The 497,262-nt window shown below is 37.2% G+C and overlaps 18 protein-coding genes and 9 non-coding genes across 43 annotated transcripts; 8 read left to right on the top strand and 19 right to left on the bottom strand.

Moving 5' to 3' along the window:
• The first annotated feature begins 30,293 nt into the window (after positions 1 to 30,293).
• Positions 30,294 to 121,464, top strand: LOC128865034 (ets DNA-binding protein pokkuri). 3 transcript variants are annotated; one of them, XM_054104913.1, is made up of 5 exons: positions 30,294 to 33,142; positions 87,457 to 87,525; positions 117,583 to 118,883; positions 118,967 to 119,846; positions 119,930 to 121,464. In XM_054104913.1, the coding sequence occupies exons 3-5, from the start codon at positions 117,740 to 117,742 to the stop codon at positions 120,195 to 120,197; spliced, it is 2,292 nt and encodes a 763-aa protein (XP_053960888.1). In that variant the 5' UTR covers positions 30,294 to 33,142; positions 87,457 to 87,525; positions 117,583 to 117,739; the 3' UTR covers positions 120,198 to 121,464. The 3 variants fall into 3 exon arrangements, with proteins under 3 accessions (XP_053960888.1, XP_053960887.1, XP_053960889.1); XM_054104912.1 differs by lacking the exon at positions 87,457 to 87,525 and having other exon boundaries at positions 30,295 to 33,142; XM_054104914.1 differs by lacking the exons at positions 30,294 to 33,142; positions 87,457 to 87,525 and adding an exon at positions 100,428 to 101,100.
• A 6,746-nt stretch (positions 121,465 to 128,210) lies between these two features.
• On the bottom strand, positions 128,211 to 134,093 carry LOC128863462 (putative apoptosis-inducing factor 1, mitochondrial). Of its 3 annotated transcripts, XM_054102626.1 has the most exons (11): positions 133,834 to 134,092; positions 133,679 to 133,722; positions 133,055 to 133,312; positions 132,917 to 132,998; positions 132,741 to 132,853; positions 132,289 to 132,422; positions 131,476 to 131,651; positions 131,001 to 131,398; positions 130,791 to 130,916; positions 130,614 to 130,725; positions 128,212 to 129,093 (listed from the first exon to the last, which is right to left on the bottom strand). In XM_054102626.1, exons 1-11 carry the CDS (start codon positions 133,952 to 133,954, stop codon positions 128,684 to 128,686), a joined length of 1,974 nt encoding a protein of 657 aa, XP_053958601.1. In that variant the 5' UTR covers positions 133,955 to 134,092; the 3' UTR covers positions 128,212 to 128,683. The 3 variants fall into 3 exon arrangements, with proteins under 3 accessions (XP_053958599.1, XP_053958601.1, XP_053958600.1); XM_054102624.1 differs by having other exon boundaries at positions 128,211 to 129,093; positions 133,409 to 134,093; XM_054102625.1 differs by having other exon boundaries at positions 133,679 to 134,091.
• A 32,861-nt stretch (positions 134,094 to 166,954) lies between these two features.
• Positions 166,955 to 185,630, top strand: LOC128862707 (uncharacterized). Its single transcript, XM_054101371.1, has 7 exons — positions 166,955 to 167,148; positions 167,405 to 167,584; positions 174,351 to 174,507; positions 180,256 to 181,535; positions 181,596 to 181,923; positions 184,738 to 185,031; positions 185,106 to 185,630. The coding sequence occupies exons 1-7, from the start codon at positions 167,144 to 167,146 to the stop codon at positions 185,355 to 185,357; spliced, it is 2,496 nt and encodes an 831-aa protein (XP_053957346.1). The 5' UTR covers positions 166,955 to 167,143; the 3' UTR covers positions 185,358 to 185,630.
• Positions 185,631 to 188,749: 3,119 nt separating this feature from the next.
• On the bottom strand, positions 188,750 to 190,114 carry LOC128863206 (protein YIPF6). The gene is made up of 6 exons (XM_054102234.1): positions 189,905 to 190,114; positions 189,702 to 189,833; positions 189,565 to 189,643; positions 189,325 to 189,490; positions 189,102 to 189,259; positions 188,750 to 189,032 (listed from the first exon to the last, which is right to left on the bottom strand). The coding sequence occupies exons 1-6, from the start codon at positions 189,920 to 189,922 to the stop codon at positions 188,920 to 188,922; spliced, it is 666 nt and encodes a 221-aa protein (XP_053958209.1). The 5' UTR covers positions 189,923 to 190,114; the 3' UTR covers positions 188,750 to 188,919.
• Positions 190,115 to 192,048: 1,934 nt separating this feature from the next.
• Positions 192,049 to 222,949, bottom strand: LOC128863034 (uncharacterized). Its single transcript, XM_054101929.1, has 4 exons — positions 222,743 to 222,949; positions 222,321 to 222,642; positions 221,744 to 221,930; positions 192,049 to 192,581 (listed from the first exon to the last, which is right to left on the bottom strand). The coding sequence occupies exons 1-4, from the start codon at positions 222,805 to 222,807 to the stop codon at positions 192,331 to 192,333; spliced, it is 825 nt and encodes a 274-aa protein (XP_053957904.1). The 5' UTR covers positions 222,808 to 222,949; the 3' UTR covers positions 192,049 to 192,330.
• A 7,246-nt stretch (positions 222,950 to 230,195) lies between these two features.
• LOC128865355 (uncharacterized) lies at positions 230,196 to 260,575 on the bottom strand. 4 transcript variants are annotated; one of them, XM_054105604.1, is made up of 5 exons: positions 260,384 to 260,575; positions 242,342 to 242,558; positions 231,648 to 232,162; positions 230,766 to 230,872; positions 230,196 to 230,685 (listed from the first exon to the last, which is right to left on the bottom strand). In XM_054105604.1, exons 2-5 carry the CDS (start codon positions 242,404 to 242,406, stop codon positions 230,551 to 230,553), a joined length of 822 nt encoding a protein of 273 aa, XP_053961579.1. In that variant the 5' UTR covers positions 242,407 to 242,558; positions 260,384 to 260,575; the 3' UTR covers positions 230,196 to 230,550. The 4 variants fall into 4 exon arrangements, with proteins under 4 accessions (XP_053961579.1, XP_053961577.1, XP_053961578.1 ...); XM_054105602.1 differs by lacking the exon at positions 260,384 to 260,575 and adding an exon at positions 257,017 to 257,450; XM_054105603.1 differs by lacking the exon at positions 260,384 to 260,575 and adding an exon at positions 245,232 to 245,373.
• LOC128865353 (ras-related and estrogen-regulated growth inhibitor-like protein) lies at positions 256,126 to 326,838 on the top strand. 5 transcript variants are annotated; one of them, XM_054105597.1, is made up of 7 exons: positions 256,126 to 256,622; positions 323,918 to 324,052; positions 324,255 to 324,403; positions 324,463 to 324,621; positions 325,665 to 325,817; positions 325,889 to 326,072; positions 326,165 to 326,838. In XM_054105597.1, the coding sequence occupies exons 2-7, from the start codon at positions 323,944 to 323,946 to the stop codon at positions 326,404 to 326,406; spliced, it is 996 nt and encodes a 331-aa protein (XP_053961572.1). In that variant the 5' UTR covers positions 256,126 to 256,622; positions 323,918 to 323,943; the 3' UTR covers positions 326,407 to 326,838. The 5 variants fall into 5 exon arrangements, with proteins under 5 accessions (XP_053961572.1, XP_053961575.1, XP_053961576.1 ...); XM_054105600.1 differs by having other exon boundaries at positions 256,126 to 256,449; XM_054105601.1 differs by having other exon boundaries at positions 256,128 to 256,622; positions 324,255 to 324,391.
• A 3,896-nt stretch (positions 326,839 to 330,734) lies between these two features.
• On the bottom strand, positions 330,735 to 334,612 carry LOC128863300 (armadillo repeat-containing protein gudu). Its single transcript, XM_054102407.1, has 5 exons — positions 333,729 to 334,612; positions 333,440 to 333,662; positions 331,440 to 332,253; positions 331,159 to 331,373; positions 330,735 to 331,064 (listed from the first exon to the last, which is right to left on the bottom strand). Exons 1-5 carry the CDS (start codon positions 334,532 to 334,534, stop codon positions 330,921 to 330,923), a joined length of 2,202 nt encoding a protein of 733 aa, XP_053958382.1. The 5' UTR covers positions 334,535 to 334,612; the 3' UTR covers positions 330,735 to 330,920.
• Positions 334,613 to 336,212: 1,600 nt separating this feature from the next.
• Positions 336,213 to 347,949, top strand: LOC128863039 (ionotropic receptor 21a). The gene is made up of 9 exons (XM_054101935.1): positions 336,213 to 338,192; positions 338,253 to 338,708; positions 338,777 to 338,910; positions 339,002 to 339,216; positions 342,023 to 342,183; positions 342,258 to 342,692; positions 342,757 to 342,910; positions 344,149 to 344,374; positions 347,521 to 347,949. The coding sequence occupies exons 1-9, from the start codon at positions 338,122 to 338,124 to the stop codon at positions 347,772 to 347,774; spliced, it is 2,106 nt and encodes a 701-aa protein (XP_053957910.1). The 5' UTR covers positions 336,213 to 338,121; the 3' UTR covers positions 347,775 to 347,949.
• Positions 347,913 to 355,562, bottom strand: LOC128863038 (dyslexia-associated protein KIAA0319-like protein). Of its 2 annotated transcripts, none has more exons than XM_054101934.1 (12): positions 355,449 to 355,562; positions 354,521 to 355,363; positions 353,388 to 354,453; positions 353,155 to 353,312; positions 350,555 to 350,695; positions 350,354 to 350,485; positions 350,190 to 350,298; positions 349,758 to 349,948; positions 349,302 to 349,586; positions 348,989 to 349,232; positions 348,763 to 348,930; positions 347,913 to 348,691 (listed from the first exon to the last, which is right to left on the bottom strand). In XM_054101934.1, exons 2-12 carry the CDS (start codon positions 355,205 to 355,207, stop codon positions 348,516 to 348,518), a joined length of 3,357 nt encoding a protein of 1,118 aa, XP_053957909.1. In that variant the 5' UTR covers positions 355,208 to 355,363; positions 355,449 to 355,562; the 3' UTR covers positions 347,913 to 348,515. The 2 variants fall into 2 exon arrangements, with proteins under 2 accessions (XP_053957909.1, XP_053957907.1); XM_054101932.1 differs by having other exon boundaries at positions 354,521 to 355,366.
• Positions 355,563 to 356,830: 1,268 nt separating this feature from the next.
• LOC128863464 (protein cornichon) lies at positions 356,831 to 358,303 on the top strand. Its single transcript, XM_054102629.1, has 4 exons — positions 356,831 to 357,181; positions 357,302 to 357,414; positions 357,758 to 357,901; positions 357,964 to 358,303. The coding sequence occupies exons 1-4, from the start codon at positions 357,032 to 357,034 to the stop codon at positions 357,989 to 357,991; spliced, it is 435 nt and encodes a 144-aa protein (XP_053958604.1). The 5' UTR covers positions 356,831 to 357,031; the 3' UTR covers positions 357,992 to 358,303.
• An 830-nt stretch (positions 358,304 to 359,133) lies between these two features.
• Positions 359,134 to 361,408, bottom strand: LOC128863463 (syntaxin-5). The gene is made up of 2 exons (XM_054102627.1): positions 360,309 to 361,408; positions 359,134 to 360,235 (listed from the first exon to the last, which is right to left on the bottom strand). Exons 1-2 carry the CDS (start codon positions 361,045 to 361,047, stop codon positions 359,478 to 359,480), a joined length of 1,497 nt encoding a protein of 498 aa, XP_053958602.1. The 5' UTR covers positions 361,048 to 361,408; the 3' UTR covers positions 359,134 to 359,477.
• A 1,037-nt stretch (positions 361,409 to 362,445) lies between these two features.
• Positions 362,446 to 363,689, top strand: LOC128862850 (BOS complex subunit TMEM147). The gene is made up of 4 exons (XM_054101628.1): positions 362,446 to 362,607; positions 362,683 to 362,824; positions 362,885 to 363,106; positions 363,169 to 363,689. Exons 1-4 carry the CDS (start codon positions 362,531 to 362,533, stop codon positions 363,415 to 363,417), a joined length of 690 nt encoding a protein of 229 aa, XP_053957603.1. The 5' UTR covers positions 362,446 to 362,530; the 3' UTR covers positions 363,418 to 363,689.
• A 93-nt stretch (positions 363,690 to 363,782) lies between these two features.
• LOC128862847 (uncharacterized) lies at positions 363,783 to 367,262 on the bottom strand. Of its 3 annotated transcripts, none has more exons than XM_054101624.1 (13): positions 366,791 to 367,262; positions 366,564 to 366,724; positions 366,423 to 366,486; positions 366,207 to 366,354; positions 365,975 to 366,131; positions 365,867 to 365,907; positions 365,750 to 365,798; positions 365,543 to 365,663; positions 365,231 to 365,345; positions 364,916 to 365,154; positions 364,512 to 364,857; positions 364,017 to 364,185; positions 363,783 to 363,954 (listed from the first exon to the last, which is right to left on the bottom strand). In XM_054101624.1, exons 1-13 carry the CDS (start codon positions 366,883 to 366,885, stop codon positions 363,791 to 363,793), a joined length of 1,869 nt encoding a protein of 622 aa, XP_053957599.1. In that variant the 5' UTR covers positions 366,886 to 367,262; the 3' UTR covers positions 363,783 to 363,790. The 3 variants fall into 3 exon arrangements, with proteins under 3 accessions (XP_053957599.1, XP_053957600.1, XP_053957598.1); XM_054101625.1 differs by having other exon boundaries at positions 365,231 to 365,330; positions 365,543 to 365,669; XM_054101623.1 differs by having other exon boundaries at positions 365,543 to 365,669.
• LOC128862851 (glia maturation factor beta) lies at positions 367,259 to 369,419 on the top strand. 2 transcript variants are annotated; one of them, XM_054101630.1, is made up of 4 exons: positions 367,259 to 367,439; positions 367,712 to 367,805; positions 368,531 to 368,721; positions 368,788 to 369,382. In XM_054101630.1, exons 1-4 carry the CDS (start codon positions 367,437 to 367,439, stop codon positions 368,914 to 368,916), a joined length of 417 nt encoding a protein of 138 aa, XP_053957605.1. In that variant the 5' UTR covers positions 367,259 to 367,436; the 3' UTR covers positions 368,917 to 369,382. The 2 variants fall into 2 exon arrangements, with proteins under 2 accessions (XP_053957605.1, XP_053957604.1); XM_054101629.1 differs by lacking the exons at positions 367,259 to 367,439; positions 367,712 to 367,805 and adding an exon at positions 367,889 to 368,345 and having other exon boundaries at positions 368,788 to 369,419.
• On the bottom strand, positions 368,628 to 372,937 carry LOC128862848 (zinc finger protein 33B). Of its 2 annotated transcripts, XM_054101627.1 has the most exons (5): positions 372,707 to 372,937; positions 372,498 to 372,640; positions 372,299 to 372,418; positions 371,214 to 372,243; positions 368,628 to 368,741 (listed from the first exon to the last, which is right to left on the bottom strand). In XM_054101627.1, exons 1-4 carry the CDS (start codon positions 372,827 to 372,829, stop codon positions 371,253 to 371,255), a joined length of 1,377 nt encoding a protein of 458 aa, XP_053957602.1. In that variant the 5' UTR covers positions 372,830 to 372,937; the 3' UTR covers positions 368,628 to 368,741; positions 371,214 to 371,252. The 2 variants fall into 2 exon arrangements, with proteins under 2 accessions (XP_053957602.1, XP_053957601.1); XM_054101626.1 differs by lacking the exon at positions 368,628 to 368,741 and having other exon boundaries at positions 369,318 to 372,243.
• A 464-nt stretch (positions 372,938 to 373,401) lies between these two features.
• LOC128862947 (60S ribosomal protein L34-like) lies at positions 373,402 to 374,634 on the top strand. Its single transcript, XM_054101793.1, has 3 exons — positions 373,402 to 373,464; positions 373,710 to 373,782; positions 374,095 to 374,634. Exons 2-3 carry the CDS (start codon positions 373,718 to 373,720, stop codon positions 374,480 to 374,482), a joined length of 453 nt encoding a protein of 150 aa, XP_053957768.1. The 5' UTR covers positions 373,402 to 373,464; positions 373,710 to 373,717; the 3' UTR covers positions 374,483 to 374,634.
• A 2,828-nt stretch (positions 374,635 to 377,462) lies between these two features.
• LOC128864830 (probable cytochrome P450 4ac1) lies at positions 377,463 to 396,725 on the bottom strand. The gene is made up of 9 exons (XM_054104588.1): positions 396,625 to 396,725; positions 390,184 to 390,431; positions 383,775 to 383,978; positions 383,606 to 383,687; positions 383,428 to 383,528; positions 381,531 to 381,780; positions 378,531 to 378,748; positions 377,805 to 378,113; positions 377,463 to 377,727 (listed from the first exon to the last, which is right to left on the bottom strand). The coding sequence occupies exons 1-9, from the start codon at positions 396,723 to 396,725 to the stop codon at positions 377,564 to 377,566; spliced, it is 1,677 nt and encodes a 558-aa protein (XP_053960563.1). The 3' UTR covers positions 377,463 to 377,563.
• A 21,156-nt stretch (positions 396,726 to 417,881) lies between these two features.
• Positions 417,882 to 417,952, bottom strand: Trnag-gcc (transfer RNA glycine (anticodon GCC)). The gene has a single exon. It is a non-coding gene; the product is annotated as a tRNA-Gly (tRNA).
• A 5,749-nt stretch (positions 417,953 to 423,701) lies between these two features.
• Trnag-gcc (transfer RNA glycine (anticodon GCC)) lies at positions 423,702 to 423,772 on the bottom strand. The gene has a single exon. It is a non-coding gene; the product is annotated as a tRNA-Gly (tRNA).
• A 426-nt stretch (positions 423,773 to 424,198) lies between these two features.
• Positions 424,199 to 424,269, bottom strand: Trnag-gcc (transfer RNA glycine (anticodon GCC)). Its single transcript has one exon. It is a non-coding gene; the product is annotated as a tRNA-Gly (tRNA).
• A 7,451-nt stretch (positions 424,270 to 431,720) lies between these two features.
• Positions 431,721 to 431,791, bottom strand: Trnag-gcc (transfer RNA glycine (anticodon GCC)). The gene has a single exon. It is a non-coding gene; the product is annotated as a tRNA-Gly (tRNA).
• Positions 431,792 to 432,477: 686 nt separating this feature from the next.
• Trnag-gcc (transfer RNA glycine (anticodon GCC)) lies at positions 432,478 to 432,548 on the bottom strand. Its single transcript has one exon. It is a non-coding gene; the product is annotated as a tRNA-Gly (tRNA).
• A 1,962-nt stretch (positions 432,549 to 434,510) lies between these two features.
• On the bottom strand, positions 434,511 to 434,581 carry Trnag-gcc (transfer RNA glycine (anticodon GCC)). The gene has a single exon. It is a non-coding gene; the product is annotated as a tRNA-Gly (tRNA).
• A 12,324-nt stretch (positions 434,582 to 446,905) lies between these two features.
• Positions 446,906 to 446,976, bottom strand: Trnag-gcc (transfer RNA glycine (anticodon GCC)). Its single transcript has one exon. It is a non-coding gene; the product is annotated as a tRNA-Gly (tRNA).
• A 4,453-nt stretch (positions 446,977 to 451,429) lies between these two features.
• Trnag-gcc (transfer RNA glycine (anticodon GCC)) lies at positions 451,430 to 451,500 on the bottom strand. Its single transcript has one exon. It is a non-coding gene; the product is annotated as a tRNA-Gly (tRNA).
• A 246-nt stretch (positions 451,501 to 451,746) lies between these two features.
• Trnag-gcc (transfer RNA glycine (anticodon GCC)) lies at positions 451,747 to 451,817 on the bottom strand. Its single transcript has one exon. It is a non-coding gene; the product is annotated as a tRNA-Gly (tRNA).
• Between the last annotated feature and the right edge of the window lie 45,445 nt (positions 451,818 to 497,262).

A 497,262-nucleotide genomic window follows, 5' to 3' on the forward strand; every position in this document is an offset into this window, starting at 1 on the left:
ATATCTGTAAGCTATACCGACCTTCTGACGACTCCTATTGGCTCCTCCTTCTGAATTGTCCAGCATATACTTTCGATCATCAAGCATTTGCATAGAAATTCTTGAATGGACTTCTTCTCCCATGCGGCAATTTTTATTTATTTATTTTTTGTTTTTTTTTTTGTCGGGGCAGACTAGCAAGTACAGCACTCAGACACAATTAAATCCATCGGATTCCTTTTTAATTTTCTTTAAATCTACTCGACTTTCGAAGAAATCTGAGTAGATCTTGTGGTGCCAAGGCAAAGGAATCGTTCATATACTGTTACGAGTAGTAGTAGTAGTAGAAGGCTAGAGCCTTCGCCTTAACTACGAAAAATAGGAAAGACTACGAGGCTTGCCAGTTTACGCTCGATTTCCTAATCCAGTCTAAGACCATTTCATCGTACATTCGACTGCTTCAGTTCAAGGAACACTACCGTGAATCGTTCTCCAGTATTGATTCCATTACGGATTGACGTTGTGCTATTGAAGAAATTGTATGGATTCGATTTCGTGTTTTAAAGCATCAATCGTCTCTGGATGGTTCGCATAGCATTTGTCCTTAACGGCTCCCCACAAAAAATAGTCCAACGGGCTTAAATCACGGCTCCGAGGCGGCCAATTGATATCGGAATTTCGGCTGATTATTCGGTTTTCAAAAACGGTAGCCAAAAGTTCGAGTGTAACTTTGGCAGTGTGACAAGTTGCACCGTCCTGAAATTAAATAAATTAAGGAACATCAACCTCTTGATTGGAACGGTTTAAGCTTTATGTTGGGGGTTCTCTCCAGTGGCAGTTTGATTTTTATGCCTATAGCTTCGAATGGTGTCTGGAATACATTACTTGGTAGGTCGACAAAATGGGTCCAGGCCACCAAATATCGGAACAGAAGTTTCTATAGCGAGAATTCACCAGAATGCTATAAACTGGTGCGTTGTAAATCAACTCCTGTATTTCAACAGAAATCGATGAGCATTTTTTTCGGCGGCTTTGCGCTTGTGTTGTTGTTGTGTAAATAACCCAAATCTGATTATCGGTCAATCAGACCGGCAGAACAAACGTGTTGATTTTATTATCTTTTTTATATCAAGAATGCATGCGTTCATTATGAATGGATTCATCAGAAGCCCATTATGTATTGTTCTTTTCAACGAAGCATGGTCGCTCGTTGTTGTTGGCGTCGGAAAGGAAATTTAAGCCATCGTTTAGATATCAATTGATTTGCATTCCCAGCAAAAGCTCAATTGCCTGCTCAAGACTTGAATAAACGCTCCAACAAAACCAAGCCGAAAAAACCCACAAAACTTGTACGTGCGCAATGCTGAAGTCCGGCGAATGGACGAGAGTCTACAATTTCTTCGACCGCCTGCGCCACTGTGCGGGGGTAATCATATTGGTTTCATGTCAGCTTCCGCATTATTATAAGCAATTTTTTCTCGATTGTATTTTTTTTGTTATTTCAAATTTTTTTTTCATTGTTATTGTTGTGAGTCCCTCGCCTTTACAATGGCTTGCCTGTTTTTTTTCCTCATTCGCTTGCCTTTTTTACTCATATTCTCATTGTTTTGCTTTACTTTTTGTCCTTTTGCAGCAATGATGAGTGTCATCAACGCCACCGATCAACGATCACCGATCAGCGATCAACCGGATCGTTGTTTGCTTGTTGATTGTCGCCAACAGCGTTACAGTGCTTACACCTTGGAAGGCAGCCAATAGCAGCAACAACAAAAACAATAACTGCAACAACAAGTACAACAATAGCAAGAACAATAGGCAATTGTAAAGGATACGATTTGTGGTCAATTGCGATCGAGTTCTCAGGTTTTTCACCTATGTACGTAGTGCACAAGTAATCTGATATTCAGGTCACATACAAGCGGCCACATCAGTTTTTTTTACATAATATCTACGAAGCTCAAGTACGCAAGTATGAACCTTTCGCTGTGACTGTGCCCCGAACTGTGTGATGTGGTGTGGCACGTATGGGACCAACCTTCTTCTACTGCTTCTTTTTTCTTTCTCTTCTTATTCGCCTTCTTCTTGTTCTGCTTCTTGTCTCCTCATTAGTCAGTCACTGGTGGTGCCCGCTCAAGTTGTACTCAACCGTCCACTACCCGCGCGCTTACTTTCTTCTTCGGCCAGTCGTTCGATCGATACATCCAACATCGGCATAGGCAGTGTGTGGCTTTTGGAGGTAATCAAGTCAAGCAGGTAGCTAAGTACAAAATTTGATAGCACGGTGTGCAAGGTGCGCCCTCACGCCGCTTTACATCTCCATTCCCTTTCTCTTGTTTTCCACTTTGATTTCCCTTCCTATGCACTTGCTTGGCTTATGCCCTTCACCGCCATCAACATATCACCAAGTATTGGACATTGCACCAGCGGCCACAAATCGTATTCCGATTCTAGGGATTGGCCAGCGGCCTACTCGTCGTCCGTCCGCCGTCCGCCGTCCATGGGGCCATTGGGCCGTTGTTCTGTGTTCCCGCGGACGCGCATGCGCACGTGATGGCATTTTAAACGCCAACACCAACGCCGCCAGCACTGCACCGAAATGACCACAATTAAGCGCTGGATATGTAGCTGTGTTGGTGCGCGGCTACCGGCGAATCGCGCGGGATCAGCGCTTATCCAAGCCAACTCGCTTGTTTGTTCCTGCTACGCTTGATCGCTGTCGCTGATGTTGACGTTCCTCCCAATTGGTATGCACACATGGAAATGCTCACAACGAAGTGTTTATTTCATTTGAGTTCTACGCCGAAATGTTCTTATACCGTGCAAGAATGTTTTAAACCGCTACGAAAATGCATTTTGACAACAATAACAACGCATAAGTCGGCTTGTATGTGTGTTGTATCTTAATTTTGTGCATTGCAGGTGAGTAGGAATATCAGTGTACAAGTGTACAAACCTACATACGTACATATGTATGTATAGGTAATTGTTAAACGGCGTGAACACATTTGTACCAATTGCGTGTGTCATTGCTCTTGTGGCTTAAGTGCACTGAGACAATTTTTTTGGAGTTTCGATTTATGAAATTTAATAAATGGACCCCAATTCAATTCTATGGAATTTAAACATTTTTGTTTAGAGTGGATGTTCACCATATCACTTCTAGTCCTATATGCCACGTTCAAATGGTCTTAGAGAAATATCAATACAAAAGAAAATTATGCTTTATAAGGATCAGCAAATCATACCACATTTTTGACTATATCCTACCTATTTTGTAAAAAGGTTTTTTTATTATTAGTATTATTACGTTGTTCAAAGAGTAGAACAAAAATGGTTGAATTACTCAAAGAGGTTCTTCCTAAGCAAGGTGTGCACTTTGAGAGATTGGAGTGAACGCCAGTTTTATTGTTTATTATTATATTTTTAAGAAAATCAAAAACAATTTTTTCATGGAACTAAATAAATTTATTTTGCCTATTGCATTGCCTATTTTGATCAATGACCTTTGTCATCTTGCAGGCAGCATCAAAAACCACGTTCATAAAACTTCTGGTTTTTATTAGCAAAAAACTGAATCAGGTTCGAAACAAAAAGAAACAAATCTGATGGTGCAAGGTCAGAACTATATGCTGGATGTGGCAAAACATCCCAACCAAGCTCCAATAATTTTTGCCGAGTGGTCAAAGATGTGTGTGGCCTTGCATTACCACGATGGAATACAATACTTTTTCAATTTGTCAATTCGGGCCGCTTTTGTTCAACTACATTGTTTAATTTTGTTAGTTCAATGTAGACATCAGAATTGATTGTTTGGTTGGGTGGTAAGAGTTCAAAGTAGACAATTCCTTTGTACTCCCAACAGACTGATAACAATACCTTCTTTTGATGAATATCAGCTTTTGATGTTGTTTGAGTTGGTTCACCTTGCCTGCTCCACGATTTTTTCCGCTTGATTTTGTTGTAAACAACCCATTTTTCATCGCCAGTTATCAGTCATTTTAAAAATGGATCATTTTCATTTCATTCTTTAGCAAATCGCAGCTGTTGCGTAAAATGCGATTCTTTCCGTTCGTGAGGATCCCATGTATCGAGTTTTTGAACATAGCCAAGTTGTTTTAAGGGATTTTCAATGCATGTGTATGATACATGAAGCTTCTCTGCAATCTCACGTGTTGTACTGTGACGATGCGAATCGATTATTGCTTTGGTTAGGGCGTCATCAGCTTCAACTGGACGACCAGAGTGTTTTTCATCTTTGAGTGAAAAATCACCAGAACGAAATTTGGCAAACCAATTTTGACACTGCCGTTCTTTTAAGGCTTCATCACCATAAACAGCACATAACTTTTTATGAGTTTGCGATACGGTTTTCCCTTTGTGGAAATAAAAAAGCAAAATATGACGAAAATGTTCCTTTTGATTTTCCATTTTTCAACGAACGCCAAACGAAAACTGCGCAGCCGATCAAACCCCTTTTTTTACTGATTGACAGCTAAATTACCAACTATCAAATAACAAAATTTGTTTTACTATACATTTGTACTAAGTCTGCCAACGTAAAAATTCAACTGAAGCCATGTATGAGTGAAACCCACAATTACTTAGTTGCCAACCCAATAATTTTGACATGCATTCTCGAAGTCGGTTGACGAATTCATATTCTAGTAACCATTGTTTTTCTTAACTAAAAAAACAACTGACCTGGTATTGTAAGAGTATCTGCCTCATACAACAATTCCACGGGAGTTGATTTTAATTCTTCACTTCAGGTGGACTGAAATCCGAGAGGTGATAAGGGTGACTATTCAACTCATTTGTCTGACGTGTAACCACGCAGTAGGCGTGGCAAGTAGTGGTTCGCAAATATTTTATGCCCAACAAACTCTCTAAGAAGTGCAGATTCAAAATGCTTCTCCTGGTGCGTCGTCACCCTCAGTGGACTCCGTATCTGCAATCCAATTCGTTTAGAAAGTGAAGACGATCGTTTCGATGCTAATGTCTTCTAGAGGACATGCCTCTAACCATCGCGAATAGTAGTCTCAGTATAGTAGGAGTGCCCCAAGTAGGTCCATATTGATATGCCAAAACCTTTTTCCAGGCAAAAAGTACGTCGAGGTTAAAATATTACGTATTTTAAAGTTTCTTACAAACTTCCCAACATTTTCCATATGAACGATGTCATATTCATGTTTTGAGTTACTATATTAATTGACCTGTAACTCGTTGTTTTTGTAGTAAGAGAATAAACATTCCCCATAAATGTCTTCGGAATGCAGCTGGAGTCATAGATCTTGGCGAGTTATAAAGCCGGGTCGTTGCGGTTACATAGATCCTATATCTCGTCTCCGATAGCGATGCCTTCGATAACAACTTCAACGTTCGTACGGCAGTCGGTGCAACGTTACCGGAACGACACGGATTTATATCCTCCCAAGGACTGCCACTCAAGCAGAACTCTCCGTACATTTAGGAGGAATGTTCGTGCTGCTTCAACACCAACAACAACATGACATAGTCATCCAAAGAATCCAATTCTTTAGCGAAAGCTTTGCATTTTTACATATTTCTGAAAAAAAAAACTCAACAGTCTCGGCACAAATTATCGTCTGATACCTCCTTAATGTTCACATGAATATTTTCGTGCGATATTTACTTAATTTTTAGGTGATTCGTCGATCACAGGAACCGTGGACATTTAACCGTAGACGATTTACTAAGTTCCCGTCTGTCTAATGTGAAGTTTGCTGTACGTAGCGAGTTGATGCTCATCGCCTTTGTTTTTTTCAGGTTGATACGCAGGCGCACACTTTCAGCATGAAGAGAAAGATCATCAAGCTTTGATTGCATATCGAAATAAGCGCAATGTCGCCGGCATAAGCCAGGTTATACCCAGCGTATACGAAACGATACCTTTTTTAGGGTTGCTGTCTAATGCCGCTCCCGAAATACCCTCAATAACCACAAGAAACAATGTTAAGGTAAGAGAATATAGCCTTGTCTGAACTCTTGTCTGATCCGGAAGCCAGTAAATGTACACAATCCTATGAAAATACGTACATACGACGGAAAAATCATTACTGCTTCGAAATTTCATGAAATTCGTTTTTAGACTTAAAATTTTTCAGGTGAAATTATAAAATAGTAAAAAACTTAATTTAATGCGAACTTTGGCTTTCTTCACTGAAGCGGAAAGGTACTGCATTTGAAAGAGAAGCCTAAAGTCGCTAACTCCATCAGGGGCGGATGCTAAATTTCATTCTGAGAGGTGCACGAAAGGCCAGCTGCGGACTTAAAATTTTTAGATGAATAATACAATAATTAAACCAGTAATACCAACTCTACTGAAATTTGAGATCAACGGAAGTTAGTTTCAATCTCCTGAAATACTCTTTTTTTTATTATGATTCGATAAATCTACTAAATTTTCTAACGCTTTGTTAATTTGTGTCTGAAAAACATTTGTGTCTTTAAAATATCATTGGAAAGTATGAGTGATTCAAGAAATGTTGAAGAAGTGATTTACGAAGTGGATCCAGTACTGGATTCAAATGGAAATTTGAAAATTTATAAAATTGATAATATTAACTATTACACTTTTATAATAAAACCAGGCAAATCATACAACAATTTACTATATTATTATTAATTATAGTCTTGAAATGGATTTATAAAATAGTGGCATAAAAACCCTACGCTTTAAGGGGGAACACCAGTGTGACAGCCAAAGAAATAAGTGATTTTTTTTAGAGGGAAAATGAAGGAATTTGAGGATCGGATTTTTTTTATTTTATTAAGTGTCCATTAAAGACTGTCATCCTAAATTTTTATGGAAAAATATTAATTTATAAAAATTTTAGCTATAGTCAGTAAAGTATGGAAGGTAAAGGGCATTCACGGGTAATCAAGTTGACAGAAAAGTATCTATTGCCTGAATCGGTTTTGATTTGCTCTCCAAAAGTCGCCAGATAAGTCGCTAAATCATTTTTGTCGTCAAAACTTTTTTTTTGTCGCCAAGACTCAAGCAAAAGTCGTGAATTCTAGCGACAAAGTCGCTAAATTGGCAACACTAAGCCTACATGCTAAACAGCTGACAATTGATGTATGCTTATTTCCTCTATGCCAGCCTCAGAAGTTGTATTAATAGGCACCCCGCGTGTATCCAAGCGTTACGGTTGCTATACAGAAGTCTATTACTGGCATCAGTTTTTGTCAAGCCTGAACCAACTGCGTTTTAAGTGCTCATCAGCTTGTTGTTGTTGTTGTTGTAACAGTTCACTAATCCCTGCCAGCGCAGGGGCAACGTGTAGTCACCGATCGTCATCGTCGAACTCAACAAATGGTGGGCGAAGGAATAGATGGTTTACGTCGCGTGGGGTACCTTTATCTGACGGACATATATTGAGTATATCGGGGTCGATTCTGGATAGATAGGATAGGATGGAGTTTAACCCGCATTAGGTTCAACAGATGATTTTTCCCCTTTAATAAGACTGTGGTAAGGGATGCAGCTTTATGTGTCTCGTAGCTAGCGGAATAAGCGGCTGTTTTCCATTTTATTTAGCTTTCAATACCCTTCTATTGCATTGAACAATTTATTATTTAACTGCTCATATTTTTAAGAGCTACAAAGAAAATTTCTCCAATTATTTTTTGCCGCGTAGGTACTTTGAAAACTCTTAATATATATGTATGTGTTTCTTTATATTCCGTTTTAGGTGGAACAAATGCACCGCGCGATCGAGGTACGAAGACAAGTTCGAATAGAACAAGCAATAATTACACACTCGCATATACGAGCATGCATGTATGTATGTGTGTGTATGCAACACCTTAACACGTATAAACACAAGTTCTCGTACACCCGGATCTGTTAGGGAGTGAAGAAGGGCTGCCGGTGCATTTAAGCGCTAACCTCGAATTACACGCTTCGCATATTAATTGCACGAAGAAATTGTAAATAATATAACAAACGCATTATCATTATTATTATTTGTTACACGGTGCACATATGAACACACACATGTACATGTGTGCACGCACACAGTAGTAGCTAAATATATGCTTATGTGGAGGAAAAACAATGTTAAAAATTACAAGAAGCGACCGAAGCAGGAAAGAATCATAGAAATAAAATGTGGCTAAAATAAATAAATGCGTAAATTTGTTGACGTGTTTGGAAGATCGAAATCGGGGAATATTTAACGGTCAGCACTAAATGTGAGTTACTGTTTTTTAATTTTTTGGATGGGGTTTTGTGAAAAAATGCGGAAGCCTCAGGAATTTCAATTTGGGGACAACACCAACGCCAATACCACTTAAGTATGCCATTAAGGAAACAAAAAGAGAACTCGAGGGGTGCTGCCTTTGCATGATAATGCAGCTGTAAGTGCCGTACTCGCTCTGCGGTGATGATGGGCTCATGAAGACGCGTGTCCGGTGCTCCTACCCATCGTTGTACTATTTTTACCTGACCCAACTGAGGACGTGACATCATCATTTATAGCGAACATCTGTCTCTTTTTTCATCTGAGATCCCTTTTAAAGAAAATAAATCTCGCAATTGGTACTGATTAGCTTATTGAGTGTGAGGGAATGAGGATAGAAAGTTTTTTTTCGTTTAAAATTTATAGCGAATGGAGCCTGGTAGACTCCTTTTATGGAAGAGAAGGAGACGAGAAATGGAGAGGGGCAGCGAGTCCCTCATGCTCGGGCCAACACCAAAAGAAGGCTCGCAAGGTTGAAGCAACAAAAGCTCCTCTCTGTGAACACGTCTCACCGTTCCCCCTGCAACACCTTCACAACGAGACTTCCATGCTCCCGCTGAAGGAGCACAGCAAAATGCTCAGAAAGCAATTTCTGCTTTTGTGCAACCGTAGGAATCGCCCCTGTAAACATTTGCTATAGTCTGAGTCACCTCCTTGGCGAGTTAGGAGATATCTCATCGACTACACCGACGAGATCTAGGATCTAACAACTGCAACTACTGGACAGTATATATACGTAGACAGATATTAAACGACATTCATCGAGTGACTTTCACTTAATCCCGACCCCCGAATGCCGCTATCAGAGTCCAACCACCACCTATGGCAGACGAAGAGCTTCAGTGAGACCCGCGTAACTTTGGCTCAATTACGATCTGGATATTATAGTAAGTTAAACTCATACGTATCCAGACTCGATCGTGATATACCCGGAATGTGAAGGCACACCGCACGATAGTAACCATCTTTCACATGCCCCATCAAACACATTTACCTAACACCCTTCTCCTTCTGGACCCAATCTGTCAATACAAAACTTTCCTGGGCCTACCTTTAGATGAACTAGACGATGGCTATGGGTGAGTACACCGCACTGCCAGGGCCTAGTTCACTGCCACAACAGTAACAAGAAACCACTCTCACAAAGTGTTGCTCTAATGTAAAAGAGCAACAAATCGTAATAAACCAACGCTCGAAAATCTCCAAGAGTTAATTTCATCTTTTGGGAGAGACGAATTTTGCAGGCCACTGAAAGAAAAAAAAAACAAATAAAGCCCTTATGTGAAATATTATATTTAAGTTTGTGATAAAAATGCCAAACATTTCGATAAAAATATGAAAGGTATCCCGCGTATGTATGTATCAAATGTCAATTATTTGAGGAATCAAATATACATATGTATATAAGCAGCTCCTCAATAAGTCATCATTACACCTGGGTATTTCTGCATACTTATGACATTTTATCACTTACAAATTTATTTACATATAAAATTTCGGAATAAAAATGTGTAAATTTAATTGAAACTTTATATTTGATACTAAAATATTTATGAAGCATATTATTTCGGTCCCTCCAAGATAAAAAAATAAAATTAACATAAGAAATTTGTACATACATACATATATACACATGTGCAGCTAAGTACAACTCTACGCATACAAAGTAGGTATGCCGTGTGTTCAAAAATGAGATGACTCATCTGACCTCTTCCTAATTCCGAAAAGCACACATCGTCAGTCTACTTACGTATGTATGTGTGTACATGCATGCTGAAAATTGTACGACTCTCGAGAGTGAGTGTGTGAAATCATTTGTCGACGGCAACAAAAAATACTAACAGCACCGATCTTCATCGAACAGGTGATCGCTACGCACAGGCTGTGTTGTGTTATTTGTGGTTGCTGTTGTTGCTGCTACTTTTACAAATGCTGTGGTTATTATTAATGCTTTTGTTGTTGCTGTTGTTTGGAATTTATTGCCTTCGTATTCACACGCATACACGTATGTATGTATGTATGCATGTAAGTATGGGTGTTACGGCATGTGCTTTCGTCGACGACTCCTTCTCAGATTGATTTGGCATTTGACCAAAAAATTTTTGTCTGGAAACATTTCCGCATCTTCAGCATAAACGAATGAGCAGACAAACACATACCTACATACATACATACATACACGTACAAATATACAAATATATGCTTGTATACATTTTTATAAGTGACTGCAAGCACTTTATTTTTAACAAATTCGGGGTGTGAGCGGAAGAATGGCGGTGTAGCAGAAGCTGGTCTCGTTCATGTGCACGACAAGTGCGTTTTCATATCTCATATCTGTGTTGGTGTGAGGTGGCTAAAGGGCCGCAATCTAGAACATACTAAACACCAACTGCAGACGAGGAGCTGCAATTGAATATTTTGATGCTCTTGCATTTTTCGCTCAATAATACTTTTATTGTTTTTATGCTCTTGTGTATTCGTTGTTGTTGGTGTTGGAGCAAAGTGATCTTTTATTTTATAAATATTACTTTTGTGAAATTGCAAATTTTTTGAGCTACCGGAATATGAAAGTTGGACCGGAATCCCTGTTGGAAAGTCGACAGGTTTTGAAGTGGTGCCTACCACGACGACGTTCCCACAACAGTCGGTTCTTCGGGATGGCACGAAGTTATATCCGACCAAGGACTGTCATTCCAGCAGCATTCCTCGTAAGTGTTTGGGGCATGTTTATGCTGCTACACTAATAACAACAACAACGACATCTTTTATTTTATTTATGTATTATATATGTTTTGGGATGGTCCATAACTTATACAGTCCTTTTCGGATCAAAAGATATGAACTTTTGAATATAATTCTAATTAGAACCCAAATTCTCCAATTCGTGTATTGCCTCCTGAAGTTGACCCAAAAATGCCGAGGTCTGTCGGCAAATTGCCTTTCGATTTTTTATTACCTGCCGGAAGTTATATCCCAGAAAATATATTTTTTCTGAATTCTTCTTCTTCTTGTTTGGAGCGATAACCGCTTAAGCAATTTCGTCCGAGTTTAACAAAGTGCGCTAGCCTTTTTTCTCGTGCCAACCAGCGCCAGTTGGACGCACCAAGTGAAGCTCAGACCTTCTCCAGCTGACCTTTCCAATACAGGAGAGGCCAGAGCCGGAGCGTTTGCATCCATTCGAACGACATGACCCAGCCAACGTAGCCGCTGGATCTTTATTCGCTGCGCTATGCCAATGTCGACGTAAAGCTCATAAAGCTTTATGTCTGAAGGTCCAAGGGACGTCTCATCGGATGTTGTCATCGACCAAGCTTCTGCGCCATACGATAGGTCGGACATGAAGGGAAACTTATAAAGTGTAAGTTTTGTTTGTCGCGAGAGGGCTTTACTACTACTTAGTTCAAAGTAGCATTTGTTTGCAAGAGAGATCCTCCGTTGTATTTCAAGGCTGTCTTTGTTACCGGTGTTCATGATGGTTGCTAGATAAACTAAGTCTCTCTATTGGATATGCTAGTAAACGGCATACGCTTTTAGGTCGCTCCATTTGTAAGACAACATCGGAATTAAATAAAATCACCTTACTTACCGCTACCCTTTCTTATCATCCATTCATTCAAATTTTTTTATTCTTTTAAGTAAAAATTAGTCAACAGAAACAAATTATCTTAGAGACTAACTGTACTGTTATTTCTTGCTGGGTACAATTTATGTGCACATGTACGGGTATATAAGAGACTGAGGTACGTTTCCTCATTACAGATGCGCAGTATCATGGGAATGCAATCAGATCAAGCGGCGTGTAATGATCCAAAAGAATATGTCATACATATATGATGTAAAAATATTATTAGCTTAAATACAGGGTGTCCTATTTAGACCGCCTATTTTGAAATTTTAAGGAAAACGCAGTGTTTTTAAAAAGTTCTTTTACTTTTATGCTAAATCTTTATATAGAACCAAATATCTTTTAAATGTTCGCAACAGGGGTTTGGTCCTTTTGATGGAAGTATGGAAAGGCGTGGGCTGAACTTCGTTAACGGCTTATCGAATCTCCAGAAGCCTCAAATAAGGAAATCCAATGACGCTAAGCTAATAACATTCACGAATCGTCTCTACTCCATTTGACTATTTTCTGTGGGATAGATAAAGATAAATGTGACGCCAACCATCCAGAGACGATTCAAGAGTTGAAACATGAAACCAAAGCTGCCATTGATGCGATAAGTACTGAATTACGCGAAAATGTACAAACAAATTGGGTGGACCGAAAAGGCTACTGTGGATTTCAAAGAAAGTGTATTCAAATATGCGATTTCAAGTAAATAAAAAAAAAGTGTGAAAAGAAGTCATTGAATTAAATTTCAAATGCTATCTGAACCACCCTGTATTACCGATTGCAATTGCATCCAATATTCGTAGTCGCTTATGCACAAACGACCTTAACTCTACTGCGGAATCTTTCTTTCAAACTCTCCAAAAGCCGTTATATCAGAGGCTTCCTCGTCATATGGTACATCAGCTCGAGCTTGTTGTTAGACTTATAAAGTAAGATTTTCGTTCGTCGAGAGAGAACTTGAGTCCTTAATTGATTACTCTGCGCAAAGATCGACATTATTAATGATGTTAATGGCTATACCCAAGTTATCGAAGTCTTCCATTAGGATAGGATAAATGGCTGCCCTTGCGAAGGGCTCACTTGGACATATAATCAAAATTCGTCTATTGTGATACCATAAAGGCGAAAAAAGGAAAAGTAGCAAACAGGTGGAAATAGGAAGAAGGGGCTTTTAATTAGAGAATGACGACCAATAGTGACTAATTATGTGGTAAAAAAGTGGGATCCCAGATGTCTGAATCTTTGCCCTACGAGAGCAGGGCACCTGGGAAGAATGTGCTGAGATCATTTCATATCGCCCTTTAGACAGTTTCTGCAGAAAGTAAGCTGAAGTAATCCCAAGTCTCACCGAATGGACACCTAGAGGAGAATGTCCGGTACGAATACCTACGAAATTCGAGAGCTGCGGCGTAGTTAGCCCTAGAAGTTCGCCAGCCAGAATGATCTCGCGCCGTTTGCGCTCGCTGAGTCGACGGCTCCAGAAGTAGACCACAGGTTCTCAAGGGAACCCCAATCCCTTCGTTAAATTTTGGTTGACTGCCTAAAATGGACCACCCTCCTTCACTTATCTCACAAAATGGTCCACAGACTAAGGTATTCAAAGGATCTAAGAATTAGTACTTCTGAAAACTGATATGCATACGTCTATTTTGTGCACTGCTACTTTTCGCTGCAATTCCTACTTATCAACCAAGAACGAAGTATGAATATTAGAAAACCGAAAAGCTACAAAAAGTTTTTTATTCGACAAAGTAGTGGCAATTTGGATGACTTCAACGGCGAACCCAAGCATTCTTGCCAGTCATCAGATAGTACATCAAGCTGTGTGTCGTTGCGCATCCATAAGTTGCTACTGTCAACTAAGCCCCAAACAATGTATGCCTGCGTAAGTGTGCTAGTGCGTAAGTGTGCTAGTGCGTGAGCGCTTGGCCGCTATTAAATCGGACGCTTCACTCATCCGCCTGCCTGCCTGCTTGCTTGTGCCAACCGCCTTCCTTCCTCTAATCTTAAATAACCGCACACATGCAGGCATTTGTATGCCTGTCCGTCCATGCCACGGCTACTATTCTTGATTGGCTCAATTGATGCTATTTGAACTCTGACCGAGACGATGCTGCGGTGCTGCTTCGACGAGCACTTAAATTTCCCCATTTTTAAATGAGTTTACAACCTCAGCTGGAAGTGACGCGCACTCATATACACTAAACGGGCGCGATCCAAGACGCCTAGCGATGAAAACATTCAACTAAGCTACAGTCTTGCATACAAATGCAGCTACGTGGAGTATATGGATGTGTAAGCATATGCGTTTGTGTGAAAGGCAGAGTTGCAAGAGGCAAACGGTTAAAATTTGGGCCGCACCTTCTACAGACGTGCCTCTCTCTCGCTCCTTCACTGGGACATTAAACGAATGATTCAGAAATGCATGACTTGTTCTAGTCGTTTGGATACGTGTAGAACTCATTTGTCGCTCAGTACGTGCGATACTTTGTGGCATCCAGGAGTTGCGGTTAATGATCTGCTAAATATGTTGATAACTAACAATGTGAGGTTATTAAAGCAACTTGTTGTTTGTGCGTACCTACTCAAATTGGCACGGATATCTTGATCAGATGGATGTGTTATAGGTCATAAACTTTAGTTGTAAGTTGGTTGTTTAGCCTTTGGGATGTTTTGCAGTTCCGGAAAACGATTGCTTTACAAAGGGGCTATCCATATATGGGCAAATGGGAAAATATCACAACTATATGCCTACCCTTAACCGGCGAAGAAGCACGATAAAACGGTATTGGTGTAGGTTAAAAAGGATTGGAATTTTTATGACGGATCATAAGACGAAATTCTTCGTTGTCCACTGTTAGTTAAATTAACGCTAATACTAAAATTACGTACACATATTTTATTTATTTCTTCAAGAAGTTAAGAAAGCATGATTTCGAACTGTCTACTAAAACTAAAAGTTGTAAGAGGCCGTCCTAACGTATGGCGCAGAAGCGTGGACGATGACAACATCCGATGAAGCGTCGCATGGAGTGTTTGAGAGAAAGATTCTGCGATTGGATTTTTGGACCTTTGTACGTTGGTGAGGGCGAGTATCGTAGGCGATGTAACGTAGGCGACGACATAGACATAGCGCTGCGAATAAAGATCCAGTGGCTATGTTGGCTGGGTCATGTTGTTCGAATGGATACAAATGCTCCGGCTCTGAAAGTATTTGAAGCCGGCACCAGCTGTTGATAGCAGAGGAAGAGGCGCCTGTTAGCACGAGAAGGAAACGACTGGCGTGCTTTCTTAAACTCGGCCAAAATCGCGTAAGCGGTTATCGCACCAAGCAAGAAGAAGAAGAAAAAATAAGGATTTCACCTAGCTTAGGCCTATAATTTTGTGCCAGCTTACGTCCTTTATCTTTAGCTCTGCACTCTAGCCATCCGCTACTTCGTTCTCAGTTCTACCCTTGTGTCCTGAGACTCATATGAGCCAGATGCGATTGTGCGTTTCTAGCAAGTTCAATTTTTCTCGATGTACTCGAGAAGTAATTAAGACAGTATACACTTCCTTTTGGAAGGAGAGTAGTTTTCCCACTCTTCGGCACAGGTCGCTTTGCCTTGGGACCATATATATCAGTGCTTATATCTACTGATGTTTTCGAGCCATCAGTCAGTGCAGGGTACACTCTTGGAGTTTCCCTTCAAGTGCAGGTGGACTCTACTTTGTTTTACCGTCCAGTCCAATTCTGAACTTCTAAAATTTAATAACTCTGGTGATATCTTCCCTGGTTAGCTGGGACTTATTTTCTACATATAACAACAGTTTAAAAAACCCAGACTCAACAATATTTTTGAGGTTTGCTTCTCTCACGAATCATCGATTGCCACAGCCAAGTACGTTTATGGGGTTTGTCGGGTTCGATACAAACTGTGATGAGAAGAAGTGTAAAATTATACAAAAAAGTGTTTGTATATTAGTCATCCCTCTGAAAACTCGCGAGTGTATTACTTCCATGAAAAACTGGTAAGAATAAGCATCTGCCATGCGAAAATGGCATCAGAATGTATGCCACCCCCTTTGGAGGACAACATCGATAGGCACATCAAAAATGATAGATTGCAAGGTTTGGCCGACCGAAGCAAAATTCTGAGAGTAACGACAGCTGCCGCGTTATAGGGAATGAGACAGCTTAATTCTAACCGCTCATTTCGCACCTCTTCTTACGTTCCTCCAATTAGTCGCTCTTCGGTACGCAAGTACCAGGAGTAAAGGTTGTGTGGATTTTTTCTTATATCACTAACACAATTTCAGTATTGTCGTAAACAAATCGCTGTCACATTTCAAGTGACGTCAGCAAATCAGCTGACTCCTTCAAATTCGCTAATCCACTTCAGTTTAAAGGCAACAAAATAAAAGCACATTTGCGTGAATATCGAAGAACTTCTGATAAGCACCTTTTGGTATTGCCTTGGGCACTTCCAGCGATGCAGTGTTTGTCTCTTCTGGGCTCTTCCATGGGGGCAATTAAGTTTTGGTTACGAAATCATTACCATTATGCATAAGATTGTCCAGAAGTTTTAACCCTTTTGAGTAAATCAGAATCATCATTCACGTCTTTTAACAGCTCTTGGGGGATGTTCACGTGATGGCTTTCTGGTAGAAATTAAGCAATTTTTCTAATAGTGTTTCGATGATTTCTTCACTGCTTTGACGCTTTCATCTGTTGTTGACTTGTTGTGGTGTCCAAAGCGAAATTCGTATTGACATCTTCTCAGTCATCTTGGAAGAACTGGCACCACTTATAAACAGAGAACTTTTTTTACTCAGAGATGACTCACCGTAGGCCACTTGGGAGCACTTAATTCCTCCTCCGACCACATCAAAAAATTTCTAATTTTTGTATTTGCTAGACACGCCAGAATATGTGTACGGACCCAACAAAACAAAATAATCACAAATCGAGTGTAAGAGGTGATCAGATTGGAGGTACTTTTTGCAATGGTATTTTTTTGACAGATCACGCGTGACTATGGTCAAACTAAATACATACTTTTTTTCAGTAATCATTTACTTTTCATCATGGAAAGATTTACGCCTTAACAACGTTTACAAATCGTACAATTGTATGCATTACGAAAATAGACATTCTTTAAAAGTGTTGCTCGCGCGCTCAGACCAACGGTGGGGATCAGCGATGATGCCTATTTTTGGATTGTTGGTTAAGTGAGTAAACAAAATTGCCGTATTTGGGCTGAAGAGCAACTCGCAGCCATTCAGAACAGTTATTACATCTATTGAAAAGAACCGAATGATGCTTCGGTGGGCCGAGGGGCCCATATTTTCTCAAAGCCCACATGATAAACGACTTTTTGATACCGGCAATTGAAGTCCGTGATCTGCACAACATTTGCCATACAGCCCTGGAGGCAATAGAGTTACTTCGTAGTCGTTTCGGTGAGCAATTTATCTCTCGTCTCGGACCTGTAGATTGATCGTGTGATATCGCACCTCTCGACTTTTATTAGTGAGGGTATGCAATGTGTAAGCGGATAAACGAACTTCGATTGAGGCATTTGAAGCCAACATTACTAAAGTTATTCACGAGAAACCGACAGATGTCTTCTAGCGAGTCAATCAAAATTGGATTTTACGGACGATTGAATTACGGCGCAGTTGCGGCCAACATTTGAAAAGGTTTATCTTTAACAAATAAAGATAATCAGGCATGTTCTGCAAATCGTTTTCGGGCAATATTTCCGCATTTTCCGTTTTTAAATTGTTTGACAATAAATCGTTCCGTTTTCGTTTTTTTTCGAACATCAGCAAATCGTTTTGTCACCCTGTTCTGGAAATCGAAATCGTTAAAATTTTCCAGTTAAATTTTCGGCAACTTAAACGTTAGCGGTTTGTAGCATTCTTATAAACCGTTTGTTGAAATAAATTTATCAAAATGTGAGTATTTACTCAAAATAACTGCACATATTTATGTAAATAAAAGTGTTTATTTAAAATATTTAAAACTTTTAGGGGAAAACACAAGAACTCCAAGCAAGAGCTAATTTTAGTCCAGTTTATGGAATCTCATCCAGATTTGGCGAAGAATTTTTCGAAGGGCGACAGAGTTTCTGTTGAAGAAAGATGTTAGTGAATAGAAAAAAGGGAGTATTTAGTCAAATATTAAAGTAAATATTTTTGAGTTGTCTTTTTTCAAGATATGGTCTGACTGGAAGGGGTGCATTCGGAAAAAGGTTGCCCATAACAATCTAGAATCGAGGGCAACAGGAGGTGGACCCTTTAATGAGCATGTACTGACGAGCAACGAAGAATGTGTTGCAAGAACTTGTGGAATTTTTGCAGCCGTTGAGGACATAAACCATTATAGAAGCTTTGGGACAGAAGAAAATAATAGCGCTATCGAATCTGAGGATTTTTTGTTTCGTTGTTTTGTTTCAATTTGAAATCCGGTACCTCTAAATTTATTAACCTTTACTTTGTTCGCGAAATTTGAACAGTCACCTTACTTTATTTCTTATTTGCTTAGCCACCAGGAAAAGGAATCTCTTGCCTTTATCATAACTTTGTTTTTCTTTCAATGTCCTGCATAAATTCTTCTCGTTATTGAGTATTATCCCCGGTTTCTTGTTGCCTCTTGTCAGCCATTTTCTGTACTACATCTGCTGCTTAATAATCCAATCATTTTTTGTACTTCTGTGTTGGAAACAGTCGTCATTCACAAATTTTTTACCAATGTGAGCGAAATTTTATATTGCAGAACTATTGGTTCTATTAGGTTTTGAGTTTAGTTCTCCAGCAATTCATTTCCATTATCTCACATTGGAGCATAGGGCTTCAATAAAGCATTTCCACCTGGTCTTGTTTTTGGCCAGTAATTTTAGTGCGTTCCACGATTTCTCGCATTCATCGACTTCTATTTGTAGCGATTTTCTCGATGCAGTCTTAGGCCGATCCCTATTGCGGCTTCCTTGGGGGTTCGAATCAAGAGCTGGTCGACAGACTTCCGTTGCATCTTTTCGCCGTGTGTGGCCTATCCATCTCCACTTTCGAAATTTTATATGGTTGACCATTGGATGCAATATGCACTTTTTATATAACTCATCGTTGCTAATGTTTTTTGGCCACCACACCTTGAGAATACGCCGGAGACATCTGTTCACAAAACTTTGAATTTTTCCTTAGCTGATCGGTTACAAGTCAGTCTCGCATCCATAGAACAGTACTGTGATGACATTTGTTTTGAAAATTCTAATTTTTGTTTGGAAGGATATTTGTGATGAGTTCCAGATTTGGCGCAGCTGAGCATATACGCCAGTTGCTGTATTTATTCTCGCCAAGATATCTTTTCCTGCACTACTCTCCGCAGATATTACACTGCTTAGGTAGCTAAAATCTTCGACTTGTTCAATTTCTTTACCATGTTGCATAAAATTGTTGTCATTTTTGGTGTTCATTTTTATTAAATTCGTTTTGTCGTTGTTAACTTAAGGCCAAAATTACCCCCGTCGAGTTTTGCTTGCATGCCCGAGTGCTTCACTGATAATAAGCAAATGTCATCCGCATTAGCGAGGTCTTCTAGATGTTCGGTGCAGTTCTAGTAGATGCCTCTTCTCTTATCATCTACAAATTGTACGATTGCGGAAAGAAACTTTCAGGGTCTTTTTTTGAAATCAAACTCACCATTTTTGGTATTATTTCCTGCTATTTTTATGTGTACGAAATTTAAACACTCTCTTTTACTGGTATTTATGTAGTATCCAAGAAGTATATAAGCCACTTAATGAAGATTGCGAAAAAGTGATTGTATGTCTGCAAATATCATGCTTTTGAAAGCTTAAAATATAATAGATTTCAAATCGGTTACATACCATTTATATACAGGTACCGGTTGCGAGAGCCGTATAGATAACATATTTCATAAGTATCAACAATAGGAACATTTTCCTATTTTAAACCTCCACTTTAATATAATTGATTAATATTATTAGGCGTTGGTAAGGGCGTAGCTTCCAATTCTTTTAAGGGGGCCGATGCGCGATGGATCGAAGACGCGCTCACTGTCCCAAAAATGCGTATTTTTGTTATCTTAAGTGATAATAACTTGAAAATTTCCACTTATCGTATTGAATATATGGACTTTTTAATCAAATTAGCATGAACCCTTGTTATAAAAAAGGTGTGAGAATTGAAAAGTGGAAAATGTAAAAAAAAAATTTAATTATTAACTAATGAGTGTTTATAAAGATAATCATTAATAAATAATTTGTTCTGATAATTTCGAGTTTATTTATTCAAAATAGTCGCCTCTGGCCCCGATGCATTTTTTTGCGAAATAGTGTTTCAGATCATTGACCGGAATGGGTTTCAGGATGCCGATACAAGTCTTTTGGATGGCCTTTACGGACGCAAAACGTTTTTCTTTCATGACCAAATGCAATTTTCCGAGTCGGTAGAAGTCTCAGGCACCCATATCAGGCTTATACGGTGAGTGATTGATGGTTAATATGCGATTTTTAGTCAAAAAATCGCATGGTGCATTATTATCTAATAAGCGCCAGCTCCTCCCTCGCGGTATTCAGGACGAATTCGACGAATGCGATGCAACAAACGCTTCAGAACGCCAAGATGGAAAATTGTATTGGCGGTTTGGCCCATCGGCACGAACTCCTTGTGGATAATTCCCTTGGAATCGTAAAAACAAGTGAACATCGACTTGATTTTTGACTGCTCCAAACGCAATTTTTTGGGTGGTGGCTCGTCTGGGGCCTTCCATTCGGCACTTTGACGCTTAGTTTCAGGTTCTGTGGCGGGTACTGCCTTCTGGTGGCCAATCGATGACTCAAATTCTCGTATGAAAGGCCGTTTTGGGAGTTTACGAATCACGCTCAATTGGAAAAAGAAGAAGACACAATATCCGGAAATTGACCGCCTTCGGCCAAGCGAAGCAACTCCTTCGTCCTCTCAAGTCTGACTTGTTGCTGCTTTGGATGAGATCATGCGTCTTTTGGATCTTGTAAGACTTAACTTTGAGATCAATTTCAGTATGCTACGGTTAGATATTTGGTGGCATTTATTGCGAATCCAGATGACATTGTTTCTAGTATTAAATTAATAAAGCCGTTTTATCAACTCTTCGTCAATACCAGTAATATTGGCTCATTGATAGTTTAAATAAAAAACTTCGCGCAGTATTACCATCATTACTGTTGCCAGTTCCTTGTGGAGGTTTGTCTATGTGGAGACGAAGGTCATTTTGAAACCTTCTACGAAAATATTTTTTCTTCTCTTCCTAGCTTCTTTTATTTTCTGGAGTTTTTGTTGATCATTTCTTGATCTAGGATTATAAGAAACTAGCGTACCCTCGCCCGCTTCGCTAGGCGATAAATTCAATGATTTGCTGAAAGAGAATAAAATTAATACAAAACAAAGCAAATTCTTTGATAGAATTTCATTCGAACTTTATTGTAACACTTTTTAGTAGACAACGTTTTTGGTTTTTCCATCTTTCGCGTAAATGAATAATGATGATGGTTTGCCTACTCGTGAGCAAGCTACATACGTTTGTCCATGAGAAAAAATTGGGTATTCTAAATTAACACATTGACTGCCAAGGCACTTTCAGCAAATAAGATGCTCTGGGGCCACAGTATTTTTTTTTAAATCTCATCAGAGACGTCAAAATTGGAACTTAGGGTAGTGTTGGTAATAGTTTCTGCTTAGAAACAGGCAGTTTTTAACTAATTAGTATGTCACACACATATGTTCGACGTGGCGCCTACCGACTTTTTTTAACTCAGGGCCATGGCGGATATATGCACGACAAAAACATTGGCTAAACATCAAAATACATCGTCGTCATACAAGCTCTACTTCGTTTTGCAAAAACAAAACAATTGGGAGTATTTTGTTTTTGCAAACAAACAACGTTATATGACGACAATGTATTTTGATGTTTGAATCCGTTGACTATCAGTAGTAAATGCTTTTGTAGTGTACAAGAAAGCTACGAAAAAAATAATACACAAATGAATTTAATTTTTTTTTTTTCAAAACCAATTTTTTCTAATTGTTTTTTGAGCTGCGCCGAAGCCACTATAACAGAAATTTCATGGGAAGCCATATATTTTATTATTGCAATAAAATCATATTTATCGTCAATCGTTGCTGTGTGACATGGCGAGAGAGAATAATAGTCGTGTCGGACATATGGCCGACGTGGCAGTCAATGTGTTAATACCGCACATTTGTAGAGACTGTCCTTGCGCCTTATTAATTGTCATAGCGAAGGCAAGGCGAATAGGGAACTGCAAACGTTTGAAATCGAATGGTAAATCCGTCGGAATCAGTGGAATTCTGGGTATCAAAACGTCTTCTCCTTTCTACTTCCCTTTCAAAATTCTTGCTTCGATAACGTTACCTATTAGCTTCTTCACAGCGAGTTTGGTACCGTTGCAAAGTCGTGGCACATTAATGTTGCGCAGCATAATAATCGGTGCTCCAATTTATAATCGTAAATTATCAGGTGGTAAGCCTGGCAAATTGAGTGAGTTTAAGAATTCAGTTGGAAAATTTACGACATAATCTTGATCAGTAATAGTGTCCATTGACTTACTTATATGCAACTATGTCACCAGGTATTTGATCCAAAATAGCTGCATTTATATCATTGACGTCCTTATTTTTCCCAGCTAAAATTGCTCTTTCTCTGAGCCAATCATGGTTTTTGTAATGTTGAACTATGTTTGGAAATACACTCTGTATCACCTCTTTAGACTGTGCAAAAGTGCAGAAATAGTTAGGCAATGTAATCATTCCTGTTGGATCGACAGACATTTGGCCATTTCCGATTTTCAGTAATTGGTGTGAAAATTCAGCTGCTGACGGATTGTTCTGTAGTTGAACACGTACGTTTGTAGCAAGTGTAAGCGTGTTTACATGTCCCCATAAATACGATGATTTTAAGCATGCATTGATTTCATCTGCAGCCGTAGATTTTGGGATCACAGGTAATGTTTGCCTAAAATCTTCAGCCAATAAAATCATGGCACCTCCACAGACTGTTTGGCTTCCTCGAAGATCTTTCGAAGTTCTATCAAGTGCTTCCAATGATTTCTTGTGTGCCATAGTACACTCGTCCCATACGATGAGCTTAAATACTTTAAGAACTTTTGCCATTCCAGATGTTTTCGAAATATTACATGTTGGTGTTTCATTTACCTGCATATTCAAAGGCAACTTTAATGCAAAATGTGCTGTGCGACCGCCTTCCAGTAATGTAGCCGCAATTCCGGAAGAAGCGAGTGCCAATGTAACGTTATTATCCGATCGAATTGTTGCTAATATCAATGAAATCAAAAAGGTCTTTCCTGTTCCCCCAGGAGCATCCAAGAAAAATAATCCACCAGTTCCATGGCTAACATTATTCATGATTGTATCATAAACATGTTGTTGCTTATGTTTACTCTCCGTTGAAAAAAAATTGCAACTTAGCAACACGACACAAATCGTTTCACAATAACGAAAAATTCGCATATTTATACAAAAAAAGTTGTACATATAAAATGAATGTTAATTCGAAACTTAATCTAAGAATCGAGCAAGTTCTGCGGCAATTTTCACTAAAAACACAATTTGTACAATATTTTGATTTTTTCTTTTTTTATATGAAGAAAATATTAAAAAAAAAAGTTTTTTTTTGTTAAAAACCTTCCCCTAGTGGATCCCTATAATATGAAAAAAGAACGAATAAAATTGGCCTCGTATCGGCCCAAAAAAATGGGTACAAACGAACATCATTTCATTTTTATATATATAGACTAGCAAACCCGGCCCCCTTCGCTGGGCACACTAAAATATAATAGATATGGTTTAGAACAAAAAATATATGGTTTTCATATTATTTATTTCTTTATTCAAGCGCTTTGGCATAAACAATATTTTTTGTTTTTCTATTTGTTTTTGAGTAAATATAAAATATAAATTGAAAATCAGGAAAAAAAAGATTGTTTTTAAATTTCAAATCATCGCAAATGAATAACTAAGAAACAATCGTCTTTTTTCCTGATCATCCATGAATTTTTCGTTTCAATTTATATGTTTTATTAAGCATTGGAGCTTTTATAACCATTATCCATTTATATTTTTCAAAAAAAAACACATAATTTCATTTGAACATTCGGATTTCACATTAAATTCTCAAATTTCGTAAGAAATTATTCACTGTTCCAAAATCCACTCCAAAAAAATTCACAAAAAATGTTTACACTTTGAACTTACGTCTTCTCCTTATGGCGTCCAAATCAGAAAGAAATATTGACACATTGTAACTCACACTGTCAATTTGACAGTTCAGTTCAGTCCCAAGCGTTAAAAAAGTAAACGGCATTATGGCTGGTTCAAAAGAACGCTGAACGCGTTGCCGGACCAAACAACCAAACTTTACTAAACCCATTTTCAATACTTACTTAACAATGTGTGTAAGTTTGGTTTAATTCGGTGCAAAGACACGGCGGGTCCACGTTTTGGCATATATTTCGAGACCCTAGACATCAATAGGTATGAAAATTACCCCGTAGTAAAGCATACACAACCAAAGGTTACCCGGGTCCACGTTTTGACCTATATCTCTCGAGACCCTAGTCACGGAGCGGCATGAAAAATACTCTGAACTAAAGCATTCACCAACAGCTTCCATTTGATACCCATATTGTACATATACATCCGAAGGGTACCCGGGTCCACGTTTTGACCTATATCTCGAACCCTATCCACCAATAGGTATCCAAACTATACGGAAACCATCTTGAATACCATCTTAACAATGTGTGTAAGTTTGGTTTAATTCGGTGCAAAGACACGGTCGGTTAGCGAACACACACAAAAAGTTGACTTTATTTTATATAATATATAATATAAGATTTTTTTCAGTTTGTGTCCGAAAAAGCCATATATTTTTTTCCAAAATAAAATATAATCTATGTTACTCGTGGATAATGTAGCTTTCGAATGGTGAAAGAATTTTTAAAATCGGTCCAGTAGTTTTTGAGCCTATTCATTACAACCAAACAAACAAACAAACAAAGTTTTCCTCTTTATAATATTAGTTTAGATATGCGAAATGGTTTCCAGAAATCGAATCCAGGCATTGAGTGGGGAAAGGCCATGTATCCTAGGGTTTAGAAAAAACTTTGTTCAGATCATTCATCTCTATAGGCCTAGCTCCACATCCGAAAATCTTATGTGATTAAGCGGAAATTCAGAATCCATAAACATTAAAAATCCTAAAAACGAATATCGTTGGAGCCACCGGTGAGTTGGGTTAGGTTGAAGCAGATGTTCACTGTGGGGCACACTCAGGGTCATAGCCCATTGTGATGCCCCGTGGAGAACTTGCCCTTATCTCTCCTAAAACCAATGTGTACTTTTAAAAAAATTTTAGAAGATTCATGATTTCCACACTACTGAGACCTTCCAATTCATTTAACAGGGTCTTTGCGACACCGTGAATCCCGTCGAGCCAGCCACATAAATTTTAACCTGTTTCATAAAATATGTAAATATTTGCCCCAACGAATTGGGAATCATAAAGTATTTTGGTTCATCTTATTTTATTTTTCAAAAAAACTCTTTTACATAAAAAAGAAAGATCGAAAAAGCTGAAATCTTAACGAATCTTGTTTCAAGTAATTTTTCGCTCTTCACTTTCCCGCTAGGAGTTATAAAATTGTTTATATTTACTTCCAGATTTTTTTTAATAATTTTGCAAATCACCAATTAAGTGCCTCAGGTTTTTCCATACAATCTGCCATATTTAAAAAAAATTCAAATGTATAGTTTCCATGTTAACTCAATAAAATTCAATTGAAAATGTATTTTTTCGTAAAACATTTAAATATGTGTGTATGTAGGTATGTACTTATGTAGCTCTGAATATTTTTCGTAATTGCAAAGCTATAACTGTTACAGCTTGTTCGTTTTCCAAGAATCTCATTCCCCACTGGGGTGGCATGCAAATGCAATATTCAAATTACTGAGAGCCATTGCGACGCTGCCAATGAGAATGGGAGAGCAGATAGCGAATAAGTGAAAGAATGTTAGTAAAGTGTGTTGGTGTCAATAAAAGCGACAGAGGGCTTTTCGCATTGGATACTTTTGCCGATAAAAAGGTAGCCTGGCATTTGTTTTGAAACTTGAAAATCAAGCGCTATGTGTTTCTTAAATGTTCAAATGAGATTTTGCGTGTTATTTTTGAAAAATAATTATTTTTAATATATACATACATAGGCGCACGTATGTGTATACATATACATATAGCTAATATTCCACTTGGAACAGTTCTTTTGTTCTGCAGGCAGAAGACATAATTCAGAATCGATTTGCATTGAAAAAAATAGACAAAAAGTTACGATACCTGAGAGACTAAACCAGTTCTCCGTTTATGGAAGGTGTTCGCTTATGAGAAAAGTGTAAAAAATGTTAATAATATCTTATGGGGTGGGGTTAAGGTATTATGGGAGGGATGTCCGCTCAAAATAAAACAATTTACAAAAAACAAAAACAAAAATAAGAATTTGTCGTAGATACGAACTGAAAAAAGTTTTCGCTTAAGAGAGGTGTCCGTTAGAAGAGAGCATACTGTACAAACTACGAAAATGGAAAGAAAAACTCAATTTTGGTCTTTCAAGATAGTACCATCCCATAATTGGTTTATTATTTTTAAAGTCTTTTAATCAGAGCCATAACAAAACAAAAAATATCACACCTACTTTTATATGAGCCAGCTGCTCTTGAAACGAAAACATTTTTTCTAATTTCAAGTTTACAACTAAATTTAATTTACAGTATTTTTTGAATAATTCGCTTTTACATTCCTTGTTTTCGATATTGATGTGCTTGGACTGTTTTGATAAGTTTTGTAGATTTCTGGCTGGCGTGGGGATAGTTTTCATAAAAAAGAAGAAAAATATTTTAAGTTGACCAAAAACTACTTTGTATACTCCCACATTGCTTCTTCTAGTTTAACGGACTCCTGGTAATCGGAAAATACTGTTCAATTTACTCTTTGGGAATTCTATTGAAAATGCGATTATCGTATAGGTTTCCTACACTCTGTAGCGAATAAGTTTTGAATGGAATCTTTGAATGATCGGTGATGGTATAAGAATCATATTATATATTGAAAGTTTATCTATGTGTTTAGTGGTGGGTACAATAATGCTCTCCTTTACATCCAAAATACTTCTGTGACTGTCGACCAGATATAGACTCGGCGAGCATTCATAATATGCTACGCCTTCATCATCATTATCGGCACCATCATTTAGCGTTTCAACCCGGAGTAGGCTTTAGCCTTCTCTGCGACATTTCTCTAGGCCTCTCTGCCTCCTGCTAGATTTTTCCACTTGATTACTTCGATGTATTCCATTAGTTGCCTACGTGGGTGACCTTTACTTCTCGTTATCATAGGCTTGTACTGCATTATTAGTTTTTGAGCACGCGCGTCTTCCATTCTTAGGACATGTCCAATCCACCTTAACCATTGCGCTTTGATGAATCTGACAATGTTTTCGCCACGCATAAATTGGAGTAACTCTGCGTTAGTTCGTATTATACCTATAATCACATCTTTGGTGTAGTCTGAAGCCATATACCCCCCTGAATATTTTTCTCTCAAAAACTCTGAGATATTCTTCTTTCCTCGGTAGCTGTCATGGACCACACTTACGAGCCATATGTGGCAATGGGTCTCACTATTGTTTTATTTATACTCAATTTACAAGTCCTAGATAGTATCTTCGACCCGAGTACGTTTTATTTGCAGAAATTATTCGATCCCGAGGATATTAAAGAACAGCCATTATATCCATTGAAAATAACCGGTGGATGGGCTGGAGGAAAGATCGGCTCATATTTCTTCAAAGACGAGGGTGGTGCCAATGTAACAGTGAATTCCCGACGCTATCGCGCCATAATAAACGACTTTTTGATGCTGGAAATTGAAGCCCGTCATCTCCACAACATTTGGCTCCAACAAGACGGCGGACGGCGCTACATGCCATACAACCTGTTAAATAATGGATTTATTGGGTCGTCATTTCGGTGAAAAATTTTTCTCTCGTGTCTGACCAGTGAACTGGCCACCAAGATCGTGTGATATCACATCTCTCGACTTTTATTAGTGGGGGTATGCAAAGTGTAAGCGCTTTGTGAGTAAACAACTTTAAGGCATTGGAAGTCAATATTACTAAAGTTATTCACGAGAAACCGACCGAAGTCCTCCAGCGAGTCATTCAAAATTGGTGTTTACATATGGCCGAATTACGGTGCAGTTGCGGCCAACATCTGAAAGAGATAATATTTAAAAAATGAATATCATGAATGGTTCTACACAAAAAAAATAAAGATTGCCCGTCAATTTGAATTTTCGTTGTTCTATTTCAATTTAAAACCGATATCTCTAAATTGATCACCCTTTATGGAAAAAAAGACGCTCCTTTGAGAAATTGGAAGAGAAATTTTCACAATTACCTAACAAAGGATATATGCCTTGTATTTAAATATTTATACTTATAACTGCAGAATGGAAAGCGGCGTTGACTATAGTACCGCTTTCGGCAGCATTTATAGAGGATGCATCTGCCTATATCGTCAAGGCATTGCGCCGAAAATCAACCAGATAGTTAAATTCCAAGGCGATAGCTTCAAATGCAGTGTTGAACATCATGGAAGTCTACCGTCCACCTTTGACCTTATACATGGTGTTCGGCAAGGATGCTTGATTTCTCCTATGCAGTTCCTAATCGTGCTCCATGACGTGCTTTCAAGATCTGTAAACGGATGCCGCGGAGGCATACAATGGAACTTCAGCGCACACCTTGAAGACCCAGATTACGCCGATGACATCTGGCTATTGTCAACAAAGCACTCCAACATGCAGTAGAAGCTCGACGTTTTGGTGGAAGAATCAAAGAAAGTCGGGCTGAAGATTAACGTGGAACAAACTAAATCACTTAAAGTAAATTTCGCGAGTCCAAGGAGTAGCTTTAACATTATGAATTCCAGCATTCAAGACGCCAACAACTCCACCTACTTGACAAGGGTAATTTCTACGGACGGAGATGCAGCTGACGACATACAGGTATGTACAAAGCAGAATCGCAGAACAAGCTATGGAATTCTACATAAATTTCCATACATACAAAGCGGCGTATTTTGAACTCAAATATAAAATCGGTTCTTTTGTATGGCTCTGAGACCTGGCTCATGACAGACTTTTTTACACATAAGATGCAAGTTTTTGTCAAAAAATGTTAAAGACGTTTATTACAGATTTGGTGGCCCAGAACAATCAACAACAAGGAGTTTTGCGTGAATTGTAAGCATACCCATCCGACTTCAATAAAGCAAAGGAAGTGGCGGACGCAGAGAAATCGTTCAAAAAAATCAAAGACATCGCGAAGAATCGTCACCGTTGGAAACGTTTTGTAGAGGCGCTATGCCCCATCAGCGAGGACAGGAATTAAGAGTATAAATAGCCGTGTATAATTGCAATTAAAATTAAAATAAACTTAGTGATAAATATAGAATTAGCCGGACACATAAATAGAAACATGCAAGATGAGGTATTTTTATTTATTTATTTAAAGAGAAAAAAATATAAATAATTGCTGCACTTAAATCTAAAACACTGGCTGCCAGGGCCTTCGACTAAGATGAGGATTAATAGTAGAGCTTAGAGAGACAGAGAAATGATAACAGTTTTACCACAGCCACACTCCCTTTACAGATTTAATCCAGAATTAATAATGATGAGCTACTGCGGAGTTCGTTTAAGATGTGCCACACGAACAGTCGTCCTAAGTATGCCTCTACAGTTTCCTTATAGGGCGCCAGGTGCCTTCCAACTAACCCAAAAGCATTTTTTCTTTCGCATAATATTATTTTGTCTATTTATATGTTACTCGAACTTCCAAATCGAAAGTATGCTGCGCATAATAAACAAGATAAATAGTTTACATATTTATATTACAATATATATTATATTCCTCATATTTTTATAAATAAATTAAAAAACGACTGATAATAAATAATGCTCTTTAGGTATAATGTGCGTCTTAATTGAGGTTTGGTAGCAAAAAGCTAAACCGTAATATGTAAGTTATGAATAATGGGTATTTCTTTATTGGCCTTAACTCATTATGGTAACCTGTTGGATGCCAGTGTGCTGTGACCGCTTCAACTTTCTTACGATTCTCTCGCGCTCTCTCTCTTTCTCTCTCTCTCTTAGCTTAGCTTTTGCATTCACTACCTTCCTGTGCAAAAAGCTAACCAGCCGCTCTCCAAAAGAATACTAAATATAATACTTATCTCGCAACTCTCTCTTTTGATACTATTTTGCCCATCGCCATCGAGTAAGTCAACCGGCAACCCTATTCGTACACGGCTGTTCGTTTGCGCTACTGCTTTTGAATATACGCGACTTACGAAAATTTATTGTTGTTATTTGTTATTTGTCTTGTGTGCGGTTTGGTTGTGCGGTGTGCCGTCGGGTTAAGATAAATTCTATTCTATTATTTTATATTATTTAATACAAGTGCGTTGAAGAACTACTAAAGAAACAAAATGTATAGAAGTCAAAAAACGAAATATAATTATGACTATATGACTTATAAACAAATATTTATTAACAAATAAGGGTTGTGCTAAATTTCATTTCTATTATTTTCGCGTTTGCTGGTATAAAAAGTGCATAACGCAAAGTGCGAATAAAAGTAGAACTAATACATAAATAACTCGAAAGTACCGGTTGCGGATGCGGATGTAAATGTAAATGTGTGAGAAATAATGACAAAAAACAACATTCGAGACCAACAACACACAACAACGAGAACAGAAACAACAAAAACAACACTTAAAGTAACTTTTATAAAAGTAAGCAAAAATGCAAAAATAAAACCGCAAGTCAGCAAGAACAAGGACAACAACAATTTAAAAGTGATTCACACTCGTCGGCTTATGATTTCGTCGATAAATATTTGAATTGTTTTTGTGACAGATAGGAAATAGCCAAGTAACGACACTCATACCGACATCTGAATGTGTGCACATACATACATACAAACAGAATCAAATAAAGTAAGCAACTTACGGCAGCTGAGTAGTGTAGAAGCAGAAGAAATCGGAAATAACAACACGTAGCCGTAATAAGAGGAAAAAATAGCAAATTTGCGACCGCGCGTGTGAATTTGGAATTTTTCTCATTTTTATATTTGACTCTTTCGTTTGGTTTGTTAATTTCTTGGTAAAGCTTATTTGTATTGCTTTTATTGACATGCCAAAAAAATACTTTTGTGGGAAACAAGTGTGCGATTAGCAGGGCATGAAAGGAAGTAAATTCTTCCATGTGTATGAGTAAGAACAACAAAAACAATACAAGCTAAATATGAAAATTGAATGCCTTCTCATATCGCTAAACGGAAATACCATTACACCTACGGTTTAGCGGGCGTAAGTGCAGAGAAGCAACTGGCTACAAGGCGACACAAGCAGTTGGACAGACAGTTGAGGTAGTTAATGAGGGCGGCGGAACAGTGGCCGTAATAGTAATAATACTAAGTGCGTTAGTGAGTGAAGAGTAAATAAACAAATGTAAGAAGAATAAAAAGCAAAAGGCTACAGAAAGTAAGACGAAGAAATAAAATAAAAAAAACAACAAAAAAAAAAACTATTTATAACGTATAAAACGCACCAAGGAATGAACAAGTGCAAAACCTGAAATGTTGCAATAAATGAAAGGATCAAAATAGAAAAGAAAGGAAAGAAAAAATAAAGACCCAACTGCAACACTCTCAAACAGAAAGCAGCAGCAGCGCACACGCGCGGAAGTGTGGAGCGACTATTGAGTTCACACAGGCACACACCGTCCCCCGCCTTGTAACGCGTTGCGGCCTACCCAACCAGCTGCATGCATTTCGTGTCGCTGAGCTTTTAACTACGCTGGTGTGTTGGTTGCATTGTTGCCGCGCCAGCAGCGTAAAGCAAGTAAAAGTAGAATGTCAAACGAATATAAAGGGAAAAGAACTCGCAAATAAGGAAGTGCTGTGGTAGTAAAAAACAATTACAATAAAACCATTGTGTGCAACAGCGCAACAGGAAGAAAGTCTTCTTTCAAACGAGTGGAAATTTGAGTATTGAACAAAAAATCAAGTCAAAGCATTGAGAATTGGGATTAGCAAGTAAAAAAGGCGCAGAGAAATAACACTTCAAAAACGAGCCAGTGAAAATGTATATGAGTGCAACATTTAATGACGCCAACAACGGAACTCAACAACAATTCTTTAGAAAAAATACAAAAAGCAACAAAAGCAGAGAGCAAAAAGTGGCAATCATATCAGTAAACAGTCGCATACACGAGATATAAATAAAAAGAAAACGCTGAAGTTAGCCTAGCGGTAGCAGAGCACAGCGAACAGCAGCGGCCACTGCTGCAGTCAGTAGAGCAACAACAATTGCAAGAAGAACAACAGTAATCACAATAATAATAAACAGCAACAGCACAAATCGAACGTCAGCAACAAATCAACTCACACCAGCCACAACATAAGCGGAGTGTGAGCAAACACATACATATGTACATACGTATGTATGCATGCACATAAATAAATATCAAACACAAAATAAGAACAAATAAAAAAAGTATAAAATCAAAAGCAGTAAAAACAAAAAAAAACAACAATAGTTCAACAAACGGCTGGGAGCAAGAGAGAAGAAGAGAAAGGCAGTCAGCCCCAATTGCCAGACAACAAACAAACAGACGGAAAACCGAAAGGCGGAAAGCTAAGAAACGCAATCGCATAAGTGCTTTAAGCAAGCGAGAATACAACAACAGACAACCAATGCGTCGGCCAGCCTGCTAGAGAGTCAGTCAAGCAGGCGGGTAGCAGGCAAGCAAGCAAGCAAAACAGTCAGCCATTTAGCCAGTCAGGCCAGCCCTGTGTGTTGTACAACGTCGGCAGGCAGTGTTCTGGATCTGGACATATCCGCTTCCGCATTGTGTTTGGCTTCGCTTTGCGTTGTTACGTGGCGTTACGCTTCGTTTCATTCGTTGTGCTTTGGTTTGGTCTTTTGGAATCTTGGATTTGGCAAAGCAGAAGGCGGTCGCCAATAAGTCAACAACTCACCAAGCACCAAACACCAAGCGTGTGTTGGTGGTGGAGGAAATAGCATTGCTGCAAAACCAATTTTGTTGCATTGGAGCGGAAGAAACATATTAGAGAATAAGGTAAGCGACGCCACAGATCTTGTAAAAGCCACAGTAGAATATATAAAAATAATAATAATAATTATAAATATCAAAAACATGCAATTTTTTTGCTGTACACAAAAAATTTAAATATTGAAAAAATTTAAATATTGAAAAAATTTAAATATCCACAAAAAATTTAAATATTGAAAAAATTTTAAAGCAGTACACAAAAAATTTAAATATTCAAAAAATTTAAATGAAGTACCCAAAAAACTTAAATACTCAAAAAATGTAAATGCAGTTCACAAAAAATTTAAATACAGTCCAAAAAATATAAATACACAATTTATTCACATTTTTATTCACAATTCACATTTTTGGCAATTAGTTTAATTAAAAGTTTGTTTAATTTCTAATATTTCTCATTTAGATAATTACTTATATTCCGTTTGATATAAGTATATTTGATCCTTTTAAGCCTGTATGAAATATAGTGCCTCGTACTCGGTTTATATGTACATAAGATAAAAAATTCTGAAATGGGTTGTTGTTCTAGTCGTAAAAATAGATAATTTTCCTAATTTTTGAAGAATACCGCTGAAGTGGCAGTCCCTGGACGGATATATGTAAGTAAAAGTAGTTGTTGTAGCAGTATAAACACTCCCCATACATATACTGGAAATGCTGCTGAAGTGGCAGTCCTTGGCCGCATATAAATCCGGATCGTTCCGATTACGTAGGTTAGGTTAGATTAGCCAGGTTGCTTGTCTAAAACAAGACACTCGGTGGCCCTAAGGCCCATTGTGATAGCTGCATTAGATTTTCATCATCTAACTAAGTGGCTTAAACCTCTTATATCTTTTTAAGAAGGTAACTAGTCCCTCTGGTGAGACATTTTGCAAATTTCCCAGGTCTACAAAGATATTTGGTACGGCTTCTTTGAAGTGCAGGACATTCACAGACGAGGTGTTGTACCGACTTTATTTCTTCTTCTACTCCACAGCTCCTGTAGAAATTATTGTGAGGCTCACCCATTCTACAGGCTAGGCTACCAATAGTGTAGCGACCCGTTATAACGCTTGTGAGGACGCTGGTAGTTATTCTGTTGAATCCAAGCAGATATTTTGTCGTTTTAAGATTCAGTTTTGACCAGAGCGCTTTGGAGGCCCTGCAGTTATTAGTCAGAGATCACCTTCTACCGGTTACGTAGAACCGAAGGAGGTGGGAACGAGTCGTACGGCTAACGTAGAGCCAACTATTGAAATAACCCTAATTAGCGACTAGCGCCGTTTTACTACCACTGTTCTCATGTGATGTCAGCTTTTTTTAGTCAGATCCATTTCGTGAGATCCAAGTATAGCAGCAAATTTTTTATATCTGTGTCTGATATTTCATTACTTTGCACTAAGAAAGGCTTATCGGCAGAGCGAAGTCTTGCTCTAGCTAGACCTGGATATTCGCCTAAAAAGTGGAAAAGACTTTCTTTCGCCCCCTCAGCCTGACAGCTTCTGCAGATGGGATGGAAAGGAAAGTTGAGTCTGGCTGCATTATTCCCTACGTTTCAGTGACCTGTAAGGGTTGCAGTAATACGTAAGATGCTTGAGTGAAATCATCCTAATAGGTACTTCGTACGCTGGATGTTTACGACGGCCATGTTTTCCCAATTGTCTTAGAAGAGGTCAATTTCCAAGACGCTAATGTAAGGCCAGATGTGAGTATACAGGGTTGCCCTTATTCGACGGACCTGACGGATTTCGATGACTCTTTGGGCCCATTCCAATCGACGAGGCTTGCCCGCAGGCCATAATCTTTGCGTCATTTGAATCTTATACGGGAATAAATGCAAATCACTGCAGATAATTCGTTGTAAAGTGGTCCGAGCAATGCCCAACTGCTCAGAACGGCGATTTTGGGATGTCCTTGGCGACGCCTTGGTCGGTTTTGATTTGGCCTCTTTGGATTAGAAAGAGCATCATCCGTCGAAAACCTTTCGTACAAACGTTTAATGGTGTTCTTAGAAGGCGCACTTTTAACATTATTTAATTTTTTATACGCACGTTAAGGTTTTACAGCTGACTTCTTTTATTGAATGTAAATTTCAACAATTTGGGACCGCTCGCGTGGCATGTACTGTTCCATGGTAAAAATCTGCTTGGACTGGCGCTTCCAACGCGGTGTGTCATTAAGCGATCTGACGTCTCTGTCAAAAGATACAGGGTTCCGATCTGGCGGTCCGTCCAATATTGGCAACCCTGTATATCATTTATCAATATCGTCACTTGTACCATCAGTTTTGAGCTTTTTTATACAATATATGTAGGATTCAATGCTTGCTAAGAACACTTTTTTGCTGGAGCTGGTAGGTCTTGAAAGTTGTTGGATCTCAAAGGGTGGTTATTAGAAATCATTGGATAAAACGAACTAAGTACTTCGTTTTCACATAGTTGGACTTAGGTCTCGGCAAATACGGAATATATATCCGATCGTAATAGAAACAGGCACTGTGTGGTTGTACTACTTCCAAACACATAACTAATGAACTCCATTTGGTATGGCTATCCACCGAACCGGTTTAAGCGTCACTACAAGTGAACCAGTTCCTATCAAGAACAGACTCTTAAGTGGAACTCCCGTCACAAGATGTATAACGCAGCAGCATAGAGCTACAACAATAATAACAAGCAACCTTCGCTTCCAAATTCCAGTACTACGTTGAGAGTTCACTTCATGAAAGGCTATGTTTGTCCAGAACCAAACCATGCCAGCTGTATTGCAGCTTTGCCAATATATTTTCATTTATACCAGTTGGTTCATCTATTCGCTTGGCGAAAAAAAGAGGCTTATATTTACCTATTTTCAACTATTGAAATACAGTTATACCATAAGTAAAGCTGGCCATGTCTTTTAGGTTTTTGGGGTTTTTAAACAAATCAATAATGCTTGCCGCTTTTGTTTTTTCTGCAAAATAAATTGCTAGAAAAATATGGCATTGCATAGTCACACACAGTTTGATTCAGTTTTTGGCGATTTTGAAAAATTTAAAACAGATTTGTAATCAGCGACCCCAAAAGTCTCTGAGTATCTCTTTTTATTTTATTTATTTATTTCAGTCTACAGGGAGATTAAGACATCGCTACTCAGACTCTCAGACTAATGCATTTAGTTAAATTTTTCAAAAAGATTAAGTTTATATTTCTTAATATTAACATTATAATCTATAAATCTATGAGCTTAGCTCCTAATAAGGGCTCCTCCTTGAAGGCCTAAGTCCATTTTATTGAAAGCTGATGGTTTGTTTTTTTGTGAACTTGCTTAAGTGGTTATTATAATTACATTATTCTAGTACTTTCGGGGTTTTTGAGGAAAGGAGAAAAACAGGGTATAAAAACGCCCAACATCAAGTTTTTACCCGCCCAAATTGTCTCAAAACGAAGACGCGATAAGCCCTTTTGGACCTCAGAATTGTGTTCAGCATCCAAAATACATTAAGGGGTTATATACAGTTAGAAGGCCGGAAAAAAGCGAATTTTCCAGAATTTTTTCTGAGAAAACTTTGAAATTTATTGATGTACAACTTTGTACACATCTTATGTTATATCTTTTAGCTGTATTTTAAGACTTAGTATTAGTAAAAATATTTATTTGGAAAGGAGCTACAGCTTTGCAGTGACCACTATAACTCTGAACTGGATTCTCTGAAATTGAAAAACCAAACAGATTTTGTCAAAGTAATGTTAAATCTAGTAATTAATCGAAGGAATAAGCAAAATAATTTTTTTTGACAAAATTGCGGTTTCTCAAAATAACAAAAAATCGATTTTTGACATAAATTTCGGCCTTAAATTGTTTATAAAAAAAAATAAAAATATTCGATTAATTACTAAGAAATATATTTAAGAAGCTCGTGTTAAAATTTGCGACTAATCGGTTTGGCCGTTTTCGAGTAATGTTGGTCACCGACTTTGAAAACACCATTTTTAGAAAAACGGGTTTAAAATTTGGCCTTGTACTTTGAAGCACTCTGAAAAGCCTTTCCAAATTTGCGTGTAACTTCGAAAATATTCACCGGAACGATATTAAATTTTCTGTGTGCACTCTTAAATAAAGGGTTTCCCAATAACAGGTGTTATTTTGATTAGCCCGCTATTTCGATAGATGTCACTACTGAAGCTGTAATTTTTTGATATTTGACAAGTAGAAACTACGCTATAAATAAAAATGGAACGATACACGCTTAAACAACGCATTGAAATTATTAAAATCCACTATAAAAATGGTAAACATTTGGCAAAGATGGTTCGTAAAACTCGAACATTTTTGGGTCATCGTGAAGCACCTTGTCGGACCGCAATACAGAAGTTGGGGAAAAAATTCGAGCTGTTGGGACAAGTTAGTGAAGTGAAGAAAAAAACCCGTGCACGTCGCTCAAGAATAGCCGAAAATTTTGCTGTTGTAGCCGAAAGTGCTGTAGAAAACCCAGGTTTGTCCATTCCTCGTCGTTCTTTGGAATTAGGCATTCCACAAACGTCATTACACCGTATTTTGCATAAAGATTTGGGTCTTAAGGCTTATAAAGCCAAAGTAACACAAGAACTCAAGCCGGCCGATCATCAACAACGTCGTGTCTTTGCTCATTGGGTCGTTGAAATGCATGAAAATGATCCGGAATTCCATCGAAAAGTCATCACCTCGGTGGCATCGTCAACTAGCTAAATTGTCGGATATGGTGCTCGGAATTCCATCGAAAAATCATCTTGAGTGATGAGGCCCATTTCCACCTCGGTGGCTTCGTCAACAAGCAGAATTGTCGGATCAGGGGCTCAGAAAATCCCAGAGTTATTCTTGAAAATCCTCTTTATCCTCAATGTGTGACTGTTTGGTGCGGTTTATGGTCCGGCGGAGTCATTAGACCTTACTTTTTCAAAAATGAAGCTGGAGCAACGGTTATGTACGGTGAATGGATTGCGCTATCGAGAGATGATTAACGATTTTTTATGGCTGGAATTGGATGGTATTGATCTGGACAACGTTTATTTTCATTAAGACGGCACTACGTGCCACACAAGCAACGAAATCATTGATCCCTTACTTATTGATCCTTTACTCCTTATTAGAAAACCCTTTATATTTACATTAAGAAAGAAAAAATCGAATTTTTTGTATGTAGGCCCGTATCAAATAGGATCATATAACAAAAAACAAAAACAAAATATCAAAAAAATAATAATAATAACTTAAAAAACAAATAAAAACAACAAACACAAACTAAAAACAAAAAACAAAAACGTAGACATGTGTTATGGATTATTCCAAATTCTGCGATCACTACGTCCCAAGCGCCTTCGAATCTATTAAAAATTTACTTTACTTCGATTATTTCTATGATTTTATCGACATTTTCTTCAACATCAAAAACGCCTGAACGGAATCGAAGAAACCAAAATTGCACGTAATTAACTGTTACAGCATCGGCACCATAAACACCATTCTCAATTTCAGCGGCCTAGCTTACATTTTCGCTGATTCGCCTTTATCAAGGAAAAACTTTGAAATGTGCTGAATTTTCTCTTAGATGACTCCATTGTTAACACCCTGTAACTCACAACTGAATAGAACAAACAAAAAACAGCAAACGATTTTTGTTAGTGTGAAATGCCGCCTTGACAACGAGCATAAACTTTAAATTGTTTGATCCATACCTTACGGGATATCGATCACAACAGCCAGCTACCGAGCAAATCATGGATTTATTTTTCTCCAGACTAATTAGCTGTAAATATGGTTTTTATAAATATTTCGTTACATATTACCTCTGGTTCACATTGAAATATTCAACGGCCTTATGAAATACCAAAATATTTGTACTATAAGCGCAGACGCATATCGTAAAGCACATTTGCGCTTAGCCACTAACAATTACGTCACTGTTTAAAGTTTCTTATCAAGTCATTATCTCAAAGGCCTACATATCTGCTAGTATTAATATATACACATACACACATGCAAAATGTCGCAGATATGCCACTTTCATATTGATTAGAATTTTATCAGTTTCATCGCAAAAAAAAAACAGAAAAATAATAATTACCAAAAAAGTACAAGCATAAGCATTGACTAATTTCCTCCCTGATTTGCATGTACGCCACACCTGTCGATGGCAGTGCTTATAATAAAAAATGGCACAAGTAGGAAAAGCAGCGCAGGCACAGCAAGCGCCGATCACTTGAATTGCGATCAATAATTGCGGACATAAAGTGCTGAATTGCAAATTGCCATTCTCTGGCAATTAAAGAAAACAAAAAAAAAAACAATAACAATAAAAAATAAATAAAACAAGTGCGCCACTGTGCTCGAAGTATGAGGATGTGTATGTGTGTTCGTGTGTATGTGTACGTACATTTGAGTATTTCCTTATGTATGCGCGGGCAACTGCACTGTGGTTCAGTCTTATCGCTAATGGAGCAACGCAAAAAATCAAAAGAAATTACATATTCCTGCAAAAATATTGAAAAAGCAATCAAAATAACGAATTACTTGCTGCAGTGCCTGCTGCTTCCGCGAAATCCGCGTGTGATTGCATAGTTGATTTTCACAAGCACACAAATGCTTCTAGTATGTATGTATGTATGTATGTTTGTACTTAGATTTGTACACACGAGTATGCTTGGATTTGTGTGGCAGCAGGTCTGCCAGCACCTGATCGTGTGCTCTTCGCCTCCTACACTGCCGCACTTGTGGGTTGCCAGCCATCCACCAGCCGCTGGCCGCCAGCTGCCAACTACAAGATGTATAAATATGTTTGTATGTAAGCGTACATATGCTTGTAGAAGCTAGAAATTGCTGTGTGTGCCGCCTGCAACCCTTCCGCCCACCGAGGACGCCAACGCTAACGCCGGCATGGCGCACCATTAAAACGTGCCAGGAGCAGAGGAGAGCGTCACTGCGGGGTTGTCGTTTCAATTACAAATACATTCATATATATGTACGTATGTATGTGTAGCAGGCGTCCGCTAGATTTGCTGTTGCTAATTTTTTTCTTTCCTGGTTTTGATTCTGGCCGTCTGTGCCACCACTGCCCACAACTAAAGCCAAGCAGCAAAGAAAAGCAATACTAAAGAAACAGAAACAGAAACAGAAGCGAGGCAAGGCAAATACAATAAATTAAATTCACTTCCGCATTGCTCCACAAATACAGCAACAACAAAAGCAACGACAATGTAAGAGCAACAGCAATAAGAGCAAACGAATGAGCAGAGCACAACGGTGACTTCTACGACGACGACGACGACAATAACGAAATACGACCGAAAACTTTGCGCAAATGTTTGTAGTTGATGTGGCGAAAAGTACTGGCTGTCGTCATGCGCTGCGGTCACCGCTAGAAACTACTAAGTATAATTTCCAGTTCAAAAGTTACTCCGCGTAACTTACTTGCACACTTTTAGAAATACTTAACATAAAGTTTCAATATGGACTTGCCGCATGCGCGCGGTGTCGACAGCGACATGCAACGACACTCGCCCGCTGATCGGTCGGTCGGTCAGTTTGCCAAGTGATCAGATGATAGGAAACTCAGTTGGCCTATCGGTCGTGCAAGGGGCCAAATATATGTTTGGCTGCGGTATGAGATTCGATGTTTCATAGGAACTAGAATTCATATACATACATACATATGTACATATTTACTTAATATGTATGTATGTCTAGACACACAGATGCTACCATTCCCTGATTGTCTTAAATTGAGCACTAATACAGTGTGCAATTTAAATGAAATCTTTGACAAATTTTAAGCAATGACATACACACATATGTACACACTTATGTGCGAGTTGCGCCTGATCTTTTTATTATGGCTTATGAAACCGTAAAGTGAAATATGTTGGGCTGCGGATGGAGTATCTAGAAGTTCAATAAATTTGAGAAATGGTAGCTAGCACAGCATGGTTTTGTGCGATTACAAGTCCCATCCGAGCTAAAGGGCTAAACTAAATACCCACGTAACAAAAAGGTTATACCTCATATCTACGTTCTCATGGCAGTCGGTTGTACGTTACCAGTCGATATTGCTACTCAGACATGTAAGAAGCCTTACTGTACTACTGTTGATTACTCGCCCATTTCAGTTCTACATACATTAAATACTGTCCAGCACGTTAAGAGCCACAAACACACCCACTGTATCCCAGTCATGCATCCATGCGAATGCGACGTAACGCCAACCTAACGACCGCAACCGAATCTCAATCTCAGCAGTGAGTAAAATAAGGGGTAAACGAATAAAGTAGGAAGTGAACCAATGAGCTCGACGCTGTTGAAGGTGGACACGGGCGCGACGAAAGAAAGCCATAGCACCGGTCACAACGACAATGGCAAAACAGAAGAAAACAGAAGGCAACGCGAAGAGGCGAAACAACAAAGCATATGTGTGTGTGTGTGTGTACGTGTAAAGAAACATTAAAAGCCATATATACAAACATACGAAGTAATTTGTGGGTACACGACGATGACAGTTCTCTCGCGCCGCATTACACTTGTAAAAGATTACGCTATGGTGAGTGTGGAACGATCACTGAATGCAAAGCATACTCGTAGAGCAGCGCGAGTATGGTTTAAGAGCAAAGCGGAGGAGAACACTCGAGTGAGCAAAGATGCCGCACAAGCGAACGCGCTGCATTTCGAGGAATGCGCGGAATGTGTGTGTGTGTATGTGTTGGAAAATGAGTATGAAATTTGTATACACAATAAAGTGACTGCCTATGGTCACAATGAGCCCCTTTATTGCAACCACAAATTTGGCGCTCCGTAAGAAAACTGCACAATCTTCAATGAGCGGGAGAGCGCGTAAGCTAACAGAGAGTGAGATGGCGTAGGGGCGTACGATCATTTGGCGGTGACGCATGTAGAAATATGTATGTAAGTTATACTTACTATTTTCTACAAAGAAGCTTGCTGACTGACTGGATTGATTTAGCTTTGCTTTGCTTTATCCCATAATAAGCTTCGGTTTTTTCAACTTTAACGCCAACTACCGCCTCCCGTCTTATCGATACAGCTGCACGCTTATACGAGTACTCGTACTCGCTGTCCACCTATGCCTGTTTGGTGGGGACAGGTGTGCTTGCAGTGCTGACGACGATGAATGCAATTGGCAGCGGTAAGAAAGCAAACCACAGCCCGCCGCCATATACGGAAATGAAACTAGTTTAGTGATGTTTCACTTGACTTGCTATGGATGTGCTCCACTTACAACAATCGTACAATAGCAACACATCAGTCGCGTAATGTGCCTGCATACATACGTACGTACATATGTATGTGAAGGAGATGCAGACTTGCTCACTTACTTAAATGAGTTTGTGCTCGTATATACATACATACATACATACATCCCTACGAATTTACTTAGCACTTATGTATGTGTATGCGTATTTGTTTACGGGAGTAGTATAACATAACGTCGATTATTGCGTTTCCCGCTGGAGTTGAGCTCTTTGAGTGATCGTTGACTTAACTTCGACTGCGTCGCTGCTGATTATTTTAACTTACGTGATTGCATATTTAAAAATATATGCACTTATGTAAATACATGCATACATATGTACATATATATTGTATAAGTACGACTTCTCGTATAAATCTAAAATAGATTTTGCCCAGTTGCTCATATCAGCAGACTCGCACACACACACGACTTTATGGCTGTTAAATGACTGTTATTATTTATATTTTTGGAATATGTTGGTCACTTCAATATTATCAAAATAAAATTGAAAGTAAACTTTATTATTGATTCCTTTTAATAACTTTTTTCCATAGTGTTTATATTAAATTACCTTATCTGTTGGTTATGAAAACAGAAATAAAAAGAAAAAATACGTCACTAACCTCGTAGCAAATTCGTGGTTTTAATATTACAGTTTTCTGAAGTCGGACCAAGCTATATTTTATTCTATTCTGTATGAGTTTTTTCTGCAAATGACGATTTTTAGTCTTCGTCTTCGTCTGTATCTCCCAAGTGGCTTAAAAAATGGCAAATTGTCAACGTACACGTCTCAATAATAGTTAGACTTCTACTGCCAAAACACCGAGTCTCAAGACTGTCCTATATATATGTAATTGGTATACGGGCCCCCTTCATGAATTAGCCTAGCTTCATAATTCCAACTCCCATATCAGGCTTATGAAGCTAACTTGATGCCTGCGTAAAATTATCTGAGCTCGATAAATATCTTGGCAGACGAATAGGTGTTAACTGACACTCTCCTCTAATTATATTACCCTTCTTTTCCATTTAGGCCGCCAGTCTCTGTTAGCTATTCAGGAGGAATCTACAGTTATAAGGCAATCACCCTTTCAAGCCGCTTTGTCTTGAAGAATATTTTTTATGCAGAGTAACAGATTAGCCAACAGACGCTTGTCTGAAGATAATACATCTCTATATGGAGATTACGCAAGTGGTTTTCGCACCCGGGCTCTGTTGAATGGTATTCACGCACAAATCCATTCGACTACAGCGGCCGTTTATTTCATCCTATTAACTTTACAATTTTGTTCGACAATGAACCGAAAAGCTGTCTGGGTTATTTTTAGCCTTTAATAGCCTACCAGGCTGTAGATTAACTGCTATCTGGCAGTGAGAGCTAGCACTCAAGGCAAAATAATAAATTTTACAACTTCAGCGCTCGGTAAGCAAACTCAAGTGAACCCAAAATCAAATATCGATAACTCATTATATGCCAGCTATATTTACCGTTAAGTGAGCTAGACGAAGACGACCGGTGATCTGCATAACACTGACAGGGAAAGTATACTGCTACAACAACAGCCTTTCACTCACCGCCATAAAATCTCAGGTCGACAGCGGGCGTTGAATCGGGCGGGGGCTTATCAAAAAAAGAGGGGGATAAGCAAGGTGCACAGTAGTGTGATAACCATTCAACTTTTCAACTTTTATATCTCGAAGCTACCCTAACCGACAGAGGGAGTTTCACTGATCTCCTATGTTGACGTTTGTTCGACAATGGCATCCAGCAATGACACCGATGACTTGTGTTCCAAAGAATGTGTATCTCGCCAGCCTTTTTCGCTTTTGGACTGCGAGGAATCTCCAGCTTTTCCATATTAAACCCACGGCGACCCTCTTTAGCACCTGGACGAAGGAGGTCAAACTGCAGTCGAACGTGAAAGTCGAGGTCACACTAATACCGACCGCTAACAACCCTAACATTTTACGTGTCACCTCCGACAGCTCACCTCCGTATTTGCTACTAAGACCCTAAACCGCAAGAAGGTCCTCAAATCGCTAGCCAGCAGCACTTGGAGCAAAGGCAAAAAAATATTGCTGGCGACATTTAAAGCAATTTTCCAGTCGGTACTATTGTAAATTATGCTGCGCCCATCTGGTCATCTAGCACTAGTAATGAGTACTGGATAAAGCTCCGGAGCTATCAAAATACTTCTATTAGTACATCTATGCGATGCACTCTGATGTGTCCTCAGCAACACCTTCGCAACGAGGCTTCCACGCTCAATCATGGAGCCAAGTAAAATGCCAAATGAATCACCTCTACAGACAATGGCTAGAGTCTTAGTTACCTCCCAGGCGAGTAGGGAGATATCTCTCGGAGTATAACCACCACCCACGAAGAGCTTCAGCTGGATCTATTATGGTCTGGATACTGTACCATAGCAGGTTAAACTCCTACTTCTCCAGAATCAACCCTGATAGAAAAGGGTTACACAAATCGCAATGGCATTCTACAGAATTTCTATGAACTGAATTGTGAATTTGATAAATCGACTGAGAATTATAAGCGATTTATTATGACTAACGAAATTCGTGGTATTATTACATGAAAAGAGACTTGACAGTCTAAAAAATACTAACATATTTAAAGAGTTATTTAATGCGAAAAGTATTGCATAAGCAAAACAAAAAATATTTCCTTGAAACCCAACCGAAAAGATCTCATGCAGTTATATTACTATAATTTTTTATTTTGCAGTAAATCCCCCAAGAAGTAAATTTCTTTTCATTATGGGCACCCCAACACAACCAACAAATTCCACCTGTACATGTGACTATCTACATTCGCACATACAAAATGCCTACATAACTTCAAGCTCCGCTTCCTCATACACATACATATACATACATACGTAAACATGTAGTAGTGTCTATGTATGTGTGCACACAGCTCTATGCGGCACCTAACTGACCCATTTTTGTTGCTTTTGTTATTTTATTTCTTCTACTTTTACATCACTGTTACAATATTTCACCAATCGAATTAATCAATTCCGTTTCGGACCAAGTCGGAGAGCCAAAGCAAGGCAGAGTAAAGCATAGAAACAGCAACCAACCAACCAACCACCCGATCGTACGTCGTCTTAGTGGCGATCGTTTGCTTGTTGGCTGTTTGGCTAGTTGCTTGGCTGGTTGTTTGTTGTTTGTTGTTGTTGCAGTGTTGACCCAAAAAGCGCAGCTTAGGACAGCACAGCACACAACAACAATAACAACAGCAACGAAAAACAACAATTGATAGATCGCTCGCGCGATCAATCGAAATTCGCATAACCGGGTGAATTGAAGAAAAAATTAAAGACATGTAAAAGAAAATCCACAAATAGTATACAACAACAATATCAATAATAATAGGTATACTAAAGTAACGAAAAAGCAGCAACAACAACAGCGTGCAAACATTTGGGGGAGACTATTTTAACCCTCTAGCTGCCGTTGTTTCTGGTCGAAGAGTCAGGTCAAATACTCATTTTTTATAGATATTTTTAAGAAATTTTTTTTTTAGAAATTTTGGCATCAAATACTATACAAAAACAATTTTTGTTCTTTTTGTTTTCACACATATTTTTGTAGTATTGTGGCACCAAAGTAAGCGTCTTAAAAAGAGATAGGTGGCTTGTCAACAGGATTTTAGCTCTTCAGGGCATCTGAAACGAAAAACTTAAACTGATTCTTATTCTGTAGGCTTGTCATTCTGGCAAGTGCTACAATGGGAATTTTTTTTGAAAAATAACAAAATGGCGGACTTTTGAAAAAAGTACAAATTTCACCGTTTTCTTGATTCGAGTTTCCTTGAATTTGACTTAATCAGTTGTTGAGCTCACGTCATTTTAGACATTTTTTAATTTTTTTCTTTGCAATGAAAAATTAGCTGCCTCCCAACTTTTAATCCCAATCTGAATTTTTGAGAGATGGTAATTTAAGTAATAGTTACCTGTCAGGAAACTCACTGGTATCCTGATATCTATTTTACGCAATGCAATTCTTTACTGTAGGTAAAAGGTCTTATTAGCCTTTTGGCTTGACGGAGTTCTTGTGTGACTTCCCCATGGGTAATTCTCTTGATATCCCCATCTATTTACCCTTCATTTAGCCTCTGCCCAATAGATACCACTGTATGGTTCTGGACCCTGAACATCTGCCCTAGCGAGATCATCAGTGACCCGGAACCCAGTAGAGTACAACTTTATTTGCTGCACTCAGTTGGTTAAGGCATTCGTACACTAGTTTTGATCCTATACGAGTATATAGCCATGTAAGCACTCTAGTTGGCTCTCATATGACTTATTCTCGCACTGATTGAAATGGCTTCAATTTAAGCCTGAAAGATGCTAGGTCATTTGCCCATTGGTTCGGAGATTTTCGTATTTGCATCAAAGATGCCCGCACCGACTCCAGTATTTGTTTTCGAACCGGTGGTGAACCATTCGATACTTCTGGGACAGACCCAAGGTCCTTCCTTTGCCTATTCATCGCGGTCTGAGATTATGATTTCAAGCCTCTACGACTAAAAACACATTTTGAGATCATATAGTCTGTTAATGAACTTTGATGACTTTTATGGGTAGCAAATTTATAATTTTGGTACCTCTACATTTAAACTCTTGCTCAAGAATCAATAAAGGCGCTTAACTTCTGACATGGTCAGACTTTCCTTGAAATCCATAACTCAGTTCATGTTCCTTATACTTCTTGAACAGCGATAAACTAAAACTAATCCCTGAATGAGAAGGCAATTCAATCAAACTTTGGCATGTTTTTTAGTATGCAAACAGATTTTTTCAGCGCTACGACCGTAGAAATGGTTTTGCAACCCAAGCAAAACTGTGTCAAAAACGGCCAGGAGCAGAGATTGATCGAGGGATTTGCGTTTAACGGCTGTGTGATGATCTCATCACCCGGAAGGGCAAGTGAGATCTACGGCGCTTAGCTTAATACTCTTGCAGTTGTTGTAACAACATGAACATTTCCCATGAAAGTTGGATATAAATCCGGTTGCTCGGTATTGTAGAACCGACTCATCTAACGGTAGGCCCAGGAAACGTGTGTTTCGACAGGTTGGGTGCAAAGGGAGAGGGGTCTTAGGTTTAAGAAGAACCAACTGTCGTGTGCTTTACTAACTTTGCTCGCTTTGCTTTTCTTTAAATGATTTTACGGCCTAATGGTAGCTTTGAAAGCTGTCAGAGTAATAGGAAAAACGAAGTGCGTGAAATTGTAATGTCAAAAAGTATTCGTTCCCAAATCTTCATGAATTGGCAATAGGCCGCTCACCCTCCTGTGAAGTGATACTTAATGGTTGCCCGCGGTGGGAGGGAAACGGAACTGGGGTAGTATTTTAATGGGTGAGCCGAAAGGCAAGTCTCACACTTCTATGCTGCTACAGCAACAACATTGCACTATTCGAAACTTGAAAGCGCTGCATGCCTGTGAAGCAGACCTGCTATTTGACCATTTTTCATGTATTGCAGTACATTTCTATTCATCTTTGACAGTTCTCGAAGCAAAGCAAGCTTGCATTGCGCCAACACCTTAATTTTTTAAACGTTAGAGGATTAATGTGCCTAACAGCAAAGTTACCTTGCCGGCTCGTTGTTTGGCTAGCTGACTGCAGAAGGTTGACGTGCTGACTGCTTAGCTTCGGTTGCTGGCACGGCGACTGACTATTCAATCGTCTGTCCGCCTATTTCCCTGTGTGCTTATTCGACTGTCTGCCTACTCTATCGACCAACCTGTTGTATGTCTACGTTTAGTTTTCGGCCCATTGCCCGCTCACTTGCTTACCAGACGCTGTTCGTCGTCCCGTTTGTCACTTGGTGGCTGCCTCTCGCTTCCCGTACGCCACCCATTTCTTTGGTCGCACGCAAGCCGGTTGCACATGTAATGTTTGCTGTGGTGTAACCTGTATAAAATGTAGCAATACTTCAGCCGCCACCACCATAACCACCGAACAAACACCACCACCAATTACAACAACATGCTGTAATCGAGCAATCAAAGAAAAGGTATGCATGGAGTAAGACGATCGTCAGTCAACTACAGCTGGTCTGTTTGGTCGGCTAAGAAAGCCGACGATGAAATGGTAAAAGCAATACCAGTAACAACAGCAATAACATTAGCAAGCAAGTAACAAACCAAACCAATAAAAAGACAAAAAAAGCACACAAAAAAAAACGAAAATTGTGAGCTAACAAAGCAACACTACAAAGTGCACCCAGTAACCTGTTGTTGTGAATTATGTTACGAACGTAACGTGTTTCAAAATATAGGAAGTCAGTCGTTGTCTGTCGGTGCTGCGCAGTCACAGTCGGCGTCGCTGTCGCTGTCGCAGTCGCAGACGCCTCAAACTGAGTTAGTTGGTTAGCTGAATTATGCACACATTCAGTAGTGTTGTTGCTTTTTTTGTTGCCGTGTACTATCGGCGATGTTATTGTTTGCTGCTGCTGCAGCAGTTGACGCTGTCTTACGTATTGTGTTATTATCTAACGTTGGCTGACGAGACTGGCTCACAGCTGAGCTACAGCCGCACACATTACAACCGCACCACTCACCATTACTCTGGGCCTTTGTAGCTGTGCGGCTGTCGGGCTGTGGGGCTGTGGGGCGGCCAGCTACACACATAAGATATGCTTGCTTTGCTTTCCTTTGCCTCTCGCTGCGCTTTGTATGGTGCGGTATGGCACATATTTTCCTTCATGGCAGCATAACATACACAATTAGGTAATTTCATAAGCTCGACTGACTAACTTATTGAACTGCATTCAGCTGGAGCTGGGCTGGTGCTGGTGTTGTTGCTTTTTATTATTTTTTAATTTTTTTTTGGTTTTTGTGCCTACTTTTTTCGAACACTAACTTTTACACGCTACCTCCGCACTCTTTTAGCGAACCAGTGCAAGTAAAGGCTGACTGACTTACTGACTGCTGACTGTTGCTGCTAGTCGCTATAGTTTCAACTGTTGCTTGGCTGTCTTTGTTGTTGTTGTTGTTGCTATTGTTATTATTATTGTTGCCAATACCATGCATTACGTTTTAGGGTAGGAGTTAACGGCGTAACCTCTTTCTTTGAGTCGTAGCCGTCTGATCGTGGCGAGTACGAGTGCTCGTAGTTGGTAGTTGAGAAACAGCAACAAAAACAGAAAAAACCGAAAAAAATGGCTTAAAAATCAAAGGAAGTGTTCGCTTGCTGGCTGATGTATGGATTTCGTAACGACTGCAAATAGCTGCAGTAACAGCAGCTAAACTCAGCAGGAACAACAACAACAGCAAGGCAAATAAAATAAGCGGCAAAAGTTTCAGAAAAGTATTGTTAGAAACAAATGCAAATACAACAACGAAAATAGTTACAAAAGTTTGCGTACTTAACAGGAGTCGCGGGTTGGCACAAGCCAACTACCTGTTGTACCCAAAGCCGTAGAGTTCCTGGTCAGCACGAAAGTATTTTCGAAATACAAAAAGCAAACAGTTAGGCGTGCAAAAGGTACGAGCTAACACATTTATAAGCAAATTTACTTGGACGCATAAAACATGCATACATACACACATAAATGCACACATACTTATATGAAAACACACACATACACACGCTCGCATGCACATTTGCGCGCATAACACCTGAGTATCGTGCGGCATTTGCACTAAATTGAAATCAAGCGATCGAAATTTGAAATTAGCTCATAAGCCAAATTCATTGGGCCAACAAAATCGAATGCGTCTATAACAACTACAAAGACTTTTCCTGCTATTAGGGCATTGCATAGATTTTACAAACACTCCAATCATAATAAAATGTGTACTAAAAAGTAATTAGGAAAGCTTTGTGTAATGGGAATACAAAAACCAAAAAAATTAAGACCGGAATACAATTTTTTTGTTTTTAATTTTCAAACTACGTCAGCGCGTGTTTGCATTTAAGTATTTTAATATGTTTTTTTTTTTGTTTTGTTTTTTTGTTTTTGCTTACATATAGATTCATATTTTGTTGGCTTGGTTAGCGGAAGCAGCGTTAACTTTAAATGGCTTCAGGCTAGAGGCCTGAGCCCAGCTTGAATCAGAAATCGAAGTTGAATTTTCATGAGTTTCCATTGAGTCTGGTATATAAAATATAGGTCAGGTTGGTTTTTTATTTATTTTTTCCTTGTTCACTTCTCTCGGGAGCATAGGGCCTCGACAAGATTCAGTCTTGCGTTGGTTTCGGTAATCTATTTTAATTTCTAACAGGGTAGCTGATTAGCCTGCTGCTATCAATTCAAAGTAGTGGGAATGCCCACCTGTGTTTGCTTAGGAACAACGCCTTCTTACTGCTTGAAGTGCCATCTGTGTTTCACATTTTTCTGCCAGAAGGATCGTACAGATGACTGAGGACTTCGCTAAATTTGTGTGTGTCTGCGCTTTTACCGCGGTTGTCCGCTTCCTCTTGCTAGCGCCACTGATGCAATGTGTAACTGTGTGTTTTTTGTTTTTGTTTTTGCTTGGTTTAGCAGCCACAATGCAAATAATGCGCTGATTATTTTGCGAGAGTAAGGATGGAAAGGATACGTTTTTGGGGAAATTGAATTGGAGGATTTTTTTTTAAGAAACAGGGAGAGTAGGTATATTTGGAAAAGTGCGAGGACCGTGCTTTACGTGGGATTCGAACCCACAACCTCTGGTATGGCAGGCTAGTGCTCTTATGCTAGACTACCGAGGCCGGTCAGGTTGGTTATATTAGATTAAAAGGTCTGTCAGCGGCTATAGGTGCTCTCTGCGGTTATAGGCAAAACGAGCTCACTACAGCTGTCCCTACTTAAACCATCCCAACACATTTTGTCGACAATAACAATGACAGCCCGTCAAACTCGTTTAACGTTTAAAGTTTTCTTTGTTTAGAATTTTTCTAAGTAGACTACTTTGGTTAGAGACAAATACCTCCAAAACTTTTTCTGAGATTTTCTTGAAATTCCGACTCTAAAAGTTTTCGAGGAAGCGGCTCTCCATAAGTGTGAATCACATTATTTGAATAGATTTCTCTTCTTTACAGCAACTGAATTTTATAAAAAACTTTTTCTAATACGGATCAACACTCGGCAGGCAGTGGCAAATCTCCGAGTTCTTTTCTGCCATGAAAAGCTCTTCATAAAGAACCATTTACCGTTTGCAGTCAGCTTAAAACTGTAGATCCCTCCATTTGTGGGAAGCATCAAAATAAATCCCAAAACAAATAGAAGGAAGAGCTCGACCAAACACCCAACAGAAGTGTACGCGCCAATTATTTATTTATTTTATTTATATTGTAGTAACTGCAGTAATCGGTCTATGGCGTTTCGAACCTGGCGGTCATATGTCAAATAGCTCAACACCCAGTTAGTATGTATGCAATACATACCGGGCTGCCTGTTTTTTTTTTTTGTTTTCTTTTCAGAACTTCAGTTAGTTCTTCGTTCATCGAGTTCTACCCAAAGTAAACGGACTGCGCTATTTCATGTGTTTAGATTAGGTCATTTATTACTACAGGCAACCCTAAGACACGTGCATGCTTGGGCTCTCGATTCTCAGACCTATATCCAGACCCTTACCTCGTTCGCTTCTCTGCTTCTTAGTTACCCGAAATGCCAATATATCACGACACGCAGTATAGATTGACGCTGTGCTGTTGCAGAGATTGCAGGTATTTTCGAAATTATAGAACGCATATGGAGTTCATCATTATCGAGCTAAGCAACTTGATCGCGACCCTCTTATCCAATTAGAATTGCCGCTCACACCCTTTATTTGGAGTTTGGCCGAGCTCCTCCTCCGATTTGTGGAGTGCGTCTTGATGTTTTTCCAAAAATTGTCCCCAACTAGTATGGGTTTTATGAGGCAGAGATCCAACTCAGATTGAGAAACAATGGCCCGTGGTCTAGAAATCTGTAAGCTTACTTTGAGTGAGAGTTATTGGAAGAAGATCTCAAACTTCTGATAATAGATATTCGATTTTTGGCTACGTTTAGTTAGTGTATTGAACGTCGAGGCTGTGGCCAAACTTGATATCACTTAGTGCACAGAATAAATCAAGCCTCACTTGTTTATACTCGTAGTTGGTAAAAGTGCTTTCAGTGCCTCGTAACCGGGTGAGCCTCGTAACCGGGCTTATATTTCTTTTTTATACCTTCTCCACTGGCTCAATTCTGTTCCTCTAACACCGAAGTCCTCATAAGAATAGAGCCGATCAATAAGACCAACGTACTCGTCCCCACTACAGTCGGTTCTACTTTATCGAAACGACCAGGATTTATATCTGGCCAAAGACTGCAAGTCCAGCAGCATTCCTCGTACATGGAATATACGTTTTTCTCGACATTTTGGATTTTTGAGTTAGGATATTATCTCCAGCCTTTCTCAGCCTGCCAAGATTGTGTGGGTTGAAATAACCTGTTTGCTAGCCGTGGCTTTTATGGCTGCGGAAGAGATTGCCAGAACGAGCTCAGGGCAAAAGAAGTTGGCCTCAGATCCCATCCTAGCTAAAGAGTTAGTGGTCTCGTTACCCGTGATACCCATGCTAGCATCAGGATATTATGTCTACCGACATAATTCGGCCTAGATTTACAGGACTCATCCACGCTTGAAGTGGTGTTGGAGGGCTGCCTAAGGCCATGAGCGCAGCTTCGCTGTCGCTGAAGACACTTACTTACAGATCGGCCTCTCCATTGGTTTTCCACAACAAAGATCATTGGTTCTTCATTACTTCTAAGGAGCCCAAATACCTTATAACCTAATACCTTCAATTCGCTAAATCCTCCCGATCTCTTAACTTACTTATTATGAAATGTGACAAAACGTCAGCTCTTTGTCCTAGCTGGCCGTCTTTGGAACCTCTTTCCACTAAAAATCAGAAGTACACCGCGCTTTGGGAGTGGTCTGCTATATTACTTTGTTGCTAATATTTCGATTTCATAGCCACTTCCAGCTTAATTTGACTGTACTTCTTCTTGACACATGACAACTTTCGAGTGCCTGCCTCTGCCAGGGAATTGCAGCTGATATATGACGGTATATTATCGGAAGCATTCCTTTTGCTGCCAAAGCCAACGTCTTAAGGCGGCCTCTTATCAGTGGCTTCAAAAAAAGGTGCTTTTTCTCAATTTTTTTTTGAGGCGAAAAAAGCAACGCACAGGAATAATCTTTTGCATTTATTTGAAGGCATGCTTTAAGAGTAATAAACAGTTTTTTAACATAAATAAAAAAACAAAATGGCGGACATATGAGGGATCTCGCACAGCTTCTCGTTACGCGCTAGTAAAACGGGGTATAAGATTGCGGTCGCAGTTTTAACCTGAAACATATATTAAAAGAAAAATATTGTCTTGTTCAGAAGGCTTCTCCGCTTATAATAGACTACTTCTGTATAAATAATAAGAAAAAATGAACACACAATTAACTATTGAAAAAAGTGCTTTTTTCGCTTTTTTTCAAAGACGGTGGTAAATAACATTAAACAATTAATTTCTTGTGTATTTTGTTAGTTAATTAGTGGCGCATTTGAATTATCTTTACATAGATTATCGGTTTGAAACGATAACTTTCGTCGTTTTTTTGTTTTAATTTTACACCATGTTCAAAAACATGGTTTTGAGAAAACGTGTTTCAAAGTTTTCAGAAGGTAGACAGTGTACTCCCACGAGGGACGGTACACAGGCCTGTAACTCCAAAATCACTTTGAATTCCGCTATAAAAGTTTGAGGGCATATTCTCCTATAATTATATTATAATATATCTATCGATTGCAGTACAAAAAGAAAAATAGATAGATACAGTACAAAAAGAAAAATAGATAGAAATAGAATAGAAATAGATAGGGTTACAAAATCGACATTTTTTTTCTTCACTCATCTTATAGTAAATCATTTCAAGAATGTTGTGTCAAAATTTTAAGTGGATCGGAGCAGAACTCTCAAAGTTATAGCCTTTGTAGGCACTCTACCTCGAATGCGGAGCATCGATAGATGCTTGGCAATTCCCAAGGGCTCGGCTGTCGGCGTCATTTTTTCAAACGCGTTTTTCCCGAAACGACTTCTTAAAAGTCGGTGCCAATCACAACTCCGAAACTATTCAACCGATTCTTTTCAAATTTGGCACACGTTTTCTAAATCAAAAAAAAAAACTCTGTCATGGGCTTATTTATCAATATTTTATTATTAATATTTTTTAAAAACTTATTGAAAAGATGTACAATAACATGCAACTGATTTTATTAAAGTATCTTAAGCCATATTTCTGTAAAAAATTAAAAAAAAAAGTGTTTTTTTTTAGCGCTAAACCCTACCACCCCCTTAAGGATTTTGGCTTATGGGCCTATAAAATATCGATCGTGCAAGATTTGAAGTCAAATGGTCATCATTTGCGTCGTATTTCTGTTGATTGGTCTCATTAAGATTGATTATTCAGATTTATTGGAGAAAGTAATCAAAAATTGGAGTGATTGAATGGACCATGTAAGACGTAGCCCCGGCGGATATCATATTAAAAAAATTATGAAATTATCAGCCTGATTGTAATGAAAAACAAAAATTCCTTCCCACAGTACTTTTGTTTGGTGGTATTAGTTTAAGTTCTCAAATTCTTAAAAAACCATTCGTTACATAAAATCACTTTCATTCACTTCATATCAACAATATTTCTGTTTTGTATTTTCACTGTAAGTTTTCCAGCTCTTTTGCTCTCAATTGCTTACATTCTTCGAAAATGTGAAGCTATTCACAATGGGTGAAATGAGGCGAACAAATCACGCACCTTCATTCGAGTAAAATTAATGCAAATTTGTGCAATTAACGGGGAAAAAGTAATTTTCACTTTACTTTTCAGAAACTGTATTTTTCTACCATTGGTATTCTTTTTGCTCATACCTCTCCCAACACGTGCCACTGAAGTGGTTCTAACTCTCAGGACACTCAACTTCGCACCCTATCGAGCACCTGTGCTAACGTCATTGCCATTTCATTTCACTTTATCATCATAACGCCGATAATCAACATCAGTGCGTCGACACCATCAATCCAAATTCCCTACATCCGTTCTTGTTGTTTGCTTCATTGGAAGGAGTTGCTGGCAGTAAGGCAAATTATTAATTAATTACCTTGGTGCACGTCATATCCGTACTTCGTTTGCTCTTGTTTGTATAAAAATTTTGTTTATTTTTTTTGTCGCTTTTTAAGTCCGATCTACGCCGTTTTCTAACATTCAGGTTATCAATTTCTTTTTTATCAACACAAATCATATTAATTTATGGCAGCGTATAAGTATTCTAGTACTTTTGGGGTTTACTTAGCAAAAGCCAAAAAAAAAAAGAGAACAAATTTTAAATTTCACATGTCCAACATTTCACGAGTAATGCCAATTAGGGTTTGAAATATAGCTTCCGCTAATCTTACTGGGTCCATTAAATTGGAATTTTTCTGCGTTTTATGGCTAATTTACCCAGTTCCAAAAATAAACTCGAGAAAAAATTCCATGACTTTTTTCAATGCAAGAAACTCCTTCAAAGTAAATGTGGAAATCATACAAATTTAATCTAAAGAGTTTGCTGGGGAAAACATATTAGTGGGTTTTCCGTTTAGAGTGCACACCTGGCACTCTCTAAACGACCCCAAAGCGTAAAAACTGCTACCTCTTCTTCTTGATTGGCTCAATAACCAGATAAGCGACTTTGGTTGAGTTGAGCCAAGCGCGTCAACTAGAAATACGCAGTGACAGCAAAACTTTGTGCACTTGGTTTTTTCAATACTGAGGGACGGACCCTCGTTTTGCTCTGGCAGCATCACAGGTACTGCCTTGCACGCTTTCAGTGCTGGTTTTATTCCTAATAAATGCGCTGCGTAGCCAGCAGAACCGCGCCTCTTTACTTGCTGCATTTTGCTTCTGTAAAGCTTATACAGCTCAGTGTTTCTTCGACTGCAAAATTCGCTACCGCCATAGGTTAGGTAAGATTAAAATGGTTGTTCTTGGAGTGTGCACACTTGGACGAAAAAATCGAATTCATCCTTTGTGATTCCATTGCGATGGAAGTAATATAAGATGGAGGAAGACCTCTAGTTTGAGAGGAGAGTGTGAAGAGAGGTGGGCGTGGTTAGGAGGATGGTGTTGTGGTTACGTTAACCACTTTATGCTGTCGATGTAGCTCATCCGATTTTTAATGTCAAGATCTGCTATATCAGCAGGCGTAGCAAAGAAGTAAGAGCCAAGATGCCTAAATTTTAGGTGCAGATGCTGAGATGATTCCATCTCATCCTCCATACAGCTGACGTAAAAAGGACTCGAGGTAATTCCAAGTCTCACTGCATGCACATCTCGCCGGTAGTGTCCTGTGAGAACACCCACGAAGCACGAAAGCTGAGATTTCTGTCAACTTCAGAAGATCGCTCGAGAAATCGATACATATTTTTCCGACAACTTATCTCGCACACTAAATGGGCCCCCTCATCGTCCAAGCTTCCAAGCGACACAATAGGACAGCTATGTAAAGGAAAGTTTCTTTAAAAGTTGGGGCCTGAGCAATTTAGTTCTGCAGAGCGTGCAATTCCTTCCAGCTACATATTAGGAAAGTCCCTCGAGGTTGTGTTACCCAGACTGAAATCTTGTTTGATGGAGCTGGTATGTGTCGATTAATTTCTCTCGGCAACTTTGATGAGAATAAATATTTGTTTTTTTTTTTTAATTTTTTTTGTATTAATTACTTGCCTAAGTGACCATATTTTGATTTAATGTTTTGTATTGTGGAGCAAAATAAACAGATTTTTTACAATGCATTTTCTTACAATTTTTTTAAGATTCCTTGATATAAAGTTTTGACGATAAGAGAAATTTTTTATTTTTTCATTTCCTTATGTGAATTTTTGAAAAGTAGATATAAGGAGAATATGGTTATAATTTTTGTTTATCACCTCCGACTTCCTTCAATCGAGGTTTTACTGTACATTTCATACACAAATACCCTTTCAAATTATGTGTGTATGTATGTATGCATACGCCCGCAAAGGCATGCCGATGTGCACGCATCGATTCATAAGTGTCATATAATGCTTCTACGGAAATTTGCAATACATTATTTATTGAACTATACTGATAATTTTCAGGTCCCCGTGCTATCAAGATCGCATGCGACAGCGCGTTTCTCTTGTTAATTAGAACCATAAAATCACATGCACAAATGCGCACCTTAACGGCAAGCAACAAATTAAAAATGAAATTCAGAGTGAAGTGATTGGTCAGCAAAATAAAATCTATAGGATCATATTTTGTTATAATACCTAGAGGATCATATTTTCCTAGCGATTTGTACAAGAGTTTCCAATACGAACGTGTCGATGTTGACAGGCTGTCTCCATAAACTTATCTATCGATGTTGGTTATGTTTGCTAAAAGTGGGCATATTTGAAATACACACATACATACATACATACACACATACATGCATAGACACATACACACATATACACGTAAACACATAAATACATACATAGTTAAAAAATTTGTACCAAATACCTGCCCTTTATCAAGTGCAAAGGATCAGTTCTGTAAAGTTCGCCCGCAACTTGTAAAGCAATCCGTTTGCTGCACTTCAAAAGCCGGTAGGCTTGACCAATTCATTATTCATGTCCGAGTGCAATTCATTATGCCAAGAAGAGAACTGATCATAAATTGTATTGTTTACTTCAAGCAGCATCCGAAGTGCACTGCATTTGTTAATTTTAAAGGAAGAAACTGGCATACAACCATGCGCACCTCGCTTACATACAAACATACAGATTTACTTAATATATCAAATAGGCTATTGTGCTGTACAAGTACATCTGTACGTATGTATGTTGTAGTCAGCACTTCCGAACACAATAAAAACTCAGTTTGACCCTATTGAGCTCAAAATTCGTGGAATTTCCAAAAATGACACAAAGCACTCACAATCAGCTCCGCAGGTACTCTACTTAAAGGTTAACACTAAAGAAATATTGCATACATAGATGACTCTGGCTGCACTTTCATATATATTTGGCATCCCTGCAGTGTAAAGTCAAACGGTTAAAACAATCTTCTACCATAGTTCCTGAAGTGGTATTTTGTAGAGGAAGGCATACTAGTTAGCCAGGGACTAATATGCAACCAGTTGAAAAAGGGATATTTGAAGATGACAAATTAACACCAAAAATATACCAAACATAAGAAAATTTTAATCAAACTAAATAATAAATAAATACATAAAAATAACAAAAAAATTATATAAAAATAAAACAAATTATAAAAATAAAAAATTACAAAATAAAAAAAAAATAAATAAAAATAAAGAAAATTAATGAAAATAAAAAATAAATAATAAAAAAAAATTCTAAAAAAATTATACAAAAATAAAAAAACTATAAAAAAAAAACTTAAAAAAGTAAATCAAATTAAAAATAGTAATAAAAGAAAAAAAAACAAAAACAATTAAAAATAAAAAAATATATTAATAAAAAATTAGTAAAATTAAAAAATAAATAAAAATTAAAAAATTTATAAAAATAAAAAAATAAATAAAGATAAAAAAATAAATAAATGAAAATATATACATACATATATATTGTAATATTAAATAAAAATGTCTTAAACGTTAGGAATGCAGGCAGTGACGATTAGATTAGACGAACATATGCAAAGGTTGATGGCGTTAGGCCACTGCCTTGCAAATCCAGCAATTCCGACTAATATCTTTAAAGATTTCCCTGCTACCTATCGAAAGAAATGATTTAATATAAGGACAATTAATAAAAAAAACCTGCCCAAATGGGAGATTTACATACCTAAAATATTATTTTCTTGTTTTTAAAGAAAAGATTTTACTACTTTTTATTTGGAATTTGTTAAGGACTCATCAGGAAATTAAGAAATCAGAAAACTATTGCTGTAATATTTCAATTATGTTTTTTGTGTCATTGTTTTTTGGTGGGTTAGGTAGTGTTCAAAATGCCTTCGCGCTTCCAGCGGCCTTCGTCTACTGCGTTAAGTGGTGTGGCCACCAAAACAATCTCTCCTCTCCTTCTGGGAAAACACTCTCCGTGTCACTACTTTCTGTATTACTTCGGGAGGGCCCAGAATGGGATACCGATGGATGTAAAGGATGGATATTAAGCACCAATTCTATTCACCCGCGCCTGGGTCCCCTGTATTTGTAGCCAGCTTTTATGCTATAAGCTCGTCTTCTTATGTCTGTGTTTGGGAAGCTTTGCTTTGTTGCACTGTGTCGAGGTATATCTTTTTTCCGTAGTATGCCCTCGATATATCTCTTTACCGCATTTTGCTGATTATGTTGCGCGGCGTGATGTTGGCAATCTGCTTCCGCAGAACATCTCTTTCCGCGAGTCATCTGTCGCAAGTAATGCACTTGGGATCGCTTACCTAGCCCCGGAAGTATCCGTGGCGCGAGAGGAACTGAGTTAAGAAATAATTCAAAGTTCCCCGAAGTATCTTTGGACCCATTTGTCTAGTGATGAAATGAGTTTCGCCGTGCATCTGCCACTCAGTTCTCATGCATTGAAGTTCATACTTATTTTCTTCAAAACTTCATAAAAATAATAAAACATTTTGGAAACTTTAATTTAGTAGTATTTATTTAAAGCAACAAAAACCGTCCAAAATACATATTTAGGTTTAGGAGTTTAGTTCTAAGTTGGACTAGTTCTGTAACTAGTTGATGCTGATGCAGAAGCTGATAGCTGCAATCTCGTAGAACATCTCCACGTTAAAAACGATAATTAGCTGACAAGTGGCTGGCGATATATATTACAAGGTGGCGCAAAATTAATCATCCAATTTTGTTTTTGAGTAACTTTTTTACTAAATACAGAAATTAAAATATTTTGAGCAATGGAAATCTTTACGCGCTCTACGGCTGATCTGTTTGTATACTGCAGCTGTCTATTTCACAAGTTTTTAAAATATGATTGACGTAAGATGTCATTTGCAAAAATTAGAAATCTTCCCACAGGGCGATTAATTTTGCGCCACCTTGTAATAGTGGCTAGTACATTTCACTACAGGGACTTCATATCTATACATATATACAAACACGTACAAGTATTTGTGTGCATTTGTTCATATTTTCAATTGTCTGTTTGTGTGGCCATCGATAAAGCCACTTCTTCTGAGTCTTATTGTCCATCTCACACGCTCATCGTTAAATATCCTTTTGTTAAGGAATTCACTTTGGAAACAAAGCAACAGTGAAAATAAGGTTGCATCCGCCCAGTGACGTTGTGAATGCGCTTGAGTGCCTCAGCATTGCAAGCAATAGGAAGTTGAAGATGTATGGATGTGTGTGTGCAAATGTATCTATGAATGTATGTATGTGTACAAGTGTTTAAAATAAAAGTAAATGCAATCAGCAATCGTCAAAAGTGTGCAGCGAGTTTTTATGTGGAAAAATGAAAGGAATTGTAACATTTAATTTGTATTATTACATACACACACACAGACGCGCACATACACAAAGGCGCATTCCCTGTAGAGAAAAGCTGAATTGGCTTACAATTTACGATTTTCAGGGAATTACATTTTTACTAGTCTCAAAGGTTGCACAATGCGGTGTTTTTTTTTAAATACGCATACATTTTTTCAAATTTCAATAAACTTCCTGCTGTCGCATTTGCCACTTTCGTTAACAGATCGGCAAGCAAGCGAAGCAAAACTAAGTATGGTATGTGCAGTCAGCGTTAAAATAAGGCGTATGCCACATATTGATAGGGATTGACTATTTATTTATTTATTTTGTAATTTTATTTATTTTTTTATAAAAATATAATTCATGTTGCAACAGGAACCATATAAAGCAAAGCTTTGAACTTTGCATACAATTTTTAAAAGTTCGACAGATTTTCATTAATATATATATCAAACTTTTTCCTCCAAATTTCTAGAAAAATTTGGGGTATGCAGTTTTATAGATCACTTAATTCTGGTGCAATAAAGTGTAAGTTTAAACCACATCAAAATCACATTGATTTTTGATAATTTTTTTCGTACGCGTCTTGCGCATTTTCTTCATTTAACGCCTACCCCACATTTTTTTATATAGCAGAAAAAACCCAACACCGTAGGAAATTTGCGTAGTACCTATTTGAGCTCAAACTTAAATGCTTATTCAAATGAGTTCGAAAATGGTTAATTTAATTAAGTTTATTTATTTTTTTAATTTGCTAAATTTTAAATGTCCAAATGTTCGCACAAGCAAGAACGTACCGTGATTTATTCACAGATATTAGCATTCCAAATTACCTGACGTGCAGTTCATCAGCAAATGTTTCGTATTTATATTAATTATTCGTGTATTTATATTTATTTAAATTAACACCTTACAATTATAGTATTTTCAGCTTTTTTGAAATGCTTTTAAGGCTCATGCAAATATTTTTTGACGATGTAATTAGTTGACAGAGTATGGTAAGAGAGGCAAAAAAGCAATTAGCTCATCATGCCAATTAGCCTTTCCCGTTTCTAGCACAGAATGCACAAAACTAGTATCGATTCCAATTCCACCTGACGATCATCAAATTTGTAGCATCATTTCCTATGGGGTATGCACTAAATATGTCTACTCGTATATGGAGCACATTTTCTACTTTTAATTGACCCCTTGGCTGAGTGGCTATCAATTGAAAAATCTACAAATCTACACTTACCAATTCTTAGAAATAGAAATAAAAATATAATAAATATTAAAAAAAAAAATGGCTGATGAAGATAAATAATGGAACGCTCCAAGCTGGCCCAGTTTTAAGGACAACTGTAATTTTCAACAATAAATTTTAACTCAACACAAAATTTTAAAAATAGTTTCAGATTTTTGTTAGACATTTTTATATATTTTACTATTAGAAAAATTTGTTTGTATATAGGCATTTATTTACCATACAATTCTCCCTCCAGATATACCTAAATCTGGGTTATGCCACTGCAAGGTGGCTTTAAAAGATTCTTGACACTTAAAAAACATAAGAAATAAAGAGTTCTTGGAGAGAGGGAGAAAGAGGCATATTTGGCCAAAACTTAAATTCTTTGTTATGTACTTAGCTCAGGATGCCGTTTCAGGGTTATGTGAGTTGATGTTGTTCCACAAATTTCTGTACCTATGTCGCCTTAGAATGGCAGTTCATCTTTTAATGAGCTGCTTTTGCCTGTCGAGAGGCGAACGGTATTCTTCTTTTTTTATTTGCGAATTCTCAATACAGAATGTAAGCGATCGTAGTAATAAATTGTTCATTGATTTTAATACAGATATGATAAATAATACAGATATGATTAATAATTAATTCGAACAAGACTCTGCGATATTTTTAATAATTTTTTTTTTAATTTATTGTATTTTATTGAGTGTTGTTGTATTTCATTTAATTTTGAATGTATTTTTTATGTCTTTTCTTGCATTTTTTTATTTATTTAAAATTTTTTTTTTTTTTTTTTTATTATATTGAAATAAATCAAAAAATTTATTTAATTTTATTTTTTGTTTTTTTTTATTTTTATTAAAGTCTTTGGTGCTTTATTTTATTTTACTTTCTTTTTTATTTATTTTCTTGTATTTTACTAATTTATTTAATTATATGCTTTCTTCTTTATTTAATTTTTTACATCAGTTTAGTTAAAATAAAGCAAATTCTTTTTTTGTTTTTTTCTTAGATTTTTTTAGTTTATTGTATTTTATTGAATGTTGTTGTATTTTATTTCTTTTTTGACTTATTTTTTATTTCTTTTCTTGTATCTTACTTGTTTTTTTAATTTTTTTATATTTTATTTATTTTCAATTTGATTGCTTTTATTTTATTTTATTTAATTAAAATAAATCAAAAATTAATTAAATTTTTTTTTGTTTTTTTTTCAATTTTTATTAAAGTCTTTGGTGTTTTATTTTATTTTACCTAATTTTTTATTTTTTTTATCTCACTTAATTTCGTTGCATATTTTTAATTCGTTTTATTTTATTTTGATTTATTTGATTTTATTTAATTTTTTTAATGTTAGTTTAATCCCGTTGTTTTTTTTTAATTTTTTTAGTTTTATTGCATTTTACTTTATTTTAATCTCGCCCATCAGCGTTGTTTATGTGTTTTTCGGGTTTATTTAATTTTTTCTTTTTTTGAAATTTTTTTAGCTATGCAAAAGAAAATTTTTTTTTATTTTACCACTAGGAGGTGGAAGTGGAATTTGGCAAAGTTTATATTAATAAGACCGCTCTTTTCTGCTTGTCAATTGTTATTTGTAACGCTCTCCACTGCTTTCGCAAAATTTGTAACTAAGGATCAATGAAATTGCCCCATTCGTTTAATACAAATACAAACTTTTCCTGTATAAGCAGATTAGATCCCTTACTGGGTTTTTAAATGTTTAATCCATTTACATATGTATGTATCTACCTAAATTGGTTGTGTAAGCTTTGACATGGTGCCGTCAACATAATCAGCGTCATCATCTTCTTTCTCAATAGGCATTTTTAGTTTCATTATAAATCTGCGGTATTTCTCTGCCATTTAATTGTCGCTGTAAAAATTGTGATTCATTCCCTCCTCATTTCACTCATCTGAATTCAATATTATTTCACGCTAAATTCACATACATACATACATACATAAGTTTATGTTTCGATGTGCCCAATAATCTCTGTAATCACGATTTATATTCGCACAGAAAAATAAGTTTTAAGTTATTATAAGTCCATTAAGCGAGAATATCTATATAATACCACCATTTCTGATAACTACCAAATAGTTCGGCACCTCTTAGATAAAATATTTTAATTAGTCCCCTAAGGTGTTTAGATAGAAAATTGAGATAGCCTAAAAAAAAATAGCCTTTGCTGCTGGTTGCTAACTGGCTTTTTTCGTGATATAGTTATTAATAATTTTATGTAAAAAGTAATTAAATTAGGCTTTGTAAATATATATATTATATTAACATTTTCTAAAATCGAATTACTTGTGCCCATTATCTTATCGAATAAAGGCTGGGATACATTTTCATAAATTCGACCAAAATTCGTAAATTATGAAAAACAAAAATTGTGTTATCGCGTGGCAGGTTATGTTTATTATGTTAAATTAAATGAAACGAAAGGAAATGAAATTTAATTATTGTAGATTAACAAAATCATCCCAGACTGGTGTAGCGTTTCCCAAGCTGAGGTCTACGCTATAGACAAAGCAGCAAAAACGACAAGGCTGATGGATTTACTTCCAGCAAAACTGCCATTTTTGGTGATAGTCAAGCAGCGATCAAAGCACTGGCCTCAAAGCGCATCAATTCAACATGTGTTAAAGAATGCAGGAGGTCGCTCTCGCTTTTCCAACAACACAACACTGCACTTTGTTGGGTTCCCGGTCAATCAGGATTGAAGGGAAATAAAGGATCGGATGAGTGTGTACGGAAAGGCTCTGAGCGTGACCTTCAGCGAGTGGTAGAAGACATAAGCATTCCTCTAAACGAGCCATACACTGCGATTGACTTGAGGCCATCGAGTGTCTTGTCTTAAAAAAGCAACTTGGCTAACCTAATCTAACCTAGCCTAATAAAATCATAAGATATGCGTGCCTACAACATCTTAGAGAATTATTTGTATACCAATAAACCCATAATTCCCGCATAATACCTAAAATATCTTCAAACTACCATAAAAATTAATGGCTTCAGGGTAGCCACATTCAGTAATTCTTTTATACCAGTAAATTCTTATATAGCCAAAGCCGCTCTTATCTAAAAACATCTATTTGAAGAACTCTCCCTGAATCACTGGATCCCCCAATCCATCTAAATTGAGAGCCCGTTCGATGCAGGTGGGAATGACGCTGAATTTGAATAGTTTGATAGCTAGTAAGCGAGCGCTACTTAGCCATTGAAACACATTTCAAAAGGTTTTTCTTACCTGAGACACCAATGAAACTCAGCATATCTTCGCCCAATACCTCAATGGGAGATAAATGAAACGACGACGACGCATTAATTGGGTTCCCACGACAGTCGGATCTACGTTACCCGAAAGGCTCGGATTGATATCCGGCAAAAAGGCTGTAACTCCAGCCGGATTCCCCGTACATGTATGACGAATGCTTATGCTGCTAAAGAACAACAACAACTCATTAATTAATGTTTTTTAACTAAGACCAGTTCCCGGGTGCATGCATTTTCTCTTGCCTAGTTAGTGAAGACTTCCACTATCTCATCAATTAAGTTTTGGAAAACAGAAACTGAATGCTGTCGAATTTTTTTCGAAAAGGGTTATGCTTTAAATATCCAACTAAAACTTACTGCTTGGCTCTCGGAGCAGGCGAAAAAAACGGGACTTCAGTAGTAGATATGAAAACGGAGTGTCACTCGCAATTTGAGATGAAATCTGATTAGTCCATGAAATTGTTCTTAAGCACTAAAGCTCAAATGCTGTTTATCTTAGCTGGACAGTGAGTTAACTCTCGTCGCCGGACCGCATCGGGAATAATAATACTGATTGGGCCAGCCTCGGTTGGTTCTAAGTTGCGAGGTGGAACCTATACTTATATAAGTCCAGTGGCATGTTAGAGCACATATCTGTCTACTATTCGTTTTGTACGTCTGATGAGCACTTGTGGATAGAAGTTCACGCTAATGAAGTAATGGCGCATGGCGCAGCTAATTGTCATTTATTTCAAAAGTGGTAGCACTTTGCGGCTGGGAAATGTATGGCAACGGTCTTGCTTTTAGTGGGAAGATCATATTCTAGCAAGAGATAATAAGTAAATATTTTCAAGATTTCCACAGCGCTAGCTTAAATTACGAAACACCTTTCTCCGAAACCTTAGGTCGTAATAGAAGAGGAGTATATTGCTCTGCCCTGAATCAATTATTATTTATCATTTATCTGGGTACATGTAGACTATGTCTAGAGGATGATGAAACTACGGATCATATCTTGTGCATCTGTATTGCTTTGGCAAAGACAAGACTGCACATCTTCCATCGAGATCACATGGATCGGAATGAAATCAACACTGCTCCTGTTGCAGATATTCTGGAATTTGTCAGCAAGACGGAAAACTTACTCAAAGAATTTGGCTTTCAACCAATTCCCAAACTTAGGCAGAGAACATCTAATTTAAATAGGGCCTGACGTAATACATTTAAGGTATTAACTACTTATAAATCATGTAGTAGGACACAAAAGATCTTTTAGGTCGGTGTGGCGGCCAATGAGTACACTACAGTTACAAAATTGTTATTATTCTTATTATCAGAGGACAAGAGTTGGAGTACTATTCCAAAAACCTGCCGGGCTTGGTTTACAACTAGCAATTTTTCGCAAAAAATAAATTTCCTTAGTGCTTGAGTCAGAACATTTAGAGCAGAATATCCATTTTACTGCAGAAAAAATGTCTGAAACTAATAAAACAAAACCTTTCTTAATCTTTCTTCTCACACATTACACACACATGCACCCATGTATGCAAAGCACCTCAGGGGCTTTCAGAGTGAGTGTCGAGCGCTCAAGACTACTTACGTATTACTCATTATTCATTACTCATTAACCGCATAATTATGACTCGGAATATTATAAATAATTTAATCTCAACGTTTCCACCGGACAATAGTCACAATTGCTAATGTTTCAACACGCACAACTCCTCCAACTGATGCAGCCGAAAGGGAAATGGCGTCAAACCAACAAATCAACACATTCGTGGTCGCATTTGAGTAGTGAGTCTTTACGTACGTTTGTGTGTGTGTACGCGCATAAAAAACGTACACAAAACCACAAGTGGTTGCCTAAGAAGTCAACAGTTCGCAAATAATGTGCTGATTCATGAAAAGCAGAAGACAAAGACGAAGAAGAAGAAGAAGACGAAGGAAACGTCGAGCTACAAACAGGAACGCCTGTGGCCTTGGAAAGGAAAAATGGATAAAAGTTGCAAGCACAGCACAGCACAGCACAGCATAGCATAGCACAGCACAGATGTTGCAACAACATTACCGCTGTCGCATTGCTGGCGGCTATTCCTCATTTGACGCAGACTAATTATTAATTAAGAAAACAACAAAACAAAAAAAAAAACATTTTGCCAATGTTTGAAAACAAAACGAGCGACCACTTGAGTTGTGCCAACCTTACGACGCGTCATCATGCACCAGCAACGCGGCCGAACTGTGGCACCTAGGCGGCCCTACGCCATATGCCCCATGACGACCTGCCGTTATGTAAATCATATTTGCTGCATGTGGTTTTTTCGCGCGTCAAGTGTTGCAGTGTTGCAGCGAATGCATTTTATGTTGCTGCCGCAGTGTGCGGGTACTTCACAAGCGCTTAACACCTATAACAGCATTTGCTGACTTGCAGCTGACTGGCCAGTGGCAAATTTCCTGTGAAGCAGCAAGGCAATTTTCACTCAGGCAATTTCCACTAACCACTGCGCTTCTTTTGCGCTTCGTCCACTTGTCGGTGGCTGCTTGATGACACAATTGCTACGTGCTGTTCGTGTCAATTGTATTTAATTCAATTGGAAATTACACATTTGCGTATGTGTGTGTGTATATAAACATTATAATGCCACCGGACGAGGAGCCCAGGCCAGAGTGAGGATTTTGGAAAAAGAATTGAAATTAAATTAGAAGTAAAATAAAATAAAACCAAATTAAAAAATTATATACAAAAGTTAAATTAAATAAAAAAAAATAAAATAAAAAATTAAATGCAAAGAAAAATTAAATAAAAATAAATTAAAATCAAATCAAATAAGACAAAGTAAAATGGAAAAACTAAAATAAAATATAATGAAATGAAGAAAAATAAAATCAAATAGTAAATTATATTAAAATAAAATTGAGAAAGTTAAAAAACAAAAAATAAAGCTTAAATAAAAAAAAATTTAAAAAAATAATTAAATGAAAATAAATATGAAAGTAAACTACAAAAAAATATAAAAATAGAATAAAATAAATAATTGGAAAGAAATAATAAATAAAAATGCAATAAAATGAAACAAAAAAGATTAAATTAAATTAAGGAAAATAAAATAAAGCAGTCGAATAGAATGAAAGAAATGAATATAAAATTAAATTAAAAAAGACATTCGAAAAAAATAAAATAAAATGGAATAAAATAAAATAAAACAATGTATAATTAAAAAATGAAATGACAAAACAAAAAAAAAATAAAATAAAAAAGTAAAATTAAAAGATTAAATGAAAGGAAATAAAATAAAGTAAAGTAAATTATATTATATTCGGCCGCCGCAGCCGAATGGGTTGGTGCGTGATTACCATTCGGAATTCACAGAGAGAACGTAGGTTCGAATCTCGGTGAAACACCAAAATTAAGAAAAAGTTTTTTCTAATAGCGGTCGCCCCTCGGCAGGCAATGGCAAACCTCCGAGTGTATTTCTGCCATGAAAAAGCTCCTCATAAAAATATCTGCCGTTCGGAGTCGGCTTGAAACTGTAGGTCCCTCCATTTGTGGAACAACATCAAGACGCACACCACAAATAGGAGGAGGAGCTCGGCCAAACACCCAAAAAGGGTGTACGCGCCAATTATATATACATATATATAAATTATATTAAACGTTAAATTAAATGAAACATAAAAAAATATTATAAATCGAATTATAATAGACGATCTAAGAATCGAATCCATTTCTTCAAAATAGTGAAAACGCTGATCAACCAGGCCATGCGTCGTCGATCGATACAAATGATGGTGATGAAGTAAGACCTTCCATTTCGGTGTTTCTAAAAAACACAAATTAAAAAACACTTTAATTCGAAAAGCTTTGTAAAATTAAAAAAATAAGATTAATAATAAAAAACTTCAATTCGAAAAACTTTGTAAAATTAAAAAAATACTAATAAAAAAAACTTTATTCCGAAAAATCCTTTAAAATTCCAAAAAAAAAATTTAGTTCGAAACGCCTTGTAAAATTAAAAAAATAAGATTAATAATAAAAAAAACTTGAATTCGATAAACCGTGTAAAATAAAAATAAAAAAACTTTATTTCGCAAAATCTGGTAAAACTCCAAAAAAAATTACAAAAAAAACGTTTCAATTCGGAAAGCCTTGTAAAATTAAAAAAAAAAATATATTAAAACAAACTTCAATTCGAAAAACCTTGGAAAATAAAAACGAAATAATAATAAAGAACCTTCAATTCGAAAAATAATAAAAAACTTCAAAAATAATAATAAAAAACCTTTAATTCGAAAAACTTTGTAAAACTAAAAAATCAAAAAATACTAGAAAACTCTTTTGCTCGAAAAAAATATAAAAAAACTGTAATCCGAAAAATTTTGTAAAGTGAAAAAAAAAATTATAAAAACCCTAACAATAAGTTCGAAAACCGTATAATAGTAAAAAAATAGTAATAATAATAAAAAACTTCAATTCGAAAAACCTTGTAAAATTAAAAAAAAAAACTAATAATAATAATAATAAACTTCAATTCCAAAAATCTTATAAAATAAAAAAAAAAATAATAAAAAACTTCAATTCGAAAAATCTTGTAAAATTAAAAAAAGAAAAATAAGTAAAAAAATTCAGAAAAGTCTTGTAAAATTAAAAAAAAAAAAAAAAATTTTAAAAAGACTTAAGTTAAAAAAACCTTGTAAAATTCAACTAAAAAGAAGTTAAAAAAAAAACTAATTCGAAAAACCCTGTAAATTCAGAAAAAAATTATAAAAAAATCTTTAATTCGAAAACCCCCGTAAATTCAGAAAAAAAAATTATAAGAAAACTATCATTCGAACAAAAAATAAAAAATACATAATTAATTCGAAAAACCTTGTAAAATGCAAAAGACAAAAATTAGAAAAAAACCTTTAATTCGAAAAAACTTCTAAAATTAAAAATCATAAATTATAAAAAACTTTCATTCGAAAAACTATGTAAAATGAAAAAAAAGTTATAAAAAGAATTTTAATTCGAAAAAACATGTAAAATTAAAAAAAAAAAATTATGAACAAATACTTTAATTCAAAAAACTTTGTAAATTAAAAAAAGTTATGAAAAACCTTGTAAATTCAGAAAAAACTATAATTCGAAAAACTTTTTAAAATGAAAAAAAAGTTATAAAAAGAATTTTAATTCGAAAAACTTGTAGGATTAAAAAAAAAAGAACAAGTTATACTCGCCAGCTTATGTACTTAAGTAAAGGGTCTTTGAATAGGTGCACACTTGATTAGTTGCAAAATCTCGCATTTGTAAATCGCTTATAATAAAAAGAGCTTTATTTAAATGCACACTTCCTCAATAAGCACTTATTTCAATGCACTTTGTTAGCATATATTTGTTAGTGTACTTGTATAACTCATATAAGGAAGTAACGCCCCTTCACTTGCACGCTAAGTGCTAAGCCAAGCATTAGTTATTTGCTTAGTAATAAATATTTGTGTGTACGCACTGACTTAACTACCCAACTGGTTCTAATAGATCAAAACACACTAAACACACACTAATGTATATATGTATGTGAGTGCTTATGTGTATGTATTGCTAAAATATGTACTTATATGCAAACATAATCGAGGAACTGACGAACTATCTCAGAATCTTGTTATTAGCTAATTCATATTTGACGCCAATGCTGCACGCATACATACATATGTGCATACATACATGCGCACGCGTAATTTAATCTAGAAAGAATGCCAGTTGTTTTCCTGTCGTAAATGACAAGCTAACGACGGATGAGCAAAGGAATCAGCGCCAGCGGCTGTTGTACCGGTTAAGATGAGTTAACAAATATTGTATAAAAGCAAAGCAGTGGTAAATCTGATGAGGAGCGCAGTTAACGGGCAATTATAATTTGCGAACAGTTGCTGAAGCTGACCATACATTCATACATACTTATGTAGCGGGTGTATTTATACACGCCGAGAGCTTAAGATGGGTGCATCTGTCGAACTATCATACATGTTTTTGACATTTCTGTTCAGTTTCTATGCTCTGCTACGATTATATCCACACACCGTTTACAAATCATGAAAATTTGTTTTCAAATGTTCATAGACTCGAAAAGCTATTCCAAGTAAAAAAGAACTGACTACACTGACGAGATCCCGGATCGGAGACAACTGCATCTATTGGACCAGACAGTTTATAGATAGGCCTTAAAGGACATTCATCGGTAGTCTCTTACAATTTTTTTAAACTCTCTACCCCAACGACGACACGTCATCGTAGTCCAACCACCACTCATCGCAGACGAGGAGCTGCAACTTTTCCACGATAGCCGGTTCTACGTTACCGGAACGATTCGGATTTATAACCAGCCAAGGACTGTCACTCCAGATGTATTCCGAATGCATATTTGAGAGGTTCCTACTCTTACAACACCAACAAAAGCTGCCGCGGCCTCTTGAGTCCCATGTTACTTTGTCACTTTGTTGCGCAATCGATTGGAATTCGAAAGGAAGCCGGCGAAGAGGCAGATCCGCACAAACCTGGAGAAGGAGCTCGGAAGCCGACATAACAAGAACAGACTCTATCTGGGGCGAAATCAGGATGTTGGCGCTTGACAGAAACAAAGGAAGGAAACTTGTTGGGGTCCTATAATCCACCGTGGAACAATAGGTCTTAATATATATGTATAAGGCGTGGAGGTGCTCACTTAAACCTGGAAGCCCACTGTGATACTGTTTATTTCTTTAGACTCCAGTCTCCCCCTCACATTCCCAATGTGTTGTAACCACTGCTTCTCTGTAATACTCGTAAAATAGGAAGTATTTAAAATAGCTGTGGATTCCCAGACTGCAGAACATACAAAGCAGATAGAGTTTAGGCAAAATGTCCAAATTTGACAAGAGTGAGTTAGTGGCAGAGACATTATTCAGAACACTCAACACTCTACTCATTTCTGCAGCTGAATATGAAAATCATTTGAGAGAAACCTCACACATTTCCCATGGAATGTCTATGCACATTTTCAGATAGTCAAACAATATACAAATATATTTCTTCTCGTGGCACCTAAGATGAGTAGCCTCCTGCATCTGAGCCTAGGTTCGGGGTTGCCGGCTTTAGGGCCGGGCTGGCAAGGCGTAAGAATTGATTTCTTGCTTATGGAAAAGTTATATCGCCTTGACTCGGTCGACAAAGCCTCGTTAGCAAAAACAGGGGGTATTAAGCCCAGGACAAAAACGTCTAGGAAAGTGGGTGAAGGTTGGCGTTTGGAGACAAGTGGCTTTGTTATTCGCTTCACTTTCCCATTAACCACGCCTGCAGTCAAACAATTGCCAATAGAAATTTCTGAAAAGTCAGGAATACTGACGTGGTGGGGTGGTTTATTATAAAATGTGCAAGCGAATAAAGCCAAAATACTCGGTATTTTATGGTTTTTGGGTATCCTATTTGCCATAGCCGAGTGCGTTGGTGCGTAACTAACATTCTGGAGCGCGTACGTTCGAGTCTCCATGCCAAAATGATAGAAAAAGTTGTTTCTAATAGCGGTCGCCTCTCGGCATGAAATGGCAAACCTCCGAGTATATTTCTGTAATGAAAAAGCTACTCTTAAAAAATATCTGCCGTTCGGAGTCGACTCAAAACTGTAGGTCCCTCCAATTGTGGAACAGCATCAAAACGCACGCCACATATAGGAGGAGGAGCTCGGCCAAACTCCTAACAGAAGTGCCAGCGCCAATTATTTATTATTATTATATTTTTTTTTAACGAATGCATCTAAAAAACTACCCATTACTTAAATCTGCAGCTAACGTTCTAATGCTTGCCGTTTTTCCTGCAAGTTTATTACTTTGCTGCTGTCATTATTGATTGACTATACATATGTATATGATATTGAGGTATTATTGCTGTTGTTTTTGCTAATTAAATCTGCATTCACACTCTCTCACTAACTCGCCAACTCACATACTAACTAAATCACACACACCATTGCTTAGCTTCTTAGCCATCGAACCAACTGCCTGCCTAGCTCGCCACCTACCTATCCTCCTCACTCGGTCCAAGTACCAGGTTGTTTTTGTTTCATTTTATATTGCCAACGATTAATGTCGAATGAACCTGCCTGGACTTGCATGACTTGATTGTGATTATTATTAAATGTTGTGTTTTTAACATCCGCTTCCGCATTTTTATAAACACAAATCTCCGCGCGCACGCCATGCAAATATACAATACACAAACACGTGTACCTACTACAGATACCTTCCTACCTACATACATATGAACGTCCCATACAAGCGCGCGCGTCATACTGCCGCTTGGCTAGAACAATTTTACAATTCTAGTTTTTGCAAATGTTGTAATTAAAATGCTCGACGCGTTCGCCAAACCAATTGCCATTTACCATTAGCCATTCGCCGTTGTTCCTTTTGTTGTTGCTGTTGCTGCTGCTGCTACTTAACTTTAAAGGTGTTGTTGTTTTATGTACATACCAATGCTACTTGACCGTGCGACCGAGCGGCCACCACCCCCTGCACAGAAGTTGTTTCGCAGCCACATCTTGGCCTCACTTAGACGTTCGTTCCTTCTGGTCGATTTGCGCGGTTGCTTCAGTGTGCCGTGTTTTAGCCCAACTGAAGTGCTGCTAAAAATTTGTTGTGGAGTATTCATACAGTGGAGCGTTTATGGCGAACAATTTATGCACAAAATTAATGCCAGATATTTTGTATTGTTCTAAAGGAAATTTATATTCCTTACAGATTTTGTTCGTTGTGCTCAAGGTTTTGGAAATTTTCCAATTGAGTCACTCATTTCATCAACGCTGCTTAGCGGGCTGGGATTGATTCATGAGCTTGTTTTTGTTGTGCCAATATAAAGATGGCATATAAAATGGAACCATGGACTGGATCATCTTATAAGAGGGGAAAATATTGAGCGGTTCATCAAAGCTCAAAGACCGAAGATGGCTAGGCCATACCATGAGAATGGAGCCCATGAGAGCTCAACGAAAAATAATTGAGGCTAAAACATTTGCTACAAAAGGAAGAGGCAGACTAAGATCAAGAGGGACTGACGAACGAGAAGACGACATGGGGAAGCTCAAGGTCAACAATTGGAAAAAATCAACCGAGGAACGGGGCAACTGGAGACATTTTGTGCAGGTGGCCAAATCTCACACAGAGCCGTAGCGCCAAATGATGATTATGAGTATAAAATACGCCCCATAAATCTTCGGGTAATGCTGCTCAAGACACAATTCTTGGCTTAATAGAAATCCGTGTATTTCTAGTAACGAGCGGTTCCCGTCTGAAAACGTTCCTTTGATTTCCTCGTCGCCTCGATTTGTATCACATAATTGGCGTTTACACGCTTAGTTGGGGGTTTGGCCGAACTCCTCCTCCTTCTTGTGGTGTGCGTCTTGATATTGCTCCGCAAATGAAGGTACCTACAGTTTAAAGCCGACTCCGAATGGCAAATGGTTTTCTATGAGGAGCTTTTTCATAGAAGAAATACATTTGAAGGTTTGCTATTACCTACCGAGAGGCAACTGCTATTAGAAAAAATTTTTTCTATCATTTGGTTTTTAATGTACGAAAATTCGAGCCTACGAACTTCCGATTGGCAGTCACGTACCAATCCATTCGGGTGAGCCGATCGCTTACGTCACCTTGGTAGTGTCAAAAATAATGCTTAGGAGCAGCACTCCTCCGTTTCAACACTACGAGAATATGCTCTGCAGACTAGTTTCGGCATACTTTTATAAAAATGAGGGATATTTATTGCTACTCGTATCAGGTTATCGTTGTTGTTTAAGAATGGTGCTGAAATGTTAAGATACTGAATTGACCAGATGACCTTGGCCAGATATGAATCTGTGTCGTTCCGGTAATGCAGATCCGAGAGTCGGGCGTACGTTTGTAATCTAGACCATAAAAGCTACCTTGTGAGGTACATAGGTTATTTGTTCCCCTTCCCAAAATTCCTTGGACTAACTCGGAATGTATTCAACAATGCAGATCCAAAATGGATGAACTCTACAAAAGGGGTAGGTCACTATTTACTGGGTATCAGGACACAAAGAAATAGAAGGAAATGGGAGAAGCGATGAGCTCGCTAAGGCAGGTATTCGCTTGCCGAGATTGAGCACGTCAGATATATGTATACTCAATACCAGGGCAGTAGAGAGCATACCCGACCTCGGGGGAAAATTGCAAATGCGGGCCCTTTTCAATTATGTCTAATTCATATAATTCGAATTACTCTAGAGTCCGGGCCCCTCTGAGAACTACGGATCTAAGTGAAATCTTTTCTACGGATCAGCCTGCACTACCTAACCTTCCCAAAAATTTTAATTTTCTGCAGTGTGAGTTTTATGAAATATCAGAAATATCTTTCTTTTCTTTCAGAAATAATTTCTTTCTTTCATGGACCAACTCCCCAACGACCGAGCTGCCCGAACACAAATCGCACAAATAGTTCTTGGGTAGCCCACAGGTCACATTTTTGTCATAATTTCGGCTTGGCCGACATTACATAAATCGGTTATATTGAAAACAAAGGGAGCACCCGACACGAAGGAGTAATCTTGCTTAACTTTTTAGTTTAAACTTCCGCATAGCTCTCGCTCTACCACCTACTTAAGATAACTTAATTACTTTGCTTCGATCTGATTCTTCTATAAGTTGATTTATGGAGGTGCTAAGCTTAATTTCTATATTAAACGAGAACTTCGTCTCGCTTCGTCCTCGATTTGTGTTAGAACCAAGCAGCTACATGAAGTTTACATGAAGTCGTTGTTAGTTATCTAGTGGGTTCCCTGCCGGCTAGTCTTCTATAAGGTGGGCAAAATTAATCACCCTATCGGAAGACTTATAATTTTACAAATGACATAGTACCTCAATCACATTTTACACTTGTGAACTGCAGACAGCTGCCGTATGCAAACAGATAAGGAAAGAAGGGCGTAAAGTTCAAATAATGACTTCGAGCACTCAAAATATGTTTTTTATTTAGTAAAAAAGTTTCTTTTTTAAATACTTTTTTTATATGTAGAATGATTAAATTGGACGATTGCGTTAGTAGTTTTAGAACCATGAATAGTTGGCGTTGCGTGAGTAGTTCTAAATTAAAATCACATTTCACTGGATCAGGTTTTTCCCCCAGAGTTGTTTAAAATTACTCTATAAATGCTTGCCTATGTTTTAAAGACACACATACGCGCATACAGACGTACATATATAAGTATTTTATACGATTTTCAAAAGAAATACATGAATTGTATTGCATACAGTAATCGTACGTAAAGCCAGCCCTTAAGTTCTATCAAAAGTAGGAATTTTTCTAAAATAAATTTTTGTTTATCCAAAACTACCAAAAGTTTCAACTTTCTAAAATGCTTTCGCACGGTTAGTCTTATCAAATACAAATAAGTAACTATCGTAGGTAAAGTCGAGCATTCACCATGCCATCGTAAAGCAATTAAAGTCCGGTAGCCTTCTTCTTCGGAAGGCAGTGTCTAAATTTCGAAATATGTAAGTCACGGGAATTTAGTTGGTATGTCAGATGTCTCAAGAAGAAAGCCACACAAAAAATGGTAGCTCATAAAAAATGGCATCAATAATCAGAATAGCAACAAAAAGGAAATTAGCGTGAAAAACTTTGTACTTGCGAGTGAGTGTATGAGTGCATGTATGACATACATACGTCTTGCCACATACAGGAACAATGCCCACAAAAATATGAAAACGGTAGCAAAATGAACACAAAGTCGTAAAGCAGCCGCGTTGTTTAGGCATTTCTTAAAATAGGTTTATATATTATAGCTAATATATATGTATGTATTTGTGCAAACATATGTGTGTATGCGGGTATGTGGTGCGGAAATGCTTTACTTAAATTGACTTCATTTCAACTTCACTATCTTATCGGCAGTTCTACTCGTACTTTGCTTGCCAGTCCTGCCTAAATGAATTTACACTTAAGCCCAACATAAATAAATTTTATAATAATCCACTTGTTGCTAAATGACAGGGTATATATGTATGTATATGTACATATGTATGTATGTATGTTATGACCAAAATTTTGATAAAAAAAAGATAGTCGAAGCAAGACACAAGGCAAATATAATAAAATTTAAATAAATTGAAAAGGCATTAAAAATATTATTTATAATAAAAATAATAAAAATAAAATAAATGCATAGAAATAATAAATAAAAATAATTACAACAAAAGGAAATAAAATAAAAACACTAAATTAAATAAAATACAATTAAATTAACTTAAATTTCATTGGAAAACAAAATTACAAGAAATAAAATGAAATAAGGTTAAAAAAACTGCACTAAATTAAATTAAATAAAAAGAAATAATTTGTAATAGAAAATAAATCAAAATAAAATGAAATATAATAAAACTGAATGAAAAAAATAGTAATTACAATAAATTAAAGTAGCTTTAACTAAATTAATTTAAAAAATTTTAGAAAAAAAATATAAAGTAAAATTAAGTTGTATCAAATAAAAAATAAAAAAAGTATAAAAATATTTTATTTAATTGAAATGAAATAAATTATATAATATAATAAAATAATTTAAAGAGAATAAAATAAAATAATATAAAATAAAATCAAATAAATAAATAAATAAAATAATAAGTTGATTAATTTAAAAAAATGTAGTGAAAAATTAATAAAATATAATAAAGTTATCTCAAAAAAAAAATAAATAAAAAAGTATAAAAATTAAATGAAATAAATTATATATAATAAAAATATGTAAACAGAATAAAATAAAATAATATAAAATAAAATAAATAAAGGAAAATTAATTAAATTAAAGTAGCTTTCACTAAATTAATGTAAAATATTAAAAGAAATAATTAATAAAATAAAATTCAATTAAATTAAATTATAAAAATATAAATTAACGAACGTATAATAAAATGGAATAAAATAATATTAAAACAATGAAAAGATCAAATTAAATTAATTTAAATCAAATTAAATTAAGTTAAATTAAAAAATAAAAATTAAAAAACTGGAACAAAACATAGTCAAAACCTGCGCTAAATTAAATGAAAAAAATTAAAATAAAATAAATTGAATTCAAATAAACTTGAATAAATTAAATACGAAGAAAAAAATAAAATTAATTAAATTAGCTAACTAACTATCTAACTAAAATAAAAAAAAAATAAAGCGAATAAAAAAACCTTAGTAAAAATCAATTAATGTATGCCAAAGTACATTAAGAACAATATCTTAAACTGAAATAAAAAAAGCTCAATTTAATTAAATTAATTAAAAACTAAAAAATTTGAATATGTAAAAAAAAAATTAATATAATATAATACAATAGAATAAAAAAATGTACTAAATTAATATAAAAAAAATAAATGTTTATTATAAAATAAAATAAATCAAATCAAATTAAATTATATACAATATAATAAAAAAATTAATTAAAATAAAATAATGTCATATAAAACGAATTTAATTGAAATAAAATAAAATTAAATTTCAACAAATTATATATTAGTATAATAAAAAACCCCAAAAAATGATAGAATTAAATTATACCAAAATAAATTGAAGAAAAAAAATAAAGAAAAAAATTAGAAAAAAAAAATAATAATAAAACACTAAACTGAATTAAATAAAAGTAAATTATGTTAAATTAAATTAAAACAAAAAAGTAAAAATATAAAAGAATGCCAATTAATTATTTAAAATAAAATAAATTTAATATAAAAAAATTAAGTTAATTAATTCGTATTAAATTATATATAATAAAAAATATAATAAAATAAGTTAAAATAAAACTAAGTATAATAAAAAAATAGAACCTAAGTATACTAAAATCATCACCTACCCTGCCAGAAATCAAATAGATTAACGAAACCAACGCAAGACAAGTCTTGTCGAGGTCCTATGCTCCCGAGAGGAGTTAACAAGAGAAAAAAATAAGATACAAAAATAAATTGAACAAAATATGTATAATAAAATAAAAACAAAAGAAAATTAATATAGTATAAAACATAGTAAATGGGAATTAAATAAAATAAAAGAATAAATTGAATTAAATAAAAGAAAATTAAATTAAATTAACAGAAACTAAATTAGATAAAAACAATTAAAGAGTATAATAAATAAATTAAATAAAATGAAATAAAATAAAATAAAGGTTTCATATAGCAACCTCACAGTATCTGGATTTTAGTAAGACTTGACAAGGACTAGTAAAGGACTAATAATTTTCTTTCGCAGTATACCCGAAATAAATTTAGATTTCGCAGTAGATCCGGGAAGGGTGTCTCCCCAGAAGAAGGGAAGGGATTGTTTTAGTGGCCACATCACACAACGCCGACGGTCGCTGTAAGTGCGAAGGCATTTTGAACCCTATCTCACCCACCAAAAAACAAAAAGGCAAACAAAGGATCAAAGTTATAAGTGATATTTTGTATTATCATAATGTGAATTGTTTTATATGAATATATTTGTAAACTTTTATACTTCTAATTTAAGTGATTTTAACAAAATTGCTCTTTTGAAATTTGCATTGCTTTCAAAGCCTTAAGAGATCAATGATTGGAGTGAAAACAACAGTAAAATCAATAATTGAACTCTTCGATAATATCAAATTTGTCAAGAAATTGTAAAAAATAAGGAAATTGTAAAGAGTAAAGTAGAGTGGTATGTTCTCTCAATGAAAGAGATCCATACTTAATTCTATTTCACAGAGTTGCGTTTTGTGACTTCGTTTATTTATTTGAAGAACAAAAATGTTGTATATGCTGCAGCAAACTGTAAGTATATTATTTCGCAGTAGGCAGTCGGGTTGTTTCTGTTTTTTTGTCTCAAAAATGCAGTAGCCCTACAGCATTTGCAGGAATGTCCGAACTCATTTCCTCCAAGGGGTTGTAGTAGTTCCTAGTGTCAGTTATGCGCAGCACCAAGAGCCGTCGCATTATATTGCTAGCCAAGCAGCTCGAGGTAGGAGGAGGCTTTTTGTCCTGCACTCTTATCCCGAAAATTCACTATAAAATTAATTCTGCCGAAACCCAGATTACGTACAAAATGTTTTATCTAGCGATATACATAAATACTCTCCAAAACATATTTCGAGAAGATCCGTTATTTTATTTTTTTTATTTAATTTTTCTTAATTTTTTCATTTTATTTGATTTAATTTAGTTTACTTTAATTAAATTTAATTTAATTCAGTTGCACTTAATTTCGTTTTCAAAGCTAATTTAATTCATAATTAATTATTATTTAAATAACTTTTAATTTGTTTTTTTTTTTGGGAGTTTTTTTGTATTGTTTTGCGTCGAATTTGGGTTTAGTTAAATAAACTTCATTTAATTCTATTTGTATATTTGTAAAACATACTCCTAAAAGGATTAGGGCACATGTTATTAATTTACCAGAAATGTACAAAAGTATAAGTAAATAAAATTGCAAGTAAAATTGTTAATAAAACTAAATACATAAACAAGTTAAGTCGTAAACATTACAGCGTTCACGATTCCCATAAAACTTGGAGACTAGGAAGTTAAATAATTTTTCTGCTTTTGTTGCGTACATAAACACAATTGCATACGTACATATGTACATATTCTACATTTTTCAATGTCTCATACCGGTAATATTATGCACTTGCTACAGCTGTTTGTTGTTGGTGGAGGTACTGTTGCTCTTGCTGCTGCTGCTGCTGCTGCTGATACTATTACTATTATTGTTATTATTATTACTCGTATTGTAGTGGTTGACTACTTAGTGCTTAGTTACACGTGTACATACATACATACATATGCACATCCATACTACATGTGTCAACCTGTATGTACGCTGAGCAAAGAATTACTTACTAGCTTGTCGTTCAAGTATGGTAAACATTTAATAGCATCCGACAATATTTATTATACATCTACTCACACTTACTAAGTACTCACACTTGCACAAACATACATATGCACATTTACAAGTAGTATGTAAGTGTGTACGGCGTGTAACAAGTAAAAATGACAACAACTAAAGTGCGAGTATTTGTAACAGCAACAATAAGAATTTATCGCTACCGAGTGACTGTAGCAACAACAGCAACATAAGTGAGTGCAAGCAAGCAACAGCTTCGACAATCGCGACGACCACAGCAACAATAACGATTGGCAATGCGGAAACAGAGTTGTTCTCCATTATTAACTAATGACGCATGCGATTTTCCTATCACATGGTATTCTACATACCTGCATACATATGTAAATATGTGTATAAGTACATTGATACCTAGAATAATGGGGTGGGTAGTAGGTGATAGGGTATGGCGGTGGTGGATGGTTGACAGTGTAGAAAATTGCTAAAGGCGGGGAACTTGAGTTGGGGAAATTGTGATACTTACTTTATGTAGATTCGTGAATTTGAATGTAATAAATGTAATTATAGCTAAATGTGAAAATATGTGTAAGTGTAGTATGTGTGTATGCATATATGATATACATAAATGTATGTAAATATCTGTATGAACAGGTATGACTATAGTTTCAATGGTATGTGCATACCTTGGCAGTTATTTTTTGTTATTTAATCAATTAAACTCTGGTATAAATTGAGTTCTCTAAAGAAAACACTACTTTTTAAAAATAAGAGCAATTAAATAAATATTTAAAGGCGCGTGTAAAAAATAAAGGGAGTTTTTTTTTTTTAATTTTCAGTATCACTTGCGAAAAAAAACAAAAGCCAAATATTTTTGTCAATATAGTCCTTCTTACAATTTTGATGACGATTTCTTTATTTTTTGTTTTTAATAAAAGAACTAAACTAAATATTAAATAAATTAAACAAAAGTTAACTGAAATCAAGCGATTATTGCCTGCAAATACTTAATTGGAAATTTAGTCATTTGTCATTATTGTAGGTGTTTTATTAGTAAAGAAGCTACCATATACTAAATACATACATACATACATATGTATGTATGGCGGGGGTATGTATGTATATGTGTATAAGTAATCATTAGTTTGTAAAAACTCCCACAGTTTCTTTGTACAAAAGAACGAAATAAACCCACCTTCGCCAGATCACTAGACTGAAAGATATATGTATATTAGTGAAAATAATTATAAAAAAAAACATAATTAAAAAAAAAAATAGTTATAAACAAATAATTACAAAAACAAAAAATTATACAAAAATAGTTATAAACAAATTGTTATAAAATAATAATTACGAAAAAAATTATTATAAAAAAATAATTATAAAAACAAAAATAATAATAAAAACAAATAATTATAAAAGAAAAAATATTTATAAAAAATATAATTAAAAAAATAATAATTATGAAACAATATTTATAAAAAATTTAAATATAAAAAAAGTAATAATAAAAAAAAATTATTATAAGGAAATAATTATAAAAAAACATTGTTATGAACAAATAATTATAAAAAAGTATTTATAAAAAAACATAATTCTAAAAAAAAATAATTTTTTAAATTATTATATTAATTGTAAAAGAAATAATTAAAATAAAAAAATGATTTTAAGTAAATTATCAAAAAAAAATAATTATAATAATTATCAAAAAAAAAAAAATTATAGTAACCAATAATTATAAAAAAATATGTGTAAGAAAAGTAATTAAAAAAAAAATAATTGTAAAAAAATAATTATAAAAATAAAGTTATTATAAAAAATAATAATTATAAAAAAATGTTATTATAAAAACAAAAATAATTATGAAAAAACGATTTTAATTTAAAACGGGCTAAAAATGTGAAAGTAACTTCTTCGGCGGCCGCCGTAGCCGAATGGGTTGGTGTGTGACTACCATTCGGAATTCACAGAGAGAACGTACGTTCGAATCTCGGTGAGACATCAAAGTTAAGAAAAACATTTTTCTAATAGCGGTCGCCCGTCGGCAGGCAATGGCAAATCTCCGAGTGTATTTCTGCCATGAAAAAGCTCCTCATAAAAATATCTGCGGATCGGAGTCGGCTTGAAACTGTAGGCCCCTCCATTTGTGGAACAACTTCAAGAGGCACGCCACAAATAGGAGGAGGAGCTCGGCCAAACACCCAAAAAGGGTTACGCGCCAATTATATATACATATATAACTTCTTCAAGGTCCACACAAGCTCTTAAGTACAAAGAGGTTGTCCTGAGAATTTGTAATTTTGCGCTTTTGATAATTATAAAAGTATTACATGTATATAAAATTTAAATCGAAGTATTCATTTTCCTTTATTTAACATTTAATCTCCATGCGGGCCAAATCAAAGCATGTTCCATTTAACTGGCCAATTCTCGTTCTGATATACTTGAAACTTCTTGATACTAGAAGTTTCATATTACACACTTTTAATCGATCACTGGGATTTCTTAATATTTGAGAAACTTTTCAGCAGCTTTCTCATCTACTCGAGAACCTATTGTTTAATCGTCTAGATCAGGTATTATCTGCCTCACACGATCACTTGGTCACTTCATTAGTTACTGTTCAATTTCGTTTACATTTTTCAAGCATAATTCAAACTTATCAAATTTCATAGATAAGATTTCGAAGAAGTGTTCATAATTTAATCTAACTTTTTGCGAAGTGACACCAAAATTACCCGAAATCTTTTTATAATTAATTGAGTTCATACCGCTACCTAAATGTACTTATATTTGCTCTCAATACATGCACATATTGATAATACTCGTTAAGAAATGTTTAAAACATACGTTTCCGCAGCACTTAACAGGCTTATGATAAGATTCTTTATTTCCAATTTATTTATATGTACATATGTGGGTATGCGTGTAAAGGTGAGGAATGAATAAATACTGCACATTTAAGAAAATTGCAGGAAAGCTCACATTGAGGTGACGGGAGTTTAACGAAACTTTTTTGTATCAAAAGTGACTCTAGGGTAATAAGGACTAGAAAGATGGAATAGTATCTTCCAATAAGAATTTCTCGGTATCAGAGGAGTTTGCAGGATAACTAGAAACCGTCCACCAAAAACAACTATCAGATGTATGTATTTTTTCAAGATAGTCAAGCAGCTGTCTTAGTTTTAAAGTCACCTATAACCAATTTAAAAATCTTATCTGGATACCTTGCCATAGAAACATAGATGGAAATGAGAAAGCTGATGAACTGGCAAGACTGCGGGCATCCAATAACGAATGCGAAGCTGTAGAAATAGGCTGTTCCCAATGCATGCGCAAAAGGAAGATCTTCTCGGTATTCCAGAAGCAGGCCGTTGACAGATGGGCTACACAGATACCTGCAAAATAACTGAACAAACGTAACAAAACGTAATAACGTAGTAAAAAAATGATACAAAAACAAAATTGGGTGATTAATTTTGTGCCACCTCATATGAAGTGCTTTCCTTCACTCAAAATCATTTTTTCTTTTCTATTAAGTAAAAAAGTTATACAAAAACAAAATTGGCTGATTCATTTTGTGCCATCTCGTATAAAGTGCTTACTATCACTCATAATAATTTTTTTTATTTAGTAAAAAAATTATTCAAAAACAAAATTGGATGATTAATTTTGCGCCACCTTAATGAAGTGCTTCCATCACTCAAAATATTTTTTTCTTTTGTATTAAGTAAAAAAGTTATACAAAAACAAAATTGGATGATTAATTTTGCGCCACCTTTTATAAAGTGCTTTTTCTCGAAAGTTTGATTTTCGACTTAGGGGGTTATTGACCTCAAATATATTGAAACTTATCGAACGACAGCTAAGAGCAGCGTATGCATATTTTATCAATTGACACACCCTGTATATAGTATATGTGTGTAAAAATTATGAATATCTTGCGAAATTGATAAGCATAGCTTACCTCGCATACTTGCTGTTAAATACATGCATAGGTGTTTGTATGTAGGTACATATGGCTATTTGTGTATTTGTTATTCCGTTTTTGTTATTTTTTCTGTTCAACTGGTCAAAACAAACGAAACAAGTAGTAAAACACTTACTTTCATATCATTAATTGCGTTAGAAACATGAATGTAGACGTAGGTGTACTTAGATTTGATGTGGCAAGCAGAGAGCAAATGGAAAAATTAATTAAGTATATATGTAAATCTGTATATTAAACTGCAATCAAGTGATGCGAATGCAAAACACGAAAAAAAATTATTGTGAATGTCACTAAATTAAACACTTCGGCACTTCGAGGAGCATTTTCAAGCAGAGAAGACGGTTATGCTCCTTCATCTCCACAACCAAACGCTGTCACTAATGGGAGTAGTATGGAGTAGGCTTTCACTTGAATTTTCTAACTACGGCTTGCTGGAATGAAGAAGAAACGTTTGGAGCGCTTTGCTGCACTAGACAAGACACGCAAAGTGCCAATAGCGCCAAAGAAGAAAGAGAAAAATTTCAAAAAATTCATGGCTCTCTTAAACAGTTGAGTTTTACGGCATGCCAGGATTCTATCACTCCATTGGCCACAAAAGAGGAAGTCTATGCAAGACAGTTTCCAGAATGTTTTTCAAAGTCACCACTGAGTTCGTATTTGATCCGTGAAATGCTAATATCTAAGTAGCATACGATTTCTTTATCCACTAATTACTCTGAAGAACTTTTACATATCACAATGAGGTTGCCAACATATCGATTTTTTTGCCTCAGTGTAGTTCTACAACCTGCAGACAACCGGGCGCCTAGCTTAGCTGAAAAGTAGTAAAGCTCTTTTACTTGAAATACAAATTTCATCATCATCATTTTCTTTGTCTCCCATTAGAGCATAAGGCCTCAATAAAGCATTTCCAAGTGGTTCTGTTTTTGGCTGGCAGTTTTAGTGCGTTCCACGATTTATCGCATTCATTGACTTGTATTTGTAGCGATTTTCTCGATGTAGTCTTAAGTCGATCCCTCTTGCGGCTTCCTTGAGGGTTCCAATTAAAAGCTTGTCGACAGACTTCTGTTGCATCTTTTCGCCGTGTGTGGCCTATCACCCCCCACTTTGGAAATTTTATATTGTTGGCCATTGTCTGCAAGTTGCACTTTTTACAAGTACACAACTCATCGTTGCTAATGAAGTTTGGCCACCACACCTTGAGCATACGCCGGAGACATCTGTTCTCAAAACTTTGAATTTTTCCGGTTAGCTAATAGGTTACAAGTCAGTCTCGCTTCCATAGAACAGTACTGAGATGGCATTTGTTTTGAAAATTCTCATTTTTGTTTGGAAGGATATTTGTGATGAATTCCAGATTTGGCGCAGCTGAGTCAGTGCGCCAGTTGCTTTATTTATTCTATCCAGGATATCCTTTCCCGCACTATTCTGAGAATGTATACCACTGCCTGGGTAGATAAAATCTTCGACTTGTTCAATTTCTTTGCCATGTAGCATAAAATTGTTGTCTTTTTTGCATTACAAATTCGCTCTTTCCCTATGCAATCGACTCTTGACATGCCTCCTAACCTTGTTATCTGAAGCCCTCTGGTCGGCATGGACTTTGTAGTCTTGTTTGTCTTCCCACTTTAGCAGACAAACCCAATTTCCTTTCATGAAAAAAGGTCGTATAGAATTTCCATATTCTTCGCCATTATTTCATTAAAATCATCTTCAGGCTTCAGTTACACACTGACGCCTGTAATCGCCTTAGAGGGTAGACAGTTTGTTACAATTTTTCTTACTAAATATGATGAATTTATGAAAAGATTCGCCATAGGTCGTGTATTTTTCTGCAACTACCTAAGTTATCTTGTTGGACTTTATTTCATCCGCAAAATGTTTACAAAAAAGATAATAGAAAAATTCGGATTGGATGAAAAAATACTCATTCATGCAGGAAATTCTAAATCAGTGTAAAGAGCAAACAGTTATTAAACTCAACGATTTAAGGATGAGTAACGAAATTTGATAAGTAATCGACGGCTATTGCTGATAAGTTGGTGTTCACAACCTGAGAAAATTAGAAAAGTTAATATTCTATGACATAATTTTTTAGAAATTATTAGTAAGGGACGCCTCCAACTGCATGAAATATGAATTCGCTTGCGAGGCAAAGTGGCCCAACAACAAAACCTCCAAAATAAATTTTATAAATTAATTTATGAAATGTAAATTAAATAATAATACTAATAATATTATTAATGCATTTTTTACGGCATACAAATTAAATATTTATTTTCTTCTCTTTTTAGGTAAGCCTGGCAGCGAATATGCAATCCAGCATCTTCTCTATATGGATTAGCAATTAAAATAAAATTAAGGTAAATGAACTTTTTTAATTTAGTTTGGGGATGGAAATCAAATCTAGATATCACAATGAGTCTGAGGACCACCGAGTGGCGACCTCGCTAACCAAACTTTTTCTAAAATATAAATCAATAATTGGCGCGTACACTTCTGTTAGGCGTTTGACCGAGTTCCTCCTCCTATTTGTGGCGTGCGTCTTGATGTTCTTCCACACAAGGAAGGACCTAGAGTTTTAAGCCGACTCCGCACGGCAAATGGTTTTTATTAGGAGCTTTTTTCATGACAGAAATACACTCGGAGGACTGCCATTGCCTGTCGAGGGGCGATCGTTATTAAAAAAAACGTTTCCTATCATTTTGCTGTTTCATGCACGGAGACTCGAACCTACACACTCCCGAATGGTAGTCACGTACCAACCATTCGGCTGCGGGGGCCGAACTTTTTAGCTCGAACATTTTTGTTTTTTGATTTTGAAGAAAAAATAATTAATTAAATCTTGGTAAATGGAGACAAATGATCCCTTCCGAATAAAAGGATTTGTCCAGATCTGAAAACGACCCATTCGTTTCTGCAGTCACCTCTTCGTTTGAATAAAATCTTTTAACCGCCAGCCATTTCTTCGAATTGGGAAACAAATAGGCATCCGAGGGATCCGAAGGAGCCAAGTATGGAGAATAGGCTGTGACGAAAGCTGATGCGTTGTCGTGGATTCTCTCAACTTCCTCGATTCAAACGAATGCCAAAAACAAAGAAATATACCAATCTGACTGAAAGTTGGTGTCTGTTCTTCCAAGGGTTGCTATTGTAGTGCCATCTCTCTGACTTCCATGGACTTTTCCAATGACCCGCGTATATATTTTTAGCTGGAATTTTTAATAACAACTAATGAACTACTATAAAAAACACTTCTCCGCATATACTATCGCTTCTGGTCGGTTAAATAGAACTAGTTTTTACAAATATTTTTCTTCCAAAAAATCACCTCACTGTTAAAAGAGTTTAGGATTAAAAGGTCTGCATAAAAATATTTTAAAAATGTAAAATGAATGAAATCTAAATAATGAGACTTGTTAAGGAAACCTTGAATAACTCAGCCAAGGCTCGGTCGATGTAGACTTCTATGGCATCATTGGAAAGCTATTTTCTCTCTCACTCAAAACGAAATTTGCGGGCAGTCAACACATTCACATCCCAATTTTCTTATTTATTTTTTTCTTTTTTTTTGCAAATACCTCCGTCCTTTGATTTTTTTGTGGAGGAATTTTTAAATCGTTCGGTAATATTTTCACGGAAGTCCTAAGTTCATAATTTGAGTGGAAATCCGCAACTTCTTTTCTTGAGCCACCCTAATGTACATATGTACATACATACGAGTGCAATCAGATATTATTACCTTACAAATGAGCCTTCATAAGAAAAGTAATTTTTACTCTATGTCCGCAGTACAAAGTAGGGTGGCCAACCTGATAATTTGGTACCTAACTAGTCCATTATTCACCTACTCCAATCATTTAATTTCTAACTAAAGTGTCAATTTCTAGCTGCTTTAACTGGAAAGCGAAAAAATTCGAATTTAATGATTGTTTGGGCGATTAAGGCATAGAACTGAGGAGGATTGAGCGGCTATTAGAGATTTGAGTATACGGAGGTGTTAGTGTAAATATACATGCATACATACATACGTGCATGCATACAAACATACAAACATACACATGTAAATAGCTGCTTTCGGTGAAAGCCAAAACATTGCTGATGATCTGGCAGATTATGTTTGAGTTTTATTTTCATTGGTTATTGCCGCTTTGTTACGGCGAAATTCGGAAATTCGAGATTGTGCTGGGGGTTCAAGGGGTTCATACGAGCATGCTTACATACACATATGCATGTTCTTTTCTAATACATGTAAACTAGTTTTTTGCTACGGATTGGTTTGCGATGACGTTGAACTCTAATTTTTGCCGATTACTCAAAAATAAAAACCATAAAAACCGGCAAATTGTTGTAAGTAGATACATATACATATGTAAAAGTAATATAAATTAAGCGCCGATCGCGGCGACACGCGGTCGAAAATCAAGCCAGCAAGCCGTGTTGGCAGCGGTAGCAGCGCGCTAGTCTGACCAGAAGCTAGTGAACTTAGCAAACAAAAAGTGGATAGAAAAACAATTTACTGGCTTCTTTTTGCATATTAAAAAACCAGAAAGGTTATCGAACGTTTGATATAATTATTTTTCACATCATTATTTATGCAAAGATAGTCAATACACACATACACAGACATACATACATACTTGTCTATACAATGGAGAACAACAGCAAACGTGCTTAGGGGGAAATGAACAGTGAACAGTGAGCAGCTACACTCAATTGGCCAAAAAGCATGAACAACAAAAACCAATTAAGTGAAAATCATTGGATAGAACGTCAACAACACAAAGGTTGTTCCAAGTCGATGAGCCACATCGGAACTGCCGCTGCTGCTGCTGCTGCTGTTCGTTCTCCTCCTTCGAGATGACGAATGGCTGTGCGGCAAAGACGCAGCACAGGTAGAATATTTGAATAATAAATTAGAAAGAAGCAAAACAACAACATCATTTCTATAAATATTTACTGCTACGACATTTACCACTATTCGTATGAATACGCATATGGTAACGTGAGCGCGGGCGCACATACGCACTTGCAGAGATTACCCTGTAGGGAATCAACTACGTGTGTTGCTGAATGAGTGAGCTTCTGGTAAATCGAGCGCTAGAACTATTTCGCATTCGTTCAGTTTATCAGTTTTTTTTATTTTTATATTTTTTTTAAATTTATTTTTAATATTTTTTTTAATTAATATTTTTTATATATTTTTTTATGTATTTTTTTTATGTTTATTTTTATTAATTCATTTTTTTTTTTTATTAAGAGTGCCTTCACACCAGTGGTATGTGGGGTATGCTCCCACTAACACTCACTAAGCCTCCTCCTCGGCTGATTCCACCCTGAAACCGCATTAGCAGTTCTTCATGGTGATACCGCGTTTATGTCTATTGCCAAAAAAGGTTCCATGTTTTCCAACGAATGTTCCAAAAAAATTAAATTCAAGATATGAGACCATGGCAGCCCCAAACCTGTATTCAATCCGAGAAATTATATATTTGTTAAAGAAAAGCAGTATACTGATGGGACAGAAAATTATCATGCTTTTCAGGAGCTCCTAAGCTTAATTATTTTTTCTTGATGGCTTCCTAATTGATGCCAATTTTGCAGCGAAACAATAAGGAAGGGGAATTTTTAATAATGAGAAAAAAATTTAATTTTGAAAAAGGACCATATCATAAGGAAGGACCGTATAAATTATTATTTTTTTATTTCATTGCAATATAAAAAATGCTCGGCTCCCGTTTCTTTAACTAAGCCCTGTTTTGAGCAGCGCGGCGCCGAAACAACTGCATTTTTATTGAAAAAAAAAAATTGTTTTCTCATTTATTTACGAGTATGTGACATGCTGTGTAAATATAGTGCATATTTGAGAGTTTTGCAAAAATGGCGCTTGCAAAAAAAACAAAAAATTTTAATTAAAAAAAAAAAATGTTCGAAAATTTTGTATAAAAAAAGGTTCCCGGAATATATTCATAAAATTCAAAACACAAGTTTTATTCCTCAAAAGTGAGATCGCCTTCAAAGTACTCCTCATCAACTGCAACGCACTTACGCCTGAGCTTGATCCAGCTCTCGCGACATTTTTAGAACTCCACTTTCTGTATAGCCATCAGAGCCGTCTTCGATTTTGCCTTTACTTCCGTTACTGCCGTTAAAGCATGTTCCTCGTAGTGGTGTTTTGACTTGATCGAACAGAAAAAAATCGTAGGGAGCCATATCAGGTCAATTTGTTGACTTTTGGATGGTATTCGTTTCGTTATTAGTCACAAAATCACGAATAATGAGGCCAGTTTGCAAAGGTGCGTTAACATGGTGCAAAATCCATGAGTTGTTTTTCTACAAATCCTTCCTTTGTTTGGCGAAACCGTGAGGATCGCTTACTTTATAAACTGAAAACGAAGTGGTTTTTTTGGTCTCTGTTCATTCGGAGCTCTCCACTCACTCGCCTGATGTCTGGATTGCGTGTCGTACTCATACACCCAAATCTCGTCTCCAGCAATGATGCGTTTGATGAAGGTGGGGTGGGATTCAGCCTTGGAAATCATATCTTTGGCGATATGAAAGCTATTCTTTTTTTGCATAAAATTCTCTGATGGTTAATTTGCGATTATTCATCAACTTTGACTCTTTCTTTGTTTTTATTTGATTCCAATTATTTTATATATATTTATAACTCGACTCAGACGCTTACAGCATCAAAAGCCGTGATTGTTTTTGTTGCACTCGCTGTCCGAAGACAGATTCAGTAACTATTCGCCGCATGAGTACCGCACTGATATACTGCAAATTTGTATTTACTCGACTTTCCCTACAGGGTATTATAAAAATGGGCAGCATTCAACTTAAGCGGTCAGTGGTCATGTCCCACCACTCCTAATATTTTGTTGCTTTTTTGGTCTAGCCAACGCGCACGCGCGTTACAAACACACACGATTGAAATACGAGGGCTTTTATATGTATGTAATTGTAGAAGTGTAGAACTCGTTTGTTTGTATGTGCGCGTGTAAGCAGTCATTTTCGTATTAAATCAAGATTTCTAATTGTTTAGTCGATCAGGCGTAAATAAAAGTTGTCCATTGGGCGGTGTGGAGATGCCCCGCTTTCGGAAACGCTTAGAACGCGCTGTGTAAGGCAAAGCGGCTGGCGTCCAAGCGTGCGCGGGTTTTCTTAACAACACTTTATGAATAGTTACAAATGTTGTTTCTACGTTTAGTTGTTGTTGCCGCACCTTTTTCGCATTATAAATTGCTTTCTAGCTATTACTAGAGTTAAATTAGTTGTTTTTTTTTATTTTTTTTTTTTTATTGTTCGGTTTAATTTAATTTAATTTGTAAAGTTTAGTATGGCTTTTCCATTTATGGAAATAGTGATTTTTTAATGCGTCATTGGTGTGGCTTTTCATTATTACAATTTTACAAACATTCAAATCCTCTACAAAGAAGTGTAGCAGTGAAATTTTAATATTTTGCGATAACTTAAAACCATCATAATTCTCATATCTAAGCTTTAGGCCAAACAGAAAAAAGTTTATTGATGACAATTAAAAATTTTCTACATCTTTCTCTTTGAGAGCGACTGCTGTCAAATGCTGGACAAAGATTATTGCAAAGCAAACTCATTGAGTACAAAAACATTTTCACAAAAAGTATCTCTATTAGTATGGCCCAAAGAACATTTAAACTTTCAACTTGAAATTAGTTGGGTTGGTAGCCTTGATGCTATTTATCTTAAATTCCCTTAATGGAATGATGAAGAAAGTCATAGGAAGCCAAATAGACATACGAGGATCATAAAACATATATTTATTTACCATTGACATTGACTAAGATCGCCTTTTGGAATGGCAATGGTTATGCCCTCTTTCCAGTCGCCAAGCATGGTGGCGTCTATACAGTGTTCTTTGAATGTATAATGGGATGTAGCACACGGGCAATAATACTGGTAGCATAGCTAAACAGTGCGGCTGGGAGATCATCGCGATCAGGTGATTTATTATTTTTTAATTTACTTGGCGCTTGTGAGATCTTTTCGAAAGATGGCGGTTTCTTCTATATGCATTGAGTTCAGGTGACCCATTTCCGGTCCATTGTGATCTCACAGTAGCAGTTCATCTGCTACTCCTCGTTAAACCATTTGGTTTTAAGTGTAAACTCGTTGATCTGGCTGATACTTTTATCCCTAACGTCATATGTAATATATCATTCTACAACGATGAGCCAAGGTAACTAAACTTAGTGGCATGCCAGGCGAAGCAGTAATAGAGAAGATATCTGACAGCCTCTTCCTCCTCCTCATTCTTGCAGCTCCGGCCATGGTCGAAATGAGTTACGAATTGAGTACGTTAAGCTTTTGAGCACGTCGACCTAAGAGACAGTGGGCTGTGATCAAAGCAACTAATATAGACCCTCTTTTGCCTCAACCAAATAAGTAGCACCTTTGAGCGCCTGACGTCCCATTTTGGCCAACTTCTTTCTTTCTTTGTTTGGATACAAACGCTGCGGCTCTGAAAGTAGCAAAGGAAGAGGAAGGCCTCCTCTACGTTGGAAACATCAGGTGGGTTTCACTTGGTGTATCCAACTGGCGTCGATTAGCACGAGAAAGAAACGACTGGCGGGCTTTGTTAAACTCGGCCAAAATCGCTTAAGCGGTTATCACGCCAATTAAGAAAAAGGAGAAGCTTAGGAAGACGAGCCAAAAGCTTACTTTTGACTTCTTATAGTAGACACCGAAGACAATTTTAGCGTCAAGTTTTTAGCCATCAGTAAAGGATCGTAAGCAGGTTTTCCGACCAGGTATATTGCCCACCCACACCCATATTGGAATTCTAGTACTAAATAACCTATTCAAGTATGGTTCGTTCGAACAATAGTCAACAATAGTCAGCATTGATGGGACTCAGACCGATGGAGATGTAAGTAATTGACTTTTGAAATGTCTTCCTTCTTCGATCAACTGTCAGGTTGTGTTGCTCATCCAAGGCTTTCTTTTGTATGGCGTTATGCCCACAGTCTTTTCCGCGGCTTGAAAGCATGCAATTTAAAAAAGGTTGAGCAAAATTTCTGAAATGACGTCAGCTCGCAACTAATTCTGTCACATTCACTTAGAGCCGAGTAGCGCAACCTTCAGTGCTCTCTTAACTATGGTCGAAACCAGCACTAAACTTTAACACCCTAGGAATTTATCTACATATGTACATATATGAAAATATGTTAACCTATGTTTTATTTAAAAATAAAAAACGAGATAAATATTTTGGTTTTTCAAAAAAAAAGTTGATTTTGAGTGGCTTTCAGATACGCTTTTTTTTCTATAATTTTTTTTCTATAATTTTTTTGTCTACAATTTTTTTTAGTAAAGCAAAGAGTATATTTTTTAGATATTTTTGAAACGGAATTAAAAGAGGAGGCAAAATAACAGCGATCTGTAAGCGTTTCAGACTAAATTTACGGAAAAGTTCCCAAGTGAATTCGACAGTACTTTTCACGGAATTGTAATCGCACGAGCAAATATTAAATAAAAAAATTAAAAACAAATTTAATTGTTTAGTCTTAAAACAACTTCGCTGTTAGCATTAAGAAAAACAATTTTTTTATGGACCATCCCAATGTACCTTTTCCCTTTAATCATCACAGCTTCTGCGCTGAGCTGTTGATTTAACCGGCACGTAGCGAAAAGTAGGCGTCGGATTAGGAGGAATATGATAGAATAAGGCGTGCATGAAAAATTGAGATTTTACTTATGGGAATACGACGATTCTAAAAAGAAAAAAATGCTTAAAAACTAAAAAATAAAAATAATGACTCAGCGACGAATCAGTTAACTACCAACGCCACTTCACTTTTTATAACTGTTAATAAGCTTTCAAATATATTAGCACATAAAGCAGAAGAGATCTAACAGATTATCTACACAGCTTCACACAAAATTTCACACAGTAATTATACTATAAACTACATGCACATGCACACAAACAGTCGGTCATACTAATAATGATCACAAGTAAGCAAGTAAGTAGACATGCCGCTTCGCGCTTTTACTCTGTTTTCTAATCAAACAAAGTAATGTGCATGCATACATACATACATAACTAAATGTATCCATACATACATACGAAAGATCACATCGACCCGGCAGCAACATCAAATCAAATCAAATGAAATCACATTAGAGTCACCAGCAAATAGCCAGTCGTCTGCTGACGTCGCGCACCTTAACCCCTGCGCCAGGTGCCCGCCAACTGCGGCAACTTAACGCGCAACTCGAGCACGTTCACATATGATTATTTATGCTTGTAGATATTTACACGTAGATCACTCACAGAGAAAAAAGTTAATATTAAACCCAGAAACAAAAAAAATAAAAACAAAAAAATCTAGCAACACAAGCTCACTAGCTGGCGTTTAACGAAATCCGAAATTCGAGGCGGTAGAATCTAAGGAAGCATTTTTCGTAGTACCCGGAATTTAGTTATTTTTTGTTCGTTTCTTTGTTGGTTTTTGTTTTTACATTTTTTTTTTTTGGTGTTTTGTCTTCATCTACATACTTTGCCACTATGAGCTCGAATTTTGTATTGTAGTTATTTGTATTTCAACTTTTTTCAACTGTTTTCATTATTGTATGTTTAATATGTCTGTCTGTCTGTTTGTATATCTCGCGCGTCTTCTAACTACTCCACAATAGTTGTTTGAGAAGCTCATGTGTGCATCCATACACATACATACACACACGCATACACATGTACACATATTTACCTACGCTTCGCGTTTCTTATGTGTTTCTGAATTTTTAGCAATTTTTTTCTGTTTTTGTTCATTTAAATACGCTTCTGATTATTAAGCAGGTCGTTGACTTGGTTTTGAATTTTTATGCTTATTAAATGAATATTTGATATGTTAAGAAGGTGAAGATATTTAAATACATTTGCAGATAGGTACATATAAGTATGTTTGTGTAGATATATGCATATATCCATGTATGCATGAACGTACATGGGCAAAAAACTACACAAATTTCTTTGTTCATAAATTGGCCTTAGATGGGGTGGGAAGAGGTGGTCGGTACGCGGCGAGAATCCAAGTATTGTGACAGCGATTGTAAAAAGATACAACAATAATGGTAGATAATTGTGTACATATGTATGCATGTGTAAAATTGATTGTTGATTGACAGCCGTCTGGTGTTGAACTTTGCGGTGTGGTTGGTTAGGTGTTAGTGGGCGCCTCATTGAATTTGCGCTGGCGCAAAAATAAAAGCAGCCAGCGACTTGAACTCTGTGTTCAAATGTAACCTCTTAAATGAGTACTTCTTTTATTTGAATTCCATCCAATGAATTTGGTTAAAACACAAACGAAAACTCCTTTCGATAGTCTTTGCTTTCTTAACTCGGGCACAACAAAATATATACATATATTTATATATTTGATCCTTTTATTCCCATGTGGAGGAACAGAGTTGGTCTCAGAGACCTCCTACCCGGCCATCGGCATCTCCCTGACTCTTAATTAAAGAGGTTATGCACAACTTATTTCTCAGGAAAGCGCAGATCAGATGGAGCTCTATTTCTTCATGTGTTATTTCGAAAACCCTTTCAGTGGGCGCAGAACACAGAAAGTCCTGGGGGCTACACGTCATTCATTTCCCAAGCTCTTAGCTGTATGTTACTGGTCATCGGAAGATCGGCATATACGCAGAAAAGCTAGGTTTACCATTTAGCTCGCATTGCAGAAGCCTTGGGGACCTTTCAGAGAAGCAGACTGTTGAGCACTTTTTCTGTAAATGTCCGGGTTTGGCAGCTGGAGTATTAAGGTCACTGAGTGCTTCTTTTTTTGAAAGCCTGGAGCAGTACGCCAAACTAAATCCCATCAATTTTCTCCATTACATCAACAGCTCTGACTGGCTGGAGATATCAGACATGCTTTGCAAATCGCATAGAAGCACATCCTTTACGTTGTTTTCAACGTTTTAATGTCAAACTCTTACCTTTTTGTTCAGAAACCTGCGAAATCTTCTTTTTCTTCTTGATTGTCACTTAAGCGGTTTTAGCCGAGTTTAACAAAGCGCGTCAGTCTTTTCTTTATCGTGCAAACCGGTGCCCAGGTGGGCACACCAAGTGAAGCCATGTTCTTGTCCATCTGATCATCTGATTTTTCCAATGTAGAGGAGGCCTTCCTCTTCCTCTGCTACCACCAGGTGGAACCGCATTACATACTTTGAGAACTGGAGCGTTTGTATCCATTCGGACAACATGACCCAGCCAGCGTAGCCGCTGGATCTTTATTCGCTGCACTATGTCTATGTCGTCGTCAAGCTCATACAGCGCATTGTTCCATCGCCTACGATGCTCGCCGTCGCCAACGTGCAAAAGATCCAAAAGTCTTCCGCAGCATCTTTCTCTTAAATACTCCAAGAAACGCCTCATCGGATGTTGTCATCGTTCGAGCTTGCCCGCCATACGATAGGACGGCAATAAAGAGAAATTTATAAAGTGTTTCGTTCTGTTCGTCGTAAGGGGACTTTACTACTCATTAGTCCAAAGTAGCACTTGCTGCCAAGAGAGATTCTCCGTTGGATTTCAAGGCTGAAAAATCACAAATAGATTCGCAGAAAAAATTCTACAGATGAAAAAGCGGGATCTGGATGCAGACACACAAGCATAGATCTTGAGAGGAATGAGTAAGATAGAACGTCACTCTAATGTATATTAATGCGAAAGCGGTTCGAAGGTAGGCGGCGAATCCAAACGAGCGGGGGGTTTTTTAGTCCGATGACATAACAATGCTGCGATGGCAGCTTTCATGATGCATAAGGCATTTTAAACCTCCTCATCAGGAAAAAAAATTTCTTAAAAAAATACTAACGGCAGAGAAAAAAACTAAAAACACAGTTTTCCTACATTTGGTGCAATACAATGGATGACGTGTCCCGAGTGGAATATGGGTCGCGTAAACCGACTGTTAAAACTTAACAGGAAGGACGTGACGAATCTTTTTGGGGTTCTAACAGGACATTGTTTTATAGGAAGGCATGCCAGCAGACTGCGAGCAACCAATAACGACTACTGCAGAAGCTGTATCGACATTGAAGAAGAAGAGACTGTAGAATACTTTTTAAGCGGGTGCATGGGTCTGGGTAGTAAAAGGTTCAATATTCTAGGAGCAGGTTTTTTGAATAATTTGGCAGAAGTGGACAATTTAAAACTAACAAAAATTGTTAGACGCATTAAAGCCACATGTTGGATCAATGACGACAGAGAAGAGTAAGGAGGTGGAACAGCCCTGGTGGTATCACAATAGGCCTACAGCAGGCCTAGAAGCGTTAATTGGCAACCACTATACCTGCTTACCTACTACATTTTTTGGGTACCCAGTGAAGTGAGTAAATTAATTTTTTCGTGTTTAAAATTCTTGTTTAACCCTTGCCCATGTCAATGGTCGTTCGTGTCCAGCCCGTTTTTTTTATGAAATTACTGCACAGTGCATGTTTCATTCCATTTGCTTACAATAAAATATTATTAAAATAAAAATTTGGAAAAAATCTTCGGTTATGTTAAGTTAAAGTATAGAAAATAACTTATGAATTTGTTCTAATTTTCTGTTGACGTTACATGGTAGAAATAAGCGCCGACCCATCGACATGGGATTAAGGCGCCAAATGGAACGACATGGGATTAGGGTTTAAAATTTATATATGATTTAAAAATTCATTATTTAAAAAACAATTTAATTATTTTTCTTATTTTTTCGCTTTAAATTATCGTCTATTGCAAGCAATTTTTTTTTTCAAAATTTAGTGAATTGAATTTCTTTTTTAGAAGTTCCTACTTTGCTCAAGCAAGTGCGCCTTCTTGTCTCCTTATCTCGGAATCAGCGAACGCGCACCATGAATTAATTGTGTCCCACATTTTACTAGGAAACAAAGATTTATGGCATAATATTCGATAATTGCGTACTTATTTAGATAGCAGAAGGTACTTTGAATCACAGTAGGAAACCGTTATGTGTGATAAAAGGCTCTAACTATACGTACATGCACGCATACGTGCGCAGGACTATTGATGCTCCCAAACACAATTCTATGCGTACTTATAGACACACATACATACACATTATGCACATACGCATTGGTACATGGAAAGGTATACATATAGGTATGTATGTGTATAAGTGTCCCATATACCAACTCTGGCTGTGATCCTTTCCAAAAACTATTGTATTAAAACAAAAACGCACAGCTTGAATAAAGGAAGTTCTTACGTATGGTCGTATGGTCGTTTGTTCCTCCCGCGCTGCTGTCGTCTTCCTATTCGTTTTTTTTTTTTTTTGTTCTTCGAGAATTCACTTTTTTCGGCATTTCTTTTAACAGATTAGGGGTGGTTTGTAGAGCAACAGAGCAACAGCTCAGCAACATATTCTCGAACCGATCATATTTCAACTGCAGCAAATACTTGCATGTGCATGTGCGTGTGTGTGTATGTGCATTAGCGCATATTTGCACGTACACAAATACACTTATATTTAATTTACGTGTATGTCGATAGGTATGCAGTCACATGCACATCATGACTATTGTACTTTCAAAATACTCGCACTGACACACATACATACATACACATGCCTATTCGTTATGTGGTGGCATCTTTTAGAGAAAAAAAAGATAAGCATAAAAGCATCAACCATCAGCCAGAAAGAAAGCCATAAAGCAGTGGAATGTTGTTGTTTAAGTGAAACGTATCAGATGTCGAGATTCAAGAAGTGCGCACACATACACAAGCACCTCTTCTCTTCTTCTTCTTATGCTGCTGCTGCTGCTGGTGATGTTGATGATGTTTCGATCTTCTACGTTTTGCGGTGTTTTCAAAATGCACCCCCAGTGTCTGTCGTCTATGAGGTCTTGTCTGTCGTATGAGTAGGGGCATATGCACACATACATACAAACATACATACAAACATACATTCATACATAAATCCTGCAGGTAGATCTGTGTTTTTTTTGTCTTCCCCATTTCCAACTTGAATGCGGCTGGTGGTTGAGCGTTGCCTACCTGCTAAAAGATTTTTACTACTTTAAACACACACACAGACTCACTCACTCCGCCATGTATTTTTTTTCGTTCACCATGCACGCGCTTGTGTTTACGTATACTTATTCGTATACGTTTAGTAATCCGCAGATGCTGGGAATACTGTGCTCGTAAACTTATTGGAAGTCAACGCAAGTGCGCCGCCGCAACACCGGCTCATTGTATCCGCCGTCGCCGCCGCCGCCGCTGCCGTTGCCGCAGTCACTTCGCACGCTCATTTGCCGTACTCGCATTCGTTTATTTTGTTGGATATTAGTTCCTGTTCCTTCGAAGTGTACGGATATACAGTGCGGCTGCGTCGCGTCGGTTATAAAATGTTTTATTTCTTGTAATTAGTTTAGCATTAGTACGCTAATGTTTTAGAATCGGAAAGCGAAATTAATGAACAACAGTGTTTTTGAATTTGTATAATTATTTGCAATTTTGTATGGAAGCACAAAAATTCAAAACAAAAAGGAAAAAAAAAATTTCAAAAATTCTTTTATACAATTCTGTGCCGTAGTGTTACGTGATTTGTTGACTTGCGAAAAAGTGCTCGTGCATATCTAATGAAAATACTCATATTCACACGAAAATTCATACATACCTACATACATACCGCACAATCACTTGGCATCCAATATAGAAATGTTTGGATAATTGTGAAAAATATTGTAGCTACATACATACATAGCTAGTGCGGGCTTTCCAAAACGCAAAAAAAAAAATTTTTTAAATACAATAACAACATATACTACACAACAATCGTTCTGAGTGCTTAATAGTAAAACGAAAACCTGAAACAAATGTAAAAATTCATATTGGGGATTAAAGTAAATATAGCAAAAGCGGCTGATGCCTACGCAGATGAGAAAAAATTAAGGTAAAGCAAACGATCGTGTGGAATTAATTAAAACAAATCGAAATCAAAATCAAAATATTCAAGTTACATATGTATGTTTGTGTTCCTTCTATGTACATATGTCGAGAGTTTATTGTGGATATTTGGCTGAAACAACAAATCATAAATAACCAAAAATAAATCTCAATGGTTGCTAAGCATAAAAAATAATAAAATCATCAAAAAATATCAAATGATCGATAAAATTAATTACTATTAATTATGGAATCATTATAGCCTATGATCTGTAACTTGGTAACTACTGTTTGGCATCTTTGAAAGACTTTTTCATCAAGCTTTTTGCTTCAATTTGTGGAGAGAGCCTTTTATGTTGTTCCGCAATTAAAGAACTCAACAGTTTTGTACCGCCTCGTATTTCTTACTTTTAAAGACCAACAAAATGTGGTCGCCTCCGACTTTAATAAAACAAATGCAAACATTTAGTCGTACACAAACTGGCGCAAAATTAATCATCCAATTTAGTTTTTGAATAAGTTTTTTACTAGATGAAAAATACGATTTTGAGTGATGGACATCTTTATTTTGGCCTTTACGCGCTCCATTATTTGTTTGTTTGTATATTCCTGCTGTTTAGCAAAACTTGTAAATCTTCCGATAGGGTCATTAATTTTGCGCCACCCAATATGCAAGTTTTAAAAATTACTGAGCATCATCTCAGCTATTAATAAAGCAGATCTGATTTTGTGTTTTGACAAATGACACAAAAGAAATACCAAAAATATTTAATAAAAAGTTAAATGGATTTATGGATATATTTAATAAAATGTTAAATATTTTTCAAACCAAAAAAATGAAGTATATTTTAACATAAAACATAAAAAACAAAAATTATGTCAAATGCCAAAAAAATATGCGGAGACCTGTTTTCACTAATGACAAAAAAAAATTTCGCAAAAATGTTGAAACCTTTACACTGAACTACTAACAGGACACTGTAAAAGATAGGTGCAATAGAAAACGATTCCTGTAGACCCTGCAAAGAGGCACAAGAAACAGTAGAACACGTTCTTTGCGACTGCCCAACAGTGGCATGACACAGACTAAATTACCTGGGAAATGGGGCTCTAGATCCAAACTTCCTGGTAGAAATTAAGCCTACACCAGTTTTAGGCCTAAAATGTTTGTACATGGCTATAAACAGGCTATAAACAGCCAACTAATAATAATACAATAAAAAACCTCCGTTGGGCACCCGTATCTGGCCGTGAATTTAACATATGTATTTCTCTTATAGCTAACGACTTGAGCTTCCAGGTAGCTTCCTAAAATGCAATTTTCTATGGATTTATGGATATAATCTTTTAAAAAAGACTGAGGGTTTAATAAAAGAATGTCTTTCACAAAGTATATTTTATACTAAAAAATTAAAAAAAAATGTGAAACTGTCAAAAACAAATTGAGAAGAACTGTTTTAACAAATTACCAAAAAACAGTTTTCCAAAAATTTTTTAATAAAAAATTTAATTATGCTATTACATAACAGTTTGCCAAAACGAAAATTATGCAGTGCTGCTAAACCATATGCAATGTCGGATTCTAGGGAAACGTTTTGTTTTATTGACTACTCGTTAGGTGTTAGTGAGTCGAAAGCAGCTACTGTGTGCTTTTGCTTACGTACGATCAGTGTGCGAAACGTCTGCAAATCACCAAAGTCTAATATGCCATTGTATTCACGCTCTTAAGAGCAGCTTAATAGTCGTACAACTATATGAAAGAGACCTATCGATATTTACAATGAACTCACAGAGAGCCAATAAACAAATCCACCAACTCTTTTACATTCCAGCCTTTAATAACGAATCTTGGCTAAACACAAAGTCGCACTTCAAGAGATCTTAACAACCGTGACACACTTTTTGTTTTTAGATCAGTAATCTAAAGAGATCTGCTTATTCCGATCGCTTTGCCCATTTTCATGTACTGAGGGCTAATCTAAGACTATTAACTGTAATATAAGGGTGTGAAGAAAAGACATATGAGCGCAAAAATTGCCACTTCAACAGTCCCTCCAACGTACACATCATTTCTTGGAAAAACTCCGGCTTTCATTTATGTTGCTATTCAGAGAGTTTTGTTCACATTTTCAATTAAATAGTCACAGCAGGTCTACAATTAGTAATTTAACAGACAAACTACTGGTTTACTACCAAACAACAAAAATAGAAGTTTCTATAATTTTATGTCTAAAGCAATTTTCTTTTTTCAAGTTCATATGGTCGTATTCAATATAAATGCAATCATAAAAATTTCTACTTTTAAGTCATCATACTCGTATGTGAGTATGTATCATATTTATATTTGTAAGCACACTTCAGAAAAAGCCAGATAACGGCCACAGATATAAATGCACATACATATGTATGTATGTATGTCAAACATGTCAAAGGAAATATTGTTCCATCATAAATTAATTTCTCAGCTTTTATTATACTCTTATCTAACGATCGGAAGTCTACTTCAGCGGCCGCGCGCAGAAGCGTACACACGTAAACATCTTATCTGAGTAATAAAACGCTGTAGTATTTTTGAAATTATCTTTAAATAAAACGCAACTAAATAAATAAATGATTCCGAAACGCTTAAGATAGCAAAAAGTGTTGTAAAGTACATAGGTTAGGACAGATTGAAGTGGCTGCCAGTAGAACAGCCATTAGTCGGCACACCTTAGTCCAGTCGTATGGTGTGCCATTCAAACGGCGACCGTAAGCAGCTGTCTATCTTTTTCTGTATCTTTTTCATATATTTGATACTACTATTCCTGTGCGGAGCATAGGCCCCAGATCATCTAAATCATTATCATCTCCCCTTGCAAAGTGCGAGGCATGCGAGTCATTCGCAAAGTAGGTAATTCTGTGTCTTCTTCATTCCTGCAGCTGTTATAGAAGTCGTAGTGGGGGATACTCTGCATTCCCGCATATCTAATTATCCGTAAGACTAAGGCAAATTATCAGTTCAAATGGGTCAAATTATCGGCTCAAATGGGCAGCAGCTCCTGTAGATAATTCGTTGAAAATTATGTTTTCAAGAAAAATTCACTCTCTACAACTGCGTCTAATACAGAAGTGAATGTATAAAGCTAAGATGTAATCATTATTGAAGATTAGATTTCAATGAAATATTATTTACTCTGTTTACGCAATACTTTTCATTTTAAATAATTCTTGAAATCTGTTAGTATTTTGAGACTGATGAAAGCGTAGTAGCATGTCTCTCTTCATGCAACAAAATCACGCATTTCGTTAGTGAAAATAATTTGCTTATAATTCTCAGTCGATTTATAAAATTCACAATTCAGTTCACACAAATTCGAATAGTCACAAGGACATATTTTCTCCCCAAGCAGGTCTTATAAACAGCATTAAATATCAAAATATGTATATGCAGATATAGTAGGGTTGATGCAATAGACATTTTAGGTTAGCTGCATTCTCACATTGCTCTATCATGCCGAGAGTTTTATAATCAGAGCAAAGCCGATCTTTTGTTTTTCGCTCTGAGATTGATCAGAAAAAAGCTTGTATTTAGTTAGCTTAAGTTGAGAAAACGACGGAAAACTTTTCCAGATTTCAATAAAAATATGTTTTTTCTGTTTGTTTTCTTGTGCCTATTCATCTTGGATTCTCTTTTCGTAAAGTCTACAAGTGCTGTACAATTTTTTAAACCACCAAACTGATAGAAGACGGCCGGTGCCTTTTGAGAGCTGACCAGAGCTTCGGCGATAATATTTTCGAAACCGATTGCAGAGAAAGTGAGGAGTTGTTGTTGTATCAGCTCAGTAAACCCTGCCAGTGCAGTGAAGTTACCGATCGTCATGGTTGGATCTAAAGTGAAAGGGGTGTTAGGTGAGTGGGTTTGAGGGCGGATGTGAATAGGTGATTGGTATCGTGCAGGAAACCTTCACATGGTGGGCATACATACCCTATGAGCAGAAAATACCGGGAATGTTTAAATAAAACAAAACAGAGTTAAATTTCAGACAAATTTATTTTATCGCCTTCACATGGGCCAACGTTTAACTCTGTTCTCCATGCACCCCTGGTATGCCGACGAAGGGATGGCCTTCAGCTCCTTCGTCGCATTCTCTTTGATCTCCTCTATCGACAGAAAACTCCTTCCACGAAGTGGTAACTTCTACTTGGGAAACAAAAAGAAGTCGCACGAGGCCATATCAGGTGAATACGGTGCTTGCACAATGGTATTTGCTTGGTGTTTGGGCTCGGTGTGATGGCGCGTTTTCATCATGCAAAATCCAAGAATTGTTGTTGTGCACATTTCCGGCCGTTTGCGACGTACAGCATCTCTCAAACTCGATGGCGCTAAAAAGTGACAGATGTGTGTGTCTTACAGTCCTACCAACATAAGAAAAAAATATGGGCCGGTTCCCACGTGCGCAAAATTTTCCTTAAATTGAGCTTGTAGTTGGCGAGTGTCATGTTTCATCTGCCTCTTAAGAGTGTTGTATGAAGCTGGGATTTTTTTTGGAAATTCCAAAGCCTGCGTTATGCAAATTAGCAGAATTAGCTTCTTAAGCTTCCATCTATACTTAGTTCTGTTACAAGTTAAGTCCGTTATAGAAATTAGAATGCTTTTTTTAAATGAATTTATTATTATTATTATTTATTAAAAAAGAAGTTTTAAATTTTAATTCGAAATGGTCACCATTTCATTTTACACAAGCCTTCAAACGATTAGACCATCCAGCTATTGCAGCACGCACGGTTTCCATGGATATTGACGTCGCTGCTCGAACCAAAGATTGTTTCAGACTCACCAAATTTTTGTGACATCTTTGACATGCCATGTTCTCCAATTCTGACCACAAACTGTAGTCCAATGGATTCTGATCTGCTCTGCCAGACGGCCAATCTTCTCGGGTTTTGAACCCAGGACTATTGTTTTTTAGCCACTGCTGGGGGTTTTTGCCTTATGGGCTACAGCTAAATCTTGCTGCAAGATCCAACGCTCACCATTGGAAAGAGTACTGCTTAACTGCTTCACCACGTCTTCTAAGGCATCCTCCTGATACGCTTTTAATCCAGTGTTAACCTCCTTTCTTTTATAATGGATTCATCTTTGTTAATATAGATGGCTAACTGTTCTCAGATGTTTCTTTACTTTCTTTCAAGAATTTTCTCAAAACATGGATCTATAGTTTAAAGTGTTCTCTTGGTGGCTTGCAAATACGATCCAAAAAATTTTAAGTTCTCTAATTGTTTCCCCTTTCCGTTAACTATTGTTTGAACAACCTTTAAATAAAATTTTTTTTTTAGAAATTGGCATAAATTTCGGAGAACTGAGGATTTTAACTTATGACCGCCTGCATGCCAATCAATCTGTCACAATCCAACCATGAACTGACATAATTTCCAACCCGCTGAGTTTTTAAAAAACCCGAAAATTCCAAGCATCCGTTGAGATTTTCGGTTCGTTAAGAAAAATGTCAAACAGATTAGACGCATAGTCCTGATAGGGATGGGGATAAAATGCTAAAGGGTGAGCCAACACGGGCGCAAAAGAAGAGCGAGGGAGAGCGAGAGGGTGAGTGGTCGCAAGAAGCTGAGGAAAAGGAAGCATCAATGCTGATATGCCCGCCGGATCAATCGCGGCTGATCGTCGAGTAGGCAAGCAAAAGTCTAAGGTGTGCGCCCATCATATTATATATTTTATTTTATATATAAGAAGCACACACACACATCGCAGTGGTTGAGTAGGATGGGAAAATATGTATATGAAATAGGTAGGGTGTGTGTGTGTGTTTGTGTATATGTACGCGTATGAACTTCTGCACCTATGTGAGGGTAAACATTCCATGTCCGCTGTAGGAGGTTCCTGCCGGCATACAATTCCAAGCGAATGCGTATACATACACACTTCCATGTATCCCTGCACACTTATGTCAAGCTAATTGGTTTGTGTGTTTGTTAGCTGTGCTCATCCGCAACAACCGCTTCCCCAGAGTACACAAACATACACATGTACATGTAAGTATGTATGTGGCATGCAAAACACAAGTGCTTGCTGTCAACAATAACAGCCAGGACGGCAGCAGCAGAAGCAACAGCAACATCATCGTCGTCGCCGTCGTCATCCTCTTCATCATCATTGCCCGCAACTTCGACTTCTGAACGATCTCAATGCGGACGCGACGTGGAAGCAAACCCACACGTCCCACATCGTTCATACAATTTGTACGTATGTATGTATGTATGCATGTAAGTGTGCCTTAAGATTTGAACACATGTTAGCATGTACGTGTGTATGTATGTATGTATGTACCTTCAAAAGCGCTCGTACATCTCTACACACACTGGCCATTCTGTGTGTCGTTGATGTTTTCGATCATTGGTTTTATTTATTTTACTTTTATAATTTGCGTGTAGTTTCCGCTCAAACCGGTTTCATCATCCACATTCCTTCCCGATGTGATGTGATGCGCGATGTACGATGCCGCGCGATGCGACGTCGATGCGGTGAGAGATTCTCCTCCATTGGCATTTTTTACGACACAACGTGCCGTGCCCATCTCAGCGATACCTACTTGAGCACTCTCTACATACATACATACATACTCGTACATACTTGTACACTTGTATATCAGCATGATTGCTATAAGCCCCCCGGACCGCTTGCGCTGACAGAGCTAAGCTGAGCGTACATCTCAACGCTAGCGCCGCACGCTCCAGCGTCAGCGCTGGTGGCGACGTGAACGACGATTGTGGCAGTGATTTAGAATCTTTTCTTTTCAACGCTTTCCAGCACTTGATGGCATAAATGTACTTACATACATACATACATATATATATGTGTACATGTATGTATGTAAAAACTCGAGTACTTTTTTTATGACTACGATCATATGCGTAGAGTATTTGTCTTTTATTATTATTTATGCTACGTTTTACGGTTCTGTTCCTTCGCTCGCTTGAGTTCTCGCTCGTTTGCTCTTCCGTCTTCTCTGTGTCGTTATCCGGGTCCCGGTTACACTCCGCTGAAGCATGCATTCCTCATAGCCCCTTTTTATGGCTGTCTGCTTGTTTTCTTTTTCGTGTTTTTTATTAGAGCGCTCCGCCAACCAACCGATCGACAAGATCATTTGTGCAACACCGCTTAACTGCTGGCGATTATTTATTCTTTGTGGGGCGGGTAATACAATATTTTGAAAAATGTCTTCCTGGATGTGCTTAATTGAACGAATGATCCGTTGAACTGGTTGTGAACTCTGTGTGTAATTTCTAAGTGGCATAGTGAGACTTTCACTACACATAGGTCTGTATATCGAAGCGGTGCTACTGACAGACTTTGAGATATTTTTTACTCGGCTTAGTGAATGGAGTTTCCCGTAGACGAGGAAGTGCATCGAAAACTTGGAGACGATTGTTGGATTTGCAAATGCGTGCTATGAATTTAGAAATTAAGAGACTGGCGCAGAACGGAACTGATTGTAAGGCATTTATTTTGACTCTCCGCCACTCCCTGGGACCATAGGAAATAATAATAAAATATAATAACTACTCAGTCCCGAGTTACACACAGAGCCATCTGGAAGGGAGACACTGGAAACTCTCTTTTTTGATGTTTAATTCGCGTTCACACAGGCAAAATTGTTTTCGCCAACTTTCGTTGCTTTGAACGTTTACTTCTTGAAGTTTGACATTGCGAATAAGATGCACAAAGCGTGTCGCCAGTATGGGAATCAAAAACCCATCTTTCTTCCCTGTCCGTGCTGCTCCCACGAACAAAATGTTTCCCTTTCAAATGCCACCCTGTGTAAATCGGGACTCAGTTTATTAAATCGCAATCGGCACTTTTGTCTATTTCAAAGGGGTTGCCTTCCAACAGCTTTTTCCTTAATCATTTTATTCAACAACACTCATTCCAGTGTTTCGTAGGGCCTTCTGGTGACCTCTAAGTCATCGGCTTCCTTGTCATTACTGATTTAGCCCACCTATTGTCGGGCATGCGTAGCACGTGATTTTTCTATTCCCTTCCTCGTCTTCGGCTCGACCTAACAATGTCTTCGGTTCGCATAAGACGATCGAATGTGTCCTGTGATTGATCGCAAATTTATTTTGATTTCTCCTTATCACTCTAAGCCTCATCGCTTTCAATACTTCATTCTGCTAATGAAGAAATTTTTAGCTAGAAATATACATCGCAGCTCTGGCTGGCTGGCTATAGATATCTAACGACGTTTTAGTACTTTTTGGGGAGAGCCAGAGTGGTACTTCAACCATTTTCACCTACCTATACATTTATTGTAGCACTTCGTGTAGGAAGGAAATACAAATGAAACTGAGTATATAAACTTTTTTCATTAAGTTCAAGCCTTGAAAATTTGTTAGAAGAGACGTTTTTATGGAGATTTATCTCATTAATTACTTAATCTTTTCACGCAGTAGGCGAAATTCTCTGGCAAAATCTTCCCTTGATCAGAAAACTCTGTTCAAACCCGTGGACTTTGGAAAAACATTTACGATCGTTAATCATTTTCCTTCAAAGTTTGTCAAGGATATGCAAGCCTATTTGGTAGTTTATTTGGCAGCCTAGTTTTGTTGGACTTGATCTTCTTTTATGGACATTGAGCCTCAAAAGGTTTTATCTAAAAGCTCTCGGCAGGCAATAGTCAGCCGCCTTGTATGTATATTTCTACCACATAAATGCTTCTAATAACAAACCATCTGCCCTACAAAGCGGCGTAAGATCAGATATCTCTCAGTTTGTGGTGAAAACTTAAGATGCTTACCAAGCGCATTGCGTCTTATCTACATAAATATTTCAGAAATCTATGAGTTCCGGGCGTCTTACCGAAACATCAAACTTTCGTTAGAGAGGAGCTCATTTACTGGAGTATGCGGTAGACGTTTATTTACCAGGGTATATCTATGGCCGCCATAGCCGATTGAGTTAGTGAGTGACGACTACCATTCTGAAGTGCTCGGCGAAGACTCGAATCTCCGCGCATGAAACATCAAGCGAGAGAAAAAGTTTTTTTCTAATAGCAGTCGCCTCGCGGCAGGCAAACCTCAGAGTGTACTTCTCCCATGAAAAAGCCCCTCATAAAAAAGCAGTTACTTAAAACTGAGAGAGACCCTATTTGCGGATAAACATCAGGAAGCACGCCACAAATAAGAGGTGTAGCGCGGTCAAATACCTAAGAGAAGTGTACGCGCCAATTATTCATTTTGTATTATTTAATCAACATAAATATTTCACAAATCTATGCGCTCTGGGGAGACACCGCTAAGATCTATAACTACTTGTTTTTAATCTTTGCGTTTTTATTAACTGAATGTACCAGAAATGTTGTTAAAATTTCTTTACACTCATCCATAGTATTTTCGTAGCATTTTTAATCCATTATTCCGCACCCCCTCGATCACAGTCTGTCTGCTTCACGAATCATCAACTCTGTTTGGTTCATTCGTCTCATCACAGCGAGTAGCTGATTGTCTTTCTCTCAAATCACACATTTCACCGAGTCTGAGTCGCTACACAACCTGATATTTTCCTGTATTCAGTCCAGGCGCCCCTTTTTCAACGTACGCATTGGCGATCCGTCTTTCTGTTTGTTTGCCTGTTCGTCTGCCTGGATGCCCTCGTTTGTTTTCTCGGCGCATCCGGCTTTCGTCTTCCTCGCTGTACTCGCTTCTTTGGAAATCGAAGACACTGCACTTCTCGTAGCAATCAAAACCGCAGCAACAACAATAGCAACAGCAATGGCAGCAACAGCAGCCACATTCCAGACATCAACCATCAACATTATCTACAGCAGCTACAATTATACTCGAATGTACATATGTTTGTATGTATGTATTAAGAACAACAATAACAATTGCCACTACAGGAACACTTTACCAAGTTAGCGGGTGAGCTAGTGAGCCGCTGAGCGGAATGGACAGACGAACAGGCAAACAAACGAATGGATTGGATGGACTGGGCTGCCTAGGGGACGCAATGGATGAGCGGACAACAAACGATCATTCGTAGTTTACACACTCACATGCGCGCACACACACAGACCCCTCGAAGTAAAAATATCTTTTCTCTATCTGTGTATGTACAATACGTACACACATACATACATACATACATACAGACGTTGTGTTAATTCGAGGAACGAGGAAACGAAAAAGATTCGATAAATAAGCAAGAAAAAATATAAACAATCTGTCATAAGAGCAGCCGAGAATTATAAGTGGATCCATGTGTGTGCGTGTGTGTGTGTAGTATATCTGTATCTATTTTTTTCTCTTTTTTTCTTTTGTTCATTTTGTAAATATGTGTGTACGTATGCATGTTCGTACGTACGCTTCAACGAGTACACGAAGAAAGCAGTGTGTTGAGTAAAGGGTGTTGCATCAAGTGACTTGCTGACTAGTTGGTTGCTTAACTTTGGTCACCGCCTGTAGATGGCTTTGTAGCATTTGCCGTTCCGACCGCATCTCGATGCTTACCCAATTCCCCATTCGCAACAGACTGACTCTGCTACTATGGCTTGACTGCCTGTCTGCCTGACTGCCTGCCTGCCTGCTGGTACGACACTCGTATCTTATCCGTGCTCTGTTTACCCAATAGCGGATACGATCGGTCTTCCTTTACTCGCTGCTTGCCGCGCGAGCTCATCTTTCGCCATACCGTTTGGCCTGTCCCATTACATATGTACGTATGCCTGTATGTATGTATGCACACCCATAAGACTTTAGAGTGTACTGCTGCTACATACATCCACATGCATATACATTGTAGTCTTTTCTGTTGGCCGCTTGCGGTTGCATTGTGTGAAACAAGTTTTTTTTTTTGTGCATACCGACCGTCAATGTTTATAGTTGGTCGATGTTGTTGTCATTTTGCTTGGTATGCACACTTCCGTTTGTGGCGTCTGGGTTTGCATTGCCGTCGACAACGGCAACAACTGCGACAGCAACGACGGACATGGGGACGTATGTATGTTTGTATTGTATGGAGTTCAGTTTCGCAAGGTAGCGAGATCTTAATAGCCGCCTAAAGTTGCATTAATTGTTGTTGCTTGATTGGTTGTTTAGTTGGTTGGTTGGTTGGTTGGTTGGCTGGTAGTGGGGCAGCAGTAGCAGCACTAGTTGTATCGACAGCAACATCTTGGGCATTGCCGTCATCAACGTCGCATCGTTCGTAGTTCGCGATTCAGCGTTTTGAAATGTGGAAACTTCCATGTGTGCTTTAATTTAAGCGGCAATAGTGACACACAGTGGGTGAGAAAGGTGATTGAGCGGAATTGGTGAAGTTGAGAAATTAAGCAACTTGGCCAAGGCCAACTTAAAGCTGTACCATCAAGACGAGGTGGTAACGTGGGGGCAGCGCAACCTAGGGGTTTACGGCTGATACTCGCACTGACTTTTAATCGTAGTTTAATGAATTTAAGCTTTAAAGAAGCAGTGTTTCGCAACTCAGAGTTGCTACATTTTTAAGACTGTATTGAGTGTCGAATTATGCGAATTTGAAGAAGTAGAAAAGCAAAACTAAAAAGTCTTACCGAAACTCCAGACTATCGTTAGAGACGATTACATTTACTGAAAGATTAATTACCAGGGCATACCTGTATTGTCAAATGGATTGGTGAGTGACTGCCATTCAGACTCGAATCTCCATGCATGAAACAGAAAAAAGAACAAGTTTTTCTAATAGCAGTCGCCCCAAGGCAGGCAATGGCAAACCTTCAAGTGTATTTCTGCTCTTCATGAAAAGGGCTCCTCATAAAAAACGATCTGCCGTTCGGAGTCGGTTTAAAAATGTAGGTCCCGTCATTTGTAGAACAACATCAAGACGCACGCCACGAATAGGTGGAGGCACTCGGCCAAAGACCTTACAGAAGTGTACGCGTCAATTATTTATTTATAGAGTAGAATGGGGTAAGATAGGTCATTTTTTTTTGGAGAGCTCTTGCTACGGTGTTTTTGCATTGATTTTGAAAAATAAGCAAGATTTTGAAAGGTTATTTATCTGCTAACATTTTGGTTATACTGACTTATGTTTGGCTAAATATTTTGGAAGCTGCATTCAATAAGACAAAGGTACTTTTTTTCGATATTTTCAAAATCGGGGGGCACGATAGGTCACTATATGTGAGGGGAAAAGAACAATGCACATGGCTTGGAAATTAACGTTTTAACATTTATTTATAGAGTATGAACACTGCACATGCTATAAAAGTTAGGAATTTTTCTTTAATTCATCACACGAGCACGTAATGTTTCGAACGGAATTTTAAATTGTTTCGAGGGTGATCGAACACTAGCGCCATCTCGGACTGCCGCGATTGCGTTTTTTACGTCCTCTTCACTTCGTTTTGGCGTTTTTCGCACATAATTACGCACCATTTTGCTGCAAAAACAATTAAAATTTATTTTATTCAATTAAAAGTAGTGACCTATAATGCCCCCAGACGGCTGACCTATATTGCCCCCAAGCACATGTTTTATGTTAGTGTCGATATTTTTTTTTAAAACAAAAATATCAAAAAACTAACACATTATTCGTGTTCAGCATTATTTTCTACGTAAAATAAAACTCACCTGACAAATATTTACATACATTAAATGCACTGCACCGTAGAATAAAAAAAATGGTATGTCGGAGAAAAGCTCACAAAAAACTAAACGACGCCAGAACTAGGATAACTAATCAATGGTGACGGCCGAAATGACAGTCGCGAACGTTGTTCCCCACCACTATTCAATTCACATAAGACGAGTGACCTCTGCAAAAACAGTGCGACGAAAACCCCACCTACCTATTGTGCCCCCATACCTATCTTACCCCATTCTACTCTACCTATGAAACCGGAATTCACACAAATAGGGTGCTAGCTGCAAATATGTATATATTATATCTAAAGGGTATTCCAAAAGATGCATCGAAATGTTGTTTGAAAATAAAACATATAAATATTAAGACTCTTTCTGATTTCACTTTTTTTATTCGAAATGCTTTTATGTGAAAAATGACATCATTTAAATATCCCCCATGGCACAGGTGGTCTAAAGGTACAATCCGCCCATGAGTCGATTCATGATTACCTAATTGTTGAGAACGTCCGTATATCAATGTTGAAGGCAAGACTGAAGAGCTGAACAGCAACACTTTGTGCTACAGCAGCAATATTCTCAACAGAACGTCCGGTTTTGGTCTGCCATCCCTTTTTCTATTCCCAACCGAACCAGTTTCTTCAAATTTTTTCAGCAACCTTTGAATTGTCGACTCATTCGGACGATTATTATTCCGTTATGTTGTTCTTAACCACTTTGAGGGACCATTTTTAAAATAAGTTTGAATAATTTTAACGCATTATTTTATAGTGTAAAATTGTACATCTTTCTACTTGGCAAATATCAAAGATGGCATAAAAAAGGTACCGTCTAGGAATTCTTCTCTACTGACATCTAGGCGTCACTTTTGAAAGACCCTATGCATCTTTGAACAGCAACAATCTTGTAATTTTATAGTTTTTACCTCGATCGATAAGATTCAGCGAGCCAAGTAAGCGATGACAGCTCTTAGCAGGGAAGCACTGGCCTCTGTAGCTAATCCACCATACCATGCACCATATGATTGCCACTTGTTTTCACTAACGGAGGAGGAGATTGGAAAGCAGCACTTCAACTTTTTAAAAAATGTGAACAAATAACTCGAAAATTACTCGTTTATCCAAAGATACAAAATATTTTACTCTTTGGGGATACATTCGTAAATTTCCCTAGAGATGGTGAAAAAGATGAATCAGGCCATGGGAAATATTTTGATTAAAATATTACATTTTCTACCATTTTGGAATAACTAGCGCTTTGACACAATAGAAAAAGATTTAGTCCAATATCGGTCATCTCTTGGCAGATATTTCTGGCACGATAAAGCTACTTTCTTATCCCCATAAGAAAAACACCATTAAAACACAAACCTTTATTGGAGATCTTTCATTCAAAAGATAACTCCAGAATTGTTTTTTTTCTTTCTTTGATTTTTTTCCAAGTAGCTGTTGGTCACACATCCCAAGTGAATCACAATCGCGCGAAACGCTTGACGAAGAGCGCATTGATTTTGATAACAAACAACAATAACAATTTTAAGTCGAAGTTGAATCGTCCAGACTACGTTCAGAGGCATTCGCGCTAAATTTGGCAGCTGAACTTTGACCAAAATGTCTGCTATTTACCATCAAAGTGCACCAACTGAAAAACGTCGACGGCGACCACTCTTTCTGACATTTAGGCGGATTTTACTGCTGACTTGCGGATAGCTTGTCCTCCCAAATCGAACCTTTTCGCCGACCTCCTTAATCGCCTCTATCTATTCAGTTCTCACATTTACCAGCTCAGTTCGATTATACTAAACTAAGCGTAAAACTTAGCGATGTGCTTTCCTGTGTGCGTACATCCGGCACATTACAACTTCCATAATGTGTCTGCTCACCTCAGCAACGCCACTACCAATATCAAATATATTTTTTTGGAGGAAATTAACATATTGCGCGATTTAAACAAGAAATATTGATATATTTTTTTTCATAAACAAGAAATTGCTGCTTTTGGAGGCGCGCACGCTGTAAAAGGTGGTGTTTTGAATTGCGTCAATTTATTGTTGTGCTTTTGCGCATTTCGCGAGCTCACCCGCAGCTTGTACGCCGGTCCCAACCAACGTCTCAGATATCTGAACAGACACAGCACAGCTGCGTGTAGCTTCAATGCGCTGCTGAAGATGCTGTGTGTGGGTTGGGCAGCGCGGCGCAGCGCGGCGCAGCGCTTTCTGCAACTCGTTTTTGAGGGTGCAGCGCGGCGGATTCACGTCCGCATCGCCAGCGGTACCTCGTCAGCGGATGTGTTTTTGTTTATTTTTCTTCCCTTCTTTTTTTTGTTTGTGTGTGTATGTGGAAATCGCCACAAAGCGATTTGCATTTATTTCGATTTCGATTTTCGGCTTCAATACGTCGAGGCATATCTACATATTCCCAAGCGGAAGTGTGTATTCAAATACACCCACATGCCGTGTGTACTGCTTCTTCGCTGCACCCTTTCCCCTTTTGGTTCCGCAACTTTGTAGCCGCAGTTAGTTAATAGGACTATGAATAAGTTCGTGCGGTTTTTTTCGAAATTTGAAACTTTATTGACGTAAAATGGTTACAAATTTAATATTCAAAATATTGTCCATCGCTTACTACTACTTTTTCCCATCTTTCTGGCAATTCACGGATTCCCTTTGTGAAAAATTCGGTCGGTTTTGCCGCAATCCACGAATCGATCCATTTTTTGACTTCATCGTAATTACGGAAGTGCTGGTCAGCCAGGCCATGTTGCATCGATCGGAAGAGATAGTAATCGGATGGCGCAAGGTCTGGACTATACGGCGGGTGGGGTAGGACATCCCATTTGAGCGTTTCTAAGTATGTTTTGACCACTTGTGCAACATGTGGCCGAGCATTGTCATGTTGCAAAATAACTTTGTCGTGTCTATCGGCGTATTGCGGCCGTTTTTCTCGCAGTGCTCGGCTCAAACGCATCAATTGTCGTCGGTAGACATCCCCCGTAATCGTTTCATTCGGTTTCAGTAGCTCATAATACACAACACCCAGCTGGTCCCACCAGATACACAGCATAACCTTCAGGCCATGAATATTCTGCGCCGACGTCGATGTTGAAGCATGGCCAGGGTATCCATACGTTGCCCGACGTTTTGGATTGTCGTAATGGACCCACTTTTCATCGCCAGTCACAATTCGATGCAAAAAACCCTTTCTTTTGTGCCGTTGAAGCAGTTGTTCGCATGCCATAAAACGGCGTTCAACGTCTCTTGGCTTCAATTCATACGGCACCCAATGGCCTACCTTTCGGATCATTCCCATGGCTTTTAAACGTTTGGAAATGGTTGATTGATCAACTCCCAAAGTTTTTGCAACCTCTTCTTGCGTTTGAGCCGGATCTTGATCGAGCAATTCCTCCAATTCGGTATCCATGAACTTTGGCGGCGCACCCTCGCGTTCTTCGTCTTCCAAGCCAAAATCACCACTTTTAAAGCGTGCAAACCACTTCTGGCACGTTCGCTCAGATAGAGCATGCTCACCATAAACTTCCACCAAGATACGATGACTTTCGGCTGCTTTTTTCTTCATATTAAAATAATGAAGAAGAATTCCCCGCAAAAACACATTATTTGGCACGAAATTCGACATTTTCAAGTGTGGTAAAAATATTGTTGTTTACGCTTCAAATAAAAAACTTATACTGACGTTTGTGCCTTACGACAGTAGCTCTCCAATGAATGTTTGGAAATGTGGATCGATGGAATAATAATCAAGTTACGCCATCTGTTGTAAAACCGCACGAACTTATTCATAGTCCTATTAGTTAGTAGTCTCAATATCGATTTCGTAAACTTTATCTCATGTTTTTTTGTCTTTTTTCTTTTCTCTCTTTCCAGATTAGTTCGTTTGCTCATTCGTGTGCTCGCACTACAGCTAGCGCGACTTGATTAGCGACTCATTGGTCGACCCAGCGACCTAGTGGAACAGCAGTCGTGTTTCCGTGTGGCGCTGGTCAACACAAACAATTAAAATCGTGCACGCGTCTGGTTCAAAATGAAAATGCTTCCCGTACAGCTGTCGTTGAATCCGCCGCTCGGCCTCTGGAGTGATATGTTATGGCGTTGCCCACCGGCGCCCTCAAGCCAATTGGCCGAATTGAAGACACAACTGCCGCCATCGTTGCCATCCGATCCACGTTTGTGGGGCCGCGAAGATGTCACAGTCTTTTTGCGTTTCTGTGAACGTGAATTTGACCTACCCAAAGTGGAACATGATCTCTTCCAAATGAACGGCAAAGCGCTTTGCCTGCTCACACGCGCAGACTTTGGTCACCGTTGCCCGGGTGCAGGCGATGTGCTGCACAATGTTCTACAAATGCTCATCATCGAGTCACACATGATGCAGTGGCATTTACCCAACAGCCCAGTCACACCTACCAGCCGTTACCCACTCTCCCCGCACAGCCATCCGCCGACACCAACTTGGCCACCAATTGGTGCGCTGCCAGACAGTCCCTTCCACAATGCGCATATGCATCATTTTATGGCGCCCAATTCGGTCACACTCAGTCCGCCACCATCGGTAGACTCGCAAGCCAGCAGTCCGCCACAAAGCCAAGAGCAAAATATAGCGGCAGCAGCAGCAGCGGCCGCCGCTTCAGTGAGCGGCGCTAGCACAAGTAGCAGCAGCAGTAGTAGCACCAGCAGCGGTAGCAGTAACAGCGGCGGTGGCTTGGGAGCCAACAGCAACAACGCCATTCACACTAACGGCAGCCTCGTGCCACCAGCCATCTCCGTGACAATGAGCTCCGGCAATAGCTACTCCGCACACCATGCGACGGTCAGCACTGGCGCTAGCAGCAATCAGTCCGATTCAGATGAAGAAGGTAGTTACTCAGAGTTGGCGGCAGCGGGCAATAGCTTGGCCAAGAGCGGTGCAGCCGCAGCAGTTGTAGCCGCACACTATAAAGCCAGTCCGCCAACCACGCCCATTTTAAAGGATATGCCACAGAGCCTGTCACAGCAGATTACCAACAGTTTTGTGAATTCTTGGTCACAGAGCCAAGCCGCACAGGCCATGGGTCAGAAATATCAACCGAATAGCGGCAATGGCGGCTCGGTTTCGGCACCCACGACGCCAAGCTATATGCAACCTGTGAAACGTGAATTCTTTCCTGAGACTACGGAGCCCAACACCAGTAAGTGGGACAAAGCTGCTTGCTTTGCGAAAAATTCTTATTTATTTTTTAGCACGAACTCATTTCTTTGCTTTTTCTTGCAGATGGCCGTTTATTATGGGATTTCCTGCAGCAACTGCTCAACGATCGCAATCAGAAGTACAGCGATTTGATCGCTTGGAAGTGTCGCGACACTGGCGTCTTCAAAATCGTGGATCCCGCCGGTTTGGCTAAACTTTGGGGCATACAGAAGAATCATCTTTCCATGAACTACGATAAAATGTCACGAGCGCTGCGCTACTACTACCGCGTCAACATTCTGCGCAAAGTGCAAGGCGAACGCCATTGCTATCAGTTCCTGCGCAATCCAACCGAGCTGAAGAACATTAAGAATATCTCGCTGCTGCGCCAATCCGTTGCAGGCAATGGCGGCCCAACAGCGACAAGCAGCGCTAATGGCTCCAACAACGCTGGCAGCGCGTCGAACAACAATAACAGCAATAACCTTAACAATGGCAACAACAATAATAACAATCAGTCTCCCGGTACAAATTTGAGTAGTACAAATTGGACTTTGCCGCATCAGCAATCACCGCAGCGGCACCCATCGTCGCACGCCAGCAACGGCAGTGTTAATGGCAACAGCCACAGTAACGGTGTCGGTAATCAGCATATGAGTCTTCCTGCGGCCGTAGCTGCTGCGGCGGCAGCTGCTTACGGTCCACCACCCACATCGCCGCTCTTCATGCACGCCATCAATGGGGCCTTCCAATACTTGTCGAATAATACAGGCGCACCACCCAATTCGCCAGCAATGCCGCACACACCCAGCGAGAAATTCCAATTTGGAGCACTAAAAGTGGAACACAACAGCGCATCATCGCCGGATCATGGCGAGGAACTGAAGCCAACCGATTTGAGTGTGGCGGGGAGTAGCATCGAGAAGCGGCCTTATTCCAGCCCATCGGCAGAGGATTGCTACCCGTAAGTACACAGCATATACCAAATATGTATTGATGTATGTCAGACTAATTGATGCCAATGCGCTGCTTGCTCTCTTCCCATAGACTTATACGCAACGCTGACGGACTTACCACCATCAAATTGATACGTTACAATAATGACAATGAAACGAATGTGTCCAAGCAGTCAACGCACGAGCAGCAGCAACAACAGCAGCAGCAGCAGCAAGCAAATGCTGCTGTAAATTGTAGCAACAGCGGCGAGCAGCAGCAACACACGCCTATGGACCATATGGATAACGATGGCAATGAGGACGAAGCCGCGTCTGGCGCTGCTGGCGTCAATCTAATGCCAACGGATCTGCGCAAGTAAAAAGCGAAAACAAGGAGCAGAGTTAGCGCAGAGGAGCTAAATTTTGTGACAAAACAACTACTAAGGCGATGGTGAGCAAAATGCAAGCAGGTATGAGTTGCTGAATAACAGCGCAGGACAATCAAAAAGTTAAGGGAGGTTACGAGATGTGGAACAAAAAACAGTAAACAAATGGTAGGCAAATAGGAAATTACAATTTGCAGTGCCTACTACATAGCAACTTAGAAGACCTCCAGCAAAGTGCTTCAGCTCAGCTACTTTCTTTGCAATCGTGCCAAATCTATGCGCAAGCATCGCCGAAGTTGAAACTAAAATCGCTTTTCGAATGTATCAATAGGTGATCGAGGCGAATGTCTGATCACATATTTGCAATATGAAAATTACGCAGCATACGTGGTCCTTAAAGAAATGCGTGGTTAAGAGTAAGAATTTCTGAAAGTTGAAAGGTATGAAAAGTATGAAAAATAAATCAAATTTAAAGTAGTGATTTAAGGTGTGCAAGCACGCTGGCAAATGATTGCATACGAATATTATAAAAATATGCTTGTATGTGTGTACGGTTATATGTGCATGCATATGCATGTACATCAAAGTAGCTTAAGTTTGTAGTGGTAAACGTGTGCATTATTATATACATACATACATACAAATACACGAGCGTTTGTATAGGTCGTGCATATAATATACATAGACACGCCCATATATATATATATATATATATATACATAAATAAAATTATAATTATATATACAAGCATATGTACATATATATATGCAACTAAATCTATATTTACAAACTTATTAATTAAATAACAAATAGAGTATATACTTACATTAAAAATATTACGGTATATAATTAGAATGAAAAAAAATTACTTTAAACTAAATATTAGTTTATTAATGTTTATAATTATGCAGTTATAATGAAAGCACATACATACATACATACGTTACACAAATACATACATACATATGTATATAAAATTCAGCATTGATATACTCATTAGCATTGCAACAAATATAAAAACAAATGTAGGCAAACAATTTAAACACTCACAAGCACACACAGCCCAGCAGAGCATACAAAATTGTATATTGTAGATATGTAACACAAAGTTGTGTATACTAGTTTTAAGTAGATTTTGTGTTAAGCAGAAAGTGCAGAATTTTCGAAAAATTGAAAAATGTTGTTGAGCTTAAGTTTTTTTTTTTATTTTTATTATTATTTTTTTCTTAATTTTTTTTTTTATTTTTATTTTAAGTTTTTAGTTTTGCATTTTTTTTAAATCTTGTTTTTTAATTTTTTATATTTTCTAAATTTTTTGTTTAGCTTTTTTTTTTTGCTTATATAAACTTTTTTTATGCTAAAAGCGACAAGTTATTGGCCATACCACAAAGAAAACTCCTCATAAAAGCCCATTTGCCATTTTTAATTTTTTTTTAATTTTTTTTTTTTTTTTGGTTTTTATTATTATTTTTTAATGCTAAAAGCGACAAATTATTGGCCATACCTCACAAAAACCCATTTGCCGTTCGAAGTCGCCTAAAAACTGAACTGTAGGCCCTTCCATTTGTTGTACAACATCAAGACGCATACCAGTAATAGGAGGAGGAGGAGCTCAACCAAACACTTAACAGAAGTTTACGCGCCAATTATTTATTTATTTTTATACCATAATGCACTGCGCCACTGATGTAGTCCATTAGCGCTTAACCGCAAGTCCAAAAATTCCAGGCTTCTGATGAAGCGGAGCACCTCTTCAGACTTTTTGTCCAATGGATTTTTTAGTGTTTCACACCACTTAAGTGTACACATCTTAGTCTTGCATTCGCTCTGAAGTTCCATCATCCAGTACGCAAAACGACAAACGCCTGCTTCTACTAATCCCAGTTTTCTGAAAAGATACCAACGACTAAGATGGTGTACCTATAGCCCCTAGTGGGTGTTCCTAAGCTCGCTTTACCCACACCTAGGAGCTTATTTGATGCTCTTCTGGTGGGAAGCGGAAACTATTTGTGTGGTGTAAGAAATCAATTAACACAGCACCACGGCGGAGAGAAGATTCCTACGACGTATCGCGATACCGCAGCGCAGCTCTCAGTGAATTTGACAAAATCAGCAGTAGAGCTGACGTACCTATTCGATGGCCTACCGATGCTTGATTGGCGCGAGAACCACTGGCTATTCGGCGCCAGTTGGTGAAGCCAAGTTCTTCTCCACCTGATCCTTCCAATGGAGAGGAGGCCTTCCTGCCGCATCGAATACTTTCAGAACCGGAGCCAAATGGATATATTTGGACGGTATGGCTCAGCCAATGAATCCGGAGATCTTCATTCTGACTGAATATAACTTTGCATTTTGGCTTACAAGACTGCGCTATTTTGACACATTCTTCTTAATTTTCTAACACATCTAATCAACCATTACGTCGCAACAAAATTACGCTCCTTTTTTCACTTCAATCTAATTAATCTTGTGTTCTATCCTTCTTGGCATAGCATTTGGTGAAAACGAGCGGAAAAGCGCGCAGAACCATAAAACTCAAAAGCTTTCTCGTGAGCGCGTGCTATGTGTAAAATACAGTAATGTAGTGAGCAGTGAAATCTAAAATATTCGAGTAGGAACTGATTTTGCTCAAAGCGGTGTCTAGCCATAAAAGCTTTAAATTGGCACTAACTGATTTTGCGCCACAAACTTTTTTTAGCATGAATGCTTATCAATGACTATTCCCACTGAATACTAAATTCCTTTAGAGTTCCCGCTCAAGCGAAGAATGACAACATTGAAGTACTGGTGTATTGAATCTGAAGGATGTGAAGACTTAGCATAAAGTATTTTCTATCAAAAGTTGCTTGCATAAAATGCTAATGAAAGCTAATCTCGCCTAAGCTAGAAACTAAGTAAGCAGCAATGAAATCTCAGCTAGTTAGAGTCTTTTTAAGGCAACATGCGTCAGATAGCTTAAATAAGTTGAAAACTTATAGGCGCCGTTCAACGAAAGCGGAAATGAGATTTTTGAATAAAAAAGCCTGCCCGCCCTATGCTCCAACTAGAAGTTAGAGGGCCCTATATATGTATATATATTATGTTATGAGGATATTTTTCATGAGGAGCTTTTTCATGGCAGAAATGCACTCGGAGGTTTGTGATTGCCTGTCGAGGGGTGACCGCTATTAGCAAAAAACTTTTTCTATCATTTTGGCGTTTCATGCACGGAGATTCGAACCTACACACTTCCGATATATTCGTGGCTAAAAAATTCCAATACTAACGAAGCTGAATTGCCGAAAGCGCCAAAGAAAGCTTATTTCGATGAAAGCTCATCCAGGATTATGCAATACTCAAAGCTTAAATTGTAAATTAGAAGCAAAGCACTAGTGAAAGCTGATCGAAAAATATCATGAAAAGCTGTATATTGTTGAGAATGCTGAAAAAATCTCCAAACCAAAAATTGGCTAGTACTGCCAACGCAATGAAATGTGCGGCTATATTTCGCTTTTACTTTATTTTAAGGTTTATTGGAGCTTTAAGGAAAGAGAGAGCTAAACATTTTAAAATCTTGCCGGAACATAAATATTTGCTTGGTTGCTGCGGCACCTTTTTCTATAGCTTCTATTAGCTCTGAGCGCCCATATTCCACCAAGGAACTACGGGAAAATATGTATAATATTAGTTTGCGGAAAAAGAAATCTATTATTTCCTCGGTAAAATATCGATCAAACAATTTAAAATTCATGTTCGTTGTCGAGCTGACATTTCGCACTAAAAAATTTCTTGCGCAAAAATAGTGGATTTCTTTTTTACCAAACTGATCTACATATATGTATCTATAGCTGAATTGAAAGGTCCAATGAAAGTTCGCATGAAAGTTTATGAAAAAAAAACAGATTTTTAAAGCTCGCATAAAAGCCTGAAAAGTTCAGCTGAAAGCTTACTGCAATTATGTTAAGCGAATAATCTGTAAAATCACTGCAGTTTAGGCAGTGTCCGTTAATGAGTATTTCGTTCAACGAGTACTTTGTTCAACGAGTATTTAGTTCAACGAGTATTAAGTTCAACGAGTATTCAGCGAATATTTGGTTCACCGAATCGCGGCAATTTGGATAGGCTCAACAACCTAACTCAGCTTTGTTGAAAATTCTGTGCATATGTATAGAATTTTTTTTTTCTTATAAAAAAACTGTTTTTTGTAAGTTTTTTTTGTATTTTTTTAATTTTCGTTGTATTTTTCTTTGTATTTTTTTTTTTAATTTTCGTTGTTTTTTCTTTGTATTTTTTTTTTAATTTTCGTTTTTTTTTCTTTGTGTTTTATTTTTTAAAAACATTTTTTTTGTATTTTTTTTTTTATTTTTAAATTTTTTTTTGTATTTTTTTTTTTAATTTTTTTGTTTTTTGCTTTTTTTGTTGCTTAAGTTGTTATGTTATGTAAGTTTGACGTATAAAATGTGCCAATAGCAATTATTATTTTTTAAAACGATTTTGTATATTTTTTAAAAACATCTTTTACTCAATAGTATTGAGTCAATACAAACAACATTTCTTAAGTAAGTGTACATGCATATACACACATACATATATGCTTTTAAATATACAATATATGTAGGTATGTAAATTTTAATTTTTAAATAGAAAAACAAATTATTTTAAATGTATTTCATTTTCTTCCAAGCTCATCAAGCAAATCAAATTTTATATTTAGTAAAATAATGCAAAAACAAAAATATGAAATAATTAATCAAACAAAACACCTTCAGTATGTAGAAGAAATTTTGTATTTCGCTGTAGTCGGCATGCATATGTATGTATGTATGTACCTACATATGTAAGTGACCCCTTTTTAAGCTTTACAATAACGCCTCGGAACAGGTTTCAGCAACGGCGACACCCACACACACTCACACACATACATACTTATATACGCATGCATCCAGTTCTACACTCTCACTCACACATATAAATGAATTATAAGGAGAATATATTTGTTTTATTGTTGTTTGTAGTTTTAAACTTAATAAATTTATAAATTAATAATAATAACGGCAAGAGCAAACAGTTTTAAATAGTAATAATAAAATTATACTTAGTATGTGAAACAAATTAAATTTAAATTACAAAAAAACAAAAATGCAAAAATGCAAAAGTAAAGCAAAATGTAAATCACTTGCAAATTGTTGCAATTGATCTTAACGATGTCGCAGTGAAAATATACATACACACATACATATAAACAAACATAGTTGAGAAGAAATGAATTATACAATAAAATCAAAATGAATTGTTTAAGCTTTTCAAGTATCTTTTAAGCAAAATTTGCACCCGCATAGAATACTCTGTCCATACACACACACACACACACACGCTCCCACACTTCCATACACCAACACGCATTTGCAGAGAAAAGTTGACAAGATTTTGTTTTTATTCTTAATGTACAAACAACACCGCAACGCAAAATGTATTAAAAATAATTATTGTTCTATTAAAAAAAAAAAAAAACAAAAAGTAAAATAAAAAGTTTTTGCAAAACCAAATGTGATAAAAAGTGGAAAAAATGTTAAAAAGTAATATACAAATGCCGTTACATGCATAGGCGCCTATGCGTTTCTATCCAAGAAGTCGTCTTCATTTCGTTGCTTGAAAATTGGCTTTAAATTGTACAAGAAAAGAGAGAACAACAGTTATATGTACAATGTATTTTTTTTAATTTCTTTTACATTTAATTTAGTGGAACACAATTGAAAGCTTTTAGTTTTTGTTTGTTTTTAAATTCAATTTAAACAACAATAAAATATATCTTCATCCATTGGCTTCCATTTTCTTTGTGTTAGCACATTAATTTTAATTTTTAGTGTATTTTCATTATAATTGTAGTTGTAGTAATTGAGAGAAAAATATCATAATTTAACTTTAATTGTAACTAAGTTTTAGTTTTATATAATACACAATATTAAATATACAAATAAAGAAAATCAAATGAAATCGTACGTGAAGAGTCGTTTTTTTTATTTTTTTTTATTTTTATTTTTTTGATATATCAACGTGGGACTGTGGAAGTTTTCCAGGAAAATGCACCATATAGGCGTGGAACTAGAGCTTCATATACAGGGTTACCAACTTCACACTGCTTGTGTATGTAAAACAGCTCATGAAATCAACGTCAAAATTGTTCTAATGACAGTTCAATATATTGTTTATAAGCCATCAAAAGGATTTGGGTCCCAGTTTTGTTCAATTTTTTTTTCTGTGCTGGAATTCAAACGTAATAGAGTGATTGCGTTATATTTGGCTGGAAAATCACAACCAGCCATTGTTCGTGAGCTCAGTAACCTCAAAGTGGATAAAATGTTTATGAATCGCACTATAAAACGTTACAATGATACTGGTAGCATTGCAAAACGCTATGGAGGTGGACCAAAAAAAACCGCAACAACGCCAGAAATGGTTCGGAAAGTGAAGGCTCGACTTGAACGAAATCCACGTCAAAGTGGAAGAAAAATGGCCAAAGAACTGAAAATATCGCAAGACAGCATTCGACGCATATTGAAAAATGAGCTCAAGGTCAAGGCTTACAAGTTCCAAAAAGCACACGATCTTTCACCCCAGCAAAAAAAAATTCGGTGCGAAAGAGCAAAGGAGAATCGGCCAAAATACCTCAGGATCACATTCGTGCAGCATGTAACTCATTTTTTGACCGTTTGAAGGCTACAGTCAAGGCAAAAGGTGGTCATATCGAGCTAAAGTGAATATATGTTAAAATTGTAATCATTTTTGAACAATTTGGTCTTTGAAATCAATAAAAACTAATTTCACACAAAAAAGTTATGTTGTTTTGAATAGGTAACACTTCATATCGTTCACCCTGTATTGTAGAAATGCTGCATACTCAGTTTTTCAACTCACTAAAGGACTAAGCAAAGGAAGGTAGGTAGGTAGGTGAAATGGATGAAGTACCACTATTATATATTGGGTATAGGAATAAGTTTCCGTCCTTTCTTAGCGAAAGTTACGTATTAAATATAACTTTACTCCATCTTTCGGGCAGCATACGGATTCCTCTGGCAAAAAATTCGAATTCTTTTGACTTCATCCATTCATTGAGCCAGTTTGCGATGCTGTCGTAAGAAGTGATCGGAACAGATGGTATTCCACAGGTGCAATGTCTGGAGAATACGGCGGGTGGGACAAGATTTCCCAATTCAGTCCCTCTAAATAGTTCTGGACCGATTTAGCAACGTGTGGCCTGGCGTTGTCATGCAGTAAAATCAGTTTGTTATATCTACCGTCCCATTCCGGCCGTTTTTCTTCGAGAGCTCGTTTCAAACGCATTAACTGCAGTCGATAACGATCAACAGTGATGGTTTCAAATGGTTTAAGGAGTTCATAATAGATGACACCCTTCTGATTCCACCAGATGCACAACACAACCCTTGAAGCATGAATATTTTTTTTCGCTGTCGATGGACCTGGTTAACCTGGCAGGCTCGACGCTTAGGGTTATCAAAAAAGATAAATTTTTCATCGCCAGATAAAAAGCTACCTTTACGCTTCAAACGAATGTCAACTACTGCGATCGAGACCTCACATATGCAACTTCAAATCACCAGTATACAAGTCACAGAATCATGGAATTTTTTTTTTTATTGACTAAAATCATTTTTTTCTACGAAGTGGAATTTTTTTCATTTTATTTCTTTTATAGTGGAAAGGTAGCCAATTTATCTATTTTTTATTTAATTTGGATTTTTTTGTTTGCAGTTAAACGAAATGAAAATACAAGAATTAAACCTAAATTTTTGAAGTAACTAATTAATTTCTAATTTTTTTTCATCTACTTCAATACAGTATTTTTTTAATCAACTGCACTTTTTTTATCAATGGAGAGCTTTTACCAATGAACTTAAATTATTTTAGTAGAGGAGTTTAAAATCACCCTATTTCAGACATTTCACAATTTGCTGTGAACCAAGAAAACCATTTATTTTCATATTCATTTTTTAACAAAGCTGAAGAATGTGTTTTTTTTTTTTTAATTGATAAATTTTATTTACGCTCTTCAAGCATTCAACAAATACCCTAATATCTTAAGTATACAATTAGAGTGATCTTATGTGCATATTTTTAAGTATTGATTTGGTTTCAATGAATAGTTTTTTAAAAGCATTCGTCAATTACAGGCTACAAAGGGTTTCTTAATAAAGCTTAAATGCTAGTCAACTTGTGAAAATAGTAGCGTATTCACATTTGCCGCATCCTCCTGGCAGTGGCACCCACCCAATAATTGTGTATTGGCAATCAATTTCAAAAATCTCTGCTGTCTGAGTGGATGCGCGTGGCTGAGTGTGTTTTAACCGAAATGCATATTTATATAAATGTATATTTCAGATGTACATTGCAAATTTACACGTGTAATTAACTAATGGTAACAAACATTTTTACCTAACCAAATTATTATTAAACATTACGAATTTGTTTAACGCTTCTCGGAACTACGCATGAATTTCGAAGAGTTTCGCAACTTCATTTAAGTCGTCGTATTTCTTATTCTGATTGATAATTGTTCGTGCCAAACCAATGCGATTGAAGAGGTTCCACAATAAAATACCCACTATCTTATCATCTTTCATATAAAAAATAACCCCGCGCCCATACTCGTCCGCCTCGTTCGGATCGCACTTGACGTCCGGTGCTTCCGTGTTCACAGTCACTGTCTTACCGCCGTCCCCACCCTCGACCACAGCTTTTTCGGTTAAATTATCACTGCGGCGTTCTGGATTCGGTGTAGACAATGCAAACACAGCAACTGTGGGCAAGGAAGCATCAACGAGGCCGATGCCTTCGTAACCGACCTCTGGACCCAAGTCGGACCAAAACATACTCTGATGCGTATAGGCTTTTTCTGTAAGAGAAATAAAATATTAGTAATATTTTCTCGGAATGTTACAAAAAAGTTGCTAAGAGCATTTTTGTTGGCATCATTGACATTGACAATCTAATGGTAGGCTCAGAAAATATGATTTTTTGGATGGGAAAAAAAAAAATTACGTTGGAGCGATTTTTGCGTGTCTGTGAAACAGGGTTTTTGGCTTCCTCGCATATTGAAGATGTTTGATATGGCAGGGTCTATCGTGGAGAGGTAGGAATTTAATCTCATATAATAAGCCGCTCGTAGTTTTGGAGGGCAAACTATCAAAGGTAACTCCCACAATTTTGGGGTTGTTTACAGTCGGCATTGGTGTGTTGTCGACTATAACTTTGAGTTGTGCTGGTAAAGAGGATTGCCGTTGACTTAGTGGGAAAAAGTTGTAGATTCCTCGCAATGAAAAAGCGAGAGGCTGGTGAGGTAAACGTATACTTTCGCACAGGCCATCGATGTCATTGCCCGACGCCATTGTCGCACAATCGTCAGCATAGGAGACCAGGGAGATTCCCTCTGGTGTCCGGGAAAGCTTCGATATGTAGAAGTTGAAATACAAGGGTGAAAGGGCATCACCACGCGGAACACCTGGCTTTATCCACCTCTGCTTAGAGTTTTGGTCTCGGAAATTCACTAACGAGTACCGACTTCTCAAATAATTCGCGGATCATCTGTTCAGCCCTAGCGGGAATGTCGACTGTATAATGCCATCTAGTAACGTGTCGAAAGAGGTCCAGCGCTACTAGGACAGTCTTCTCGCAGAGGCGGTTTTGGTTAAGCCCGCGGTTTATTTGGGTGTTTATGGCAGCGAGTGTTGTGGGGGTACTGTACAACCTTCGAAAACCATGCTGATGTGGGGATGGTGCCAAATTATTCGTGTAGAGTGGGTGTAGGACTTCAAGAGTCTTCACTACTGGAGAAAGGAGAGTTATCGGGAGATAAGACTTTACGGTGGGCCAGAGTTTACTCACACCAGTAGTGAAATTGCAGGTCTTCAAGTGCTCTTCCCATTTGGTCCGCTTATACTGGGTCCCCAGTTGCCGAATCTGCAAATTGAGATCCTTTATGCGGGGATCCCCGGGATTCACCTGGTCAGTAGTGTTGGGAAATTGATACGTATATATCGGATGCTTACAGTAGGACAAATCTGCCTCTTCGTTTGCAATGGATGATGGTTCGTATCCGACTACGGATAAGTCACTGATGCGCATTCGGCAGACTAGCAGCTGTCATGTGTTTTTTGATATTAGCAGAAAATCTACGCTTCTACAAAATGGTACGGCTGTGACTATCTTTGCTGACAATCAAGAGTTGCAAAGATGTATATGAGGTAGAAATATTGAGACATGTCAACTTTAACCGGATGAGCAAGGTTAATGGAGAAAATACCAGTTCACATGTGATATTCACAATTGACAAAGGTTAGGTTAGGACTAGGATATGCCATAGCACAGTGCAGCTGTTTTACGTTGCGCAACATCAACTTAACACAAATTACTCACTTTTTCCGACCATATTTTCTCCCGCCAGTCTGCCTGATACCACAGAATGGTCATGGTGTTCGATGCGTCGTCGTCCAAGCAATGGATCGTAGAAACAAGATGCATCACCAGCCTATTAATTGTATAAACAAAGTTATTTAACTAGTCTTCTAAGTTATGAAACTAGTCGTCACTTACCACAAACAAATTTCGCCTAGCCTCTAATTCAGCATTAACTACAAAACCGCCTATATTACTATCGGTCTCCAAGCGCGAGGTTGTCGCTAATTTTGTGTTCGGTTCACAACCCACGCATACTACAACCTGAGCAAACCAAGATAAATGCAGAAAATTACAAAATGCATTGCTTATTTCCATTCGATTGAATAGATTGTCGGAAGTACTTACAACATCGGTTAATAAACTCTTGCCATTGCTAAGCGACAGCTTCAGTAGTGTTTCGTCGCGTTGTGCTTCTTTGACGCTCGTCTCAGGTATGACACACACTCCCATTGATTCCATCTTGGCAGTGGTCCATTTGCTTAGATAATCAGGCAGTACTCGGGACATATTTCCAGATTCCGGAAATATTTGATATATTTTCACTTTTTTGTTCTTGGCATAATTCGCCAGCGAACATGCCAACTCGCTGCCGGTAAAGCCATTCCCCAAAATTGTAATCGATTTCTTCTCATCAGCATATTGCTTCAAACGTTCAAAATCATCGGGACTGCGATACATCATAACCTTTTCCCTCACGCCAGGTATTGCATGCAAAAACACATCGAGATTTTTCGGTGTGCAACCTGAAATAATCGATAGATGAAAAGTAATTGTTAAATAACTTGCGACTGTGTGTGTGTATTATAGTTGAATTGCATACCAGTCGCTATCAAACATTCGTCATAGCCGATTTCATAACCGTCGGCCAACGTTGCAATATGTTTGGCTGGATCAACCTTCTTCACAGTGAAACCTTGCGCCACGGCGATGCCACCATTTATTGTTTCCATTAGCTTCGAAGGTTCAACAAAGAACTCTTCAGGCTCAAAGAAGAGGCTGGAGGTGGAAAATAGGTAAATTAATATGGGCCTGATGAAAAATATATGGAAAAACATATATATATACATAATAAATATATAATTGGCGCGTACACCCTTTTTGGGTGTTTGGCCGAGCTCCTCCTCCTATTTGTGGCGTGCGTCTTGATGTTGTTCCACAAATGGAGGGACCTAGAGTTTCAAGCCGACTCCGAACTGCAGATATTTTTATGAGGAGCTTTTTCATGGCAGAAATACACTCGGAGGTTTGCCATTGCCTGCCGACGGGTGACCGCTATTAGAAAAATGTTTTTCTGAACTTTGGTGTTTCACCGATATTCGAACTTACGTTCTCTCTGTGAATTCCGAATGGTAGTCACGCTACGGCGGAAAAACATATACAAGAAATAATAAGAGCACAAGATTCTCCAGATTGGGATTACTTGCTTTTGAAGCTAAATATGAAGTAATCTCTTATCCTTTGTTTGTGAATCTATTCACTTGGATGTGTTACGTAAGTTGTCAGTTCAATTGATTTTTTGTAGTACAAATTTTAGGAGATATAACACCATTTTTACAAAAACATTAATTCAAACCGAATAAACTAATATATTTCGCAAATTTTGAATTATTAACTTCAATCATACAATAATTACCTTCTTTCTGCGCCAGTCCACTGTTTGAAACGATAGTCTTTCGTAACTTCACCCTTTTCTGCCGAATACCAAAGTTCTTTGGAAAGTGGTGGCCGCATATAAGGCTTTTTCATTTCATCTGTGATCATAAGCACCTAAAATTAATTATAAAAGCTTCAGTACTTCATTCACTCAAATACGCCTTTCTAAGTTACGACTTAAAGTATTTAATTTGTTTGCTTCAGGAACAGGTAATTAAGCTAATGAAACGATTATTTTATAAATTTGTGAAGCCTTGAACAATTTTAAACAATTATTAAAATAGTTGATCGCCATTTAAATCATACATGAATTTAATTTGAAGTAAACTCATAGTTAAGATATCGCAAACTATATATCTTTACCAAAACTTGAATTTAACAGGGATATTAAGAACTATTTTTCAAATTACAAAACATATAAGAAGTACACACCTTTGCACGCGGATCATTCGACTTAATTGCTCGGAATGCTGAAAAAGCTGCTGTTCCACCACCAACTAGTAAATACGGCACATGTTTTGGCAGATCAGCTGATGCCGCTGGAACTGGTAGGAGATTTAAATTAAAAATTGAAATTTGAGTCATATTAAACATTTTGTAAACTTTACTTGTCGTTACGCTCTTTGCACCTGGTTTACATTCTTTGCTCTCACTACTCTTCGGTTTTCGCCTCGTCAATAACCACAAAAGCTAAGGAAAATTGATATCGTTAACAGAGAAAAGCAACTCAATTTTTTCTTGCTTACCAAACCACCGAGTCCCAAAGCCGCCAGCATAGCCAATAGCATTCTAGTTTTCCTTGTCGCTTCATCATCTCCCATACCCGAACCAGGTGAGCCACTTTGACCTGCACCGCTTGCACCCTTTGCGCCGCCTGTACCGCCTACACCACCAGCACCGCCACCTCCACTTGGTTTTTTATCACAAGTTACCTTTTTTCTATTACTTATATTGCAGTCTTTTGCTTGCAGTAATTCTGTATTTTTAACACACCCTTTTTGTGTCTGTAGTTAGCAAAAGGAAAGAAAATCAAAAAAAATTAAATTAAAAGTATAATCATTGTCAATATGACGGATTTAATATAAATATATTGCTTTGACCGTTTGTTCAAGCTTGACTGGATTGGGTGGACAAGGTTCTTTTGCAGACTTTTCAATTTGAGGTTTGCATGAGGTAGATGAGGGTGAGGATGAGGATGAGGGTGGTGATAATCGTTCGGAAGGACCGGGAGATGGAGACGAACACATTGTACTACCACTTTGGTCATTGCAATTAGATGAAGGGTTCTTTGATGGTTCTTCACATGCTTCATTATTAGGAAATTTGTTATGCTGCAATTTAGTGCGTGCATCAAGTGTACGCTTTTTTACCATTTGATACAAGTTGTTGTGGATACCGCGTAACGGCGTTGTGGCTGCAAGTAGACATGGCTTTAGTCTTGTTAGTTCTTCATGTGTGGTAGCAATTGCATGCACTACAATCCCTCGACTACTGTAATTGATTGTCTGCTGATTACTGCACTCACACAAACTTAACCTCAATTTGGTTCGGCCCGGCATTGGTGTAACTCCCGCTCGCACACTAGCCAGAATGTATGCCTGCCGGCAGAAACGCACACTCAAGCCCTTGAGGCTGAAAATACTCATTCCGAATTATGTTGGAGTAATAAAAAAAAAAAGATTTAATAAATAAATTTTTCAAAACAGAGTTATTATGAATGAATTTTTCAGGTGATCGCTTTTCTATTGGCTTTGAATGATGTGAATTTGACAGATTGAAGTTCTCTGCAAAGTTTTTACAACTGGGAACACAGCAAGTGACAACAACTGTTCACTTATGCTTCCAACCGGCAATCGCAAATCGGGTAAAGGAGTGTTCACAGAAAACCGAATACTATATCAAATTTTTTAAACTTTTACCAAAAACACAAGTTTTTATCACTAAGATAGATTTTCAAAAACTCACGGAATAATAATAAATTATATTAATTAAAAATTATGAATTCTCGTTATTCTATGCCCCTCAGTAGAATTGCCTTATGGTGAAAAACTGTTTACTATGGTGAGCGAATTTTATATTTCTACTCTTACAGCCAATTTGGAAAAGAAAATACACGATTTAAGCAATTAAAAAATGCAGCAATTATATAGAAAATGTTTGCCTTTGCTGATTTCAATTACAGAATAATTGAAATCCGAGCATTTCTTGGATGTTTTAGCAATAAAATAAGCTTTTTCGTGCCTCATATCCAATCGCTTTGGTTTCGTTTTACTTTGATTGTATACATACGTTACTTGGTATTCTTATCTAAGCTTGATGGGCAGTTTCCATACTAAAAATCTAAGATCTATAGGTTCTTAATTGTGTTTGGTAGTTTTTATTGCTTGTGCCTACTTTTCTTCTTCACGCACAAGTAATCCTGTTTCGCTTTGTTTGTACATTCTCGGAGCCTGACGTTACAGTGAATTCGGAAGGCTCAATTTCTTATTCTTGATCCTTGATTTTAGACTGTGCTAGACTAGATTTAATTGAACAGACACCTAATTGGCAGTTAAGAACATTTCAGCACTTTAACCCTTATTTTAAAACCAATTGACCGTACAAAAATTTAAAATTTTTAATTAATACTTGATTGACAATAAATTTGCGTCAGGCTCTCTATGCAACCCTGTGAAGTTCGTTTAATGAGAGGAGCAAAAGGTATGTTCAATAAGAAAATACAAAAAAAACAAAAAACAACGGAAAACATTTAAATCAAATAGAGGAAACGAAACAACGATAGCGGACAAAGTTGATGGTAAGTAAATTTAAAAAAATTCTATAATAAAGGAAATTCCATAACAAACAAATTTTATTTTAATTTTATTTACTTCCTTCTGCATCGACCATTGAGTTACGATTTGTTTTATTGCTGCAAGTGGTAATAGCTCCCGACTCCTTAAACTTTGAAGAATTAAGAAGTTATTTTTCCTTTTTTATGAACAAAGCCAAACTGCAATGAAAACTTTATTGCATTGATTGGGAAAGTTCAATATATCTATATAAACTAATACATTTCGTTCTAGAGTAAAGTTTTTCTTCATTTTCATTACACTGAAGATTTCACAAACAAAATCAAGACACTTTCAGCTGTCAAATGAGAAGTGCAATTAGAAGCTTCTCAGCGTACCTCAGCTAATTGGTTGGTTTGAACGTATGCTTATTAAGTTACATAAATTGGACCTCGACTAAGTGAGCACGTAAGTGATAATTTTTTAAAATTGGTACAAATTAGTGCTTTGGTTTGAAAACAATTGCTAGGAAGGGGAAATTGCAAGCGCCAAAGGAAATTGAGGTGAAGTTGAAAGTTTTTACTGGATAAAATTTTACTTCTAAAAATTTAACAGTAAGAAAACAGCTGTTTCCAATCTGGTGTTTAGAATTTGGAAAATTTTAGGCAAGTTTTATTAACACATTATCAAGGTATAGCCATTTACGCAAAAGTGGGTGTGGCAAATTCAGTAAGAAAGAAGTAATATGTATTCGATGTTTAATTGAGAGGCAGATCGCCTTGGCAGATAGTTGCCTTATTTGTGTAATATAATCTTTTATAAATATATTTCACGTAAATAAAAAATAAACAAAAAAAATAAAATTTTGATTGAGTCATCATGCGCGTGGACAGATGGGCAGACAGACGTAGCTAAATCGACTCCTCTCATCATACACTCCACGGAATTTAATTAACCCCTTGGATAAAGATTTATTTGAGAAGATATTTGCATGTGGAGCGAATTTAATTTTTTGTTGCTTGGACTAGTTTGTAAGAGCAGTACATATTACGTAAGAATTCATTTATTTCTAAAATATAAGTGGCATAATAATTAAGTATTAAAATGACTTCAGGTAATTAGATTATGTCTTCCAGTGTATACTCGACGTGAAATATTGACCCACGATCAGACCTAACGGCGCTTCAAAAGGAAATAAGAACGTAAAACTTCGAGAACAAAAACAAGGCATCGTTAATATCTGTGCCTTAATTGAAACCATTGAGTAAGCAAAAATAAAAATTTTTTTGGTCCCGAATATAAAGGTATTTGGTATTGTTTCAATGCTTTAGGAAGAAAAATGTTGAATCTTCATCTTAGTCTTAATTTCATCGAAAATATGAAAGCTATGAAAACACAAATTTGATATTCGGGTTTAGCGTACTGTAGTCCTTTAAGGATTTAAGCATTTAAAGCATGGCGCAGAAGCGTGGACGATACCAACATCCGATGAAGCACGCTTGGAGTGTTTGAGAGAAAGATTCTGCGCAAGATTTTTGGACCTTTGCACGTTGGCAATGGCGAATATCGTAGGCGAACTGTATGAGCTTTTCGACGGCATAGACATAGCGCACCGAAAAAAGATCCAGCGGCTACGTTGGTTGGGTCATGTCGTCCGAATGAATACAAACACTCCATCTCTGAAAGTATTCGATGCGGTACTAGCTGGTGGTAGCAGAGGAAGCGGAAGGCCTCCTTTGCGTTGAAAAGATCAGGTGAAGAAGGACTTGACTTCACTTGGTGTGTCCAACTGGCGCGGGTTAACAGGAGAAAGACACGACTGGTGCGCTTTGTTAAACTCAGCCAAAATCGCGTAAGCGGTTATCGCGCCAATTAAGTATAAGAAGTCTTAAGAAACAAATTTTTAGCAAAATACAGACAGTTTCCTATTTTTGCGTTCTTTTTCTATGGAGCCGCAGTACTGCATGTATACGAGCAAAGACATGGTTGTTCGTCTCCACATATAATTCACCGCGTTGATTTGGCTTTCATAATTCTTTCTTACTTCATAAAAATGAGACGTGCAACATATTTGCCAGTACTAGCACCCCACATACATAGATACAAAAAAATTGTTCTTCGAGGTGGTGACTTTATGTTATTACTTACTCAACTAACTTAAGCAAGGTGTGCAACTGTACTTTGTTTGTAGATCAAAGCATGATTCCCAATTTTCCTTTTCTACAACACTTTTATGTATTGCAAAATATGTGATGTTGCATTCACGTTGTTAGGCGAAACGCTTCGCCACAGCCCTCGTTAGAGCAGATTCTTAAGCTATGGCTCCTATGCGTCCACATCTGAAATAACAATCTAGTCGAACATTGCTTCTACATACTAGCCCCTCCGAAAAAGCAATGGCAACAGGCGAAACATGCCTGCTTTTAATAACCGGTTTCCCCACGACAATATCTAAAAGGTAATTTGATTGTTGTTTTAATGAAAAACGAGAGAAGATGATAAACGATGGAGCAACTCTTGTTGAGTTCTAAAGATTTATGCTCAAGTTATGGAGTATGAGCTCTAATTAAGGATACTCTGAAAGATATTAGAGTCATAATAGATACCAGCTATTTAAAAAACGTGAGCTACTATGCTTTGAGAGAAGACAACTTTAAGCGATGTCACATACTTACAACTGGACTCGCAAAATTGTGCGGATTAAGGGTTTTTATATATTCCGGAAATCCGAAAAAACAGTAGCCTCGAAAGTCATCATCTTGAAAGTTTTGGGGTATAAGAAAAGGTTTCTGCAAAACACTTCAAAACCACTTCATCAAGATCTCTTAGAAGAAGTCCACAAAGCGTATTATGTGGCGATTCTCTCATGTGATGCGGCTAATATCAATAAAAATAGCACACGAATTATCCATTCCTTGCAAAAGTTCTTGCTGCTGGCAGAAGAATCTTCGGCAACAGCCATAAAGTAGGCTTGTGCTTCAAAAAGAAAAATGTCTGATACGAATTTTTGAAGTGGGCTCACCTTTTTGCTACTATCGGTAAAGCTTTGAGAAGTTTCTGTGCTGGTTTCTTTCTTAATTTCGAGTGCAAAGTTGTTTAACCGCATATGACCATATTGGAGATATGCAAGTACACATACATACATACATACTTCAACTCGTAAACAAGTTTTTCAGTACAATAAATAAGTTGATACATACATACATAGATGAACGAGTATATAAGCTAACGCAACAGTTCACACACCTCAACCAAAATATGATAGTAACCCAACACCCCACATGCGCAACGTTTTAACTAATGCAACAGTTCACACACCTCAACCAAAGTATGACGGTAACCCAACACTCCACACGCGCAACGCTTTTGAAGAGATACCAGAGCAGCGATTGGCGTTTCCGTGGGAAACGCCTATTCAGCAAAGAATGGGTCACGTTGCTGGCACACGGGCTTAGCTTTAGTATTAGAACTAAGAATAATTTTTAAGTCAGTTGTAAATTAAGTTTCAACATATAAAGACCGTTCACCGGATAAAAATTGTTTTTTTTAAAACAACCGTGACCGGGTAAATTAACTGGCGCCCAACGTGGGGCCCAGTCGCAAGTGCTAAAACGAAGGAAAATTTCCAAGGCCCCTAAGTAGTGGCGGAATATCCTTCGACGCGAGTGGAAAAAAGAATACAGTTCTAAAGGCCCCTCAAGCAGTGGTGGAACAATCTTCAACACTTCAGCACCAAAAATAGCAGTAGGCGACTGGGCAGCCACAACCTGGAGGAACGCTTCAGTCGGTGGACACAAAGCGTGTGCGGATACAGGACCCGGAGTCATCGCGGGAAGAACCCTCAGAACAAAACGGATAAGTCCTGCCCGTCACCTCACAGGATGGAGATCTATTTATTTGTGTAAGTCTTTAAGTTCAATATAGTTTGTAAGTTTAAGAAAATCAATGTAGTTAAACAAAAAGTGAAGAAAAAATCAAGAGAAATTTTATATAAGAAAAAAATTCCAAAAAGAGAAATTTTGTAAGAAAATTAACGCAACAAAAGCGAAGAAAAAATCAAGAGAAACTTTATATAAGGAAAAAATTCTAAAAAGAGAAATTTTGTAAGAAAATTAACGCAACTAAACAAAAAGTGAAAAAAAAAAATCAAGAGAAATTTTATTTAAAAAAAGAAATCCAAAATGCCTGACGACAACATATCTTCGATACTCCGACCTTCCGTGCTGAACACTGGCACCGCGGCCAGCAGCAGTGCAATGACAGGATTAGAAGAGACAATCCGTAGGGTAGTAAAAAATATTTTTGAAAGTGAAGGACAGAAGCTAGTGAACAATATAGTGAACCCTAACTATGAATTCCTTAATTTGAGGGACGAACCCGTAGTTGCACAAGGAACCACAGATTCGGACCGTGTCCCAGAAATAGCTAGGACAATAAGAGAATTTTCAGGAAATCCAAGTGAGTTTAGCTCCTGGAAAAAAAGTATAGAGAGACTTTTAGAATACTATGGTCAGTATCAGGGGACTCCGAGATATTTCGGGATACTTATGACAATAAGGAACAAAATTGTAGGTCATGCAGACGAAGTTTTGGAATCTTACAATATTCCATTAAATTGGACGGCTATTCGCTCCTGTTTAACTTGGCACTATGCTGATAAACGAGATCTAAAAACTCTCGAGTACCAACTTTGTAGTTTGGTTCAGGGACGTTTACAGATTCGGGATTTTTATCAACTAGTTTACTCCCACCTGTCCTTGATATTGAACAAAATATCTTGTATGGAGGAGAGCCCAGAAGCTATAAGAGTCTTAACGAACATGTATAGAGAAAAAGCTCGAGATGCCTTCATAAATGGACTCAACGGCGATATGCCAAGGCTTCTAGCGGTAAAGGAACCAAAGGACCTCCCACATTCACTTCATCTATGTGAAATCCTCGAAAACCAAGTAAACTTTTCCCCTCATAATAGGTCAAACAGACAGGCACCTCCAACACCTGTAAAGTTAAATGGACAAAGGAATATGCCTCTAAATACGCGAGCATCCTACCATGTTCCTCGACCATATTACCCACAACAAACCCCTCCACCTCTAGCACCCAGAAATATGTCACAGTACTACCAAAGGACTTCTCCTGTTCAATTTGGTTGGAATACACAACGAACTTCTCAACAGTATCCTACATCCTTTCAACCGCCAACTCAACCATGGCTTTCTCAACCTTATCCTCAGGTCAGAAATACATTCACACCCCCTCGCCCAATAGCTCCAAAACCATTACCGAGACCGGAACCCATGGAAATTGATCGTTCCATGCAATCTAAGGCAATTAATTACATGAATAGACCAGGACCAAGTAAACCAGCTGAAAAGAGGCCATCCAACACTTCTCATCAAATACCATACAAGTTTCAGAGGAACTTTCATATTGAAAGTGAACGGCAACAACAGGAAGTCCAACAGGAAGGATACGAACAAGAATGTATACCTACAATGGACGAATATGAGACGGCATTGAATCATGGATATAATCCGCAGTTGTCTCAGGAACATGAAACCTCAGCTGACTTTACGGATATACATTTTTTAGAATGACGTGTTCTTCGTTACCGTACATAGAGTGTCGGACGAAGAACGGAAAAATCATTAAGATATTACTAGATACTGGTTCTAGTAAGAATTATATTCAGCCAAATCTTGTTTTAAAGCCTCTTCTTAATGAACAACCCTTCTTCGCAAACTCCATAGCCGGAAAAATAGAAATCACCCATCACACCTTGGTAAATCTTTTCGGGAAAAATGATACAAATTTAAAATTCTTCCTACTCCCAACATTAAATTCTTTCCACGGAATTCTTGGTAACGATAGTCTAAGAGACTTGTCTGCTATTATAAATATCCACGATAATACACTAAAAATTGGTAACAATACAGTTATTAAAATTAAACAAAAATTCTCAGCGGACGTTAATAAAATTGATATTAGGACTGAACACATGACATTGCAGCAGAAAAATGACATAAATTATTTAACAAGAAAATATTCCAAATTATTTTCGGAACCCAATGCAAAGCTTACCTATACCACCACAGTAGTTGGGGAAATTAAAACTCTTTCGGACAGCCCAATTTATTCCAAATATTATCCCTATCCTTTAGCTATGAGAGACTTTGTAACCCAAGAGATTGAAACCTTACTAAGAGATGGAATCATTAGACGATCAAGATCTGCATACAATTCACCTATTTGGGTAGTACCCAAAAAACTAGACGCCTCCGGACAGAAAAAATATAGACTTGTTATCGATTACCGAAAATTGAACGCAGTGACAGTAGCGGACAAATACCCTATACCTGAAATAAATGAAATAATCTCGCAACTAGGAAGTAGCCAATTTTTCTCTGTTCTCGACCTCAAAAGCGGCTTCCACCAAATTCCTTTGAAGGAATCCGACATGGAAAAGACAGCTTTTTCAGTCAATAATGGGAAGTATGAATTTACAAGACTCCCATTCGGCTTGAAAAATGCACCAGCCATTTTCCAGCGTGCCCTTGATGACATACTTAGGGATCACATTGGAAAAATCTGTTATGTCTATATAGACGACATAATAGTACTTGGTAAGGACGAACGTAGCCACTTAGAGAACTTAGAAACCATTTTCCGAACACTCGAAAACGCTCGAATGAAAGTACAGTTGGATAAGTGTGAATTTTTTAAGGACGAAGTAGAGTTTCTAGGAGTAGTAATATCACGTAGTGGTATTAAGACAAATCCTAATAAAGTAAAAGCCATCCAGGATTTCCCTTACCCCAGGACGTTGAAAGATCTGAGATCATTTCTTGGATTATCAGGTTACTACCGACGATTTATACGAGACTACGCTAAATTAGCAAGACCACTGACTTCACTCCTTAGAGGAGAAGACGGACGAGCTTCAAAAACTAGCTCCAGTAAAAAGTTAATCACGCTGAATAATAATGCCAAGCAAGCTTTCCACCAAATTAAAACTTCATTAATATCTGAGGAAGTTATACTCACATACCCAGATTTCAAAAAGGAATTCCATCTGACAACCGACGCATCAAACTACGCGTTAGGTGCTGTTTTAGAACAATCCGGTAAACCTATTACGTTCATATCTAGATCCTTATCAAAGACAGAAGAGAATTACGCCGCCAATGAGAAGGAAATGTTGGCGATAATTTGGGCATTGAACACGCTACGGAATTATCTCTACGGTTCAGCCAAAGTAATAATTTACACCGACCACCAACCCCTTACGTTTGCTTTAAGCAATAAAAATCATAACGCAAAAATGAAAAGATGGAAATGCATTTTAGAAGAGTATAACTATGAAATCTACTATAAACCTGGCAAAACTAATGTCGTTGCAGACGCTCTTTCAAGACCACCTAAATCTGAGGTAAATACCCTCACGACAACCGACCATAGTGACGAAAGCTCTGCTCATATCCTCATACCTGCTACAGAAGCCCCAATAAACGCATTTAAGAATCAGTTATTTTTATTAATCGGACATGAAAACAACTACACTTTTGAACTGCCTTTCCCCAGTTTTCACAGACATACTATAACCAAAACTCACTATTCCACCCAGGACTTAATAGACATTTTTAAACAACGTTTAGACCCAGCTCTTGTTAACGGACTCTACACAACAGAAAATATTATGGGTAAAATTCAAGAAATGTATCCACTACATTTCAGAAACATTAAAATCCGTTTTACACAAACTTTATTACAGGATATCACAAACGAAACCGAACAAGAAGAAATAATACTAACTGAGCACCAACGAGCTCATAGAAATAGCCGTGAGAATAAAACTCAAATTCTAAAAAAATACTATTTCCCTAGCATGAACTCCAAAATAGAGAAAAAGGTCAAACAGTGCTCAACTTGCCTTCAGCAAAAATACGATAGACACCCCCCAAAGCCAGAAATCCAAGCCACCCCGATTCCACAAAACCCTGGAGAAATCGTCCATATAGACATTTACTCCACAGAAAAAAGGTTCATTCTCACTTCTGTTGACAAATATTCCAAATACGCACAAGTAAAAATAATCCCATCCCGAGCAGTAGAGCACATAAAGGATCCAATACGTGAGCTAATGATTGCATTTGGAATTCCCAAACTTGTTGTAATTGACAATGAGAAATCACTGAACTCCGCCTCAATTTCATCACTATTGAAGGATCAAATGAACATCGAAGTATATGTTACACCGCCTTACGCTAGCACGACAAACGGACAAGTGGAGAGATTTCACTCTACTCTCTCTGAAATTATGAGATGCTTAAAATCCGACAACAATAGTCTGACTTTCGAGGAACTACTTTTCAAATCTGTTAAAGAATACAACTCGACAATTCATTCAACCACCAAGAAAAAACCCTTAGAAACATTTTTCGGTACCAGAGTTACCACAGACCCCCAAGAGTTAGAAAGACATAGACAACAAAATATAGAATTACTTACAAAGAAGCAAATAAAGGACCTTGGCTATCACAATAAAAACAGAAAAAAAAACGAAAGATTACTCCGTAGGTGAAGAGATATTTGTCAAAATAAATAAAAGATTAGGCTCTAAACTATCATCAAGATACAAGAAGGAAATAGTTGCAGAAAATAATAGGACTACAGTCAAAACCCAATCAGGCCGAACTGTTCACAAAAGTAATATTAGAAGTTAGCCTTACCACCCAAAGCGTACTTGGTTCACCAGGCTTCATAACAAGAAGAAAAATCACCAAAAGAAAAAAAAACAGGAAAAAAAAAAAAAGAAAAAGAAAAAGAAAAGGACAAAGAAAAAAATATATTTTAATTATAGAAAATTAAAGCTTGAACTGAATTTCTTCATATTAATTTAAATTCCCATCCATCGAATTAAATTAATTTCAAGAAATTAAACCAAATTTAGTTCTATTAAATTGAATTAATTTTGATACAATTAAAATCAAAGGAATTTTAATATGATTAGATTCAATTTGAAAATAATTAATGTAATCTTTAGTGAATAAGAAAATCGAGTAAAATGCCATAGGCGTTCGATCATTAGATAATAGGAAAAATCGAGTAAAATGCCATAGGCGTTCGATCATTAGATAATAGGAAAAATCGAGTAAAATGCCATAGGCGTTCGATCATTAGATAATAAGAAAAATCGTTATAAATGCCATAGGCCAACGATACAAATTTAAAAATTAGATAAATAACTATAGGTCCATAATTACAACCTTTTTACAGTACCCTTGCCGCCATGGCTTACGCAGAAACACAAATCCTAGATTATACGAACGCACAGCTTATAACCTTGAAGGACGGAACAGCAAGAATACAGGAAGGAACATTTAAAATTATTCATATAATAGACACGAGACAGTACGACAACTTAACGAAAGAACTTGAAAATACTATCGCACAAAATATCCAAATCAACCATCCATTACATCCTTTCCTTAACCACGAGATAATCCAAATTCGCACACTTCTTTCAAAACTCACCCCTCGAATTAAAACTAAACGTTCATTAGATTTTATAGGCACAGCATGGAAATGGATTGCTGGTAACCCAGACCACCATGACTTAGAAATAATTAATAAAAATATTGGAAATCTACTAGAAAATAACGATAGACAAGTAATAATAAACAAAAAATTTTTAGATAAAATATATTAAATGAAGCAAGTAATAACACAAATGAAATACTGAAAAGCTTAAAAAATAATGAAAATGTAAAATTAGAACTAGGTCTTAAAATTAAATATAAATTACAATTAATTAAGGAAGAGCTTATTAATATTGAATACGCCTTACATTGGGCAAAATCAAATATTGTTAATTCATTTATATTGTCGAATCTAGAAATAAGCACAATTGAAAAAATTATTGGAAAAGAAGAAATACCTTACATTAATATTGAAGAAGAACTAGAATTTACCGATATTAGAATAGCCTCAAATGGCACTTCTATAATTTATATTCTAAGCTTACCTACTACTAATAAAGAAACTTGTGAAAAAATAATACTCAAAGGAGTAAAAAAGGAAAATAAAATTAATAAAATTGATTATGAAAAAATAATAAAATGTAAAACGAAAATATACGGACTAAAAAAGGAATGTAGAGCATATAATAAAATAACAATTTGTAATGAAAAAGATTTTATAGAAATAAATAATAATAGCTGTATTAGTAATCTTATAAATAGTAGACGCCCAAATTGCACGCTTATCAACGCTGACCACATTAGCAACCTAGAAGAAGTACAACCCGGAATACTATTTTTGAACAATTATAATGGTTTAATCGAAATAGATGGCAAATCAATAGAACTGAATGGAACATTTATAATCCAACACCACAACTCCACTATCAACGTGCAAAACAAAAAATTCTACGTACATGAAATGAGTAATTTACAACCTCTTCCACCTGTTCTACAAAAACGAAACCCGAAGACGCCATTCGAAGAAATATTATCCTTGCAGATGATGAAAGGTCTCCAAATACAAAATTTGAAGAAGCTGGAGACGATCAACAAAATCAATAAAGTGGGTTTAACCTCCAATACAGCACTCACAATATCCATAATAATAGCTGTCATACTAATCGCACTTAAAATTTCCGGAAAAAGAAAGCCGAAGGACTTTCAAAGGAATTGTAATAAACCAAACGCCCTTGGTACTCCTGAATCTACGGAGATGCGAACAGGGACGTCCGCACTTGAGGAGGGAGGAGCTAACGCAACAGTTCACACACCTCAACCAAAATATGATAGTAACCCAACACCCCACATGCGCAACGTTTTAACTAATGCAACAGTTCACACACCTCAACCAAAGTATGACGGTAACCCAACACTCCACACGCGCAACGCTTTTGAAGAGATACCAGAGCAGCGATTGGCGTTTCCGTGGGAAACGCCTATTCAGCAAAGAATGGGTCACGTTGCTGGCACACGGGCTTAGCTTTAGTATTAGAACTAAGAATAATTTTTAAGTCAGTTGTAAATTAAGTTTCAACAAATAAAGACCGTTCACCGGATAAAAATTGTTTTTTTTAAAACAACCGTGACCGGGTAAATTAACTTATACAAGTATATGGCTTTGGTAATAAAATTGGGAGGCTCGACCAAAACAAGCGCTGATAACAAACGAAAGGGGCGGGTGAAAATTCTGTTGGGAAGCGGGGAGAATAAAAGCCCAAATAATGCAAAAAATTGTGCAATGCATATATTTTTATAAATAAAGGTTAAGGTACTCAGTGGTAAAATATATGTATGTACTTATTTACAGGGAACACAATTTAAAAGATTGGCCGCCTTAGCCGAATGGGTTGGTGCGTTACTATCATTCGATAGTGCTCAAGTTCGAAGCCCCGGGTAGTAAACACCAAATGAAAAGAAAAATCCATCTGACGTTCCTTGCCGAATAGGATGGTTCAATACTACCATTCGGAAGTGCTCGAGCTCGAATCCCCGTGCACGAAACACCAAATAATCGAAAAAAGGTTTCTTCTAATAGCGGTCGCTCCACGGCAGCCAATGGCAAATCTGCGAGTGTATTTTTGCCTTGAAAAAGCTCTTTATAAAAAACCATCTGGCGTTTCGTGGCGGCATAAAACAGTGGGTGCCTCCATTTATGGAAAAACAGCAAGTCGCACACCACACATACTTACATACACAATTATATTATATAATATAATATTTATAAAATCGAATTCATAAACAAATCATAACTTATTAGTTATGAATTGTAAACTTGCATATTTTTCCATCGTGAGAAGTTTTACATTAATATTTTATTTTAAAGAAACGTGAACACGGAGGTTAATAAATGTTTATGTATACTTATGTTGAGAATCATACCTCAACTGAAAGAACATGCCATGCATGATTCGACTGATTTAAAAGTGGTAACTTTGTGGGGTGAGCGACAAGGAACTTCCTGAGCAGTCCAAAATGTTTGAAGACGCAGAAATAGAGGCATTATTCGAAGAACACCCAGAAAATTTTACAGATTTATGTCAAAGAAGCAATGCAACTTGGTACTTGACCAACAACGGGTGAGGGAGACGAGACAACTTTGTCCTAAAATATGTTTGCATCAGAGTGTGACAGGAAATGAAAATTAAAAACCATCTCAACCGTTATCAACCACTCCACATAAACACCCATGCCAATTTATGCCTCTCATTCAAATGGAATTTAGAGCCTACAACAAAATTTTATTCGACTCACTCTGCAACCTCTTCATTTCTCTGATATATTACCCAACTATAGGGCTCGGTGCATGCTAAAAAATCTTGGGCCCCTTGTCAATAGACATAACTTTCAGTCCTTGATGGTTGTTTTTCATGTTATATGTTGCTCAGTTGATTGCCCAAAAGTTCTTGAATAGATTGGCCTCAAAGTTCCTCACAAAACTTGACGATTTTACTATCCATTTAACGTTCATCGATGAACAGTCAAATCAGACTTCTATAACTTTTCCCTGTTACTAGGGATTTTAAGTTAAATATTAGAGTATCTGACTACTCGACCTAGATTTTGCCATGCCAAGATTTATTTTCTATTCGAGAATTGCGTAGCACTATTCATAATAGCCCGCATGTTAGAGTTATGTACTTTTATGATGTAAATATATGTTCATATATAGTCGGTAAGGTTCTTGTAATCAGAGACTTAAATAAATAAATGGAATAATGAAATAAATAAAAAATGAAAATGAATATCTACGGTTTTAAAGTTATGCTCTGTATTTTATGGGATCAAGGTAGTGTCATTTATTACGATGGTTACCATTTATATTTCTGGGATCTGAAGCGTGCACACCTTTTTTACCTAAAGGTGATCATGCAATATGTTATCGAAGATTATTTTATTAATGCCCAAGAATGCCGCAATCTCACGGCACATGATATGATGATCGTGTTTGATCATTTCGCGCACATCATCGACATTTTCTGCTACAACAACTGCTTTTGAAAGACCTTTCCGGAATGCGTCGGTAATTGAATGGAGCTAAAGGTGGTGCTAGCTCTCCGTATAATTATTTTAATTCATCGTTGCATTCCAGATAATGAAATAAAATAGTATGAGAAAAAGAATAATGCGTTTTTAAAGCCACATTAAGCAGCACAAATATGGTTCACACATGCAAATATTCTGAATGCGTTTATGGTAAAATATGTTAAGCTTTCCAATGAAAAAATTAGATGATGCCTGACAATACTAATGGGTGATTTTTTAGCTATTATCTTTTTTAAACAGTTGGTTTAAACAGCTGACGCACGTTTCGTGTTTTATTTCACTGTCAAACATCTTCAGTTTGGTCTATAATTTAACCATGAATCGTCTTACAAACGAACAACGCTTGCAAATCATTGAATTTTATTATAAAAATGCGTGTTCTGCTAACAAAGTTTATCGCGCGCTTCTTCCATTTTATGGTCAGTTTAATCGACCCACCGAAGTGGCTATTCGAACTATTGTGACTAAATTTAGAACCAAATTTACGTTATTGGACATCAAACCACCAACACGCTTACGTAGAGTGCGAACTGAAGAAAATATCGCAGGTGTATCTGTCAGTTTTAATGATCCCCATCAATTATCGATTCATCGCCGTTCGCAACAATTGGGCCTCTGTTACTCAACAACGTGGAAAATTTTGCGAAAGGATTTAGGTGTGAAGCCTTTCAAAATACAGCTAGTGCAAGAATTGAAGCCGAACGACTTACCGCAACGAAGAATTTTTGATGAATGGGGTCTTGGAAAGTTGGCCGAAGATCCACTTTTTGACGTGATAACGTCTTATAATTCGATTTAACAGGCTGCACGCACGAAAAAATGTGTAGTTACCTTGCTCATTAGTGTTAACTTGCTCTTTAGTGTTACCTTGCTCATTAGTGTTACCTTGCTCTTTAGTGTTACCTTGCTCTTTAGTGTTACCTTGCTCATTAGTGTTACCTTGCTCTTTAGTGTTACCTTGCTCATTAGTGTTACCTTGCTCATTAGTGTTACCTTGCTCATATGTAGTTACCTTGCTCATTGCATTGAATGAACTGCAAATTCTTTCACCATTCGAAAGCTACATCCTCCACGAGTAACATGGATTATATTTTATTTTGGAAATAGGGCTCGAGATATAGGTCAAAACGTGGACCCGGGTAACCTTCGGATGTGTATGTACAATATGGGTATCAAATGGAAGCTGTTGGTGAATGCTTTAGTCCAGAGTACTTTTCATGCCGCTCCGTGACTAGGGTCTCGAGATAGAGACCAAAACGTGGACCCTAGAATGTGTTTGTACAATATGGATATCAAATTGAAGCTGTTGGTGAATGCTTTAGTACAGAGTATTTTTCATGCCGCTCCGTGACTGGGGTCTCGAGATATAGGTCAAAACGTGGACCCGGGTAACCTTCGGATGTGTATGTACAATATGGGTATCAAATGGAAGCTGTTGGTGAATGCTTTAGTTCAGAGTATTTCCATCCGCTCCGTGACTAGGGTATCGAGATATAGGTCAAAACGTGGACCCGGGTAACCTTTGGTTGTGTATGTACAATATGGGTATCAAATGAAAGCTGTTGATAAGTGCTTTAATACGGGGTAATTTGTTATGTTATGTTATGTTATGTTATGTTATGTTATGTTATGTTATATTATGTTATGTTATATTATGTTATGTTATGTTATGTTATGTTATGTTATGTTATGTTATGTTATGTTATGTTATGTTATGTTATGTTATGTTATGTTATATTATGTTATGTTATGTTATGTTATGTTATGTTATGTTATGTTATGTTATGTTATGTTATGTTATGTTATGTTATGGTATGTTATGTTATGTTATGTTATGTTATGTTATGTTATGTTATGTTATGTTATGTTATGTTATGTTATGTTATGTTATGTTATGTTATGTTATGTTATGTTATGTTATGTTATGTTATGTTATGTTATGTTATGTTATGTTATGTTATGTTATGTTATGTTATGTTATGTTATGTTATGTTATGTTATGTTATGTTATGTTATGTTATGTTATGTTATGTTATGTTATGTTATGTTATGTTATGTTATGTTATGTTATGTTATGTTATGTTGTGTTATGTTGTGTTATGTTATGTTATGTTATGTTATGTTATGTTAAAGTATATTATGTTATGTTAATGTTAACTCATTCTCTATATCCATACAAAATATCTATCAAACAAATAAAATTAAAATTTTCTTTTGAAAAATGCAACATTCAATCAGTATTTTCTTATGACGTTATCACGTTAAACTATCGTCAGTAAACCGGCTTTACAGACAACCTCTTTTTTATCGAAAAATTGTGTTCAGCGACGAAGCTCATTTTTGGATCAATTGGTACGTAAATAAGCAGAATTGTCGATTTTGGAGTGAAGATCAGCCAGAAGTATTGCAAGAGCTATCAATGTATCCAGAAAAGGTCACAGTTTGGTGGGGTTTATGGGCTGGAGGTATCATTGGACCGTACTTCTTCAAAGATGCGGCGAATCGTAACGAATGGTGAGCGCAACCGTGAAATGATATCCAACTTTGTTTTGCCCAAAATGCAAGAGCTTGACTTGCATGTCATGTGGTTTCAGCAAGGCGGTGCCACATGCCACACAGCACGCGTAACAATGGACTTGTTGAGAGGCGAGTTCGGTGAACATTTTATTTCACGTTCGGGACCTGTCAATTGGCCACCCAGATCGTGCGATATAACGCCTTTAGATTATGTTTTGTGCATTTATATGTGAGATACCGGCAGAAACATTGGAAAGAGTATGCTAAAATTGGACTAAGCGGATGGACCATTTGAAGCGCAGTCGCGGTCAACATTTGCATGAAATAATCTTCAAACATTAAATTATATGGATTTAAATAAAAATTGCATGCATTTTTGTGAATTTTACGTGTGTTTTTTTGAAAAACTTTCCTATAGCTCTTAATAAATCACCCTTAAGAAGTGCTCAAGTACAGAAATATGAAAAGCAACCCTCTTAAGAGGTACAGAAATAATACTTGTGGGTACGAAGCGATCATAATTGAAACATTTGCGCCGACAAGTTGAAGAAAATCTTAAGGAACTTGAAACGCACGACCGAATAAGACTCCAGCATGAAAACGTTCGGCCACACATAAGTATGTTTCTGAAAACGCTCAAGTTAAAAGTTTTAGTCCACTCACCGTAATTGTACGTTCCGATTACTGGTTGATTCGAACCGAGTTAAAAGATTTTCCTGATATCGTTCAACTAAAAATCAGATATTTTTTCGAGATTGAGGTCGAAAACTGTGTAAGATATAATATTTGAACTAAGGCGAATATTGAATGCGGCTTGATTTGAACAATACTTTGAACAAAATAACAATACATGTTATCTTTAAATAAATACTGAAGTTGGAAGTTTGTCTATTCCTTAAGACTTTAACGAAGTATCTCATGAAATGACCTTTCGTTGCAAAAATAGGCATCAAATTGTAAAAGATAAACGTCAGAGGGAAACTTTTCACAAGTTTATGTGAAATGCTAAAATTTTTAAATAAAAAAAGGTTTACATGCATATGTATATTAAGTAAAAAGCGCCGCACATAACCTCTATTGCTCTGTAAAGGGTAATTCTTTCTACTTTAAACTTCTAATTATACTACTCACAGAATAGTAGTGGAACTCCTACAATTCGGTAAGAAGAGTACAGAAACATCAATTCAGATACACCAAAAAGTGTTATACAACTACATTAGTTAATTGCATTTAGAACAAACTTTTGAAAAACTTAGGCAGCTGTACATCGAATTGATTGAGAGTTTGTAAAATTGATGAGCAATGGCGGATTCAGTTAAACTAATATTTATTAAGTACACACATATATACTTATGTAAACAGATGCGCGTGTAAATTTGTACGTTTGTATGTTCGACCACAGGGTGGTTTACAAAAAACTGAGATTGTGTTGGTGAAATACGAAAAAAATCAACCAATGATACATCGTTGCTATCTGAACAACGACTGATTAGACGAGTGTGTGAATACATGTGAAATGATCGTACAGAATTCGGCTGACGAATCCCCCGTGGCGTGGAAGCCGAAATTCCCCTCACAATTTCCTTTACACCATAGTTAAAGAGCAAACCGGGTAAAATTAACCTCCTTGGTCTCTACTGCACTCATAAGTTCAGTCAAACACTAAACACTTCGCGCATATGGGGCTGGAATATAACAAAAATTGAGACACAAAAACATTGAGCGTTAGTTGTAAATAAATATTATGTTTTTTTATAGGTTATGCCATCACTTTCACCATTCCCAACAGACTGTTATTTTGGAAAGAGTAAACCTTGAACAAACCTTACTGTGCCTGCTTGGGCTGTCTTCGTATAATACATGCTACCAGGTTAATATTTCAAGACCCTGTTAACGATTTCTGGCTTTATCTTGTAATTAAGTTGAACCATGTTCGCCTTAAGTGACCGGATTACTACTGGTCTATCCGCAAAACATCAATCTTTAACGACATCCCAGTTTACAAATAAGTTTAATTCTCGCTTATGCCCTTTTATATGGGATCTACAATTTTAAGCCGCGTGGGAAGGCCAGCTTAGCAGCTTTCTTTGACTTAAATTCAGTCTGGTGTTTGTCATTGCCCGCCGAGGGTTGTTCACAATTATAAAAATCATTTCTCATAATTTCAAATTTCATTTCGACAAATAACTTCAAACCCAATACCAACTGAATGTTGGTTGTAAGCCCATTAGGTCGCCGATTTAAATCGACTGACTAATGGTCGAGCTAAATGGAGCGGAAGCTATGGTTTGCCAAAGAGTGTGGAGCTAATGATGATGATGATGTCACAGAAATGCCATTTCCAGTAGCATTTTCGAAAAAACCAAATAGGCCAATGAGGCGGGGGATATATTGACTTCTCAGCAATCATGCGTGTATTCTACTATCTCCACCCCATTGCAGAAGCTGTGGGGGCCTTTCAGAGAAGGAGACTGTTGAGCACTTTCTCTGTAAATGTCCGAATTTGGCAGCTAGACGATTAAGATCACTGGGTGCTCCTTTCTTCGACAGCCTTGGACAGTGCGTCAACCTAAATCCCATAAATCTTCTCCATTATATCAACAGCTCTGGCTGGCTGTAGGTATCTGCCTATAGGTGGTCTCATAATGGTATCAAAACAATGCTTTAGTGTTACTTGAGGAGTGCCAGACTGACACTTCAATCATTTCACCTACCTACTATCTCCAAATACGGCAACTTTGCTTGTTAATTTAGTTGCAAGGAAGAAAATAATCTTCGTCTAAAACTTTTTTCACACTGAGAAAACGCCTTTGGTGTCACATCAATAAAAATGCTAACCAAGGTTTTGAGCGAGTTAAAGATGTCAGTGTCAAAAAAAGAATGTATTGTATGTGCTTCGAAAGTATGCGTATACTTGAACCTCCCTGTACCCGTGAGATGAAAAATTTCAATTTTATTGACATGTATTAGTGATGCGGAGTCAATAAAGGAAAACGTGATTTCGTTGTCTTCTTCATCGGCTAATATGTAAATATGTGATATAATATGTATGTATGTATACTTATATTAGTTTACGAACGTATTTTTATATTGGGACTGGTACTTGTTTGCATAAAAACATTTTAATCGCATTATTCGTTCATGAGCCTGATCTGAATTGAAGTATGTACATAGAAACAGGGACGGATTTATATTCACGCCATTATCATCCGCACATTTCACGTGCCTATGTACATATACATACGTAAGTGTAAATATATATATATATATATATATATTTGCAGAATGATGCGTAAATCCATGTGTTTCTACATACATTTCCACCAGATGGTCCACCGCAGACAAAATATTAAAAGTTAATACAATCACGTTGGTTTAGCGAATTTTCATTGAGAAACAATCAAATTTAATTGCAAGAAAATTTTGGGACATCTGGTAGGTATGTATGTATTCAAAATCCATTATGTGATATTCCAATGCAAAATCACGTAAGCCCACGATTTTTTTATCTGGATACAGTGTACTCTTTCTTAAGGGGGGGTAGGGTTTTTAGGGTAAAAAAAAATCGATTTTGGTTTATTTGAGAAAATGAATGTACATAATCTCAAGAATGTTGTGTCCAAATTTTAAGTCAATTGGTGCAAAACTCACAAAGTTAGAGCATTATAACCGTTGGCCGCTCCGACTCGGCTACCTGCTATGGTCGAACTTTAAATCGATTTTCTGGAAAACGACGTTTTTCAAGTCGGTGGACACTTTTTCTCTGAATCTACTCGACCGATCTTCCAGAAATTTTGTACACACTTTCTCTACATAATTACCGAGGTAACCCTGGGAGCTTTTTGTTTTTTTTCAATTTTTATTTATTTTACAATAAAAAATAGTATGCGATTTATCGTCTAAAAATCGCACTTCTACTTCAAATGTTAAAAAAAATTGAAAAAAAAAAAATTTTTAATAAAAACTCGACAGGGTTACCTCGAACAATTGATTACCTAATGAAAGCTCTTTGATTTTTTGATTTCAGATGATCCAATGCTGAGAAAAACTGTCCACGGCAAATTGCCTTTTTTTCGAGACGTCTGCGTAGATCTGCTGTTAACGGCTCAATTTTGTATATTTTCTTGTGCAAATTTTTGAAAATATTTTTGAAATATGAGTTTACAGTATACTAATTGGATAAATAAATTTACATAAATCATCTTTCCAAAAAAATTCATAAATAAGTGCATATTTTTAGTGGAATTAACCCTACCCCCCCCTTAAGCGGACACCTAAGGGACTGAAACATGTGTCCGCTTATGAGAAAAGTGCAAAAAAGTTAATGTTAAAGGGTTTGCCCCCATGGGAAGAAGGGGAAGGAAGTGTTATAGGAGGGTTGTCCGTTTAAGGAAACATTCTTAAGAATTTGTGATATGTACTGAAAAAGTGTCCGCTTAAGTGAAGTGTCTGTTAGGAGAGAGTACACTGTATTTCTCTTGAATGGTTTGTTTTGAAAAAAAGTTCTTAAAGAGAGACATTATGCGTTGATTTTTGTTGTCTAAAATTTTTCTAGACCCAAATCGTTTAAGCGACTATCGCGCCAATCAAGAAGAAGAAGAAAACTTTTCTGAGGGTACAAAGGGTAAAACAAATACATAAGAAACTTTGCAACTGCAAATAACTGTAAGTTTTTGCTTTGCATTATCGCATATTTCGATGTCCCGTGCGACATTGAAAAACAACATTTGTTATCACTGCGTTGAAAGTTCTATACATCCACTTTACAGAAAGTTCGTCAAATATTGAGTACAAATAGAGACTTTTCATACAATTGAAATAAATACGAAAATTGCTGAAATATAAAAGGGTTTGGGATCTTAAAAAAAAAATTGGCACGTACACTTCTGTTAGGTGTTTGGCCGAGCTCCTCCTTTTATTTGTGGTGTGCGCCTTGATGTTGGTCCCACAAATGGAGAGACCTACAGTTTCAAGCCGACTCTGAACGGAAAATATGTTTTATGAGGAGATTTTTCATGGCAGAAATACACTCGGAGGTTTGCCATTGCCTGTCGGGTGGCGACCGGTATTAGAAAAAACTCTTTCTATTATTTGATGATCGTGCACGGAGATTCGTTTGTGATCTTAACAGTTATATAAAATAGGTCACGTGCAACATCGTAAGTGTTAAACTCAAAAATTTGAAATGTTTTTTTTTTACTTGAATAATTTATTTATGCAAATACAGAATTTTAAATGACTTACATTTAGATGAGCAACAACGGCAGCGAAAAAAAATTAAGAGAATGGCACTCGGTGAAGAGGAAAGTTGAAGAAAGATCAGGCTAAATTATATACCCAAAGGGAATTGAATACCTAAGGTGACGCTTCCCGTTACTTTATTTTTCGCGACTTTGACAAAGCATAAGTCATGCGCCATAATATTATAATACAAAACAAATAAATTAAACAAACGAAGGGAAGAGAAATTACATATTTGTAAAAATTCAGTGACTTTGACTCCTTAGCTAAGCCAACTTCTTTGGCCCGGAGCCCGTTCTGCAACTCCCTTCTGCAGCCATCAAAGCCACGGTTAGCAAATGGGTTACTACAACCCACAAGCGACCTTGTCTGGCTGAGAGAGGATGCAGATGGACTAAACTGAAGTTACCAGTCATGTCCGATCGACTGTCGCAATTACTCCTGTCACTGAGGAGGCTGCTTGCACTGATGACGGGCCACTTCCAATGGGCAAAGCACATGGAAATGGTGGGCATCTCAGACAGTGCACTCTCCCAAGCATGTGGAGAGGAAGATGAGACGGCGGAGCACTTTCTGTGCGTCTGTCTCGCCTTCGCTCGAATCAGGTTTGAGGTCTTTGTCACTGATGTGTTAAGAAGCGACCACCTTGGCTCCTTGGCGCCACAAGATCTACTCAGATTTCTTAGTAGACCGAGTAGAATTAAAGAAAATTATAAAGGGAATCCGAGCGCAGTACAATAGACTTAATGCTTGTCTGTCCCGACAAAAAAAAATCAGTGAATAAGTCCTAGATGGGACGTTTTTTTATGTCATATTTGGCATTTGTAAAGTAGGCAGATGTACAGTTTTACACAATAGAACAAGGCGTTAAAATTTTTGAAACTTTATATGAAAATGGTGGATCTTTAAGAACGGGATATCGCAGAATTTGTGATGTTTTTGGTGAAAATAGTCGTCTGCATGAGTCGACAATTCAAAGATTGGTGAAAAAATTTCAAGAAACTTGTTCTCTCGCGCATATAAAAAGGATTGGCAGAGCAAAAACTGGGCATTCCATTGAGAATATTGCCGCTGTAGCGCAAAATGTTGCTGAGCAACCTTCAACATCGACATCTCGACGTGCTCAGCAAATAGGGATTCATGAATTTCTCTGTTTGGTGGATTTTACCTGGTGGTGGACATTTCGATAATGCCATTTTTGACATATTTTTAGTAAAAGTAGTGAAATCTGAAAGAAACTAAATTTTTATTTTTTATTTATTTTAAAACAACATCTAAGACTTTTTATATGAGGAACGAGTTTCACAATCTCAATCTTTGTTCTTTTATATGTTGTGTGATTAACCGCCAGGTTATTAACTCAAGGCTATCACCCAACTTTGACTCAGAATGTAGTATAAATCCAAAATAAGACAGTTGCACAGAACTCACAAATAAACAGCTATCAAAGAGTTTTTCTCCTAAATCAAAACTCAAGTGGCCTAAATGCCTGACTGTTGAGTGCCGTAGAAGCTCCACTTAAATTTTATTCGCTAAAGCAAGGGTTTATTGGGTTCTGCAAATAAATTATATGTGCATGACGCCTCGTTACACATTTCGAGCTACTCGTAGGCAAACACCACATTAAAGAGTCTCATAAACAAATTAAAATAAATTTCCCTACATTAGTTTTTAATACCTTTATTTTCATAGCAATGGAAATGCATTTCATTACACCGAGCCGCACTTGTTTACTATTTATTTATTTATTTTTATTTTTTTTCGCTTGATTATAAATTTTTATGGTCGTCAACGAAGTGTAGTTTGTTTATAATTGTATTACCCTACAGTTTTATAGTTAGAAAGCAGATATGCAAGGAAGCACACAGCCTAATGGGTAATAGGTTGTCAGTTGTATAGTCCAACTAACTGCCTTTCTGGCAGAACAGCCAGACAGCCAGGCAGGCAAACGCCTGTCGGTCAGTTGGCGGCATTAAATGAGCTTAACCTTGTTTTGACCGATTCGCTAGCTGCGTAGCTGTCGGGTGCCTTGTTGCCTGCCTAGTTGGCTCACTGTTTTTGAATTTCCAAAGTTTTCCTTAGTTTTTGTGGTTTTTTTCTTGATAATGAGTGTTGTATTAATGTGTTACAAAGAGATAACAGCAATAGTTGTCCAAACAGCACAAAACCATAGGTGCACTGTGTAACCGACAAGGTTGCAGTAGAGTGGGTGGATGGGTGGATGGGGACGGCCGAAGGGGATCTTGCTGAGCTTACACCATGAGATAGTTTTTTTTTATTTTTGCGCTGGCCAACGTTGGCGAGAGCGCTATATGTGCGGATGTGTGTGTTTGTTTTGAATTGTTGAGAACAGTGACGCACAGTTTTGGGGAGCACGCGCTGAGTCCATGCAATTTTTGCATTTGGCTGTGTCCAAGCCTTGCTTTCACCCTTTTACCTTCACCCTTGCCTGTGACACAGACTCGCCGTGTTTCCCATGCAGTTATCACGCTGTAGTGTGCGAGATTTTCGTGATAGGTAACCGTTTCGGTAATGGGGACAAAATGAAAACGGATTTACGTATAAATGTTTTTACGTGATTACATGTTTGTATATGTACGATCGTACTAATTATATTTAATAAGTAAAAACATCAAGAAAATGCTGCATTTGTAACAAACTGTTTATGTAAAATTAATGATTGAAATTAATACAACATTTTTGGATTTCCACAAACAAAATGAGCGAAAACGCTGCCAGTTTTATACCTGTTTATGTGTAGAAAAAATATTGCATTCTTTCTTTTTCGTTTCCTTGTTCACTCCTCTCGGGAGCATAGGGCCTCGACGGCAAGACTCTTCCATCGTACACAGTTTTGTGCTGTTGTTTTCGCACCGCTCCATGAGATGTCGGTATCTGCTATTTCGCGCAGCTCAAGGATCTATTCTCGGCCCGATCTTTGTAATTTGAGCTACGATGAGATATTGAGCATAGAATTGCCAGGAGATACATATCTAGTGGGATACGCGGACGATATAGTGGCGGTCATACCAGCTCGGGACACTGAGGACGCTAGCTGAACCAAGTCATGATAAGAACGCAAAAATGGCTTGAGGACCACGGCCTGGAACTCGCCAAACATAAAACTGAAGTCATCCTTATGACACGAGGTTACATACCACTCGACACATAAGCGACACATCCTTAGTGACCCAAAGAGTAGTAAATTACTTAGATATTCAATTTGACTGCAGGCTTACTTTCTAGGCCCAGATACGGCATGCGGCTACCAAAGCAGCAAAGGTCACGGCTAAGCTAAGTACATTAATGGCAAACATCGGTGGGCCAACATAGAGCAAAAGAAAGCTAATTATGCCGGCCACAAGCTCAATTCTCCTGTACGCAGCGAAGTATGGGGAATTGTGCTAAACTGCAAAGCGAGGCGCAAAGCACTAGAGGCTGCACTTAGAGTTGCTTCAGCCTACCGCACTGTCTCAGGTGCAGCAATTTTCGTGATCAGCGGGCAGATACCCGTCGAACTCATGGTCCGGGAACGAATGGATGCGTAGGACTCCAAGAAGAAACACGTCATCACTAGCTTCTCAGAACGGAGATGCCAAACCATGCTGCGGTGGCAAAGCCGATGGGACACTGACCCGAGTGGCAGATGGACAGCGAAACTTGTTCCATCAATTGACAAATGGGTCCAAAGGAACTTCGGAGAAGTGAACTACTTATTAACTCAGTTTCTCTCGGGCCACGGATACTTCCAGAGATAGCTATACCGTATGGGCAAGGTAACCGATTCCAAGTAGATATACTGCGAAGCACTGAGCGATGACGCTCAATACACATTTTTTAGTTGTAATATATGGCTCGTGGAAAGAAATGCTCTAAGGCAGCAGATTGGCGACATCGCACCGAGCAACATAATCAGCAAACGGAAAACGTGCTACGGAAAAAAAGGTTCGACATCGACACAGCGCAACAAAGTGAAACCGCACAGATAGAGACACAAGAAGACGAGCCTATAGAACGAAAGCTGCCTACAAATATGGTGGACCCAGACGTGGGTGGTTAGAATTGGTCCTTCAAGGATGCCATTCTGGGTCTGGGCCCTCCCGAAGTAATATAGAAAGCAGCTCCGGAAAGGGTGTCTCCCCAGAAAGAGAGGAGGGATTGTTTTAGTAGCCACACCACACGACGGTCACTGTAACGCCCTGTGAAAAAGCTTCGTATTCCATCCGAGAATAGAACCAGCAAACTTCAACACTTCCACAAATTATAATTTATAAATGTGGACATTTTATATATGTATATCGATATATTGAATATAATGAAATATTGGGTTGAGGAAAAAGTTCATAGCGTTTTTATATTTGTTCTTTTATTTTACAGCGATTTGTTTAATATTTGGCAAAGGGTAAGAATTCATTCGATGGAACTCTTTCTGCTCTACAAAACTAATATATGTTTGCGTTATTTTTTTTTTATTAGTTTTGAGGCTTGGAAATGGAATACCCAGGAGGCAAAAATCAACATTTTCGACACCTGTTCTTCTTTGCTTTTCAACGAGGTCAACGAGGCTTCCGAAACAGCCCGGAACATTTGCAACGTGTATGGATAAGACGTCATAGGCGAGTCTATAGCAATGGTCTATGGAAATGGTTTGCAAAGCTCAAAAATGGCGACTTTGATGTCGATGACACGTCCCGCAGCGGAAGGCCTTTTGAATTCGATGAAGAACGTTTCAAATCTTTTTTGAATTAGAACGGTCGCCAAACCAGTCGTGAATTGGCGGGCAAAATGAACTGCGATCATAAAACGATTTTCAATCACCTTCATCCATAGGATTTATCGAAAAATTTGGAGCCTAGCAGCCTGGGTGGCTCACAATCTCAACGAGAAAGCAAAGAAAGTTGTCTTCAAATTGCTTCTCAGCATCCCGCCATCGAGCAACACCGGCCATAAACAACGCTTTTTGTACCGAATCGCAACGGGATATGAAAAATGGAGCCTATACATCCATATAAAGCAAAGAGTGGAGTGGATGGCTCCAGACGATACGCCAAAGCCGAGAATCAAGCCGGATCTTCATCCAAATAATATGTGTTTGGTGGAACTGGGAGGGCATGGGGCTCTGGAAAATGTTCGAAAAGAACAAGGAGCTCTACATTGCCAAGCTCCATCACGTAAATGAGGCTTTTCGACTGGAAATACCTCATCGACATGGTCAAACCGTACTCCTTCACGCCAACGCCAGGCCCATGTTGCACAAGTCGTCTTAGCATCCGTCGTATTCTCCGGACTATGCGCCTACCGGACCGACCACCCTTTCTGATCCCAGTCAAACCTTATGAAGGGCGTTCCCTTCGATAACAAAGAGGCCCTTAAAAACTTGCTCAACAACTTCTTTGACACCAGACCAGGGGATATTTGGCGGAACGCATCAACAAATTGGTCAAGAAATGGGAAGAGGTTATGTAACAGCAACGGCGAATATATAATTGATTAACTTATTGATATAATTATTGTTTTTTGTTTAAGTAAAAGTCTTCTGTAAAAACCCTATGAATTTATTCCCCAACCCAATAGGGCGATTTGCATCCATATACACAAAAATCAGCTGAACAACAACGCTAAACCCTACTTTTTGTAAAAGGCAAAAAATGCGATGCATTCGCCTGGTCAGACCAGAAAAGTTTGAGAATAGAAAAAGAACATTTGACAGCAATGCCTTTGACACTAAAGACACGCTCTTAGGTATAAACACATAAGTGAGATGTACCAAAAATGTACGCCGTCTATTTGGTCGTTAGGGTCCATCGGTATTGCGTCAGCCTTACTTAATCTAAATGCTCTTTTTTTTAGCTTTTTTCAAAACATTGTGTTGTGGTTTTTGCACACTAATTGGATTCTCGCAAGCAGACTTCTCATTTCTATCGCACTTCTTAAGTTAAGGTCACGGAACTTTACTTATATAGTAATTTTATGTCGCTTTTAATTGAATTGTTTTGGTTGGAATTCGAATGAAGCCCTCTTTGCCGATGAGAGCGCAGATTCACAGCATAGCAGGCGCTTTTCGATTAAAAAAATTGTTCTCGAAAGAGATATTTGAATCAAATATAATTTAATGGGAACTAATGTATGTAGAGAAGTTTCGTTGCTAAAACTTTGGCAGTTCTCTTCATTCACTGAAATTTTGCTATTGATTAGCAATGGGTATTTGCGGTTTTTACTCAAAAATAGCCAACAATCAAAAAACAACAGTGACCTCATTTCGGACTATCCCGCGAGCTCAAAGTGCTTAGCTAAATATTATCTGTGTGTGGAAGGACCTTGATTGGCAACGAGCTGGCAGATTTCAAGCAATAACTTCCGGCCAAAAACAAGCCATGGTCACGAGGCTAGATCCAAACAGACAAAGTGCCGACATGAGTGTAATTCAACGTATTTTTTTTTTATTTTTTTACTATGAATTGTTCTCTTAAAGAAACTCAGTCACAAAGCGTTGGGCTTTTGCTGCCTGTGTGCAAATATGAGCAGAGTTTGTCTTAATCACTCGAAAACAAAAAATCAATTCTAATGCGGCGCAACTAGTGGTTTCTGCTTTTGAAGAAGCTCTATACCAGTAATTATAAATGCATGGCATTCTTAGAGATCAGAAGTGTCAAATAACAATGACAATTTCATATTTTTGCGACGCCTTAAGGCAAAACTCTTATCAAAAACATAAAATTCGGCATTTCATACAATACTATGCCAAATATGTGACGTTAATAATTGCGAACACGTGAAAGTGGCAACGGGTGCTTTTTTGATGTTTAGAACTTTTAATAGCGACTTTCATATGTCAAGCCAGCTGTCCAATTAGAAAATATCTGTTTGGTTTTTCTAAAGGGGAATTCACGATCTATTGCATTTGGTCTTGGAAATTATAAATATTAGGGTGAAAAGAATAAATATAGGGGGATTTGTTGCATTAAAATTTTGTAATATTTTGTTACAATTTTTACAATAAATTTGTTTACACAATGAACACGTTCTAGTAAAATTCGTAAAATAACGTTCCTTATGTTATATATACAGGGTGGCTTTTGAATAATTTTTTTCAAACAATAAAAATGATTTTAAGTAATGGAAATATTTATTTTGACATTTATTTGTCTGTTTGCATACTGCAGCTGTCTAATTCACAAGTGTCAAATAAAGAGTTTTCCAATAAGAGGTGTTATTGTTATAAAAGATCAATGGTTTCGTTGCTTGTGTGGAACGTGGCGCCGTCTTGTTGAAAATAAACGTTGTCCAGATTAATACCATCCAATTCCGGCCATAAAAATCGTTAAACATCTCTCGATAGCGCTCCAGCTTCATTTTCGAAAAAGTAAGGTCCAATGACTCCACCGGACCATAAACCGCACCAAACAGTCACACGTTGAGGATAGAGAGACTTTTCAACAATAATTCTTGGATTTTCTGAGCACCATATCCGACAATTTAGCTAGTTGACGAAGCCACCGAGGTGATGATTTTTCGATGGAATTCCGGATCATTTTCATGCATTTAAACGACCCAATCAGCAAAGACTCGACGTTGCTGGTGATCGGCCGGCTTGCGTTCTTATGTTAACTGGACTTTATTACCCTTAATACCCAAATCTTTATGCAAAATACGGTGTAATGACGTTTGTTGAATGCTTAATTCCAAAGAGCGACGAGGAATGAACAAACCTGGGTTTTCTTCAAAACTTTCGGATACAACAGCAATAGTTTGGCTATTCTTCAGTGAAGTGCACGGGTTTTATTCCTTACATCAATAACTTGTCCCAACAGCTCGAATTTTTTCACCAATTTCTGTATTGCGGTCCAACAAGGTGCTTCACGATGACCCAAAAATGTTCGAGTTTTGCGACGAACCGTTTGTGCCAAATTTTCACCATATTTATAGTGAGTTTTAATAATTTCAATGCGTTGTTTAAGCGCGTCTCATTCCATTTTAATTAATGACGTAGTTTCTACTTGTCAAATATCAAAAAATTACAGCTTCCAAATTACATCTACCGAAATAGCGGGCTATTTAAAATAACACCTGTTATTGGAAAACCCTTTATGATGACGTACGATGTCATTTGTAAAAATTATAAATCTTCTGATAGGGTGATTATTTTTGCGGCACCTTGTACAATTGACGTTTACAACCTTTATAAGGATGCCAGTGTGATGAACACACACGGTTTTCGAACTTGATTCCTGGCTGTTCACTAAGTACAAGATTTTTAGGAAATATTTGGATCTACGCGCGCAAAAGATTCAACTAGGTTGGTATGTGGACTGAGAACATTTCCCCCAGGGTGAAGCCATCATTTTTTTTTTTTTTTGCGACAGCAAACGAATTTGTCTATTGATCGCCTCTGATGTGTTGGTGGGATTTGAATAATTTTTGTGCGAGTATAATTGGGAATTGACCTCAGAGACCTCCTACCAGGTCATCTTCATCCTCTGATAGTTGTTAAAGACCAATTTTCCAGGAAAAGATGGAGCTCCATTTCTTCATGTGCTATTTCGAAAACCCTGTGACCCAGTACAACAGTAGGAGCACTAAGAAAATCCTGGGAACTCCACGCCATTCAATTTCCAAGCTGTGTTTACCAGCCATTGGACGATCGGCACACATGCGGATAAGCTAAGTTTACCATTTAACCCCCCTTGCAGAAACTGTGGGAACCTTTCAGAGCAGGAAACTGTCGAGCACTTTCTCTGTAAATGTTTGGGTTTCGCAGCAAGACGATTTATGTCACTGGGTGCTTCTTCCCTTCAACCTTTTTCATTACATCAACAGCTCTGGTTGGCTGTATATATCTGCCCGCTGGAGGTCTCATAATGGTATCAAAATGGCGCTTTCGTGTTACTTAGGGAGTACCAGAGTGGTACTTCAACCATTTCACCTACCTACCTATAAGTGGGAATCAACATTCGACGCCTTAGTGTCGATATGAAGCCGATTATACTGGAGCAAGTTTTACGCAGTCGTGATAGTCGTAAGATTGAAAATCCTTATTAAAAAAGTGTCAAAACTATTTTCAACTATTTTCATTGAAAAAAGTTCTGCACTCTAACAACACCCGTTATAAAAAAATCAAAACTAAAACCAAAGTGCAACTCATTTTGATAAAAATGATCTTAGGCGCACGTCTATGTTGCGGTACGTCAGCTTAGCCGACAAAAGCAGCAACGTTGCATCGATGTCTTCCCGCCATCCCGTTAACGTCCTCGTCCTTGGTATTTGCTGTCAAAATTAATATATTGCACTTTAAATTATCTTCGGAGCCATACAAATAATAAGATGCTGGCCGCAGTATGCCTACAAATCTGAAAATTATCGTCAATATATAGCATACCGAGAATTCACTATACATACATACATACGTACATACATACATGCATACAATCCGTAAATTTATTTTCAAAGTAATTTTAATCTATTGACAGCTCACTGATTTTAGGCAGACAAAACAGGTTCAAACAAGCCCACAGCAGTTTTGATATTGATTACAATTTTTTTAATTTTTCATAATAATTTTCAATATTTATTGTGCTAGGCCAGGAGCCTTCTTGAGCAGTTGAGTGGCAGGAGAATGGTTTTTCTTTATTTTAAGGAAGCGTTTTGGGCAATAAAGAAATGCTGTTGCAAAGGTTCCATACCGAAAATAATACGAAAGTTCATTACATTTCATGGCATTCCCAGACTCTTCGATCGCTGATCTTCATAGATACAAGCATACCTACAAAAGTGGAATGCGCCTTTAAATTCCGAGTTTTTTTTTTTTGGTTCTGTTGTAATCAGCGGAATGTCGCAGAACGTTTGTCGTCAACAACTGATAGCTGGACGAAAAATAAAACAAAACAAAAATAAACAAAAACAAAAAAGGAAGCAAAAAAAGAAAAACCCTAGAGGCAAATATTCGAATAAATTTGAAAAAAATAAAATCACACGTTTTCTTCAATAGGGTAAAACAAAATGAAGTGATTTGTCAGAGTAAACACCCAAATCTCTTGATTTTCGACAAATTTTGATACATTTAATTTATTTAATCGGCACGCATCTCATTTCACAGCTTTACCCGGGCGTTGTATGTGTGTGTGTGTGTGTGTCCCTGGTTGCCAATCCACGAGCAGCGGAGGATCAGCAATAAAAATGTGATCTTATGGACTTAGTTTTTATATTAACCGAATCGTAATCTTTTGTAGTCAACTATTGTTTGAAATGCTGAATTTACTCGAACTGTTTTCATTTAATTTCCATAACTGTTTTGGTAGTGTCAGCCATTCAAATCGTGCATTAGACAACTGATAAGCAATGCCGCGCTCGATGAACTGCTCTACCGAAAAAACCCCACATGCGCCCACCAACCCGCCTAGACCCTTAACAAGAATTGTTTAATATTTTATTATTGTTTATAATTATTAATACATGCACAAGACTCACATATCTGTATATGCATGCGTGTGCGTGTGCGTGTGGGTGTGTGTTTTTAACAACATTGCCGCTGCCTTCGTTGCAGCTGATCGTGAGCGACGACTGCAGCTTGCCGTGCAAATGATAGTAGTTTTGTGTGTGTATTTGTTTGTTTGTAAGTGTTTTCTCGGCAATTTTTGATAATACAAAGGGACGGCGTTGCATTTGCCATTGCAGTGGTGATTTGTCGCCTCTTTACAAACAAACAAACAGACACAAACGCAGGCAGTGACTATCTTTACCTCACCTCCTAACGGTGTCTATGAAAAATCATTGTCGCATAGTACGAGCAGCCGTAATTCAGTGCGCATCGCATTTGTTGATTGATTACGATCGCCATCGTACGCAAAATAAGAAAGAAACAAAAACAAAAACATGGCAATACACGTACATATGTATGTATGTATAAGTAATACTATATTGCAAGCGACGCGCCTTATCTACGAAAAACAGCAAAGCTTGTAGGCAAGTCAAGTCAAGTCAAGTTATATAGCATCGCTTCGCTTCGAGACGAGACGAGTCGGGTCGAATCGAGTCAAATTGTGGTCGTCTTAAAGCGTCGAGCGTGGTTTACAAGCCGTATCCTGAACGAGATTTAGTTCAGTTCGTTGTTGAACTTCCCACTGATCGTAACGTTTGTTAATTAGTAACAACAGCAACACTTTGGACGCAGCACACCTTATAGGCCAGGCATTCCCGACAACAATATTTACATGCTCAGTGGTAGCAACAGTGTAAAAGTTTTCTAATGGGGTTTGTGACATTTTGAAGACCAATAAACAAAGCAAAAACACTTTTTTGACATCATTTTCAAATAATTCAGTGAAAACCTTTTTTTCACTCATGTGCTAAAAATACATAACGAAAAAGTGCCAAAAAAAAGTTTTTAAATGGTTGAGGTTAATTGATTTTTTCATTGTTTTAATAAAAAAAAGAAAGGTTTCAAGTCTTTTGGCATAAATCGCTTAGGTTATAAACAAAAGTACTGACACCATTTGTGTGTTTATAGTCCAATTTTAAATTTTTTGGCATATACGGCGAGCTGTAACAACACAATGGTCGAAACAGAAATCGTTATTACGAACTCATCGGAGCCCGTCACGAAGGCCAGCTTGATTGTGGTCTCGAATCGTTTGCCCTTCGTTTTGAGTCGTGATCCCAAAACCGAAAAATTGGAACGTAAAGCCAGGTAAGTGAACTCAAATAATGAAGTGTTTATCCAAGTGTTGGCCGAACCGGCTTTACATTGCATTAGAAAAAGAAATCCATTATTTTCTCGGTAGATGGCTGCAGTGATCCATCCCTCGTAAAGTATCGATCAAACAATTTAAAGTTTATGCTCGTCGCAATAAAAAAATCGTTTGCTATTTTTGAGTGTTACAGGATGTAACAATGGAAGTCAGCAAAGAGAAAATTCGGTACATTTTACAGTTTTTCTTTGATAAAGGCAAAATGTAAACTAGGCAGTTGTGGGCCGCTTGTGAAAGGGGTTTATGGTGCCGGTACTGCGGCAGCTAATTACGTGCAATTTTGGTTTCGCCGTTTTCGTTCAGGCATTTTTGATATTAAAGAAAATGCCGATAATGTCGATAAAATCACAGAAATAATCGAAGTTGACCGGCTTGTTAGTAGTCGTAGCATCGCTCAGGAGCTAAAGACCGATCACAAAACAGTTTAAAAAATTTGCGCAAAAATTTTACGCAAACATTTTCCTTTCCCCCAAACTAATATGACCGGCGTTGGTTCTTAGTGAAATGTATGTAGGTGTTACCATACTTGTATATCCATATATCTTTGGGTATACGCAAAGGCTTCCGAAGGAAAAAAATATTTTATGTATGTATCTGCCTCCATATTAAGTCCTTATGTGTATTTTCCTTTAATACCAGGGCCGGTCTTTATATATTATATATTGATTATATAATTGGCGCCCTTACCCTTTGCTTGGGTATTTGGTCGAGCTCCTCCTCCTATTTGTGATGTGCATATTGATGTGTTTCCACTAATGAAGGAACTTACAGTTTAATGCCGCCTTTGAATGGCAATTATTTTTTTTGCGGAACTTTTTCGTGGCATAAATACACTCGGAGGTTTATCATTGCCGGCCGAGGGGCGACTGCTATAAGAAAAAACTTGTTCAATTATTTGGTGTTTCATGCCAGGAGAGTTTAACCCGTACACTATCGAATGGCAGTCTCGCACAAACCTATCCGACAAAGGCGGTCGGTCTACAGCCCTTGAAATTTTAAATAAATGAATACGAAGTTCGTTTGAGAGAGAGATGGTACTACTGGCTCATATAGAGGTTATGTTCAGTTAGTAGCATCTTTTGGAAGAACACATACAACTTCTAAGCCAGATGGGTATATTTCTTTGAGTTTGGCATTTGTTTGAATCGAGGAAGTCGAGTGATTTTCCTTTTCCATCACGACAACGCACCAGCTCACGCCTCGGTAGTTGTAGTCGCAAAATTAATGGAAATTAAATGTTTACTTTTTTTACATAGTCTTTTTAGTTCGAAACACTTCATCAATATTATTTCTCAAGAACCTCCAAATAGTCTTTTGTTTCATCGATGATCTCTTCATTTCACTTGTACCTCAAACCGCCGAGCCATTTCTAAATCTTCAGAAACCGAGAATGGTTGCAATTGACTAAGTCTAATTATTCTATAATTGAGGCGGTAAATCGTAACAGAGTTCATGCAAATTTGCCATTGCGACTTCGGATTGTGCGCCGCTGTTAAAAAACGTTTTTCTCGGCAAATGTGATAGTTTTTGCATTCAATTTAGACGCATCAAGCAATTGTTGGTATGAACTTGGCCAAGTTGAATGGAGTTATTTAGGTTACGATTGAGCATCGCTACACCCACAAACCCCCCTCCCCCCCTTGAAGCACACTCGGCAACCAAGGCACACTCAACAAAATAAATTGCGATCATTTTACAGATCCAGAAGTAAAAACTCTCTCAGCTGGTCATCAAAAAATGCCCACAGCTGAGATCACCTGATTCCAAAACGCTCTTTATGTAACATGATTGCATAAAAATGATTAAATTTCATAGAAAATCGTTAAAATATTTATAAAAAATGACGTACAAATTTAGATACTTCTCAGTAAAAAAACATTATTCGAGCTAGGTTAGGTAAAGTGGCTGCCTTACGACGTACCTTGGTCAAATAGAGTACCCGTGCGATACCACCGGAACTAGCCTATCCTTACTCCCCTCGGCCTTCTCTAAACCAATCTCTGAACTTTATAAATCTAGTAAGTCTAGCTAATTTTATATCAATACGTATGAAACATCCACGATGCTGTCCAGAAAAGCGATTCTGAGCAAATTCAACCTTCTTCTACACAGAGTCATGCACAGAAGGTGTTCAACTGTCTCTTCCTCTTCTACATTCTGACAGCCTCTGCAAAATATGGTGCCCCAATTCTACTGGCATGCCTTCCTATAAGACAGTGCCCAGATATAACTCCTACTAAATAGTATTCTTACGTATTTGCTATTAAATTTACGTAGACTGTTGGTGCGACCCATATTGCATTCTGGCCATGTCTGTCTACCACTGCTACCGGTATGTAACTGTCTCCAGCGATTATTGGCAATATTTAAGGTGTACCTATCTATATATTTACAGCTGTCATGTTGTCAAGGGCATTGGTATACCAACTTTGCCTTGAGTAATTTGGAGCGTAGGCTGATAGCGAAGATATGTATTGAAAATATTTGGTATTGTAAATTTGGAAACTTTGTTTATTGTACAGATATTTTTGACAATGAATTGTGATGTCGATATTTCTCTCGCGACTGAAATGTCAATACTTAATCTTTTAAAGATCGTAATTCTTTTTATAACTTATATAATTATGTAACTTTTTGGTTTCGATTTCAAATTGTGTGCTGCACGACTAATTTGAAATAATAAAATGAAAAGGAATTACGAACAGTGTGCTTGTTATGTGAAGAGCCAAAATTATGCAAAATTAAGCCTCTTTAATTGTAAAACCAAATGACAAAGTTGGGCAAATAGCTGTGGTGTTTCATTAGGAGACCATTTGTATGAAATAAAATTTTTAATAAATGTAATGGAAAGGAAAGCTCGATTGTTAAAGTTAAGTTCTGATGTAAATTTATAAGAAAGAATCTGAACATTTTTTTATAAATGTCGAATATACTTTAGAATTAGGTATTTGGGGCGAATAAACACAAGACTATTATCCAAACTGTTTTATAAACAACATTCAATTTTCTTTAACGAGTTGTAAGCCCTGCCAGCTAGTACTTGTTCAAGTATTAGTTTTAGTAATATATGATATTTTAATTCTTATAAATACATACATACATACATTTTCTTTAAGAAATATGCATTTCCACATAATTTCAAATATTTCCATATCATATTTGCAGACACTTTCATTTCAAATGCTTGTTTGTTTACACTTTTTTGACATAATAATCAGGTATGAGAGACTTCTACCTTGTTGAATGTGCCTTGCTAGACAACCATATCTCAATTGGTCGGCCAGAATGTTCGGCGCCGTTGTTAGTACGCCCGCACCGAAATTAAGTAACCCAGTAGTAGAAAGCTTCCAATTGTTAGTGAAGAGTTCGCATAATACTTTTATAGCTTTTGCTTGGTTTGCGTGATGTGTTATTTCGCTCCAAATATAATGTGGCCACACAGAAATTTGCTTTCTTACATTTGTACGAAAATACTTGTAGGAAGAAGTCCGCTTCGAATGACAGCCATAACGGCACTAATTGAAAAATCTGACGGAACATTGGGGGCGCGTTCTTATAAAAAATGGACAATTGCGTTCGATAAGCAAATGTTGAATTTGAATTGGCAAAGCCACCTATTCCAATTTTTAAGGCCTTATTAACTCACCCTAGCGAAGTCTTTATAGGCGCTCGATGGCGTGTTTGGGCCCAATATGATTTATGCATGCCAGTTGATTTGTGCTAAAGCAGGATATAAAAAAGTCTCTTTTCGGCCGGTGGTGGGTAAAAGAATTCTATAACTGTTTTTTTCGGTAGAACCTTTGTTTAGAGTATGGTACTTAAGAAATATAAACAAATTTAAATGTTAGCAAAAAATGAAGAAAATTTGCCACCTAGTTAGGGGGTTCACGGATAGCTCGATGTTGGAACGAAGGGTTGGCGGGAGAGTATTCTGCGAGAAGCTTCCCATCAGACTCAAATTCAGGTTGCCGAATCACTGCAATGTGTTCCAAGTAGAGGTGGTCACAATCAAAGAATGAGCTGATTGGCTACTCACCTGCGTATTAACTGAAATGAAAATAAGTATTTAATCCGATTGCCAAGCGGCAATTAGGGCCCTCAGCTCAATGATGCTGCATTCTAAACTGGTCGGAGAATGCTTCACTTTTGATTGCATCCGAATTCTTTAACATAAAGCTCATCTGGTTTCCTGGTCACAGCGACATTGTAGGAAATCGGATGAGTTGGCCGAACAAGGGACTTTAATATGATTTCTCCACGAAAGGGAGGATTAGGATTACTTTGACAGCTTGTGACCTGCTCTTGAAAAAATGCGCCTCGCACCAACTCGGCGAGCGCTGAAGAAGTATACAAACTTGTAAAGTCGCGAAATCCTTCTAGCCACCGTTGGTTCCGAGGCGTTAGAGGGATCTTATGAGGTTGACAAAATCTCAACTCTCGAATTTCGTGGGTTTTCTCACAGAGCGCTGTCTGTGATACATGCTAAGAGACTGGAAACTACCTTGAATCCTTTTTGTGTCAGCTGTATGAAGCTTGTGCCAGCTCAGCACCTTCTCCTTAGCTGGCCTGCTCCCGCGGGGCTAAGATTTAGGTATCTTGGCTCTCACTTCGCAACTACGCCTGCTGATATAGTAGGCCTTGACCTACAATGTCAAAATCTATAAATAAAGGTAGACAGTTATAGTTAATGTTATAAAAAATATTACATTTTAGGGACCAAATAAATTAAAAAAATTAAATCAGCTGATCTACTACCTGCTTAAGGTGCCGATTAATGTTTCGCTACATGTTATAACCAATAATTTAAGGTAATGTAAGCTGTCTAATTTTCATCCTGTGTCAGCCCACGTGAGCTACTTAATAAATCCGTGATGTCCTCTTGGAAAAACTACTTTTATTTCAGAGCAAATTGGAAAGAAAAATTACTCAAAAGGATAGAAATGTTGCTAAAATAGTTAGCAAGCAATACTGGTTTTGTTTTGGGGCCACAAAACGTGGGCAAAAGAGGATGTTAAGTTTGTTCAAGTCCCAAAAGACAAAATTAAAATAAAAGATTGGGTAAAATCGCGCGGCCACATGGAGTAACTTAGGTATTCTTCATTATAAAGCAGTTGGGATTGACGGAACATATTTTCAATTAGCCCAACTTCGCATGGGTGAATGAAGTGTCCACTGCACCAGGTAACTGAGTACCGTTAAAAACTTGGACTATTCAAAAATTCTATCCGGCGTTGCGACAGCTACTTGGAAGTTAAGTTAAAAATATAAATAATAATAATAAAATTATTCATAAAATAACATAAAATTGTCCAATGGTTGACATCGATCGTTTTTCAATTCTTTGCTACTTTTTGAGAACGGGAATAAAATGATGCCCTTTTTGCCCTTACTTCCCAATTGCTTCAATGGATTAAGTAGCAACCGAAATCAGTTGCCGAACTTTACACAAACTTTTATTGTTGAATCATGGTTGCAGGTCATGTGCATTTGCTTAATTCGTTTGAAATAGAATGACTTAGTAAAGCAAATAACTATTTATTAACATCTAACGCTTTTTAATAGATAAAAGTACCAAACCTGAATTTTATTTAACTTTCTCATCCCTGCACATCGATATTCTTCAAAAGATCTTCTCGAGAGCGCTTAAAAAAACTATGCTTTCTCTCTCTATAAATGATTTACATAGGCTTATCTCTAACTTTATATGCAGCTGATGCAGTTTTGTTTCTGTAGCTGAAACAAACTCTCGCCGCTTAACAAACTTCTGCCTCTCTTAACCTATTGCCAAAACAAAAAATATCCGTTATGCGTGCCGGTTGAGTAGGAGTAGAGTAATTGTGGGGTTTTACATGAAAATTAACAAAATCAACAAATTTCATGTGCAATTCGAAAATGGCTGCTAAGCACTGATTTGTAAAGCCTATGAAAATTAACACTATTTTATTTTTATACAATAATCTCCAGTAACAATCAATAACAAAAATATTTACCACCACAAACAAAATACATACAACGTTTCTTATTTATTTTTCACATGTAATAAAAGAATCTTGATACATTTATTTACACATGTAAGTCTATGTATAAACTCACGAGATCAAGGACCGAGGGTGGTTCAATAAATTGTACTGTAGCCACTGACGCCCTACCCAATCAGCAGACACTGCGAAATGCCCGTCTTGGTTACGTTTTTCTTGCTTCGGCTATTTCCTTTAAATTCTTTTTAAATTTATTCTCTACTTTTCTTCTTTTATTTTGGCGCTTCTATTGATAGACTCGACAGTGATTACGTTCTTCGGAGAACTCGTGACCTTTGGTGAAATATGTATAGGTTTAGAGTGTTTTCTATGTGTTGGTTAGAGGCTGGGTGGTAGCGTCAATACCGGTACTAGTGTTATCACACGTCTCTCACGCTTAATGCGCATATACATATGTACATATTTACACACACACTTAAACATATATCTGTATGTATGTGCGTACATGCACACCTACATATAAATAACACGCTCAACTTTCCTCCGCCGCGCCTCTTTTAATCCTGCCTAGTGTGACTGCTGATTAAAATTTGTTTTTCTGAATTATTGTGAAAAAGTCATATAATTGATTGCATGTGCATTAATTCGTTTATTGAAAATACTCTATGTATAATTAGTTTATTAATTTACTTATTATTAATTTCACATCTTTTTCGCTTATCTCTAGCGCTGGTGGACTTGTAACTGCTGTCTGTCCTGTGGTGATTAAAGGTAAAGGCTTGTGGGTCGGCTGGCCTGGCATACATCTTGCCGATCCGAATGAGCCAATACCCGAATCGAACCCATCTGACCAAACGCCCACAGCAGGCTTGAAATCCGATCAGGTACGTACTGCATTCAGTGAAAGAAACAAAATTGTTATAAAATAATCATGAAAAACAACTGAGGATTTAGTTTATATAGAGTTTTAGTTAAAAACTATCAGCTTATAGAATATAAGGCATTTTATTGAAATATAATATTTTAAATTAAACTTGACTTGCTAGTAGCTAAACTCGATGGCGGTGCTTATATTTATGCTGTCGAAGAGATTGCTTATATTTATTTGGCGCTATAATTGACACTTGCACCCTTTATTGGCTATTTGGCCGCGCTCCTCTCCTATTTGTGTGGTGCATCTCGATGTTTTCTGACAAATGGAGGGACCTACAGTTTTAAGTGGCTACGGATTGGCTGATCGTTTTTTAAGAGCAACTTTTTTCATGGCAGAAATACATTCGGAGGTTTGCCATTGGTTTTGCTATTAGCTGAATTTACAACTTAAGTCAAAATCTCCAGAATTTTATCCTGAAAAAGCTCTTCCTATCCTCGTAGTTAAAAAAGTGCGTTATTCCCAAATGGGATATTATAATCTTTCTACGTTGGCTGGTACGAAGATGAGTTTACTCTAGGCCATATACTCGTAGTGCTTGTATTCAATCATAAGTATGTGCAAGTACAATTACTCCAATTGAATGGAAGTATATCATATATATATATATACGTATTAAATATGTACGTACATATTCGCATTTTGCTAGAACAACCAAATGATAACCACATTGCCGACAGAACAAAGTTCAATTGCGTGGGGTGGCAGCTTCGCCAATACAAAATAACGTCACCAGAGTGCGATAATAGATTCTAAATTTTTTATGGTTGTCGTGATCTGTATATCACTTGTGCTTTTGGTGCTATAATGAATGCAAAGAAATGTTGAAAATATTTCATTTATTTTTTATTTTGTTTATATAAAATTTGATTTATTTTGATGCCTTGGTTGTAGAGAAATGTTAGAAATATTTTATTTAACTTTTTTTGTTTTTGTTTTATTACAATTTATTGTGCTAAATTGAATAAAAATAATTTGAAAAAATTTGTATTACTTTTTTTTGTAATTTTTGTTTTGTTTCTATAAAATTTTGTTTTTGTTTTATTTTATTTTATTTATTTATTTATTTATTCTGCTATATTCGATGCAAATAAATTGAAAAATATTTATACAATTTCATTTAATTTTTTTTTAATTTCTGCTTTATTTAAATCTATTTGTTGTACTATCTAAGATGCAAATAAATGCAAAAAGTATTGAAATGCCTTTTTTACATGCATTCTTATTATTTTTTTTTTTATATAAACATATACAGTGTAGTCTCTCCTAACGGACACCTCTTTTAAGGGGACACCTCCTCCTATAAGCGAACACTTTTTTCAGTACATATCACAAATTCTTAGTAATTTTTTTTACCTTTTTTTCATAAATGGACACACCTTATTGTATTGTATTACTATAAATTATATTTAAATCTCGTGGTTTACTTTATTTTACTGTGATTTTTTGTATTTTATTTTATTTACTTTATTTTATCTCACTTCACTATCCTTTATTTTTTTTTTTATTTATTTGAGCTTAATCCATCTCGGCTATTGCCGGAGATTACACATCCCGGATAAAATTTTCAAGGGATTGTGCTCTGGTGGAGCGTAGTCCAAGTTCTACGCCCATGCGATTGCTATTGCTTAAATATTTAAAAATCTACGAACTATTGCACATGTGTCCAGTATGGTCGACTTCTGCATGTCTTCTAAGAGGTGTTGGCAGTCATACTTCTTCAAGTTTTTTATTAAATTCTTAGGCACTAATCCAGTGGACGATATAATTATTGGAATTATATTCACTTCCCTCGCTTTGTACATCTGTTTCAGTTCTATGGCCAAAGCTGCATACTTCGATATTTTAGTGGAGTATGTGCTTTGGATGTTGCGATTAAGGGGCACCGCTATATCGATTACTTCGATCGTTTTATTTGTCTTGTCGAACAAGATAATGTCAGGTTTGTTGGCAGCTGCTGTTTGATCTGTGGATATAAATCTGTCCCAGTACAGTTTAAATTTTGCATTTTCGATTATAGCCTTTGGTTCATATTTAAAATACAAGACTTCTGCTTGTAAGAGACCGTGTTTTATCGCAAGTTGTTGGTGGAGGATCTTTGCTATATTGTTATGTCTCATGACATATTCACGGGGGGCAAGTACGCTACATCCAGCAATTATATGGTCGATTGTTTCGCCCTAAATGCCGCACCTTCGACATCTATCTTCTATTGCCTCGCCATGTATCGACCTTCGGAAATTCCTTGTTGGAATAACTCGGTCTTGGATAGCGATTGCGAAACCTTCTGTTTCAGAAAATAGTTTTCCTTTTTTCAACCATAAATTGGATGATTGTGCGTCTATCCATTCCATTTCGAGATCATGGGGATGGGCACCGTGTATTGTTTTTGCCTTCCATGCTGCGATCATTTCTGCTGGGGATTTAACCCCCTCAGGTACTGGGAAATCCAGCTCCATCAGACTTAGCGGGGTAAAGCCCTTATCTGCCATAGCTATAGCTTTAAATAGATGAGACTCGTTGCTTACAAAATATGTACGTAGTTTTAAAGTTTGCGAGAAGTGTAGACGCGCTATATTAATGATTCCTCTCCCACCAACGTTTCGAGGAAGCTTTATTCTTTCCACAGCGCTTTGAGGGTAATGGCTTTGGAACTTTGTAAAAGTGGTGCGTATCAGCGTTTCAATCCGAAGGATGTCTGTCTGAGACCATTTTATTACTCCAAACGAGTATGTCAAAAGGGGTATGGCCCAGGTATTGATTGCCTTGCATTTATTTCCACTGTTCAGACTAGTTTTTAATACGGCTTTCAGTCGTGCCTCGAATTTTTTAATGAGGTTTTATTTTACTAGCGTGTGGTTGATTCCTTTAAGTTGCAGAAATCATAAAAATATTTATAAGATTCGCTGCAGTGCAGGTTGTCTATAATAATATTTTGATCTACTGCGTAGTTTTCTTCGGTTTCATCAAGCTGACCTCTAATTAGATGTATTATTTTGCACTTATCTGTCCCAAATTCCATTCCTACGTCATCACTGAAAGCTTTAGTGACATCTATTAGCTCATGAAGCTTATGCTTTTTGTTTGCGTAAAGTTTCAAGTCATCAACAAATAGAAGATGGTTGAACGTATTCTCTCTTATTTCTGTTTTAAGTGTAAAGCCGTTTTGCTTATGTGTAAGAAGCCTGCTAAGCGGGTTGAGGCCAATGCAGAATCATAGGGGGCTTAAGGCATCCCCTTGGAATATACCACGTTTGATTGAAATCTGTTTTGAAACAGTTCCATTTAGAACCAGTTTTGTATTCCACTTGCTCATTATGCGGCCCAAGAGGGCAACAGTGGCAGCGTCGATTTTGTATATTCTTAAAATGTCTAATAGGTAATCATGCGGCATTGAATCAAAAGCATTTTTGTAGTCAATAAACGCGACGCTTAAATTCCGCCTTCTTCTCAGAGCTACTCCTGTTATTACAGTGTCTATAATAAGCTGATCTTTACAGCCCATTATGCGCTTCCTGCAACCTTTCTGTTCTTCACATAAAATGCTGTTAATTTCACAGTGTTCATATATTCGGTTAGCGATAATTTTCGTCAAGAGTTTGGATGTCGTGCTCAAGCAAGTAATTGGGCGGTATTTTGCTGGATCAGCAGATGGTGCGTCCTTTGGAAGAAGATAGGTTACTCCGGCAGTGAGAAATTCTGGGATAGCAGCTATATTTTTCAGTAGGTCGTTGTAGCATCTTGCGAGTGCTTGGTGCATTACTGAGAGCTTTTTAAGCCAGAAGTTGTGTAGCTGGTCTAGGCCAGGGGATTTCCAGTTAGCTGAAGTACAAATATTATTCTTTATTTCTTCTGCTGTTATGTCGTAGACGTGCATTGGTGCTACGTTATCCGCTTTTTCTTTTTCTTTGGCTAACCAATCCGCATCAGCATTGTAATGTTTTGCTTGTGCCCATATTTTCTCCCAAAACTGCTCTAATTCTTGTTGTTGTGGATATAATGTCTGAGGTTCTGCATTGCTGTTTTGTTGCAGATTTCTATAAAAGCTCTTTTGATTTTTGTGGAAAAGCTGGTTTTCTTTCCGTCTCTGATTACTTTTGAGGTATCTTCTTAATCGTTTTGAGTAAGCGGCGAGTTGCTGTACTTTCCTATCAATTATCTCCGATAATTGGTCAAGACCTACAGTCTGAGGTTTAAGCGGCGCGATGATTCTAGATACATGTCTGGACAACCTTTTAGATCTAGCCCCATTTTTAAATGAAGTAAGCCTCCCTATAGATTCTCTTAGACCGGCAATTCGTGTTTCGAGTCTCCTTTGCCACTTGGGGACTACTGGTGTTTTTTGCGTTGTTGTATTTTTAAATGTCTGTACCTTTGGGTGCTTCCCCAATAATCGTACAGTAGTAAGAGCAGAAACATAAAAGAGAGTGTTAACATATTCCAAGTTGGTGCTATTGGCGACATATGCTGGCAGAATTTTTGAGTTAAGTGTTTTTACCACTTCGTTTAACTTTTCCGATTCGCCTAATCGGGGTATCCTTGGTCTTTGTAAAGGATCCATACCTTCATAATTCGCCAGATAATTATTGAAAGTGTCTTTTACCTCCCGTTCTTCATTAGTTTCTGGACTATCGCTTTCAGTACTTTCATAAATCAAGTTAATTTCAGGTTGTACGTTGGTAAATTCCGCTAAATTTTCAGGCTGTAGGTTGCGTGCCTCGGTTATCTCTGGTGTTATTTCTTTTTCGCTTCTTTCCACTCCTCGTAGCTCGTTGCGTATTGCACTTTTAATTTCTTCTTGCTTTTCTTTTCTTACATATTCGTGTTGGAAGATTGCTTTTTTTCTTGTAGCAAAGCTATTTTCGGTAAGCTTCCCATTCAGATGTCTGTATCTTCTTAGAAACAGGTCTAGCATTCTCTCACGATAGGTCGTCATGTGCTCCGGTTCTTCACAATTTGTGGAAATGTAGTAGCAGCGCAGGACATATTCATTCATTTCCGTTGTCCATTGAATACGCTGTCTAACACGGCCTGCTCTTGTGGTCCCAAGATTAACTTGAGAAACACTTGTCGCAGTAATGGGGTTTTCGTGTTGTTGTTGTTGTGCCACTGGCGACTCCGCTATCTGATGTCGATAAGCAGAGCCCTCGCCGGCAGCCCTGGCTTCTGCCGACACTTGAGCGAATATCCTCGCTCGGCTGCAATCATTAGATTCCTCTATAATGCGGCTCTCCGTTTTTCGAAACGGGTAATTGCATTTTAAATCTTCTGCCAGGTGGTTTACAGATTTCCTTCTGGGTTAACTGTGTCCTTCAGGCATGCATTCACACAGCCGGCATGTTAGGCATTTTAGCGGTATGTTTTCATCTTCGCTGAAACTTCGGAGCCGTGGAGTCGTTACTTCCAGCACCCCTCGGTGAGGGATGTCCGTGCGGGGTCGTGACTAGGGGCCGCGGGGTTGTCATGCCCGTCAACTCTCTAATGAGGGATGCCCTTGCGGTTATTTTATTTTTTTTATTTCATTTTTTTTTATTTTATTTTATTGTATTTTATTTTACTTACTATTTGAAATGCATTTTATGTAATTTTGTTGCTCAGTAAACGTCAAATTTTGTATCTTATCAATCGACGCATTATCCAATTCACCCACATTATTATTATTTACATATCTTATCATCACTTTCTACGTGATTTTTCGCAGGTTGTTTCCGTCAATGTGAACCCCGCGATTTTCAATAGCTACTACAATGGCTGCTGCAATAAGATCTTTTGGCCGCTCTTCCATTCGATGCCCGGCCGCGCCACGTTCGGCGCCGATCACTGGCACAACTATGTAACGGTGAATAAGCACTTCGCAGCGCGTACCATCGAGGCGCTCGAAAAGTGTTTGAAGCAAAACAAGGCGCTAGATAACAATACACCGCCGATTGTTTGGATTCACGATTATCATTTGATGCTTGCCGCCAATTGGATACGTGAGAAGGCCGAAGAGAAACAGCTGCCATGCCGGCTTGCGTTCTTTTTGCATATACCCTTCCCACCATGGGACATTTTCCGTTTATTCCCTTGGGCCGACGAGCTTCTCCAAGGCATGCTGGGCTGTGATATGGTCGGTTTTCATATACAGGACTACTGTCTGAATTTTGTCGACTGTTGTCAACGCAATTTGGGTTGCCGTGTCGATCGCAATAATCTGTTGGTTGAACATGGTGGACGCACTGTACGCGTACGACCACTGCCCATTGGTATACCATATGAGCGATTTGTGACCTTGGCAAAGAATGCCGGTAAAGTGCTGAAGAGCGATAAGCAGCAGGTCATTTTGGGCGTTGATAGGCTGGACTACACTAAGGGTTTGGTGCATCGTTTGATGGCTTTCGAAGCGCTGTTAGAGAAATATCCACAGCATAAGGAGAAGGTCAGCTTGTTGCAGATTTCCGTCCCATCACGCACAGATGTCAAGGAGTACAGAGAGCTGAAGGAGGAAGTGGATCAGTTGATTGGCCGCATAAATGGCCGCTTCACCACAGCCAACTGGGCGCCCATACGCTACATCTACGACTATGTGGCACAGGATGATTTGGCCGCACTGTATCGTGATGCTGCCGTATGTCTCGTTACACCGCTGCGGGATGGCATGAATTTGGTGGCAAAAGAATTTGTGGCATGCCAGATCAATCAGAGTCCCGGCGTATTGGTAATTTCCCCCTTTGCAGGCGCTGGTGAAATGATGCACGAAGCATTGCTGTGCAATCCGTACGAAGTGCACGCCGCAGCTGAAGTCATACATCGTGCGCTTACGATGCCCGAGGACGAGCGTATACTACGTATGAGCCGTTTGCGGAGACGCGAGTCTGAATGTGATGTTAGCCATTGGATGCGTTCATTCCTCAAGGCTATGGGCACACTAGATGTGGATGATGTGGGCACCACAATCATGCAACCGGTCACTGTCGACGACTTCGATGACTATCTACTGAAGTAAGTCGTTATTTAGTGAAGTGGTGGACAAAAAGTAAAATAAACTTCATTTGTTTTCAGATACATCGGTTACAATCATAAGTTGGCCTTGTTGTTGGACTACGATGGTACTCTAGCGCCCATAGCTCCTCACCCTGATCTCGCTACGCTATCGCCTGAAATTAAGAATGTGCTCTTTAAGCTTTCAAATCACTCCGATGTCTATGTCGCCGTTATTTCCGGACGTAATGTCGATAATGTGAAGCGGATGGTGGGCATCGAAGGCATTACCTATGCGGGTAATCATGGTTTGGAAATTCTGCATCCTGATGGCAGTAAATTCGTGCATCCTATGCCAATCGAGTACGAGGACAAAGTTAGTCATTTACTGAAGGCACTGCAAGATTCGGTAAGTCTGATGACGACATTTATTTGAATGAAACACGATGAGAGTTTGTCTAGAAAATAGTTTTTGAGGCAGTTCATGAGTGTCGAAAGTAAATAGATTTCAAGGCGAAGATACTTCAGGCACAAAGATTCCTATCACGAAAATTCTCTTTCAATTTTTGAGCAATTTGTAAGACTTTCTAGAAGATGGTTCGCCTCAGAATGCCCGAAGAAGTATACTCCAGTATGGGGTTTCTTCGTATGCAACCTGCTTTTTATAGGCTTATGGGTGAACAGTTTATGATAGTGTAAGGACAGAGGAGAGAATCCTGCTACTGTAGAACTGGTAGTTTTTTGCTTTAGGCGCAAAGTAGATGAAGATTTTGATCACGTAGAAGTGCCGAAAAGCTGGAGTAAATTATGAGATTATACTTTTTGTATATAAATGAGGTCGGGAAATTCGAATATAAAAAATTAATCTCTTCATTGTGCACTGATTTCCGACGCAATGTTCTGTTTGAGTTGCAAACACAAAGCACCAAAGACATCTGAATGGACTAATTTTATTTGTTAAGCTCGGTGTTGGGGGCTAAGGCGGTTTAGAGTACATTAAGAAGAAAAAATATGGTTATCCGGCAGTCTTATGAGGAATATAGAAACTATGTCATAGTTTTAGGAATATTTCAGTGAGATCATGAAAGGAGCTTTGAGATTACTCAGCAGTTGGGCCACAAACTTAAACCCGAGTAAAACTGAACGGATGCTATTCACTAAGAAAACCAAGGTACTAAACTTAAACGGGGTTAGTCTATCGCTAGCCTAACAGCAAAATACTTGCATACTATCCTGGATCCCAAACTCAGCTGGGTGCCCAATGTATAATACAGGGTGAAGAAAGCTAATATAGCACTTTACACATGTAAGAGAATGTTGGGTAAAAAATGGGGTATTCAACCAAAGCTATCCATTTGGTCCAACACTGCCATTGTAAGACCGATACTATTGTAACATATGCGGCACTAGTCTGATGGACCCCAATAGAAAAGAAATATAACCAAACTAAGCCGAACAGATACAAAGATCAGCGTGTATCCTAACCACAGGAGCGCTTGTCACTTATCCTACTGAGGCGCTTAATGCACTGACACATCTATTACCATTAGATTTGCACTTAAAAACAATCGCTACATCCAGCGCAGTGAGACTTAGAGACATAGGAAGCTGGACAACAAGATCGTACGGTCACTGCAAGATCCCTTTGCAGATACCCTCACTGCTGAAAAACAAATCAGACTTCACAATCCCCAATCTTAACTTCAAGAAAGATACGTTGGTACGTTTTTCACCAGGAGCCGAATGGAGAAAAGGAAGGTGATTGAAATCTGCACTGACGGTACTAGGATGAACTGTGGTGTGGAAGCTGGCCTCTATTCGGATCTGCTCAAATTATCCAAATCAATTAGACTTCCTGAACATGCCAGCGTGTTTCAGGCAGAACTACTAGCAATCTGAGAAGCATGGGAATCACTAAAACACTGAAAAGAAATTGATGCAAGAGTAGGCATTTTTTCAGACGGTCAAGCAGCTATCAAGGCGTTTAATTCCAGCGTAGAGAGGAACTGGAATTGCTTGGTCATTGGCTTCAAATTACTCTGATATGGGTTCCCCGTCATAGCAATATAGAGGGTAGTGAGTTAACAGATGAGCTAGTAAGAAAAGGTTCGGCACTAGACATAACAGAGGCGGTGGCAGTTGCTACCCCATTCAACACAATGAAAACATCCATTGCTTCACACTACTTTTTGACGAAAGGTTGTGGAAGCAATTAACTACATGCACGGCAACAAGAAAAACATGGCCGTCGTACAACATCCAAAGGACGAAGAACCTGTTAGGAGGCTCTCGCTCAAGTATCTCACGTACTACGGCAACCTTTACAGGTCAGGGGATCAAGCAGCCTTAACCTTAACCTTCCTTTAAATCCTATCTGCAGAAGCTGTCAGGCGAAGGGGGGGTGAAAGAAAGTGTTTTCTACTATTTATGCGAATGTCCTTACTTACCCATTTCAACAACAACCACAAAGTCACATACTGCTAATATTTCTTATGTTTAGCCTATGGCTCATGGGTAGGTTGTTTTGTTTTAACAACATATACATTTCACATAAATGTTCGACTAATGCTGCCAGAATGACAGTCCTTGGCCCGATACAAATCCGGGTAACATAGAACCGACTGTCGTGCTAAAGTTCATGGATAGGTCCAAGCAAACGCTTCCAAATGGATATCGCTTTTCTGGCAGGACATGTGACGATATTCTAATACTTCTTCACTTCTTAATTCCTGTCCTCCCTGATGGGACATAGGGCCTCCACAAAACGCTTCCAACGGTCACGATCCTTCGCAATGACTTCTTTCAAAGATTTCCCTGCAGCCTTAAGTTATTTTTCGAGAGTTCTCTTCCAAGTGCACCTAGGGCATCCTTTTTTTCTACTGCCAGTTCCAATGAAATGCTTGCCTGCATATTCACCCACCACCACTTCCTCTGCTTTATTTCAGTCTGGATGGGTAACTGCTTACAAATCGCTCAAAGCTCTCTATTGTCGTTTGTTTTGGGTCATCAAATCCGCAATAAACATCTTAAAGATTTGTTGGCAAAAACTTACAGCTTATTTGCAAGCAAGTTTGCCATGAGCCAGGTTTCACAACCATACTTCTTCATTTGCCCGAAATCTACTTCCTTTTGGTTAACTCTATTAATGCCAAGTTTTTGTTTTATTAATTTCCTTATATAAACCTTGACTTGAGGTTAAGCTCACAATCAAATTTGTTTAAAGGTCTGTCGTGATGGCGCTTGGGTAGAGAATAAAGGCGCATTGCTCACATTCCATTATCGCGAAACCCCTGCCGAGCTGCGTCCCGCGATGATCGAGAAAGCACGTGGTCTTATCATTAAATACGGCTTCAAAGCAACCGAAGCGCATTGTGCGCTCGAAGCACGTCCTCCCGTACAATGGAACAAAGGACGAGCCTCAATCTATATACTCCGTACATCGTTTGGTGTCGACTGGAGTGAACGTATTAAGATAATATATGTAGGGGACGATCTGACAGATGAGGACGCCATGGAGGTAAGTAAGGACAAAAAGTCCCATTAGAGCAATTAAAAATATTATTTCTGTTTAATCTTAATTTTCCTATTCAGGCTCTCAAAGGTATGGCGCGCACATTCCGTATTACCTCGTCGGATATCGTGCGCACGGCAGCCGATCACCGTTTGCCCTCAACCGATTCGGTGTATACGTTACTAAAATGGGTTGAACGTCACTTTATGGGCCGCAAGGCACGTGCGAATTCGCTCACCTACCGCAATCGTCGAGAGGACGGTGTACGTACACAAATGTCACTGGAAATCGCGTCCAAATCGAATAATAATCTCGACGTGGAACACGTATAGGAAAAGAGTGCCGAGTGTCGAATGATTCGAACCCGTTAGTTCGTCTGTATCAGTGGGCTTTCGAAGAGGTGCAAAGCAATTCTTATTATTTTGCAGAATTAGTTTTGTTTAGTGATTAGTGGACATTATTGATAATTAAATTACAGGAGATATATTGTATCTATGTATGTGTATGTGTAAGTTTACGTATTGATAAGTTAAGAATTTATATGTGAATGCAATATTAAATAATAAAAAAAAACTATATGTACAGTAATAAAAATAAAAACTAAACATTTAGCGCGTACACTTCTATTGGGTGTTTGGCCGAGCGTGCCATATTTATGGCGTAAGTCTTGATGTCGTTCCACAATTGGAGGAACCTACAGTTTTAAGCAGACTCCGAAGAACAAATTGATTTGTATGACGAGCTTTTCATTGCAGAAATACACTCGGAGGTTGCTATTGCCTGCCAATAATAAAAATTGATCGGCGAATTTGACTCCAATAACAAAATCTAGCTTTTTTGATCTTTTTCGACCTTAGGTTAGGTTAGGTTGAAGCGGTTGCCCGCTATGGGACACACTCAGATTCATAGCCCAATGTGATGCCTTGTCCTTATCTCTCCTAAAAGCAGTGTGTACTTTTCAAACATTTTAGGAGATCCCAGATTTCTACATACAGTACTGAGATCTTCCAATTCAGTAAAAACTTGTCTTTAAAATAGTAAATCTACATCTGGATAGAGCAGGACAATGGCACAGTGCGAGATAGTTGTTGTTGTAGGAGCATAAGTGTGCTGCCTGAGTGACTGTCCTTGACCGGTTATAAATGCGGTTCGTTTCGGTAACGTAGAGCCGGCTGTCGTGGAAATGTCGTGCGAGACCGTCACTTCCTCTTCCTCGTCTAGACAGCTTCTGGATAAGTCATGTTTTTCCAAGCCCGTCTGCTTAGTAGGTAATACAGTCTCTGCGAAAAGAATAATCAGCAAAAGACTAAATGCGTCGTTTCCAGACTAGTCGATTTTGCGCTAATGTTTTTTCAAAAACGGTGGCTTAAAATATTTCTCATACAATTTTAAGAAATCCTTGACATTCCTTGGACTTATTTAATACCAAATGGGATGTGAGTAGAGAATGTTCCGCTTGGACTAAGCGAAGGTGTACATTACTCCGTTCAGAGGGAGATGAACCCAAAGTTTCTTAGGATATTTGAGTAGCTATAAGAGAGGTTGAGCCGATAGCTATCTGATTGCGGTAGATGCAGCGGCAATTTAGCCTAAGATGCCTACAGGTAGCACATTTAACATTGCGTTAGGCGCTAGAGTAGGAGTAGTTCGAAGCGCCCCACTAATTTTAATGAGTGCAGTCCTTTGAACTCTTTCCAGCTTCTTCACCGATTTTGTTCTCTCTAGTGAGTTCCACCAGACTAAGACTCCTTATACCAAAATACAACTCTAGGCTAAAGGCCCCATCTTTTACCAATAGCGCCCTTGCATCCATACAAGGCGATTGTTGCCTTCCTTATTCTCTCCTCAATGTTGGGCTTCCACGTAAGCTTAATGTCGCGGATATTACCTAAGTACTTCACCTTGTCAGAAAGCACCAAAGAAGCGCCCCTATTGAGGCAAGTTGAGTTTTGGGTAATTTATATTTCCCCGTGAATAGGACGAGCTCCATCTTGAGAGAATTCATCGATAGGCCGCAATCCGTTGCCCATCTAACAACTACGTTCAGATATCTCTGCATCAAATCGTACAAAGTATCCACACATTTTCCTCTAACAATTAGTTGTTACTGTTTTGTTTGTTTTACCAATTCGTTGCTAATGTTCTTTGATGGTTGATTAAGGTTGGTTACGGTTGTCTGACAAGGATTTGCTTCCACTTTCGCCCTTAAGGGGGAACGCCACTGTGAATATTAAAAAAAATCGATTTTGTTTTTTTTGCATAAATTGTTCGTATAACTACTCAAGAAAATGTGGTAAAAATTTTAAAGCGAAATTCGATCTATTCCCGATTCTATGTGCACTTAAGTGAGCGCCCGTCGGTTCGGCCCCGTAGCGCTTACGATACGATGCTTTATTTCAAACGCGTTTTTCTCGAAACGACTTTTTTTGATACGGTGGCAACGATTTCTCGAAGGCTTATGAATCGATTTTAATTTTATTTTTTTTTTTTATTTTTGTTATCGCATTGGCTATCGTTGTACGTAGGCGATTTTCAAAATTTTGAAAATAATTATTTTTTTGGGCTTGTTGAAACCAAAAAAATGGTGAAAAATACACATCGAAATTCAAATCACCACCATTTTGTCAAAAAAACAAAAGGCTACGCACGACGATAGCCACTATTATGTAGATTAATAAAATTTTTTTGATTTTGTTTGGTTTTTTGATTTCAGATGATTATTCATTGCTGTATCGCTGCCACCAGATGACGTCATTTTTTTTTTAACTCGTTACGCTTATTTACATAAATTTGTCAATTTTCATTATTTCTTAATAAAAATTTACATCACATAGTTTAATACATATAAAATAAATTATTCGATCCTCGAATAATCATTCCTACTTACAAAAAAAAAAAAAAAAACCAACTATTTTTTAACCCCCCACAGTGGCGTTCCCCCTTAATAAGTCATTGTCTAAAAAGTTGCTGGTCGTCCTGACGGATGTGAGTCGAAAAGATCGAAATTACCGAATCAGAATTTTACCCGACATACCAAACATATGTCTGCACGTGAATGCACCCCGCACGACGCTAACCACCTTTTCACATGCCCCTCTAAACCCACTCATCAACACCCCATGCTTCCTGGGCCTACCTTTAGATGAGTTAGACGAAGACGACTGGTGATATATACTACACTGAGGGGTTGTATTGCTGCTATAACAACAACAGAATCAGAACTTATAAAACCACCTTTAGCATTTGCGAACATCTAAGGCACTTGGATAAACATCGCATATGTTTATGGTAGCAACTGTTGCATTATTACCCTTTGAAACTCCAAAAGCATGCAATGGCGGATATGAATCTCTTCTCGTATTTAGCTAACGATAATATAAAGCTTAAGGTTTCACAACCAAACAAGTCAGTAGAACTTTGAAATGTCTCTGGCACGACTTTCAACAACGCAATGAACTCGACAACGGTGAATAAGCATTGGCATGTGCAGAAGCGACATTACTAAGCTGTTGGGGTAAAGTTTTTAATACAAGTTTTAAGGTGTTGGGTTTATATAAAAAAAAAAAACTAAAACAGTTATTTAAACAAATTTAATAGATTTCGGCTTACGCACTGTCTTCCGAAAACACATTAAAAATAGATTTGCCATTTCTTCAAACCTTTCTTTCAGTATGCACACTTTTGTTGACAATATGACAAAGAATGCTTGTGTTTAAAATTTAAGTACGTTTGTATTGAATTGTTGTTTCTTTATTTTTATTATTATCTTATGCGCTTATAGAATATCATATTACAATGTAAATCATATTGGTTCTAATCGCCTGGAATAAATTTAAAATTGATAAGCGTAAACTAAGCAACATACACACATATACTTATAAAGGTACTATTTACTTAGTTATGCGATATAACGAGCCAGGAGACAATAAAAAAGAAGAGAAATATTGGATATACGGCAAGTGGTTTACGATTTGGTGGTTGGCTGTCACCAAGGAATATAAAAGATGCTACAAATAAGAAAAAAATGTATATAAACTTTTTCAAAAATGTTAAGCACTTCTACCATATATATTTACCATATGTGGCCCAAACAAAGCCCAATGAAGTAGTTAAAAGACGCAAGAAGAATGCCAATCTGGTCTGAGTGGCAATCAAAATAACTCGACACACTAACAATGCTATCGCCACGGGCGTCAGACAATACCCAAGCACACACACAGATTGGAAAAAAGAGCTAGAACGATGCAGATATTAAGTAAAAATTTGCTTGTTTAATAAAAATAATATTTCGAAACTCACATATTACCGCCAAGTAGCTTAGAATTGAGCGTTACTATAGCTGCACCTATCCACACGATAACAAATACTTGCGCGAATTCGGGACCGCCATCATACATGCTGTCTGCGGAACCTTGCAGTATAGTAGCCATGAATGTGCAAAGCACTAGTGGACCCCAGAGATCCCCTATAAAAAGACCACAAAAACAGGCACAACTTACTTGGATATTTGAGTATGAAATAATGAATTACATTACTTACAATCGCGCAACAAACTGGATTTCTCTTTTGGATAGAGCACATGATAGAACTTTACGCCAACAGCGCGCACATCGCGTAGCTGAAAAGATATTCAGTTGCAATAACTCGTGTTAGTTGTTTTTATGATAAGAACTTACGAATGTCTCTTTGATGGGCTCATCTAGAGTATTGAAATCAGGTGCTCCAAGTTGTGTGGTATTTTTACGTGCACCTGGTATGGACATATCACCCTCCAATTGGGAAGATGCCGAAATGTTGTCCTCAAACATCTAAGTACGTGTAACCAATATGACAGATTAGTGTTTGTTTTGCTGGTAAGTGGTTATACGTGGTTACTTACATCCAATGTTGTGTCCATTTTAGTTGTGATTTATTCCCGTTGATTTTTGCTATTCTACAAATGCTTTTACTATTCGTTAATTATATTTGAATCAGTGCATTTGGGAATTATTACTAGTTTTTTTCTACACCACGGCAAATTCTTTTTATTTACAACGAATTAATAATAGATAATGCAGAAACGTCAGCAACAATGATTGAACAGCTGATCGTCCACACGATGGCAGCGATGTCAGAATTGGGCATGTAAACAAATAGTGAGAAGTGGGTTAGCCAGTACCCAAACCAAATGAGTGCACCCTGTGCTTGGAAAATCTAAGAACTTGGAAAATGGAAAAATTAAGTTTAAAGTTAAGTAAGCAAATAAATAAATGCAGCTAGTACCTTAAAAAGCGAGCAATAAAAAATTCAGAACTAAAAGTTTAGAGACATAAGTATTTGACACATCTAACTTCAAGTATCCAGTATTCTAAATGGATTTTAGAGAACTCGGCCGGTAATTCTATATTTTATTTATTTATTTATTAAGCCAATGAAAATAATAGATTCTTATAGGCTAAGTGGACATATTTTAAGGTTAAAAGATTAAAAAAAGGAAGTACAATTAAACTATTCAAAAATTTCAATAATTGGTCTTTTGAAAATGAAAAATATATCTCAACAAATTTAGAGATCTTATTAATTAGAAACTTCGAGAGTTCTGAAAAAAAACTTATTATATTCTCTTATTATTCTTATTATTATTATTTGTTTATTAAATTATAAATAAATTTATAAATTAATATTTTTATAGCGCTAGCTACCAGGACTATATTTTATTTGACTCATTTTTATTTTATTTTATCTTATTCTTTCATTTAATTTTATTTACTTATTACAAGTACCAAGAGGTACATTTAGGTTAAATAAAGCCGAGAAAGAAAAAATGTATGGTCAGCCAGCCTAATATTACGACAAACTCAGCACATCTCGGACAAGACTGATTGCATCGTCCCGACGGTATCATTCAATAGGAATTTTCCACTCTTATTCTATCTCAGAAGGAATGGAATAAGGGTATCTCACTAAAAAACTTCGGCACTATAGTTTAAACAGACGGCTCTAAAATGAATTATGTTGTTAGAGCAGGTATATTTATGCTACATATTCCTATCTACTTAGCATTGGAAAATCTGTACGGCTTCTAATGTCTGCATTGTTCCAGGCGGAAGTACTGGCAATTGGAGAAGTTTGCAGGTTACTAATCGTAGATTTCTCTTTTATGGGTTAGTTAGAGTGGTGATTCATCCAGAATCCAACTATGGGTAATATCGATCTTCTTTCTGTTAGCCAAGCTGCAATCCAGGCACTGGGTTCCGCAACAGCAACCTCTAAACTGGTGGAACAAAGCAGGAATAACCTTACTACTTAGAGCCATAACGTCGCAACATTGAAGGTAATGAAAAAACAGATGAACAGACAAGTTCCCCCGCCATGAAAAACGTTCTTGCAGAATCGGTATTCACATCACTGGGTGCAATCAAGAAAACAGTTTCCTCAAAATACCTCCGAATCGCGGATTGTAGATGAAGAGAACAGACGACATGCAAAATTATCAGAACGTTATGACCCTTCTAAAACCCCAAATAAACGTCAACATTGATAAACATGAAACTATGACACGCCTAGAGACTCACGGCCGTCATAACTGGCTTTTGGTCTATCGCGGAACGAGCAGCCAAAATGGGAATCTTTCACAACATACACCATTACAGTTGTAAACAAGCAGAGAAAGAGGAAACGGTTTCCATTTCCTCTGAAATTGCCCTGTCCTATGGAAAGAGAAAATGTCAACCCTGTGTAAAACACTGTTCGAAAGTCTCGAACAACTGTTTGGCTGAGACGTCAACAACCTAAGAAGGTTCTTAAACCGCCAAGACTGGATATAGTCAGGCTGTAAAGTGGGTAGCGAGGATGTGGCAACAAAATGCTGCGGAAGCGCTAGTTGTCGTCTGGATGAATCACCACTTCAACCAACCAATCAATACTTACTCTCATTAGAAAATAAAAATATTCTAAATATTCTACGAAAACACACATTTTTTTAGTTTTATTTCGTTCTTTAAATTTTTATTAAAACATACTTTCTTTGGATTCCTTAAAAAACATTCAAAGTTATTTAAAAGTCTGCATGTAAATACAATTAATGCACAAAGAAATAATTTACAATCAAACCAAATAGTTTTGATCACTTCAAATTTTGTTTTATTTTTATTTTAATTTTTTATTTTTATTTTTTGTTTTTTTTTTTTTTTGCTATACACAAGTATAAAAATGTGTTGTTGTTGTTGTTGCGGTTACAGAAAAACGTCTAAATAAAGTCATTTCCGTTTTCTTAATATTTTCTTTTTTTTTGTTTTTGGAATTTTTATGTCTAGTAAGCACTTTTTACTTCTTCTTGACTTCATAAACCGATTGGATGGCTTTCAGTAGCCAGCCAATTTCTTCAACGGTTTTGATTTGATAATTGGCATAAGTCTTCAGTGTTGGCAGCTCCGAGACGCGGAAAGTTTTGCCCAAACCGTGGAGTACTTTCATGGCATCCTCGTCTGTGGTGTCATCACCGGCATAAATAATCTTCAGCTTCTTGGACCATTCGGCATCGAAGTGTTTCTCCAAAATCATTTTGGCACCCTCACCTGCGAAGGTAAAATAAAAAGGGAAAGGAATTTTATTAAAAATGCGTATGTATATGTATGTGTATATAAGAATGCTCATTATTTGATTGAAATAATGTGTCACAAGTGCTTCTTAAGAGTTTTCAGCTAAACAAATTTTTAAATTTGTAATTTTACCTGTGCTAGGCACCTAAACTAATTGCTCTGCATTAAGGAATAAATAAAGGGTATTTCAAAAGATGCGCCTGGATGTTGTTTTAAAATATAATAAAAAAAAATTAAAAATTTAGATACTCTCAGATTTCACTATTTTTATTCACTATTTTATTACATGTCCACCATGCGCACCTCTACAGGTAAAATCCACTAAACCGTAAATTCATGAATCCCTAATTGTTCAGCACGTCAAGATATCAACGTTGAAGGTTTTTCAGCAACACTTTGCTCTACAGCAGCAATATTTTCAACGGAACGTCCAGTTTTCGATCTGTCAGTTCTCTTTGTATCCTCGACGGAACCAATTTCTTAACATTTTTCACCAACCTTTGAATTGTCGGATCATTCGGATGATTATTTCCACGAAAAAAATCACAAATTAGTTAATAAGTAAGCAAACCCTCTAAAGTTTCACTTTGTCCTTTTCTTTGTTGTATAAATCTGTATCTCTGGCACTGCGATAAAATCTTGGTGTACCCCAACAAGGAACTCAATTGTATTCTGGTATAAAATATTGGTCGCCGTAGCCGAATGGGTTAGTGCGTGACTACCATTCGGAATTCACAGAGAGATCGTAGGTTCGAGTCTCGGTGAAACACCAAAACTAAGAAAAACATTTTTCTAATAGCGGACGCCCCTCGGCAGGCGGGGCGGTTTGCTATTACCTCCGAGTGTATTTCTGCCATGAAAAAGCTCCTCATAAAAATATCTGCCGTTCGGAGTCGGCTTGAAACTCTAGGTATCTCCATTTGTGGAATAACATCAAGACGCACACCACAAATAGGAGGAGGAGCTCGGCCAAACACCCAAGAAGGGTATATGCGCCAATTATATAATTATATATATATATATATATATTATATATATATTTAATTTAAGTATTTCGGAGCAAATAAGCGAGCTAAATAGACCAAACCAGGACTGATGCTCCCAATGAGGTTATGCAGACACCTTTCGGATTTTCTTAAACTCTTAACTGTGATTGATATTAAAGTCAGTCCCATTCGCGCTATTTGTCTTGAAAAGGATGGAAATGAAATATTTTTTTTGGGCTCTAACAGCCAAGTTTCACCATATTTTTTATCATTCATATTTTTTATGCACCTCTATCACTAAAGCAGCCGTAATGGTATTCAAAAATAAGCGCAAAAGAATTTTTGAAGAAAAATTATTAAATAAAGCAATCATAAATAAACCTCTTTATTTAAATGATATTTGTTTTTTCTTTTGTGTTGACAATTGTATTTATAATTAACTATAAAATACAATAAATATATTTAAATGATAAATTTTACTTCGAAGTTTTCTAATCGAAATAGTGGCTTCAAAAAATTCAAAAATCTAGGTTTTCCCTTCACAAAACACTCGACAACCTCCAAGATAGCAGAATGCCGCGCATCTCTTAACGAGATGGCTGAGTCATTTTACCTAAAGGTAACATGGGTGCCTGGCCCTTGTGACATTAAGAGGAATTGCAGCGAAAATCGGTACCAAATTAACTGATGAGTGCATAGACAATGATTAGGTATACCCTTGCAAACATGTAAACTACGTATCCTCAAAGAAATTGTAAGAGTAGCGAATGAAATATGGCGTAATGAAGCTACTTGTAAAATCGCCCGACAGCTGTGGCCGACTCTCAATGCTAAACGAACGGAACTTCTACTAAGAAGAGATAAACACAGTCTTAACAGACTGGCACGCCCAGAGAATGGGTGTGCAAACACATGACTTCTGCAGAAGTTGTCTAGACGAGGAAGAGGAAGAGGCGATCCCGCTCCTTCTGAGTCACTGCCCTGTTCTATCCAGGCGTAGAGTCGCCATTTTGGGTAGGCAAACCTCTAATGAATTGGAATATCTCGGCTCTGTCGGAATTAAGAATCTTACAAAATTTTTGAAAAGTACACATTGGCTTTGGAGGGGATAAGGGATAGTTCCCCACGCGGCATCACAATGGGCCATGAGCCTGAGTGTGCCCCACAGTGGACAACCGCGTCAACCTAACCTAACCAAACCTAGCTTTTCAAGCAAATCCGTAAAGGTCATAAATATTTCTATGAAATTTTGTGTTTATAAAAGTTCCCATATATGTTTTTCTTTTATACAAAAATTGTAATTAAATTTTATTCTTAACTTACACTGCGAAAATTACAAAAAAGAGTAATAATACTTCCAACGGGTTTGGCTTGAAATCCCCAAATTCAAAATCCCCAAACATGAAATCCCAAACTTTTTAGCTGAACAGTATTTTTTAATAACTATGCGTGTTAAAAAATTTCTATTTCTGTTTGTTTTAGATTATTAAGTGAAAAAATAAACGAAGGAATTTAAAAAAAATTATTTATTTGTTGAAAAAAAATGTTCATATGAAAAATAAGATTATAATTTTGTATTTATAACCATAAATAAATCAATATGTGTGAGAAAAAAGTGTGCAATATAATTTTTTGACAAATTTTTAAATAAATGTTTGCGTACTTTAGGCAAACGAATTTTTCTGGCAGTTTTTTTTTTTTGGTTTAATAAATAAATAAAAATACCTTTCAGCTAAAAAAGTTTGAAGCTAACAATTTTGTACATACATAATTGAGAATTCTTTTTTTTGGGGTTATTATTTTTATAATAGGACTATGAATAAGTTCGTGCGTTTTTTTTTCGAAATTTGAAACTTTATTGACGTAAAATGGTTACAAATTTAATATTCAAAATATTGTCCATCGCTTACTACTACTTTTTCCCATCTTTCTGGCAATTCACGGATTCCCTTAGTGAAAAATTCGGTCGGTTTTGCCGCAATCCACGAATCGATCCATTTTTTGACTTCATCGTAATTACGGAAGTGCTGGTCAGCCAGGCCATGTTGCATCGATCGGAAGAGATAGTAATCGGATGGCGCAAGGTCTGGACTATACGGCGGGTGGGGTAGGACATCCCATTTGAGCGTTTCTAAGTATGTTTTGACCACTTGTGCAACATGTGGCCGAGCATTGTCATGTTGCAAAATAACTTTGTCGTGTCTATCGGCGTATTGCGGCCGTTTTTCTCGCAGTGCTCGGCTCAAACGCATCAATTGTCGTCGGTAGACATCCCCCGTAATCGTTTCATTCGGTTTCAGTAGCTCATAATACACAACACCCAGCTGGTCCCACCAGATACACAGCATAACCTTCAGGCCATGAATATTCTGCGCCGACGTCGATGTTGAAGCATGGCCAGGGTATCCATACGTTGCCCGACGTTTTGGATTGTCGTAATGGACCCACTTTTCATCGCCAGTCACAATTCGATGCAAAAAACCCTTTCTTTTGTGCCGTTGAAGCAGTTGTTCGCATGCCATAAAACGGCGTTCAACGTCTCTTGGCTTCAATTCATACGGCACCCAATGGCCTACCTTTCGGATCATTCCCATGGCTTTTAAACGTTTGGAAATGGTTGATTGATCAACTCCCAAAGTTTTTGCAACCTCTTCTTGCGTTTGAGCCGGATCTTGATCGAGCAATTCCTCCAATTCGGTATCCATGAACTTTGGCGGCGCACCCTCGCGTTCTTCGTCTTCCAAGCCAAAATCACCACTTTTAAAGCGTGCAAACCACTTCTGGCACGTTCGCTCAGATAGAGCATGCTCACCATAAACTTCCACCAAGATACGATGACTTTCGGCTGCTTTTTTCTTCATATTAAAATAATGAAGAAGAATTCCCCGCAAAAACACATTATTTGGCACGAAATTCGACATTTTCAAGTGTGGTAAAAATATTGTTGTTTACGCTTCAAATAAAAAACTTATACTGACGTTTGTGCCTTACGACAGTAGCTCTCCAATGAATGTTTGGAAATGTGGATCGATGGAATAATAATCAAGTTACGCCATCTGTTGTAAAACCGCACGAACTTATAAATAGACCTATTATAATTTAAGGGGTTATTATATACAGTTATAATTTTCAAAAAATCGATTTAGTTTTTATTTTATTTTCTTAATGTACATATATTAAAGAATGCACCCAGAAAATTTAATATCGTTTCGGTGAATATTTTCGAAGTTACACGCAAATTTGAAAAGGCGTTTCAGGGAGTTTTTACCCTATGTAAAGTGCTTTTCAAACTTTAAACGCGTTTTTCTCAAAACCGTGTTTTCGAAGTCGGTGGAAACGATTTCTCAAAAACGTCTTAACCGATCGTCTTAAAATGTTCACACAACTTTCTTAGACATATTCTCCAGGTATTGATCGAAGAAGTAAGAATTCTGATGATTTTTCCTATTTTTTTTAGGCAATTTTTCGCGAAAATTTTTGTAGAAAACCCGATTTTTTTTCTTATAGCCGCCATTTTATCAAAAATTAAAGTGTTGACTATTCCTTCGATTAATACCTAGCTTTATCTATCCACAAAAATAATATAATTGGTTTTTCGATTTCAGATAATCCAAAGGGGAGATATTTTGTCCACCACCGAAAGCATGGAGGAAGATCTGCAGGAGCCGTGCACTTCAATATTTTCACTAACTTTATGTGCTATAATTAACTTTGTGTCATAAAATCGTTCTTTGTAAAAAGCTCTCAAAAAATCGTGATATTTCACCCTTACAAGTGTATATAACCCCTTAAGAAGTATTTATAAAGGAAGAAACAAATTCAGTTGATATTTCATAGGAAACACATTCCCTATAATTTTATTGAAATGGATTGAAAACTAAAGCCAAGAAGTATTAGATCTTAGTAATTTTGTGTTTAACACTAAGAAATCGTCAAATATAAACAGTTTAAATGCACTGAAACCTCTCTTCGGCTGACTCTCACCGTCAATTAACTTTTATTCTCGCAAGAGAGGTGTTTGCTCAAGAGAGGACAATTTGTTCCGATACTTTCCTGTTAAAGGAAATAATGTCCGCCCAAGGCAAGTGGCTCTCTATTAGAAGAGAGATGCCCGTGAGGGGAGGTTACACTGTACATATACACATGTATCTATCTAATATGGACATATGCATGTATTTAATATGTAAATGTACATATATCAATAAAATTACTGCAATAAGGCGCAATAATTTATTTTTATTTTTCCTTTTTTTCACAAACAAAAATTTCATTACTTTTGTTAGTATGTACATACAGAGATATATGGATATATGTGTAAATTTAAAAGAAATATTACACCAATAAAATGTTAATAACCAATGCTTTAAAAATATTTTCATTTATAACTTTAATGCCTGATAATACGAGTAATATATCAACGCTTCTACTTGTGTCCATAATTTGGTATGGGGCGAAAAATTTTGTTCTACTCTTTTTGCACCAATGAGAAAATTACGACGATTGTAATAAAAAATTATTACCAAAAAGGCAGCAGGCTCACTCACACCCACTCACATTTCATTCTCATACACGAAGATTTTGTGATGCAAGAATGCATATTTTTATAATGGAAATTAAATGCGCGAATGAGGTGGAAATTCTTTTTAAACTATGGTATGTGTTTGTAAGAAAGTTGAATTAGATATGTCATGAAGTGATATTTATAAATTGATGTATATTTCATGTATGTAAATACATATGTACATGCATACAATAAATACCTACATAAGTTTCATAATATGTGATATTCGAGAAGAAGTTTAATGAACGAAAGCTCTTTTTAAAATTTAATAATATAAAGGCTGACCAGATAGTAATGATAATTTTTCCAATTGATATGCTTCAGCAACGGTCAAAGTTGCCAATGACATCTAGTTGCCAAAATTTTCAGTAAGGTTTACATTTAATCATGCATCGTTCCACGCTTTTCGAATGTGTGGATATTACTACTAAAAGATATTATCGAAATTGCGGCTCAGTTGTATATGTATGTATATACTCGTAAGTAAATAAGCAACGTGAAATTCATCATGAGATCCGTCGTCGTCATGGCTTCAGTGGGTGAGTTGAGCCTTCTTGTTTTGCTGTTGGATTTGGACCTACATCCCTATAAGATTGTGCTGATGGACGAATAGAAGCCGAACGTTCATAGACAATGCCATGAGTTTGTTAATAGGGTGGTGGAAAAGTTGACTAAAGATGCGGATTTTTGCTAACAAATTATTTTCTCGGACGAGGCTAATTTTTGGCTTAGCCGCTATGTTAAGAAGCAAAATTGGCGTTATGGAAGCGAACAGAATCTGCAAGTGATTAACCAAGCATCAATACATTCACAGTGATTGATTTTTTGGTGCGGTTTATAGCATGGCAGCATCAGACACTACTCAATTATTTTTTAATCTAACAAGTCAACCACTTTGGACAAGGCACTTTTGCCGGAATAACGCTACGCATTTGAACCAGTTAAAATTGGGTCGATCGCTTGAAACACTACCAGCAATGCCGAAATTATGTGAAATTCCATACATAATGGCGTGAATATAGCGAAAAAAAAGTCAGAATCGAGTTCATATACATATATATATTTTTTTTTTTTTTTTTGTTATTTAATTTCCAAATCGGGTCACCCCATAAAGGTACTGATTTTGATAATCAAGTCCATATACATACATATACTATGTATATTTTTTTTTTTTTGCAATTCTAATTTTCTTATATTTTTCTTATCTGGTCACCCTATAAAGTTCTTGTTTTTACAGGTAGGAGTATCTGGCTGTGAAATGTCTCCTATTTATTAACGAGAAGGAAAATGATACTCATACGGAAATCAGTGGCATACCAGGCAAATATGAAAATATATAAGTCTGTCGGTTTTTTTCTTAGTTTCTTGACAAATCGCACTTGTTACGTTAAAGCGTAACAACTCAAAATTTCCAAATTTTAGTTTTTTGCAAGAAAACAATGTACAGTGGTCATCTCTACCCACTGTAAAAATCGTTCAGTGGTTTGTTTAGTCTTTCGATAAAAAAACCGTTATGACTCTCTCTTTGTTTTCAGAATGACTTCTTTTGTCTCAACTAAAGAGTTACATTTTTAGTTGTCTCCACGTGTTTGAACAAATTTGTGTCACATAAAGTGTAACATTTTGAATTGTGCCTGTTTACAACCAACCGGTTTGTTTAAGTTACGTGTTATTTTCTCAGTTAAACAGAGACAACTCAAAATAACACCACTAAGTGTATTAAGAAATTTCAGGAAAAGAGTAACAACTCAAAAATTTGTTATTTTAGCGCAACTACTAAACAAATAAGAATGAAACAACCGTTATATTGTTTTTAATGATATTTTCCTACATTACATATTTTTTTCCTTGTAATATATTATTAATATTTACGGAAACAGTTTTTCGTCTCTACTGAAAATGTTCAGATTTTGAGTTGTTACGATTTAACGTAACAAGTGCGAAATGATAAGTCTGCAGAAGTTTGAAGTATTGAGGCCGCAAGCCGGACGTACTACTTATTATTTTACGCTCTTCTTTTTTACTTTTTGTTTCTGAGAGATTAAATTCTATATAAATAACGACCTTCACTGTTACCTTGGCAACGATAAGACTAGGAGTTATAAGGAAGTACATATGTATGTATGTATATGGAGAGTGCCAGAGTTATACTTCAACCATTTCATCTACCTTCCCCTATTTACATACATATATGTATGTAGGTATTGTGATATCAATCGCTCCCATTTGGAGAGTTTGAAGAGAATTTCTATGCTTTTGACTGGCCCTGGTGAAAATTGCAGAGAACGTAAATGCATAAATCAATGTTCTCTGAAAATTGTATATTATCACCTAATTGGCTTACTATAACGTGTTTGTTCATGCACAAGATTTGCCGTGGGATATATTTTTATGTTAATAAAACTGCTGAGCCAATAAAGGAATTTTTTGTGAACAAAATAAAAATGAAATATGCGAACAAATAGGTTTTTTAAGTGTGAGTAATTAGAGCTTTTAGCCCATTTTTCGTTTTTTTTTTTTAACACAATTTTTCCATGTTTTTATTAGAAACGGTACTACAGACATATATACATATGTATGTATCTCTTAACTTATAATTATCTTCATAAATTTGCCTCTTAATTACCATCTAAGATCATAATATACTCAAATAAATGGAACTACATACACATACATACATACATATAAAGAAGAACACATCAAAAATACCGCTTTTTCAGATATTCATCTTTTCTTTGCTTATCCAAAAATTCTCTAATTTCTCATTTTTTAAAAAAAACCGCTAGAAAGAAAATTCATACTCAGTATTTGTGCATATGTTTTCTAGATCATTTATCTCAACAACTTTAACACAAACAAAAAATAAAGAATAAATATTAAAAAAAAAACCGAAATTTTCAAGCGAACAAAATAAAAAATAAATAATAATAGTCATCGACTGAAATAAAGCAAAAGTACGCAAATAAAACGAATAGAGAAATATTCAAGAAAATTGGAAAAATATACCAAAAAACTTGCGCCTAACTGTATACGATTACCCACCCATACATATCTATGTATATACATATGTATGTATGTATGTGTAAGCACATTTGATGCGGCTCCATGCACCAGTCCAACATTAAAAGCACACCCGCGCTATCCGTGTTAGTGGACGCATACATTTACATCAATTACGAATACAAGCACAACTGATGGAATGGGAATTGTAGACGCATAGTAGAAACATTTTATTTTTAGCGAAAATTTTTAAACTGTAAAGAAGAAACAAAATCAACAAGTTTGTTGGCGCGTCAGCTGGGGCTTGTGCGGTATTGTACTACATACACACATACACATACACTTGGCAAGTGTGCACATAAATATCTTTGCGTATTAGAAAATAAAATGAAATGGAGGCTTTATAGAAAATGAAATTTTTCGAAAATTCATTTTTATTTCAAACGAAAATTTTCAGCTGCAGATGCCGATGCCTTAGTAAGCTCCTGTATTATGTCTGCATTGGTCCTAAGCAAGAGATGCATTTACACGTAAATAGGATTACGCGAGGGAAAGGTGACGTTTATTGACTAATGCGGCAGCCGCAAGTCAAAGCGCAGACAACAAAATGACAGAGGAAAGTGCTTCTTAAGCAAATATATTTATACGCATGTATGTATGCGAGAGTGTGCTTATGTTAACGATAGCCAATAAAATTCTGAGTTAATTTCAAAAGCATTACATTGATATAAATGGTTGATGGTAAACATTAGAAATGGCATGACTCAACAAAACGAAGGCTGTTTGTGTTGTCAAAGTGGAAATGACTCGGGTAGATTAACGGCTGGGCTTCCACAAGGTGTCACATAATGTGTAATATTCAGGCATACATATGTACGTACATATAAACAGCAATTTATTATAGAGAGCAGTGAGCGTGCATATGTGCACATATACAATATACGTATAAGTATGTATGAGTGTAAATCCATGTAGCTGGGAAGCTTCTTTTTTTATGTAAGAATAATAAACACTTCATTGGGTTTTAGCTGCTGAATAAAATTTCTCAAACTCATACCCACGCACACATACATACATCCATATTAAGAAATCTCAATTTATAATGAGTAATTAATTTTTATGAGGAATAAAAATAATGCAGCTCATAATAAGAAAAGAAAAAAAGAATAAAAAAAGAAGTATGTATAATAAAATAAAACTAAATTTAAAAAACAAAAAAAATAAAAAAAATTTAGAAATTTTAAAATGTAATAAAATAAAATCCAATAGAATAAAATAACTTAAGTTAAATTAAAATAAAGCCAATTTAAATTAAAACTAAAAAGAAATAAACTAAACTAAAACGAATTTAACTAAATAATAAATTAAATTAACTTAAATTCAATTAACTAAAATTAAATTCAAATTAAAAATAAAGACGCACCATAGCTCGTAAAGTTCCTCTGTTGGAACAAGCAAATTTAGAGAAGAGGAAAATTTAGGTTCAAGAGCACAAGTGAGGGTTGGACCAGAGAGTACAAAAAATGGTATAGCATACTTCGAAGCAAAGATAAATTCACTTGGAAATAATTCTGAGAAAATGTCAAGCGTCCTAAAGGACAAGAGTTCCCACCGCAGTTTACAAAACAAAATAAAAAAACTTCTCTTGGCATGCAGTTCTTACAGTACCTATTCTCCTCATAACCAATGAAATGGACAAATTTATTTACAAGCGCATACTTCAAGCAGTGCTGCTTTAATTTGCTAAGGAGAATATGTCATTTCGGAGTCTGGTTTTGCAAGATAATGGCCCAAAACAACCCTCAATGTAAATGGTTTTTACAAAATAATATTAAAATTATGGGTTGGGGAAGCCAGCCACCTGACTTAAACCGCATTGAAAACCTTTGTGGATATTCAAAGAAGCGAATTGGAAAGGAAACAAAGAACTATGGTATTCCACTCCCACAGACACCTGCCGTAGGATTATCAATTCTATGCCAAACCAAATTCAAAAAGTCATTGACGCTCGTGATGGACACAGTGATTATTGATTAAACTTCGATAATTTAAACTGCATTTTTAATAAAATCATAGAAATAATGAAATAGATATTTGAACTATTTCTATTTCGTACCTATTTTGGTGACCATAAGAATATTTTCTTCTTGTTCCATTGTTACTAGTTTAAGTGTTAAGGGGTTATATACAGTTAGAATTTTCAAATTTAATGTATAATATATATATATATACATATATTTAAGAATATCGACACAGAAAATTAAATATCATTCCGGTGAAAAGGCGTTTCAGAGTGCTTGTAAGTACAAAATTCAAACTTTAAACGCATTTTTCTCAAAATGGGGTTTTCAAAGTTCGTGACCAACATTACTCGAAAAAGTCTAAACCGATTAGTCTCAAATTTTAATACGAGCTTCTTAAATATATTTTTTAGTAATTAATCGAAAATTTTTTCTCACCGATAAATATTTTTTTTATAAACAAGTTAAGGCTGAAATTTTGGCCAAAAATCGTTTTTTTTATGTGATTTTGTCAAAAAAATGTATTTTGCTTATTCCTTCAATCAATTACTAGATTTTACATTTCTTTAACAAAATCTGTTTGGTTTTTTAATTTCAGAGGATCCAGGTCAGAGATATAATAGTCACCGCAAATCGTCGTTTTTGAGAGGAGCTTCTAGAGATCAGCTGTATAGCTCCTTTCCAAATAAATATTTTTACTAATACTAAGCCTTAAAGTACAGTTAAAAGACGTGTACACATTTACAAAAGTTTTCTCAGAAAAAAATTCTGGAAAATTCGCTTTTTTTCGGTTTTCTAACTGTCTATAATCCCTTAAAATATCCCTGAATTATTATTTATATTTGTACAAAGCTTAAAAAATTCCGTAAATTTTTCTAAAATTTCACACTTTTTACACAAAATTTGTATGACAATTCTGGGTATGCAATTAGGTGGCCCCCTCAATTTTTGTATATAATTGTGCCAGTTGTTGTGCTATAGGTTTTCTTCCACACCCGCATAATGAATGTTCCATATTTTTTTTATTTGTCAAAATAATTTTTTGATTTTTTAATTACCAAGAATTAACCTAATTTTAGAGAGAATTTTAATTCCATGAGCTATAAAATTGCATATTGGAAATTTATTGTAAAAAAAATCTTTAGTAGAAATTTTAAAATATTGATGAAAATGTGTAAAATTTTTTTAAATGATATTAAAATTAAATATTTTAATATTTTAAATTATTAATTATTTTACTTATTTTAATTATAGCTACATGATTTATTTTTTTTTTTTTGTAGCATAAACCAAAATATGTACGAATAAAAAAAATTAAGTAAGAAAAAAATTTCATAAAATTTCTAACTTTCCAATATGTCGCGCTGCTTGTGCACACAGGTGCCCTCGTATGTATGTATTGCTGGGGGCACCCAGCCGCGTTTCATCAATAAGCAATCAGCTCAATTAGGATTTGCTTATTTTTGCTGTTAAATATGTAGATCACTCAAAACACAAACTGAATATTATTGAATGGTGACATTTTCCTAATTCGTTTGCTTTCGTACGCAAAAATGTTGCTTAATGTGTTTGCTTGTTTAATAATTCGTGCAAATTTGCTACATCTGATGTCCCCAATATATCAGCTTAGCATGCGGCATGTCTGCCATCTGCCTGAACATTACACTCTCGCGTACATATGTTCATATGTATGTATGTACTTATACTGTATGTATGTAAGTAGTAGAAGTGCAAACTTTTAGTTGCTGATCCTATGCATTAGCATTTCCCGTTCGGCTGACTGAGTTTTCAAAATTGGCATAGATGCATCAAAATAAATATTTAGTGCACAACCATAATTGAAATATTTATTTTCCTTCACAACGATAAACAAATGTAAGTATGAGAAATAATATGAAAAAAATTAAACAAATTGCTGAAGCGATAAATGCAAGCCATCATCTTGTCTAAATGTGAAGTGAAATGCATTAGCCTTTCAATGATGGCTTATTTATTTTTCTTAAAATATTATATATTGTTTTAATGACTACATGTAACCATTATTAAATACATACATATGTACTAATGGCGGTCGCCCCTCGACGGGCAATGGCAAACCTCAGTGTGTATTTCTACCACGAAAAAGCTCTTAATAAAAAGGCATTTGCCGTTCGGAGTCTTCTTAAAACTGTAGGTCCCTCCATTTGTGGATCAACATCTAGACGCTCGCCACAAATAGGAAACACCTAACAGAAGTGTATGCGCCAATTATTTATTTATTTTTTACCCATGTACGTATAAGGTGGCGCCAAGTTAATCATCTAATTTTGGTTTTAAGTAACTTTATTACCAAAGAAAAAAATTGACTTTGCCCGGTGGAAATCTTTATTCTGAGCTTTACTCGCTCCATTGCTTATCTGTTTGTATACTGCAGCTGAGGCATAGAAGTTAGAGTATTTAAAAAGCTTTAAGAGCGTTGCAAAGGGTAGAGATTATAATACAAAAAACACGATAAAGTTACAAAGTTATTGAGTTTTTCTATGCGTCCCTATTTTTTTTTATAAATTCTATAAAAACACTTAAAAAAAGCCTCAAAAACCATATTTTAAGAGTGTTTGGGAAGAATTTCTTCAAATATATAGCAGAACTTAAGAAATTTTCTGTTAAATAAACTTAAAGCCCAGTTATTACTATTATTATTATTAGGCTACTGCGCACTGCGACCAAAAGAGATCTATTGTGCAAAGCCTGCTGACGCACCCTACGTTTTAACGTTTTTTTTTTAATATTAGTTCATTCTGGGGTTTATTGTTCCATAATTTATACGGAGGCACGGCATATCACCAGGGTGTGAAGCTGCTTTCTGCATAGTGCAGGACATTTACAAAGGAAGTGCTCTGGATTTTCAGTGGCCATTTCACAGTATCGCCAGATGATGGTCTCAGAGAGGCCATTTTGTTTAAGTGGTATCTCAGGCTACAGTGGCCTGTAAAGAAATTAGTTAGAAGTTTTAAGTCTGAAAGTAGCTTATCATAAATTCCTCTGTCCAGCGCTAAGAATTGTTTTGCTTGCCGCTGACCGATAGAATAACGCCAGTGTTTTACGAATTTCTACTCTTTCCACCTCTTGAGAAGTTTTTTGAAGTGATCCTTTGTAAGTCCACAGAAAGGCTCAAGACCAATTAGGCCCAATAGGCCCTGTTAGGTTAGGTTAGGTTTGGCAGCCGCATCGCACATAGACAGCGATGCCACTTAGACCACGAAATGGGTCCATTGTGAGCCGCGGGGCTGGGCTACATTTCCCTTTCCATATTGAACTATCCTGAGCTTTTCACGAAGCGTAAAAGGTTGTTGATACCTAAAGTGTATAGATTATCTATATTCATTAAGAAGTAGGATCTTAAATATCGGTTCCTGCTTCTGGCTAGAGCCGGGCATGTGCAAAAAAGGTGTTGAATTGTTTCCAACTCCTCCTCATTCCTGCAGCTACGACAGAAATCATGCATGTAAACATCTAATCTCTTTGTATGACTTCCTATGAGACAATGTCCTGTGAGGGCCAATACTAAGGCCCTAATTTGAAGTCTACTCAATTTTATAATATTCTTGGACAGACGTAGATTTAGCCTTGGCCATGTTTATCTAGCAATTTCCAAAGGTATTGACACTAATCCATCTTTGATTTACAGAACTGATTAGTGCGTCCTTAATAAGACGCTTACAAGTAGCGAGAGGTACCCCCATACAATTACCTTCTTCTGCAAGTTGGTCAGCCCTACAGTTCTCTGGTATATCTCTGTGACCTCGAACCCAGCATAAGATGATACGATATTGTTTGGCCATCTCATTAAGAGATTGGCGACAATGTAAGACACTCCTTGATGTTATTTGGAATACATCCAGGGCCCGTAGGGCAGCTTGGCTGTCTGATAGAATGCAGATATCTGTCGATGATATTCGGTTTATCTCTAATCATTTTAAGGCTTCATAAATAGCGTTTATTTCCGCTTGAGAAACACTACAGTGATCCGGTAGTTTAAAGGATTCACTGATGGAAAGCTTTTCGTAATATAACCCTAATTCTACACCGGTGTCGGTTTCAGATCCGTCCGTGTAGATCTAAACGGGTGTGTTGGGTGATGGATCTTCTTCAAGCCATAATAGGCCCAGTTAGTCTGCAGTAAATTTTCATAACTGAACATAACTTTCCGTGAGAAATTGTTAAAGATTATTAAGTATATTACTTCAACTTTTTTGCTGATTTTTATTTTTTTCCTTTCCTATTTTCTTTCTCAGCTGTTTGATGGCTCACCACCTCTTTCACGACATCAAAAAATTTGTTTGAAAAATTGCTTTTCGCACATTTTTTAGCGGGATGTGAAGATGAGCTTCTGGCATGTCGAATTCGCTCGGCGCTCACAACGTCTTTAACCCCCTACAGCTTCTAATATATCATTCGCTATTTAAAATCTGATATTTTTTTTTTGTTTTTTGTTCTGTTTTCCATCTGCACACTTGCCGCAGCGAACGCTAATGATAAATAACGATTAACGGTTCTCTGCTTGCCGTCTTAGCATTTCATTTTCAAAATGTCACCAAGCAAATCAGTTCATTGAATTCGCCAAATTAAGTTGTCAAACGGAGAGATGACAGTTTATTTAAGACATCTACCTACCTATTTTAAGATTTCTGACAAAACACATTTTTTAACAGCAGACATTTTCGAGCACAGCTTTCGTAATACAATATATGGAATGTGTAGATGTGACTTGGGGACGTAACTTAACGAAATAAAGTCTAAACATTCTTAAATTTCTTGTGCTAATTTGTCTAATGGAGTATACCGCTTTTGATATGACAGGTTGCCAAAGAAACACTGAGTTAAACTCATTTACGAAAGTATTAAACTAAGCCTAAACGTTGATACATATGCCTATAGCCACTTGTAAACTACTTATAGAAAGAAAAACCATCAGCAAGGTAAATAAATATAAGTTGGCAAAACCTCACAGCATGCGAACTAAGCAGACAGACATGACCGAAATGGGGCAGCGGTCTATCAACAATCTTATTAAGATTTTACAGCGATGCTATAAGAAGAATGATAGGGGTATTAACTGGCTATTGTTTAATAGGCAGCCACGCTAAAAGGTAAGGACTGTCGTAAGCTGTCGGAGCTGTCTTAACACAGAAGAAGAGGAAACGGTCAGACATCTTTTATGTGAGTGTGAAAATTAGCTACAAGGAGGCATTTGGCGCGAAATGCTTTCAGACTGCTGAAGAACTGAATAAAATATCCAGAAAAAGTTGCAAATTCTCTACTTGCTGAGTCCAGAAAATAGTTGAGAAAAGACGCCTTTCCGAAACTTATTTAGGACTCTTTATGAGTTCATCAATTTGATTGGAAAATACTCCTCTCAGAATCATACTTAGTGATGCGTATAAGATACGAAAGATACGAAGAAATGACGCCTTTTTGAAATTTATTTAATACTCATTACAAATGCTACTATATTACCAGTTTACTTAGCAGAAAAATCGATCTTTTCTGAGAGCCTTTCAATCACTTCTGTACTGATTATTAGGGTGAAAGCTCGAAAAATCAGTGCATACATTTTCTTTTATGTCCCGCATAGTTTGCTAGGGAAGTACATATCTTCGTAAGTTTACAGCACATAGATATCACATATTTGCATATGATTTGCCAAGTATTTATATCATAATAATTTTCAAATATTCCGATTGCTTTATTAATGAGCGCACGCCTTTCTTTTAAGTTGACGGAATGACGGCATCATCAGGTTTTACTTATATAAAATTCTCATAAACGAGAATCACCTACATACTGCGTATACTTAAAACTTAAAAGCACACATACGCATGCACAAATACATAGGTACATAAATATTCGATTTTACTTTGTCGTCATCCGCATCGTTGCGCTGTGCATAATTCAAATTCAGACGGCACCAATGATTTTTTGGAAGTAGACTAAAATCTCATGGCGGTGCACAATAGTGAATGTGGATATTTTTAAAATTGTGGAAATTTCGTTTCGTTCGCTTGCAGTGAGAAGAAAACTCAAAAATTCCCAGCCGCATGGAGATTTTTAATGACAATGACGAATAAAATTTGAATTCTTTCCATAGGTTTTACAGCTTCTCATATCAATCAAAGCAAGTGTGTGTGTATTTCAAGGAATTTAAGAATAAATAAAAAAATTGAAATTAAATTATATTTATTGTATTATATATCAATAATTTGTTTTTTTTTTTGGAAAAGTTTAATTTTTTAATAATAATAATTTAATCTTTTAATAATAATTTTTTTACAAAAAAAATTATGTACTGCATTCCTTCTGACTTTTTTTTTTACTAATGTGTATTCGTATAATAAATTTTTATTTCTTGTTTACCACTTTTCATACTGGTTTTTTTTAGGAAAATGTCTTTTTATATTCTTCTCACGTAAAAATTAGGCATTTCATTTCATCTTTATTTCTTGCTGAAAAATTTGTATTTATTTTTTGATTTTTTCAAATTTTAATGATTTCCTTAGGAAATAATATTTTACTTATTTTAATTTATTTTTTCAATATTACTTTTTATAATGAGCACGTTCTAATTTTTTTATTTATTATTAACCGCGTTTTTATTTATTATTTATGGCTTTGCTTTAAATTTATTTATTTAAATTTTCTTTACTTTTTCAACTTTTAATGTATTTCTCGTATTTTTTATTTATTTCCTTTGTTCAAGAATAATGCTTTTTATTTATTTTTATTTTTTATTAATTTTATTAGTTATTATTATTATTTTTTTTTATTTTTAATTTGCATATACTTTTTTTACTCATAATGAAAGCATTTTATAAAATTTTCAATTTCCTTCAAATCAATTTTCTTTACTTTCTCAACTTTTGATGTTTTTCTCATATTTCTTATTTATCACTTATTTCCTTTGTTCACGAATAAATCTTTTTATTTATTTTTATTTTTTATTTATATACTTTTTTACTTCGAAACAAAGCATTTAATTATTTTTTTTAGTTTATGTTGAAAAATTTAATATATTTTTTCATTTATTGGTTAAACTTTTGATGTTTTTTTTTATTATAATGTTTTGTTGTTCTTATTTTTTTCTTATTTTAAGGGCATAGAGCAGTTTTTCCTTTGATGCTTTTTATGGTGTTTTTTTATTTAATCAAGCAGACAGGGCAAATTGTACGATCTATAGTTTTTTATTCAGGTTTTTTTTTATTTATACAATTTTTGATGTTTTTTTTAAGAATTATTTCCTTTTTAGTTATTTTTTCTTTCCTTCTTTTAAGCGCCAAGCGCAAGTTTTCTCGTTTAAAATTTTTTTTATTCAGAAATTTGTTTTACTTACTCAAGTTTTAATGTTTTTCTCAGTTTTTTTTATTTTATAAAGAATAAAGTGCAAATTTTCCTGTTAGTATTTTTTTTGCGAGATATTTTTTTATATATTATATAAATTTTTTTTTTATTTATTAAATATTTTATTAAACTTTTTTTGTTGCTTTTTGAAACGCAAAGAGTACATTTTCATGTTAATAATATTTTTTCCAAAAATTTGATTTACGTCGTCGACTTTTGGTTTTTTTCAGATTTTTTTCCTCAAATTTTTTGGAAAAACATTTTTTTTATATATTTAATTGTTGATGTTTATTAAATTATTAAATAAATTAAATAATTTAAGTTTTAAATTTTGATATTTATTATTAAAAAATCTTTTTTTTTATTTATTTTCTCTTTTTTTTTAAGCGCACACCGCAATATTCTTGATTATAGGTTTTTTGTGCCAAAATTTTAATTATTTATCAAATGTGTAATATTTTTTTTTAAAGAAATGTTTTTTATTTATTTTTAATTTTTTTTTAAAGCGCAAAGAATAATTTTTCCTGCTTATATTTTTTTCTGTGTCTTATGTTCGCACACTGTTAGAAACATCCAAACTAGCGCAACTTTGTAAAGAGTTCCAGCGTTACCAACTCTTAGTACTCGGTCTCCGTGAGATCAGATGGGCCGACTCTGGTGAAATCACAACAGCGACGGGGCAGAAGCTTATCTTCTCTGGCAACTCACCCGACAAGCGGAGAGAAAATGGGGTCGGATTCCTTCTTTCCAAATCTGCCTCCGCGGCTCTCATAGAATGGAAAGCGCACTCCGATAAAATTATCTCACTGAGACTGCATACGAGAGTGAGGAAATTGACAATCATTCAGTGCTATGCACCAACGAACCTGGCGGACACGGAGTCTAAAGAGGCTTTTTACAGCCGCCTCACGAGTGTAATCAGTATGGTTAAAAAAGGAGACATCACCATCCTGATGGGTGACCTAAACGCACAAATTGGCCAATGCAATCTGGGCCGCGAAGAGATAATGGGTCGACATGGGTTAGGTGTACTCTCAGAGAATGGTGAACTATTCACTGAGTTATGCGCAAGTAATAACCTTGTTATTGGCGGCACATTATTCAATCACAAACGCATTCACCACTGCCCCAACTACACCACACGAAAATGAGTGGCAGCGAACCAAGCAAGTTTTTCTGAACTCAGCAGAGACCCATTTAGGCTTTAAGGCAATCAAGCGCAAGTGCTGGATATCAGACAGAACCTGGAACCTAATTAACGATCGCAGAGACATCAAAAACCAACTAAACTGTGCTAAAACAAGGCTATCTAAGACAGTCCTGCAGCAGCGATACAGCGACATGGACAAACAGGTTAAGAAAAGTGCAAGAACGGACAAAAGGATCTGGAACGACAACATAGCCAACAACGCGCAGTCCGCGGCGGAGACGCATCGCACCCGTGATCTTTTCCTCGCCATACGCAATTTAACCAACAAGTCACAGAAGTCCAGTAAGCCGCTTAAGGATGAGCATGGCGAAATGACGACGTCCAAAACTAAACAAGTACGCATTTGGGAAAAATACTACGAGAAGCTCCTTGCGCCAACACCATCCGTAGCAATACAGCCATGTGAATGTCCATGTCACTTGGTAAGACGCGATATCCCCACCACCTCGCCTGATGAGATCGAAGTTATGAACTCAATTAAAGCCCTAAAGGCCAATAAAGCGCCAGGACCAGACAACATCAATCCTGAACTACTTAAGGCTGACCCTCAGGTGAGCGCTCGAAGGCTACTCCCTCTACTGCAAAACATTTGGATGTCCGGGAAGATCCCGAATGACATTAAGGAGGGTGCCATCACGCTCATACCGAAAAAGGGCAACTTATCCGATTGCAAGAATTGGAGAGGCATAACACTATTAAGCATGGTCAATAAAGTAATAGCGCATATAATTAATAAAAGGCTTTCCGACGCACTGCAAAGTGGCCTACGGAATGAACAAGCGGGATTCCGACCACGCTGTTCTTGCGTCGATCAAATCAACACCCTGAGAGTGATTGTCGAGCAATCGGTCGAGTGGCGTTCGCCACTTTATCTCTGCTTCATCGACTTTGAAAAAGCTTTTGATACTCTTAACCACGAGGCAATCTGGGGAGCACTTTACTGCAAAGGAGTACCTGAAAAAATCATTTCACTTGTCAAAGAACTGTACAGTGAAGCAAGCTGCCGTGTGAGACATGAAGGCATCCTGAGCAACGCTATTCGAGTTCGAACAGGAGTAAGACAGGGATGCGTGCTATCTCCGCTCTTATTTAATCTGGTACTGGACTTAGTGATGCGACAAGCCTCAGCGGCGAACAGAGGCATATCCTGGGGCCTAAGCGGCAACCTTGAGGACTTAGACTACGCTGACGATATTTGCCTGCTATCACACAAACACTCACATATGCAAGCAAAAATAGAGGCGGTGAGCGAATTCGCAGCGAGGGCTGGACTGAAAATAAACATTGCGAAGACAAAGATAATGCGCATCAACACCACCGATTCACATATCTTTCAGATACGCGGCACTAACATCGAAGCTGTAGATGAATTCTGCTACCTAGGCAGTGTAATAAATAAAAACGGCGGTTCAGCGGCTGACATACGTAACCGGATATCGAAAGCTCGCGTAGTGTTTGGCATGCTTGATAAAGTTTGGAGAGCAACGCATATAACGAGGCGCACGAAACTGAGAATCTTCGAGTCCAATGTGAAATCTGTCCTCTTGTATGCGTGCGAAACGTGGAACGCGTCGACACGCGACATACAAGCAATGCAAGTATTCATCAACCGCAGCCTTCGCAAGATCACGCACATTTTTTGGCCTAACGTCATATCAAACTCCGATCTGTGGACTATAACGAAACAGATACCAGTCTATCTCGAAATTCGACGCCGCAAATGGAAATGGATCGGTCACACACTTCGAAAGCCATATGGTGATATCACTAGAGCAGCCCTGGATTGGAACCCCCAAGGCAGCCGCAGACCTGGCAGACCATCTAACACGTGGAGGTGACTAGTAGAAACAGAAGTGCAACAAGCAGGCCGTTCCTGGCGGCAAATAAAATTCCTAGCTTCTAATAGATTTAACTTTAACTTGTTTATTGAGGCCCTTTGTTCCACCTAGGAACCACGGGAATATATATATATAAATTTTTTTCTAAGCTTTACTCAAGCTTTTGTTATTTTCAGATTTTTTTCTTAATTTTCTTGGCCAAACATTTTTTATATATTAATTTTTTGATGTTTATTATTAAAAAATATTTTATTTTTATTTATTCAATATCTTGTTTTTAAGCGCAAACTGCAATATTTCTGATTATAGGATTTTTGGCCCAATTATTTATCAAAATTTAAATTTTTTTGAAATGTTTTTAAATGCTTTTTATTTATTTTTATTTTTTTTCCAAAGCGCAAACAACAAATTTTCCTGTTTATAATGTATTTTAGGTTTTTTTTTTATTTTATCGAATTTTCCTGCTTATAGTTTGTTGCTCAAAAATTTTGTTTTTTATTAAATTTCGGACGTTTTTTTTTTTTAAATAATACTTTTTTATGTGCCAATAGTAAATTTTCTTGTTTATATTTTTTTTATTCCAAAATTTGTTTTATTTACTCAACTTCTAATATTTCTTTTGGACATTTTATTTGACCAAAAGTATTGAGCAAATTTTCCTGTTTATAATTTTTTGCCGGAGAATATTTTTTTTTTACATTTTATGTTTTTTCAAGAAATAATGTTTCCCTTTTTTCATATGCACACTTTTGATGTTTGTTTTCACATGAAAAACAATTTTTCATGTTTGTAATTTATTTATCTACGAATGATGAGTAGTGTGTAAATTTTGAACTTTTTAGTCAATTTTTTTCTTACTATTCATTTTCAAGTTCCTGCTTGATTGTTTAATTTTTGTAATTTTTTTTTGTTAAGAACTATTAATTACTTAATTTTTTTCTTTGCCTTGATTTTCATCACGAAATAACATTTGGTCTATCTTAGCACACAATTAAATTGTTTTTCGTAACAAAATTTAATAGAATCTAAGAATTATCTTTGCTCTTGAAAAAATTTTGCAAGCGTGTTTTAATTCCCTTAGCACTTTGGCACTTTTTCATATTAAACGTAAATAAAAATTCTGAAAAACTACTACATTTCAAAAACAAAAAAATAATTTATGTGAAATTGTGTGAATAGTCAAATCACTTGCGTTTGTTGTTTTCTTTCTTTCAATAAATATTAAAAAAAAATCGGTACATTTCTGTTCAGCCTACAAAAATTCAAAGTACCGGATAGTCACTTGGATATTCTGTACCTGTTGCACAAAAAATAATTGTAATTTCTCATTTAAGGTAGCAAAAAACGATCGCATTTTATTTTCTTAAAAAAACAAATTCCTAAAAAATATCTATAAAAAATGAGTATTTGACCAGACTACTACCTTAAACGAAATGCATGAGAGAGAGATGCAATGAGATGTTGTTAAAATATTTTTTTTATCCAGTTTGGTACACTTGTCAATTGCTCACATGCAACTTTTGAGCGCAATCAGTCAGTTCGCAGACAACTTTGTGAATAAGAAATTGTTGGATGTATTCTGCGAATTTTCATCTCAGTTAGGCATAAAAAACTTAGTAATTTCAAAATGCGCATTCAAGTGAAATGTAAAATAGAAGTAAAGCATAAGCTAAAAGTGAAAGGGGCAACTCCAAAATGCGTCAAAATGAAGCGATAAATGAAGGCAAATATTGCGTAAAATAAAAAGCTGTTAAGCATAACCGTACGCTCTGAATGTTAAGAATGTAGCCACCGATGTCTGAGTTCTCACAGGCACTGACATGCGAGAGACTAACAGCTCGGTTCTGTGCACTTGAAAAATTCAACATATTTACTATTTATCAAAAATGTCTTAATTGTCAATAATTGGCATTCTGTTACTAAAAACAGAGCCTCCCGTATTGATCAACTGTCAAAATTGCATTTGCTATTGACAGCTGTTGACGAATTCAAATTCTAATATAATAAAATAGAAGAATTTTGTATGTTAACTATTTTAACACTCCATGAGGACAAAAATAAAGAACAAAGAATCAAGAAAAATAAAATTTGTAAATATGCCCACAGCGCCTCTAAAGGTACAAGCTGGCGAAAAATGAATCATCTGACTAAATAAAAAAAATGATTTTGAGTGCAGGAAAACTTTGACCATTACGCGCTCCTTTGCGTGTCTGTTTGTATACTGCAGCTGCCTAGTGACAATTATCAAAAGTTGATTGACATACGCCGCCATTTGCAGAAAGTATGAATATTCCGATAGGGTGATTAATTTTGCTCCACCTTGTATATAGTGCTAGACGATTGCAAAAATTTGTATTGATAGGCTTGTCGCAGAAGAGAGAGTATATTTATTAGCAACGTACGGCAGAAAGCCTTCTATTTTTGTTGAAATGTGTCGCCGGTTTGGCGGCGGCAGCTGGTATATACTGAGTAGTTCCTCAAATGAATTGCCTTTTGCCGAAAATGTCAGATGTATGTGACTTGTGTTTTCTTCTTCTTTTTTGTGTCAACAACGGACAATTAATTATCGGTTTCGGCCTACAAAACCGAAACATAAATTACTATAAATCTTTCGACACGATTTCAGCAGCTTATGGCACACGTCACTTGCAAATGTTGTGTAATATGCAAAGGGTTTAATAATGACAGTAATTTCGGGTATGCTAACATTTTATTTATTTTTTTTTTCATTTTTTAAGCTGATGGTTGTAAATGGAATCTGAAAAGTAGATAGCTGAACTTCACTTTATTTAAAAAAAAAAATATTTTGGTAATACATTGCAAGCAAAGGAAATTCATTTCGAGAAAAAAAAGAGTTTAATAATATACTATCATACATTACAAACAGGAAACTCTTTTACCCAAATTTTTTTTGTTTTTTGTTTTTTGCTTTGGCTCAAAAAATTTTGTGTTTGTTTTTAGTTTACTTTTATTTTTGGATTTTGTTTTTTTGCTTTGACCCAAAAAAGTTTTTTGTTACCTATAATCGTATTTGAGAAGGGCCTACACAAAATCTCAAGTCGTCACGCTCATCTTTTTAAGTGCTATAATCAATTACGTGCGCGCAAATTTAGGCAAGGAAGGTATAAAATTTACTTGTAACAATATTTTCTTGAGAGAATATTCAATTCAAAATTTGCTGAAGACTGTTTCCTTTACACATTTATGGGCTTTTTTTAATTATTCGAAAAAGTTTAATATTTAAAATCGTCTTGCTGAATTCTGGAAAAAATATTTGCCAGCACTGCCGCAGTTTTTTCAAAATTAGTTTGCCGAAGGTTTCACAAATGAGATAGTTGTTGTTAGGACTTTGTGGAATGATTCAATTATTAAAGGTTTGCTCACTTGTGGCTTTAGAATTCTAAGACTCCTTTATAAAAGATCGCATTTAAAAAGGGTGAAGAAAGCGGGAAAGTTAAATACCTTTTTGATAAAAACGGGGGCAAAAAAAAATGTTTTTTTCACTTAAATTAGAAATAAATATATGGTACAAACTGTAATTTCCAAGTGTAAAAAAATGATGTAACTTAATCTCAGAAATATATGGTGTGAACTAACTTTACATTCAAAACTGATCTCGAAATTTCGCCAGTATGAAGCTTTATGACCCTAATGAATTTTTCCATAGAAGCAGCAGCCTAATCATAGATTTAATTGACTAAAAACAAGCTTTGGAAATACTCATCCTTCTTGACAAACTACCTGAGCTTCTTTAAATTAATTATTATAATATCGTCGGCGGCTTTGAAAATACTCACCCTTACTCTACTACGCCTTGCCCACGCAAGTTTGGAGTTTTGGCCCCCAAGTCACGATTATTTTTACATTCCTAACTACTTGACCAAGTACCTGTTCTTCTTTGAATTAATTATTATTATTATATCGAAAGCGCCCGCTGTAGCTCGCAACTCCGGACAGAAAACACGAAATGACAGAAAATGTTGTTTGTTATAGCGTTCGCCCCTCGGCAGGCAATCGCAAACCTCCGAGTGTCATCTTATTTTGCCATCAAAAAGCTCCGCATAAAAAGCCATCTGCCGGGCTGTGGATACTGTGATTAATTGCATATTCCTAAATGGACTCTTCTTGATAAGTTATGTAATTTTAAAGCAATGTAGTAAAAACTTCCGCAACCCATATTTGTCAAAATGACATCTTTTACGCGCATTGCCCCCAAAAAGTGCTCTTTGATAGCCTGATTTAAGGGGTATGTCAGGATGTATTCCATGTCTTAATGGTCCTACCTTTATGGACGGACCAATGCAAACCTTTGTGCAAGTTTTTGCTCATAAGCATACCCTTTTGAAAACGAGTTGTTTTTCCTACAAATTTTACTTTTCCTCCACTTTTAATCAAAATTTCATGAGTTAGCAACGCGGTGCGGTGTCTTACTAAGAGAGCCGATTTGTCAAGAAGGGATGAGAAAGCTGCTTACTGAGTAAACCTTTAGTTATTGAATCATGGTGCATACACACATGCCTACGAGTACAGTTGTTCATAGAACAAAAACAAAACTCATATTAATGTTCATCAAACGAAAACAAAAAGAACACAGCCGGTAAGCTTATAAACGTGCGAAATTGCGCTCAGTCAACGTTGGGCTAGTAAATTTGTTTGCTTTTAATATTTTTGATTTGATTTATTTTTAAAAAGTAAATTTGAGTTATGAAATTAATATATTGTAAGCACAAAAAAAAAGAAGATAAATTTAAAAAATGGAAAATGTGCAAATTAATTAAAAAAACCCTTTATGTCTTATTACATTTTTTTTGCTGTAAACACGAAAAAATAAAGTTAAGAAATAAATTTAAATTAAAATTACAAAAATGGAAAGAAACCAAGTAAACAACATTTGTTTGTCTGATAAAAAAATCTTTGCTGTAAGCACAAAAATATAAAAACAAAAAAAATTAAAATTAAAAAAGTGGAACATAGGCAGTAAAATGAATATTTATCTATGTGTCTTCTGTACGCAAAAGAAAACAAAAAAAAAAAACATAAAAATAAAAAAATATGAATTAAAAGAAAATGGAAAATAAGCGAATTTAAAAGAAAAACTTTTTTGCCTAATAAAAAAATATCTTCTGTAGGCAAAATAATAAAAAAATACAAAAATTAAAAAACCAAATGCAAAATAAGCGATTTTAAAAGGAAAATTTTTTTGTCTAATTAAAAAATCTCTTCTGTACGCAATAAAAAAATATAAAAAATATATAAATTAAAATTAAAAAAATGTAAAATAAGCGAATTTAAAAGGAACCTTTTTCGCGTAATTAAAAAATCTCTTCTGTATACAAAAAACAAAAACAAACAAGAAACTAAATATAAAAAATATGTAAATTAAAATTAAGAAAATGGGAAATAAGCAATTACAAACAAAAACAATAAAAAATATATAAATTTAAAAAAAATGTAAAATAAGCGAATTTAAAAAAATTTTTTTTTTGCCTAATTAAAAAGGCTCTTCTTTACCAAAAAAAAAAAGCAAGGAAATAAACATAAAAAATATAAAATAAAATTAAAAAAATAGAATCTAAGCGAATTTAAAAGGAATTGTTTTTTTTTGCCTAATTAAAAAATATCTTATGTACGCAAAGAAAAAAAAAATATAAATAAATACATAAATTTAAATTAAAAAAACTGGAAAATAAGTAATTAAAAAAAAATTCCCCTATTGAAAAATCTCCTCTGTCCAGACATATTTTTGTAGTATAATTTCCCGATTTATGCCCTACATATTTATGTTTATTATGTATGTATGTACATATGTATGCATTTTGTTTAATAGAAAAAGTGTTTAAACTACTTTTCACATCAAGAAATACAAATTTGTCACCATTAACATAGTAGAAAAATATGTAGTACCAGCATTTGGACAATCATTAATTCGATATACAAACATACATAAATTGTCGCCTTGGCATTTACATGCAGTACGTATATATGTAGTTATATATATATAATACATTTTTGTTTTTTGTAAATATTTTTAAAATATCAGCCCACCCATCAATTTCGGCGTTTTGCCCGGGATATCGACTTCTGAGTCACAATTCAATGGCGGCGCTGGCGTTGCCAACCACTGGCTAGACTGATCAACAGAAGAAATATGGCGAATTGTTTCCAACGGGTGTTGTAGGCTGCATGCATACATATGTATGTACGTATGAAATGCATAGCGCACAATTGCATGCACGTAATAGCGGGTATTGTGCATAATATATGTACGTTGAATTGCTTTTGTGTATATTTTAGAAAAATTCATCATTCTTGATAAATAATTAAATGTTCTAAGCAATCCAAGATGTTAAAATTAAATTCTACACGACGCACGCTATTGCTTGTGGCGTTTGAGATTATTTTTTCGTTTTTTTTGTATACCGTTGTTTTTCGCGCGTCATGCTATTGTTGTTATTATGTTTGCTGACAAGTGGAATCGTTGTGTTTTTCTGCCTTTTCGAATTTAATACGCCCACGCTGTGAATTTTTTCTTCGAAAAAATTTATGTGTCGCAGAAAATAATTTTTGAAATTTTGGTTTTTCTTTCTTCACCCAAATATTCAAAGTAATTTATTCACTGTTGCTTACTTTGTGTGCTTGTCTTTAAATTTAATGATTCTATTTTGTGTTATTTTTTGCAATTTATTTGTGTTATTACTTGTTGTTTTTGCTATTCTAACGCAAAATTCTATAAATCATAAGAAAATCAACATTAATTGCTATAAACAGGTGCTTGCATGCGTGGCCAAAAGTCAAAAAGAAAATATATAGAAAAAAATGTGAAAGATCTGATTGATTTGTGGGAGTGCGAAAGAGGCCAGCGCAGATCAAAAACACATAAACAAAAAACAAAAAAAACAACCGACTAAACAAAACATAAAACAAAAATGTATGTTAATACCTCTGGGCGATATTCGACTCACATAACCGATTGCTTATTTATGTGCCGTGACAAATTATGGCAACTGCGTTGAGGTCCTACCGAGGTATGTTATTTTTCGCCACTTAAAAGTACCACTTTAAATTATATTGAAATACTTAAATGCTGAAAATAGCTGCTTAGTAATGACTTTTAATTGACAAATACGAAACAATAAGTCTTGGCATTTCAAGTGAATTCGTGCGCGCAATTCCTACAGAGAGACCTAGTTTTAGGCGTAAGGGAATTTTATGAATCATTTGCTAAAAGTGACGCTGAAAGGAATAGGTTGGCAACTAGCTAAGTGAGGCCTTTGATGTTGTTATTTTATTTATTGTAATATTATATATTGCAAGAATAAATTGACTAAAATTGTCGCAACCATTGAGCGAACTGTGCAACCGCCTGACATCTCTTAGGAAAATTTGACTTTTATAGACTCTGAAATCTATAGAAAACTCCTTCTTTGGAAAATTTCAAAGCCATGTGTGATTTCTCTAAGAATAATACTTTTTTAATCAGTTTTTCAAGCTCTGATAAATATTAACTTCTAGTAAGCTATAGAGTAGCCCCATTTAAACTGAAAGTTAGTACATGAAATGCTTGTATACCCACAAAATCCACGTCTATGCATAGACGGAAGTTGTAATATTTTTTTTGTCCTTAAATTCTAGCACAGTATCTGTTAACGAGTGTTTAGCTATAAGTTAAATTTAAGTGTAGCCAACACTAATAGTTACGAGAGTTATAAAATATAAAACAATGAATTTATAGAGATCCAATTAACTTCCGGTTAAGAGTCCACACAGTGAGAATGGAAAACAGTATCCTATATTTTTACTATCAGCTAAAGTGGTTTTCTTAGCTAGAAGTTTCTTAGCTAAAAAGCAAAGAATTTATATGAGAGCTTCAGTGAGCACCATTTAACCAGTTAGAATCAGCACAGTGAGAATGAAAAACAAGTTCTTATATATTTTGTGGAGTATTAAAGCGAACAATAGTAAATTTATGAGTACCTCAGCGAGCACCACTTAACTATCAGTTAAAGTGGACAAAAACTTGCTGCATTTTTCTACCAGGGTTCTTGGCGATAAAGCACAGAATTTAAATGAGACCGTAACCGCCAGGTAATTGTAACTGAGTACTAAGAAAACAATTCTACATAAAATAATGCTTCTTTCTCAACTCACCTTTGTCCCAGTTGACGCGTGGCTTGCCCTCCAAAGCGTAGGGGGTTTCGATTAGCTGGAAACCATGTCCTTGAATCAGACCCTTTGCAGTTTCAACCAGTTTGCCCTTCAATTTGTCGTTGACACCCTTGTAGTGATAGGTCACGGAGATTTTCTTGTCTTCAACCCAGGCGCCGTGCAAAACCACCTGTGGGCAGAGATATTCGAAATAGTAGAATTTTTTTACAGACATTAGAGGTGATTATACGCCTTGTTGTTGTTGTTGTAGCAGCATAAACATTCCCCATACTTACATACATACAACATTATACGCCTTAGCTGATATGTAAAAACAAATAGGCCCCAAAAACCTAGCTAGAAAATGAAACTCTGTGCATTATACAAATTAAGTTTTCTGGTTCTTCCGCAAATTGCGCAATTTTTCTGCATATCACCATTTAATCTTCTCCACTTCCTTCACTTTTATCGCTTGCTTTGTAAAATGCCTATCCCCCAAATATCCCTATTATCCCATTTATAGCTCTCGTTTCCCACTATACCTCTCTCTCTCTCCCCCCCTCTTTCCCCCTTCAATTACCTTTTCTTTCAGCTCATTCACCAGTTCCTGATGTTTCTTCAAAAGCTCCTCTGGCATTTCAATCTTGAATTTCTTGCCCGATGGGTACTCTACTTCCAAACCGTGGTTGCCAGCGTATGTCACATTGGGGAATTTCAGATGGTTCTTAATTTCGGCTAAATCGCGTCCGGAGAAGACAACCATGAATACTTTATCGTTGGCGGCCAATTTTTTGATATTAATTTCAGTATCCTTTGGCATGGCGGAGAGTTCTTCGCTGAGGGGAGCCAATGTGCCATCGTAATCGAGTAGCAACGCAACCTGATCCTCTTTTGTGAAGAAACTGTATCCATTTTTGGGAGTAGGAAAAAAAAAAAAAAAATTTTATTAAATAAATCCAGATTCTGAGGCGGTGACGTTAGCTTTTATACGCAATAACTTACCCATCCAGCGCTTTCACGTAATCTTCCTCTTTCCTGAGGAGTGGAGCCTTCTTTTGTTCAGCCATTTTTTTCTTTTTGTATTTTTATCTACAACTACACTTTCACTTTCAAATTTCACAGAAGATAAGCGGAAAATTAGCTGGATGCCCACCGACCGTTTTAATACTACTGACACAATCTGAGCAGATCACAAATCTCTGCAGGTCACAAAATAATGTAAAAAAGCGGAAGACGAGCGCCCATACGAACGAAGTCAAAGGCGAAGCTGATCCAAACGATCAGTGCGATGAAGACTACACATTTTCGTATGTGGGTATGTACATACATATACACCAATACATGCGAATGTTGGAAGAGAGCATAGGATTGGTGTAACAGTTGGCCAAAATACGGTGACGTCGTCAACATGCCATGTTAGCTAGGTGGATATAATATTTCTAGACGAATACCGACAACTCGCGTGAATATTAATTTGACGAGCACCGGCGAGAGTGCGGATCGCATAGCTCTCTCACAAATATTATGGATACTAATTTTAAAAATCATCTGCAGCGAAGCTTTTGAGATTTGTTTTTGTTTTTTATTTAAATTATATTAAATTTATTGCTCAAGCAAAAGCGGTCTTTTTCCACCTTCGCATTCGCAACACTTGGAAATAATTTCATTTATGCGACGTTTTTTGGGCTACTTGTTAATATTAATATTGTATTTACGCGTAAGTTCTCTTAAAAAATACGCAAGCATGGGGGGATATTCATATTCATAAACAACTCAAATCATCTCCTACAAGAAAACCTAAGCCTAGCTTAGAATTTCATTCTCAACTACGAAAAATTGGGGCCCAACTAGGCTATGTATGACTCAGTTTTTCCTTCATAGGCTCACGTGGATTTTTTGCTACAAATGCCAGACCAATAAACTCATGACGCCTTTGAAAGGTAAATTAATTTAATAAAAAAATTGGTCTTGACAGAAATACTATCGGAGATTTCCCAGCTCCTGCCTGATGATGGGTGTTAGAAAAAGCTCCCAACCTTTAGCATCTTTCATGCCGCAGGTGGGGATCAGATCTACAATCGACGGCTGTCATAAACTGCCATATAAAACGTAACGACTCTTAGTTCAATGGCGGTATGGCGGTTCTGTAGGGTTGCTCTTCTCTTTCAAGAGATTTCTATCATCCACTTGGCTACGTGAATATATTCACGTAAAAGCTCTCAAAGCTCACTGTGTACAAATATGTACTCGTATTTGGATGGACATTAATTTATTGGGAGATGTGTACAAATTTTGGAATGCAATTTATAATTTTACACGACGTGAAATAAATACATTTTTAGGTATGTGCACACATACCTACATATATGATTTGATGTCCAAAATCTTTTGGCATATTTTTACTAACACTTGACAGTATAGAATTATTAAGATCTCATCTTTGTAAAATTTTTGTATCATATGAAAATTCAGTGCAGGACTTAAAACTTTGCAGAAATATATTTAGCAATGCATTAGGGGTCTTCACACCGAACTCGTTGCTTCGTTACTTGGAATTTTAACAATGAGTCCCGGTAAGAAGGTAGGCGATTTGATAGGTAGCTGTCAAAATTGCAAGGAGCTGTTTGACAATTGGTACTTGGCGAAGTGTACGTTTAAGATATCAGTGAAGTGAAGGAAAAAAGAGTAGGCAATAATTTTTTGTAGTCAAAACTCTGTGGGGTTGAATGGGAAATATGTACGGTTAGATCAATTTTATACAATCAATTGAGATGCACGAATTTATTTACCATCAATCAAAGTGACTCGCTCCGCAGCACTTTTTATTGAATTAAATTGAATTTGAAAAGGTCGCGCCAAGGAGCACCAGGAGGTTTGGTGTCTCCTAAAACACTCAGGCTAAAGAGCCCATTGTATTTAAAGCTCTGGAAAGGGGGTAGATAGTCAAGGAGGGAAGGAGAAAAGTATCAGAGAAAGAGATAGGAAAGAATAGAGACAGAATTTTCCAGATTCTTTGGCAAATCTGTAAATATCCTCCAGTTTTAGAGAACGAATATTACTCATTCTCATGACATCGGAACCCAATACTCGTAGCCTTGCTCTAGCAAAGGCTGGACACTCACAGAGAAAGTGCTCAGTGCTATCCGCCTCCTCCAAGCATGACAGGCATACCGGGTTCTCGATGATTCCAATGGTGGTCATATGCTGACCCCATGGGTTGTGTCCTGTAATGATGCCGACCATCAACCGAATGTCTTTCCTTCTAAGTTTTAGTAGAAAGTTTGACAGTTTTCTGTTCGGACTTGTAACAAAACACTTTGCAGTTCTGCAGCGTTCCAGACCGGACCATCGCTCTTTATGTAGATTGCCTACATAATCGCTGATCCAATTCTTGATTCCTGCGGGACTGATTCCGATTATTGGCTCTAGCCCCTGTGGAGGCACTTTTTATTAGTTTATTAATAAATTTTATTTTCTCCTTTGCTTAGAACTAGAATTTAATGGGCTATAAAATTGCGTTCCCAATTTTTATTTTTAAATCCGATAAAAAAGTTCGAAACTTAAAAAAAAAATGTTTAATGTTTATGTCTTTTAAATTAGGATTTATATACTTTTTTGTTAGACAATGTGCTACACTTTTATAAAAAAATTATAAAAAAACTAATATTATTTTACATAAATAAATAAATTAATCAAAACTAGTCAAAATGTTCAGCTGCTATATTTTTTGCGGGCTGTAGAAAACATGTAACACTCAAATTTTCTTGTGAACTTTATATTTTGTAAAACAAAGCTGGAACTTTACTTGAAAATATAATAAAGGGTGGTTAAATTTCAAGGGCCGATATCGAATGTGAACCACACCTAAACGGCAAGTTTTTTCCCGCATTTCATTTAACATTTTCCAATCTGAGACTAATTCAATTTGGACCATTGAAAGATACATAATCGAACAACGCGTTAAAGTTATTCAGACTTATTATAAAAACGGACGTTCAATTAAAAATGCATATCGCGCACTTCGTGATTTTTTCGGTCAATTTAATCGTCCAAATGTGCATACAATCGGAAAAATTGTGCAAAAGTTTGAGCAAACCGGGTCTGTAGGAGATGTGAAAACACCAGTGCATGCTCGCACAGCTCGTACTGCAGAAAATATTGCTGCTGTTCGCGATAGTGTGGTTGAAGAGCCGTCCACCTCAACTCGTCGTCGTGCCCAACAATTGCACCTCTCACGCTCGTCGTTGATGAAAACGGGCGTTCAAATCAAAATGCATATCGCGCACTTCGTGAAGAAAATCATCTTCAGTGATGAGGCACATTTTCACCTCAGTGGAGTCGTCAATAAGCAGAATTGCCGCATTTGGGCGAATGATAATCCAAGAGTGATTGCCGAAAAACCAATGCACCCACAAAGAGTGTATGTTTGGTGTGGTTTATGGGCCGGCGGCATCATTGGGCCGGTCAGGCAGTTACCGTGAATAGTGTTCGCTATCGTGAGATGATTACGAACTTTTTATGGCCCGAATTGGAAATTATGGATGTGCACGATATGTGGTTTCAACAGCACGGTGCCACTTGTCACATGGCTAACGAAACAATGGCTCTTTTGCGCGAAAAATTTGATGGCCGAATAATCTCACGTCGCGGCGATGTCAATTGGCCGCCAAGATCATGTGATTTGACACCATGGGGTTATTTGAAAGAAAATGTGTACGTTGATAAGCCAGCAACAATTCAAGAGCTAAAGGATGAGATAATTCGGCACATTAACGGCAGAGAACCTCAATTATGCCTCAGCGTCATCGAAAATTTGAAAAATGGGATAGCGATGTGCCGCCGAGGCTCCCATTTGGCCAATATTTTGTTCCATATGTAATTGAGCCATACCAATATTATCATAATAAGAAGAAATGACAATAATTTCTTAAAAAAATTGTATTTTATTCAAAATCAAAACCGGCCCTTGAAACTTAACCACCCCTTTTAATTAAGAAATTATGTTTTTGTAGAGTATTTGACTTGAGGCTGGCTTGCTGCAAGTGTAGCAAGGCACTAATAATAATTATAAAGTTTGGTTTTGCTGTATTAGGTTTGAATCACTGAATAAATAAATAAAACAAAATAAATGCCCACCACCGTCAAAAATAAATGCTTACAAAATCAACGTGAATTTCCACTTTCGACTTTAAGTTCCAAAACTGCATATCTACAAATTAAAATTCGATAAATATTTGTTAAACTTTTTATTAATTTTCTACGTGATTTGAAAATATTATTAAAAAAAAAATATGTAGTCAAACCTTGACAGTATGTCGCGCTACTATTATTTTGACCGCCACTGTGTATACTCCTTTCATTTGTGGTGACGTGGTCTAAACTTTATGCCAACTCCCAACGGTAGCACTATTTTGTTAGTTAGAGAAATATCATATTTTTTAATACCATATTAAAAAATCATAGTTTGTTTTGGTATGGTTGCTGATCACCTTCGCCACATTGGAAAAGGTAATGTATCTTATAGACATACTATATATGATACATTAAAAAGTTCATGGGTTTTTTGTTTGCTTGTAGTTTATAGACTCTTAAACCTCTCATCCTATAGTGAAGTTATTTTAGTAATTTGCTGTTCAGACATCTGAGAAAGGATGCCATTTTTTTCACGTTGGAGAAAATAAGAAACCAACCACAGACCTTTAGCGGGCTCTCAGGAATTTTGAAGACATCAGCTGATTTGCTGACATAACAGGGCATGTAACAGCAGTTTTTCTACAACAGAGGGCGGCAAAATTTGAGATTGTGTTGATCACGTACGAAAGAATCAGCGCAACCACTACTTATGTTACCTTGTTACCGTCTGAACAACCACTAATTGGAAAACTGACTATAATCAACTAACCGCACTTTACACATTTTGCTTTCACTTCATTCGCCTCTCTCTCTGCCAATTTTACTTCGGATGGCCCAACCTTGTAATCTATCACCTTTGAGTTTTTTCTTTTCGGACCCGCTAAGTGACTCAGTAGTCAAGATATTACGAAAAAGCGAGTTAGCTTAAAATAAAAGGTTTTTTTTAAGTATTTCTGCTAAATAAAGCTGTGGTCGCTGTAATCTGAAAAATCATACCAATGGTTCGATTTAGATTATATGTACTAAAGACATATCTTAATTACTTAAAAATAAATGTTTTTCTAAAAACTATCCACTGAGAGAAACCATTTCAACCAAGTTATCGTCATTCTGAACGTTTGTTTTCCATAAATCTGTTAAAATTATTTTGATTATGTTAAGGCAGTTTCACCATTCATATCTGGGCAACTTCTTCTAACTTCCTTGGAAGTTCTCTAAGTATTAGAGGATGTTCTGTTGCAAGCGTCCACAAGCCACCTCCTAACATACGAGGACTACATTTGCCCTGGTATCGTCTTCCATGCTGGAAATATCCTGATGAAACTTTTCTCCACATTAAGAAGCTTTTTATATGAAATGAAATTAATTCATATCTGAGGTGGATTAAAGTAGGTTATACAAAGTGAGGTCCAAAATGAACAAGACTGTGCTAAAATAGAAACGACAGGAGCCTTTGTTCTGATAACTTCGAGTTTATTTATTCAAAATAATCCCCTCTGGCCTCGATTTACTGTTTTGCGCGATATAAGAGCTTTTCGAAAGGTCATTGACCGGAATTCCCTTCAGGATGTCGTTACAAGCCTTTGGATGGCAACTACGGACCCAAAATAGCCAAATGCAATTTTCCGAATAGGTAGAAGTCACAGGGAGCCATATCAGGCCTATAGGGTGAGTGATTGGTGGTTAAAATGCGATTTCTAGTCAAAAAATCAGTCACACGAGTGGATCGATGAGATGGTGCATTATCATGCAATAAGTGCCAGATTCCTCCTTCGCGATGTTCAAGGCGAATTCGACCAATGAGATGCAACACACGCTTCAAAACGCCAAGAAAGAAAATTGCATTGACGGTTTGGTCCATTGGCACAAACTGCTTGTGGACAATTCCCTTTAGAATCGTAAAAACAAATAAGCATCTACTTGATTTTTGATTTCTCCACACGCGAGTTTTTGTGTGGTGGCTCGTCTGGGGCCTTCCATTCGGCACTTTGACGCTTAGTTTCAGGTCATGCTGGAAACACCACGTTTCATCACCAGTTACAACTTAATGTAACATGTAAAGGAAGTTCTCATCTGTTCACGCCTCTTTAATGAGGTCTTTCTGAGCAATTTTTGGTCCTCAGTTAACTTGTGCAGAGCTTTCGTAAGCCCAAATAATTAGTTAAAATGCAATAAATCGATGTTTTGGAAATATTCAACTTCAATTCAAGGAATTTCAATGAAGATTTCGGTTCATTTTTGATAAATTACGAACAATTTCGATGGAGTTTTCGGTGATTACTGATTTTGGGCATCCACAACCATCTCTGAAACTCTGGCACGAGATAGACAATCATCGCCATATATAGGGTTTTTCAGTAAGAGCGCTTCAACTTTTGAACTTTTTTTGAATAAAACACAAACGGTTTGACTTTTTTAACTAATTTTTTTTTTATTATCGAGTTTGAACATATACATTTAAGTATGAAATTCGATTTATTTTGCATGACCACCGCGTGCACGTTTTACGAAGTCCAATCGTTGAACCCAATTTTCGACCACTCTTTTGCATAAATCGGCCGAAACTCAAGCAATTTCGCGTTCAATATTGGCTCTGAGCTCACAAATCGTCGCCGGCTCGTTACTGTAGACCAATGACTTCACATAACCCCAAAACGGGACGGCTTGTTAAATGGACCGTAAAATGGCCGTAATGCTCTTAAAGTAGCAGCAACAGAACGATTATTTTCATAAAAAATTTGCACGATTTGCAATCGTTGCTCAAGTGTGTAGCGTTCCATGATGAAATGTATACTAATGAAGTTTACAAATGACAAGCGAAAAATAAAAAATATTGCGTCGTTCGCCCTCCCTATCGGAAAAAAGTTTTTTCATCGATTCAAATGTTTCGGTAAACGTTTTACCGATTTTAAAACAAAATTTGATATTAGCTCTTTGTTCGAAATTCATTTTTGTACCGATGACACAGACATACTGACACTTTAGACGCAATAACTTCGCTTCCACTGAACCGAATGTCACCAAGCTTTCACTGGAAGAGAGCTAGGGATGTGACTTCCAACTTCCAATGCACTAACTCTCTTTTTAATGAATGGCGTCTTCAAAAACATTTTAATGAAGCCAGTCTTGTTTATTTAGGACTTCACCTTGTATTCCTGCAATTTTTCAAACTTGATAATAATTATAAAATTAGAGGGGTAAACTCTTCGTATTAAAACCATCCAACCATTTGTTCTTACTCTGTTAAAAAATGATTTTATTCTCAAAACTTAAACCCTTGAATGTTTTTTATATTAATATTAAAGACGAAAATTCACCCAAATGGTTTTAAATAATTTCTGGTATTTTATTACAATTATTTCTACTGTTTTTATTATTACAAATTCATATTAATTCTCTTATCGTGTTCTTTCTATTCTTTTTGATTAAATATATTTATGTATATGATTTTGTTCAATAAAGTGACTCCTAAAAATGCCCTAAACGGTGCATTTGGTATTCACTACTCACTATAACCTGCCACTACTAAATATAGGCTTTGTGGATACAACTTAATGTGGCAAGCAATAAATATTTGCTCATCACTCGATGTGATTCCAAAAACGCTTAAACCAATAATATAATTTTTCAAATAAACTAAATTTATGTGGAATTATGCTGCGCCGATATCAATGCAACTAATCGGAGTAAGTACTGACTATCCATTTCAGTAGATCCTCCACGACGTCTTGGCGCGCTAAACGGAAATCGGCATAAGTTTGAATCTCAGGATCGACGGAGATCCGGAAAGATTTGCCGGAGCCTTGTAGTAGCTGGTGAGTAAGCGTGGAAGAGGTAAGACAGCAATTAAAAAACAGTGTACTTAACATTATTGTATTTTGTTTATAATTACCCGCATGGCATCCTCGTCGGTGTTGTCGTCTCCGGCAAATACCACTTTGATTTTATCGGCCCAATTGCTGCCGAATTTGTTCTTCAAAATGAGTAATGCAGCCTCACCTAAATGAATAGATATTTTAATTCAAGCATTATTTAAGATCTATGGTATGTGTATTAGGGTGGCTCAAAAAAACAAAAAAAAACAATTTTTACAAAATTATGCCGAATAGAAAACACAAAAGCAGATTAAAAAATATATTTGTTAATTCTTAATATTTTTTCTGGTAACACTAAGGTTCCTTGTGGTCTATGTGAGATCTATTCAGAAATGGAATAAAATGGCGTTTGCTGTGTGGCACGTAGCGCCGTCCTGCTGGAACCACATGTCGTCTAGGTCCATATGGTTCAATATGGGTCATAAGAAATTGGAAGGACCACCACGTCTACCGAAAAATGGGCGCAATGCGCGCAACGTTTGCGTTAATGAACACTCATTTTGATAATAAAGTTCTAACATTTAAACGTGCTGTTCAATAGTGTAACTTGCCATGATGATTTGGCATAAACAATTGAATAATAAACAAAAGATTTGACAGATGTCACCAAAAGAAAATGGCTGCCACAGGGCGCCAAAATCAACCCGCGCCTTTATAAACATTTTGTACCAAATTAAAATTAAAATTTCGATTTCAATTAAAATTAAATATTCAATTTCAATGCATTGACGGCATTGGCAAATATTAAATCGAAAAAAAACTAGACTAATTTTTTTAGTCATGGAACAGCTTTAGTGTTTAAAGACAAAACAAATTTGTTTGTGCCAGCCTAATGTAAAGTCTCTCCCTTATACTTATATATTCACAGAAGACCTCTTTTCTCCCACCCACTCACTCACCTTTGTTCCAGTCCACTGGCGGTTTGGCCTCGACCGCCTCGTGTGCTTGGCTCGCCCGGAAGCCATGCGATTCAATTATCCGTATGGCCGTTTGTTTTTGCTGCTCTGACACATCCGCAGGCACGTCACGGTAGTGATAGGTCAGCGATACTTTCTTGTCTTCCACCCAACCGCCATTCCGTTGCACCTGCTCCGTAAGTTCTTTCACCATCGCCGTGTACTGTTTTTGTGTCTCGGCCGGCAGCGCGTAATCGTAGCGCGTGCCATCGCCAGTCTCGATTTCCAAGCCATGATTGCCTGCGTAGGTGATGCCTTTTATGCAAATGCGGGATTGTACGTTACTCAGACCGCGCCCAGAGATGACGGCCAAAAAGACTTTCGGATGCACGGCCAACTGGTTCAGCATTTTTTCCATGCAAACAGTCATAAATGTTTTATCAGGATTAGCAGCAATGGCTGCCAATGTGCCATCGTAGTCCAAAAGCAAGGCGAGTGGTGTCTTTGCATTTAGATAACTGGGGAGGAGTAAAGGAGAGAAAAAAGGTTTTCAGTGGACTTTTTATGAAAATTGAAATTTTTCACGTAATTTGGCTATTAATTTAAGATGAGAAAATAAAATTGAGTTTTATAATTGGCTGAATTAATTATAAGTAAATTAAAAGAAATAAATTTAATTGAAAAAAAAAATAAAATTAGTAATAATTTATCTAGTAACTAATTTTTAAAATAAAATGCTCACTTAAGTCCTGGTAAATACCCTCACAATTTGAAGTTCAATGACTTTTCTTTAGATATGTGTGTATGTGTATGTAGAATTGTTATATTTGCACCTCCATATCGAGGTAAGTGTATCTGTATCTATTGTTTATTTGTTGTTATTTTTTTTTAATAAAATATGGTATTTTCATATTCGCTGCTTAAGTACTTTGGGTTTCAGCGCCTTTTGTTTATTGTCTACAGTGTCTCTTTATTTATGATATACAAACGTACATAAACAGCGGCAAAAAATGTGTGTCATTGGCCGCAAAAGGTTACCCCATCCAGCCGAAATGGCGCTAGATAGAGATATCAATATGTTTTATATAATAGTTTATGGATGTTCATATTTATATAATATATTTGTGTATTTGTATAAATACGAGTATAGCTACGACCAACTAACTAACAATAGCAGCAAGTGGTCCGGGGGCTTGGTCAGTGGGTAGGTGGTCAGCGGGTCAATGTTCACAAATGTTGCTGAATTATTTCTCCTTTTAGTCAAGAAAGACAGTGTGGTCCGTTTTGGACCACATTTTTCATTAAACAGTTAGTTTCCTATTCGTAATTTTGGCTATAAATAAATCTAAACACGACGAGCTTCGTCAAGTGACATTCGCCGTCGTTTAGGTTGGTGTAATCTGATATACAGCTGCTTGTGCCGAGAGCAAAAACAGCATCGCATTCCCGTTGCTAAAGAAAAGCTTTCACTTCCCACAATGTTATCCGAGGCGTGATTATATGGGTCTATGAATGTGACATCGAAACGAGCCAATAATCATAGCAATGACGCTTCGCTAACGAACAAAACAGATTGTATCAAAACTCAAGTCTTTGAGAATAGGCTTTTTTGAATGCTTCCGCCTGTAGAAATACGTGATGAAAGAACAAGAATGATAAATACCAGATTTGCTCATTAGGTATGCTGGAAAAAAAAATTTTTTTGAGGGAAACTTTGGATTCTACGTCATTCGTTTTGAGTTTCATAAAATTTAGCTTTAGCTTAGTGAAATGCAAAACGAGTGACGTCGGTATATCTGTCAAATTCGCTCAGAGCCGAATAACGGTCTGCTAGGTAGTACACCTCTAAAAATCTTTTCTCCATGATGAAAAAAAATCAGAAGGTGTAAGCAATAACCGGCTCTCAGCGAATTTAAAAGAATCAGCTGATTGGCCGATGTAATCGGGGCCATCACAATGGTTTGCTTACGAAAAACCTGAGATAGTATTGGTGGTATACAAAAAAAAAGTTATCACAGCCCTCCTTATGTTACTTCGTTGCCGTCTGAACAACGACTGATTGGACGAGTGTGTGAAAACGTGTAAAATGAGCGGGCAGAATTCGGCTGTCGAGTAATAGGTGACGTGGTAGGCGAACAAGGTTGATAGATACCAGGTTTTGAGGGGAACTTTGGATTCTCCGTCATTAGTTTTATGTTTCACTAAGCTAAAGCTCAATTTTGTGAAACACAAAAGGAATGACGTCGGCATATCTGTCAAATTCGCTTAGAGTCGAATAACGGTCTGCTAGATACACCACTAAATATTTTTTCACCATGGTAGGCGAAGTTTACACGCTCAATTTCGTTTTTCACCTTTGACGAAGGCTTATCCTGGTCCTTGGTGTAAACATTAAATATGGGTGGGTTCAAAAGTATTAAGAAGATATTAAGTTGGTGCACCACCTCCTCCACTTCAATGTCCTGCACTTCAAGGAAGACGTGCCAAATATCTTGGCGATTATTTGTTTAAAGTCTTGGGAAATTTGCTAAATGTCTCACTGGAGGGACTAGTTACCTTCTTAAAAAGATCTAAGTGATTTAAGCAACTTAATTAGGGGATGAAAATCAAATGCAGGTATCACAATGGGTCTTAGGGCCAACGAGTGTCTTGTTTTAGACAAGCAACCTGGCTAACCTAACCTAACCCACTATTCTTATTACTATAAATCAGCAATACACTGGTTTTAAACTATTTTTTTTTTGCATTTTATTAGTACTTTCGCTGATTTTCAGAAAGCGATTCAGTTTTTCGCCGTGAAAAAGTATCGAAAGCATCGGAGAATGACAGCCAATTGAAATTACATAGACAAATATTTGAAAGCGATGGAAGCCATTAAAACTGAATAAAGATCGATCAAAAGCATTAAACAACCCCACAAAATCCTAAAAACGAATTTGTTAAGGTACCTCAGCTGGCTGGGCAAAGAAATAGGTGATTTTGATGCCGCTCCCAATAAAACCTTTTGGGTATTTTGAGTAGCTATGCCACACTTGTGCCGCCAAAAACCATAGGTCAACATGTGATTTCTTCAGTTTCAGTGTGATATTTTTCCCCCCATTGTTTAAGGTTTCTTTTAGGTAGCAACTCGATTGGAAGTCTGAAATCGAAAGTGATTCTGATGCTGATTTATATGACAAATATCATTTATATTTATATAAAATGTAATAAGTTTTGTAAATATTGGGCTATGATTGTTTTTTTTTTTAACAGTTTTGAAATTTATGATGGGTAATCCACTCAAAGCTAATTTTTTTTTCTTTCATAATATAAAAATGTTCGGCAAAACGTAATTTTTTTTTGCCGAACAACAAATTAATGATCTAATTTATAACAGCTATTTAATGACATAAAATAAAATGAAATGGTATATAGGTAAAACCCACGATAAGTCTTCTTCCTCAAACTAATTTTTAGGTCCTGTTCTTGGACTGTCCCCTTAAGGCAACATTCCCCTACTTAGTGTTGAAAATGTACTGAAATTCAAAAGTTTAATAAATTCTTACTCTAAAAACTTTCACAGATCAGAACAGTCTCTCACAGCCCGCTCATATTTATGTTATCCAGAAATTAGCACATGGCCAACTAACATCATAGTTTGATCTCTTATTTCTGTTGTACAGTAAGAAAGTGTACAGAGTAGCACACAGAGTGTACATTATGTTTGCAATTTTAAAAATTAACTTCACTATTTAAATGAAAAATCAAACTCATAAACATGACAGATTAACGCCAAGCACGCGTAAACACTTGTATTCTATTGACTGATCACGTTTCCATTGCCTGAGACAGCGCCGGTTATAAAAAAATACGTCCTCGTATATATGCACCTATGTACAGTACACAACCACTCTACTCTGCATTAGAGTGCAGTGAAGTGCTTTCATTTTTTATAATTGCCTATGTTATCATTCGCTTTAATATTTTATCTACATTGTTATGGTTCTATGTAGCACCCACTATCGGTCTTTGTAAGAATTATTCATAAGTAAAAAAACAAAATTATTGCAAGTGTTTATGCATTACAACCAGAGAACGATGATACAACAATGTTCTCTGTTACAACGAAGCCTATCTCTCCCTCACCCAGCTACATACATACAACTGCTCAGGCAAGTTCATTATCACTCGTGCAATGGGTGAATGCAAAAAATTAAATAAGAATTGGATAGATTTTTCGCCTTGATAAACGGCACTACAAGGCAGTGTAGTTTTAGTTGTTGTATCTCATAATAATAGTGAAGAGTAAACATACTTACCTAATAGTATGAGCAGGAAACAATTCTAATTTGTGCAAATGCTGGAAAAATACCTAAGTCAATAAAATGATTTTCGAAGGCAACAAGAGAAAGGAGCCATTAAAGTGCACCCATAGACAGTGTAGCGAAGCGTTGACGGTGTGAAACGAAAAAGGAACGTATTTATTTTGTAAAAGTAATAACTTAATGCATTTAACGTTGCGAATTGTTTGTACGGTTGCCATAATATTTATATAGCGCTATCAAAAAGGTTAATTTGAATTATGTGAATGTTTGCTGAAGTAGGAATTAATGGGGCTGGATGTGCAAGTGCACAGTTTGTCAAGAAAATGTTTTGATATACTAAACTATTCAAGTCGTTCGCACTTTTGTAAGTAAAACCTTCGCTTCTTATTGAATTTGGAGAGCCTTTCAAAATTATTTCACTAACCTACTAAGTTATTAGTACTTCGCAATTTCGTATTGAATCCACCAAAGCAAGCAAAAACCAAAATATAATATAACAACAACACAAATGCTTCTCTCAACTGTCAAGAAAGTGTTTTTAGATATATATTTTCGGCATTGTTTACTGAGGTGATTTGATATACCGTTATCTCACTGAGTTCTTACACATTCGATAGTCATCAATCAGTCATAAAAGTCGATAGTCAGGATTACCAGCGCAGGCAATTCTGATTAAAATTGTAGTGTAACAGACAGTTGTTACGTTCATTATGAGAATTAAAAGAGAGATAATTCCTGTAATAATTCCGAATTAAGTCGTTAATCCCGATTACCGCCACCGTCTGTCTAGGCTGTTAGTCATCAATTAGTCATAAAGTGATCAAAAATGTGATTTGTTGATCAAAAATGCATGGAAATCAGGCATCGTTTGAGGTGACTCAGTTGGTCTATTAAAATTATAGAATAGAAAAAAGGATGCAACAGTTATCAGAAATGTTTTATTTAGCCCGGTACACTGTTAAATAGTGCAAAAAATGAAAATATCCCTGTACTAAAATCGGCAAGTGGAAGACCGCCAATCGTATTTCAGAGAGTAAAGTAGTTACAAACCCGCAGATTTCGACAAAAAATCTTGCTAGTGCGATCAGAGATGAAGTAGGTAGGTAGGTGAAATGGTTGAAGTACCACTCTGGCACTCCACAAGTAGCACTAAAGCGCCGTTTTGTTACCATTATGAGAAATCCAACGGGCAGATATCTACAGCGAACCAGAGCTGTTGATATAATGGAGAAGATTTATGGGATTTAGGTTGGCGCACCACCCCAGGCTGTCACCCAATGATCTTAATCGACTAGCTACCAAGCCCGGACATTTACAGAGAAAGTGTTCAAAATTTTCTTCATTGAAAGGTCGGACATCAAATAACCTAGCTTTTCTGCTTGTGTGTCGATCATCCAATGACCAGTAAACACAGCTACGAGTTGGATAATTAAATAGCGTGAAGTCCACAGGACTTTTCTCCGTCTATTGCACTGGGGCCACAAGGTAAATGAAATAGCACATGAAGATATGGAGATCCACCTTTTCTGCGCTTTCCTGAGAAATAATTTCTGCAGTTCCCCTTTAACATTAGTCAGGGGGATGCCGACGACTGGGTAGGAGGTCTCTGAGACTAATTCAGTCGACCTCTTCCTGGTAAGCTCATCAGCAATTTCATCTCCTTCTATGTTGCCATGTCCTATAACCCAGATCAGATCAAAAATGTTACCTGCACAAGAGACTTGAGTTGACCAGTTTGGATATGCACCAAGGCGTCGTCAGTGCCTTGCTCGCTGCTTAACTATCGGAAAAATGTGAATATCTCCCTCGCTCCCGCATTTACTAAGCATTCTGCATGCTTGCAGGATCGCAGACTTTCTCCTGAAAACACGAGCAATACTCGGCAGTTTTAAGGAAATAAATAAATTGGCTGATTTAGAGGAAACCTCGGCTCCGACTTCCAATTCCATCTTGGAGCCGTCAGTGAAGGCAGAGGTACCAGTGTGGTGTGGGTCATTTGGTCAAATAGTGGCTTATTTTTATTGCAGTATAGTATTGGATAGATCGGCACAAAGCCCGGATATTATACCAATAGAAAATTTGTAGGGATATTTGAAGAAAAATTTGCAAAAAAACACTCGAAAGATCGAGTAGGGCTCAAAAATGTTATTTTCAAGTCGAGATACCCAGGATTATGATGCTGAAAAATTGATTCATTTTATGAGAAGTAGACTACAAGGTGTTATACAATGGTCGGGATAGTCATACAAAGTACTGGTTCATATTTCATTGTTTAAAACCTATAACTTCAAGCAATTCACTGCAAATGTAAAACAACTTTCTCGACAGCTGTGTTTGAATTTTATATTGTTTTTGCTTTTAACTTTTGAGTTATTTTCAAACGGAATAACTTTATTTTCTACTATTGGCTTAATTATTTACATATATTGGTCAAATAAGACCAAAGAAAGAAAGAAAACCATAAAAAAATACTTATTTTCTTAACCAAAATGTCGGAATTTCGCTTCATTAGTAGATGTCAAAACACTTCCTTGACCAACTGTATGTAATGTATGCAATATTACAATAGTTTTCGCTTTATATATTCATATATCTTAGGGTGATCAGCATGGTTTTATAAAACCGATTTATGAAACGATTTTTGCTCCATTTTTCTATACACAATTTTTTTTTTTTTTTTGGCTTTCATTGGGTTTTTATTTTATTTATTTTGGTTTTTAATTGTTTTATTTTGAGTTAAAGTTTTTTTGTTATTAAATGAAAAATAGAAAACTGATTTTTGGGTATTTTACATTTGAGTTTTAAAAAGTTTGCGAAGTGCAGCGCGAGAAAAAACTGTAGCAGCACAACTTTCTGACCAGTTTTGACTACTTTTCCTTGGTTTTCTTTTTTATTAAGAAAAATATAGTTTCTTCTATAACAAATATCATACAAATCGAAATTTCAAACTTTTTACAAAATTTATAAAAAATCGACAGTTTCTAATTTTTTAGTAAAAATTTGCGTGCGCAGTTTTATAGCCCTTTAAATTCTAGTATAATAAAGTGCAATTTGAAGTGGCTCAAAATTCTTGTTGATGTTTGATAATATTTTTTCCAGCTGATGTTGCGCATTTTCTGCATATAAAAATGAAAGTCGTACATTCATTTCAATTGTAATGCAGTTCGATTCTGTATTAAAATTGAATGATGCTCTATGATTTCATAAATTATACGACAACTCATAATAATCGTAGCAACCCTAGAAAAAATATTTTTTTTTTTGAAAAAAATACGACCTCGTTACCTATTTTTTGCGTGCGTTCTTTGTGGTTTTTGAGTGATGCTGTATAATTTAAATCTACCCGATTGGCGAATAGCTCAAAAGCCGTATTTGCACAAGGTCAAATAATCGATCTCCCTAATACAAATACAAATATTTTTACGATCTAATTCAGTGCTTAGAAGTAAGTACGTGGAAAAAACGTGTCTCACTGTCACACGTAATTGGGATGATAAGAAAGAGGCGTGATACCTAGACTGGGCAAAAATTATCAGCAACGTCGCATATATGGGGAAAAAATTATAAATAAGTTTCAGAACAACTGCGTACGGAAAATTTATAGAAAATCATTGACTTTAACCTGCAGTAGCGGCAGGCTAATGACCTACCCTGTCAGAAATCAAAAAGATTAACGTAACTAACGCAATACTGAGCCTTGTCGAGACCCTATGCTCCCGAGAGGAGTGAACAAGGAAAAAAAAAAAAAACAAAAAACTTGCAATCGAAGTCGTAATAAAGAAAGAAAATAATTCACTATGATTTTTCGGTCGGCTTGGCTGAGTGATTTGGATTCGACGTCCTCTCTGGCAGATGATTTTGCCGTTCGACGTCCTCTGTGGCAGAGGCGGCTGCTGTTAGAAATTATATTTTTATGTTTTATGTACGCAGTGGGCATTGAACCTAGCACATACTACCACTCACAATACAATTGGCTAAATTTGGCAATCTAATTTTTTCACTATGCCTCGGTGGGAGAGCCATTTATGTTCTTTGTGTTGTTAGCCTTGTGATCAATTCTGATGTAAAACGAAATACATTTCACTCAGTCTGACGAAGTGCTCAATTTTATTAGAAGTCTTCAATTATAGGCTCGCGGTCAAATACGACAAACAAAGAGATCACGTCAGAGGTCGCAGTGTACCAAAGCCCTATGAAACTATCTAACCAATCGCCAGCTCTTATTTCATGCTGAATAAAAATCAATTAATTCTCATTATGTAGATTAAAATAAGTATGTCTTTACTTTTACTTAGTGAGGCATAGTAAATTGCACATTTGAAGCCATTTTTCACGACCTTTTTTTTTTGTTTTTTATTAGGATTTTTTCTTGGATTATTATATCCTTGCAGCAAATGATTATCACTATTGTACTTTTATTTTAATAAGTATTCGTACATTCATAAGGCTCATTAACTTCGTTTTGTTTCGATTTGATTTCTTCATTCATACTATGCGTTTGAAATATTTTACTCAAATTTTTAGTTGATGCGTTTTTTGTAACACAAAATTTAAAGCCAAAATACACCGTTTAAAGCCTTTTAACATATTTTTATTATGTATTTTACAATAAATATTGAGAAAGGTATTTAATGTAGTTAATATTTTTTGAATACATTGTATTATATTAAAGATTAGCTGGCAACCCTCTTCAATATCTCTGAATTAAAGCTGTCTACAAACTGATTAAATTAATGTCAATATAATGAAACTTTATTTATTTTTAAATAATGTAAAAATAGTTAGCAGCCCTTATCAAAACTATTTTATGGCTTAAGCAGTTTTAAAAATTTGTTGTACCCCTTTGGATATCTTTGGATTAAGGTTATTTAAAAAATTATTAATTTGATGCCCACATTAGGAATTTTTATTTATTTTTAAATAATTTCCAAATAGTTGGCAACCTTATTCAAAACTATTTCGTGACTAAAGCTTTTTTTAATTGTGCACCCTATTCAATATTTCTGGATTAAAGCTGTCTAAAAAATGATTAATTTGATGCCCATAAAATGAAATCTTACTTATTTTTTAAATTTAAAAATAGTTGGCAATCTCATTCAAAACGATTGCATGACTAAAGCTATTTTAAAAACAGGTCAAAAGATGATGCTTATGTACTGGAATTTTATTTATTTAAAAAAAAATTAAAAATAGGTGGCAACCTATTTCAAAACTATTTCATGTCTAAAGCCATTTTACAAACTTTGTGGACATTATTTAGTACTTCTGTATTAAAGCTGTATACAAAATTATTCATTTGATAATTTAAAAATAATTGGCAACTCTATTCAAAGCTATTTCGTGAACAAAGCTATTTTAAAATTTGTTTGCAACTATTTCAATATTTCTGGGTTAAAGCTGCCTTAAGGATTATTCATTTGATGAATATTTATGTTTTATCTTTTAAATTGACTGAAGTAAAAAAAAAATATGAATTTTAATTAATGAATTTTATTTTATTTAAATTTACTGAAGTAAAAAAAAAAATGTTTTTAACATTTCTAGTTTGCCTATGGGCATGTAGTAGATTTTTAGTCAAATAAATTTTTATTTTTTTGAAAATTTGGTGGCAACCATATTCGAAAATGCTTATGCCAGAAAATATTTTATTTGATATTCACACACTAATATTTTTTTTTAATTCTTAAATAAATTAAAAAACATGGCAACTTCTTCCGAATATTCTCAAAAAAAACTTTTCTCTGAATACTTTATTTATTTATTTAATTACAATACATGTTTATTTATTTACTTTTTTATTTTTATTTACTCATTTTATTTATTTTGCTTAACTCTTTATTTATTTATTTTTTACTTATTTATTAATTTATTTAAATTTTATTTATTTTTTTTTTTTACTTATTTATTTATTTTATCCAATTATTTATTTATTTTTATTTATATAATTTTTTATTTATTCATTTATTTATTTATTTTTTAATATCCAGCACAACAACCTTTGGCTATGTTTCAGCATTGGATATATTGTACTTTTTCCAGTTAAAGTTTCAAGATAAACTATTAAGAGTTTGTAATTTTATAGCCTTAAATAAAATAGTAAAAAACTTATTCAGGCTTTGAGAATTAAATAATATAAAATTCAAACGATAATTAACGGCAGTGAATAAAATTAATAAAACTAAAACACCGCAAAAGTCATATGTTTTGAAGTGAGCGATGCAAAATTTATATTGCAATAATTTCCAACTTGAAAAAAAAAATATTAATATTATATAAGCTGATACAATAAACGAGAATCGCTAAATGTTACTAATGTCATATACTTAATTATCAATTTCTGTTTACCCACATACACACACATACATGCACATGCAAGTAAATTATCATACTCACCCTGGCAGTTTGAGTTTGAAGTCTTCGAAAGAGGAAATCACTGGCACTACGCGTTTCTCGGGCATTTTGTTGCCGGTAAAGTTGCTGTTGCAGTTACTCGCCGCGAAATTGCTGCTGCTTGCAATGTATGAGCGCTTTGCAATACTGCTGGTTGCTGTGACGCGTGTTGGCGTTCTTGAAATGAACAAAACCAGCGGCAGAATTCTTAAGAGACGCACTGTACGTACGAATGAAGCAGCGGAACACACACGCGCACACGTTGAGCGAAGTAAAGAAAAAGTAATTATTTTTTGTTTTTGCTTTTATAAAAAAACAATAATTGCTTGTAATTTAAAAGCAAGCTCTAAGCATTGATTGATTCAGGTATATTTTTAGTGAAAATCGATTTTATAAAAATTATTTAAAAATAAATGCTGTTTGGTATTAAATAATCTTCAATTTCAGTATTTATCCTTTATACACAAAAAATATCTTCACGCTATTGGTAAATATTATACAGTAGAGCCTAACGAACATTCGAATTGAATCAAATGTAATCGAGTACTGAAGCCGCGTTGCTCAGCCTGAGGCTTTTAAATCTCAACTGTCCAGTCAGATCGTTTGCTGAATTTATTTACATGCATACAAACATATGCATGTATTTACTTATGTTTGTTGTTATTCAAGAGAATGAATTTCGAACGTCAACTCTGCTCCTAATCAACAACACCAAAACAAAAAGCAAAAGTATTTTAATAGAAATCATCATCCGTATTGCCATCGTCAGCGCCTCGGAACCGCTTTCATACACAAACATACATACATACAGCTTATAAGTACACTTATTCAAGTACATAATTATAATAAATAGTTTTTCATTGTAGCTATCACAAACAAACCAACGCAATCACAGAACAGTGGAAACCAATAAAAGTCGAGCAAGCGATAACAGCTCGACTAATTGGAGTGTGCATTTATCTCTTAGAATGCCCTGAAGTGCTATTACTGTACGAGTGTACATCCAGCTGGCACGAAGTTCACTTCAAAGAGTCGCACTGCATTCACGAGCAGTGATCCACAGCTAAAGTGGCTCGAGCAACACCCAGCTGCGTCACTGACTTTGCCAATCAAGATTTCTCAGTCACTACTTTCATTAGAACTCAGCTATCAGCTGTTGCGCTTATAAACGTAAATGAGCACACACACGCACATAGACGCAGTTGTGCTGTTATCAAACTCAACTCACTCAATTCAATGTTCAATGACTTGCGCAGCGTCATGCATATCTAAAATATCAATTATACGCCATGTATGCCTCATATTAAGCGATCAGACAAGCGCGCGAACACGCGTCCTCTTACTGTGCAGAATATGGAGAATTGGCTAATTTTTTTGCATTTTTGAATGTCACTTTGAAACTAAAGTGTTTGTTGTATTTGATATTTTTCAGAGTACGACCCGTTTTTTTCTACTAACAATAACCTCTCTAGCTGTGATTCTCTCAGAAGCAAGAGTACCCTGTGCAAGATAAAGGTGAGAGTGACAGCACAGAAAGTGTTTAAAACAATACGGGGGAATGCTGCTGAAGCAACAATCTTCGGCCGGATTCAAAAGCAGGTCGTTCCGGTAACAAAGATTTTATTATCGTGGGATAAAATGTTAAAAATGTGGACGATTCGGGTATACTAATGTAGAATTTTCCAAGAATTACCAGGTACTGTGAATATTTTATTGATGGGTAAGATGAAACGAGTTTATATTAAGTCCAGCCTGGACAGCATTCATTCTGATCAATAGAAAAAAAATCCTGGATTCTCTTTACCAAATACTATACATCGAAAACTCGAAGACGGCGTGAAAAAAGCAGCCAATCCACTGCTTTCCTCTGCAAATACTCTAACAAACATAAATATCTACTCCGGCAGCCAGATGACAATTAAGACATTTGGCTCGTTATTTGTGCGTTTAAAATTAATGGGGAATGCCTTACTTCTCTCTCGACTGCATTCGAAAACTTAGGAAAATAGACTCATTTGGTCCCCGGTCCCAGTTGCATAGCAGGAAACTGTTTATAAGCTGGCTAGGCAGAGCACCCTCGCGACGGTTTCGCCGCTAAATCAGAGAATCGGGGTTCCATTGAGAACCTGTGGGCTGCTCCTGAAAAGATGGGTCTCGCATCAACTCAGTGAGCGCTGGGATAGTGCGAGATACTTCTGGCCGCGGGTAGATCGGGGGCGCTAGAGGGAACTTCTCAGGCCAACAAAGCCGCAGTTTTCGAGTTTGATGGGTGTCCTTACAGAGCATTGTAAGAACATTGAATATCATTGAATATCCATGCGGTGAGACTTGGGATTGCCTCAAGTTCTTTCTGCAAAAGTTGTGTGGAGGACGAGATGGAATCATCTGATCTCTTGGGGCTAAAATTCACTTTTCAGAGCTCTCTCTTTTTTTCCACACCTGCAGATATAGCAGGTTTAAATATTGCACACCTGGTGAATTTCATCAGCAGCTTGAAGCGGTTAACGCAAATGCAAATAGCTACTTTTTGGTCCTCATCCTCCAATCCAATCCTCCTTCCTCTTTGCCCACTGTTTGCTTTTTGTTTTTCCTCCCTGTTTTTCCTCTATATGGCCTCACAATGGACGAATTTGATTATTTGTTTTAGTGGAACCTTGCTTGGGCAGCCATTTATCTTAACCTACTGGGTTTTGTACTACTGCTCTCACCTTGTATGGATTCGACTTGAATAAAACAAATCGTTCAACTGCTGGATACACATAAAACAAAACGGCAAATAAATGTAAAATATCACCGATTTCGATTGTTCTTGTTGCAAGTCGATTGCAAAGAAGAAGAATGAAGTAAATTATCGAGATAAATTTATATTTTCCTTATTTTAATAGTCACTGACCTTTTTAAGCACCCTTTTCTTGTAGAAATTGAGTGATGCGAACACGAAGTGAGGAATATTTCACTAAAAATACCAAATTGCGCAAAAACTAATTTACCACCAAAAATTTTTGAAAACCACTTTTTGTTCATTTGCATATATATTTATTCACCTCTTCTTTAATTTCGCACTTTTCAAATTAACTTTTTGATTTTCTAGTAGAAACACCTTTGATTTAGCACTGAACAATTTTTAAATTGAAAGCCGTTTGAAATTTGAATTGATTCACTGAAAATTGAATTTATTTCTAAGTAAATTTATTGGAGTTGCTGGATGCACTAGATTAACTGAGAATAACGCGCGGCCATCCCCAACTCAACCCAATCACAATTAATGAGCCAACATAAGACGCCGATTTCTGTTTTATAAGGCGACTGTAAAACGAGCAGATGGATAAATGCACTGCAAGCAGATTTCCATACAAAATAAATCACTCACTTAAGAGCTTAGCCGCTCATATGTATGTGTGTACATATGTTATACAGATAAATATAAATATGAATGCATGAATCTTTTCGCAAATGCATTGTATAAAACCGGAACTTATGGAATCACTCAATACAAACACCAGGATGACCGCAGACAGAGCAGCATAATAAAGAACAAAGATAAAATAAAACTTTGCACAGACGAGTAAATATATTGAAATATTTTGTATACCGACGTGCGTTCGTACATAAATAAGATATGGCAATTGTGTGCTCGTATAATAAAAATTGCAAGATGAGTGCAAAACATCTCCAAAGAAATAAACAAAATACTTTTATATCATAAAACAATTCGGTAAGCAATTTTCTGGCAGTAGGCCAATGTGCGTAGTGGCATTCACCCTTCCACAGGAAACTCTATCGAAATGGCCTTGAAGCTGGTGATATTATTTTTAGTAAATTAAGTATCTCTCTGGCAAATAAAATACTTGTATGTGTGTATGTATGTTTCAATATTTTTTACGACTGTAACTTGTCAAAATATGTAAAAGGTGCCTAAATAAGCTTTGCAAATTTCGGCTGGATTATTTGACCAAACACCAAGTAAATACCATCGTGTAAGCACCGTATTCACCTGATATGGCCCCGTGCGACTTCTTTTTGTTTCCCAAGTTGAAATTACCACTTCGTGGAAGGAGATTTCAGTCGATAGAGGAGATCAAAGAGAATGCGACGAAGGAGATCAAGACCATGCCTTCGTCGGCCTACCAGGGGTGCATGGAGGACTGGGTTAAGCGTTGGAACATGTGAAGGAGATAAAATAAATTTGCCTGGAATTTAACTCTGTTTTGTATTATTTAAACATTCCCGGTACTTTCTAATCATAGGGTATGTACGTTATTATTATTATTAGGTTACTGCACACTGCGACCAAAAGAAGGTTGTCGACACATCCCGCCAGGGCTGAAGAGCTAAAGGAGTGGTCCGCCAACTATGTGAGCGGTCGTCACTCTTCACTGATTTTTCGTGACCATACATCTAAACAGGCGGGCGCCGTAGCCGAATGGGTTGGTGCGTGACTACCATTGGCAATTCACAGAGAGAACGTCGGTTCGAATCTCGGTGAAACCCCAAAATTAAGAAAAACATTTTTCTAATAGCGGTCGCCCCTCGGCAGGCAATGGCAAACCTCCGAGTGTATTTCTGCCATGAAAAAGCTTCTCATAAAAATATCTGCCGTTCGGAGTCGGCTTGAAACTGTAGGTCCCTCCATTTGTAGAACAACATCAAGACGCACACCACAAATAGGAGGAGGAGCTCGGCCAAACACCCAAAAAGGGTGTACGCGCCAATTATATATATACATATATATGTACATCTAAACAGAGGAAGATTAAGCAAGGTGTTCCGCAGGGTGGTGTCCTTTCACCCTTGATGTTCAACTTCTACATCTCGAAACTCACCCAGCCACCAGAGGGAGTCTCCCTGGTCACATACGCTGACGACTGCACGATAATGGCGTCGGGCAAGGAAATGGTCGCCTGAAACCAGTGACACGCAGTGAATAAAGCTCCAGACATGCCAAAACACTGCCATTTGGATAGCGACAAACTGCCTCCTGATGTCCCCAATACAACACCTTCACAACGAGGTCAATATGTAACCTATTAAGGAGCTCAACTGCTCAGCAAGCAGTTCCTGTTAGGGTGCTACAGTAGGTTTTAGCCTTGCAGACACCTGCTTGAGCCATAGCAGCCTCCCAGGCACGTCAGGTAACACCTACTACACTACGCCGACGAGATCCAGGACAAAACAAACAGACACCTGCTGGACCAGACAGTGTTTAGACAGACATTAAAGCTCCCGTCCAGTGAATGCCGTAATCGGAGTCCAACCACCACCCATTGCAGATGAAGAGCTCCAGCTTTCCCGTGAGACTCGCGTAACCTTGGCACAATTACGTTCTGGATACTGTAGCAGGTTAGGAGGATTACTTCAAAGCGGAAAAAATTGATAAAAAAATAAAGATTTTTGGAGAAATTAAAAAAAAAAACAAATTGTATTTATTTACCAAGCTACACTAATTACCCACTAATTAATACTTTGCAGTACTGGGCAAGTGATGGGTCCTATCTAATTTAAATAATCTCTATTCTTTCAAACTTTCACCATCTAAAACATTCAACGACTAGTTGGGTGACATAAAAAATTGTGTAGTTATGTAAGAATATATGTATTTATGTACATATATATACAATACATATGTATGTAATCTCTAATTCAACAACAATTTTGATGCCTTTCCAACATAAAATACTTTAAATGTTATTTATTTACTTTTACACACAAATATTGTTTTGTTTATATTCCTAAATTAGCTTGTCACTGTTGTTATTGCGATAGGCACAAAAGCAATATAGGTTTATGCGCTGTTGGTCATCACTTATAAAAAATTTGAAAATAATGTTGCTGTATATCTTTGACTGTCTGGCTTCTGCTGAATAATGGGCAGGTAGGAATATTTAAAATCATACCTACGAGCACTTAGAACAGTTCGGGAAGGTAGAGTTGACTGCATCCTTTGTTCAAAATATGTAATGATTGCAAACATACGTACACATACACTCTTATATTTATGTATATATGTGCGTATGTATGCATCATTAAATTTCTTGTTTGCTCACTCACTAAATGAGTGAAATTTATGAAAGTCAGTGATCCATAAATATATTCAGATTTACACTTATATGCATACATACATACTCGTACTTCGATGCATTGCACTCGACTGCGCGTAAACTTTCTGTCATGACTTGACCGCATGTTTTATTTGATTTCAAAAATGATAACGCAACTTCTGGATATCGATTCCGAAGGTTGTTCAGCAACACTTTGCGCTACAGCAACAACATTCTGAACAGAAGTCCAGTTCTTGGCCTGCGAGATCTTTTTCTATTTCTCGATGGACCAGTTTCTTGAAATTCGTTCACCACCCTTTGAATTATCGACTCATTCGGACAATTATTTCCACCGAAAAAATCATGTATTTTGCGATATGTTTTTCTTAAGGATCGACCATTTTAATAATAGTTTCAATAATTTCAACGCGTTGTTCTATCGTGTAAAATTGTACTTTTGCCTACTGGAAAGATGATATAAAAAAAGTAGCGTTAATTTTATTTCACTTGTGAACTGGCAACGGAAAGTTACTCAGAGGAAAATAATTTAACTTATTGAAGTGTTTTCGGATTCAAAATATTTACAGTTTTTGCATTATTTTCTCGGTATATGGCTGTAGTTTTCGATATCTCGTAAAGTATCGATCAACCAATTTAAAGTTTACGCTCGTTGTCAAGGTGACATTTCACACTAAAAAATTTCGTTGGCTATTTTTTGTTTGTTCCATTCAGTTGTGAATTACAGGGAAGTCAACCAAGAGAAAATTCGGTACATTTTTCAGTTTTTCTTTGATAAAGGCGAAATTGCAAGCCAGGCCGCTAAAATTGTGGATGGTGTTTATGGTACCGATACTGTAACATCTAATTACGTGCAATGTAATTTCTTCCAACGCGTTCAGGTATTTTTGCTGTTAAAGAAAGTGTCGATAAAATCGTAAAAATAATCGAAGTTGACCGACATGTTAGTAATTATAGTATCACCCAGGAGCTACAGATCGACCATAAAACAGTTTGACCCCATTTGCGCAAAGGTGGATTCAAAGAGAAACTCGATGTTTGGGTGTCACACTTATTAACAACAAAAAACATGATAGATCGAGTTCCCATTTGCGAGGCCTTGGTCAAACCGAATGAAATCGACCCATTTCTTAAACGGAGGCTAGCTGGCTATGAAAAATGGGTCACTTACGACAAAACGATCGTGGTCAATGCGTGATGAAACAGCTCAAGCGGTGGCCAAACCAGGACTAACGGCCAGAAGGTTCTACTGTGTATTTGATGGAACTTGAAAGGAATCATTTATTAAGAGTTGCTTCCATATGGAAAAACACTAAACGGCAGGACCTGTCAGCGCTCGAGATTTCTAATCAGCACCAGCGAGCGCAGGACAGAAGCAGCTGACGCACTATTTTGGACTCGGCAGGACCGACACACGGTTGTAGCGAAGTAAGTGGGCAACATTGCTTGATTTTCATTTGCAAAACCAGCTGCTCTAGAGGTGTATTGTAGAATACGAAAAATTTTAAAACTTCTTTCACTATATACCAGGTGAAGTCAAAAATTCTCAATATTTTCTCGCTTTATTTCATTGTTGAAATTAACACTGTGAATAAGTCAATTCAGCCAGTCTGAATCGACGATTTTCTTGACTAATGCAGATGAAGTTCAACGTTTGGCCTTAATTAGTCCTGAAAGCGGAGATAATGTATTACGGCAGCCTAGAAACTCTTTTTGTTTTATTCCCAAATGAATTTGCTAGTATTTCCTATTACTGATTATTCTGCAAATACTTAGGGGCACTGTGACAATAAATCAATTTCATTTTGCTTTTTAATACTTTTTATGCAACTGCTAAACACTTAATCTCATCAGGAAGGCACATGTGTCTAAGCTGATCTTCGAAAAGAAGTCTCGTGTTCTCTTTGAAATTTAAACCTTATTCCCTGCACAAAGATCAACAATTAATAACGTGACGTGACGCCATTATTATTACCTACTCGAAATTCACGATAACCTCACGGGCCAACTGGGGCATCAAAAATTAATTGCCTTGCAAATTATTTCGAAATAATTTAGTCCCAATTATTCGAACACTTTTAGTGTTCCAAAAATATTTTCGCATTGAATCACACGTATAATATTTTGTGTATATGTGTATGTACATCTCTAGAGTACAAGTGCAAAATACGTCATTGGAATTTCTAGATGAAATCTTCACAGAAGCAAGTGATTGAAAATTCGAATGCCGATGAACCTATTGCAAAGAGTTCGAAGGCCATGTCTAACATATGTTCTACTTATATATTTACATACATATTATATACATAGATCGATTTCAACTAAAAATTGCATACGTAGCTTGCGACACGGCCGCCGTAGCCTAGTGGAGTGTGGATGCCAACAATTCGGTTAGTCCCGTGTACGACGCCTACTATTGGCATGAAGCAGCAAATTGTAGAAAAAGTCTATTTTTAACACACTTTTATTAGCTCGGGTTGTATGTATGTACGTATGTATGTATGTATGTATGTAACGGAATCTTTGAGCTTAATTTTCACTGGCTTCTAAAAATCTGATCGACTTGAAATTTTGCACACCTATCAAGGACCGATGACAATGCAATAATTTGATAATAGTTTTCCATTATCCTTATTAGCATTGCCAGGATTAATATTTTCTTTTCTTTACTGTGGGCAAAAAGTAAGGTGAATTTGGTTGTAAAATAAAAAATCTTTATTTATTCTTGTAAATCAGTTTCTCAGGCTCCCTCCACGAAATAAGTTCTTCATCCCGATTACTTCTTTATCACGGCCGATAACTGCATAGCTTTATACTCACAGTCGATAAGAAAGGAATTAAATATAACACGAATATATCGAATCATTTATTCACTGACTGCAATGATATCAATAATTTTCATTCATAATAAAAAATAGTTAAAAAAAAGAAACAAAACAACACGCTTGTTTGGTAATCGAACTAAAAAGTAGAAAATAAAAAATAGTTTAAAAAACTAAAAAACACGCTTTTATTGCTAATCGAACTAGAAAGTAGAAAATAAATTTTAATGATAAAGAGACGTATAATGAAGTAATAGCAAATCGAACGATCAGTCATAGTCAACTACCTCAGAACAAAATTATAACAAAAATTAAGATACAAATAGAATAATTAACACACTTTTATTAGCTCGGGTTGTATGTATGAATGAATGTAACGGAATCTTTGAGCTTAATTTTCACTGGCTTCTAAAAATCTGATCGACTCGGAACACAGAACATAGATGACTAGATGGGAAACTCTTTTTCTCGTGAGAGCGCTGAAAAATGTGCATTTTTTATAACATTTGCCAATATTGCCACACCGATAAAAACATGTTTTGGGTATTTTTTTAAACAAAAATTGGGAATTTTTAGTTTCCACACCCCCATTGAGGTTAGTATTTAGTGTGCTGTTGTGTAATAGCTATTACTCGTAAACACCTAAATATACTAAAAAGAAAAAATAGTTAAAAAAAAACTAAAAGACACGCTTGTTTGGTAATCGAACTAAAAAATAGAAAATAAAAAATAGTTTAAAAAAACTATTGTAAAAAACACGCTTTTATTGCTAATCGAACTAGAAAGTAGAAAATAAATTTTAATGATAAAGAAACGTATAAGGAAGTAATAGCAAATCGAACGATCAGTCATAGTCAACTACCTCAGAACAGAATTATAACATTAACAAATTAGAATTAAAAGCGTGGGATGCATTTTGCTTTACTTTCATAACCTTCTGTACATAGGTAGTTGCCAATATAATGATTGTAATATTTACTATATCAAGCATCCCTCTCGAAGATACCTAGACAGACTGTCGTACCATGAAAACTTACTAGCAAGAAATCTTCTACACAATAGCATGGATGTCAAACGCCTTAAAAAAATTCATATTTTGGATCTCCCAAACAGATTTGAGGAAACATAATTGATTTGTAGCGAATACAACTGTTTTACAATATATTGATTGGTCTCAATGGAGCGCAATCAATCCTGTCATAATTCTTATATTTAAAAAATTTGCTGATTGTCAACTGATAGATTGCAAATAAAATTTATTCATAATATAGGGTTATTCAATAGGTGCGCTTCAACTTTTTTCCGAAAGGGAGGGCGAACGACGTAATATTTTTTATTTTTCGCTTGTCATTTGTAAACTTCATTAGTATACATTTCATCATGGAACGCTACACACTTGAGCAACGATTGCAAATCGTGCAAATTTTTTATGAACATAATCGTTCTGTTGCTGCTACTTTAAGAGCATTACGGCCATTTTACGGTCCATTTAGCAAGCCGTCCCGTTTTGGGGTTATGTGAAGTCATTGGTCTACAGTAACAAGCCGGCGACGATTTGTGAGCTCAGAGCCAATATTGAACGCGAAATTGCTGGAATTTCGGCCGATTTATGCAAAAGAGTGGTCGAAAATTGGGTTCAACGATTGGACTTCTTAAAACGTGCACGCGGTGCTCATGCAAAAGAAATCGAATTTCATACTTAAATGTATATGTTCAAACTCGATAATAAAAAAAAAATTAGTTAAAAAAGTCAAACCGTTTGTGTTTTATTCAAAAAAGTTCAAAAGTTGAAGCGCTCTTACTGAAAAACCCTATACAAACAAAAACAAAAAAAAACTTATTTCTTGAGGGGGAACACCACTGTGATTTTTCAAAAAAATCGATTTTTTTTTTACATTTCCTTATAGTAGTTACATTCAAAAATATGTAAAAAAGATTTAACTTAAAATGTGTAAAGTGAGTTACAACGGCCAATGAAAACTTTAAACGCGTTTTTCTCAAACTGGCTTTTCTGGACACAGTGGCCTCGATTTCTCGAAGACTTATGAACCGATTTTAATTTTTTTTTTAGTTTTTGTGCATGTATTGGCTACATTGGCTTAATATTTTTTCAAGCCTTTCGAAAACCAAAAAAATTTTAAAAACACAAACTTATTTTTCAAACCTGCACCATTTCCTCAAAAAACATAAAAAAGCCGCCACGTACGACGATAGCCATTGAACCAATAGTATAAATTAAAATTTTTTTTTTTTGGTGTTTGCTTTCAGATGATTTTCATCGCTGTATCGTGGCCACCAGTGTGCATCCGTTTTTTATGGCGCCATTGCATTAATATTAATAACAATTGTAATTTTTAATATTTTTTAATAAAAATTTGTGTCAGTATAGTTGAATATATGTTAAATAAAATATAATTTGTCCGATCCTCAAATAATCATCCCTACTTATAAAAAAAAATTCATGAAAATCACTTAATTTTCACGCGTTCACAGTGGTGTTCCTCCTTAAACCTAAAGTATGAAGAAAAATTTTAACTATAAATAAATTTTTTTTACTCAGTGCTTAAACATGACACGTCAAGAAAAAGTTTCACTGCAAATAAAAATTTTGTTTTACTCATTTCTTAAACTCGACATATCAAAAAAAATTTATGGGATTAGGCCACTCTAGGATTTTCAAAATATCGAAATTTTTTTTTTTTGCTTAAAAGATGCTTTAAACTCTTTAGAATATAAAACAAAAAGTCCTATGCGTGAAAAAAATGTTTATCTCTAATATTTCGCACTTTTGCGCGAGCGCCTCTGACGTCTCTGACACGACTATTCAAATTTAAAACGTGTTTATCTCAAAACGTGATTTTTCAAAACTGCACGCAGCATAACACAAACAATTTTTAATATTTTCACTTGTAATTGTACAAGGATCTTTAGAATATTATTCCGCACTGAAATACGTACGGATTTTTTTATTAATTAATTAGAAAAATTTTTATAAACAATTAACGGTTCCATTTTAGATGAAAAATTCTACTTTTGACTTCAAACATCTGCAAAATACACAAATTTCAATATTTCTAAAATCCCGTACGTATTTCTACAGCTATACTCACGTCGATTGAGAAGAATTTTTTTAATTTGGTTTAGGTGGACATTTACGTCAGTTGTACTGCGTGCCGTGAAGTGCCTTTTTCGCAGGGCGCGTTCAGAGATTCACTCCAAAGGCGCCATTTTGTAATATTTTTCAATAAAAATATTTGTAATTACACTTAAATACATGCTTAATAATATACTTAAAAAGTTTTTTCCTAGCACCTTTCTTTCAATGTAAAAAAAATCCTTAAAAAACTGCTTTTTTTACAGTAGCTAGAGTGGCGTAACCCCTTAAGCTGCAAATAAAAAGAAACAAGTTTTTACGAATTTCTTAAACAATCAAGAAAATATTTAAATGAAGTAAAAAAATGGTTTGCTATTCTTTAAACTTCACATGTCAAAACAAAATTTTAACTGTGAATGAAAAAAAAAGTTTATTCATTTCTAACACTTGATTAAAATATTCAGAAAATTTTTAACTGAAGATGAAAAAAAAATTTTTATTAAATTTTTAAACTTAAAATATTATTTTTTTTTAATTTCTTAAATTTAAAATATCAAAACAAAATTTAAACTGAAAATGAAAAAAAGTTTACTAATTTCTTAAACTTGATTAAATTATTCGGAAAATTTTTAATTGAAGATGAAAAAAAATTTTTTTTATTAAATTCTTAATTTTAATTTCTTAAATTTAAAGTATGAAAACAAAATTTTAACTGTATATGAAAAAAAAGTTCACTCATTTCTTAAACTTGATTAAATTATTCAGAAAATTTTTAACTGAAGATGAAAAAAATTTTTTTTAATATATTAAATTTTTAAACTTAAAATATCTTTTTTTTTAATTTCTTAAATTTAAAGTATGAAAACAAAATTTTAACTGTATATGAAAAAAAAGTTCACTCATTTCTTAAACTTGATTAAGTTATTCAGAAAATTTTTAACTGAAGATGAAAAAAAATTTTTTTTATTAAATTTTTAAACTTAAACTATCTTTTTTTTACTCTTTTCTGAAATCTACGTTAGGAAAAAGAAGTCTTTTAAATGTAAATGGAAAAAAAATTGTTTTTCTCATTTCTTAAACTTAAAATATCACGAAAAGACTTAACTGTAGACTGACGAAAAGGCTTAACTGTCAAACGTATCAAAAAAACATAAACTGTAAATGAAAAAAAAAATGTTTACTCTTTTCCTAAACTCGACTAAAATATTAAGAAAATTTTGAACTCTAAATGAATTAAAAACTTGTTTTACTCATTTCTCAAACTTAAAATATCACCAAAAAATTTAACTGTACATATCTAGAAAAATATAAACTGGAAATGAAAAAAAATGTTTACTCAAAATATCAAGAAAATTTTAACTGTAGATGAAAAAAAAATTTTGTATTAATTTTTTAAACTTAAAATATCACGAAAAATTCAGACTAAAAATCAAATTTATTTTTTAACTTATTTCTGAAACCTAACATTTCTCGAAAATTTCAAGATGTAAGTGAAAAAAATTTCTTTATACTCATTCCTTAAATATCTCGAAAAAGACTTTTTCCAATAATGGTAGGTACATAAATAGAGTTAAAGGGGTAGGACATATTCAACACTAAATATCTCACAAGATATAATATTAAAAATTTTATAATTCTTGCCTAAGCTTTCCGCACACCCCACCAACGTGGAGAAATACATTTATTAGAAAAACCAAGATATGTATGCACATACATACACACATACATACATTCATGTAACCACACCAACACGCGCGTAAGCCAAATATTCGAAGGCAGTTCTGCTTGTAAATATTATTTCTCTAATTTATGGAAATAGCACATAAATTCGCATTCGCATTCTGCGTATTGAATCATTTGTACCGAATGGCGGCCAAAAAAGAAAAATGTGAATAAACGCAAAAGGGGGAAAACTAAAATACAATAAAAACAAATTTAGTGGAAAAAATTCTGATGGAAATCAGGAAATTTTGCGCGCAACAAACACGGAATAAGTAAATGTACTAAGTCAGCGCGATACGAGCAATCAACGCCAACAGCGCGCATTTTGTGCAACAGTTGAAAAAGTATGGACAAGATTTGCAAGCAAAATACAAATGAAAATTTAAATATTGCGATCGGAGTAAAAAATATTCAAAGGTATTATTTATCGAAATAAAATTGTGCAAAAAGCGCGGTAATTCGAACGCAGTGAGCTCTAAATAATTTATTTGCAAATGAATAACAAACAATTTGAGTTAATTAAATTCTAAAACAAAGGAAACAAAGCAAAGTGGCATCGTGGTCAACAACATATGCGCGCACACTCGTATGTAAGTATGTGGCTGGACAATTGCCTTGGCTAACAATTGCACGCAGCAAATAAATGTTTCGCGGCCAGCTGATTTGCTGATCAACAGCAGGCAATCACACTGAAACCACCAACTACCGTCTGGCCAACTGGCACCACTGGTCGTAGGCAAAAACCCACATACTCATCCATATCATCGTTCTAAATAAATATTCACTTCAAATGTATTTTTACTCAAATATAACCATCGACTGATAGTGATAAACAAACATTTGAAGTTAAGTGATTAAAATGAAGTGTACGAATCGAATTTGTGTAATAGAAATTTATTATAATTGCCTAAATCCAAAGGAATCTAAAATTAAACATGCAAAAGTCAACGGCCGCAGACTGCTGAGATTCAAAATTTTACTTACTGATTATGCTGTAATGCTGTTGTGGTTATTGTTGTTCTGTTAAACGAATCGATTTATGCACTTAACAGCAATATTTAATTGCAAGAACGACTGCCTGTCTGTTGCGACTGGTATGCGTATTCGTCTGCGCACTGTTACCTGCAGTTCGGTTATTGTTCAAATACGATTACGTTAATAACAATAATAGCAATGGGAACAACAACGTATGTCGTTAATAATGTATGCAAGTGCACACAAGTACGTTTTACTCTATTTCTGTAAAACAAAAGACTTGGAAATTTTTTGACTTTCCTTTCTAACAACCACAAGGTCACTGACTCTATTGAGAACAAATGCACTTGAAATATTTTTTTTTTTATTAATATCTATTATCAATTATTATTTTAGTATAAAGCAAATTGCGTAAAACTCTTGAAAATCACAACACACTCGACACTTCAGCATACACTTGTGCGAATTTCTTACAAATCAGCTGTTTATGAGCTTTTTGCCTACGACTATTATATCTATTGAGGCAGTGGAGGTAGTGGAGGTGGTGGAAGCAAGCGCGACCATAGAAACTATGAGAAAAAAGCTCGCTCAACAGTCGGTGTAAATATTTACTTGTTAATTATAGAGTGTCTCAGTAAGACCAGCCAAATTGAAATTTTTAGAAACACTCAATGCGAATTTGAAAAGGTCTGATGTTTATTTTCATTAAAGGAGTAAAAACTTGCAATTTATTTGCCATTGCTTGCACTTGACGAACTTTTCGTTAACATTTAAACACAGACCAGCAATCAGTGGTAATTTGGGCGAAATTTTTAATGCTATTTTGTATAGAGCTGGCTCAATTCTATCAATGTCACTTTATATACCGGCTTTCATTTTAGGAAGTAGATGAAATTATTGGCACTAAATTTGCCTTTAAAGAAAACTAAAAAAAAAAAAAATTTAACAACATCAAATCGCATGTTTTTGATAGCATCGCCTCCGCAATATTCGCTCAATTTAAGGTGGAAATTTTTACAATTTGTAGGCTTCATTACCGAACCTCAACATAACAGCGGGGCAATACAGCGACACTGAATTGAAAATAGGCGGCCTTATTGAGTCACCCAATATAAATAACAAGCACGAGAAGTTATCAAAAAGCACTTTGCGTTTCACAAACAGTTTGAGAGCTACTAGGAATAAACGTGTTCAAGTGTAATAAGTTCCACGTTTTTGTATTAGAATTATAGAAAAGTGTAAAAATTTATTTTGATTTATGAAGTGGGGTTCGTAACCCATTCTTTTTTTTTTATTTGCACCTATGCATTAACCACACGATGTGAGTCTTGGAACTTCGACTTTTTGCTATCCACTGAAAACTAAAACTTCAATTAAGAGAAGTTTCCAACTTATTTTGTAATAAAGTAGACCTAAAGCCTTATACATATCAAATGCTCGAATGTTTTTTTTATATTATATTATATTTTTGGGTTGGTGTCGAAATTCTGTATGTACAAAATTCTAAAAACAAAATTCTGCTTTTTAAAATTCTGCTTTTTAAAATTCTGCTTTTTAAAATTCTGCTTTTTTAAAATTCTACTTTTTTAAAATTCTGCTTTCTAAAATTCTGCTTTCAAAATTCTGTATTACAAAATTCTGTATTAAAATATAATGTTAACAATGTTAAAGAGGTAATGTAATTATTTAATATATTATTATTATTATTTTTTATTAATATATTATTCGAGATATTAAATAAAAAATAATAATAATAATAATAATAATAATAATTTTTTCTTCAGTTTCGATAGAATCCACAGTATTTTTGCGTAGAACTTCTTTTCGCGTGGGCGGCCTTCGGCCGCGCTTCAAAAAAATAACCCTTATCAGTCCAACTCCGGCTACGCAATCCACAGTATTTTTGCGTAGAACTCTTCTAAAACAAACGAACAGCTGCGAGAATTATTAAGAAAAGAAATGAATTAAGTCACACTACATATTTAAAAAGAATTCCAAAAAATGTTGTAATTGGCTAAACTAAAATATTGTTATCGCTTAAACATATGCATATGTATATTTATGGAATAAATGTTTATCTTGTTACTTCTTGTATGACGAAAATCACAAAACTTGAATAAAGCAGAATTTTTCGCATTAAAGATGCAGAATTTCGAAAAAGCAGAATTTTAGAAAGCAGAATTTTAAAAAGCAGAATTTTAAAAAAGCTGAATTTTAAAAAGCAGAATTTTTTTGCAATTTACAGAATTTTGTCACCCAGAATTTTGTAATACAGAATAATGACACGCTCCCTATATTTTTTTTTTTTTGTAAACACCCAACACCGTCAGCACAAAAAATTGTTAAAAATGAACATAATTCTTGAGCCCCTTGAAAGTTCCACTTTGCTATAACAAAATTTAAGAGACTACAAAACTGCATGCTCAAAATTTTGCAGAAATCCTCCTTGAACTTGAGTTGAACGTGTTGATGTTATTCCTACGGGTTTATGAGCAACAAAATTCAACTGCATACTCGAGATTTTTCCACAAATTCTGATTAAAAAGTCTGAAATTTTGACGAAAATTTACCGATTTTTTATAAAATTTTTACAAAATTTGAAATTTTGCGTTATATGGTTTTTGCTGTAATATAAGGTCTAATTTTAATTGAAAATTGAAATTAAAACAAAAAAAAAAAAAAAACAAATAAATAAGTAGTAAAAACGTGTCAATATGTGGTGTACAATTTCTTTTGACGCTGACTGTATGTATGTATTTATGGTATTTAGTGGTATTTATTTTCCCTCGAAAATTTTTTACACGCCTTAATATATTTACAAATTTTGTTCTCAAGATTTTTATTCACGTATTTCAATTAATTCTATCATAACAATCATATTTTTATCACATTCAGATAAAGAGAGCTTTGCATTTTGCAATCAAAGTTTATAAAGTCGACTATTAAACTTTATGTAAATGATTGTCGACGAACACTTTATTCCCTTATTTATTTCTCTTTATTTTTTTAAAAAATTAAGTTCTCCAAGGCAAAGCATAATAAAATTTTTCGTCGCACGACAGTAATTAACATACAATACTGCGTAAAAGTGAAGCAAAAAAATTAACAGTTAACTCCAGAGCTCACCCATAACATTTTGTTGGTATAGCTACGCACATCTTCGCTAGAAAATATTTTCAATTATTACATATTTGGTCAAAGAATTTATTTCACGCATAGAAAGTATTTGTTCCATACATTATTTATAACTCTAATACAAGTATATTTTTCGTGTACATTCATAAAGTATCTATTATTTAACATAGAAACTCTACAACTCTACAGACACTCGTTGGAATTGCACTTTTGCTGAGCTTGCAAATACACACACACATACGTTTCGTAGGTTATGCCGTTCACTTGGAACCGAATATCAGCGCACACTATCTCCTTCTGCAAAATTCATGCATATAACTTAGCCACAGCGTAATTTCTATTTAATCATTTTACAACCGAATTATTTCATATTTCAAAAACAGTTTTTAATATTTTGAATTACTGCTTGTCAGCTCAAGTGATGGCAACAACGGAACTAACATATGGTGGGAAATGAAGCAGGGTTGCACTCGCATTGGAAAATGTGTAAGTTCACTACATTTTGTCGATAATGCAGTGGATCAATATTATTGAAAGAAATATTTGAAATAAGGGGGGTAATTTTTAATTTATATTAATGAGAATACTATTTGAAATGTTATTTAAAATTTTATTTAACAAAGGCAGCAATTAATTTATATTTTTTATGATGAGTTGTTCTGTTGCTCACAACAATCTCACCTGAAATCAATTGAAAAAGCGCAAGCTATAGAAATAAGTGGGTATCATTAGCTTAATCGGCACTTAAGCAAACTATAATAATTATAATAATTCTGTTTTTTTATTTAAATGCTTTGCCGTTAATGACTCTTAAAAAAATTAGAAATGAATAAAATTATATGGTTTGATAATTTTGTTTTAGTACCTCACACGCGACGTAATATTATACTTCAAAATGTAAATTAGTTTCTTCGTACACGTTTTTAAGAAATGAAAAATACAAACAAAATCTGTAATTTTGAAAAACCGGAGTCTTTTTTAAAAACCAGATATTAAATAGTTGGAACTCCAAATCAACCAAAATAACAAAATTTATATATATTGCTTCTTGGAGTTAGATGTAGTCAGAATTTTCTAAAAATTTGAGTTTTTTTGCATTTTCTTAAAGTATAATATCTTAAAAATATTGTGTGAAAATTTGAAGCGAATCCGACAAATACTTTTCGAGTTATTCAATGCGTTTTTCTGATAATTTTAAATGCGTTTTTCTGATAACTAGCTATGTTTTTTGAACTGGTGATCCCTGTAACTTCAAAACCGCTTGGTTAGGTTAGGTTAGGTTAGCCTGGTTGGCAATAAGCCGCGCATAGACCTTTTGGTCCCTAGCGATACCAGATGGAGACCGACCTCTATGAATACCTGAAGTTGACATCATGTACGATGTCAGCGCTTTTGGCGAATCTAAGTAGGGCTGGGAGCTCCGCTTTTGAGACGTCTTCCAGACCTTCAAACAGTGGGGCTCCCAGGCATCTTAGTCGCGTTTTTGATAATGCCGGACAAACGCACAGAAGGTGTTCTAAAGTCTCCTCAACATCCTCTCTGCATTTTCTGCATTTGTCCGTGTTAGCAATCCCTATCTTGTACGCATGTGCAGCCAATAGATTGTGACCTGTTAGCATACGTATGATAGTTCTGCATTCCTTTCGCGAGAGCGTAAGTACGAATTGAGTAAGTTTTTTGTCGTTAGTTCTACACATGACTTTTGCTGTTTTGCATGTGGTCAGGTTAGTCCACCTAGCTTCCACTTGCCTTTTCATGTGGTCGTCCATTTCGTTGTATATTGTGTTTAGCGGTTTTGGCATGTCGTTCTCTTGTTCAAATGGTAGTCTCACAGCACTTTTTGCTATCTCATCTACTATTTCGTTCCCCATAATGCCTTTGTGACCAGGTACCCAGTAGATATGCAGTCTACTGTTTCCGGCTAGCCTTTCTATGGCCTCCCTGCTCCGTCGAACATTTTTGGACTTAATACAATATGAGCTTATTGCTCTTATTGCTGCTTGACTATCCACGTATATATTAAATGTTGAGTTCTTTCTTGTTCTAGTGTAGGCTAGCTCCGCGACCTTCTCCACAGCAAACACTTCCGCTTGGAAAATACTGCTATGGCCTGGCAGCTTGATAGGCTGCCTTATTCCTAGTTTTGAGCAGTAAATATCCGCTCCCACTCCGTCTGGAGTTTTCGAGCCATCTGTATAGATGTGAAAAGTTCTATGGCCAGGCTTCATGCCTTTGTGCCATCCCTCCTCTTCAATTGTAGTGCGAAACCTTCTCTCCCAATTAAAGTACGGAGTCATGTAGTCCGTGCCACCTGAGCTCCACTTTCCTATTGAGCTGTGACCGAAGGTTCTGCAAGTGAATACCCCCGCAGCCATTAGCCTCCTCGCGGATTTCGCCAGGTTTTCCGCCATGAGGTCATAGGTGACATGCTGAGTAGATTTCAATAAAATTTCTACCGCTTAAAATATAAAAAAAAAACATAAAAAACCCGAGTCTGATCGGAGGAGTTTTTTGAGGTGAAACTTCTTAGGCGTCGATGGACGAGCGAGAATGGAAAGTAAAATTTCAAGGCCATGCAACGTTTTGGATATTTTCGTTCCGCGAGCGAGAGAAAAAAGATGTAACGCAGAGGAATAGGAGAGAGAGAGCTACAACTTATATATATCTTAGATAGACTTTAGGCTATTTTTCCAGAGTTTTTCTAGTGAGAAATAATACCGCCTACTTTTTAGCGCTTGTTTGTTGGTGCAAACTTGTAGGAAATATATTTTTGGTGCCTACTTTTTTGCGTTATATTTCCTTGGTGCCTACTGTTTGGGGCATTTTTTGGTCCCAATTTTTTTGGCGTTTTTGTTTGGTGTCTAGTTTTTGGCGCTTATTTCCGTTTCCTGGCTAGTGCTTGAGCGTACTATAAAGTGCTATCCATTCCGGCGTCGGATTTATTCGTATTGCCTTACGGTAATTTGTGCCGTTCCTGCGGTTCTGGAATCGCTGTGTTTGTGCGGTGATAAACGCTCGGAGTAGTGCGCGTTGTTGCCACGGTTTGTGTCCGGCGTTTACCTACACCGGGCGACCCTTCTCCGTTTTTTGTAAATTTTGTCCACTTGTATTCTCTGCAAATGTTGTGAATTTATTTTAATATATATTCTTTCTCTCTCTCTCTCTCTCTCTCTCTCTCTCTCATTCTGACTTGTTTCCCTCTTTCCCTTTCTTTGACTGCCTTGAAAGTTTCACTTCTGTTATGCGTATTACGCTACACGCATTTTTTTCAAAAATTTCGATATTTTTTAAACAATTAATTGTCTGCTTTTTTCTCGAAAATCTGAAAAATATTTCCTGAAACCGCCATATTGTTAATTAAAAAAAAAACTTCGATCAGGCACAAGATTATCTATTAATAAAAGTAATTTCTCTTGTCCGAAGAGCCTTCTGGAGGACGGACTCCACCCATATAGCGATAACTTTTACAATTATTATTTTTTTTTTTTTGTGAAATTTTGCTAAAGTCAAGTCGAAACATGATGCATTAATGCTATGTTTTTATTTTTGTAAAATAAATGAATAAACTAGCAAAAAAAATTATTGAAAATCATCATTTTTCGGGCTTCTGGCTACCCCTAATCTCTTAAGTTGAATGGTTGCCCACAAAGAGGAGTGACTCTTGAGCGAGAATTATAACTAATTTTCTTCTAATTCATCACCATTTCATTTCATTATTGATTATTACATTTTCTGATAAATGTTAAATACCATATTTGCCAGCGCAAGTGCAGCCATTCTCCTTGCTTACCTTCTGATTGTTATACGAACGAGTAATCCAGTCGGCAAACAAGCAACAAATAAAATTACAAGGCAAATATTACTTTTGATTAACCTTACGCTGCCCTATTAATGAATTAATTTTTGCAATAAAAGAAAATGTGGAAGAAGTAAATAAAAGTATGCACTAACAATAACGAAAAAGCGTATCAAGCAGCACAATAAGACATCATTCTTCCATAAACCACATAAACTGAATGAGTGAAGAGCAACAACAACCACCATAATGTGTGTGAAGGGGCCAAGTTAAAGTAGCGTGCGTGTGTGTTGTTGTTTGGCCAAGCTCCCCCTACAATTTTTGTTGGGCGTTTTGATGTTGTTCCTATAGGCTTATGCCGCCGAACGGCAGATGTTTTTTTATGAGCTGCTTTTTCATGGAACTCGGAAGTTTCACATACCTGGCGCGGGGCGACAGCTGTTAAAAATACATTTTTTATAATTTTGGTGTTCGTGCCCACAGCGATTTTTGAACCCGTAATCCTAATATACTTAGTCCTGCCATAAATTCGCTTGCTAACAATGGAGTGGGGACATGAAAGCCTTCCGTCGTTCAACAGGTCATCTTTTGACAACACGTTTGAAGAAAATTAGCCTTGGCAGATGCAAGCAACTGCTTCGGTTACACGCGGCCAACGGCCATCAAAATATTTTTATCACATATGAGAAAATGTTCACCGTTGAAGAAGTTTTTATTAAGCAAAATCACAAACTCTATGTTAAAACTTTTAAAGACGCAAAAATCATTGTTCTAAGGATTCAGCGTAGCTACCATCCAGGCTCCGTAATGGTTAGTCTCTTCGTTTCTGCGAAAAAGGGGTTAATACCGGGGCAAAAGTGTACCAAGAGGATGCCATAGAAGGTGTGGTGAAGCAGTTGGCCAGAACTGTCAACAATGGGGTGCGCTGGATCTTCCGCTCCAGCCCATAAGGCAAAAACCACCCAGCAGTGGCCAAAAAAACAATATTTCTGGGTTCATAGCCACAGAATATTGGCTGTCTGGAAGTCCAGATCTGAATCTATTAGACTACAATTTGTGGTTGAAATTGGAGAGCATGGCTTGTCGAAGGCCTCACAGAAATTTGGACAGCCTCAAATAATCTTTGGTTCGAGCAGTGACGCTCGACATCTATGGAAACCGTGCGTGCTGGCCTAATCATTTGAAGGCTGGTGTAAAAGCAAATAGTGACCATTTCGAAGGAAAATTTTTAATATTTACATGATTAAATTAAAATTAATGCAGTAAAAAAAAAATATTATAATTTTATATCTATAACTGACTTAACTTGTAACAGAACTTATGGCAGCACTAAGTACACATATAGGTATTTACATATTCAATACACATATCGGTTTCTCATAACAGCAAAGATAATTTTATTCCATTGCAAAAAAGCAAAAGCATCGCATATTCACAAGTTTCGACTATTTATTTAATATATTTATTTTTAATTTCCATTTTTATTTTATGAAAGTGTGATTTCCATATAAATCTAGGCTCAAATATTGTACAAAATCTATAAAAACTCGGAACAATTTATAAAAATCGCCAAAGGATAGAAAAAACGCAACGTCTATTACACTAGAATTTAATGGTCTATAGACTGCATATCTAAAAATGTTTAAAAGTTCTGAATAGAAACTTTGGAATTTTTTTGGAAATTGGATGAATGTTTAGAAAGGTAATTCTGCAGTTTAGCCACTTCTGCTAAAATCGACCTTTCGGAGTGCAATTTTTTGCTAAAACCGATGTGTTTTAGTCCCAAAGTTAATATTTAAGTGCTGGAAAAAAGATTCTGCAGAATCACCTTTAGAAATTTTGCTAATATTTGGATTTTGATTAACTAGATTGGAGAGCTGGAGGTGTTTTTTGTTACAAAATAAAATATATTTTTATAAAAAAAATGTCAATTAATTACAAAAAAAATATTCAAAACTTATCAATATATGGGGTTACCTTATCATTACTCTAATAAAAAACGATTATAATTTCTTGAGAAAACATCATTAATTAAACGGCCATAGTGTTTAATATCAGCATCGATTTACCTTACAAAAACTGAGCTAAATCACCAAATCTGGTGAAATTGTCTCGTATTGTCAGAGAATTCTCGCCTTTATTTGCATTGCAATTATTTGTACTATTTTCAGAAAATTGATCGCAGTTGTCTTACCATTTTGAATGCTACATCAGTTGAAATAAATTTGCAGTAGTTGTTATGGCTTGCATTAATAATTTTTATTTTTCTTTACTATTTCACCACAAATAATCATAAAATTTGTATTATTAGAATCCAATGGAAATTTCAAAAAAAAAAAACGAAAAAAACAATTATGACAAATTTGATTTGCTCAAATATTTGTAGAGAAGTCAAATTAGCTTCAATATTTTACTGGAAAGTAGTAAACTTTTGAAAAAGGAACAGTTTTGTTAATAGAGTTGTGGAAAAAGGGCTGAAAGCATTGAAATACTAATTTTTTAATATAAAATGAGTTATATTGGATACACAGTACTAAATCTCACAACTAGCGAGTAAAATTCAGCTGTTAGGTTAGGTTAGGTTGGTATGGTTGCCCAGGGAGTGAGCACACTTGGACTAAGAAAGATTCGTCTTTTGTGATACCATTGTGAAGGAGGTGAGGTGAAAGGGAAAGATCGATGGGATGCATGGAGAGGGCGGGGAGAGGTGGTGATGGGATGGTTAGGAGTGTGCGGATTACGAACGATGACTATGTTTGCGTCAACCGCTTTGTGCTACTGATGAAATTCATTAGATTTTTAATGTCTGCGCCAGCTATATCAGCAGGCGTGGCAAAGAAGTATGAGCCAAGATGCCTGGATCTTAGCCCCGCCAGAGCAGGACGGCTAAGAAGAAGGTGCTGAGATGATTCCACCTCATCCTCCATACATCCAGCGCAAAAAGGACTCGAGGTGATTCCAAGTCTCACAGCACGCATTCCTCGCGCATTGTGTCTTGTGAGAGAACCCACTAGATTGGAGAGCTGATATTTTGTCAGCCTCAGAAGCTCGTCCGAGCACCTCCGGTCCACACGTGGCCAGAAGGATTTCGCGACCTTCACGTTTGTGTATTTGCCCAGCGCTCGCTGAGTTTGCGCGATGCCCGTCTTTCCAGGAGCAGACCGCAGGTAGTCAGGGGGATCCCAATTCTTTCCCTTCGCGGGGAGATCACCTCACATGTCCCTTGTCTGGCCAGCTCATCCGCCTCAAAGTTTCCCACAATGTCGCTGTGACCGGGAACCCAGATGAGGCTGATGTCGAAAGTGAGGTCAAGCATTCCTTGACCAATTCCGAATGCACCGTCATGGACCCGAGGGCCCTTATTGCCGCTTGGCTGTCGGAGTAAATTTTTACTTTCTTGACTGTTACTACGCATTTGAGCAGCCAGTCAGCTGCCTCCTTGATTGCGGCTACCTCTGCCTGGAACACACTGCAGTGGTCCGGTAAGCTGAATTTGAGTCTGATGGGGAGCAAAAGACTCCTCCGCCAATCTTTCCTTCCAACTTCGATCCATCCGTGAACAAGTTCACCAGGCCCTGCCCCCCAGTGTAGCCCTCCGTCCACTCTTCCCTTGACGGGATGTGAGTGGACAATCTTCCGGTTGGACTAAACGAGGGTATACACTGGTCTGTTGACAGAGGGATGAACTCGAAGTTTCTAAGGGTGCTTGAGTGCCCATAAGTGAGGTTGAGCTTATAGCTCCAGCCCCTCAGTCTGATTGCGGTACGTGTAGCGGCAATTCTGCCTGCGATATCTACGGGTACCACATTTAGCATTGCGTTGAGCGCCAGAGTAGGAGTCGTTCGAAGCGCCCCACTGATTCCAATGAGTGCCGACCTCTGAACTCTCTCCAGCTTCTTCACCAATGTCGTCTTCTCTAGTGAGTTTCACCAGACTTTGACTTCATATAACAAGATAGGCTTTGCAATAGTATTACAGAAAACAACTCGAGTCGAAAAGCCCCTTTGCCAATTGCGCCCTTGCACCCATACAAGACGATTATTGCCTTCCTCACTCTTTCCTCAATATTGGGCTTTCATATAAGCTTGCTGTCAAGGATAATACCTAGGTATTTCACCTTGTCAGAAAGCATCAGAGGAGCGCCCCCTAGTGAGGGAAGTTGAGCTCTGGGTATTTTATTCAGCTGTACTTGACACAAAATCTTTTGAACTCTCATAGCATTACTAGCACTGATCTACGAAGTCTGTGACTTGAGGTTGGTTTTTGACTTTAAATTGTAATTAAATGTGGAAGGAAGTGTAAAAAAGCATGGTAAACGCTTCGTTGATTAAGTGTAGTAAAAGTCGAAGCCTTTGCTATACCTACTGATATAGCAGGCCTTGATCTTAGATACCTGGTGAGCTTCTTCAGCAGTAAGAAGCGGTTAATACCACCGTAACCCAGTCATCGTTCCGTCGTCATCAACGAAACCACATGATTTTTATTTTTGGAAGGTTTAAAAACGAAGAAAATATGTGAACGAATGTTGAAAGTATATAAGGACTTTTCACCATCAATCAATTAGTGCAGTAGAAAGATGGGTTACTCAATTTAAGCGGGGTCGTACATGCCTTGATGACAATCCACCTCAAGGACGTCCAAAACGAGTAACAACACCGTACACGAGTAACACATCGTAGAAAACATAAGGGACATAGTATTGGAAAATCGTCGAGTGAATGAAAGAGATTTAATAGACGACCGGCCTAGGCATCTCATGAAACAGTGTAAGCAATATTTTGACTGAAGTATTGGGTTTCAGAAAGCTGTGTGCGCATTGGGTGCGCTAGCAATAGAACAAAAACACATTGGGCTGCGACTTTCGCAGCAACATTTGGAGCGTTTACGGAAGAATGGAGTGGATTTTGTACATCGATTCATGAATAAGGATGAGACTTGGGTCTATCACCATGATGCAAAATGAAAACAAGAGGCTAAAGAGCGTCATGAACCTGGTTCTTCGGCTCCGAAACGAGTTCGTGTGCAGAAAACGGCAAAGAAGGTGTTAGCAACAGTTTTCTAGGATGTGGAAGACATTTTGATTGTGGATTAATTGGATTATGGTAACGCAATAAATTCTTAATAGTATTGTAACATTTTAGGCCAGGTGAAGGAAAAAATTCTTGAAAAAAGAATCAGTTTGCAAAAGAAAAAAAATCCTTTTCATCAGGGCAATGTTCCGTGTCACAAGAGCATTTTGACAATGGCTAAAATCAATGAATTAAAGTTCGATTTTGATTCGATTTACCAGATTTGGCCCATAGCGACTTCCATCTGTTTCCAGTCTAAAAAAATGCATGCGTGGAAAACGTTTTTCATCAAATGATGAGATCATAACAGCTGTGGATGCATATTTTGCAGCACTTCCAGATTCTCACTTCAGGGATGGAATCTAGTTGGAACAAACGTATTGATATTCAGAGAGATAATACTGAATAATAAAGTGTATTTCAAAACATAAAGTTGTCTTATTCTTAAGGAACCACAAAACTTATTGAACAACCTAGTAGTTAACAGAGTGAACTTGTGCTGGTCAAACGAGGCCAACGGGGGTCAATAAAGTTCTAGGGAAAGTTTTTTGGAATACGCGCAGTCTCATTCACATCATTTATCTTGAAAAGGGTAAAGCGCTTGAATCGATTTGGTGTAAAAACTACTGCATTTTGGGAAGAAAAAAAATGTTGCTACCATTGGGACGATACACAGACAAATGAATTACATGAATTAGATTACGAATTGTTCCCTCTTTTTACAGAAAAAGGCTCTTGAATTAGGGTAAATTGTATGCGGTTTGATGAAAATACCTCAGTTTTGCCAAAAAATGGTTATTTATACAGGACACGCACTTGTGAGTAGAAACGTCCAGCTATGCAATTTAAGGTTACGTATACGCCACGGCATTTGTATATACTTTACTTGCTTATCAATAATTGGCTAGACACTTATACATATATTTAATGCAGTAAATTAATTACAGGATCTAATAACAAAGAGTTCTTGTTTTCTAGAGTTTTCTTCAGAGAGACAGTATTGTGACGCTTTTGCATTATTTACAAATCGACCACAATTTTATTTACTTTCTTAGTATTACTTATTCAAACGCCATATGACTCATTTATGTTATTATATTTTAGTACCTTGTATACACACACACACTCATACATGTATTTACCACAAGTAATGAATATGAACTTGCTTGTCAAATCGAGTCATATGAATAGAAAATCAAAAAATAATAAATAAATAGAAGAGGTAAAAGGTAAAAGGTGTTTTGGGCACCGCAACTTATTTGAATAAAAAGCCATTCATGTGTAATTGGCGCCAATGTGAAGGCGAAGGTACTTGGCAATGAATGTGCACTGTATGTGCCAGTGAAAATATACACTTAAGGTTATGCGTCTATGAGCTATTTCAATGAATTGTAGCTCCTTTTGTTGCCATGACAGGTAAACAAGTAATTAGAGTAGAAAAGGCATTCATTTACGCAGCGAACGCATTCAAGTGGAATGATTTGAAATGGTGGTATCTGCACCTGGAATACGAACCCCAACTGCCGTTATAATTTAACTTCAGCGCACTCACCCTTCCGGTGTGATACGGGGGTATTGATGGATGCGGGAGTATAAATCACAGCAAAATCACAAATACTTGCACGTCGATGGGTTTTTAGATGATTACTTCGCTGGCTGACGTGCTGGCTAACGTACTTTAAATTTAGCTCACATTGTGCGAGTATTCTCATCCTATTACCGGCAGAATGCAATGGTGATAGTGGTGGCAACGTGGGGAGATTGTTATGCGCACCTGGTAAACAACAACATTTCTGATTGACTTAATTTGAATACAAATTCGAGGGTGAGTGGTAAATAAAGGTTTTAATGCTACGCAATTGGCCGTGCAATGTTGACAGTAAGAACAGAAAATTAGTATTTAAATTTTTGACTTCAGAGATTCTAATTCTTCTAGAACTCTTCGCTTGAGAATAGAAATGTAGGACATACGTAAGCAGCTACGATATTGTTTCAATCGGTTTTCATTCTTCGTATCCCGGTATAGGAAAATTTCACTCGAAACTATTAAACTGAAAACTGGAAAACTATTTCTGAATTCCGTAGTTTTCAAGACTGTAGTGTCATTAGATACTGGCATGGATATACGAGGGGTGCCTCTTATATTTCGGGATTTGCCAACCCTGGTGTTGCAATCTGGCAACTGACAGCTGTATCGCAAAGTTTGACATTTCTTGGCTTTTACGTACTCAGAACGTTTTGAAATACCAGCGCTATTTGTGTTGTTTACAGTAACTTAAAAGATTCATCTCGGTCCAAAAATGGAATTAAATCGTGAACATTTTCGTGCGATTATTTTTTACAACTTTCGACGTGGATTAACTCAGCAACATTGCATGGATGAACTTAATTCATTTTTTGGCGATGAAGCTCTATCAAGGACCAGTGTTTATCGATGGTATGGTGAATTCAATCGTGGTCGTAGTTCACTCCAAGACGAATTTCGTGAAGGTCGTCCAAAATCAATTGTTGTTCCGAAAACCATTGATGCTGTGCGCGAACTAATATTGCAAGATCGTCATGTGACCTATCGTGAGATTGAGACAATCTTAGGCATTAGTGGGACCAGTATACATTCAATATTTCATAAACATTTGACTGTCAAAAAAATTTGTTCGCGTTGGATCCCACACAATTTGTCAATCGCCCAAAAAAAGACTCGTGTCGATTGGTCGAAGGAAATGCCATATGTTGCAGCGCTTAAGCCTTCTGGTGCCTTCGACCCATCTGTATACTAATGCAGGATACCCTCCTGGAATTTCCTTTCAAATGCTGGTGTAGTTTGCTTTGTCGCCCAGTTCAATTCTGAACTTCTACTCGAATTTGATGGATTTGGTGATACCATCCCTTGGTCTGGACAAGTGGAAGCTGCAGACTCAACTACTCCATGTTCTTAGATGGCATCACTTTACCTTTGCCGAAACCTTTCGAGAACTCCGATCCAGTTATGAAAGCACTTCTCTTCGCACTCTTTGAGTCTGAGTAATTGTAATGATAATCTCTTTTAATTCAAATACAATATTATCCGAAATTACTCGCTGTTTCAAAATCCATATACAATTCTTGGCCGTGAAATATGCGTGATATTTCATAATATTTTCACGACATAGTTGTACTCTGTTCAGTCTGTGAAAAAATACGCAACATGTTGCCAACATGATGCTGGGAACATTTTTTCAACGCTGTTTAAATTGCATTTGTAATTTAAGATTTAGTGAAAAGTGACAGCTCGTCGAATTTAAAAACTCTGTTCAAATCTAAATTTGGCAAAAATTTAAAAATATGCCTTACATTGCTGAAAATGGGCGAAATTTTTTATTTTGTTTCTTTGCTTATTACTTTATTTTCTAATGTTTTGCTTTTATAGCAGAATGTGTAAATAATAGAAATATCCAAAGCTCAAATATGAGAAATGAGGTGCTTTTCATTGTCTCAATCAATAATATCATTTCCGCATTTCTGCACCCACGATACCAGCAACTTCTTCCTACAATGACTTTTTTTTTGTAATTTTAAATTTTTCTTTTTTGCTTCTTTTTATTGTTAATTTGTTCGCGTTGGATCCCTCACAATTTGTCAGTCGCCCAAAAAAAGACTCGTGTCGATTGGTCGAAGGAAATGCTCAAAAAAATACGATCGCGGGGCTTCGAAACACGTCTATGACATCGTGACAAATTATGAATCATGGATTTACGCGTATGAGCCCGAAAGTAAACAGCGGTCGACTGTATGGGTGTTACAAGATGAGCCCAATCCAACAAAAGTTGTTCGCGCACGAAGCACTTCCAAGCAAATGGTCGCCTGTTTTTTCGGAAAAACTGGACATGTCGCAACCGTACCACTAGAACAACGCAGAACAGTAAATTGAGTAGTACACAACCATTTGTTTGCCAGTTGTCTTCCAAGAAATTAGGAAAACCAACGCCAAAGACGGATCACTCTTCACCAAGACAATGCGAGCTCTCACACATCGGCTCAAACAACTGCATTTTTGAGCACCCAAAACATCGAATTAATGGGTCATCCGCCGTATAGTCCTGACTTGGCACCGAATGAATTCTTTTTATTCCCGTACGTAAAAAACAAACTGAGAGGTCAACGTTTTTCAACACCTGAAGAAGCGGTTGCGGCATTCAGAATGCATGTTTTGGAGGTACCTCATTCAGAGTGGCAAAAGTGCTTCGACAATTGGTTCAAACGCATGCAAAAGTGTATAGATCTTCATGGAGAATATTTTGAAAAACAATAATGTGATTTTCGATGATTCAAATTTGTTTTTGTTCTCTAATCCCGACATATAAAAGGCACCCCTCGTACGAGTACATTTTGTAATTTAGGTTTGCTTAGATAAGATGGTTGCCTATGCGAGAACCAACTTGGACGAATATATTTACAAAAATTTGGTCGTTGGGATACCATTATTAGAGTAAGAGAGAGAAAGGAGGGAAAGAAAGGGTAGGGGAGAGGAAGTTATGTTATACACATTATCAAGTATGGTGAAAATTTTTATATTTATTATATGCAAAGCATTTCCAGAACTACCGGAAAAATTTAGAACAAGAAAAGTAAAGTCCGATCCTTATGGTCGTTGAGTCGAATCCAACTTTTTGCTGGAATAGTAGAAATATAAATATAAATTTAGATGGAAATGAAAATGGAAATAGGAGCAAAAATAGGAGTAGAAATAGAAATATGAAATAAGAGTACCAATAGAACAGAAATGGAAATAGAATTAGAAATGGTAATAGAAGTAAGAACAGGAACAAAAATAAAATGAACTGAAATAGAAAATGAATGAAATAGAAAAATAAGAATAACTATGAAAAATGTATAGGAAGAAATTTTTTTTGTTTTTTTTTTTTGTAAGTATTTTATTTGCAATCTATCTTAATATAATGATATTCAGCAAATTAGGTCTTATAATCTAATAGCAGCGGTAGTATTTATTGAAAACAATTTTATAAAAAAAAGAAAAAATAATTAAGCAAAGGAAATTTAGAAGTTATTGTAGTAAATGCCTTACAGATAATGCAATTCAGAGGAGAAAAAAATTATTAGTTATTGCAAAGCCGTTTTAACAAAATCCGCCTTAGATTAGAGATTGGATGCTGTTTGAGGTTTCCACTTCAACCTCATGGCCTTTTGTACCCTTTACTCACCATAGTACCTCATTCAAGCCCAGTTCCCTTATTAAACTCAAGATAGAGCTGGGTTGGACTGAGCGAAAGTGCCTTTCTTTTGGCTGCTAATGGATGAGATGTCTCAACCTTCTCCGCGCTATAGCGCTGCATTCAAGGAGAAGGTGCATTGGAGTCTCCTGGGATTGATCGTAAAAATCACGAAAATCCGTCTTTAGCCCTTAGGTCTTCACTACTGAGCTTCTCCTGGATGGTGTGTTATCTCATAGTAAACAAGGGCTCGGGTCCTATTACAGGGTCCGGCACTCCAAGTGTAACCAATTAAAAGGTCATAAATTTAGTTTGGAAAATTACTTCTATTCAGTTCAAAGTAAAAAAAGTGTGAAAATAATACAAAATTAAGAATCAATTTACTTTTAATCGACATTACCACCTTTTGCCTTGACTATGGCCTTGAGACGGTCTAGAAACGAATCGCAAGCTGCCCGAATGTGACTTGTAGGTATTTTGGCCCACTCGCGGACAAAGGCTTTTTTCAGCGTCTCGAGACAGGCGAATCTTTTAGTTCGAACCTTGGTCTCCAAAATAACTCAAAGAGAATAATCGAACGAATTCGCGTCTGGTGAATTTGAGAGCAATTGTGTGGACGTTATAAGGATCGGAACGTTGTTTTTTAGCCATTCTTGGTTCACTCGAGCTTTGTGCGACGGTGCCGAGTCCTGTTGAAATGTCCACGGTCTGCCACCGAAATATTTGTCTGCCCACGGCATTAAAGCAATCTGCAGAATACTTTCCTGATAATATTTCGCATTTACCTTGCGTCAGGCTCGATTGGAGAGCGCCCATCTGCGGTTACTGCGGCCCAAATCATTACCTGTGGCGGGTGCTGCCTCCTGGTGGCCAATCGATTACTCAAATTCTCATATGAACGATCGGTAAAATAAACCGTATCGTTTTGGGAGTTTACGAATTGTTCAATTTGAAAAATTTTCTCGTCAGAAAACACAAGGTTCGAAAATTTACCGCTTTCGGTCAAGTGAAGCAACTCCTTCGCTCTCTCAGGTCTGACTTGTTGCTTTGGAGTGAGATCATGCGCCTTTTCGATCTTGTAAAGCTTAGGTTAGGTTAGCCTGGTTGGCAATAAGCCACGCATTGACCTTTTGGCCCCTAGCGATACCAGATGGAGACCGAATTGTAAAGCTTAACTTTGAGATCATTTTTCAGTATTCGGTGGATGCTACGGTCAGATATTTTCAGTTTGATTGGCACCTCGTCGGGGATTTCGCTAAGGTCGCTTCCTCGCTTTTTGAACCATTTCACGTGGCGTTGCAGTCTTTTGATGACCATCTCCATGACGTTTCGCGATGCTACCAGTATCATTGTAACGAGTAATGGTGAGATAAACAAAAACTTTATTTACTTTAAGGTACTCAAAGTTGGTTACACTTCGAGTGCCGGACCCTGTAATAACAAGGCCGCAGCCTCTATTGCGAATGCATCCGCTACTTCGGTTCCAGTTTTACCTTTGTTTCCTCGGACCAAATTATCCGAATGCGATTGTGTTTTCTTAACCTAATACAGCTTCTCGATGCACTCAAGGACCAGTGAGGACTTAACCTCACAGAATGACAAAGCCTTGAGTGCCGCCTCACTGTCGCTCAGAATGGCAATTCGCTCATTCCGGAGATACCTATCTAAATGGATTTCTGCACATAGACAGATGACATACACCTCCGTGGTTCTGGGGCCATATGTTGCAGCGCTTAAGCCTTCTGGTGCCCTCGACCCATCTGTATACTAATGCAGGGTACCTTCCTGGAATTTCCTTTCAAATGCTGGTGTAGTTTGCTTTGTCGCCCAGTTCAATTCTGAACTTCTACTCGAATTTGATGGATTTGGTGATACCATCCCTTGGTCTGGACAAGTGGAAGCTGCAGACTCAACTACTCCATGTTCTTAGATGGCATCACTTTACCTTTGCCGAAACCTTTCGAGAACTCCGATCCAGTTATGAAAGCACTTCTCTTCGCACTCTTTGAGTCTGAGTAATTGTAATGATAATCTCTTTTAATTCAAATATTATCCGAAATTACTCGCTGTTTCAAAATCCATATACAATTCTTGGCCGTGAAATATGCGTGATATTTCATAATATTTTCACGACATAGTTGTACTCTGTTCAGTCTGTGAAAAAATGCGCAACATGTTGCCAACATGATGCTGGGAACATTTTTTCAACGCTGTTTAAATTGCATTTGTAATTTAAGATTTAGTGAAAAGTGACAGCTCGTCGAATTTAAAAACTCTGTTCAAATCTAAATTTGGCAAAAATTTAAAAATATGCCTTACATTGCTGAAAATGGGCGAAATTTTTTATTTTGTTTCTTTGCTTATTACTTTATTTTCTAATGTTTTGCTTTTATAGCAGAATGTGTAAATAATAGAAATATCCAAAGCTCAAATATGAGAAATGAGGTGATTTTCATTGTCTCAATCAATAATACCATTTCCGCATTTCTGCACCCACGATACCAGCAACTTCTTCCTACAATGACTTTTTTTTTTTTGTAATTTTAAATTTTTCTTTTTTGCTTCTTTTTATTGGAAGCCAAAAATGTAATCGGCACGAGTAAGGTAAATCAATTTTCAATGCGGCAAAGGAAGTGAAGCAAAAAATCAAATTGAATGTGACTAATAATCAGATTATTGGTTGTCATTCTTGAGGTAAGTGAACTTTTATTTGTGATTGTTTATTTTTAAATGTAAACAATTTTCTTTAACTGCCAAATATGAAAGCGCAAAATCTTTTATATTATTCACTTTGCTTTTTGCCTTCCACTTCAATGCGTGCAGTCACTTTGAAAACCAGAGGCTTCTTTACGTCTTTTTATCGATGCTTTGTCAGCTCACTATTTTCTGCGCCCAAATAGGTGATAATCATCTAATGCGTATTTTCAATTTCGAAAACTGTAAAGCTTCCTCTACTTAATAAGTATTTAACTCTTCAATGAAAAGTCTTCATATTGCATTTCCTAGCAACTGCCTCAATAAATACTCCCCGACTTGTATCAAGGCTAAAACATACATACATATGTACCTATGTATATGTTTACTCAATTACATTTTTTAGTTTTCAAAAAATTATATTATATTATCTCATTACATAATTCTCACAAACTTATAAAGTGGTTTCACTTTTGTTGTTTTAATTCACTTCGTCCTCGTTATTTAATATCTACCTGCGCATCATAGGTATGCACGTAACCAAAGTTGTATGTATTTGTGCATAGTTCTATACCTTAATATTTAAGTTACTTAAGTATGCACAGCTGCAACCTTGGCAACTTCCGTTGATTACTTCGTATTTCACGCAATTAGCAACTTGTTGCACTTTATGCACACCATCGCCATCCCTAAAAATTTACAATACCCCATATACAAATATGTATACAAGCCAGACAGCAGCACGTGCCAGCAAGCAACATGTTGCCGCAACATCATCGGTCTCTCTTTAAGGGAACACAACAATGTTATTAGTTGGTAGTTGAATGTAGATGCGGTTAGACCCCATTATTCACTACTTATGTTGGCCTACCGTTCGAGTGCCTCGTAGTGCTTTGCCCGAAGCAGTTGGTATTTTGCTAACGTAATGCGAATAAAATGTACAATACAAAAAGTGAATATAACAAACAAACAAAAAGTAAAATCACGAAAATATACTCGTACCACGCCACACAAACAACAACATGACTTACTGCCTTCCCCATGCTACTCGTAGTTGTAGTCTGCAATCAAACGCAAGGCATTCATGTTCGTTATTTTATTTAACGGTTTCGCTGCACTCCAACATTCGCAAGTGGGTTTGCTTCGTTTAGTGCAAAGCCTTTGTGCTATTGTTGTCGTTTCATTCCATTGTGGAGTGACGTCGTGTGCGACTTTCGGTCCTTTCAACGCTAGCGTATATAGTAAACAAAAAACGGCGATTAGCAGTTAATCGTTTCTTAATCGAGCGTGAGTGCGTACGCACAATTTCTGTTGTAGCGGCTGTTTCATACATATTTACGAGTATTTACTTAGCAGCAGTCGCGTAGTTAGAAAATCCAAAGCACAACACAGCGGCGCGCAATTTTTCCGTATAAAATTTTACCTGTCTGCAAGTGGCGAAGGACTGACATTTGGTGCATACATACAAATAAAGTGAGTGTTCATTTTGATAAATCGTGTAATTTTTTAGTAAATGTCAATATTTGCGAATTTAATTTATGTGAATATTTGCACAAACCATAGCTTTTTACGCGCATTTGTGTGCATATAAAGAGCATAAAGCTGCACACACAGCACTTGAAACACGTAAAATCATCTTTTGGCTTTCATGTTGTTATTTTGAATCAAAATAAATAAATAACTGCAGAAATGTTTGTAAAAAAGGTCAGTAAAACAAGATTGTGTATAGTTGAATTTGAAAATGAAAATAAAAATGCTTATTTTTCGCTTTCGATTTATTCCAATGTGTGTATGTGTGTGTGCGCGTATGTGTGAACTCATTCATGCGATCTAATGAAGAAAGTTGCAGTTTTTATGGCCAATACTTCCAGATTTAATGTTGTTAGTGACCGTCGCGGCCTAGTTTGTTTGTGCGTGCCATTCAGGTTGTTGATCTTAGACTTGATCACTAATGCGGGTATTAATGCCAAAAAATAGTTGTGCCTAATAGCAGCAGGCTGCGGCAAACCACTAAGTATTTTCTGTCATTAAAAGCTTCTCATAAATTAACAATTGGCATTTAGAAGCGACATAAAATTGCAGAAAGACATCAATAAGCACGCCATTAACTAGAAGCGAAGCTTGGCGTTGCACATCTCAAAGCTGTATACGCCAACTAACTTCTGTTGTTATTATGTTACTGCTCTTAGCTTACTAGCAAATGCTAAGCGACCTTCATAAAATAAATTTAATTGATTATATGATTTTATGCACTCGTAAATGTATCTTGCAGGGACAACAAATTGGCACTGTGCAACAAATTTTTAGTTTAGTACCGATAAATATTCATGCAGACCACAAATGTGTATTCTGCTATGGGCAAGAAAGTATCAGAATGGAGCTTGTAAATTGTCAGATATAATTTTTAACTAATTTTTTAACTAATGTTTAGTCTGTAAGAGAAATCGGTAGACAATAAATAAATAAATAAATATATTGTAGTAAATAAATAAATCTCTTAAATCTCTTCGGAATAAAACTGTTAAATGAAGGGAGCGATATGTAATTGGCAGGTCTCCCCTCCTTATTTTTTTTTTGCGAACATCTACTGCACATATAATTTTCTATGGTGTTAAAATGCAAGTATGCACTACTTTATCGAGATTAGATAAAATTCGTTAATAGCGGCGAGTTAACATTAAAGCGGCCCAACAGCATTACCCCCTCATGAACGAGTATGTTAAAAGCAAACAAACGAAATTTCCTCAAAGTTGGCATAAATTGTTCGACTCTTGCTATTGCAATGATTTTTATCTTTACCTGTATATAAAAGGACCCTACCTAATATTTTTTTTTCCTAAAAGGAGGAGAGGCCAAGTAAGGAATTGCTAAATTCGGTCCAGGCCGAACTGTGTATACTAGGGCGGGTCGATTTAAAAATCGCTCATTGCTCTGTGAAAATCGTATTCTAGGGATCAAAATAAGAAACTTTGCCGAAGGAACCATACCTCTAAAACGAATTCTGATGTCCCCCAATTTGGGTCGAACTTTTAGTGTCTTTTCTATAACTCACTTAAATTAATTTTTTCATTTACATACATATGTTCTGACTAAATAAATTTCTTTTATAACATTATAACATTTGAACGATTTGTAATTTGAGGCGTAAGTCTTTCCACGATGAAATGTCTATGAATACTGAAAAAAATTGTGTATTGAGTTTGACAGTAGTCACGCATGATCTGTCAAAAAACCCCTATTAGAAAAAATACCTCCAAACTGATCACCCTTTACAAAGGTGGCGCAAAATTAAATACCCTATCGGGCGATTCATAATTTTTGTAATAGTGTACTACGTCAGTCATATTTGAACGTTGTGAACTAGACAGCGCCAGTATGTAAACAGCTAAGTAATGGAGCACCTAAAGATTTCCATCACGCAAAATCATTTTTTATTTATTTAATAAAAAATTGTTTCAAAAACACAAATGGATGATTAATTTTACTCCACAATGTACTTTGTAACACTTGACGGACGAACGGTAATTTAGCCTTAACATATAAAAAGTGGTCCACTCATTTTTTTAAATTTTACTTAGGTCGTAATTTTGCTTCATTTATAGCCGAAATATTACGTTGTTTTTTTTTTTTTGAAGATTACCCTTATATGGAAAGTGGGCGTGGTTATTGACCAATTTAGCCCATTTTTAATACCAACCTTCCCCTAATAAAGAGTAATACAGGGTGCGTACGATATTTGAGAACAACTTGAGAGTAAAATTTGGGGAAGTGGGAATCTGTAGGTAAAACGAAGTATTTTTTTGAAAATTTGAAATTTTGTTAACTTGTGAAGCGACCCATGATGACTTGTCAAATTCTATTGAAAAAAGTGCCCGTAAATTTCTCTTCACATTAGATTCAAAAACACACAACGCAGCGATTAGCCTGCAACCGGTAATCAGGTCTACGTTCTAATGCGATCCACAGATTTTCTTTTCGAATTTCATTTACAAAAAATTTCAATTGGAAGAATTATTCGCTTTATTCGAGCTAAATGCTCGCTCTTTGCAGATAACCAGATCTACGCTCTTATGTGACCGACTGTACTTTTTTCGGATTTTTGTAATAAATTTCCAACTCGTCTTCTTGGTAATCCATGCAGGTATGTTCTTATGAAACCGACTGTTTTTTCAGATTTTTGTAAAATTTTTCCCTTCTGGAAGAATTATTCACTTAATTCGAGCTAAATTATTTTCTATGCATTTAATAATTCAATCCGAATCCTATCGCCCCTTCCGCCATATCTCTCACCACAAGTGCCCTTAAAAAACTCCAAAAACAAGATTTTCCATTAACAAGTAGATGTCTGTTGATGAACTCGCATTATATTTGCATATATTTTAAGCCCTATGTGCCACGTAATTAAATATCAAACAAGTTCAAAAAATCCAATTATCCCAAAAATAACACGCATTCTTTCACTAGGATTGACTAATTTTCCATTGGTATGCAAAGACACAAAAGCATTAGCTGGAGAGGCAAAGCAAAGCCAACGCATTACGTAAACCAAATAAGCTAGCAACAAAGAGTGGGTGTACAAGGTGGCGCAAACTGATTTCAATTTGGTTTTTGAATAACTTTTATAATAAATAAAAAATGAAGTTGCGCAATGGAAATCTTATTTTGACCTTTGCGCGTTCCACTACTTGCCGGCACTCCACAAGTGTCAAAAGTATGATTGACTACGACGCCATTTGCAAAAATTATAAATCTTCTAATAGGGTGATTAATTTTACGCCACCTTGTGCATGCGTTTACATCCATTGTTGAGGGCCGCAATGGTATTTCGAGTAGCTCAAGACTTAAGCCTCAAATATTTAGCCAAAAGTGAAAAAGCAAACTTCAAACAGCAGCTGTTGACGATGACGTTGTGCCAAGCAACCTTTTCAGAGCAGCGCGTGCCGCGAAGCGACACCCATCCGCTGTGTTAAAAGCACCACCACCGCCACAACCACTCAACCACTTTGAAGTAAATCAACATTAAAATTTGATAATTTAAATTAATTGTTAACGATCGTTGTTTCTCTGCTTGATGCGGCTGTTTGCGGTTTAATTTCGTAATTATGCCAGTTCTAGCACTTATTTACTCTACCTACACACACACTACATATGTACATACATATAAACCCAACGAACATTTAGGCTTGTTTTACATAAATTCCAGCACGATTTGAAATCGAAGTGCTTTCTGAAGTGTCAAGCGTTTGAAGATGATTTCAAATTGATTTGCAAACTTGAGGGCCACTTTTTTGCCATTTAAACTTTACTTCATATAAAGGTTGTCAAAAAAGTCTTGCGGTATTTCCGTAAGCTTGTCTTTGCAAGCGCGTAGTTCTAGTTGTATTCGTCGCATCGGTTCACGCTAGAGCTTTTTGGAAAGCTCTTTTCATTGTTGTTTGCTTTTAGTCGTTCGTGAGTTATAGCGTCGCAAACATGGAGGAAAATAAAGAGAAAATACGGCATATTTTACAGTACTACTACAATAAAGGCAAAAATGCATCTCATGCTGCCAATAAAATTTGTGCAGTTTATGGACCCGATACAGTTTCCATTTCCACCGCACAACGATGGTTTCAACGTTTTCGTTCTGATGCAGAGGTGATCGAAGATGCGCCACGGTCCGGAAGGCCTGTCGTCGAAAATTGCGATAAAATCGCTGAATTGATCGAAAAAGACCGGTATAGTAGCAGCCGTAGCATCGGCCAAGAGCTGGGCATGAGTCATCAAACCGTTATAAACCATTTGAAGAAGCTTGAATTCAAAAAGAAGCTCGATGTATGGGTGCCGCACGACTTGACGCAAAAAAACATTTTTGCCCGTATGGATGCATGCGAATCGCTTCTGAATCGCAACAAAATCGACCCGTTTTTGAAGCGGATGGTGACTGGCGATGAAAAGTGGGTCACTTACGACAACGTGAAGCGCAAACGGTCGTGGTCGAAAAGTGGTGAAGCTGCCCAGACGGTGGCCAAGCCTGGATTGACGGCCAGGAAGGTTCTTCTGTGTGTTTGGTGGGATTGGCAGGGAATCATCCACTATGAACTGCTCCCCTATGGTCAAACGCTCAATTCGGACCTGTACTGCCAACAACTGGACCGCTTGAATGCAGCACTCATGCAGAAGAGGCCATCTTTGATCAACAGAGGCCGAATTGTCTTCCATCAGGACAACGCCAGGCCACACACATCTTTGGTGACGCGCCAGAAGCTCCGGGAGCTCGGATGGGAGGTTCTTTTGCATCCACCGTATAGTCCGGATCTCGCACCAAGTGATTACCACCTATTTCTGTCCATGGCGAACGAGCTTGGTAGTCGGAAGTTGTCCACAAGAGAGTCCTGTAAAAATTGGCTCTCCGAGTTTTTTGACAATAGGGAAGCGAGCTTCTATAAGAGGGGCATTATGAAGTTGGCATCTCGTTGGGAACTCGTCATCGAACAAAACGGCGCATATTTGACTTAAATCGCATTATTATAACCAATTTTATGAACAATTGAAAATTCAATAAAAATACCGCAAGACTTTTTTGACAACCTATATTTTTTATTGCATATTTTAAGGGCTCGAAGCCGACTTAACATTAAACAAAATAATTGTTGATATTTATTTATCCTTATTACGACCTCAATTAGAATTCATCTGCAGGAACTCTTGGCATGCCTTGGACGACTTGATTTGTGCTTACAAAAAAAATGAAATATTTATTTATTTATTTAATGCCATTAAAACCGTTTAAACCATTTATTAACCCGTCGTCCATCGGGTGGTGCAAAGAAACCCCCTTATTTTCAAAAAAAGTTGATATTTTATCTTCTACGACGAATTAACTTACGGGCCAGTATACAGCTTCAAGTCATGCTATGCTTAACATATTCTGTTATGTAACAGCACCATGTAACAGTTGCGACGGTTTATGTTACATCGCTCCTTCGTTACTTACTATTGTTTTGGCAACAAGAGGCTCGCATTTTGCGGTCGCCGTAGCCGAATGGGTTGGTGCATGACTACCATTCGGAACTCACAGAGAGAACGTTGGTTCGAATCTCGGTGAAACACCAAAATTAAGAAAAACATTTTTCTAATAGCGGTCGCCCCTCGGCAGGCAATGGCAAACCTCCAAGTGTATTTCTGCCATGAAAAAGATCCTCATAAAAATATATCTGCCGTTCGGAGTCGGCTTGAAACTGTCGGTCCCTCCATTTGTGGAACAACATTAAGACGCACGCCACAAATAGGAGGAGGGGCACAGCCAAACACCAAGAAAGGATGTACCCGCCAATTATATATCTATACTTAATATTATAAAGAGGAAAACTTTGTTTGTTTGTTTGTTTGTTTGTAACGAATAGGCTCAAAAACTACTAAACCGATTTTAAAAATTCTTTCACCATTAGAAAACTACATTATCCAAGAGTAATATGGATTACATTTTATTTTGGAAAAAAATAGGGTTCCGTAAGATATTTGGATTTTTCGGACACAAACTGAAAAAAATCTTATATATAAAATAAAGTCAACTTTTTGTGTGTGTTCGCTTACCGGTCTGCACCGAATTAAACCAAACTTACACACATTGTTAAGAAGGTATTGAAGATGGTTTCCGTATAATTTGGATACCTATTGGTGGATAGGGCTCGAGATATAGGTCAAAACGTGGACCCGGGTAACCTTCGGATGTGTATGTACAATATGGGTATCAAATTGAAGCTGTTGGTGAATGCTTTAGTACAGAGTATTTTTCATGCCGCTCCGTGACTGGGGTCTCGAGATATAGGTCAAAACGTGGACCCGGGTAACCTTTGGTTGTGTATGTACAATATGGGTATCAAATGAAAGCTGTTGATAAGTGCTTTAATACGGGGTAATTTTCTTACCTATTGATGACTAGGGTCTCGAAATATATGCCAAAACGTGGACCCGCCGTGTCTTTGCACCGAATTAAACCAAACTTACACACATTGTTAAGTAAGTATTGAAAATGGGTTTCGTAAAGTTTGGTTGTAATTCGGAGCACTGGCAACGGGTACAGCGTTCTTTTGAACCAGCCATAATGTCGCTTACTTTTTTATCGCTTGGGGCGGAACTGAACTGTCAAATTGACAGTGTGAGTTACAATGGGTCTATATTTCTTTCTGATTTGGATGCCAAAAGGAAAAAACGTAAGTGCAACATGTAAAAATTGTTTGTGAATTTTTTTGGAGTGGATTTTGGAACAGTGAATAATTTCTTACGAAATTTGAGAATTTAATGTGAAATTCGAATGAAATTATGTGTTCGTGGAAAAAAAATTTTTTTCGTTTTTTTTTGAAAAATATAAATGGATAATGGTTAAAAAAGCTCCAATGCTTAATAAAACATATAAATTGAAACGAAAAATTGATGGATGATCGGGAAAAAAGACGATTGTTTATTCATATGCGTTGATTTGAAATTTAAAAACAATCTTCTTTTTTCCTGATTTTCAATTTATATTTTATATTTACTCAAAAACAAATAGAAAAACAAAAAATATTGTTTATGCCAAAGCGCTTGAATAAAGAATAAAGAAATAAATAATATATTATGAAAATCATATATTTTCTGTTCTAAACCATATCTATTCTATTTTAGTCGGGGGTTTGCTAGTAATATATAGAAGAAGAAAACGATGACGATTTAATTGATGGCATCGATGGGGGCAATGGTATGAAGAATAATAAACAATTGAATATATTTCATAGAAAGTGGCAGGAAAGCATTGCACACTAAGTTTAGTTCAGCACAAGTTCTAGACATGGGAGCTCAAGTGTATTGAAATTGAAATTTGAAAAGTCGCGGCAAGAAGCACCGAGAGATTTGGTAACTCCCAAAACACTCAGGCTAAAAAGTCCATTGTACTTAAAGCTCTGGTAATTGAAAGAGTAGATAGTCAAGGTGGCAAGGAGAGAAGTAAAAGAAGGAAAAAGAATAGGATAGAATAGAGAAACAGATGCAGTGAGACCTGTGTGTAGCTAGAGATTACGGGCTTCAATTTGCGGCATCAAAAAGTCATTTATCATAGCGCGATAACGTTCACCATTCACTGTTACATTGGCGCCAGTCTCGATACTGCAGAAATATGGGTCGATTATAGACCTGTGCGAATTTTTCAGATTCTTTGGAATCTGAAAATGTGAAGCTCCGTCTTCGTGCCAGAAACTAGGGTAACTGCGGGTATTGTGGTATAGGCGGGTAATGTGGTATAGCAGCTTTATTCGAAAACAAAAGTCGTGGAAATAACGGGACCAAGTTAGATATTTCGGCATTCTCAGAATCTTAAGAACGCGTGATTTGATTTGTGTTTTGCAAGGCATACAATGAGTCAGTTGTAAAAAAATCGCGTGGTCGTGTGGTTGACATTTTTTTGTGCTCAGTGGAAAATTTCTGGCAAATTAAAATCCTGTGCTTTAAACTGCATTTATCCATCGGGAAGTAATAAGTGAGTTTAATACTAGTGAAGCATATAAGCAATATTTTTGTATATTTGGTCGATATTTAATTATTCAAAATTAATTTGTGGCTATTGTGGTATAGGTAAAGGCGGCTAAAGTGGTATAGTGTACCATATACCCCTCTCGATCAAAAAAATGCCGAGGAAAGGTGAAATACGAAAATGGGAAGCAGAGGATATGAAAAAAAGCTGTCCAAGCAGTTAGAAAAGGTGAAATGGGTATTCTCTTGGCTTCCAATACATTTAGTGTCCCCCATTCCACTCTGCAGCGCATTTCAAGAAGCGCGAAATCCATCGAGGATCTGTTGACAACTAAACTTGGCCGGGCTCCGATTTTAACAGCGGAAATTGAAAATGACTTAGTTAAATATTTACTAGAAATGGAGTCAAGGTACTGGGGACTAACACGCGCAGACGTGCGGTCATTGTGTTATCAAATTGCCACAAGAAACAACATTCCCAATAAGTTCTCCGTTATTAAAGAGTGCACTGGCAAGGATTGGCTAAAAGGCTTCTGTAACCGACACCGAAATGTTCTGAGTTTTCGAAAGCCAACTGGAACAAGCGTCGACCGTGCACGTGGTTTTTCTCGAGAAAATGTTGATTTTCAAATTGCAAAACATAATTTTCCGCCTTCTCGTATCTGGAACGTTGACGAAACCGGAATATCAGTAGTTCCTTCGCAACAGGCACAAATAATCGCTCGGAAAGGAAAAAAACAGATTGGAACAATGACTTCAGCTGAGCGAGGATCGCTTGTTACAGTCATCACTTGCATGAGCGCAGGAGGTGGTTTCGTACCACCATTTTTCATCTTTCCACGAAAAAACCATAACCCTCTTCTAATGAAAGACGCTCCCCCTGGCTCAAGCTCGGCGTGCCATTTGTCTGGATGGGTTCAGATTCCCATCTTCACGAAATGGTTCAGGCATTTTTTAAGCGTAACGAAACCATCTCCGTCTGAACCTCTGCTTCTTATATTAGATGGGCATTATAGCCACACACGCAATATAGAAGTTATTGATCTAGCTCGCGAACACAATGTGACTATACTTTCTTTGTGCCCCATTCAACACACAAACTTCAACCGTTGGATCAGGCTTTTATAGGACCTTTTAAGAAATACTATAATGACGAAATAAGACGATTTATGCGTGAACAGAAAAGTTACACATTTTGATATCACAGGACTATTTACTAAGGCTTATTTGAGGGTTCAAACTGGACAAATTGCAATAAATGGTTTTAAATCCACGGGAATTTATCCGTTTGATAAACATATTTTCACAGATGCAGATTTTATAGCTGGGAACTCATCATCATCAGGTACAATTCAGTTTTAAATATAAAAAATCTTGCTAGATATATTGTCTTCTCAGAGGATCCAGTTGAAACTATAAATTCAACGACAGAAGAAACCCCAAGCGCATCAGCCATGGAAATTGAGCCTGAAATTCGTAAGTTTCGAAATAAAATCTATGGAAATTTTAGGAACGCTATTTAATTTGTTTATAGAAGCAAGCACAAGCCGAAGACTCGTTACTTCCTGGGAAATATCTCCACCACCAAAGCTACGAGATCCACCACCTAATCGGAAAGGCCGGAAAACAAAGGCAACTGTTTTAACAACTTCGCCTTATAAGTGTAATTTGTTACAGAGCATTGAAAGCATTAACATTAAGCCATCCCCAAAACCCTCTAATAAAAAAAATATTTCTACCAAATCGTTTGTTGACTCGCATTCAAGTGACAGTGAAGAGGAGTTTCCAGATGTTCCACCAACAAAAGAATCGTCTTGCAACTACTGTGTGCAGGATGGGCAGGATATAATAATGAAGCCTTGGACCTCTTGTCTGCAATGCGAACAAATTTGGGCCCACGAAAAGTGTATTCCCAATCGAAGTGCTATTTTTCTTTGCGATTCTTGTAAGTAATATTGTAAGTAATACTCTTACAAGTGCTATGAATTTTATTGTTGCGTTTTTTGTCAATTGAAGCTTAAAATATTTTTGTTCAATATGTTTTAATTCAGTTCATATTCCTTTTTTAAATGGTTCGCAATAAAATTTTAGTTATCAATCAAAAGTAACTGACTTATTATTAAAAGCATCATATGCGGGTAATGTGGTATACTATACCACATTACCAGAATAAGGTATACCACATTACCCGCCAATTTCTTCAAGGGCTTGTTTCCGTCTTTTGCAGTACTTTCTTAAATATTTCTGAAACTCGCGGCTCTAAGGCTTTTGAAGCTAGGTTTATTTGAACTTAATAACGGTAGCATATTATTGATAAATTTTCATTCAAATCAAATAAAATTTAACGATTTTATAGACGAAAATAAAATGGGTATACCACAATACCCGCAGTTACTCTATATTTATGGAGCCTGCACATTCTTTTCATTGCTTCCTTTTGTGTCTTAAGACCCAAGCAGGGCAAATCAAGCATAGCATTTAGGGCATCGCCGAAGGTTGTACTCATGGCAGCCAACATGCCTAAACATTCTCTTCTTTGCAGTCAGAGGCATAAGTGATGATTGGTCTGAAAAGTGTTGTGTATATTCACCAGACCACAGCAGCCTGCAAACCCCAAGTTTTGCGAAAGGCTCTACTGCATTGTTGAAAATCCTTAATGCACGAACGAAACATGTGTTCACCAAGTCAGATTCTTATCCAAAAGCTCAAGTGTAGTAAGGCTAATTAGTTGGCAACAACAATAGTAAGAGAGTAGTGGTAGATAAAAATTTAGTGGGCGGATTTTTCAACTCGCTCAAAGCGGTTAGATAGAATTTTAGTGTAAGGCCTCCAAACGAACGCTGCATACTTCAGTCTTGACTTAACCAAAGCATAATACAGAGATTAAAGTGTGTAGGGGTTCATAACGCCTGACAGTTTCGACGGATAAGAGCTAACATAAATTATGAGCGCAAAAGAATATAATCGACAGGACTATTATATTATGTGTCAGCTCGGAACCAAATACAGTGCCAAGGCTCTTGATTTGGGTCACAGATTGTAAGTCAGGGCCCTCAATACTATAAAAAGTAAGCAAAGTGTTGATACGCCCACTATAAGAGACATGAAAGGATTTATAGATATTAGGTTAGATTGAACCGGTTGGCCACTGTGGGACCCACTGATTTCCACAGATCTAAGATCTTCCAATTCATTAAAGGATTGTCTAACTAAAACGCAAAATCTAGGACTAAATACAGCAGGGCAATGACACAAAAGGTTCGAGGACGCCTCTTCCTGCAAAAGTCATGTGTTTGCACACTCATCCTCTGGATGTGCCTGCCAGCAGGGTCCCGTTGCAACTGAAATCAGTGTGCTAATTCTACTTCGGCCTAGCAGAGACTCTGCTTTTAGCATTGAGAGTCGGTCACCATTATCGCGCGATTTTGCAGGAGGTTTCATCCCGCCATCTTTCATTCGCTGCTCTCACAATTTCCTCAAGTAAGTAGCTTACAGGTTTGTAAGGGTATGCCCATGTCATTGCCTAAGTATTCTATTTAGTGCCGAGTCCCACTAGTTCATCGGCTCTGCAGTTACCCACGATGTCACAATGGCCAGGAACCCATGTCACTTTTAGATATCACCAAGAGATGTGCGGCATTTCGTGGTTAACTTAGCAGCTGTCGGCTGCTTTGTGAAGGATTTTATCGCCGCCTGGCTTTCAGTGAAAATGTCGATATTATCTCCAGGTATCGCATCCCACTGCACCAGTGTCGCGGCTTTCATTATTGCCATCAGTTTAGCCTAAAAGACACTGCAGGAAGTCGAAAACTGAAGGAGATGCCCAGATGCTTGGAATATACACCTCCACCCACCCTGCTCTTGAGATTTGATTCATCTGTGTATACAGGGATGGACTCGCCCTGTCTTACATCGTCCCGTTCCCACTCTTCCCACGAGGGTAAGAGAGTCGTGAACGTTGTAATGGCAAGCATAAGCGGGACTGTATAGTCCACCTGTTCGGGAAGTCCCAACGTGCCATCCATGATTTTATCGTGGTCACAGTCCGTGATCTTATATATTGATATTAAGTGTCAACTGATTTTTGCAGCACCATTCCATTATTCAGTTTATATCCCATTGCAGTTTGGCTGAGTCGCATAAATCTGTGATGGTTACAAATATTTTAAGGTCATTGATGAAAAGAACAAAACATAGGTGCCCGAGGATGTTGCCTTGGGGACACCTGAGGATGCAATGAATGGTGTTGAACTGCGTTGTCAACAGCTACAAAGCAACGCCTATCGGTTAAGTAGGATTTAACCCAGGACAAGAATGTTGAAAAAAACCAAAAGAGGCCAATTGCAGCAGAAGCAAACGATACGAATACTTTGTTAAAAGCTTTCGAGAAGTCAGTGCAGATAGTAAAATTGTAGAAAAAATAGAAAATTATTCAAAAACAAAATTGATGATTCATTTTGCACTACTCGAATCAGTGTGGCTGCTTCTTAGATGCTGCCCAATAGATTTAGAAAAGCTGCTATTTTTTATTAAGCCAAACCTTTTACAACCCCTAACCCGCATTCAAGTCGCCGCACCACAATATTTTTCGCAAATTCCTTTGACAACACAGACACATACATACATACATAGGTACATATCTGTATGATACATTGTAAGCGCACTAAGAGCAAAATTAAATTCCAGCTAAACCAAAGAATTTTTAGTTGCTTTTATTTCTTTTGGCACACGTGTGTAGGTGCATATTGTCGGTGGATGTACTCATATGTGTGTGTGTGTGTAAATTAAATTGCTCCAACAATAGAAAATATTGTAATGAAATGGCAAAACCGCGAAAGCCGATAAAATGCAGTGACAACAATTGTGCATCAAGTGCTCTGCATACAACATACAACAAAGTATAAATATGTCTACACAAAATAATAAAAAATGCACTAAAAATAGCAATAAAAGGATTAACAAAAAACGTATGCGTATTTTGCGGTTACACATACATACACACCAATACTAACAACATCGCTTCCCCCACCAAAGCAACCACGCAACAATATCAAACAATGTACATACAGTTTGTCTCATAAATATTTTCATGGGAAAAGGTTTGGCAAAAAAAAATGTTTGAAGTGGATGTCGAAAGTAATACAGATATTTATTTATTTTATTTTTCCGCCATTTATGAAAAAGCGAGAACTATTTATTTAAAGTAAATTGAAAAAAATGCAATGAAAAACGTTATTATTATACTGCACTGCTTGAAAATACTTTTTACAATTCAACAAAATAAAGGATAAAAGAAATACTTACGGAAATAGGTAGGTGAAATGGTTGACTTGCCAGTCTGGCATTCCCCAAGTAGCACTAAAGCGCCGTTTTATTACCATTATGAAGCCTCCAACAGGTTGATATCTACAGCCAGCCAGAGCTGTTGATGTCATCATCATGTTGTTGTGTTGTAGCAGCATAAACATTCCCCGTACTTACATACTCCCCGCTGCTGGAATGACAGTCCTTGGCCGGATATAAATCCGGGTCGTTTCAGTAACGTAGAACCGACTGTCGTGGAAACTATGTCATCATCATCATCGGTTCCTGTTTCTCTCACTGGAGCATAGGGCCTCAGAAAACACCTCCATCTAATTATATTTTTTGCTAGAAGCTTGATTTCATTCCAAGTTTTTACTGACGCTTCAACCTCCTTCTGGACAGTTCTCCTCCAAGATATTTTTAGGCGGCCAACCTTGTGACCACTTTGTGGATTCCAATCCAGTGCTTGACGACAGATTTCATTTACGTCCTTGCGAAGAGTATGCCCAATCCACCTCCACTTTCGCAGTTTTATCATGTGAGCTACCGGCTGGATTTTGCACCTCTCATATATGTAGATCGTCGTTACTTATGGTGTTGGACCACCAGATCTTCAATGTCTTGCGTAAATAACTGTTCACACAGCTTTCAATTTTGTTTTCGATCCAATTATTTGTGAGCCAGGTTTCCGATCCATATAAGAGTACTGATAGTACATTTGTCTTAAAGATCCGTAATTCTAAGGATCCGTACGCTGAGGATGCTCGAGGCCAGATAGCTCGGAGCTGTGTATATGCTCCGTTCGCTTTATTTATTCTGGCCATAAGATCTAGTTTCGCACTGTTTCCAGCGGCAATAATACTACTCAAGTAGAAAAAGATGTCAACGTTCTCAATTTGATCACCATTTAAGACGAACGGGCAGCTGCTAGTGTATCGGATCGAATTTTCATGGCTGAGCTGTTGATGTAATGGAGAAGGTTGAAGAATGGAGCACCCAGTTACTTTAATCGTCTAGCTGCCAAACCCAGACATTTACAGTGAAAATGCTCAATAGTCTCCTTCTCTGAGAGGTCTCCACAGCTTCTGCAATGGGGGTTAAATGGTAAACCTAGCTTTTCCGTGTGTGTGCCGTTCGTCCAGTGACCGGTAAATACAGCTACGAGCTTGGAATTTGAATGACGTGGATTCCCCAAGACTTTCTTAGTCTTCCGTATATTGTACTGGGGCCAAAGGGTTTTTGAAATAGCGCATGAAGAAGTGGAGCGGTTCCCCTTTAATAACTGTCAGGGGGGTGCCGATGACCGAGTAGGAGGGCCCTGAGACCAATTCAGTCCCCTTCCTGGCAAGTTCATCTGCAATTTCATTTCCCTCTATGGAGCCGTCAAGGAAGACAGAGGTGTAAGCTTCGGTGCAGATTTTTCCCTATTTGGAAAGATTGCCCTAGGACGACCCTCAAACTCCAGTTTGCGGATCCAGAGATCTTTCCGAAGTTTAGATAAATACGCTGTTAACTGCCCAAATATGATACCATGTCCCTTGAGAGATTGGCTCCAGGGTCAACCTCCTTTAATCTGATTGCACTTTGAGATGTGATGGAAAGAACGTAAAAGTCGATGGGAAGTAAGTGCAAAACTACATTCAAGGCAGCACTTGGGCAAGTTTTGAGTCCCCATTTTTTGCAGAATATAGACTTGCAGACTATACTGGCCTTCTTTATCCGATTTTCAATGTGTAGTCAAGTCTCATTCCAAGATACCTAAAAACGTGGTTGTTTAATTTGGGAAGTCAATTCGATGCGAAATGTAAATTAGAGCACAAAAAAGTCGTTTGTCCTCTCTCACAGGACACAATGCGCGAGGAATGCATGCTGTGAGACTTGGGTTCACCTCGAGTCCTTTCTGTGCTGGATGTATGGAGGATGAGGTGGAATCATCTCAGCACCTTCTCCTTAGCTGCCCTGCCCTGGCGGGGCTAAGATTCAGGCATCTTGGCTCTTACTTCTTTGCCACGCCTGCTGATATAGCTGGCACTGACATTAAAAATCTGATGAGTTTCATCAGCAGCATTAAGCGGTTGACGCAAACATAGTCATCGTTCATAATCCGCACACTCCTAACCTTCCCATCACCACCTCTCCCCACTTTCTCCCTGCATCTCATCGGTCCTTCCCCTCTCCTCACTTCCTTGACAATGGTATCACAAAGGACGAATCTTTCTTCGTCCAAGTGTGCTCACTCCCTGGGCAACCATACCAACCTAACCTAACCTATGTTAGTTTACGATAGTAAGACGTTTTTCTTGCATTTCTTGATGAAAATTTGAGTGTTAATATATGTAATTCTTCGGACAGCTTTGTGACCCACTTACATATCTTGGCGGTTTTCGAAATCAGCGGCTAACATTCTAAAGCTGCACTGTGATTTTTCGTCAATTTCATCTGTTTCTCTATTGACCTTTCCATCCTTGGTGTGAGCTTTTTTGGCCTGCCACTGGACTGTTTTGACTCTTATAATAAGCCAATTGTATACTATTTTCATGCGTACGATAACCACGGCATCAAAGGAAAAACTTTTTCTTATTGATTCGATGTAATGAACAGTAGGAAGAATTTATAACCCATCAACTCCAAATGCAACAGCAACCAAAAATATACAAAAAAAACATAGTATACCATTACTGGTTGCCCCTCGGCAGGCGACCAGCAAACCTCTGAGTGTATTTCTGTCATGAAAAAGCTTCTCTTAAAAGACTATTTGCCGTTCGGAGTCGGAGTAAATTTCTGGTGTTTGTTTATGATTCGTCGACTTGTTTAAACGATTTTGAGATAACACAAAATATGAAACTATTTTTGTACAGCATCAAATAAAAGGCGTTAGCAAAGTCTTCTCTTCCAAAAAAAAAAAGAATTTTTAGGTAATACTCCAGTAATACCAATCTATTAAGAAAATCATACTCTACAATTTTTTAATATTAAATTGTGAAAATAGTTATGGGACATACTGTACTCAAGTCTCCATGTAACTTGTACACGTGTTGCGCTCATGTTTGCGACGTTTTTGATGGTTTTCTATGCTCTACTGTGTCGCTCGCTCATGTTAGCGGTTTGGCCGGTGTTTCTGGCCTTTCTTATTACATGTCATTATATGCCAGTTTGTACGCACATTCACACGAACATTTACACGTATAATAACAAAACAACTGCCTTATTTCCCATGACCTTTGATAGCAACATATGCGCGCATACAGACATACATACACACATACATATGCTGCCTTAGTTATATCGCATGAAATCTAGCGCGCCCACATACACTTTTCGATGTGTATGTACTTATACATATGTATGTCCATTCCTTAAGTACACACTTGCTTTCATACAACATACAAAAATAAATATAATAAATAAAAGAATGCCAGAACTATCAATATCGATAACTATGCTTTGTCAGCTGAGAATGGCAAACTGTGTTGACATTTCTGTCCAGTAAGGTTTGGCAAGTCATCATGAATCGTTTAACGCCAGAACAACGTTTGCAAGTTGTGGAAATTTACTTTTGAAAAACAAAAAATCTATTCGCGAAGTTCGTAGAACACTGACGGCATCGAGGGTTATTATTTGGGTCGAAATGAGGAAGGACCTGCCTTTACGGGGAATCGAGCCGTGCTGACTGAATTTTTGTTTCCAAAATTATTCAGCTAAACATCGACGACGTTTGGTTCCAATAAGACCTCGCAACTTGCCATACAGGGCGAGTTATGTAAAGGTACATATACATATTTATGTAAGTACGTAAAAACACCTCAGTTAATGTTTAAGCAAACGAGAAATAGATGTTAGTTATAATGTTAATGTTAATGTTAATGTTAATGTTAATGTTAATGTTAATGTTAATGTTAATGTTAATGTTAATGTTAAAGCAACACTCATTTAATTGAAATACGAGTATGTATGTTGGGGAACTAAGTTAAACGGTTTAACTAACAGCAAATCAGTATTCTCCTTTAAAGTATTGTTGGGTTGCGGTAGCACAATGTACTATTTTTAGGTAATAAGATTTTAATTTCTATGTTCAGAGTTTGATACAGTTGATTAAAGGCTTCATTTGTATTAAACTACCCGCTGTTATAATTTTGTTATTTAACTCGTGCTTAACAATCGATTTATTGCAATATTGAAGCCACTATTGACGCCATACGGCCAGAGTTATTGGAGAAAGTAGACAAAAATTGGACTGATTGCTTGGACCATGTAACTCGTAGTCGCGGAAGACAAATGTATTGTCGGCTTTGATATTTGAAAAATAAATGCCATGAAATTATCAACCGATTATAATAAAAAAAGAGGTTGTGTGTAAAGTCGGTTTACTGACGATAGTTTAACGTGACAACGTCATAAGAAAATACTGATGGAATGGTTGCATTTTTCAAAGAAAATTTTAATTTTATTTGTTTGATAGATATTTTGTATGGATATAGAGAAGGAGGTAAATGGAATCGCAATGGAATAGGTCAAATTACATTTACACAAACGTGAAAAATGACGAAACATTTATCAAATTCATGAAAGATATGTTCAATTTCGATTGTGTATCAGACGTTAATGAGCCAACAACACTAAGAGGCAACATCATCGATTTGCCTTTTTCAAGACACATTACACTCGAAACACCCCCTTTCATTTCCTACTTTTCCTATCATCCTCCTATTCTCAGCAGAGAAATGGTTCATTACCATGCACACAGGAAGAAGGCATATGCAAATACAAATATGTGAATTTATATACAAATACGCATATACATACATATACACAGATACATATATATGCTCACTCAAGTAGGAGAGAGCCAGATGTCGAACGTTGCCGAACGCTGGAGTCGATGGTGCCTCTTTCCGCGCTCTTGCTTGCAGTTCAAGCATGGTAACGACGCATGAGCAAGATAACGACTCATTTTTTGGTACGTGCAGCCGGGTAAATCGAATTATAAGATGTTATCACGTCAAAAAATAGTTCCAGCAATATTTCTGTTTTATATTATCATTTGTGGAACAACATCAAGACGCACGTAACAAATAGTACGAAGAACAGCTCGGCCAAATACCCGAAAAGGGTGTAAGCGCCAATTATGTATATATCATTTGAATTTCTCAAGCTCTTAAAAAACACCCGATGTGCGTTTTTTGTTTTTTTTTCCTTTTTTTTTTTTCTTTTGTGATTTGGCATATTTAGTTTGTTTTTGATAGATACAAAGGTTACACATGTTTTGCTATGCTCGCCGATGAAAAATCTGAACTTTTTGCCCAAAAATAACACCTTGTCTTGCCTCAAGATACTTGCTGAAATTGGCACCTAGCGAATTGTTCTTGGTCTCAAAACAGAAAATACCTATGAAAAGGCAGAGATTTGCCATAGTTGTGAAGAAAAAGACCACATCATTGAAAAGCCCAGGTCATACCAATGCGCTGTATGGTCAGAGATGATTCGAAAATTGGAAAAAGCGTTAGCACAAATGTATTATTTCTGAGTAGTCACCTTTGAGGGCGACAAAATAGACCTTTAATATTTAATATTTGTCGAGAAAATTACGACCTATATATGGGTGCTTCAACAATATGATTAATTTCAAATTGCCTATATGTAAGTACAATGAAAATGGAGCAATGCAAATTGACTGTAAATATGTTAAATAGAAATTCCACGGAGCTAGTTTTTGAAATCAATGTTCGAGATCAAGCACTTTCGCGAACGACAGTTGTTTATCTTAGCCGCTACACTGTAGCAAATAAAATGCTCGAAAAAATTCTTGAAATGTCAAAGTTATTTATCCCAATTTCTATGTCCAATGTAAATATGAAATATCAGCTGCGAAATTTTTCCATCTCTAAGGTAATTTCTCTTACAGTAATCGTCATTAAAAGAAAAGTTAATATTGAAATACCCATTCATGGTAGTAGAGATTTGATGCGGCTCTATTCCTAACATCTGAAAACGCCACAACTTTATTCGATTTTAAGTCAAGTAGATACTCTTGATTACACTCGTAATCCTGGTTTCCAGAGATGTTAATCCTCCGTTTGCTCACTGTACAATGTTCTGCTTAACACATTTCTGTTAGCCAAATAACATTTATATGTTAATTTGACCACATAGAACTGCATAGAAGTAAAGAATGAAAGTGACAATAATGTTCCTCCCTCTCCTTCAATACACAAAAAGTAAGCCACACAGGACGACTTGTTACTCTAGCCTCATTTCGTCATAAAAAAAAATTGCCAAAAAATTTTATTTTGTAATAATTTTGAGATATAATTAAAATTTATTTACTGAATCACTGTATAAATCTTTACTTTATAACTTACTATTTGGTGGCTTTTAGACTTTTGCACAATAAACAAAAATGAATGTGTGCATTACTACATTGTAGCGAAGGTAAAATGGTGTAACGGAATGCTTAATTAAATGGAAACTTAAGTCCGCGCTGTTGAGCTCTAGACAATGTGAAGAACCAGTGATAGGAATTGATAAAGCTCTGGTTACCGGTAAAAAGGAGGAGGTTCATCATAAAATTTAGTCAGCTCATAAGTCCTCATACGCGGCGATACGACGAAGCTGTAGGAATTTTAAATCAGAAATAATTTCCATGAGCTTTTGAAGCGCAAGCGGGATGTTAAAATATTGCTAATATTTTAGTTGCCAAATCTGGCTTGTTTTTCTATTATACTGTAGATTATTAAAATAGAATTAAAAAAATATATATATAAAAAAAATAAATTAAAATAAAATAAGATTAAATAAAATCGTAGTTGACGTTTTTAACGCCAGTATTTAAAATCAAATTAGGTTCATTCCATTAGCTGAGTCTTCCCTACGACTTATTGCTTTCAGCGGGTGATGCAATAAGGAAGGTTGTATCATCGCATTGCAATTAATTCGACTGCATTGTATTTGTAAGGTGCTAAACCAAGTCAGAGATAGTATGTATGTATGTATGTCTGTATGTTGAGCAAAGCATAAGCGTCCACTGGGCACTTTGTCGGGTAATCTAACAATCATTGACTTGTACATATTACAAAATTCCTACACAGAAAACTTTACGAATTTAAAACAAACAACTCTAACGACAAACCTGCACATATATATAACCTGTACTACACAGATATGTATGGATGTTTCTACCCATATGGAAAGTATAAATTGTAAAGCGGCTTCCCAATTTTCATTTATTTATTCTTTTCAAATATTAAAATCTCCACCCATACAAGGGAGAAAGGTAGAAAATTCACATAATCTTAAGCATTCCGATGCTATACGAATGGTTGTCAGTCAGTAGTAGGGTAGGGGCGTTGTTGTAGCGGCATATCACGCGAGTTATCTCAATTCACTCATATACATACCTATATACTCGTACAGACATTTACAAATGTAACACGTACCACCCCTCTCTGTAGAGACCCTAATTTGATTTGGATTATTCGGATTTGTCTAATGCCAGGTGAGAAAATACTCTGCAATTTGAATGCCATTTCCTGCCCTATGCAACACCAACCATCATGGTCAGTACTCTTCATTTCAGCTCATTTATGCATGTGTATCGTAACACTTCAATTATTATTCTCTGCTAAATTCTGCTCACTCATCAATTCGGATTTCCACTTCTTCCAATACCTTCTCATGTCCAGCCAAGTGAGGTTGTCATGTTCCGAAGTAGCAACGGAGAAACTTAATAACATGTGAGAGCACAAAAGGGGCGGAAAAGTTCTTAGTGCTTAATTTTCTGCCGTTATTACGCTAGCGCTGGTAGATGTAATTCATTGTAAATGTTGTCATTAGATCGTGCAATGAATATCTGAAGTGTATTAACGCTTAGGAGTGTCAGACACTTGATTATTTGCACAAGATAAACATGGATATCAAGTAATAGCTCGCATGTGCACTTATGTATGTATGTACATACTTGAGAAGAAGCTCAGCTAGACACCTAACAAGGACATATGCGCCAATTATATACGCATAAGTATATATTTTTCCATACATACGTATACCCAAGTGGGCTCTATACACATACATACATACATACGTACATTCACGTGTTGACTTTAGTGCTGTATATCTTCGCACTCTCTATAATTTATTGATAGCATTAAGCGACACATTTAGCCGTTAACTAATACAATAGCAAAAGTGAAATGCTCCAGCACGGCGATATTGAACTGCAAAATATATAGTGGCATAGATAAATATGTACACATGTAATATACATACATACATAAATGCGTCGGTGCTAACAAACTCACAACCAACATTTGGCTATCATTTGAACTTGAAAGGCTTCCATTGACCTCCAGACTTACTCACTCATTTGCGTAGGCCAGATGATGAATATTCATTTCAATGATTTATTTTGTTTATATTTGTAAAACAGACACCAGTTGACTTTAATGACAACCATAAAGAATGCATGTAAGCATAGAGTACCTAAATATCTATCTATCGTCATATGTACGAGTATGTCGTATTTAGTATTTATTTTGGATTGCCATAAATCACTTGAATATTCTACTAATTGAACAGATGCTTGAATGCATACATACTTACGTAAGCTTACACACATACATACGTATATCAGTCTATGCTGTAAACAAAATATTAAGAATTCATATAAGCCTTGGATTACGTTGTGGTCGTGGAGGTACCTGTGTGATTTTGGAATAACTACTTTAGCTAAGGCCTGTGAGAGCAAAGAGAGAGAAATATTACAGGCATGACTTGTAGGGTCGCATTTGAATACAGGTACGTTACCTAGATAGTTCTTCCATAGAGATGTTGTTGCGATAAAATTTACTTACTCTAGCGGTGAGCCGATGAGGCTGACCTGTTATACAGTTCACAATTCGATATACGATTTGATGATACAAAAAACATTAAACCGAAATCGAAATTAATTGACACCTTAGGAGTCTAATTTGATCAAGATTTGGGTGAGTTACTCAAGTTTTTCTTAAACGTACCATCAAAAAAAGTTAAAAACAGCATCGGAAATCTCATTATTTTGATTCCATCGATATAATTTTCAAGCATTTCTTTAAACTCTTCTTTTATTTAAGGTTATTTTTTGGAAAATATATTTTTAAAAACTAATTTTATGTATTAAAAACTCGATTTTTGAAGATATTCGAACGGACCAGCCCACTTAATATTTTTCCGAAACATTTTGGGGGAGACTTCAAATTTTTCTGGTAGGGCACACTACTATATGGCATAGCATAGTTGGAGGCTCAAAATTAATCACCCTGTCGGAAGATTTATGCATTTTTACAAATGGCATCATTCGTCAATCATTTGACACTTGTGAACTGGACAGCTATAGACAGCAAGAAAGTGTGGCAAGGTCGAAATAAAGATTTCCATCGCTCAAAATATTTTTTTTTAAATTTTATTTAGTAAAAAAAATATTTTTTTAGTAAAAAAATTATTCCTCAACTTAATTGAATGATTAATTATGCGCCACCTTGTATAATGAATGTCGAGATATGTGCATTCCCAGTGATTTCCTAAGCTTATTTGTACTTACTCTAGTGCTTGCCTAGTAGGAAATTTGTAGCAAAAACTACTGGCAGATATTCATCACTTAAAATAATTAATTTTGCACCACCTTCTATAATGAATGCCGGGATATGAGAAATTGTAGTGATTTCCTATGCTTTTTTGTATTTACTCTACCTAGTAGGAAATTTAAACCAAAAATTACTAGCAGATTTTCATCACTCAAAATAATTTTGTTTGTAATTTGCTAAAAAAATGATTCCAAAACTAAATTGGATGATTAATTTTGCGTCACCTTGTATAATGAATTCCGGAATATGTGAATTTTTAGTGATTTCCTATGCTGCTTTGTACTTATTCTAGTGCTTGTCTAGTAGGAAATGTGTAGCAAAAATTATTAGCAGCTTATTTGCTGTCTGAAAACTTATTAAAAGCGCTGAAACATAGTACTAAGTTGGCGTTTCACGTGAAATGGCTGTCCAAATCTATACAAATTGCATTGCCACCAAATTTGCGTGAAATTTCGTATGTATTTCACGGCAAGAAAGTACTCAGTTCATGCTGTTTTTCACACTTAATGCTAGTAATAACTTCACAGCCATAAAGCTTCGTCAGCAACATGCATTTTACTGTCCGTGAAATGTTGCTAGCAACATTAATTGTCAAATGAGAAGAAAGGTCAGAAAAAAAATTGTACACAACGAATTGTAAACAATCAAATTTAAGAGCATCGCGCCGGAAGAAATTGAAAATTTTGATTTGTACCAAGCGCTGGAGGGTGCGGTTACGTTGCTATGATCCTTTCGCTGCTTATACCAAATACATGGAAACTCTTCAACAGCACCAGTAATTCCTTCCTCTCTTCATTATTCAATGATATTCTCACCATTTTTGTAGGGGCTGCTGTAATCTCCACTATGCACAAAATAAAGAAACGGTTGATTTAAGTTTTAGAAGTTGATATTTTAAGTAAACTTACTTGTTTCAACGATTTGGGAAATTTTTAAATTCTAGATGGTTGTCAATTTTAACGAACTGCCAGTTTTCGCTAAATTTTAAATATCATGTGGAGATGTTGCTGGCATCATGTTGCTGACATGTTGCGAGGTGTTTTCATGACGTGAACTCAGTACTACTTTACTCTATGAAAACGAAACGCGAACTTAGTACTATGCTTTATTTGAAGTGCACATGGCATTTAAAATTGAACGAAAACTGGCAGTTTGTTGGCGCGTATAGTGCCTGTGTTCGAATGCTCCGAAAACATGGGAATTTCAAGCGAAACGTCTTCGCAAAGAGTGTATCACAAGTAAAATCCTCTTTATACTGTTTTGTGTCTTAATTTATTTAAAAACTCTTATCTCTCTTACCAAAATTTGTCAATTACTTCTAAGGCGATGCTCATAAATTTGATGGTTCTTCTCATTTGACAGTCCATGTTGCTAGCAACATTTCACGGCAAGCCAAATGCATGTTGCTGGCGAAATTTAAAGGCTGTGAAGTTAGTACCAGACTGAAAAAAAGAATTGATTGAATTGATTGCTTGAATCCACTATTCACCTAATCACTACTAGAAAGTATTGTACATAACCGATTTTTTTTATTTAGAAGAATAAATCTAGCATCGTCAATAAAAAAATTGCCAAAAATCAAAATTATTTTGTAATCACTTGAAACTTGCAATTTGTTATACTCAAATTCAATGAGCTATAAAACTGTATACCAAGAAAAATTCTAAAATTTAGGGGTTTAAAGAAATTTCAAAAAAAATTTTAAATTTTTTGTGAAAAGCTTAAAACTTCGCGTTTCGTTTTTGTTGTAATATGAACTAGATTAAGTTAGGTTAGGTTGAGTGTCTGCCTTCCGACACACTTAGACCTGAATAGCCCTTTGTGATACCACTGGCACGCATTCTTTACACTCCTGTGCCTTCTCTGAACCAACCTGTGGATTTAATACATTTTGTTAAATTTGACAACCCCATTTGCTGTCATGTAAATCGATCCCGAGCTTGGAAAGCCTTTTTCTGTGTAGAGCGAGGCTTGTACGCAGGAGGTGTTCCACGATTTTATCTGCTTCAATATCTTGACAGCTACGACAAAAGTCATTATCCCCAATTATCCCATACACCCCAGTCTATTTGCATGCCTTCCAATTAGAAATGATCCTGTTAGTACCCCTATCGTGTTTCCCAGATCCTGTCTCCTAAGCTTCAGTAGAGATTTTGTGCGCATTCTGGCCAAGTTAGCCTACTTATTTGGCAAAAGGGTTATTGCCCCCAACTGGGACTAGCAGCATTGATAGAGTGTCTCTCTATTAATAGTTTGCACGTAGATAGGGGAATCGGTATTAGTACATAATCTGGGGAATGTATGAACCATATTTTTATAAAAAAATAGTGATGTGTGTAGAATTTTGTAACAGGGTGTTGATGAGCAGAAATCGCAGAATACAAAATGATACTCTTGATACGATTTCCTTATTACAATTTTTAATTTGATTATTCAACCACTGAAGCCTAATACAGTTTACTTTTTCTGCTTGCTTACAAAGACTACCTTTCTGTATAAATGAAAGTTTGCATCTCATACTCGAAGGTCCTAAGAACTTTGTTCTTAGCCCATTTGCTATTCATACGAGCAGGCCAATATTTTAATGGATATATTTGTAAATACTTACTTGGAAACTCTTTGTGGTTGTGGTGTGTTTTGTCACATCCTCTTCTTCTTCGTCCGCGCTATGGTCCCTTAGTTGGGATCGGCCCTCCTCGTACGCAATCTCAAGAATACTCAGTCCTGAGTTGTCCTTTCGTTGACTTCGCTTCGCTACATATCGTTTTTAATAGTGTTTAGCCAGAACTTAAAGGGTCGGCCTTGTCCCATTGATGGTAGCGGCTGTGTTACCAATTTCTTTGTCGAATGCTGTTCCGGTCTTCGCATAATGCGCCCATACCAGCGCAAGCGATTTTCTCTCAATTTCTCTGTTATTGGAGCCACATGACAGCTACCTCTAAATATTAAAATCACCACAGACAATTAAGGCTGCAAAAGTATTATTTGAATTTTCTGCGGGCAGCCAAGTTGAGTGCAATTAAGCAAAAGCCAACAAATATGTGGGCTAAGTGTAAGTAATATGCCACTGTTTACTCAACTATAGTTGCGTGAAAGCAATAAATTTATTTACATTTACAGAATTTCAAGCATCAGCATCTGGCTATCGGTGCTTGAAAGCGAAGGAGTTTAAATGCTTGAATGTACAGTTAACCAAATAATTACTTTAAACTTTTCTAGCAAAATTGAGTGCGCCTTTATACTTTATGTATCAAATACGAGGTGAATTAACAAGCTTGCCTTTATGACATTACTGAGAAAAACAGGCATAATGATAGTAAGGAACGTTACGTATACGCCCCGACAAACAAAATATATAATAAATTTGTAGCGAATAGCTTGCTGCCGCCGCAATCGTTTGTAACTGTACATGGCATAACGGCTGGCTATGCAAAGAGCTTTAGGTTAAATTAAATTGTGTACTTCTAGTAAATTTTGCTAACTGGACTTCGCAAAAGCTGCACTCTGTAGAATTGACGTCCAATCCCCACCTAATAAATTAATATTTTTCACATACATATCTAAGAGTTTTCATGAGTTATTCTTTACTATAAAAAGAGAGGGAATGGAATTGTGGATGGCCGGAAATTTCCTATCTCCCAACCACTGAGGCAATGTTGCATTTTGCACTTCCGGCTAAGAGAGAACATTTAAAGGACAAGTAGATGAAGTTGTGCTGGATATTCCTTACTGATCTGTAAACTTCGCAATTTTTTTTAAGAATCTTAATAGTTTATCGAGTAGAAGAGAATGTAGCTCGTTCACTTCCCGCACATTTGATGAAGAAATGTATGATATCATCTAAGCCTGGCGCAAGCCGCACAGTAGCAGTGAAAATGTTCTGTACTATTCTCCAAACAAGCATCCACGCATCTTCCAAGCGGAGGTGTATGCCATCTGTCATGTGCAGAGATAAACTTAGGCAGGAACTTTCAGAATAGGCCAATTGCCATTTTCAGCAATAGGCAGGTGGCACCGAAGGCTTTGTCATCCTGTGAGGTTAAGTCCTTACTGGCCCTGAGTGTATGGAGATACTGAATTTGTTAGGAATTCACAATCACATCCGGCTAATTTGGGTCCGAGGACACAGGGGTATAACTGGGAACGAAGTAGCGGACGCATTGGTAAGTGAGGATGCGGCTTTGCCATGCATGGGACCCAAACCCTTCCTTACTATGGGATAAAACACCATCAAGGAGATGCTTAGAAGTGAAGAGCTAAGGGTAAGCGGGACCAAACTATGACGCTATGGCAGGCAAAATCCTTACTGGGGCGGGTGCAACCAAAAACTCATAAATCTCATTTTCATACGCTATTGCAGACTGCGCTGTCATATACACATGATCGGGATATGGTCCACTGTTTATTATTGGTTCTGCGACCAATCCCAGGAGATTCCAGTGCACCTTATGCTCGAATGTAGTGCTATAGCGCGGAGAAGGTTGAGACTTCTCGGCCATTTGCGGCCAGAAGAAAGGCACATACGCTCTACCATAAGTTTAATCAGGGAACTGGGTCTGGATGAGATACTGTGATGAGTAGAGGGCACAAAAGGCCACAAAGTCGAAGTGCATACCTCAAATAAATCTAAATCTAAAATCTAGTCCTCCAATTCTCCAAACAAGGTGTCTAAGGTGGCCATATGTCATGCTCTTGGACTGTGCAACGTAGCTCTATCAGAAGAAGCGAACTGTAATACTGAATTTCGCTACCACTTTGGTAGGCTTTTCCAGGAAACACCTGGCTATTTTGAAGGTGTCAGTACTGCACCAACAGTTCTTACGAGCTTTATTAATTAAAGCCTTGATGGACCCGACTGGATATGCTTGGCCTTAAAAGTGGATCCGGTCTAATTGAATGCTCCAGAAAACTGCAACTCGTCAATTTGTTGCCTTGCACAGTACAGTGATCCACATTTAAGCTCATTTCACCTTTCAACGAAATGCTTCGCCTCAACTTACATTACTGAACTATTTTGCGAAAGGAGCAAGCGGTTTCTGAAACCGGGTGCAACCAAACACTCATAACCACCTTTAATAAAACTAGGCTATCACGAAGACACTGATTTTAAATCCTTTTGACCAATTATTCAGTCTGCTACTTTAAGTAGCATTGCAAAATCTTCCCTTTCAAAATTTTTATTTTATTTTTTTTCTTGTTCACTCCTCTCGGGAGCATAAGGCCTCGACAATACTCAGTCTTGCGTTGGTTTCGATAATCTGTCTTTGATTTCTGACAGGGTAGGTGATTAGCCTGCCGCTATCAGTCCTAAGTAGTGGGAATGCCCACCTGTCGCTGCTTAGGAGCAACACCTTCTTATGCTTGGAGCGCCATCTGTGTGTCATATTTTGCAGCCAGAAGGATCACACAGATGATTGAGGACTTCGCTAAAGAGGTGTGTCTGCGCTAGTCCCGCGGTTGCCCGCTTTCTCTTGCTGGTGCCACTTGATGCAATATGTAACTGTGTGTTTTTGTTTTTTTGTTTTTGCTTGGTTTAGCAGCCGCAATGCAAATAATGCGCTGACTATTGTGCGGGAGTAAGGATGTAAAGGAAAAGTTTTTGGGTTTGAGGAATGAGATTTTTTTTCTTTTTTTTTTAGAAACAGGGAAAGTAGGTAAATTTGCAAAAGATGCGAGGACGGTGCATTATGTGGGATTTGAACCCACAACTTCTGGGATGGCAGGCTAGTGCACTTACGCTAGACTAACAAAATGTTTATATCAGTAATTTATTAAGTAAATATTTTTAGATTTATTTTGCTTATTTTTTTTAATGGCTCGAATTGGAAAGGGCATAAGCATTGAATTTTTTATTGATATGCCCTGGTTTGTTTATTTACCACTTTTAAACGGAAAGATAGAAAAAATGTTCAGCTCATGGTTTTTGCATAAACTTTTGATTGGGGAAATCAATTTTTGGTACTTTTTTCATTTCGCGGATTACGATGAGCGTCTGTGGGGGCTCCACGCATACACCACAATTTTCCAAATTATGTTATCCAATTTTAACGGTATCTGAGTACCATAAGATATTAGTTGCCGATTGCTTGCCCCATCTGCCTTTGAGGAATTTCCCCACTGCTGCATGTATGTAGGTATAGAATATAAATGAATGTATATTTGTATGTACATATGTGTGCTATAAATCTGCATAGTCATATGAGTACACAATATATTCACTTCACTAGAAGCATGTTAGTTATTAGCATTTCGGTATGCGCACACCTCTTGCTTCCGCCAACCAACAGGAAATCCCTTTGAGTGAAAAAGGACACGCTTGGCTATCAGTTGACATTATTGCATTTTTGAGTTGGTGCAGACGGCATTCCAAGGCCGTCGACGCTAACATTAAACCCTTGAATATTTCAATACCGCCAAGCATCCAACCAGAAAAACCAGGAAAACCAGCAAACCCACCAACAAGGCAAACAAGCAATAACATCAGATTGCGGTGTTGGTGTCCTATCTTTCTGCGCGCCAAAACCATTTTAAGTGTTAGGCAATGATGGGCTTTTCATTCATAGAGATAAGTATGTACGCGGGTATCTTAGATTTAAAAAACATTTTGTTACATTTTTTCCGCTCTTCACATAAATACTTGTGCATGTATATAAGTGTGTACATATATACATAGGCGCTTTAAAATGTGCGCAATTGTGCTTTTTTCCTTAAAGTGTCCATTTTAGCAGCAATAAAGTTGACACCGTACACAGCGGGTGTTGTATTGCGAAATTTAATGGCTTACAGCGAAATTGAAGCTGTTTGTTAAGTTCGAAGCAATAAAACCATAGTTGCCAACTTAGTGCTTTATTATTATTATTCCCTATGGTCCAGGGAGGAAGAAGAGGACCACTGTAAACGACTTCTATTCAGATCTTTTCTCCGCCAATCTATTAGGGTCGTTCCAGTTTCAATTCATGGCACGCGTTTCCAAATCCAGCAATCGTCTTCAAGGGTTCGATGGCCTTGCTCGTCTACGGCTGCCTTGGGGATTCCACTCAATAGTGACTCTTATTAGGTCATCACATTGTCTACAATGGGCATGTCATCCAAACGAATTTTATTCTACAAAATACAAAGTGTATTGGAGTTTTCAGAGTTGTTCTCCACAGATCAGCACTCGAGATTGTGTTTGGCCAGAAGGTTTTCAAAATTTTGCGAAGGCATCGATTAGTGAAAACTTGCTGTGGATTTATATCGGCCGCTGTCGCATTCTAAGTTTCAGAGGCATAGAGTAGAATTAAAGATCCTAAGCTTTATGTATTGAAAAATGTGTGATGTTTTCTAGATTGGACGTAAGGAGTCAAATATAGCTAGAGCTTTCCTAATGCGGTTTTGGATGTATTCGCTCTGCTGTCCAGATAGCAAGCAGATTACAGTTCCTCCAGCTAGTTACCATCGGCCAGAAACCGATGCTTATTTTGAGTGCTAGTACGCATCACATTGCTTTTGGAGATGTTGAAAACCCGCCCAGCTTTAGCGGTGGCTTGCTGCACTGATTGGAGTCGCATTGCCATGTCGGAAAAAACACTGATGCTTTCACCACTAAATTTCGTGCTTTTTGAAAATAAACGCCAAAAAAACTTTATAGTGCCTAGAGCCGTTTTTAGTGCTTTCTTTCTGAACTCAAATGTAAGACTTTGCCTCGATTTAAAAAACCTTCTTAAAATCGCCTGCTGTCGAGTTTAGTTTTTAAAAGTTAAAAGTGGTATGAAGCCGACACCTAATTTTGTTTAATGGGATATGCATACGAAGAGGCTTGACAATCCAAGCAAACAAACTCAGAAAAGGAGAAAGGTATATAAAAAAATTATATTGAATTCGTCAAAGTGTTAATGAACTTCCCCGTAATTTGTATATGTTTAGTAAAATAATAACCATTTATCTCATATAACATTTTATTCCATTTGAAGGAGGATAGATGCGGGCCATTTGAAAAGTCTGTGCAAAGTCAGAGAGCTGGCACTACTGGCGGATATCGAAGCTAGTAGTAGTAGTTAGTAGCATCTCTTGGAAGAATTCATACCAAGTTTCAGCCAGATTGGTCCATTTCTTTGTATGTATTTGGCATTTGTTTGAATCGAGGAAGTCGAGTGACTTTCCTTTTCCATCACAACAAGGCACCAGCTCACGCCTAAGCAGTTGTGGTCGCAAAATTAATGGAAATAGGTTTCCAACTCGTTTCACATCACCTTATTATCTCGGATCCCTCGGACTACTATTTGTTTCCCAATTTGAAGAAAAGGCGGGCGGGAAAAACGATTTTATTCTCAAACGAGGAGGTGATTGCAGAAACGGATGATTGTTTTTCAGACTTGGACAAATTCTATTATTCCGAAGGGATCAACAAACAAGAACAACGTTGGATGATGTGTATTAGCCTAAAATGAGACTATGTCGAAAATAAAAAATGGTTTAAGCTCAAAAAAGTTTTTATTTTTGCACGACTCTCGTACTGGCTTTGGGGAACGAATTTGTTACAGATTCTGAGACTTTGGCGGACATTGACTGCAGTTGGATAAATATTTACTTGATACAATGAAGCTATGCTGAGTCGACTTCAGAATTTTGGGTTCATGTTAAACTAGTCTGAATCTATTATAAAATGTGGCAAATTTTGGCAATTCGATTCTTGTCATTTTCACACTCAAATTCAGAAGTTGAGTGCCTTTTCAGTACAATTAAAGCTTTTAAAACAAAAACAAAATTTCTTAACTGTTTGTCCCTTCGTTTAAGAAGATAAAATGGTTTTTGCGACAATTATAATTTGCCAGATGATGTGTGACAATTTACAACAGAATTTTTACTATTAATTTATCAAATTTCAAAATATGGCTTGAAGTTAATTTTGTGGCCACAAACTGAAAATGATGAGGAAATAAACTTTGAAATTATTTTTTAAACAATTTGTGCAAATAGAAGCAATTTTTTGTACAGAAAACTTTGTATTATTTTTTACTTTCGTTAAAAGAAAAATGAAAAATATAAAAAATGAGAAAAATAAAAAAATAAAAAAAATAAAAAATTGTTTAATAATAAAAATAAAATAATTGAAAAAAATGTATTCGTTGATTTACAAATTTGAGTGCTTTTAGTGTAGTAAAGCACTTTTTATGCACGTTTTGTTGTTTATGCAAGTTGGCAACACTGAATAAAACTTACTACTAATACAAATTCTATCTTCAAATATACAGTTAAAGAGAAGCATTAGCTATAAAGAAAATTTATTACCAGTGCGACTCCACCCATAAATCAATAACTAAAATAAATTTATGTAAAACTCATCGGGCATGGACCGCACTAATGTAGAGAATGTGCGAATGTGAGTATTTATGCTACAAATGGTGATAGGCCTATAAAAATTAAATTTTGAGTGTCTGGAACTCGATGGCTGTTTTATTCCTGTGGAATGGAACAATCAATGGCCGGAGGTAGAGTTACACCAGACAACACAAATTTTCTGCCAGAGTTTTCGCTAGCCTTTTCATATGTAATCGAACTTCTAACCACGAAAATCGCAAAAAGAAAAAAATAATGCCTATGGAAACCTTTTTTTCAAAAATTTTTTATTATTATTTGTTTGGCTTTTTTAAGTATACAACTTTAAGCCAGGCTTACTTGAAAATGGGAATGATAATAATCTTCAATTCTTTTCTTAAGTACTTTTTCCTTACTTCAAATGTTTAAATGCAATATGAAAATTTAATTTTTTTTTATTCAAAATCTAATATTTGTCTATTTGTCCGATCTGTACATCCACTATATCTTACACTCCTAAATCATTCATCCGATTACGATGAAATTTGTTTGTGTTTTTGCAGATATGCCAAGGAAGGTTGCAAGTTTCTTTAGATCCACTAGATGAAGTCGAGATATTTGTAAAAATCGGGTTTATAATCCGCTTCGGCTCTTATTAAGTATAAAATATAGAATAGTGTATAAGTATAAAATATAAAGTCAAAATTTTTGAAAATTCAGTGTACCCGCTAAAAATCGTATACATCATCCAATTTAATTCAGGATTTGAGGTTGGTATGTACAAAGTAATCTTTTCGCAGACAATGAACTCATTAGAGGCAATCCAGTTCAGATATTAAAATAAATATTTGCGATCCAAAATTGAGGCATTGCGGTCGAGATTTCATCATCAACTCCTAGAGTTCCAAGTTGGAATATAAAGCCTCGAGATTTAGTTCATAAATAAAATTTGTAAACATTTCTTTACAGGATTTCTTTTTTTTATGAAAATTTTGAATAATAGAAAACTTTACTAATGGGAAATCCACTTTATGGGGGCAGATACCTGTAAAATTTCGAAAAAAAATTTTTTTTTTTCATAAAATGTTAATATAATCCTTTAAGAATACGTCAAAAAAAATTTTTAGAACGTAAATTTAAGTATTTCTTATACAATATTATAGATCGTCAACCGTGATGACTCTATTCTTTGCGTTCGAGCGCTGGGAAAGGTAGAGTTACGTTGCCGACTTTAGACGCGTTTTTTCTCAAAACTATATTTTTCGAATTAGCGTACACGATAACTCGAAAAGTTATTGACCGATCTCCTTGAAATTTTACGCACATCTTTTTTATGATATTACTTTCTATGTGAATACAAGTTTTTGAAAATCTTTCGAAAAATTAATTTTTTCGAAGCAAAAATACTAGAAAAATTCGCCCCAAAACTCATTTTTTTATGCATTTTATTCCGCGATTTTTTCCTATTTTTTTTTTAATTCATATAGAAATTATGATATTAAAAAACAAAACAATTTTTGGTTTTTTGTATTCAGGTCACTGACACCGATGCCACAATGACTATTATCCCAAAATTTTTTAAATCGTATTTCTTTCTTATCTACCAATTATGGTCTCTACTAGTTTCAAAGTAATCGAATTCAGTACGCTTTTGAAAATTTCCTTTATATGAAGATATCGGGGAGAGCTCTAACCTTTTGCTTGAATAACGAAAGTTAATAAATAATTGGCGCATACACTTCCTCTTATTTGTGGCGGTTGTATTGATGTCGACAATTACAACAAGTAAATATACCCGTATTTCCAAAAGCAGCAGCAAAAAAAAAAACAAGATAAAATTCCACTAAATTGTTTATAATTTATTTATACAGGACTAGCAAGAATGTTTCCCTTGTATAGCTAAAAAGGCATACTAATATAGTTTTTTAAACAATTTGCAGAATTTGTTTATGCAAATTTTTTATTTAATAATGCAAAGGAAATAGTGAAAAAATGTACATGAAGCGAGCATTTCGAACTGTCAAGGCTGGATTCAACTTTTAGTAATAAAAATCATCATTAATTGGCATACCGCACAACTCTTGAACTAACATTTAAAAAAAAAGTGAACATATAAGCAAAAAAAATTAATAATCTCTAAAGTGGATATCTCGAAAAAGACTAAGTTTTGGGTTTCATTTTATATAAACTAATCAGAACCAACCTAAATAATAATGTTCTTAGCATCTGGTACGACTTGCCTGGTAAACTGAAAAAGTAGTTAGGAGAATTTTCGCAACTCAAAGTAAAGAATCTACATATATAAATATTTACTCTACAGGAAGAAAACGCAAAATTGCATCGGCGTGGTCCTACCATTGTGCGCTTTCTCACTGGCATAGCTCGAAGAAAGAAAGAAATTTTCTTCGCCGTCCATTTTATTTAGTTTTTATTTTGATGTTTCTTACATTCGTAATAATAATTATCGATAACACAAAAGACACAGGTTGTACGAAAAAAAGTATCGTTATAATCTCGAATTTTTAATTACGGATTGAGAGATAAGCTCGAAAATTTAGATAATCCAGTTATTTGTGAATCTTTTATTAGTCTTCTATAAAAATAAATAAAATTTATGGGTTTCCCATTAGTAAAGTTTTCTATTTTCCAAATTTTTCATAAAATAATGAAATGCTATAAAGAAATGTTCACACATTTTCTGTATGAACTAAATCTTGTGGCCTAATGTTCCAACTTGGAACTGCTATAATGATTGAAGAGTTCCGGCACTGTTTCGAACAATGGAAAATTCGCATGGAGCGTGGAAAGAATAGAAGAGACGTATCGTAGATAGAAGGTCTCTTCTTCATATATTGAAAGTGAAAAGTAAATATCGGGTGTTTTTTAAGAGCTATAGAACTTAAAATGATAATACAGAACAGAATTGTTGTTGTAATGAATTTTTTTTTTTCTTCATTATATTCTGGTAGATAACTTCATGGTGTTTATTTTTTAAATATAATATCCGGCATACAAGTGTATCCGCCACGGCTACAAGTTACGCGGTTCATTCAATCAGTTAAAATTTTGACTACTTTTTCGAATAAATCTGGCTGGATGGCGTCAATGATGGATAGAATATTGCAATAAATCGACTGTTGCGCCATCTTGTTGGAACCAAATTTCGTCGCTGTTTAGCTGATTAATTTTTGGAAACAAAAAGTCACTCTCAGCATGTCCTGATAGCTCTCGCCATTCACCCATTTACCGTAAGGGCATCTCCTTGCTTATTTCGAATGGAATAAGAGCCGATTATGCCGCCCGTGGTCTACGAACTTCGCGAACAGATTTTTTTTCTTTTTGAAAGTAAATTTCCCCATTTTGCAAGCGTTATTCTGACGTTTAACGATTCATGATGGATTGCCAAATTTTATTGAACAGAAATGTCAACACAGTTTGCCATTCTCAGCTGTTAAGTGGTTACATACGTCCAGCAACGCCAACAGTGCGCTAGAAGAAAAACTGTTTTTAGAAGGGATAACAGTAGAAATAAGTATAAAAATTATAAATTGTTTATTAGTGCATACTTAAACTTTACAAAAAAAAATATTTTAATTTTTCTTTACAAATATTACAATAGTATAGAAAAATCACGTGACGTTGTAACGCAAAAAGTTATCAAGCGATTTCTTTGAAGTTTTGTGAGGCCTTCCTGTACAATAAATTACTTTTTGGGGGTTAAAAATGTCAATAAAATAGCCCTAAATTCTGACTTTTTTTCAAAGGCTCATTTTATAATTAATTTTATACTTGTTTTTTAATTTTATAAGTTCTTCCTTTCCGTTAATATGTTATAAAAAAAAACCAATTTCATTTTTTTGATTCGGATCGATAGATTGCGAGTAATAAATAGAGCAGCTTGGGCCCTCGCGCCGTAGACAGCCGATAAGAAACGATCCTGAGCTGCCATTTTGAAAAAAAAAATGAAAACGATTTTTTTTTGTACTCTCGAATATAATTATTTGATCACCTTTAAACATATGTTTAAAAAATTACTGATTTTGAGGCTTCTACATGGACTTCCCCCCTTAAGTACAATACAATAAAAAAAAAGTTGCTCCACGGTGTGCATCACTTCTCCTTGAAATGTTGATGGATCTGTAAAAAGTAAAAAAAATATGTTTAATGTTTTAATAAAAATATCAAAAATTCCGCTCGACAGACTATAGAGAAAACACTTTCAAATATTTAAAAAAAAACCGCATCAAAAGTCCATTTCGCTCGAGGTCGCGCGCATTTAAAGTAAGAACTTAAAATTACTTGTTCTCATATAGCTAATATGTACATAGAAACAAATAAAATCTTGTACAGCGTTAATATCGCTATGTAATAGCCACACCTATTGCATAAAAATATACTTCTAAATTCAAAGTAATTGTAACTTCATTCCAGCTACTTGCGGCATATTTCTCCTTGCGGGACACTTTCGCGTAAGAGCTCAATGCTGCTTTACATTCAATATTGCTTGAGTGTTCCTTTATACATGTTCATATTACAAGTATGCGTCAGTATGTATGTGCATACTTATGCATGGATGTGCGCCCTTATATGCCAGCAATACTCAACTGCAGACATAAGTAGGCACACATCTGATTCCACATTCATATATGCGAGTGAGTGAGTGCTCGCGGTTTCTATTTGTGGAATATGAGACAGTTACATAGGTGCATATGTGCGTGTGTACTTGTGCATTGCAATCAATAAAAAAACGCATCTGATGTTTTTATTTTATCATTTCTGAGAATGGCTGTCATCTAACATAAACCTCCATGTGACAGTTCAATAGAAGGTCATATGAATGTAGTAAATATTGGAATATTTAATATTGAATATATATCAAAATAATTAATCAAATATTTAATAAATGCACTGTGATATGCATGACAATACTTGAGCAGCAATGAAATGATAGATGAACACATTTGATTAGAAATACACATGAATTTTGGCTAGTCTACTTGAATCAATGAATAACAAAATTGGAAATGTTGTCACTTATTTCAAAGGAAAGTTGGGAATCAAAGATTAAAGCAGCAATACCGCAATGCGTAGGAGCTTGCACGTAATTGGAAAGTTAAAAAGGTAATATAACAAAGCACAAATATTCATCAATCAAATGATCCGACAACATACTTCAATACATTATTTTAAATAAAAAAATTCCATGAATGGAATAGATGGATTAAATCAGATTAAGACCAGGGGAGTATATTCAAGCGCTGTCAACTGTGTTAAAAATAAAATGAGCGAGACGAATTACCACGTTTGACTTAGTTATGCATTTGTATACATTGCATTTTTTTTTTTGTTGTAGTTAGTTCTTTCTTTTAAGTATAATGCATTTTATAACAACAAAAACATATAACTCGAAGCTATAAATATTGTGTAACATTCACAAAAATTTAATAAATTAAAAAAAATGGTCAACAGAACTTTTCCTAATAAAATTATAAGTAAACTCAAGCAAACGCAGCGCTAGCAGCAGAGGCTTTCGGCTGGCTGGTGATGTGTGATGGATCAGATACGACGGAGTAGGTCTGTGTAAAATTTGTTTATGTTATCTTCAGTGGCATCTTTTAAAAGTAGAAGAGGATCTGCCTTGCTGAAGTGGTGATGCCTTTGAGAAGCAAGTGCTGGGCAGGAAACCAGTAAATGATGCACACTGACTGTGCCTTGGCAGAAGGGGCAGGTGTTGGATGTATTATCCTGTAATAGGTGTACGCTAGTAATTATGGTGTGCCCAATACGGAGTCGTGTGTATGGGGTAATGTTATATATTATATATTACATTTTTATTTCGCATACGATAGTGAGAATTTTCTGCCTTATAAAGATATGTCTTTTATATGGAAGAAAATGCTCAACACCTCAGCGCAAAAAAAATTATCAAAAATCAATGAGAATATTAATCCACTTGAAACTTCTACTTTGTTGTACTAATATGGAAAGAACTATGAAACTGCATACCCAGAATTTTCCTATAAATTCTGAATTAATAGTTGGAAATTTTGATGCATTTTTTCGTTAATTTTTTAAGTTTTTGTGAATTTTGTGAGTGTGGGAGCTTTGAGTTGTTTGGATTTTGTTGTAAAATTATATACAATAAATATATTTCTTTTATTATAAATTATTTATTTTTATTATTTATAAAAATAAAAATAAAAATATGTACATAAAATAGCTAAATAGCTGTTGCTTCAACTCGTTACTTGTGATGCTCGTGCTCTATCGGACCTTTGACTTTAGACTAAAAACTAACAATTGCAAAGTGTGTGTCAACACGATGAGCAACACCAAAAGAGATTTCGCAATATTGAAGCAACAAAAGTCTCCCTATATGATGCGGTCTAATGAAACTATCCTAAAATGGAGTTGGTAACATCGAAAATAATAAGTTATACCAGTTTTATGAGGTAGAAAAATACACTCTAGCGGCGAGTCTTGCTCGATAACTTTGTTGTTGCTTTCATATGAAAATTTTTGGTTAAGTGAGTAGAGCCCAGAGATAGCGGGCAGAGAAGTGGCTTATAGAGGGTGCCTGGTAGACATTCTTAAAAGTTCTATATCTGCAGGTAATAACCTCTAACACCACCACTTAAAAGAATATTAATTTTTTTAATCAAACTACTCGCATATCGTATGCCTTTCTATGTAATTTATTCCTCGGGCTAACTGCTGTGAGTGTTGGGAAGTTTTGGCTGTTATTCTCCGCCAAATACAAATACAGCTGCTTTATAAAAATGGTATTGGAATCGCTTAAAGCTCAAAGCTTTAAGAGCTCAAAACTCTTTTCTCAAAAAGGACCATTTTTGATGAAAATTTTACTAATTGCATCTGAGGTAAATAAATTATACTCATATGACACATTCTGTAGCTTTCAAGTGCAAAAAGCAATGTTACTTATACGACCTGTTGATCCGCCGTTACACAGAAATGTACAAAAAAATTCATGAATCACAATTAGTTCCATTTCTACTTTTTTTTAATAAAAACAAATTTTTGGCATTTGCGCAGATATAAACATTTGGCATAGCATTGACCCATTGGAGTTTTTTGGGGAAGCAAAGAAGATGTTAAAAAACGTTTGCTTTTATCCATGAGTAAGCAATAAACTGTTAAATAGAAAATCTTGTCTTTTAAAAAATAATTCTCCTCATGAGCTTCAAGTGTATAACCGAAGATGCTCAAAGGAACAGTTAGAGCAATAAAATAATTAAATCGTAGTTCTAATATTTTAAGCTAAAAAAAGAGTTTGCGTGCTTTAATAGTTGGTGCACAATTTTTATTAAGTAAATTTTGTAATTTCATGCAAAAAAGTAATATAACAAATTTTAATTAATTTGAAATTAATAAAAATTTAATAGCTTTTAATTTTTTGACGTGATAACGTCTTATAATTCGATTTAACAGGCTGCACGCACGAAAAAATGTGTCGTTACCTTGCTCATTAGTGTTACCTTGCTCATTAGTGTTACCTTGCTCATTTGTCGTTACCTTGCTCATTGCATTGCATGAACTGCAAGCGAAAGCGCGGAACGAACGACAAAGCAAACAAAGCAAACGAACGGCAACGTTCGACATCTTGCTCTCTCCTACTTAAGTGAGCGTATATATGTATGTATATGCGCATATGTACATATATAAATTCACGTATTTGTATTTGCATATGCCTTCTTATTGATTATTATTAATTTGATTCACTTGAAGAATTTAAAATAAAACCAAGTTTGTTAATAATACCTGTTGCTTTAAAGTTATTATTAATTTTTTTATTATATATGAAGGAAAAAATGTATGGTAATATTTACCATATACCTTATAAGATATGTTGTCTATACTAATGTTATAAAGAGGAAAACTTTGTTTGTTTGTAATGAAGAGGCTCAAAAACTACTGGACCGATTTTAAAAATTCTTTCACCATTCGAAAGCCACATCCTCCACGAGTAACATGGATTATATTTTATTTTGGAAATAGGGCTCGAGATATAGGTCAAAACGTGGACCCGGGTAACCTTCGAAAGTGTATGTACAATATGGGTATCAAATGGAAGCTGTTGGTGAATGCTTTAGTCCAGAGTATTTTTCATGCCGCTCCGTGACTAGGGTCTCGAGATAGAGACCAAAACGTGGACCCTAGAATGTGTTTGTACAAATGGATATCAAATTGAAGCTGTTGGTGAATGCTTTAGTACAGAGTATTTTTCATGCCGCTCCGTGACTGGGGTCTCGAGATATAGGTCAAAACGTAGACCCGGGTAACCTTTGGTTGTGTATGTACAATATGGGTATCAAATAAAAGCTGTTGATAAGTGCTTTAATACGGGGTAATTTTCATACCTATTGATGACGAGGGTCTGGAAATATATGCCAAAACGTGGACCCGCCGTGTCTTTGCACTGATTTAAACCAAACTTACACACATTGTTAAGGAAGTATTGAAGATGGTTTCCGTATGGTTTGGATACCTATTGGTAGATAGGGTCTCGAGATATAGGTCAAAACGTGGACCCGGGTAACCTTCGGATGTGTATGTACAATATGGGTATCAAATGGAAGCTGTTGGTGAATGCTTTAGTTCAGATATTTCCATCCGCTCCGTGACTAGGGTCTCGAGATAGAGACCAAAACGTGGACCCTAGAATGTGTTTGTACAATATACATATCAAATGAAAGATGTTGATAAGTGCTTTAATACGGGGTAATTTTCATACCTATTGATGACTAGGGTCTCGAAATATATGCCAAAACGTGGACCCGCCGTGTCTTTGAACCGAATTAAACCAAACTTACACACATTGTTAAGTAGGTATTGAAGATGATTTCCGTATAGTGTGAATACCTATTGGTAGATAGGGTCTCAAGATATAGGTCAAAACGTGGACCCGGGTAACCTTCGGACGTGTATGTACAATATGGGTATCAAATGAAAGCTGTTGGTGAATGCTTTAGTACAGAGTATTTTTCATGCCGCTCCGTGACTGGGGTCTCGAGATATAGGTCAAAACGTGGACCCGGGTAACCTTTGGTTGTATATGTACAATATGGGTATCAAATGAAAGCTGTTGATAAGTGCTTTAATACGGGGTAATTTGTTATGTTATGTTATGTTATGTTATGTTATGTTATGTTATGTTATGTTATGTTATGTTATGTTATGTTATGTTATGTTATGTTATGTTGTGTTATGTTATGTTGTGTTATGTTATATTATGTTATGTTATGTTATGTTATGTTATGTTATGTTATGTTATGTTATGTTATGTTATGTTATGTTATGTTATGTTATGTTATGTTATGTTATGTTATGTTATGTTATGTTATGTTATGTTATGTTATGTTATGTTATGTTATGTTATGTTATGTTATGTTATGTTATGTTATGTTATGTTATGTTATGTTATGTTATGTTATGTTATGTTATGTTATGTTATGTTATGTTATGTTATGTTATGTTATGTTATGTTATGTTATGTTATGTTATGTTATGTTATGTTATGTTATGTTATGTTATGTTATGTTATGTTATGTTATGTTATGTTATGTTAAAGTACAATATATTATGTTATGTTAATGTTAACTCATTCTCTATATCCATACAAAATATCTATCAAACAAATAAAATTAAAATTTTTTTTTGAAAAATGCAACCATTCAATCAGTATTTTCTTATGACGTTATCACGTTAAACTATCGTCAGTAAACCGACTTTACAGACAATCTCTTTTTTTGTTTATGTTTTTCTTTATAAATATTTCCCATTTCGTTTTGCTTCACTTTATACTCCTAATTGAGTTATCTAATTTCAAACAAGTTGTCGCTTTAGAAGTTTTTTAATAACCTAAAAAATTGTGGTAAATTTACTATCACAATTGTCAGTGCAGAGAGCTTTTGACTGAAGTACGCTCTGATCCGCATAAAAGCCCAAAAAACTCACGCGCTTTGTTTGTCACAACTAGAGAACGACCGAGCATCTATTTTTAGTCCATTCGCTAGAAATTTCAATGATTATCTCCTTTTATTGGGTATTTGGCCGAGCACCTCCTCCTATTTATGTCGTGCGTCCTGATGCTCCACAAATGGAGGTATCTACAGTTTCAAGGCAACTCCGAACGGCTAAAAAATTTTTATTAGAAGCTTTTTCATGGCAGAAATACAGTCGGATGTTTCCTATTGCCTGCCGAGGCCCGGCCGCTTTAGAAAAAACTTTTTCTATCATTTGATGGGTACTCAGCCACTGCGACCACCTTCAATTATTTCATAGGTGGTTGTGAAATTGGATGCGAAATTTAAAACCGCACTTTAAGTGTTGTAGGAAATTCACTGAAATATTTGATTACAATTTCTTTATAATTAATGGGCTGACAATTTAAGCCTTACACTTGTGTTTAACTTAGTATCCGACCCCTAATCAAAATAGAATAAGCAGTAACTTACTCTTTCAAAAGAGTAAAACATGCCCGCGGAACTTTGATTCCATTTGTTCACAATAGGCAATTGAATGAGTTGAAGAGTTACAGAAATGAATTTTGTGAGAGCGCAACAGTTTAAGAGCGTAGGGTAATATGGGTAGAATGAAGGGGAATAAATGTTAAGTAGAGCGAAGAACGGCAGTGCTCTGTTACGAGGAAGCGTATAAGAAGCGGCGCAACAGAGGTCCTTTTTTACCTTGGAAAATGGAAATTAAAGTTTTGAGAATACTCCTTGAGTGCAAACTAACGTTTTTTCTCATGTGGATTGCGTTACTTGCAAAGTCTACTCAATGTTTGGGTTTATAAAGATCCGCTGACCCAAAGGCTGTTATAATTTTTTTCGTTTTTGTTTTTGTTTTTGTTTTGTTTTTTATTGAAAGAATGATAGTTGAGAAATGCAAACATGAAAAAACTCCTCATAAAAATATCTGCCGTTCGGAGTCGGCTTGAAACTTTAGGTCCCTCCATTTGTGGAACAACATCAAGGCGCACACCACAAATACGAGGAGAAGCTCGGCCAAACACCCAAAAAGGGTGTACGCGCCAATTATATATATATATATATATAAATCATTTGTGGTTGTGCTTAACAAGCTGAAGTATTCCCTTCATCAACTCTTCACAATTGTCAATTAACTATTTTGTTCGACACATTTACGAAAATAATTTTTGGATGCACTGACGGATATGTAACTCTACTTCTTCTATGCACTCAGTGCTTTCTATAAAAATATTTCCATGGAATTTTTCTCTCACTTAGGCCTACGAGGGGTGTGCAAAAAGTATCGCGAATTTTGTGTATTTTCAAAAATTATTTATTTATTCATTTATACTCGTATCTATTTTGTTCCCTTCAAAGTAATCCCCATGAGATATTATGCACTTGTGCCTACGTTTTTTTCCAATCTTCGAAGCACTTCAAAAAATCATTTTTTTTTTAACTTGTTCAGCTCCTCCTTCTATGCCGCCTTTGTCTCGTCAATCGTAGTGTAGCGTCGTCCTTTCATGGTCACGAGCCAATTTTTGTTCTTCCACAAATCCGGGCGTTTCTGGCGGATTGCTTAGCGAAAATTGCGCAGGTAATATTCCTTATTGACCGTTTTACCCTGTGGCAAGAACTCATGATCCACAACGCCTCTGCAATCGTAGAAAACGGTAAGCAAAACTTTTACATTCGACCAAACTTGCCGCGCTTTTTTCGGTCTTGTTTCGTGCGGCAGCTTCCATTGAGATGGTTGAGCTTTGGTTTCCATGTCATAACCATAAACTCACGATTCGTCACCAGTTATGACCATCTGGAGCAAATTTGGGTCGTCGCGGACAGACTCCAACATCTCATTAGCAATGTTCATGCGATGTTGCTTTTGGTCGTAATTGAGCAGTTTTGGTACGAATTTTGCGGCGACCCGTCTCATGCCCAAATCATTGAAAAAAATTGAACGAGCAATCGATATGTCTAGGTCATCAGCAACTTCTCTAACGGTGATTCAACGATTGGCCAATACCATTTTCTTCACTCGGGCGTCCGGCACGCTTTTCGTCGTTCACATCTTCTCGACCTTCTGAGAACATTTTGTACCACCGATAAACGTTGCTTTGGTCCAAAGTAACTTCTCCGTATGACGCAGTCAACATTCGGAATGCATCCGCGCACTTAATTTCCTTTTTCACACAAAATTTGATACAGGTTCTTTGATCAATCTTTTTTAATTGGTAAAAATCGAAGACGAGCCGAAACACGTGCAAGCAAAGCAGCTGTCAACAATTAATTGAACATTCAAAATGGCCGAACTCGTCGGCATGAGTGAGAGGCATGAGTACCAACATATCGCCACAAAAACTCGAAATTCGAATATACGTGACTTCCGAAAATTCAAAATTCGTGATACTTTTTGAGCACACCTCGTGTAGCATCAATTACTTTTTCTAAATGGAAAAACAACTAAGTTTATCCATTGGGGTATACCTTACTTTACCTCGAATGTTTTTATCTAAATAATTTAAACTTCTTCTACCTCCTATCTTAAGGGGTTATACGCAGTTATGAAGCAAATAAAAGACGGGTTGTCAAGGATTTATCCTGAAGAAACTTCAGAATATTTTAATTTGAAAATTGTTGGCGGTTATAAAAGCATCCTTCAAGAACGTAACAAATTTTTTTATTTATGAAAATGTTGATTATAGAGCGCGCTGCAGGCGATTTCTGGAACCTCCTTTAAAAAAAGACGATTTACGGTGTACATCGTAACTCAGGATTGGATTACCTGAAATCAAAAAACCAAACAAATTTTGTTAATATATTAGATTATCTAGTAATTAATCGTTCACCTAATCAAAATAGTGAATTTTTACAAAATGGCAGCTTTTAAAAGAAATGATTTCGATTTTTACGTTAAAATTTGGCCGTAAATTGATTATAAAATGGAAAATAAGTATCAGATTTACAAAAGGAACAATTAATTACTAGAAAATGTATCTTTAAAGATTGAGTTAAAACGGTTGACCGATCAAACAAGCCGTTTTCGAGATATCGTGTACACGGACTTGAAAAATGCCGTTTTGAAAAAAACACGTTTAAAGTTTCAATACCTACCTTAAAACGTGCCGAGGCATCTCTACATATTTAGGTATAACTCCGAAAGTATTGCTTAGATCTACTTCAAATTTCGTGTGTATACTTTTGAATATATGTACATTACAAAAATGCAATAAAAAAATCGATTTTTTTGAAAGTCATAACTGCGTATAACCCCTTAATAAACAAAAAGGTAAAATGTTCATTTATTTTCCTATTCAAGGTAACTTTTAACGTAGCTTTTGCATAATGAATATCACATCGCCGAAATCTTCCTTTGCCAAAATGGGAATACACACCACAAAGCATAAACAAGTCAAAGTGATTGTGCTGGGACAGAACGGAGTTGGAAAATCAGGTAAGCACAAATGTAGTCCGAATTATATGTACTCAGGAGGTGAAATTTAAAAAAAATATCCCGTTCCTGAAAATATTTTCAAAGCACTAGTTGCATTCTGGATGAATCGCCACGTTAACTAACCATCTGATCTTTCTCCTTCTAACTGGAATTATTTGCAAGTAATCTCTTATGTTCTCACTTTCCGCCCTCTCTAAAACAGCTATGGTTGTGCGATTTATAACACGTCGCTTCATTGGCGAATACGACCCCACCCTGGAACAGGTGTATACACATAACACCACATTTGACAATGAACTCATACAGTTTGATATATTGGACGCCGCTGACGACCCGGATGTAAGTAAAAATGTAAAAAAAATTTAAATTTTCTTTTTATCGCTCTTTAACTACGAACAAAAATCTTCCAGGATAAGGATCCCGAACGCTTGGAGTTTAACATACGTTGGGCGGACGCATTCATACTGATGTACTCAGTTACGGATAAATGTAGTTTTGATGAGTGCAATCGGCTGAAGTTTTTGATCAACTATATTAAACGACGCCGTAAACTGGGCTCAAGTAGTAAGGTGGGTGGCTAGGGTGAGATTATAAAGGGTGGTTAAGTTTCAAGGGCCGGTGTTGATTTTGAATAAAATACAAAGTTTTTAGGAAATTATTGCCATTTCCCTTTATTATGATAATATTGGTATAGTTCAAGTACGTATAAAATAATATATCGGCCAAATAACTGCCGCGGCCTCGGCGGCACACCTCCATCCGATGGTCCAAATTTTCGATGACTTTGAGGCATAATTGAGATTCTATGCCGTTAATGTGACGAATTATCTCATCCTTTAACTCTTGAATTGTTACTGGCTTATCAACGTATACCTTTTCTTTCAAATAACCCCAAAGAAAGAAGTCCAACGGTGTCAAATCACTTGATCTTGGCGGCCAATTGACATCACCGCGACGTGAGATTATTTGGCCATCAAATTTTTCGCGCAAAAGAGCCATTTTTTCGTTAGCTGTGTGACAAGTGGCACCGTTCTGTTGAAACCACATATCGTCCACATCCATAACTTCCAATTCGGGCCATAAAAAGTTCGTTATCATCTCACGATAGCGAACACTATTCACAGTATCTGCCTGACCGGCCTCATTTTGGAAAAAATACGGCCCAATGATGCCGCCGGCCCATAAAGCGCACCAAACAGTCACTCTTTGTGGGTGCATTGGTTTTTCGGCAATCACTCTTGGTTTATCATTCGCCCAAATGCGGCAATTCTGCTAATTGACGAATCCACTGAGGTGAAAATGTGCCTCATCACTGAAGATGATTTTCTTCACGAAGTGCGCGATATGCATTTTGATTTGAACGCCCGTTTTCATAATAAGTCTGAATAACTTTAACGCGTTGCTCGATTGTGTATCTCTCACTGGTTCAAATTAAGTTCGTCTGAAATTGAAATATATCAAATGAAATGCAGAAAAAGCTTGACGTTTAGGTGTGGTTCACATTCAACATCGGCCCTTGAAATTCAACCACCCTTTAGATTAGATAGCATGCGCACATACACAAACTCAGAAACTCAGGTAGCTTAATTTAAGCATTGGTCTCTCTCTACAGGATTCTCTCTCCCATGTGCCAGTAATCTTAGTGGGCAACAAAACCGATCAAACGGAGGATCGAATGGTAAGTCTTGAGGAAGGTCAACGCCGATTTCGTGAACTATCATGTGCCTGCTTTCATGAGATCTCTGTGAGAGAGAGTATAGAACAAGTGAGTGTATTAAATTTATATAAATTTTCGTACTGAGAAGCCGAGTAATCTTATATAAAACTTATTTGCAGGTTCAATCAGTGTTTCGCGATGTATTTCGCTTTTGGCGCGTCTTCAGCAAGTTTCCCAAACTGAAACGTTCCACCAGTGATGTACAAAACACATCCACATCAATACAAAGCCCCGACTCAAGTTGCTCTTTCTATGACTCGGCGGCGCTTACCAACGGAACACGCAGATCCTTCTTCATAATTGGTAAATTTTAATAAGGAAGAAACTCCAAATAAAATCCCCCCCTGCAGCTATAGTAAATCTCTGATTACTAACATAATTTCTAAACTTTGTAGGCAATGCCTGCCTTAAGGAGAATGATCATGCCGGATCCACTGACGAACTCGGCTCGGACAGCTTACACAGCTCTCGCATCGACATCAATACACCATTCCGGAGTAGAGCCTCTACCGATGGTACATTATTGTCGCGTCCGCGTCGCTGGCGTTACCCGCCCCCTGGTTGCTTGATGACACACACCAATCGGGTTGAGCGTCGCATGAGCATTTCGACACGCGGCAGCAATGGCAGCTGTTGACCATTGGTACTTAACGTTGAGGAGAACTCAACTCAAGATGGTGGATGAGCGGAGTGTATTCGAGCGGCTTTTTATAAAACTGCAACAAACTTTCATTACTTAGTTGATTTGAGAGTTGCTAAGCTTTGCTTGATGTACAAATAAATTATTGAATATTTTTCATTGGAAGAAAAGTTCAAACGCTAAATGGGTGCGTTGCACGCTTATTGATAGACACACACACACACATAAGCATAGTATTTATATATTCATGAGGGCAATTATTTATAATTGCAGCTATTTATTACCATTACACTAAGATATAATACGAGTGCATATGTTTTTTACATGTATTTTTCTATGTATTGATTGTATGTATTGGCTAAGTATTTGGAGTACTGAAGGTTTCATATTGTATGTATCAATGTGCATAAATAAATGTAAGCAAAAATATTATAGATTGCGCTAATTTACCAAAATCTTATTTCAAGATGAGCTCTGCGTTTTATTGTGAATCGTGATATGAAACAAAATAATAGGAAAGAAAGACAATTTCAGAATCAGGGCAGTCCGGTAAAGTCAAGTCCATATTAATTTATCGGAAAAGTCACCTTTTCTCCTAGATTCGCAAAAGACGCAGACGTATTACAAGATGTCTACTACAAAGAAACGTAAAGGTCTAGCTCCATCTGGTAGCACCAAGGACCAATAGGTCTATGTGGAGGCTTTCAGCCAGCCAGGTCAACCTAACCTGACCTATCTGAAAAGGTGCATTATAAAATAAATTTGATTCGTGTGCAAGCGGACATATTAAATATTTAAAAATTTCGCATACCAAAAGAGAGAGAGAGTAATATTGGGTTTACTCTGACAAGTAGTCACCTATGCCGTTGAAACCCGAGCGGATACAATTGCAGAACAACAAGCAATGAGATGGAGCATATGAAAGCACCCCGCACGATACTAATCACCTTTTCACATGCCCCATCAAGCCCACTCATCGAACACCCCTCCCCTCTGGGCCCAACCTGTCGAAACAGAAAGTTTCCGGGATCTACCGTTAGTTGAGCTAGACGAAGACGACCGGTAATCTACATTGCACTGACAGGGTTTAGTACTCTGCTACAACAACAACAACAAGGTTGAGATGGCAACATTGCCATCAATCACAGGACAAAGACGCAGAGATCTTATGCAAAGCGAAGAAATTAGCGGGGTATGCGATTCATAAAGCACTGTTAGGTGGAGCCGAAGACGAAAAAGGAAATGGAAAAACCATGTACTACACATGCCCGACAATAGATTGGCTAAATCAGTAATAACGGGAAAGCCGATGATTACGAGGCTACCAGTATGCCCTCTCAAACGCTCGAGTGAGTGTTGGACATGCAGTTGGACATCGATAATTGAAAATTTTTACATACAATATAATCCAAACAAATTGTATCGCTTGTACAAAAATTGTTGAAGAACAGGATTTAATCCTAAAGTATAATAAAGAAGAAGAAGAAGACTCTGAAAAGCTTCAACTGGATAACCAGTCCTTTGAGGACTTCACACAAATTTTTACCAGAAAACTTCGGGACAACACATGGCAGAAATCCTCCAATACCTACTGCGTTTTATGAATTTAATGATATTCGAGTGAATTCTAGGTTTTCTTGATATTTCATTGTAAAGAATGCGTACACTTCTGGTAGGTGCTTGGACGAGTTCCTCCTCCTGTTTATGGTGTGCGTCTTGATGTTGTTCCACCAATGGACGAGCCTATAGTTTTAAGCTAACTCCGAACGGCAAATGATTTTTATGAGGAGCTTTTTCATGGCATTTTTCCGCCATTTTTCCGCTATTAGAAAATACTTTTTTCAACATTTTGTTGTTTCATGCACGGAGATTCGAACCTACGCGCTCCCGTATGTTGGTCGCGCACCAACATTTAAAAATTTATTGTAGTTTATTTCAGATTTCACTATTTTTATTTAAAATACGTTCCTTAAAAATTATATATGAAAAATTACGTGATTTATATGTCCACCATGAGCACGTCTACCGGCAGTCATCATCATCATCTTTTGGCGCTACAGCTCTTTGTGAGCTTCGACCTGCTGCACGAGGGGCCTCCATACATCTCGATCGCTTGCGACTTTTTTCTAATTCCTTACCTCAAGTTCATTGATGTCCTCCTTGAATTCGTCGGCCCATCTTGTTCTCGGTCTTCCTCTTGCTCTATTGTTGAACGCTCTGGCTTCTACAATTTTCTTCGGCGCCTTCGTATCGTCCATTCTTGTTATATGACCCAGCCGTTTTAACAGGTGCGCTTTGGTCTAGCTCATCGTTCCACCTTATACACCACTAAAAGCTGTCATCCGTAACAATTTCAAGGACTCGCTCACATATGGCGCATTTATATTAGCTTTGCAATCTCGATCCGAATGTTACGTTTCAGACTTGGGAGTTGTTGTGGGCTTTTTATTATCACATAGACTTTCATTTTCGAAAAACCCCTCAAAGAGTAGTCGAGTAGAGTTTGGTCGCATGATTTGGGTGACCAGTTTATGTCACCATTACGTGAAATTAATCGACCGGGAAACTTAGATCGCAATAATGCGTTGTTTTCCCGGATTATGTGACTTGTGGTTCCATCTTATTGAAAATAAAGGTCGTCTGTGTCTGTTTCTTCAAGCTCGGGTCACAAAAAAATGTTCAATAAGTTGTCCAATAGCGATGTCCATTGAAATCAACAGCTCTTTCATTTTCATCTTCGAAGAAAAAGGGGGCAAATGGTTCCATCAGTCCAAAAACTCACATCTAGGCGTCACTTTTGAAAGACTCCCGACTTTCGAATGTCGTTATCGCAGTCCAACCACCCCCTCTTGCAAACGAATTGCAGTAGGTTAAACTCCTACCTATCTAGAATCGTCCCCAAGGCACATACATACTCATATATGTCTGACAGTAGCTGTTCCTTCCGAAGTTTCCCTCTGGATAGCTGGTCCATTGCAAATGTATGTAAAATAATCTAATCTGGTAAAGCGAATGACTAGAGGCCTTAGGGTTGAAATGATTTTAACCTATTCTCAAACTTTAAATGGATAAGAACCTCACCTTTCTTGATATTAGATATAGGTTGAGGTCATGATATAATATGTGCAGTGGGCCACTTTTGGTAAGCAGAACTGGTGCTCTGGGATAAACCAAATGTAATATTACGGGGCTTAAATATGTCATATACGTCTGACATGTGAAAGTCCACCGCACGATACTAACCACCTATTCACATGCACTCTCTGACCCACTCACCTAACGCCCCTCTCACTCTGGGCCCAACCTGTTGAAACAGTATGTTTCGTGGGCCTACCCTTAGATGGACTAGGCGTTGGCTATCGGCAACCACACCCCTCTGGCAGGGGCTGGTAAACTGCTAAAAAAACCCTTTATAAAGCTGGCTTTCCCTTCTCCGTTCATATTCCGTGTGTTGGCAATTGGTTCAGCATAAAGGAATCATGCATGCCCAAGATTTTAATATTGAACCTTTGGAATTCCATTGTTAATTGTTCCAGTTTACCTATATCGTATAGGGTGTGTACCTTCCAATATCCAATTCGGTCATCAACGTGGGTTCTGAATTATTTTCTTCTTCTCTACTTTGTTCTTGGGTTTCTGTAATCAGTTTTCATCGATAAGTTGGTGGATTAGCCCAGGTTTTCTAATCCAATGTTAGCGCTGCTACCTTTAATTGCACGCTGAAATTTCCAGATATATGGGCATACCCTAGTAACACATTTATAACGCGAGCTGCTTGTTGCAAGACGGACGCCTGCTGTAGCCGCCACTAACCTGTGGTCAGAGGCTACTAAAACAAAAAATAAATGATGGGCGCGTACATTTCTGTTACATAGGTGTTTGGCCCAACTCACAAATAGAACGACCAACAGTTTTAAGCCGACTCCGAACGGCAGATATTTTTTTATGACAAACTTTTTCATGGCAGAAATACACTCGAAAGTTTGCTATTGCCTGCGAAAGGACGACGATATTAGAAAAAACTTTTGATGGTCATGACGTCAGAAGCTACTAGGCGAATTGTTTTCTGCTTCGATACTCACCGTCGATCTGACCGGCTTGGGAAGCCCTACTAGTAACTACGCTACCGCCGGCATCGCTCTCAGCATCATTGCACTTAAGGCGCTCTTTGCACAGGAGGCTTAACTCCTCATCGCGGCAAGATAACAATCCCTCGAGGAGTTTCATGAACTCACCCTAAATAGGGAAACAAAGAAGCAAAGTAGTGCATACATCTATGTTCCTAAGAATATCTACAGCTACGAGAAACTATTGGTTTATGCTAAGTCAATGCCATTTATTGCAGTGCACAAGAAGCTGTTGGACAAAAATACATTTTCGCGCACAAAAGTCCAGGGCAAGTAATAAATAAGAAAAAATATATGCAAATATGCCATAAGACACCAAGATTTGCGTCATTCGTCTGTTATAAATCGACAGTTTTCAACAACAGCAGTAGCATCGAGGTACAGTTAATACTCCTCATCGATTTTCAGCAGATACTCCTCGGCACGCAAAGCCAATTCGCGTATATTGCGCAGGCAACCGGCAGCAGCCAGTTGTGTTTCTTTGTTAGTGGAACCGACACACTCCAGCAAGAAGGGCACCACGCCACTCTGAAAATGAAGGAAAGTAATCAAATAATAAAAACACCACGCATAAACACACATACACACATCTTAAACCGAGTCCTGTAAATCACTCACTCACCTGGTGCATAATGATGCAATTTTGCGGATCCGTAGACAAATTCTCCAGCGCCATGGCGGTAGTGCGATGTACAGCTGGATTGTTGCTGGTCAAATAGCTAACGATCGGTGTGACAGTGCGCAAGAGTCCCAGCTCCTGTGTATTATTTCCAAATGTAGCACAGCTTGCTATGGCAGCGGCCAAGTTTTCACGCAGCATATCCTCGTTGGTATTGACTACGCCGAAAAGAATTTTTACGACCTATTGGTTTTGTTACTTATTTTTCAAATATTCATACGCACCCAAGTCAGCCAACTTGTAGATCACTTTGAGATCCGTTAAAATCGCCAAATTAGTAGTATCCCTCGCAATTGTTGCTATAGCGGCACAAACTGCCGACAACACCTGCGTATCGTGGGACTTAAGCAAGTCCACAACCAGTTCCATAGCGCCCACCAAGCTTCTCACCAACTCTCCAGACTCACGCGCATTACGCACACACGGACAGATGGCATAAGCGGCGTATGCCTGTACTTGTGTATCTGTGTTCTTCAATAACGACCACGTCAGACGCACTGCATCCAAATCCTCTAGTATACGCATACTATCAAGATCCTCAGCACATTCCTTCAGCGCCTTAGCCAAATTAACCAAAAGCGGTGGATGCGAGGAATTTAGTAGTGAAACCAACGCTGGCAAACCACCAGCTGCACGCAAAACTTCGCGATTATTTTGGAAGCGCACACATTCCGCAATGGCGCCAACCACATTCGTAATCACATCGTCTGAATCATCGTTCAGCAGTGGTATAAGATGATTAATGAGACGTAATGAGTCGAGTTTCTTGACATTTGCATCCGAGACGGCGCACATCCAAATGGCGCCTGCAGCGCCAATCATCAACTTTTTGTTATCACGCACATTTTTGTCTTTGATTATGGCGACAAGTGGTTCCAAACCGCCAGCGGAACGTACTAAATCACGTGTGGTCTGATCGAAGGCGCATTTGTAAATAGCGGTGCTGCCTTCGGTCTTCAAATCCAAACTATCCGATTGCAGATGCGTAACAATATCCGCGATCATGCCCTCGGTGGTGATGGCCAGTTGAAATTTGGGCTAGGTTAGAAAGTGATCCAAAGGAGATTTTAAAAGCAACGTGGTACTTAAATAGTGAATTAAGATGGTAGAGTAAAAGATTCTTTAAGATCCATACATACGAAAGATGGCGTTCACGAGCGGTTAGATAGGTTTCTTTTAGCAACCAAATACTTCACTTGGACTGTGGTTGCATACGGAACTCGTGACTACCATAGTTTGACTAAATCAAGAAAATGCATATCTAGGAGAGTACGCGCTTTCTGAAATCACTTAAAACCATGCAAACTTATCCCTACATATCCTCAAACTATCCCCATCTTTTCTGGCTTCATATAATCCCCAAAGAAACCGTGCCTAAACTGTTCAAGTACTCGAAGAAATGATTCCCAAAAATCTGCGGTTCTTTTTTCAAAGGTCGGGACATTCGCAAATGATTCCTCCTCCATACAGGTTTCACAGAAAATGTTTTGGCATCGATAATATGGCCGAATTCGATCGCCGTGGGCTTATAGTCACGGCCTCTATACTCTACCCCGACACCGTCTGCCTTTGTGCGCCATTCACAGCCTTTTAGACAACCTAAACCTTCTTCTTCTTAAATTACGCGATAACCGCTTAAGGTATTTCAACCGAGTTTAACAAAGGGCACCAGTTTTTTCTTTCTCATGCTCACCGGCGCCATTTGGACATACCTAATAAAGCCAAGTCCTCCTTCACCTGATCTTTCCCACGCAGACGACACCTTTCTCTTCTTCTACTACCTTCAGCTGGTACCGCATCAAATACTTTCAGAGCAGGAGCGTTTATATCTATTCGGACGACATGGCCAAGCCAACGAAGCCGCAGGATCTTTATTCATTGCGCTAAATCTATATGGTGGTAAAGCTCATACGACTCATTGTTCCATCGCCTACGATACTCGCGTAAAGCTTACGACCCTCTTAATTGCAGAGCTTTTCAAGTATATATATAAGTCTGCGTGAGATCTCCTGAGTAGCACAGTGAGCCAACGAGTGGTAAAAGCCGATTATTTAACCAAGCCTAACCTAACTTAAGAAACATCCAAGCACTCAATTATTGTAGTAATATCCATACTTTCAGATTTTCTCTTATTAACTATGCAGTCCTGCTCCTGAACCGCTGATTTTGTATATTTTTACCTAAAATTAATATGCGGCAGAATTTGTAATTTCTTTGTTTTTACCTGTGATGCGCATTCCTGTATGGTACCCATAATAGGTATAACCACATCCGTATGACAGGACTTGAGCAAGCGAGCCATTAATGGCACAATGCCACTTTTACGCATCAGCTCCTTATTGTGGCGAGAGAGAGAGAGCGACCAGAGTGCACGTGCCCCCGCGCGTGCCATATACAAACATTCCAGATCGCTTGCGTTTAGCTCCTCAAGCGGAGTTTTCAGTATACTTGAAACAAACATAAATTGTAATGAATGCAACTGTATGAGCGATTAAACTCTGCACAGCACTTACCGCAAATTCACATCTAACATATCGACCAACTTGGGTATGCCATTACAGGAGCGCACATATTTTCTAGCCAAACGTACCTTGCTCACATTAGCCAACGTTTCCGCAGCCATTGTCTTGAGATCGCGCGAGAGTGCGCTCAAAATATCCACAATCAATGGTACGCCACCTAAATCCACGATTGTCTTACGTATATCAATATTTAGCGAGATCTCGGAGAGTACATAAAGCGCTCCCAAGCAACAGTGGGACTCAGTACATTCAAGTATGTTGACTAACACCTCCAAACCGCCAATATCATGTACGGCCATTTGATTGATTTGTGTGCGCAAATCATAGTCCCGGAGGCAGCAGAGTGAGACAATGGTAGCCGTTTGATTGCCCGCTTTAATGTACTTAATCAACTTCTGTATATTATAATAGTCAGCGGGTATTTCAGCAGCGCGCGCAATGTCCTTCCAACGTTCCTCCTCTTCCGTCGATGATTCGACCTCTGTCGAGTCGGAGTCTTGGGCGGCAATAGCTTTATTGCTGCTATAGAAATGTTCCGGACAGCTGCCACACGTATCATGCACACGTCGGCGTGCTTCTTTTTTCTTCTTTTGCCGTTCCTCTTCCTTCAGTTTTTGCTGTCGCTGTTGTTCCTCCAACTCCGATTTATGTTGCCCTTCCAGCTGTTGTTGCTGGCTTAGCAGATTTTGTGTATGAACCTCTCTAAAATGTTTTTCCTTTTCCGGTGGGATTTCCACCATTTTATCCTGTAGTGACTGGACGTTCACAAGTTCTTCATCCTCATCTGCATTGGCCATGTCGATATTGGTTTTATGAAGAAACGATTAAGCAAAAACCAATGTAACGTAAGAAATATATAAAATATGAATTTTCAATGCTTGTTGGGTTGTCAAAGCGGTTGTTATTTATTTTATTTCGATCGGAGCGAATTTATGTTGCTATGGAAACAGTGTGGGATATGAATAGCGGGCGGGTGAGTAGGAAACCGTGTTGCCAGTATATCAGCACGCCGCAGGTAGCCAACAGTAAAAGAAGACGTTTGCATGAAATTGAAATCATCACACCAGTCCCTGTCCCTAATTATTAAACCATTTACTAAAACAGCCATCACAGTCTTCACAGTAGCAAGGCCCTAAGAGTCTTGACTGGAGAAAGGTGAGTCATCGAATAATAAGACTGCCCGTGATTGGCGCGTATCCCAGGTGGTTTTAATATTAATAAAAAAGATGTTTAAAGTATTTATTGATCAATAATTATTATATTTTATTATTATATTAATATATTTTCCTTCATTATTTACAATGCCTTCCTTAAAAAGTTGCCTAAACGTTGGGCAACTTTTTAATTCCCTGCTCGAAGAATTTTTTGTCCTTGGAGCCAAAATACGCTTCGATATCCCTTTTTATAGATTCTTTTGAGGAGTAGTTCTTGTTACTCATATGAGGTTAAAGTCGGAAAAGGTGATAATCACAAGGTGCAATATCCGGAGAGTATGGTGGATGCGGCATTACCTCCCATCCGAACTCGTTCACGAGGTATGAGGTCTTGCGTTGTCGTGCCGAAACAAAACTTTGCGTGTATTCACTAAAGACGGTCGATTTTTGTTAAGTGCCTCATTCAGGTTTGATAGCTGATGGGAATAATAATCAGCAGTTATCGTCTGGTTTGGTTCCAGAAGTTTATAATAAACAATACCGGCCATATTCCACCAAATAGACAGGAGAATCTTCTTCACCGCCATCTCTAGGGGTCGGTTCTGGTGTTTCATCTTTATTTAACCATTGGCGTTTGCGAACAGAATTATTATAAAGGACCCATTTTTCATCACCAGTAACGATACGGTTCAAAAACTTACATTTTCAAGCCGTTGAAGCAGCTGAGAACACACATTCACTCTCTGCTGAAGGTTGGCGACGGAAAGTCTATGCGGAACCCATTTTCCCAGCGTTGAAACCTTTCCCAACTGAACCAGGTGCCAGTGAACTGTTCCATGCGTTGAATTTAACCTCTGAGCTATAATAGCGACTGTCAAATTTGGCTCAGCTTCCGCGAGTTCGAGCAAGGCGTCGGAGTTAAAGACTTCAGGACGACCAGCGCGCGGGGCATCCTCCACGTCGCAGTTACTACTTCGGAATTTTGAAAACCACTTTTGCGCAGTCCTCACACTCACGGTATCCTCTCCGTGAACAATGTTTATTTCTGCAGCAGCAGTTCTTGCATTTTTACCACTTTTATAAAAAAAATAAAAATTATGCTCTTATACGCGCTCGAAGAATCCATTTTATTTTTTAACAACACGTGCTTCTTATCCGCGATTAAAATCACTTGTTGAATGCACAATATATCAAAGAAAATATAAATAGTTCCGTTATATTCCGCGAATAATTTTTTGTATGCAAAAATCGTACAAAAGTGAAATGATGGGTAAAATATGCACGAACTTATGGACCGACCTGATATTTTACTTTATCTCACTTCACTTCATTTTATTTCGTTTTCTTATTATATTATTATTTTTTATTTAATCTCATTCCTCATTTCACATTCTGTATATTCTTCCAAGTCTTCATATTCCTCTAACCTTATTTCAATTTAATTCATTTTATTTTATTTTATCTCGTTTTATTTTATTTAATTATAATTTTTTTAATTCATCTTATTTACTTTCTTCTCTCACTTCATTTATTTTTTGTTTTGTTCGGTTTTTTTTATATATTTTTTATTCTATTTTTTATATTATTTTTTCAGGTCTGTGTATGAAATTTTATTTTAATTAATTTTTATATTTTTTAATTTTATTTTATTTAATTTTGTTTTGTATTTATTATTTATTTTGTGCTAGTTTATTTTTTTTTACTCATTTTATTTTAATTTTCTGTTATTTTCTTTTTTAATTTTCTGTTTTATTTTATTCTGTTTTATTTTTCTTATTTCGTCGCATTTAATTTTATTTTACATAAGTTTATTTTTTTATTTTACTATTTCTTTTATTGTACTTCATCTTACTTATTTAATTTTTTATTTCGTTTTCTATCCCTTTTCATTATATTTCTGGTTTTTGTTCTATTTATTTTATTCTATTTTATTTTACTTTATTATTTATACTTTTTTATGAAATTTTATTTTGATTCCTTTTTTTATTTTATTTTATTTCACTTTATTTTGTGTTAGTTTACTTTTCTGTATTTTTATATTTTTTTATTTTATTTAGTCTCATTATATTTTATTTCATCTCACTTATTTATTTTCTTGTATTGGTTATTCCATTTCATTTCATATTTTTTTTATCTTGTTTATTTTATTTTATTTTATTTTATGTTATTTTCCTTTTTCTTCATTTTTACTTTTTTTGGACTTTATTTTATTTTGTATTACTTTACTTACCTTACTTTATTTTATTTACTTCTATTTTACTTTAATTTTTTGTTTCGTGTTATTTAACTTCATTTTTTTAACTCATTTTATTTTAATTTTTTCCTTTTGTATTATATATTTTAATCTATTTTTTCTCATTTTATTAATTTTTTTACTTCATCTCACTTATTTATTTTCTTTTTTTATCTCATTTCATTTGTTTTTTGTTTTGTTCTGTATTTTATTACATTTTTTATGTTGTTTTCTGTTCTTTGTACGAAATTTTATTTTAATTAATTTTTATTTATTTTATTTAAATTTGTTTTATATTTATTTTGTGCTAGTTTATTTTTTTGCCTCATTTTATTTTAATTTTTTTATTTAATTTCAATACATGTTTTCACTTTTTATTATTTTTCTTATTTTAATTTATCTCATTTTAATTATTTAATTTAAATTTATTTATTTTATATTATTTTATTTAATTTAACTTTTTAATTTGTATGTATATATATTTATTTTTTTCTATTTAATTTTTTTTTTATTTTTACTTTATCTCATTTCATTTTATTCAATTTTGTTTTATTTAATTTTTTTTATATTACTTACTTTTTAATCTGATTTTATTTTATTTTCTTTTTTGTCTCATTTTATTTCATTTACTTAGTTGGTTAATTTTCCCCTCTTTTTCTTATCTCATTTCGTTTTCTTTTCTTTGTTTGTCTGACTTTTTTCTCCTGTAGCTTTTACAACTTTTTAATTTGGCCTATTAACCAATATTTTCGCACTCGGTAAAAGCGGTCACGCATCGTTGATACAGTCGTGGGTTTAAGTCACTTGTCACTGCACCAACGCCATTTCGTATTCTGGGTCAAAGGTTGACAAGGTGTAATTGGAATTTGAATGTGCAACAGTAACCAACAAATAAAAGTAAAAGTGAGATGCTCGGTGCTTCGGAAAAAGGGATTAAAATATTTAGTCAGTCCACGCATTTTGTTGAAATCAGACGTGAATTTGGAGAAAACGACAAATGGATCATTGGCTATTTCTAACTGTATTTTCTTTTGTGAAAATTTGGGGTGCCGATGCAGAAGGGCTTAGGTATTTCATCATTTAGTTTAAAAATTGTTATATTTATGCAATAAACAGTTTCCCCTCCAGCACTCTTGAATCCTATTTGGACGACACTCCCCACAAGAACCTACACCATTTGCTCAACGAACTTTTGGCTTCGTCACGTATTGAACGCTGTTTTGTTATCATCACCGATAACGCCTATCAACATCTTTACGATTACCAATTCTTTGCCAATCAACGTGCACCACGCGCCTATTACTTCGTAAAAGTGCCACCGGCTGAGGATTTGTTGGCGCCCAATTATCAAACTGTGCGAGTGTTAAAACAAATACGTGCACAGAATTGTGAGTTTATGTTCGTGACACTGCTGAATGGCCTGCAAGTGCAACGCCTCTTACGTTTCGTGGAAAAACACCGTTTACTCAACTTGCAACAGCGGTATGTGGTGCTTCAGGATACGCGGCTTTTGGGAGCCGAGATGTGGTTTATCTGGAGTAATATGATATCGACCGTATTTGTGAAACCTGTTGAGAAGCAAAGGTACAGTTCTGTATTAGTTAAAATAATGTCACAGCTATACGAGTAAGTACTGGAAGCAAATTTTATAGGTTCCTCTTGAGCACCATTGCGTATCCAGAAATTCTGAATGGTTTAGTGGTGACGAAACGTTTAATGGTGTGGGAAAAAGGTAAACGTATCAAAATTAACCAACTGTATCAGGATAGAACTTCAAATTTGAAAGGTGCGTTTGGCAAAAATACAAACTTCATTATTGCCTATAATTATTGAATTGTGCAAGTATTTATATGTTCATATCTACCCCATGATTTTAGGCTTTTCATTGCCCGTCGTGATCTTCGAACATGTGCCCATGGTGAAACGCAGCGCAGATAATGCCAGCTTTGTGGGGCTGGAGGTCGAAATTTTGAAGACACTTGGCGTCAAACTCAACTTTTTGCCTAGATTCTATGAGACCAACGATGCTGCTTTCGAGCACTGGGGCAAGAAGTTGCCGAACGGCAGCTACTCGGGTATACTTGGAGCTATGGTGCGTATTAATAAGTATAAAATAGACTTAAATTAGTTTATGTTATTTCCATCCTAAAGAATCTGAAGACGTTAGCTCCTCAAAGAGGCTTTTAATTTAATTAGTTTAGTTTTTGGCAGATAACCAAGACTTAAAACAATTATTCTCTTTAGTTAATAACTTGCAATCCGCGAGTAATTTTCTTTATGTATCGGGTGTTTTTTAAGAGCGTGAGTACTTAAAAGGATAACATAAAAAAATAGAAATATTGTTGGAATGAACTTTTTTTTATAATCTGTTCGATAATTTCATGGCATTTAGTTTTTGAATATGATTTCCGGTATTTGTCCGCCGCGGTTACGAGTTACATAGTCCATTCGATCAGTCTAATTTTCGACTACTTTTTCCAATAAATCTGAATATAAATCTAAATGATCCCAATCAGCAAAAATTCGATGCAAATGATGGGCATTTGGCTTCAAGTTTTGCACAAGTTTTTTTTTTGGCACGGAAGCCAAGATCCTTACGTAAAATTTTCCACGTAGTCGAAGGACAAAGGCCAACAAGTTGAGAACGAATCGACATTTCGGCGACTTCTTCAACACTTCGCTCTATGAACTTTTAGAACTGATTTTTTTCCTTCAAAGTAAATTTCCATAATTAGGAAATGTTGTTCTGGCGTTAAACGATTGAACTTCAAACTTAAACTTGCCAAACCTTACTGAACAGAAAAGTCCACACAGTTTGCCATTCTCAGCTTTCAAACCACAGTTGTCGATATCGATAACAAAAGGCACATACCTGGCCTATACATACTCCTCCTCTTATTCGTGGTGTGCGTCTTCACGTTCATTAAGAGGCCTACCGTTTTAAGTCGACTCGGAACGGCAGATATTTTTTATGAGGAGCTTTTACATGCCAGAAACACCCTTTTTCTTCATTTTGGTGTTTCACTGAGATTCGAACCTACGTACTCCAAATGGCAGTCCCGCAACAACCTGTTCGGCTACGGCTACCGATTTTACAGGCTATTGTACTATTAAATTTGGGTGTTCCACATCTACATCCTCTCTGGCGAGATTTACTTAGGCCGCAGGCGGAAAAGGGTGGAAGTACGTGTTGAGCATGCTGAGTAAATTAGTCCCTCTATGGATTGGGGTGTAAATAAAAAGATATTCATTGATCTGTGGACCTTTACTACTGTTAAGTTCCGTCCTTGTGGAGTTGCTTGTCTCTCATAGGATTGGGGCGGATTGCGGAATGCTCGGCACATATGCAGGTTAAATGGGAACGAAAATACCACTCGTGGGCGAAAACAAGCAAAACATCTGCCTGGATGTGCTGATAGTATTCTATCACCAAGCTAGGTCAGGCAAGCTGAGGTATAAATCCTAGCATTTCCGTTGAAACCTTTGCGATAAGTGAAATATGGGCCGCCTTCAATATGTAGAGGCGGTGTGAAACAAAAAGAAATCCAGGAGCGTTCCGAGTTAAGCATTTCCACTACTTACAATTGCCGAGAGCCCACTACTATTCAACCTTTTGAAATTTCTCAGAACTGAGATGCCAAACCATGCTCCGGTGGCAAAGCCGATGGGACACTGAACCGAGTGGCAGATGGACGGCGAAACTTATTCCATCAGTTGACAAATGGGTTCAAAGTAACTTCGGGAAAATGGACTACTTCTTAACTCAGTTGCTCTCGGGCCACGGATACTTTCGGAGATATCTATACCGCATGGGCAAGGTAACCGATTCCAAGTGCATATACTGCGAAGCGCTGAGCGATGACGCTGAACACACATTTTTTAGTTGTAATAGATGGCTCGCGGAAAGAATTGCTCTGAGGGAGCAGATTGGCGACATCACACCGAACAACATAATCAGCAAAATGCTCGTACGCGAGGGCAGCTGTAACGCGGTAAAGAAATACATCGAGGACGTACTACGGAAAAAAAGATCGGCCTCGACACAGTGCAGCAAAGTGAAGCCGCACAGATAGAGACACAAGAAGACGAGCCTATAGCATGAGAACTGGCTACAAATATGGTGGACCCAGATGTGAGTGAATAGCATTGGTCCTTTATGGATGCCGTTCTGGGCCCTCCCGAAGTAATATAGAAAGCAGTTCCGGGAAGGGTGTCTCCCCAGAAGGAGGGAGGGATCGTTTTAGTGGTCACACCACACGACGCAGTAGACGACGGTCGCTGTAAGTGCGAAGGCATTTTGAACCCTACCTCACCCACCAAACAAAATAAAAACCTCTTAAAATGATACTGATTTTGGTACGCAAAGAAAAATGTGGACTTCAACTACTAATTGTAGATCTGAAAACTGTTTAGCTTTTACTTGTAAAATACCACCTTTCCCTAGTATGGTTGGGTGTGCCGCATCAGCAACTAATTTAAGTATCTGAAGGCAAAAATCTCCTTGCTTTCACCAAGAAACATAAAAAGTTGGAAAAGGTTTTCTAGCAGCAGTCAACTGTAGCAAAAACACGCAGCAAGGAGTGAGTGTCACCCTCTTACTCCTACATATAAGTACATACAAAAAGAGCGACTGCCAAAATGAAATGCAGCCTAAAGTTCCAACTCCAAAGAAGTTTGAGAAAAGTGTAATTGGAGAACACAAAAAATTAAATTGATTCAGGTATAACTTTTAGCTTTAATTTATGGCGAGAAAACGTTCTGGGACAGGTTTTTTTAAACGAGAATCCCGCAATTTCTAGAAAAACAATTCAACACGAGCAGAGTTACGGCAAAGTCCATACTTCTATTTGGGCATGTTTTAGGATGCACAAGAATTTTATTTAATATATTATTTTCAGGCAAATCGTAGCGCGCGAATCGCCATCGGCAATCTGCATATGTTTAAACTTTATGCCTCCGTTATGGATCTATCTTGGCCCCATAGTTTCGAGTGTTTGACATTTCTAACACCAGAGTCCTCGCAGGATGATAGCTGGCGTACACTAATACAGCCGTTCAAGTTAGCACACCAGCATTTTTGCATAAATCATTTGTTATAAAAATACACTTTTTCATTTTCGCCTCCATTTTTAGTGGCAGCATGTGGGCGGGCGTTCTGCTTTCGCTCTTTATAGTGGGCACAGTTTTCTATGTGATCTCCAGTCTCCACGCTATATTGCTAGAGCGACGTATTCGTCACGCACGCCGTATACAAAATTGGAGAGATTGGCGCAGCAAAGGACTCTTTCAACCTCGTCGCAGCTTCGATACGAAACTTTTTCGGGATGTAAATTTTCGTCGCTATCTGAGCCGCTTAAAGTCGCTGCCCCAACGTAATATCGACCTCTTCGATGAATATTCCAATTGTCTGCTCTTCACCTATAGCATGTTAATGTATGTTTCATTGCCACGCCTACCACGCACTTGGAGTTTGCGTGTGCTCACCGGTTGGTATTGGCTCTATTGCATTTTACTGACGGTCATCTATAGAGCCAGCTTGACGGCGATTTTGGCCAATCCAGCTGCGCGGTAAAATTATATTCAGACTTAGTGATTACAGAGTACAGATATATGTCGATTTTTATAAATTCAGTATTACTATTGACACGCTGGAAGAGTTGTCCAAGAGCTATGTAACCAGCTCTGCATGGGTGGATGAGAATAAGAAATTATTTGTGGAGGCGTTCGATGAAGTCGCGCAAGAGATTGGCCGAAAAATGGAGATAGTGGATAACATCGAAACTGTGGTGAGTAAAAATTAAATGCAGTAAATGTTATTTATTACAAAAATGAGTTCCCACGGCAGTTTGTTCTATGACCATTTACATCCGGACTGTCACTCCAGCAGCATTCCCCTTATTTGTAATGGGGGTAATGGTAATGGTTGTACGGGTTAGGCTAAGGCCTTTATGCACTGCGACCAGATTGATCTATTGTGCGCCCCTAAGTGCTTAATTTTAAATATTTAGTATTACGAGGAATCGAACCAGCTCCTTAGGACGGAGGTTTTGAAAGTCTTCATTCTCTAGTAGGCCCGAGCCGAGGAGTCTGTGTCTCCTGTGGTCTAATGCGTTACAGTTTTTCGATTGAGTGGTTCATGGACCCTCTTCATCACAGCAGAACGTGCATAAATTAGTGCTAGACGGCGCTTTTGTATTGAAATGTTTATTGCATCCAAAGTGACCTGTAAGAGTAATCTGAGTCCACAGAATAATCTGAGTCCCATTTTGTTTAAGGTTAGAGCAGATTTTGCTGGGTTGGTATTAAAGTTCAGGAACTTTTTGGAGGAACTAAAGCCATTTGTGCCGTTCCAGTATTCACTGTGTGTGTGTGTGTTTTTTTTTTTTTTTTTTGTTTTTGAGTCCATTTTTTGGTTTCCCATTTTGGGTTGTTTTTATTAAAGCCAAAAAATGGGGTTAATCCAAAAATAAATGGCCTTTCCGCCCCTTTTTTTGGCATAAAAGTCTGCCTTATCCTTTCCTTCGTGTCGCTCATGTACCAGGACTATGTACCCAAATCAGGGAAACCTGATTAAGAGTCGCCAGTTTGTTGAGTGCATTGTTACACTCTATAAGGACTTTTGAATTGAACGTAAAGCTATGTAAGGCTTTGAGGACTGATTGACTGTGCGAAAGTATTTTACTCTTTACTTTTTCGAACCCTCTTTTGGATACGATTTTTACTGTTTCCATTATGGCGAAAAGCACCGCATAGAAAATTGTGGTATCCGGTCTCAGTGCTAAAGAATTGTAAGCCCCACTATTCCTGCCCCTACCGCCTGAAGCGTTTTGGATCCATCTGTATACCATTTTTGCGAGTTATCATGTAGCCATGTTGTGCTGGTGGGTATCTCTTAGTAAAATTGAATACGGGTTTCCTGTGGGAATTTGTAAGTTACTACAACAACAACAAAAATACTTTAATATCATTCTAGAAATAAATAGCTTAAATCTGCTAATCCATTCATTTTCTACTAAACTTCCAGACTGACCACATTACCAAAGGTGAATACGCCTACTTCGATAATGAGTATTTCCTCAGATATTTGCGCATGAAGGGTGCTCAACGTCGCGAGGAGCAGCAATTCACCGAAGTAGTGCTGCATATAATGCGTCAATGTGTGATACAGATGCCAGTGGCCTTAGGGTTGGAAAAGAATTCACCACTACAACCGAATGTGAACAAATATTTGAGACGTCTAAGTGAAGGAGGTAAGTTTGAGAAATAGAAGGAGTCTTATGAAGTATGCCCTCCAAATTCGAAAGGAAGCAATAAAGGCGGCGTACAGGCTCAAGTTAAATGGAGTCTGGGGAAACGAAGAAAACACTGGCTGCTCTCAAATATTTCACCAGTAGTCAGAGCGGTGCATATTGTTCTCGATTCCAGCGACTTCCAGTAGGAATATTTTGATCCCAGATAGAGATCAAATTGATCAGTTAAGTCCATATAACCTATAAACGAGATTTCAGCACACATCCGCCGGTGTAGGATCCAAAACCAGTGATGGTAGCGGATCTAGATGGTGCTTAGATGAAGACACTAAGTATTCCTACGCTATAGGACGGGTGGCTACGGTTTTTTGAACCGAAGTCTATGTCATCTTGAACGTAACACACTGGCTAATTGAGAAAAAGTGGCGGCGCAGTAGTATTGGAATTTGTAGTACAGACAAGCTGCACTAAGAGCCCTTGCTAACCCACGCTGCTCTTCGAAATTAGTCGGTGAATGTAAGATAAAACTAGAAAGTGTTGCAAAACAAAACAAAATTTATCTTATTCGGGTGCCTGGGCATTATGGTACTACAGGGAACGAGTTGGCTGATAAACAGGCCAATGAAGGCTCTGCAAGCACACCGCTAGGCGCGGAACCCTTTCTAGGTGTCAATTCTGCATCGATTCAACTATGGATGGACAACTTCATGAGGGTAGACCTCTGAATTGGGCTCCTGCGGAGTAGCCAAGTGCTTTGCGGAAGAACCAAACACGAAATTAACGACCTTTCTCCTAAAACTCAGCAGAAAAGACCTGAGAGTACTGGTGGGTGTAATCAAAGGGCACAATGCCTGTAGTCAGCGTATGGCTCCCACGGGAATCATTGGCGACCCAATATACCTATCCTGTCGTGAGAATGAAGACACTGCAGAGCATTTTCTCTATAGCTGTGCGACGTTTTCTAGAATCAGACTTAGGTTGTTGGTATGCGATGTACTGAATATGGATAAAGTTCACACTCTTCCTCTTCCGGATCTCGTAAGATTCATGAATAAATTCAAAAGATTTGAGGAAGAGTGACCTCAAACCAATTCTTCCGCCTTACCATCCTTACTGTATCTTTCCTGTATCTCTATTCTTTCCACTGAAATCTATCCGAGTGTAGTACAGTAGTTTTCCTGGCTGAGTGCTTGGACTTGTCCGCTCAAATGCTGATTTTTTATGAGAAGCTTTCTCATGGCAGAATTACAGTCGGCGGTTTGCCATTGCCTGCTGAGGAGCGACCGCTATTAGAAAAAACTGTTTCCATAATTTTGCTGTTTCATTCACGAAGATTCGCTCCGGTACTAAATTTCGCAGCGCCCGTCTGGTCGTCTAGCACTACTGATTCGCAGTGGTTCGAGCTTCAAACTTATCAAAATACTGCTATCAGGACAGCCATAGTACTACTCCTAATGGCTCCTCTATAACAGCTTCTCAACTAGGCTTCCATTCTGACGGTCAAGGCTCAAACAAAGTGCTGAGCAAGAAATTTCTGCTACCGTAGTAGCAGTTAGACGAGTTAGACGATGGCGATCGACGACTACAACGCACACGCACAGCGCCTAGCGATCTGTTACAACAACAACTACCTCTAACACCGCCCCTTGTAAACAAAGACGACAATCTGTTTTCGCTGCGAGTGTATCGGCACCGGTTGGTTGATTAACCACGATATTCACAGGGATATTTATTTTTTTGTTGAAAAATGATTCCATAGCCAAATGAGTAGTAAATTGAGAAATAATGCTTTGATTATTCATACGATTTTCGATGTTTGCAACGACCAATGTATTCGATAAAGTCGTCAAAAAATTGCGCCTAGCATCACTTTTTCTAAGCCCATCGATTTCCTTGCAAATACAAAACGCTGCCAATGCCATGACATCCAACATGTTGCAAAAGAAAGCAAAGGTCCATCGACTTGTTGGCCGTTTTGGTGTGAAATGTGTGACCATTTGATCCATACAATCCACCCCAGCTTTATGTGCATTATAATATAAAATAGCCGATGGTTTTTTTGTCTCGCCTTCACACTTTTTAGTATAATGAACAGCGGAAAGTAAATTGACCGCTTTATTCTTTTTTGGCACATGATTGCTGATTGAAACAAGGTTTCCATGCAAACCAAATAATGACGAAAGCACTGGTCGAGAATTGTTCTTTTTCATATCTGGTGGAAGACAACGTTTGTTGAATCGTGTGGTGCCAACTAATGCGAGCCCTATAGCAGCGAGACGCTTAGCTCCATTCAATGTGACGAAAAAATTATCGGCTATTACTGTACGGCCGCTGTTTACATATCGGTTGGATAATTGTAGCATCACATTTTCCCCTTGATCAACTTCACGCTCTTCTCCTTCTGTTCAGCCACAACACAACTTTCCGGGCAACGGATATTTTGTTTTGGAGTCACATGCCCACCAGGTTTTTATGACGTATTTCGCCGGTTTTGATGGAATATATTGCGTGAATTTTGTTCGGTCTCGGTATGGAAATAGTTGCTCATCGATAGTACTATTTTCAGGCGGGTCATAATTATCTTTGAGGTTTTCATTCAAGATATTCCATATATCACGAAAGGGCGCAGCTTTACCGGTTCTTTGGCGAAATTCACGGGTTCGACTGTTATTAAAACAAATATATCGGGTCAAAATTCTGGGCAATGAATCCGAATGCCACAAAACTACCGCTTTCTGCATATTATTGTGTGTTACACCCCATAGATATAGATTTTCCATGAAAAAGAAAAAAAAAGCAGGTAAAATAGTCAAAGGCGGTGTGTACAACCAACGGGGGCACCTTTTTAAACCCTTTTTTCCGTCCTGTTCCAGGATCCTGTTAAAATAGTTATATTCATATATCGATAGAAAATTAAATTTTAGGAAGCTACCTAGACGCACAAGTCGTAAATTATAAAAGAAATATGTTAAATTCACGTACAAAGTCAAAAAAGGTCTAGCCAGAACCGGGTGTTTAACGGAGGGTTAAGAAAAAATATAAAAATAAAATCGATTTTTTGAAAATTCTAACTGTATAAAACCCCTTAATTTTCATTTTCCATTTCCATCTATTTTAACAACTGCTAAAGCATATTTAAATCACAGGCCTCATCGCCAAATGGCTGAAGGATGCCATTGCTGAGCTTCCCGCCGAGGAGCGCACACCACAGGAGGCAGTGATGGATTTACCAAAGATATGGAGCTCATTTGTAGCGCTTGGCATTGGTTACTTTCTGGGCATATTGGCCATAGCAGGCGAATGGCTGCACAACGAGTATGTTGTGCGAAAACATCCACTCTACGATGCGTACAATAAGAATTTGTATTACAATTTTAAGCGTCATTTCTCAAATTACTAACTATCAACTACATTACTATGATAAATAAATATTAAAATAAAAGCGCTGATTCTTGATTGATACGGTGGTCTCTTTTCACTGCGCAACACTTTGAATGGTAAATGAGAAGTGGCGTTCGGTTAAATGAAAATCAAAGCATTTGTGGTTTCACACTATTTAAGTAAATAGTTTCATATTTAATCTTTATAAGTACATCCATACATAAAGATATATTTTGTATAATTGTTGTTGTTCATAGACTCGTTTACAAATGGAGTCCTAGCTCATGTTTGTTCTTAAATAAATATAAAAATGTAAATAATTAATTGTGGCAATGCCTTAATAAAAGATAAATACAGAAGTACACAATACACATACAAATATATCAGCTTTTTGCTTGCAAAAGCTCTTTACGATTACAATACAATACATATTAATACTTAATGTGCGGAATGCTTTCAGTGCTTGGCGATTTTACTGCGCATACTTATACAGAAATGTGCACACATACATACTTGCATAAAGTACGAGTACAATACAAATTGAATGTTCATGCATAATTTTTTATAAACTTTATAAAACTTAGACATTAAATTATAGTATATTTAACACAGTAATCGCTTATCAAATAAAATGTGTCGCCAAAACCAATAGGCTTAGTTATGGGTGTACGCGTTACATCCACATGTGTAGAAATAAAGGAACAAAGAAATTAACAGAAGGAACAACTTTCGGAAAAGTTTATCACACTCATTTACGTCTTTACGTCTTTACTTTCCGACCTAATTTAGTTATGGCATATTTATTTTGTCCATGACTATTATGTTTGTTATGTTTCGCTGCGTTGCTTGAACGTAAAATGCCATTTGGTTTTGTGCGTGTTTCGAAGAGCACATCGGAATCTGTCTCAGAATCGCTCAGCGTTGTTGTGCGACAAACTGAAAGTGGGTATTCACACGTTTCAATACAACAATAAATAAGTAATAATGGCTAAAAAAAAACAACTTACATTGCGGTGCCTCCTCATCATTGTTGCCAATTAATGAATATTTTTGTAGCTTTGGTCTTTTCGGTGGTTTTTTCGATTGTCTGCAGGCACAAGTAATGCCCCAAAATAAGCCGGATAACAGCAGAAAACTGATGATTACACCAACAAAAACGTATAAAATAGACCAATCTGCAAACAGAGCACACAAATTAACAAGCGCAATGTCTTTCTTAAGCCATCAACTCACCACAATTGGCCTCATCTATGCCCCAGTAATATGTTATGGATGGCATCCAGAATGCCTCGCACGTGCACGCACGCGTTGTGGGATTACAAACTCCATGGCCCGAGCATTTATTCTGGCACACAGTTGTGCGTATATCTGTGAAATCGGTGCCCAATAGGCCAGCATCGCGCTGAAACTTGTCTTTGAGTAGTTGTTCAACGGTCAAACCACTAACCGGGCGACTCTGACCATCCGAGTCGGTGGACTTAATAATGAAAAAGTTTAATGTTATAAAACAAGCATCAGTTATTAGAAATTACTTCAAAGTGCTCACCATTACATAGAAGACTAGAATTGTTGAATCTGCCCGTCGCCCATCACATTTAAGCGCACGCACAAATATTTTCATATCACCTAAAAGCAAACCAATCTTTTGCACTATCGAATTTAACTCGGACTGTGTCAGCACAGATGGACCCATGGGTAATGTTAATTGCACCAAATTCATTAATAACGGATCGGGATGTACTATAATACTGACTACATCACTGCTGGAGAGGCCTTGTTCGTCATACACCGTCAACTTGAACACATAGCGACCGTGCACGAGGTTGGTTAGCTTAAAAAATGCGAATATTAGTTTAAACTATATACAGAACTTAACACCTAAAATGACTAGAGGAAAGCAGTGCATGTAAAATTCTATAGTGATTAAGTGCCTAAATGGGAAACTTCTTTGTTGCTTTGTTTTCTTCTCTAATCACTTTGAAGGTTACACAAATTTACATACAATCATAACAGGCTGCTTATCGCTAGCGCCCAAAACTAGACCCGCTGCCAAGCTAGACTCCTCACGTGTCCACACATAACGCTCAACAGCCAAATCATCCGAGGAAGACGTGCCATTCAAATAGAGCGCGGAAAGCGGCAATGTAACGCTTTGGTCCCCACCGGCATTAGCGACAGGCGGCGCATTTTTCTCTGTTGCAAATTTAGAAGCAAAAATTTCAAATCTATATATATATCTATAAAGGGTGATCAGATTGGAGGTACTTTTTCCAATAAGGCGTGACTTCTGTCAAACTAAATACATTTTTTTTTCAGTATTCATTGACATTTCATCTTGGAAAGACTTACGCCTCAACAACATTTACAAGTCGTACAATTGGAATTAAGTCCGATACCTCTAAATTGATCACCCTTTATATGTATGAGTGTATACCTTGTACAACTTTTATCCAAACACTATCGGTAGCTGTATTGTTGTCCTCATCAACGACGCTCAAAACAAATTCATACACACCCAATGTTAAGGAAGTAGCATTGGTGGCCTTAGATGATCTTAATAAGTTATATTATGCGATATTGAAGCGTTTGTCTACTCACCACCGCTGTGCTATTCGCCAGCACTGCTGTATTGGGTCCAGAGTTTTGTTTCCAATGATAAGATTGTATGCGTATGTCATCACTTGAGGCCGAGCCATTCAGAACAACCCAATTGCGAGGTAAATTTATAGTCTGCATAAATAATGATTTATATTTTTAATTTTCAAAAAGTGAGACTACAAACAAACACGATTTTATAACCTGATTGCCACCCGCCACAGCAACGGGTGGTGTGTTTGTTTGCGCCTTCACAAGAACGTGTACTTTAGCAGTACTGAATTGGCCACTACCATCGGTAACTTTCAAAACGAAAGTGTAGATGCCTTCCTCCAAATTTGAGAGCTGCAAAATACAAGGAAATGGCAATCGTTAGAGAAGAAGAAAAGCAAATCTAAGACAGCGTAAGTGTGCAAGTTGGGTTACTTTAAACTTTTCTAAAACATTTTCAAATACTCTTTAACTTTTAGTGCAATGAACTGGCGCTGTAGTTGTTGTTGTTGCAGCATAAACAATTCCCAAACATGTATGGGGAATGCTGCTGGAGTGACAGTTCTTAGCTGAATAAGAGTCCGGGTCATTTCGGTAACGCAGAACCCACTATAGCGGGAATGTTGACGCTGTTATTTTTGTTGTCGCAGTATACTTAACCCTGTCAATGCAGTGTACATCACCGGTCATCTTCGTCTAGCTCATCTAACGTTAGGCCCAGGAAACTTGCTGTTTTGACAGATTGGGTGCAGAGGGAGAGGGGTGTTAAATGAGTGGGTTTGATAGGGCATGTGAAAAGGTGGTTAGTGTTGTTGTTGTTGTAGCAGCATAAACACTCTCCGTGCATATACGAGGAATGCTGCTGAAGTGACAGTCCTTGGCCGGATATAAATCCGTATCGTTCCGGTTACGTAGAACCGACTGTCGTGGGAACGTTAGTGTCGTGCGTTGTGCCTTCACATGCCGGACATATGTTTAGTATATCGGGACCAATTCTGGATAGGTAGGAGTTTAACCTGCTACAGTATCCAGAACGTAGTTGGGCCAAGGTTACGCGGGTCTCTCGGAGTAGCTGGAGCTCTTCGTCTGCAACATTCCCATTGCAGCCGGTTCTACGTTACACTGCCGGAGTGACTTGCGCTCTGGGTTTTCCCCAGCAAGGGCTGCTGGCCGAGTAAACTAGCCCTGTCTAGTGCGCCGTGCCTTGGAGCTCTAATCTAGTGGCATGATTTGTAACTTTTAGAATTTTCTTAATGCAGAATGCAGATTTTCTTAATTCATCAAAAAACTTCCAGCGTTAAACTTTGTTTCGAGAAAACTAAAAAAACCTTTTAATATCTAATAATGCCAGGTTTAAAATTTTAAGAAATAATAACAAATTAACCTTTCATCTCACCAAAGCCTTTATGATAATATGTTTTATTATTCAAAACTAAAAATCAGATTCAGAATCTTTGTTTGGTAGAGACTCCTCTCTAAGACTTTTGGTAAAGACTCCTCTAATAAATATGAATTATTATAAAAATTTATAAAAAATTCTACAATTTAAATTAAACAGAAATATGCATTGTAAGATAAAAAAACCTAAGCCAAAATTTTAAAACTTTTAAAGAAATTCCCAGTGCTCAAGTAAAATAATAAAATTTTGAAAATTATTATGTTCCATAAACCATTAAAACTAAAAAAAGAAATAATTAACGCGTACACTTCTGTTAGGTGTTTGGCCGAGCTTCTCCTCCTATTTGTGGCGTGCGTCTTGATGTCGTTCCACAAATGGAGTTTCAGCCGATTCCGACCGGCGTTCTTGGTTTTTATGATGATCTTTTTCATGGCAGAATTACACTCGAAGATTTGCCATTGCCTTTTCTAGACATTAGTGACGCAATTACGCTTGAATTTGTATGATTTTTGTGTGGAAAAAATGTACTACTAAAATACGAAAAATACTGCAATGCAAATATGTTTGTTTACATTTTTAATTTAGCTTGGGTTAGGTTAGGTGTTTGTGGCAGTAGGCTTAGAGTAGCCAACATACTTAGACCATGTAGGCCTTTTGTGGTACCACTGTGTAACACGTGTTCACTTTTCATGAAGCCTGAAGCATGAAGTTAGACTCTCTTATGAAGCGTAGGATAGGTTTTATCACAACACTGGATAGTTCCGTGAGAGATTCAAAAGAGTGTGTTCCTAACAACCTTGCTCTACTCCTAGCTAAGACCTGCCAATTACAGAGAACGTGTTCTACTGTTTCTTCCTCTTCCTTGTCCCTACAACTCCTGCAGTATTCATTCGAAAATATTCCTTGCATACAAGAGTATCTAACTAACAACCAATGACCGATGACACACGCCACGACCTTCGAGATGTTCTCTCTTGAGAGGTTAAGCAGTTCTCCTGATCTTTTCTTCTCTCCATGAACTATTCCTCCTGAAGAATATTTTTTTTTAGTCTTAATTTGCAAGTTGCCATAGGAATTCAAATATTGTCTCTGCATTCAAGCAGAGGAAGATTAGTACCCTTTCGGGCTAGCTCATCGGCCTTGCAATTTCTTTCAATATCTCTATGTCTCGGAACCCATATAGGGCTGACCTTGAAGACAGTGCTAATATCCTTTAGAGCTGCCTGGCATTCCTGAGCAACCATTGATCTTAGTGTAATTGCCTCCATTGAATTGATGGCCGCCTGGCTGTCCGACAAGATTTATTTTACTTCATAATTAAACTGGATATTGAATGGATTTTTTCTACTAATAGTAAATTTTGTAAAATAAATTAAATAAAAATATTTCAAATGTAATTCAATAAAATAATTACCTGCAAATATGGTGTGCGTGTGTTCTGCATATCAACAGCTTTTGTGTCATCTCCCGCATCTTTCGTCCACTCCCAGGCGACGATTTCGTGGTCATCGGTGCTTGCGGTGCCATTCAAAGTTACATTATTGTTCGGTAGGTACAATATTACAGCATCTCCTAAAGAGGTTATAATAATTTTAGAAAATTTCTATAAAATACCTTAAATTCATATTATTGCAATACACCCCTTACCTGCATTGGCCACCGGTGGGTAGTCGGTGCCTTTCAGCACCGTTATATTAGCCGTTGTCGAATTCGTGACATTATCAGAATCGGATACCGTTAGTTTGAAAGTGTAATTTCCTGGCGAGGTAAGATCAGTCAATTGTAGTGTATTCACCTCTGGCAATTTAGGTTGATAACCAATGGGCCCCTGCACCACTTCCCAATGCCAGCTAACGATTTTATCATCGTCGGTACTTGTACTACCATCTAAAATGGCATTTGTAATCGGTTGTCGTATGGTTTGCTCTTTCGGCTTAATCATCACTTGCGGTACACGGTTAGTGCGTTTTTCTGGCAGGACTGTCACATTGGCCATAGCTTCACCATACGTGCCATTGTCACCGGTCACAGACACCTTAAAGATGTACAAACCCTCTGAGAGATTGGAGAGTCGCACTTTTGATTGGCTCTGATCGGAAATGGTGCCGTTCATTGGACCTTTGGGTTGTGTTATTAGTGTCCACAAATATTTATATTTGCTGCCACTTGAATTCTCATCGGGTACAGTGAATGCTGCCAGCGTCACCTCTTTCTCTGGCAATCGCACCTCTTTTGACACAGCAGAAACCACCAATTTTTTATCACTTTCTGCTTTCACTGTGGTGCCTGTAATATGTTCGGCGTCATCATATTTACTCTGCTCAACAACAGTGGGTAAAAGTTCGGACGCAACAGCAGACATTGAGAAACGTTGTGGTACGATTTCCTCCATTATAGGATAATCAGCCGCCGCTGCTTCTGCTGGAACACATTCACGCTGATGATTACGTACACGTACTAGACCGGCAATGCACTGGCATACACCAGTTGCCGAATTCGGTCGTACGGGCACACATTCCTCCTTTGGTCCACAACGAGTGTTTGTACCCAATTCGGATAAATCCAAATCGCAAGTAACGTATTTATTTAGATCGGGTGTTAAGTTTGTACCAAAGAAAGACAGATCATCATTGTTCTCAGTTATTGGCATTAGCATTTGTTTTACACGCTTTTCAGCTATAGGAAAATCCTCTTCATCGTAGGAGGCCGTATCCTTTTTCGAGAATTAATATTCGACAATTTTATATCTAATATGTATTTTAAATTCCTAAAGTACTCACTTGATTTCTGCCTAAGTAACGAAATTTGTGCGGTTGTTTCCAAAAGCTCAAAGAATTGGACGGTCTTTCACTACCAATCGCGGCCTCGGAATCCTCTGATGGCAGTAAGTCAATGCCCCCACCACCACTTTTCATTTCTTTGATCACGTCCATCCAAGTAATGTTGTCATCACCACCACCACGCTTACGCACTGGACTAACCAACATCATTTGCAAACGTAGCTTCGATGGCGGCCGCTGCTTCGGCAAACAGGCCTCATTGCTGACGCATCGTACGTGATAACATTTTCGTTTGAAGATAAAAACCAAATTACAGGTGTCATTGGTGCGCGCCTTCTTACAACAAGCAGCTAGACAAGAGAGCGCATCGACATCTTCGCCCATGCCTGTGTCTAGTGATGTGTACTCTTCGAAGGTGCCCGCATTTGCCTCCTCACGCGGCGTTGCATTGTCAAATACATAGTTCAACATGCTGGGGCACATTGCCAGCACTGCATCCGCATTGCGTGTACTCACCGGCACATCGCTTGTTTTTGATGATGTTGCTTCTGCCTCCACTGCATTGCCACTACTAGACTGCAATACATTCTGAGTTGTTGTAATAACTGCAGTGACTACATAACTAAAAATTATAAGTAGTGCAATTGTACGATAACAACCCAGACAAGCTGTGTCACTGGAATACATTTTACTGAGTAGTTGTACAATTTATAATTTTGATCGACTGCTTTCAATGAAGTTCGCTTATCTACAACTAAAGGTTTATATGTGGTACACGGTTGAATAGACACAATTGTTGGTGTGGGGTTCACCTAAGTTTATCAAACTCTACCCTTCATAATCCTGCTGAAAAGTAATAAAAGATTTATTATAATCTTATCTTCCTTGATTAGCGTAATATAGTATATCAACTTATATTTTCGCTTACTCTCTTGCTGGTGTTTTTTCTATCGGAAATATCCAAAAAAAATTCTTCCAGATGGAGTTTATTGTTCTTTGTCCCTTTTTATGGTATTTGTCAAAGCCAGCTGTTTGACGGTAATAACGAAAAAGAGTTGCATATCAGCAAACTTAAGAAAGTACCGACTATACGTTTAACCTAAATGGGCTTGTATTAGCTTATTTGAGTTTGTATATCTGAGTTGGGATATATTTTATTTTAGTTTATTTCTTTTGCACTAATTTAATCAAACATTAAAAAAAAGAAGAAAAAAAACATGTTCTGCAACTTAAAAGTGTCGGGGCCATTCTAAGTTTGCCTTTACAGGGGATCGTATCGCAAGAACAATACCAATACATTCACATATTTTTTACTAAGCCATTCACAATTCTATCATGGCCTTCACTCAATTTTGTAAACCCAAACAAATCGAAGTCAGAGCAAGTAATTTGTACATTGTAACGGCGGTTGCAAGTGAATTGTCTTAATAATTGTCTGAACGCCTAGGTCACGGGTCACGCAACCAATTCTAAAATTTTTGAAAGCTAACACTTATTTCCAATTGTCTGCAGATAATTCCACAGTGGAGTGAATACAGAAGATGTGGCCAACATCACCGAATTTTGAAAGAATTATCCGATTTCAGCGGTTTGTTTACGGCACGCGATACGCAGACCTATTGTGTGGTGTATATGGCCTATTATATATTTATATGTTGTTCTACAAATGGAGGGACCTACAGTTTCAAGCCGACTCCGAACGGCAGATATTTTTATGAGAAGCGTTTTCATGGCAGAAATACACTCGGAGATTTGGCATTGGCTGCCGAGGGGAAAACGCTTTTAGAAAAATGTTTTTCTTCATTTTGGTGTTTCACCGATTTAGCCTATTAGTTCCCGTTAAAGCTCACAGTGAAGGTGTAATACCATAACACTATAACTTTAACCATAGTATAAACCGTAACGATATTTATGTCATCATTATTGGTGCCATAGTAATGAGCAGCTGATATTTACACATACTATCACATTTGTGCATTTCGAAATGCAGAAACTAAAGAAAAGATAACAACATGCATACCACAATACAACACAAACTTGGGCTATGGCACCAATAATTGATGGCATAAATATCGTTACGGTTAAAGTTATGACGTTATAGTACTTTGAGCTTTGGACTTAAGGTTCGTAATTTGATATTAAAATTGGTGGATGAGATCAAAATATACTTTTAATATATTATTGTATATAACTTAATTTATAATTTTATTTGTTCCATTATTAATTAATTTTGTTTACTTTACTTCATTTAGTTTTATTTACTTTTTTACCATTTACACATTTTTAATATCACTCCTGTTCATTGATCTGGCAACACTGAAAAAATGTGTCATCTGCTAGCCCTCGAATTTTGGACTCTTGTGGAAAAGTTATATTGCAGTACATTTTATTTTTCCTTCTCACAACGTTAAAGAATTTAACTTAATAACCAATTTCAACAACTTTATCTCACATCATAACGTGTGAACAAAAACCGAGCCAGGCAAGCACCCAATACAAAAGGCGCTAAAAATGGTGTTCAACTTCACAGCCTTTACTTATATAGTAGCTTTGATAGGCGATGCATTCTTAATATTTTTCGCAATATTTCATGTAATCGCGTTCGATGAACTAAAAACAGACTATAAAAATCCCATTGATCAATGCAATAGTCTGAATCCGGTAAGTAGGGCGGACGCATGTCTGCTATGAATAATAAGCTGGCAGCTCAACAATTACGAAGCCCGTCTATGATTTTATCTAATTATAAATAACGAAAGTCATGCTAATTTCTGCTTTCAGTTGGTGTTACCGGAGTATTTACTTCATATTTTCCTCAACTTATTGTTCCTTCTATGTGGCGAGTGGTTCTCGTTATGCATTAACATACCCTTAATTGCATATCACATATGGCGGTAAGTGGGTTACATACACCAGCTATACCTATAACTTTGATTTATAGGATTAACTGGGTATTTGTATAGTATTTAGTCTGTTGCAATGTGAGTTAAAGTGTGAAAAAAGCTTATGCATAAACCATGACGTGAATGTTTCCACAACAATTTAGCCCCGGTTTCGGAGTCAGCTTTTGAGTTTCACAAAAGTGCCTAAAAATTGTACGGAAGTATTTTATGCGTTTACCAAAAAACTACGTGAATGTCTGTTTTGAAAGTGAAAGAAACTTAATACCTTAGTTTTAATACATTTTAAACACATTTGCATACACTTACATTAATGTAAATTTTGAATACCTTACAGTTATAAGAATCGCCCTGTCATGACTGGTGCAGGACTCTACGATCCAACAACAGTGCTCAGTACAGATAATTTAACAAAAAATATGCGCGAAGGTTGGATTAAATTGGCTATTTACCTAATATCTTTCTTCTACTACATTTATGGGTAAACGAAATTTGACAATGTATAACTAAAATTTAATTAATTCACACTTTTGTATTTTACAGAATGGTTTATGCGCTAATCTCTACGTAGAAGTCAAGCGTAGTGCAGTGATCTCGACCAAAAAAGTAAAATTTACAGCTGCAATCAACTCAACACTTCATATGAACAACCCAAGTGATTATAAGCTTAGTTTTGTGTAATTAAAAACGTGTTGCAAGAAGAAACGAAAACAAGTCATTAAGGTATTCTCAAATATTAAATGTAAGAAAGATGAAAGAAGCCATATTCTTGAACTTCAAAAAGCACTACATGAATTGAGATTTTTAAAACATAATAACGAAAATAAAAGCGAATAAAAATCTATTAAGTGGTCATGTCAAACAACTTCAGTGATCATTAACAGTTGCAAGTTTTGTACATTATATGTAGATTTATCAAAAATATTAAAACGTATAACATTTTAAAATACGAAAGATTTCTTTTATCTAATCTCGCAAAGTAAAGATAAAAGTAACATGTGCAGCTGGGAAGTGATAAAATTAGCCTTTTGAATTTCTGATTTCACTTTGCTTTTGCAGATGGGTTTAAACAATATTTTCACACTTACATGAACAACATATATATGTACGAATAGGTAACTCCGTGTGTGTTCTCAGTAGCGCACGCAAGAGAGCGCATTTAAAGAGCGTACAACGTTCCTTTATGTTGCGTTTTGGCAATTGTAGATCGATTTCTACATATTTCTCGCACATAAAGAACCAAAAATTATAGAAAATGTTTTTTGAGGCCACCACTATACGGCATGAACAGCAATAAAACTTGACAGTGTGTTGGTTGGTTTTAGAGAAGCATTACAAAATTAACTATCAGCCTGCTTGCCCACGTTCTCATGTCGATCAGTGGTGGTAAGCAATTCGTTGGACGTGCGTGCTGTCATTCCCACGACAGTCGGTTCTACGTAATCGGAACAACTCGGATTTATATCCGGCCAAGGACTGTCACTTCAGCAGCATTCCTCGCATATGCACGGGGAATGTTTATGCTGCTACAACGACAACAACGTACTTATATTTCTTTTGTTTACACAACAAATTTGTGTGAAATCTCTTACAATGTGCCCAGGCACACATATCATAACACTAGCATTTGAAATTAGATGTAATAAGTAGGTCCCTTGTTCTAATTTTATTTTTTTAATGTCCCTTACTTTCATTTAATTACACTTCAGTAAATTTACTTATTGCCAATAACAATCTATATTTTATTTAATTTTAAACTTTTAAGTGTTAATTTTTAAATTTATAATTACATAATTCGGTTTACCGTTACATTACACAGTGTCATCGCTTGGCTTCGTTGAAAATTTCGAAAAAAACATTGAACTATGTATATATTTTACTCTTGGCAGAGTTATAAAAAGTTTTACACGCCATACGTAAATATGGATGCAGCCCAATTACATGCGTTAAATATGTATATGAATAGGATAGTATATATTTAGATAGTTAGAAACCCACAACTTTACGACCACGACTCTGCAAATGTTAAAATCCCATGGAACAGAACCTAACCGTTATTACGTTAGAAAAACGACGAAGAATATGAAAAAGAATATCAGTACTGCGAAAATTTTAATCATCAGCCAGCGGTTTTTGGAGACAGTTTGGAAGTACTTCAATATTTCGCCGTGTGCTGACTCGATATTCAGTTCGGCATCTTGTATATTTGTATCGATACGTTCCACAGTCTCTTCTTGCTCTTTAACCATATGTGCCAATTGTTGGAATATACCGCCGAGCTCGACAATAGTCGATTCAATATTCTGCATTGTTTCCGCACGCTGTTGCACGTAGCTATCGGAGTCATCATATAATGCTATCTGCTGTTGTGTCTGCATACCTGTACCACCTCCTCCAACCGCACCCAGCAGCGGTGTTGTGTCACTGGTAGCCATATCAATACTTACGGCTGTATTCTCTTCGCTTAACAGCAATGAGCCTTGTTTCGCTGTGCTCGAACGAACAGTGCTCGCAGCTATTGGCGCTTGCCCAAATTGATCCCGTCGTGCTTTTTGCTGTTTGAGATTTTCGGTACGTACTTCTAGTATCTGCTTAAAATCGGTGCCCATGCTAGCCAATTTCGATTGCAGCGCGTATACCATGTTCGAGGAATGTAACTGTAGGTGTTTGCCAGAACTCGTACGACGTTGATCTTTCGAAATTTCTTGAAGGCGCGCAATTTGCTGATTAAGCGCATTCAAATCACCTTTAATGATGTAAGTTAGTTCTTGAATCTCTTGCGGTCGATCATCAAAGAGACTTTTCTTTTTAGCCACTGCATTGAGAGACAAACAAAATGTTTAGTAAAAACATAATGACAATAAGGAATATTTCTATTAGTAACTTACATAGCGTCAGCTTTTCCAATTTGGCATATGCGCTTGCTATATTCTTGCCAATATATTTGGCAACCATCATAAACTCTGAATAACTCTGTACCTCTTTCGCTTTGCGTGGATCACGTATATTCACAGCGCGTGTAATATTACGCGACTGTAATGAACGTATTGCATTATTAAATTCACCCGTTCGATCGCGTGAGGCCATAATGAAAATTTCTTCTTTTTCAAATATTGGTTCTTCTTCTTCTACGTCTTCAACTGTTTGGATCTGTGGAGTATTTGTGTATGGACTCAGTTGGGTATAGCCACTATTGTCTTGTGCAGGATGATTTCCTGTTACAACTGCGGCCGCAGCACTTAATGGTTGTTGTATAAAATTTCGTATCGCTTGACCAGAACTTGCTTGCAAACGTGTAGATATCGAGCGGAAATTCCACTGTCTATTTGCCTTGCGGTACTTATCGTCTGGATCTATTACCGAACTATTATTATTGCTGAAGTTATATTGTTGACCGTTGTTGCTTTGCTGCGTGTAGTCACCAATTAGTATGGTTGACTCCTCAACTGCACTTCCACCAAATGATTCTTTACCACTTACTGTGGGAGCAACAGCTCCGCCAAATAGTGGGTTTTTGTACTGTTGTTGCTGCTGACCTTGAGGTGCAACTAGTGGTGTGCTCTCCTCAAATGATCCTGCATAGAATCTTGTAGTATCTTGTTGGTAATGTCGGCGTCGTGTTGGCATCTCATAATCTACGAATTAGTTGTGAGCGTTTCGTCCTTGTGCCTCTTCTGGTTTTTCTTTTAGTAACTTTGTGTGTTGTCAATAAAACTCAACATTCGTCACTTATTCGCTGCCCTGCATACGCACATATAATATATTCGAAGTTCTATGCAGTTTTGCAACTCACGCTGTAAGTTGTTGGAATACAACTAAGGTATATATTTTGATTGTGAAAAATAGAAATGTATTTATTTTATTTCACGTAAAAATATCACTTCGTTTTTTTTACAATCTTTGGTGATTTTCTGCGTGAAAGAAAAATAAAGTATATAAAATAAAACAAGGTGATACGTGTCTTCCTCGTACAGCTGTCAGGTCAGTACAAATGAGTGGCAACTGGCAGTAACATAGATGGCGCTCTTAACTAATTATGAGGAATTTTCGGGTCATTTGAGGATTTTCAATTGTAGGTTGGACAAATATTTAAACAATTTTTTTCTTTTTTAATCAACTTACATTGTTTTGTTTGAAATGTGGGAGTATATATATAAATCTATCTATATATAGTATATATAGGAGGACAATGCCTGGCATTAGTAGCCAAAATTTATTTTCTTCAAAAATTTTGTGTTCACAATTGAGTTATTGAAATAATTAACAATATTAGCAGAAACTTCGCTGAAAATATAAAGAATACAATGCAATTAGTGTACAAGTTGTGTAATAGAAAAATTGCTTCAGATAGCAATAGTTGCTTTGAATTCGCACCCGTTGGATTTCCACTGAGACGCAATCGCCTGCTAAAAACCACAAGGACAACTAAAAACTATGTTTTTAACGGTCCACATAACCGAATAGCTAGGATCGTCAACTCTCTGCACAACGAGGTGGACTTTTACAGCGGATCACTCAATACCTTCGTACCAGATATTAAATCACGTCTATTACCATATCCCTAAGTCAAACAACATTTCGATTTTTTTTAATCAATTAATTTGTTTAAACCTTTCCCCTCAAAATTCATTTTTTCTCTTTTCATTAAGGTGAATATTGCCGATTGCCGAAAATAAATTTTATTCACACAAAGTGATACAAAATACCAATTTTATCGATTTTTTTTGTTAATTACTTTTGAACGCTTTAAAGAAATATGATCCGTTCTTGCTATCTATATTTATTATATTTATTATCCAGCCGAAAGCCTCCGATGCTAGCGCTGAACTACTTTTAGTTTGTATAATAATTTTATTGCTATGTAAACCTTTATAAAATAAAATAAAAATATTTATTATGTTGATAAAATTTGCCATTCGGGTTGTTAACTAAATAATTATCTAAATATATTAGTCTTTCGAATTACTATTCTGTGAGTACTTTTTCTTTTTCCTGATCTGGTAAGTTTGCTTTTCGCAGTTTTATCAAGTTTCGAACTCGAAGTCCAACAATCACCTGCCATTCGGTTTTTTCTCCAAGGAATTAATATATTTAATTTTTATTAAATAAAATGACATTATACCACTTTGGAAATTGTGTAGCACTTGTTTATGTGCCTTATTACCTCACCTATAAATATTCTGGGCTGTAAGTCACGACTAATATTTACGAAAACATCTTCCACGCTTCCATACAAATTAATTAAATTTAACATAATTACAGCTCGGAATATGGAGCATTTTGGAAATGCATACAGGCTGGAGGTATTTACATATTCACGCAACTATGCAAAATGCTAGTGTTGGCTACCTTCTTCGATTCCGATACACTAAATGGTTCTGGTGAAGGTTTCAGTTTCTTGGCGGTACGTATATTTAGGTGTATACAAATTGTTTCTTTTAAATAAAATTTTATTTTTATATAGGAGTTTTTAAAAGGCAGTGTGAATGTCGCTGACTTACTTGGTTTCGCTTTAATACTTTCGCGCATACCCGGCAAAGGACACAATAAGTTAATCACAACCGGCCTTGGGTGGGCCGCAGCAGAAGTGATACTTTCGCGCGGAATTATGCTCTGGGTAGGTGCACGTGGCACCGAATTTAGCTGGGTTTACATACTTAAATGTCTAGAGTCGAATGTTTTATTGGTAAGTGAGAATATGCTATTAAAAGATAATATGTTATATGCATTTGCTTTTTAATGAAACAGGTGCAGCACATTACTACCGCTACTCTAATGTGGCTTTTCTCTCGACATGATCTAAACAAGACACTGAAACCATTAGTGACAATTCTGTTGGCGCTAACAATCTTTAAAGGTGTTTGGCTGGAAGGTATGCTAAGTGTGCTCACATTTGGACCATGGTCCACTATTGCCGTGAAGGCGCTGATTGCTTCCATTATGGGCTTTATGTCACTGCATGTTTACACCGGATTAGCACAGCAAATAGGCATTTAAGTGATTTCAAGGTGACCCGTTGCGAACTATACTAATAAGTAGAAATATTTTATATTTAAAATCTTACAAAGAAGAAAAAGATTTTGTTCTAGCTAGAAATTTATAATGTAGTTAAATAGTTAACTATGATCTTAGGTATATCATAGGGCAAGCATTTTTTTTTTCTTAATTAAATGCCTTTAAAATATTTCCGTTTGAAGTTCATTTATTTTTAATTTGCCTCGACCTATAACTAATATGAAATATATGAAATGAACAAATATTAAATACCATTTAACGGTTTCAATATACTTTTTAACAAATTTAACAAGTTATATAATTTGAAAATATCAACAAAAATATATCAACAGCAAAAGCGAATCGCATTAATTTTTTAGCTCGCATGTATGCGGTATCCATTGTTGCTTCTTCGCAATGACATTCCATGTACTTCGTTTTTGTGGATTAGTTTTGCCGATGCGGCTCCCAATTGGATACTTTGCAATTGCAGAGAATTCTGTTTTGGTAGTAATACAATAAATCGACTTGCAGCAAGCCCTAAAAGTACATTCTCTTATTTCAAATCAAGCTCGTTATATATTACTTAAAATTAATTATACTTAATAGTGAACCGAATGCCTTGGCAGCTTTATTTCGAGCCAACGTGGCGCGTTGCAAAAGGTATTCCACGGGTATTTCGTCGCCGAGAACTTTTTTTGAGCGCCATAAATTCAATAACTTTACCATTACATCAAAAGGGCTCCACTCGTCTTGGTCATTAGACGGGGTCTAGATATAAAACAAAATATGCCGCAGTGCATTAAATACAGGAGTATTACATACCGTCTTCCTTATGCCAGAAGCATGAATGAACAAAATTTTCAAATTTTTAGTTAATGAGTTAAATTGATTGACCTTTGGGTGTTCGATATTATACCAAAATTCGGCATACCATACGAACAAGTAAGCCACAAATAACTATTTATATCAGAAACCAAACATTCTGATTTTCATAGTGCAATAAACTTGCAAACTTGATTTCCTACAATTTCATTTATACGCATTCATGTCCCTTACATAAAGGGGACGATATGTACATTTGTATGCAAGCTTACACAAACATCTATAGTGCGTTCTAAATTATTGTTGTTATTGCAGACCGCACTCTCTATTGCATAATTTGGCGCTAGTGACATCTGATTGCAATCATTCTCCTCTTGTAGACAAGGAATATTTTCCGGCACAGGCGTTTGCAACTTTTGACGACTATTTTTTAAATTATATTTTTCACATTTATTCCAATTTTTGTAGATTTGAGTAGCTAAGTCATCTGTGATTTCACAATTTAAAATGGCTCGTAATAAGTTACGATAAGTGGAACGCACTGTTGAAGTTTCTAAACGTGAGCGCGATACTTTGTTCTTCAATTTGAGTCTCCTCATTGTAATGCAGCTGCGAGAACTACATTTTTTGATTCATACATACATATTTATTTAAATAAAAGTTGTTTTTTAGTTACCTGCGATGAAGTTTACTTAATAGATCGCTGGCAGATGGAATAAACCTGTCATAGCGTTTTCCACTCGACAAATTTCTTTTTGCACTCCATTCAATTATACCTCTCGTTTTTATTAATTTTGCCTTAATATTAATTTGAGCTTGCAATTGCGTGTGCATTTCCTTTTGACTTAGTTCAGTGCATTCATCGATAATTACTTTTTTCATTTTAAATTTTGCATTGTTGGTTGCGGCGCTGCCCTGTTGTAGAAGGAATATGAAAAGTGTAAAAGGATGCACAATTTAAAAAATTTGGGCATGTGAAGAGGAAAAATACCTGATTGCAAATGTAAGAAGTATTTGTTGCTTTGGGTAAGACTTTTTCAGTTGATCTCATCCTATCAGAAATGTTGTCTTCAATGGCCATATCGTTATTGCTATTAGCAACGTCGCTAATTAAAAATTATAACAGCCTTTGTAAAAACTAAATTATTTTCTAAGATTACAATGCACCTGATTTTACTACTGCAGTCAATACTATTATTTTCCAAGGTGCTTGTCACAACTATGTGAGCCTCACTAAGATTGAATAAGTAAAGCAAGAATTTCCTTGCCACTTGTAAACAATATAAACAGCGCCTCAACTTACCTACTAATAGTATTATTATTGGGACTGACTTCTATTTCATTAATGAAATGATTGTCCACTCCATTTTCGACTGCAATTTCATTTTCAGGATGTTCGTGATCTCCTCGAGTCATATCGTATTCTGTTCCTGAAACAGTGAAATAAAATTTCATGATTCGAATCCATATGAAAGTTGTAAACATGCTTTATGTGTCATTTCATTTTTACCATGGGAAGGCCTGCACTTTTTCTCGCAAACGCCCGAGATATCCATCGGCTATGTTTCACAATTTGAAAAAAAAGGTTTGTATATGCATCAGTAATTTGTATAATCTATTCAATCACCTGTCTTTTTAGTGACTTCATGACGGGTACAGTGGGCTTGTCTGTAATTTTTGTATTATTACTGAATTTTTATTTTACATAAGTTAAACATAACCTTAACAGGCATACCTGAAAGCATCTGTAAAATTGTAGTTAATTCGTCTGCTGTGGCATTCCCAAATCCTTCATCTTCATCTGAACGGCCACTTGGAATATCAACTTCATCAATGGTAATCTCTCGAATATGAATACAACTTGTCCTGTTGTAACTATCTTGTTCCATCACCTAGTTAAGATGTAGAAAATATGAATGACGCAAGTGAATTCATTTATAAACTATCGGGAGCATTTCATTCACAACCTCTTCTGATTTGCTCCATTCTACAAAACTTTCTGTTTCATCCAATAACTGTTTGTAATTTCTAAGGGATACATCCGTCAAGGAATGTTTCACTGTCTGCTGCCTTTCCCTTTTCGAACGATATGAAGTAGAGCAACTCGACGGTTGGCTAAGTTAAAGGAGGTTGGTTGGCTTAATCTAGAATAATTAATAATTATTCATAGTATATATAAATACCTCCGCTTTCTCGCTTGTAATGTGGACCAACCATGACTTTGAGCCACTAATGCTTCCGATTTGTCTATTAAGAAATAAAATATGGATGAAAGTTGAAGTCGATTTCTTGTTTAAAGATGTATGCATCCATCCATTGCTTACTCAACAAATCGTTCACTTGCAATTCATGTACGCGTAAAGTGGTGTAGCAGAGACCCGATATGGAGCGAAAGGAGAGGTCTTCCGTTTGGCGTTTACGTGTAACATCCAGCGTGTGTTGTAGATCATTACGCGTCTGTGTAATGGCTAAACGCAATTTCTCACTGTGCGTGGTTAGGTGAAATGACGCCTGTAAAAACAGTTATGTACTCTGTTATGCTACAACTTACCAAGTTTTCACAACATTCATTGACACCAATTCATGAATATTCGGTAAAGAGCCTTTTCTACTTGTTAATCCTAATTCCTGCAATTCGGTAAGCATTTTGGACAAACAATTCTTCAGATTTTTTCCAATACCAAAATTTAGATGTAGTAGCTATTGAACTTGGTGAAATATGGCGACCGTTAGTAAACGGCATTTCCGGCCGTAACGGCACTTGACTCTGCATTGCATATAGCGTAGACATTTTCTTTTTGGTAAATGTTATGGAAAAAATAATTTTATGAATAGTTATCCAGAATTGCCAAAATCATGATTTTAAAATCTATTGCAGCAATACTTTCCTATAACTAAACGGAAATACTCGAATTATTGAACTTTTTCAGCTGACTTCCTCTTATTGCACTTAGCAGCCTAATGCAACCCTGTCAGGCGTAAACAGTAATTCTTGTCAATTTTACTTTGACCTCAGATTCTACATTAATTGTAAAACAAATTTGGTTTGTATTCTGTTGTATTTGTGTTGCTGCTCTGCTATCGTTGGTTGCTATCACCAAGTGTTTTAGTTCCGTATACATACATTCCTCCCCAGAAATTCTCAGGAAATTTATACATAATCCTGCCATCACAAGTATATTAGATTTTTATTTATAATGGTGAGTAAAAAACATTATAATTTTCGCTTTTCGCTTATAAATACTGAATATGAAGCTGTTACAATTAATATGAATCGTTCGTCGTTGCCCATCGGCGCAGCAAAGAAGCGACGTTGACGTCTGCAAAGGGTGCGGAAAATAACAGAACTTCTAGTGAATCAACTGTAATTGATAGTAATGTTGTTATTGTATTTAATTGGGGTTTTGTTTTGTGCACTTATAATTATTGTTTTTTTTTTATCGATTGACTAATGTTCTTGTATATTACTCAGGGTGATAGCAAAATTTGTGACATTAGCGATGATGTGCGTGACGCATTAAAGAAGTTTCGCTTCCGTAAAAGTACTGCCAACTCTGCACTAATATGTGAGTAACTTGTATTATGTTTATACATATGTACATATGAATTTATTTAACATTTTTATTTACTACATATACAAAATTGGCGGCAAACTTAATTATGCAAATTAGTTTTTAGTAGGTGTGTTAAGCGCTTTCTCTTTTACATTTGACTTTTTTCTCAATTTCGTTAGCAGTTTCGTTGCGTTGTTTTACTGCTATTTTCTAAGCACAAACACTGTGTCAAAACAAAGGTGACGATTATGATCATACACATCTTTACACCTATGATCAAATATAATAAATACGATCTTTTCTCAAATTTTGACTACTTTTTTATTATTCCAATTTACATACTTTTTTAATATAGTTTCAAACTTTATAAAAATTCGATAAATTTTCATGAAAATCTCAAACTTTTTAAACACAGTTAAAAAAAAAAGGTGTGCATTCGTCACATAGAGAAAATGCGCAAGATCGGCATGGGGAAAAATGCTCAAAAATCAAGTGGAATTTTGAGCGGCATCAGGCTTGCTCTTTATAATACTGAAATAAAATTTAAAAAATGTAATATAGACAAAACTGGTCCAAATATTGTGTGTTTATTATTTTGATCATGTGTGTGTATATACGAAATTTTTTGTGTATTTTGTATTTTATATTTTTAACTTAAAACTAATTTAAATTACACTTTATAAAGTATCAGTATCAATATGTCATTAATAATATTAGCATACACCTTATTTATTTAGTAAAAGTCGATCGCGAAAAGCAACTTGTTGTTTTGGACGAACTCTTGGAAGATATCTCCGTGGATGAGTTGCAAGAAACACTGCCAGGGCATCAGCCTCGTTACGTCATTTACACATACAAAATGATTCACGATGACCAAAGAATTTCATATCCGATGTGTTTTATATTCTACACTCCGCGCGACAGTCAGGTAAATAGGGTCCAATTAAGCTATTTGGAAAAATCAAACTCTCATATTACTCTTTAATTTCGACAGATTGAACTGCAAATGATGTATGCTTGTACCAAAAGTGCCCTCCAACGCGAGGTAGATTTGACGCGTGTCTATGAAATACGTGAATTAGATGAACTTACTGAGGAATGGCTCAGGGAAAAACTCAAGTAAACACATCCAAAACAATTGACAAGATTTCCAATTGATAAGCAATATTGTGTATATGTTCGTTGGGTCGATAGCGTGCATGGAACTACCAAATTACCAACGATTTTACACCAAATATGTGTAAAAAATTAGTGCAGAATATAATTCAAGTATATATTATTAATAGCAGGGAAACCACCCAAAAATATAATCATAAGATTTGTTTATTTTGAAATCCTACCGTGAAAAGACCAAATTGTCAAATACTTAAAAATATTCCATGACAAAAGTGAAGTATTTCATTCCCACATTTTTTTATATACATTAAAGTAGTTTTATAGCTCAAGAGTTGCGTTTGCGTAGAATTTGTAGTAGATTAATAATAAAAGAGAAAACAATATTACATTTTACATAACAAAAGAAGCTGTGCTTGCCAAATTTAATTTTATTTACTTTGTAATGCTTCGTATTTTTTAATTAGATTTTTAAATATATTGTACGAGAATATTGTACGTGGATTTTTAAAGGAAATCTTCCAACTTTGTATACACTTTATCAATATATACGTAAAAATAAATATACATACATATATACAAAAAAAAAAAAAAAAAAAAAAAAGTCCTTATTGTGAGCATTACCTCCATTATTGTAGCTAAGATAGAATATGAAAGTGAGGTATATTTCGACCTTAGGTCTATTGTGCCTAGTGTTGTTCCAATGCAAATAACAACGAGTAAATATTCGATGCTCTGTTAAAATACTGAGCACGTTTTGTACTCGAGTCCTTCATTCAAGTACTCAAGTGACAGTTAAAAACTGTTCTTGCTTTTCTTTTAAGAATGTCGGTTTCGAAAATGCATCAGTGAAGGTGTACTGGTAGATCGGAGCTACAAAAACGATTCGACCAAGTAGAGTTCCATAGTACCATTATTATAGGCTCTACATTCAACCGCATTCACATCAGGAACCCCGTGGCTCATTCAAAAGTAGTCCAGAAGATTGGAGGGCTTGCTAAAGCTGAAGCTATTAATGTTTCCGCGTTCCCGTTTAAATGAGTCGAAAGAGGTAATTGTGAGAACGAATGATTTTTGAGAGCATCACCGAGGTCTCTTATTAGGGCAAAAAAATACGAAAAATAGATGCACGAATTTTCGCGATATATAACGGCACAAATTCAAAAAAGCAAATCTTTAGAAAAAAGAAAAAAACTGAATGGCACAATTCTAATCGTTTATAGCAAAAAGGTTTCTCTGTGTGAATTTTAGATTCGCATAAATGTCGAGCACTTCTCTCCAATACTGGTGCAGTATCGATACAGATACCGACAGAGGCAGACTGGGATGCGAGCAGCAAATCTGGTGTAATGTTTCTTCGAGCGAGTCATAGAATAAGCAAGGGTCGCTAGCTTATATCCTAAGCCTGTACAGGCGGATTCGCAATCTGCAGTGACCAGTTAGAATGCCTATGAGCATTCTTCAGTTTGTTCTTAAGTTCCGTAGCCTTTGTTCTCCTGTTGTTGTTGTTGTAGCAGCATAAACATTCCCCATACTTACATATGGGGAATGGTGCTGAAGTGACACTCCTAAGCCGTATATAAATCCGGGTCGTTCCGGTAATATAGAGTAGATTGTTGTGGGAACGCCGTTCCGGTATCCTAGAACCAACTCTTCTTTGATGGTGTGTTGTACCAATGAGAAAGAATATTTAAGTCCTCTAGCTTTGAAACCGCCGTCTCTGGTTAACCCACGAACTAGCTCGTTTTCATTTACGCCCTTATGTCCCAGAACCCATAGGAGCTGAACGCGATTTCCAACCCCTAAAGAGTTTATATATTTATATATCCTCTATTTGAGGATTTAATCTTGAATGATGATAAAGCCTTGAGTTCAACTAACTTAACAAACGCTTAAAATGAGAATGCATTCATTGCAGAAGCTTCACCATGAGTGACTTGGTTTCGTGGTGTTTCAGTTGTAGATAGGCATCCAGTATGAGACCTAGATATTTAACCTCACTTACTACGTTGACTACTGCCACCCTTTCCAACGAAATTTTACATTTTCTTATTGATAGCCGTTTTGGAGGGGTCAACTGCGACCTACCATCTCAACCGGGATCAGAGCTTTTTGCAATATGTCGCAAAGGGTATTTCAAAATATTGCTCTTTCTATAATGATGCCTCGCTTACATTTATTAGCAGCGGATGCCCTTTTCGGTTTGTACACACAGCATTTGTAGTAATTTGTCTGCAACTAAGCTTTAGAGTAGAAGTGATAAAGTTCCCCTCGGCGGGCAACCTTTTATTTTAAAAAAATATTCACCACATTTTTTAGTGTTTAATGCGTTCCGTCTCAGTCTTTTTAGAATGGATGCAACCGCTGTGCTGCATGCATCATACTTAGTGTGGCACTACTTTGCGCTGATGGCGTTGGGGGCGGTGGAGGTGGAGGTTGCGCTGCTGCCAACATATGCGCCATAGACGGATGATGTGCCATATGTGTTGGATGGTTGGGTTGCAGTGGCGTGTTTAACGACAAATGATGCGTGTGATGTAGGCCGTCGTGAGTGAGAGTACCATGCGTTGGTGGTGGAGGAGGCGGTGGTGGTGCATGATAATGATGTGGCATTTGAGTGGTTAGTGGCAAATTCAACAAATTACTATTGGCGTGCGTGCGAAAATGGACACTTAAGCTACTCGCCGAACTAAACTCTTTATCACAGTCGGGACATTTGAAGCTTTCGTGAAGTACGGAAGTGCCCGGCACTATATTATCGGGCACTGTACCACCGACTACTACCACCGGTTCAGGACAAGTGGTGTCAACTGCCTCATCCTCGTCATCTTCGCTTCGCTCTTGTAGTGCATGCTGTTTTCGTTTGTGAGCTTGCATATCACGTTGCCGGCTGAATGATTTGCCACATATATCGCAATGGTGATTCTTTAACTGTGTGTGTGTGACCATATGTTTAGAGAGGTCGCCGGCGCTGTAGAAGGCCTTCTGACATACCGGACACAGTTGATCACGTATGCCAGTGTGTATCTTTTGATGCGCCTGAAAATTGCCCAGTGCAGAAAATTGTTTAGAGCAAATCTCACATTGAAATGGGCGCTCGCCGGTATGTGTACGCTGATGTATGTGCAGATTGTACTTTTGCGCGAATCGTCGAGGACAATAGTTGCAAGCAAATGGCTTCTCGCCAGTATGTGTGCGCAAATGCATCTGCAATTGTGCGGCGCATTTGAAGGTCTTATTGCATTCAAAACATGTTTGGGGTAGTTTAGGTATGGGTTTTGGACCACGTCGCTTATGCTCTTCAGGCGGTTTGCGTTGGTAACGTGAACGGCGCTTACTGAAGAAAAATAAGTGTTGGTAAAATAAGTATTGTTAATTATTATAAAAAATACTTCTTTTTCACATTATCGCCCACATCCGATTCGTCTTCAGAATCAGGTTCCAAAAATGTGTGGGTTTTATTACCCAATGATGTAATAGGCAAGTCTGTATTAGTCTCGGCATCACAACAACTTTCCGATATAATAGGGAAAATAAAATAAAATATGAAATAGTTACATCGAATACTTTTAAAATTACGTTTTACTTTACCCGTATCCTCGGTCTTGCAGACCCAGGTACTGCCGCAGTCTCATATCGGAGTTCTCACACTCCTGCTTGAAATGATACGCCACGCCCAATCGATAAATGCAATTATTGCATATAACTGCCGGTAAACCATCACTTTTATAAACCTTTAAAAATTATAGTTCCAAAGATATTTAAATTAAATAATCCAATATGTTTGCTTGTGAAAATACCCTTATTTTAGCGCACATCATCAACATTGTGCAAGGCATCATCGCAAATTCAGTGCTATAAATGGACGTAAGAGCACCCTCTTCTAGGCAGACCCGACATATTTTATGAATATTATAATCCATTTTATTATTATTTATATTTTTATTATTTTTAGTTATATTTTTATTAGGAACTCTGGATGAAAACAGAAATCATGCGATTGTTTACGAATGTGGCAATAGGATTTATGAAAATGGGTGGATGCCGTATCGAAACGAATGTCGTATTAAAGGAAGTTAAATATTAAATTTTAGTGTACATTGAGATTTTTACAAATTTTTAATTTATTGCTTATATCATATTTTCTGCAGTTATTTATGCGTTGAATGACAAAAAACTTGTTTTTGAATCTGTTGATTTTATTTTTGAACACATAATGTTGAGTTTAAGCATGAGCTGTTCTTTAATAAGATTATTGACGTTCTTTAGATACTTATAGTAAATAATATTTTTGTAGGATTACAGAATTTTGTTTTTTTTTTTATATAATATCTCATACATTTTAAATATTTTTTCCTCTTAAACCAAATTAATAAAATCAAAAGAATGATTGTCAATATTATTTTTGTTGTGCAATACCACCTGTGCAACACTTTAAGATACGGCAATATCGACAGACACCTAATCTGACATTTGTGACAGTTTGTTGCAAAAGCAGCCAAGCTCACATAATTTAACTGCATTGCCGATGACTTCCTTTCTAGTTTATTTCTTGAAGGTATGCGTACTTATTTTTTGTGAATCATACAAAAAAATCTCTTAACATCAGTGAAATTCAATAACATTTGTTCAAATTTACTTACATAGTCCATTGATAGATAATTTATGCCTGTTATACCAAATAGCTAATGTGAAATTTCCTTTTTCATCTTCTATTTTTTACGGATTCAACTTGGTGTATTTTCGTCGTACTTACAACCCAACTATGGACTCGCAATACGCTATTGCTCGGTATTCCTGTAGCGGACAAAATGGTTCAACGCTTGACTTTGAGAAGACGTCTGTCGTATAACACCAAATCCAACAGGAGACGTATGTAAGTAAATGTGGTTTAAAAATGGAGCTAATTTGTGTAAGGAATTACGCCGATGGCGAAAAGTTGACATTTGTTTTTATGCAGTGCAACCAGTTTCAGTTGAATTGATAAGTGATTTGTTAATCATATGGCAGTATGTCAGTATCACTGAGTTCTCAGACTTACCCATTCGCTTTGGAGATACTCGCAACATATATTTCTTTCGTATCTTCCAGTATTGTTGCAAAATTGTGTTTATCTTTTCGCTATCACTGCATGAGATTCCTTACATATCGAGTAGAACATAGTAATATAATAATCTTTAATTTGCAGTGTACGTACACCTGGCGGTCGTCTGGTATACCAATATGTGAAGAAGAATAAGACCGTGCCAAAGTGTGGTCAATGTAAAGAGAAGCTAAAGGGTATCCGCCCCACACGCCCATGCGAACGTTCTCGCCTGTCGAAACGTCAAAAGACCGTTGCCCGTACCTATGGAGGTGTTTTGTGCCACAGGTGTCTCCGCGAGCGTATCGTGCGTGCTTTCCTTATCGAGGAACAAAAGATCGTGAAGGCGCTAAAGAGCCAACGTGAATTGGTGAAGGTGGTCAAGCCCGTTGCAGAGAAAAAACCCGCCAAGGCGCAAGCTAGTAAAACAACGGGAGGTAAATCGGCTGCTAAGAAACCCGCCCAGAAATCCACTGGCAAATCCAAGAAGTAAACAATAATTGATGGATAAATATTGAATGGGGGTGATTCTATGGTAGAAGTGAAGCTCAGAAGAATGGATGTAAAAAATAAGTTTTACGTTGTACGTTACACTCAAAAACGTATGGTATAAAATAAAAAAAACGCTATTCTTTTTTAAATGTATCTGAATTTTGTAATTTATTTAGAGTAGCTGAAATGGGCTATTTTTAGTAGTTTGGCTTAATGAAATCGATCTTTCATTCAAAGTTGTTCAAAAGCTTATGGTTTATAATTTAATTGGCTTAATGCTTATCGATAACGCATTTTTCATTTATAATCGATACAAAACGCAACCATGTGTTTACTTTTATCGTCTACTCTTTGTCGCTGTCATTTATACTTTTTCGATGTGTTTTGATTTTCTGAAGCAATTTCAATTAAAAATGGCCGAAGTGTTGTTGTATCGCGGACGCAGTCGCGCTTCTGTTTTAAGTTTGGTGCTTTTCGCCGCATTGCTATTGAAGTCTGAGTGTGGTAAGTGGCTTAGGCATTTATTAAACTTACAAGTGCATGTAAAATCCAGTGAATAATTGCAACAGATTGCCATACATGGCCGTGGTACTTCTGTGGCTTCAGTGATTTTTTTCGCAAAATGCTAGCATTCCGTGCGGGTGTGCATGTGTGTTATCAGGTGCGTTGCACACGCTCTTTCTCACACAATGCTAATTGGAATCGCGCTCTCGGCGTACGGTTCGAATGTCAAAAAAAATTCGATTATATCGCCATCTCGTTCACCCTCGTGTACAAATGGGTTTAGTACTATGTTGTTGCAGTGTATTGAAATCCGCTATTGAACGTTAGATGGCACTGTTTGTTGGCGGGAAAGATCAAGTGAAATTTTCGGGACAATTTTAAAATGGAATATGTTCTAGAGTTGATGCACAAAATCTTATTCCCACAATTACCTAATCATGTTAAAAAATGGAAGTATTGATTGCCAATTATTTCACTTGTAATGGCTAATGGTTAATGGTAGTAAAGGGCTAAGGTATGGGCCTTTAGCACAGCGGCCATATTGATCTATTGTGCACCCTATGCTGTCTTTTGACTGTTAAATAAGCTTATGAATTGTACCAGCTCCTTCTGAGGGAATGATTGAAGGTCTTTATCTGTAAGCATGAACTTGTTTAAAACCTTTTCCTTCTATGCGTCAACCCCGGACATTCGATGATAAGATGTTGTATAGACTCCTCATCTTCGCAGCAAAATCTGCAGGTGCTGGGTATCCTTTTGTGAAACAGAGGGTTGGGTCAATGTGGTCTGAGACTTGAGCCTTGCTTATGGTGTTTTTGATTTTATTTAGAATACTTAGGTGACCGGTGAGGTTGCCTAATTTGAAATTTTCTTTCATGTGTAGCATGAGTGCTTACGTAGCTGCTTCCTCTTGGATTGCTATATGAAGTGGTGGGAGATTAAGGAGTGCTTCCATGCCAGCTGTTGGAGGTAGTTCTCATAGCCCCTGTGATGCATAGGCAAGCAAGCCTTTGTACATTTTCCAGTTTGGTTATCGCTGTTTGTTGGATAGATTTGCTCCACCATACTAGTGCCCCATTCAGTATGATTGGTTTAACCATTTGGGTGTATATCCAGAGGGCCATACTAGGGCTGAGGCCCCAGGATCTCCCTAGTAATTGTTTGGTGTGAGTTTTTTTATCTAAGGTTAAACCTAGATACTTGACCTCTTCCTTTAGTTCTATCACTGTTTCACTTATTTTCAATATAGGAAACTCCAACTTTCTTTTTCTTGTGAAGGGGATAATTGTGGTTTTGTTAGGGTTGATCGACAGCCCCGCCCTTTTACACCATTCTCATGTTGCGTTCAAGACATTTTGCATTAAGTCTGTTAGTGTCCTTTCATGGTTGCCTTTTATTATAACAGATATGTCATCTGCATAACCAATGGTTATAAATCCCTTATTGTTTAGGTGCTGCACCAAGTCATCAACTAGTAGGGACCATAGCAGTGGAGAAAGAACTCCTCCTTGCGGACATCCCTTTGCTGTTGTTACATTAAGTTCCGCTTGGCCTAACGCGGCTTTAATAATTCTGTGATTAAGCATTTGGCTTATCCAATGTGTTAATAAAGGGTTTGCACCTTTTTTCTCGAGTGCTGTTTCCATGGATTTGTAATTTGCGTTGTCGAAGGCTTCCTCTACGTCCATAAAAGAACAGAGGGCTATTTCGCTTTGATTTAGAGCCTTTTCTATTTTGACAACAAGTGTGTGCAGTGCTGTGACTGTGGATTTCCCTTTTTGGTAAGCAAATTGCAGCTTATGGAGGGGTTTTTTGAAGATTACTTCTTTTCTTAGATGGTATTCAAGTAGTTTTTCCATTGCCTTTAACATGAACGGCGATAGACTGATTGGTCTGTAAGATTTTGGAGAATCAGGGGGTTTGTTACCCCCCTTAGGAATAAATATTAACTTCACTTTCCTCCATATCTTTGGAATGACTCGGATCTGTTCCACAGTGCCTTTGGATAGAAGTGCTGGGAATATTCCATCCGGGCCTGGTGATTTAAAGGGTTTAAAGGAGTTAATTGCCCACTCTTTCAGTTGTAACCAAAGAAATTTATCTCACTCCACTCCAGCACTTACTGTCTCTTCACCAGCATTCCCCGCACATGTATGGGGAACGTTTATGTCCCTCATGGCCCCACTATAGCTACCGCTGAACTTTTTGACATCATTGGAGGTCTTGCAAACTATTTCACTCACCTAATACCAATTTGTACCCGATTTTAATGTCGTTAGATTCCCAAGTTTTATGGGTCTGAGACTCAAGCTCATCTAAATTATATCAATCAAAGCAAATGGTCAAAGAAGGTGTAACTCGATCAGTCATCCACATCCCTACCACTTTTATATAAACCGTTCGATGTAGCTACTTATCTGCCGTCTGCTTTTAAGCCAATCAAGAGATATTAGGAGGAGAAATTTGGGGCATTGAGCAAAAAGCTCAATTGTAATGGCCAAGTCTTCTACTAAACAAATGCATTTTTTTTTGTTGCCTTTGTTTGCCTGCCATCTTCATTTTATTTAACATCTCGGTTCTATTCATTTCTCTTAACCATCCTAACGAATAAATTCTCCTTTGTGCGTAATACCATGCCATTTTCGTAGCGAATCTCTTCCAGTTTGGTAACAGGCAGCAACTGGAAATTCTGCAAGATACCCACCAGTATAGCTTTTATCTCGAGCATAGCGAATTTTTGGCCTGCAGGCATGAAAAAAACAATCGCAGTCACGAATATCAATGTTTTTGATTTGTAGTTTGTTTTGTAATTAACTCACCAATGCAATTCCTTGATCCTCCGCTAAAGGGTACAAACGCAAACGGGTGACGATCTATACTATTTTCGGGCAGAAATCGATCTGGATCGAATCTCAAGGGATCCGGAAAGTGCCGCTCATCACGCATTATATCAAAAATGTGTATGTTAACTTCGGCACGTGCGGGCAATATCAAACCGTTGAGTTCCGTTTGTTGAGTGCAATGGCGGGCAATAAAGGGTACTGAAGGATAGAGACGTAGCGATTCTTTTATAACTCGATCCAAATATTCCAGCTTATTGAAGTCGAAAATGCTTAGGTTTGGCAAATCTGCAGAGCAAAAGAAGTTGGGGGAAAAGTATTTATTTTTGTAAAAGACGTCCATACACATTAACTTCATTTTGGGTCGTAGATAACGGATCTGTGTACCGTTTGTCTAGATCAGAGCCAAGGCGTATTCATAGAAAGTGAGTTCGCTAGAGTAACAACAACATTTAAATGTATTTTGTTTTTGCAATTTGGCAGTTGGATAGTCAACATTTCAATGAGATTGCAAACTAACAAATGAGACAACAACAAAGCAGCAGATCGCTGTTAACAATCCAACCAGCAAATCACACGAAAAAAACAACAAAACAGCTACATTAGCGAAGTTCACCTCCTGTGGAATCGCCTTGATTAGTTCATTTTCAAGTCATTTTGAAGGCCCCCGCGGTATGATTAGTTACCCTATCCTCTATTGCTCACCGGAATTCGCGACTTCGCGATAACATTTCTCCTGTATTTCTTGGTGTGCGGCCAAATTGACTAGCGTAAAAATGAGGCAAGTGGATGTCGTGTCGTAGCCTTCAAACATAAAAGTATTCACTTCATCGCAAATGCCTTGATGATCAATAACACCATTCGACTCGGCGTAGAAAAGTGTGTCCAACATAGCATGACGCTTACGCTTCCCCGTTTCATCGCTAAAAAAGTGCATAATTTATAAAAATTAGTGATTGCTTAGTAATTCATAGGAGTTTTCAATAGTGATATGAATGTACAGGGTCAGGCACTCGAGTGAAACCAATTAAAAAGGTCATCATTTAGTTTCGAAAACTACTTTTATTCAATTCAATGTAAAAAATGTGTCAAATTAATAAAAAATTAAGAGTCAATTTACTTTTGCGCGATATGATCACCTTTTGCCTTGACTATGGCCTTGAGACGGTCCAGAAAGGAATCGCAAGCTGCCCGAATGTGACTTACACGCATTTTGGCCCACTCACAATGGGTCGACAATGGCTTTTTTCAGCGCCTCGAGACTGGTGCATCTTTTACTTTGGACCTTGCTCTCCAAATGGTCCATCGCATTCGCGTCTGGTGAATTTGAGAGCCATTGTGTGGACGTTATGAAGTTCGGAACGTTGTTTTTTAGGCATTCTTGGTTCTCTCGAGCTTTGTGCGCCGGTGCCGAGACCTGTTGAAACGTTCATGGTCGGCCACCGAAATGTTTGTCTGCTCACGACTTCAAAGCAACTTCCAAAATACTTTCCCGATAATATTTCGCATTTACCTTGAGGGCAGGCTCGATGAAAACGATTGGAAAGCGCCCAACTGCGGTTACAGCGGCCCAAATCATTACCTGTGGCGGGTGCTACCTCCTGGTGGCCAATCGATGACTCAAACTCAAATAAACCCTATCGTTTTGGGAGTTTACGAATTGCTCAATTTGAAAAATTTTCTCGTAAGAAAACACAATGTTCGGAAATTGACCGCTTTCGGCCAAGCCAAGCAACTTCTTCGCTCTCTCAAGTCTGACTTGTTGCTGCTTTGGAGTGAGATCATGCCTTGTAAGGCTTGACTTTGAGATCATTTTTCAGTATGCGGCGGTTGCTACGGTCAGATATTTTCAGTTCTTTCGCCATTTGGTTGACACTTCGTCGGGAATTTCGCTCAAGTCGCTTCTTCACTTTTTGAATCATTTCACGTGACGTTGCAGGCTTTTGATGACCAACTCCATGACGTTTCGCGAGGCTACCAGTATTATTGTAACGAGTAATGGTGAGATAAACAAAAACTTTATTTACTTTAAGGTGCTCGAGCTCACGAACAATCCCTGGTTGTGATTTTCCAGCCAAATATAATGCAATCAAACTATTACGTTTGAAATCCATTACTGATTTTCTTTTTTCGCGTTTACAATCGGCAAAATGCTTCCGCGCGCTTGTAAACATTACTCTGGACTGTCATTTAGCCAACTAACAGACAGCTGAAGGCCGTGCATCAGCTGCGCGAACGGTTTGAAGTTGGTTACACTTCGAGTGGCGTACCCTGTATATTTTCCTTCCCCCAATCCTACTTGGCGTTTATATGGGACAGTTTTGAAAAAAAAAAACTACAGCAATACATTCACACTTTTTTACTAATACATTCACAATTCTTTCATTGTCTACGTCACTGCCTATGATTTTTCGAAGGCAGTAAATTTTTTTGCAAATGATTCGACGTACATACGTCACTGGCCGATTCGGCAACGTTTCGTTTTATGTAATTCGCAAAAGAATCGAAGTCAAGAGCAAGTAATTTGTACGATAGGGTTCCCTATTCTCCAGACTTGGCTTTCTCGGATCCCTCGGACTGCTATTTGTTCCACAATTTGAAGAAATGGCTGGCGGGAAAAATTTTTTATTCAAACGAGGCGGTGATTGCAGAAACGAATTGCTATTTTTCAGACTCGGACAAATCCTATTATTCGGAAGGGATCAACGAACTAGAATGATGTAGGAAGTGTATAAGCCTAAAAGAAGACTATGTTGAAAAATAAAAAAGGTTTATCTCAAAAAAATTAAGCAGTTTTTGTTTTTGCATGGACTTTTCAAAGGACCTTCGTAATGAAGGTTTTTTAAATGGAAGGCAAAAAAAATTTGTTTTTTAATGAAATTATATTTAAATTATGTTAGTTAGGAAATTAAAAAAAAAAAAAAATCGACCGAAAAATTAATTTTTTGCCTTCGATATCTCGATTTTAGTACCGTTATAATTAGCATCACTTTTTATGCTGTTTTTATCGAACATCGTTTTTATATATTTTTTAAGTGAAATGGTGTGTATTTAAATGAGCAAAAGACTTCACATCTTGAGCCTATTTGATCTAACCTTAAATTTTTACCCCAAATTCGACATATTTGTCAATTGAGAGTTCCCTAATTTCGTACGATAAACGGCATGGAGTAAACTATGGTGCGCTAGGCAGGCCTAGTTTACTGGGGCGGCAGCGCTTGGCCGGGAAAAACTCGAGTCATTCCGGTGGAACCGCCTGCATGGGAATGAGAGTCTATTGAGAGGCATGGAGTCTACTCAGTTTTAGTTCATTGCGATCGCCTTAAAGTTGCAACCATTCACGAATCACGAATCATCAGACACGAAATTCTATCGTTTGTATTTTTTCTTTTTTGTCATAACTTTACTGCCATTTGGGTATTGCCAGTTCAAATAAAAATCGATGTATCATACATACACCATGATTTCGAAAAAACAAAGGTGGCGTCGTCCGAAAACTGCGACTTTGTTCTTTGGGAATTTGACATTTGGGTGACATCGGTACAGAAAATGTATAAACCTTTCCGTACAAATTGATTCTATCATTCTTAACTTTTTCACTCTCTTTCGCTAATTATCCCTTTCCTTTTGTTTTGTTTATTTTTTGTACTGACGTCCCGGCCCTTGGGATGACACAATCTTGCATTCTGCCATTCTTATACTCACTTGTCGTCTTTGACAATTTGTCCACGGTGGAATTCTTCGCGTTTCTTTTTGATAATCATGCTGCTGAAGTCATGTGCCACCTTCAAGTGTTCGTAAAATGCTTTGTAATCACCAAATAAGTAGAATATCCAATCTATGTACATTACAGGGTTACAAAGACGGTTCACCATCGAATATTCTATGTTGTGTATGACTTTCCGGTATTCCTTGCTGCCGGGTATGTCGTCCAAAGAGACACCAAGCGCGGTTTCTGTGAGTTTGAGGCAAAGAAATCCCAGATTAATTAAAATTGTAATATTTTTTTCGAACAGATATGAAATTAAGTGACATCCCTGGTATACTGTGTTGTTCAGAGTGTACAACCTTGGTTTATGTCAGCCGGTCATGGTCCCTTTAGCTAATATTCCCCGATTTACATTTCACACGAAAACCCAAAAACGTATTCGATCTTATGACAGTTGAGTCACTTTTAATGGGAGGGCCCGAATTTATATCCGAGCGAAGGCAGCATTGCCCAAAAATGTACGAGATTTCACTGGTCAGAATATTTTTAGATCGTTTGACCGTATTAGAATCGTTGAACAAAAGCCAGGTTAGGTTGAGGTGGCTACCGACAATGTTGCCGGCGCACATGCGTCTGCAATTTGGTCATTTGTGATATCGTATATAATAGATTCAAAGCTCTTCTTTTTTAAGCCTATACATAGAGTTAAGTGCCATCAGCAGCTACTGTATCTTCTGCTTTCAATTCGTTGAAAGTCCCTGCATCCCAAGTACTATGTCTTCTCCTACATTGTGCAGAATAATCGGTCAGTAGTTGCCTGACCTGGCGCACACGCGTATTGACACCCATGTCACTGTTGACAGTTATTATTTCGAGGTTTTAAGATACTTCGTTTATCTAGGAGCCAGTATTAACTGCGCTAACAACGTCAGCCTTGAAATGCAACGAAGAATCTCTCTTGCCAGCAAATGCTACTTTGGATTAAGTATACAGTGAAGTGGTAAAGTCCTCTCTCGACGAACAAAACTAACACTTTACAAGACTCTTATCATGCCGGTCCTAACGTATGGCGAAGAAGCGAGGACGATGACAACATCCGATGAAGCGACGCTTGGAGAGTTTGAGAGAAAGATTCTGCGCAAGATTTTTGGACCTTTGCACGAGTCCACAGTGCAGCGAATAATGATCCAGCAGCTACGTTGACTGAGTCATGTCGTCCGAATGGATACAAACGCTCCGGCTCTGAAAGTATTCGATGCGGTGACAGCTGGTGGTAGCAGAGGAAGAGGAAGACCTCCTCTGCGTTGGAAAGATCAATTGAGCATTTACTTCGCTTCACTTGGTGCATCCAACTGGCGCCGGTTAGCATGAGAAAGATATGACTGGAGCGCTTTCTTAAACTCGGCCAAAGTCGCGTAAAGGGTTATCGCATCAATTCAGAAGAAAAAGAAGGTGCCTGACCTTTGTTCTGAAGCTCTTTTGATTTGCTAATGCTCACTACGTCATACAAACCTATAAAACCGAACTACTCTGCCAACCCGTTAAGGGGTCTGCGGGTAAAACCTTCTCTAATTTGAGACATACTGACTGACTTTTATTTCATTTTCATTTCATCGTCACTAGATAACTCCTCACTATACATAAGGGGAAGGCCACTATTCAACCAAGCACCTCCTCATTCACATACACCTTAAATCAGTACACCTAACACACTCGCCTTTTGATCAGAAATCAAATTTTCTTGGCTATAAGATGATTTCGACGAAAAACACTTGACATTTTCCATTTTCCGACTTTAGCAAGCTTTCAGTTATGAAAGCTTCAACACTAACAAAAGTGTAAGCCCATTGTGTGCTATAATAACAAAACCAACAATAAAATGTAACTTCTTACCACAAACACTATTCAAAGTGAATTCGGATATTACATTATTCAAGTTTACTATTTGTTCATCCTGTGAGTGCACCAATTTCACGAACTTTAAGCTTTCATTTCTACAAGTGAAAGTCCAAGAGTGGTCCATATCAAAATTATAGTCTTTTAAATGAAATTAGATTAACGTAAAACTTACTTGAAAACCTCAATAAAACTCTGTAAAATGTTAAAATGGAAAGCTGGCGTGAGTAGTTTGCGTCTGTTGTGCCAATGTTCGCCTGGAAAAATGACAGCAAAAGAGTGATTAGTTTGTGTAAGAATTAAAATTCTATAAATAAAAGCTGCGAAGTGATTTTCTGGTTTACCTGCACTCACAAGCAGTCCTTCACCCAAAAATGGACGCATTAAGTCATAGATAACGCCTTTCGTTATTAAAGTTTGACTTTGGAAAACTTCTTGTACATCTTCTGGACTCGTTATGGAGTAAACATAGCATTGGAGGAAACTCAATAAATAAGGTTTACCATTGGCACGGCGATAGAGGTCACGACACCAGTAGAAAATACCCTCTAAAATGAGAGGAGAAAAATTAATAAATCTGAATAAGGGATTAGAAAAAATAAAATATGGAAAATACGAATTGATTTCGTAGTGAACACAAGAAGAACACACAAAAAAAAAAGAAATTTCTTTCTTATGTTTAGAATATACCCACGACAGTTGTTGCTACAAGTCCACATGAAACAGGTTCGATCCAACAAAGGATTCCTGTTTCAGCGATTCAAGCGGCATACAAACGCTCCGGCTTTGAAAATATTCGATGCGGCACAGGCTGGTGGTAGCAGAGGAAGAGGAAGGCCCTTTCTGCATTGTAAAGATCAGGTGGAGGTGGACTTCGCTTCACTTGGTGTGTCCAAATGGCGCCGGTTAGCAGGAGAAGAATCGAGGCACGCTTTGTTAAACTCGGCCGAAATCGCGTAAGCGATTATTGCGCCAATCAAGAAAAAGAATATTTAACCCTCATTTCATAATCGCAGCAAAACCGCAGCAGGGTTGCTTTTACCCTTCTCTCCGAACTCTGCTACGGTTGAGTGCAATTCCTGCAACCAATGAATCGATCTTAATATCTTAAGACCTTGTCGGACCTTAAGGTATACAGAGTGGATCACAAGTTAGTGGGTCCAGGTTGTTGACGCTCAACAGTCACCATGCCCATGTTTGGGACACTTCCTATACACAATGCGTTCATTCACTCGCAAGAGATAAAAAAGAGCCTTTATTCGAGTTCAATGTTGTTGCAACCGGTTACATTACTCGATTAATGTTCGATGACAGACAACAGTTCCACGTGAACGGCCGAGCGTTAAGGAAAATGTTTATGCTACTACAACGACAACAACTCCAGTCCAGAAATCCACACCTGTGAGGGATTGCAACTGGAATATTCTAAACAGGTAGTAAAATACACTGAATTTCATAGGAGATCCAATACAGTAACTGAATCGTCGCTCTACTTTTCCATTCCAGCGCAAGTTTTCTATCATTTCATGTCCACAATGGGTTTCGAACGCGGAACTAACCGAAGTGTATTTATACCCGAAATCATTCAGCTACTGTGGAAAAGCAAACAAATATTAAAAAAAAAATCATACTCATTGATTCAACATCAAAGTTCAAAGTGATCAATACAAACAATTATAAATACATTCGAACATATTTCGGATCATTTTAATTAATGCCCATAGATTTTATTTTTATTGAATTTATAATCACATTTTGATTACGGTAGTCGATGATTTGTCGCCTTAAAAGCAATTACAAAAAAAAAACAAAAAAAACTATTACGGTATTTGTAGATAGTACTGAAAATAGGTAGGGATGTCATTATCCGCTTCGCTTGTTAAACTTATTGAGTAGTGCATTAGCCGATTAATGCATTAACTTTTCGTCTCACAGGTAATGAAATATATATACAGGGTGAACGATATGAAGTGTTACCTATTCAAAACACCATAACTTATTTGTGTGAAATTAGTTTTTATTGATTTCAAAGACAAAATTGTTCAAAAATGATTACAATTTTAACATATATTCACTTTAGCTCGATATGACCACCTTTTGCCTTGACTATAGCGTTCAAACGGTCAAAAAATGGGTTGCATGCTGCACGAATGTGATCTTCGAGGTATTTTTTCAGCGCATCCATACTGGCATATTTTTTAGTCCTCACCTTGCTCTCCAAAATGGACCAGATGGGATAGTCCATCGGATTTGCGTCTGGCGAATTCGAAAGCCATTGTGTGGACGAAATGGGGTGTGGAAGATGATTTTTTAACCATTCTTGGTTCACACGAGCTTTATGTGACGGTGCCGAGTCCTGTTGGAACGTCCATGGTCTACGACCGAAATGTTTGCGTGTCCACGGCTCTAAAGCAGCTTCTTAAACATTTTCCCGATAATAAGTCGCAATCACTTTGACACCAGACTCGATAAAAACGATTGTAGAGCGTCCATCAGCGGTCACTGCGGCGCAAACCATTACTTGCGATGGGAAATTGCTTCGAGTGGCCATACGTAGGCTCAAATTCTCGTATGAGCTTTCGGTCAAGTAAACACGATCGTTTTGAGTCTTTATGAACTGCTCAATTGGGAAATTTTTTTCATCGGAAAACACAATGTTAGGAAATTCGCCACGTTCGTACAAGCGCAACAACTCCTTTGCTCTCTCGCACCGAACTTTTTTTTGCTGGGGTGAAACATCGTGTGCTTTTTGGAACTTGTAAGCCTTGACCTTGAGCACATTTTTCAATATGCGTCGAATGCTGTCTTGCGATATTTTCAGTTCTTTGGCCATTTTTCTTCCACTTCGACGTGGATTTCGTTCAAGTCGAGCCTTCACTTTCCGAACCATTTCTGGCGTTGTTGCGGTTTTTTTTGGTCCACCTCCATAGCGTTTTGCAATGCTACCAGTATCATTGTAACGTTTTATAGTGCGATACACAAAACATTCTATTCACTTTGAGGTGACTGAGCTCACGAACAATGGCTGGTTGTGATTTTCCAGCCAAATATAACGCAATCACTCTATTACGTTTGAATTCCAGCACAGAAAAAAAAATTCAACAAAACTGAGACCCAAATGCTTTTGATGGCTAATAAACAATATATTGAACTGTCATTAGAACAATTCTGACGTTGATGTCATGAGCTGTTTTACAGATACAAACAGTGTGAAGTTGGTAACACTTCATATCGTTCACCCTGTATATATATATATGGTATATATATATAATTGGCGCGTACACCCTTTTTTGGGTGTTTGACTGAGCTCCTGCTCCTATTTGTGATGTTGTTCCACAAATGGAGGCACCTACAGTTTCAAGCCGACTCCGAACGGCAGATATTTTTATGAGGAGCTTTTTCATGGCAGAAATACACTCGGAGGTTTGTCATTGCTTTCCGAGGGGCGCCCGCTATTATAAAAATGTTTTTCTTAATTTTGGTGTTTTACCGAGATTCGAATCTACGTTCTCTCGGTGAATTCCGAATGGTAGTCACGCACCAACCCATTCGGCTACGGCGGCCATATGAATGTAATGAAATATACGTAACATAAATCACAAACTTTTGTTTGAAACTTTCCAAAAATTCTGTTTGGCTTCAAAGTTTTCTGCTCTCTACAGTCTGTGTCAGAAAAAAGAAACGACGATTATTCAGGAAGTATAAAAATATATATTATATTTAAAATTTTTTTAACATAAAAGTATGTACAAAACTACGAGTCGCAATCACTCAATAAGCAGTGTAGTCTTCATCGTTGTCGAGTATAGCCTGGCATCTTCTTCATGCTTTCTGCGTAGCTCGTCGACAAACAGGATTAGATTTTGTGAATTTGTCGCACGAGTTGCTTTAAATCATGGACTGGCCTTCCGGCAAGATGCGTTTTCATAGTTCCCCACACATTTTCAATGGGGTTGACGACTGGGCACTGGGAAGACCAGTCCAATACTGTGACGCTATTTTCTCTGTTTTGTTGTTTCTCAGTGAGTTTTTCTGAGAGCAGTGGTTTTGATGATGTGGGACGGTAGGATATGTTCGCCTCCTTCAGTCGTTTTCGTTCAGTTTTTAGTAAGAACTGATCGTGCTTGGCGTAGTCACAAAGAAGGGTCCCGTTTTAATATGCTTTTATTTTGTCGTCACTCGCTTTAAGCTGCGCTCGGAAAAGTCATCAACATTTTTGTACGTCTACCACTGATTGATTCCACATCACAACAAACTTTTTTGATTTTTTAATCACTTTTGCAGCCGCGGCGTAAGATAATTTCGGCTCTTTCGAATGCTTGCATAAAAATAACGCTTCAAAAACGCTTCGCGTACTTCTCACTCATTTTTGTTTGGTTGCGTTATCCGGAAAGTTTCCAACGACACTAACCTGAGTTAGCACTGGCGTCGTAGCTCTTGAGTGGGATTGTTATGCAGCAAAAATCAGAACGAAATATATCTTGAAGTTACAAGAAAAGAACCGGATCTTTTCTTCTGACACAAATTTTATCTTCAAAGGAAAATAGTCATTCTTCAAAAGTTAATATTTGCCTCCAGCGTTTAGAATTTGAATAATCGACCTTGAAAGCTAAAATAACAACCGTTATGTGTCAGAAATTTGGTTTGCGTTTAGAGGTTTATAATATCGGTCCATTTTGGCTTCAAGAAAGGTGTGGAAATACTCCATCAATATTAATATCGCTGTTTCTAAAGTTGAAAAGGAATATTTTAATTGAAAAATCATATTTTTAGGTGAAACTCGTTTTCAACCCAGCGGCTTTATTAACAAACAGAATTCTCGTATTTGGTGGTCGGAAAATCCATACGTCGCCATGTAGAAAGCGATGCATTAACAAAAGTTTGGACTGTTTGATCGATTTTGATCGAGCGTCATTTAGTAACCATTTTTTGTTTTCAGATAATGAGTTAAAGTTAACAGACATAGGCGACATTTGGTGTCATTAGGTTAGACTAGGTTATGGTGATAGTCGGTCTACACGACCAACTCACTTAGACCTACAGGTCCGTTGTGATACCACTGTGCTGCACGGGAACCCCATTTACCTTTCTTCGTGAAACCATTTTGCAGTTCTTATCAATCGCAAGATTGGTCCTATCTCCATGACAGAAAGGTCTGTAAGAGAATTGGGAAAAGTATTTACCTAGACAACCTGCTCTGATTTTAGCTAGGGCTGGACAATTGCAAAGGAAGTGCTCAACTGTTTCTTCCTCTTCCTCATCTCTGCAACTTCTGCAATATTCATGGGAGAAAACTCCTAGTCTCGAGGAATGCCTGCCAAAATGCCAGTGACCGGTTAAACAAGCCACAACCTTCGAGATATTATCTCTTGAGAGACTAAGCAATTCCTTTGTTCTTTTCTTGTTTATTTGCGGCCATAGTAGCCTAGCTGTTACACATGTATCTTCATCTCTCCATGACCTATTGGCCTCTTGGATAATGTTGTTTTTTTATTATTAGTTTACTCGTGGCCATGGGTATTACAATGGCACTTTAATGGTGGCATTAGAATAGCGCTGCATCAAGGGTGATAGATTACCAGGTTTGCTCTTTAACTATGGTGAAAAATAAAATTGTGAGGGGAACTTTGGCTACCACGTCACTTGGGGATTCGGCAGCCAAAAGGTGCACGATAATTTCACACACATAATCACACACTCGACCAAACACCTATTCAAAACAGGTGTTGTTCAGACGGCAACGAAGTGACATTCTGTTCATTTTTTTCGTACAAGTGACGATGACCCATCAGCTGATTTGGTCAGATTCGCTAAGAGTCGAATAACGGTTTGTTAAAGAGCTCACAGTTGAAATATTTTTACCATGGCCCTGCATGTTACACAACCAACCTTACATTCGATCTCTTGCTCACTGGCTACGAAAATCGAATAACGCGCCGAGTCTAGCAGCTGGTGTCAAATCCCATTAGACCATTTTTTGTAGGACGCTATTAATAAAATAAATTTTACATCACTAATCCAGACGATGCAAGAGTTGAAGCATGAAATCGAAGATGCGTGAGGCAGATGGATGCCGAGAATCATCAAAATGTACCGAAACATTGAAATATTATAAATTACTTTGGGGAAAATGAAGTCCATTATTTTTGCGTGCAAATGGTTTAAAATTGTTTTATGGTCGATCTTTAGCTCCTGGGCGATGCTACGACTACTAACATGCCGCTTAACTTCGATTATTTTTGCGATTTTATCGAAATTTTCCAGATTATCGACATCGATTATTAACATCAAAAATGTCTGAACGGAACCGACGAAGCGAAAATTGCACGTAATTAGCTGTTACAGTACGGTAGCATAGATAGATAGATATATGAATGAGGTTTGCACTTCGACCTCATGGTCTTTTGTGCCCTCTACTCATCGAGTACCTCATCCAAGCCCAGCTCCCTTATTAATCTCAGGACCCGTACCATAAACACGCGCCTGGCTAGCATTTTCGGTTTTATCAAAGCAAAATTGTGCAATGTACCAAATTTTCTCTTTGTTGACTTCACAACTGAATGGAACAAACAAAAAACTAGTTTGCCCATTTTCAATGCCAGCCTACTTCGGGCTCAGGGAAGCATTTGAACAAATTTTCGTTGTTGTTTGTATTTGAACATTTTTGTGTGTGGTGTCACAAAGTTATTATAATCACATTTTCACTACTTTTCTATTGCTATCTAATACATAGAACTCATAGTGCATACTCACCGGCACCCAGGCCTAACATGTCCAGATTGTTTCCAAAAATTGTGCGACCAGGCACGATATACACTTTGTCGGTCAACTTGGTGCCATCCACCGTTTTAAAATGCTTATGCGGACCCCTCAGATAATAATCTTTAATCAGATTTTTCAAATGTAAGCATAATCCTAAAATAAATGCGGAAAATATTATTATAAATATCAACATTGCTATTGCACGAATTGCACTGGTTTGCACGCCAACGGACTGTAAACTAAATTAATCTGAGCATTTAAAAACAATAATTCCATAATCACATTCTTTTCAGTAACACGAAAAAAATGCTTTTAAATTTTTAATTGATAGCGATTATATTTGATACATTAGGGAGGCACTTATTTTTTCGCTTGAGCGTCGAAATATTTATAGTGTTTTTTAATAAGAGGTGTTATTTTGATACTCAAAGAAAAAGGCTATTTTTTAATATAAATGATCGGATGTTTATCTCATTATAAAGAGGAAGGTATGCCGTTGATAGTGGAAAATAACATCAGGCGATTGATCGCCACGACCACGCTTATAGGACAATATCCTTTTCATGACATTTTTCCTAACCGAATTGCAAAAGCGGCTGCCCTGTGCCCTCGATCGCCTCACGAATTCCATCTTTGAGGTCTTAAATCGACCCTGGGCTGTTGGCGTAGACCTTCTCTTTCACGTAGCCGTAAAGAAAAAAGTCACAAGGTGTTAAATCACAAGATCTCGGTGGCCAATTGTGATCACCTCTTCGAGAGATAACACGGTCCGGAAACTTTTCCCGTAAAATATCAATGGTTTCGTTGCTTGTGTGGCACGTAGCGCCGTCTTGTTGAAAAGAAACGTTGTCCAGATCAATACCATTACCATCCAATTCCGGCCATAAAAAATCGTTAATCATATCTCGATAGCGCCATCCATTCACCATAACTGTTGCTCCAGCTTCATTTTCGAAAAAGTAAGGTCCAATGACTCCGCCAGACCATAAACCGCACCAAACAGTCACACGTTGAGGATAGAGAGGCTTTTCAACAATAACTCTTGCATTTTTTGAGCCCCAGATCCGACAATTTGGTTGTTGACGAAGCCACCGAGGTGGAAATGGGCCTCATCACTCAAGATGATTTTTCGATGCATGAAAATGCATATCAACGACCCAATCAGCAAAGACACGATGTTGTTGATGATCGGCCGGCTTGAGTTCTTGTGTTAACTGGACTTTATAAGCCTTAACACCCAAATCTTTGTTGCAAAATACGGTGTAATGACGTGTGTGGAATGCCTAATTCCAAAGAACGACGAGGAATGGACAAACCTGGGTTTTCTTCAACATTTTCGGCTACAACAGCAATATTTTCGGCTGTTCTTGAGCGACGTGCACGGGCTTTATTCTTCACATCACTAACTTGTCCCAATATCTCGAATTTTGTCACCAATTTCCATATTGCGGTCCGACAAGGCGTTTCACGATGACCCGAAAATGTTCGAGTTTTACGAACCGTCTCTGCCAAATTTACACCACTTTTATAGTGAATTTTAATAATCTCAATGCGTTGCTTAAGCGTATATCGTTTCATTTTTATTAATGGCGTAGTTTCTACTTGTCAAATGTCAAAAAATGACAGCTTCAAAAGTGACATCTACCGAAATAGCGGGCTATTCAAAAGAACACCTTTTATTGGAATACCCTTTAGTTAAATTTTTTTATAGAATATACTCAAAAGTATTTTTAAATTAACGCCAGTTGCCTTAGCCGAATGGATTTGCACGTGACTACCATTGGGTAGAATCCAGGTTCGAAACCCACTGTGGACATGAAATAACAAATGATAGAAAAAAGTATTTTTCAGTAGCGAAGAGTTCTTCGCCAGGCTATGGGAAGCCTCCAAGTGTATTACTTTCCGAGTGTTTTTCCAAGAAAAAGCTGCTCACAAAAAGACCATCTACCATTCGGAGGCGACGAAAAACCGCAGGTACCTGCATTTGTGTAACCAAATGAAATCGCACACAACAAATTGAAGGAGAAGCTCTGCCATACACCCAACAAAGCATGTGCACTTCAACCTCTATCTCTGCATCTTATCAAATAAAATCGCAAAATATGTTTGTTCGCTAATAACTGAGCTTAGAATGCTCCAATTTACACAGGGTTTTCTGTGTTTTCGCTAATCTCCACTTAAAGGTTCTTTTCATAATAAATATCAAACTTGCCAAAGGGGCATGTCTATAAGCCAAAATGTGTTAAAAAATCATAAAATTTATTTTCAAGCTGCAACAACTTAAAAATGATTCAACCGATTGGAATACTGATTTTTTTTACTATAAAACTCGGAGACGTTTACTAAGAATCTGCAATAATCAAACTCATCAATTATCTAATATTGGTATTAAAAATTGTAAAATAAAAGGCACATAATAAAAAGAAAATTGGTTTTTGTTGTTATTATTATTGTTGTAGCAGCATAAAAATTACCCACATAATTCTGGGGAATGCTGCTGCTGAAGTTACAGTCCTTGGATAGACCTGGGCTCGATGGCATTATACCTGCTCAACTGCAGAAATCTGCTGAGGTATCATGTTGTTGGCTTCTCCCTATCTACGCGAGCTGCATAGATAGGAGTTACATACCCAGATCTTGGAGGACTGTGAGAGTTACTCTTATACCCAAGGTAGGTAAAATCTCACATGCATCCGCTAAGGATTTCAGACCAATCAGTCTCTCCTCGTTCCTGCTGAAAACCCTTGAGAGGCTGATTGATCTGCATATAAGTTGTGAAATTCCTCGGGGGCGTTTATCGTACGCTCAACATGCCTACTGTAAAGGCAGATCGGTAGAGTTTGCCTTGCATACTATTGTGAAGGACATCGAGATGTTCCTCTATCAGAAGGAGTTCACTGTGTGCGCCTTCCGCGACGTTGAGAGGGCTTTTAACAATGTCGTTTCGGAGGCAATCACCAAGTCTCTGGTTAAACTAGGAGTCGGAATCGAACTTATTAGGCTTATCCACAAGATGCTTAGCGATAGAACGGTCGCGGCATAGTGGGGCGGTACCTCTCTCCGCCGGCAAGTGAACAGAGGCACTACTCTGGATTGTCGTACTTAACTTGCTGGAGGAGCTGGAGAGGAGGGGCTGCAAGATGATTGCTTATGCGGATTACATGGCACTTATTGCCAGAGATACTCTTATTTAGATACTCTGATGGAATCGATGCAGGGTTATTTGAATCTAGTTGTGAACTGGACCGTAAATTGCGGGCTTTCAATAAACCCTCTGAAGAGGGAGCTCGTCTTATTTATGTGGAAATATAAAATACCTAGAGTTTTTCTCTCCTCAATAGCGGGCGCTTCGTTGGTGCTTTCTGACAGGGTGAGGTACCTGAGACTTATCCTTAATAGAAGTCTAACCTGAAAGCCAAACATTGAAAAGAGAATAGGAAGGCAACAGTCACCTTGTATTGGAGAGGTGCTATCGGCAAAAGATGGGGCCTCTCGCCTGAAGTCACTTTTTGGCTTTATAACACGATTATAAAACCAATCTTGCTGTACGGAGTCCTTGTCTGGTGAAACTCACTAGAAAGGATGGCATTAGTTAAGAAGCTAGAGAGGATACAAAGGTCTGCCCTTGGAATCAGTAGCGCTGATTGTGGCACCCGTTGACATTGTTGGAAAAACTACCGCTGCACTACCGCCGCCGGGCCATAAGCTAGACTTAAGCTACTAACGCTCTAGCATTCTTAAAAATTTTGAGTTCATCCCCATGGTGCTGGATCATTGTACACCCACGCTAGGTCTGAGCGGATCTTTTTCTACTCATATTCCCTCAAGGGATGAGTGGGCGGGGTGTAACATTTGGTGGCAAGGCATGGCAAACATGTTCTCGGATGGCTTGAAGTTGGACGGAAAGGTTGGTGGGGGAGTATTCTGTGAGGAGCTCCCCAACAAGCTCAAATTCAGGCTTTCGGATCGCTGTAGGTTTTCCAAGCGGAGGTAGCCGCAATTAAAGAAGCAGTGTATTGGTTGCTCACTTCGGTACTGACATTCTCAATATATAAATCCGTTTTGTGAAGGTACCCCGCATGATATAGGGTGGGCCATGTAAAATTTGCTTTTTGAATCGGCTATAAAAAAGAAACTAATCAATATTTTTTCAAAGTTTTTTTTTTTTTTTTATTTTGAAGATTGAACGTTGTCATTTATGAATGAAAAATAATGTCGTTCAAATGACTGCCACGACTGGCTTTACAGTGGGCCATTCGATCAACTCAATTTTTAAGCACATTTTCGATTGTTTGAGCTCCAATTTCATGAATGGCAACTTCGATTTCGTGTTTTAAAGCATCAATCGTGTCTGGATGGTTCGCATAGCATTTGTCCTTAACGGTTACTATTTACTGTAACCGTGGAAGAAGAAGAAGACTCACCACTTTGGAAATAGGTTTTCAATATTTCCCAATTTTGTTCAAGCGTATAGCGTCCCATTTCGTAAATGTCAAACCTTTAAGTAAATTATGGACACATTTGACATGCCATTTGTGTTACCATTCTCAAAAAAATTGGTGCTTCAAAAAGCAAATGCTATATGGCCCACCTATTCACATGCCCTTTTAAACGCACTCACTTAACACCGCTCTCCCTCTGGACCTAACCCGTCGAAACAACAGGTTTCCTGGGCCTACTGTTAGATGAGTTAGACGATGACGATAGGTGATTACACCGCACTGTCAGATCTTAATGAAATGCTACAACAACAACAATGATTCCACGACAGTCGGTTCTACGTTACCGGAACGACCTGGATTTATATCCGGTCAAGGACTGTCACCCCACTAGCATTCCCCAAGTATTATGGGGAATGTTTATGCTGTTACAACAACAACATTTGATTTTTTTACTGAAACTAACTGTCCGCCACTCTACAGTCTTCAAAATATCGTGAGACTTTTGTGAAAGTTAAACAAAGCGATAGAGAAACCATCTAAAAGCCTTGTTCCGGTAACCTGATGCACACTTCGATAAACGATTGCAATATATCTATGCCTTGAAAATACTATTAAATAGTGAAAATCGCTTTATTGAGTCGAAAGTGGATACTATTTTGATTGAACGAAATAGATTTCGCCGGAAAAACTTTCTGTTTGTTTCCTTTTTTTAAGTTCTTATTATTTTCGAATGCACTTTGTCCATCCACTTTGTCTCTTGCATTCGTTGTTTTCCTTAAATTTAAAAAAAAATTAAACATTTTAAAAAACATTTGAAATTTTCTCAGCTGCTTGTATTACTCGACAAACTTCCTAGCCGTAAATGAGTTATGGTCACACTAGCCATTTACAGAGGCAAGCAATAACAACAATAATAGTTAAACTATTGCCACATATGGATATTTGTTGTATGTCATAAATGATGATAATTGCTTGTGACTGCGCTGTCTAATGCTAGAATATTCGTCCAACAAAATCCATCAGTCATCTTGCCAATGGGCAGTGCGCTATAGATTGAGAGGGTAGCTAAATGTTGGTTTGGGAAGAGGCAGCAATTGAAATGGGCAAAACGTTGATTGGTGACTGGCATTTGGAGATCGACGATCGGTAAGATGGATATGATCAATGACAATTGTGCAGTATCGCTTACCAAACAAGTCTATTTCTATGTTTGTCCCCTTACAAGCAGCCACAAGTAACCATATATGCGATGCGATGCTTGATAATGACAGGCTGAGTGCAGCTGAATTGTCGCAAGCTGATGCGAAGTTGTTTTTGTTGTCAGCTTGTAGTTGAATGCGTGTTAGGAAAGATCGGTGAACGGCGGCTGCTGCAGCTAATAATTTTCCCATAGTTGATGTTTGGCTGATGATGCGCACAAAACAGGCATTGCATTTTTCTACATTTTTTGCGTTTATCACAAGTTTGTATTTTTTATTGTAATTTATTTCTGGTTTCCTTTTTTTCTCTTCTGTTGCTCATTAAAGCTGCACGGAAAATTAATTCGTCTCAGAGCGTTAGCTACTTTTTTTTGCCGCGGTCGTTGGCTTTTGTGAAGAAAGAGAAAGAAGAGAAAAAAGACGTTCGTCTACTGGATCAAGCGGCTGGTAGATCAATCGTCTGGTTGTTCGAATGGCTGGTAGGTCGATCGTCTATTAGACCAATGGGTTGGTGGAACGATCGGATGTTGGTTCCATCAGCCAACTGATCAGTGGGTTTTGCTTTTTTGTACTGCGAATGTGCATCCAAAGTGCTGAATTAGAAATTGGCAGCTCTCAGGTGGCAATAGAACCACAATACCATCAACAACACCGCCACCGCCAACATCAGCAGTCAATAATAGCAGGACAAGGGTAACAGCAGCAGCAGCAGCAGCAGCATTGCTGGCACGTAATTCTGATTTTCCAACTAAAACTTTTCTACCGATTGGTCACTTTGGACTTTTACTCACTGCCCGCCACGCTGATGTTGCATGCAACAGTCGCACACGTGCAGTTCGTTGCTGTTTGTCGTCATTGTTGTTGTGTCATAATACTCGTTTTCCTTCTGCATTTCTCAAGTACGTTTTGGCCGGCTATTTATTTGTTGCTCGTTCGCTGGTTGGCCGCTTTGCTGGAATTAATGCGGCAAGCAAGTCACATTCATTGTGAATGCAAAAGGCGTTATTGACCGTTTTTAGAATTACTAATTGAAACGACGCGTTACAACGCGTCTTTTGTTGCTATTACAGGTATTCCTATACTTGTTGTTGTTGCTGCAGTTTGTTATTGTTCTCAAGCTACATAAATACATGAATTTATTTGTTGTTCGCAAAACGCGTACGTTCTTATTGTTGTTAATTTTTTTCCTTCTACAAATATCGTCTGCTTGCCCATTTAATGGTTTACGGTTTTATTCTTCTACGAGTATAGTTGCATTTCTTATTATTTTTGAATAATTGTGGTTTGTTTTTAAAATTACGCTTTGCGACGCCAAAAAGTGATCAGATGAGATATTACTACTCGCTGTACTGAGAAATCGAAAATACTTATCACTCTTAATGAAAAAAATGCAGAAGAGGTGGTCAATATCAGACCCTTAACCGGCTCTCAGCGAATTTGAAAGAATCAGCTGATTGGCTGCCTTAACTGGGGTAATGACAGCGGTTTGGTTACGAAAAAACTGAGATTGTGTTAGTGATATACGAAAAAAATCAACACAGTCTTCGTTCATGTTACGTCGCTGCCGTCTGAACAATACGTGATTAAGTGTGAAATGAATGAACAAAATTCTGTTGCCGCATACCCAGTGACGTGGCAGCCGAAGATACTCGCTCAATTTCGTTTTTCACTATAGCTGAAGGCCAAACTCGGTAATCTATCATCTTGCTTATCACTGTTATTCTATGTACGCACGCCACGTGTGCGAACAGAACACTAATGCTGAAAACAGTGACCGACGTAAACGCAGTCCCCTATCAGCTGTTACGATCAAACTAATGAGAACCCCATGTAAATGAAAAATTCCTTCCTTCCGTATCGTACGATTTTTGAAAATTCCCGTAAAACCCTGTCAGCTGATTGCTCTCTCACCACACAGTGTTGTCAAGCAGTACATTTCGAAATCAATTACAAAATAAACTTAGAAAAATTATAATTTTTATTAAAATAACTTAAAAACGCTGTTGAATAATGTTAATTATAGATAAATGAACTATTTGCATTTGTTGGTTTTTGGCTTGGGTTTATTAAACAATGAAAACATTGTGTAGATACAACCAAACTCATACACACACAAACCGATGTATTGTGTAAATATGTAACTAAAAGAACGCAGTTGTTCTCTACGGGATGAGTTTTGCTCAGTTTTGTGCTCGTTACGGGCTGCGGTAAGGGACTACGTACGTCGGTCACTGTTTTCAGCATAATACCTGAAATCAATAAGGATGGAATACATTCTGTACATGGTGACCTGTAATTGTAATACTATTCGACAACTCTTGTTCAGCGAGTTCTATAAATCTTTTTTGTTTGTTCTATTTACTCATGGTCACCCTGCATTTGTCGCTCAGTGTTATGACTCATTTTTCTTTTATGCTCACTGATGTTATTGCCGTAATCGATATTTTGCGTCTCTGCTGCGTCGTTCAGCAGTAATGTTGTTGTCGTTGTATAACATGACTTTTTGCCACATATCCACGAAATCGTCAATTTTGGTTAAGATTGTTTGATTTGGTTTTTGTTTTTCATTTTAGTTTTTCTATTTACATATTTGATTTTCCTTTGTCTGGGCTCTCCGTAAAATAACTCCATGTCGCGTAAAAATAAGTTACAATGAAAAAAATAAGCATTTGGCATTTCTATTTTTATTAATTAATATTAATTATTAATATTATTTCTATTTTTATTAATGACAACTTCTAGAAAAGATCAAAGTCTTACCATTTTTGGTTAGGCACATAGAAAATATGCAGGAAAGGTGTTTTCGTCCGCCTACGTCTTTTGACTGAAAGACTGACATTAACGCTGTTCATTAGATAATTTAGTACTGCTTTGAATCCTGTGATGCCTTCTACAGCTATCATTTAAGTGGAATGATATCACTTAAAAATTCCTAAATTGCATTTTAGCGCCCTCACCGCCCTCAAAATTATGCAGTAATCGGATATTGGTATAATTTACGGATAGTTTAGTCCAACTTAGTCTAGTGCGAACTGGCCGACGTATCGTATGTGTCCCATAAATAGTAAGTAGCAACACCGTATTTCGGCACAAAATGATCTCTAAAGCTAAATGGCTGTTTCAGAAAATGTCGGCTGTGACCCTTGTAAATGGTTTAATTACGTTGTAGTTGTTTTAGCAGATTACATTTGCAACTTCTTGTGTTTTCGATTTCTGGCAAAAATTTGTGTACAACACCATTATAATTCATAAAAATCGTAAACATCGTTTTGTTTTCTGACTAAAAACGACGTGGTGTTCTTATCTTGCTTCATTCGGAGCTCCCCACTCACTCGCCTAATTTCTGGATTGCGTGTCGTACTCATAAACCTACGCCTCGCCTCCAGTAATGATGCGGTTGATAAATGTTGGGCCAAATTCAGACTTAGAAATCATGTCTTTGGCGTTATAAACACGGTCCCTTTTTTGCCTGAAATTCAGGTCCTTTGCCAGTTTTGCAGCAACACCGTGTCAGACCAAATCATTAATTACAATATCCTGAACGGAATCATGAGCAATGTTCAAGCCCACTGGCAGCTCTCTGTTAGTCAGTTTGCTCTTATTGATCAACTTTTCTTTCACTGTATTGATGTTCTCATCAGTTTTCGATGGCGACGACCTGCCACGTCGTTGGTAATTCTCGATGGACTCAAGTTTTCTTCTGAAGCGTAAATGCCACTCGTAAACGGCTGTTTTCTTTAGAGTATCAAATGCGAGGCTAACCATAGGAAATAAAACAATACAAAGAGTAAAAAACTTCAAATGCTTAGGAGTCTAGCTGAACCACCAATGGGGAAATGTTAATGAAATATGCGGTAGAATAGAAAATGCTATAGCGGCCTTCATAAAGATTAGTAAAATTCTAATGCGCCGGGACTTACCAACTAAGTTAAGAACACGATTTCTTAAAAATCTACATAAGTCGACTAGCATGCCCACTTTTATATGGATACGAAGCCTGGACGATAAAAACTTGAAGCATACGCCGACTAGAAGCCTTCGAAATGTGGTGCTATAGAAAAATGAAGACAGTAAGCTAGACTCTTAAAATATCAAATGACATAATGCTAAGTAGGATGCAAACTTCAAGGAATATAAAGAGAAAAAATTCGCTCATTTCGGACATATAAAAAGATCTACCAAATACGATTTTTTACCACTTCTGTTACGAGCAAAAATTTTAGTACCAAGGAAAATTGGCAGGAAAAAAATGACTTGTCTGGGCAACATCGAAGAGTGGACAGATCTTAGAACAATTTAGAACTAACAGAGAAAGCGAGAAATAGATACAAATTTAATCATTCCCTTGGCAGCCGGTTCTACGTTACCGAAGTCACCTGAATTTATATTCGCCGAAGGAGTGTAACTCCAGCAGCCTTCCCCAATATTTAGGGGCAATGATTATGCTTTTACAACAACAACAAGCCACGATTTTAATGATATCGTTAATAATATGACCTTACAAGATCAAATTATGACGAAGATCAAATTAACTTTAATACATATGTAAACTCAAACATCCGGCATGGATACGGCGACCAAGAAGAAGAATATTCAGAATATAATGGCATATTGAAGGCGCTTAAAATAAGTTTTTAAGCGCATAATTTGGCCTGGGTCATTCCTATTGGTTGTGATAACTTGCAAATTGTGAAGCACTTTGACTAGTATGGAATCAACATAAACGTCATTCGCGACAGCCAACAGGTGTTTCTTGATAACAACAGGCAATTGAAAGACAAATTCACTCTTCTGTCATGAAATTCATCGTCAAATTAAGTCTATAAGTGAAATGTGGCAGCAAACGCAGCCCAATCGATGATTTTCTTGGTAAGAAAAGTGAAGAGGCAGTATTCAATGCTGGCAATTGTTGATTGCTTTGTTGGCCAGGTTGCTAGGTGCATGCGTATGAGGTGTTGCACTTGTTGCCTGCGCAGTTTGTGAAACTCATTATGGCAGCAATATATTTTTGCTGCACAACTCCCTACGACTTGCAGCTTGCTGCTGCAATCACCACCGACTTCATTTCAAATTAACCTCTGCAGCCTTTCAACAATTGGCCCTAAAACGCGCCACACCAACCGCTTCATTGCCTGCCACTAGTTGTTGGTTGCTTGGCTTGGCAGTCTTTGCAGGCTGCCAGCTGAAGGTGCCTAATGCCCGAAGGTTCTCAAAGTTCATCATTAATTTCGTCTGCGTAGCGTCGGCATTAAAAAAACACCAAACAGAATAAAGTATGAAAGAGTATTTAAGTGTGTAAATGTGTATTTTATATGTATGTGTGTGTGTATGTGAAGTCAAAAGCCTGCTATCATTCTGGGGCTTGGACTGCTGCACACTTTTGACAGATTTGTACAGCAGACTTTTGGCGCCTACAGTGTAATAATTCTTATAAGGTTTTTGTTAACCTTTTTTTATAACTTATTTTGTATGCCATAGTTGTTATGCTCGTCTGAATGATATTTGTTGTTTTATAGTTTGTTGCCGTGTTGAATTTTTTATATACAATTTAATTATCTTTTACATACTGACGATGTAAGTTCGTGTGTTTTAAATATTTTAACATAACCGCATATGCAGGCATGTATTTAGGTATTATTGTGGATATGTATGGGTACGTGTTATGTATGGGACGTACTTGACTTTTGCGCATGCGCAGCTTTTTTTGTCCTTTGGGGCATACATCTTTTGACAGCGTTCTTAAAATATTTTCAACAGTCTATCTGTTGGGCAGTTAAATGCCTAAAAAGTTGGGTATTGATGTACCTATTTGTGGCTGTTGTGTGAATTCACACATACATGCATAGATGTGGATATAAGCACAGATATATTTTTCTCCAATTTACGGCTGAAGGTGTTAAGAAATTACGGATACAGTTAAGCGCTTTGAAATGGCCGTTTTGCATGCACTTCAGTAAAGAGATATTTAGAAAAAGAGTTTATTTAAAATAATTAACCGGCCAGTGACTTACAAAAGTGTTCACAAAAACTCGTATTTTTCACAATGCTTATTTTTATTTACTGAAAACAAAAGAGAGAAAACTCTTTTTTGTACAGGGTGGCTGATGAATTTTGCTACATTAAGAAACTCAAATAACTTTTTTTTTAGTGTATGGAATTCATTTATTTTTTTTTTCAAGTTGAAGGTCATTAAATTTTATTAAATGTAGCTTAACTAGTTTTAAAAATAATTGAATTTAAATGCCCCCCATGCTCGTTGACACAAGTGCGGCATCTTAGTAAAAAGTTGTTCATTGCTGCTTTGAGAGTTGCGACAGGAATAGCCGCAATTGTTGCCCGAATGGATTGTTTTAGTTCATCCAAATTTGTTGGTTTTGTTTTATAAACTTCTTGTTTACATAAACCCCACAAGAAAAAGTCAGGTGCAGTAAGGTCAGGCGACCTGGGGGGCCAACGAAATTCGGAGTTTCTTGAAATCAGTTTATTGGGAAATTTTCGTCGCAACTCTGTCATAACAGTCTGGGCTATGTGAGACGTTGCCCCATCTTGTTGAAACCACACAGAGTTGAAAGGAATTCTCTTTCGGCGTAGTTCTGGATAGAAAAATTCTTTCAGCATTTTCAAATAACGGTCTCCAGTAACCGTAACGGTGTGACCATTTTCTTCAAAAAAATAAGGCCCGACAATACAGCGTGAAGAAACCGCACACCACACTGTCACGCGAAGAGGATGCAATTCCGTCTCGTGGAGTATCTGTGGGTTAGAAGTACTCCATATTCGACAATTTTGTTTGTTCACATTGCCGTTTAAATCGAAATGGGCCTCATCAGACATGAAAAGGCAGTTTAACATGTTTTGGTCTTCTTCCACCATTTGCAGGATCTTCTGGCAAAATTCCAAGCGAATCGGCAAGTCTGCTGCATTCAGTTTGTTAACCATTTGAATTTTGTAGGGAAATAGGTCTAAATCTTTGTGCATTATTGTTTGCAAAGACTGTCGGCTGACACCAAGTTGAGCAGATAAGCTTCTTGTTGAAACCCTTGGATTGCTTTGTATAGCTGCAGCTACAGCAGCGATCGTTTCCTCCGTCCGAACTGGTGGGTTTCGATGATAAGGCCTTCTTGCGACTGTTCCTTACTCAGCAAAATTATTCACCAGTCTCATTATGGTCCATCTGCTCGGGGGATCGCCGCCAAACATCCGCCTGTACTCTCTCTGTACCAAAACTACGGACTCCAGTGCGTGATAGCGGCGGACTATCCAAATTCTTGTTTGCGTGTCCCAGTTATCCATTTTAATAAATTTTAAAGATCAATCTGCAAATTAAAACAAAAATGGAACAGTTAACTTAAAAAGAAAAAAAGTTATTAAATTTTTTTTTGGTAGTGGCTTTCATCAGCCACCCTGTATAATTTTTGACTTTCCAATTCTCTAGTGGGGTTGGGATCCATTAGTTTGCGTGGTGAAAAGATTTCAGTGGTCTAGCCGAGATCATACCGTTAACCGGCTCTCACCGAATTTGAAAGAATAAAAAAAAAGAAAAATATCAACGCAGCTGTTCCTCCGTGACCGTTTGAACAATGACTGATTAGACAAGTGTGTAAATACATGTGAAATGAGCGGTCAGAACTCTGCTGCCAAGCCCTCGGTAACGTGACAACCGAAGTTACTAGGTTGTTCAATCAATCTTGCGCTTCAATAAGAAAACACAGTTTTATGGTTTGAAATACACTTTATTATTCAGTATAGTCTTCCTGAACATCAGTACACTTCTGCCAACGATATTCCAATTTATGAATTCCATCTCTGAAGTGAGAATCTGAAAGGGCTGCAAAATGCGCCTCCACAGCTTTTATGACCTCTTAATTTGATGAAAAACTCTTTCCATGAATGAATTTTTAGGGCTGGAAGTAGATGGAAGTTGCTAGGGTCCAAATTTGGTGAATACGATGGATGCTCCAACAATTCGAACTTTAATTCATGGATTTTAGCCATTGTCAAAATGCTCTTGTGACACGGTGCATTGATCGACTTCTGGACACGAACTCGTTTGAGAGTCGAAGAATCTGGTTCACACCACTCCTTAGCCTCTTATTTGATTTAATATCATTGTGATAGACCGAAGTCTCATCCATATTAATGAATCGATGCACAAAATCCATTGCATCCTTTCCAAAATGCTCTAAATGTTGCTGCGTAAGTCGCTGCCGAATGTGGTTTTGTTACATTGTTAGCGAATGCGGCATCCATTGCGCAAACAGCTTTCTGAAACCCAATACTTCAGTCAAAATATTGCTTACAATGTCCCATGAGATACCTAGGGTTTCTACTAAATCTCCTTCAATTACTCGACGGTTTTCCAATACGATATCCTGTATTTTCTCTACGACTTCTGGTGTTGTTGCTGTTTTGAACGTCCTTGACGTGGACCGTCTTCAAGGCTTGTACGACTACGTTTAGTCCTTATTCGATCATAAAACCTTTAAACCTTACAAAAAAAAAATCAATTACGGCAGGATACTTAGCAAACGGGTTACTTCCACCCACAAGCGAGCTTGGCCGACTGAGATGGGCTGCAGATGGACAAAACTGTTGCTACCTGTCATATCCAACGTACTGTCGCAGATCATCCTGTCATTAAGCGCGGAAGGGACTGCAGACAGCTGGTTGGACTGATGACGGGCCACTTTCTGTGGGCAAAGCACCTGGAAAAGTTGGGCATCTCAGACAGTGCACTCTGCTCAGCATGTGGGAGGAGGATGAGACAGCGTACCACTTTCGGTGCATCTGGCCGGCCTTCGCTCGAATCAGGCTTCTTGAGGTCTTTGGCACTTACGTGTTAAGAAGCGACCTCCTTGGCTCCATGGCAACACAAGATCTAGTCAGATTTATTCGGAGGTCGGGTAGAATTAAAGAAAATTAATAAGTGAACCCGAGTGCAGTACAATGGACTTAATGTTAGCTGAGTGGTGTACTTGCTAGTTTCAGCCGACAAAAAAAAATAGCATCGCGAGAATGGCAGTGGACTGGAACCCACAAGCGAGCAGATGACGCTGTCGGCCAAAAACTACTTGGAAAAAGTCGATGTGGCGCGAGCCGAGATGCCGTCATCACATGGAACGGAGCAAAAATAATAGCCCAGAACTGTGTACGATAGAAGAGTCTTGTCGAGGCCCTATGCTTCCGACCGGAGAGAACAAGGAAAAGACATATAAATAAAATATTATAACCGTATGAGTACCACATCATTAAATGGCATTTAATTTTCATAGAGGCAGTGATTTCCCATCCAAAGAGATTTCAATATAGTAAGTACGCATTCACAAATTATATCCAAAGTCTATACGTATTTTCCCTCGCAGCAAATGTAAATATTTTATGTCCTCCATCATAATTACGCCTTCCCGCTAAACAATTCCGGTAGCATTTATTATCGCACGGAAAATTACTTTGTGCCTCTGCTACTGTGCAAATATGATTACACTTAACGCGCTTGTGACTTTATATGGTATCGAGAGCTCGTCTGTCGCAAATCATCTCCATCAAAGTGCCTACTGTTATCTTCCCATACAAAGTAATAAAATGCGTTGCCTTTTCAGGGCTACCCGCTTACAACGACGCAGCCATTATCGTTTCTGTTACACACACACACACACACTAATGCCGTTCAAATAATGATTGGCCGCTATGAAGCGAAGTAGTGAGCATCGCCATTTGGCTTTCCACTTCCCTGCTTTTTGCGCATGCGTACACGTTCTAAGTAAGCACTCCTTTGCTGTCGTTTTCTCCTTTTTTGTTGTTGCTATTAAATGAGCTGGCTGGCTTGTGGTGAAGCTTCTGTGCCGCATCTGATGCATTAGCAGCCGTGTGACAGTGGCAATTGTAGCCTGCCTCATGGCCGTAATATGGTCATAATATCTCAAAGTAGCCATAAATGGCACACACACACAAACCGCACAAATTCTCTATGCCGCGCGCAACCATATTTAGTTTGAGTTATGTTAGAAGAATGCTTTATAGTTAAAATGTTGCCTAGAAAGAGACCCAAGAATTAGTACTTGGTAAAGTTATTTATTTTACAACAAATGCAATTAAGGAATTTCCTTAATAAGTTTGATTGGAAATGTTGTGATTTGGTTAGAACAATGAGAGCCATTAAAAGCCAAATCCATAAGCTGCAAGCTGGGTTTATTCACTGCAATGTGTAATGCGCCTTATATTTGTAGGGATAGAGAAAAAATGTGGCACACTCCCTTGTTTCTGCTCCACGGTTTCAATTGTAAATCTCATAACAAATTTTGCCATTACATTCCTATACATCTACTTTTAGACTGCTAAGACGTGGGTACTTACTCGTTTTTTGCTTTTTTTGCTGGCCTAAATTAGCAAGTACAGCACTCAGCCAACATTAAGTCTATTGTAATGCACTCGGGTTCACTTTTTAATTTTCTTTAAATCTACCCGACCTCCGAAGAAATCTGAGTAGATCTTGTGGTGGCAAGGAGGTCGCTTCTTAACACGTCAGTGGCAAAGACCTAGAAGCCTGATTCGAGCGAAGGCCCGCCAGACGCACAGAAAGGGGTACGCTGACTTATCCATGCATGCTGCATGCTGAGCAGAGTGCACTGTCTGAGATGCCTACATTTTCCATGTGCTTCGCCCACAGAAAGTGGCCCGTCATCAGTCCAACTAACTGTCTGCAGTCCCTTCCGCGCTTAACAACAGGAGTCGGTTGGATATGACAGGTAGCATCAGTTTTGACCATCGGCATCCTCTCTCAGCCTGCCAAGCTCGCTTGTGGATGGAAGTAACCCGTTTGCTAACCGTGACTGCAGAAGGGAGTGGCAGAACGTGCTTCGTGCCAAGCAAGTTAGCCTCAGAGCTCATCCTAGCTTAAGAGCCAGAGGTCCCGTTACCCGCGATACCAACGTGTCCCGGGTCCCATGGACCCATGTTATTGCTCGTACTAACTACGCTTTCGTTTCATCAGCGGCCGTATGAACCGAGATTTTGTCGATTTATATGTATGTGAGCCACCTTGTTTGCAGCTCAAAGCTTAGATGAGTGTCCCGAGCTAGTCAGCTAAGGAAGGAATAATAGTAGCATTTAGTACGGCGGAACTATTCGCCCTGTGGCCCTATGTTTCAACTTGGAACTCTAGGAATCGATGATGATGATGAACTATCCGCTTTAAAAAAAGAACATTCTCTATAATTTGAAGTTCAATACCGCATCGAACTCGCTTATGTTATGATCCCTAAAAATAGTGTTCATCCAAGTCTTATATATATCGTACCCAGGCTTGTCCTTCACAAAAAAATCTACTAACGTTTCCAAAACAAGCATTTGATCGATTTCTGGGTCCTTCAGGTTATCGTTAATATAGGGACATGATTCCCATCTGAGCCATACCTGGTTTTTCGAATCGAGGTACTCTTTTTCTCAAGACAGGAGTTTGTAATGAATACGCTCAAGCTTTACTTAGCTAGTCTAGAAGTAAAAATGTCGCTAAAAGATGAGAATGCACCCAAAGCATTACAGAGATACACTCTTCACAAGAACTATCCGCTGTTTGCGTAGGCGATGGGTTTTAAGTTTAATACATTACATCGACATTGCAGAACCTTTAAAACTACGATAGAAGCACCAAGTTCAGGCATCGGTGGGCATGAAAAGGTTAGACGAACTACTCTTAAAAAGAATTCACTTGGTATCCACAAACGCGCATTGTGGTGTCCAAGAAAGTTGTCGCAAATCCCATCTCTCCAAACCATCCCGATCAGCCCCTCATATTCTCGAAGAAGTGATTTTCCACAAACACACAGGAAGTGCTGAAAGGATTCAAGCTCTTTCTCTTTACGTAGCTCCAAACTTAGCATTCATTTGGCCAATAGTCTACCGCCGCGTTTACACTCTTGTGAGACGTTTCTGATATTAGTTTCTTGCCGAGGGTAAGTTTTGGGTTCTCTGTTTGTTGCGTTTTGCCAAAGTGAACGCGATACTGATTGCCATATTAGTATACCTATTGTTTCAGCCTTGCCCTCAACTTGTGAAAACCGATTGCTCAATAGTGCTTATATGCTTGACGTTGATTCCTCAAGTCCTACCTCGCACACTCATCTGCTTCCTCATTTCGTTAAATTTCTTTCCATGGCCAGAACCCAGTTCGCATTGGCGCTGTATTGTATCGAAGAGATTGCAGTGATCTTCGAAATTTTTGAATACATTTCAAATTAGCCATTGCCTAAAGGGGGAGGGGTTTGAAGGAGCGATGCCCATCATGCCAATTATCTATACAATAGGCTTGAAGACACGTTGCGGTAGTCTTAAATTTTTTTAAAAGCTGCTCTCAAGAATTTTTGTTAGGAGAAATCGCCAGATCCTATTCCGCTGCCCCTTTCCGAACTGTCTTTGAAGATAAATCTCGTAATTTCTTGGAACGATTGAGAACTTTTCTTTATCGAAGTTGTGATTTAAGGTCAATCTCCGTAAGCTGTTAGCCTCAGCATTTACGTTCCACCCCTGATTTTTTTTCGTCAAGACATTTTCTATAGAATTTGGCACTCTAAATCGAAATCTGGCAAAAAAACAAACTCGTCCCATCACGTCAAATTTTCAGGAAAGTAGAGGTGGGATTTGTCGAAAGCTTCTGCTACCTCAGCTACACTATCACGGCAGACGGCGAAGCAGATAAAGATGGCAACTGCTGGCTAAACAAAGCAAGGGCGACGTTCGGGCGAATGAATACGGTATGGGCGAGTTCGCAAATCTTCAGGCGCACTAAACTGTGAATATTCAGCTCTTGTGTGAAGTCAGTATTGTTGTACGGATCTCGCAAGGGAGCAGAGGTCGCGGTCGGCCAAAGATCACTTGGCGAAGGGCGATGTTGTGAAAGCTAGCAGATTCCGACATCACATGGGACGGCGCAAAAACAACAGTCCAGAAGCGTGTACGATAGAAGAGTCTTGTCGAGGCACTATGCTCCCGAACGGAGTGAACAAGGATATAAAAAGAAGGGAGTGAAGGTCACAAAATTTCACCTTTTTTGGCATTGCTGAAGATAGTCAATATACGAGGCTACGAATTTAATATTTTGCGCCCAATAATTAAAACATAGTAAAATAATATGAAAATGGTTTCATTGTTTTTCGAATATTCTCCTTTGAAGACTATACACTTCTGCATTCGCTTGAATCAATTTTAAAAGCACTTTTGCCACTCACAAGTGGATACCTCCAAAACGAGCAAAGGTTTCAGCAGCTTCTTCAGGCGTTGACAAATGTTGATCGCATTTTTTTGTTTTTTGTTGTTTGGGAACAAAAAAATCATTGGGTGCCAAATCAGTGCTATTAGGTGGACAATCCACTCATTCGATATTTTGAGTGCTCAAAAACTCACTTGTGAGAGCCGATACGTGAGAGCTCGCATTGGCTTGGGGAAGGATGAGTTGTTTTCGGCGGATGCTATGATGTTGCACGAACTGAAAGAAACGCATTTAACGCAACGCATTAACAGCTGCGATTTGCTAAACAAACGTAATGAAATAATCCATTTTTAAAACGACTGAGAATTGGCGATGAAAAATGGGTTGTTAACAATGTGGAGCAGGTCAGGTGAACCAACTCAAACAACATCAAAAGCTGATATTCATCAAAAGAAGGCTTTGTTATCAGTTTGGTGGGATTACAAAGGAATTGCCTACTTTGAACTCTTACCACCCAATCGAACGATCATTGAACAACTAATGAAATTAAACAATGCAATTGAAGAAAAGCGGCACGAATTGACAAATCGAAAAACTATTGTATTCCATCATGACAATGCAAGACCACACACATCTTTGGTCACACGGCAAAAATTATTGGAGCTTGGTTGGGATGTTTATCCACATCCACCATATAGTCCTGACCTTGCACCATCTGATTACTTTTTGTTTCGATCTTTACAAAACTCCTTGAATGGTAAAAATTTCAATAATGATGATGATGCCAAATCGTACCTGATTCAGTTTTTTGCTAATAAAAAACCAGAAGCTTTATGAGCGTGGGATTATGATGCTGCCTGAAAGATGGCAAAAGGTCATTGATCAAAATGGGCAATACATTACATAATAAAGTTATTTAGTTCCATGAAAAAATTGTCTTTGATTTGCTAAAAAAATTCGCTATTACTTAGTTGTCAACCCAATATAAAAGGCAAACCTTCTATGGACATACCTCGTCGTTTATTTTCATTATTTATTTATTTTCAATTTTATTCAAATTTATTTATTTTTTATTTATTTCAAACAACAAGTAAAATTCGTTTTCTGGCGCGCGCCAAGCTGATTCTGTTATAAGGTTTTTTTGTTTGTGTTTTACGAATTTTATATTTCTTGTAAGTTTTGTCTTGTCATTGGAAGCAGCGAACATTTCGCATGATTTATATTTCTTAACATATTTATATACTCTATACTTTTATCTACAAAAGTCCACTGCGCTTTGAAAGTTATTGCGTTTTCTGTTTTTGCAACTCTCTATATGGTCATAAATTAGCATTTTTATCTAATATGATTTATTAGCAATTTTATGCGTTCAATATAAATGCAAGCAAATTGGTGATGCAAGTTAACTATCCATGTATGCATGTGTGTATATGCACACATATGTACATACGGCTACGGCATATGCCAAAACACCTATGTATTGGCCAAGTGATCAGTCAAACTCTCAATGGCGGTCGGGTAAATGTTTTATGTGCCCATGCGTTTTGTGTGAAGTCTGGGATTCTGTCAGGCGACTCAATATAATATAATGCAATACATGCACAATACGTACATACATATTGTATGTGTGCATACGGGTGCATTCATATTTATTACTTAGACGCTCGGTGATAAAAGTTTCTCTCTTTTGTCCATTCAGTTTTATTTTTGCTCAGTTGAGTTTTCGCGTGCTTTCCCCACTTTTCCAACGAGTTTACTTCACTTGCAGAGATGATTTTGCGAAGTGTAAAGTGCTATTAAATTGTCATAATTTCGCTTATAAATTTGTCATGGGAACGCATTTAACAGCGATAGTCATCTGACTATGAAAACATGCTTCCAAATGCTTAGACAAGTGATTAAAAAGATTTATTAGTCAATTTTTTAAACGGCACTCTTGAGACTGAAAAAATGACGTTGGGTAAATATTTAAGCTGAACAGAAAGTTAAATAAAAAAATTGAAGAATTACAAAATGCTTAAGTTGATCACTTTTTATAGGCTAAGTAGAATAAAATGAGAAGGAGCATTTCTTTAAGGGGTTAGGGGTAGTCAGAATTTTCAAAAAATGTATAAAATATATAATATCTTAAAAATATTGTGTGAAAATTTGAAGTGAATCCAACAAATACATTTCTGTAAGGATCGAGCTATTTCATCTTTTGGGCGAGATGAATTTTTCAACTCACTGAAAAACGAACAAACAAAGCTCGTGAGTGAAACTTGTTTATGTAAGTTTATGTCACAAATACCAAACTCTGCGATATAAATATTGAATTATAATTAGCTCATTACACGTACAGTGACTCACAGCTTATTTGATGCTGTTAATACTTTTTTAGAAAAAACAAACTGACCCGATGTTTATTAAATTTAATAAAAAAAATGTATATGACTTGTAATAAGATGTGAATGTACTGCTTACCACTGCAGAAAGAACAATAACAAAAACAAAGCTTGCTGAAAAAATATAGAAACAAACAGTTTTCTCATCAAAATATGCTCACAGCTTAAATGATGCATATTTTTACATTATCTCTGAGAATACAATAACGGTGAAATGTATTTTTTTTTTGTTTAGCTTAGCGTCTTAAGGCGACAGATACCTGTAAACGGCCATAATTTCCCTGATTTTAATTAAAATTATTTAAAATGAAGAAGTCAATTATATTTTTCTCAAAATTGGAATACTGTTTATTTATACATTAAAATAATATTTCTTTTATTTATTTTAATCATTTAAAATGGCGGATGTACACTCAATTTTTCCAAAGTCGCAGCGGGGCTTCTCGATTGGCGGGCATTGTAGCATCGGTGTCAGTGACCTGAATACGAAAAATCAAAAATTTTTTTGTTTATTAATATCATAATTTCTATATGAATTAAAAATAATTGAAAAAAAGAAATTCGCGGAATAAAATGCTTAAAAAAAATGAATTTTGGGGGGAATTTTTCTACTATTTTTGCTTCGAAAAAATTATTTTTTCGAAAAATTTTGGAAAACTTGAAACATATCGAAAGTTATATCATAAAAAAGATATGTGCAAAATTTCAGGGAGATCTGTCAATAACTTTTCGAGTTATTGCGTACGCCAATTCGAAAATTATAGTTTTGAGAAAAACGCGTCTAAAGTTTGAATGCATGAAAATAATTCTCCCAGCGCTCGAACGCAAAGTATAGAGTCGTCACGATTGACGATCTATAATATAAGAAATACTTAAATTTAGGTTCTAAAAGTTTTTTGACCTATTCTTAAAGGATTATATTAACATTTTATGAAACAAAAAATTTTTTTTTTCGAAATTTTACAGGTATCTGTTCCCTTAAGTCATTCTCAAAAAATTTGTGTAAAGAAGAGTTGAAAAAATTTAAATTTTTTAAAATGGGAAGACAAAGGGAAGACGTTATTTGTCATTATAAATAGGGCAAAAGCCAACGAAAAATTGCAGAAATTGTTGCTATTAGTTCCTCAACTGTCCAGCACATTATAGAAAGGTTTCACCATGAAAACAGGATAGACGATAAGGGCAGATCTGCGCCAAATAAAATACTTACTGATGCAGATAAGAAGTGGATTGTTCCCAAAGTTAAAGAAAAATCCGAAGAAAATTTTCATGGAAGCACTGCCCGAAATAAGCCGTTGATTAATGGTCACAATAGAAAACAAATAATAGAGTTTTGCAGACAACATTTGAACAAAGACATTTCATTCTGGAAGCCCTTTGTTTTTGCGGATGAAAGCAAATTTAACCTTTTCAGGTCTGATGGGAATCCTGCGTTTGGAGAAAACTAAACACCGCACTTCAGCCATGTAATTTGCGCTCTATAGTTAAACAGGGCGGGGGCAGTGTGATGGTATGGGGTTGCATGTCCTATTCAGGCGTCGGATATTTAACATTTATCGAAGGAAACATGAATAAAGAGATGTATCTGGATCTGCTAAAAGATAATTTAGTACAAAGTGCGGATAAAATGGGCATTAGGGATTCGTTTAGATTCTACCAAGACAACGATTCCAACGTATGGCATACGTCTGGTATTGTAAAAACTTGGCTTATCTGGAACTGCCCATATGTGGTACAGACACCTGCATAGTCAAGGTCTCAATGTTATTGAGAATTTGTGGTCAGTGCTGGAAAATAAAAATAAGAAACCATAATATTTCCAATGCTTCTGGTCTGAAACGGACACTGCAGGATGAATGGAATAAAATTAGTTCCGATTATACAGCAAAACTTGTAGAATCTATGAATTTCCGATTAAAAATGTTCTGAATCAAAAGGGATACCCCACTAAGTATCGAAATATTAATGTGTTTATGTTTTTTGGATACTTTTAATTTAGTACATCATTTAAGCTGTGACCTCAAAACTGTAACTGAATTATTTTAATTTGCCATATCTTTCTTATGAAGAAAATTATTTTTTTTTTATTTTTTGTTAATAAATAAAACATGTTATAATATTTAACAATAAAAAAATATATAAGATTATATATATATTACCATAAAATATATTTGATACTTTAATCATTTTTTTTGTTTTTGCTGCGTCAAATAAGCTGTGAGTCACTGTGGTGTTGCAAATTGCCATATAAAAATCCTCGTATTAATATTATATATTTAAAATTTTAGCAGCAGAACTGCTCCCATAGCAGGCCTGTAAAATTTATATTTTCTTTTCTGAGGATGTTTTCCCAGAATTTTGCACTCTGACCCAGCAAAGTTTTTTGTTTGATGTAACTGCATCGAGGTTCCTCTCTGCCGTCGAGGTTCCTTTTCCATATTTCTATAATTTTAGTAGCTCTCGTCGCTCCTCAATTAACATTTTCCCGTAATTTGAAGAAAAAAACTTGATTGAGAGAAACCCATTGAATGGTTCGCCATACGCCATCTGCGTACTGCCTTCAGTTAATTGCCCTCTTCCGGTTTATTTTTTATTCTAACCTGTTTCCTTGTTCGTCGCTCCATAACAGCAGTAACCTCGTTGAGTTGCGATTAAACCAACTCCTTCCAACTCATCAATATTTCTTTCAAACTTTGCTTTTCCATTTATGCATTTTCTTTGAGCACACGTCCATGCCGTTTTGTCCTTTTCCAGGCAATTCATTAATCTTTTCAAAATCAATATCCATCCATTATCGGCACACAAATTTGGACTTTTACATTCTACTCATTTGCATTTTAATACAAAATTTTTCGCACTTTAAAAGTTATGTTATTTACGTTAAACGCAAAATAGCGAATTATAATTTATTGCCCATAACTCACATAAACTACAACTTAAAAAAAACTGTTTATAATTGACTAGTATTTGTACGGCGATTATTTAAACGCTAAATGTGAGCTTAAATACAGCATTTACAGTGCTGTGAAAAATCTTAGTAACCTTTTGTTCTCTTAGATCCCAGAGATGTACGGATGAATGAAAATGAGGTTTGCACTTCGACTTTATCGTCTTGTTGTGCCCTCAAACTCATCCAAACATAGTTCCCTTAAGGGGTTATACGCAGTTATGACTTTCAAAAAAATCGATTTTTTTTATTGCATTTTTGTAATGTACATATATTCAAAAGTATCCGCACGAAATTTCGAAAATTTAACAGAGACTACTCAAATTCAAGAGTTCGCCGTAAATACAGGACGAGTATTGAATTTGTGTGAATTGTGTAGACTTTGGATTGGAAAAGTGGTTGGATCGATGGTCCATTCGTTGGCAATTTAAAGTTAATACAACTCGCATCATCTGCAGTATTCACTTTCGCTAACAAGAAAAAACGCATAAATCTTCCACGAAATCTCGCTCTGGAACTCTAAAAGGGTCAGAGAAGATGTTGTAGTCGTACTTTGGTAGTCCGAAGTAGTACTTTTTGATAAGAGATCTTCTCTGTTGGATTTCAAGGTTTACAGGCCCAGGAAACGTGCTGTTTTGACAAGTTGGATCCAGAGGGAGAGGGGTGTTAGGTGAGGGGGTATGTGAATAGGTGGTTAGTATTGTGCTACTATATCCCGACCGCAATTGAGCCAAACTTAACATTCTTGGTGCTTTTTCGTGTTGATTTCCAAGTAAACGAGATCCTCTATAACTTCAAAATGGCAACTGTCAACAGTGGCGTTATCGCGAAGGTATGAATGCATGGATTGTTTGTTTGATGACAGCGGTCACTAGGATTCCTGTTCTTGTTCAACTGCAACTTCCTCGCTGCGCAGCTTTATCCAGTTTAGAAAAGGCAGTACAAACGGAGTAACGCGCTGAGACCGTTGATATTATCGTCGGCACCCGAAAATAATTGTACGCTCTCGTTCCTACGACAGTTAGTTCTACGACACCGGAACGACCCGACTTTATATCCGACCAAAGGATGGCACTCGGGGAGCATACCCCGTATGTAAGTATGGGGAATGTTTATGCTGCTACAACAACACAATCAATTACACGCTCTTTCGAAATATGGCACCAGAGCTATTTCTCCCTGCAGCTCGTTTAATCATTTCCAATATTTGATTAAAAAAGTAATTTTAGGGATTTACTCTGTGTGAAATTGCGCTTGACATCAATCAGTTCGGAGAAGTCTTTCACACAAGATGGTATTCTGTGTGGCATTGCTCAACTAAATTTTCCACAACCGCATTAGTTTTGTGGGGATGCAAAATTCGCACAGCATGGAACTTGTACCGTAAACGGCTTAAAATTAAGAGGTTACATGGGTTTCGTTGGTTCAAAAAATCGATTTATTTTTTTTTTGCTTATTAATTTCTACAACTTCTGAGGAATATTATCCAAAATTTTCAAGTCGATCTGAGTAATAAATTCGGAGATACAGCCTTTGGAATGTGTGCGCTCCATGCCACTTTTATTGTTACTCAAACTTTAAACGCGTTTTTCTCGGAACAGTGTTTTCAAAGTCGGTTGTCAAATTTTCTCGAAAACTACTCAACCGATCTTGATGAAATTTTACACAGGTGTACGAAATACAATACGAACGAAGGATTTTTTTTTTCAATTACAACTATTTAAAAAAAAAAAAAAATGTCAAGCAAATTTGACCGAAATTTTAATTTTTTTGCAAAAATGTCTGCTAAAATTTCAATTTTTTTTCTTTCCTTCGTTCAAGCACGAGTTTATGGTCTTAACTAAAATACTTATTTTTGTTTTTTCATTTTTGATGAGCCTGCAGGAGTTATGCTGACAACGCGGACGCACCTTTTTTTCGAGGGGTCACCGGAAATGACGGCACAATGGAGGAGTTTTAATTTAATTTTTTTTGTTTTTGTTTTTTTTTTTTGAAAATTTCACAAATTATTTAAATATGAATCTATAAGACAGAAAAAAGTTTGAATTAAATAAATAGTTTTTTACATAGAAAAAAAAATATTGAAAATAGGCCTTTTTTTACCCGACGAAACCCATGTAACCCCTTAACAATGAGGCGCCTCGGCTCATCTTCGCATGCCTTTTCCAATATGTGGAGTACTGTGAATATCTGGTCGTTGATAGATTTATTAGCTCTAAAGTTAGCGATATTAAGAGATAGTAGGGTCAACCCTATGTAGAATGGTTCCGTATGTAAAAGTCTACGCAAGTATACTTGAAAGTGGACAGGACAATTATTCTAATTATTACAGGACACAACCCATGAGATCAGCATATGACCACCATTGGAGACCCGATTTGCACTTCTTGCTTGGAGGAGGCGGAAAGCATTGACCTTTTTCTCTGTGAGTGTCCTGCCTTTGCTAGAGCAACGCCACGAATTTTGAGTTCGATATCATGAGAATGATTAAAATTCGTTCTCTCAAATTGGAGGATATTTTCAGATTTGCCAAAGAATCTGGAAAATTCTGACAGAACCTAGCTAGCTCTGTCTCTCTCTATTCTATCCTATTTTGTCTCTCTGCTACTGCTCTTCTTTCCTCCTGGACTATCAACCCTTTTACTTTCCAGAGCTTGGAATACAATGGGCTTTTTAGCCTGAGTGTTTTGGGAGTTTACCACCATTCTTCTGGTGCTTCTTGGCTCGCCTTTTTTAAATTTCAATTTCAAAGCTCTCTAGTAAGGCCTACTGCGGTTTAGCACAATACTGTAAATGCAATGTACTTAATTTATTTGTACTGGACGATTACGTAGTTGTTTTGCGTTTAAGCGCGTGCTTTCTAACCACCACAAAATACATACGTACGTACTTACATATTTGTAGTATAGTGCAGTATATTAACTGCGTCATTAACATGTTTACCACCATCACAAACATCCATCCTTTACATATTTTGATTGTAACCGCAATTGCTCAAGCTGCTGCAGCCTCTAAAGTGCTTGCGCTTGCCAAGTGGTTAGTCGCTTGATTTGTCTTTAATACAATGTTAGTTAGTTAAGTTGGTCTACTTAGTTGTTGTTATTGGGTTATTGCAACTGCTGTACAGGCTACAAGCCATAGCTGGCTACCAGTCTGTCAGCCCACTTGGCAAAGTGGTTTTAGCTGTTTTCTGTTTGCTGTGGCTTGCATACAAACTGACAATGATTTACGGACATAATCAATGTTAATTTGATCAATTTTCATTGATGCTCGTACATGACATTTTTGTTGTCATTTAACAAAACAAGCGGCGATCGAATGAGTCAGTCTCGTTGTAATGCATATCAAAATGGAATAATTAACATTTAAAAAGGATATTGAATTACTTGCCTCAGGTGATTTTATGATGGCAGGGTGATAAATGTTGTTGTTTTTTTATTGAACAAAAAAACAAAAACACTAGAAAATATTAATTGAACAAAAAAAATATTAGAAAACTAAAAAAAATCGCATTGCATCGGCCGGGAATCGAACCCGGGCCGCCCGCGTGGCAGGCGAGCATTCTACCACTGAACCACCGATGCTATATATTTTATATACCGTTATTCAACAGCTGTTAATAAAAGAGTGAGGTAGCAACAAATAGGAAGTAGGCAAAAGCAACATATTTAACACACGCACAGTGAAGACGTTGCTGTTGTTGCTAGCAGCTAATCTAAAAATAGATATTTTAATTATCGCTACGAACAGCGCTTATTGCGTGTGAAGAGAGATGGGGTTGGCTGTTATTCCTGTGCAGAAATTGTTGGTAGTAATTATGTTATAAGTGTATGTATGTACAGGGTGTCCGGTGGCAGCATTAAGTTTTAAATTTAAAGTTTCTCCCTAAACGCTGAATGTATGAGCGGGAGAGGATCGCGTTAGCTTTGTTATGCGTGCGGGTCATTTAAGCTGCAATTAGTGGTGCTGTACCTCAGCCATCACCGTAATCATAGCAATCAGCTGTTCTGAAAAAACATATGTGCATCTCTGTAAACGATTATAGGTGCCGCACCATAACGCCATAACCGTAACCGTAGCCCTAGGTATCTATTGAACTTTGGTTTTCCCCCATACCTGTGAGAAGCTGTTTTACTTTTCTTTACATTTTTTTAGATATTTGAGATAAAAATTTGAATATTAGAATATGAGGGATGAAAAATTAATTGACTTAGTGGAAAATTATCCGTGTTTTTACGACAAAATCCAAATGCTGCCATTAATTATATTTCAATATCAGCTGTTTAGGGTTACGGCTTGACTAATCGACAAATACTGCAATGTTGCGGATAAAGTTATGATAACGGCTATAACGTTATGGCTACGGCACCACTAATTGCAGGTTTAGTCACGATGCGGCAGTGAACGGGTGAACAACGAACGTTCGCAATCGAAACGTATTTCAAAGTCGTGGCCAATATTCGACATTTACGTGAAGCCCCAAATAAAAATTTGATTTGTTGATGGGTGCGAAGGTTCTGGGCAGCAAGCTCGGTGGAAAACAGTCTTGATGTCAGCCGGACCACAAAAACAAATGAAAATATTGAATGCGTCACTACAAGTTTGCTCGGAAATCCATGTCAATCCGTGCACAAGTCGGCGGCTGCCTTTGAACATGAAAATTCAAATCATGCAAGCGCTTAGGCCTAACGATTACAATTTGTAAGAAAGTTTCTGTGCGGCAATGTTGCAGCGATTTCGAACGGTAAACACTATCTTTTGGAGTGTTGAAGCCCATTTTCATTTAAATGGAAGTGTGAGGAAGTAAAATTGCTGTTATTAGGCACCTAAAGGACAGAATCCACTATTAAAACATCAGCACCCACCTCACAGTCCCATATTGACGGTGTGCTGTACATTACCATGCAGTGGAATAATTGTACCATATTTTTTCAGAAAACCGTCGAGGGCAAGCATTTTCCGTGGACGTTGTCTCTTATTGGCACATGCTGGACGATTATTTTCTGCCAAATATAAGAAAATATCCATCCGTCAGTACACACATCTTGGTTTCGACCATAGAGACAATGTCGCTACTCCGTCATTTCTTCCCTAACAAACTGATAAGCCGTTTGGGCGACATACCCTGGGTGGCCAGGTCGCTTGATCTTACGCCTTTGAACTTTTTTTGTGAGCTTACCTCAAAAGTAAAGTCTATATAACAAGTCCAACGACCATCTCAGCACTAAAATAAAATATCTTTTGCGAGGTTAATGGCATCTCGACATCACTTCTTCAGCAAGTGGCGTAGAGTACAGAGTCCAAATTTCTATAGTGTAACGGACGTAACAATCAACATTTATTGAATTTGAAATTGAAAAAAAAAAAAAAAAAAAAAAATCTGCACTCGTCTTCTTTGTAATAGCTATTGAAATAAACTTTTATCATTAGTAATTATTTCCAATTTAGCTTTTTATTCCTAATTCTGCTACCGCACACCCTGTACTTCATAGTTATCACAGTGAATGCTAACTTAGTATGGATGTAAATGTGCTTGTATTTTTTTTTAATGAAGAGAGGAAATTCTACGTCTTGTTCTCGTTCACTCTTTTTCACATTACGGCTTCTTCTATTCGCCAATTCCCGACACGCTCGTCTAACTTGACGAAAACTTTGCATGCGAAAGCAACGACAAAGTTATCGAGCCAGATTGGCCGCTATCAAATATGATTATAATTCATTAAACTGGTATAACTCACTATCAGATATGTTAATTTATACCAGTTGCTTCATCTATTCTCCACTTGCTTACGCTTGGCGTAAAGAGCAGACCTTTAGCTTGACTTTCTTATCCAATAGATTTGGGAATAATGATGCGATTATTGATATCTTATCTTAGCATATCGAGCAATTTAAATTATAATGGATATCTGCGCATTGGTGAGTTTCCGGTAAAAACACTTCAGAAGGTGTGACCAAGATCAGAGCGTTAACCGGCGCAGAGATTGCATTGGTGATATTCGAAAAAAGTCAACACAGCCTTCGCTTATGTTGCTTCGTTGCCATCTGAACAACGACTGGTTGGACGAGTGTGTGAATACGTGTCAGCCCTAAAACTCCTTTTTTTCTGTTTTTTAAATAAATACATCCAAATTTTACAGGTGAGCGTAAAACCTGACTTAATTCAAAATCGTTCCCTCTAATAAACAAATATAATTCAGGCTAGTCTTATAAAATATTTTTTTATGAATGATGCCAGGAGCTTCTTGTGTGCAAATCTCATTTTTGGCACAAATATCAGTTACGATTTTTTGCGGTTGAAACGGCGATATGCCAAAATTAGCCCTAGTACATACTTCTTTTATGCTGCGTAAAAATTCCTGTTAATATCTTTTACCAGTATCTCTTGGCCGCAAATATTTCGTTACTTTTTCTTAGGGCGGCATAGTAAATTCAAAACTTTGAAGCCCATTTTCTTGAATTTTTATTTTTTTTTTAGTTATGTCGTTCTTCCGCCAAACGAGCGATGTCATAAAAACATATCGAACGCAAAATCCCGAGAAAATAAAGCAATTCCGCTTTCGTGCGCATCAATTGCATGTAGAAAACACACACACACACACCCTTTCTTACAGTCACTCATTGAAAGCTAATGAAAAGGGATTTGAAAATTGCTTAAAAAAAGCAAAATTTAAAATGAACTCACGCAAAAAAAACAACTTCCAAGCAGCTTAAGGTCATAAAAAGCAGATTTTATACGAGTTCCAAATTTTTATGTTTTTTTTTTTGTATTTTTACTGCCGAGACATTTCCTTTGCCATAAATATGGAAATTAAAATCAAATACTCGTTGTTGTTGCTATCCGCTAAGCGGATTTCTCGTCTACCGCATCAAATAAAAATGTTGGGGCGGATTTCGTTAAACTCATTTTTAATGCGACATTTTATTACTTTATTTAAAGTTTTTTTCTGTCGATTCTAAGTTGTGACGCTTAAAAGTTTTTTTGCATAAATACGCAATTAAAAATCAAATTTATTGCTTTCTTCGCTTTGATTTTGTTTAAAACTTTTGTGCGCGAATGCTTAATGTACTGTCATAATTTTGATATATTTAGAAAATATTTCGTATTTGGATTACAAAATGAAACAAAAATTAGATAAACTAAAAAAATTAGATGAACTAAAAAAATTAGACAAACTTGAAGCTAATTATTATTTTGACCGTAAATAATATTTTGTCACTAAATATCGGTCGCTGAAAAAAAAATATTTTGAATAGAAATTAAATAAAATTCTTACATGCAATGTTAAATTTATATTTATGTACGTCAGTGTATAACGCCCAAGAAACTTTACCCTATGATTTATTTTCAACAAAAAAAAAAAATACTATTTTTTATAGGAACCCTGAAAACGTGCGAAAATTAAAAAAGGTTTAGAAATTGAAAAAAGAATATTATTGCCTATCTTCATTTTTGGTAAAATTTTTTAAATAATTTTGACGAAATATTGAAAGAGGATATTAAATAATATTGATCTGTAAGCGTTTTATACCAAATTTACGGAAAGGAACATTTTTTCTTTTGAAATTCAAATACCGACCATAAAAGGTGAAGTCCAAAATAAACAAGACTGAGCTAAAATAGAAACGACAGAAGCTTTGTTCTGATAACTTCGAGTTTATTTATTCAAAGTAGTCGCCTTTGGCCCCGATATACTGTTTTGCGCTATCTAATAGCTTTTCGAAAGAGTGTTTCAGGTCATTGGCCGAAATGTCCTTCAGGATGCCGGTACAAGCCTTTTGATTGGCATCTATGGACGCAAAATGTTTTCTTTTCATGGCCAAATGCAATTTTCCGAATAGGTAGAAGTCACAGGGAGCCATATCAGACGAATGCGGTGAGTGATTGATGGTTAAAATGCGATTTCTAGTCAAAAAATCAGTCACAAGAGTGGATCGATGAGATGATGCATTATCATGCAATAAGCGCCAGCTTCCTCCTTCGCGGTATTCAGGGCGAATTCGCAAAAAACGCTTCAAAACGCCAAGATAGAAGATTACATTAAAGGTTTGGCCCGTTGGCACGAACTCCTTGTGGACAATTTCCTTGAAATCGTAAAAACAAATGAGCATCGCCTTGATTTTTGTCTTCTCCAAAGGAGATATTTTAGGTGGTGGCTCGTCTGGGGCCTTTCATTCGGCACTTTGATGCTTAGTTTCAGGTTCATGTTAGAAACATCACGTTTAATCACCAGTTACAGTGTTGTAAAGGTTGTTCTCGTCTTTTCTCGCCTCTTTAATGAGGTCTTTGGAGTGCTGCATTCTGATCAATTTTTGGTCCTCAGTTAACTTGTGCGGAATGAAACGTGCACAGATGATCATTTAAAATGCGATAAATCAATATTTTGCAGATATTCAACTCCAATCCCATAAATTTCAACGATGATTTCGGTTCATTTTTAATAAATTTACGAGCAATTTCGATTGAGTTTTCGGTGATTACTGATTTTGGGCGGCCCGTATGTTCATTGTCGTTTATGTCCTCCCAACCATCTCTGTTTTCGAGATATTCGATTTTAAAGAACGTTGTGGTCGTTTCGATGTTGCACCCAAAATGAAGAGACTTAACCCACGTCAGTCCTTTGTGTCAATTGTGATAAAAATGGGAATAAACATTTTTTTATTTGATATTTTGATATACACCTTTCACCGCTGTTTCATGTTCGCAGGTAGTTTGTAAGGATGTAATAAGAAAAGTGTTTTTAAACAAATTAAATCATATAAGTTGCCACAAAAAAATATAAAAATGATTTACTTGCACTCTTTGCGAAGACGTTTCGGTTACAAATGCCATATCTACGGAGTACTCGAATTCAGGCACCTCACTGTCGCTCAGTCTTAAATGGGTGTTGCTGGAATCATGTTGCGCGGTGTTTTCACATCGTGAACTGTGTACTTCTTTGCCGTGAGATGCGTTCGAAATTTCCCGGATATTTCACGGCAATGCACTTTGTATGGAATTTGACAGCCATTTTACATGCAACGCCAACTTAGAATTACGCTTTAGAAATAAAATCTATCAATGGGCCTCTTTTTTCGCCAAGACTTAGCAAGTGACGAATAGATGACTCAAATTGGCATATGTTGGCAACGCGGGAAGAGAACTGCCTTAAATTACATGTGCTGGAAAGGCAGTGCGGCCTAATGAGCTATAGCCATACTCGCTAGCGGCGAATCATACTCGATAACTTTGTTGTTGCTTTCGCATGCAAATTTTTCGTCAAATTAATCGAGCATAGAGATAGCAATCGGAGAAATGGCGAATAGAATATGTCTACTTCGTTAAAATAGAGTTGCATCGGCCGGGAATCGAACCCGGGCCGCCCGCGTGGCAGGCGAGCATTCTACCACTGAACCACCGATGCTTTTTTAAAAACACTATTTTGAAACAAAAAATCTATAATTTGATTTATAAAAAATCAAAAGATTAAAAAATTAAGTTTGTATATTTATATTCTTTGCAAATGTTATGAATTTATTTAGATATATATTCTCTCTCTCTCTCTCTCTCATTCTCGCTCGGGTCTCTCCCTCTTTATTTGTTTGCCTTGAAAGTTTCACTTATGTTATGTGTACTATGCTACACGCACTTTTTCTTTTTATTTGGGAAACAATTTTATTCTTTGTTTTTGGGAAAAAATTATATTTTTCTTGTTTATTGTTTTTTTAGTTTAAGTACTTCTTATTTCGAATTTTAATTTTTTCTTTAGTTGCCCACACATGGCATGGTATATTTTCTCTATGTATCGAGGCCCAAGCTTTTTATTTCATTTTCATAAAAAAATTGTAATTGCATCGGCCGGGAATCGAACCCGGGCCGCCCGCGTGGCAGGCGAGCATTCTACCACTGAACCACCGATGCTGGATAAATGGACAGGCCATTTCATTGTTCATCTGTGTAAATAACTTTGGTAAAGTGAATGTAAATTCCCGAAAAATTGTTCATAAAAAATATATTCACTGTCATATTCGATGCATCTTCTGCGTGTGAGAGCCGTAAAACCCGTTTAAGCGCAGAAGCTGCATAGCTTGACAAAAGTCTTGGCTGCGCTTAAGCGAGACTTACTGTTACGTATGCAGTGAGTACAGCTATGCCATGGGTTTGGATGTGTGAGTATATAAAATATTTGCTGCTATTTAATGTCCAAATGTAAGCATCTCTTCTAAGAGTAATAAAAAATAAAAACTCAATTTCACTTTTAGAAAGAGCAAACATTTCCAGTACACGTAGAACACACTCTCATTAGCGTCACAGCCTTGGAGGCCAGCAACCCACCCTAAAACTCAAGCTCCCAAAACATTGTTTACGACTTCTCTCAACTATTCGTCGTATGATTCTAACCTCAACCCCAGATGCAGGAGGTTTGTTTGGCAATTTAGTCACCGAGATGTAAATGCGCCTCGTTCAAAACGTATTTTAAATAAATTCACAGCTTTCAAATATGTATTTATCTATTGTTGTTTGGGGGTAACACATTTTTTCTTCTTCTTATCGACACAAATAAGATGGCCACACTATGATGACCAACACTCCCAGTTGATCTCACCTAAGCGGAAGATATATTACAAAACAAAAAAACAAAAAGATGGGTTTTAGACAGAATACCTAATGAAATCTGGGTCGCTCCTTAATAAAAGTGTGGCTATAATGTTAGGGACTTTGTGTAACAATCCAAGGGCAAAAATATTGGGCTTCCTTTGTTTTTGAGTTTTTCATAAATATTCATACATAGGTATGTCTGAATATAATATCTACTCACAATATTTTGATGAGATCTCCAAACATTCAGCTCTGCGAAGCTTAATATATTCTAATAGAAGTTTTTCAAGCCCCTTTCATCTCTAGAGCTCCTCTTTAAGTTTAAAGTTTGATTCCGAATCATTACAAAGCGAAGTTACTAGGTGAAAGAAGCGTTTCCAGGGCAATTGGTTCTATGTTACCGGAATGACTCGGATTTATATTCGGCCAAGGACTGTCGATGAAATGAAATTTGAAAAGGTCGAGCCAAGGAGCAACAAAAGGAGATTTGGTGGCTACTAAAACACTCAGGCTAAAAAGCCCATTGTATTTAAAGCTCTGGAAAGGGGGTAGATAGTCAAGGAGGGAAGGAGAAAAGTATCAGAGAAAGAGATAGGAAAGAATAGAGACAGAGATAAAGGTAGTTAGTCCTGAGAGAATTTTCCAGATTCTTTGGCAAATCTGTAAATATCCTCCAGTTTTAAAGAACGAATTTTACTCATTCTCATGACATCGGAACCCAAAACTCGTAGCCGTGCTCTAGCAAAGGCAGGAAACTCACAGAGAAAGGACTGCCACTTCAGCAACGTTCCCCGTACATGTGCGGGGAATATTTTGGTACAAAAACAACTACGGCTATCAAGGTAGCAGATGGTTGAGTGCTGAATAGTTTAGAATTCAAAGAAATGTGTAATTATTCAAGGAAACGGACGCAATTTAGGGCTCTAGATTTACCAACGCTGAGCTCAAAATTAGTTGATTCGAGTATTTCTATATTTCTAACTTTCCAGTAAGTTGCATGCGAAGACTTGGCTATTAAGAATATCTGAGATTTCTCTTTTGGAAAAAGGTAAATACAGGGTTTGATTGAAAAGTAATGAGCCTTCCCGCGCGGAGCGTCTGCCCAGCGATCAACCGACTCGGCTGGTGGGGAAAAATGATCGTATTGACGTCAAGGGTATAACGGTATTTTACAAAACTTAAAGTAGCAGGGTGGATAATTGGCGAAAGGTTTAAGCAGTCAAACTAAAGGCATTCGAAATGGCCTGCACCACCAAAAATAATACAGAAATGTAAGTTGAGCCTAAACATCCACATGGGTGCTGGGGCACTGTGGTATTTAAGGCAACAATTTGGTTAATTAATTGGCCAACTGTGGTTGGTGGAAACGTATAATTGCACTGGAAAAAACTTTGGAGTCGAGCCCAGCGGGAACAATCGGGTACATGAAGGTTTTTATTAGCTCATGAGCTCAAGAGAGCCGTTGTACAAAAGAAATCAAGTCTCGCTTCAAAAAGCACGAGCAGGCTGGGGGGCAAAATTTCTTCTCAGGCAGGGACAAGCCTGCTGTACCAATTATAGGTCACAATCCATGGACGATTCACTGCGTAAATCCGGCTTTCGTCAAACTCAGATAGGATCGGATGCATTGAGAATGGGCGAGCTACATTCTCCTCTCCCCAACAAACTCTTAAGATTTTTAAAAGAATAGGCAATATTGCCTGATTGCTTGGAAAATGTCCGACATATCTGAATGCACTGACTAGGCGAAAGTCTCTCCATTTGAAGAGATGGTGCGCGATCACTTGGCTGGTGGTACACTGCAGTGTTTCCCAAGCGGAATTAGCCGCAATTAAGAAAGCAGTGGATTGGTTGCTTGCTTCTGCAATTACTGTAAAGCAATTATCTACTCCGACAGCTAAGTGGCAATTAGGGTATTGAGCTCGATGTTTGTGCGTTCGAAATTAGTCGGGGGAATGCTTGACTTTTCTCTGGATTCCTTCGAAATACTTCGATACTGCGCTGATTTGGGTTCCCGGTCACAGCGGCATAGAGGGAAACTGCTGGGCTGATGAGGTGGCTAGACAGGTGACCATGGAGACGTTTCATCGCAAAATGAGAGGACTGGGTTTCCTTGAGAACCTGTGGTCTGTTACTGGAAAGATGGGCTGCGCGTCAACTCAGCGGGCGCTGGACTAGTGCGCAAACGTACAAAGTCGCGAGATCCTTCTGGCCACGGATAGATCAAGGGCGCTCAAGGGTTCTTCGGAGGCTAATAAAGCCGCAGCTGTCGAATTTGCTAGGTACCCACACGGGAGATTGTCCGTTAGGTGTCCATGCGGTGAGTCATGGGATTGCTCAACGCAGCCACTTTATCTTTATTCGCTTCACTATGTCTGTGTCGTCGTAGAACTCTTGCAGCGACACTATGTTTTAGCTCTTACTTCCCAACTACACCTGAGTTCCGTTGACATCAGCTACCACTATGGATTGAATTCTACTGGATCCCCCTCCTTCGGGAGTTTCTTGTGAAAATGTATGTGCACATACACACATACATAAATATGCACTTTTGCCATTATGATCTATTGTACTAAGACTTTCGCTCTCCTTAATTTAAAGCTGAAAACGGAAATTCGGAACATGAAACTTGCATTAGCTTGAGGTGCTTGCAACAAAACAAGTGTAAAAATATTTCCATTACATTAACAAGTATTTACAATATTACAACAAGCAGAAGGAGTTTTGCCCAGCCAGTTAAGTTTAACCTGCGGAAAAGTAAACAAGAGTGCAGCAGTGGGGCAGTGGATGCATAACGTGCCACAAAATATTTACAACACATGCATATGTATGTATGCATGGGCAACACAATAAATAAAAGCTGAAGCTTGTGAACTCACACAGTCGCTACGTTATGCCAAAAAAAAAAAAACAACACAGTAAACTTAAAACAGCGCATACTTCAACGATTGGCAACAATAATAAAAATATTCGCGCAAGCGCGAAACTCACATTGAACATCAAAAGAAGCCGACGCGACCAACACCACAAAATAGTTCTGGCCATATGAGCACCACAAACAATCCCTACATAATCCGACGCTTAAACCGCTCTGAACTCGTTAAGCGGCACAGCCTGGCTTTTGTGGCTAGCGAAGTCAATACTCACCTCAAATACACACACACACACATTGTATATATGTCCACAGTATAATTGAGTGTGACACCGTCACGAAAGGTGTGCCCGCCAACAAAAACTGTGTGTGTCCCGTTGGTTAGTTGGGATTGAGGGGGAATGTTATGTGGAACTCGTTATGGAGAAGAACGCTTGACTACCTTTCGGGAGGTGTATATGTATGTAGTTGACTCAATTCGGATTTAGTTGGCCATAAATTTGGATATTTGATGTTGCAATAAGTAACTTTGGTGAGCTGATTCTACAATGTAAAATTGACGAGGAGTTGGAAGGAAATACATAAATAAATTTGGGAAAGAATGTTGTTCTTTGGAAAGATTCTATGAAGAAGTGATACATTGTACGTTCAATAGGAAAAGGAGTGAAGGTCTTAAACTCAACACGAACAAGTTCAGAACAAAGCTAGTTTCCGTGGAGTTCTTTAACGAGCCTTCGGTGAAGTTTGGTCACTATATCGATTTATATTCTCAAAAACCTTACTTACTTACCTACTTTGTAGGCTGTAACAACCCGTTACCGAATTACTGCCTGCCAACTAATGTCTTGCCAGGTATCTCTGTCTTTCGCACACCTTTTCCAGTGTCTTGAGTCAAGAGGAGCCTGGCCTACTTACTTACCTACTTTGTTGGCCGTAACAACCCGTTACCGAGTTACAGCCTGCCAACTAATGTCTTGCCAGGTGTCTCTGTCTTTCGCACACCTTTTCCAGTGTCTTGAGTCAAGAGGAGCCAGGCCATCTTCAATTTGGTCCTTCCACCGAACACGAGGGTGTCATCTTCGCCATCGATCGCCAATGCCGTTGCAAACTCCTTCCATACGGACGACATGACCCAGCCACCGTAGTCGTTGTAGGGTAACTCGTTTGGCTATCTCAATATCTCTGCAAAGCTGTTACAGTTCGTGGTTCATTCGAATGCGGCAACCGTCATCCACGTGAGCAGGGCTAAAAATCTCCCGGAGTACTTTCCTCTCGAAAACTCCAAGAGTGGCAGCATCTGATTGTTTGACTGTACAGGCTTCAGCGCCATAGAGAAGCTCTGAGATGATGTGCGTTTTGTAGAGTGTTGTTTTTGTTCGTCGAGATACGGCTTACGACCTGACCTTAGAGAAGAGTATTTTGTATTTCAAAAACATTATAAGATAAGGTAGGTAGGGTAAACAGATACATCTCGCTAAAAATCGCGACACTCGAAACAAAGGATAGTTTTACAGAAACGGACACAGGATATGAAACAAGGGTAATTCAAAAAAAAGAAGAACAACAACAAAAAACAAGCGAAATGTACGAACGCGAACCAATTAATCGACACGTCTTGGATCTTTAAGAATAGTTCGCACGACAGTCAGTTCTACGTCGGCTACAACAACAACAACAACGACTATCAAAGAAGCATGTGGTAGGGTGCTGAATAGCACCTTTCAAGGAAATGAATGAATATTCTAAAAGACCGACGGAATTAAGGCCTCTAGATTTACTAATGGGGCGCTCAAAATTTGATGGTTGGAGTATTTCTATATTTCTAACCTTCCTGTCAGTTCAGATCTGGACACTCTCTTGGGGAGCTCGGTACGAACTTTCTATATCGACGGTTCCAAAACTGAGAATGGTACTATAGCTGGATGGGTGGAATGGAAAAATGGGTAATATAAAAAAACAAAACAACAAAAAAAAAACGAAAAATTGGAAAGCGAATCAATTAATCGGCACGTCTGGGATCTTTAAGATTAGTTATTGTAAGGAAAGTCAAGAAAGAGAGAAAATATTAGTAGAGTGCTCTTCACCTAGAAGATGTGTGCATCTTAAGAGCCTTTCATATCGTTCACCTTAAATGAGCTGGCGATTAATTTGTGTAAGGCGCGATATAATAAATGTTTAAGTCTTCTCCTTCAACACTTTCCGGATGAATAGTCTATGGCCATCTCGATCTGGTATACAACTTGTAGCAGCTAGTTGATGCCGATTGGAAAACCAGCTGGCAAATTAAGGAAGGATTTCCTTATTTTCCTTTCATTTATTCATCCTTCGTGTGTCCGCCTTATAACTATTGCCTTTGGACCTGCTTACACTGCAGAGATGCTCAAGATTCAGTGAAAATTCAACGGTTACCTCATTGCTGAGTGTATGCCTACTACCCGGAACTACTACCCCCAGAACTGAAGCTCTTCCTTTTTTCGCCAAGACCCTCTAACAACTGGTTGAGAAATACGTCCCCCGACTCTCGAACATTTTTCGCACGCTATTGATAACTAGTGATATGTGGATGCAGGAAAAGGCTTATCGGAAATTCAATGCTGAGATTTGATTAGAAAACTAGAGGTGCCAGCTACTGGGAATTATGTATCGTATCTCAAGTGTTCTTAGAGTATTTTAGTTCCTTGTAGTTTGCACTGTATTCAGTGACCTTTTCAAGACCGAGGTTTGGTTCAAATGAAATGATAACCGCCAACTAACAACGCTGTCGGAAAACCTTGCGGGCTATTAAAACAGAGATTGAGATTCCTTGTACAAGGTTACGCAAAATTAATCACCCTTTCGGAAGATTTATAATTTTTGGAAATGGTGTTGCAGGTCAATAATATTCGACACTTGTAAACTATACAGCTTTACAAACGGATAAGCAAGAAATGGAGCACGTAAAGGTCAAAAAATGATGTCCATCACTCAAAATCATTTTTTTTTTTTTAGTAAAAAGCTATTCAAAAACAAATTTGGTTGATCAATTTTGCGTATTTTTATGTATCCTTAGAATTACTGGTGACTTGAAGGAAGTGTAAGACTGTAAAGGGACCTTTAACTTATCACCAGGGGGCTATTAAAACTTTCGAACTGAGCGAGCTAGAATTAAAGTACGCTGCAGGCATTAAAAGCAATTTCGGTCGTAAAATAGCATATCGGCTATAAATACGAAGGTTGTATGTTAGATCTCCACTTTGCAGGTGACATATTTGGTTGATTGAGGTAGATAGTAGAAAATCTTCGAGTGCATTTGTTCGGGTAAGAAATCTTTTCATAAAAGCCAATTGACATTCCGAGACGACAAAACTTTTCATGGTTTCATGTGTAGAAAAAATTTAAGGTACTCTGCTTGATCATCTTGGCTTTCAAATATAGAGATGTGCAATTTAACGCTGCCTCCGAACCGCAGCAATTTTTTCATGACATAAGTACACCCCGAGATTAGTTTACACAATTAGGACCAACCGACTCAGCAGCCGATCGTAAATCAATTATTCAAAAGCTCACGTTTCGCCTTCGGCAAAAAAGTCTGAAGTTTGGCTTTCTTTTGATTTTTGTTTGTTCAAAAATTTCATTTTTAGCTTTTGTAAAATTTTGTGAATAGTGGCATCAAAGCTCACATTTTCTGTTAATAAAAGTGTTTGGTAATATTTACCCACTTCTCGAGTGTGGCCCTAAAAGCTAGTGATCAGTCATTGTGCGTTTTGGGTCAGCTCTATACAGATAGTACCGTTACAAGGTCAAAATGCCGATTAGCTATTAATTAATTAATTGGCAGTGCTATTTGTTGTGTACTCTTGAATGCGTTCGGTCCGGCTTCGGCTCTAAAAACCTGCTTTATAATATAACGAAAATATACTTCTGCATCGGCCGGGAATCGAACCCGGGCCGCCCGCGTGGCAGGCGAGCATTCTACCACTGAACCACCGATGCATATACTCTGATGAAACAATTTTTTTAACTTAAAACTCATAAAGCGCGAATATGAAATGCTGCTTAGACTCGCAAGCGCAGCATAAAATTTAGTAATGAAGTTTCACGAAGCAACGATGCCTTTTTTCACCAAGCTCACTTTAGGTGCATACGGCCATTCTTCAATATTTCATTGTTGTTGGTCGGCCACAAATGCAAATGCTTGTGGTCTGTTACATTAACTTAAGTATATTCTCGACCACCTGTTGTTATTGCGGCATTGCCAAGTGTCACGGCATCACCAACTCCCAATCCTGAAGACCTCACAAGCGCAAGACGTCAAACTTCTTCCCTTCTGCTTTACTGTTTAATTAGTTTTTAAATGGGACAAGTCTCGGTTATTACAGAAGTTACACTCAAATGCGAGTATTATAGCCAACTTTCCGATTAACTAAACTCAACGAAACTACCATTCGAGTGAGCCAATTTTTTATGGCTTTAACTAGTTTTTGAAATGCCAATTGCTAATTGCTGCTGGGTGATTTTAAGAGCTTTGAACTTTGACTTAATGTGAAATTTCACATTGCACGAAGGAGAGGAAACACAAATTTTCTTAATTACATTTATTTATTATATTATAAATATAAATTAGTAGTCGGTTTATGGAAATTAATGATGAGTAAAGATGAAGAAAAAAAAAGTTTAGTTGCATCGGCCGGGAATCGAACCCGGGCCGCCCGCGTGGCAGGCGAGCATTCTACCACTGAACCACCGATGCTTGATGATTTGAATTAATGCTTGTCGAAATTCGTTACTAAAAGATTAAATTGCAATGAAGTGCAATCGAGACCCTCATAAACGTACAAATACTTTACGGATTGAATGGGCGAGCAAAGTTCTTATTAATATGGGCCTAATATTTCGAACTTAAATAACTATTCTACGGCACAGTCTAACGATTCTCTACCTCATACGGCCCCACTGTCATAAGAAAAGAATATCACGCCGTCTGTGGTCGGAAGCAGTGAAGTCTGGACAATATGGCAGGTGATGTAAGGCCTCCAACTTCCGTGTTTCTAAGTGTGACTTGTTAACGTATAGCGCAGAAGCTTAGACGACTACAATATCCGATGAGGCGTCCCTTGGAGAGTCAGAGAGAAAGATTTTGCGGAAGACTTTTAGACCTTTGCACGTTGGCAACGGCGAATAACGCAGGCGATGGAAAGATGAGTTGTATGAGGTTTACGACGACATAGACATTGCGCAGCGAATAATGTCGTCCGAAGGGATACAAACGCTCCGGCTTTGAAAGTATTCGATGCGGTACCTTCTCTGCGTTGGAAAAATCAGTTGGTGGAAGACTTGGCTTCACTTGGTGTACCCAACCTGCGCCGGTTAGCACGAGAGAGAAATGCTTGGCGCGCTTTGTTAAACTCGGTCAAAATCGCATAAGCGATTATCGCGCCGATCAAGAAGAAGAAGAAGTATGACTTCAACACGATTTGACGACTACTTTTTCTTGTCTGATACTATTGTAGTTAGTGTTTTTCCTCCACTGTTCGACTCAGACGCATTAATGCGATCAATACCGGTTCCCTGTGAGGGTTTTACTCGTAGCTCGTAGTAAGAGTAGTCCATAATATATCACACCGAGCTGATCTCACAAAGTGCTCGAATTTTTTTATATGGCAGAAAAAACCTTTCACCGTCAACAAAAAAAAAAAAAAAAAAAAATTGGCAAGAATCAACGGTATTGTGTAGTCACTTGAAACTTGCACTTAAATTTAAAGGGATCTAAAGCTGCATATCCAGAAAAATTCTAAAATTTCTGATTAGAAATTTGAAATTTTTGATGGAATTTTGAAAGATGTTGCGGGAAATCGCAGGGTTATGAAATAGTAGTGCTGGGTCGTTTTTGCTTAATGGGCTGGAGGGGAATCTTGCTGGAAGATCCAAAGTTCTCTATTGGATAGAGTACTGCTCAACTGCTTCACCACGCCTCCACGCCTTCCAAGACATCCTCGTGGCACATTTTTGCCTCGGTCTTAAATCCTTTTTCGCAGAAATGAGGAGATGTAACGCCTTTACATGACGCTCCCCACCAAACCATTACGGAGGCTGGATGGTGGCCACGCTGAACCCTTGGAACAACATTTTTTGCGTTCAACAGAGAAAATTTTCTCATCTGTGAAAAGAATAGTTTCATGACCGTTGTCCGTGAGCCAACGAAGTAGCTGCTTGCATCTGTCAGTCTAATTTTCTTCAAGCGCGTTATCAAAAGATGACCAGTTGAACGACGGAAGGTTTTTATGTGGAGATCATCTCTAATTAGTCTTGACATGGATCTGGTTGATACATTCATTTCTCGGATATGATTTTCTGGTTTCTAAGGGGATTTCTGCGAATTCTTCCTGGAACGGCACTGCGCTGTTTCGAACCACGCGAGAACGAACACTTCTTTTTCTGTCTGTCACTTCAGACATTTGGGAAAAACGATTGATCGAGCGGACATTTTCGAAATATTAGGTTTTTCCAGCAATTCGTAAATTTCACTTGTCACAGAATTTATGGCAAGACTAAGTATTTAATACACACTTTTTTGCAGCAAAGTTTTCTACTGAAATTTTGTTTAGTTAAGTTTGTGTGATACGGAGGTACGACATGCTGCTTTTTGATTTTGCTCTCTTAATGCTTCACCTTTAATTTTTAACAGTTCGTTAACATAAAAAAAATACATTTATGCATCGGCCGGGAATCGAACCCGGGCCGCCCGCGTGGCAGGCGAGCATTCTACCACTGAACCACCGATGCTTATTGTTTAATACTTTCATTGCACAAACCGAAAGAAGGCCAGGTGTCTTAAAGATGTTCGACGGCTTTGGCAATAATCTCCAAATCGACTGAGTGATTCACGCGTTCATTCAAGTTGTTGTCTATACTAAACACAAAAAAAAAAAAAGATATAGCAAACTATTAAGTTATTGAAATTGCAAAGAAATGCTACGTGATCCTTTTTCTGAGCTATGCGGCAGATCTTCTTCTTGATTGGTGCGATAACTGGTCAAATGCTTTTGGATAAGTTTAACAAAGCGCACCAGTCTTCTCTCTCTTATACTAACCGGCGCCTGTTAGACACACCAAGTCACTATTGCCAGCGAAACAAAAATCTTCCACCGAATCTTTCTCTTAAACACTCTAAGTGACGCCTCATCGGATGTTGTCATCAGTTAAGCTTCTGCGCCATACGTTACGACGGGCGTGATGAGAGCCTTATAGAGTGTTAGTTTTGTTTGTCGAGGGAATTCTTTACTACTCAATTGCCTATGTACTTAGTCCAACGTAGCATTTGTTGGCAAGAGAGATTCTACGTTAGATTTCAAGGCTGACGTGGTTAGCGCAGTTAATACTGGCACCTAGATAAATGAAGTATCTCACAACCTCGAAATCATAACTGTCAACAATGATGTGGGTGCCGATAGGTGAGTACGCCGACTGTATTTTTGATGGCAAAAGGTACTTTGTTTTGTCTTCGTTCACCACCAGATTCATTCCCTGCGCTTCTTTATCCAGTTTGGAAAAAGCGGAATTAACAGCGAGGTTGTTAAGGCTAATGATGTCAATTTGGTCTGCATACGCCTGCAATCTAAACTTATATAAAAAAGTGTATCGGAACAATTAAGCTCTGCTGCTCGCACGAGGAAAGGAATCTAAAACCTTGAATTGAGAATAAATTTAGATATGAGCCTCAAGATCCTGTACGCAAATTATTGAAACACATGTCACATTAGCATAGGTTTGGAATTTGCTGAAAAATTTTAAATTTTGAATCGCGCCCATCGTTTAATTTTTCTGACAGAAACAAAAAATTAATTTGAGCAATCTTGGACCCAAACTTTATTGAAGACTTGCGAAAGAAATTTTCGAGCAAAATTTATAAGAATGGCCGGCAGTTTGAGACCTGTAAGCAGCTCAAAGAGGGTTTTTGATTGAGTGGAATGAGATAAGCTTTTCAACGCTAAAACAGCTCGTGTAAATGTCTGTGTCAGCCAAAATAATATGTGATTTAAAAAGAAAACAACCGATTTTACTCACCCTTTTGAGTCATACTTAAAGATAGTAATAAGCATCTTTACGCTATGGGAAAAATGGTAACTGTTTTCCAAACAGAATTTTTTGTCATTCTGAAAGTAGCAAAATGGATAATTGAGAGGAGATGAAGCAGGAAACAGATTGCAGTCTTTAGTAACAGTCATGTAGCACTGAAGGCCCTGAAGCACGCAAAGCAAACCTCAAAGATTGTGCAAGAATGTAAGAAGCGGTTTAATTCTGTTGCAAGACGGAATAAGCTTGCATTTATATGGGTTCCAGAACACCGCGGTGTTCAAGAAAATGAGCTTACCGATGAATTGGCCAAGTGCAGATCAGCGGTTACCCCACAGAGACCAGAAACAATAATCGGAATCGGTTCTAGAGGAATCATGAATTGGATTAGCGATTACACTGTGCGACAATTTTGGGGTCATCAAAATCAAACCACACCGGACCTTTTTTTCTGAAAATATACCTATTCAATAGCAAAACCCTCGCTGTGTTTTTAAAAGTTAGCTCGATTTTTTTTTATAGCGTTTTGAAATTTTCTATTTTCATGAGATTTTGGAGTTTTACCTGTACGCTAAATTTGACTTATAAATCGACCTTTGTTTGATTTAATCGATTTATTTTGTCATAGCTTGATGCAGAAATTTCGTACATGTACAAATAAACTTATTTTGAGAAGAACCTATATCTCAATACGCAATTTTGAATACCAAAATTTCGAAAAATTGTATGTTTTTACCATTTTTTACTGTAATTATGAAAATAATTAAAATTTCTCACTATTTCTTCTAGCAAAAATGTTGCAAAATGTACTAAAAAAGTCATTTATAAGATAAAAACATAAAACTGAACTTTAAGTTTGTTATTTTCTAAAAAAATAAATTTTTAAAAAGATTTTTCTTCATAAAAATAATTTTTTTATACTCTGCTTTAAATTTCTTTTTAAATATCTAAAAACTCTGTAGGTAAAAACATTAAATAGATTAAGTAAAAAGAATATAGACTTGAATTCTTATATTTTTTTTTTTTTTTATTAAGATAAAGCATTTTTACGTACTAAAACCTTAGAGACGAGCTCTTTTCGACAATGATTGAATTTCAACATCATCATTATCAGAGTAATCAGATTCATCAGTAAAGAATTCCATGCCTTTCTCTTCTTCTTCTACCTCATATTCTTTTTCCTCCTGGTTACTCCATTTTCCTTCATTTTCTTCCTGGTCGTATTGAAAAATATGTTTACTCCACCAACATATTTCGGCTAGTATGGCACCTGGAGCTCGTTTTCCTCGGTATCTTGACTCAAATGGCATCGCAGTTTGATGGTAGCGCTCTCCTTGCTCATCTGATTCTGTCGACAATTGTTGACTAAAATAGTCCAAATGTTGGTGAAGAAAATAGCAGAAAACGTTAATATTTGCAGGACAATTGTACATTTTTTATTTTCTTAATTCATAAAAAATTCACGTAAATGAAATTAATAAATTCAAATATGTTAACAAAAACCGTATTGTTCACAAAAAAATATTTCACATCAAATAATTCTCATGAAAATAATTAGAAAACTTCAAAACGCAATAAAAAAAAAATCGAGCTAACTTTTAAAAACCCAGCGAGGGTTTTGCTATTGAATAGGTATATTTTCAGAAAAAAAAGGTCCGGTGCGGTTTGATTTTTGATGTCGCACTGTGTTAGGTATGCAATTTACATAAAAAGCGATGGTCTGGTCTTGAACGCTGTAGGACTGCAAAATGTTTTGTGACAAGCCCGAACAGAAAACTGTCGGTACTTTCTTCTAAAACTTGGTAGGTCGTTATTGCAGGACACAACCCGTGGGGTCAGCATATGACCACCATTGAAATCATTGAGGACCCGACTTGCCTGTCTTGCTTGGAGGAGGCGCATGGCACTGAACATTTTCTCTGTGAGTGTCCTGCCTTTGCTAGAGGAAGGCTATGAATTTTAGCAGGAATTTTGGGAATGAGTAAAATTCGTTTTCTCAAACTGGATGATACTTTCAGATATGCCAAAGAATATGGGAAATTCTCACAGAACTAACTATGTCTGTCTCTATTATATGCTATCTCTTTCTCACTGTCTCTATTCTATCTTATCTTTTTCTCTCTGTCACTTCTCTTTTTGACTATCTACCCTTTTACTGTCCACAGCTTCGAATACTATGGGCTTCTTAGCCTGAGTGTTTTAGGAGTTACCAAATCTTTTGTTGCATCTTGGCTCGCCTTTTTCAAATGCCAATTTTCAATTTCACTCTTTGCATAATGACCTCTAGGCAAACCTTATCAGACTACAAATACGCCCGTGTCGTATTTCTTACCTTCGAATACAGCAGGCAATTCTATGCACCTGGTCTTTGGCACAATGCCGTACTGAAGCTGAGGTGTTGTTTGGTTTCTGTTTTTAATCAAGCCATTATAGTTTTATTTATTTGGCTAATCAGCGACAAAAAACATTTATTTTCATAAAAAAATTAAGAAATGATACGTAACCATTGGCAACTTTGGTGTTTCCTCGTAAATTTTTCATCTTCTTTCACTTTAAACTCCCTTTTCTTTCATTTTATATTGCGCCGCTTGCCGACTGCTGCCGGCAATAAAGTAGTTGAATTTACAATAATTTCAAACCACAACATTAAATTTAAAAATCAGGACTTTCAATTAAATGTGGTTTTAATGATGTATCCAGCTGTGTGGCAAAAGGTGTCGCTTTAATGTCTTTCTTAACCGCGTGAGAACAGCACTCTTTGCTCTCTTTGCCTTCTTCTCCTTCAACTCTCAGGAGCTTCATGCTGCATTGTTGTGCGGGTTTGAAGCATACAAAATGAAAATAACAGTTTAGTCACTTTGCTCGCATTAACTTCTCAAATTTATTAGTACCCATACGACATTCTAAGAAGAGAGCGATAACAGTTGTGGTGTGGTATTAGTGGTACTCATGTTTGAAGTGATAAATGTTATCACATCGCTTATGTGTGTATGTAAGTGTGCACGTAGCTCATGTTTGTATATTTATGAGATTTAGAGAATTTGACTCTTGTAATCTATATTTATAAGTGGTATTTAACATGTGCATTATAACGGTTTCGTAAGTTCAGTTGTAGATTTTAACGCTTGGTTTTGTTTTACTATTTAAAAGGCATGTGGCCCCATTCTTTAGTATCTCCTACAAATGTGAGTACTTAATGTCTTGGGACATAACATCGAACTTAATATTTGACATGTTGCCGCGCTGCAACCCTTTGGGAGAATGTCTACAAAAATAATCTACTTTAACGATATCTGCATATTTTGGCGCTGTTCCTTATACTGAAATTTATAAAAATAATTTTTTTTTGTTTATTTTATTAAAGAGTTATATACAGTTAGAACTTTGAAAAAATCGATTTTTTTTCTAAATGTACATATATTTAAGAATACACACAGAAAATTTAATATCGTCCCGGTGAACACGCACATTTGAAAGGGCATTTCAGAGTAAAGTAAAGTGCTTTTCAAACTTAAAACGCGTATTTTCTCAAAATGGTGTTTTCAAAGTCGGTAACCAACATTACTCGAAAATGGCTAAACCGATTAGTCTCAAATTTTAGCACGAACTTCTTAAATATATTTTTTAGTAGTTAATCGAAGATTTTTTCTCACCGATAAATATTTTTTTATAAACAATATAAGGTCGAAATTTTAGTCAAAAATCCATTTTTTGTTATTTTTAGAAACCAATACTTTGTCAAAAAATATTTAAGTTACTTATTCCTTCGATTAATTGCTAGATTTAACATTATTTTAACGAAATCTGTTAGGTTTCTTAATTTCAGAGGATCCAGTTCAGAGATATAGTGGTCACCGCAAAACGTCTTTTTTGAGATCAGTAGTAGTAGTAGATCAGTAGTAAATAAATATTTTTATTAATACTAAGTCTCCACATACAGCTAAAAGATAACAAAATATGTGTACAAATTTTTAGATCAATAACTTTAAAAGTGTTCTTAGAAAAAATTCTGGAAAATTCGTTTTTTTCGGCCATTTTCCCCTTAAGTTTGGCGCTCGAGGTTGCTTAGTGTGACCCTTGCAGTCGATGGCCAGGCATGATAATAAGAGGACACATAGTAGGTCTTGATAGATTTAGGCTAACCTGCCCAACAGTATATAAGGGCAAGCCTGATAAGAGTACTGATTGGTATCGAACTTGTTACCCACTGCCACGTGAGGTATATGCTGATTTCTACAGTGCTCTGACCTCTGCAGACAATAGCAAATCGGCGAATGCTTTTCTGCCATGAAAAGGCTTTTCGTAAAAACCATCAGCATTCCAGTTGTAGGATAACATCAAGCCTATGCACCGAAATGGGTAAATCTCAGTCATGCGAAAACAAGTGAGCTAAGAAGAAATTGTTGAGTTGATTCTACTTCACCCTCTAAATATCTTCCGCAAAAGGAAATCAAAGTAATGCCAAGCCTTACCGCATGTCGCAAGTTTGTGTACTAGGCCAGCGTTTGCTGAGTTGGCACGAAATCACATTTGTAGAAGCAGACCACAGGTATTCAAGGGAATCCTAACGGAAAAACCACTTCACTGGCTCTCTATCTAGCTAGCTCATCAGTCCGGGGATTTCCTGCAATGGGCCTATGATCTGGTACCTATATGAGCTTAATTTCAAAGCATTGGATTGCGATCGTAAAGAATTCTGACATTCCCTGGCTATTACCGAGCTCTTCCTAAGCGGGTTCAGGGCTTTAATGGAGCTTGGCAGTCAGAGGAGATGTTTACTTGCTTAAACATTTTTAAGTGGCAGCCAATCAACTGGTTCTTTGAAAAAAGGGCCACAGGGATCCAGTAGCCTAAGCTTGAGCTTGATGGGGAACTCCACGCAGAACACTCTTCCACGCACCTTACCTTCGACCGGTGATTCCAAGTGCTCTAGGTTCACCAAATGTGTCTCCAAAGGTGCTGATCTCTTCCTTGAGCGGATGTGGATGAAGAAGAACCCATTACTTACGTAAAACAAATATTTTTTTGCTGGTGTCGGGATATTTAAAAAATAGTTTTTAAAACTCGGCTTATCAAAGCACAAAGATTTTGTTCTTATTTGCCCTATGAAGTTGCAGGAAACTAGACTAATTTTTCGATCTCCCCCCCGCCCTTGGACACATATTTGTGTATGTACTTGTTCGGAAATAAAAGAAATTGGGGTCTGGTCACGGCAGCTAAAAGTCAAGGCCATAAGAAAGCTACCGTGGATGTTTCAGCGATGACAATCAGCAGGCCCATTAACATAAAAATTTGGTTTCATCGCTAAAACTCATTCATCATCCAAGGATTTGTGGTTATCGGCGAAATCGAGACGAGCGGCTTTTCGACGTGGTGTAAGTTCCGTTAATTGACTCCTAGCGAATTTGAAAGAATCAGCTGAATGGCTGACGTCACCTGGGACATGAAAGCGGTTTGTTTACGAAAAAACTGAGATTGTGTTGGTGATATACGATTGTAAGCCTTTGCTTACATTGCTTCGTTGCTGTCGAACGACTGATTGGACGAGTGTGTGAATACTTGTAAAATGAGCGGGCAGAATTCAGCTGCCGAGTACACGGTGACGTCATGGTGAAACGATTTTCAGAGGTGGTCTATATAACAGACTTTTATTCGGTTCTGAGCGAATTTGACAGAATCGGCTGTTGAGCCGACGGCACTTGGGATGTGTGAAACAAAATTTAGCTTGTGTTAGTGATATACGAATGCCATGGCTCTATCATTGGCTGAGTTTTTTCGTATATCACTAACACAAGCTAAATTTTGTTAAACCTATCCCAATTGTCAGGAGCCGAAGCTCCCCTTAAAATTTTTTTTCACCATAGCTATCAAACAAATCTTGAAATCTATCACTCGTGTGGTGACGTGGCAGCCGCAGTTGCGCCCACAATTTTATTTTTCACCAACGCAAATTGGGCAAACCAGGTAATCTAGCATCCTTGGGTTTGTCTCGTATAGCTATTTCGCTTGGTGCACTAATAAGGGAGTAGTCCAACAGATGTTTCCGACGGATACTTTTATTGAAATTTTGAATTCATGTTGTTTAGCCGTACAAGGATCATAAAATTTCAACTGCGGAGTATTAAAATAAAAAGTTTTAAAAATCGTGAAATCATTTTAATTCTAGGATTCACTGTGCGTGCTTACCGGTTACACTAATAACCAAAATACGAGTGTGGATATATGGGTCTACGTTGTGGTTTCTGCTTTCGAATGGCCGCTTCGAGCAACTGTCCTGATTGTTGGCTGATTACTGCGCTCAGCTGCGCAACTGTCGCCCTTACCGTGCTTCTTACTGTCGCTTCTTGTCTTCTCTACATATTCATGTATTTTTTTCTGTCCAGCTTTGATTCCTGTTCACAGCTTGTGTTTATGACTCCACTCGGGGTACATAACCGCTTGCTGTTATTCGTTGAGTTGATGCCGTTTGTGTCTTTATCTTGAATGCGGGTAATAAAATTGTAATAAAATCGATTTTTATGCGTTGATATAAGTGAAACATATAATTTATGGCGTACTTAGTCGAATGCGACTTTAAGCGTTTCGGTTCTTTTGCTTTTTTATGTCTTTCTTGTTGTTATTGCTTTTTGAATTTTTTTCTTCTTGATTTTTTTAATGCTGTTTTTGTCAGTTCGCCTTTTCGGTGAAGTTCAATGGGTCAATGCAGTTGTAGCGCGATAACTGAAAATATTTTGAAAGCGTCAAGTGTGGTGTGTTGAAATGTGGATTTGTTGTTGTTTGTTGTTGTTGTTTTTTTACTTCCAACCGAGTTGCTGTTCGAACGTATTCCAATCACATGCCGAATTTCACTGCATGCCGTCGTTCCACTCGCTATTTCTCCTCCCTCTCTCTCTCTCTCCTCCCTCTCTCTCTCTCTCTCTCTCTCTCTCTTTTCAACATATTTTCACCTCCTTGCGGTTTTTCGTTAATTTTCGTGCAGACGGAAGTCGAAATTCGACAGCATTTTAATTAAAAATCACACAATTTTAACACTAACATACCTTTCTTCTTTTTTAATTGGTGCGGCGCGCGTACCTTTTCACAGTGACACTCACACACACGCACATACTCATATACTTGTTTCTCTGGTCAGATCGTCTTTGGCATAGCTGATGAGCGCTCCAAGGCGTACAATCCGCAAAGTGTGCATACTAACTTATAAATTATATATGTGTGTGTGTGTATTTGAGCATAATTGCTTCTGTGTGCACACTCTTTTGTGTATATACATACATATTTACGTATGTATATGTACTTGCGCTCGAAAATATTCCACCTTGGGGCTCACCACTTACCTTTTTACAACGTGTTAGCAAGGAACGCGCCCCAGACAGGCGACGAAGTGGCGACACGTTGTCCGTCTGCTGGCCGTTCTTCCCCTCCACTTAACTTTCAACTCGTCACCCTCTCAATGCAACAGCCAGTCAAACTCAACGACCAACCGACCGACAACAACAACAAACCAGACTGTTAGGTTCTTACGGTTGTGAAGACAAACGATCTTCGAAAATGTGGCACAGTGCCCAGGATTCGATGCGAATTCATATTGTATTGCATACGTCGTGTGCTAGTGTGCATCTCCTGTTGCAACATTGCCATTGCTGGGCTTAATTTGAATCGTTTGTCTTGCTCGCTTCTTGGCTTTGCCGGCCTTCTGGGTCTCAGTTTGTCGTATGCACGGCTGACTTTATTTCTTCAAGATTTGTACTTATTCTTCCCAATGTTTTTGTTGTTCTTGTTTTTTTTTTTTTGTTCTTGTGTTTGTGTATTTCGTATTTTCTTGGACTGTTTGGACTTGTTTTTCCGTGCTTACAATTAATTCAGGTGGCGCTTAGTTTGAGCGTTGCTTGTGCTTGGATTGCGTGGCCTCACAGCATCCTGCTGCTGTTGTAATCAAAGTGTTTGTTGCCCGGGAGTGTGGCAAGTACATGTGGTAAGACATTTCAAGACAAGTGAACAGGTTCTTCGCGTTACACACGCTCATATCGATGTGCATAAATATGTGTACGTACTCGCATGCAATGTCACGAAAGTCTTAACGACTGATTGCTTGCCACTGTGGAGGAAATTTTTTCGCTGCGAAGTGCTGCTGATAGCGCCATGTCGCAGACAAACCTGACTGTTGAGTACTATTGAGATTAATGTCAAAAGGTTTTTAATTTAATTAGATAATTTCTTAAAGGCATTTTAAGCAGTCGTCGTGCCGTGTAATGTAGTAAGTTCGACTCATTTGCTCTTCTTGGCTTTTCAATTATTTTTAAATAATGTTTAAATGGATTGTAATTAATCATTTTCTCTTTTTCTCTTTGCAGGTAAGTCTATTACGGGAAAATATTTTAAATTGACTTACTTCGTGTACACACATACACATATACATAGTGAAGCTCGAGTAGGGGTAAGTGTGGAACCAAAGAGAAGTGAAGAACGAGGTATGTCACCATGAATTTTGACGGTTAAAGTGCGATTGCGATTATGAAAATGAATTAATTAAGCCATGCATAGTAATCATTTATTTGCCTTTTGAATACACAGTGCAACAGATTGAAACAAATTTTAATACCTGGTGTGGGATACTAAAGGGTAATCAATGTAGAGATATCGCGTTTCAAATTGAAATAAAAGAAGCAAATTGGAAATTGATTGGACAATCCTTATTATTTTTGTGTAGAACCATTCATGATATTTATTTTTGAAAGATAGCCCCTTTCAAATGTTGGGCGCATGACTCGCGGGAGGACTTCGGTCGATATCTCGTGAATAACTTTAGTATTATTGGCTTCCAGATGCTTCAACCCCAGCTGGTTTATCCACAAAGCATTTAGACTTTACATATCCCCACAAATAACAGTTCAAAGTTGCGATATCACAAGATCTTGGTGACCAATCCACTGGTCCGAGACGAGAGATAAATTGCTCACCGAAACGAAGACGCAATAAATCTATTGTTTCACAAGCTGTATGGAAAGTAGCGCCGTCTTGTTGGCACAACATGTTGTGGAGATCCTGGGCTTCAATTTCCGGCATCAAAAAGTTGTTTATCATGGCGTGCTAGCGTTCGCCATTCACGGCTTTGAAGAAATATGCGCCGATGATTCTTCCAGCCCATAGGGCGCAACAAACGGTTGTTTTTAATGGATGTAATGGCTGCTTTTGAATGGTGAACCATGGCAATGAATGAACCATGGCAATTTTGCGTATTGGCGTATCCATTAAGCCAAAAATGGACTTCATCGCTGTACACCATAAGTTTCCCTGAGCGCGGAATGAACTCTTTTCCCAGAGCGTCGATTTTCGTAATGCAATTGACGATTTATAAAAGTTGTTGAGGCGTAAGTCTTTGCATGATGAAATGTCAATGAATACTGACAAAAATTATGTAATTAGTTTGACAGTAGACACGCCTGATCTGGCAAAAAACAAACCCCCTATTGGAAAAAGCACTCCCAATCTGATCATCCTTTATTTTCCTGATAGGTTATGGAAAAAGCAACGTTTACCGTTTTATATGAAATTATGAGATATTATGGCGAAAACTACAACTGAAAATTTGTGTTCTTTTTTTAATTTGTTTTTTTTTTTGTATTTTTCTTTGTTTTTTTCTTCTGTGTTTTTCTTTTTTTTTTTGTTTTTCTTTTCTTTTTTTTTTGTGTTGACCGAGTTCCTCTTCCCACTTGTGGCTTGCGTCTTAATGTTTTTCCGCATATGGTGGGACATACAGATCTTCGCCGCTTCCGACAACTGGTTTTTTATAAGAAGTTTTTTTATGGCAGAAATAAACGCGGAGAGGTTTGCCCCTTGCTTGCCTAGGAAATAGTATTAGCCCCTTAAGTGGAAATGACGAGTGTCGCCCGCAAACATTTTCTGTGCCAAATTCGACATTGACGGGCTATGCCCGCCGCATATTTAAATGTTTCAAAAGCAGTAGTAGTAAATTTAATAAACTTAAAAAACAACCGTTATAATATTTTAGTTTTATTTTCTGATAACACCCGCACAGAGTTACATTAAAACTAAATAGTCTGAGCACGCATGTTTCTTCGAAATTAAATCGTAAGGCAAGGGGTTAGCAAACATTTTTTCTACGACTTGGTGTTTCATGCATAGCAATTTTTTTGCTGACTTTGTTAAGCTTTTTTTCCATATAAAAAATGTACTTTGTATCGAAGAAAATTTGTGACAATTCAGCGAAAAATAAAATTGAAAAATCAACGGTTTTTTGTAGTCACTTGAAACTTGCAATTTCCATGGACTATAAAACTGGTAGTGGCAGGCTAATCACTTACCCTACCAGAAAGCAAAATAGATTAACGAAACCAACGCACGACTGAGTTTTGTCGAGGCCCTATGCTCCCGAGTGGAGTGAACAAGGAAAAAATAAAAGTGCACACCCACATTCTAAAAATTCTGGTTAACAACTTGAAAGTTTTGATGAAATTTTAAAAAATATGTTTACAAATTTTGTAACTCTACATTATATTTATTGTTTTTGTTATAGCATAAAAATTATTTTAATAAAAATAGTTTTGTGTCAATAATTTTGCAACAGGATGTATACAAGAAGGTCTTGTCTCATAGGGGTACGAAATAATATTGCCTAGCGCAGGTATACACTATAACCACCTCTAACGGACACCTTTATTAGGCAGACACTTTGCGTAGGCAAACAATTTTTCCTATTATCAGTCTTAGATAACGGAAAAAATTACCTTCTGTGGAAGGGGAAACCTCTATTGGACGTACAAAAGTTGTTTGACGGTAAGTGTTAGTCCAAGGGAGGTTTCACTGTACTTATATATATATTTGTATATCAGAAAAATACTATGAGACCCCGGAATTCAATAGTTGTTCCATTTTGTTGCACTATTGATTTTTAATTTTGTAATTTAATGCGTGTTGATGTGCTATAAAAGATTGATTTTAAATACAAATAAATAATAGTAATGAATAGATGGACCTTAGATTTAAACAGAGTAAAAAGTTGACAAAAATTAGTATTGCATCGGCCGGGAATCGAACCCGGGCCGCCCGCGTGGCAGGCGAGCATTCTACCACTGAACCACCGATGCCTGTTTTTTATTGTAAATAGTTTTTAAAGTCGACTGAATAACTTGGCAAATATGTATTTGCAATAATTAATAAGAAACACTTAAAATTTTGTTCATTTTTTATTTATTAATTTTTTCTGCTAGCGCTGCGTTTCTTTTTGTTTATTTAACTAATTTATTGGTGTTTAAGCTTTTAAACAATAAAAAATAAAAAGTAACAATTTATTCATTTATTTACTTTTCTTTTAAAAGTCGAATGACTAAATACGAGGGTGGCTAATATTGTGTTATTGGTGTCCGAACCAACGCAGTGGCTTCATTTAATTTTTCTTACAAAAAGAATCCCACCTGTCATCAGCAAGCCACGCTTTCCATACGTCGAGGGTTAAAGGAATGATGTTCCTGATCAACATCTGTCTAAAGCACAGCTTTTCATTTTTGACAGAATTAAAGATTTTGCTCCGTTTTGAATTATGCATTTCCAGCGTTTATGTTGAATTTTGAGCTTTAGTTTTTAGGAGGCTTCTAGTAAAGTTGTGGACATTATTTTTGTGGTGTATTTCAACCCGTTATATCCTTCTGTTACAGGTATTTTATACCCTTTGTCATAAAAGAGTCAAAAGGACTCCATCCACTGAAGAGTTAGAGGGTTAAAATATTCCAGAAAAATATTGTTTGGTTTCAAATTTTGAGCCCAATTATAAAAATACAGTAAAATATTAATGAATATTTTTTTATTCCTTTTGAAAATATTCTTATGGAAAGTAATATAAAGTAATTTTGTATTCGCTTCAACCAATTTTCAAAGCACTTTTTTCACTCAGAAGTGGATACGTTCAAAGCGAGCTGTTTAAAGGCTTCAAAAGTGTTAACCTCGCATTTTAATTCTGATGCTGGAGAACGAAAGGAAATCATTACTAGAAACCAATCACTAAATACAAACCCATTTATTCAATTTTTTTCAATAGTCAATGAGTCAATAGGGCCTTGACAAGACTCTTCCATCATATAGGGTTCTGTGCTGTTAGTTTTGCACCGGCCCATGAGATGTCGGCATCTGCTAGTTCGCGCAGCATCGATATTCTCCAAGTGTTTTTTGGTCGACCGCGACCTCTGTTCCCTTATGGGTTCCAGTCCAGTGCCATTCTCGTGATGCCCTCTTGGGGGTTTTTCAGTGCGTGACCTATCCATCGCCACTTTCTGCGTTTGATTTGCCATAGAATGGCTTCCTCGTTCGTTAATCTCCACAGTGCATCGTTACAGATGGTGTTTGGCCAGAATATTCTGCAGATGATGCGGAGGCATTTGTTGATGAAGTATTGTGGCCTCTTTAGATGGTGTTAGAGACCAGCCATGTTTCGCTTTCGTACAATAATACTGCCTTTACACATAAGCCGAATATTCGTAGTTTAGTGCGCCTGGAGATTTGCGAACTGCCCCATACCGTATGCATTCGATCTTTTAAGTGCACAAAAACTCTCTTGTAAGAGCTCGCATTGTTTTGGTGAAGAATGATTCGTCTTCGGCGGTTTGTAGGTCGGTTGGTTCGATTTCTTAATTCTTCGAAAGCTTCTGACAAACAAATAGTTATGTACCACTCATAATTTACTTCTTGCTTTGCTTCTTCAACGATCAACTTTTGTTGGATTAGGGTCGCCTTGGAATACCCATACTTGCGATTGCAGTTTTATTTCAGGCTCATTTGCATAGATCCAAGATTCGTCACCTGTTACGATGTCATGGATGTGCTTCGAACCAGCGCGACATTTTTTTCACCAATCGACACGAGTCACTTTTGGGCCATTACGTAATTATGCTGCATTCTAAGAGAGTAATGAATGTATGCTGGTCCCACTAATGCCCAAGAATGTCTATATTTTGCGAAATGTCACATGAAGATCTTGGGTTAATATTTGACGCTCATCATCGATTGTTCCTCCCTCTACAGCCATTTTTCAGCGACCTTCACTAGATGCATTCTGCAAGGATTGACTGCCACGTTGGAGCTCGTTGTACGAGGGTTTCGCAGAGAGCAGAGGCTTGTCAATTACTAATAAAGCAATACAGAAAAAAGTCAGATTCATTTCCTCCATATCTTAAAAGCTGGAGCTATAAGTTTTTAAGGAATGGGCACAGATTTAGGACCCAATTTCCCCACAGGAATTTCCAGGCACATTTACATGCTCTCACCCTCAAAGCCGCTGTTCTGTTCTTGGATTCTGAAACCTGGCTCAATATGCGATACGCAGAGAGGGGGAGCTGTGGCTCTCTGAAAGATAATATTAGGGTTGAGAGAATGCACTCGGGGAACGAAATAAGTTTGAAAAAAAACAGTTTTAGAGCTCCGGTTATTGCGGATTGTTAATATTTTGTTTTTGCAAACAGCTCTTCTTTTTATTAGCTTTCAAAATTTCATATTAAACTAACCTAAATTTGGTTAAGTCCAGAGAACCTATGCTATTCCTTACTTAAGTCTATGCCATCTTGAATGTGGCGAAAACGTGGCGGGGCAACAGTATTGGAATTTGTAGAGACGGTCAAGCTGCACTGAAAGCCCTTGTCCATAGAAGATGTTGGTCTAAGTTAAACTCGTGCAGAGTAGCCAAGTGCTTTGTGAAAGAACCAAACAGGAAATTAACGACCTTTCTCCTAAAACTTAGTAGGAAGGACCTGAGAGTACTGGTGGGTGTAATCACGGCACAACGTCTGTGGTCAGCATATGGTTACCATGGGGGTCGTAGACAGCGCGATATGCCTATCCTGTCTTGAGAATGACGACACTGCAGAGCATTTTCTCTGTAGCTGTCCTGCATTTCTCAGAATCAGACTTAGGATATTGGGTTGCGATATACTGAGTATGGATAAAGTACATACTCTTCCCGATCTCTTAAAATTCATCAATGAATCCAAGAGATTTGTGGAAGAGTGACCTCAAACTAATTTATCCGTCTTACCACCCACTTTTTATCTTTCTTATCTCTATTCTTTCTACTGAAATCTATCCGGTTGTAGTACAATGGTCTACTGACTGAGTGCTTGGACTTGTCCAACCCACCCCCCCCCCAAAACTTATCTAATCTAACCTAAATTTGTAGTTTCTTATCCAAGGCTGAATACTTCTATCTGGGATAGGATGCGGCCCATTTCCTATGTATCTTGCAGTACCACAGTTTCCGTTAATTCTTCATCTTCCTTTGACTCGAGAGTTTCGGTCTATACTGAACTATGTACAGTCTGCCTAATGGCAGCGTAACCGTCATAACTTAGAAACTATTTAACCAATTAGTTGCCAACAAATTGCATTATATGGGCTTATAATTTTTATTATACGCAATATTTTTAATAAAATGTATAGTCACCACCATTAGCTATAATTGCTGCACATCTTTGAGTCATACTTTGTGCTAATTTTTCCGCAAGTTGTGGAGGTAATCGGCCGAATTTGTCTTAATAACTGTTCGACTGTCCATATTTGTTTTCCTTCGAGTTTTTGCTTAATTTTGCCCAAACATTTTCAATAGGTTTGGCATCAGGCGACTGTGAGGCAAATTCAACATTTCAATCCCTTTTTGCTGTTTCCACTCAACATACCTTCGTCTTCGATGCTTGGGCTCGTTGTCTTCTTGTAAAATCCAAAGGTGGCTAGTTTTTCCAAAACATCTCCGTATCTGACAGTAATAATGCTTTTTGTAAATTTGTTTCATAAAAACTGCATTCAAATTGGCGGTAAACACAAATGAACGGCCAAATCCTTCTTCGGAGAAGCAGTCCGAAACACGAACCATAACTGGTTGCTTAATATGTAGTTCGTTCCAGCTGTCGACTAACAGCACTACACCAGGACGTATGCAACTATTCGCCCAAACGGAAGATTCATCCGTGAAAATCGTTTGTCCAATTCCGTTCTGAATTTTCCTTAGCCCAATGCTTTTTTCAATGTGTGACAATGAGAGCAATGGTTTTTTCAATGTGCTTCGTAATTTGAGATCTTTTGGACGTTGAGATCCTTGAATAGAGTCTTTGGATACATTAACACCACTTTTCTTTAAGACTGCTTCAGCTTCATGCAATGATAAGTTCGGCTTTGCCACAAAATATCAATGAGTTTCTGATCTTTTTTTGCACCTCGTCCAGGGAAGTCCTCAACGCTTTTAATTTCGGTATACCGTTGCACCCATTTGTTTATGAACGTCTTCGATATTTTGGGGCACATGCAGGTGGCATTTTTCGACCTGTAAGATGCGTACATAGGAACACTGGTCACGCTTCCATTAGACAGATTGAACGTCGCCATGCGAAAAATTGTCTATTGGGCTGAGAAGCCAGGAACAACATTTGGCTGACTATTGTGAGAAAGTAGCCTTCCAGCGCATTTAAATTAAATTGAGCGAATGTATACCTTCAATTTAGAGATGATTCAGTTTCATTGTATGTTTGAAAAGTCTTTAAACTAAGAAGCACAAAAAAAGTTGTATGCATCGGCCGGGAATCGAACCCGGGCCGCCCGCGTGGCAGGCGAGCATTCTACCACTGAACCACCGATGCTATGTTAAATATTTAGTTTTTTATATAAAAATAGTTGTTTCGGCTTATAAAAAAGAATTAAAAAATGGCCTCTTGGATCGATTGAAAAATTAAAAACTGCCAATTAAGATAATTACCGCATTTTCATGAAACTTAATGATGTCTTTTTTTAATAAATATTTATTTTATGAGTTAACCACGCCCACCATTTTTGGGAGACCTCCAACCTTTTGTTCTTTATTTAATTTGCATAAAAAAAGTCGTAATTGCATCGGCCGGGAATCGAACCCGGGCCGCCCGCGTGGCAGGCGAGCATTCTACCACTGAACCACCGATGCTAATTGGCTTTATTGGGAGAATTTCTGGTCAGCCGAAGTTATGTTAACTGAAGTGACATTTTGAAACAAATTTTTATGCTTTTACAAATTTCTTTTTAAGCTGACCCTCAGCATTTTAGCGTTTCAGGCTTATCAGTGATAACCGATGAATTTCCGAGTTTTGTCATTATGCATTACAAGTTATTTATTTGATATACTTTTTAATATAAGGCAAACATTTAGTTTCTGCAAACCGTGACGAGATAGGATATGCACTTTTAGACCCCAGAATCAGCGTGCAAAAATACATCGGAAACTAGCCTTACATCAAAGAAAAAACCATGTAGGCTTGTAATATTCAAGTTACCAGAAGTTTGAAATGTTACTTCCATGAGAGAACCAACAACGCGCACAGGGTTGCTTGCGTTTGCTCAAAATGACACTTGTAAGATTCGTCTACTCATTTTTCAATAGTGTTTCTCTGAGTGTTTGGGAGAACATTTTTCCCCTCTTTGTAAGATCGTTAATAAGCAAGCTGCTTATCATGCTGATGGTCTCCAGAAATCGTGCCCCTTTTTGTAACCTGCTATAAACCGGTCACATTGAACCGGGTAGTAACTCTCTGTAACTTCATGGGAAAAGACTAATCAATGGACAGCGAGACTAATCATCGATTGAACTCTCTCCACTCGAATTATATATGCACTGCCTGAGTCTCCAAATATCTAATCTATTTATTTTTCTTTTATTTAAACAAAAAACAATAATTTTATCAAAAAAGTTAATCAATTATATATTCGCCGTTGCTGTTTATAACCTCTTCCCACGTCTCGACCAATTTGTAGAAGCCGTTCCACCAAAAATCGCCTGGTCTGGTGTCAAAGAAGTCGTTGAGCCGGTTTTTAAGGGCGTCTTTGTTATCGAACATAGGACCATTCATATGGTTTGACAGGGAGCGGAAAAGATGGTAATCGGTCGGTGCAAGGTCCGGAGAATACGGCGGATGCTGAAAGGCCTCCCATTCGAGCTCTTGGAGTGTGGCCTTGACGACTTGTGCAACATGGGGCCTGGCGTTGTCGTGAAGGAGTGTGGTTTGACCATGTCGATCAGGTGTTTCCAATGGAATAGCCTCATTCACGCGGTGTAGCTGGCAATGAAGAGCTCCTTGTTGATCGAGGTCTGAAGATCCGGCTTGACTCACGACTTTGGTGTATCGCCTTGCTTTGTTTCATATTGATGTATAGGAACCATTTCTCTTTCAATATTAAGTAATAAACGATTCATAAGGGGTCAGGAAAATAAACTATTCAGCTCAGATTGCAGGACGGCTGAATCACTAGAATTTCTTATTTCAGCATAAACTTTTAGATCATCAGCATAGAGAAGAAAATTTGAAATTTGAAGGAAAATACGAACAGATATCATTAATATACCAAAAACAAATAACAGAGGTCCTAAAATACTACTCTGAGGTGGTAATAAACTGTTTCGAAGAAACCCCATCAATAACTCCTGTGTTCCACCTCTTGATTAAATAGCATCGAATCCAATGAAAACCGAGAAATGCTAATTTAATTTAAAATCGCATGGGCGATTTTATCGAAGGCTTTAGAGAAGTCGGAGTATATCTCGTCAATTTGGTATCCGCTCTGGTGGAAGCCTGTGTGGTAGTCTTCAGAAAAAACTGATTAGTCACTGTGTGCTCTTCAACAAAGAGCTCTCAACAGATTATCACTTTGGTGCAAAAGTCGATGACTTGAAGTATATCCTGAAAAAACGGAATTGATACTGTTCAGCAGAAAACATAAAATATTTTTAGAGGGAAACTCCTTAAAGTAACAGAAAAGCTCTAAATATCTAGTACTAGTACTGGATAGGAAGCTAAATTGGGGGCTCACAGTCGCAGATATGCTCCTGCGGAAGACTCATGGGAAAAAAATGGGGTTTGAAACCCAGAATGATACACTGGTTGTACACAGCAGTAATTAGACCAATTCTCTATTACGGTATTGCAATATGGTGGAATGCCCTTGAGAAGCGCGTGAACATTGAAAGAGTTCACAAGGTCCAAAGACTTGCATCTGTTCTTATAACCGGTGCAATGTCAAACACACCATCGAAAGCACTGTATGCGATATTAAACTTCCTTCCGGTAGACCTGAAGGCAAGGTTCATTGAGCGCAGTGCGGCAATAAGGCTGAGCACTTGAAGTAAATGATCAAAAGCAGACTATGGCCACGGTAAAATGCTGGATGGCACGTTGGGACTTCCCGGACAGGTGGACTATACAGTTCCGCCTATACTTGCGATTACAATGTTCACGACCCTCCTACCCTCGAGGCAAGAGTGGGAACGGGACGAGGTAAGACAGGGCGAGTATACACAGATGACTCAAAGCTCGAGTGCATGGTGGGCGGAGGTGTGTATTCCGAGCTTCTGGCGATCTCCTTCAGTTTTCGGCTTCTCGACTACTGTTTTCAGGCTAAACTGATGGCAAAATGAAAGCCGTGACATTGATACAGTGTGATGCGATACCTGGAGATGATAACTACATTTTCACAAATAGCCAGGCGGCGATAAAACCCCTCATAAAGTAGTCGACAACCTCCAAGGTAGCCATGAAATACCGCGCATCTCTTAACGAGATGGCTGATTCATTTCAACGAATGATAACATGGGTTGCTGGCCGTTGTGACATTGCGAGGAACTGCAGAGCCGATGAACTAGCGAGACTCGGCACTAAATTGACCGATGAGTACTTAGACAATGACATTGGCAGCCCCTTACAAACACGTAAGCTACTTAACTTTGAGGAAATTGTGAGAGCAGCGAATGAAAGATGGCGTAATGAAACCTCCTGCAAAACCGCGTGGCAGCTTTGACCGACTCTCAATGCTAAACGCACGGAACTTCTACTAAGATGAGATAAGCACAATATTAACGCACTGATTTCACTTATTACGGGGCACTGCCTAATCGGTAGGCATGCCCAGAGAATGGATGTGCAAACACATGATTTCTGCAGAAGTTGTCTAGATGAGGAATGGGAAGCAACGATCCCGCACCTTCTGTGTCACTGTTCTGCTCTATCCAGACGTAGACTCGCCATTTTGGGTAGACAATCCTTTAATGAATTGGAAGACCACGGCTCTGCCGGAATTATTCCTTTAATGAATTGGAAGATCTCGGCTCTGTCGGAATTAAAGATCTTAAATTTTTTTTGAGAAGTACACATTAGTTTTAGGAGGGATAAGAGCAAGTTCCCGACGCGGCATCACAATGGGCCATGAGCCTGAGTGTGTCCCAAAGTGGACAATCGCTTCAACCTAACGTAACCTAGATAAGGTAGATCTGGCAACTACAAAACCATGTTGTCTAGGACTAATCAGATGTTTTATGCTAAAATATGAATTTTCTTTGCGAAACATTCAAAAAGTTTATATGCAGCAGATAATTTAGAAATTGGTCTGTAATACGCCATATCGCGCTTATTGCCGCTTTTGAAAATTGGAGTGACTGAAGTCATATCTCCTTCATTAGGGCATTCAATTTTTACTCTGAAGATGTTCCCGACTAGAATTAAAGTGAGGCATGCCGAAGAATCAGTTAGGCCCGAATTAGGCAGGCCTTACTGAGGCACGCCTCACTATTACCTTACCAGGCCCATGTTAGGCAAGGCAAAGATTGGCATGCCAGAACAATACCAAATTTGGTTGTGGCCACGAAAATCTGTGGCAGTGTCTCACTTAGGCATAAATTGGAATTCCTAACTGATTTGTAGAAGGGCATCCGGAATATTACCGAAGTTCGGTTTTTCGAACCTGCGCCTAATGAGGCAGATGTGTGGCGATACCTTTCGGGACTTGGGCCTAGTTTGGCTGCCTTATGAGGCGCAAATTTGGAATGCGGTCTGCCTTATTTGCGCCTAATCACCGCTTTACCAAAATTTCTAGTCGGGTTGGTTTTGTCAGTTAGTGAAATTCCCATAATTCTCCTTCCTTACTCGTTCATCCTCTTGTTTTTCAATCTAAATTAAAATTCTCGTCCTCTATTCTACTTCCCTCTCTAAACCATATTCCCACCACAGTATTCCTGAACTGTAAGTTTTGCTTCAATTAATGAATTTCCCACTGTTTTTTTTAATAGCTCCGGTTTACAATTTGCTTTGCACTAATCGAATTACGAAACCCTCTACAGCGAAGCACAATTCCTTTTTTAATCAAATTAAAAACAAACAAAAAAATAAAACTTCTTAAATTTTCTCAACAAATCGAATTTATTACGCTTATTTCCTGTCAGTTTCATATTCTGTTGTTTCCTTTTGTATATTTCCATTTTATTTATTCTTTGTGCGCACAATACATTGATTAATACTGACACCATTTATCACGCTACTATCCCGTTTCCAAAGAAGAAATCTGCTATGGAAGCATATACACGCATACATACATACATACATTAGTTAAAGTTAAGGCACAAAGCTAAAGAATAAACGGAACGGATTCGATTCAATGTAGCATCGCTGGTTCGTTGGCTGGCTGATTCATTGGCACGGCAGCAGCGCTCACATAAAATCCAATCAAGCGATTGGTTGCGCATGCGCGTGAAGCCTGAACGGGAACAAAAGTTCCAAACAACGATTATGTTGAGCCAGCAAACCACACACACACATACCCATATACATACCATCAAACTGCTGCAACCAACACAAAAGTCTACAAAATCTTGATGGGGCAAAATGTGAATAAAAAATGAACTCTTGCAAGTAGGAAGTGAAGGTGAATGGGGAAAATGAGCTTCGATGTTGCTTGTTGCTGTTGTTGTTGTTCGAAATGGAAGTTTCATTGGAGGTGGAGGAGAATCTGAAATGCATGCAACCACGTTTCAATAGCCAATTTGGAATGTTTTTCTACTACTTCCAATGTTTAGCGCTTGAGTGAGATGCCTGTGCCTCATTGTTGTGGAGGCAAGCAATCCAATTTGACACGCAATCACGTAGAACCAATCGTTTTGGAATTTAGTACTCGTACTCGTATTGAGCTGACCAGCTTGTTTTTTTTCTTTTTTTGTTTTAAGTTTTCCCACCTCTCCTCAACGGCTTAACTGATGCGTTTTTGCCACACTCGAGTGAAAATGTGATTTGCATTTTCGTAATAGTTACTCAGTTTTGTACTTATGTTTTGTTTTTTTTTTCTGTTTTTCTTTTTAATTTTTGGTTTTTTACTTTTTTACTTTTTCTTTAATATTATATTTTGCAAGTTGAGTAATCTCCGATTGCGCACGCACAACCTACTCGTAAGCCTCCTGCGCGCATTTTGGCTGTATGAATGAGCTACGTTGACTGACGCTGGACGTGAGGTGGCGGCTGGGTTGTACCCAACAAAGTACGTCCTCTTTATAACAGCAGCGACAGTCGCATTCTAGCAAGTGGACTTCTAGTGTCGCCGTTGCTGTGTACGCGAATACTACGCCTGCGCGCATTTACCTTATGATTAATGGTGTTTTGTGCTGGCGTCCTTAAACCGCCCGCCTGGGTCCTGCTAAAGCTCGAAAAAATATATTCTCATATTCGATTTGTTGATAAGACGACGAGGTGCACAACGCTGTGCGTCTCATGAATGATGAGCTTCAGTAGCAGCTGTGGGCCGGAACGCAGAGAGGCGCAAGCCAGCGCTTGAAATTGTGGCGCAGTGGCTGGAACTGTGACTGTGATTGTAATTGTGACTGAGGCGTTGGAGTTTGGCTCGCAACCGTCAGACACAATCTCTGCGTGGAAATCTCAAGTGAAGTGAAGCTGACCGTCGTGTCGGTGAATGAGATGCCTAGGCGTTGCTCCTTTCTATACGCCGTCGGGGGGCGATGAGTATTTACGCCAACCGCGCCAGCTCATTTCGCAAATATATAAAATTATATATATGTATTTATACTTGCTTTTGTCTCGCCATTCTATACTTGGCCATCTACTACGCTTGTTTACCTAACTTTATGCATCCTCTTTACTTCTTCCATCGCACTCTACTACACCCTCATCTTCGCCATTCGCCATTTTTTGCCGTTTTATGGCGGCAAATAATTTATTTGATCACACTTTGAAGGTCTGCTTTGAAGGTGAAGCCGCTGTGCCTCTACTCATTTATTATATGACCTCTGTCGCTTTCAGCCCGCAGCTGGAACTATCCAGTGAGTTGTATTCCGTTTAGTTGATTTGTGAGGGTTTTATGGAAGATTTATATCCTCCAATTGAAGGCTGTTTAAGAATTAGGAATAGCACACTTTTGCATAGCAGAGATGCGAACATTTGTAGAATGCAGAATTTGTAAGAGGCTAGAAATTCTAAATTTTAGTTCGCACCTTTGCCGATGCGTTCCCAGAAAACTCATGTGGAGGTTTGAATTTATAGAGTAAGGTGACCGCAGATTTCGCTATTCTTAAACTTTTTTCTAATTTGGGTGAGCTGTACGACCTGGAGAGGCACATCTAAATTGAGACAGGTTTTGAGTTTATTTACTTGTCTTCGCATTGCTACTCTCTTTGGGTGTTTCATAACTGGGTATGTAATTGTGTACACATAGAGCTTCTGCTTCGATTTAGGAAACTCCCAGATGGTTTTTGTTTATATGAAAGGTTTTTTCATGACGGTAACGCGCTCGAGTGGGTCTCGATGGCCTGTCGAAAAGCGGCTGTCCGTATCATTCGATACATCATGTCCACAGTACGCATCGAACCCTGAACCTGGTAATGGTGCAAGAGAACTCATAAAAATTTATGCGTTAGCTTCTCATGTAATTTTGTCACACATTTCTTTTTTTTTTTTGGCTCCTCGTATTATTTGTGGTTCCTCCTTTTATTTGCTATTTTCCGACATGTGGGACTAGCTACAGGTTTATGCCGACCCCGACCGGCAAATATTTTTCATGCGAAGCTTTTTCAAGGCAGAAATACGCTTGGAGAGGTTTGCCATTGTCTGCCGAGAGACGACCGCAATTAGAAATTACTTTTTCTATCATTTGAGGTTTCATGCACGAAGATTCGAACCTACGAACTTCCGAATGGTAGTCACGAACCAACCCAATCGACAAATGCTGTGTAGTGTCGGCAAATGGTAGGTGAAACTGCCAAACTGTCAAGTTTCATCATCTAGGACGATCTTCAAGGCTCGACGTGATCGAAAGGAGAGAATATGAGATTTTAGATCAATTGAGCTTGTGAAGAGGTCATTTAGGAAATTCCTACTTTTTCTGCATACATAAAATATTTAAGTCAGGATCGGGTCTCAATAAGCAAACGGATTTCACGAAGCAACGAAAAGTGTTGTCCAATAACAGGTGAACGCGCTGTTGTGATTCTAATTTTGCATTGTTCGCAATGTAATCCTCCATTGGGCACCCGAATCTGACCAGACTTTTACGTCTTTGGGTGCGGGAATTCGACATATTTCTTTTACAGCTAACGACTTAAGCTTCCAGGTAGCTCCCTAAAATTTAATTTTCCCTTAATTTATGTATAAAACCATTAAAAAAGGATCCTCCTAGGACGAAAAAACACCAGATTAGGGTACCCAACTGAAGGTTTTTGAAAAAGGTGTCCACACATGCTAGCTAGGTGTCTCATTGTAGCGTAGTTGTTGTTATTGTAGCAGCATAGGTACCCCCCATACATGAATGCTGCTGAAGTGGCCATCCTCGGCCGGATATAAATCCGGGTTCTTCCGGTAATGTAGAGCCGACTGTGGGGCAAAATGTACCATAGCCACATGGACTGCTTTCTGACGGATCTGTAATTTCATCTGAGGCCTAGGATGGTTTTACATAAAGTATCCATTTTTCTGGACATGAAGAAAACGAAGTACAGCGTAATGCGAATGTGGTTTCCAGAGTCCCTTCAAAAGAACAGAAGATTAGTAGCTTAAGGTTGTCAGTGCAAGATCAATAAGTAGAGCGCACCTAATAAATGACTTAAAACCATTTCAAATGTGAAACTTTGCCGACATGGTAGCCAGGAGTACCAGAGTTTTACTACAAATAGACGAATCCCTAGCAAAATTTTACACTATCAGTATTTTAGTGCCTAGATCACCTCTGTGGGCATAGATTGTCTGAGAGGAAGACCTGCTGAACGCTTATTCTCTCTTCAAGGCCGGTATCATACAAATTTACATTTGAGACAGAGAGCTCGCACGAACTCTCACTGGGTTTTACACGTAGCCCTGTTACCTCCGCTGTAAACTTAAGCTTTGGGATCTGAACACCTTCTCTAAGAATTTGTGGCACATTTGGTAGATTTGCCCCATTAGGCGCATAGTAATTGTATCCGATGGTTAACCCGAAGGATGTATCGTAGTTTATCGATATTTGCAGTAAGTACAGATTCTTCCCCATAACTTCGATTATCTGGGTAAAGCTCGTAAACAGCTCGGTACTGCCCAGTACAGTAGAATAAAAATATATCTGTTCCAGGTTCGGGGTTGGTATTGTCTTTTAAAGCCTATAACTGGAACTATACTTTCGGTGGTCTTGACATTAAATCGTGAAACAGTTAAGGATGTTGCAGAAGAATTGATTTAAACCTTAAAGAATAGGTGCTTTCACAAACGCGGGAATTGCGGCATTAACGGTTTAGCTAAAACTTCTGGGCGTATCTACACCTTACATAGCTTTCGCAAATCATATCTACTGATCAATGGACTACCGAAAACTTGATCCTTCTAAAGAAGCGGACACCGTAGCCGAATGGATTGGAGCGTGACTACCATTCGGAAGTATGTGTGCTCCAATCCTTGGACACGAAACATCAAATGATAGAAGGAATTTTTCGAAAAGCGGTCGCCTCACTACATGTACTACAACAAGAAAAACATGGCCGTCGTACAACATCCAGAGGGCGAACTCCCTGTTATGATGCTCTCGCCCAAGCATCTCACTTACTGCAACCCTTACATGTCACAGGAAGGTAGGGGATCATGCAGCCAGACTTAACCTTCCTTTCAATCCCAACGGCAGAAGCTCTCAGGCAGAGGAGGTGAAAGAACGTCTTTCCACATTTATGCGAATGCTCAGGTTCAGCCAGAGAAAGACTTCGCTCTTTCGGTAAGCCTTTCCTACAGCAAATAATTGAAATCTCAGACATAGAGTTAAAAAATGTACTGCTATACGTGGATCTCACGAAATGGATCCGAAAAAAAAGATAAGACGGTAACAGTCGTAGTAAAACGGAAGATTATTTCAGTAGAAATACTCAATCACTTCAAAAACAACAAAAAGAACAGCGATCGCCCTCATCAGGCAATGGCAAACCTCCAGTTTATTTCTGCCATGGAAAAGCTCTTCATAAAAAACCATTTGCCGTTTGGAATGGGCTTAAATCTGTGGCCCCTTCATTGGACAAAAGTATCTTGACACCCCGCAAATAGGAGGAGGAGCTCGGCAACATTGCATAGAATAATTTCTTCCTCAAATATCATTCCAGCGCTCTTTTGCGCCAATTTTAGTTCTTGTTTCAGTCAAAACAAAATCGAGAACTCGATAATGAACGTCGGTAAAATAAGCGGCATCAGCTACAGTAATCTGCACTGACTGGGCGACTGGCTACCCTGTATACTTCAGCAGAAAACATTCAGCATCCGCGCCAAGCAGCATTTAGCATTTGCCGTGTGGCGGCACTGGCATCAGCAACGGCATCAACGCCAACTGTTCGTGCCTTCCAATAGTTATCCAGACTACAGCGCCAATCCGCCAGGCAGTGGTTAGACGGTGAGCCAAAACTGCTGCTGCTTGGCCATTGTAAAACTGACAGCATTGGCGACGTAAAGTCGCGTTTTTGCGCGTCTGCAGCGCGATTCTCGATTCGCGTTTCGCGCATTGCGTTTACCTTTTTCTCGTTCATTATTTTATTTATGCTATTGCCGGGAGGCTGCGAGGTCTCGTTGCTTTTACTTCGCATTTCTCTTTTTCTGGTTTTGTACGCTTTGCTTGATATTTATGAACGAGATTTGAAAAGATTTTAAGATTCATTCTGCGATTCTGTGCAAACTCAGAGGTGCGGGTTGTGGGCACAATGTGAAGGTTGTTACAAAGTATGCGTTCGTATACCTGTGGCACTTCGTATACGAGTATCTGCTAAGAGAAGGTATGAGAAATGCGCTGGCAAGACATGCTGTTGTTGTTGTTGTTGTTGTTGCCGCTGCTACGTATTGCAGCTATGTACTGCTGCTGCGTTTGCTTAGTGCAAAGTCGTGTATGACTTTGCATATACAAGTGCATACCTCGTCCTTTGTATTCGACGCCTGCGGAGCGTAATGCGCATAATCCTCACAATCGCTACCGTCGTCTCGCGGCAGCGTGGTGGCGTATCATTTTTTGACCGGTAGGCGGTTATTCGGACAGTGTGAAATGTGCAACATGTCTCGCTGACGCGTCTACAAATGCAACACGAAATTCCAATTCCTTCAGCTTCTAAATTTTTTTAATACATTTCTGGTGTTTGAGCCTTTTGAAACATTTAAAGCTACCATTAGCCACATGTTGCACATTTGTAGTGTGCCTATGATTTTCTGCTTAGTACTTTACTTTACGTGCTGTACATAAAAATAGATAAGGCATACTTGAAAGGCCAAGTGTTTTTTTTTGTTTTTAATTGAGGGGTGTGTTTGTATGGTTGGCAGCTAATGAAGATTATCAAATAATCATTAACGAAAATTTAGGTAACAATTAGAAATAAATCTCTTTGTACTCCCTACTCCCACTACTTAAAAATAAATCACTCTGTACTCCTTAGTCCTATCTCTAAATCTCTATCTCTTAAAGAACCATTCCAAATATTATAAAACTTTCTGCGCGACTTGTGTCTTAACATCCGGAGTGAGTGAGTTTACCTCTTCGTTATTTCTTCGAATTAGCATCCAAATTGTCTCCAAAGAAGGCGAGATTTGAGGAAGCGAGGTCTATCATACGTATCATTAAGTAGCATTCTGATTCAGAACAGCTTTCATATTCTGTCACACTGGATAACACATTAACATCGGTCCCGGACCTGACCTCTAGATGGAGCCACTAATAGCATATCGATTTTGTTATTTAATAGTGCTAACCTCTAAAAGTATCCTGTCAAAATTTTAAGACATTCGGTTTATTATTAACCAAGTTACAATGCTTTAAGGGACTTTAAGTGACTTTTGCTATTTTTAAAAGCAATGAATTCAAAGCAATTTCGTGTGTTGATTGATCATTGTTTTCTTATGAGAAAAAAATACCGTTGAAGCAAAGCAAAGACTCGATAAACGTTATCCGGACTCTACTCCATCGGAAACAACCATCAAACGATGGTATGCTGACTTTAAACGTGGCCGTACAGACGCCGATGATGCTGAACGTCCTGGTCGTCCAAATGAGGCAGTTACTCCAGAAAATATTGAAAGAACCCTCAAAATCATCCTGGGCAATCGCAAAGTGAAGTTGCAAGAGATTGAGAGAGATATCCTAAAGATATCAAAAGGCAGTGCGTTCCCTGGTTTGCACGAACCTTTTGGTATGAAAAAGCTGTTGTCGAAATGGGTGCCGCGTTTGCTTACGCCGGAACAAAAACAACAACGAATTGATGATTCAAATCGCTGCTGGGACATTATTAAGCGGGATAAGTCTGAGTTTTTGCGTCGATTTGTGACAATAAATGAAACATGCGCTACTACACACCAGAGTCGAAACGGCAGTCATCTGAGTGAACTGGATTCGGTGAAAGCCGTCCAAAACGACCAAAGACGCAACAGTCAGCTGGAAAGGTTATGGCGTCGGCATTTCGGGATTCGCATGGTATAATTTTCATTAATTATTTGGAAAAAGGCGAAACAAATAATTCTGACTATTACTGTGAATTATTGGAGCAACTGAAGGAGAAAATCGCAGAAAATTGGCCCCATATGAAGAAGAAAAAAATCATCCTTCACCAAGACAATGTGCCGTGTCATAAATCGATGAAAACGATGGTCAAATCGAACGAATTACGTTTCGCATTGCTTCCCCACCCATCGTATAGTCCACAGATCTGGCCTCCAGCGACTACCGGCTATTTTCAGACGTCAAAAACGAGCTCCGGAGAATGAAATTTCAATCAAATGAGGAAATTATCGCTAAAAATGAAGCATATTTTGAGGCCAAAGATAAATCGTTCTACAAAGCAGGCATAGAAAAGCTGCAAACTCGTTGGAATGATTGTATGATCGCCAAAGGGGATGATGAATAAAGAAGTTTTGAAAAAAATTTTCTTTTCTTATCCAGGCCCGGGACTTAATGACCGATGTTATGCGAAAATTTTTTGTATAACAGTGATAATTTTCATGTTGAATGTGACTGAAGTTCGTTCCGTGAACACGGAGTTTGTAGTTCTGCGTTCTTGGTGTGTCCAACTGGCGCCGGTTAGCACGAGGAAGAAACGACTGGCGCGCTTGGTTAAACTCGTCCAAAATCACGTGGGCGGTTATCGCGCCAATCGAGGAGACGAAGAAGAGGGAGTTTATAGACGCCTGGGCTTAGATGGGCAGATTCTCCCGTGTAGCAGAGCGAAAAAACACTGCGACCTGAAAGGTTTTTCGTATTCACATAATACGCCTCCGATTGCTAAAGATACCATAATGAATACTAAAGGGAATATATTATATATGATACTCGAGTTCTTAATGCTTAGAGGTTTAACTATACCGGAGCTCAAGTGTTTTAGGCTCTCACGGTCCCACAACACACTTCTACGTTACCGCAACGATTTATATTCAGCCAAGGACTGTCACTCCAGCAGCATTCCCCGTATATTTATCGGGAATGGTTTCGCTGCTACAACAACAATAACAACAAGAAACTCCGTCTAATATCGAGACAAAGCCGGCAATCGCCTGTCTAAAGCTCTTATTATTCCGCTCTAAGTTTGCCTACTTGGATAGGTGCGTGACTACCATTCGTAAGTGCGCAGGTTCGAATCTCAGTGAATGAAACACTGAATGATAGAAAACGCTTTTTCTAATAGCGCTCGCCCTCGGCAGGTAATGACAAACCTCCGAAGGTACTTCTGAAGCTCCTCATTTAAAAACATTTGCGTTCGGAGTCGGTTTAAAACTGTAGTTCTCTCCATTTGTGCAACGACACCAAGACACACGCCACAAATACTCGTATGAGAAGCAGCTCGCTCAAACATCCAAAAAGGGTTGTGGTGTCTGCGCATTTCACTGCCAGAAACTGCTTCGATGTAAATTTTCGATTGAAGAAGACTATTGTGCGACCGTCGGGAAGGTTAAGAATTTGCAGTAAACTGGATATTCACGGCAACGAGCAAAGTAATGATCAGAAAACATCTCTTACACACTCTGGAGTGCTCTGTTTAGTTCTTCCCAGGCTAGAGGCGTAAAAGACGTTTCCAAAAGACGGAACTAATTCGTAAAACTTCTCGTACGATGATTTATTACGAGAGAGGAGTGCAGTGATCAACTTACTTGAGGCGATGAATCATCATTCTTACCCACTGAGTGAAGACCGAGACGTGTTTAATTGAAACAAAACTGTTCGCGGAAGAAATACCTCAAAGCAAATGGTCGCTTGTTGTTTTTCAAAAAAATCTGGTGATATCGTAACTGTTCCACTAGAGAAACTTGAAACAATCAATTATGAATGTCAACCATTTGATTGTCAGAAGTTTTCGGAGAATTAAGGAAAACCAACCTCCGAAAAACGAATTTTTGAGCACTCAAAATATCGAATTAATGGATTATCCAGCTAACAGTACTGATTTGTCACCTAATGATTTCTTTTTATTCCGGAACATAAAAAAAATGAGGTCAACGTTTTTCAACGCCTGAAGAAGCTGTTGAAACCTTTCCACAACTCGTTTTGCAGGTGATTGGCAAAAGTGCTTTGAAAATTGGTTCAAGCGCATGCAGAAGTGTACTAATATTGACTAGGAGAGAATATTTTGAAAAAAAAAAACAATAAAACCATTTTCATTATTATTTTACTATGCTTTCATTATTGAGCGCAAAATATAGAAGGCAATCGCCTTAAGGGGTAAGAGGTAGTTAGAGGCCCGAAAAAATTATGATTTTCAATAATTTGTTTTTGCTAGTCAGTTGCTTTATTTTTCAAAAGTATGTCTTGATTTGACTTTAGCAAGAGTTCAACAAAAAAAAAAATAATAATTGTTTTGTGTGGGCCCGTTTTTCCTGAAGTCCTTGGAGATGCATCTAAAATCAATCGGACAAAAGAAATTAGTTTTATTAATAGATAAACTTGTGCCTGATTTAAGCTTTTTGTTTTCAAAATAAACAATATGATGGCCTCCGGAAATATTTTTCAGACTTTCGAGAAAAAAACCGACAATTCATTGCTTAAAAAAATCGAAATTTTTTGAAAAAAAATCCTTCGATTAGGCACGAGTTTTTTATGTTTTTCAAAAGCAGTATAAATTTTATTGAAATCTACCAAGCAGTTTTTTAATTACAGTGATCACCAGTTTAAAAAACATAGTTTTGAGAAAAATGCATTTAAAGTTTTGGTGTCCATTTATGTGGAGTTATACGAATTAATTAATTACTTACTCTGTGTCAGCTATTCCTTGGCCATATAATAGTTCTTCAGCCGTCATAACAGCTTCCAAAGTAACTATTTGCTCGAGTGTTATCGTTAGTTCGAACGCTCCGGAGCGCCCGAGTGCCCTTTATTAATTGTTGAATAACTCGAAAAGTATTTGTCGGATTCACTTCAAATGTTCACACAATACTTTAAGAAAATGCAAAAAACAAAAATCCAATTTTTTGAAAATTCTGTCTACCTCTGACCCCTTAATAAACACATCTGAACTAAGAAATCAATTTTTTGCGCAAATGATTTAAAACTGTTTTGTGGTCGATGTTTAGCTCCTGGGCGATGCTCCGACTACTAACATGCCGGTCAATTTCCATTATTTCTGTGATTTTGTTGACATTTTCGACATTTCCACTGGCTACTAAGTATTTCGGCTCAGTTTACAACGATTAAAAAAAATTATTATGCACTTATTGAAAGCTAGCTTCAATTTCCTTTGCCTCACAAGGTGAATGACGTCCTGCAACATGTTGCTCAACATTTTCTTGGAGTATTTTAGTTACTATTGAGTTCTCACTTCTGCAGTTATTCAATATCTGCGCTTTTCTTTTTTTTAATAATTTTATATTTTCCTCAATAAATAAATATTTGCCGTGTTTAATCGCACATACACCACTTAATCAATATATCAATAAAAATAATATTTATCCGTGCTTGTTCGAATTGTTGTTGCTACAAAAATAAATATAGATTCAGGTTTTATTACTTAATGCTTATTGCTTATCGAAGTAGAATATCTTTATTGTAAGCAAACAAATTGACTAAAGGAAATTGCTCTTTAGCAGAAAAAACAAAAAATAAAAACCAAAAAGAAAACAGCAACAAGAAAAAAGAGGTACAATCGAATTGCTTCTACATATCAATGAAGTGCCTACTCAAGCCATAACTTAAACGAAAAATATTATTAATTTTTAAGTTTATTTTCTGTGAATTGCGGTGGTGAATTTATTGCTTCACAATTATCGCGTACTGATACCCAAGTGCTTTCTATATAAAATGAGTCTTTATTCTTAAATATTATTGGACTTGTAATTCAGCTTAAATTCACAAGAATTTCCATTGCTTTGACACACCCAAATGTGATTATAGAAAGTTATTGTTGTTGAATTTTCTCCGTTTACCCTCAATGTTTGCTGCATTTCCAATTAAAAAGAAAAACTTGCACTGTGTGCTTTTTCTCTCTCTCTCCCCGTCATGTGTATGTACAATATGTATGTGTGCATGTATGCGTGTAAGTTGTTCGAGTGCTTCAAATATTAAAGTGATCTTTATCGCCTGTCACATTCATGACATTATCACATAATTTTGTTACAAAAATTAAAACGCAATTGTCAAATAAACTCACATACACACATGCACCCATACACGCAGAGGTTCATGCTTCAAGGAGTAGAGTTGGTTCACACACCTCGCCTTACCACACAAATTGCAGTCAGTCACAATATTTGTTGCTACAATGAAATTATAGAATTTTGTATGCAGTTGCACCCTGTTCTCTGCGCATATAGCAAATAAGTATATGTATGTGTGTGTGTGTGTTTATACTCCGCATGTGTAACACATTTCATTGCTCCTCTTGCGAGTGCAATATCATTACCGTGCCTTTGTTGTGTTATGAAGTCGCTATGCAGTTAATCGTCAAAACATGATTTTGAGGTTAAGTGGCAATTGATCGATAAAAATTTATGATTACCGCGATCGTTGACAATATAATGTTGCAATATTTACATATGTATGTGTGCTATTCCATTTACGATTTTATTATTTAAGTGTCTTATAAATATTGATGTTGTTAGTGCAACTAATTGTCTTACCATCGAACAACGAATTACATTTTCCATAAATAAATAGGCTAAAGTAATGCATTCAGGAACTAATTTACGCATTCAATTGCATACTTGCTTGCTCGAAAGATATGGACCGCGTGGCGTTACGTTAGGATAGGTTAGCTAGGTTGCTTGTCTAAAACAAGACACTGGGTGACTCTAAGGCCCATTGTGATACCTGCATTTGATTTCCATCTCTAGAGTTGCTTAAACCAATTAGATCTTTTTAAGAAGGTAACACCAGTCCCTTCAGTGAAACATTTTGCGAATTTCCCAGGTCTTCAAAGAAATAATCGCGAAGATATTTGGCACGGTTTCTTTGAAATGGAGGACACGCACAGAGGAAGTGTTGTACTGACTCAATTTCTTCTTCATCTCCACAGCTCCTGCATAAGTCTTTGTGAGGTACACCCACTCTACTGGCTGGGGTCCCAATAGTGCAGTGACCCGTTATAGCATCTGTGAGGTCGCTGGTAGTTGATCTGTTGAACTCAAGCAAACACTTCGTCCTTTTAAGATTCAGTTTTGGCCAAAACGCTTTGCAGACCCTCCAATTAGTAGTCAGAGACTACTTTCTATTGGTTTCCGCGATCACGCTGAAGTCAATCACAGTGTATAGGTGGCGTTGGTGATATTTCGAAAAATGTAATTTGCGGTAAAATTTGGTTCATACTCGAAATGTGAGATTAAGTCCTCTCTGGTCCTTAAGTGTATCGAGAAAATGAATCTGTCTGATACGCACAATCGTATTTGGCTGATTTGTGTTCTAGAACACGGGAGTCTAACTGGGAATGAAGTAGCGGACGCATGGGCAAGAAAGGATGCGGCTTAGTCACCAAAGAGAAGGAAGAGCTAAAGCCAAGGGAGGTTAGCTGGCATCAAACTGTGGGGCTACGTCAAGCGAAGTCCGTATTGGGGGATACAACTAAGAGATTTTTAAAAAACTCATAACCTTCTCCAAGGATAAACTGAGAATGTTCACGGCCATTGCAGATTGCGCAGTCAACTGCACATGATTGGGATATGGTTCACTGATTCTTGTCGTTTCTGCGACCAACTCCAGGAGAAGGTTGAGATATCTCGGTCATTTACAGCCACAAAAAATGTATATACGCTCAGTCCAGCGCAGGTCTATACTTAGTTTAATAAGGGAACTGGGTCTGGATGAGGTACTGTGTAAGTAGAGGGCACAAGAAACCACGAGGTTGAAGTGCAAGCCTTCAAAATATCTAAATCTAACCTCTAACGTTTAAAAATTTTCTAACGAACAGTAGCGCAAATCCTCATATGAGCCACTTTCCTCTTAGTGCAAACCACGGTAGCTACTCTAAGGGCTATGAATTGAAGGTATGCACATGGAATATCCGACACCTTAATAGAGAAAGTGCCCTAACACGACTAATTGATATTGTCGTTAGAGCAAAGGCCGGCATAACTCTCGCCCAAATGATCTAACGAGAATTTAAGCAAACTCTCTGGATGATCTAACCACCTATAAATGGCGCTTATATTCTTTGACATATGCTTGGCCGCACTCCTCTCCAACTTGTACTTTGCGACTTGACTTTGGCCCACTACTTGACGTTGGAGGGAATTACAGTTTTATCTTGCATTCAAATGGCAAATAGTTTTTTATGAGAAGAGTTCTCATGGTAGAAATACACTTGGAGGTTTGCCATTGCCTGCCGAGGGCGACCACTTTAGAAAAAACCTTCGATTTGCGTACCACAGTGAGACTCCAGTCTGGGTTCTACCAACTTGCAGTCCACACAAATTCATTCCGCTACAGCGGCCACATCTACTACGGCTACCATCTAAAGGAGTACAAATTTGGAGACTGATTTGTGGTGGTAGAGACAATTTGGCATCAAGAGCTGCCGTTCACTCTGGTGGACTAGCGCTTTGCCGTAATTCACATCAAAGTGGGATGCTTCAACATCTCGCTAATTTTCGATAGACGAAGGGCGACGAGACCAAAAATAGCTTCTAAAAGCACTGTCCCCCTCAGTAAAAAGAAATAGACTTTAGTTCCACAGTAGAAAAAATTCAAAATGCAGAGCTAAACTTCCGCTAACGAGCTAGGATGATCGCCTTCGCTCGAAACAAGGTAGCCTGTAGAGCCAAATTCTGGCTCAAAAAGTTCCATGAAAAGACTGCAACGAAAAAATTATCATGTTTCGATGGGTGGAAAGTATGCTTTCGGTGTTCTAGATATATATGGTTTTGCTGCCAGGCTTACGAATCTTGAAAATAGTTCAACAAAATAGAGGAATCAGACGGTTAAAAGAACGAAAGAGATAAAGGACGCTTTAAAGTGAGGAAAAGCCCATCGATGAGTAAAAACTACTATCAATCATCACTTGATCACTATCATCATAAGGGAAACTCTACGTCGCGAAGCTGATATAAAACAACCCGCACAGCTGACGAGAAGTCGCTGTCTAAAAAGCCGCTAGACGCTACCATCGGGCATAACCCAAATTCTACTGAGTGTTGAGAAAGTAGTACTTAAAAAGCTTAAAATAAACGAGTATCAGAGCTTGAAATGTTGGTTGTCAGAAGAAATGCCAAAAAATCCGGCGACTTCGTGCAACAAACAAATCAGCCTTGAAATCCCATGAATGAAGAATTCCTCTTGCTAACAAGCGCTACTTTGGACTAAGTATGCGACTTAGGAGTAAATTATTGTCTCGATGCATGAGAACAACCCGCTGTAAATCTCACGTCATTAAAACATCAAGTGACACAGCCATTTGAAATCGCCCAAAATCCCCTAAACTGTTACAGCGAAAAATACGGTTTGCTTTTTTGACGTTCTTTGGAAAGAAAGTTGACTGCTATGAGACTTTAATTAGATAGATTGAGAAAATTGAGTGTGGCAAAAACGAAGTGACACAGTGCCAGGATGGGATCTTTCTTAATAAGTCTCTGTTCATGGTTGCCCAAGAGACTTTCAGCCTATCTAATAAATGCTGAGAGCCTTTAGCTTCGGTTGACGAACTCGCAGTGCTTAGATGTTGGATTATACTGGAGTTTAAGTATTTTAATTTCTCTCTAACCAAAGCCGAACATTTAAACAGAATATACTCGGAAGTCTTAAAATCCTCAAGGCATTGCTGACAATCTGTCCTAATAGATAGACCTAATCTGCCTTTCTAAACTGGATATTGAAGCGAAGGGAATGGGTCTGGTGGTGAACGAGAACAAAACGAAGTACCTCCTGCCTTCAAACAAGCAGTCGGCGCATTCGCGTATCGGCACCCTCGTCACTGTTGACAGTTATGATTTTGAGGTTGTAAGAGACTTCGGTTATCTAGGAGCCAGCAATAACACCGATAATAATCAGCCTTGAAATCCAACCAAGAATCTCTCTTGCCAATAAGTGCTATTTTAGACTAAGTAGGCAGATGAGTAATAAAGTCCTCCCTGGACGAACAAAGCTAACACTCTATAAGGCTCTCATCATGCCCGTCCTAATGTAAGTATGTATGTGCAGAAGCTTCAAGGATGAGAAAATCCGATGAAGCGTCCCTTTGAGTGTTTGAGAGAAAGATTCTGCGGAATATATTTGGACCTTTGCTCGTTGGCAATGGCGAATATCGCAGGCGATGGAACGATGAGCTGTATAAGCTTTACGACAACATAGACATAGGGCAGCGAATAAAGATCCCGCGGCTATGCTGGCTGGGTCATGTCGTCCGAATGGATACAAACGCTTCGGCTCTGAAAGTGCGGTACCAGCTGGTGGTAGCAGATGAAGAGGAAGGCCTTATCTGTGTTGGAAAGATCATGTGGGGATGGATGCTTCCTATTATTCTCCAGTACTTACTCTGCTCTGAATTTACACTCGTAAGTAATTGAAAATCCTAAAGATAATCAGCTGCAGAGTGATTCCGGTCGTATTAACCTGATTCTCCTCTTGCCAGTTGGTCGGCTATGCCATTGCCTTCGATCTCGAAGTTGCCACGTAATTAGCACTGCTGCGATAGGCTGAAGGGTATCACAGCACTCCTAAACAAGGAGTCGGGCTTTGATGACCGTATGACCTTTATAGAAGTTTATGCTGTTTGGGACTGTTAGAACCTTAGTCTGAAACATAGTAGGCCATTTGTACCTACAATGCGAGGGAAAGGAGTTCTACGCTAAACTACTGTGCATGGCGTATCTCGAGTTGGACTGATGAAGGTTATTTTTTTAAGCGCAGCCGAAGGTCGCCCACGCGAACAGGAATTCTGCGCTAAATTACTACAAATTTACAAACACTCTATAGCCAATGTCTCTGTAAAACTCTATGAACTTCGTTCTTGTTCAAGATGCCTGGCGACACTAAGTTTTCGCAATTAATTACTTAAAAACTATAAGCTTCCGGAGGGTGCAGTTCTCAGTTTTAGAATGGGGATACACACCTCTAGGGTGGATCCCTTTAAATTCTTTTTTTCCAAAGCTTGCGGGATTATGCTGAATGTTACTCATGTTTTTTATTTGTGTTTTCTTACGTGACTTATTTATAACTGCTTCCTGGCAAGAAGTCTTCTTAAATTTGTTTTTACCTTGTGAAGAGAAGAAATCCCTTAGCAAAACATTAATTTAGAACTCGAAAAAATGTTACTTAACATTAGCGCATTCTGATCCATATACTAAAGTAGTTATATTAAGTGGTTAAAAAAGGGGTGACACAAAATTGCGCAGACTACTTATTTTTTAACCAGAAGCAAGCCGGCAATAATATCTCAACTTCTGTACTTACTGAGCCTGGAACCTTTTCTCCTCTTCTTGATACTGAAAAGGCACCTGATGGGTTGGTTGGTTGGTTAAAGTGGTGATTCTTCCAGAATCCAACTAGCGCTTTCGCACCATTTTGTTCCCACATCCTTGTTACCAACTTGTTTAATGGTTATTTACAGCATGACTATATCCAGTATGTGCGGTTTAAGAACCTTATTAGGTTGTAGACGTCTAAGCCAAACAGTTGTTCGAGACTCTCGAACAGCCGTTGACCTAGGGTTAACATTCTGTCCTTCCATAGGGCAGAGCATTCACAGAGGAAATGGAAGATTGTTTCCTTTTTCGCCGGTTGTTTACAACTGTGACAGTATGTGTTGTGAGGGATGCCCATTTTGGCTGCTTGTTCTCCCACAGAGCAAAAGCCAGTTATGACTGCAGTTAGTCCCCAGACGTCCCGTCGTTTCATGCTTGTTAATGTCAATGATTGCTTGAGGTTGTAGGTAGGCCATAACGTTCCACTAATTTTGCATTTCGTCTGGTCTTTCCATCTACAATCCGCGATTCGGAGGTATTTTTGGGAAATCATACTCTTGACTGCACCTAATAGTATGAATACCGATTCTGCAAGAGCGTTATTCATGGCAGATCCCCCTCTTGCCAGTTCATCTGCTTTTTCTTTACCTTCAGTGTTCCGATGTCCCGGGACCCAGATTAAGGTAACTTTATGGTTTACACTCAAGGTGGTGAGGCTTTTCTTACTTTGTTCCACCACTTTAGAGGTAGTTGTAGCCGAACCCAGTGTCTGAAAAACACAGATTTTTCGAGATTGAGGAGATAAATATAGCATTCCTGGATGAACTCAAGGCCATAGCAAAAAGCGCATATCGAAATTGCTCCGAGGACTGGAAAAAGTGCAAGTGTATTATAGCTGGAAGAAGGATAACTTTGAAGATGGTCAACAAAAAAATTTTTTTTTCATCACATTTGTTTTAATGAACCTCTTATGTTATACCTGCTATGTACCTCTCTCTCATCGATCTTTGACCCGTCTGTGTATGTATCACAACAATTGAAATCAAGGGGAGACCTTAACTTAAAACAAAAGGTTAGCGTTACGTAATCAAAGAAACATTTAAAAAATTAAATTTATTCCAATCATGTAATATGCAACATATTAAAGTCAAAGCAATAACAAATGAATAGCTAACACGTCAAAAAAAAACTACTCGGTACATTCACGTTTCTTCGTAGTAAAAGGTTTTACTATTCCAAAAAGCAGACACACCTGCCTACAAACAATACGAGCGAGTAATTAAAAATAGTACGACCATTCTCGCAACTTCTCCATGTTCTCCATGCGCCTTTATTGGTTTTTTCTCTTCTTAGACAATCATTTCATTTATTTCTTTTTAATTAAATGACATGTCCTCAGTTCGATGACACACTTGTGTGCTACCACCGCCGCCGGCCGCCGTCATCGGCGATCAAAGAGTCTCGTTCGTACAACCAACCAATCGGCCGTCTGCCGGTTTGGCCGTCGTTGATGTTTGATTGTCCAGATCGCGGTTGATTGTGTCTCTGATAAGCGTACAAGGGCAGGGCAGACGAAGTGTAAACTTTTTTTGATTTTGATTTTGTTTTTGTTTTTGTAAGGGTTTGCCATGTTGCTCAATACGTTTTTGTTGCTTGTTGGCCTGCCTCCGCTTGTACATTTGAATTATTTAATTTAATTTTATGCCTTTTTGCTTGTGTTGAATGTTCCTTTGCTATGTAGCAGAGCAATAAAAATGAAAATAATAATAATTTATTAAACTCTTGCGGGTAGAAGAACGTAAAATGTGGCAAATGACAGGCGCAGGAATCTTATTTATTTGGGGTACCTGTGCGTTTTTCGTTTGTTGCGGCCAGTTTCACCGCCAGGTGAATCAAAACAGAAATACTTCGTTGTACCTACATAAATATTGTTGAGACACAAGAATTCGTTGCCGATTCTTTCTGGTTGTGTTTGCGGGCATTTCTTTATTCTATGCGGCAGTTATTCGAGACTGTTTTTTTTTCTCCAATTAAAATTTGTACGTAAAAATTTGTGTTGATCTGTTGAGTATTGCTTTTATAAAATTTTTAATTAAATAAAAAACAAAAATAATAAGAAATATGTGTCAACTTTATACGCAGTCCAGTTTTGTACTTCCTTTGTTCCGCCAAAGGTTTGAGTTTTTGTCCTTTCTAAGTGCAGCTCAGTACTCAGTTGTCTTCTTATACAACCCACATAATCTTCTCAGCTCGATCTGCCTCTTTTTTTGTCCTTAAATTTGTTTTTGTTTTGCTGTAGCTCCTTTGGTCGCGTGTCTGCTTGCCACTCGTTTAATCTGAAAGAAAATGTAATCTTCTTAAAGTTTTAGTGGCTATGGTCGTCAGGGGAGTCGCATTGTCAACTTAAAGGCTGCTTTAGCTCCACTTTAGCAGAGTGCACCGGCACCTGCGTTCCTTGGAGTGTTGCATGGACTCGCTTTGATGTCAGAAAATGCGCAAAAAAAAAATTATGTGCAGTTCAATATAAAACCTTCACTCAATAAGTTCCATATGCATAAATAGCGAAAACGTGATTTGCCCGCAATGCGAGCGACTATGAAACCTTTCACTTGAAGCACATATATACATACTTATACGCATACATATACACCTACATTCTGTCAGAAAAGTACCAGCTATTGATAACATACCATTTGTCGTTCGGAGGCGGCGTAAAACTGTAAGACGAACACCAAAAATAGGAGGAGGAGCTCGGCCAAACACCTAACAGAAGCGTACGCGCCATTAAATTAAAAAAAAAACAATTTTTATTAGTAAAATAATACTATGATTCAATAAACGTACCAGTAATTGCTCCCTTAGTAAAAAGTACTTTAAAAGGGTTTGCCAAATTCAAAAGTTGAAAGGCTGATTTTTTCTCTTTCTCAAACTCAAATTACCACTTCAAGGCACCCGTTCTCAGTCAATACAGGACAAAGGCGAGGAATCGCGAAGGGAACTGAAATCGGAAGAATATTATCTGGGCGTCATGCGAATTCGGAGAGAGCAGATTCGTAGTAGAATACCCCACTCGTGGAAAAACCCATGGATATTGCGTCACCAAAACGCTGGCCAAGAATTCAACAAATAAAGGGTATCGAGAGATGATTCACGATTTTTTATGGCCGGAATTGGATGGTATTGATCTGGACAACGTTTATTTACAAAAAGGCGGCGCTACGTGCCACAGAAGCAACGAAACCATTGATCACAATTGGGCACCGAGATCTTGTGATTTAACTCCTTGTGACTTTTTCCTTTGGAGCCACGTGGAAGAGAAGGTCTACGCCAACAGCCTAGGGTCGATTCAAGACCTCAAAGATGGATACCGTGAGGCTATCGAGGCCATAGGACAGCCACTTTGCAATTCGGTTATGGCAAATTTCATGAAAAGGATATTGTCCTGTAAGCGTGGTCGTGGTGATGATTTGCCTGATATTATTTTCCACTATTAACGGCATACCTTCCTCTTTATAATGAAATAAACATCCCATCATTTATATTAAAAAATAGCATTTTTCTTTGAATATCAAAATAACACTTACAACACTTATACCTCTTATTGGAAACCCCTTTATCATCAAACAATCACCCATCGCCGTATTTACTTGATATGGCTCCAGCTGATTTTTTTTCTCGTTCCAAAACTCAAGTTACTACGTCGAGGCAGTAGTAGCAGTCAGTAGTCAAAGATAATACAACTGCACCTTACACTGACGGATCCAAGATAGATTGCGGCGTCGGTCCGGATGTATATTCGAAAGATCTCTGAACTTCCAAGTCCTTTCGCTTGGGGAATAGTATTTTTCAAGCAGAAGTTCTCGGGATAAGAGAAGCTTGCAGGATAATTAAAAACCATTCGCCACAACTATCGGAAGTATGCATTTTTTCAGATAGTCAAGCAGCCATCTTAGCTCTAAAGTCACCTGCAACCAATTTAAAAATCGTCGGACAATGCAGATGAACTTAAAACTTTAGCGCACGCGACAGACATCACTCTTATCTGGATACCTGTCCATAGGAACATAGATGGAAGTGATAAAGCTGATGAACTAGAAAAACAGGCTTCATCCTTTAACGAGTTCGAAGCTGTAAAGACAGGCTGTCCCCAAGGCGTGCGCAAAAGGGAGATCTTCTGTTTTGGTTGAAAATTTATCGTCAGTTGGAGCTGCTTCAAGAAATCAGGCTCCAAAGTTTGAACCTGAAATTGGGCATTGGTCAAGAGATGGACCCAAAAAAGGGCGATAGAGCTGGAGCAGCTGTAAATTGGGACTCTGATGTTGGCCTCTCAATTGTCATGGGTATTTGGTCTCCCGTTTTTTGGCTGAATTTCCCAGACTGTGCCACGCATAAACCTTGCTAAAAGTTAGAAAAAAACTCGTATATTGAAAACTTTTTAGATAGACGAATGGCTATCAAGGATTTTCCGACCGATGTTTCACAGCCAAGCTAGTAAAGGAACCCTCAGCTTCAGGCAAGGAAAAACACAGTAATTCAGTGTTGGGTAGCCACGTCCTACGCGAGCGCTGAAAGAGCTCGCAGAAGAAGTTTTTTAGCAATTTTAACGGCACTGGACTTCTTACTCTTTTTGCTGTCGAGGATTTTTTTTTTACGTTTGTTCTTACTTAAAACTCACGATAGATGGCGCTGTCGTACAAGGTTATAATCTTTCGCATCTCGAAAATTTATGCAAATTTTGAGCTTATTTTCCATTTCCTCGCTGATTTGTTAAACCGCGAATCTACCCTCTCTATGGACAACAAGCTTATCCTTTACAAATCTGTGCCCAAATCAGTCTTGACATATGGAATCCAACTGTGGGGCACACCTTTAAATTCCAGCCAGGAAATTCTGCAAGGTTTTCAGTCCAAGACTCTGCGCACCCCGGTAAACGCTCCGTACTACGTGGCAAATGCCCAATTTCAAAGGGAATTAAAAATTTCTTTAATGAAAGAGGAAATAAAGAAGTTAACCAGCAAGTACCGAGATCGTTTTCAAGCACACCCAAACGAAATAGCCTCTAGTTCACCATTGCGTGTCTTTTTAACATTGAAAAGGAAAAACCCAATCTACCTTATCTAAGAACTACCTATAAAATGTTGGATTTTGTTTTTTTAGAAAGGATATTTCACAGGAAATATATGTACCTTTAATACTTAAATCGATGCCACTTTTTAAATGAATTCAAATATTTGTAAAAGGTTTTCTATGAATCATAAGGAATTACAAGTACAAAACAGGATACAGTAATAAAAAATATATAGTAAAAAAAAGATATGGTAAAAAAAGTTATAGGAGTCAGAGTTTTATAGAATCATCTTTGTAACGAAATATGTTCAGCCTATTTTTCGCACAGCGGCCGCGGTAGCTGGCTTATTCATGACAACCATTCGGTAGGTCCGGGTTTAAAGCGAAGCTTCATTTCTTTTTTTATTTATCTAACACGTAACCAAAAGCTATTTTACAGTGCTTGAACTTATGACTACTAATACTTCAAGTTAAAAAAAATGTTGCGATTGCTCAACGTCACGCAATGCAAACCTCCAGGTGCACTTTCGCCATGAAAAACATTTTCATAAAAACGTCTGCCGCTCAAAGTCGGTATGGAACTGTAAAAACATTCACTTAAGTATGATAATTTTTCACGACTACTGTGCATGCCTCTACTAAACATTTGTATACTGACAAATCAACAATTCAAATTTCCAACGAGATCTGTCCTAACCACTGCAACTACCAACTTCGTTTGTCTAAAACTGCCATTTCTCAGAAATAACGCAAATTTTAAGTGAGTTATGTATGAATCGAGTAGTAGCTCGAGTACCTTTATATGAGAAATACGTGATTCCATCTGATCGTCGTGTCGCCTACGTTACGAATATACAAATACCCCTTCATACCGAAGCTCTCACACACATGCACACAACAGGTATGTCACACGCTTCATAGCAGTAGCCAAGAGCAAGCATATCAAAAACGAACTGGTCTCAGTCTCTCACATCTACTCAGTAATCTGTCACAATATTCATAATAAATCAAACGTCACGTAAACATTTTTATTATTATTATTAAAAGTGTCTGCGAGCTTCCAGTGAAAGAGTGAAAAAGGTTAGTGTGTTGTTGTGCATTTTTAAGCAGCTCAAGGGGGAAAAAACATAAAAGAAAACCCATAAGGTTTTGTGTGACAACCATCACTGCTGCTTCCTCTGCGATTTCTGCATGTATGGATGTGTGTATGCATGAATGTGTAGTATCAGGCATCCTTATCTCAATAATAACCACAGGTTATGGAGTTACGCGTAAACGACAGTAGCCATGGCAGCAGCACCTTTGTTTTTTTGATTCTGTACATGGTATGTGTGTATGTGTGTATGTAGGTATGTAGGTATATGTATCGGATTGGAGCTCAGGTAGGACCTGCCATTCACTAACCTTATTTGAATATGAAAAATTGCTACTTTTTATATTTCTACCTTGATTTTTTTTTTTTTTTTTTGCAAATATAATATGTATGAATGCATGAATGTTTGAGTGTCGGCGCGTGGTGTTAGTTGCAGGAAGAAACGAAACCTTATGAATACTTGACCGCAACGAACAGGAGAAGGCAGGAATTTGAAGATTTAAATTTTGGAGGTGTAAAGGATGCACAAAAGGTGATAAATATAGAAAAATAAAGTGAGGTAAAGGAAAAAAAATCCGCAAATAATGAAAAGCGTGAATAGTTAGCCGTAAACTGGAGGATACCTGTGAAAAGGAAAAGAAGATAAACACAAAAAAAAAAAAAAAAAATACAGGCTTAACAAAAAGAAACAAAAAAAAAAAGGGAAAAAGCAAATAAAAAAAAGATATTTGCACACTGGTAAAACTATGAAAAATTCTTCAAACTAGTTGGAAAACATATTCTATCCCTAACAAATCTAATCACCTATCCATTTCTTTGTATAATTCCCGTTTAATTTTTATTCACTTGAAGTCTCTAAAGAGTAGAAGATCTATACTCTCACTGTCCTTTGTTTGTAGTGTAGGAGAAATTGATTGTTCATCGCCATTACTGAGCGTTCCGTTTAATATCCCTACCAGAGAGTAGAAGGTCTATACTCTCACTGTATTTTGTTTGTAATGTAGTAGAAATTTATTGTTCATCGCTATTACGCAGCATTCACTTTCATATCCCTACTAGAGAGAAGAATGTCCATACTCTCACTGTATTTTGTTTGTAATGTAGTAGAAATTTATTATCTACTAGAGGAGAGTAGAATTTCTATACTCTCACTGTTTTTTATATGTAGGAGAAATTGATTGATCATCGCTATTACGGTTGCTTTCATATGCCTACTTTTGTTTTTAGAGTAATTAAAGGAGAAATCGCTTTCATAATCCTACTAGATCTCTATGCAACATTTAGAGAAGAAGAGAGGTCTCGAGTTCTATTCCGCTTGACTTTTAGGTGTCAAAGAATGAATTTTATGAATTTTTAAGCACTTGTTTTGTAATTTAATTGTGGAATAAAAACACTTTTTGACTCATGTTAACGCACTTACTCGTGCATAAATATTCCCCTCCTAAGGCGATTTCTATAAATAAAAAATATTCACGGAATTTGCACTAATCTTATAACGAACGAACTAAATGCAAACTTTGTTCAACTTAATAAGGCGCTGAATAAGTATATGCACCACCATCTTTTAATCAAAAATCAACGAAAACAACTTGTGTGGACAGAGAAAAATAATTCTTGAAACAAACAACATCATCAACCAACAGCAACAGGCTCGACAACAACAGAAGTGCAATAATAATATATGGCTCTCATTATTATCAAGATTGCTTGTATGGGCGATGATAAGATCGCTCGATTAAAAACACCTCGTCAACAGATGCCTACTCACTCGTATTTGAGAGATGCCATGCCAGTGAGCAGCTATTAATGCAGTTCCTGTTGCGTTTATGACAGCGGTAAGAGTGCATACACGTACATGCCCATATAAGCACATATAAACTTAAACGTCGAATGTGCGTATGGAAAACACACCAGTTAATAATAATTATAATCGTAATTACATTGACGCCCCGAGGTGATGGTTATAAAAATGTGCCTGTATGCAGTCGGTGTAGAATATGCAGTAGCAGCGGTAGCAACAGTGTGGAGTGAAACCCCTTTTTAACCCGCTTGTTGGTTGGTAGTCGGCTGCCTAATACGAGCACATTTCCTTTTAATTTCAAATTATACGTTTATCTTGCTGCTTTAAGATTACATTAATTCCAATATATAGAATGGACTGCGAATATGCTTTGATGACTTGATGATTGGGGGGTAGTGAGATGTGCGTGATGCAGGAAATTAAAATTGTGCTACTGGATTGGAAGGTTGAGAATTTTTAGCTAATAAAAATAAATCGCATAAAGTGTTTTAGAACTTCTTTTTATACTTATTGGGTCTTTCGTTTTCTACAAATTGTGGAACAGAGCATAGATGATGCTTAAAAACAGTTTTGTTTTTGATTTTTACATCATTAAAAAGAATGTCAGAAGCACGTCCTTTGCATACCAGCTAAGCAAGGCTTTCGATTTTAATGGGTAATTGGCCGCGCACTTTATGTGCACTAAGTGCCCCAAATCCAGTTTTAAGATGTTAGGGGTAGCCAGATGCATGAAAAATAGTAATTTTGATTATATTTTTTATTATAATTTAGAAAGGTAATAATTTGTCGTAGCGAAATGGGTTGGTACGTGACTACCATTAGGAATTCAGGGAAACGTAGGTTCGAATATCGGTGAAACAACAAAAATAAGAACAAGTTTTTTCTAATAGCGGACGCCCCTCGGCAGGCAATGGCAAGCCTCTGAGAGTATTTCTGCCACGAAAAAACTCCTAATAAAAACCATTTGCAGTTCGGAGTCAGCTTAAAACTGTAGATCGCTCCGCTTGTGGAACAACATCAAGACACACACCACAAATAGGAGAAGGAGCACTGTTAAAAACCTAACAGAAGTGTACCAAGAAGCGCTAACTCCTTTTTTTATAATAATTTGGCGTCAGAAAAAATTCGAAAAAAAATTTTTTTTTTTATTATTTTCTATTGTTTTTTTTTTTGAATTTTTTTATTTTTTTTTTTATATTTTTTATAATAGTATTAAGTTAATAACTATTAAGGTAATAATTTGCTTCAGTACAAAAAAAAAAAATATTTTGTGCGAGTTACAGCGAGTTGAGCCCCCTCCATATATGGAAGGAGTTTTTGAGGTGACTATCAAAGCTTTGTACAGTTTAAACTAAAATCAATCGAATAAAGAAAAAATGTATTCGTTTATTAGTAAATTGAATACTTAAGCGAAGGTTGTTTTTTCGTTGAAAATTAATAAAAAGGTGTCTTCGAATGAAGGTGACGCCCTAATTTTCAAATGACAGCCACACAATTTACTAGATTTTTACGCATTCTATAAGCTGCATATATTTCGTACAAATTTATAGAATATTTCGTAAATTACTGTGGTCAACGACTTGGAAAGCAAACCCTCGAATTGAAAGTTTTGGTCTTGTCCGCCTAGGGTTCGAGCGCCCTATAGTCAGATATTTCGAATACTGTTCACTCAATTGACTTGAAATTTAGAGAATATTTAATACAAGAAAATACAATAGTGAAAGAAATAGAAATCGAGGCATTGCTCTTCCTCTGCTACCACCAGCAGACGATAAGGCCAGCCAATGATGCCGCTGGATCCTTATTCGCTGCCCTATGTCTATGTCGTCAAAAAGCTCCTATAGCTCATCGTGCCAGCGCCTACGATACTCGCCGTCGCCAACATGCAAAGGTTCGAAAATCGTCCGCAGAATCTTTCTCTCAAACACTCCAAGTGACGCTTCATCGGATATTGTCTTTGTCCAAGCATCTGCGCCGTTAGAAGGGGCATGATGAGAGCCTTGTTTTGTTTGTGGAGAGAGGATTGAACTATTCAATTGCCTACTGAGTCCCCCTTTTCTTAATTATTACCATATTATTTTCTCTTCCTTTTAAAGTAGATCCAAATGTGTTCATGATGACATTCAATTTTGGCGAGCGCTTGGGCCTGCAGCTCCTCCAAATTTAGTTTTATAAGGCAATTAACGCTTACTCTTGCGTGATGCAACGGCTTGGTTAAATAAACAATTTAAATCTGGGTCTAGAATATTGTCTAACACTAAATTGCACAAACCCAGGTAGTTCTCTGGCAATGCAGCAAAAAAACGTCATGTCAACGTGGACGTTTCTTTCTCAAGAGCCTTCCTTTTCGTCTTCGTGGTCTCCTTTTCGCCTTCGTATGTAATTTGTGACTTCCACCACTGCTTCAAAGCGTCATTTTCCAGTAAAGATTTTTTTATAATTTTTTTTATAAAATAAAGTATGGAAATTGCATTATTTTTCAGCATATCACCTGACTTAAGTTTACTTGGCTCGTTTTACCCTTCGTGGCTCAGCTGGAGATCTGCTCTTAATGGTAAACTTTATAAAAATATGACCAGTAACATATTTCGCGGATAGAGTTTGAGGTTCTCCCAGCGCGCAGTGTGCCGATTTTTGTCTCCTAAAACGTACGGAGAAGATGTCCTCGGAGTGGCTTCTTGAACTTAGGAAATAGCCAAAAGTCACATCGTGCTAAGTTAAGCGAATACGTCGGTGGTGGAGTGATATATCTGGAATTTTTAGCTAAATGCTCTCGAAGAATCAGTGCAGTGTGGGATGGTTCATTGAGTGTTTTTGACACCAATCGAGATGTCGCATTTTTCAGGCACAAAGCAGGTTGCAAAATAATTTGCGAGAAATATCAATAATATGAGTAAAATCTCGATTTGTCAGCCGACGAGTTTGAGCCCCAGATCTTAGATTTCCTTCGCATATCCCCCATCAGTTGATGTTGAGCCATTAAGGGCAAGTTTCTTATTCAATGCTTTTTCCTTTTTCTTTGAATTGCTTGTACCATTTAAAATCCTTTTTTTTTTTGTGATATGACCCCGTAATCGAAGACCTTCTCATAGTTTTTGGAAAAATTTTCTCATAGTTTCTGGAACAGAAATATTGTTCAACAAATAGAGGTCAACGCGGTGGTCCTAGGCATATCCATAGCAGGGTTGTCAGCTCAGTCCTTTTGTACCCGGCACCGATCTGGGTTGATGCATTGAACATATAAAGCTTCTCAAGAAAACAAATAGCCGTCTCTCGGCTACGCGCTTTGCGGACTAACTGCGGCTTCCGTACAATTTCTTATGACTCTTACTTAATCATTGCAAGACTATTCCGGAAAGCGTTTTGGCAAAAGAAATGCAACCGTGGTGTTCGTAAGGCGTAAACAAATTGCAACAGAAGAAAGACATTATTCGCTCGCCCATTGGCAGGGCCATGGAACAGCTCACGCATGATTAGATGGACGCATGAGTTAATATCTATCTTTACGACGTGGTTAGAAAAAAACCATGGAAAGGAACTATCACCTAACTCAATTCCTTTCTGTGCACGTCTCAGTGCACGCAGTATTTAGAAAATATCTCCATTGATTTGACCATGAAAGTTCACCATACTGCCCGGGTGCATGCAGAGTGCAGTAGATGCTGATCACCTCTTCTTTCAAAGCACACGCCATGCTGCCGAAACCTTTAAAATCCTAAGCGGAGAAAATATTGCGGATTTTATGCTGATCTAAGACGCGCGGAATTTCGTAGGCATCAACAATAACTAGGATTCTTTGAGCTAACCGTGTCCCGTGAGGTAATACCTTTTTGGCAGTTCCGCGGTAAGAGTTATAGATTGTTGAAAGGTGTTTAGTTCGTAGGGGCAGGTGCAGTTTTATCTTCGCACCGACAGTCGCTCGGTCTTTGAATCAAAACCTCGTTTATGCCAGATTAGCATACAAAGGTGAGGTTTGACATTAGCGACCGTTAGCCGACCGTTGTTAGTCACGCACGCACAAACCCACTCAGCCGCTATGGCTGCCGCAGTTGAAAAATAAAACTCAAGGGAATTAAATGTTATTAATTTTTTAGCCAAGCTCTGATAATCTTTATTTCAATGGAAAAACACGTCATGTCGTAATATGAAGTACATGCCCACCTGAACACCTTCAGTTAGGCGTACGGCACTTTTCTCGGGACTTCACCTTGACGCTCAGCAAACCAAGGAGGCAGTTCGCATCGCATATTTGCCTGCTCATCTGGTCGACTAGCCGACTGGTCGGCAGGTTTTATCAATACAGTCAGTAACCTTAAGCCTAATCGATAATTTATTGCGATCGATGTTTTCTGTCGTCCTGCATTGCTTAGTTAACGAGTCGAGCAATACCACCGACCGACCGCAATGCTGAGGCCAGAGCAACAATAAAGATGGTGCACACGCACAGCTAATCACACACATGGAGACAGCGAAGGATGCACTACGCCGCCACCAACAAAAGCGACTGCACATAACTCAGCCCACATACACAAGTCTGGTCGTATTAAGGGAGCCTGCGCCTGCGTCGCGGCTAGTTAAGCTCAGTTTAGTCGCCCGTCGCTTGCGCAGGCTTTAGTGTGCACCACATTGTGCGGTGTATGTACTTATGTTGTTGGCCAGCCCGCTGGTGGCTCATTGCGAAAGCGACGATACATTCGCTGTGGGTTTTTTGATCTTTAACGTTTTTAACGCGCCTATTTCCGTTTTGTTGCGCCACAACGAACACCGTGGACCGGCATATTAGTGTTGTAATGCTCGCATGTAACTACACACACACACACATGCACACATTTGCAGTGATGCTGTGCTATAACTAATGCCGGCTGTCCGCTTTCCACCAGCTCAGTTAGTTAACCGGCTGGCTGGCTGGTTGGCTGGCTGGCAAGCCATTTCATGCCCAGTACCTCGAGATGATCTAAACTTGAATTTCCATTTCTGGGTAACGTACCAGTTGTTAGTGTCGGTTTCGGAGCATTCGTAGAAATATTACATTTTCGTTTATCGGGTATTGCTCATCGTTCTTTCGCTTTTGCTTTGGCTGCCCGTACTTGTGTGGCTGACGACGATTGCCTTGCTTGGCGATTGTGCCGCTGGTCGGTTCTGCAGCATTTGACAAGCCAAAAATGCTAATTCGCATTTAAGTTGCAAACTTATGCGCAAACATTGGCAGTTTGCTCCGCTGCGCTGCGCTGCTGTTGCTACAATTCGATACGATCTCTGCGAGCTGTCGTTCATGACTGTTGCAGTTACCTTTTGCGCTGCTTTGGCCACGTTTTGGTGCTTTTGGTGCGGTTCCATTTTCGTGCCACAAACGTGAATATGGCGAGCTGAGCTAAGTAGCGTGCGGAAAGCGGTGAAGACGCAGCTACTAGGTGTACCTTCTACTTAGCTCGTTGCCCTTTTAGGTTTAGTTATAACTACTGCAGCTGTGGCAGAAGGTTCGCTGTTAATCGAAGTTGTACAGTGGGTCGATTTGTGAGAGATGGGAGATGGTCCCATGCTTTTAGATTATGCATAATTTATACTTGAGGGAAAAGTGAGTTTCGCCCCAAGAGGTTTTAACTTCATATCTCAGCGCGACTTTTTTAAAAAGCCATGCTTGGGATGCCCAAAAAGCTTTTTTAATATTCGAATTTAAAAATTATTTCAATGAAATTGCGGAGTGGGACCAAGCAATTGTTGTGAGATGGGTAATCAATTTTTAGAAAATTTTAAAATTAAAAAAAAAAAAACAAAGTTCATCTACCGAATATTCCAATATTTTTTATGTGGAAGTGAATGCAACAAAAAAAAACTTTCACAAATCAATGCGAATGTTGGACGGAATGGGCTGCATACCCAGAATTTTTCTAAAATTCTAACCAAAAGGTTTGAAATTTTTATCAAAACTGGTTTATTTTTTTTCTAATTTTGTACAAAGTTGAGTTTTTGTTGAAGTCTAACCAAAGTTTTGTGAGAAAAAAAATTAAAATTTTTTACGGCTCTTCAAACTTTCACTTTATTGCTATAAAATTCCACAAAAGTTTTCTATAAACTCGAAATAAGAAATATAAAAAATTAAAAATTTTTTCAAAGTTAAAAAATTTTTCCAATTGGCACAATTTTTCAAAATTTTTAATTTTTTCATATAACTGTATAAAGAGGCGTAACCGATATTCTTATAAATTTGTTTCATAGTGGAACTTCGGGTTAAGGGGTTATACGCAGTGATGACTTTCAAAAAAATCGATTTTTTTTATTGCATTTTTGTAATGTACATATATTCAAAAGTATACGCACGAAATTTGAAGTAGATCTAAGCAATACTTTCGGAGTTATACCTAAATATGTAGAGATGCCTCGAAAACGGCTTGTTTGATCGGTCAACCGTTTTAACTCAATCTTTAAAGATACATTTTCTAGTAATTAATCGTTCCTTTTGTAAATCTGATACTTATTTTCCATTTTATAATCAATTTACGGCCAAATTTTAACGTAAAAATCGAAATCATTTCTTTAAAAAGCTGCCATTTTGTGAAAATTCACTATTTTGTTTAGCCGAACGATTAATTACTAGAAAATCTAATATATTAACAAAATTTGTTTGGTTTTTTGATTTCAGATAATCCAATCCTGAGTTACGCTGTAAGTTCCAGAAATCGCCTGCAGCGCGCTCTATAATCAACATTTTCATAAATAAAAAATTTTGTTACGTTCTTGAAGGATGCTTTTATAGCCGCCAAAAATGTTCAAATTAAAATATTTTGAAGTTTCTTCAGGATAAATCCTTGACAACCCGTCTTTTATTTGCTTCATAACTGCGTATAACCCCTTAACCAATATTTTTCATAAAAATATGGAAATAAATTACAAAAAAAAAATTGTTGGAATATTTTCTGAAAATTCTGACTAAAGAATTTGTAATTTTGATTAAAATTTGTTGAATTTTTTTTTTAATTTTTTATAAACTGTGAAACTTTGGGTTAACCATAATTTTTCATAAAAATATGGAAATAAATTAAAAAAAAAAAAATTGCCAATATTTTCTGAAAATTCCGACTAAAGAATTTTTAATTTTGATAAAAATTTGTTGAATTTTTTTTTACTTTTTATATTAAGTCTAGAACTTTGGGTTAACCAACATTTTTTATAAAAATATGGGAATGAATTAAAAAAAACATTTGTGCTATATTTTCTGAAAATTCTGACTAAAGAATTTGTAATTTAGATTAAAATTTGTTGAATTTTTTTTTAATTTTTTATAAACTGTGAAACTTTGGGTAAACCAATATTTTTTTATAAAAATATGGGAATAAATTAAAATAAAAAAAAACCAGTTTTTCAAAATTTTCTGAAAATTTTGATTAAAGAATTTGTAATTTAGATTAAAATTTGTTGATTTTTTTTTTTTAATTTTTTATAAACTGCGAAACTTTGGGTTAACAAATATTTTTAATGAAAATATGGAAATAAATTAAAAAAAAAAATATTAAAAATATTTTTCAATGGGCACAATTTTTCAAATTATAAAATTGTAATTTGTAATATTTCTGAAAATTCGTTTAATTTTTTGAAGGCTTTTACAAATTGTGAAACTTTGAGTTATCAAAAATCATATAAAAATAAAATAGAGGCATATCCAATATTTTACAAAAATTTGGAAATAAATTAAAAAAAATAATTAACACCTTTTTTTAACATTTTAAATTTTTCCTAAAAATTCTGACTAAAAAATTTGTTTATATTTTTTAAGTTTTTGTAAAATAAATAAATAAGATGTTTTATAAATACATTTTTTTATAACTAAATAAATAAATAAATAAATTTTTTTATAAATAAAAAAATAATAATTGCCGAAACTTGCCAAAATGTCGTCTCGGTATTACTGTGGGCGACTCTGTGTTATTATTTGGTGTATATTTATTGTTATTATTATTTACATAAATTTATAATCATAATTATTTTGCAAAGCGTACGCGGCCCACTGTTCGTCTCCTTGATGTTTTGCAAGCAGGGAAACGGCAACGAACAATCGGTCACAACGGTCCATGACACCACTATGGACATGCATACTAATACTAATATGCAGACAAATACGTGTGTGCATATGTGTGTACGTGCAGCATTTCGCGCTGCCTACAAGTGTGAACTAATGATTCCTTGGGATCGATAAGCAGCCGACCCTACTGCATGCTGCTCGCCGGCTGTTGGCTGTTGGCTGTTGACTGCTAACAGCCGACTGTTACCCGCCGTCAATAGTTAAGGTTTGTAATGGATAGATGGACGTGAGCGCATACATACCTACGCCGGGCAATATTCGTGTTGCCAACATAAAAAGGATAATAATCATAATGATGGTCGACTGGCAGCTGGCGACTGAGCTTCGAAGGAGCAAACAGACAGAGACTGAAGAAAACGAAAAACACAAAAGTACAAAACTGCAAACGTAAACGAGCAGAACAGAAAGCACAAAACAGGAAATTTATGCGACTGCAACGAATGGAATGGAAATCTTGAAATGTGCATCGAAATACTTTTGCGTGTATGTGAATGTTTGGTCGGTTCATGGTGGAATTGGATATGGATGAATGGTTGGGTGGATGGATGGATAAGCATGAAATCGAATAGCACTGACTGGGAAATAGGAATAAGTACGAGGAGAATTGAGAATTGCTTGCTGACCGGTTGATGCCATTGTGTTGCACAAGTGCTGCAAATTTCTTTTAATAAGACGCTTGACGCCTTGAATAGCCTGCAGCGAGGCGGCGGCATGGCTCGGACAGTAATACCTTTGTGCATGCGGATGTGTGATAGCTGTTTGGTACAGCGGTTGAGCATATCAAAATTGCTGATTATATGCTGCTGATTGTTTCCGAAATTGCAGGCCACGGCTTAAGCATAACACAACACAACGCGGCGCGGCAGCACAGCACAGCGAGGGGCTGAAGGAAAACTTAATGAGGCAGAAAATTATTGAAGGTTGAGAGGCGTGAAAATTGGTTATTAAAGAGGTAGGAAGCCGATATTAGTTGTAAAATTCGGTTGAATTGAGTAGTGGCGGATTTGTGTTTTTGAATATGAAATAAATATTCTGCAAAATAGAGGGTTTTGAATTCATGCTTCACTGCCTGCCACTTAACAGTGTTTTTTTTTTTTTAATTTTATTTTTAAATTTTTTTTTCACTTCATCTTATCTCGCCAATCTCATTCAATTTGAAATCAAAATTTCACTTGAAGGCATATTTGAAATTTTAATTCGTTCTTCAATACGGCACAAACGCGCAAAGCAAAGCCAACAAAAAAACACAACAAAACAAAACAAAGGTCCCACATGGGTGCGACTTGCAACACTTCTGCTTTTCACACGTCAAAAACGTACGCTGCTGGGCGCAAAGTGGCATCCGCCCCGCTGCAATTTCAATTTCGGCTGGCTACCTTTAACGGCAATCGGCAATTCGACGCGTTGCCTTGCGCAGGTCTTCGGTGCTACCAACCCCACATACGCCGACCTTCAATCAACGCGTACAGTACGCGCTGAGCGCTGCGTTGCTAAAGCGCGCTGTTCTCCAGAGATTTGCAGTATTTTGTGCAATTTTTTATGTGCCCATTGTTGTGTCTCGTCTCACGTCCAACTCGTCGTCGCATATAGTATGCTTTTATTCGTTAGGCTGTGGCACATCCATTTTTGTGCTCGTCTTTATATGCTGCTGAAACTGATGCTGTCGCTGTATGCCATACGCGTTCACGCATAAATAGCCAACCAATCGAGCCCAATCCTATACAACACAATCCACATATGGTTGGATGCTTATTTGTTGCATTTTTGCTAAGGAAGTGGTTTATTATTTTTGTCGCCGACTAACAGCTACACACATACATACACACATATGTTCAGAACAAGATTCACCATCGCTGCAGTGCCTTCTATGTTATGCCATCGTTGGCTTTGTCGTCGACGTCGTCTTTATTTTCAATCATGCATTCGATATGGCTGTGCTGATTTGCACGACATCCTCTTTTGCAATAACACTCGTACTCGTACCCATTGCTTTGGTATTACATTGCATTTTTAGCATTTTTTGCTCATGTGTTGGTATGGGCAGAAATTAATGAAACATCTGAAAATGGGGAGAATGTAAGGGACGTGTTTTTTCCCAATTCCAAGCATTCATTTGTATTTTGATGTGCGTTAGCCTAGCCATAGTTGGAGAAGGTATCCAATTGCTGCATTCCAGCCCTTAAAGAAAGTCGAGGAGGCAAAGAATGTTTGCGTGCATGCTTACTCAAGCGCAATTAGGCCAATTGACGATTTTGAGAGGCTTTCGAAAATTATTTCCTTTGCTCGAAATCGACTCACTTCCTCGGATTTCAAATTATTTTCATGTTGTTTGAAGAGAGGATGTTCTTCTTATGTAGCTCTGCGAAATTAGGTTGTCTGTCTGCATTGAGATAAAAAAAATCTCTTGTTGGCTAATTGATTTAAGGGGGGAAACCGGTTTAGGAGGCCGAAATTTTTGTGTTTTTCGTGAATTTTTTTAACAAGGAAGGAATAATCAGAAATTGTCTAAACTTAGGTGGTATTTTATTAATATTTTTAAGTACATTTTTAAATTTTTTCAAGCTATTTTCGCCGGAAATAGTGGCGTTAGAGTTATTCATGGACGATCGTCATCCGATTATCTGGCTGGTGGGCATTCCTGAAGTTGTAATTTTTCTTTGTAATCAACAACATTTTTTTTTCATTCCTAAGAATATGAACCTAATTTTGATAAAATAATATTGAAAATTGCATGTTTTTGAGGCGCTTGAACACAATGCCATTTTTTCTTACAATACTTTTTCAGCTGTTTTGCTTAAAAAAATATTTTTAATGATAATATATTGTAATTCAAGAATTAGGTTCATATAAATTAGAATTGAATAAGGAACACTCTCCAAAAATTTCATAACATTGGTCGATAACTTTTTGAGCTAGTGTCCACCAGTTGAAAAAAGTCGTTTCGAGAAAAGCGCCGTTCTAACTACCGCGCGCTACGGTGCCGAATTGACGGGCGGTCACTTAAGTGCTCATAGAATTGGGAATAATGCAAATTTCCTTTTAAAATTTTTACCACATATTCTTGAGTAGTTATATAGGGTGGGCCATGTAAAATTTGCTTTTTGAATCGGTTATAAAAAAACTAATCAATAGTTTTACAATCTTTTTTTTTATTTTGAAGATTGAACATTGTCATTTATGAATGAAAAATAATATCGTTCAAATGACTGCCACGACTGGCTTTACAGTAGGCCTTTCGATCAACCCAATTTTTAGGCACATTTTCATTTGTCTGGGCTCCAATTTCATGAATGGCAACTTCGATTTCGTGTTTTAAAGCATCAATCGTCTCTGGATGGTTCGCATAGCATTTGTCCTTGACGGCTTCCCACAAAAAATAGTCCAACGGGCTTAAATCACAGCTCCGAGGCGGCCAATTGATATCGGAATTCAAAAACGGTAGCCAAAAGTTCGAGTGTAACTTTGGCAGTGTGACAAGTTGCACCGTCCTGTTGAAACCACATGTCGTCCATATCATCCTCTTCAATTTTTGGAAACAAAAACTCATTGAGCATGTCACGGTAACGCTCGCCATTTACTGTAACCGCGGCTCCTAGCCCATTTTCGAAAAAAAAAAAATGGCCAGATGATGCCGCCAGACCAAAAACCGCACCAAACAGTGACTCGTTGTAGATGCATTTGCTTCCCTGCAGTAACGTGTGGATTTTCTGAGCCCCAAATCCGACAATTTTGCTTATTGACGTAGCCACCGATGTGAAAATCAGAAAAGAAGAAGAAGACTCACCACTTTGGAAATAGGTTTTCAATATTTCCCAATTTTGTTCAAGCGTATAGCGTCCCATTTCGTAAATGTCAAATCTTTAAGTAAATTATGAACACATTTGACATGTCATTTGTGTTACCATTCTCAAAAAAATAGGTGGTTCAAAATGCAAACGCTATATCGCCCACCCTGTACTAACAATTTATAAAAAAATTTCGATCTTTTGATCAGTCTCCACTTACTCGAGTCCATTTTGCCAAATTGACTACCACAACTGGCAATAACATTGGCCTGAAGGTGAAAATAGTCAACAGAGTACAAGTGGAAAATCTTAGTCAAAAATACACCTGCTACAAAAAGTCTGCATTCAGGTTTTCTTTCTACCATATTCGCAATGTTTGTCATGTGAAATCTTTCTCGTACATTTTTTATGAAAAAAAGTTGTTACTGTAAAAAACCTCCTCTACTAAAAATTCAAACTTTGTTCGAAATTAACTAAAATTCAACAAATTGTGAACAAAATTTCAAATTTGTTGGTTAGAATTTTTGTTATTCAGTCTTGCAGCGCAAATTTTAAGTCGCTCAAAAATCGCGTTAATTTTCGAACTTTTTTTTTTTCATATCATTTTGAGTCTTCTTTTTATATTGGGAGGTTGAATTAGTTTTAAAGGTTTTTTTCGAAGATTTGGGGCTTTATTGTGAAAAAACGGTACAAAATATTTTATTTGAAGTATTGGCCATCGCTAGCTACAACTTTCGCCCATCTTTCGGGCAATTTCCGGATGCCGTTTCTCCAAAATTCTGGTCGCTGCTTGGCTATCCATGACTCAACCCATATTTTGGTAGCCTCGTACGAGGAGAACCGCTGGTCCGCCAAATCGAGACTCATATGCCGGAACAAATGATAATCGGAGGGAGCTATGTCTGGACTATACGGCGGGTGGGGTAACACTTCCCAGCCAAGCGTTCCAAGGTATTTTTTGACAGGTTGAGCAACATGCGGCCGAGCGTTGTCATGTTGCAAAATAACCTTGTCGTGCCTTTTTACCGTTTCCGACCGTTTTTCATTCAATGCCCGGCTTAAACGCATCAATTGCAGTCGGTAACGATCCCCCGTGATTGTTTCGCCCGGTTGGAGCAGCTCAAAATATACGACGCCGACCTGATCCCACCAAATGCAGAGCATGATTTTCTTGCCGTGAATATTCTGCTTGGCCGTCGACGTTGATGCGTGGCCGGGCAAACCCCATGATTTTTTGCGTTTTGGGTTATCGTAGTGGATCCATTTTTCGGCGCCAGTCACCACCCGATGCAAAAAACCCTTCCGATTTTGTCGCTCGATCAGCAATTCGTACGTAAAAAATCGCCGTTCGACGTCGCGCAGCTTCAACTCGTACGGGACCCAATGCCCTTGCTTTTGGATCATTCCCATCGCTTTTAGACGCTTGCAAACGGTTGATTTATCAACGCCCAATGATTCAGCAAGCTCTTCTTGGGTTTGGCACGAGTCCTCGTTTACCAATTCCCCGAATTCCGCGTCCTCGAACTTTTTGGGCTGGCCAAGACGCTCCTTGTCTTCGGTTTGAAAATCACCACTTTTGAATCGTCGAAACCAGTACTCACATGTTGAAATCGACGGAGTATGGTCTGGGTAGGCCTCCTGCAGCAATTCACGGGCTTGGGCTGTATTTTTTTTCAAATAGAAGCAGAAAAGCAAAGCTTCCCGCAAATTGCGTTTCGACGGCACGAAAGTTGACATACTCGGAGCACGAAAACACTGCGTTGTTTATACTTCAGCGAAATGACAGATACTGATAAACAAAGCTTAGGGATGAGGCTTTGTCATGAATATATATTCAGTATTGCCAACGCGATAAAGTGATAAATAGCGCCATCTGTGTGTCACCTTTAAAACTAATTCAACCTCCAATATAAAAAAACTTGACATGCCAAACAAGAATGTAAACAAATAAGGCAACAACAAAAAAAGGCATTTTAAAATTCAAACCTCGAAATAGCCGGAAAAACAGATCAGCTGATATACCGAAGTCACCTTGTACGGATTCGAGTTGAGAAAAACTTTTCGCGGCTCTACATTTTTTGCTGAATGATAGTTAACATATACAAGAGCAGCTGATTCGACTTTTTCTTATAATTTAATCTATTTCCTCAATTTTCACGTTGTGTACTTTTTATTTTGTTGTTGTCTAGAGCGTCGTACTCAGAGAACGCCCATTGAGCTCTATGGCCAGTCGACTACTGGTCGATGATAGAATACAAGATTGCGCCTATTAGAAAGGCGTGACGTCACGTTGGTGCAGTTACATGAGAAAAATTGGAAAACTCGAATAAAAATGCAAAAACAAGAAATTACGCAAATAACACACGAATAAATTCCCCAAAAGCCGAGCTAGTGCGATTACATTAGATTGACCTATAATTTTATTTATATTTTAATAAATAAATAATAATAATACTAATAAATATTAAATAAAAAAATAATAATAATAAATAAATAATGCTAATAAATAATAAATTGTCCAAGTGTGGCGATTCACAAACACACAACGATTCCGTTAAATTCACTGTGACCGGCATAGCTGTACGAGATCGCCACCTTTGTATTCTGTACATCGTGAGTCTAGTGAATCTAGTGAATTCATGCAATAACAAAATAAACGCCGCTGCTGTTTTTGCTCTTCAGCTGTTATCTTGTAAATTTCATGCATTGTTGTAGGCTGGCATGTCACCCGGGCTATTGAACTCAAATGAACGATTCGTAACAGAAATGTAGTACACTCGCACATCCTTCTCTCTCACACTATTTTTCTCTTCTCTTCCTCAACCACTCACTCTCTGTAAGCCGTGAAATATTTTGCTTTATTGATCTACAATCTAAACTTTACCTTTACATTTGATGATTTGCAGATTGAAGCAAACCAATTTCATGTGGGATTATCGCGAAACTTCTATGCTGCCAATTTAGTAGGGCAAATGAACGTTTTATTGTCGCTGAGTAACTCTGTTGGCATGCATTTCATTAGCACTTTAAAGTGTCTGTTAAATGATTTTTAAAAGTCAATCGACTCAAACTTTTCTAATTCGCACTCGTCGTGTCTTCAAAGCATTTCATACATCGCTCTATTTAATCGCCCGCAGTCATTCCGCAACAAGTTATTTAACACTTTTTTCTAAGCCTAAGTGGCATTGGATTGGTTAGGTATGGCGATGACTGAACAGAAATTGAGAACTCAACAACAACAAAAAAATAACGAAAAAACAAGAGAGACAAAAAAAATATCTGCAAACTCGCTTCTACAAAAACAAAATGTCCCTAACTGACAATCACGCAGCTAATTAAAGCGATGGTTTTAAATTAAAAAATTTGGACTAAAAACAATAACAAAAACAATCAGTTGAACCAAATCCACAGCTTCGTTTTATAGTAAGCAGGCGAATATAGCTTTCCACAGAAGCGAAGCAACAACCATGAAACAGAGCAAAGATCGCACGTTGCGACAAAAAACTGGTGTCAATTATTTACGATTTCTTAGCCAACTCTGGCCGAAAAAAAAACGCTGCATACAAATTCTTGAAAAGAATTGCTAAGTTGAAGTGCAAGAAAAAGGTCTAAAATTGCATGGAAATAAGTGAGCAAAACAGCAAAACAATGCTTGGCCACTCAAAGCAACGTTGACGCACAAATCAATTGCAAAAATATTTTGCACGAGATGGTGGCTGGTCGATGAGCAGCAGTATCGGCAGTAGCGTCATGCCACAAATGGTCAAGACCAAAACGGCTGCAACGCGTTGGAAATATGGAAAACGAAAATGCTAAAAACTAAACCTGGTCGGTCCACGCACCAAAAATGTCAAGCTAACAAGCAAAAAACGCAAAAACGCAAAAGAGCCAAAAAACAAAAAAAATAAAAAGCCGCGGCAAATAAGCCAACTAAAGCGAAAAATAAAAGGAATGTTTACAAAAAGTGTAAAGTATAAGGAAAGCAACGCAAAACACCAAAAAAAAAAAAAAAAAGCAAAAAAAGTGAATTCAAAAAGTGAAAAATAAATTAAACGAAATAAAGAGAAAAAATTTGCAGTTGAAATAAATTGAGGAAAAAACTGATGCTTGAGGTGGAAAAAGTCACAGAAGCAACATGAAATGACACAACAGATTAGGGAATATCACCTTCGCACACGCTATGCTATCGAAAAATACAAAAACAAAATTAACTCAAAAGCAACGATATGCACAAAGTTTCGGAATGAAGCAATCCGCCGCGTGGGGAAGGGGGAACAACAGCAGAGACGAGACGGAATCACAACACAGCAAAGCAAAATAATAATAAACTGCGGGCACTGCCAGCATCTCGAATGCCTTCTCGCTGCCTGTTGTTGTTGTGATTTCAGACGTAGCTGATCGTAGTCGCATTGTTGCATGCAACGTTTCCGTTTTTTGTGAATGC

Source organism: Anastrepha ludens, chromosome 5 (assembly GCF_028408465.1).
Source record: "Anastrepha ludens isolate Willacy chromosome 5, idAnaLude1.1, whole genome shotgun sequence".
Classification (NCBI taxonomy): Eukaryota; Metazoa; Arthropoda; class Insecta; order Diptera; family Tephritidae; genus Anastrepha; species Anastrepha ludens.

What these genes read in the sequence shown, in the direction of transcription:
- LOC128862947 (XM_054101793.1), top strand. Translation starts at nt 373,718, where the DNA reads ATGGTTCAACGCTTGACTTTGAGAAGACGTCTGTCGTATAACACCAAA. An exon ending in AAATCCAACAGGAGACGTAT is followed by an intron (nt 373,783 to 374,094) that starts GTAAGTAAATGT and finishes TTTAATTTGCAG; the next exon opens with TGTACGTACACCTGGCGGTC.
- LOC128863206 (XM_054102234.1), bottom strand. An exon ending in ATCCAGTTTGTTGCGCGATT is followed by an intron (nt 189,491 to 189,564) that starts GTAAGTAATGTA and finishes GTCTTTTTATAG; the next exon opens with GGGATCTCTGGGGTCCACTA. An exon ending in AAGCTACTTGGCGGTAATAT is followed by an intron (nt 189,260 to 189,324) that starts GTGAGTTTCGAA and finishes GCATCGTTCTAG; the next exon opens with CTCTTTTTTCCAATCTGTGT.
- LOC128865353 (XM_054105597.1), top strand. Translation starts at nt 323,944, where the DNA reads ATGAATATCACATCGCCGAAATCTTCCTTTGCCAAAATGGGAATACAC. An exon ending in ACCCGGATGTAAGTAAAAAT is followed by an intron (nt 324,404 to 324,462) that starts GTAAAAAAAATT and finishes AAAATCTTCCAG; the next exon opens with GATAAGGATCCCGAACGCTT. An exon ending in AACTGGGCTCAAGTAGTAAG is followed by an intron (nt 324,622 to 325,664) that starts GTGGGTGGCTAG and finishes CTCTCTCTACAG; the next exon opens with GATTCTCTCTCCCATGTGCC.
- LOC128863300 (XM_054102407.1), bottom strand. Translation starts at nt 334,534, where the DNA reads ATGGCCAATGCAGATGAGGATGAAGAACTTGTGAACGTCCAGTCACTA. An exon ending in ATGTTAGATGTGAATTTGCG is followed by an intron (nt 333,663 to 333,728) that starts GTAAGTGCTGTG and finishes GTTTGTTTCAAG; the next exon opens with TATACTGAAAACTCCGCTTG. An exon ending in ATTGCATCATTATGCACCAG is followed by an intron (nt 331,065 to 331,158) that starts GTGAGTGAGTGA and finishes CTTCATTTTCAG; the next exon opens with AGTGGCGTGGTGCCCTTCTT.
- LOC128865355 (XM_054105602.1), bottom strand. An exon ending in GCCAGTGGACTGGAACAAAG is followed by an intron (nt 230,873 to 231,647) that starts GTGAGTGAGTGG and finishes CTATTCATTTAG; the next exon opens with GTGAGGCTGCATTACTCATT. An exon ending in CCGACGAGGATGCCATGCGG is followed by an intron (nt 230,686 to 230,765) that starts GTAATTATAAAC and finishes CTTACTCACCAG; the next exon opens with CTACTACAAGGCTCCGGCAA.
- LOC128863462 (XM_054102624.1), bottom strand. Translation starts at nt 133,954, where the DNA reads ATGAGTATTTTCAGCCTCAAGGGCTTGAGTGTGCGTTTCTGCCGGCAG. An exon ending in CGAATGATCCGCGTGCAAAG is followed by an intron (nt 132,423 to 132,740) that starts GTGTGTACTTCT and finishes AATTAATTTTAG; the next exon opens with GTGCTTATGATCACAGATGA. An exon ending in AGAAAATATGGTCGGAAAAA is followed by an intron (nt 129,094 to 130,613) that starts GTGAGTAATTTG and finishes TTTCTCTTACAG; the next exon opens with AAAAAGCCTATACGCATCAG.
- LOC128863034 (XM_054101929.1), bottom strand. Translation starts at nt 222,807, where the DNA reads ATGGCTGAACAAAAGAAGGCTCCACTCCTCAGGAAAGAGGAAGATTAC. An exon ending in TGAATGAGCTGAAAGAAAAG is followed by an intron (nt 221,931 to 222,320) that starts GTAATTGAAGGG and finishes CTCTGCCCACAG; the next exon opens with GTGGTTTTGCACGGCGCCTG. An exon ending in ACGCGTCAACTGGGACAAAG is followed by an intron (nt 192,582 to 221,743) that starts GTGAGTTGAGAA and finishes TTACCTTCGCAG; the next exon opens with GTGAGGGTGCCAAAATGATT.
- LOC128865034 (XM_054104913.1), top strand. Translation starts at nt 117,740, where the DNA reads ATGAAAATGCTTCCCGTACAGCTGTCGTTGAATCCGCCGCTCGGCCTC. An exon ending in GACTACGGAGCCCAACACCA is followed by an intron (nt 118,884 to 118,966) that starts GTAAGTGGGACA and finishes TTTTTCTTGCAG; the next exon opens with ATGGCCGTTTATTATGGGAT. An exon ending in TCGGCAGAGGATTGCTACCC is followed by an intron (nt 119,847 to 119,929) that starts GTAAGTACACAG and finishes CTCTTCCCATAG; the next exon opens with ACTTATACGCAACGCTGACG.
- LOC128863039 (XM_054101935.1), top strand. Translation starts at nt 338,122, where the DNA reads ATGGATCATTGGCTATTTCTAACTGTATTTTCTTTTGTGAAAATTTGG. An exon ending in GCCGATGCAGAAGGGCTTAG is followed by an intron (nt 338,193 to 338,252) that starts GTATTTCATCAT and finishes TTTCCCCTCCAG; the next exon opens with CACTCTTGAATCCTATTTGG. An exon ending in ACACTAATACAGCCGTTCAA is followed by an intron (nt 342,184 to 342,257) that starts GTTAGCACACCA and finishes CTCCATTTTTAG; the next exon opens with TGGCAGCATGTGGGCGGGCG.
- LOC128863464 (XM_054102629.1), top strand. Translation starts at nt 357,032, where the DNA reads ATGGTGTTCAACTTCACAGCCTTTACTTATATAGTAGCTTTGATAGGC. An exon ending in AATGCAATAGTCTGAATCCG is followed by an intron (nt 357,182 to 357,301) that starts GTAAGTAGGGCG and finishes TTCTGCTTTCAG; the next exon opens with TTGGTGTTACCGGAGTATTT. An exon ending in ATTGCATATCACATATGGCG is followed by an intron (nt 357,415 to 357,757) that starts GTAAGTGGGTTA and finishes AATACCTTACAG; the next exon opens with TTATAAGAATCGCCCTGTCA.
- LOC128862847 (XM_054101623.1), bottom strand. Translation starts at nt 366,885, where the DNA reads ATGCTTACCGAATTGCAGGAATTAGGATTAACAAGTAGAAAAGGCTCT. An exon ending in ATGAATGTTGTGAAAACTTG is followed by an intron (nt 366,725 to 366,790) that starts GTAAGTTGTAGC and finishes AACCACGCACAG; the next exon opens with TGAGAAATTGCGTTTAGCCA. An exon ending in AACGCACTATAGATGTTTGT is followed by an intron (nt 364,186 to 364,511) that starts GTAAGCTTGCAT and finishes TTTTATATCTAG; the next exon opens with ACCCCGTCTAATGACCAAGA.
- LOC128862848 (XM_054101627.1), bottom strand. Translation starts at nt 372,829, where the DNA reads ATGGATTATAATATTCATAAAATATGTCGGGTCTGCCTAGAAGAGGGT. An exon ending in TGATGTGCGCTAAAATAAGG is followed by an intron (nt 372,641 to 372,706) that starts GTATTTTCACAA and finishes TAATTTTTAAAG; the next exon opens with GTTTATAAAAGTGATGGTTT. An exon ending in CTGCAAGACCGAGGATACGG is followed by an intron (nt 372,419 to 372,497) that starts GTAAAGTAAAAC and finishes TATATCGGAAAG; the next exon opens with TTGTTGTGATGCCGAGACTA.
- LOC128862850 (XM_054101628.1), top strand. Translation starts at nt 362,531, where the DNA reads ATGACATTATACCACTTTGGAAATTGTGTAGCACTTGTTTATGTGCCT. An exon ending in AAGGTTTCAGTTTCTTGGCG is followed by an intron (nt 362,825 to 362,884) that starts GTACGTATATTT and finishes ATTTTTATATAG; the next exon opens with GAGTTTTTAAAAGGCAGTGT. An exon ending in TAGAGTCGAATGTTTTATTG is followed by an intron (nt 363,107 to 363,168) that starts GTAAGTGAGAAT and finishes TTAATGAAACAG; the next exon opens with GTGCAGCACATTACTACCGC.
- LOC128864830 (XM_054104588.1), bottom strand. Translation starts at nt 396,725, where the DNA reads ATGCAGAAGGAAAACGAGTATTATGACACAACAACAATGACGACAAAC. An exon ending in CAACATCAGCGTGGCGGGCA is followed by an intron (nt 390,432 to 396,624) that starts GTGAGTAAAAGT and finishes AGATTAATTTAG; the next exon opens with TTTACAGTCCGTTGGCGTGC. An exon ending in AGGATCAAGGAATTGCATTG is followed by an intron (nt 377,728 to 377,804) that starts GTGAGTTAATTA and finishes TCATGCCTGCAG; the next exon opens with GCCAAAAATTCGCTATGCTC.
- LOC128863038 (XM_054101934.1), bottom strand. Translation starts at nt 355,207, where the DNA reads ATGTATTCCAGTGACACAGCTTGTCTGGGTTGTTATCGTACAATTGCA. An exon ending in CCCACCGGTGGCCAATGCAG is followed by an intron (nt 353,313 to 353,387) that starts GTAAGGGGTGTA and finishes TAACCTCTTTAG; the next exon opens with GAGATGCTGTAATATTGTAC. An exon ending in CATAGATGAGGCCAATTGTG is followed by an intron (nt 348,931 to 348,988) that starts GTGAGTTGATGG and finishes CTCTGTTTGCAG; the next exon opens with ATTGGTCTATTTTATACGTT.
- LOC128862707 (XM_054101371.1), top strand. An exon ending in AAATTGGAACGTAAAGCCAG is followed by an intron (nt 167,585 to 174,350) that starts GTAAGTGAACTC and finishes GCTTATCTCTAG; the next exon opens with CGCTGGTGGACTTGTAACTG. An exon ending in TTCGATGACTATCTACTGAA is followed by an intron (nt 181,536 to 181,595) that starts GTAAGTCGTTAT and finishes ATTTGTTTTCAG; the next exon opens with ATACATCGGTTACAATCATA.
- LOC128862851 (XM_054101629.1), top strand. Translation starts at nt 368,246, where the DNA reads ATGCGCAAGATCGGCATGGGGAAAAATGCTCAAAAATCAAGTGGAATT. An exon ending in TGAAATAAAATTTAAAAAAT is followed by an intron (nt 368,346 to 368,530) that starts GTAATATAGACA and finishes TTATTTATTTAG; the next exon opens with TAAAAGTCGATCGCGAAAAG. An exon ending in ACACTCCGCGCGACAGTCAG is followed by an intron (nt 368,722 to 368,787) that starts GTAAATAGGGTC and finishes TAATTTCGACAG; the next exon opens with ATTGAACTGCAAATGATGTA.
- LOC128863463 (XM_054102627.1), bottom strand. Translation starts at nt 361,047, where the DNA reads ATGCCAACACGACGCCGACATTACCAACAAGATACTACAAGATTCTAT. An exon ending in ATTGGAAAAGCTGACGCTAT is followed by an intron (nt 360,236 to 360,308) that starts GTAAGTTACTAA and finishes CTCTCAATGCAG; the next exon opens with TGGCTAAAAAGAAAAGTCTC.